Here is a 576,716-nt window from a genome sequence, read left to right as displayed (position 1 = left end):
GGTGGAAAAGGACAGGGTGGATGCTGTCTTCTGGTTCCTTGAGCAGACTGTCAAAGTCATTTGGCAGAATGTCTCATCGCCAAAACTTTTCAACAAGCACCAAGATGTCGCTGGGCTGGTAGCGAGAAGGGCACCACCCTCCAGATCCTGATGCCCATCTCTGTGCACCACTGCATGCTGTTCTTGAAGTGGCTGGAGGGACCTTGAGACAATCGCACATTTTCTGCTGGAATGTGCCTTTGCAAAGGAAGTCTGGAGGGAAATGCAATGGTTTTGTCAATGTTTGTCCTGAACCGTTCCATGATGCGGGACTGTGCTCTAGGGGCTGCTCCCCGGACCCACACCAAGACAGACATCGACTGCGCCTGTAGGACCATCAACTCGGTGAAAGATGTTCTTTGGTCTGCCCGAAACATGTTGGTCTTTCAGAGTAAGGAGTTAACCCTGACCGAGTTTTACAGACTGGCATGTTCCAAGGTCCAGGACTATGTGCTGATGGACGCACTAAAGCTCGGGGCAGCTGCTGAGGTCTTTCTGTCAGAGTACAATGAGAGTCCATTCTGTTATCAAAATCTCTTGTTGTCTCTTGTTGTGTAATGCAACTGAAATTGTATATTGAAAAGGACCTGGATTGTTTGTTAAATCTCTCATCTTTTACAGTGGCCATGTTGATTTCAGTTCTTTCATATATAAATCCCAGAACATATTTAAAGTTACATTCTCAAGTGAACTTTAACAATTGGTGCCTTTTCAACCCAGCTAATGCATTGAAGGTGTGAGGTGCCCTGTGTGAGGTGTCACATTGTCCAGACTGATTCCAATCTTAAAAAGGGATTTACAGAATCTTACATGGATATTCAATTTTAATGTCGAAACTGTTGGTGAATGTTACCTACAGCAATAATGTCCTGAGGAAATGGTGGCTGTAAGTACAGTTACAACACTTAAAGGACATTTGGATAAGTTCATGAATAAAGAGGGTTTGGAGGGTTATGGGCCAAGCGCAGGCAGGTTGGACAAGTTTAGTTTGGGAACATGGACCAGTTTAGTTGGGCTGGTTGGATTGAAGGGTCTGGTACCGTGTTGTGTAACTATGTAACTCTGAAGTTTCCTCCCTGAACCATTCCAGCTCTCTATCGCCCTTTAAGAATTGAATTGAATTGAATTTATTGTCATGTGTACCGAGGCACAGAGAAAAGCTTTGTCTTGCGAGCAATACAGCCAGATCACAGAGTTAAGTAGCACAGATAGTAAATAATAGATAAACCAAAACACAGGTACAGGCGAATGCCAAGAGTTTGTGAGTCTATTCAGTATTCTAACAACAGTCGGGTAGAAACTGTTTCAAAACCGGCTGGTGCGAGTGTTCAGGCTTCTGTACCTTCTCCCCGATGGTAGAGGTTGTAGAAAAACATTGCCAGGGTGGGATGGATCTTTGAGAATGCTGGTGGCCTTTCCTTGACAGAGGGCCTGGTAGATGGATTCTATAGATGGGAGGTTGGCTTTTGTGATTATCTGGGCCGAGTTCACCACTCTCTGTAACCGTCTCCGATCTTGGACGGTATAGTTGCCATATCAGGTAGTGATACATCCAGATAGAATGCTCTCGATGGCACACCTATAAAAGTTGGCAAGGGTATTCGCCACCATGCCAAATTTCCTCAGCTGCCTGAAGAAGAAGAGATGTTGTTGGGTCTTTGTAACCAGTGCGTCCACATGAAGAGCCCCAGAAAGCTCGTTGTGGATGACCACTCCCAGGAGCTTGACACTCTCCACTTGTTCCACTTCTGTGCTGTTAATGTGTAGGGGGGCATGAGCAACATCCCGCCAAACAATCCTCAAGACTGACCCCTTTTTCATCTGCTCTGATACCTTCTAGTCTGCAAGATGAAGTAGTTTGCATGTAGACAGTGCTGTCCACAACCATGACACAAAAGATTTTATATTGAAAATAGTCACTTTTGTCACATGACGAACTCAGCAGCCAATTTGCAGACAGCAAGCTTCCACAGGCAACAATGAGATAATGGCCAGAGGATCAGTCTTTGTGATGTTTGTTGAAGGATAATTCTTGGCCAGGACACTGAGGAGAACTCGCCTGCTCTTCAAAACATACACGTTGCATCTAGTTGAAAAGGCAGATAGGATCTTGGATGAACCCCTCATCCTAACTCCCTCGCCTCTGACAGTGGAGCACACCTTCAGTCGTATCTTGTAGATGCAAGAATGGGACTTAAACCCAAGACCCTGTGACAGCATCATATAACTAAATGAGTCATGATTGACTCTTGTAGTTTAGCATCAGATTTCATGTTTTGTAATCGATCCTGTGAAGTTCCTTGAGATGTTTTACTTCATCAAAGGTGCAACATGAATGCAGGTTGTTGTTGTTATTGAAGTCAGCGAATGAGGCTGGTTGTTTCTCTTCTGAGCAGGGTCAATAATAACTGCAATTCCAGCTGTGGCCATCGACTTCAAACCTGGTGGAGACTGAGCTCGACTCATTTAGTTGCACGCTCCTACAGAACTTAAATATTAACCAGAAAACCGTGAGACACAGCAGCAGGCATAGCAAGCAGCAATGAAGCACTTTACTCAATTGGTTTTCTTGGTTGTTCATGGTGCCATTTGTTCATAAAGTGCCGTCCAATTACAGAATTACATCTAATGGTAGGTGTTTTGCTTTGGGTATTGCTGGTGCAGGCAGGTTGAGTGCGATCTATTCTCTGCACATGACAAAAAAAACTGTGTTTAGTCAGAAGTTTGAACAGGTATTGTTATGGACCAGACCAAACACCCTCAAGCTATATTCAGAAGACAGCCTGGACCCTAACTTTTCGGTATTTTAAAGGCAAGTGCCAGGCATTGTGTTCCAGATGCAATTCAATTGGTCAGACTACCAGACTTGAAGCAAAGCATGCTTTATTCATACAGTATAGTTAAAATAGAAACAAAAGAAAGGAAAAATTGGAACAACTTAAGTCTATTGGAAAACTTAACAGAATAATAGATTATTTAACTGTTGCAATATAGTAACATCCCATAAACACACCCTTGGCAATGGCAAATTCAGTAAAATAGATTGTCTCACATGCAATTCTAGTGGTAGGAAGAGAACCCCCAGCTTTTAGCTGTAACCGAGAAAGGAAAAAAACAGCTTCCACATCCAGCTTCAAGATCCCAGCAGCGGCTACCAAAAAACTAAAACTAAAAAGCCTGGTTCTGTATGAGATTGACCCCACCCATTCAGGCTGCTTCTATTGTTCCAACTTTAAAAAATAACCAAGACCTTGCAAGCTGTTTACTTTATTAGCTAGGGAGCAGACTACATTGTCATAGTATGCTTTCTGGACTTTGTAGGCTTTAACAGCTTCCACACCACTGATGTTAACCTGATTGCCCAGTAGGGCCTGAGGGTTCTCACACTGCAGACTGTGATCCCAATGATCACGATCAAAGTCCAAACTTGGTCAGCAGTTGATTTTTATTCATTTTAAAGATTTTGCTAGAATGCCCAATTTGATTTCCTTTAAGTTTATTTTATTTGATTCATTCATAAGAGATAGACCAGGCCAGCAGTTAATGTCCTTCCCTGTTATGAGTCAGCCTGTGGATCTGGATTCACATATTAGCAGGACCATGTCTGTGGTGGAGTTTCTGTCATGGTTAAATGCAAATGCTACATTTCGATCTGACCTGGGATTAGTTACGAACTCATTACAGCAAATGAATAGAATATCCTTTTATTGTCATGAATACTCAAGCACAGTGAAAAGTTTACAATGTCACCCCTCATAATGCCATCTTAGGTAGAAAGTACCTAGGTATGGATTTTAGATACAAAATACATAAATAAAGGAAATAAGTTTCATTACTTATAGTTTTTCATAGTATAAGTTAGAAAAATGAGAAATAAATTTAGAAAAAATAAGCATCACCGTCTTTCTATAAAAGGGCCTGCTGTAGATCAGTGCAGAGGGTTTCCATATATGGTCTGACCAGATTCGCAAGCCTCTGACTGCCCATACCAATTCCCAGTCAAACGACTGTCCCTTCCCCAGCTAGGCCTCCAGCCTGTTCTATATCAAGGGAAACACCAAAAAGGGAGATGGAAGGGTAAATAAAGAGAAGAGGGAAAATGAATGGAAAGAATGGAGGATCTCCGGATGGAGTATGTCACCCTGTCACCATCTTGATCAAAGATTTGATGCCAAGTCATGGAAGATATTAATGCAGGTGGTCAAATACTTGATCAAAGAGGTGAGTTTTAAGGAACATCTTAATGGAGGAGCAGAGAGATGGGAATTGTTTAGACAGTGATAATAGGATTCTATCTTGTTACAATTCTCTCGCATCGGTTACAAACCTTTATCTGAAACCAATTCATTGCTTGTCAACGATAATAGTTATAGAATACGTGGTCAATGGAAAGAGACAGGCTCATGTTTACAGCACGCTATCACACTGTGCAAACTGAGGGCTTTGTAAACAGCGAATCAGGTTTGACATGTCAATATGGGCAAGCATGGCTTCATTCTGAACAGCGAGTAGATGAAGTTAATATGTTTCATTGCTCCAAATGTGCAGACTAGAACACTGGAAGAATCACCCAGTTTCCTTGGGATGTTGAATTGAGATTTTACCTGTAGTTTTGTGTGCGCAAATGCTCTGGATTTTCTTTAGGCCTCACTTTTTTCTGATTTCTAGCCCCTTATCTAGACTGGCAGTGGAGGCGCTACAAAGAACGTTCACTCAGCTGATTCCAGGGATGACCGGGCTGTCATATAAGGAGATGTTGTGGCAATTGAATCTGTACTCACTGGATTTTAGAAAAGTTTGAGGTGACATTATGGAAATACACAAGATTCTTAGGAGACTTGACAGGGTAGGTGTGGAGAGGTTGTTTCCCCTTGTAGGGGAATCGAGGATCAGAGGGCATAATCTCTGATTAAGGGATCACCCATTTTAAGACAGAGGTGAGGAAGACTTTCTTTTCTTAGAGGGGCTGAATCCATGGATTTTTTTTTCACAGAGAGCTGCTGAGGCTGGGTCATTTAGTATTTTGTAGTTGTTGTAACATGGGCCAGGTGGATCTCATTGACTATGAGATCCTTGATAGAGGTTGTTAACCTAGGTCAATCGGGGAGCCCTCACTGACAGATAATAAACAGGAGAATCTCCTCATTCTAGGGACTGGCTCTGAGCTGGCTGGTCACAGCCCATGTACTGTGCACGTGTAGATAAAGAGTGACCTGTGTCAGTATAATGGCCCCTGTGTAGTTACTTCAATATTCAAAGCTGAAACAGACAGATTTTTAATCAGGAAAGGAATCAAAGGTTATGTGGAAAAGGCAGAAAAGTGGAATTGTTGATTATCAGACCAGCCATGACCTAATTGAATGCCGGAACAGAGTCAATGGGCTGAATGGCCGACATGTGTTTCTCTGCCTTATTCATGGTGTTGTCGTATTGTTTTTTTCAGTTTGAATGTGTGACTTAGACACATCACCTAGACAAACAACAAGTTGGTTTCAAACAAGGGTTTGTACCTAATGCGAGAGAATTGTACCAATATAGAATTCTACTCTTACTACCTGAACAATTCCCTCTGCTCCTCCATTAAGGTGTTCCCAAAAACTCACCCCTTTGATCAAGTATTTGACCGCCTGCATTAATATCGTTTGTGACTTGACATCAAATCTTTGCCGGATACCATTCCGGTAAAGCAGCTTGTGATGTTTTATTGTGTTAAAGATTCCATATAAATGCAGTTGTTATTGTAGTAGGCGTGGCATTTAATTGTTCACTGTGTGTTTCTGTTAACCTTTCATGTGGGTGCTCTTAGTTGATCCTGGGTGTAGTTGCAGAGAGAAACAGACATTAAACTGAGAACAGTACGTCGTAAATATGACAGAACAGTCATCTTTAAGCTTTGCAAATAAAGCCCCAGTGCAGACATCGGAACCGCTGTCCTCTCTGGACATCTCTGAGTCATAAAACACAAAACTCGAGGCTCAGAGGTGCATTGAGCTTTGAAACGTTATTCTAATACATGAATAAAATATTTGGATTAAGGCATACCAAGATAAGTGCGAAGCGTCTCCTGAGCTTAGGTTAAAAATGTTTTTTAAACACAAACACTGAAAATGCTGGAGAAACTCAGCAGATCTTGCAGAATCCATCGAGAAAGAAACAGTGTCATGTTGGACTTGAAACGTTAGCTCTGTTTCTCTCTCCACAGATGCTGTCAGACTTACTGAGTTCCTCCAGCACTCTCTGTCTTTGTTTCAGATTGCCAGCATCTTCAGTAATTTGTCTTCATTAGAGTGTGTTTTGGAAAAAAATGTCATTCGTAGGATATGGTTTGTCTTTGGTCGGTCCCACATTTACTTCTGTTCCTAATTTCCTTTGAGAAGGTGGTGGTGGTGAACAGCCTTCTTGAGCCACTGCAGTCCGTTCGATCAGGGAGAGCCACAATGCCTTTCGGGAGGGAGTTCCAGAATTTTGACCCAGCGGCAGTAAAGGAACAGTGATCTATTTCCAAGTCAGGATGGTGTGTGTCTCCAAGGGGAACTGGCAGTGTTCCCGTGTATTTGCTGCCCTTCTCCTTCTCAGGGCATCATTTTGTTGTGTGCTTTCAAAGTACCCACAAGACTGAGCCAGACAGATTTTTAATCAGTAAACGAATCAAGGGTTGGGCGGAATAAGGCAAAGCAAGTAGCGTTGAGGATCATCCGATCAGCCATGATTTCATTGAATGCTGAGGCTTCAGCGGAGCCCACTTACTGAGTGGGCCTCCTCTTCTTCTTTGACAGGCAGACCTTACACGGTGGTCTTTCCCCACCGAGCCTTGGTGGCAGCTGCCCCATGCTTCAGGGCATCCCTGAACACATAGTCCTGGACCTTGGAAAGTGCCAGTCCACAACACTCAATCGGGGTCAGCTCCTTCAGCTGGGAGATCAACAGGTTTCAGACAGACCAAAGAGCATCTTTGACTGAGGTGATGATCCTCCAGGCACAGTTGATGTTTGTCTCGGTGTGCATCCCGGGGAACAGACCATAGAGCATGGAGACAAACACCACTGCATTCCTCTCCAGACTTCCTTTGCGTAGGCACATTCCAGAAGGAGGTGTGTGACAGTCTCATCCCCTCCACAGCTGCTGCGAGGGCAGTGTGCGGAGCGGCAGAGAGTCCGGGTGTGCATAAAGGATCTCACAGGCAGAGCCCTTCTCACCACCAGCCAAGCATGTCTTGGTGCTTGTTGGAAAGTTCTGGCGATGAGGCATTCTGCCAAATGACTTTGACAGGGAACCACTCAACAGGATCCGCCTTCTCCCTTTCCCGAAGGGTCTCAAGGACACTATGTGCTGACTATTTCCTGATGGACTTGTGGTCAAAGGTGTTTTTCTTCATAAATTTCTCCACGAAGAACAGGTGATACGGAACAGTCCAACTACTCGGAGCGTTCCGCGGCAGCTGGGCCAGGCCCATCCTTCGCAACACTGAGGACAGGTACGTAGTGACACTTGGTGTTTGCATACGAGGATCCATGCACAGCTTGATGCAGACACACACAAAGGTGGCCATCAGGGTGAGGGTGACATTGAGTGTGTTTTTCCCCCGTTGCCCAGATCTTTGTACATCGAGTGCCTTCGGACCCGGTCCATCTTTGATCTCCATATAAAATGGAAGATGGCCCGGGTGACTGTGACGGCACAGGTTCTGGGAATAGGCCAGACCTGTGCCACATATAACAACACTGACAGTGCCTCGCACCTGATGACCAGGTTTTTTCCCGCGATGGAGAGCGACCGTAGCTTCCATCTGCCCAGTTTCTGTCTCACTTTCCTGATACACTCCCCCCCAAGACTTGGTGCAGGCACCAGCCTCACCGAACCAAATACCCAGCACCTTCAAGTGGTCAGTCCTGACGGTGAAGGGGATGGAGGATTGGTCGGCCCAGTTCCTGAAGAGTATGGCCGCGCTCTTGCCTCGGTTTACCGAGGCCCCCGAGGCCCGTTCGAACTGGTCACATGTGCACATGAGTCTGTGCTCGGACAGCGGATCGGAGCAGAAAACGGCGATGTCATCCATGTACAGGGAGGCCTTAACCTGTAGGCCCTTGCGGCCAGGAATAGTCACCCCTCTCAGGCTCACATCCTTCTTGATGAACTCAGCAAATGGCTCTATGCAGCACACAATGATCTCTTTGCTGTGTGGGTCACCTTGCTGTACACTTCGATGACTGTCGTATTTGCCCATTGTTCTAAAGAAGTTTTTCCTTAGTTGTGATACCCTTTGTGTTTGTTGTAAAGACTTGATTATCTTTTCTCTTTTTTAGTTAAAATGCATCTTTCTCTTCAGTGTGCCACATACCAAGAACGTAGTTTTGCATTAGAATATTTAAAACATTCATTTCTAATGCTTAAACCGAGGTTTTACACAGCCAGTAAAACAAGTGCCAGCTGGATTTGGTGAATTGCTCTGTTCTGTTTAATCTATGTGCAGCTTTATAGGGAACACGACCTGTTTATGAGATCCCTTTTATGACATTCTCAAAACAGAGAAAGCCTGTCGCACGGGGAATAGATCTGTGAAGGGAAAAGTACAAAGCCGCAACTTTTCACGTCACAAAAAGCCGTGGGAGCGAAGGAAATTCTTTTGTACCCCCTCACAGTAGAGAACATTTAAGGTGCTTACAATCATGAAAAGTTTAGATACAGTGCATAAGGAGAAATTGTTTCCAGTGGTTGAATGATCGTTAACCAGAAGGTGACTGGCAACACCGCAGGGGAGTTCGTTTCACTGGTTCAGTGAAAGAGCTTATTTTTTAAAAAGTTCATTCAAGGGCATGTCAATGGCTGGGCCAGCACTTAGTGCTCATCTCTACCTGCCCTGGAGAAGGTGGTGGGGAGTTGCCTTCTTGACCCGCTGCAGTCCTTTGGGGTGTAGGGGCACTCAAAGTACCATTAAAGAGGGATTTCTAAGACTTCCAGTGGCACTGAAGGAGGGGCAGCAACATAATTGCAGTCCAGATGGTGTGTGGCTTTCAGGGGAATCTGCATTCGATGATCCCACCCCAATAAAGGCGGTTGTTGTTACCTTCTGCCAGGCAGGCGGGTTATTCTCACATGGGATGTGGCAAAGCCTGCATTTGTTGCATATCTCGATTTGACCCTGATTTGAATGGCTGGGCTTGCTAGGTCAGTTCGGAGCCAGGTTTAGCATTACCCATGCTGCTTTGGGCCTTACATGAAGGTTAGACCAAGCAAAGGTCCCTTCCTTTTAAGGCACTAAGGAAACAGATAGGTGTTGATGACAGCCAGTGACAATTGTCAGGACACCAACACTAAGACCAGATTTCAATTCCAGATTAAATTGATGTTAAATTCCATCAACTGCAATGGATTTAGACTCCTGTCCCCAGAGCATTAACCTGGGTTTCAGGATTAACAGCCCAATGATTTTACAACTGCATGATTATCTGCTCCCTATATTAGATTAATTGACTTTCCATAACAAACTTTACTACGCTTTTTCCTTGCTCGCGAAGATGTGGCCGTCTCTGGGAAGCACAGGATGTATTGCCCATCCATAGTAGCAGCTCATGGCACCCAGCAACATCCATTATGCTCATTCAAATTCCTGGGGTTCTACACGCAAACTGGAGGAAGGACCACCGCATCTTCCACCTTGGGATCTGACAACCATACGGTCTCAACATAGAATTCACCACCTTCCAAATCTCCCCGCCCACCCACCTCGTCCCAGGTCCAGTCCTCCATCTCCGCCCCATCCACTTAACCTGACCTAACCTGTCCATCTTCCTTCACACCTATCCACTCCACCCTTCCTGCTGACCAATCAAGGCCTCCTCCTCTCTGCATCTACCTATTGCCAAACCCTCTACCTTTCCTGTAGCAGCCCCCCCTCATTTATTTCACAGCCCCCTTCCCCCTCCCCCAGTCCTGATGAAGGGTCCTGCCTGAAATGTTGACTCTCCTGCTCCTTGGATGCTGCCTGACGTTCTGTGCTTTGTCCAGCTCCACATTTTATTGACTCTGACTTTTCAGCATCCCTCATTAACTCCAATTTCTGGCAGTGGTCTGATACAACACCGTCACTTGCTAAGTGATATCAGAGGACCTTAAAGAGCCAAAAATATTGCAATGGAGCAGAAGTTGCACGTAGGCGATGTTTGGTGAAGACGGGAGTGTTTGAAAGGCATTAGTGAGCCAGATGGGTTTTTTTTTAATGATGATTTGGACACTATCAATTGACTCACCTCATTAACGGAATTTGAATTCCTCAGGTGCTTTGGTGAGATTTGAATTCATATCATGTGATCATAAATCTAAACCTCAGGACTATTAGTCCACAGAGATAACCATTGTGCTACTGCACTGCATAAATTAGGTGACACATTGAGACATCCAGTTGTGGGGAGCTTTGAGATTTATAACTTCAAAATCTTTAGATTCCCTACAGTGTGGAAACAGGCCCTTTGGCCCAACAAGTCCACACCGATCCTCCAAAGAGTAACCCAACCAGGCACTTTTTACCTCTGACTAACACACCTAACCTATGGACAATTTAGCATAGCCAATTCACCTGGCCTGCACATCTTTCGATTGTAGGAGGAAACCCATGCAGATATGGGAGAATGTGCAAACTCCACACAAACAGTCACCTGAGGCAGGAATCGAACCTGGGGCCCCACTGCTGTAAAGCAGTAGTGCTAACCACTGAGCCACTGTGCCACCCTTCCCAACAGTAATGCATTATCGCATATTTTGTCTCAAATTACAAATATCCTGCAGCATAAAATTTCATTTATGGAGTCATAGAGATCTACAGCACAGAAATAGACCCTTCGGCCCATAGTGTCAACCACCAAATTTACTCTAATCCTATTCCCCAGCACTTGGCCCATCGCCTTGACATTGCAAATGCACATCAAAATACAAATTAAATGCTCCAAGGGTTTCTGTCTCTACCAGGAGAAAATGAGGACTGCAGATGCTGGAGGGTCAGAGTCGCTTATGCTTGAAATGTTGAGTCTCCTGCTCCTCGGATGCTGCCTGACCTGCTGTACTTTCCCAGTGCGACATGTTTCATCTCTACCAGTCTGACAGGCAGTGACTTCCTGACTCCCACTGCCATCTGAGTAAAAAAAACTTCCATTCCTCTAAACCTCCTGCCCCTTAGCTTAAATCTGTTCCCACCCAGTTGTTGATTCCTCCACCAAGGGGAAAGTTCCCTCCTGTCTACCCTGCCAATGCCTCTCACAATTTTGTACATTTCAATCATGTCCCCCGCCTTTGTATTCTCTGCTCTAGGGAAATTAAACCCAATCTGTTCAATATCTCTTTGTAACTAACAGTGTTCAGCCTGGGGCAATATCCTGATAAATCAATGCACCCTATTCAGTGCTATCACACCTATAACTTCACATTCTCTGATCCTCCCAAACCATAAAGCTTAAACCATAGACCTTATCTCAAATTACTCATATCTGCATCATGAAATGTTATTTTCTGAACAGTATCACATTCACATTTGAACAAGGTATGAGGACTCCTTTTAGCATATTTAAAGACCCTAAGACGTGTTCTCCATGACGTTTGGAAGCCATTGACTTCCAATTGAGCAGTTGGATTTATTCTTGAGAGACTGAGAGTTCATTTTTCACATGTTCATACTAGTTTTGTCCAGAAAATGGTTGTCATAAGAAGCAATTTAGATTTTTGCTCCTTCCTCTGCTTCGCTGCCAACTCTCCATTCAGCTGGAGGATAGTTGGTTCAAGGCCCCTTGAGACTCCAGGCTGAAGCTTGGGTGTATTACTGAGGGAGTGTAGGTTAATCAGAGATATCGTCCTTTGGATGAATCAATAATTAACCATTCACGTGGATTTAAATAATAGGTCCCATTTTGGTGGTGAGGAGCATATCAGCCATGATTAAATGGCAGAGCAGACTCAATGGGCCAAATGGCCTAATCCTGTTCCTATATCTTATGAGCTTATTACATAAGATTATAGAACCCCCTACAGTGTGGAAGCAGACCATTCAGCCCATCAAGTCCACACTGACCCTCCAAACAGCATCCCACCCAGATCCACCCACTACCACATCACCAAACATTTCCCATGGCTAATCCACCGAACTTGCATATCCGTGGACTGCATGAGTAGTTTGGCATGGCCAATCCACCTAACCTGCAGATCTTTGGACTGGGGGAGGAAACCAGAGCATGCAGAGAAAACCAACACAGACATGGGGAGAATGTGCAAACTCCACGCAGACAGTCACACAGGGCTGGAAACGAACCAGGGTCCCTGGTGTTGTGAGGCAGTAGTGCTAACCACCGTGCCACCCATAGAATCACTGTGGTGCCCATTGTTTTGAAGAGGAGACTTCCCCATTGTCCTGATCAGTATTTATTCCTCGACCATCAACACTTAAACAGCGTGTTTGATCAATGTTGTGTTACCTTTGCTTGTACCTTGTTGAACACAAATTGTCTGCCACCTTTTCTTCATTATGACAAAAATTACATGATACTGCATGACAGAAGCAAAATTCATTGACCTGGGATATCATGAAATCATAAAAGGCTTTGTTTCATTATACATCTGTGGGATGCATGCTTCACTGGCTGGCCCAGCATTTAATACCCATCCCTGGTTGCCTTTGAGGAGGTGGGGGTGAGCTGCCTTCTTGTACCACTGCAGTCCATGTGCTGTAGGTTGACCCACAACGCCCTTACGGAGATACCATATAAATGAAGGTATTTCTATTTTTGTTACATTTTAACGATAGCATAATGGTATTTTCATTGAATTAGTAATCCAAAGGGTTAGGATGATGCTCTAGGTAAAAGCAAAATACTGGAAGCTGTGGACCTGAAATAAAGACAGAAAGTAGCAGAGAAAGTCAACAGGTCAGGCAGCATCCATGCAGAGAAAATCAGAGTTAGCGGAAAGGCATAACTAGTGGAGTACCACAAAAATCAGTCCTAGGGTCTTGCCATCTTTGTTCATGATTTGGAGGAAGGGGCAGAGCATTATGTATCCAAACGTGTTGACGATACTAAATAGGTGGAAGGCCACGTTGTGATAAGGACACAAAGAGTCTGCAAAGGGAACATACATAGGCTGAGTGAGTCAGCAAAAGCGTGGCAGATGGATTTTAAAATGGGACAGTGTAAGTTGTGCACTTTGAGAGGAAGAATGGCAAGGCAGACTGTCATTGGTTTGTTGAAAGACCAGTAAAAATGTGCAGTACAGAGGGATCTGGGTGCTCTTGTGAATGAAACACAAAATGTTAGCAAGAAAATGTGAAGGCCAATGGTATTTTGGACTTTCTAGGGGGTTGGAGTTTTAAAATAGCAAAGTCTTGTTACAACTGTACAGGGTGTTGGTGAGGCCACACCTGGAGGAGTATGGTCCCAGTGTTTTAAGATTAGATTTATTGCCATAGGAGACAGCTCAAAGAGACACACTTGGTTGATTCCTGGGATGAAGGGTTCGACCTATCAAGAACGGTTAAACAGATTGGTCCTTTATTCATTATAGTCTAGAACAATGAGGGGCCATCTTACTCTCAGAGTCACAGAGTCATACAGCACGGAAACAGACCCTTCGGTCCAACCAGTCCATGTCGACCATAATCCCAAACTAAACTAGTTCCACCAGCCTGCTCCTGGCCCATCTCCCTCCAAGGCGAAAGTGAGGACTGCAGATGCTGGAGATTAGAGTCAAGAGTGTGGTGCTGGAAAAGCACAGCAGGGTCAGGCAGCATCCGAGGAGCAGGAGAATTGATGTTTCAGGCAAAGGCCCTATCCCTCCAAGCCTTTCCTAATCATGCACTTATCCAAATGTCTTTTAAACATTGTAACTGTACCCACATCCACTGCTTCCACAGGAAGCTTATTCCACATGCGACCCACTCTCTGTGTAAAAAAGATGCCCTTTGTGCCTTTTTAAAATCTTACTCCTCTCAACTTAAAAATACGCCCCCTAGTCTTGAAATCCTGTACCGTAGGGAAAAGACACCTGCCATTCACTAAATCTATGGCCATCATGAGTTTATAAACCCCTCAACCTTCTACACCAGTGAAAAGGTCCCAGCATATCCAGTCTCCCCCTATACCTCAAACCGTCCATTCCCGGCAACATTCTGATAAATCTATTCTGAACCCTTTCCAGCTTAATGGCATCCTTCGTCTACTGAAACATACAAGAGTCTGATGGGGCTTGACAGGGTAGATGTTGAGAAGATGTTTCCACTGAGGAGTGGAATCTTGAACTAGAGGGCACAGTTACAGAATAAGGGGCCATTATTTGAAAACTGAGATGTGAGGTATGAAAGACGATATTAACTGTCGAAGAATTCTCTGCTCTGGACGGTTGTGGAGGCTATATGAATGAAAGCATTTAAAATGGATGTAGAATTATCAAGGGGGTGTTGAGGAGTTGGCACAAAAGAGGAGTTGAGGCTTTGGACAGATCAGTTGTGATCTTTTTGGAAAGTGGTGCAGATTGAGGAGATGAATAACCTACTCCTGTTCCTACCTCCTTTGTTCTTCTGTTCTTCTGAATCCAATGACTCTCCTTCAGGACTCAAAGAGTTCTGAGGGAGAGCCAGTGGGTGTGAGATGTTAACGCTTTCTCTGCAGAAGCTGCCAGACCTGCTGAAGCTCTCCAGCGCTTTCAGTTTTTATTTTAATGCTCAGCGTCCGTGAGTTCCAATCCCACCACGACACCTGGTGGAATTGAAACTCAATGAATAAATATGGATTTGAAAGCTAGTTGAATGGACTCACAAACTCTTAACATTTGCCTGTACCAGTGTTTTTATTTTTGCCGCTGTTTACCTATTATTTGCTATCTATGCTACTTAATTCTGTGATCTGCCTGTATTGCTCACAAGACAAAGCTTCTCACTGTGTATCGGTACACGTGACAATAAATTCCATTCAATTCAGTTCAGTTCAATAATTGCAGTGATGGAAACTATAAGGCAATTATCGATTGTTGTGAAATTCCATCTTGTTTATTAAGTCCTTTAGAGAAGGAAATCTGCTCTCCTTACCTTCTCTGGCCAACATGTGACTCCAGACCACAACAATGTGGTTGACTCTTAATCCCCCTCTGAAATGGCCCAAACTAGACCCTCAGTTCAAGGGCAATTAGGAAGGGGAACAAACACAGGCCTTGTCCAGTGATGCCAATGTCTCACTCAAGAATTAGGAGAAAAAAACTCTTTCCAAGAGAACGTAGGACTCTTACATTGAAACAGTCTGGATTCGATCAGAGAATCATACAGGTTACAAAAGGCCCTTTGGCCCATCAAGTCTGTACTGTCAAAGCTACACTAAGCCATCTCTAAGCTGAATCCATTTCCCAGAGATGAAACATGGCTTCACTGTTATTTACATTGTAGACATCTACTCTTAACAGTTCAATTATTTAGCAATCTGAATGTGTAACCTCTGTGAAATAACTCCACGGAGGTCAGTATCCTTGTCACTAAGTCACCCTTTATTTACACGTGCACCGTACATGGGCTCTGACCAGCCATCACAGGGCCAGTCCCTGGAATGAGGAGGCTCTCTGAGTCTCTTTTATATATTTGTCAGCCGGAGCTCCCTGATTGGCCCAGGTTAACAGCCCGAATCAGGGATCTCATACTCAATGTAATGTTTGGTGACCTGCTTTCAAATCCCCGCAAAGCAGATGGTGGCATTTAAATGTTTGGAATTAAGAGTTTAGTGATGTTTGTTGGAAAAGCCCATCTGGTTCACTAATGTCCTTTAGGGAAGAAATCTGCCATCCTTACCTGGTCTGGCCTACATGTGACTCCAGGCCCACAGCAATGTGGTTGACTCTTAACTGCCCTCTGGGCAATTAGGGATGGGCAGTAAATGCTGCTGGTCAGCGATGCCTTCATCCTGTGAAAGAATGATAAAAAAAATTACTTGTAGAGTAACTATCTGCAGAGTTGCAGTCACTCCTTTAATTAAGTTGTTTATGTTCATTCCTTCATTACATTCGACCGCAGTTCAATCGTCTGGTCTGCCTTACATTGGCTGGTCGCAGCAGAAGTAGCCGTTACTAGCTAATATTGACTTTTCACGCCCCCTCAACTAAAACAGGGAAAATTACTACCTGCTGGTGGTGCTGGGTCCTGACTGTGATCCAATTGTCCTGGCTGGGAAATGCTGCCGTGTGAGCAATGTGTGAGAACAAATCTCAAGCCCTATGAGGCCACGCTCCGATTTGAGCTGTTGCTACTTGAGCCAAATGCTTGAGCCCAACTCTAAAGAAACCAGTGTGCCCTCCGAGACCTGAGGGGAAGGAATAGTGGTGAATGTTGATGACTTATTTCAGATTCATGTGCTGTCACTCTGACTATCTGCTTCAGGGCAGAGACATGGAAAAGAAGAGGATTCCATCAGATCCATGGTGAGGGCTAGTTGGGGGCAGCATGGTGGCTCAGTGGTTAGCACTGCTGCCTATCAGCACCAGGGTCCTAGGTTCGATTCCAGCCTTGGGTGACTGACTGTGTGGAGTTTGCACATTCTCCCCGTGACTGCGTGGGTTTCCTCCAGGTGCTCTGGTTTCCTCCCACAATCCAAAGGTGTGCAGTTAGGTGAATTGGCCGCGCTAAATTGCCCATAGTGTGAGGTGCATTAGTCAGAAGGAAATGGGTCTTGGTGGGTTACTCTTTGGAGGGTAGGTGTGGACTTGTTGGGCCGAAGGGCCTGTTTCTACACTGTAGGAAATCTAGTCTAGTTGGAACAAATGGCCCCTTTCCATACAACACATTGTCCTGAATTGCTGTCTGAGATACTTCGGGGTCTAAGTAGTCGGAAACAATAAAACCCAGCAACATGGCTGGACGAGGATAGTTGAAGGACAGAACGTTAAGTTCATTGGAGCTTGTTTGATTTTCCTTTGCAAGGACAGAGAGTAGTTTTCTTTGGGTTGGCTGCACAAATTGAACAGATTGTGCATCACCCGCAGACAGAGAGGTGTGAATCAGCTGAATAGCTTTTTCTTTATTTTTTATTAGAAATGTGGAAAATAGGAACAGTGAGTCGGCCATTTGACCCTTTGAATGTGTCCTGCCATTCAATATGCCAGGACCATTAGGAATAGGATTAGGCCATTCGGCCCTTTGAACCTGCTCTGCCATTCAATAGGATCATGGCTGATCCAACATTCCTCACCTTCACTTTCCTGCCTTTTCCTCCTTAACCCTTGATTCCCTACTGGCTGATCATCAGTACCATGTTCCCACTTTCTCCTTTGATCCCTCATCTCCTTCTCAAGGCCATTAAATATTTTGCCTCAACCCCTTTCTGTGTTAACAAATTCAAAGGCTCCCCACTCTCTGGGTGGAGAGGTTTCTCTTCAGCTCAGTCCGAACTGGCCTATCTCGTATCCTTAGACTGTGACCCTTGGTTTTGTACGCCCCCCTCATTGGGAGCATCCTTCCTGCATTTTACCCTGTCACATCCTGTGAGAATTTTATAGGTTTCTATGATATCCCCCGACCCTCGCCCATTCTTATAGTGAATATAGTCCTAACCGATCCAGTCTCCCTTCCTACGTCAGTCCTGCCATCCCAGGAATTGCCCGGGTAAATCTTTGTTGTACTCCCTCCATCGCCAGAACACCCCTCCGCTCACGGGGAGAGCAAAAGGATGTCGCTTTATGGAAAGAAAAGACTTGCATATTGATAGCGCCTTTCATGTCCACCGTACCTCAAAAAGCGCTTTATCACCAACTTCAGAAGCGTCATCAGTGTTGGAAAATAGGAAACATGGCGGGCAATCTGTGCACAGCAAGATCCCACAAGCAGCAATGAAATTCTGGCTTATTTTCAGTGACGCTAACTGGGGTCCAAAAATAAATATCTCGGCCAGTTATCAGGGTTTGTGCTTGAAATAGTACCACCCCATCACTCATATTTGCTATGTTCCCCTATCTATTGCTCTCCTGGAAGCATTAATCTATTTGTTTGAGAAGTGTTAATGTGTCCATTAATACAGACAAATAAAATTGATTTGCGCATATTGATTGATTATAGAGCAATATCCGAGGGATGATATTACTAAGCTTCCGTTTACGGTGCACTTAAGCAACAACTGTAACACTGGTGTAAAATACAATCACTTTGCACCAATGTTATAATTTATCATGCAACCCCAGTCAGTATCTAGAGTCAGGCCCCAATCTAGCAACATCGGAACATACAGCTTAAGAGCAGGAATAGGCCATTCAGTCCTTTGACCGTGCTTCATCATTTAATAAGATAGTGGTTGGTGTGGTTGTGTTCTCAATTTGACCCTCCTGCCTGCCACATATTATGCCTAACATCCTTGTCTATCAACTTGATGTCAGAGTGAAGACTGCATATCTCAAATAGAGCTAAGCTGTCCATTATCTACACAGGCCACTTTAATTAACATTTATCACCAGGTCAAAGTGGCTCAGTGGTTAGCATTGCTGCCTCACAGTGCCAGGGACATGGGTTCGATTCCAGCATCAGGCGACTGTCTGTGTGAAGTTTGCATGTTCTCCCCGTGTCTGTGTGGGTTTCCTCTGGTGCTGTGGTTTCCACACACGCCCAAAGATGTGGGGGTGGATTGGTTGTGATATAGTGTCCCAGGATGTGCAGGCTAAGTGGGTTAGCCAAGGGAAGTGTGGGCTTATAGGGTTAGAATAGGATGCTCTTTGGAGGATTGGTGTGGACTTGATGGGCCGAATGGCCTGCTTCCATACTGTAGGACTTCTGTCTCCATATCCATCAGATAGTTTCTCCCTCATGTAAGTATGAAGCTTCCCTTTAAAGAACCAGGAATGCTCCCAGACTGCCCTCGTCCTGGAGCTGATGTTCCCATGGGGCAGTTTACAGAATTTTCAAGTTAACAATAATCTCAACAGTTGGAGATTGTAAACCCTCATTTTGTTTCTTCTAACTTTGCTCCCTTTTCTCTCTGATTTGTTTCTTATTTCATTTACTTTGTATTCAGGTGGCAACAATCCTTCCATTCACACCAAGCTGTGGGGCGGCATGGTGGCTCAGTGGTTAGCACTGCTACCTCACAGCACCGGGGACCTGGGTTCAATTTCAGCCTCAGGCAACTGTCTTTGTGGAGTTTGCACATTCTCCCTGCGTCTGTGTGGGTTTCCTCCGGGTGTGCCAGTTTCCTCCCACAGCCAAAGATGTGCAGGTTAGGTGAATTGGCCATGCTAAATTGCCCGTAGTGTTAGGTGTAGAGGTAAATGTAGGGGAATGGGTCTGGGTGGGTTGCTCTTCGGAGGGTTGGTATGGACTTGTTGGGCTGAAGGGCCTGTTTCCACACTGTAAGTAATCTAATCTAATCAAACAAGGCATACAGCATGCTTGCCTTCATCGGCCTGATATTGAGTACAAACGTTGGCAAGTCACGTTGCAGTTGTATGAAACTTCACTTCGGCCACATTCAGAGTATCGTGCGCAGTTCTGATTGCCACACTAGCCAGCGAGTGGAGGCTTTGGAGAAGGTGCAACAGAGGTTTACCAAGATGTTGCCTGGGTTAGAGTGTATTAGCCAAAAGCAGACATTGGATAAACTTGGATTGTTTTTGCTGGACCAACAGAGAGGTATATTTCACAGAAGTATCTACAATTATCAGAGGCAAGGGATGGGGTGGATAGCCAGAGTCTTTTTCCCAGAGTGAAGGTGTCAAACACTAAGGGGCACGGGTTTAAGATGACAGCGGGAAGTTTAAAGGAGATGTGCAAGGCAAGTTTTTACACAGAGAGTGATAGGTACCTGGACCATATTTCCAGAGGAGGTGTCAGAAGCAGATATGATAGCACAGTTTAAGGGGCATTTAGACAGACACATGACCAGGCAGAGAATAGAGGGATATGGACCATGTGTAGCCAGATAGGATTAATTTAGAATGGCATCATGGTTAGCACAGGCATGGTGGGCTGAAGAGCCTGTTCCTGTCCTGCTGTATGTTCCACTTCATCCTCTCAGTGTGGCAGGGTGAGTTCCATATCCTCATCTCTCTCTGCAACAAAATTGCTCATAATGTGTTTACTTAATTGGTTCAGTGACTGCCTTGTATTTAAGCATTCTCTTGCTCGGCTTGATCACAAGTAAGGCGTTCAACAAGGTTCCCCATGGGAGACTGATTAGCAAGGTTAGATCTCATGGAATACAGGGAGAACTAGCCATTTGGATATAGAACTGGCTCAAAGGTAGAAGACAGAGGGTGGTGGTGGAGGGTTGTTTTTCTGATTGGAGGCCTGTGACCAGTGGAGTGCCACAAGGATCAGTGTTGGGCCCTCTACTTTTTGTCATTTACATAAATGGTTTGGATGCGAGCATAAGAGGTACAGTTAATAAGTTTGCAGATGACACCAAAATTGGAGGTGTAGTGGACAGCGGAGAAGGTTACCTCAGATTACAACAGGATCTGGACCAGATGGGCCAATGGGCTGAGAAGTGGCAGATGGAGTTTAATTCAGATAAATGCGAGTTGGTGCATTTTGGGGAAAGCAAATCTTAGCAGGACTTATACTTAATGGTAAGGTCCTAGGGAGTGTTGCTGAACAAAGAGACCTTGGAGTGCAGGTTCATAGCTCCTTGAAAGTGGAGTTGCAGGTCGATAGGATAGTGAAGAAGGTGTTTGGTATGCTTTCCTTTATTGGTCAGAGTATCGAGTACAGGAGTTGGGAGGTCATGTTGTGGCTGTACAGGACATTGGTTAGGCCACTGTTGGAATATTGCGTGCAATTCTGGTCTCCTTCCTATCGGAAAGATGTTGTGAAACTTGAAAGGGTTCAGAAAAGATTTACAAGGATGTTGCCAGGGTTGGAGGATCTGAGCTACAGGGAGAGGCTGAACAGGCTGGGGCTGTTTTCCCTGGAGTGTCGGAGGCTAAGGGATTTGGAGGGATATGGGCCGGGTGCTGGCAGGTGGGACTAGATTGGGTTGGGATATCTGGTCGGCATGGACGGGTTGGACCGAAGGGTCTGTTTCCATGCTGTACATCTCTATGACTCTAAATAGCAGGAGGACCTTCATGTCCATTCTAGCAATCCCTTTGTGATGTTGAAGGTCTCCCACAGACTTTGTAGACCTTTCTTGTTGAGAAAAGAGAATTGGACTTCTGTATCTTCTTTTGGAAGTGCACCTGTCAGATCATATTGTGACAAACGTTGTCCACACAAATCTTCAGCCTGTTCAGCAGAGTTATCACTGATCTGTATCATAAAACTCATTTCGTTCTGTAACCTTTTTATCAGTAACAGAATCAGAGGTTATGTCGAAAAGGATTATCAGATGAGCCATGAATAGTAGAGCAAACTCGATGGGCTGAATGGTCTACATATATATCTTAAGGTCTGTAGCGTTGCCTAAAATTCTGTCAATCACAGTTCTTTAAAATTTCAATCAGGCTGAACAGGTTTTTGACGAGTGGGAGAGCCCCAAGTTTAATGGGCCGAGGAGTGGCAGATGGAGTTTAATTTGGATAAATGTGAGGTACTGCATTTTGGTAAGACAAACCAGTGCAGGAGTTACACACTCAATGGTAAGGTCCTGGGGAGTGTTGCTGAACAAAGAGTGCAGGTCCATAGTTGGAGTGCAGGTCCATAGTTCCTTGAAAGTGGAGTTGCAGATTGATAGGACAGTGAAGAAGATGTTTGGTATGCTTGCCTATAGTGGTCAGTGCATTGAGTATAGGAGTTGGGAGGTCATGGTTTAGATTAAATTCCCTACAGTATGGAAGCAGGCCCTTCAGCCCAAAAGGTCTACACCAACCTTCCAAAGAGTAACCCATCCAGACCCATTCCCCTACCCTGTTGTGGCTGTACAGAACATTGGTTAGGCCACTGTTGGAATATTGCATTCAATTCTGGTCTGTCTGCTATCAGAATGATGTTGCGAATCTTGAAAGGGTTCAGAAATGATTTACAAAGATGTTGCCAGGGTTGGAGAGTTTGAACTATAAGGAGAGGCTGAACAGGCTTGGGCTGTTTTCTCTAGAGTGTTGGAGGCTGAGGGGTGCTTTCCCTGGGGTGGGAGAGTTCAGAACTAGAGGGCATAGGTTTAAGGTGAGAGGGGGAAAAATTAAAAGAGACCTAAAAGCCAACTTTTTCATGCAGAGGGTGGTGTGTGTATGGAATGAGCTGCCAAAGGAAGTGGTGGAAGCTGGTACAATTGCAACATTTAAAAGGCATCTGAATGGTGTAGGAATGGTGTAGAGGGATATGGGTCAAGTGCTGGCAAATGGGACTAGATTAACTTAGGGTAGCTGATCGCATGGATGTGTTGGACTGAAGGGTCTGTTTCCATGCGTAAATCTCTATGACTCTATGACTCTATGAAGGAGTGCTTTCTAGCTTCATGCCTTGAGAGCACTTGCTAAGTTTGAAGTTATGTCTGAATTGTTCCAGACCAAAAGAAATGGTTTCTCATTAACATGTTCATAAATCTTTCTACAGTGCGGATTTGTGGCATTTCGCAGCTCAGACACCAGGAGCATATGCAGCCTAATTTTAGAGAAACACTGGATTTAATTGACATCTTACCAGTTTAGAGACTGGGAAATGCTGAGACTACTGTGTACCAACGCCACGTTTATAGTATGGGCAAACATTTAAAAATGACAAGGCCAACCATGTTAAGTAATGTTGAGCAAAGCCCTGACTCAAGGCCAGTAACCTAGCTCATTTCTGGCCTTGGTTATCACTCCATTTGGCTTGCTTGGATAGGAACATGGCCTTCCGAGTGATCTATAGCTTTCCACCTTATCTTCAGTTCCGTCGGCAGGAGTTGGAATGCAATGAGTCAAGTTTTGATGCATCTCTATCATGAGTTGTGACTTCTGAGTCAACCTTCAATATGTCACTGTACTCGAGTGTTAAAATGTGTACACACTGTAACTCCCCTCCTGGCCTTGCTGAGTGTCACCAAAGGAAGCTGCTTGTTTAATGTTAATCTAGAAGGATGTGAAAGAAGCATTACTTTATAAGTCTGGACTTGCAGTGATGTACGCAATTATTACTGTGAAATAAAATCTAATTAAAGAACTGTGAAAGTCAAGTACCATGAGACGAGTGAGCTACACATAGTGTCATGGATAAGAAGTTCTTCAGATAATTGGGAGGTGAGGAGACTTTGGTGAGCACAGTGGGTTGATCAGAGATGAATTGCCTGAAATTGCCTGTGGAAGCAGATTCCGTGATAACTTGCAACAAAGAATTGGATAAATATTTGTGAAGAAAATAAAAATTAGAGGGGCTGCGAGAAATCAGCACACTCAATGGCCCAAGTTACTTCCTTCTGTGCAGTACTATTTTCTGATTCTATGAGTAGAGAAAGAATTTTTTTTAATTTTTGAGTGGGATGTGGACATCGCTGGCAAGGCTAGCATTTGGTGTCCATCCCTATTTGGCCCTTGAACTGATTGGCTGACCAGGCCATTTCAGAAGACAATTAAGAGTCAACCACGTTGCTGCATGTCAGGGGTCACGTGTAAACCAGACTAGGTAAAATTGGTGGCTTTCCCTCCCTAAAGGACATTGGCATTCATATAATGTAGTCTATTGTATTCGCTGCTCATAATATGGTCTCCTTTGTATTAGTGAGACCAAATGCAACCTGGGTGACTGGGAATGCCTCCACTCCATCAGTAGGAATGAACCTAACCCCTCAGTTGCTTTGCCAATTCAATAACCCACCTTCTTCCGTGACAATATTTCCATCCTGGACTTGCTACAGTGTTCCAACAAAGCTCAATGCATAGTGGGGGAACAATAGTTCATTTTCCATTCAGGCAATTGACAACATCTAGGACTCAATATTGAAGTTCAACAGCTTCATAGCATGACTTCTGTCTTCTACTTTTGATTACGACTCACCAAATTTTGATTCCCCACCCCTCCCCATATCTTACTGGTTTTGCTCTCAGCAGGATAGACCTACTTTCTCCTTTTCACATCAATCGTATATTACCATTAACAATGTACATCAATTTAACATCCCAATCTCTCCTTTACCACTGTTAGCACTCCCTTTGACTTTTCCTCTGGTCGTAGTCACAGTGGCACAGTGGCTCAGTGGTTAGCACTGCTGCCTCACAGCACCAGGGACCCGGATTCGATTCCACCCTCAGGTGATGGTCTGTATGGAGTTTGCACATTCAGCCTTTGTCTGTGTGGGTTTGATCCGGTTTCCTCCCCCAATCCAAAGGTGTGCAGGTCAGGTGGATTGGCAACGCTAAGTTGTGATCGTGTCCAGTGATATGCAGTCTAGGTGGGTTAGCCAGGGGAAGTATAATGTAGGGTGGTGGGTCTGGGTGGGATGCTCTATGGAGGGTCAGTGTAGACTCGAATGGCCTGCCTTGAAACTGTAGTGATTTTATGAATCTGTTCCATTGACTCCCCTGTCAACAGCACAAAAAGGACACTCTTGTGGCACAATGATATGTCACTAGCCCTGGAGCGGGATGCCCAGAATCGAGTGTCACTCACTCCAGAAGTGTGTAATCACATCTCTGAATAGGCTGAATAGAAAAATTGAGTAAAACTAACATTTTCCACTCCTTTTCACGGGCACTTAAAATGTTAACTCTGTTTCTCTCTGCCAGATCTGCTGAGTTTCTCATGTGTTGGCTGTTTTGATATTTGATATTAATATAGTGATATTCATGCCTTTCAGAAAGCACTTTTACAGCAATTTTTCATTCACTCATTGAATCTGAGCCTTGCTGGCAGAGGCAGTACTTGTTGCGCGTACTGAATTAAGGAGGTGAGGGTGAGCTGCCTTCCTGAACAGCCATCTGGTGTAACTAATGCTTATAGGGAGCTGGTTCTTGGTTGTCGACCCAGTGACAATGAAGGAATGGGACATATTTCCAAATCAGGATGGTGTGTCTACCAGTTTGGAGGGGAACTTGTGTGTGGGGGGATTCCCACATGTTCATTGTCCTTGCCTTTCTGTTGATTAGATTACTTACAGTGTGGAAACAGGCCCTTCGGCCCAACAAGTCCATACCGACATTCCGAAGAGCAACCCACCCAGACCCATTCCCCTACATTTACCCCTTCACCTAACACTACGGGCAATTTAGCATGGCCAATTCACCTAACCTGCACACCTTTGGACTGTGGGAGGAAACCGGAGCACCCGGAGGAATCCCACGCAGACACGGGGAGAATGTGCAAACTCCACACAGACAGTTGCCCGAGGCTGAAATTGAACCCGCGTCTCTGGCGCTGTGAGGCAGCAGTGCTAACCACTGTGCCACCGTGCCGAGCCTCAGTGAGTTACTGCAGCGTGCATTGTAGAAAGTGCACACAGCTGCCACGGTGCATTTGCTTCACCCTCTAACAGGGTGGTTAAGAAGGAGTTTAACGCTCTTGCCTTCATAACTCAGACCTTTGAGTGTAGGACTTGGGATGTCATGTTGAGGTTGTAGAAGACGTTGGTGAGGTCTCTTCTGGAGCACTGTGCACAGTTCTGGTCACCCTGTTATGGGAAGGATATTATTGAAGTGGACCAGAAGAGGTTCACCAGGACCATTCTGGGAATGGAGAGTTTAAGTTATAAGGAGAGGCTGGCTAGGCTGGGATATCTTTCACTGGAGCGTAGGAGGGGTGACCTTATGGAGGTTTATAAAATCATGAGAAGTATAGATAAGGTGAATGGCAGGTGTCTTTTCCCAAGGATGGGGAATTTTGAGACTAGGGGGCATATTTTTAAGGTGAGAGGAGAAAGATTTTAAAAATACGATATGAGGGACTACATTTTTACACAGAGTGTGGTCTGTATGTGGAATGAACTGCCAGAGAAAGTGGTGGATGCAGGTAGAATTTCAATGTTTAAAAAACATTTGGATAAGTGTGGAGGGATATGGGCCAGGAGCAGGCAGGTGGGACTCATTTAGTTTGGGATTATGGTCAGCATGGACGAGTTGGGCCGAAGGGTCGTTTCCATGCTGTATGATTCTATGGCTCTCGGACTGAACAATTGAGATTATGGATGAATCAATTTGGACGGTGCCCAGACTCTTAAAGTATATGGAGCTGCACTCCTCCAGACATTGGAAGTAAAGAAGCTGACAGGTGCTACATAAATGCAAATCTTCATTCACGGAATCGTGGAATCTGAGTGCACTGAAGGAAGCAGCCTGGACCAACCTATTTCAATTAATTTAATTTCATCAAAGGTTGGTTTATTTAATATCACCTTTCCTTACGCCATGGGCTGGATTGGCTTGGATTTTGCAATCAATAATTTTTCCAAGGGTGAATATGAAAAATAAATTGCAAGACCAGAACAAAAAAATATATCTAGCATCAGACTGGGCTTTTGCATGATAAGACTTCAAATTTTAACAGTCATTTAATATTTATTCTTTGGGCTGTTGAGATACAGTGTTGGAGAAATTTAAAATTTTATTGTTTTACATTTCAATTCCAAAGATTTTGAATGGCAAAGCTGCAATTTAAGAACCTGCCTACAACAAGCAAATGTCTTTCTGCAGAGAGAAAAGCAGAGTTAATGTCATGAATCCAGTGACCTTTCTTCAGAAGAGAGCCTTTTTCTGAAGGGAGATCACTGAATTTGAAAAGTTGGCTCTGCTTTCCCTCCGCACAGATGCTGCCAGACCTGCTGAGTTTCTCTAGCGATTTCTGCTTTTCTGTGTTTCTGAAGGGGAGGCAATGGCCAGAGTGGTGTTATTGCTGGACTGTTACATAGCCCACTCACTTAACTGTCTGAGTGAATCAGTCATCTGAAACCCACAGCTTGGTGAGCAATTCTGTTCAGCAAGATGGCAGCAGCAGAGTAGTAGAGTCCAGGCTTTTGTTTGTTTCCTGCTTTCTTCCATCCATTTCTCCTTTTTCTTCTTTCTTTTGTTTCTACTTTCCTTTTCCCCATGGTTCTCTCTTACATTTTTCCCCTTGACTGTGTGGGAACAGATAGTGGGGGGATAGGCATTGGCGAATGGCAGCGAGTATGGGCCTAGCGGTGAGAGGTGGTGGCGACTACCACACTAGCTGGCCTACCAGCGCAGGACCCAAGGCGGCGACAGCGATTTTCAAGATGGCAGTGATGGCTGGGCGGCCTCTGCAGTCGGCGGGGGAATTGGAACATCAGGCTTCAGCTGCGGCAGGCCTTGATTGGTGAATTAGTGAGCGCTGTGGCTGTAGGCCTGGTTTGGTATACTGAAACGCAGGAGTGGTGATGGTGACCCCACAGCGGAACCCCTGGAATGGATTGAGATACGTTGGGGGGAGGGAGGGTGTGTTGGTGGGGCTGGAGCCCATTGTGAAGACAACCCCACACCCCCTCAATGTTGAACAGAGCACAAGAAAGGAGGACGACCTCTGTTTTTTTGTCATAGTCTAGTTGTATCTTAACATCTTCCATAACTCTCAAAATGGCGCCAGCCCATGGCGACCTATAATACTTTTCACTATTTATTTGTTAAATGCAAGTGACAATAAATCATTCAATCAATCAATTAGCAAACCCAGCAGCCAAGCTGCATGCATAAAGGTCTCACTAAAAGCAATGAGGTAAATGCCTGGATCACATCTTGCTTTCCGAGTGATGCTTTGATTACGAAAGATATATTTGTCTAAGACATCAGAGAGAATGTCCCCCTGTCATTCCAAACATGAAAGCTCAGGGGGCTTTCACATCTTCCTGAGAGGACAGAGCTGTGAGCAGTATTTGAAGCTGAGATTAGGCTAACGATTTGATTTATTTATTGTCAGGTATATCTTGTTACAAAATACAGTGAATGGTGTTGTGTCGTGTCGTCACTCTCTGGTGCCATCTTAAAACACAGAAAACTAAACCAAAGCATAGAATATAAAGGCAGAAAAATGTATCCATAAAGCAAGCGTCCACCTTTCCAGTCCATCGTGTTAAGTGCTTCGCCATGTGGTGTGAGCCTGATAGACAAGCATGAGTCCCCTTCACTGCACTGTCACCGCTGGAATGAAAGTCTCTATGTTTCGGTGCCAGCTCACCTCCTCTAACGCCCTCGCCATCATGCGTCCTCACTGGATCTCACCAATGCAGCCACCACTAATGCCATCAGGTACAGCACTGGCACAAATTCTACCCTGCCGCTGCTATGAGTCCATTTCGGGCCCACTCTCGCCGATGCAGCAGCTGCTGATGCTGCCAGCTCTCGTACTGGGTCCAAACCCACCTCCACCACCACCTCCATGAACCAGTGCTGGAGGCAGACATCACTGCAAACCCAGACACACCTCCGCTGCTGCAGCCATGAGTTGGTGCTGCTGGGCCTAGTTGGGTTCGCTTTGCTGAGCCCATGGAGTCCATGCTGTTGGGCTTACTGGAGTCCGTGCTGCTGGGCCTACTGGAGTCCACACTGCTGGGCCCACTCGAGTCCATGCTGCTGGGCTCACTGGAGTCCGTCCTACTGGGCCCACTGGAGTCCATGCTGCTGGGCCATTGAAGTCCACACTACTGAGTCCACTGGAATCAATGCTGCTAGGCTCACTGGAGTCCACACTGCTGGGCCCACTGGAATACGTGCTGCTAGGCCCACTCGAGTAGATGCTGCTGGACCCACTGGAGTAAATGATGCTGGGCCCACTCCAGTCCATGTTGCTGGGCCCACTCAAGTCCATGCTGCTGGGCCCACTGGAGTTTGTGTTGCAGTGCTCAGTTGACTCTGTGCTGCTGGGTCCACTCCAGTCTGTGCTGCTTGCCCCCCTCGAGTCTGTGCTGCTGGGTCCACTCCAGTCCATGCTGTTGAGTCCACTTGAGTCTGTGTTGCCGGGCCCACTCCAGTCCATGCTGTTGGGCCCACTCGAGTCTGTGCTGCCAGGCCTACTCCAGTCCATGCTGCTGGGCCCACTAGAGTCTGTGCTGCCAGGCCCACTCCAGTCCATGCTGCTGGGCCCACTCGACTCTGTGCTGCTGGGCCCACTCCAGTCCATGCTGCTGGGCCCACTCCAGTCCATGCTGCTGGGCCCACTCGACTCTGTGCTGCTGGGCCCACTCCAGTCCATGCTGCTGGGCCCACTCCAGTCCATGCTGCTGGGCCCACTCCAGTCCATGATGCTGGGCCCACTCCAGTCCATGCTGCTGGGCCCACTCCTGTCCATGCTGCTGGGCCCACTCCAGTCCATGATGCTGGGCCCACTCCAGTCCATGCTGCTGGGCCCACTCCAGTCCATGCTGCTAGGCCCACTCCAGTCCATGCTGCTGGGCCCACTCCAGTCCATGCTGCTGGGCCCACTCCAGTCCATGCTGCTTGGCCCAATTCAGTCCATGCTGCTGGGCCCACTTCAGTCCATGCTGCTTGGCCCACTCCAGTCCATGCTGCTGGGCCCACTCCAGTCCATGCTGCTAGGCCCACTCCAGTCCATGCTGCTGGGCCCACTCCAGTCCATGCTGCTGGGCCCACTTCAGTCCATGCTGCTGGGCCCACTCCAGTCCATGCTGCTGGGCCCACTCCAGTCCATGCTGCTAGGCCCACTCCAGTCCATGCTGCTGGGCCCACTCCAGTCCATGCTGCTGGGCCTACTCCAGTCCATGCTGCTAGGCCCACTCCAGTCCATGCTGCTGGGCCCACTCCAGTCCATGCTGCTAGGCCCACTCCAGTCCATGCTGCTGGGCCCACTCCAGTCCATGCTGCTGGGCCCACTTCAGTCCATGCTGCTTGGCCCACTCCAGTCCATGCTGCTGGGCCCACTCCTGTCCATGCTGCTTGGCCCACTCACTGCCGCTAATGCTGTTGCCATTGCTGTGACTGAGCTCTTCGCCAAGAGATAAGAAATAAATGGAAGAGGAAAAAAATGAGAGAAAAGAGAGAGAAAAAGTAAAGAAATGAAAAGTGTAGTTCGGCCAGTATGGACCTGATGGACCAAAGGATTTTGCTTTTCTGTGCTGCATGCACTATGGTACACAAGGCTTCACTTTAACATCCATCAATATGATGACAAATCTGCCAACACGGCTCTCGCTGAACTATCAGCTGGGAGTGACATGTGCAAGACACTGGGGTGGGTCTGATCTCCACAAACGTTCTGACTCAGAAACAAGAGTGTTACCAACTGAGCTGTACTGACATTTAAAATGACTTATACAATCATGCTGATGATTAGCATCTCATTATGGACAGCGTAATAGTTTTCTGCTTTGTGTCACTCTCTCTCTCTTTCTCTCGCTGGAGACTGACTGAATCAGTTTATTCCATGCCCATGAATCTGCCAGAAAGGGTACACAGAAGGAGCAGGGAGAGTGGGAGGGACTGGATCGATCTTTCAAAGAACCGATGGAGTCATGATCGATTAATCAGCCCCCGTGTAAGATAGTAACAAAGAAAACCTGACAAAAGAAGCTGTGTGGGAGATGAATGATGTATTTATTGTGAACATAAAGTTGCTCAAAAGCACGTTATCTGAAAGGACAGAATTTAACACAAATGATTCGGGTAAAGACTTGTAAATGAAAGATTGGAAGAGCTATGGGAATCAATGGGGTTGCCAGATCGATTCACGACCTCAGGATATTTATAAACACTGGGTACTAATGTCTGGTCAATCACTTTGTTGGGAATTGTTCACCATATTGTTAAAGTTAAGAAAAGCCAGTGGTAGTTATTAGTTATCTCTGAACAGACATAAATCAGAAGAAGCTGAAAATGTGTTGCTGGAAAAGCGCAGCAGGTCAGGCAGCATCCAAGGAGCAAGGAGAATCGACGTATCGGGCATGAGCCCTTCTTCAGGAATGAGGAAAGTGTGCCAAGCAGGCTAAGATAAAAGGTAGGGAGGAGGGACTTGGGGGAGGGGCGTTGGAAATGCGATAGGTGGAAGGAGGTCAAGGTGAGGGTGATAGGCCGGAGCGGGGGTGGGGGCGGAGAGGTCAGGAAGAAGATTGCAGGTCAAGAAGGTGGTGCTGAGTCTGAGGGTTGGGACTGAGACAAGGTGGGGGGAGGGGAAATGAGGAAACTGGAGAAATCTGAGTTCATCCCTTGTGGTTGGAGGGTTCCTAGGTGGAAGAACCCTCCAAACACAAGGGATGAACTCAGATTTCTCCAGTTTCCTCATTTCCCCTCCCCCCACCTTGTCTCAGTCCCAACCCTCGAACTCAGCACCGCCTTCCTAACCTGCAATCTTCTTCCTGACCTCTCCGCCCCCACCCCCACTCTGGCCTTTCACCCTCACCTTAACCTCCCTCACCTTAACCTCCTTCCACCTATCGCATTTCCAGTGCCCCTCCCCCAAGTCCCTCCTCCCTACCTTTTATCTTAGCCTGCTGGACACACTTTCCTCATTCCTGAAGAAGGGCTCATGCCCGAAACGTCGATTCTCCTGTTCCTTGGATGCTGCCTGACCTGCTGCGCTTTTCCAGCAACACATTTTCAGCTCTGATCTCCAGCATCTGCAGTCCTCACTTTCTCCTAATAAATCAGAAGAAGCTGTGTCACCAGCGTGTGGAAGAGGAGCTGTGAGGCTGAACAAGTCAATAAACTCTGTGCACAAACAAAAACTGTCTTCATTTGTATCTCACCAGACAGGAGAAAGTGAGGACTGCAGATGCTGGAGATCAGAGTTGAGAGTGTGGTGCTGGAAAAGCGCAGCAGGTCAGGCAGCATCTGAGGATCAAGAGAGTCAATGTTTCAGGCGAAAGCAATTCATCAGGAATGTGGAGGGGGAAGGGGGTTTGAGAGATAAATAGGGGGGTGGGAGTGGGGGCTGGGGATGGGAGCAATGTAGGTGGAAAGCTGATAGATGGATGTGGGTGGGGGGGTAATTGTGATAGGTCAGTGGGGAAGGTGGGAAAGAAGATGGACAGGTAGGACAGGCCAAGAGTGTAGCGTGAGTTGGAGGGTTGGATCTGGGATGAGGTGGGGAAAGGGGAGATTTGGAAATATGTGACTCCAGATCCTCAGCAATCTGGTTGACTCTTAACTGCCCTCTGGGCAATTAGGGATGGGCAATAAATGTTGGCCTTGTCAGCGACACCCACATCCCATGAATGAATAAGAAAATCTACCTGACCAGACATGAGAATGTGACCAACTGAGCCAACTAAGTGATACACAAGTTGATCTACGCAAGCATCAATGTGTCCATTTCAAGCCAGGAAGATATCTACTGAGGAAACTGGGAATGCAATGAATAGTTAAGCGAAGGTGTGTGAACACAATGGCCTGGAAGATATAATACAGATCTGGTTCTGTGTTAAATATCATGCAAAAATAATATGAAGGCACTCTGCACTGAAAGTCTGGCCATGCACAATAACAAACCGTTACAAAGACATTCAGCTACAGAATTTCTTGTTTCCATTTGCATGATCCCTATTCATTTTGAAGAGGTCATCCAATGCTCTGTCAGCAATGTTCAACTTGCGCAGGGCCCTGTTGATCTATTTCCGCTGCTCACTGATGAACCCTTGTCCCTGGTGGTTAAACAGCAATTCAATTTGAAATTCACAACCTTGTTTCCAAGTGCCTCCATACCTCTGTATTATCTCATCACACCCCTGCAGCCCTGCAATCCTGCAGGGTCTATGGGCTTCTCCATTTCTGAATTTGGGTAACCCCTGATTTTGATCACTCCAACGTTGGTAGCTGTGCCTTTAGAAGCCAAGAACTTCCCTCCCTAAATGTCTTGGGCTTGAGTGTATTTAAATAGAGATAGATAGGGTTCTTGATGAGTAAGGAAATCAAGTGTTACAGGGAGAAGGCAGGAGGGTGAGGTTGAGAAGCATTTCATCATGATCAAATGGCGGAGCAGACTCGATGGGCCGAATGGTCTAATTCTTTTCCTATATCTTATGGTTTTAAGACTTCACTTTGCTCCTTCAGAAAGTACATTATATCTAACCTATCTAACCAATGTTTGAGGCCTCAGATCACATCTCTTTATGTGGTTCAGGGCCAAATTTCGTCTGTCATTGCTCCTCTGAAGTGCCTTGGGTATTTCATTCTGACAAAGATGCTATAGGTAAATGTAAGTTGTTGTTGTCACTGAAGAAGAGTGTGAATTCTTCTGGTGTCTTCAATCTTGGCTTCTGATGACCACAGAAAGGACAGTGAGCAGGTTTAATACAATAATGTGCAATAATTAAATTGTTAACAGAATCAGAAGCAATGCCAGTGTAACAGACAAAAGGTCTCTTTTGTTTGCTTCATCCATTGATGGATAACTGGGTGTGATTACAAGGTAGTAATCTCATCACATTGTTCAGATAAGTTTCATTAGCTGCAAAAAGAAAGTGGTTTGTAACTATAATTTGAGCCCACAATATTAGATTAGTCTCACCATCTCTCCCTGCTATCTGTGGTAACTAGACTTTGATTGAATTTTATGTTTTGTGTGTGTGCGCGCTTGTGCGCGTGTGTGTGTGTGTGTGTGTATGTAGGTGGAGGGTGGTTTAATCAGTCTTCAGTGATTTTATTTCCCCTTAGCCAGTGGCTGTCAGAGAGCTTCAGATCCTTGACATTTGTACAGGAAGATTAATGATTGCCACATTATTATTATTGAAGATTTATTGGAAGGAGCCTGCTGTCAGTTCCAGGAGAAGTTCAACACATTTCCAATTAAAGCACATTTTTTTCCGAACTGATTTTTTGAAAAGAAACCTTCAAAACCACTGTCCCTTGAACGATTTGGCTGTCATGTGACAGGAAGGAAGTATTGCACGCTTAATCATAGGGTCGATTGTCAGGAACACATAAAGCAAAGAGAATAATGAACCTATTTTGATTTACCAGGATGTTGAAGCAATGGTAAATTTGCATTATAGGGAGAGGCTGGTTAGGCTGGGACTTTCTTCACTGGAGCATAGGAGGTTGAGAGGTGACCTTATTATAGTTTTATAAAATAATGAGGGGTATAGGTAAGGTGAATGGTAGGTGTCTTTTCCCAAGGGTGGGGCATTTCAAGACCATGGGCATATTTTTAAGATGAGAGGAGAAAGATCTAAAAAAGATATGAGGGGCAATTTTTTTTACACAGAGAGTGGTTCATGTGTGGAATGAACGTCCAGAGGAAGTGGTGGATGTGGGTACAGTTACAATGTTTAAAATATATGTAGATTAGTACATGAATAGCAATGGTTTGGAGTGAGATGGGCCAAGGCAGGCCAGTTTAGTTTGGGATTATGGTTGGCATGGACTGGTTGGACCAAAGGGTCAGTTTCCGTGCTGTATGACTCTATGATCATTGACACTCGGATCTTTTTACGCAATCAAACACATTTTGACAATTTCTTTCTTTGTTTCTGATCAAGCCTGATTATTGCTGAACATTGCTGATTCTTCTCTTTCCTTGTTCTAAAAGTCTGCCTTTTGCTCGAAGCACTGTCGTAATGATGAGAATTGGAAATGGAATGGGGAAAGGATCAATTGTGACATTCAAAAGGGCATTGGATGGTTATTTGGATAGAAACAGCATGCAGCCATGTGGGGAAAAGGCAGGAGATTGACTGTAGGTAATAGAACCAGCACAAGCATGATAGGCTGAACGGTCTCCTTCTGTACCTGTATCAACATCATAACACTACAACAAAGTAATATTCAGACCACACAAATATACTGATCATCTCCAATAAGTGACAATCTCACCATCACCCCTTTGCACTCAATAGCGTTACCATCACTGAACTCCCCACCATTAACATCCGTGGAGTTACCATTGACCAGAAACTGAACGAAACTTGCCATATAAACACAGTCCCACAAGAGTAAATCAGAGGCTAGGAATACTGCAGTGAGTAACTCCCCTCCTGACTCCCTAAAGCCTGTCCACCATCTACAAGGCAGAAGTGCAATGGAATAGTGCCCACTTGCTTGGATGGATGCAGCTCCAACAACACTCAAGAAGCTTGTCACCTTCCACTGGGGATTGCTGACATCATCAAGGTAGCAGTGGAACCAGCAACTCCTGGTTGTGGTCATTGTAGGCTTGGAGAGGGGATTTCTGGTTATCGGCGAGGTGGCGAAGAGAGATGGGGCGAATGTGGATCGGCCGGAGCCAAGAGATGATGCCTAAAGGTTCCTAATTTGGTGGGTCCAAGGTAGATGATGGTGAGGCGGTGGAGATGTCTCCTGAGGCTAGATGCAGACTTGGATTGGGTTGGAATGATTGTTATTGTGAACTTTTTATTTCTCTATTTTTCTAATTTTTTCCCTATAAGAATCTGTTCTTAAGAATCTGTACTGAGGTGCTTTGTGTATTTTTCACTGTACTCATTTGAATACATGTGACAATAAAGCAAATTCAATTCAACTCGATAAAGTGACCCGTTTGATTGGCACCAGATCTACAGACATCCACTCCCTCCACCTCAAGTAGCAGCAGTGTGTACCATCTACAAAGTGCCCTCTAGAAATTCACCAAAGATTCCCAGACAGCACCTTCCAAACCCATGACCACTTCCATTCAAAAGGATGGGGGCAACAGATACATGGCAACACCACCACCTCCAAGTTCCCCTCCAAGCCACTCACCACCCTGACTTGGAAATGCGTTGCCGTTCCTTCACTATCGCTGGGTCAAGGTCCTGGAATTCCCTCTGTAATGGCATTGTGGGTCAACCCGCAGCACATGGTCTGCTGCAGTTCAAAAGGGCAGCTCACCAGGTTCTCATGGATGTCTAGAGACAGGCCAGTAGTGTTGACCCAGCCAGCGATGCCCATATCCCACAAATGTATAAAACAAAAATACTATTGTGATGCTGTGAAGAGGATACCCTGATTACATCGTAGTACATGTGCCATGCATAGAATATAAAGATAAAGTTGCATAGTCCTGCTCTCTTATTAGAGAGAAGGGTCGAGAGTGTGGTGCTGGAAAAGCACAGCAGATCAGGCAGCATCCGAGAAGCAGGAAAATTCTTGGAGAGAGGGGTGTCTGGTGTTGGATTGACCTGAGGTTAGGGACAGAGAGTCCTTCATGTTAACCTCAGCTGGTGTAGGAATTGAACTCACTCTGTTGATGTCACTCTGTATCATGATTTAACCATCCAGCCAACTGAGATAACTGACCCCAAACTGACATTATTAATAATCAATGTGCAGATATAAAGGCATGTAATACAGATAGTAGCAGAAGTGTTACAGCACTGGAGATGCCATGGTGGTTAGCACTGCTGCCTCACAGTGCCAAGGATCCGTGTTAGACTCTGGCCTAGGGCGACTGTCTGTGTGGAGTTGTACATTCTCCCTGTGTCTGCGTGGGTTTCCTCCAGGTGCCCTGGTTTCCTCCCACAGTCTAAAGGTGTGCAGGTTGGTTGGATTGGCCATGCTAAATTGCCAATGATGTGCAGGCTAGATGGGTTAGCCATGGGAAATACTGGGTTATAAGGTGGGGGTGGGAGGGGGTGGGGTAGGGATGCTCTTCAGAGGGTCAGTGTGGACTCGATGGGCTGAATGGTCTGCTTCCACACTGTTGGGAATTCTATGAATTTCGCCCATCAAATCCTTACATCAAATGGTTTGGAAGGCGGACGGCATTACATTACAAGGAGATTTAGGTGGAGAACTTTGGTGAGCTTACACCAGAAGTATTGTGGGAGGATCTGGTCTCCATGCCTAATGAAGGAAATACTTACTGCAGAGGGAATGCAGTGAGAAATCTTCGGAAGCTTCGGAGAAGCTCCACCATTAAGTAAGTTTAAGGGAGAGATGGAGTTACAAATGACATCAAGGGATATGGGGATCATGCCACAATAGAGTGCTGAGCTAAGTGATCAGGCATGATCTAGAATGGTGGAGGAACTTGAGGGGCTGAATGGCCTTGTCCTGTGCCTATGTTCCTATGCTGGCCCTCCATCGACCAATCAGTAAACCTTATTTGCCTGCTTTAGTCCTCCGTTCCTGTAGCCCTCAACTTTTCATCCAATTTCTTTTTGAAATCATTCAAAGATTCAGAGAATCATTTGGCTCCTCTTCTACCCTCTAGTTGGCAGCAACTCCTCAGTCATTACCCATTGTCATTATGCGATAAGTGCATTGTCCCTCACATTTCCCCTGCGATGCTTGCTCGCTATATTAAACATGTCTTTGAGCTCTTGAACTCTCAAGCAAACTAGTTGCCTTTATCCACTTCATCTAATCATGCCATCATCTTGTTCACCTCGATAAAGTACCTCCAATCATCTTCGTTCCAAGGAAAACAATTCAAAATTCTACAACCTTCCCCCATCACTAGAATTCCTCCTCTCAGAATCGCAGAATTATTATACTGATGAAGGACACCTTTGGGTCCATTGTGCTCCATGATCTGGTGCCAATCGCCTGCCTTTTCTCCATTTTTGCACACCATTCTGATCCAAATAACCATCCGTTGCCCACTTGAGTGCATCAGTTGAACCTGCCCCCACCCCAGCTCTATGTAGTGCTTTCTAAAACCAAACCACTCGCTGTGTGAGAAGATTTTGCCTCACATCGACCTTGACACATTTGCATATTGCCTTAAATCTCTGCCCACTTTCTCTTGTTTCTTTTATGAGTAGTACAGCTTCACTATATCGACTCTGATCAGCCTGTTCAGCCTCAGTGAAATCACCTTTCAGGGAGAACAGTCTCAATTCCTTCACTATATCCTCATACCTGGAGCCACTCAGGTAAGTCATTACAGTAATAACATTAGCAAATTTGCTGATGATACTAAGCTGGGTGGCAGGGTGAAATGTGAGGAGGATGTTAGGAGATTACAGGGTGACCTGGACAGGTTAGGTGAGTGGTCAGATGCATGGCAGATGCAGTTTAATGTGGATAAATGTATGGTTATCTACTTTGGTGGCAAGAACAAGAAGGCAGATTACTACCTAAATGGAATCAATTTAGGTAAAGGGGCAGTACAAAGAGATCTTGGTGTTCTTGTACACCAGTCAATGAAGGTAAGCATGCAGGTACAGCAGGTAGTGAAGAAGGCTAATAGCATACTGGCCTTCATAACAAGAGGGATTGAGTATAGAAGCAAAGAGGTTCTTCTGCAGCTGTTCAGGGTCCTGGTGAGACCACACCTGGAGTATTGTGTGCAGTTTTGGTCTCCAAATTTGAGGAAAGACATTCTGGCTATTGAGGGAGTGCAGCGTAGGTTCACGAGGTCAATTCCTGGAATGGCGGGATTACCTTACACTGAAAGACTGGTGCGACTGGGCTTGTGTACCCTTGAGTTTAGAAGACTGAGAGGGGATCTGATTGAGACATATAAGATTATTAAAGGATTGGACACTCTGGAGGCAGGAAACATGTTTCCGCTGATGGGTGAGTGCCGAACCAGAGGACACAGCTTAAAAATAACGGGTAGGCCATTTAGGACAGAGATGAGGAGAAACTTCTTCACCCAGAGAGTGGTGGCTGTGTGGAATGCTCTGCCCAGAGGGCAGTGGAGGCCCAGTCTCTGGATTTATTTAAGAAAGAGTTGGATAGAGCTCTCAAGGATAGTGGAATCAAGGGTTATGGAGATAAGGCAGGAACAGGATACTGATTAAGGATGATCAGCCATGATTATATTGAATGGTGGTGCAGGCTCAACGGGCTGAATGGCCTACTCCTGCACCTATTGTCTATTGTCAAAGTCTCCTCTGTATCTTCCCCAGGCTTCTTAAATTGAGTTCTGATGAAGAGCTGCTGGACTTGAAACATTAACTCTGCTTTCTTCCCACAGATGCTGCCCGATCTGCTGAGTTTTTCCAGCAATTTTTGTTTTTGTTTCAGATCTCCAGCTTTCCACGCTTCTTTATTTCATTCTTGCATTTTGCTGCCTTACACTTTTCTGGATAGATTATTGCACCGACTAACAAGCATTTATAGCTGGTCTCTCATCGTGTGGGGGGGTGGTGAAAAGAGATGATTGATGGTGATTTAACCTGAGGGTCACCACACCTCAGGTGAGGAGATTTCAGCAGTAGAGCCCTTCTGGGTAATCTCAGGGTAAGCTTTAAGAGACATTCACCATTGTATTGTAACATGTGAGCTGAAAGATTAAAGATCTCAAACTCCACCTTAATTTGGGCCACTTAAAGCATAACATGCTGACAGAAGCAGTTTGCAACCAAATTACTCAATATTAGCCAGACATTATCTGTCAATGGAATATTCATGCATGTTAATGAGCTGTAATATATGCCTGTTGGATATTTTAATACCATGCTATCCACATCTAGTTTATTTATGTGATGGGAGATAAACTAAGAACTGCTGCATCAGGTAGAAATACCTGCCTGGAAGCAAACACGAATAATTGTTCGCACTAGTCACTGTTCATAAAAAGAATCAACTGAATAACAGTTTCCTAAATGTAAAAGCATTTGGACATTCAGCAACATCAGTTTCTGTCAGTGTGGAAAACAGAGCAGGTTTCTTTCTGATTAAAACCTAAATTCTTTCAAGCAAGAAGATAGCGACACGCTTTCATCAACCTGTTTGTAATTGATTAACTTAATGTGACTGTCAGTGTGTAACAGTAGCTATAACAAATACCTGTTGGGTCTTTCAATATCATTACCTACATTTTGTTCTTAGGTTCTAGGTGATAACGTATGTATTGCTGCATTGGGTTTGAATAAGCACACATCAAGCAGGAACATGAGTGAGTATGAACATTGGGACAGAGTAGGAACGGAGATAGATAAGGTGCACAAAGAGAGCAGGAGCACAGAGATAGAGAGAGTAGGGGCATGGAGAGAGACTAGGGGACAGGGAGAGAGTGGAAGCATGGGGAGAACAAGACAGTGGGAAAAGCAAAAGCACAGGAGAGCAGAAACATAGGGAGAGGTGGAACACATGGACAGCAGAACTTAAGAGTAAGAAGGTCAGGGAGATAATATTCGGGAAGCACGGACTCAGGTGGATGCATCTTGTTTCCTTTCACATGTGATCTTGGCAGTTTCTGACTGGTATAGTTGGCCTTGAGTTGTGGAAAGTTTGAGAATCCTTGTCGTGTTGAAAGTTTCCGAGGACCTCAAGAGAATAGGCTTGACTCTTCACTAAGAATGGAGTTGGGCGTAGATGGGAAAAAGGAATTGAGGCCACAGTTAGATCAGCCATGACCCTTATGAGGTGAGAGCGTAGGGTTGAGGAAGTTGGATCACCAACTCCTAACTTGCATGCTCTTATGTTTGTACGTAAGCAGTTGGGGTTTAGCAATGAAAATGGTTGTACGATACAAGATCCAGTTACTATCAGGAGAGATTATCAACTTCATTCTAGATGGTCAAACCCAAATTTTCAATCAGGAATCATTGGTTTATCATAAGAATTGTGTCCACAGCTTATTTCTCTGCTACCATGTTGATGTTTCACCATGATTAACCTTGGTGCTCTTAGATTGTAACTGATCCAGTGTTTGGCCGCCAATCTTGACTTTGTGCCAAGTAATGGCAAAACATATTCCAATGGCGAGAGAGTCCTTGGAGCAGAACGGACTGGAATTGAATAGGGAAGCCATGTGTCAGTTAGCTCAGTTGGCTGGATGGCTGTTTTTTAAATGCAGTGTGATGCCCAACAACACGGGATTCAATCCCTGCATTGGCTGAGGTTACCATTGAAGGACCCTCCCTCTCAACCTTGCTCCTTCTCTGAGGCGTGGTGACCTTCTGGTCAAACCACCACCAATTGACTCTCTCTGTGAGAGAGCAGCCATATTTTCCAGGAGGGGTACGGTGACATTACCTTCAAATGTAATCTGGATCCAGCTGATTCTGGGAGAATTCCCTGGAAAATTTAAACTTCTAACAGGCAATTGCCCTGTGCCTGGAAACCTTTGAGAAAGTCCTTTGAAAAATAATTTGGAGGGTTCTGACTCAGTTCACCTGAGTACTTACTCAGGGAAGGGCAGAAGATTAAAAATCATGTTTAACACCTGGATATCTATTAAACAGACCTCCTCTCCAATTCACCTTGTACCAAATCTCCTAGTCCCCTCAACTTGACCAGGTCTGATGCTGCCCTCCCCTGATTGACTCTGCTGGACCAGACACCCAATCCTCACTGCGGCTTATTCCCACCCCCAGTCCTGATAGCCAGCTGCTCCACCAGGCTTACACCCCCCTGAACCTGATTTCGCACCCCCCTCCACCCCCATCCCCACCGGCCTGACCTATTACACCCATACCCCCAGCCTTGACCTTATCCTGTCAGAACTGAATGCCGCATGGAAGCCAGCCTAACCCTCCTCCACACTCCCATATTTGACCACCCCTCTTTGATTTATCAGATTGACTCTGCTCGGCATCCCCTCACTACCTCAACCCACATTACAGCTGCAGACAAAATTGACCGCCACCATCAAAGCTGAACCGATACTCCACCCCACCAGCTTTACACACTCCACATTTGTCAGAGCATCCTGACAGCTGGTAGATTCAACACATCCCTAACCCACACTGACACTCACTGGCTCTCACTGGCTTGGATTCCACCCCCCCCCTCCCCTGTGTAAGCACAGATTCAATTACCTGGCACACTGGCACCTTACCCACCTGGCACTCTACCCCACTTACCCCTGGCACCCCAACCCCTTACCCACTCATTACCCTCCCTACTCATCTATCTGGCATCCCTGCTTACCCATGTGGCACTCTTACTTACCTGGTACCATTCCTACTCACACATTTGACACCCTAACCCCTCACCCTTACCCAACTGATACCCTCCCTACTCACCCATTTGGCACTCTAACCCCCCTTACCCACCTGGTACCCTGGTCTTCACCAGCTTGGTATTCTGCCACCCCCTTACCCACCTGGTACTCAACCTTCCTTACCCATCAGGCACCCTCTACTCACACATTTGACACCCGAAACCCCCTTACCCACATGGTACTCTACCTTACCCACCTGGTACCCTCCCCACTCAGCTGTTTGTCACTTTAGCCCTCGCCCCCTTACCCACTCTACTGTCCTTACTCATCTGGCACTTTACCCATCTCTCCCACCTGGCACCCTAAGCCCACACTTCCTTTATATGCTTGCCTTTTCACAGAAGCTGTCAAAATGGCTGAGCTAAACTGCTGGACATTTCAATACCAAACTACAGTACTCTGACTGCTGCAAAAAAGGGAGCTAATGTTTCTATACAAGCTAATGTTTCTGCAAAGATTTCTTCGCTCCTGCATTCCTTGCATTCCCTGTTCCGGAATCTCCAGCAGAAAGCCCTTCTAAAAGCAGGTGCATAATTTTTAATCCAGAGTAAAATAGGATTTTCAACTCTGGAATATCTGGGTCTATGCTTCTGTATAAAGCAAAATCCTTGAGATATATCCCAAATGCCAGCATTTATTGTCTGTCTCTAGCTGCACCTGATAACCGTGATAGTGACTTTTTCTTAAATCTTTACTCTTCATGTGGTGAGAGTAATCACACTGAGTTTTTTGGCAGGGAGTTCCAAGATTTTGACAGTGGAATATTTCCAAGTCAGGAGATAGTTTGCAATTCGCACTGATGGTGAACCTAAAGCACTATTCACCCAAAGTGTCTGTGACCACGGACCCTGACAACATTAATTTGGTGAGACACTGTAAAAGAATTGCTCTCAATTGCTTTTTACCAATTCCTTATAGATTGCAGTTAGAACTCTTTGGAGCAATTTACACTAAATTATAGAGTGCTGTCATGGTGTTCAGCTCAATTGATAGTGGGTCCCTGCTATTACTGCCAGTAATGTGCTATAATGGAGACATGGATTGACAGAACAGAGAAATTCTTTGCATCAAAGGCAATCGCAGTTTGAGGCCAGGTGAAGGTGGCAGCATTCTAGTCACTTAGAGCTAACAATCACCTTCGATCTTTCCCTCCCAACTCCACCGAGGGAGTTGAATGCTGACATGGCCTATACTTGTGCTGTCAAGAGTCCTCTCATCATCATAAAAGAGGAACTTTGAATACATTGACGAGAGTGCTAGGGTTGCTGGTTGGGAAATGGCCATGTCATGTTTGTAATATCGTTGACATATTGTCACAAGAATGATTCTCCCTCTCCTACTTTCTGAGCGTGTTAAATGCAAATCCAAAACGAAGGCTTGAAAAGGTCAAGGATGTGGGAAGAAGGCATTTAGCTAAACTTGCTGGGTCTAATGTTCTTTCTCAAATACTGGTGCTCAGAGGCAGGCTGGTGGCAAAATTACATCTCCAAATCCAGATGACCAGAAGCAACAACTTGGGCCTTTAATGTAGAGCAAAAACATTCCAAGGCATTTTTTAGGAACACACACAGGCTAAGCTTGATACTGGGTCAACAAAGGGCTTTCTCAGAATCACAGAGCCACATTCTTGGCCTTTTGGCTAAGATCATGTGTAGTTCTGCTTTTATCAGTTTTAATTCTTATCAGTTTTAATTCTTATCAGTTTTAATATCTGATACATCCCTGAATCAGGGACTGGATGTTAAGCGATTTTTGCAGGAAGAAGTTGGGTTAGGAGCTTGTTCCACCAACTTCGTGCATCGTCCTAGTATTGCAGTACTTCTGGGAATAGTGCACTAAAATTTGCAGCACGATAGCTCAGTGGTTAGCACTGTTGCCACACAGCAACAGGGTCCCGGGTTTGATTCCAACCTCTGTGTGGAGTTTGCACGTTGTCTGCATGGGTTTCCTCCGGGTACTCTGGTTTCCTCCCACATTCCAAAGATGTGCAGGTCAGGTGAATTGGCCATGTTAAATTGTCAATTAGGTGCATTAGTCAGAGGGGAAAGGGGTTTGGGTGAGTTACTCTTTGGAGGACGAGAATGCTGCCACCTTCACCTGGCCTCAAACTGCGTTTGCCTTTGATGCAAAGAATTTCTCTGTTCTGTCAATCCATGTCTCCATTATAGCACATTACTGGCAGTAATAGCAGGGACCCACTATCAATTGAGCTGAACACCATGAAATGTTGGGCTGAAGGGTTTGTTTCTGCACTGTAGGGAATCTAATTATCTGATTAAATAAAGGCCGTTTGGCCCATTATTTCTGTACCGGCTCTCCGAATGAGCATCGTGATTTATTGCCATTCTCCTTCCTGTTGCCTGTACCCTTGAACATTGTTTCTTTTAAAATAGCCACCTAACATCCTCCAGAATGGATCAATTGCACCACACGTCCAGGCAGTACATTCCAGACAGAACTGCCAGTGGTGCGAAAATTTATTTTTGTCACATCACATTCGCAAATCACTTTATATTTGTGCCTTTTTGATCCTTTTATGAGTAAGATCTGTTTGAGTCTATTATGAAGAATGTAATAAAGTATTTTTAAAATATATAATTTAATCAAACAGAGACAGCACGGCTTCACAAAGGGGAAATTTATTAGAATTCTTTGACGAGGGTACAGGTAATATAAAATAAGGGGAAAGCGGGTGGATTTAATATATTTGGATTTCCAGCAAGCATTTGATAAGGTACCATGCGTCAAGCAACTTAATAAGTAAGAACTCATGATGTGGGGAGGTACATTAGCAAGGATTAAGGATTAAGGATTAAGGATTAAGGAAAGTGAGGACTGCAGATGCTGGAGATTAGAGTCAAGATTAGAGTGGTGCTGGAAAAGCACAGCAGGTCAGGCAGCATCCAAGGAGCAGTAGAATTGATGTTATGGGCAAAAGCCCTTCATTCCTGATGAAGGATTAAGGATTAGCTAACTGATAGAAGGCAGTAGGTTGGGATAAGGGGAACATTTTCAGAACGGCAATCTGTAATTAGGGGGGTGCCACAGGGATCAGTGATAGCGCAACAATTATTTATAACATAAATGTCCGTGACTTAGATGAAAGTCCTATTGTCAAGTTTGCAGATGACACAAAAATAGGTGAGTGAGCACAAAATGACAGATGGAATATATATCATAGGGAAATGTGAGGCTCGGCACTGTGCCATAGAAGAGCCAAATATTATTCAGATGGAGAAAGACTGCAGAAAGCAGTAGCACAAGAGGAATTGGAAGGTCCTTGTGCAAGGATCACAAAAATCACAACCATCTTCAGCTGCTTCCTCAATGACCTTCCCTTCATCATAAGATCAGAGTGGGATTGATTGCTGATGATTACACATTTTTAGCACCATTCGCGCCCCCTCAGATATTGAAGCATGTTCACGTGCAGCAGGACCTGTACAGCATTTAGATTTCTGCTGACAAGTGGCAGCATTCACACCACATATGACCATCTCCAACAAACAATAATCAAACCATTCCCTTTTGATTTTCAAGGTTGATTTATTGAATTCCGCAATGATCAGCAACCTGAGATTGCCATTGCCCTGATGTTCTGCAGTGCATGACTCACCTCCTGCCTCTCCAAAGTCTGTCTACCATTGCCAAGACAATATCATGAAATACTCTCCACTTACTTCCATGAGTGCAGCTCCAATAACACTCAAGAGCTTGACTACATCCAGAACAAAGCAGCCCACTTGATTGCCACCACATCCACTATCTTAAACATTCAATCCCTTCACCAGCACATTGGCAGTAGTGTGCACTATTCACAAGATGATTTGCAGAGGTCCACCACAATTCCTTTGTCAGTACCTTACAAACTTGCGACCTCAACCATTTAGAAGGGCAAGGGCAATAGATATGTGAGAACACCACTACTTGCAAACCACTCTTCATCTTGACTCCTGCAAGATCCCCTCTAATCCATGCTCCGTCCTGACTTGGACATATATTCCTTCACTGTCACTGGGTCAAAATCCTGGAACTCCCTGCTTTATGTACGGCCATGGACTGCAGTAGTTCAAGAAGGCAGCTCACCACCAAGGGTAATAACGGCTGGACAATAAATGCTGGCCTGTTCAGTGATAACTGCATTTGTGAATGAAAATAATGTGATTAGTTTGATGGAATTTAGGAATCAAAAGGTAAGAGTGGTAATATTCAACCCTGGGCTCTCTCCATTAAAGGCATCAGTTGAAGACTGAGATGAGGAGGAATTTCTTCTCTCAGAGGGTTGTGAGTCTTTGGAAGTCCTTGCTACAGAGAGACACCTGTGGGGGCAGAGTCCTTGTGTATATTTAAGGCCGAGATAGATTCTTGATCAGTTGGACAATCAAGAGCAATGTGGAAAAGGTTGGAAAGTAGACATGAGGAATGTCACATCGGTCATGATCCTGTTGAATGACAGAGCTGGCTTGAAGGGCTGAATGGCCTACTCATGTTCTTATCTCTTATGCTCTTATGGACCAACTCTCTTGCCTATTGCTGAGATTTGACCATCCTATCTAACCTTGAGCTAACCGCCTGACGTTCTGCTTTCTCTGTTACCATGTCCAATCACTTCCACAGACTGTGACATTGCTCATCCCTACCTGAATTGAATTGAATTGAATTTATTGTCACATGTACCAAGGCACAGTGAAAAGCTTTGTCTTGCGAGCAATACAGACAGATCACAGAGTTAAGTAGCGTAGATAAGTAGATCATAGGTAAACAGCGGCAATAACCAAAACACAGGTGCAGGTGAATGTTAAGAGTTTGTGAGTCTATTCAGTATTCTAACAACAGAAGGGTAGAAACTGTTTCGAAACTGACTGGTGCGTGTGTTCAGGCTTCTGTACCTTCTCCCCGATGGTAGAGGTTGTAGAAAAAACATTGCCAGGGTGGGATGGATCTTTGAGAATGCTGGAGGCCTTTCCTTGACAGCGGGCCTAGTAGATGGATTCTATAGATGGGAGGTTGACCTTTGTGATTATGTGGGCCGAATTCACCACTCTCTGTAACTGTCTCCGATCTTGAATGGTACAGTTGCCAGACCAGGTAGTGATACATCCAGACAGGATGCTCTCGATGGCACACCTATAAAAGTTGGCAAGGTTGCCTCTGTTCTGAAAATGTTATTCCTTGCTTTGATGTATATCACCTTGAAGGGCGACATGATGGCTTAGTGTTTAACGCTGCGGCCTCACAGCGCCAGGGACCTGGGTTCAATTCCAGGCTTGGGTGACCGTCTGTGTGAAGTTTGCACATTCTCCCTGTGTCTAAGTAAGTTTCCACCCACAGACCAAAAATGTGCAGGTTGGGTGAATTGGCCATGCTAAATTTCCTGTGTGTCCAGGGATGTGCAGGCTAGGTGGATTATGGGAAATACATGGTTACAGGAATCGGGTAATGGAGTATGTCGAGGTGCGATGGTCTTTGAGGGCCAATGTGGACTTGATGGGCCAACTGGCTGCTTCCACATTGTATGGGATCTATGTTTCTTGATCATTCTAAGCTTTTCTGACATTGGCTCTAAACACTACTGCCCATCTCCTAACCTTGTAGTGTTCCTAATTACCCAAGACCCCTGACTTCACAGACCAGGCCCCATTCTGGGAAAGTCTTGATTTCAAAATTGTCCCACTCATTTCCAAATCCCTCAAGGCCCTTCTCTTGACAAAATGCACTCTGTTCCTTCAATCTGGACTTGTGTAATGGACAGACCAAACTTCTTTCAAACTATATTCAGAAGATAGTCTAGACCCTAACTTTTTCTTGTTTTAAAGGCAAGTGCCAGGCATTGTGATCCAGATGCAATTCAAATGGGCACACTACCATCTTGAAGCAAAACAGACTTTATTCATACACTATAGCCAAAACAAAACAGAAACAAAAGAAAGAAGAAATTGGAATTAATTAACTCTATTGGAAAACTTAACAGAATAATAGATTATTTAATTATCAAACAGTAACTGTTCCAATATACTAACATCCCATAAACACACCCTTGGCAAAGGCAAATTTAGAGAAACAGATTGTCTCACTTGCAATTCTCCAGCCCAGGAGAAAACAACATCAAGAGAAAACTCAAGAGAGAGAGAGAGTAACAGGGAGAGGTATACTGCAGCTTCCAAACCCAGCTTCAAGACCCCAACAGCTGCTACTGAAAAACAAAAAGATCCTGTTTCTGTGGAAGCTTGACCCCACCCATTCAGGCTGCTTCTATTGTTCCAACTTTAAAAAAAACCCCAAAGCTTCACAAATTGTTTACTCTATTATCTTTTAGTGGACAGATCATCTCCCCTGCCTCAATCTTTCCTCTTTAAAAAAGACAGGACAAAATACAGCTCTTAAAGCCATAGTATTGTCGCAGTGTGATTCCTACATCTTCTTCATCTTCATCTATACAATATAACAAGAGTAATAAGCAATGTGGCTTCTTCTTTCCACCATGGAGTGATGGGGACTGTAGAGGTCTGTGGCTTTTGGATCCTTGCTGGAGTCACCTTCGTGAATGATACATTGAGTAGATCATCTGCCAGCATTCTCCTTGAGTACTGCGATCTCGTTTAGTGTGGTAGACCAAAACCACTTGGTAGACTAAAGAGAAGAGGCTATTAGGCTATTCTCGACGAGGTTCATTGCATGAGAACAAGCGTGTCTAAGTTCCATTGATAAGACAGATGTTGCTGCCATGAGGGAGACCTGGATAACAGGGCTATCTCCTTCCTGGTGGAGATGGTTCTCCACTCTCCATTATATCGGGTATTGGTGATGAACTGTCAAGCAACACTACCACTGCCTTTTGTCATTTTTATAAATGATTTGGATGTGAATGTAGAAAGTATGATTGGTAAGTTTGCAGATGACACCAAACTGGTGGTGTAATCGATGGTGAAAAAGGTTATCTCAGTGTACAATGGGACCTTCATGCAATGGGCCAATTAGCAGAGGAGTGGCAGATAGAGTTTAATTTGGATAAATGTGAGGTGCTGCATTTTGGAAAGGCAAATCAGGGTAGGATATATACACTTAATGGTAAGGTCTTAGGGAGTCTTGCTGAACAAAGAGACCTTGGAGTACTGGTTCATAGTTACGTGAAAGTGGAGTCACAGGTAGACAGGATAGTGAAGAAGACGTTTGGTATGGTTTCCTTTATTAGTCAGTTCATTGAGTATCGGAGTTGGGCGGTCATGTTGCAGCTGTACAAGACATTGGTTAGGCCACTTTTGGAATACTGCATTCAATTCTGGTCTCCCCACTGTAGGAAAGATGCTGTGAAACTTGAAAGAGTTCAGGAAAGATTTACAAGGATGTTACCTAGATGTTATGGGGGGTTTGAGTTATAAGGAGAGGCTGGATAGACTGGGACTTTATTCCCTGCAGCATTGGAGGCTGCAGGGTGATCTGATATTAGTTTATAAAATCATGAGTAGCATGGATAAGGTGAATTCCTCAGGCTAGGAGAGTCCAAAGCTAAGGGATATAGGTTTAAGTTGAGAGGGGAAAAATGTAAAAGGGACCTGAAATGAACAACTTTTTCACACAGACGGTGATGCATGTATGGAAGTAAATGCCAGAGGAAGTGATAGAGGTGTGTACAATTACAAATTCCTGCTCCTCAGATGCTGCCTGATCTACTGTGCTTTTCCAGCACCACTCTAACCCAGAACATTTTAAAAGGCACCTGGGCAGGTCTGGAGGGATATGGGCTAAACACAAGCAAATGGGACTAGTTCAGTTCAGTTCAGGAAAGCTGGTCGGTATGGATTAGTTGTCTGAAGGGTCTGCTTCCATGCTGTATGACTCAATGATTCTGGCAGTAGTACCACTGGGCAAACTCATCGCCTAAGATTTAAAAATATATGTTAGATTCTTCAGTATTGCTGGGTCAAAATCATGGAGATGCCTCCATGACCTCACTGTGGGTGGACCTACGCCAAATGGACTGGTTGTGGCAACTCACCACCAACATCTCAAGGGCAACTAGGGATATTCAATAAATATTGGCCCAACCAGCAACACTCACATCTGTGATTGAATAAATAAGAGACACTGGACAGATATTTTCTAACCAAGTTGTTCAGTGATGTTATTACACACTTCTGGAGCAGAGCAGGTGAAACTTGAAGCAGGACCTTCCGCCTCAGAGGTACAATCATTACCGATGTGCCACAGCAGCCCTTTGAATGTCTCATTTTTTTATATATCAGCCGGTCCATGTCGGGTAGAGGAGCTTTTATTTGTCATTTCTACCATATATAACTGATCCAGTAAAAATGAGACAGCGTTCCCCCAGGACTGAGGGTGCTACATGGACAGCACAAACTACACAATCGCACACGGCATAAAGTGCATAAGAAGTGCAAAATACACAAGTTACAGTATAATAGAAGAATGATAAATAATAGACATTGTTCTAGGAGCAATTCAAAATCGTGCAAAGAATTTCAGATGGGAAAGAGTCCGATCATACAATAAGGAGCCTGATGGCTTGGGGGAAGAAACTGTTGCACAGTCTGGCCATGAGAGATCCAATGTTCTGGTATCTTCTGCCAGATGGCAGGAGGGAGAAGAGTTTGAGTGAGGGGTGTGTAGGTTCTTCCACGATGCTCTTAGCCTTTTGGATGCAGCGTGTGGTGCAAATGTAATGGAGGGAAGAGAGACCCCGATGATCTTCTCAGCTGTCCTCACTATCCATTGTAGGGTCTTACGGTACAATTCCTGAACCAGGTAGTGATGCAGCAGATCAGGGTACTCTCAATGAACCCTCTGTAGAATGTGGTGAGGATGGGGTGTGGGAGGTGGACTTTCCTCAGCCTGCACAGAAAGTAGAGATGCTGGTGGGCTTTCTTGGCTATGGAGCTGGTGTTGAGGATCCAGGTGAGATTCTCCGCCAGGTGGATGCCAAGAAATTTGGTGCTCTTCACAATCTCCATGAGGGAGCCACCGATATCCAATAGAGAGTGATCGCTCCATGCCCTCCTGAAGTCAACAACCACGTTTTTCATCTTTTCTATGTTCAGAGACAGTTTGTTGGCTCTGCACCAGTCCGTTAGCCATTGCACCTCCTCTCTGTATGCTGACTCGTCATTCCTGCTGATGAGACCCACTATAGTCGTGTCATCAGCGAACGTGATGATGTGATTTGACCCGTGTATCACTGCACAGTCGTGTATCAGGAGGATGAACAGCAGTGAACTGAGCACACAGCCCTGCGGGGGTCCCCTGTGCTCAGTATGATGGTGTTGGAGATGCTGTTCCCAATCTGGACTGACTGAGATCTCCCAGTCAGGAAGTCCAGGATCCAGTTACAGAAGGCCCATCAGACTCAGCTTTCCAATCAGGTGCTGAGGAATGATATTGTTAAATGCAGAGCTGAAGTCTATGGCCAGTAGTCTGACATAGGTGTCCTTCATCTCCAGGTGGGTGAGGGTAGTGGAAATGGCATCATTGGTGAGTGGTTGGTTTGATACACAAACGGCAGGGTGCTCACTGAGGGGGCCAGCAGGGTTTGAATATGCCTCATCATGAGTGCAACGGGACGATAGTCGTTGAGACAGGACACTGAAGACTTGCTCGGCACGTGGACGATGGTAGCGGCCTTGAAGCATGTTGGAACTATGGCGCAGTTCCGGGAGATGTTGAAGATGTCCGTGAGAACATCTGCCAGTATGTCAGAGCATCCTCTGAGCACTCTGCCTGGGATGTTGTCTGGTCCAGCAGCCCTATGTGGGCAACTTGGAATTTAACTCAGGCTTTCCAGCCTAGAGGTAGGGAAAAAGATACTGGATATTCCAGGGATGCAGATGATACCCACCTGTACCCAAACTATTCCATGGGCAAGTAAATACTGGCAGCATGCTCAACACTGTAAGACAGGTACCAACATGTGTGTTAAATCATGTTTGGATTAATTCTGTCAATAAATTAGAACTCAAGGTCTTTTTTTTCCGTGTGATAGAGTTTCTTGATGAACAGTTAAATCAAACCCTTTGCACTAACTGTTCACCTTTTAGCTACTTTTAATTAACCTTTTCCGATATGACTTGACAGAACTTCAAGGCTGGTGGGACTCCATCCCCACTGGATTAGAGGTGCAAACACAACCACTTCACTACAAGATCTCAAGGATTCCCTACTTTTTTTTCTATCTACACAGCCATTTAAACAAGAAACCCGTTGCCATACTGCTGACAAGCAGCAGGATCTCCCATCGCCAGCGCACTCTCACACAATAAGAGCTGCTTCTAAGATGAAGGTGCTGTACTCCAAATTTACACGTCCTTTTAAGGCAAGTCGCCCTTTCTCAAAGGCCGTGCAAGCCTGGATGCTTTATGTCACTGGCTGCAGATTCATTTCAACCTTATCTCTGAGAATCTCCACAGCAAATTGCAATACTCAGTTGCAATCCAACTGCTGCAGCTTTCCCTCAGTACCTCACTGGGAATAACACCCCTAGATCTTTGTGCTTGCTTCTCTGCATTGGAACGTGAAGGCACAAATTTCTGACTCAGCGCTGTCTACCGACACTCAAGCCTCTGCTTCCTCACTTGTAACCAGACACAGTAACTGCCTGTGAATGAAGAGCAGAAGCAATGAAAATATTCAAGTGATTTGAGAGCCCTAGTAATAATAAGCTCAATCCTATGATGTACCTCTATCAGCTACTTAAAATAAATGGTGCATTCATTATCAATTCTTGCAGACTAAAATCCAAGAGACAATGAATTTGCGTTTCTTAAGTGCTGGGAATCAAATGACAGGCTTCAAAAAAATTAATTTGGATTGCTATCGTATCTCGCAGGCCATATATAACAATCGTTTTAAACGATAATAGGAAGAGACTTGACCCGCAAGCCTTGCCTGTGGAAAGATCTGTACTATCCAGGGAATAAAGGCAGCTTTCTAGCAGCAATGGGTCTTTGTTTCCCAGCAGCTATACTGAGCAGACAATGAATTCTAATATTCAAACATCTTTTAATGTAACAATGTCACTCAATAAGCTGCTCTCGTTGATAACGCTATGTGTATTTCCACAAAGATTGTCTGGAAAATTGGAAAAGTGATCTCTTGACATGCTGAGTCCACCAAATAGTCAGTGAGTAGTGCTAGGGAGAGCAATAATTGGGGCATCATTGCAGGCAAACCTCATACAGTGCTTTGAGTGTGAACTCCTGTGCTTAATCAGACGAGTATGAATTGATATTTTTTTCTCTCTTTCTGCGGTTGTCTTTCTGTCTCAGAAAATCCCAAAAAAAAATGGAAAGGCTTATCGCAGACAAGAGAGACCACTCTGCAGAAGCAAAGACGTGTTGATAGGAGGTTAAAGTCACTCAGCTGTCCTGTAAGGCACTGATAACTGAGACTTGATGGTGGCACCCAAACACAGGGAAGGATAAGTGGCAGAGACTGAAATAATGAGACAGTTTATATGTGTGGAAAGTAAAAAGCGAGATAAAGTAACTCAGGAAGCTTCCCACGTCTACAGTTGCTTCGAGGCAGATGAAACAACCATTGACAGTTTGTGTTTCCTCGAATATAGAGTCGTACAGCTTTCCAGCACGGAAACAGACCTACAGTCCAACCCGTCCCTATCAAACAGATATTCGACAGTAATCTAGTCCCATTTGGCTCTCTAAACTCTTTCTACTCATGTACCCATCCAGATGCCTTTTAGATGTTGTCATTGTACCAGCCTCCACCAGTTCCACTTGATTCTCATGCCAGACATGCACAACCCTCTGCATGTAAAAGTTGCCCCTTAGGTCCCTTTTAAATCTTTCCCCTCTCAATAAATCCTATGCCCTCTACACTGTTCATGAATAAAACCAAATGCCAGGATGGTGAATAGCTTGGAGGGGAACCAGCTGTTGCTGGTGTTTCATATATCTGCTGCCCCTATCCTTCTCAATGACTCTACTTAGAAACTACACAGAAGGTGCTGTTAAAGGATCTTTGGTGAATTTCTGCAGAGTACTTTGTAGATGGTACCCATTGCTGCTACTGAGCAACGGTGGTGGAGGAAGTGAATGTTTGTGGATATGGTGCCAATCAAATGGCTGCCTTATCCGAGATGGTGTCAAGCTTCTTGAGTGTTATTGGAGATGCAGCCATCCAGGCAAGTGGGAAGTATTCTATCACATCCCTGACTTACGGTCATAGAGTCATAGAGATGTACAGCATGGAAACAGACCCTTCGGTCCAACTCATCTATGCTGACCAGATATCCCAAATTAATCCAGTCCCATTTGCCAGCATTTGGCCCATATACCTCCAAACCCTTCCTATTCATATACCCATCCAGAGGCCTTTTAAATGTTGTAATTGTACCAGCCTCCACACTTCCTCTGGCAGCTCATTTCATACATGCACCATCCTCTGCGTGAAAAAGTTGTCCCTTGGGTCACTTTTAAGTCTTTCCCCTCTCACCTTGAAACCTATGCTCTCTACTTCTGGACTCCACTACCCTCAGGAAAAAAAAAAACTGGTCTATTTACCCTATCCATGTTCCTCATGATTTTATAAAACTCTACAAGGTCACCCCTCAGCCTCCAACGCTCCGGGCAAAACAGTCCCAGCCTATTGTAGATGGTGGACAGGCTCTGGGGAGTCAAGAGGTGAGTTACTAGCTGCATGATATCAAACTCTGACCTAGTCTTGTAGCCATTGTATTAATATGGTAGTCAAGGTTGTTTGATTTTGGTGGATTCAGTAATGGTGATACCATTGAATACCAAGGGGGAATGTTGCCTTTCGGGCTGCTTGTAGCTGGCATTTGTGTGGCGTGAATGTGACACTTATGAATGTTCAGCCTAAGCTTGTTGCAGTCTTTGTCTTGTTGCAAATTTTATATATAGATTTCCTTTGTGCCATTGGCTTCCCAAAATTATGATAATTTATTCGTTGTGGAGAACCGGAGATCGCATGTTGAACTATAACTTCTTACCTATCCATTAATTATTGTTTGTTTCGTATTGTCTTTTAGATTACATTTTATAATCTCAGAATACTTACCTCTCTGCCCGAGATCTGTTACCATTACGAACGTCAAAAGTGTTCACTCCTGTAGAATCTATCAGAGAGAAAAGGAGGTGGATTTGACTTCTACCCAAAGAGTTGTGAAGATCTGGAATGTGCTGCCTGAAAAAGTAGATGGGGGCTGTTTGAATATCAACTTTTGAAAATAAGTGGGATAAAAATGCTAAGGACAAATATTTGCAGGGCTGAGAGGAAAGAGCATAATTCCGAGTGACTGGTTCTGATTTGGCAGCCCTTTCAAAGAGCTGGAATGCATAAGACGAAACATATGATCTGTTTCCATGCTGTAGACTGATATGATTCTGTTGAGGAAATTCTCCAAACTCAGACCTTGAGCATTGACAAACTTTATTGCATGATATCATGGGGAACACACCTTTCCTTAGCAATGGTCCAGTGCTTCTCCGATAATGCGATAGATGCTGCTCTAACAGCTATTCATTCAGATACAAAGCAAAACGATAGTCACAAGATGGCCGACATGGCTATACACCATGCAAAGGTCAGCCTAATGGCTTGCTGGGTAACCGTTTTGCTTAACAGGTGGCTGCAGATAAAAAGCAGAAGTTAGGTGGAAAAGCAGAAGTTATAAGGTTGATGCAGAATATCCTTGGCGCAGCATGATCCAGAAGTTCTAGCAAAAGGGTCCACTTCTCAATCTGTGGTTTTACTTACCACAAAGCTGCAGGAAATAAATTAGCAGAGCTAGAAGTGCAAGAAGCTGCAAAATAGCTTCCACAGATTCATCATTTCACTGGAATCAATTTCTGATTGTTAAACCAGGAACAGCATAGCAATCACTGTAGCTTTTCCAATATACCTGCCTTATCAAGACAGCCTTCGAGATGAGAGTTAATTGAGGGTATTGAGATGGCCCATTGTGTGGCAATTTATGAATGGGATAATGATTTAGTAATTGTTTGCAAGAAACAATGCAGAATGTAGCCCCCAAAAACACTGACCAAAGTGCTCTACTCTGCACTTTACAATGGTTTAATCAAAAAGAGGCTATGATTGATTTTTCTTGATGAAATACTGCCCCTTGTCAGCACTGTATACATTGCACTTGTGTTTACCAAAGCTATCTGAGATGTTTTGGGTAGATATACAGTCACCAATCCTTAATATTGACTTTAGTTCACCAAGTCTTTGGTGGAAAGTAGGCTTAAACAGAATAGGTTGATCAAGGAATAATCAACAGGTTAATTAGATTAGATTCCCCACAGTATGGAAACAGGCCCTTTGGCCCAACAAGGCCACACTGACTCTCCAAAGAGTAACCCACCCAGACCCATTCCCCTAAATTTACCCCTGACTAATGCACCTAACACTATGGGCAACTTAGCATGGCTAATTCACCTGGCCTGCACATCTTTGGACTGTGGGAGGAAACCGGAGCACCCGGAGGAAACCCACGCAGACACGGGGAGAATGTGCAACCTCCACACAGACAGTCCCCAAGGTGGGAATTGAACCTGGGTCCCTGGTGCTGTGAGGCCGTAGTGCTAACCACTTCACACAGAGGGTAGTGGTTGCGTTGCCAGCAGAGGTGGTAGAGGCAGGCATGGTAGATTCATTTAAGATGCATCTGGACAGGTGCATGAGTAGGTGGGGAGCAGAGGGATACAAATGCTTAGGAATTGACCGACAGGTTTAGACAGTACATTTGATCGGCTCAGGCTTGAAAGGCCGAAGGGCCTGTTCCTGGGCTGTAAATTTTCTTTGTTCTTTGTTCTTTGTTCTCACTGAGCCACCGTGCTATAGATACGTTACACCTTAAATAAAACAAAGCGCAGTGATTGGAATGAGGTCAGCCAGGTGGACTTCATAGAATGTGAGTTCCCTGATTGGGGCTGTTAACCTGGACCAATCAGGGAGCCCTGACTGACAGATATAAACAGGAATATCAGACATCCTGTTCACCCTGAGAGCTGGCTCTGAGGGAGCTGGATCATTGTCAAGTCTATGCACGTGACTCAGTGACAGGATAACGGCCTCTGTGGAGTTATTTCACAAAGAGCTTCAGATGCTGGAAATCTGAAACAAAATCAGAAATTGCTGGAGAGGCTCAGCAGGTATGGTAGCATCTATGAGGAGAAAGTGAGGTCTGCAGGTGCTGGAGATCAGAGATGGAAATGTGTTGCTGGAAAAGCGCAGCAGGTCAGGCAGCATCTAGGGAACAGGAGAATCGACGTTTCGGGCATTAGCCCTTCTTTCCTGAAGAAGGGCTAATGCCCGAAACGTCGATTCTCCTGTTCCCTAGATGCTGCCTGATCTGCTGCGCTTTTCCAGCAACACATTTCCATCCATGGTAGCATCTATGGCAAGAAAGCAGAGTAAATGTTTTGGGTCCAGTGGGCCTTCCTCAGAACTTTTGAAGACCAGCTGAGTTTCTCCAGCAATTTCTGTTTCTGTTTACATCTTAGTTACTTAATAAGTCTATCAATCCTTGACTTAACAGCAAGTACTCTTTAGTGGATACTACATTAACTTTAGCACTAGGACTCATCTTAAACTCACAACAGCTAAGAAGTACACATTAGTTAGTTCCCCCTGGAACAACCCTTTAATTCTTGATAGATGGAGCATACCTTGCTATGTCAGATTACCTTTTCAGATACTTGTCTTATAAAATAAGAATCAGCAATGACGTGGAAAAACCATCATTTCCAAGAGCTTAACCATCCATTACTTGTAAACCTAGACAAACATAAAGAGTAGATGCAGGGATAGGCTTTCCAGCCCTTTTAGTCTGTTATGCCATTCAATAGGATTATGGCTAATCTGATTGTTACCTCCTGAGTTAACTCCACGGCGTCTAGTATTCCTGTCACCAAGTCATCCTGTAATTACACATGCATAGTGTATGGACTCTGACCAGCCAGCTCACAGCCAGTCCATAGAGCGAGGAAACTCTCTAAATCTCCTGTTTTTTTTAAACTTTCTTTTTGTTTTTTTTTCTTTTTTAAGAAAAACAAAACATCAGAAAAAGTTAACCTGAAACAAGAGGGAAGAGAACAGAGAAATCTCCACTCCTCAGTAGGAAACCCAACACTGAGGAGTGCTAATAGCACACTGACTGTGTGGTCTAGGCAGTTCAGAAGTCAGCCCCCCCCCCCCACACACACACAAAATGGCAAGTCTTTTCACACACTGATCCAGCTCTCTCAGAGCCAGCTCTCAGAGTGAACAGGATGCCTGAAACTCCTGCTCTTTCTTTTATTTATTTTCCCCCACACTACTGCCAAATGGTGGTAGTGCTTATTTTCCCCGGCACCCATGTCGTGTGTGTACAGGTGTCGGACACAGTGAAGGATAAGTCTTTAGACACGCCTGGTTACATCTGTCAGCCAGGACTCCCTGATTGGCCCAGGTTAACAGCCCCAATCAGAGAACTCATACTGAATGAGATCCACCTGGCTAACCTTGTTCCAATCACTATACTTCCAACCTGCGTTCAAGCCTACCCCCGATAACCTTTCACCATCTTGTTCGACAACAACCTATCTATCTCTGCCTTAAAGATATACAAGGAAGACTGCTTTTGCAAGGAAACAGTTATGAAGATTTTAAGACTTTTGAGAGAGAAAATAATTGCCTTATCTCCGTTTTAAATGCGCTCTAGTTCTGGACTTGATGTTTCAGACGTAAACCCTTCCACATTCCTGATGAAGAGCTTATGCCCGCAACATCGACTTTCCCAGCACCACACTTTTTGACTCTGACTCTCCAGCATCTGCAGTCTTCACTTCCGCCTCATTCTGGAGTCTCAAACTAAAGGAGAGATCCTCTCCACATCTACCTTGTCAAGATGCCAACCTTCCCTAGTAGGATGTTAAATGTTTCACCTCTCACTATCTTCTTTTGTTTACTGTTGCTGGGTCAATATCTGAGAAGGTGGATTTGTTGCAACAGAGATTGGGGTGAATTCAATTGAAGATACATCTCCACCTCTTCAGAGATGAGCGATGAAACAGAAGCAATGACTGTCGGGCTTGCCACATCAAATTTGCCTCAATCAGCCCCCATAAATATGCAATCTCATTCGTGACAACTGCACCGGGAGACAGATCTCATCGACCCTTGGGTCACCTCGTAAATGTTAAATCTATTTTTAAATACCGATCATAGATGTGTTTGGAAAGACTCTTAGAAGTTAAAGGATTTTCTGAAAATTAAAAAGTAATTTTCAAGTGGAAGGTCATCATTGGATGTCATCCAAGGAATGCAAAGCAACTGAGAGACAGCATCAAGCAGTCCCCAGTCAGTTACTGAGTACATGATTTGATTCATAATTAAACAGGGTGTTGTTCATGCAGCGTTCCCGTTACCTGCCTGAGAGAGACCACAAAGTTACTGTGATTTGTACAGAATGGGGAGGTGCTTTATTCTGCTTGCTGACTAAGCAGTGTGTTAAATGTTAGCTGTGGCTCAGATGGCTCAAACTCTCTTCCAAATAGTGAGGCATAAAATCTAGACTGAGTGCAGTACTGTGTCCAGTGCAATACTGCGACAAAGCTGCATCATCTGAACTTATGGTGAGAGGTTGAATTGAATACTTGCCCATCCTCTTGAGTGGCACTGTGGCTCAGTAGGTAGTACCACCATCTCACAGCACCAGGGTCATGGGGTCAATCCCACTCTCGGGTGACTGTCTGTGTGGTGTTTGCACATTCTCCCCGTGGCTCCAGGTGCTCTGGTTTCCTCCTATAGATGAGCAGTTTAGGTGAATTGGCCTAAAGAAGGGGGGAGTCCTCTCAACATTCTGGCCAATTTACATAGAGGAAACAGTGTGTAGTGGTTATGTCACTGGACCAGGACAGCATGGTGGCTCAGTGGTTAGCACTGCTGTCTCACAGCGCCAGGGACCCAGGTTCAACTCTAACCTCAGGTGACTGTCTGTGTGGAGTTTGCCCATTCTCCCCGTGTCTGTGTGAGTTTCCTCCAGTTTCATAGAATATAAACAATACAGTGCATAACAGGCCCTTCAGCCCTCGATGTTGCACCGACCTGTGAACTAATCTAAGCTCATCCCCCTACACTATCCCATCATCATCCATGTGCTTATCCAAGGATTGTTTAAATGCCCCTAATGTGGCTGAGTTAACTACATTGGCAGGCAGGGCATTCCACACCCTTACCACTCTCTGAGTAAAGAACCTGCCTCTGACATCTGTCTTAAATCTATCATCCCTCAATTTGTAGTTATGCCCCCTCGTATAAGCTGACATCATCATCCAAGGAAAAAGACTTTCACTGTCTACCCTATCTAATTCTCTAATTATCTTGTATGTCTCTATCAAATCCCCTCTTAGCCTTCTTCTCTCCAATGAGAACAGACTCAAGTCCCTCAGCCTTTCCTCATAAGACCTTTCTTCCAGACCAGGCAACATCCTGGTAAATCTCCTCTTCACCTTTTCCAATGCTTCCACATTCTTCCCAAAATATGGCGACCAGAACTGTACACAATATTCCAAGTGTGGCTGCACCAGCATATTGTATAGTTGCAGCATGATATTGCGGCTCTGGAACTCAGTCCCTCTACCAATAAAACCTAACAAACCTTATGCCTTCTTAACAGCACTATCAACCTGGGTGGCAACTTTCAGGGATCTATGTACATGGTCTCCAAGAATCTTTCCATTGACCCAGTAATCTGCCTTCCTGTTATTCTTCCCAAAGTGAATCACCTCACATTAATTTGCATTGAACTCCATTTGCCACCTCTCAGCCCAATTCTGCAGTTTATCCAAGTCCCCCTGCAACCTGCAACACTCTTCCAACTGTCCACCACTCCACCGACTTTAGTGTTACCTGCAAACGTACTAACCCATCCACCTGTGCTTGTGTCCAAGCCGTTTATAAAAATGACAAAAAACAATGGTCCCAAAACAGATCCTTGTGGCACACTAGCAACTGGATTCTCGGTTGAATATTTTCCATCAACCACCACTTGTTGCCTTCTTCCAGAAAGCCAGTTTCTAATCCAAACTGCTAAATCACCTTCAATTCCATGCCTCCACATTTTCTCCAACAGCCTACCATGTGGAACCTTATCAAAGGCTTTACTGAAGTCTATGTACACCACGTCAACTGCCCAACCCTCATCCACATGCTTGGTCACCTTCTCAAAAAACTCAATGAGGTTTGTGAGACACAATCTGCCCATGACTAATCCATGTTGACTATTTCCAAATAAATTGTTTCTTGCTACATGATTATAAATTCTATCTCTTATAGTTCTTTCCAAACTTTTCCTACAACAGACATAAGGTTCACTGGTCTATAATTAGCTGGGTCATCTCTATTGCCCTTCTTGAACAGGGGCAGAATATTTGCAATCCTCCAGTCCTCTGGTACTATACCTGTAGACAGTGACGAATCAAAGATCAAGGCCAAAGGCTCAGCATCTCCTCCCGAGCTTCCCAGAGAATCTTTGGATAAATCGTATCCGGCCCAGGGGGCTTTTCTACTTTCACTCCTTCTAGAATTGATAACACCTCCTCCTTACTAACCTCAATCCTTTCAAGTCTAATAGCCCATATCTCAGTCTTCTCCTCTACAATATTCTCCTTTTCTTGAGTGAAAACTGATGAGAAATATCCGTTTAGCACCTCTCCAATCTCCACAGGGTCCACACATAACTTCCCACTTCTGTCTTTGACTGGTCATATTCCTACCCTAGTCATCCTTTTATTCCTCACATACCTATAGAAAGCTTTAAGGTTCTCCTTTATTCTACCTGCTGAAGACAGATCATGACCCCTCCTTGCTCTTCTTAACTCTCTTTAAATCATTCCTAGCTACTCTATATCACCTCTTCTAAACCATCTCGCCACAATGTCACATAAGCCTCCTTCTTCCACTTAACAAGAGATACAATTTTTTCAGTAAACCATGGTTTCCTTACCCTTTCACTTCCTCCCTCCCTGACGGGGACAAAGCTATCAAAGACACGCAATATGTATTCCTTAAATCAGCTCCACATCCCCTGCATTTTGTTACCCCATTCTATGCCTCCTAAGTCTTGCCTTATCACATTATAATTGTCTTTCCCCCATCTATAACTCTTGCCCTGTGCCATGTACCTATCCCTTTCCCTCGCTAAACTAAACGTAACCGAATTATGGTCACTCTCTCCAAAGTGCTCACCTACTACTAAATCAAACACCTGGCCTGGTTCACTACCCAATACCAGATCCAGTGTGGCCTCCCCTCTTGTCGGCCCTTCAACATACTGTGTCAAGAAACCCTCCTGTACACATTGGACAAAAACTGATCCATCTGACGTACTAGTGTTATAGCATTTCCAGTCAATGTTCGGGAGGTTAAAGTCTCCCATAATGATCACCCTGTTCCTTTCACTCCTGCCCAGAATCAATTTGCCAATCCTTTCCTCCACATCCCTGGAACTTTGCTGAGGCCTATAAAAAACTCCCAGCAGTATGACCTCTCCTCTCCTGTTTCTTCCCTCAGCCCATACCACCCCAGTAGACGAGTCCCCGTCAAAGGTTCTTTCAGCCACCGTTATACCGTCCTTTACTAACAAAGCCACACCTCCCCCTTTTTTACCACCTTACCTGATCTTAATGAAAGATCTAAACCCTGGAACCTGCAACATCCATTCCGGACCTTGCTCTATCCATGTCTCTGAAATGGCATTAAAATCAAAATCCCAGGTACCTATCCATGCTGCAAGCTCACCTACCTTATTCCGGATACTCCTTGTGTTGAAGTAGACACACTTCAAACCAGCTTGCTGTCTGCCAGCACACTCCTGTGACTGTGAAATCCTGTCCATGCCCTCCCTACTCTCATCCTCCTGTGTATTGGAACTACACCAGTTTCCCATCCCCCTGCTGAGTTAGTTTAAATCCACCCGAATAACATTAGCAAATTTCCCACCCAGGATGTTAATACCTCTCTGGCTCAAGTGAAGACCGTCCTGCTTGTAGAGATCCCACCTTCCCTAGAATGAGCCCCAATTATCCAAGTACCTGAAACCCTCCTTCCTGCATCATCCCTGCAGCCATCTGGCACGGGCAACAAACCAGAGATAACAACTTTGTTTTAGCTCTCAGCTTCCTTCATAGCTCCCTGAAATCCTGCCTTACATCCCTATCCCTCTTTCTACCTATGTCGTTGGTAACCACATGGACCACAACTTGGGGCTGGTCACCCTCTCCCTTCAGGACCCCAGAGACACAATCTGAGACATCACGGACCCTGGCACCTGGGAAGCAACACACCAGCTGTGAGTCTCTTTCGTTCCCAACAAACCTTTTATCTGAGCCTCTAACTATTGGTTCTTCAATGACTAACACTCTCCTCCTTTCCCTTCTTCCCTTTTGTGCAACAGGGACAGATTTTGTGCCAGAGACCTGGGCCCCACTACATGCCCTGGTAAGTTCCCATCCCTCCCCCCCACCCCTTCCCCAACAACAGTATCCAAAAAGGTATACTTGTTTTCCAGGGGAGCAACCACAGGGGATCCCTGCACTGACTGTTTTCCCCCCTTCTAAGAGTTACCCAGCTTTCTTCGTGTCTAAGAGTAACTACTTCCCTGTAACTCCTATCTATCACAGACTTTGCCTCCTGAATGATCCAAAGTTCATCCAGCTCCTGCTCCAGTTCCCTAACATGGTCTTGGAGGAGCAAGGGTTGGATGCACTTCCTGCAGATGTACTTGGATGGGATGCTAATGGCGTCCCTCACCTCAAACATCATGCAGGAGGAACATTGGTCTCCCCACATTGCCATCCCTGCTAGTCCCTTTATCAGAAAGTAAAAATGTAGCTGAGGGGAAAAAAAACGCCCTTCTTTCCCAAAAACCTCTGCTCTCCGAGGTGATGCCACTGCTTAAGGTTTTAAATCAGTGACTCACCTTTCCTGACAGGCCCTGGTCTAAGCTCCCACTCTTCCTGCTGCTGGCAACTGAAAAACCCATCTGTTTCCTCCCACAGTCCAAAAGTGTGCAGGTTAGGGTGGATTGGTCATGCTAAATTGCCCACAGTGTTCAGGGATGTGTAGGTTAGGTGCATAAGTCGTGAGAAATGTCGAGTAATATGGTAGGGGAATGGGCCTGGGTGGGTTACTCTTTGGAGGGTCAGTGTGGATATGTTGGGCCGAATGGCCTGTTTCCAGGAAATCTATGATTCTATTCTATACCAGTAATTCAGACGAATGACTTGGGGACATAAGTTTAAATCCAACCACGGCAGGTAGTGAAATCTGAGTTCAATTAAAAAATGAATCTAGAATTAAATGTCTGTCTAATGATGACCATGTAACCAATGTCAATTGTCATAAAAACCCATCTGGTGTCACTGGTATTCTTTAGCAAAGCTAAGTGCCATCCTTCCCCTGGTCTGGCCAACATGTGATTCCAGACCCACAGCAAAGGCCCTTTGGACAATTACAGATGAGCAATTAACACTGGCTGAGCCTGTTAAGTCCACCTCTCCTGTATGCAATAAAAACAAATCTCCTTCAACCAACTAACCCTCTAACAGATGGTTGCACCATCATTGTATTTTTGTTTGGGAGATCTCTCTGCACTTGAATTGGCTGCTGCATTTTTACAACTGCCACTACAATCGGACTTTATTCATTCTAAACCTCTGTGGGATTCCCTGTCACCGTGAAAGGTGCTATATAAGTACAAGCTCTGTCTTTAAATTCTGGAACTGTTGAAATTTGCATACATACTTCCTTATATGCACTCATGTGACAAAGTTGTCGGACAGTATTTATTGCCCCTTGAGAAGGTGATGGTGAGCTGGCTTCTTGAACTGCTCCAGTCCATGTGCTGTAGATAGATTCATAATGCTGTTGGAGAGTTCAAGGATTTTGACCCAGTGACAGTGAAGGAACAGCGATATATTTCCAAAGTCAGGATGGTGGGTGACTCAGATGGGAAGTTTCAGGTGGTGCATTTCGCTAACAGTTTCTGTTTTTGTTTGTTTTAGATTGACTCTTGATCACCAAGGGGTTGAAAGGTTGTCAGAGATACGCAGGAATGTAGAGTTGAAGTTAAAAAGCAGATCGATCATGATCTTATTCAATAGCAGAGCAGGCTTATAGGGTAGAATGGCCAATGCTTAATCTTTGTTTGAATGCCCATAATTGTCCAGAGGTCAGTTGAGAGTCAACTACTTTGCAGTAGGTCAGGAGTCACATGTAGGCCAGACCAGGTAAAGATGGCAGATTTCCTTCTCTAAAGGACAGTTGGGTTTTACAGCAATTGACAATGATCATTTTTGGGTTACCTTTACCTTCCAGATTTTTATTGAATTCAAGTTTCACCACCTGCCCTTGTGGGATATGAACCCATCTCTACAGAACATTGGCCTGGAGATTATGGATTACTAATCCAGTAACATTACCAACATAGAACTGCCTCCCCAATAGTTCTAACCTCCCCACTGACCGGCAACTTTATTTTGTTCAATTACCGGTCTAATTTTCTTTTACAGTAGTTCATCATCTCATCTTTCACCATTTTTGCTGTCAATACATTCCAGACTGTTTCTACTTGCTGTGTAAGAAGTGTTGTCCATTACACCCTTCATGTCCCCTGGTCCATTTCCCAACTGCTAATAGAGTCATAGAGTCATACAGAATGGAATAAGACCTTCTGGTCCAACTCATCCATGCCAACCAGGATTCCCAAACTAAACTACAGAACAATCTCAGTTATCCGAATGTCAATTATCCGAATTTTAGATTATCTGAACAAGATCCTAAGGTCCCGTAGAAACGTTATCTGTTATCCGAACAATCAGTTTTCTGAACAAAATACTCCCCGCCCATCTCGTTCGGATAGTCAAGGTTGTTCTGTAGTCCTCCTTGCTTGTGTTTGGCCCATATCTAAACCTTTCCTATTCATGTACCTGTCCAAATGTCTGTTAAATGTTGTAACTTACCAACATACATTACTTTCTCTGGCAGTTCATTCTACATAAATCTGCCTGACCTTCATAATCTTGTACACTTCTATAAAACGTCTCCTCAAACTCATTGGCTCCAAAGAGGGCAACTTCAACTTTTCAAACTTAATTCTGTACCCAAAATCCTTCATCCCTGGAGCCATTCTGGTAAACCTTCTCTCTAAACTCCCCTAAACTCGACCAAAAGGATCCTTTTGAACCTTTACTGGAGTGTAGGGATCAGATGTGGACAAGATAGCTTGGCCGAATGTGTTTTGTGGCAATACTTATTATTGTTCTAGGACAACAGACAGAACTTTCAACTTTGAAGAGAGTTTTCTTTAGTGCAGAGGAAGGTTGAGGGGAGACCTGACTGAGGTGGAAAAGATTATAAGGGACATGGATAGGGTGAATAGAAAGCAGCTGTTTCCCTTAGTTGAGAGATTATTAACAAGGGGGACTATGTATAAAATGAAAGGCAGGAGCTTTAGGAGGAAGTTGAGGAAAGATTTGTTCACCCAGAGGGTGGTGGGGGTCTGGAATGCACTACTGGGAGGGTAGTCAAGATGGGAAATCTCATAACCTTTAAAAAAATACTTGGATAAACACTTAGAATATAGAACATAGAACAGAACAGCAGAGGGAAAGGCTCTTCAGCCCAACATGCCTGTGCCAACCATGATGTCATTTAAAACTAATCCCATTTGCTTGCATATGGTCCATATCCCTGTATTCTCTGCCTGTTCATGTATCTGCCTAAATGCCTCTTAAATGTTGCTATCGTCTCCCCTGGCAGCTTGTTCCAGACACCTGCCACCCTCTACGTAAAAACTTATCTTGCACATCTCCTTTAAACTTTGCCCTTCTCACTTTAAACCTAAACCCCCTGGTATATAACATTTCCACCCTGGGAAAAAGACTCTAACTATCCACCCTATCCAGTAATTTTATATACTTCTGTCAGATCACCCCTCAGCCTCCAAAGCTCGAGTGAAAATAATCCAAGTTTGTCCAACCCCTTATAACTAATGCGCTCCAATCCAGTCAACATTGTGAGAAATCTCTGTACACCCTCTCCAAAGACTGCACATTCTTCCTATAGCATGGTGACCAGAACTGCACACAAGACTCCAAATGTGGCCTCACTGAAGTTTTATAACTTGCCAACTTCTGTAAGCAATGCCCCAACTGTGGAAGGCAAGCATGCTGTCCACTTTCTTTCCCAACTTATCCAACTTGTGTTGCAATGTTCAGGGGGTTAAATGTTGCTATCGTCTCCCCTGGCAGCTTGTTCCAGGCACCTGCCACCCTCTACGTAAAAACTTACCTTGCACATCTTCTTTAAACTTTGCCCTTCTCACTTTAAACCTAAGCCCCCTAGTATAGAACATTTCCACCCTGGGAAAAAGACACCAAGATGTCTCTGTATATCAATTCTCCTAACATTCATGGCTTTTGGCTAGTGTGGGAAAGTGGCACTTTACTGTAGATGGTAATGCATTTTTGGCAGTAAAGACCTGATGGGCCGCAGGGCCTCTGTATAATTCCATAATTAATTTCCCTGGCACTTCTTTGAATTCATAGAATAAGACGTCACAAGAGAATCCCATTTAGTCCATTGTGTATGTGCCAGGGGTAGAGAGCACGTTGTTGTAATCATTTCATGACATTGTACCTTGGAGCAAAAACAGGTTGAATCACGGAAACATCCTGAGTATTTATTCTCTGATTCTGTTCAACATCATGCCTATGGCGTATTAAAAGGCTCACTTTCATGAATCAACTTATTAGGCCATCAGAAAGCCTTCGACTGATCATGAAGGGTATTTTACCACAACTTCTATTATTTAGACAAACAAAGCAGTCACCTTGTACAGAAACATTAGCGAGATTACCAGTTATTGTCAGCCTAATCTTAACTTTTCCTTTGGTTAAGTATGAGGTGTTTTGGGCTTATTTGTTCTGAGGGTTGTTCACTGCAAGGATTTCTCACTGTCTTACCAAACCCACCTCATTAACTACCTACCCTGTCCCCTCTGGCATCCATCCAGCCTGATTGTAACCTCATCTTATCACATGCTGCTCCCAGACCAACTCACCACATAGAGTCATTGAGTCATAGAGATGTACAGTATGGAAACAGACCCTTCGGTCCAACCCGTCCATGCCGACCAGATATCGCAACCCAATCTAGTCCCACCTGCCAGCACCTGGCCCATATCCCTCCAAACCCTTCCTATTCATATACCCATCCAAATGCCTCTTAAATGTTGCAATTGTATCAGCCTCCACCACATCCTCTGGCAGCTCATTCCATATACGCACCACCCTCTGCGTGAAAAAGTTGCCCCTTAGGTCTCTTTTATATCTTTCCCCTCTCACCCTAAATCTATGCCCTCTAGTTCTGGACTCCCTGACCCCAGGGAAAATACTTTGTCTATTTATCCTATCCATGCCCCTCATAATTATTTAAACCTCTATAAGGTCACCCCTCAGCCTCTGACGCTCCAGGGAAAACAGCCCCAGCCTGTTCAGCCTCTCCCGACAGCTCAAACCTTCCAACCCTGGCAACATCCTCATAAATCTTTTCTGAACCCTTTCATGTTTCACAACATCTTTCCGATAGGAAAGAGACCAGAATTGCATGCAATATTCCAACAATGGCCTAACCAATGTCCTGTACAGCTGCAACATGACCTCCCAACTCCTGTACTCAATACACTGACCAATAAAGGAAAGCATACCAAACGCCTTCTTCACTATCCTATCTATCTGCAACTCCACTTTCAAGGAGCTATGAACCGGCACTCCAAGGTCTCTTTGTTCAGCAACACTCCCTAGGACCTTACCATTAAGTGTATAAGTCCTGCTAAGATTTGCTTTCCCAAAATGCAGCACCACGCATTTATCTGAATTAAACTTCATCTGCCACTTCTCAGCCCATTGGCCCATCTGGGACAGATCCTGTTGTAATCTGAGGTAACCCTCTTCGTTGTCCACTACACCTCCAATTTTGGTGTCATCTACAAACTTACTAACTGTAACTCTTATGCTTGCATCCAAATAATTTATGTAAATGACAAAAAGTAGAGGGCCCAGCACCATTCGTTGTGGCACTCCACTGGTCACAGGCCTCCAGTCTGAAAAACAACCCTCCACCACCACCCTCTGTCTTCTACCTTTGAGCCAGTTCTGTATCAAAATGGCTAGTTCTCCCTGTATTCATTGAGATCTAACCTTGCTAATCACTCTCCCATGGGGAACCTTATCGAACACCTTACTGAAGTCCATATAGATCACATCTACTGTTCTGCCCTCATCAATCTTCCTTGTTACTTCTTCAAAACATTCAATCAGGTTTGTGAGACATGATTTCCCACTCACAAAGCCATGTTGACTATCCCTAATCAGTCCTTGCCTTTCCAAATACATGAGGAGAAAGTATGCAGATGCTGGAGATCAGAGATGGAAATGTGTTGCTGGAAAAGCGCAGCAGGTCAGGCAGCATCTAGGGAACAGGAGAATCGACGTTTCGGGCATTAGCCCTTCTTCAGGAATGAGGAAAGTTGGTCCAGCAGGCTAAGATAAAAGATAGGGAGGAGGGACTTGGGGGAGGGGCGTCGGAAATGTGATAGGTGGAAAGAGGTCAAGGTGAGGGTGATAGGTCAGACTGGGGTGGGGGCGGAGAGGTCGGGAAGAAGATTGCAGGTTAGGAAGGCCGTGCTGAATTTGATGGATTTGACTGAGACAGCCTGGGGGGAGGGGAAATGAGGAAACTGGTGAAATCCGAGTTCATCCCTTGTGGTTGGAGGGTTCCTAGCCGGAAGATGAGGCGTTCTTCCTCCAACCGTCGTTTCGCTGTGGTCTGACGATGGAGGAGTCCAAAGACCTGCATATCCTTGGTGGAGTGGGAGGGGGAATTGAAATGTTGAGCTACAGGGTGGTTGGGTTGGTTGGTCCGGGTGTCCCAGAGGTGTTCCCTGAAACGCTCCGCAAGCAGGCGGCCCGTCTCCCCAATATAGAGGAGGCCACATCGGGTGCAAAGGATGCAATAGATGATATGTGTGGAGGTACAGGTGAATCTGTGGCGGATATGGAAGTTTCCTTTGGGGCCTTGGAGGGAGGTGAGGGGGGAGGTGTGGGCGCAAGTCTTGCACCTCCTGCGGTTGCAGAGGAAGGTGCCGGGAGTGGAGGTTGGGTTGGTGGGGGGTGTGGATCTGACGAGGGAGTCACGGAGGGAGTGGTCTTTACGGAATGCTGATAGGGGAGGGGAGGGAAATATATCCTTGGTGGTGGGATCCGTTTGGAGGTGGCGGAAATGGCGGCGGATGATGCGCTGTACATGGAGGTTAGTGGGGTGGTAGGTGAGGACCAGTGGGGTTCTGTCCTGGTGGCGGTTGGAGGGGCGGGGTTCAAGGGCGGAGGATTGGGAAGTGGAAGAGATGCGGTGGAGGGCATCGTCGACCATGTCGGGGAGGAAATTGCGGTCCTTGAAGAAGGAGGCCATCTGGGATGTGCGTTTTTGGAACTGGTCCTCCTGGGAGCAGATGCGGCGGAGTCGAAGGAATTGGGAGAATGGGATGGCGTTTTTACAGGGGGCAGGATGTACATGTATTTCCAAATACATGTACATCCTGTCCCTCAGGATTCCCTCCAACAAATTGCCCACCACCGAGGTCAGGCTCACTAGTCTATAGTTCCTTGGCTTGTTTTTACTGCCCTTCTTAAACAGTGGCACCACATTTGCCAACCTCCAGTCTTCCGGCACCTCACCTGTGACTACTGATGATACAAATATCTCAGCAAGAGACCCAGCAATCACTTCTCTAGCTTCCCACAGAGTTCTGGGGTACACCTGATCAGGTCCTGGGGATTTATCTACCTTTAACTATTTCAAGACATCCAGCACTTCCTCCTCTGTAATCTGGATCTTTCAAAAGACCAGGGTCATTTGATCAGCGCCATTTTGAAAGGGTTGTGCACATAGGCGAGCCCTGGCATTTTGAAGCTACCCCACTTCCCCACATGGTTAAGGGGAAGGTGGCACTATGATTCTCTGACAGGGACCTTCAGGCTCCTGCTCGAGGTGGGGGGTCATCTTCCTGGAGAGGACATTGCACTACTAGGCTCTGGCAGCCCGGTCCCAGAGGTGGCACTTAGTCAGTGCTACCTCTGCCATCCAGAGGACTGGCCTGTAGTGCCTGAAGAAGATCATTGACCATTTGTGATACTATACTCCTCTCTGGCTGCCTTTGAAGTGGGTGGCATGGTGGGTCAGTGGTTAACACTGCTGCCTCACAGTGCCAGGGACCCGAGTTCAATTCCAGCCTCAGTTGACTGCCATGCTTTCTCTGCATGGCAGTACATAGAACATAGAACATAGAAGAATACAGTGCAGTACAGGCCCTTTGGCCCTCGATGTTGCACCGATCCAAGCCCACCTAACCTATACTAACCCACTATCCTCCATATACCTATCCAATGCCCGCTTAAATGCCCATAAAGAGGGAGAGTCCACCACTGCTACTGGCAGGGCATTCCATGAACTTACGACTCGCTGAGTGAAGAACCTACCCCTAACTTCAGTCCTATATCTACCCCCCCTTAATTTAAAGCTATGCCCCCTTGTAATACCCGACTCCATACGCGGGAAAAGGTTCACACTGTCAACCCTATCTAACCCCCTAATCATCTTGTACACCTCAATCAAGTCACCCCTAAACCTTCTTTTCTCTAATGAAAACAGCCCCAAATGTCTCAGTCTTTCCTCATACGATCTTCCTTCCATACCAGGCTATATCCTGGTAAACCTCCTCTGCACCCGTTCCAGTGCCTCCACATCCTTCCTATAGTATGGCGACCAAAACTGCACACAATATTCCAGATGCGGCCGCACCAGAGTCTTATACAACTGCATCATGACCTCAGGACTCCGGAACTCAATTCCTCTACCAATAAAAGCCAGTACGCCATATGCCTTCCTCACCGCACTATTTACCTGGGTGGCAACTTTCAGAGATCTGTGTACATGGACACCAAGATCCCTCTGCTCATCCACACTACCAAGTATCCGACCATTAGCCCAGTACCCCATCTTTTTGTTATTCTTCCCAAAGTGAATCACCTCACACTTAGCTACATTGAATTCCATTTGCCACCTTTCTGCCCAGCTCTGCAGCTTCTCTATATCCTGCTGTAACCTGCCACATCCTTCCTCACTGTCAACAACTCCTCCGACTTTCGTATCATCCGCAAACTTGCTCACCCAACCTTCTAACCCCTCTTCCAGGTCATTTATAAAAATGACAAACAGCAATGGTCCCAAAACAGATCCTTGCGGAACACCGCTAGTGACGGCACTCCATGAAGAAACTTTGCCATCAACTACTACCCTCTGTCTTCTTCCATCCAGCCAATTCCTAATCCAAACCTCCAACTCACCCTCAATGCCATATCTCCGTATTTTCTGCAGTAGCCTACCATGGGGAACCTTATCAAACGCCTTACTAAAATCCATATATACCACATCTACCGCTTTCCCCTCATCAACCTCCTTCGTCACCTTTTCAAAGAATTCAATAAGGTTTGTGAGGCACGACCTGCCCTTCACAAAACCATGCTGACTATCCTTGATCACATTATTCCTATCCAGATGTGCATAAATCCTATCCCTTACAATTCTCTCTAAGACTTTGCCCACAACAGAAGTGAGACTCACCGGCCTATAGTTACTAGGGTTATCCCTACTCCCCTTTTTGAACAAGGGAACCACATTTGCTATCCTCCAGTCTTCTGGCACTACTCCTGTAGACAAAGAGGACATAAAAATCAAGGCCAATGGCTCTGCAATCTCCTCCCTTGCTTCCCAGAGAATCCTAGGAGAAATGCCATCAGGCCCAGGGGACTTATCTATTTTCACCTTTTCCAGGATTTCCAACACCTCTTCTCTACATACCTCAAAGCCATCCATTCTACTTATTTGTGACTCAGTATTCACATCGACGACAATGCCCTGTTCCTGAGTAAATACTGAAGAAAAGTATTCATTCAGTGTCTCCCCAATCTCTTCCGCCTCCACACGCAACTTCCCACTACTATCCTTGACTGGACCTATTCCTACCCTAGTCATTCTATTATTCCTAACATACCTATAGAAAGCCTTAGGGTTTTCCCTAATCCTACCGACTAAGGACCTTTCATGTCCCCTCCTTGCTGCTCTTAGCTCTCTCTTCAGGTCCTTCCTGGCTACCCTATAACTCTCAATCGCCCCAATTGAACCTTCACATCTCATCTTGAGATAGGCCGCCCTCTTCCATTTAACAAGGGATTCCAATTCCTTATTAAACCACGGCTCCCTCGCACGACCCTTTCCTCCCTGCCTGACAGGTACATAATTATCAAGGACACTCAATAGTTGCTCCTTGAACAAGCTCCACATATCATTTACACTCTTGCCTTGGAGTCTACTTTTCCAAGCCACACATCCTAAGTCATGCCTCACCGCATCATAATTTCCCTGACCCCAGCTATAACTCTTGCCCTGTAGTACACACTTATCCCTCTCCATCACGAGAGTAAAAATCACCGAATTATGGTCACTATCCCCAAAGTGCTCACCTACCTCTAATTCTAATACCTGGCCTGGTTCGTTACCCAGAACCAAATCCAGTATGGCCTCATCTCTTGTTGGCCTGTCTACATATTGTGTCAGGAAACTCTCCTGCACACATTGAACAAACACTGACCCATCTAACGAACTTGAGCTATAGCTTTCCCAATCAATATCAGGAAAGTTAAAGTCCCCCATAACAACCACCCTATTACTGTCACTCATCTCCTGAATCACCTTCCCTATCCTTTCTTCAATGATTCTAGGACTATTAGGAGGCCTGTAAAAGACTCCTAACAGGGTGACCTCACCTTTCCTATTCCTAACCTCAGCCCAAACTACCTCAGATGGCAAGTCCTCATCCATCGTCCTTTCCACTACTGTAATACTATCTTTGACAAGCAATGCCACACCTCCCCCTCTTTTACCCCCACCTCTGACCCTACTAAAACATTTAAATCCTGGAACCTGCAACAGCCAATCCTGTCCCTGTTCTAGCCATGTCTCCGTAATAGCCACAACATCGAAGTCCCAGGTACCAACCCACGCTGCAAGTTCACCTACCTTATTTCGTATACTTCTTGCATTGAAGTATACACACTTCAAGCCACGTTCCTGTTTACAGGCACCCTCCTTTGAAATTGATGCCATGTTCCTAACCTCCCTACACTCCAGGCCCTGCACCCTGAAGCTACAATCTGGGTTCCCATGCCCCTGCAGAGTTAGTTTAAACCCCCCCCAAGAGCACTAGCAAACCTCCCCCCAAGGATACTGGTGCGCCTCAGGTTCAGGTGTAGACCATCCTGTTTATAGAGGTCCCACCGTCCCCAGAAAGAACCCCAGTTATCCAAAAACCGGAATCCCTCCCTCCTGCACCATCCCTGTAGCCACGCATTTAAGTGTTCTCTTTCCCTATTCCTCGAATCTCTATCACGTGGCACGGGTAACAAACCAGAGACAACAACTCTGTTTGTTTTAACTCTGAGCTTCCAACCTAGCTCCCTGAAAGCCTGTCTAACATCCTCGGCACTCCTCCTACCTATGTCGTTGGTGCCAATATGGACCACGACTTCGGGCTGCTCCCCCTCCCCCTCCAGGACCCGGAAAACACGATCAGAGACATCACGTACCCTTGCACCTGGGAGGCAACATACCAAACATGAGTCTCTCTCGTTCCCACAAAACCGCCTATCTGTGCCCCGAACTATTGAGTCCCCAATTACTACTGCTCTGCTCTTCTTCACCCTTCCCTTCTGAGTAACGGGGACAGGCTCCGTGCCAGAGGCCTGAGCCCCGTTACTTACCCCTGGTAAGTCATCCCCCCCACAAGTATCCAAAACGGTATACTTGTTCTTGAGGGGAACGGCCGCAGGGGGTCCCTGCACTGGCTGCTTCCTCCCAGTCCCCCTCACTGTCACCCATCTATCTGCCATCTTTGGAGTTACTACTTCCCTATAACTCTGATCTATGACCCCCTCTGCCTCCCGAATGATCCGAAGTTCATCCAACTCCAGCTCTAGTTCCCTAACACGGTCTTGGAGGAGCTGGAGATGGGTGCACTTCCTGCAAGTGTAATCGGCAGGGACGTCGATGGCATCCCTCACCTCATACATGTTGCAGGAGGAACATTGCACTGCCTTCACTGCCATCCCTCTAAAGCTAACTTTTATTTTTTAAAAAACTGGGTCTAAAGAATACAACAAGCAAAATTCAGCACTTACCTACTTACCACAACAGGTGTTATTATTAGGTTAGAGGAGGAGGGCGGGTGGGAGGCACTACCCGTGTAGTGCCTCGGGTTCCTCTCCTTCGCGCTTTTAAAGGGGGAAAAAACCTACCCAGGTAAGCTTACACTAACTGCTTCCGGGTCTCGGCTGCCCCTCTGGTCGTCGTCACTTCCCCCTGGTGCTCCCGCTCTTTCTGTGAAGAGAGAGTGAAAGAGAAAAAAAACCCACCGCTGCCCGCTACCGGTAAGTACTTTTAAAACCAAACGGTCTTACCTTCGCTGCTGCTCGCACTGGAAATGACCGACGGCTTCGAAGGGTGAGTATAAATACTCACCGCTTTCCTTCCCGGCTGCCCCTCTGGTCGTCGTCACTTCCCCCTGGTGCTCCCACTCTTTCTGTGAAGAGAGAGTGAAAGAGAAAAAAAAACACCGCTGCCCACTACCGGTAAGCACTTTTAAAACCAAACGGTCTTACCTTCGCTGCTGCTCGCACTGGAAATGACCGACGGCTTCGAAGGGTGAGTATAAATACTCACCGCTTTCCTTCCCGGCTGCCCCTCTGGTCGTCGTCACTTCCCCCCGGTGCTCCCGCTCTTTCTGTGAAGAGAGAGTGAAAGAGAAAAAAAACCCACCGCTGCCCGCTACCGGTAAGTACTTTTAAAACCAAGCGGTCTTACCTTCCCTGCTGCTCGCACTGGAAGTACTTGGCTGCACCACTTCCACGCGCTGATCCAAGGCCTGTCTGTGTGGATTTTGCATATTCTCCCCGTGGGTTTCCTCCCACAGTCCAAAGACGTGTAGGTATATGAATAGGAAAGGTTTGGAGGGATATGGCCCAGGAATGGGCAGGGTGGGACGAGTTTAGTTTGGGATTATGGACAGGTTGACCGAAGGGTCTGCTCCGTGCTGTATGACTCTATGTGCAGGTTGGGTGGATTGGTCATGCTAAATTGCCCTGTAGTGTTCAGGGATGTTTAGGTTCAGCGGATTAGTCATAGTAAATATGGCAAAAGTGAGAACTGCAGATGCTGGAAACCAGAGTTTAGATCAGAGTGGTGCTGGAAAAGCACAGCAGGTCAGGCAGCATCCAAGGAGCAGGAAAATCGATGTTTCAGGCAAATGCCCTTCATCAGGAATGGAATATGGGGTTGTGGGGTTAGAGTGTGGAGCTAGGGCTGGGTAGGATGCTCTTTGCAGGGTCAGTGCAGACTTGATAGGATCAATGGCCTCTTTCTGCTCTGTAGATTTTCTATGATGGTATGAAATGTAACCATGCCAGTGTTACACCTAACTTCATGTCTATAAAGGATGTATCATGAAACAATTATTGTGTTGAGAATAAGTGGCAGGAAGGCATATACTGGGCAATGAATCCTACAGACATCTTTGACGCTTGTTGGATAACATTCTTATTCTTCACAATGAGAGCATTGTTTCAACTATCTCTGTGTTTGTTCCTTACGTTTTCCCCAACCTCCGTGCCCAAACATGTTGCTGTGCATGAAATGGGTTGGATATGTCGGGGCAGGGAGGTGGATGTGGAGATGTTTCTCCTTGTTGGAGAAACTAGGATCTGAGGACATAATCTCAAGGTGAAGGGGATGACCCTTTAGAACAGAGATGAGAAGGATTTTCTACAGCCAGAGGGTTATGAAACTGTGGAACCCATTGGTTTTCCTCTACCGCATCAGACTAAATGGAGAATGTACAAATATTGTGATCAAATGTACAGAGAGCTCCTGCAACATGGTAAACGTGATAATCATCATACAACAGCTTGCATGTGTGACTGGTAACCATTGGGTAATTAGTGATAGATGAATTTGCCTCAATGTGTATTCCTAACTGTTGTGGTTCTGTTCGCCGAGCTGGGAATTTGTGTTGCAGCCGTTTCATCCCCTGTCTAGGTGACATCCTCAGTGCTTGGGAACCTCCTGTAAAGAGCTTCTGTGTTGTTTCCTCTGGCATTTATAGTGGCTTGTCTCTGCCGCTTCCGGTTGTCAGTTCCAGCAGTGGCCGGTGTATTGGGTTCAGGTCGATGTGTTTGTTGATTGAATCTGTGGATGAGTGCCATGCCTCTAGGAATTCCCTGGCTGTTCTCTGTTTGGCTTGTCCTATTATAGTAGCGTTATCCCAGTCGAATTCATGTTGCTTGTCATCTGTATGTGGCTACTAAGGATAGCTGATCGTGTCGTTTTGTGGCTAGTTGGTGCTCATGGATACGGATCATTAGCTGTCTTCCTGTTTGTCCTATGTAAGGTTTTGTGCAGTCCTTGCATGGGATTTTGTACACTACGTTGGTTTTGCTCATGCTGGGTATCGGGTCCTTTGTGCTGGTGAGTTGTTATCTGAGAGTGGCTGTTGGTTTGTGTGCTGTTATGAGTCCTAGTGGTCGCAGTAGTCTGACTGTCAGTTCCGAAATGTTCTTGATGTATGGTAACGTGGCTAGTCCTTTGGGTTGTGGCATGTCCTCATTCTGTTGTCTTTCCCTTAGGCATCTGTTGGGGGTATCCGTTTTAGACGAATGCATTGTAGAGGTGTTCTTCTTCCCAAGGAGGCTCCCAAGCACTGAGGATGTCACCTAGACAGGGGACGAAATGTCTGCAACACAAATTCCCAGCTCGGCGAACAGAACCACAACAACGAGCACCCGAGCTACAAATCTTCTCACAAACTTTGTAATCCTAACTTGATATCACCACTACCTCTCCAACCCTTCAAATGCAAAATGTATTTGTGGGGAATTTATTATCCTTAGGTCAAGGGGGAACATTTCACTTGGGGCCATGAGTAGGCTTAGAATAGAATCCCTACAGTGTGGAAGTAGGCCATATGGCCCTTCAAGTCTGCACCAACCCTCCCACACAGGCTCCTCTATTCCCCCCCCCCCCCCATAAACTCACATTTAGCATGGCCAATCCACCTAATCTGCACATCTGTGGGAGGAAACTTGAGCACCTGGAGGAAACCCATGCAGACACGGGGAGAATGTGCAAACTCCACACAGACAGTCGCGAGAGGGTGGAATTGAACTTGGGACCCTGGCACCATGAGGCAGCAGAGCTAAACACTGAGTCACCTTACCACTTCATGGTAGGACTTCCATATTAATCAGGGAGGATGACATATCCCTAGGGAGTTGCAAACCACTCAGTTGGTCAGTGGATGTATTTTTACAACAGCGTCACTGAGAGATAAGGTCACTACTGGGATTACAGAAGTTCCTGAGGCAGGCATTTAGCAATGGAGCCTGCACTGTGAAGCAAGTTCAGATTCTTGTCTGTGGCTAGGCTGGTAAGGGCTGGCAAAAGGGAGAGACTGGGGCTCTGAGTGAGGGTTAATACACAGCTTGTGTGGGGAGGGCATGCAAAGGTAGGGGGTGTGGGCAGTTCGGAGTGGGCTGGTTGAAACGGAACTGGAGCTTGATGGTATTGAGGTGGTCATGGAGGTAAGCCTTCTCCTTCTGGACTACCAGTCTGCCAGTTTCACCTACCACAGACAACCAGGGAAGAGCTTTAGTAGGCATTAATTGGCCATTCAAGGGGCTCAATTGATACATGGATACTAAGGCCATCTCCCATCTTCCACCCACGTGTGAAATTGTAGCAGGACCAGGGAGGAAGGCACAAGAAATTGCATCAGTGGCACCCAATGTTGTGCTCTACTCTCCCTTTAATGTCAGGGACTATAAGATTCCAGCTGTAATTATTCCACACATGGAGGCCCTTCAGCCCAAATTACGTATGCTGGGATTCTGTACAGTGTCATTCCAAGAATTGAATTGAATTCACAGGAGTACAGTGAAAAGTTTACAAGTCACCACTTATAGCACCACCTTAGGTACCTAGTCACGGGATCTTGAGTACAAATTCACAGGGAAAATATTGGAAAAATAAAGAAATAAAAAATGCAATATTAGGGACCTTCAAAGGTACAAAAGCATGGTCATAAATTAGATAAATGAAGAAACGAAAAGTTCAGAATGCCAGTCCTTCCATGATAATATAATAAAAATGAAGGAATTTAAATAAAAGAGAGTTTAAGACAAAGACCATTTAGTGCGTTTCATGGCTCTGGGCTTAAGGACCTGACCTTCCCCTCCTCCCCCACAACTGTTGGAAACCAAGGCCAGACCCACCACAATACTGAAGAAATCGCAGCATGGAGTCACAGACTGACTGATGCTGCCACAAAGGGTCCCAGTACAGGTATTGGGTGCTCCATGCGAACATTCAGCCTTGCAACCACACTCTCCTCCACCAACCCAACCCTATCTTACCATGTCCCTCCCACGATTAACCCTCAAAAACATACATTGTGAATTAGCTTGAATCAAGTCTCAAAATAATTATTTCACACGAACAAGGAGAAGGTGATGATACATTCTCGATGTTCCCCAGTTTTCACAGGAACTACACTGGAAGAAATGCACGTTATGATGTTAATATGCTAATATGATGTGTTCCTGCAACAATTACTATGCACAGTTTTGGGTGCAATTTGCACAATCAATAATGATTACGGTAGACTGGGCTAGATTAATCTACATTCTTTGATAGTTTGAAGTTGGGGATTAGGAATGTAGATGCACAAGTTTGTAAAACTGCTGTGCATGGGGAATACTATACAAAAAGATGGGTAAGACTGCAATGTCGTATATGCCAGTGTATATCAGTAAATCTCGTCATTTCATCCCCACTGTTGAAGCTTACTCCTTTCCACGGATGGTTTGATAACCCCTTTATTTATATTTTGCCTCCTCACACCCCAACAATTTTAACTGCTCCAAAACTTTTCAGCTTGCTCAAGGATTGAAAGCAACAAACAATGGAGATCACAGTGAGTCAGGAAGCATCCATGGAGAGAGAGCAAGCTAAAGTTTTGAGTTGAGATGTCTTTTCATCAGAGCTTAAGTGAAGTGTGGAGGGATGGCATTTATGCTACCGTTCAGGGGGTGGTGATGGGGGTAGTGGGTGTAGGGTGCTGGTGGAGAAAAGATGTTAGCGATCAGATTAAGTGATCGGAATGTGAGAATGGCAGAACAATGGCGTGTCTCCTGCCAGACCTGAAACGACAGTAAGTGGGATGGGAGTGGGGAGGACATGATAAGCTAAAAGAAAGCCCAAGGACTGCATTGGTCTGAATCTGTGAAATAAAAACTAGCGTATCACAAACTTGGGAAGCCTTGAGGATCTGCAGGGCCAATAATGCAGAATCGAGGTGTCACCATTGTTGTGGTTGAAAAAAATGTGGCTCTGGGTCTGGTCAGAGCAAGCTCCCACCACCAACAGCGAGAGGCTGTTCTGTTACTTAATGATAAGAGAGCTGCAGGATATTGGGGATCTGAAATACAAATAGAAACTGATAAGAAGACCCAGCTGTGTCTGGCAGAATCTTGTGGAGAGAGAAACAGAGTTCATGTTTCAGGTTCATAGAACCTTCCAGTACAGAAGAGGCCTTTTGGCCCATCGCGTCTGTACCACCAAAGATATTCTATTACCTACATTCGTCCCACTTTCCCAGAGCAGTATTAAAAATAATATAGATATTAAAACCTATAAAACTCCAACAGGACCAGACATGGTAAATGCAGGAAGGATGATTGGGAAGTCCAGAACTAAAAGCCACAGACTAAGGATATGGGGTAGGCCATTTAGGATTGAGCTGAAGAGAAATGTCCTCACTCAAAGAGTGGCGAACCTGTGGAATTCTCTGCCACAGAAAGAGGTTGAGGCCAAACCATTGAACATTTTCAAGAAGGAGTGGGATAGCGCGAGAGGGATCAAAGTGTATGGAGAGAACGCGGGAACAGGGGACTGAGTTAGATAATCAGCCATGATCAGATTGAATGGTGGAGCAGGTTTGGAGGGCTGAATGGCCTGCTCCCACTCCCATTCTCTTTGTTTCTATGGATGTGACAGAGATGCCACCCTGGAGAGCTGGACAGAGCTCCACACCACCGTTAAGGTGGAAGAACACCCCATTATGTATCATTAGGCATTGGTTGGCTTTGCCCAAGATCAAGGACACCCGCAGCTTGGGCTGTCAGCCAATTGGAGGCCACCAGCCCTCGTTGTTCAACAACCTTACTGGGGAGGTGGGCAGCTGGTTCTGGGTTTGATAGACTCAGGTAGAGATGACTGATGGTAGAGGGAGGTGTGGCGCGGTGGTTGGGAAGCACTGTTGTGTGGGACTCAGCTTCAGAGATGAGGATTGGCTTTCAGCAGCTGTCTCCTACGTCCCTCCATCTGGGACTGGGTGTCTGAATGATGGGTACGCATCCAGAAACTTGCAAGCAACCACAAGAGATTTACTGTCCAGGGTCAGAGAGCCAAAGGGGTCCACAGCAAACAAAGGCCCCTCAGCCCATCATATTCACAACAATCAAACCCAACCATCTAACTATTCTAATCCCACTTTCCAACACCTAGCCCATAGTCTTGTATTCTTTCGTGTTGCAGGTGAACATCTGAATGCTTCTTAATTGCTATGAGGGTTTCTGCCCCTCCCCCATCCTTACAGGCAGTGAGTTGCTGATTTCCACAGACCATCCCCTCTAAATCTCCTGCCCTTACCTTAAATCTATTCCCCTGGTCAGTGACCCCCTCCACCAAGAGGATATATTCCTTCCTGTCTACATTATCCATGATATGATACATCTCAATCATATGCCCTCTCTGTCTCGTCTGCTCCTATGAAAACAATCCTAGTCTGCCCAATCTCTTTTCGGAGTGAATCGGGTGAGGGTAATAAGATGACAAGATCCCCACCTACCATCCTCATGCCTGATTAAATAACACCTCGCCATCAAACACTTTGCTGGGGAGGGCGTGAGGTTTTGTCTTTAGAGTAATTCCAGCATAGAAGGTGACCATTTTGGCCAAGTAGACCATGTTGCATCCCTCTGCAGTAGTTCAGTGTCAGTGCTTTTTGATAATTTCCTTACACAATGTGGCTATCACTGGCTATTGTCCATCCCTAATTATATTGAACATGAGAGTAGGGAGGTCATGCTTCCGTTATACAGGGCAATGGTGAGACTGCACCTGGACTATTCTGTACAGTACTGGTCACTGCACTTATAGAAGGATGTTAAGACTTTAGAAAGAGTTCAGAAAAGGTTTTCTTGACAAATTCCTGGAGTGAGCAGATTGCCTTATAAGCAAAGGCTAGACAGGCTGGACGTGTATCCTCTGGAGTTTAGAACAATTAGAGGTGACTTAATTGAAACATATAAGATCCTGAGGGCACTGGACCAGGTGCATGTTGAAATGATGGGGTGGTACGGTGGCTCAGTGGTTAGCACTGCTGCCTTACAGTGCCAGGGACCCAGGTTCAATTCCATCCTCAGGTGACTGTCTGTGTGGAGTTTGCATATTATCTTCCAGGTGCTTCAGTTTCCTCTCACAGTCCAAAGATGTGCAAATTAGGGTGATTTGGCCATGGGAAATTGTCCAGGGATGTGCAGGCTAGGTGGGTTAGCAATAGGAAAAGCTGGAAAAGCGCAGCAGGTCAGGCAGCATCCAAGGAGCAGGAGAATCGACGTTTCAGGCATGAGCCCTTCTTCAGGAACTGAAACGTCGATTCCCCTGCTCCTTGGATGCTGCCTGACCTGCTGCGCTTTTCCAGCAACACATTTTCAGCTCTGATCTCCTGCATCTGCAGTCCTCACTTTCTCCTAGCAATAGGAAAAGCAGGGTTAAAGGGTAGGTGGGTGTGGGTCTGGGTGGGTCTGGGTCTGGAGGGTTAGTGGGAACCTAATGGGCAGAATGGCCTTTTCCACAGTGTTAGGGATTCTATGATTCTTGTGGGAGAATCTAGAATCAGGGAATTAATTTAAAACTAAAGGGTTGCCCATTTAAGATTGAGATCAGGAGAAAATAAATTATCTCAGAGGATTGTGAATCTTTAGAATTCCTTTCCAATCAACACAGCTAATATCAACATCCTGAAGTATATATATATTTGTGACTGTAAGGGAAAGTCAGAGGCAAGGAATCCTACAATGAATAAGTCATCTCCTGACTGTCCAAACCATGTCCACTAATGGGTCTGTTAAAGCAGAGATTAAATCATTGAGATAGAATTGACATTTCTCTGGGATTGAGTATCTGTTAAAGATATTGCTGGGAATAAGGTTGAAACTATGTTTTGCTGTTTATGTTACAATCTTTTTGGGTTTCTTACTTATAAAACATTAGTTGCATTTTTATGTAATTAACTTATTCTTTTTGTTTTAAAAGCATTGGAAACGTCATTGGACTATATTTCAGCGAATAACAAATGGCAGAAAATTAAACTTATGACTTTGCAAATGGAGTTCCACTTTGGGATCTTACTTTTCCAACATCAATGGCAACAGGGACCATACCACCAAACATTTACCTTTCAAACACGGATAATGCTATCTGAATGGTGTTGGTACATGCATATATTGGATGCCATCAGTGACCATTTCGATGAAAACGCTATGCACCAGGTAACACCAGGTACAGCAATGAGGGGCAATGACTGCTACAGAGTCAGAATTGAGGATTGTTACCGAGGCTGTGTGTGTGTCCTTGGAAATAAACCTTGAGAAGGAAAAAGTGAGAAAGGAAATTAGAACCCAAGCATGTTCTCACTGAATCAAAACAGTCAAGCTTGTTCTCCTCTTTTATACAGGCCATAAATATATAATGTGAAATAAAACATACCTGTTAAAATTTAATCGTCCCTCAGCTTCAGTTTTTAATAGCCTTTATGCTCTTGAGACTAGTCTGTGACAATTGGTGTAATTAAGTACTTGCAATGAGCTTGAGTTTAAAGAATCTATTACTGACTAGTATAATTAAAACATTTAATTAATGCAAGAAGATTAGATCAAATGAAGTTCTTATTTTTCCTCCCCACTCACTGGTTTATGTTGCTTTGGTAGCTGAGCCTACAGATCCCCAAGGAAACCCTTTCACTGAGTTTATAAAAGGCACATCTTATGACGTTAGCGATGGTTAACTTACTGATTTGCCACCCCTCCGCCTGCATTGTTCACCTTTTTTAAGGCTAACATTCCAGCGTGCAACTGGTGGAATGCCACATGTCTTGCAAAGTAAACATTAAAACCAAGGCACCATTTACTCTCCCAGGTGGATGAAACAAACCCCATAATATTATTTTGAAGAAGTACTGGAGAATTCTCATTTCATTAGAATCCCAGATAATCTGATCATTGCAACATTGCTGATTTGCAGGGATTTGCTATGTGTAAATTGAGTGCAACCATACCTACATTACATTTCAAGAACGCTTTTTTGTGATATGAAGGTTCACGAGATATTATCATTATTTGAAACCTTGGACAGAAAGTGGACAGAACCATGAATAGTTTTACATTTGCTTGGTATTTCTGTACTGTGTATGTAAGAAAGAGGAGGCATTGTATTAGTTTTATTTTCAGGTTTTGCAAATGGCATTGTACTATTGGAAATTTGTCTACAAGCATTTAAATCGAACTTTTAAAACTTCTTGAGCTGAACAGGGATAGGAACGAAAAATATCTTTGCAACTAGGCAAGGTATCCCAGACAGTAAGAGACAAAGACAGATATGAAAGATCTGTCCCTACCTTTTATCTTAGCCTGCTGGATCCTCCCTACCTTTTATCTTAGCCAGCTGAACCTCGAACTCAGCACCACCTTCCTAACCTGCAATCATCTTTCTGACCTCTCCGCCCCACCCCACTCCAGCCTATCACCCTCACCTTGACCTCCCTCCAACTATCGCAATTCCAACGCCCCTCCCCCAAGTCCCTCCTCCCTACCTTTTATCTTAGCCTGCTGGACACACTTTCCTCATTCCTGAAGAAGGGCTTATGCCCGAAACGTCGATTCTCCTGTTCCTTGGATGCTGCCTGACCTGCTGCGCTTTTCCAGCAACACATTTTCAGACTTGTAAATAAGCACATGACCATGCAAGGAATGGAGGGATATGGACCAAGGGCCAGCAGAAAGGATTAGTTTAATTTGGCGTCATGTTCAGCACAATCTAATGGGCTGAAGGGCTGTTCCTATATTGCTGTGCTGTTCTAGATTGATGTTATATGTTTCATTTCTACATTCTAACCATCCAAAAGATCAAGGAGTAGGTAGGTTTCTTTCAGAGAGAAAGCCTAAAAAAGGAGCAGTGCAAATTGGCAGTCTACAGAACAGTTAGGGCAGAAGGAAATAATTCCTCATGGCTTAATATCAGGACGAAAAAAATCTCCAGAAGTAGGAGGTTTAGAAAGAAGAGTTTAGGGAACCCACGTTAAGAATTAAGTGAGCTGGGTTAGCAGTTGTTTAAGGGCCTCAGGAAGGGACATTAACTAAAGAACGAGCATCAAAAGAACACAGAAGTTTGACAAAATAAAATCAATTACATCCATGCCACTGAAAAGGAACTTTAAAGAAGAAGCAGTTTGATGCTTCACTGAGGTTTGAGTATCTCTAAGGTTGTGTAGTTGAGGGCAGAAGGGTTGAATATTTATTTTTGATATTTGTGCTGAATCTGTTTTGTGTGGTTGTCATAGAACGTAGAACATAGAATGTTACAGTGCAGTACGGGCCCTTCGGCCCTCAATGTTGCGCCGACCTGTGAAATTAATCTAATGCCCATCTAACCTATATTGTTCCATTATTATCCATATGTATGTCCAATGCCCATTTAAATGCCCTTACCTTCAATGAGTTTACTACTGTTGCAGGCAGGCTGTTCCACGCCCCACGCCTCCGTGAGTAAAGAAACTATCCCCAATATCTGTCCTAAATCTATCACCCCTCAATTTAAAGCTATGTCCTTTTCACCATCCGAGGAATAAGGCTCTCACTGTTCACCCTATCTAACCCTCTGATTATCTTATACATCTCGATTAAGTCACCTCTCAACCTTCTTCTCTCCAATGAAAACAGCCTCAGTTCCCTCAGCCTTTCCTTGTAAGGCCATCCTTCCATACCAGAGAAAGTGAGGACTGCAGATGCTGGAGATCAGAGCTGAAAATGAGTTGCTGGAAAAGCACAGCAGGTCAGGCAGCATCCAAGGAACAGGAGAATCAATGTTTCGGGCATGAGCCCTTCTTCAGGAATGAGGAAAGTGTGCCAAGCAGGCTAAGATAAAAGGTATGGAGGAGGGACTTGGGGGAGGGGCGTTGGAAATGCGATAGATGGAAGGAAGTTAAGGTGAGGCTGATAAGGTGAGGGTGATAGGCCAGAGTGAGGGTGGGGGGAGCGGAGAGGTCAGGAAGAAGATTGCAGGTTAGGAAGGTGGTGCTGAGTTCAAGGGTTGGGACTGAGACAAGGTGGGGGGAGGGGAAATGAGGAAACTGGAGAAATCTGAGTTCATCCCTTTTAGTTGGAGGGTTCCTAGGTGGAAGATGAAGCGCTCTTCCTCCAGCTATCGTGTTGCTATGGTCTGGCGATGGAGGAGTCCAAGGACCTGCATGTCCTTGGTGTAGTGGGAGGGGAAGTTGAAGTGTTGAGCCACGGGGTGGTTGGGTTGGTTGGTCCGGGTGTCCCAGAAGTGTTCTCTGAAACGTTCCGTAAGGTTGGTGGGGTGGTAGGTGAGGACCAGTGGGGTTCTGTCCTGCTGGCGCCACCAGGACAGAACCCCATTGGTCGCCACCAGGACAGAACCCCACTGATCCTCACCTACCACCCCACCAACCTTGCGGAACGTTTCAGAGAACACCTCTGGGACATCCGGACCAACCAACCCAACCACCCCGTGGCTCAACACTTCAACTCCCCCTCCCACTCCACCAAGAACATGGAAGTCCTTGGACTCCTCCATCGCCAGACCATAGCAACACAACGGCTGGAGGAAGAGCGCCTCATCTTCCGCCTAGGAATCTGAACTCAGATTTCTCCAGTTTCCTCATTTCCTCTCCCCCCACCTTGTCTCAGTCCCAACCCTTGAACTCAGCACCACCTTCCTAACCTGCAATCTTCTTCCTGACCTCTCCGCTCCCCCCCCCCCCCCCCCCCCCCGCCACCCCCACTCCGGCCTATCACCCTCACCTTATCACCCTCACCTTAATCTCCATCCACCTATCGCATTTCCAACGCCCCTCCCCCAAGTCCCTCCTCCCTACCTTTTATCTTAGCCTGCTTGGCACACTTTCCTCATTCCTGAAGAAGGGCTCATGCCCGAAACGTCGATTCTCCTGCTCCTTGGATGCTGCCTGACTTCTTTCCATACCAGGCAACATCCTAGTAAATCTCCTCTGAACCCTTTCCAAAGCTTCCACATGCTTCCTATAATGCGGCGGCTAGAACTGTATGCTATACTCCAGGTACGACCTTAACAGTGTCTTGTACAGTTGAAACATGACCTCTTGGCTCTGAAACTCAATCTCCCTACCAATAAATGTCAACACACCAGGTGCCTTCTTAACAACCTTATCAAACTGGTTGGCAACTTTCGGGGATATTTGCACCTGGACACCGAGATCTCTCTGTTCATCCACACTGCCACCATTAGCCCAGTACTCAGCATTCCTGTTACTTCTTCCGAAGTGAGCAACCTCACACTTTCCCACATTAAGATCCATTTTTCACTTCTCAGCCCAGCTCTGCATCTTATCTGAGTCCCTCTGTATCCCACAACATCCTTCAGCACTATCCACAACCTTAGTGTCATCCACAAATTTACTAACCCATCCTTCTACACCCACATCCAGATCATTTATAAAAATGACAAACAGCAGTGGCCCCAAAACAGATCCTTGTGTCACACCACTGGTAACTGACCTCCAGGATGATCATTTCCCATCAATCACAACCCTCAGATAGCCAAGTTCTGAACCAAACCGCTAAATCACCTTCAAACCTGAAACTCCGTATTTTGTGCAATAGCCTACTGTGTGGAACCTTATCAGACACCTTACTGAAGTCCAAATACACCACATCAACCACTTTACCCTCATCCACCTAGTTTGTCACCTTCTCAAAGAACTCAATAAGGTTAGTGAGGCACGACGTACCCGTCACAAAACCATGTTGACTATCCCTAATCAACTTATTTCTTTCTAGATGATTATAAATCCTATCTCTTATAACCTTTTCCAACACCTTACCCAAAACTGAAGTAAGGCTCATTGGCCTATAATGTTCCGACTCCCCTTCTTAAACAAGGGAACAACATTTGTTATCCTCCAGTCTTCTGGCACTACTCCTGTCGACAATGATGACATCAAGATCAAAGCCAAAGGGTCTGCAATATCCTCCCTGGCTTCCCAGAGAATCTGTGGATAAATCCCATCTGGCCCAGGGGTCTTATCTATTTTCAGATCTTCCAAAACCTCCTCTTTGTCAACCACAATCCTACCTAATCTAATAGCCTGTATCTCTGTATTCTCACTAACATTACCCTTTTCTAATGTGAACGTAGATAAAAAGTATTCATTAAGTGCTTCTCCTATGTTCTCAGATTCCACATCCAACTTCCCACTACTGTCTTTGATTGGCCCTAATCTTACTCTGGTTATTCTTTTATTCCTGACTTGCCTATAGGAAGCCTGAGGGCTTTCCTTGATTCTATCAGCCAACAATTTCTCATGTCTCCTTCCTGGCTCTTCTTAGCTCTCTCTTTAGATCTTTTCTGGCTAAATTATAACTCTCAAGCACCCTAACTGAGCCTTCATGTCTCGTCCTAACATAAGCCTTTTTCTTTCTCTTGGCAAGAGCTTCAACTTCTTTAGTAAACCATGGCTCCCTCTCTTGACAACTACCCCCCTGCGTGATAGGTATATATTTATCAAGGTCCCGCAGTAGCTGTTCCTTGACTAAGCTCCACATTTCAAGAGTGTCCATCCCCTGCAGTTTCCTTCCCCATGCTAAGCATCCTAAATCTTGCCTAATTGCATCATAATTGCCTTTCCTCAGTTAAACCTTGTTCCCTGCAGTATATACCTAAACCGGTCCATTGTTATTGCAAATGTAACCAAATTGTGGTCACTATCGCCAAAGTGCTCACCTACCTCCAAATCTAAAACCTGGCTGGTTTATTCCCCAGTACCAAATCCAATAGGGCAACGCCCTTTGTTGGCCTATTTACATACTGTGTCAGAAAACCCTCCTGCACACATTGTGCAAAAACTGACCCATCTAAACTCCTTGAACTATAGTATTCCCAGTCAGTACAGGGGAAGTTAAAGCCCCCCATAACAACTACCCTGTTATTCTCGCTCCCATCAAGAATCATCTTTGCTATCCTATCCTCGACATCCCTGGAACAATTCAGAGGCCTATCGAAAACTTCCAACAAGATGACCTCTCCTTTCCTGTTTCTAACCTCAGTCCAACTACCTCAGTTGATGAGTGCTCAAATGTTCTCTCAGCTGCTGTAATACTAAGCAAAAGTGAGGACTGCAGATGCTGGAAACCAGAGTCTAGATGAGAGTGGTGTTGGAAAAGCACAGCAAGTCAGGCAGCATCCGAGGAGCAGGAAAATCGACGTTTCGGAAAAAACTGTGATTCCTGATGAAGGGCTTTTGCCTGAAACATCGATTTTCCTGCTTGTCAGATGCTGCTTGACCTGCTGTGCTTTTCCAGCACCACTCCCCACACCACACCACAATTTAGACTGCTGTAAATCTAACCTTGGTTAACAATGCCACACCCACCCCTTTTACCATCTTCTCAATTCTTACTGAAACATCTAAATCCTGGAATCTGCAACAACCAAATTCTGGATTAGTGGTGCTGGAAGAGCACAGCAGTTCAGGCAGCATCCAAGGAGCTTTGAAATCGACGTTTCGGGCAAAAGCCCTTCATCAGGAATAAAGGCAGAGAGCCTGAAGCATGGAGAGATAAGCTAGGGGAGGGTGGGGGTGGGGAGAGAGTAGCATAGAGTACAATGGGTGAGTGGGGGAGGGGATGAAGGTGATAGGTCAGGGAGGAGAGGGTGGCATGAATAGGTGGAAAAGGAGATAGACAGGTAGGACAAGTCCGGACAAGTCATGGGGGCAGTGCTGAGCTGGAAGTTTAGAACTAGGGTGAGGTGGGGGAAGGGGAAATGAGGAAACTGTTGAAGTCTACATTGATGCCCTGGGGTTGCAGTGTTCCGAGGCAGAAGATGAGGCATTCTTCCTCCAGGCATCTGGTGGTGAGGGAGCGGCGGTGAAGGAGGCCCAGGACCTCCATGTCCTCGGCAGAGTGGGAGGGGGAGTTGAAATGTTGGGCCACGGGGCGGTGTGGTTGATTGGTGCGGGTATCCCGGAGATGTTCCTTAAAGCGCTCTTCTAGGAGGCACCCAGTCTCTCCAATGTAGAGGAGACCGCATCGGGAGCAACGAATACAATAAATGATATTAGTGGATGTGCAAGTAAAACTTTGATGGATGTGGAAGGCTCCTTTAGGGCCTTGGATAGAGGTGAGGGAGGAGGTGTGGGCGCAGGTTTTACAGTTCCTGCGGTGGCAGGGGAAAGTGCCAGGATGGGAGGGTGGGTTGTAGGGGGGCGTGGACCTGACCAGGTAGTCATGGAGGGAACGGTCTTTGCGGAAGGCGGAAAGGGGTGGGGTGGGAAATATATCCCTGGTGGTGGGGTCTGTTTGGAGGTGGTGGAAATGTCGGCGGATGATTTGGTATATGCGAAGGTTGGTAGGTTGGAAGGTGAGCACCAGGGGCGTTCTGTCCTTGTTACGGTTGGAGCGGTGGGGTCTGAGGGCGGAGGTGCGGGATCTGCAACAACCAATCCTGTCCCTTCTCTAACCATGTCTCTGATACAGCAAGTTCACCCACCTTACTCTGGATGCTCCTGGCATTGAAGTACACACATTTCAAATCAACATTCTGATTGCTGGTGCCCTCTCATGACCTTGTAAACCTATCCCTGACCTCACTGCCCTCAACCTCCTGTACACTAGAACTACAATTCAGGTTCCCATTGTCCTGCTGTATTGTCACATATCATAGAATCTTAGAATCCCCACAGTGTGGAAACCGGCCATTTGGCCCAACAAGTCCACACCAACCCTTCGAAGAGCATCCCACCCTAGATGCGTATTTCCTATGGCTAATTCACCTAGTTTGCACATCCCTGGACACTACGGGAAAAGTTTTAGCATGGCATTCCATCTAACCTGCACATCTTTGGACTGTGGGAGGAAACCCATGCAGCCATGGGGAGAATGTGCAAACCCCACTTAGGAAAGGAATTCTAGATCTTGTCCCTGTGCTAGTGAAGGGAATGTGATGCATTTCCAAATCAGGTTGATTGGTGGCTTAGAGATGAACATGCACGTGGTGATTTGCCCATGTATCTGTGGCCTGTGATCCTCTGGCCAGTAAAGGTCAAGCATATACAAGATGCTTTTGAGTAAGATACATCATAGATGAGGATAACTGTCTTCCACTCTCAGGGTGATTCTGTAAGTGGCTGTGCAGTCTGATGTGGCTTCGCAGACTTTGCACACTTGGGGCAGAAAGTGGTTATGGGAAGGGGTAGGTGGAACGTTGGTGTGGCAGCACACCCTTCTGCTCTTTTCGCCCGGCTTCCACTTTCTCCCGATGTCAAGTCCCGAGGTGCTCAATACTTCCTGGATGTTCCTCCTCCACTTTGGATGGTCTCGGGCCAGTGATTTCCCAAGTGTCAGTGGGAACGCTGCACTTCATCCAGTGAGGCCTTGAGGGTACCCCTGAAGCACTTCTTCAGTCTAACTGGGGTTCGCCTGCCGTTTGGGAGCTGGGAGTACAGCACCTGCTCGGGGAGTCTCTTGTCTGCCATTAGGATGATGTGCCCAATCAAGGAGGGGTCAGTGCCTCGATGCTGGGGATGTTGGCCTGATCAAGGACACTGGTGTTGGTGTGGCCCAGCGGATTGGCAGGATCCTGGGCAGGCAGAGTTGGTGCGACTGCTTCTGCACCTTGAGTTCTCTGCTGTAGACAGTCCCCGTCTCAGAGCCGTATAGGAGGGCGGGGACCACCATAGTTCTGTATAGCATTTATCTAGAGCCAAGCCACATTGTCACCCCAAACTGAATACTCTGTAGACAACCTTTCATATCTAATAATTACCCTTTAGCAGGCATGTGCAAATTGAAACAGAAGTGCAGGTTTCTTGATGTTTGAATTCACTTGATTGGCTTTGATATTTTTAGATAAATGATACTTTCAGTTCAGATAGTTTCATCTATTTCATGCTGGTGCATTTGGAATTTGCTCTGTGCGTGTGGTCACTGTATCCATTTCTTGAAAAAAAGACATTTCCCTAAAAGATCTCATATATTAAAATCTGATGATAGAGGTTGGAAGTGGACAGTTTTACTCCGATAAAGATCTGGCCGTGAGAGCCAAGAGTCTACATCTGAAAAAGGATTGCCACCATCTTTGGCATAGTATTTTCCCTGGGGTGGGGGAGTCCAGAATTAGAGGGCATAGGTTTAAGGGGAGAGGGAAAAGGTATAAAAGAGACCTAAGGGGCAATCTTTTCACACAGAGGGTGGTACGGGTATAGAATGACCTGCCAGAGGAAGTGGTGGAGGCTGGTACAATTACAACATTTAAGAGGCATTTGGATGGGTATATGAATAGGAAGGGTTTGGAGGGATATGGGCTGGGTGCTGGCAGGTGGGACTAGATTGGGTTGAGATATCTGGTCGGCATGGACGGGTTGGACTGAAGGATCTGTTTCCGTGCTGTACATCTCTATGATTCTGGAAAAGCACAGCAGTTCAGGCAGCATCCAAGAGCTTTCAAATCGACGTTTCGGGCAAAAGCCCTTCATCAGGAATAAAGCCTGAAACGTGAAGAGATAAGCTAGGGGAGGGTGGGGGTGGGGAGAGAGTAGCATAGAGTACAATGGGTGAATGGGGGAGGAGATGAAGGTGATAGGTCAGGGAGGAGAGGGTGGAGTGGATAGGTGGAAAAGGAGCTAGGCAGGTCGGACAAGTCCGGACAAGTCATGGGGACAGTGCTGAGCTGGAAGTTTGAAACTAGGATGAGGTGGGGGAAGGGGAAATGAGGAAGCTGTTGAAGTCCACATTGATGCCCTGGGGTTGAAGTGTTCCGAGGCGGAAGATGAGGCATTCCTCCTCCAGGCGTCTGGTGGTGAGGGAGCGGCGGTGAAGGAGGCCCAGGACCTCCATGTCCTCGGCAGAGTGGGAGGGGGAGTTGAAATGTTGGGCCACGGGGCAGTGTGGTTGATTGGTGCGGGTGTCCCGGAGATGTTCCCTAAAGCGCTCTGCTAGGAGGCACCCAATCTCCCCAATGTAGAGGAGACTGCATCGGGAGCAACGTATACAATAAATGATATTAGTGGATGTGCAAGTAAAACTTTGATGGATGTGGAAGGCTCCTTTAGGGCCTTGGATAGAGGTGAGGGAGGAGGTGTGGGCACAGGTTTTACAGTTCCTGCGGTGGCAGGGGAAAGTGCCAGGATAGGAGGGTGGGTTGTAGGGGGGCGTGGACCTGACCAGGTAGTCACGGAGGGAACGGTCTTTGCGGAAGGCGGAAAGGAGTGGGGAGGGAAATATATCCCTGGTGGTGGGGTCTGTTTGGAGGTGGCGGAAATGTCGGCGGATGATTTGGTTTATGCGAAGGTTGGTAGGGTGGAAGGTGAGCACCAGGGGCGTTCTGTCCTTGTTACGGTTGGAGGGGTGGGGTCTGAGGGCGGAGGTGCGGGATGTGGACGAGATGCGTTGGAGGGCATCTTGAACCATGTGGGAAGGGAAATTACGGTCTCTAAAGAAGGAGGCCATCTGGTGTGTTCTGTGGTGGAACTGGTCCTCCTGGGAGCAGATACGGCGGAGGCGGAGGAATTGGGAATATGGGATGGCATTTTTGCAAGAGGTAGGGTGGGAAGAGGTGTAATCCAGCTGTGGGAGTCGGTGGGTTTGTAAAAAATGTCAGTGTCAAGTCGGTCGTCATTAATGGAGATGGAGAGGTCCAGGAAGGGGAGGGAGGTGTCAGAGATAGCCCAGGTAAATTTAAGGTCAGGGTGGAATGTGTTTGTGAAGTTGATGAATTGCTCAACCTCCTCACGGGAGCACGAGGTGGCGCCAATGCAGTCATCAATGTAGCGGAGGAAGAGGTGGGGAGTGGTGCCGGTGTAATTATGGAAGATCGACTGTTCTACGTAGCCAACAAAGAGATAGGCATAGCTGGGGCCCATACGTGTGCCCATGGCTACCCCTTTGGTCTGGAGGAAGTGGGAGGATTCAAAGGAGAAATTGTTAAGGGTGACGACCAGTTCGGCCAAACGAATGAGAGTGTTGGTGGAAGGGTACTGCTGGGGACGTCTGGAGAGGAAAAAACGGAGGGCTTGGAGGCCCTGGTCATGGCGGATGGAGGTGTAGAGGGATTGGATATCCATGGTGAAGATGAGGTGTTGGGGGCCGGGGAAACAGAAGTCTTGGAGGAGGTGGAGGGCGTGGGTGGTGTCACGAACATATGTGGGGAGTTCCTGGACTAGGGGGTGATAGGACAGTGTCGAGGTAGGTAGAGATGAGTTCAGTGGGGCAGGAGCATGCTGAGACAATGGGTCGGCCAGGGTGGTCAGGCTTATGGATCTTGGGAAGGAGGTAGAACCGGGCAGTGCGGGGTTCCTGGACTATGAGGTTGGAAGCTGTGGGTGGGAGATCTCCTGAGGTGATGAGGTTCTGTATGGTCTGGGAGATGATGGTTTGGTGATGGGGGGTGGGGTCATGGTCGAGGGGGCAGTAGGAGGAGGTGTCTTCGAGTTGACGTTTGGCTTCAGCGGTGTAGAGGTCAGTGCGCCAGATTGGAGCAGAGGGATTGGAGGGCTGCGCGTTGTGAGGGTGAGAGGTTAGAGTGGGGGATTTTACTTGCACATCCACTAATATCATTTATTGTATAAGTTGCTCCCGATGCGGTATCCTCTACATTGGGGAGACTGGATGCCTCCGAGCAGAGTGCTTTAGGGAACAGCTCTGGGCCACCTGCACCAATCAACCACACCGCCCCGTGGCCCAACATTTCAACTCCCCCTCCCACTGTGCCGGGGACATGGAGGTCCTGGGCCTCCTTCACCGCCGCTCCCTCACCACAGACGCCTGGAGGAAGAACGCCTCATCTTCTGCCTCGGAACACTTCAACCCCAGGGCATCAATGTGGACTTCAACAGCTTCCTCATTTCCCCTTCCCCCACCTCATCCTAGTTTCAAACTTCCAGCTCAGCACTGTCCCCATGACTTGTCCGGACTTGTCCGACCTGCCTAGCTCCTTTTCCACCTATCCACTCCACCCTCTCCTCCCTGACCTATCACCTTCATCTCCTCCCCCACTCTATGCTACTCTCTCCCCACCCCCACCCTCCCCTCGCTTATCTCTTCATGCTTCAGGCTCACTGCCTTTATTCCTGATGAAGGGCTTTTGCCCGAAACGTCAATTTCAAAGCTCCTTGGATGCTGCCTGAACTGCTGTGCTCTTCCAGCACCACTAATCCAGAATCTGGTTTCCAGCATCTGCAGTCATTGTTTTTACCTAGTATATCTCTATGACTCTATGCCACGTACTGCAATGACCATTAGGATTAGTAGTCAGTCACTTGGCACCTCAAATCCAACACTCCTGTCATTATGTGTTTTTTTTCTCATGTGTTGCTTATGGCCATCATGCACAAAGCTGCTTATTTTATTACCACACCAGTAACTGCTGTAGGAAGTTTGGCAGCTGGCAGTGTGTGGGGGAAGAACATATAGCTAAAAGGCAATGGACATCTGCGCTACCCCCTTTAAAGGAGTAATTTGCTCATAGCAGTGTTATCTTAACAGAGATATTAACCCAATTAAAATATCCCAATATAATCCTTTACTGAGGAAAAATAATTTAATCTGAGGAGTTTGGGCAATCATTCATTGATACCACGTAGTCCTTTCAACACTTCTCTCATCTGTCATGCTTGTATATACCAGTGTAATTAAAAAGGAAAAATGGAGAGACAGAGAGAGAGAGATTTTTATTGTCACATGTACCTGGGTACAGTGAAAGGTTTTGTTTTGCGTGCAGTACCGTCAGATCATATCATGCAAAGGGTAATAAAACAGAGAGAAGAATACCATGTTATGGCTGCAGAGAAGGTGGACAGAGAGCAAGCTCAACATTAAATTAAAAATTTGAGAGGTCAGTTCAGAAGTCTATTAACAGCGGGGTAGAAGCTGTCCTTGAATCCGTTGGTAGGTGTTTAAGCTTTCTGTATCTGCTGCCAAATGGAAGAGGTCAGAAGAGATTATAGCAGGAATGTGAGGGGTCTTTGATGATGTTAGCTGTCTTTCTGAGGCAACCGGAAATGTAGATGGAGGTTGGTTTTGGTGATGGGTTGGGCTTCGTTCACTACTCTCTGAAAGAACAAGCAGTGGCAGTTTTATACAGGGCGAACCCCATTTTCCGCAGTTTCAGTTACCTGCATTTTCCCACGGGCTGGAACATATAAAGCACAACCAGGGACCAGGAGGCTGCTGGGAAAGTAATTCCCCATTTAAGTGAAGGGCCTGGTTCCTATCTTTAGTTTCGGGCTTGCACGGAAGGTCCTGGAATGTATCCCCTGCAGGTACGGGGGCCTTTTATATTCCTATGGTATGCAGGCTAGATGGATTAGCCGTGGTAAATACAGGGTTCCAGGAATAGGGTAAGAGGGGTTGGCCTGGGTGGGATGCTCCTCAGAATGTCAAATGGGTCAAATGGCCTCTTTCCAGAGTGCAAGGATACAATGATTCTATGATAATTTATTCTTACAAGTCGTTTTCGTTCATTGATATGTTGTAGATCCTTTTGCAATATATAAGGATGGAGGACAAACAGATTCTATAAAGTACTGCTATGATGTCCTGCGAGCTTCAACCAGGGCCTTTATTTCTCCAACCCAGTCTCACTCTGATCTCTCTGTCTTTGCTCTGCTGCACAGCTCTAATGAAATAGGAGAAAGTGAGCACAACAGATGGTGGAGATCAGAGTTGAGAGTGTGGCGTTGGGGAAGCCCAGCAAGTCAGGCAGCATCCGAGAAGCAGGAGAATCAACGTTTCGGGTAAGAGCCCTTCCTGATGAAGGGTCATGCACCACACTCTCAGTGCTAATGAAACTCCAATGAACCTGGAGGAAGAGTTCCTCCATCTTTCAGTTCGGCACGCTATCATCTTCTGGACTCAACACATTGGTGCAGCAATTACTTTTTATCCTTTTGACCAGCAGGTTACTGTCATGAATTTATGATTTATTTAATCTCTTTTGCCTTCCACCTCTTCAATTGCTTGCACAGCTTCCTTTCTCTCTGTCAGAACCTATTAGGTTTCTAACCTTCTCCAGGGAACAGAGACCTAAAAACTTTACTCTGTTTCTACATATACTGCCTGACCTGCTGTGTATTTCCAGCACTTTCCATTCATACTGCTTAACACATCCGGGACACAGTTCGGAAGAGTTAACTGGACTATTATGGTGGTGCAACTATAACATTTAATAGGCATCGGGATGGGTATATGAATAGGAAAGGTTTATAGGGATATGGGCCAAATGCTGATAAATGGGACTAGATTAATTTAGGATATCTGGTAGGAATGGACGTGTTGGTCCAAAGGGTCAGTATCTGTGCTGTACATCTCTATGAGTCCATGACTCTATGTCAGTGTAAAACTACATTTGTGAGTGTGTGTTTGACTTCATTCAATGAAACCTTCCAAACCTATGACCACTTCCACCTGGAAGGACAGGGCAGCAAATACATAAGAACCCACTACCTACAAACCCCCCTCCAAGCCACTCACCATCCTGACTTAGAAATATTTCCACAGTTCCTTCAGTGTCTCTGGGTCACAATTCTGAAACACCCTCCATAACAGCATTTTGGGTCTACCCCCATGGACTGCAGCGGTTCAAGGAGTCAGCCTCACCCCCCACCTTCTCAAGGGGCAATTAGGGATGGGTAATAAATGCTGGGTCCAGCTAGTGATACTCAGATCTTATGAATGAGTTTTAAAAAATGGTTCATTCTTCATGACAATGGCTCTACCAGAGTCCATTTGCCAGCCAATTAGCACTTTATCCTCATGCAGTAAGAAAGTTGATTTTCTCATTCAGTTAAGATTCTCGCAGATTGTCCTGATGAGTGAAAGATGAGAAGCTTCGGTTGTATATGCCATTTTACAGCAATATTCAAACTCTGTACTGACAAATGACTGGAATCGATAATTGATTGCCCGAAACGTTGATTCTCCTGCTCCTTGGATGCTGCCTGACCTGCTGTGCTTTTCCAGCACCACTCTGATCTAAACTCTGGTTTCCAGCATCTGCAGTCCTCACTTTTGCCCTGGAATTGATAGCTGTTTGGTTGCAAAAATGTCATGGTACAGGAAGAGACCATTCCGGCCATCAGAGTATGTGCTAGGATTTTGCTCCCTGACATGTCGTCTTGCTTTCCCTAGGCTCTTGGCCTCTTTTGTGGGCAAGAATGGGCTCAAAGTTATGGACCTGTGAGAGACGAGAGGGGTTTATCATGCCCAGTTGATGCCTTTCTTTGTTCATGCCCTCGTATTCAGTGTCTCACCTGCATTCTGTCAGTGCACAGAAGCCTGACCAGATGCAATGTGGTGTCTGGAAACAGGACATTGAACACGTAAGCCTAAATATTCAACATAGAGTTCCTTGCATTCCATTGATTTGTGTATAGTTTTTAAAATTTCGCTTTTTTACGAAACCATGGAAACGTTCCCTATAAACAGCAACAGTGAAGTATTGAAGCCAAATACAATGCCATGTGATGATTTATGCATTCGGTAACCAGCCTGTCTACTCCCCAACTGAAACAGATGATATCAGCCTTCGGGCGGTTCAATAACTAATTTAACCTTCAACCTGATGTTTTAAATTATATATCAGTCAACCTCTTCAGGATTTGAGAAGAATTTAAGTCACACAGCCAGATGTAGTGATTTTTCCTGTCCCTGTAAGGAGCAACTTATGAGAAGGACAAGTGACAACCTTTTGAAGACCTGTTTGAAGAGAAAAAGTGACACTTTGCATTTACTTATTGCCTTTAACATCACAAAAGCGTCACTGAATTATTACAGTACAGACTCAGGTCACTTGGCCATTCATGTCTGCCCTGGATCTTTTATTTGGTGTCAATTTCCTGTCTTCACCACCATTTCCCTGCACATCATTATTAACCGATTTACATCTAATGCCCTCTTCAATATAATCGGTTCTGCTATAATGCGATAGCGTTCTGTTGTTGTGCAATCCTGGGTTATAAGAAAATCGTGTAATAGCAGCACCGTTTGCACCAATGGGGCCGGGATTGTGTTATAACCAATAGGCACTTTCAAAATTTGCTCTTTAGAAACAATGTCCCCAGTTTGTCAATTGTGTTATAGTGAATTTGCATTAATGAAACATGCATTATAGCAGAACTACCTGTACCTCAATTGAACCTGTCTCCACCACATTTGCAGGCACTGTATTCCACTGTAGTTATTCACTGAGTGAAAAAGTTTTTCTCACATCGCCCTTGCATCTTTTCATGTCACTTTTATCATGGAGCAGACCAGACCCCCTCAAAATATTTTAAGAAGGTAACGCAGATCCTAACTATTTTATATTTTAAAGGCAGATGTGAAGTGCTGTGTTCCAGATGCAATTTGATTGGTCAAGCTACTCGATGTTAAGGAAAGCATGATTTATTTAAACACTATAGTTAAAATACAAATAACGAAAGAAGAAGAATTTAAATTAGATTTCCTACAATATGGAAACAGGCTCTTTGGCCCAACAAGTCCACACCGATCCTCTGAAGAGTAACCACCCAGACCCATTCCCCTATCCTACATTTACCCCTGACTAATGCACCTAACACTATGGGGCAATTTAGCATGGCCGATTCACCTGACCTGCACATCTTTGGATTGAGGGAGGAAACCGGAGCACCCAGAGGAAACCCATGCAGACACAGAGAGAATGTGCAAACTCCACAGTTACCCAAGGCGGGAATCAAACTCAAGTCCCATCCGCTGTGAGGCAACAGTGCTAACCACTGCGTCACTGTGCCGCCCCTTAACTGAATTGTATTGAAAAACCTAACAGAATAATAGATACAGTAACTATTACTAATTAACTGTTCCAATATCACAATATCCAAAAAACACAATCCTTGGTAAAAAGGCAAATTCAGAAAATAGATTTGCCTCACAGATAATCCAGCAGCAGAGAGCAATCCCAAGCTTCAAGCTGTTACCAATAGAGGGAGAAGATAGCTTCTACTTCTTCAAAGCTCCTGCAGCTTCTGCTGAACCTAAAAGCAAAGAAAATTTGAAATTCTGGTCTGTGAGAGCTGGCCACACCCATCCAGGATGCTTCTATTTTTCCCACTTTAAAAAAAAACCAAGGCTTCACAAGCTATTTACTTTACTGGCTTTCTAACTGGACAGCTTGTTATCTCTGTCTTAAAGCCTGTCTTTTAAAAAAATGACAAAATAACCACTTAAAGCCACAACAATGTCCTCTTGTCCACATTTCTATTACAAAAGGATACAGCTTCTGCCTATCTACTCTGGCAGACCTGCTGATGATTTTGTGAACCTCTCATGGTCTTCTTCTCTCCACTGAGAACAATCCTGACATCTTCATTTGGATGGGTATATGAATATGAAGGGTTTGGAGGGATATGGGCCGGGTGCTGGCAGGTGGGACTAGATTGGGTTGGGATATCTAGTCGGCATAGATGGGTTGGACCGAAGAGTCTTTATCTATGCTGTACATCTCTATGACTCTATGACTATCCTCATAACTGAAGTTCTTCATCCCTGGAACCATTCCAATAAGACGTTGATCACTTTCTCCAACGTATTCACATCTTCCCTACAATGTGGCATCCACAATTGCAAACTATACTCCGGTTGAGGTCTAACAAGTGTCTTGTACAAGTGCAATACCACTTCCTTGCTCTTGTACTCCATACCTCTATTAATAATACCTAAAACATTGCTTTTTGTCCTGCTGCTTTCATTGGTCTGTGCACATGAATGTCCAGGTCGTTCTGAAGCAGAGAACCACATAAATGATACAACACAGAAGGGGAGCCATTCAATCCATCTTATCTATGCTGACCCAGAGGTCTTTTCTAACCCCATCATCCTACACACGGCCCACAGCCCTGCAGCTAACAGTATTTAAGGTGCAGATCTAGGTATTTTTAAGAGTTTCTGTTCTCTGCCTCCACCACCAGCTCAGGCAGTGAATTCCAGGCGCACACCACCCTCTGTGTAACACCATTTTTCTTCAAGTCCTCTCTAATCCTTCTCTCACTGAGCTTGTTATGACTCGAGGTTTTTGAATTCTCTGCTAAGGATAAAAGGTTCCTCCTGTCCACTCTATCTCTACCTCTCACAATCTTCTATACCTCCATCGTGTTACCACTCAGCCTTCTCTGTTGCAAGGAAAACAACTCCAATCTCTCCTCGTAGCTATAATTTCTGCTCCTGCACTCCTTTAGAAAATAACCCATTTTACAGGAATGTAATTAAAATAAAGATGCACGCCACACTACATGTGGAGATATTACCTCAGGCTACAGCAAAGTTTTGTCAAAGAGTCACATTATTGTGGAATGTCGCGAAGAAGCAGAGAAGGTTAGAGGATTTACCAGGGAACTCAGTAGTTTAGGTCCTGGATAGCTGCCAATGGTGAGTTACCCTGTGGAAATTGGCCATTCGGTCCATGGAGTCCCCACTGACTGTCCAAAAAGGGTCCCTGCCCATACTCTATCCCTGAAGCCCTGCATTTCCCATGGCTAACCCACCTACCCTGCACATTCCTGGGTAGTTTAGCATGGTCAATCCACCCTAACCTGCACATCTTTGGACTGTGGGAGGAAACCCATGCAGACAAGGGGAGAATGTGCAACCTCCACACAGGCAATTGCCCGAGGCTGGAATCGATCCTGGGTTCCTGGTGCTGTGCTAACAAATTGGAAAGTGGCCTGAATTGCAGGAAGGTAGGGATGTCACCAGAGAGAATGATCCCTTAGGGAGTAAATGAGATGCTGGAAAATCACAGTGGGTCACGCAGCATCTGAGGAGCAGGAGAATCAATGTTTTGGGCGTAAGCCCTTCATCAGGAAGGGCTTTCCTGATGACCTTTCCTGATGAAGGGCTTGTGCCCAAAACGTCAATTCTCTTGCTCCTCAGATGCTGCCTGACCTGCTGTGCTTTTCCAGCACCCCCACACTCGACTCTGATCTCCAGCATCTGCAGTCCTTACTTTCTCTAGTAAATGAGATACATCTGGTAAGATACTTCAAGAAGACCCAGAAGTGGGACTTGGACTTTGTGAGAGTGAGTGATACCACCTGAGCCAGAGTGGGCTGTCCCATTTTACCTCACCTAAAGGAAACCGCCCTCCATCCCAAAGAACAAAGCGACTTGTGAAGGTTGACAATCCAACAGGTCTTGATGCCACTGTTGAAGACATGATCGAAGATGGTTTGGAAACTTGCCTTGCCAATTCTTTCACTGGACATGGCAATCATTTGTTGCCAATCCCCAATTTCCCTTGAGCTGAGTGACTTGCTGCAGCATTTCAGAGGCCAGTTGTGGAGTCACCTCTAGGCCCGCCAGATAGAGATGGCATATCCCCATGGTGCTGTATTCTTTAAACTACAACCACTCATTTAATTAGAGACTAGCTTTACGATTCCAGATATTTATTAATTGAATTTAAAACACTACCAGTTGCCATAGAATCATAGAATCCCGACACCGACCCTCCGAAGAGTAACCCACCCAGACTCATTCCCCTACCCTATTACTCTACATTTTCCCTGGCTAATGCACATAACTACACATCACCGAACACTCTGGGCAATTTTGCATGGCCAATTCACCCTAACCTGCACATCTTTGGACTGTGGGAGGAAACTGGAGCACCCGGAGGAAACCCACGCTGACATGGGGAGAATGTACAAACTCCACACAGCCATGGTGAGACTTGAACCCACGACCTCAGAGAATCAGCTTGGGCCTCTGGATTAATTGTTGAATGATATTACCTCAACACCACCACTTTCAAACTGAGGGAATGACTGACTGAGGATAATTTATGTACCACTCAATTTCAGGCTGGTGACAAGCAGTTGAAATTCCCTTTGTCAACCTTTTTGCTCCCCTGCCCCACCCCCTACTCCTATGCTTCCTGAGATGAGTAAAACATATTTTATTCGGAAGAACCAACATTGCATAATCCCATAAACAGGACAATATTATTGTAGCTTTTTGAACAGAAGATTGCATTTCAGGAGACAACTTTCCATGCATGATTCAATATTGGAGTTCATCTTCCTCTGTCATTCTTTAAACTTCCAGGTAAATTCAATCCCCACTGTTTACAGATGCTGGAACAGTCATTTCAATCATGTTTGACTCTACAAATCTATAAATTGAATCAAGCAGGAGGACTGAAAGAAAACAATCCCATGGACCCTGTGTGTCAGTATGCTACATGCCTGGTGCGGGTATGAGCTATGATCTGAAGAGATTAAAGGAGAACAAATGCATTTTCCTTTGTCAAATAAAGCTATTCCTAACTCAAAATCAGATTAAGATTGAGCACATCCTGTTACAGTAAGATTTGAAGTTAATCATTTCCATCCTTCAGGGACAAAGAGGGTTATGACTGCTATGACCCAGGGGGATTAATTGGAAAATACATAGCTACAGCACATTATTATGCTTCAGCATTATCAAACCATTAATAGTTAGGACCAGGCAGACTGCAGATTGATGCAGTTAACAATGTCCCTTCAATTTATTCAGATTCATTATTCCAAGCTACCAGTCCTATGGTGTCTCCACATAGTTCCTCTTAAATGACCCCAAAATCTAGGCTTTGATCATCCAGGACTGTGTGCTCAGTCCACTGCTGTTCACCCTGCTGACACACGACCGTGCAGTGATGCACAGCTCGAATCACATCATCAAGTTCACTAATGACACGACTGTAGTGGGTCTCATCAGCAGGAATGACGAGTCAGCATACAGAGAGGAGGTGCAGTGGCCAACGGACTGGTGCAGAGCCAACAACCTGTCTCTGAATGTGCACAAGACAAAAGAAATGGTTGTTGACTTCAGGAGGGTGTGGAGTGACCACTCTCCACTGGACATCGACAGCTCTCTCTGGGAAATTGTGAAGAGCACCAAATTTCTTGGCGTCCACCTGGCGGAGAATCTCACCTGGATCCTCAACACCATCTCCAAAGCCAAGAAAGCCCAGCAGCATCTCTACTTTCTGCACAGGCTGAGGAAAGCCCACCTCCCACCCCACATCCTCACCACATTCTACAGAGGGTTCATTGAGAGTACCCTGAGCTGCTGCATCACTGCCTGGTTCGGAAATTTCACCGTCTTCACTACAACGGATAGTGAGGACAGCTGAGAGGATCATTGGGGTCTCTCTCCCCTCCATTACAGACTTTTGCATCTGAATGCAGCTGGCAGAAGATACCAGAGCTCTCTTCCCTCTCTCTCTCTCTCCCCCCTTCTCCTTTCTGGCAAAGCAGAGCTCAGTAAAGCCAGAGATGATCTAATAATCACAGTGTGATGCCAAACTGGGCTTTCAAGAGTTCCAGTTTAGTTAGGGACAAGAGGTCTGAGGGCCATTATCTAACCACAGGAGATCCTGGGTGAACAAGGGTTGTGTAGCAAGTTGGATAATCAGGACTATGATGGGAAAGAATCCATTTGGTAGATGGATGAAGCAACAAAAATACTCATAGAGTCATACAGCATGGAAACAGACCCTTCGGTCCAACCAATCCATGTTGACCACCATCCCAAACTGTACCAGTCCTACCTGCCTGCATTTGGCCCATATCCCTCCAAACATTTCTTAAAATGTACTTGCCTAAATGCCTTCTAAATGTTGTAACTGTACCTGCATCCAACACTTCCTCTGGAAGTTTATTCCAACACAAACCACTCTTTGTGTAAAAAAATTGCCCCTCATGTCTTTTTTAAATCTTTCTCCTCTCACCTTAAAAATATGACCTGGTGTCTTGAAGCCCCTCCCTTAGGGGAAAGACCCCTGCCATTCACCTTATCTATACCCCTCATGATTTTATAAACCACTGTCAGGTGACCCTTCAACTTCTTATGCACCAGTGAAACAAGTCCCCGCCAATCCAGCCTGTCCTTATAACTCAAATCCTCCAATCCCAGCAACATATCTTCTGAAACGCCCTCAGCTTAATAACACCTGATGTGTTATGGTTCATAGTTAGTGTGTACTTAATCTTGAAGGGACACACTAATGGTGTCATTACTATCTGTTTGTGCCTGTGAATATACTGCTTGTACATAAAGGTTAGCTGGAACAACCCTTAGTTGGCTTCTTCAATACCACAACATCCAGTTTCTTATGTGGTGAAGAATAATGTAAGCATTACCACAGCAGATAAAACATCCAGCAGGAGTCACATCGCGTCTTCAACAACAACCCTTTCCAAATCTGCAGTCTTATCCATCTCAAAAACCAAAGGCAGCAAGAGCAATCAGAACACCAGGGCGTCGAGTTGGACATACATGACCATTCCTTGATTCTCACTCGGTCAAAATCCTGGGATCTGTTGCCTGAGAATCAATGCCTCTGTGTCTGACTAGAGAGAGATGCTTAACAGGATTTAGAGAAAAATAACAGCAACTTGTATTCACCTGGCCATCTTTAATGTGATTAAACATGTTTTGCAGTAATATCTTAAAACAAAATTTTCCAGAAAGGCACAGAAAGTGATATTTAGTCAAATAGTCAAAAAATATTTCTGAAGGGGATAGAGCATAATATTAGATTCTTTGAGGAGAAAGTGAGGACTGCAGATGCTGGAGATCAGAGCTGAAAATGTGTTGCTGGAAAAGCGCAGCAGGTCAGGCAGCATCCAGGGAACAGGAGAAACGACGTTTCGGGCATAAGCCTTTCTTCAGGAATGAGAAAAGTGTGTCCAGCAAGCTAAGATAAAAAGTAGGGAGGAGGGACTTGGGGGAGGGGCGTTGGAAATGCAATAGGTGGAAGGAGGTCAAGGTGAGGTTGATAGGTCGGAGTGGGGTGGGGGCGGATAGGTCAGGAAGAAGATTGCAGGTTAGGAAGGTGGTGCTGAGTTCGAGAGATTTGACTGAGACAAGGTGGGAGGAGGGGAAATGAGGAAACTGGAGAAATCTGAGTTCATCCCTTGTGGTTGGAGGGTTCCCAGGCGGAAGATGAGGCGCTCTTCCTCCAACCGGCGGGTTGCTATGGTCTGGCGATGGAGGAGTCCAAGGACCTGCATATCCTTGGTGGAGTGGGAGGGGGAGTTGAAGTGTTGAGCCACGGAGTGGTTGGGTTGGTTGGTCCGGGTGTCCCAGAGGTGTTCTCTGAAACGTTCCGCAAGTAGGCGGCCTGTCTCCCCAATATAGAGGAGGCCACATCGGGTGCAGCGGATGCAATAGATGATGTGTGTGGAGGTGCAGGTGAATTTGTGGCGGTTATGGAAGTATCCCTTGGGGCCTTGGAAGGAAGTAAGGGGGGAGGTGTGGGCGCAAGTTTTGCATTTCTTGCGGTTGCAGGGGAAGGTGCCGGGAGTGGAGGTCTTGCGGTTGCAGGGAAAGGTGCCGGGAGTGAAGGTCTTCTAATATAGATTCCCTACAGTGTGGAAACAGGCCAACAAGCCCACACCAACCCTCTGAAGAGTAACCTACACAGGCCCATTTCCCTCTGACTAATGCACCTAACAGTATGGGCAATTTAGAATGGCGAATTCACATGACCGGCACATTTTTGGACTGTGGGACGAAACCCAAGCGCATCCAGGGAGAATGCGCAAACTCCACACATACAGTCACCCAAGGCTGGAATTGAACCTGGGTCCCTGGCGCTGAGGCAGCAGTGCTAACCACTGAGCCACCGTGCCACGCTAAGGAGCATGATGAGAGAAGTAGAATGACAGAGGAAATTCCAGATCCTAGGAACTAGGTAGCAGAAAACATGGCCAAAGGAGGTCCATTTCAAATTGGGGATGCTCAAGAGGCTGGAGTGTAATTGGACTGGATAAGCTACAGTAGTAGGGGAGAGTGAGACCATAATTTGAACACAAGGATGAGATTATAAAACACGAGGCATTAAAACAACAATGCAGAACAATGAGAGAATCCCTACAGAGTGGGGAGATGCCATTTGGCCAACCGAGTCACGCAAGCCCTCTGAGGAGCCTACCCCTGCATTTCCCATGGCTAACCCACCCAGCCTGCACATCCCCAGACACTATGGGCAATTTAGCATGGCCAATCCACCTGACCTGCACATGTTTGAACTTTGGGAGGAAACTGGAGCACCTGGAGGGAACCCACACAGACACAGGGATAAATGTGCAAACTCCACACAGACAGTCACCCGAAGGTGGAATCAAACCTGGTGCTGTAAGGCAGCAGTGTAAACTACTGTGCCACTACACAGCCCATTGGCAGCAATTCTTGAAGTGATAATTGGGAAAGGAAAGAAAGAACAAACTCTGATGACAGGTCATTACCCTGAAATGTAAATTTTGTTTTTCCTACAGATGCTGCCTGACCTGCTCAGGCTTTTCAAGTCATTTCTCTTTCTGTTTCAGGTCCTCAATGTTCGTAGTAACTTGCTGTCTCAATTCCCATTCACAAATCTAATTGCTAACACTCCCTCACAGTGATGGCTGGATGTGACAGAGGCCTGCACTGCCAGTTTTGAAACCTGTTCACCTCCATAATGGGTTCTGAAAATTCTGCCTGGTACAATTCCTGAGCCCAAATCCTGTCATCAGGTGACCTCTGCCTCTTGCATGAATTGCTGGCTAACGGTCAGGAGTGGGTGACCTGCTTGACTTCCCATTCTCTGAGGCAACTGACACCCAAATTGAAATTCCCACCAACCAGGTGGAGTTGAACTATACTGAGGAAAATTGACCTTCCTATTATATATATGTTACCCGTGTTGTCAATTCTCTCAAATACCAGAACATGAATGTTTCTTTACTGCTAACACTTTAACAGGTAGATATGATGTGGATGTGCTGATGTGGGACTGGGGTGGACAAAGTCAGAAGTCACGCAACACCAGGTTATAGTCCAAGTCAATTCACCTGATGAAGGAGCAGCACTGTGAAAGCTTGTGATTTCAAATAAATCTGCTGGACTGTAACTTGGTGTCATGTGACTTCTGATTTGAGCTCATTAACAGGTAAAATCTGTGTCAAACACAATGTTCCTTTCATTGTTTGTAACAGATGCACCATACTCAACAACTGTGTCTTTTAAACTCAAAACAAAATATCGTTCTGCGATTGGATAGCACTTGCTGGACAATCCTAAGTTTGCTAATAACCGTTTTAAGATAATCAGTCAGGTTCACAGCAGATACATGGGAACACCATCACTGTAAGTTCCACTCGAAGTCGATCACTATCTTGATATGGAAATGTATCGCTATTCCTGTTGCTGGGTTAAAATCCTGGAATTCCCTCTCTAACAGCATTGTGGGTGAATCCACAGCAGGTGGATTGCAGTGGTTCATGAAGGCAGCTGACCACCACCTTCTAAGGGGCAACTGGGGACGGGCAATGATTGCTGGCCAGCCAGTGATGCCCATATCCCATGAATGAATTTTAAAAAAATATTAATTCACAGAGCCCCATTATCAACAAACAAAAGGAATACGTTCAAGCCTAATGCTTATTTGAATAAACACAGCTTCGGCAACGTATAGTTCCCTATTGTTTTCTTTGTGGCAGATTGTCAGCCAATCAGAGTTGACTTGTTCTCCAATCAGCAGTTAACTGTCAGTCATTATCTAACTGGTGAATTCTCTGTGGAAACACCTCGACTACTCATCATTCATTTGCCCAGAAACAAACACTCTCCTCTCATGCAGTAAGAATGGTATTTTCCCTTTTCCTGGTATAAGTGGAATCGAATGATTTATTATCACTTGTATTAAAACAAATAAATACAGTGAAAAGTGTAATATGATGCTACACTCAAGCGCTATTTTGGGTTACAGAAGATATTAACTTATAACTAATATATAACTAAAAAGATAATTCTTTCCGCTTCTTATGCTCCACTTGACATTGGGTTGGTGGGGGAGAGGTGGGTGGAATCTCCACAACAGGCTCCATGTCCACCAATGCCCCCAAATCACATTCCTTTCCAGGAGTTCTGTTCTGGGACCATCTGCACTGCTCCCACTCCACCACCAGGAGTACCGCACCGGGCCTACCACGCCACCACCAATGCAAATGGTGCTTGTCAATCCGCCAAGAGTACCGATTCAGGCCTATCGCATTGCCGCAGTTAGAGCCCAATGTCTCCTTTTTGACACTGACTGCAGAGGCCGCCATCTTGAAAACCCGTTGCCACTGACATTGCCTTGAGTCCTGTTCTGCTGGGTCCTCCGTTGCTGAAGTCACCACACTCTGGTGCCATCTCTAGCTGTTGAGACCACACTCACTGCCGTCACGACCTCTCTAAGGGCCCACTCTCCCTGAGGAGCCAACTCAAGCTGCCACTGTCTCATGTTTTTGGGAGGCCAGGCCTGCTCTCGCCCTGGTGAAGATTCTGAAAAGGCTTTGGTAAAGAAGAAAGGAGAGCAAAAGTAAAGAGTGCAAGTAAAAGTAAAAAGACAAACAAAGAAAGCAGAAGGGAGTGGATGAGCTCCAGACTCACACTTCTCCTCCACCGCCATCTTGATATTTCTAGCAAAATGCTCTGATGAGGGGTAAGATGAAAAGCTGTCTATTTTCAGCAACACTAGATCCGAAAACAGAGACACGCTGTTTGCAAACATCCCTGAGTATTTATGATTAACCAGACTTTCAGATGTCAATCTGAAAATGGATAATTGAATTATAACTGATATTTGGTGAGGCAGTTTTGTTGAACCAAGTTATGGGATAAAGGTAGGTCATATGGCTGCAGGTCACCCCTGATATCTTTGAACAGCAGAAAAGACTTCAAACCTAACTGGTCTCCTCCTGTTCTTATGTTGCTGGGAGTGGTTATGCCTGGTTTCTCCCCAGTATAATTAAACAACATATTTCCTTTCACACAGTTGAATTGAGTTTGCTGCAAAGATAGGTCTTGCGTTTTTTTTTTCAAAGTCAACCATCTAATTAACCTAATCTGTACATTTTTCATAAGTCTTATTAAAATTCTTCATCACTGTATTATCTCTAATAGTTTAGTAATTAGACTCTTGACAATTTATAAAGGCAACATGTGCATTTTGATTTAAAGACGAAATTTTATGCGATTGCATTTTCACACATAAATTAATTCCAATTAGTGCTGGTATTTTTCCTTATTCTCGGGGAATGGCACGGAACTGATGGGGTCAACAACTGCAGTTGGAAGCAAGTTTTATTTTAGGTTACAGAAGAAAAATACATTGAGATAAGGGAAAACAAAGCACCATTGTGAATGACGGTAATTTAAAATTTACAAACAACACAGCCCTGAATGACAGACAGAGAGAAATCATTTACAAAATTATTTTTTTTATGAGAAGCCGCTGTCGCTTTCAAGACCAGTACCTGGTGCTTATTCCTAACCGCCCTTGAAATGAATGGCTTACTTGGCCAGTTCAGAGGGCAGCAAAGGGTTGCCCACATTGATGTGGGTCTGGAGACACATGTTGGCCAGACCAGGTAAAGATGGTAGATTTCCTTCCCTCAAGCCACAGTATGTTTTTTTTTAAAAGTCACAGTCATAGGAGGTACAGCATGGAAACAGACCCTTCGGTCCAACTTGTCAATGTTGACCAGATATTCTATAAAAATCTAGTCCCATTTGCCAGCATTTGGCCCTTAATCCTCTACACCCTTCCTATTCATGAACCCACCCAGATGCCTTTTTAAATGCTATAATTGTACCAGCCTCCACCACTTCCTTGAGCAGTTAATTCCATACACACCACCCTCTGTGTGAAAAAGTTGCCCTTTAGATCCCTTTTAAATATTTCCTCTCTCACCCAATACCTTTTAGTTTTGTACTCACCTCCCCTGGGGAAAACACCTTGGCTGTTTACCCTGTCCAAGCCCCTCATGATTTATACACTTCCATAAGTCATGAGTGCCATTGTCATCATTACTGAGATGAATTTTTATATTACTGATTTGTTAATTTAATTAAAATTCCGTCAGCCAACTACAACCTGAGAAAGTGGTAAAGGTGGCTTCAGTAAGACGTTTCAACAGAGAGCTGGATATATATTTGAAAGGTTAAATTTAGTGGGCTATGGAGATAGGCCTGCAGATTGGGACTAGGAAAAAGTGAGGACTGCAGATGCTGGAGATCAGAGTCAAAGCGTGTGGTGCTGGAAAAGCACAGCAGGTCAGGCAGCATCCAAGGAACAGGAGAGTTGATATTTTGAGCATAAGCTCTTCATCAGAAATGTTGGGGTGGGGGGGGGGGGGGGGAGGGGAAGTGACGGCCCAAGGTGGCTGAGAGATAAATGGGAGAGGTAAATGGGGGAAAGGTATCTGGGAAAATGATAGGTAGATGAAGTTGGGGGTTGATGATGATAGGTCAGAGTAGAGGGTGCAGTGGATAGGTGGGAAGGAAGATGGACAGGTAAGACAGTTCAAGAGGGCGGTGCCAAGTTGGAGGGTTGGATCTGGGATAAGATGAGGGGAGGGGAGATCAGGAAACTTGTGAAAACAACATTGATGCTATGTGGTTGGAGGGTCCCAAGGAGGAAGATGCGGCGTTCTTCATCTGCTGAATGGGACTAGCTGGGTAGTTCTTTGAGGAGCTGGAACAGACACGATGGACTGAATAGCCTCCTTCGGTCTTGTAAAACTCTGTGATTCTCCATGAAATACACTGTCGTGATTCAAGAGGACAGTTCATCAGCACCTTCTCAAGGAGAACGAGGGATCGGCAATAAATGCTGGCCCACCCAGAGACAACTATAACCCTCAAATGAGTAAAATAAAATGTGGTTCTGTCATGTACCCAGAATATTAGCTTGGATCTCCAGATTACTCACCTGGGTTTGAGGGAGGTAAAACTGGAAATAATTCTCCAATGCTCCACTCAATCATTGCAAAACGTCTTGTAAAAACATCTTGAAGTTTTATTAAGGAGTATTCCCCCATCATTCTAAGAGGCTGCACATTGTTTGGTACAAATGAGTGGGTTCCAAAGAACACAGAGCAATACAGCACAGGAACAGGCCCTTCGGCCCACCAAGACTGTGCTGACTCTTGACACTTTTCTTAACTAAATACCTTTGGCCTCTCCACAGTCCCTGTCCCTGTATTCTCTGTCCATTCATGTACCTGGTGGTTTCTTCCCCTCCTCCCCTCCCCCAAATTTTGACTTCTTAGGCTTACCCCAAGGGAATGGAGAACAGGAGAGGTGAGCCTGTGTCCAGGCTGATGCAGGATGTGAGTCTCTGAAATGAATAGCAGCCTGGAGCCCGAGCCCAGACTGATTGGGGGAGACAAGTCCTGATGGTGGGACATGTGCTGGAGGCCAAAGTGAGGAGGCAGCGATTCTTAATGTGCTGATGCCAGGTGGGCATAGAGTCGGTGAAAAGGACTGTAATTTGAGTACTTTTGAAGACACTTTTATTCATGTTCAAGACTTTGAGTAATTCGAGTATTTTTTAAAGACTTGTTTTCCCATGCTCGACTTCTATTTTATTTGTTCAGTTCTGTAATAAACACTAATGTTACTCAGTGCCAAGGATGGTGCCAAGAGGTGACACTATAAGCTTTTTCACTGCACTCATTTGAGTACACGTGACAATAAAGGCTATTCTATTCTGTGTGGATATCTGCTGAGGGACGGGATGTTCCTGGAATGCTGTGTTGTAAGATGGGGACAGAATGGGATGAGAATGATGCCTTAGATGGGGATAGGGAGTCAATGGGATGCGTTTGGTAAGATACTTCAAGAAGATCCAAGAGTGAGTCTCGGTCTTCGTCAGAATGAGTGAGACCAACTGAACCAGAGTTGTTTATCATATTTTACCCTACCTCAGGGCAATACTCCCTCCATCCCAAACAGCAAAGCTACTCATGAAGGTGGAAATGGACAACCCTGCATATCATGGTACCACTGTTGTAGATGCCTTATAAACATTGCTATTATATCTCTGGCAGGGCATTCCAGGCATTTGTGATGGCCTTGTATTATTATCACTGGACTATTAATCCAGAGACCCTGGTAATGTTCTGGGGACCTGGATTCAAATCCTGCCATGGTAGATGGGACATTTTGGATTCAATAAAAATTTGGAATTAGACATTTAATAAAGACCATGAATCCATTGCCAGTTGTTGGAAAAACCCATCTGGTTCACCAATGTGAAGGAAACTGCCATCCTTACCTGGTCTGGCCTACATGTGACTCCAGACCCACAGCAATGTGGTTGATTCTTAACTGCCCTCTGGGCCAATTAGGGATGGACAATAAATGTTGGCCCAGCAGTGGAATAAAACGTGCCACTCCTCTGGGCAGGAAAACTTGTCTCTCACATCAAAATTGCTTTCTGTTCTGACCAGCAAATATGCCACTCTGTGCGTGAGATTCGGAGTGCCAGTGTTAAAGTGAGGTAACTTGCCCCAGTTTGGCTTTAGCAATGAAGCAAGTCATTGTGACTTGGACAGAGGAGCAACTTGGTTTAATCAGGTTTATCCCAGGTATGAAGAAGTTCTCTTATTAGGAGAGGTTGATTGCGTTGAACCTGTATATGGAGAAAGTGAGGACTACAGACGCTGGAGATCGGGTTTCAAAAATGTGATGCTGGAAAAGCACAGCTGGTCAGGCAGCATCCGAGGAGCAGGAGAGTCGACGTTTCTGATGAAGGCCTTATGCGCGAAATGTCGATTCAGTATACTTGAACCTGTATATGTCAGATTTGAGAAGAATAAGACATGAACTTATTGCGCCGTAAAAAATTCTGAGGGGACTGGGCAGGGGAGACGTGGAGAGATTGCTCCCCCTTGTGGGAGAGTCTAGGACCAAAGGGCATCATCTTAGAAAAAAAGAGTCACAGATTTGAGACAGCGATACAGAGGAATTTCTTCTCTCAGAGAGTAATGCATAATTCTTTATCGTAGAGGTCTATTGAGGCTGGGTCATTCTGTATAGACAGATTTTTCTGTATCAGTAAGAGGAATCATGGGTTCTGGGCAGGAAAGTGGAACTAAGGATTATCACCTTGAGGATAATTCCTGAAGAAGGGCTTATACCCGAAACGTCGATTCTTCTTCTCCTTTGATGCTGCCTGACCTACTGTGCTTTTTCAGCAACACATTTTTAAGCTCTGAGGATTATCACATCAGCCATGATCTCATTGAATGGTGGATCAGATTTGATGGGCTGAATGACCTACTTCTGTTCCCATATCTTATGGTTTTGTGATCTAGCCAAGACTGATGGATACATCAGAAGTAAATGGAGTGAATTGAATTGAACTTATTGTCACGTGTACCAAGGCGCAGTGAAAAGCTTTGTCTTGCGAGCAATACAGGCAGATCACAGAGTTAAGTAGCGTAGATAAGTAAATAATAGGTAAACAGCAGCAAAAATGAAAACACAGGTACAAGCAAATGTTAAGAGTTTGTGAGTCCATTCAGTATTCTAACAACAGTAGGGTAAAAACTGTTTCGAGACCGGCTGGTGTGTGTGTTCAGGGTTCTGTACCTTTTCCCCGATGGTAGAGGTTGTAGACAAACATTGCCAGGTTGGGATGGATCTTTGAGAATGCTGGCGGTCTTTCCTTGACAGTGGGCCTGGTTGATGGGAGGTTGGCCTTTATGATTGCCTGGACCGAGTTCACCACTCTCTGTAACCATCTCCGATCTTGAATGGTACAGTTGCCTTAGTAGATACATCCAGACAGAGTGCTCTCGAATGCGCACCTATAAAAGTTGGCAAGAGTATTCGCCAAACTTCCTTAGTTGCCTGAGGAAGAAGAGATGTTGCTGGGCCTTAGTTACCAGTGCGTCCACATGAAGCATGCAAGAAAGCTTGTTGTGGATGACCTCTCCCAGGAGCTTGACACTCTCCAATTGTTCCACCTTTGTTCTGTTAATGTGTAGGGGAGCATGAGTAACATCTCACTGAAAGTCAGTAATACGTTCCTTGGTTTTGCCTGCATTGAGATCTAGGTTGCTCTCAGTGCGCCTTTTTTCCAATTCTTCCACCTCTTGTCTGTAGTCTATTTCATCGCCATCTGAGATTCGACTGACTCTGGTGGTGTCATCAGCGAACTTGTAAATGTCATTAGTCTGGTATTTAGTGATGCAATCATGGGTATACAGTGAGTACAGTTGGGGGCTGAGTACGCACCCCTAGGGTGTTTCAGTGTTGAGTGTTAGTGAGGATGAAATATTGTCTCCAATCTTCACTGATTGTGGCCTGTGGGTCAGGAAACTGAGGATCCAGTTGCAGAGAGTGGGGCTTAGTCCGAGATCACTAAGTTTAGTAATCAGTCTCAAGGGGATAATAGTGTTGAAGGCTGAACTGTAGTCAATGAGTAGGATTCTTACATAGCTGTTATTGGTGGCAAGATGTTCTAGGGAGGAGTGAAGGGCGAGTGATATGGCATTGGATGCGGATCTGTTGGTCTGATAGTCAAATTGGAGTGGGTCAGGAGTAGTGGGGAGGCTGGAGTTAAGATTAACGCCATGATCAGCCTTTCAAAGCACTTCATGACCACCGAAGTTAGGGCCACTGGACAGTAGTCATTGAGACATGCTGCATGAGCCTTCTGAGGCACAGGGATGATGTTGACCCTCTCGAAACAGGCAGGGACAGTGGCCTGCTGCAGGGAGAGGTCGACGATGTCCGAGAAGACCTCTGCCAGTTGATCTGCGTATGCTCTGAGTGCACGGCCTGGTACTCCGTCCGGTCCCATCGCCTTCCTTGGATTCACACGAAAGAAAACTGATCTGACCTCTGATGCAGTGACTGTTGGGAGAAGTTCGTCAGGACTTGCCAGAATAGGTGTTACCTCTCCACCGAAATTCTGCTCAAAGTGAGCGTAGTTAACATGGACCCTTCAAGAATTCATTTAATTTAATCGGATTTTTGCATAGGGTCACTATCTCTGGTTGAATACATTTCTCCTAATCTCAGTCTGAAATGGCCTAATTCGTATCCTCAGACTACAGCCCCTGGTCCTGGACTCCCTATTCATGAGGAACACATACCTGCTTTTACAGTCTCTAGTCCTATCAGAATTTTATTATTTCAATTAGATCTCCCCCTCGTCGGCTCATTCAGTGATTACAGTCCTAACTGATCCAGTCTCTCTTCATACACCAGTCTGGCCATCCCAGAAATCAGTCCAGTAAATTTTCACTGCACTCCCTCCACAGCTAGACTATCCTGCCTCAGATAAGCGGAACACAGCTGCACACAACTGTCCAAGTGTGGTCTCATTAAGACCCCATATAATTGCAACAGGACGTCCCTGCTCCTGTGCTTACATTGTCACACTCTGAAAGCCAACATACCATTTGCTTTCTTCACCACTGGCTGTACCTGCATGCTTTCTTCCAGTGACTGTTGTACAAGGACAGCCAGACGGGTGTTAGGTGGATTTTAACACTTTTGACGAAGACAAGCAAGTGATTCTCAAAAGTGCCAGAAAGAAAAAGAGGGAAATCCTTACCATGGAGGAAGTGGTAAGAGCTCAATGTACTCAATATGGCTGATATCCTCCACTTTCACTGAAGCTGGGAAAGGATTTGATTTTGATTTGATTTATTGTTGTGACTTGTACCAAGATATAGTGAAAAGTGTTGTTTTATTTGCAATATGGTCAGGTTATGCCATACAAAGTGCATCAGGGTAACAGAACAGAGTGTAGAATGCTGAGTTACAGCCACAGAGAAGGTGCAGGGACTGAGATCAGAATTCATATTTCAGAGGTCTATTCAAGAGTCTAATAACAGCAGGGAAGAAGCTGCTCTTGAATCTGGTCGTATCTTCTACCAGATGGAAGAGGGTGTAAAAGAGTATAACCTGGGTGGAAGGGGTATTTGATTATGTGAGTTGCTGTCCCAAGGCTGCAGGAAGTATAGATGGAGTCAATGGATGGAAGGCTGGTTTGTTTGATAGACTGGGCTGTGTTCACGACTCACTATATTTTGTTACGGTCTTGGGGAAGAGTAGTTGCCATGCCAAGCTGTGATAAATCCAGATAGGGTGCTTTCTATGGTGCATCTGTAAAAATTGGTCAGAGTCTTTGTGGACAAACTGAATTTCCTGAGGCTCCTGTGGACATAGAGACATTGTTGTGCTTTCTTGACCATCACATCGACATGGATGGACCAGGACAGATTTTTGGTAATCATCACTCCCAGGAACCTGATGTGCTCAACCATCTCCACCTCCCCACCATTGATGCGGACGTGCCCTCTACTCCACTTCCTGCAGTCAATGACCAGCCTCTTCATTTTGCTGATGTTGATGGAGAGACTGTTGTCTTTCCACCATGCAACTAAGCACACAATCTTTTTTCTGTATTCTGACCCGTTTGGTGTTTGAGATCCAACCAACCTCGGTGGTGTTGTAATAGGGAAGGTCATGGAGAGGACGTCATGGGGCAGATTTTGGGGACACCCAGGAAATTCTCTACTTGTTGGCAATCTTCGTCTCTGCGTATCTCTAATTTTTATTGTTTCTATTAACCTGAGTATGACGTGACAATGAAGCTTAGTGCACAGAATTAATTAATCTGCTAACATCAGTTAATTAAAAAATGCAATCTCCTTCAAGTTTGAAAATGAAGGACAATTATGGTCAAGGAATTATTGAAAAGAAGTTAAGCTCTATCAGTGAAGTTCTCCCAGATCCTGTTTTTAAAACCCGACAACAACATCTTCCATTTATCAAGAGCTTTTCACGTTGTAAACTGTTTTAAGGCACTTCACAGCAGTGCTAGCAAACAAAATTTGACACATAAGGACTGATGGCTAAAATGTTGGTCAGCGAGGTAAGTTTAAAGGATCATTGCTGTGGTTCTGTTCGCTGAGCTGGAAGTTTTTGTTGCAAACGTTTCGTCCCCTGTCTAGGTGACATCCTAGATCATTTTAAAGGAGGGGAGATGGGTAAGTTTATGGAAAGAATTCCAAAGTTTTGGGGTTAAATAGCTGAAGACAAAGCCAACAAAGCTACAGTGATTAAAATAAGAAAGAACAACAGCAAATTTTACATTTGGGAACCTTGTGGTCTCTTGGACTCAAAATCGAGTTCAATAACTTTAGGGCTTGAGCTCTTTTACCCATTATCTTCCCCTAACCCCAACACACCAGGTCTTGTCATTACATTGGTTGATGCCACAACCAACCCATTGTCAGTCACTTAATGGCCCCCATTCGAAGCTATTGATTCTCCCAAGTTGATCTTTATACATTCCTTTGTCTGTCCAACTGTTGTTCTCTCTCTCTTTGGGCTCTATCTCCACCCATCATTTCCTCCTCCCCACTCTCCCCCAAAACCAAATTCAGCATATACCCCAAGCTTTTTTCCTGGCTACAATCCGTTCTGAAGAAGGGTCACTGGACCCAAAACATTAACTCTGCTTTCTCTCCACAGATGCTGCCAGACTTGCTGAGTTTTCCCAGCAGTTTTTTTCTTTTGTTTTCTTTCTGATTAAAATAGCAATGAATGCTTGTAAAATGCCCAAATTGGGGGACCATAGAGAACGGAAAGGATGAAGGCTTGTTTCAGAGATACGGGAAGTTTAAGGTCGTGGGGGAAATCCAAGTTGACAATCTGAAAAATGTCCTGAAATATCTGAAAAAAAATTCCCCAGTTTGCTCATCCTGTAATTTCTTGTTTACTTACGTGGAAATTGAGGGCTGTACAACAGCAATAGTCTGCAAAATGCCAAAACCTGAGAGGGCATCAGGAAATCTTCCCCCAAGTTTCCTTTGGTGAGATAGTCCAGAGAAACGTCGCATGGCCTTAAAATTAGAGTTGCATAATCCAGATGTGGTGTCAATAAGTGCTCCTTCAGACAAAGTGAAAAGGAACTCAGAAAGCTGTTGAGACTAGAGGTCAAACTAAATTTAAAACCAAGTTTGATAAATCTTTGTTCAGAGATAGTGTAGAGGGTTACAGAACCAAGGCAGATAACTGGAGTTGAGATACTAGTGAGGGATTACCTAACTAACCATAAAACAGGATTGGGGTCTAAATGTCCCCTTACAGTTCCTGCAGTCTGATGTTAAAAGCACATTAAAGGTCTCAAGACTCTTTTCTGTTCTGGCAGGTCTGGGACCATCTGCGCATGAACGTTTTGCGTCCAGTGACTCTTCTTCAAAATCTATTGAGCTCAGCCACGCTTATCGCTTTTATATGTGTCCTTCAATTTTTCAGATAAGTGTTGAACATTCTGAAAGTGAGGATAGTTTGGTACACTTTCCTTTATTAGTCAGAGCATTGACTATGGGAGTTGGGAGGTCATGTTGCGGCTGTACAGGACATTGGTTAGGCCACTGTTGAAATATTGCGTGCAATTCTGGTCTCCTTCCTATCGGAAAGAAGTTGTGAAAGTTGAAAGAGTCCAGAAAAGATTTACCAGGCTTTTTCCAGGGTTGGAGGATTTGAGTTTTAGGGAGAGGTTGAACAGGCTGGGGCTGTTTTCCCTGGAGCGTGGAGGCAGAGGCGTGACCTTATAGAGGTTTATAAAATCATGAGGGGCATGGATAGGATAAAAAGACAAGGTCTTTTCCCCGGGTGGGGGAGTCCAAAGCTAGACGGTATAGGTTTATGGTGACAAGGGAAAGATATAAAAGGGACCTAAAGGGCAACTTTTTCAATCAGAGAGTGGTGAGTGTATTGAATGTGGTGGAGGCTGGGACAATTACAGCATTTAAAAGGCATCTGGATGGATATATGAATAGGAAGGGTTTAGAGGGATATGGGCCAAATGCTGGCAAATGGGACTAGATTAGGTTACAATATCTGGACGGCATGGACGGGTTGGACCAAAGGGTCTGTTTCTGTGCTGTACATCTCTATGACTCTATGACTCTAAGAAGGAAGGCAAGGGGGTAGTCAATCAACAGCAGGATACTGGGAAACGCAAAGGAACAGAGAGATTTTGGGATGCTTGTCCAGAGATCCATGAAGGTAGCACATCAGGTTAATAGTGTCATTAAGAAGGTTTATGGGACACCTGCCTTTGTCAGTCATGGCATAGATTATGAGAGCAGGGAAATCACATTGGAGCTGTACAGAACTTCTGTTAACCACAGCTGGAGTACTGTGTGAAGCTCAGGTCCCCACATTATTGGAAGGATGTGATTGTGTTGCAGGGAATGCAGAGGAGATTCATCAGGATGTTGTCTGGGATGGAGCACTTCAGTGATGAAAAGAGGCTGGATAAGCTCTCGAGTTGTTTTCTTTTGAGCAAAGAAAGTTGAGGGGTCCCTGAAAGAGGTGGATAAGATCATGAGGGGCAGGCTCAGAGTGAATAGAGAACAGCTGTTCCTTTTTATTGAAAGGCATAGTTTTAAGGTGACAGGCAAAAGGTTTCGAGCGGATTTGAGGACATTTCCTTTCACCCAGAGGTTGATGGGAATTTTAGAATGCAGTAGCTGGGAGGGTAATTGAAGCAGGGAACTTCACGACTGAGAAAGTAATTGAATGAACACTTGGAGGTTATAACAGTCAAGGATGTGGGCCTAGTGTGGGAAAGTGTTGGAAGGTCGGCACAGCCTTGACAGGCCAAAGGGACTCTTCTGTGCTGTATGACACCATGACGTTATGATTCATGTCAGAGTCCCAGGTTTGTTTTGAATAATCTTGATTAATTATATCTATGTGATGGAAATACAGTAAAGCTCTGTGCTCTGAGCTCTATAGAACCGTTGAGATTGGGTCATTAAGCATAGTCATAGTAAGCATTTTAATCCGTAAAAGAATTAAAGGTTACAGGATAACCACAAGATATCAAAATTGAAAATTCAGACCAGCCTTGACCTTACTGAGAAGCAGAACAGACTCGATGGGCTGAATGGCCTAATTCTGCTCTTGCGTCTCATGTCTTATGGATCCCAAAATATGTCTCATTACTCCACTGGGGATCAGGGCATGGTGTACCATCTTCAAGATGTACTTCAGTGACTCATTAAGGCTCCTCAAATGCTTCTTCCAAACCTATCTCTATCACCTAAAATCTTGGATGAGTACATGGACAGGAAGGGTTTCGAGGGATATGGGCCAAATGCTCGTAAATGGGATTGGTTTAATTTCGGATATCTGGTCGGCATGGACGGGTTGGACTGAAGGGTCTGGTTCCGTGCTGTTCATCTCTATGATTCCCAAGGGCAGCAGACTTGTGGCGAAACCAGCACTTGCAAGTTCCTCTCCAAATTGTACACCATCCTGACTTGGAATTATATTGCTATTCCTTCACTGTCATTGAGTCAAAAACCTGGAAGTCCATCCAGAGATCATTAAGGGTGTACCTATGTCACATTAACTGAGACAAGTCAAATAAGTCACTCCCTACCTTCACCAGTAATTGAGCATAAGCAATAGCTATTGGCCTAGCCACCAAAGCTCATATCCCATGACTGAATATAAAGCATGAACGGAAAGTCAGTTTGAGCACCTGAATTGAACTGATAATTACAAAGGCATAGAATGATAACACTGAAGAAAAACCATGCTCACTGAAGATTTGCAGGTGGTAAGAGTGATAGATGGGCTCATTTTTGTTTTTAACATAACCACAAACTGCAACTTATGGCACAGGCAGGTTCTGTGTACACAGGGAAGGTGTACACACACAGTTCAGATGTAAATATTCTGATGGAATGCATGGGAGATTTGTTATAATCAAAGCAGCCATCTTGTCACATAGTAAGAGCCTGGAAACCATTTTAAATCTCATATGAGTGTCTGCTTGTTAAGTTTGTACGTTTCTGGGCTCAGTGAAGTGATTGGCCTTGCAGCTGTACTAACATGGTAGTGAAACTCATTCCCAGCACGGGAAAGTTCTTCTTTTACAAGAATCTATTGTAATACTAACATTTGCTTATCAGCTACTAACTAACACTGTCCAGACACTACATGACTGGGGCTAGTAACTGGACAAAGTGCCTGCTTACTCATTATACTGCAATTAACAGTTTGCTGATTGTTAAATGATTGTAACCTGTATAATTGCGCAACTCTCTGTATCTTGTTGGAGTGACTTGTGACCATTAGGTTGACTTGTCTCTCCCCATGAGCTCACGAATAAACAGTCAATAACTCAAGGTTTGTGTGGCGCGATTATTTATCTAATTTGGACTGCTACAAGCAAGTCACCCACTGCATAATTCATTTCATCCCCAACAGAATGGGAATGGGAGCTGACTTTACAAGAACATAAGAACTAGGAGCAGGAGTAGACCATCTGGCCCATCGAGCCTACTCTACCGTTTAACAACATCATGGCTGATCTTTTCATGGACTCAGCTCCACTTCCCCGCCCGCTCACTATAACCCTTAATTTGTTTACTGTTCAAACGTCTATCCATCTCTGCCTTAAAACATTCAATGAGGAAGCCTCACCTATTTCACTGGGCAGGGAATTCCACAGATTCACAACCCTTTGGGTGAAGAAGTTCCTCCTCAACTCAGTCCTGAATCAGCTCCCCCTTATTTTGAGGCTCTGTCCCCTATGGTAGGAAGCAAAGAGTAAGGAGTAAGAGGACATTCTATAGGTACTGGTGTTTAGCATGCATTTGGGTTGAGGCTCCCATATTCAGTATTGATGTAAGTAATCCGAAATTAGAACTTTAAAAAGTCGCTCTGAGAATGCTGCTTTCTTTGGCAAAGCAGGTAACATTTTTGAAAGGAGGAAGTGAGGACAGCAGATGCTGGTGGATTGTGTCCGAATGAAAAGCTTATGCTCGAAATGTCAACTCTCCTGCTCCTCGGATGTTGCCTGACCAGCTATGCTTCTCCAGCACTGACATTTTTGAAACGCTGGTTGTGGTTTGAAATAATGAAGTAAGTTGTTTGGCCAACTCAGGGTCAGTTACGGGCCATTTATTTACAAGTGGCACTGCTAGTGTTAAGAATATATACAAGCCTAAATATGTAGATGGGGTTCAAAGTCAGCCAAGTGAAAGGGAAATATCAGAAGACGACCAAGAATTTCATATTGATAACCTACGCAGCATGTTGATGGTATAAAGCAATCAGATGCTTTTATAATGATTAATATCATGTGTCCTGAAAAGACAGGATGACACACACGGAAAGCTAAATTCAACATATGAGCTGGCATTAATATACGATCAATGGATATCCTGAAATACATGTGCTTTAGCAAGTTATGCTTAATGACACAGCCTGAGAGAGATCACCTTATCATGTATGTGGGATCGCTAATCCTTTGCATTGGCAGTGCCAGTGTGCAGGTTCCCTGAAATCTTCTACCTGGACACCAGTGCCAGAGCTACCAGTAAGTGCAGATTTATGAGCATGCATAATTCATGAGAGTCAAAGCACAGGCTTTGGCACAGTTGAATCAGTCAATGGTCTCTAACCTTTATCCAGATAGATTTAATGCAATCCTCAAAGGATTTCAGTATGGTCTCTGAAAGATGGTACAACTCCAGTTACTGATCCTCAAAGGAAGTGCAGCATGCACAACCAAGAGAAGCTTCCAGTTTGAAGATGGAGTGAAATGGCTTGGGTTGACCAGCACATGGATTGGTCTATCTTCATCTCATGCATTTTAAAGTAAGCTGGCAACATAGCAATTTGTCTGAATCTAAAGTGCCTCCACCTATCACTTAAAGGTATCCACACAAAATATCAGTGCTAGATGAATTAAACTCTAAATTTTCCAGAGCAAGAGCAGCTGGGTGGGCCCAATGGTTTGCACTGCTGTCTCACAGTGCCAGGAACCCAGATTCGATTCCAACCTTGGGTGACTGTGTGGAGTTTGTACGTTCTCCCATGTCCACATGGGTTTCCTCTGGGTGCTATGGATCCCCCCACAATCGAAAGATGTGTAGGTAGTTGGATTGGCCACGCTAAATTGCCTGTATTGTCCACGGATATGTGGGTTAGTCATGGGGAATGTGGGATTATAGGGTAGGGAGGTGGGTCTGGGTGAGATTCTCTTTGGAGGTTCAGTGTGGACTTCGTGGGCCAAACGGCCTGCTTCCACACTGTTGCGATTCTATGATTTAAGTTTTGAAGTTAAATGTGAAGCATGGATATTGATCTGTCTACTTCATAGAAGAGTCTCAAGAGCTAAAGACACATAGGATGCCATTTGGATGGTACTGTTTCTGATGGTTACCATTTGGGTTATCAATTAGTCAGGAGCACAGGGGTAGAATTATTGAGACAGTACCTGATGGTATTTGTATCGCTGATGGTATCACGGTCATGGATAAAAGAAAGGCAGAGCATGGCCCCAACATTGATGAGAGAAGCTCAATGACAACACTATTTGCCAGATCGACATCAGTTGGAGGAACCTACTTGTGTCAATTCACTCTGCTTATGGAGATTGTCCTGAACATTGAAGATTCTCAAACAATACCAACCCTAAAGGATAAAGAGAACCTGCGATAAAGATTACAAATTGCTGGAAAGTCTTAGCAGGTCTGACAGTATCTGTGAAGAGAAAACAGAGTTAACCTTTTGGGTCCAGTGACCCTTCTTCAGAACTCAGAACCTGCGAGGCGTCTCAGATTTTTAAATTTCCTCCCATGATATATTCCCAATTTCATGGACTGCTGAGAGATGTGCTGAAGGAAAATATCACCTATGTGGGATAAAATAACCACCAGTACAGCTTTGATTCTTTCAAGCAGATTCTGTCAGCCCAATACTATGAGCCCAGAAAAGTCATGAAGCTCAGGTTGTATGGATCTCAAAGAAGCCTTTTGCAATACGAGAACCTTGTTGCTTTTGGTTTGAAAACCCTGTCCTCTGTACGAGTCAACTATTCCAATCTAGAGTGTGAGACATTAGCTCAGACATTTGGCATCACACGGTTTCACACATAACTATTTGGTCATAAATTCACCGCTGAATCAGATCATTAGCTGTCAGGAATAATATGCTACAAACTGCTTAATGAATACATCTCCACATTTGCAGTGTCTTACTTGCTAAAGTGTAAGGATTCGATTCTGAAATGAGCTAGAAACCAGGTAGCTGGATAATTATATCTGACACATTGAGCGGATTACCCAACCCACACAAAGATCAAGACATCCTCTTGATCTCAATGTGGTTGAAGATGTTCTCAAGATTGATCTGTTACACTGTGGCCAGAGCCAGTGTGAGCAGTTGCAATTGGCAAATGCCAATGGCTAGCAACTAGAAGGGTTACAAAAGGTCATTATCCAGGGATGGCCAGACAGACTAAAGGAAGTGGAGTCGCAGGTAGACAAGGTGATGAGGAAGGTGTTTGGCTTGCTTGCCTTTGTTGGTCAGTGCACTGAGTATAGGAGTTGGGACATCATTTTGCAACTGTACAGGACATTGGTGATGCCACCTTTGGAACATTGTGTCCATTTCACGTCTCCCTGCCATCAGAAAGATGTTGCTTAACTTGGAAGTGTTCAGAAAAGATTTACAAGGATGTTGCCAGGGTTGGAGGGTTTGAGCTATGGGAGAGGCTTATAGGCTGGGGCTATTTTCCCTGGAGTGTTGGAGGATGAGAGATGACCTTATAGTGGTTTATAAAATCACGAGGGACATGGATATGTTGAATAGACAAGATCTTTTCACTGGGGTAGGGGAGTCAAAAACTAGAGGGTATAGGTCTAAGGTGAGAGGATAAAGATTTAAGAGGGACCTAAGGGGCAATGTATTCACACAGAAGGTGGAATGTGCTGCTAGAGAAAGTAGTGAAGGTGGGTACAATGACAACATTTAAAAGGCATGTGGATGGGTGCATGGATAATTGAATAAGTGAATGAATTATCTTTATTGTCACATAGGAAGTATTTAGAGGGATATGGACAAATGCTAGCAAATGAGATTTTGGATATGTAGTCAGGGACAGATGAGTTGGACTGAAGGCTCTGTACAACTCCATGACTCTATAAGTACATGAGAAAAATCTTTCATTTTGGACATTCAGAGATAAAGTTGGTACGCTGCAATATGTCATATTCAAAGGCAAATAAGTCCTATTACCAACATTTAAAAGGTATCTGGATGGATACATGAACACGAAGGGTTTAAAGGGATATGGGCTTTATGCTGGCAAATGGGACTAGATTAATTTAGGTTATCTGATCGGCGTGCAAGAGTTGAACTGAAGGGTCTGTCACCGTGCTATACATTTCTGTCTCTATGACCATGTTACACCTGGGTGAGACGGGCATTGAACATACACATTGATAATACATGGGTCTACGCAATGGCCAGGGATGAAGCTGGATATTCAGCAGCTTGCGAAGGTGTGTGCCGTCAAGCGAATGTTCCAATCCCAGCAGTAGAGATAGCTATTACATCGACAAGATGTTTCAATTATGTCTTGGAATGAAGGTGCACAGGGTGAATTACAAACTTGTGGTATAGAAACAGAAGGAGGCCATTCAGCCCATCGAGCCTGCTCCATCATTTAATATAATTGCAGCTGATCAAACACTTCAATGTATTTTACCCACATAATTCACATAAGCCTTCACACCATTGGTAATCAAACGTTTATCAACCTCCACTTTAAATGTACACAAAGCCTGAACTTGCCCAGCCTGTGGGGTAGCAAAATCCAAAGATCCATCACCCTCTGTTTTGATGAATACCAATAAGAACAATTAGTGGCAGCAAATCTATCCAAGACTTCCCAGCTGGTTAATCCACACATAGATGGAGATAATCAGGAAATCTTCGCTACACATAACAGGTTGCCCTAACCTCTTGTTTTTTGATGAAAGATCAACTGTTGTCTGATAAATGGATATTTTCACGCCATCAAAGATGCTACATGAAAGCAATTTGAAGTTCACCCAGCTTATACTTTCTGGGGCACATCCCCTCAGTTAGCACCTCATACAATGCTCATTCATAGAATCATAAAAAAAGAACTCTATAATCCCTACAGTACAGAAAGAGGCTAAAAAACCCTCCAAGAGCATTCTGTCCAGACCCAGATTCCCACCCCATAACCCCACATTTCCCATGGTTAATCCACCTAACCTGCACATCTTTAAACTGGGGGAGGAAACCAGAGCACACTGAGGAAACTCATGCAAATGCAGGGAGAACATGCAAGCTCCATACAAACAATTGCCCAAGGGTGGAATTGAACCCAGATCCCTGGTGCTTTGAAGTGGTAATTCTAAGCACTGAGATATTGTGCCACCTAGCAATGGTGGGGGGAATGGGGGGAATGAAATGATCTAGCCAAGAGCCATTTTTCATTGTTAGCAGCTCATCAGTTTTCCTTGAATTCATGTTTGTACCTTTGAAGCCAACTCAGGATGCATTACAGCACCCATGTTATAATTTGTATAACAAGCCCAAATATGAGGCAACCTCCAACAAATTTGATAAGACGTTCACTAAGGCTCCTTACACAGCACCAACCCAAAACCACTTCCATCTAGAAGGACAAGGGCAGCAGATACATGGGAGCACCACCACCTGCAAGTTGCCCACCAAGACAGTCACCATCCTGACTTGGAAATGTATTGCCGTTCCTTCATTCTCTCTGGGTTCAAATCCTGGAACTCCCCTCTCAACAGAATTGTGGGACTACCACAGCACGTGGTCAAGAAGGCAGCTCATCCCCATCTTCTCAAAGGACAATTAGAGTTGGGCAATAAATGGTGGCCCAGACAATGATGCCTATATGACCCATGAGTGAATAAAAAAGAACCCAAAGGTTGTTGTGAACCTGGAATTGGCTACCAGAAGGAGAGGTTGAGGCGAGTATTACAGATATATTTAAGGGGAAACCCGATAAAGAAGTGCAGGTTAGGTAACTTGGCCATGCTAAGTTGCCGATAGTGTGCAGGGATGCACAGGCCGGATGAGTTACCCATGGGAAATGCAGGGTTACATGGATGGGGAAATGGCATGAGTTTGAGTGGAATGCTCTTTGGAAAAGGGGTTGTGGTCTAGAATGGACTGAATGGCCTGCTTCCTCATATAGGGATTCAATGATGAGCACATGAGGGAGACGGTTCCTTTGATTAAGTGAAATAAAATTCATGTGAGAGGAGGTGCCCATGGAGACGGTGTGGACTGATTGGGCTAAATGGCCCATGCTGTAGATTCAGTATAATTCCATGTCTTTAATGAAATAATACTGTGTGTTTTGAACCCCAGGAGACAGTCTAAGATTTCATAGCAGGAAGATGCCTCAGATATGATGAAAAATGACAGTAATGATGAGATTCCCTTCACTTGATCTATAGTCATGAGAAGAGCAGGAATTGTGCTTTGACAGAATAAAAGCGAAGCTTTAACAAGAAGCCATTTGTCCTTTGGTATTCATAAAAATATGTCCATATATTCAGTACTGTTCTTTTACACTGTGCTTCATCTCAACACAATTGATTTGGAAGAAAGTCAGGTTATTATTTCCAAACGTTGAGTGTATTATTAGTGATGAATGGGATTATACACCTGAAGAGTTTTAAGTTGGCACTTCTTCTGATCTATATTCACGCTGCTGGATGTTAAAGCGCTTTGAACTGTTATTCAGCAGTGTTTGCATTGCCATTCCAGTCAGTTTCCAATGTCTATCCTCAGGCATAAGGATAGGAATTACTTTTAAAGCCAAATCACTTATCACATTTGTACCATGAATCTCTGCCTGTTATTTTAAAGTTGGTATCACTAAGAATGGATCTTAATAAGTGCGCGGCCCCAACCCTTTAGTGTGTCTCTAACCCTTGGTTCTGTGGAGTGAAGAAAGAATGATGAAGGTTTAGCCTGAGAGGGGAAAGATTTAAAAGGAATCTAAGGGTCAACGTGTTCAGGCAGAGGATGGTGGTGTGTATGGAATGAGCTGCCAGAGGAAGTGGTGGAGGCTGGTACAATGACAACATTTAAAAGGCAGTTGGATGGGTATATGGATAGGAAGGGTTTAGAGGGATATGGGCCAAGTGCTGGAAAATGGGAATAGATTAATTTAGGATACCTGGTCGGCATAGCTGAGTTGGGACCAAAGGGTTTGTTTCCGTGCTGTGCATCTCTATGGCTCCGTGAATAATGGCACGGGTTTCGTTGTGAGACAATATTGTAGCACATCAGCCATAGCTTGCATTCTTTCCTCGTTGCAAGTTTCCATATTCAAGTCCCACTTCAGGATTTGAGCACAAAAAGCAAAACTGAGCTTTGTTCCATTTAAGCAGTCTCTTCACACTCCCTCTTCAAGTCTTGAGCCTGTGCTACCTATTTCTGGTCAGGGACAGTCTGTACCCATCTCAGAAACGTTCTGTTTATCTGTTCATAGAATCACCCAATCCTACAGCCCAGAAAAAATTGTTTTGTCTTGTCTCGCCTGAGATACACTGCCCCAATATTTACCATCACCACTGAAATATATATTTATTTTCGTAATGTATATCCAATTCCCCTTTGAAATTCAATTACTCCCTTTCAGATTGTAACAATCATTGTGTTAAAAATGTTGTTAATCTGAGGGGCCTATTGCTTTTGATTTTGCACTCATCAGGACAAATGCAAGAATGCTAAATTTCAAACAATCACCACAATTTATATTACAAGAGAAAGGGGTGCTGATTGGTTGGTAGTTGCCATGAAACAGAAAACACAGAACTACCACAATTCCCTTTTCTGAAATATGAAAAAAATGTTCTTCTCATCTCTATTAGATTATTTGCCAATTATCTTAAGTGTTTGTCCTCTGGTTGCTGTTCCTCTTGTGGGTGGAAATATGTTTCTGTCCATCTGCTTACACAAAGTTTGAATCCCTTTATTAAATCGCTTCTCAACCTTCTCTGTTCTAAGGGCAGCAAACCCAATTTCTCCACAGAACTGAACTGTCTCAGCACTTTGATGATTATTTATGAGATGTGGGCATTAATGCCTAGGCCAGCGCTCACTGTGTATTTCTAATGGCCATTGATCAGGTGATGGGGAACCACTTTCCCGAGCCACTGCCATACAGGGGAAGGCCTACCTACAATGCTTTCTCCAGGATTCTGGCCTAGCGACAGTGATGGAACAATGACATGGGCCCAGGTCAGGATAGTGTGTGGCTTGAGTGGGGTGGGGGAAGATTTTACTTGCATGCTTTGGTGTTCCCATTCATCTTTTGCCCTTCTTCTAGAGAGTTCAGGTTGTAGGTTTGGAAAGGGATCTCATAGCAGCCTCGGGGAGGTTGCTGCTGTGCATCTTATAGATGGTACACACCGTTGCCACTAGGCATTGGTATGGGAGGGAATGAATATTGAAGGGGGTGGATGGGATGCCAATCAAGCAGGGTACCTCATTCAGGATGCTTCTTGAATATTATTGAAACTGCACTCATCCAAGCAAGTGGCAAATAGGATTCCTGACTTACACCTATTAGCATGTCTAGGACAGGACATTTAGTCTGCCTTCTCTAAATGGTCTTAAAATTCTTCTGAAAAAGTGGTACCCAGGAATGGATACAGCATTGTTGCTAAGTTTAAGCAGTCAATTATAATGCTTTAAAACTGCCTTCTTGCTTTAAATCTATGAAACATGCCAATAACAAACAGTTAATACCGAGATCCTTTATAATGAACATACTGAGAGATGTTTTAGAGGTTCAGTTGCTTAACAATTAACTTTTGTGAGAACTGAGATCCTCAGCAGAGGGGCTAAGACTGCATCTTCACCTTTTTTAATTTTCATAGAGGCCTGGTTAGCACCAAATCACTTACAGCTCCAGACTAAAGAGATCTTAACTAGACTCCAGTGAATCAACTTCTAAATTTTTCAGAAACAGAATATATCTGTGAGATCAAAGCCATAAATCAACAATGTGGGCTTTGCTTCTGCAAAAGCTGTAAAAGATTTTCTTACTCATCTGTGAACCTAGGGATTTCAGTTAGCGCCCGATAATTTATAACTTTGAAAATTTATTTGGTGGAATTATTGCCTTGTTATCCATTTATAGCTGGTTTATGTGTTTTATTCATTCGTATTGAGGCCTTCAAAAAGGGAAGGATTAACTAATGGTTTTGCTGCGGCAAGTATCATGTTGTCAGTTAACCCAATCATTGTGCTACAACAAGAAAGAGACAGTAACAGTCAATGGATTTTTTTGGGTAGAGATGGCTTGGAGTGGAGTCGCCCAGGGTCAGGATTGGGACCCTTACTTTTCCAGATATCTACTAATGATTTGGATCCTCGTGTGCAGGGGACAATTTCAAAGTTTGCAGATAGCACAAAACTTGGGAAGAATTGTAAACTGTGGAGAACTCCAAAAGGACATTGACAAGTTGGTGGGGCTCAATGCTGAGAAGTGTGAGGTGGTGCACTTTGTTTGTCAGAACGTTGAGGGACAATGTAAAATAGTGGGTACAATTCTGAAAGGGCGGCAGGAACAAAGGGGCCTGGATGTGTATGTGTACAGATCAGTGTGTGGGAATCCCCCAGCTCAAGTTCTACTCTCAGCTCCAAAGTGGCAGGTGAGCCCCAGGTGGGACAGAGGAAGTGCTTCAGAATACCCTCAAGGCCTCACTGGGGAAGTGCAGCATTCCCACAGACACCTGGGAAACCACTGATTCAAGATCGACAAAGTGGAGGAGGAGCATCCGAGAAGACGTCAAACACCTTGACACCTCAAGCACCTTGAGAAGTGGCAGATGGAGTTTAATTTAGATAAATATGAGGTGCTGCATTTTGGGAAAGCAAATCATAGCAGGACTTATACACTTAATGGTAAGGTCCTAGGGAGTGTTGCTGAACAAAGAGACCTTGGAGTGCAGGTTCATAGCTCCTTGAAAGTGGAGTTGCGGGTAGATAGGATAGTGAAGAAGGTGTTTGGTATGCTTTCCTTTATTGGTCAGAGTATTGAGTACAGGAGTTGGGAGGTCATGTTGCGACTGTACAGGAGATTGGTTAGACCACTGTTGGAATATTGTATGTAATTCTGGTCTCCTTCTTATCGGAAAGATGTTGTGAATCTTGAAAGGGTTCAGAAAAGATTTACAAGGATGTTGCCAGGGTTGGGGGATTTGAGCTATAGGGCTGGAGCTGTTTTCTCTGAGCGTCGGAGGCTGAGGGGTGACCTTATAGAGGTTTATACAATCATAAGGGGCATGGATAGGGTAAATAGACAAGGTTTTTTCACTGGGGTGGGGGAGTCCAGAACTAGAAGGCATAGGTTTAAGGTGAGAGGGGAAAGATATAAAAGAGACCTGAGGGGCAACTTTTTCACACAGAGGGTGGTGAGTGTATGGAATGAGCTGCTAGAGGAAGTGGTGGAGGCTGGTACAATTGCAACATTTAAAAGACATTTGGATGGGTATATGAATAGGAAATGTTTGGAGGGATATGGGCCGGGCGCTGGCAGGTGGGACTAAATTGGATGGGATATCTGGTCGGCATGGACAGGTTGGACTGAAGGGTCTGTTTCCATGCTGTACATCTTTATGACTCTATGACTTACCGTTGGGAAAAAGCGGAACCCGGGGGAAAACAAGGAGTGCACTGCCACACCAACACCCTACCCACCCCTTCCAGTGACCACCCTTTTGCTCCAAGTGTTGCAGAGTCTGCCATGGCACTGCATTGGATCACCTACAGACTCACCCTGAGAGTGGAAGAGGATCATCCCATTTGCGAGAAGTTGTGAATGATGATGACAGATCATTGAAGGTGGAAGGTCAGGTGGAGAGAAAGATAAACAAGGTACATAGTGTCCCTGGTTTTATATGTAGAGACATTGTCAGTAAATAGTTGACGCTGGACTTATGTCAATAATTTATTTAGACTTTAGCTGAAGTTTTGCTCTGGGTGCCACATCATGGAAAAGTTGTGAATGTATACGAGAGAGTGCAGAAGCAGTTTACACGACTGGTTCCAGGAAAGGGAAACTTCAGTTATGAGGATAGATTGAAGAAACCTGCCTTTGTTACGTTTCCTGATTGCTCATTGTATGAAAATGTTTTATTTTTGTTTGCATGCGACTTTAAATCTATGCCTTCTCTTTCTTGTTCCTTTTACAACTGACAACACAACCAGATGTTCAAGGCAAATAAATAAATTTTCTCTGCAGATATTAATTTTGGGAAAAAAAAACAACACTTAGGCCAAATATGTGATGATAATACATCGAGAAGAGCAGAATAAGATACAAAATTTTCCAAATGAATTTTTTTTCACAGAGAGAGGAACAATGCTGGGAGAAGGTTTTCAAAATGATGAGCAGGCTGGACAGAAACAAAACTGTTACCAGAGAGTGAAAATCATAGAGTCATACAGCATAAAACCAGGCCCACTGTGTCCATGCTGACCAACAAGCACAAACTGCTTTAATCCCATTTACCTGCACTTGGTCCATTTCCTACTGTACCCTGGCATTTTAAGTGCTTATCCAGGTGCTTCTTAAATGTTCTGAGAGTAGTTGCCTCCAACACCCTCTCAGCCACACAGTTCATATATCTACCACCCCCTAGATGAAAAGAAAATTCATCTGTAAAATTTCATATCTTATTCCAACTGCCTGGGATAAATGTCCAGGATTCCATGGCTATGTGTCAGATCAGTTGCGTCCAATGTCCGGAACCAGTAAATATTCATCAATCAACATCACAATAAGTAATCACTGTCACAACTGTTATGGACCAGGCCAGAATCCCCCTCAAAATATATTAAGAAGGAAGCCAGGACCAAATATTTTCTTATTTAAAGGCAAATATTAGGCGTTGTGAACCTGATGCAATGCGACTGGTGAAACTACTCAAGTAAAATACAACTTATTCAAATACTATAGTTAAAATACAACAAAAGAAAGAAGAACTTGGAATAACTTAACTTTGTTGGAAAACTTAGCAGAATAAAAGATACAGCAACTATTACTAATTAACTGTTCCAATAGAGTAACATCCCATGAACACACCCTGTGGCAAAAAGACAAATTCAGAAAATAGATGTTATTTCTCTTGCCAGCAGCCTGGGAAGAGAATCCCTAGCTTTTAGTGAGAGAGGGACAAAAATAGCTTCCACCTCTTCAAGATCCCAACATGAACTGCCGAAAGCTAACTAAAAGTCCTGGATCTGTGAGAACTTCACCACACCCACTCAGGCTGCTCATACTGTTTTAACTTTAAGAAAAACCCCAAGGCCTCACAAGTTGTTTATCTTCTCATAGACCGCTTGATACCTGTCTCCCAATCTCCATCTAAAAGATACTGGGACAAAGCACACCTCTTAAAGTCACAGCATTGTCACACAATGTGCATTTGGGAGCTTGCTGAGTGAAACTTGGCTGTCATGTATCTAACATTACAACAGTGACCACACTTCAAAAGCGCTTAATTTTTTTTTGTTTATGCATTCACAGGATGCAGACACTACAAGCTAGGCCATCATTTATTGCTCATCCCTTATTCCCAAGAGGTAAAAACATGCTTGACCTCATTCTTACTAATCTGCCAGCTGCAGAAGCATCTGTCCATGACTGTATAGGTAAAAGTGACCATTGCACTGTCCTTGTGGAGATGAAGTCCCACCTTCATGTTGAGAATAACCTTTGTTGTGTTGTGTGGCATTATCACTGTGCTGAATGGGGCAGACTTTGAAATGATCTAGCAGCTCAAGACTGGGCATCCATGAGGCGCTGTGGGCCATCAACAGCAGCAGAACTGTCCTCCAGCACAATCTGTAACCTCGTGGCCCAGCATATCCTCCACTCAGGCATAACTATCAAATCAGGGGATCGACCCTGGTTCAATGGAGAGTGCATGAGGGCATGCCAGGAGCAGCACCAGGTATACCTAAAAATGAGGTATCAGCCTGGTGAAGCTACCAGACAGGACTACTTGCGAACCAAATGACATAAACTGCAAGTGATAGACAGAGCTAAGCGATCCCACAACCAATGGATCAGATCCAAGCTCTGCAGTCCTTCCACATCCAGTTGCAAATGGTGGTGGACAAATAAACAATTCATTGGCGGAGGAGGCTCCACAAATATCCCCATCCTCAATGATGGAGGAGCCCAGTACATCAGTGCAAAAGATAAGGCTGATGCATTTGCAACAATCGTCAGTCAGAATTGTCGAGTGAATGATCCATCTCGGGCTCCTCCAGTGGTCCCCAGTGTCACAGACACCAGTCTCCAGCCAATTTGATTCACTCCACGTAATATCAAGAAACAGCTGGAGGGATTGGATATTGCAAAGGCAATGGGCCCTGGTAATATTCCGGCAATAGCACTGAAGACGTGTGCTCCAGAACTTGCCACTCCTCTAGCCAAGGTCTTCCAGTATAGTACAACACTGGCATCTACCCAACAATGTGTCAGATACAGAGACAACCGGAAGCGGCAGGGACAGACCACTATAAACACTGGAGGAAACATCAAAGACGTGCTTCGCAGGAGGCTCCCAAGCACTGATGATGTCGCCTAGCCAGGGGACGAAACGTTTGCAACAAAAACTTCCAGCTCGGCGAACAGAACCACAACAATGTGGGAAAATGCCCAGGTATGTCCTGTACACAAAAAGCTGGACAAATCCAACCTGGCCAATTACCGCCCAATCAGTCTACTCTCCATCAGCAGTAAAGTGATGGAAGGGATTATCAACAGTGTTATCAAGCAGCACCTGCTCAGCAATAACATGGTCAGTGATGCCAAGTTTGGGTTTCACTAGGGTTACTCAGTTCCTGATCTCATTACAGCCTTGGTTCAAACATGGACAAAAGAGCTGAATTCCAGAGGGGAGGTGAGAGTGACAGCCCTTGACATCAAAACTGCATTTGACTGAGTATGGCATCAAGGAGCCCTGGCAAAGCTAGAATCAATGAGTATCAGGAGCAAACACTCCCCTGGTTAGAGTCATACCTGGCACAAGGAAGATGGTTGTGGTTGTGAATGGTCGGACATCTCAGCTCTAGGATATCTCTGCAGGAATCCCTCAGGGTAGTGTCCTAGGCCCAACAACCTTCTGTTGTTTCATCAATGACCTTCCCTCTGTCATAAGGTAAGAAATGGGGATGTTTGCTGATGATTGCACAGTGTTCTGCACCATTCGCGACTCTGCAGATACTGAAGCAATCCATGCTCAAATGCAACAAGATCTGGACAATAACCATGACATGGGCCAACGAGTGGCAAGTAACATTTGCGCCACACAAATGTCAGACAATGACCATCACCAACAAGAGACACTCTAACCACCACTCCTTGATATTCAACTGTAGTACCATCACTGAATCCCCCACTGTCAACATTCTTGGGGTTACCATTGACCAGAAAGTCAACTGGACTCCCCACATAAACACAACGGCTACAAGAGCATGTTAGAGACCAGGGATACTGTAGTGAGTAACTCACCTCCTGACTCCCCAAAGTCTATCCTCCATCTACAAGGGCAGTAGCCAGGAGTATAATGGAATACTCCCCACTTGCCTGGATGGGTGCAGATCCAACAACACTCAAGAAGCTTGACACCATCCAGGACAAAGCAACCCACTCAATTGGCACCACATATACAAACATTATATTCCTCCACCACTGTAGCTCAGTAGCTTCAATGTGTACTATTTACAAAATGCACTTCAAAAATTCACCAAAGCTCCTTCAACAGCTCCTTTCAAACCCACGGCCACTTCCACCTAGAAGGACAAGGACAACAAGTACTTGGGAACACCATCACCTGCAAGTTCCTCTCAAGCCACGCACTACCCTGACTTGGAAATATACAGCTGTTTCTTCACAGTCATTGGGACAAAATCCTGGAATTCCCTCCCTACCGGTATTGTGGGTCAACCCACAGCAAGTGGATGCAACGATTCAAGAAGGCAGCTCACCACCACCTTCTCAAGGGCAGATAGGGATGGGCTATCAATGCTGACTAGCCAACAACACCCAACTCCCACAAATTAAAAACAAAACATATCCCCCAGAGGGTGAAAAATTAAGAGTGAACTGGAGAGTGTCCAGAAGAGATTTACCAGAATTTTGCTGACTAAGGAAGGTTTGACTTATAAAGAAAGACTGGTTTGGCTAAAACCTTTTCCACTGGAACATAGGAGGTTGAGAGGCCACCTTACAGATGTTTATTTTATTTTTTTCATCTTTCTTCATTTATGGGATGAGGGCGTTGCTGGCGAGGACAGCATTTATTGCCCATCCCTACTTGCCCAGAGGACAGTTAAGAGTCAACCACATTGCTGTAGGTCTGGAGTCACATGTAGACCAGACCAGGTAAGAATGGGAGTTTCCTTCCCAAAAGGACATTAGTGATCCAGGTAGGTTTTTCTGACAATCGACTGATGATCATCATTAGATTCTTAATCCCAGATAGTTATTAAATCCAAATTCCACCATCTGCCATGGCAGGAATCAAACCTGGCTCCCCAGAACAATACCTGGGTCTCTGGATTAACAGTCCAGTGATAATACCATCGCCTCCACTAAAATCATGAGGGGTACAGATAGGTTTAATAGGAGGTTTCTTTTCCCAAGGATGAGGGATTTCAAGGCTAGGAGGTACATTTTTAAGGTGAAAGGAGAGAGATTTAACAAAAAAGCAAGAGGGACAAATATTTTACACAGAGGGTATTTCACATGTAGAATGAACTTCCTGCGGAAGTGATGGACGTGGGTACAATGATAACGTTTAACAGACATTTGGATAAGCCCATGAATAGGGAAAGGTTTGGAGGGATATAGGTCAGTAGCAGGCAGGTGGGACTAGTTTAATTTGGCATTATGTTCAGCATGGACTGGTTGGGCCGAAGGGTCTATTTCCATGCTGTATGACCCTATGACTCCATTGCTATGGGTTTAGAGTCACATATTCACCCGACCAGATAAGGATGGCAATTTCCTATTCTACAGGGGATTAGTGAATCAGATGGGTTTTTCTCCAGTAATTGGCATTGATTTCATGGTCATCATTAGAGTTTCAATTCCAGTTTTTGTTTAGAAATTGAACTCAAATCCATCATCTGCCATTATGGGTTTAGAACCCAGATCATTACTTGCATCAGTCAATTAGTAGTTTAGTGGTAATAGCAGTAGGCCATCACCATTCCAACACTTAAAGTACTTTGAGATATCTGGCTGTCAAGACAAGTGTTTTTTAAACACACATCTTTCTGTGTCTACCAACTGCATCATGGATGTCACAATAAGAAGGCATTCAAAACTAGCACATAGAACATAGAGCAGTACAGCACAATACATGCCCTTCGGCCCTTGATGTTGTGCCAATCTTTTATCCTACTCTAAGATCAGACAAACCTACATACTCTTCATTTTACTGTCATCCATGTGCCTATCCAAGAGTCGCTTAAATGTTCCTTACGTATCTGACTCTACTACCACTGCTGGCAATACATTCCACACACTCACCACTCTCTGAGTAAAGAACCTACCTTTGACATCTCCCCTAAACCTTGCTCCAATCACCTTAAAATTATGCTGCCTCATGATAGCTATTTCTGCCCTGGGTAAAGGTCTCTGGCTATCCACTCTATCTATGCCTCATCATCTTGTATACCTCTATCAAGTCACCTCTCATCCTTCTTTGTTCTAAAGTGAAAAGCATAACTCCTTCAACCTCTCTCCATAAGACATGACCTCCAGTACAGGCAGCATCCTGGTAAATCTCCTCTGCACCCTCTCTAAAGCTTCCATATCCTTCCTATAATGAGGCGACAAAAACTGAACACAATATTCCAATATATTAGCTTTTATTTTCCATAAATCTAAACCTACAATTGGTAACTTGCAGCCTGAGGGCTGTCGATCAAATAAGAGGGATAGATGTTAATGTTCAGGATCAAGTAGTTTCACTCTGCCTCATTATTAACGAATTTAAATAGTTCAGAGAGAATATTATAAGATTTAAAATTGGATTAGTCAAATCCCTCGAGTATCATTCCTCCTGCTCTGACAAATCTGTGCAGACAAATACGAAAAGGTTATGGAATTTATTTTAACTTCTCACAGAAGAGTTATTAAATATGATCTTTCGTGTCCTTGATTTTTATTTCATTTTTAGGAGTGCTTCCATTCCTCTCCATGGAAGGGCCTGTCACCTGTTGTTCGGCTGAAGGCTGCACTTTCCCTTGTCTCATTTCCAATTTGCTACGTCTTGGGTGAAACCTATAAAAAAGACAAAATTAAAGCCTCTGCCAAAAAGAAATAATCAGAAGCTGCTGCGGTTCAGCAATCTGAAATCTCACCTTTAAGTCAGAAGTTCATATGTTCAAAAAGTCACTGAGGTCCTTCTGAACCATAGGGCTGCTCTGCCTTAGACAGAGATATCTGGTGGTGGTTTAACCTGACGGTCACTTCAAGTGAGGTAAAAGGAGAGGTTCAGAATGGGAATCGTGCACTGTAGACTCAGCCTGTGTGGGGATTAACCCCATGCTGTTGGTATCACTCTGCATTACAAACCAGCCAACTGAAATATCTGTTCAATAAAAGCACCAACAAAACAAGCACTCAGACTGTTAGAGTCATAATAATGTACAGCATGGAAACAGACCCTTCGGCCCAACTCATCCATGCTAACCAGATATCCTAAACTAATCTAGTCCCATTTGCCAGCATTTGGCTCATATCCCTCTAAACTCTTCCTATTCGTACACTTATCCAGATGCCTTTTTGTGGGAGAAGGAACAACCACTTTGCCTACAGACCACTTGCTTAAGAACACAATGGTCATCTTTAGCCAAAGAGGGCCGACTCATAATGTCAGTGCTACCTCAACTTGGCCACACTCAGGAGCAGACAGTAAAAGAGCCATTATTTAAGGTCTTACTGACTGAAGGAGTATGTTATCTAGGTGACCTGCTAATGAGATTCACTGCCTCACAATGGTATCACAGTTCCTGAAACCCCGGGGGTGCTCCCTGTCAACCCAGGAACCCAGTCACCACAAGGCCCACACAGACATCAATGCTCCAGGAGACTTGAGATGAATGCTCACTGGCCTATGAAACTACTACAGCTGAATGCTGAATATTAGCACCCATTTCTGTAGATTAACTAATCTCCTGTTACATTGTTAACTGACCGATACTGCTTGACGACAGCAGCATTGTTCCCATCAACTGTGATTGAAACTGTATTGTCTTGTAATTAACACCATTCTCTTGTAACCCTATAAAGATTGACTGGCCCTGAAGCTCAGGGAAGAGGGCTTTTGACTCAGCCGTGCATAGTGTCCATTTTTCATACGTGCAGTCAATCTCTCTTCCCACATTGTCGTGAAATAAACCAGTACTTGTCAATTTCACAAGATCTGTGTACAGGCTTTATTTATAATTGGACAACTCTCTGACAAAGTTTTAAATGTTGTAATTGTACTAGCCTCCAGCCCTCCTCTGGCAGGTTGTTCCATACACGCACCACCCTTGCATGAAATGGCAATCCCTTAGGTCACTTTTAATTCTTCCCCCTCTCAACTTAAAGCAATGCCCTCTAGTTTTGGTCTCCCACTACCCCAGGGAAAAGGCCTTGGCCATTCACCCTATCCATACTCCTCATGATTTTATAAACTTCACTGAATCCAGGTTGATGCTGCACTGGGAGAATGTTGCATTGTCGGAGATGCTGTCTTCGAGAATGATTCGGAGATGCCGGTGTTGGACTGGGGTGTACAAAGTTCAAAATCACACAACACCAGGTTATAGTCCAACAGGTTTAATTGGAAGCACACTAGCTTTCGGAGCAACGCTCAGGACAATCACCTAATGAAGGAGCGTCGCTCCGAAAGCTAGTGTGCTTCCAATTAAACCTGTTAGACTATAACCTGGTGTTGTGTGATTTTTAACACTGTCTTCTAGAAGATAGACTATAAGACTGCCCTTTCAATTGGATGTGAAATAGCCTTTTGTGTTTACTATGCACACATCTGGCTGTCATCTTGTCTTGACAAAGATAGCAATTAAACAAAAGTTTTCCTTACCTGTAAATGAATGGTCAGATATTTTCCATGATGACTGCATCTGAGAAACAGGCATTATAACCAGTACAGTGCCTGTAAATGATTACAAAATCTCAGCTCAGCATCAATTACAAACGCTTGATCGGTATTGATCCAAGGGCAACTAACTGAGAAATTTCAAGCCTTTGAAAGAACGGCACCAAACCCAAAAAATTCCTTGCAGAGATGAATAAGTAAATCGAGAAACAAAAAAATTCCAAACATGGTCATACATTGAAACAGCTTGACAGGGTCAATGCTGAGGGGATGTTTCCCCTCATGGGAGAGTGTAGGACCAGAAGGCGTAGTGTCAGAATAAAGGGGCAACAACTTAAGATGAGAAGGAATTTCTTCTCTCAGAGGGTTGGGGACAGATATATTTAAGGATGAGATAAATAGATTCTTGATCAGTCAGGGAATCAAGGGTTACAGGGGAAGGGCAGGAAAGTGGAGGTGAGGAATGTCGGATCAGCCATGATCCTATTGAATGGGGTGGCATGGGCTTGAGGGGCCGAATGACCCACTCCTGTTCCTATTTCTTATGGTGCTAAGCCAGATTGGCACTTCAAAGGGCACTTGCAAAATATTACAGAGCAAATCATTTTGAAGTTGACAGCTGACAGTGAGGCGGCAGATATTTCTCTCTCAATTTTTAATTGATGTACAGAACCATAGATAGAAAGTTCTAGCATGGGGGGACATTCAACCCTCTGGTCTTTGGTGGATGCTCAAACTAATTCCACTGCTCAACAAATGCTTCCACTTCAATTACTTATCCGTTTTACTTTTGAAAGTTGTTACTGAATCTGCTTCCATGCCCTCTCAGTGTGAAGGGTTAAAGTTTGCTTCCTTTTAACTAATGCGTTCATGGGATGTGGACATCACTGGCAAGGCTGACATTTATTGCCTAACCCTAATTGCCCTTAAACCGAGTAGCTTACAATGTCATTTCTGAGAACGGTTGGAAATCAACCATATTATTGCATTTCTGGAGTCAAATACAGGCCAGACCAGGTAAGGATGGCAGATTTCCTTCCTGAGAGGACATTAGTGAGGCAGATGGACTTCTACGATAATCAACAATGGTTTCGCAGCTGCTATTATGCTCGTTTTTATAATCCAGATTTTAAAAAATGATCTTGTAAAGACTACATCTTTATATTTCTTTTGTTTCTGGACTTTGAACTAAAAAGGAAGATATTGCTTTAATCCGAGGATGTGCAAAGTGATGGCTACACTGTGAGTTATGTACAATATTACATATCCACGTCAACAGTGGGAACAAAAGCAGATGTCACACAGCCAATGTATTCAAAGTCACAGGAAAACCACTTGGCGACAAATTTTTGACTGGCTCCTGATCAGGTGACAGCTTCTTCCCCATTGTTATCAATGGCGACTTTTGAACTGACCTCTCAAATGTTAATTCTGGTCTCTCTGTCTGTCTGTCTGTCTGTTGCTCTCTCTCTGTATTGCGCACTCTGTTCTGCTACCCTGATGCGCTTTGTATGCTATTATCTGCTGGTAAAGCACGCAAAACAACACTTTTCACTATATCTGGGTACATGTGACAACAATAAATCCATCAAACCATGGCTTGCGTGGAGTCAGTGCAGCTCAGAACCGTCCAGCCTGTAAAGAAAAAAACATTCAAATATCTCTGTCTGTGTCTCTCGTGTGATAATGGACGAGACATTCTCCAGTAACAGCGAGCTTGCTTTCACTCACCTTTCTTTACAAATCCCCTGTGGAAGAGGAATAAAATGCCTTTAGAGACAGTGAAAGGATGAATTCATAACCAGTGATTGAAAGAATCAGTGCACAGAAATGTGCAGAGAAAGAAACACTGATACTATTGAACTGCACTTCTCTGATTTTACTTTCTTTTCGCACTCTCTATATCCAGAAGGAAATGGCAACTTGCTGTTGTTGCAATTTAGATACAGATAGATTTAGCTTCTGATTGTTCTCCTCACTCTCCACAGTCTAAGCTGTGAGGCACAATTACAACATTTAAAGACATTTGGACAGGTACATGAATAGGAAGGGTTTAGAGGGATATGGGCCAAATGCTGGCAAATGGCAGCTTAAAATACCTGGTTGGCACAGATGAGTTGGACCAAAGGGTCTGTTTCCATGCTACATAACTCCATGAGTTCTCTGTACTGTCTGTCTTTGTGTGTCTCTCTGTTTGTGAAGGTGGAGTTTAACAAGGGTTAGAGTTTAAGTTGGAGAATTAGAAGTTAGGGGGAGGTGGCAGCTCGGTGGGTATTATCACTGGGCAGTTAATCCAGAGCTCCAGGTCACCTTCTGTGGACTGGGTTCAAATCCCACAATGGCAAATGGTGGAATGTGAATTCAATGAAATATCTGGGATTAAGAGTCTAAGTGATGACTTTGAATCCATTGTTAATTGCTGGAAAAACCTATCTGGGTCACTAATGCACTTTCAGGAAGAAAACTGCCATCCTTACCTGGTCTGGCTGACATGGGATTCCAAACCCATAGCAATGTGGTTGGGTCTTCACTGCACTCTGGGTAATTAGGGTTTAGCTAGCAACACCTTCATCCAATGAATAAAAAATAATTAGCAATTCATATTTCACAAACACCATTGATTAAAGACAAGTTAATCATAATAAATGGTTATTAAGTACAGAGATCTGGTGAATGCTTTCTTTTAACCATAGGCTTTGGATAGTTTGACTGAAATCAGTGAGTGATGACAATCTCAAATTTCACTGATGGGATCTGAACCAGGTTCCTGGAAAATTCATCTGGAACTCTGGATAGCTAGTCCAGTGACATTACCACGAGGCCGAGCTGTATTGAACAATATGCTTTTGTCATATTGTCTCCAGTTATCAGTAGACTCAACTGGACTCACCACATAAACACTGGGGCTAAAGAGCAGGCGGTAGGTTAGGAATACTGAGGCGAGTAACTCACCTTCTCACTCCCCAAAGCCTGACCACCATCTACAAGGCACAAGTCAGGAGTCAGATGGAATACTCCCCACTTGCCTGGATGAGTGCAGCTCCAACAACACTCAAGAAGCTCGACACCATCCCAGGACAGAGCAGCCTGCATAAATTCACCAAAGATCCTCAGGCAGCAGCTTCCAAACCCACAACCAATTCCATCCAGAAAGACAGGGGCAGTAGATATATAGTAACGCTAACCATTGCAAATCCCATCCAAGTCACTCTCCATCCTGACTGGGAATAATATCACCGTTTCTTCACTGTCGCTGGGTCAAAATTCTGGAATTCCCTCTCTAAGGACATTGTAGGTCAACCCACAGCAGGTGGACTGCATTGCTTCAAGAAGGCAGCTCACCACCACCTTCTCAAGGGCAACTAGGGATGGGCAATAAATACTGTCCAGCCAGCGATGCCCATGTCCCACAAATGAATTTAAAACAGAAGTTAATTTACTGATCACCTAAGTCTGTGACCTCTGCTTGTCCACCATTATGCAACTGGAAAGCGATGTTGGCCTAATTGTAATCCCCAGGGAATTTCTTCCTTTCTTTAGTGTTTCACGGGATATGGGCATCGCTGCCAACATCAGCATTTATTGCTCATCTCTCATTACCCCTTTTCCACTGACTACCTCTGCCTATCTGAAAAGCAAGCACTCCCCCAAACACTCTGCCTTCTGTCCCTAAGCAGCATATTACAGCCCAAAAACCCCCTCTTTAGGTCGATTACACCTTGAAAGCCTTTGTGTTCTATGTAAACCTCTGTTACCATTGTATTGGAAAGATGCAAAGCTGACGTTTTGCTTTCACACAAGTTATGCTATCTGATCAAATCATCCAAAATACCCCAATGATGCTCATTCAAATGGTTAAAAAAAAGAATGAATGAATGATATAGCTTCATTGTCACAAACTCAAATGAGTACAGTGAAAAGTTTATAAGTCATCACTCACACAGCCATCTAAGGTACAAAGGTTCCCAGGAACAATCCATAGTTTACAGAATAGAGAAATGAAGAAACAAAGTTGCATTCCAGCTACGCACAGTACAGGTAGACGATCATTTATCCGAAGTTCCAAAGTCCGAAAAGTTCCGATATCCAAAGGTTTTTTTGTGAAGCTTTTTTCTCATTAACAAGGTTGCTTGGCATGCAAACAGTTAACCCAAGTCCACACCCACTCGATGTGTGTCACTCAGATGTGATGTGACCCAGCACCGGCAGGCCTGGATTCTCTCTCAAGGCCTGTTTTTACTTAGTACGCCTGCTCCTCTAGTAAGATTTAAAAAAATTTACCATCAAGCTGTCACTTATTCTGAAATTCGAAAAATTCCGAATTCCAAGAAATAGCTGATACCGACGGTTTTGGATAAGGGATCGTCCACCTGCATAACCAAAAAACACGAAACAAAGTCACGAAGATAAGCATCACACTCTTTCTCCTTGAGCACACACAGCAGACCAGCGCAGGGGACCACTCCATGGTCTGATCACTGGCTACCCCGTGCACGTATTGGGACGCTGCCTCCCCGGGCCACTGGCCACTGGCGGAGGCTGGGAGTTGGACGTCAAAGGCTGAGAGTCCGAGAAGACAGAAGAGATGAAGAAAACCACAGAAGGGAAGGAGAAAAAGAAGAAAAAGAACAGGTTGAGTTCCAGCTGAAACATACTACTCTGTGGACTTCACCAGTTTCATCATTTCCTGGGCGGCACAGTGACTCAGTGGTTAGCATTGCTGCCTCACAGCACCGGGGTCCCAGGTTCGATTCCAGCCTTGGGTGACTGTTTGTGTGGAGTTTGCATGTTCTTCCCCGTGTCTGCTTGGTTTCCTCCGGGTGCTCTGGTTTCCTCCCACAGTCCAAAGATGTGCAGGTCAGGTGAATTGGCCATGCTAAATTGCCCACAGGTTAAGTGTGTTAGTCAAATGGAAATGGGTCTGGGTGGGTTACACTTCGGTGTGTTGGTGTGGACTTGTTGGGCCGAAGGGCCTGTTTCCACACTGTAGGGAATCTAATCTTCCCCTTACCCCAGTTCCAACCTTCCAGCTCAGCACTGTCCTCATGACCTGTCTTACCTGCCAATCTCCCTTCCCACCAATCCGGTCCACCCTCTCCTCTGACCTATCACCTCCATCCTTACCCCCATCCACCTATTGTACTCTTTACTACCTTCTCCCCAGCCCCATCCCCCCCATTTATCTCTCCACCCTGGAGGCTCCCTGCCTCCATTCCTGATGAAGGGCCTTTGCCCGAAACATCGATTTTCCTGCTCGTCGGATGCTGCCTGACCTGCTGTACTTTTCCAGCACCACTCTGACCCATACTACTCTGCCTCCATCTTACCGAAAAGTGTTATGTTATTCAACTGGCACAACTGAAAGCCTCATTCAAAATGTTACAAACACCAACACTGTTAAGTTATATCAAATCACACCGAGTTATATGAAATAGCATTGAGTTTACTACACAGAAACTTGGAGCTGGTGGTCTGTACTGGTGTTTGTTTCCATGACCCTCTTTGCTCTGTACAGGTCATTCTGTTATAGCATGCATTTCGTCAATGTGAATTCACTGTAACGTGATTGACAGAGTGGGGGATGCTGTTTCTACAATGTGAGCCAGTAAAATATGTGTTGGCTGTAACACGCTTGCATCACCAACACTTTAAGCGTTGTTTCTAAAGCGTGATTTTTCAATAACGCGGGGTTGCACAAGAATGCAACCATTGCTTTATGGAAGAACTGACTGTATTTCACCTCCCACTAAAACCATTTTCTTCTACCAATTAGTCTTGAGTACATCATCCAACGATTCCCAAATGAGGCTCAATGTTAGCAAATATAATTTGAAAGAGTCCTAGCCCCAGTCACAGAAAAACATTTTCTGCTTCACCGCACTGCAATGATTCGACTAATTCAAATTCATTTTACATTACACTGTTTTAGGAAGGTTTCTCCGTTCCTCCACAGAGGTTGTACTATTGCTGTCTTCTTTACGATGGGTCACATCGATTGGAGTTTATGTGGGGACTGATTAAACTAATTTTGTATAGCCTCATAATCATCATCAGAAAGTGGAGTGATTTGCCCCACAACTTCAGTCCTGGCAGTTGCTAAGTTTATATCTCCTTTTTAATACATAGTTGGAGTACAAATTGGAATAAACAGCCTTTTGTCATTCACTAGTAAATCATCTATGAATATGAAACACTGGCTGCATTCTCCGCCAACTCACCGCAATTTTGAACGAGTCAAACTTTAACACAGTACTGACAAATGCAGCATGTCACTCATGTTCCTGTTGAATTTGTTTGAGTATCTTTTGGTTTGTTGACCACTGTTTCTTTTCAGCCACATGAAGCTTACTTTCATCATGGGCTATCTCAATGGATTGTTCCTTCGTTTTGAATATTTTGTTTGGTTACCATTTGATCATCAATGGCTTGTTTCTGGACCAGTAGATCACCAATGGTTTGCTTCTGGGCCAGTTTATCAGTGATTTATTTCTGGACCAGTTCATTAATGGTTTGATTCTGGATCAGTTGTCCCTGGGAAGTTGTTGATCTCTATTTATTCACTAAAGGAAGTTGTAACATGTGTGCAGGCTCAAAAGAGCAAGTTGTTTATTGTAAATAATATAAATGTTTTCAACAGGTTTGCACTGTTGTGTTGTAATGTATTCTATTGCAGTTGCGTGCTCTTTACTATTAGACCACCTACACCAAGTAGTCTCATCTAGTCACATAGTCATGGGTGGAATTTTTTGGCTCAGTCCGAGTTGTATTGAGTTTTTTTGGGGAGTTTGTTAGTGTGAGGCTCTGAGTTTTACCTGTCCTATCTGACCACACTCATCAAACTCCCCCCCACCCCATCCCCGACAACCACTCCTATCCCATAGCGCACTATTTTTGGAACAATTTGGCACTTAGTGGATATCTGCCCAATAACAGACATCCTTTGTACCTGCACCCTGTAAATAGCCAGTGAACACTAGCATTCTGAAGTTGCCCAGATTCTGGATTAGTGGTGCTGGAAGAGCACAGCAATTCAGGCAGCATTCGAGGACAGGCAAAATCCAAGGACATGCAAAATCGACGTTTCGGGCAAAAGCCCTTCAAATCTTTATTCCTGATGAAGGGCTTTTGCCCGAAACGTCGATTTTGCCTGTCCTCGGATTTTGCCTGTCCTCGGATGCTGCCTGAATTGCTGTGCTCTTCCAGCACCACTAATCCAGAATCTGGTTTCTAGCATCTGCAGTCATTGTTTTTACTTTCTGAAGTTGCCCAGTTCATTGGCAAATGGGATAGGACCATGTTGGAGAAACTCAGAAGTCACATGACCCCAGGTTACTGTCCAACAGGTTTATTTGAAATCACCAGCTTTCAGAGCACTACTCTGTCGTCATTTGAAGTCATTTCACCTGATGAAGGAGCAGCGCTCTGAAAACTTGTGATTTCAATAAGCTTGTTGGACTATAACCTGGTGTCATGTGACTTCTGATTTTGTCCATCCTAGTCCAACACCACCACCTCCACATCCTGTACAACTCTAGAAGATATATTTACTTCCATACTCAAAACTTCTAGCAGTGATGACCAACATACCATTTGCCTTCTTAATGGCTTGTTGTTAACTATCAGTGATTCTTGAACAAGGACATCCAGGTCCCTTGGATTGGGGTTAACCTGGGCCAATCAGGGAGCCCTCGCTGACAGAGCCCTGAAGAAGAGTTATATGCAAAACATCGACTTCTCCACCTTCTGATGCTGCCTGGCTTGCTGTGTTCTAGCAGTCTCTTACCCATCTACTTTGGCTTCTGACCCAGTCCAACACCAGCACCTCCACATCCCTACCCCAACTACATTCTTGTAACAGGGACCCAGAGGTCCTGGTGAACGGGCAATGAAGAGACGTCCTCGGTCAGGGGCCACCGTCAGAGGAACTTGCCAGCCTGGTCCGAGGTACCCAATACAGGTTAATGCACTCTCCAGGGTGTGGACAGGCAGTGTGGGATGAAGGTCAGGGTCTCTCCTCTGCCAGCGTAAGTGCCATGCTGATCTCTCTGCCACCTCACACTTAGTGCCACTGAGCACAGCTCTCACCAAGGCACATGCCCCTACAGCCTCAGTGTTGCCCGCCCCACATTCCTTGCCCCCTTCCTGCCCTTCAGCTCTCCCCGCCACACCACTAACCCTGTATGCTCTCCACACTGCCTCCTCAGTGCTTCTAAATACCTCCCCCCACGTACATCTGCATTATCAGTCGTGCCACCCACCATCATCTTTCTCATTTCTCCCCCCCTTCCCCATTTTCCCTATTGCAGGAGAAGACAGCTCTAAAAGGTCAGTGAGAAACTCTGAGAGGAGACTCCAAGGAGAAAACTGTGGAAGAAGATGAGACACCCAGATGTTGCCAAATGAACAGGTACCACTTTGTGCTGCCACTCTCATTAACCTGCTGTTGGTCTCAATTATTGCATACCACTTCCAAATGCTAGCAGTGGTAATCTTCAATCTTTTCTGTCTTGGAGGTTCCTCAAGCCTGTCAATAACATCTGCAGAGAACCGTCCGCCTGGATGTCTGAGAGAGAGAGAGAGAGAGAGAGAGGACCATGGCCTCCTTCTGTGCTACACAAATCTATGAGAGGGAGGCCTCTCTGCTGGGCCTGCCTGCTGAGAGACACACTACTGACCTTGCTGCTTTACCACGCACCCTCCTACACTGCGTACCCCTCTGTTACCCACCTCTCCCACCCTCACTCACCTTTTACTGAGCTTCCTCTCTGGTTCTGGGTCTCCACTTGGTGCGTTTCCAGCTATAGCCACTGCTCTCCCAATAACACTGTCTGCAATCTAGAACTGCTAACCTTTAATTGGTCAACAGCTTTTTAAAATGAATTTACGGGATGTGGATATCATTGCCTAGACTAACATTTATTGGCCACCCCTAATTGCCCAGAAGGTCAGCTGAGTGTCATCTATATTGCTATTAGTCTGGAGTCACTTAGAACCATAGAAATGATATAGCTCAGAAGGAGGATATTCAACCCATCTTATCCATGTCAACCCAAAGACACCCAGATGCTGTTTCTAATCCCATCTTTCTGCACACGGCCTATAGCCCTGCGGCTCACAGCAGTTAAGTGGCAGATCTAGGTCCTTTTTAAAATAGTTTAGGGTCTCTGCCTCCACCCCCAACTCAGGCAGTAAATTCTGGACACCCTACCCCCTCTGTGTAAATAAAGATTTTCCTCATGTCCCCTTTAATCCTTCTGCCCCTTAGCTTGAATCTATGACCCCTGGTTTTTAAACTCTCTGTCAGGGGAAGCAGGTTCTCGTGTTTACTCTATCTTGTCCCTCCACCGTGTCATCCCTCAAACTTCTCTGTTCTGATGAAAGCAACCATAATATCTCCCTGTAGTCATAATTCTCCAGCCCAGGCACATTCTCTGCACTCTCTCCAGGGGAAATATGTCCTTCCTGTAATATGTTGACTAGTACTACACACAATACTCCAATTGTTGCCCCAGTAGTAGGTACAGGCCAGACCAGATAAGGATGGCAGATTTCTTTCCCTCAAGGGAAAGAGTCACCCAGATGATTGTCTTTAAAACAGCAGTTACTGTTAGACTAGCTTCTTACTGAATTCAAATTTCACCATTTAGCCCTAGTGGGAGTTGAACATAGTTCTCAAGCATTAGCCTGAAGTTCTAGATTACTGGTCTAGTGACATGACCACTACACTATACCTTCCCCTCATATCTACTGATGCCTTGATCCCAGGGAAGGCCTGGTGCTGACTAATTAAGTGCCTGACATGGTGGGTCCCATCCTGAAGAGGCATGCGGGAGAGGAGGGTCTCTCACCAGCTCTCCATCTAGCAACCCTCATTACCTGCACTGGAAACTGCTCAAGTGGTGCCAGGAGTTTAGAAACACCTTTTGCAAACAGCACCAAAAGTTGGATCAGTTATAAGTTTAAATCTGAGATTGTGAGGCTGTTAACAGTAGCCATTAAAGGATATGGGGTAAACAAGGGAATACAGAGTTAAGCCAGAGATCAGTCTTGTGTTTGCTGAAGGCGCAAAATGGCATCTTTCTTTTCCTACATTCTGAATCCCTTTGAAGCTTTGCTATAGATCATAGAACTGCTACAGTGTGGGAACAGGCCATTCAGCCCAACAAGTCCATAATCTGGAGGGCATCCCACCCAGACTCACCCCTATCCATGTAACTTTGCATTTCCCATGGCCAATCCCCTAACCCACACATCTTTGGACTGTGAAAGGAAATCCACGCAGACATGGGGAAAATGTGCAAACTCCACACAGATAGTTATCCGAGGCTGGAATTGAACCTGGTCCCTGGTGCTGTAAAGCAGCAACACGAACCATTGAGCTACCATATACAGTAATTGAGGCTTCAAGCAACACTCAAAGGGCCCAGCCTATAACCAGTATGTTGTACAATCTCATCATTACTTCCAAGCATGTATTCCATGTCCCTACTTATAACATCATGGACCATAAAAGCCTCTTTCATTATGCAGTATCTCATATTCAACACAGTTCAGGGAGTTGAGACATTGCCAAGTTCCACCTCAACACAACTGTACATTTCACAAATCTAATAATTTTTGTATGAAACACTGTTTTTAATTTGGTGACTTTCTGTTGTTTGTGTCGGAAATTAAATTGGTCAAATGAATAATTCAGTGGTTACAATGGGAAGATTTGCATGGCGAGTTTTATCAATGGTTTGCGGAAATTCTTGTTCAAGCACAGTTTTTAAATTCAAACATGACCTTGCTTGGCAAACGAGCCATATGTTTATTGAGATTGAACTGTATATTATGCAGCATTATTGATTCCTCCTGATTTACTGGCTTCTTAATGGCTGCACTGCAGTCCTGGGAGAAAGACTTGTATTCGTTTAGTACCTTTTACATCCTAAACCACTTCGATACCAATGAGTCAATGTATGCAACAAGGAATTGCATCTATATAGTGCTTTAATGCAGCAGAATATGCTGGGGCGTATAGCCAGACAGATATTAAAGCCAAGCTAAGGAAGGACACATCAGGGCAAGAGACCAAAAGCTTGGCCAATGAGGTGGGACTTAATCAGAATCTAAACAAAGGAGCTTAGGAAGAGAAATCCAGAGGTTTGGATCTGGAACATTGAACACACAGCAACCAGTAGTGGAGCATTGAAATAACTACACACAGGCTGCATCACATCACAAAGTCACCCATTATTTGTATGTGCACAGTATATGGACTCTGACCAGCCAGCTTAGAAACAGTCCCTGGAGTGAGGAGACTCTCTGAGACTCCTTTTTTAACCTCTGACATTCCTGTTTTTTGTTTGGTCCTTTTCCTTACCCCACACTACCTCCTAACTGTGGTTATGCTTATTTTTCACCAGCACCCATGTAACGTATGTGCGTAGGTGTAGGACACAGTGAAACATTTACCCCTGACTAATGCACCCAACCTACACATCCCTGAACACTATGGACAACTTACCATGGCCAATTCACCTAACCTGCACATCTTTGAATTGTGGGAGGAAACCAGAGCAAACCCACATAGACATGGGGTGAATGTGCAAATTCCACACAGACTGTCACCCAAGAGTGGAATCAAACTTGGGTCCATAGCATTGTGAGGCAGCAATGCTAACCACTGAGCCACCATAGAATATAGAACATAGAAAAGTACAGCACAGAACAGGCCCTTTGGCCCACGATGTTGTGCCGAGATTTAATCCTCATGTAAAATATAGTAACTTAACCTATGCATCGCTCAACTCACTGCTATCCATGTGCATGTCCAGCAGTTGCTTAAATGTCCCCAATGACTCTGCTTCCACCACCACAGCTGGCAATGCATTCCATACATTCACAACTCTCTGCGTAAAGAACCTACCTCTGACGTCTCCTTTATACCTTCCTCCTAATATCTGCAAACTATGACTTCTCGAACCAGTCAATCCTGCCCTGGGGAAAAGTCTCTGGCTATTGACTCTACCTATTTCTCTCATTACTCTATTCCTCTCACTTGCCAGGCCACTGTTGGTACAGAGTCACATGTAGACCAGATCAGGTATAGCTGGTAGATTTCCTTCTCTGAAGAGCATTTTTGAGCCAAATGGGGCCTTTAACAACATACAATGATAGTTTCATCATCATCATAACTGAGGCTAGTGGTCAGTTGAACATCCCCAATGCCAAAGTGAGATTTGAACTCATCTCCCTGGGACATAAGCCTCCTGTATTAGAAACTCAATGACATTACCACCATCACCATGTGAGGGCAAAGCTAATGGATGAACATATTAGACTGTAGGATTGGATGAAACTGGGTGGAAGGTGCATGCTGGATGCTGACACTGAGACTGTTTGAATATTTTAGTTTGGAAGTAATGAAGGAATGGTGGAGGGTTTCAGCAGTAAGAAAAGCAACCATTCCACTTCTGTTGGCCAATGAGACAGCCTGCTCCTGCAATCAGCAATAACATGGTTGCTTGAGGTGATGAAATTAGTTGTGCGTCATGTGAGCTCATTCAAACTTTGCTCTTTGTATCACTTGATTCACCTATCATCCTTGTGGTCATTGAACAATTCCAACTCCTGGTCAGATAGCCTCTTAATTTTTCAAAAATAGCACCCTTGATTAGAATCCCCTCAATAGCCAATCTTTTCTCTATTTTTGTAACCTGTTCAAACTCAACCCCCCCTCCCCCGCCGAAAACTTCCAGATCCAAAAGTGATGTGCAAAAGCAGCAAAGGTGATGTGAGTAAAATCTTTCTTACACAGCGAGTTTTTCGAGTCTGGGCTGCAATGCCGAGCAATGTGGTGGAGGTGAATTGATGCGTTCAGGAGGGGCATTGGATGGTTATTTGGATAGAAATGTTGTGCAAGGGTATGGGGAAAAGGCAGGAGATTGGCTGTAGGTAATAGAACCAGTGCAGGCTTGATTAATCGAATGTTGTCCTTCTACACATAATCTATTCTGTAATTCTGTGATCTCTGCACTGCCCCAGTTCAGACCTTTCTCGGATTTTACTTCCCCTGCCATTGATCCTACCTTCTGAAATCGAGGCCAGAAATGCTCCTGAAATCTCTCCCCACCTTGCCAGGGCCATGAAATCGAGTGATTGGCCACATATTCCCCTGTCTCTTTTATGTGTCCAATAGTGTTTGATATTTGCTCTCGCAAAGTGCTTTGAGAAGTCTTGTTAAATGTCCTACATAAAAGCCAGTAGTTGTTGAAAATCAATGCATGCCAGTTTCTAACCCTGTGGAGGCATTTCAGAGTTGGGTGCTGTGATGGGTGACTGTAGGTTGCTGCGTTGTCTAACTGTATGTAACAACTACCAGCCTCATCGTGACCTTGTAAATGAAGCCACGAATAATAAGGAGAACCGCATTCTAACAAGTGCAGTGACTCCTGCGGTGTGAACATATCACAGCAGGGCCAGGAAGTCAGCGAGGATGAATAATGCAAAGGTTAGGGAGAATGCACTGGAACCTTTCTCGAAATCCTTTGGAAATATCTTTGAGACATCTCACCCCGAGTAGGGTTGGGTAGATTCCCTGATTGGCGAGGTGTCCTTATAGATGAGACAACTTTTGAATGTCACAGCATTGATTGTAAAATTACATTTTTTTTCAAAAAAATAATTCTTTTATTCAATGTGTTTTCCAAGTGAAAGGTATTAGCATTAAAATAGCTTTCCCATATTTGTCACAAAGTTATCACGTTTCGTACTTCCAGTGAGATGTGGTTTTTCTTGGGTTATCAGTCAGGAACATGGATCACGTCGCGTGGATTCAATTTACTTGACAATCTTATTTAACAGCTTGCAGTTGAATTTGCAAATCCTAACGTAAGCAATCCTCCACATAGAAAGCTTCCCCCAGATTGCACATTATGGTGAATAATTCAGGTGAAAGAATTAAATACAGTATCTCCAAGCTAGAAGATGACACAAAGCTAGGTGGAAGGGGGAGCTGTGAGGAGGATGCAGAGATGCTTCAGTGTGGTTTGGACAGGCTGAGTGAGTGGGCAAATGCATGGCAGATGCAGGGTAATGTGGACAAATGTGAGATTGTCCACTTTGGCAGCAAAACCAGGAAGGTGTATTATTATCTGCACCATGATGGATTGGGAAAAGGGAGGTAACCAGCCCTGGGTGTCCTTGTACACCAGTCACTGAAAGTAAGCCTGCAGGGACAGCAGGTGGTGAAGAAGGCAAGTGGTACGCTGGTCTTGAGAGTGAGATAATATAGCACAGGAGCAGAGATGTTTTGCAGCAATTATGAGACAGGACGCAAAATTGCGGATCATTTCCGAGAACATCTCTGGGACACCCGTACTGACCAACCCCACCATGCTGTGGCTGAACACTTTAACTCCCCCTCCCACTCTGCCAAGGGCATGCAAGTCCTGGGCCTCCTCCACTGCCAAATTCTAACACCTCATCTTCCTTGGGAACCTCCAACCCCACAGCATCAATGTGGATTCCATCAGTTTCCTTATTTCCCCTCCCCCCCCCACCTTATCCCAGTCCAAAGCCTCCAACTCGGTACCTCCCTCTTGAACTGTCCATCTCCCTTCCCACCTATCCGCTCCACCCTCCTCTCCAACCTATCACCATCACCCCCCCACCTTCATCCACCTATTGCGTTCCCAGCTATCTTCCCCCCAGCCCCACCCACCTCCCATTTATCTCTCAGCCCCCGGGTCGACAAGCCTCATTCCTGATGAAGGCCTTTTGCCCGAAACGTCGATTCTCCTGCTCCTTCGATGTTGTCTGACCTGCTGTGCTGTTCCAGCACCACACTCTCGACTCTGGTCTCCAGCATCTGCAGTCCTCACTTTCTCCGAGACCACACCCAGAGTATTGTATGCAGTTTAGGTCTCCTTAACTCAGGAAGGATGTTCTGGTTATCGAGGGAGTAAAAAGAAGGTTTCCTAGACTGATTCCTGGGATAGCAGGAGTGAAATATGAAAAGAGACTGGATTGGTTAGGCCTATATTCACTGGAGTTTACAAAAATAAAGAGACATCTCATAGAAACTTCTCATGTTCTGACAGAGCTAGACAAGGTAAACACAGGAAGGGTGTTTCTGATGACTTGGAAGTCCAGAATCAGGAGTCACATCCTAAGGGTATGGGGTAAGACAGAGCTGAAAATGTGTTGCTGGAAAAGCACAGCAGGTCAGGCAGTATCCAAGGAGAAGGAGAATCGACGTTTCGGGCATAAGCCCTTCTTCAGGAATTTAATACATAGCTAACCCCAGCCCACTCTGTCACAAGTACTTTCCCCCGCACACTCTGTTTTGTGGCTTCGTTTGTAGTTTTCTTCCCCCTAAGGCAGTAAGTTGGAAGGACAAATCCCACTCACAAACACATACACAATTTCTTTGCTAACACTTTTGTGCAATACTGTGCTGTTGAGTGGAAGCTATCATGTTCTGAATGAGACATAGAGGTCAAGGCTTGGCCTAAGCTCTGAAGTGTATGTAAAAGATTCTGGGGCTCGGTGGACTAAAAGCAGGGGTATTCCATCTGAAACTCTGCAGATTATTTGTCTCTGAAGCTAAGCCACTAAAACAGATCGCTGTTGTGAAGAAGAGTCAAAGTGGATTTGCAACACAAACTCTGTTCCTCTCTCCACAGACACTGCCAGAGCAAGCGGAACATTTTCTCTTTTTGAAATGCCCACTTCGTTGTTTGTCATATTCAAGTTGGCTGTTACTCAAAGTGCGGCAGATGCTGGAAATGTGAGATAAAAACAGAGAGTGCTGGAGAAACACAGAAGGTCTGGCAGCATTAGTGGAGAGAGAAAAAGGAGTGAATAGTGTGACTCTCTGTCAGACCAAGTCATTAAATCAGTGATGGTACTTTGAAAGGGGTTTATTGACTTCAACACACTTTGGGTGTTCCTAAATCATGAAAAGTAAACACAAGGCATTATTTCTTATGTTATCTGTAATATAATGATTCTTATCCCAAAGTCTGAGCAAAGACTCCTTGGCTGGCAAATTCCCCGTTCTCCCTCACCATAATCCCGAACCCTAACCCTAACCCTATCCTGAACCCTAACCCTAACCCCAACCCTAACCCTAACCCTAACCCTAACCCTAACCCTAACCCTAACCCTAACCCTAACCCTAACCCTAACCCCAACCCTGACCCTAACCCTAAAGCTAATAATTCCTTAACACACTCATTCACCCTATCGCTAACCTTACCCAGACCCTAACGCTCCCTCACTGCACTCCCTCATCCCAACCATAACCCTAACCCTGAGCCTAACTCTATCCCTATCCTTAACCCAGAACCTAATTCTCCCTCACCACACTCCTTCATCCTAACCCTAACCCTAAACCTAACCTTAACCCCGACCCTAACTCTCCCTCACCATACTCCCTCATTCTAACCCTAACCCTAACCATAGCACTAACCCAGACCCTGATCGTAACCCTAACCATACCTCTAACATCCAAATCCTAACACTGACCTTAACCCTAATCTTAACTCCCTAATACTAATTATAACCGCAAACCAAACCTTAACTCCCTAACCCAAACCCTAACACTAACACATTAATCTTAACCCTAACCCCAGCCCTCAGCACCCTCCTTAACTCCCATCCTAACTCTATCAATCCCTACCTCTATCCTCAAGATTATCATGAACTCCAACCCTAACCCTAACTCTAAACCCAATGCAAACCTAAAATCAACTCTAACTCTCTAATACTAACCCTAAATCCCGAATCTTAACTTTATCACTCTTTAAGTCTAATCATAACACAATCATAACCCTAACCCTAGCCCTAATTCCCTAGCCCTAACACTAACCCTAATTCCCTAGCCCTAACGCTAACCCTAACCCTAATTCCCTAGCCCTAACACTAACCCTAATTCCTTAATCCTAACCCTAACCCTAATTCCCTAGCCCTAACCCTAACCCTAACCCAAACACGAAGCTTAACCCAAACTCAAGCTGTATCCTAACCCTACCTCTAACTCACACCAACCCTAATCCCAACCCTAACTCACTAACCTTCACCCTAACTCTATCAGTCCCTAACCCAAACCATAACACAAACCTAACCCTAACCATAACCATAACTCTAATACTAACCCTAATTCTGACCTAATCCTAATTCCCTAAACCTAATCTTAACTCTAACCCAACATGAACCCCAACCATAATCCCAACCCTAACTCTATTCCTTACCCTAACACCCTAACTCTAACTCCCTAATTCAAACCTTAACTATAACTCTAACACTAACCATACGTCTGGATAAAACATGAGCATGCTTCCTTCTCAACTTTCCGATATTTGCCATCCCATGCCTTCAGAAGTCACATTCAGACTGCTCTCTGGATGGGCGACTTCTTCTGAGTGGACTTGGTGAAGGTGTTTGGTCTCACCTGACAGGACCCCTATTGATATACAAGGCTTGGAAGTTTAGAGTTCCACTGTTCATTGATTGATTCAACTGGGGCAAGCAAGTGTACCCACCTCCTCTCTTCCACAAATTACGTCCCAGAAGTTTGGGAAAATCTCAAACCAGGTATATCTTAATCCTGGTCTCGTTGTTTGGGTCCTTTAGGTCACCTGCCCTAACTTTTTTCAGGCGGCTTGATAATAAATACTTTTTGACAAGGTTCCTATGAAGCACATTGAAATATTTTATCATGTTAAAAGTTCTATTTAAAAATAAAACTGTTATTGTCCTGTCTTAAGGCTCCCATCTGTTTGAACATGCAATTTCTAAGAATGGGCACCATGAATTGCAGCTATAATGTTTTTTGTGTAATGTCTTAGCTGTTGCTTTAGTGCATTTGTGTCCATGACACCAGTGTTTTGCTATCTGTCAGAAATTGGTTGGCCCTGAAAATTTGTTGCCATATTATACAGACTTGGCCTAAATGCAGAAATGCCTCTTCAAACAGCGTTTGTTCAGCAATAACCTGATCACTGAAGCTCAGTATGTGTCCACTTAGCTCCTGAACTCATTACAGCCTCGGTTCAAAGATGGACAAAACAGCTGAACTCCTGAGGTGAGGTGAGATGTATTGCTTTGCCATCAAGGTCACATTTGACCGAGTGTGGCATCAAGGAATGCTAGTAATACTAGTGTCACCATGGATCGGGGTAAACTCTCCACTGGTTGGACTCATACTTGGCACAAGAGTAAGTGTTTGTAGATTTGGAGATCAGTCATCTCAGCTCCAGATCATGTCTCAGGAGCTTTTCAGGGTCGTGTCCTAGGTCCAACCATTTTCAGCTGCTTCATCAATGACTTACCCTCCATGATTAGGTCAAAAGTGTGGATGTTTGCCGACGGTTGCATGACATTCAGCACCATTCGCAACTCTTCAGATACTGATGCAGTGGGTGTCCAAATGCAGCAAGACCTTAGAAACTAATATTGACGTTTGGGCTGACAAGTGGTGAGTAATTTCCTGCAACATAAGCACCAGGCAATGACTGTCTCCAGTAAAAGACAACCTAACCTTGACATTCAATCACATTACCATCAGTAAACTCCCCCCACTATCAATGTCTTGGAGATATCATTGGCAAGAAAATGAACAGGGCTGGTCATAGCGTCATAGAAATGTGCACCATGGAAACAGACCCTTCGGTTGAACTTGTCCATGCTGACCAGATATCCCAACCCAATCTAGTCCCACCTGCCAGCACCCAGCCCATATCCCTCCAAACCCTTCCTATTCATATACCCATCCAAATGCCTCTTAAGTGTTGCAATTGTACCAGCCTCCACCACTTCCTCTGGCAGCTCATTCCATACACGTACCACCCTCTGCATGAAAAAGTGCCCTTTAGGTTTCTTTTATATCTTTCCCCTCTCACCCTAAACCTATGCCCTCTAGTTCTGGACTCCTCCACCCAAGGGAAGAGAGTTTGTCTATTTCTCCTATCCATACCCCTCATGATTTTATAAACCTCTATAAGGTCACCCCTCAGTCTCCGATGCTCCAGGGAAAACAGTCCCAGCCTATTCAACCTCTCCCTATAGTTCATATAAATACAGGGCAGCATGGTGGCTCAGTGGTTAGCACTGCTGCCTCACAGCACCAGGGTCCCAGGTTCAATTCCAGCCTTGGGTGACTGTCTGTGTGGAGTTTGCACATTTTCTCCGTGTCTGCATGGGTTTCCTCTGGGTGCTCCGGTTTCTTCCAACAGTCCACGGATGTGCAGGTCAGGTGAATTGGCCATGCTAAATTGCTCATAGTGTGAGGTGCATCAGTCAGAGGGAAATGGGTCTGGGTGGGTTACTCTTTGGAGGGTTGGTGTGGACTGGTTGGACTGAAGGGCCTGTTTCCACACTGTAAGTAATCTAATCTAATCAAAAAAAAAGGAGGCTGCAGAGTAGGCATCCTACATGAGTAACTCACCTCCTAACTCCCCAAAGCCAGTCCACCATCTATAAGTCATACGTTAGGAGGGTGATGGAATACTCCCCACTTGCCTGGATGAGTGCAGCTCTAACAACACTCAAGAAACTTGACACCATCCAGCAGAATGCAGCCCAATTGATTAGCCCCACACCCACAAGCATCCATATCCTCCACTATCAATGCTCAGTAGCAGCAGTGTGTACTATATACAAAATGCGTTGCAAAATCTCACTAAAGATCCTCTGACAGCACCTTCCACACCCACGACTGCTTCCACCTAGAAGGACAAGGGCAGCAGATATGTTGGAAAACCACACCCTGCAAGTTTCCCTCCAAGCCATTCACCAGCCTGACTTAGAAATATATCACTGTTCCTTCACTCGGTCAAAATCCTGGAGCTCCCCCTTTCAGGGCATTGTGGGTCTACCGACATCAAATGGACTGCAGTGGTTCAAAATGGCAGCTCACCTCTCCTTCTCAAGGGAAACTAGAGTCAGGCAATAAATGCTGGCATAGCCAACGAGGACAACATTCCCTCAGTGAATTTTAAGATGTGACCTGCCAAATGGTTCAGAGGAAAATGCAATTCAGCACTAACTAAATGTAGAAATATTGTGATGTGTGTGCCCTGGCCTTGAAGAGAATTCACCTTCAATGACCCACTTGCCAAATGCATACAGTGTTGTGACTTTGTCTATCAACTTGCAAACTGCAAACCCAGAGGTCAGATGTTTGCTTCCGCCACCTCCAAACGGACCCCACCACCAGGGATATATCTCCCTCCCCACCCCTTTCCACTTTCCGCAAAGACCATTCCCTTCGTGACTACCTGGTCAGGTCCACGCCTCCCAACAACCCACCCTCCCGTCCTGGCACCCTCCCCTGCCACCTCAGGAATTGCAAAACCTGCACCCACACCTCCTCCCTTACCTCCATCCAAGGCCCTAAAGGAGCCTTCCACATCCATCAAAGTTTCATCTGCACATTCACAAATGTCATTTATTGTAACCATTGCTCCCGAGGCGGTCTCCTCTACATTGGGGATAATGGACACCTCCTCGCACAGCGCTTCAGGGACCATCTCCGGGACACCCGCACCAATCAACCACACCGCCCTGTGGCCCAACATTTCAACTCCCCCTCTCATTCTGCCGAGGACATGCAGGTCCTGGGCCTCCTCCACCGCCGCTCCCTCACTACCCGACGCCTGGAGGAAGAAGGCCTCATCTTCCGTCTCGGAACACTTTAACCCCAGGGCATCAATGTGGACTTCACCAGTTTCCTCATTTCCCCTCCCCCCACCTTACCTCAGTTCCAACCTTCCAGCTCAGCATTGACCTCATGACCTGTCTTACATGTCAGTGTTCCTTCCCACCTATCCGCTCCACCATCCCCATTGACCTATCACCTCCATCCCACCCCCATTCACTAATTGTACTCTTTGCTACCTTCTTACCAGTGCCCCCCCCCCCCTACTTATCTCTCCACCCTGGTGGCTCCCTCCTTCCATTCCTGATGAAGGGCTTTTGCCCGAAACGTTGATTTTCCTGCCTCTTGGATGCTGCCTGACCTGCTGTGGTTTTCCAATACCACTCTACTCTAAACTCTGGTTGCTGTAATGCATGTTTAATAACTCGTAAGGTGACAACACTGTGGTTTTAAGAGATGTGTTTTGTCCTCGTTTCTTTTAAAGAGAGATTGGGGCACAATGTTTAGCTCATCTCAGCTCTATCAAAAAGATAAACATCCTGTGACTCCTTGGGTTCTTTTAAAAAATGGAACAATAGAAGCAGCCTGAATGGGTGTGGTCAAGTTCCCACCCACAGAACCAGGATTTTTAGTTTCTTAGGTTTTCAGTCGCAAAAGTTGCTGGGGTAGTGAAAAGCTGCCGCATCTCTTTTTGATACAGCTGAAAGCTGGAGTTCCCTATCTCTCAGAATTGTCTTTGGATGTTCTTTCCTCCTGGATTGGAGTTGCTTGTGAGACAATCTGTGTCTAAATTCACCTTTTGCCAAAGGTGTATTTGTGGGATGTTGCTGTATTGGAACAGTTAATTAATAATTGTTACTGTATCTATTATTCAGTTAATTTTTCCAGTAGAATTAAGTTGTTCAATTCCTTCTTTCTTTCATTGTCGTATTTTAACTACAGTGGATGAATAAAGTGTGTTTTGCTTTAAATCCTGGTAGTTTGACCAATCAGATTGCATGTGGAATGCAACACATTATATTTACCTTTAAAATAAGATAAAAGGTAAGGCTTAGACCATCTTCTGAATAGTTTGAGGGGGTTTGGTCTGTTCCATAATTTGTAATGAGCTTTCCTGCTTCAAATAAGCTAACCCCAGCAGCAAATCAATTCTTCATTCCTGCGAATTTGCCTTTAATGCGTTGAATCAGCTTAAGGTATTTCACATGAGCATTATCAGGCAAGATGTGACACTGAGCTACACAGAAAGATTTCAGCACGAGTGAGAAAGAGGAGAATCGTTAGGAAGTGAGAGCAGTTAGAGAGTGATTTGTTGAGCTGAGATGAGCTAAACATTCCTAATAAAGGCTTATGCACGAAACATCGACTCTCCTGTTCCTCGGATGCTGCCTGACCTGCTGTGCTTTTCCAGCGCCACACACTTTTTGACTAAAAACAATGGTGTGCAGTGAAGAAAATTGGGGAGTTGCTGGGGCCACCATTGGAAGAGAGCAGAGGTCTGGGAATCTGTAGGACTGGATGAAGTTACAGTGAGAGGGTGCTGTGAGACTGCAATGGGAAATTAGGGAATCAATATTCTTGCCTCTTTTAAACATTCTGGTGAGTGATGTTTGAGTAATATCTCAGCAATGTGCAAATAAATCAAACTTCAAATTCCCAGAGGGAAAAGAAAGATGTGATTAATGAGGTAACCACCCACTCTACATATCTGTATTTAATAAACTTGGATAGTTGAATATATTTATTAATATTTATGAAAATAATTAATCATTTATGAACCTAATAATTAAATCTGTAATTGTTATTTAGGGATTACTGATGTTAGATCCTGATTTCACTGACTAAGCTAACTCCATTTTAATTTCTCTTATCCCCGCTCATCATAAACCTTGGGAGAAAAAACATCAACTGCAAATGATCAAATTGAGACACCAAATGAAATGAACCAGAATGTTTGTAGATGCACAACAGGCCAGGAATGGAGTGGGACTCAAGCCTTAGAGGGTTTGTAGGTGAGAGGAGATTGTAGATATAGGAAGTAGGTCATAGTTTGTTGGGATTGGAAATGTGGAGGATGTTTATTTATAGTTTCAGCTCAATTAGCTGATGTCAGTCAGTAACAAATGGATGGACAATTGGCCAGGGTTTGTGGGTTTGTGTGTGTGTGTTATGCTACCACTGTCAAATAACTAGCCAAATCAGTGTTGCAAATGAACAACAGCCACTTGTTGGGACTCTGAAAGGCTGGAAAAAGCTATTCAAGATTGTTTCAGAATAAAATAGCGGCATCATGCTTACAACGCAAACCAAAAGCAAAATTAGGGGGTAGGTTGCATGCAAAATTGCCAGAAAAAGGGTATTGATGGGGAGAAATAGACAGGCCACTCCTTAGAATTATAAAATCAGTTATGAGGACTGAAAAAATTGAGGAGGAGGAGCACTTGCTAGAATCCCTACAGTATGAAGCTGGGCATTTGACCCATCAGATCCACACTGACTCTCCGAAGAACAACCCACCTAAACTGCACAGCCAGGACACTATGGCTAATCCACTCTAACCTGCACATCTTTGAATTGTGGGAGGAAACCCACACAGATACATAGAGAATGTGTAACCTCCACACAAACACTGAAGCTGGGCCCCTAGCACTGTGAGACTGCAGTGCTAACCACTGAGCCACCATGCCACCCTATTTATCAGGAATAGAATTATGGAATAGTATAGGACAGGAGGCCATTCAGCTCATGAAGTCTATACTGACTCTCTGTGGAACAATCCAATCTGTCCCATTTCCCCAGCTATATCCCCAAGGCCTGAAAGTTCATTTTTTTTTGTGTTCATCCAAATTGATTTTGAAATCTCTAACTCTCTCTGCTGTTGCCACTCTCTTAGGCACTGAGTTCCGAAACATGACCAATGTTTGCACTGAAAACCTGGAAGTTTGGTAATGGTCAGTAATGGTAGCGAATTAATAATCTGGAGATCCAGGCTAAAGCTCAGGGAACAAGAGTTCAATTTCCAACAAATCAGTTGATTATATTTGAAAAATTCAATCTATTAAAACGCAATCCAGAATTGAAAGCAAATCTCAATGACGGTGACAATTGTAGTTCTCGCTAATTGCTGTAAAATTCATCTGATTCAGTACAGTCCTTTAGGGAAGGAAATTTTCCATCTGTATCTGGTGTAACCCACATGTAACTCCAGAACAAAAGCAACATGATAGCGTTATAACTGCCTTTTGAAATGTCTGAGCAAGCCACTTAGTTCAAGGGCAATTAGGGATGAGTAACACATGCTGGCTGAATCAGAAAACCTAACATTTTAAGGAATGATGTTCGAAGATTCAATGGGAATAGCATTTCTCTATGTACCTATCCAAGCCTTTCATCATCTTGTACACCTCTATAAACACTCACCTCAAACTCCATTCTCCAATGAGAGCAACACGAACATCTCAACATCATCTCTTGGCTGAAATCTTCCCCCTTCCTGGAACCACTGTGGCAAACCTTCACTCCGCCCTCTCAAAGAGCCTCATATAGGACCCAATGAGACCATTCAGCTCATCAAGTCTGTCCTGATTTTCCAAAGGAACAATTTTCCATTGTCATTCCCTACCATCTTCTTCTCAATCTATACTGAAAAAAACTCCTCACATTGTTGGAAGAATTGTGGCCCAGAAGGCAAATATTTATGGACATTCTCACAAAAAAAAGGTGACTTGAAGAGAAAGATTTTCATGCAGTGAATGGTTTTGATTAGATTAGATCCCGTACAGTACAGAAGCAGGCCCTTCAGCCCAACAAGTCCACACCGACCCTCCGAAGAGCAACCCATCCAGATCTGCCTCCCTCCGATCAATGCACTCAACACTATGGGCAATTTAGCATGGCCAATTCATCTGGCCTGCACACCTTTGGACTGTGGGAGGAAACCGGAGCAGACACGAGGAGAGTGTACAAACTCCACACATTCGCTCGAGGTTGGATTCGAACCTGGGACCCTGGCGCTGTGAGGTAGCAAAGAGCCACTGTGCCGCCCCTTTAGGGTCTAGAATTCAGTACCTAAGACTATGGCAGAGGCAGGTTTGATTGATTCATTCCAGAATTAATTAGATTATTATCTGGAAAGGAAGAATGTGCAGGGCAACAGAGAGAAGGCACAAGGTCAGTTTGATCTTCGAGGAGGATAAAAGATCAGCGCAACATCGAGAGCTGAAGGGCCTGACTGTGCAGTTCTGTTCTGTGTGCTATGTTCTATATAATAGCACTAGATGAATTGCACCTTCCGAGAGCCAGTGTGGGCAAGGTGGGTTTATTGGCCTTACCCTGGACTGTAACCAGGCTGTGGCAGGTTAACGGTAAAGAGCATGACTCCTTAAATTGAAACAGAAAATGCTGGAATGGCTGACAGGACAAAGAAGGGAAACAGATTTCATCACTTCAGTGCAACTTTTTGTCATAACTGACCTGCTGTCAAATGGTGCCACCAAATAATGTAAATAATTACGGCTTAAGGTGAAATTTATAGGAGGACCATATTCTTCACCCCACTCCAGCCTCTGTCAAATGTCAATTGGCGTCTTGTAAACATTAAATCTAGCTGTGCTGTACTGACAAGATACTGGGGTGAACAGTGGGTGAGGAGGTTCTGTGGTGAGGTAAGAGTTGGACATTCAACCTTCCCAAGACAGGAAACCCTCCATCCCACCCTGATAGCGATCAAGCAATCATCAGCGCTGTAGTCCCAGAACATAATCATGGACACTACTGCATTATGGACTAGACCAGACTCCCTCAAAATATTTTAAGAATATAGCCTAGATCTTCATGTTTTCTTAAGTGAAAAGCAAATGTAAAATGCTGTGTTCCAGATGCAATGCAATGGTCATACTAGTCAATGTTAAGCCAAACAAAACTTATTTAAACAATATACTTAAAATACAACCAAAGAAAGAGGAATTTGGAATAGCTTAACTCCATTGGAAAACTTAACAGGATAATAGAAATAGTAACTATTACTAATTAAGTGGCTGGGGCTATTTTTCCTGTAGCAACGGAGGCTGAGGCGTAACCTTAGAGAGGTTTATAAAGTCATCAGGGGCATGGATAGGGTGAGGTGACAAGGTCTTTTCTCTGGGTTGGGGGAGTCCAGAACTAGGGGGCATAGGTTTAGGGTGAGAGGGGAAAGATTTAAAATGGACCAAAGCAACAACCTTTTCATGCAGAGGGTGGTGTGTGTATATAATGAACTGCCAGAGGAAATGGTGGAGGCTGGTACAATTACAGCATTTAAAAGACATCTGGATGGATATATGAATAGAAAGGATTTAAAGGGATATGGGCTAAGTGCTGGTAAATGAGACGAGATTAATTAAGGATATCTGGTCGGCATGGACGAGTTGGCCTGAAGGATCTGTTTCCGTGCTGTACATCTCTGTGACTCTATACTGTTCCAATATAGTAACATGCCATAAACACATCCTTTGGCAAAAAGATAAATTCAAAAACAGATTTTATCTCACATGCAATCCAACAGCTGAGGAACAGAGTCTCCAGCTTTTGGCTGTAATCGAGAGAGGAAAAATAGCTTCCACTTGTTCACGCACACAACCACTGCTTAAAGATAAACTTAAAATTTAAAAAAATCCAGAAATCCTGGTCAGTGAGAGCTGGCCACACCCAACCAGGCTGCTTCTATTATTCCAACTTTAAAATAAATCCCATGGCCTCACCAGCTATTTATTGGCTTGCCAGGTAGACCACTTGGTACCTGTCTTAAACCCTCTCTTTGAAAAAAAGGACAAAATGATGTCTTAAAGATACAACATTGTCACAACTGGGGCTATAAAGATGAAAAAGAAGAATTTACGATGTCTCCTACATTAATATTTAGTCTGGGTATTTTGGAGATACTTATTTTCATGATTCCAGTGAAAAAGAAGTGGGGTTTTGGTTTTAGAGGCTGGGACAGAGGATGGATATCATCTCGGGTGAGGGATAAATCTCGGGGAAAAGTATGGACCCATCCAAAAAGAAATGCCATCCCCTTCCTTTTTGCCCTTAGCCCAGGCAATGAAACCTGCTGAGCTGATTACCTTCCTTCTGCCTTCCCTAGCTGTAGGTATTACAGTGACATAGAGGGAATAGAGTCATAGAGATAGACTGCATGGAAACAGATCCTTTGGTCTAACTTGTCTATGCCAACCAGATATCCTAAATTAAGATAGTCCCATTTGCAAACACTTGGCTCATATCCCTCCAAACCCTTCCTATTCATATACCCATCCAGATGTCTTTCACATGCGGTAATTGTACTAACCTCCAAGATCTGCTCTGGCAGGTGACTCCATACCACCCTCTGCATGAAGTAATTGCCCTTTATGTCCTGTTTAAATCTTTCCCATTCTCACCTTAAACCTGAGCCCTCTAGTTTTGAATTCCCCTACCCTGTGGACAAGGCCTTGACTTTTCACCCTATCCATGTCCCTTATGATTTTATAAATTCCTATAAGGTCACCCCCCCAGCCTCTGATGTTCTAGGGAAAATAGCCCCAGCCTTTTGAGCCTTTCTCTATACCTCATATCCTTCAACCCTGACACTGCTTTTCTGAACCCTTTCAAGTTTCACAATATATTTCCTATAAGATGAAGACCAGAATTCCAAAAGTGGTCGAACCAATGTCCTGTACAGCCACACCATGACCTCCCAACTCCTATACTCAATGCACTGACCAATAAAGACGAGCATATCAAACACCTACTACACTACCTTGTCTAACTGTGACTCCACTTTCAAGAAATTATGAACCAACCAACAACTTCAACCACAACCTGGGCTACAGATCTTGAACTATGAACCTGCACTCCAAGGTTTCTTTGTTCAGTATAACTGCCCAGGACTTTACCATTGAGTATATGAGTCCTGCCCTGATTTGCCTTCTCAAAATGTACCCTTGTGAGGCTGTTAATTGATAAGCAGTCTACTCGACTTGGTGCCTTACCCCATTCATCCAACCTTCAAATATCCCATTCTGTCTCATATTATGGACACCACTGGAAAATGCACATTGAATTCCCAGTGGCTGACTAAAAGTGACTGCATACATTTTAAGGCGTTTAATGTAACAAATAAACAGAAATCAACATCAACTAAACATTTCTTAATAGGCAATCAATACTGGGGATTGCAATACTAAAGATAGAAAAGATGTCCCTCATTAGTTCCTAAATGACCCATAATGCCACATCACATGTATATGTTACAGCACTCACTCCACAGAATTGGGATCTCTATAAAAATAGATCGCTATCAGCTATCAGTTGTTTCAAATCTTCCATTTTCCTTCAGTTTAATGTCTGATGACCATTGAGGGCTCTTTACCTCAGTTTTCTGAGAAATTCTGTGCTGACTTCCAGTGGCATGGTTCACTTTAATGACTCCTTTCACTGAGTATTGCAGAACCAATCTTACAAAGGTCTTAAATCTTCAAAATGTTGTTATGGACAAGGCTGGAGGTGTGCAACATGATCATAGCATAAAATAAAAACCTATTTTCTAGTAACCATGGATACTTTATTTACATTGTGTTAAATCAAAGGTTGTATCAATCAGGTTGCTTAAGAAATACAATCATTGATTAATGATCAAAATTATATTTATTTTATGAAGATGCAATAATAGGTTAACATCCACATCAGATATATAGATGTATAGATCCATTCAAATATCTCCAATACAAACATGCACACTCTGAAGGAAAAGAGAAAACAGTTTTCTCTGCAAAAGTTGTCTTATTGGAACAAAGAACCAGTACGTTTTCAGAAGATTTGTAGCTCAGGTTGAGGTTCTGGATGTAGGTTTGCTCACTGAGCTAGATGGTTCACTTTCAGACATTTTGTCATCATACTAGGAAACATCACCAGTGAGCCTCCAGTGAAGCACTGGTGTTATGGCCCACTTTCTCTTTATTTGCTTAGGTTTCCTTGAGTTGGTGATGTCATTTCCGGTTGCAGTGTCATTTCCAGTGTTGGTGATGTCATTTCCTGTTCTTTCACCAACCCAAGGAAACCTAAACACGTAAATAGAAAGCAGGCCATAACACCAGTGCTTCACTGTAGGCTCACTGATGATATTACCTAGTATGGTGATGAAATGTCTGAAAATGAACCTTCTAGCTCAGTGAGAAAACTTACCTCCAAAACAAAGAACTAATTCGAACAATTAGTTTTTATGAAGTCACAGAGTCATAGAACTGTAGAGCACAGAAACAGACCCTTCAGTCCAACTTGTCCATGCCAACCAGATATCCTAAATTCATCTACTCCCATTTGCCAGCATTTGGCCCATATCCATCTAAACCCTTGTGATTCATATACCCAACCAGATGTCTTTTAAATGCTGTAATTGTACCAGACTCCACCACTCCCTTCCATATATTCATCACCCTCTGAGTGAAAAAGTTGCACCTTAGGTCCCTTTTAAATCTTTCCTCCACTTCCCACCAACCACCATCTTAAACCTATGCCCACAAGTTTTGGGCTCCTCTACCCTGGGGAAAAGAACTTGGCTATTCACCCTTTCAATGCTCCTCATGATTTTATAAACCTTTATAAGATCACCACTCAGCCTTCGACGCTCTAGGGAAAACAGCCCCAACCTATTCAGCCTTTCACTGTAGCTCAGATCCTCCAACCCTGGCAACATCCTTGTAAATCTTTTCTGAACCGTTTCAAGTTTCACAACATCTTTCCAATAGCAGGGAGACAAGAATAAAATGGAGTATTTCAAAAGCGGCCTAACCAATGAGCCATAACATGACCTCCCAACTCCTATACTCAATGGACTGATCAATAAAGGCAAGCATACCAAATGCTTTCTTCACTACCTACTGTCTACCTGCTCCTTCACTTTCAAGGAACTATGAGCCTGCACTCCAAGGTCTCATTGTTGAGCAATACTCCCCCGAACCTTACCATTAAATGTATGAGTCCCGCCCTGATCTGCCTTTCCAAAATGCAGTATCTCACATTTATCTCAATTAAACTCCATTTACTACTCCCCAGCCCATTGACCCATCTGATCAAGGTCCCATTGTACACTGAGATAAGCTTGTGGCTGTCCACTACACCTCAAATTATGGTGTCATCTGATAACCTATTAACCATACCTCCTATATTTACATCTAAATCATTTATATAAATGACAAAAAGCAGTGGACCCAGCACTGATTCTTGAGGCATACCACTGGTCACAGGTCTTCAGACTGAAAGCATATCTTTACCACCACCCTCTGTCACCTACCTTTGAGCCAATTTTGTATCTAAATGGCTAGTTCTCCCTGTAATTCATGTGATTAACTTTGTTAACCTTGTCAAACACCTTACTGAAGTCCACATAGACAACGTTCAGGCTCTGCCTTCAATAATCTTCTTCAATGTTAAACAAAAAGTTGTATCAACCAGATTTCTTAAGAAGTACAATCATTGATTAATCATCAAAATTATTTTTTTTAATAAAGATTCAATAATAGATTAACATTCACCGTCAGAAATATCTCCAACATAAACACCCATACTCTTCAGGAAAAGAAAACAAAGTAGTTTTCTCTGTAAAGATTGGCTTTAAGAACAAAGAACCAAATTAGTCACTTCTGAAGGCTAAAGCAGAAAGGACAGATTCTTCTGTAGTTTGTTGTTTTAGCATGTGTGTGATCAAGTCACCAATCATACACGATTGTCACTGAAGTCTTGCAGATATAATTTGCTGCGGAATACAGTCTTGAGATGTTTGTTCCATTACTCTTTTAAAATTACAAAGAACTTTCACACCTAACTCAACAAGAGGTTTCTCTTCTCAGGAATGGGAGAGATCAGCTGGGCAGATTGTATTGAATTGATTTTCTTCCAACTCAGCTTGTTTTCAGCAGGCTTTCCTCTAAGTGAATCACATGAATCAATCATCTCTTTCAGCCAATCATAGTTCAAGATGATAAAAGACAAAATACCGCGGATGCTGAAAATCTGTTGTAAAACAGAAACTCAGGAGGTCTGTCAGCATTTTAGAGAGAGTAGCAGAATTAATATTTTGAGTCCAGTAAGACTTTCCTGGAGGACTGTCTTCTTGCCAACATTCTGTCTGGTAGCTAACAGAGAATCCATCATTTTCTCGTAGTAAGTCACCATCTTTGATTCTCTTTGAGATTCCCTTTCTCATTCTGTTTTAAATTTCTGAGACTAAACATCTATAATATCAGGGACTTTTTTTTCCCCTTTGTGATCAAACCTGGCAAATGGATTTCAATGTCATTTGACTTGGCCCTCGGTTCCCATGGTAACCAAGCCATGGAGGATTGTCTTCTGATAAAACTGGCAACGGATCTCATATCTCTCTTTATTGCTCCATTTTTACCTTAAGCTAAAGAGACAGTTGAGAACATAATCATTTTAATGAAACAAATTTGGGTGGACAGTGGCTCAGTGGTTAGCTCTCCTACTTCAAAGTACCAGGGACCCGGGTTTGATTCCAGCCTCGAGTGACTGTCTGTGTGGAGTTTGCACATTCTCCCCGTGTCTGCGTGGGTTTCCTCCGGGTGCTCCGGTTTCCTTCCAGAGTCCAAAGGTGTGCAGGTTAGACGAACTGGCCATGCTAAATTGCCCATTGTGTTCAGAGATGTGTAGGTTAGGTGCATTACTCAAGGGTAAATATAGGATAGGGGAATGGGTCTGGGTGGGTAACTCTTCAAAGGGTTGGTGTGGACTTATTGGGCCAAAGGGTCTGTTTCCACAGTGTAGGGAATCTATGAAAAACAGAACTGCTGGAAATGCTCAACAGGGAGAAATCAGTGTTAAAGTTTCAGTTCAAGTGACCCTTCATAAGTTCTGACTTGACCTGAACCGTTAACTTTGACTTCTCTCCACAGATGCTGCCTGTCAGCTGACCTTTTCCAGCAACGTCTGTTTTCGTTTCTGATTAACAGTTTCTGCAGATCTTTTGGTTTTTATTTATTATTTTATGAAGTCCTGCCCTCATCTCAGCAGACATTCTTTGTCACTAGAAGAAAGTATGCTCGACAGAAACAATGGCCCGATAAAGAACAATAAATTGTCTCTAATTAAATTCAATATTCTACAAATTTGCTACGACCCTGTAATTCTGAGTTAGAAATTAACATTTGTAAGTGTAACAACAATGGAATGTTGCCATGTATTGCAGTAACAGGCTCCTTAACTACTTTGGAACAGGCGGCATGGTGGCTCAGTGGTTAGCACTGCTGCCTCGCAGCGTCAGAGACCCCGGTTTGAATCCAGCCTCGGGCGATTGTCTGCGTGGAGTTTGCACATTCTCCCTGTGTCTGCGTGGGTCTCCTCCCACAGTCCAAAGATGTGCAGGTCAGGTGAATTGGCCATGCTAAATTGCCCATAGTGATAGGTGCATTAGTAGGGGAATGGGTCTGAGTGGGTTACTCTTTGGAGGATCGGTGTGGACTTGTTGGGCTGAAGGGCCTGTTTCTGCACTGTAGGGAATCTAATCTAATTTCAATTTCTTCTGGAATTCTAGACAAACACCATCATAATTTGATAACTCGCATTGACTGGTCTGGCTGACCTAGAGAAGATTTGCAGGTTTTTAATTCTCAAACTAGCACCAACTTTTATTGCGTCCCATCAACCCATATAGGTCTTGGACAGGTGTGAAGGGTGCCATTTGAAATCGTAGGACTACAGAATGTCTTGTGTACAGAAAGAAGCCATAAATATATCAGGTCTAGGCCAGCTTTCTATGATAGCAACTCAACTCATCCCTAACCCTGGCCTTTTCTCTTTAGACTTTAAACATTTCTCTTTGGTTAACATTATCGTTCCTTTGGAGTCCTGGATCAAAATCCTGGAATTCCCTTCCTAACAAACTGTGGGTGTCCCTAAACCAAATGGACTGTTGTGGTTCAAGAAAGCAGCTCACCATCATCTCCTCAAGGCTACCTAGGGATGGGCAGTAAATACCGGCTCAGCAGGACCGCCCACATTAAGTGAAAGAAAAACAAAAATCTTTTCAATTCTTGTTTGAAACCCAAAATTGAAATGAAGTGCAGAAAACAGCTTTAAAGATCCAAGTATGTCCTGAAATATGTCACTCTTAATTTCTTTTTTAACCTCTTTTTTTAGTGGAGTGTCATTGAGGTTTTCGAAATTCAATGCCAAATTGCATTTGAGAAAGTGCACAGCAAGTCCACAAATGCTAATGTGACAATGATCAGGTAGATTAGATTACATTAGATTCCCTACAGTGTGGAAACAGGCCCTTCGGCCCAACCAGTCCATACCAACCCTCTGAAGAGTAACCCACCCAGACCCATTTCCCCCTGACTAATGCACCTAACACTATGGGCAATTTAGCATGGCCTACTGTCTCAGAGGTAGAGACATTACCATTGTGCCACAAGAACCTAAAATCTGTTTTCGTGTCACTAAATACTAGCCCATGTACAAGGACAAACCTTTCAATTCATTTTGATCTTACTGTTCTCTCATTGAATGACGGAACATCTAGGGGCTGAATGGTCCACATCTTAAAAACAGCGATGTTGCAGCTGTACAGGGTGTTGGTGAGGCCACACCTGGAGTACTGTGTACCATTTTGATTTGCTTACTTGAGAAAGGAAGTACTGGCACTGGAGGGGGTGCAGGTGAGGCTCACTCGGTTGCTTCCGAAATTGAGAGGGGTTGCTTCTGAGGAGACATTGTGCGGACTGGCTCTATATCCAATGGAATTTAAAAGAATGAGGTGTATCTTATAGATACACACAAAATAATAAAGGGAATGGATAAGATAGAAGCAGGGAGGTTGTTTCCATTGGGTGTGTGAAACTAGAACCAGGGGGCATAACCTCAAAATAAGGGGGAGCAGATTTAGGACTGAGTTGAGGAGAAACCTCTTCAGGATTTTGAAGCTGTGGAATAACCCTGCCCCGTGAAATAGTTGAGGGTACCTTGTTGAATGTCTTTAAGGGAAAGATAGACAGATTTTTGAAGAATAAATGAATTAAGGGTTGTGTTGATAGGGTGGGTAAGTGGAGCTACATCCATGATAAAGCTCAACAATGATCTTATTGAATGGTGGAGCAGGCTTGAGGGGTTAGATGGCGTACTCCTGCTCCTAGTTCTTACATTATTGACCATTAAACTGCCTTATGGGCTTATAGGGATAGGCATTAAATGCTGGCCTCGGCAGGAACATTCACATCCCATCGATTAGTAAAGCATGTCTCCAATATTTTCAGAATAAATAAGCGGAAAGTGGCCCATGAGGAAAATACATATACTGTTTAAGCATCTGGTTTTACTCATGAATTCGCCAAAGCTACTTTCAGTTGAACATTAATGTTTAACTCTTGGAGATTCCAACACAATCTTGGAGGGTCAGCAACACTAGCTGGAGCACTGGAAAGAGCACATTGCTTGTCATTTGTCATGGGAGTGTATGTTTGTTGAGAAAAATGCCTCTTCTCATTTTGTTGTGTCCAAGTGACTTATCTACTGCAGCCATCTTTGTATCAAAGCTTCCAAAGAGGTTGTCAGTCTTTGAACCTGGAAGGTATCTTCAGGTCCATTTCCTTCCTTGATGGAGCCAGCAGCAAGGCCATACTTTCAGGGCCTGTTGATCACATCTGATCCTGTACCTCTTGACTGCAGTCTTTCACCTGGAGATCACAAAGGCTACTTCTCAAACCATTCATCTCAGACAGTTGGTTCAACCTAACAGTATGATCAGATTACTGCTACAGAAACATTCTGGTAAACACGAGATTCCTCTGGATGACCTTTATAAACGCTAGCCAAAAGTGAGGACTGCAGATGCTAGAGATTAGAGTCAAGATTAGAGTGGTGCTGGAAAAGCACAGCAGGTCAGGCAGCATCCGAGGAGCAGGAAAATTGACGATTCCTGATTAAGGGCTTTTGCCCGAAACGTTGATTTTCCTGCTCTTCAGATGCTGCCTGACCTACTGTGCTTTTCCAGCACCACTCTAATCCTGACCCTTATAAACACTGGTCAGCTCCGCCCAGGAATAATCCTTTATATCCTGATGGACGAAGCTCTTCCCAAGATACCAGTTGACTCTTTAAAATGCAAATTACTTTATATAATGCAACCCATTCCCTTCAGCTGAGATTCCCAGCAATCATTCCTTCCCAGTTACTCCAACAGCTCAATCCATAATCATTCCAGCAATCTTCAATAAGGATGGGGGGGTCAGTTAGCTCTGATGATTGGACAGCTGGCTTACAATGCAGCAGACTACCAACAGTGTGAGTTCAATTACTGGACCTCGCAGGACGCTGATCTATATAATGGACATGGGACATTTCAGGCTCTAAAATTATTGAATTCAATATTGACTCCCAAAGGCTGCAGAGTTCTCAAACAGAATATGAGAGGCTGTTCTTCCAGCTTGTGCTGAGTTTCACTAGCGCACTGCAGCAAGCCTGAGACAGAGGTGTTGGCCAGGGAACAGGTTGGGTGTGTTAAAGTGGCAGGCAACTGGAAGCTCAGGGTCATTTTATTGGACAGAATGTCAGAATGCATGGGAAGGTACCATGGGGGTTTAAGGAGGCGTTGGAAGTGGAGGAGAGTGGACCAAGGTGTCCCGAGGGGGATTATCTACAAATGCTCCACAGAGGCAAATGAAAATGATAAATTGAAAGGTAAAGTTACCATAATCCTACACTCTCTCATTAGAGAGAGGTGACTGATGGTGGTTTATGCTGAAGGCCATTATACCTCAGGTGAGGTGGTGGGAATGTGGGGATTGAGGAGATAGATTACTGGAATGATTATGGATTGAGCTGTTGGAATAATTGCTGTATGGCTGGGAATCTCAGCTGAAGGGGATGGGTGGAATTATATAAGATGGTCAACATTTTAAAAAGTCAACTGATATCTTGGGAAGAGATCCATCCATCAGGATATGAAGGATTATTCCTGGGCAGAGCTCACCAGGGTTTATAAGGGATGTCCAGAGTAGTCTTGAGGTTACCAGAATGTTTCTGTAGCAGTAATCTAATCATAGCTGTAGGGTGAAGCTAATTTCTTGCAAGATACTATTATATATCTCAGATGTAATGTAACAGAAATTAAGTGATATTTAACAAACATATATTATTTAACTAAGACAGAGGGCATTATGATGATACTATAGCTTTAAGAGATGCATTTGCTCCTGGTTTTTTTTGAAGAGAGGTTGAAGATGGAGGTACTGAGCGGTCTAGGGATCCAATAAAGCAAACAGCTTGTGAGCCCTTGGAGTTTCTGAGGAAGGGTCACTCGACCTGAAATGTTAACTCTGATTTCACTCCACACTTGCTGCCAGCTTTTCCTGCAATTTCTGTTTTGGTTTCTGATTTACAGCAGCTATAGTTCTTTTGGTTTTTAACTAGCACCGCTCTGCTGAATGGGAACGTAGGTGAACAAATGGAAGAGAAAGGTAGAGAAAGATACACAGACAGGATCACATAAAGTAAACTAGGAGGATGCCCACATGGAGTCTAAACACCACAACACAATTATTCCTGCGATGCTAGTTCGATGAAATTTTTGGGTAAATTGGAGATGGGTCACTGAAGTAGTGAGCTTTACGGTTCGATGACTCTTTCTCAATGCTTTCCCATGTTCTTTCACTTTTTCTGAAGGTTCGTGCTGTACTGAAATATCATCGATTGCTGAGAAATATAATTGGTAATTAGCACGCTCAGTTTTTGAAGACGCACATTTGAACTGTGATAAACAGAACACCACTTTGCCAAGAATTGCTTGAGCTTCCATCAAAATTATACATGGCTCAGGAATTCTGTTTGTCATCGTTAGCGCAATTTGACAAATTTGTATGACAGCCCATTTAATCCTTCATTCAGCACTTCAATCAAAACAAACAAAACAAACAGAAAATAACCTTCATATTTTAAGGTAAAATGAAATGTGCCACTTCTCTGGGTGAAAAAATTGACAGTGGATTGATGATACTTATTAGAGAGAACATAAACATTTAGACATTTGAGGAATATTGTATGTTTGGCTTATAACATTTTAAAATTATTATTTAGCAAACTTAAGGGAAAGGATAATGTTTCGATCCCAGCTCAGACTGTCAATTTTATGCTTTGAATTGGCTGGGGACATATAAACTATTCTTTTTTATCAAGTACACAAAAGGTGCGATTGCTCAGAGAGTAGAAGCATAAAATTCCATGAGTTTGAAGAGATAGCCAAAAACTTTATAAACACTGAAAGAACTGTGGATGATGAAAATCAGAAGTAAAAACAGAAATTGCTGAAAACGCATAGAAGGTCTGTCATCATCTATGGAGAGAATTCAGAGTTAATGTTTCGGTTCTAATAACCCTTTGTCAGAAGATTCTGAGGAAAGGTCACTGGACCTGAAATGTTAACACTGATTTCTCCCAACAAATGCTACCAGACTTGCCGAACTTTTCCAGCAATTTCTGTCTCTGTTCGCAAAAAACTTTGCTATATAAAATTAGTGATATAATCTAGATGCAACTTACATTCCAACATTCAATGTTAAGTAACCGGAGGTAGGTAGGGGTACCAGACGCAGTGATCATATGCCTTCACAGTGCATGTAGCAAATACAGTTGAGATAGATGTCAATAATTTCTCAGGAACACCCTTCCCCCCCCCCACATGTTTGAGATACTATGGCTCATCAAATCTAATGAAACGTTTACAAGAGATTCCAATTTTTCACTGTTGAAAATCTGGCATTGGAATATCTTGAATTGCCACTCTGTCATTGACTGCCTCAGCATTGCTTCATTCTCTGATACATCAGTCTCCCAGTTTAGACTGTTCCCTTGCCCTTAGGAAACTATACTCCAGCACCCTCCCACCGGCACAAGCTTACATTTTTAACAAACAGCTCGCTTCGCCAAAGTAGTAGTACCTCTGTGTCTCCATGAGCTCTCAAGTTGCTCAGCTGCACCAAACAAACGCTGCAGGAGCAACTCACTGCAGATGTTTGAATCCATACTGAAAACAAAAAAAAAAAGGCTGGAGATCACAGTGGGTCAGGCAACATCCGTGGAGAGAGAGCAAGCTAACATTTTGAGGCTAGATGACTCTTCATCAGAGCTGAAGTGAAGTGTGGAGGGGGTAGTATTTATGCAAGGGGGGTGGGGGGAGTGGAGATGGGGAGTGAGGTTGGAGTGCACAACAAATCCTACACGTGGCTGTGGTTTCCCTTGCCTCACAGTCGGACAGATTTATCAAAACTGTGCGCAGCTTCTCCTCGGTCTCAACAAAATTCCAGAGCTTTTTCTCAACCTTAGACTTAAGCCCAAAACATAACCCTGGTATCTACAAGCTGCACTGCAGAAATTCATGAAAGATCTTTGGATATCACCTTTGAAACCCATGATGGCTTTCATCTAGAAGGACAAGGGCAGCAGATACATGGGAGCAATGCCACCTTCAAGTTCCCCTCCGAGCCACTCACCATCCTGATTTGGAAATACACCACTGGTCCTTCACTGTCGCTGGGCCAATATCCTGGAATTTCCTCCCTGAGGACATTGTGAGTCAACTGACAGCAAGTGGACTGCAGCAGTTGAAGATGGCAGCTCACTACCACCTTCTCAAGGGCAAGTAGGAACGGGCAATAAATTCTGGCACAGCCACTGATGCTCACATCCTGTGAAAGAATAGAAAATCCCTCCTGCATCTCAAACGTCTGAGTCGAACAGCTCAGTGCCTATTGCAGCAGTACCCTTTGGAATGAAACCTCTTTTCCCTCTTCCTCAGTAACTAACCCAAAAGTGACAACTTTCTCTTCTGATTATCTCTATTCGATAGATCATTCAGTTAACATTGAACTGCTCTAAATGAGTAATTGAAAACATTACAAGTGCTGCCCTTATTGCTGAGCAGTATTGAATGTAACTAATTTTTGAGGAGTCAAATTTAGCAATACCCTGAAAATGCCTATTCCCTGATTGTTACAACATTAAAAGATTGCTGATTTACACGTACCAAATCGATATAAAGGAGGATTTCATCACAACGCATGGAGAAGAAGATCGCACCAAAGTGAAAAAAGAAATCAATGAAATGATTGGATAACAGCAAACAAGGATTTTGAGAGTCTATACCTCACAGGAGGGATGGAAGACTAAGAGAAGAAATGATTCAATTTCTCCAGCACTGTTTCTTTACAGCAGCAACTGACATTAATATAAAAGCAAAACTCTGTGGATGCTGGAAATTTGAAACAAGCGCAGAGAATGCTGAAGAAACTCTGACAGTATTTGTGAGAGAGGAACAGATTTCAGTCTAATATTACTCTTCTTCAGAGACTTCTTGTTCTGAAGAAAAGTCCTACCAAACTCAATATGTGAACTCTTTAGATTAGATGACATTAGATTAGATTACATTACAGTGTGGAAACAGGCCCTTCGGCCCAACAAGTCCACACCGACCCGCCGAAGCGCAACCCACCCAGACCCCTACATTTACCCCTTTACCTAACACAACGGGCAATTTAGCATGGCCAGTTCACCTGACCTGCACATCTTTGGACTGTGGGAGGAAACCGGAGCACTTGGAGGAAACCTCAGCAGACACGGGGAGAATGTGCAAACTCCACACAGTCAGTCGCCTGAGGCGGGAATTGAACCCGGGTCTCTGGCGCTGTGAGGCAGCAGTGCTAACCACCGTGCCACCGTGCCGCCCACAGAAAAACTGTGTTTTCTGCTTCCAATAATTTCCCTCCCAATAACTTGTCTTTAATATCCTGCTATCCAGTAACTTTCTTTCCAGTGACTAGCATTCGTATTTAATGATGCATTGGCTGTTTTTTTCCACAGTAAGAAGCTTGAAAATTAGTTAGACTTATTGATCGCATTTTCTCAGCCATACTTATTCTCTCATGTTTACAAACAGAACACCTCAATGAATAGTCTCTAATGTGCTGGACAAATATTGTTTTCTTCAGATGAAACAATGCCGAATTTGTTAGCTAGTCAACTTACTCAAAGAGCATCTTCTGGAAGCAAAAACAGAAATTGCTGGAAAAACTCAGCAGTTCTGACAGCATCTGTGGAGAGAAACCAAAGTTAACCTTTCGGGAGAGTTATTGTTTTATGGAAGGTGTTTCCACTGTTTTGTATGAAGAAACTAAAGGACATTTGGGATGTTAGACATATATTCAAAAACTTTGGGAGGCTCCAAAAGGCTTCCTTTCTGACCATAAGAATCCTGTGAAAATCAAAAATATTGCAGGAATGGGAAAAGAACTTGGGATCAGAGAATGAGAGGCCCTAAAACGAGGTCATTCTGCCTATCATATCTCTGAAAGACCCATCGCACCCAAAAAACTGGATTTGCAAGACCTTTTCATCTTGTGCTTGCCTACTCTCTGTACTGGCCCTCACGGGATACAAATATTCTAACAAGTGAAATGGAAGCAGAAGAAGAACGTAAAAACATAACAAGATAAGAACTAGGAGCAGGAGTAGGCCGTCTGGCCCATCGAGCCTGCTCCGCCACTCAATAAGATCACAGCTGGTCTTTTCGTGGACTCAGCTCCACTTACCCATGTTTTCACCATATCCATTAATTCCTTTATTTTTCAAAAGAAGTATCTACCTTAGCTTTAAAAGCAATTACTGAAGTAGCGTCAACTACTTCTCTGGGCAGGGAATTCCATAGGATTCCTGGGTGAAAAAGTTCCTTCTCAGTTCAGTTCAGTTCAAAACCTGCTTCCTCTAATCTTGAGGCCATGCCCCCTTGTCCTAGTCTCACCTACCAGTGGAAACATCCTCTCTATTTCTATTCTATCTATTCCCTTCATAATTTTATATGTTTGCATAAGATCCCCCCTCATTCTTCTGAATTGCAAAGAATATAATCCCAATCTACTCAGCCTGTCCTCATAAGCCAATCCCCTCAACTCCGAATCAACCTAGTGAACCTCCTTTGCACCCCCTCCAGTGCCAGTACATCCTTTCTCAAGTAAGGAGACCAAAACTGCACACAGTACTCCAGGTGTGGCCTCACCAGCACCCTATACAGCTGTAACATTACCTCCCTGCTTTTAAACTCAATAACTTTAGCAATGAAGGACAAAATTCCATTTGCTTTCCTAATTACTTATTGTACCTGCAGACCAACGTTCAGTGATTCATGCACAAGGACAGCCAGGTGCTTCGCAAATCAGCATGCTACAACCTTTTACCATTTAAGTAATAATCTATTTTGCTGCTACTCCTACCAAAATGTATGACTTCACATTCGTAACATTGTATTCCATCTAATAGACCTTTGTCCACATACTCGATGTATCTGTGTTCCTCTGCAAAGTTTCACAGTCCTCTGCAGACTTTAGTCTGCCACTCATCTTAGTGTCATTGGCAAATTTTGACACCGTACGCATGGTCTCCAACTCCAAATTATCTATATTAATTGTAAATAATTGTGGGCCCAACACTGATCCCTGAGGCACACGACTAGTCACTGATTGCCAACCAGAATAGCACTCATTTAACCCCACTTTTTACTTCCTGTCAGTCAACCAATCCTCTATCCATGCTAATACTCTACCCCTAACACCGTGCATCCTTATCTTATACAGCAGCCTCATATGCAGCACCTTGTCAAAGGCCTTTTGGAAATCTAGCTACACCACATCCACTGGGTCCCCTTTGTCCACTTTGCTTGAAGTGTCTTCATAGAGTTCCAAAAGATTTGTGAAGTATGACCTGCCCTTCATGAATCCATGCTGCATCTATACAATGGGACAATTTCTTTCGAGATGCCTTACTCTTTTTTTCCTTGATAATGGACTCAAGCATCTTCTCTACTACAGAGGTTAAGCTCACTGGTTTATAATTCCCCACCTTTTGTCTACTTCCCTTTTTAAACAGTGGTGTCACATTTGCCGAAGTAGGCCATTCTGCCCCTTGAGCCTGTTCTACATTCAATAAGATCATAGCTGATCCGTTTGTGTTTTGAATTTCACTTTTCCATCTCCTCCAGGAACCCTAGAATCTGTCCACTGCTATCTTAAAAATATTCAACTTCTTTGCCTCTACTGCCTTCTGAGACAAAGAGTTCCAAGGTTTCAAAACTCTTTGAGAGAGGAACATTCTCCTCATCTCTTTCCTGAAAGGGTAACACCTAATTTTAAAACAGTACTGGATTGATCCAGAAGAGGAAACATCCTTTCCAAGCCCACCTCATCATAGAGTCATACAGCACAGAAACAGACCCTTCAATCCAACTAGGCCATGCACACCAAGTTCCCCAAACTAAACTAGTCCCATTTGCCCGCATTTAGCCCACATCCCCCTACACCTTTCCTATTCACGTAGATGCTATACCCTAGATGCTGCCTGACCTGCTGCGCTTTTCCAGCAACACATTTCCATCTCTATTCACGTACCTGTCCAAATGTCTTTTAAATATTGTAACTGAACTTGCATCTACCACTTCCTCTGGCATTCATTCCACATATGAAAATGTTGTCCCTCCAGTCCCTTTTAAATACTTCTCTCACCTTAAAATTATGCCTCATTCTGGATCAGTGGTGCTGGAAGAGCACAGCAATTCAGGCAGCATCCGAGGACAGGCAAAATCGACGTTTCGGGCAAAAGCCCTTCATCAGGAATAAAGGCAGAGAGCCTGAAGCGTGGAGAGATAAGCTAGAGGAGGGTGGGGGTGGGGAGAGAGTGGCATAGAGTACAATAGGTCAGTGGGGAAGGAGATGAAGGTGATAGGTCAGGGAGGAGAGGGTGGAGTGGATAGGTGGAAAAGGAGCTGGGCAGGTCGGACAAGTCCGGACAGGTCAGGGGATCGAGTTGCTGGAGGTTAGAAGCTAGGATGAGGTGGGGGAAGGGGAAATGAGGAAACTGTTGAAATCCACATTGATGCCCTGGGGTTGAAGTGTTCCGAGGCGGAAGATGAGGCGTTCTTCCTCCAGGCGTCTGGTGGTGAGGGAGCGGCGGTGGAGGAGGCCCAGCACCTCCATATCCTCGGCAGAGTGGGAGTTGCCCCCTAGTTTTGAACTCCCCCAGCTCAGGAAAGAAGACATTATTTACAATCCTCATGATTTTATAAACCTCTATAAGGTCACCCCTCAACCTCTTACACTCCAGTGGGAAATGTTCTATCATGGTCTATCCTTATAACTCAAACCCCCCGGTCCCAGCAACATCCTGGTAAATTTCTCTCTTAATCTTCTTGAATTTAAGAATACTCTTCCTATAGCAGAGTGACCAGAACTAGACACAGTACTCAAGAAGTGGTCTCACCTATGTCCTATACAATCTCAACATGTCATCCCAACTCCTATACTCAATAGTTTGTGCAATGAAGGCAAGTGTGCTAAACACCTTCTTAGCCATCCTGTCTATGATGCAACTTTCAAAAAACTATGTACCTGAAACCCTTGGTCTCTCTGTTCAACAGCACCACGGAGGATGCGACCATGGATTGTATAAGTCCTGCCCTTGCATTTATAAATGCAATATCTCACATTCATCCAAATTAAACTCCATCTGCCACTCCTCAGCCCTTTGGCACATGTGATCAAGATCCCTTTGTAATCTTAAATAACCTTCTTCAATGTTGACTGTGCCACCAATTTTGCAGTCGTCCACAAACTTACTAACCATGCCTCCCAAATTTTCATGTAAATCATTTATATAAATGAGACACAAAAGTGGACCCAGCACCAATCCCTGTGGAACACTACTAGTCACAGGCCTCTCACCCAAAAAAAACCCCTTTACTATTGCCCTCTGACTCCTACCGTCAGGTCAATTTTGTATCCAGTTAGTAAGCTCTCCCTGAACCCCATGTAATCTAACTTCACTAACTAGTTTACCATACAGAATCCAGGCAAAAGCTTTACTGAGGTCGATGTAGACTCGTCCCCTACTCTGCCTCATCAATTTTTTTGGTTACTTCCTCAAAAAAGCTCAATCAAGTTTGTGAGACAAGATTTTCCTCACACAAAATCATGCTGACTGTTCCTCATACCCCTCTCCAAATGCAGGTAAATCCTGTCTCTCAGAATTGTCTCTAACAACTTGGTCACCATTAATGTCCGACTCATCCATCTGTAGTCCCCAGGCTTCTCCTTACAGCCTTTCTTAAATAAAGGCACAACATTAGCTACTCTCCCGTCCTCCGGCACCTCATGCATAGCTGTAGATGACACAAATATCTCTGCTAGAGGCTCTGCAATTTCTTCCCTAACTTCCCAAAACATCCTGAGATACACTTAAATAGGTCCCAAAGATTCATCCACCTTCATGATTTTCAAGACCTCTTCTGAAATGTGGGCTGTTTTCAAGACATCAATATTTATTTCCCCAAGTCCCCTAGTCTTCATATTTTTCTACAGTAAAAGCTGATGTGAAATATTCATTTAGTATCTCTCCTATCTCATGAAGTTTCACAGTAGACAATCTCATTGATCTTTAAGGGGCCCTATTTTCTCCCTAGTTGCTCTTTTGTTCTTAATGTACTACAGAATCTCTTTGGATTATCCCTAACTTTATCTGCCAAGAGTACCTCATATTGTTTTTTGCCCTCCTTATTTCCTGCTTAGAATGCCCCTACACCCCTTATTCCCTTCACGAGATCCACATGATCCCAGTTGCCTGTATGTAATATGATTCCTACTTGATCAAAGCCTCAATATCTTTATTTATTCATTTTTCCTGACTCCCACCAGTTTTACCCTTCACTCTAACAGGAACATATTTCCCCTTAACCCTGTTTATCTCATTTTTGAAATCCTTCCATTTGTGAGTCATCCTTTTATCTAGAAACAATCAACTCTTGAAAGTTTCTGTCTCATTCCATCAAAATTTGCCTTACTCCAATTAAGAACTGTATACAATGTCTGTCCTTTTCCATAACTATTTTAGAACTAATAGAATTATGACTATCGGTCCCAAAAGGCTCCCTCATTGACACTTCACTCACTTGCCCAGACTTATTTCCCAAGAGGAGATCAAGTTTTGCTCCTTCCCTCATACATTCATTTATGTAATGATACAGAAAATTTTCTTGAACACATTTAACAAATTCCTCACCACCCAAGCCCCCATTACTATGGCCAATCCAGTGAATGCTTGGAAAATTAAAATCCCCTACTATTACAATCCTATTATTCTGATACATATCTGAGATCGCTCTACAAATTTGTTTCTCAATTTCCCTCTGATTACTGGGAGTTTCATAGACTTCAATCCAGGTGCTCCCGGATTTGTAAAAGTATTATTGGCTCAAAGTTTACTTGAAATCATCAGAGTTTAGAAAAGTAAAGCACAAAATTAGAATCGTAACTCTGGGTAGACATGATAAAACAAGCTGGGTTAAAGTGAGTACTGCAGATGCTGGAGATTAGAGTTGAGAGTGTGGTGCTGGAAAAGCACAGCAGGTCAGGCAGCATCCGAGGAGCAGGAGAGTCAATGTTTCGAGGAATTCTGATGAAGATCTTTTGCCTGAAACATTGACTCTTCTGCTCCTCAGATGTTGCCTGACCTGCTGTGCTTTTCCAGCACCACATTCGCGACGGTGATAAAACAAGCCTAAATGTTAAGTGCTAGCTGACTTTAGAACTTTGATCTACAAGGGAGTGAAGGGTTATGGCTAAGGAGGTAGAGGTTTTGGTGGGGGAGGTGTAGGGAGGGAGATGGAGTAAAGGTTGCAGTCAGATTAGCTGTTATCATGTTGAATGATAATGTAATTATATATTGGACATTGTCCTCATTGTCGTTTCTCATATTATTATCAGGAAAGTGAAGTTGAGGATTATCAGATCTGGCATGATATCATTGAATGGTGGAGCAGACTCAATGGGCCGAATGGTCTACAGCTCCTATGTCTTACACTTTCAAACCTGTGACCTCAACCATCTAGAAGGACAAGGGCAGCAGATACATGAGAACACCAACACTTGCAAGTACCCCATCAAGCCACTCAACAACATGACTTAGAATCATATCACCGTCCCTACACTGACTCTGGGTCAAAAGCCTGAAAATTCCTTCCTGACAGCACTGTGGGTGTTCCTGCAGACCAGGGACTGCAACTTACCACCACATCTGAAAGGCAATTAGGGATGGACAATAACTACTGACCCAGCCAGTGATGCCCAAGTCCGAGAAATAAATAAAAAAAACATGTTCTTCTTTAACTGCTGGATTAATCTAAATAAAACTAAATCTTGAATGAAACAGATATAATAGTTAAAGCTTATCCTGTTCTCACCTGCGTCAAGTTTCAACAAGGAAGTACTGAAGCATTGGTTAGATTGAGTCATGTTCCCTTCCTTAACTCATTGATATCAAGGTCAGCAGTAATGAGCAGACTGAGACCAGTCAGGTATCAGATAGTGAATTTGGAACTTCCTGCTACCTAAACAATGGCAGACAATTTTGCAACAGCAAAGCTCAATAAACAGTGGCTCGACTTTCCTTTTGGTGATGTTGATTGATTTTGGAGTCACCCATTTGAGACGGAGATGAGGAGTGCTATTTTTCCTGGAGAGTTGTGAGTCTGCCGAACTCTCTTCCTCCAACGGTGGTGCGAGCAGTGTCCTTGAATATCTGTAAGACACAGGGAGATAGAGTCTGGGTAACCAAGGGGGTGAAACATTTTGTGGGGCAGGTGGGAATGTAAAGTAATCATTCCAGCCAGATTCTAACTGAATGTGGAACAGACTTGAAGGACGAAGTGACGTACTCTTGCTTCTAATTTTCATGTTCATACGTTGAGCAATGCATGTCAGCCAGGGTACCAGGTGAATTTTCCAACTATCTGATGCTGAGGTGCTCTAATATCACCCCAACAATACAGCACTTGTTCGGCATTTTGTCTGTCTATCAGCCTAGATTATATGTAACACGTCCATCAGCAAAGCCCCAAGTCACAATGATCTAATTCTGTGTTACGTAAGTACAGGGAAAATTCAGAGAAATGTGTCATTCGTCTGGCAACACTCCTCTGAAATGCCTTGGCACTTTACTGGATCAAATGTGCGATATAAGTCTAAGTTGTTGGTGTTTTTAATTAGAGCAATATTGATTGAAGAGAGAAAAAGTGCAAGATACTATTGAAAAGTAAGCAGGTTATGCTAAACATACACTGAACCTTCATTAGACTACATTGAGTTATAGAGTCAGAGAGATGTACAGCACAGAAACAGACCTTTTGGTCCAACTCGTCCATGTCAACCAGATATCCCAACCTAATCTAGTCCCGCCTGCCAGCACCCAGCCCATATCCCTCTAAACCCTTCCTATTCATACACCCATCCAGATGCCTTATAAAGGTTGCAATTGCACCAATCTCCACCACTTCCTCTGGCAGCTCATTCCATACAAGGTCAACCTTCAGCCTCCGACGCTCCAGGGAAAACAGCCCCAGCCTGCTCAGCCTCTTCCTATAGCTCAAATCCTCTAACCCTGGTAATATCCTTGTAAATGGGTGGCACCACTGGGCAGCATGGTGGCACAATGGTTAGCACTGCTGCCTCACAGCGCCAGAGACGTGCATTTAATTCCTGCCTCAGGCAACTGTATGTGTGGAGTTTGCACATTCTCCCCGAGTTTGCGTGGGTTTCCTCCGGGTGCTCCGGTTTCCTCCCACAGCCCAAAAATGTGCAGGTTAGGTGAATTGGCCATGCTAAATTGCCCGTAGTGTTAGGTGAAGGGTAAATGTAGGAGAATGGGTCGGGGTGGGTTGCTCTTCGGAGGGTCTGTGTGGACTTGTTGGGCCAAAGGGCCTGTTTCCACACTGTAAATAATCTAAATCTTTTCTGAACCCTTTCAAGTTTCACAACATCTTTCCGATAGGAAGGAGACCAGACTTGCATGCAATATTCCAACAGTGGCCGATCCAATGTCCTGTACTGCCTCAACATGACCTCCCAACTCCTGTACTCAATACTCTGACCAATAAAAGAAAGGATACCAAATGCTGTCTTCACTGTCCTAACTACCTGTGACTCCACTTTCAAGAACCTATGAACCTGCACTCCAAGGTCTCTTTGTTCATCAAAACTCCCTAGTGTATTAAGTCCTGCTAAGATTTACTTTTTCCTAAATGCTGCACCTCACATTTATCTAAATTAAACTCCATCTGCCATTCCTCAGCCCATTGGCCTATTTGATTAAGATCCCGTTGTACTCTGAGGTAACCTTCTTTGCTGTCCACTATAATTTTGGTATCATCTCACTTAAAGTACTGTGTGCAGCTTTAGTCTATATAATGTAATAAGGATTTACTGGCAGTGGAGAAGATACAGAGAAAACTTATAAGGATAACACTAGAGATACATACATACACATCAGGAAAAGGTTAATAGAGACTAGATTTCTTTTCTTTTGAAAGAAGAGTGCACATATCCAACTCTTTAAACTTGTGAAAGGTCAAGATAAGAGCAGACATACAGAGAATGTTTCCACTTGCTGGGAAGAGGGTAACTCGAGACTAGTGATATCAGATTATCACCACAAGGAATTCAGAAGAAATTTCTTTATCCAGAAAATGTTGAGAATGTGAAACTCGGACTAAGAGGAATGTTTGAAGTATTGATGCATTCAAGACTGAACTGATTCAATCAAGATGGCTTCTCCCAGGAAATGTCCTTTCGAGCCTAATGGATGGAACCTACCTCGTGATGTCAGTTAGCTCTTTGCTACTTTGTGCCTAATACAGTGGCAGTTACTGCTGTAATTTAGAAAACACACTCGGCAATTGAACACAGCAGTTTCTGACAAACAGCATTGAAATAGGAACATGGGAATAGGAGCAGGCCATTCAACCCATCAAGCCTTGAAAACTTTGATCAGATCACCTTTTAACCTTCTAAATTTCAGAGAAAACAGGCCTCATTTCTCAAATCTCTTCTGATTATTTAACTCCTGCAATCGAAGCATCCTCTTGTAAGTCTGAATGGGCTCAGAAAAGACTTACAAAAATGTTGAAAATCACACAACACCAGGTTATAGTCCAACAGGTTTAATTGGAAGCACACTAGCTTTCGGAGCGACGCTCCTTCATCAGGTGATTGTGGAGGGCTCGATTGTAACACAGAATCTATAGCAAAAATTTACAGTGTGATGTAACTGAAATTATACATTGAAAAATTGATTGTCTGTTAAGCCTTTCATCTGTTAGAATACAGTGATAGTTTCACTTCTTTCATGTGTAAATCACAAAACCTTTTTATTAAAGTTGCATTCTCGGGTTAGCTGTTAACAATGGTGATAGCTAGACAATATGTTGAAGGTGTTAGCCCCCTGTGTTCTCTGTCTATGCCATGATGTTTAGATTGATTCTAATCTAAAACGTGAAATAACAGAGTTTTACATAAATTCATGCAGTTTTTGAGCTCAGAGTTCTACATGAATGTATGCAGTTTTTGAGCAAAGTACAATGTGACTCTGCAAGTACAAATTCACCACACAAAATATATGTGTGCATGTGGGTCTTTGTCTGTCTGTGTGTGTGTGTTTGTCTGGGGTGGGGGTTGTGAGTGTGAGAAAGTGTGTGTGTAGTGAGTGCAGAATGTCTTAAGTCTGTGAGGGGGTGCATGTGTGAGTGTGGAAGTGTGTGTGCCTATAAGGGTGTGTGTAGGTGTCTGTGTGCGCGTCTGTGTGTACCTGTGTCCGTGTGTATGTGAGAGTGTGTGTGTGTAGGAATATCTGTGTGTGTGTGTAGTGCAATCGTTATCACCTGTAATGTAACATGAACCCAAGGTCCCGGATGAGGCAACGTTTGAGGGTTTGAGTTAGAGGGAGAGGCTGAATAGGCTAGTGCTATTTTCCCTGGAGCATCGGAGGCTGAGGGGTGACCTTATGGAGGTTGTAAAACCATGACGGGCATGGATAGTATAAATAGAGATAGTCTTTTCCCTGGGGTGGGGGAGTCTGGAACTAGAGGACATAAGTTTAAGGTGAGAGGGGAAAGGTATCTAAGGGGCATTGTTTTCACACAGAGGGTGGTGCGTGTTTGGAATGAGCTGCAAGAGGAAGTGGTGGAGGCTGGTACAATTGCAGCATTTAGAAAGCATCCAGATGGGTATGTGAATAGGAAAGGTTTAGAGGGATTTGGCTAAGTGCTGGCAAATGGGACTAGATTAACGTAGAATATCTGGTTGGCATGGATAAATTGGACTGAAGGGTCTGTTTCCATGCTGTACATCTCTATGATTTTATGACTCTATCTTCTACTCCCTCAACGGCCAATATATCCTTTCGAAAACAATCAGATGACCTGTTTTGCTTTTCTAATTGCTCATAGTTATCAGTCAAGACTTAGAGGAGAGCTCCCCCTATCCTGTTTGAAATAGTGCCAGGGGTGGTTTATATTCACCTGAGGTGAAACAGGATCTTAATTTCAAATCTCATGTGAAATGCACCACTTCTGATAGTGCAACACTCCCTTGCTACCTCACCATAGTGTCAGATTCCAAGCTCAGATCCCTATAATGGGCCACAAAGCCATCATGACTTAGATTAATAAGTTTTGACAAGCACCCTGCCATGCTTGAAACAGCTGGATGAAGAGAAATGGAGCTAATGCCCAAAAATTGTGAGGTTGGGTTATGTCACTCCTATTTCTCTTTCCCCTCATCTACCCTCAACCTCTGTTGGTCTTATGGTAAACCACCACCAGTCACTTCCCTTTGATGAGAGAACTGCATGGTTTTATAGACAGCTGTGCCCCGGTTAGATGGGGGGTCTGAGCCAGAACCATCCATTCATATTTAAGCCCGACGTTGTGATCGTCAGAGGTCGAGGTGGCAGTGTTATGCAGATGGACTCCTGTCGCAGTTTAATAATTCTATATGAGTCTGTGCATGAGCTGCCAACATCAGTTAAGGCATTGTTATAAAGAGAAAGCAGCCTTGCAATTTTCACAGCCGACCTGAATTGCGTTGCTGTGGTAAAATAAAACAATGAATTCATAGAATCATAGAAACATGCCATTTGGCCCAACAAGTCCACACCGACCCTCTGAAGAGAAACGCATCCAGACCCATTTCCCTTTACCTATATTTACTCCTGACTAATGCACCTAATCTGCACATCCCTGAACACTATGGGTAATTTAGCATGGCCAATACATCTAACTTGCACATCTTTGGACTGTGAGTGGAAACTGGAGCATCCAGAGGAAACCCACGCAGATACTGAGAGAATGTACAAACTGCACACAGAAAATGGCCTGAGGCTGGAGTCCTTTTGCACTGTGAGGCAGCTGTGCTAAACACTGAGCCCCCATGCTGCCCTAATTGCTGATGCTGGAAATCGGAAACAAAAAAAGAAATTGCTGGAGAAGCTCATCAGGTCTGACAGCACCCTGGAGAGAAACCAGAGTTAATGTTTTGATCCAATGACTCTTCTTCATTTGCCTCTCACTGGGTATCCTGAAATGAAACAGCGACCTTTAAATGTCTGTCAAACACCCAGCCAAGCATTGTTAGTTCTGAAGAAGAGTCCCTGGAATCAACACATTTAACTCTGTTCCTCTCTCCATAGATACTGCCAGACTTGCTGAGTTTCTCCAGCTATTTTGTTCAACTTATGTAGATGCTCCTTCAAGTTATGGTTTTTGAGAATTCTTTGGTCGTGAAGTTTCCCCTTTCCAAGGAGAATGGCAACTTTACCTTTAGACACATTTCTAATCAATAAAAGGAATCAAAGGATTACAGGGAAAAGACAGGAAAAGTAGAGTCAAAAAGTGTGGCACTGGAAAAGCATAGCAGGTCAGACAGCATCCGACATTTCGGGCATAAGCCCTTCATCAGGAATGTGGGGAGGGGGTAAGGGGGCTGAGACATAAATCAGGGGTGAGGGTGGGGGTAGGGGGAAGGTAAGTAGGAAGGCGATAGGTTGATGTAGGTGGGGGGTGATGGTGATAGGTCATTGGGCAAGGAAGATGGACAGGTCAAGAGGGTGGTGCCGAGTTGGGGGTTGGGGATCTGGGATGAGGTGGGAGGGGTGGGATTTGGGGAGAGTTTGAAACTAGTGAAGTTGGTGTTGATGCCGTGTGGTTGGAGGGTCCCAAGGTGGAAGATGAGGCTTTCTTCGTCCAGTTACCAGGTGGCAAGGATTACGCAGTGGAGGAGGCCAAGGACTTTCATGTCCTTGGGGGAGTGGGAGGGGCAGTTGAAGTGGTCGGCGACAGGGCGGAGGGATTGAGGGTTATCAGATTGGCCATGAATTTATTGAATGGTGGAGTAGACTCAAAGGGCTGGATTGCCTGGTTCTGCTCCCAGATTTGGTCTTATGGATAGGTCTTCGCCAACTGAATTTGCTTGGAGCTGCCACTGTACTGTAGTAATCACCTGATATTTATTCACTATATTTTTGAACAGACCACATGTTGAAGCAACCTTCCTTTTCCCAGTCTATTGAAAAAGTCTTCATAACTTTAAAGACATCGATGAAATTGCTGGAACCTTTTTCTTTTCAAGAGTGAAGAATCCAAACTGTTTAATCTTTTGTAACAACTACAACCTCTCAGTTTGGGGCTCATTCTTGTAAATTTTTTTTGGTATTTTTCCAATGCCTTTATAACTACTGAGTGATATGCAGATTGGAAATGAGCACAGAACTTAAAGCATGATCTAACCAAAGTTTCTACGCAGGTTTAACATCGCTTGTGAGTCCAATAAAGGTGATTGACCAGTTGACCTGTTTTGGCAATAGTGATTATGATTTGAATGTTGCCAGGAGATCATGAAATAATTCTAAATGCTTATTAATGTCCAAAATCCAAACAAAATAAAATCACTGGTTAAAATGCAGTGGATCCTCAGCACTTGTCTCAGTACATTCTGTGTACTCCTATAGGACCTCTACACTGTGGAAGCAGAACATTTGGCCCATCAAGTTCACATCATCCCTCCAAAGAGCATCCAACCCAGATCCACCTGCTCCCGATAATTCCCATGGCTAATCTAGCATGACAAATCCACCTTACCTGCACAACTTTGGACTGTGGGAGGGAACCCACAAGGAGAATCTGCAAACTCCACACAGACAGTGGCTTAATGGTGGAATTGAACTCAGATACCTAGTGCTGTGAGGCAGCAGTGCTAACCACTGTTGTCACCATGTCTGTAGGCAAGATGTTGAACCTACAGAACTCTTACTCAGAGGTGGAAAAAAAACCCATCTCCAAGCACAACTGACCCTCACAGAAAAAGTTCACTTCAAAAGCTGGGTTGCTGGCTATGTGCAATGTTCTAACATATTCCAAACTCTGTGCATGGGTCACGGAATGGAAGAGCAGGAACTCTGTGCATCATGGAACAAAAGATTCTTAAAGCACTGGAGACCATTCAGCCCTTCATTCATAAGCTGGCTCTTTGTAAGACTCATCCAATTAGACCAGCATACTTGCCCTTTAACTACAATCTCCTTAAAAATATGTGTCCAATTCTCTTGAAAAGAAAGGCCAAACCTACTTTCGTCACCTTTTCTGAATGTGAATTCATGATCACAATGACTCACTGCATAAAAATACCTCTCCTTGGGTTCTTCAACCCACAGTGTTTAGCACCTGATCACAGCTTTGCAATTAAGGGCAAGAGCCAAGTCTGGAAAAAAACGTTAGAAAGTAAATCTTTCTATCCATTCCCAGTAAACAGGTTTCAGATAGCCTGCGTTGTTAGGACCAAGTTTGGTGTCATGCGCACTACAGTGTGGAAATACAGACATAATTTGGTTGCTTGTTCTGCAATAACACAACATTGTGCAATGTTGGTGGTCAGTACTCTTTCTCTGGGCCAGGTTAGGGATCTATGCCCAATATCAGAGGCTTGAATCCCGGCTGACACTACAGTCTTGCAATAAGGCTGCTAAAATACTATCATTATTGCCACGCTGGCTATATTTTACTTTCATTTCCAGTTACTCATGGGATATGGGTGTCATTGCAAGGCCAACGTTTATTTTATATCCATGCTTTGAACCTGTGATGGCGGTATTGAGAGTTTTCTTGAACTTACCTCAGTGGTTTGCTCGTGATTTTAGAGGGCAGTTGAGAGTCAAACACACTGTTTTGGGCCTGGACTTACTCAGACTGGGTAAGGATATTAGATTTCCACCCCTGTAGTTTCGTTGCTATCATTTTCAATGCCAATCATTTTATCTCAGCCTCACTTTGTTGTATTTAAATTCCCCTGCTGTTACAGCCAAAGTCAGGAGAGTGGGGAATAGAAAAATGGCAGAGAATCACAATAACTGCTTTGTGTCCGTTTTCACTGAAGGAGACACAAGAAATCCTCAAGAAGTAACAATCCAAGTTATTAGCGAGAATGAGAAATTGAAGCAAGTTAGCATCAGTAAGAAGACTGGACTGGAGAAAGTAATAGCCTGCTCCTGCTCCTCATGTTTATCTAAATTAAACTCCATCTGTCACTCCTAGGTTCATCAGGCCATCTAATCAAGGTTCTGTTGTTCTCTGAGATGACCTTCTTCACTGTACACTACACCACCACTTTCTCCTGTTCCTTGGATGCTGCCTGACCTGCTGCGCTATTCTAGCAACACATTTTCAGCTCTGATCTCCAGCATCTGCAGTCCTCACTTTCTCCCTGGAGAAAGTAATAGCTTGAGAGTTGATAAATCCCCAGGATCTCATATTACTACATCCCAGATTGCTGAAGGAAGTAGCTATTGAGATACTCGATTCTTCACCTTCTAAGTGAGCAAATGAGAAAACATGGAGGTACAGACCTGTTAGCCCTATCCCAGTAGTGGATAAATGCTAGAATCTATTATAAAGATGGAATAAATGACCATTTAGATAATACTTATCTGATTTCGTATAGTCAATCAGATTTGTGAATGGGAAGTTATGTTTGATGAATGGTGCTTGGACTATTGCTATTTGTCATTTTTATAAATGATTTGGATGTGAATATTGGAATTATGATTATTTTGTTTACAGATGACACCAAAAGTGGTGGTGTAGTGTACAGTAAAGAAGGCCATCTCAGAGAACAACAGAACCTTGATCAGATGGGCTGATGAACCGAGGAGTGACAGATGGAGTTTAATTTAGATAAACATGAGGTGCTGGATTTTGACCAGGCAAACTTGGGCAGGACTCATCCAGTAAATGGTAAGTCCTGGGGAGTGTTGCTGAACAAAGAGATCTTGGAGTGCAGGTTCATAGCTCCTTGAAAGTGGAGTCACAGAAAGATAGGATAGTGAAGAAGGCGTTTGGTATGCTTGCCTTTTTTGGTCAGTGCATTGAGTACAGGGGTTTGGAGGTCATGTTGAGGCTATACAGGACAATGTTTTGGCTATTTTGGAATACTGTGTGCAAATCTGGTTTCCCTGCTATAGGAAAGATATTGTGGAACTTGAAAGAATTCAGAAAAGATTTACAAGGATGTTGCCAGGGTTGGAGGATTTGACCCATAGGGAGAGGCTGAATAGGGGCTATTTCCCCTGGAGCTTTGGAAGATGAGGGGGGATCTTATAGAGGTTTATAAAATCATGAGGGCATGGATAGGGTCAACAGTCAAGGTTTTTTTTCCTAGGGTAGGGAGATCCAAAACTAGAGGGCATAGGTTTAAGGCGAGATGGGAAAGATTTAAAAGCAATCACAGGGGCAACACTTTCACACAGTGAGTGATCTGTGTCTGGAATGAGCTGCCAGGTACAATTGTAATATTTAAAAGGCATCTGGATGGGTATATGAAAAGGAAGGCTTTAGAAGGATATGGGCCAAGTTCTGACAAATGGGACTAGATTAGGTTGGGATATCTGGTCAGCATGGACAGGTTGGACCAAAGGGTCTGTTTCCATGCTGTACATCTCTATGACTCTGTAATTTGTTTTGTTTTTTTTAAGAATGCTGCTAACAAAATTGGTAAAGGTGAGTCAACAGATAGAGTATACTTAGATTTTCAGAAGGCTTTTTATAAAGTGCCCTACAGGAGGTTAGTTAGTAAAACTAAAGCATTTGGGATAGGAGGTCATGTATGAGGGATTAGCCTGTTGTGGGTAAGTTACCACAAGTTACCTTTCATTCGGCTATTTACTAAGAAATCACACAGAGGATTAAGGACTGAAATAACAAATCAAACTTTATTGCATGTAGCAACCAAAATAAGAACCCTCAAGTGAGCAAGTTAAGCCTGATAAACCAGCTTGGTTATTAGCAGATTAATGGTGGAATCTGGGCACGATTCCAAACAAACGTGTTTGTTTCTGGAAATGTCCAGGGTTCGATCCTTGTATGGTTGGTTCTGCTTCCATGCATTTCACCAACGCAACTTGTCCATAGTGCAATTGAAGAATTTAGACCATTGTTTGTAGGACGTGAATTTTCCTCACCTGTATTGCGATTCTGGTCACATTTATTTAAATGACGTTGCTATTAAGCAATTTTCCTATAACTCAGGAACAGAACTATGGCATTATATCAGAACCAACTGCACAGTATTGTTTTTCAAAGTTCTGCTAAGGATGGAGCTCTGGTGGTTGATTCTTATCACAGATCCTTTGGTCAATATGTGGTATTATTGATGACCTCTGAAAAGTTCTTCAATCCAAATTGTTGCAAGTCTGCAGCTTGCTTTCTTACTCTTTTAATTCATTGGGTGAGGGTGTCACTGGCTCGTCTAGTAGTTATTGCTCATCCCTAATTAACCAGAGGGCTATTAAGAGTCAACCACATTGTTGTGGGCCTGACGTCACATTTAGGCCAGACAAGGATAGCAGTGTCCTTCCCTAAACAACGTTTGCGAGACATATGGGCTTTTCCAACAAAGGTTTCATGGTCATCATTAATTCCAAATTTTTAAAAATTGATTTCAAATTCCACCATCTGCCGTGGTGGTATTAAAACCCAGGTCCCCAGAACATTCCCTGGATTGCTGGATGAACAGTCCAGTGATAATATCACTAGCCTATTTGTTCCTTGTTACATTCGGCCTTAACAGTTCTCCTCAAAGGCTCAGCTTTCCTGTTGTTAACTCCTTAAATTCTTCTGCAGAGCAGTTAGTTCTCCTTTGTGGCAATAAAGCTTCCAGTTTATCAAGCAGATGTCAAAGCAGTTTTGTCTGTGTAGTCTCAACTCCTCCTTTTGCCAGACGAGGCTAATTGCTTTCAATTCCTGAAACAGTTTGTCCTTGCCCTTTAATCGTTTATTTCAGAGTTATTACTGCTGCTTTCTTTGTTGAGTCATTCGATCCAAGAACAGTTATTAAAATTCTAAAGTCCATAATATCACACTAGCAGGCAGAAAACAGGGTGAGAATAAGTGGGTCATTCTCACATTGGCAGTCTGTGACGAGTAACGTACTACAGAGATCAGCAGATTGGCTCCAGTGTTCACAATACATAGCAATGATCTGGAGGTAGGGACTCAATGTACTTTTTCCAAATTTGCAACTGATACAAAGCTAAGTGAGAAAGTGTGTTGTGAAGAAAATGCAATGTGGCTTCAGGAGGATTTTTACAGGCCTAGTGAGTGGGCAAGAATATAGCAAATTGAATATAATTTATTCAAATGTGAAGTTATCCACTTTGTTAGGGTGATGCAGAGATGCCAGTGTTGGACTGGGCTGGACGAAGTCAGAAGTCACATGACACTGGGTTATAGTCCAACAGGTTTATTTGAAATCACAAACTTTCGAGCACTGCATCCTTGTCAGGTGAAGAGCCATTATAACCTGGTGTCGTGTGACTTCTGACTTTGTTAGGAGGCACAGATGTACAGAGCATTTATTAAATAGTGAGAGGTTAGAAATTGTAATTGTAGAGTCGTAGAGTCATACAGCAGAGAAACAGAACCTTCGGTCCAACCAGTCCATGCTGACCATGTTCCCAAACTAAATTGCCTGCCAGGTCCATATCCCTCCAAATATTTCCGATTCAAGTACCTATCCAAATGCCTCTAAACCACATCCACCACTTTCTCTGGCAGTTCATTCCAGACACAAACAACTCTCTGCGTAAAAAAAAGGTTGTCTCTAATATCCTTTTTAAATCTTTCTCCACTTACCTTAAAAATTTGTTCCCTAGCTTTGAACACCCCCATCCGAGGGAAAAGACTTTTGTCATTTATTTTATTTATGCCTGTCATGATGTTATCAATCTCTAAGCTCATACCTCAACCTCCTTCACTCCACTGACGGAAGTCCCAGTATTTCCAGTCTATTTTTATATCACAAAACCTCTATTCCCAGCAACATCCTGGTTAATCTTTTCTGAACTCTCTCTAGTTTGATAATATCCTTCCTACAACAAGGCAAACAGAACTGCACATAGTGCTCCAGAAGAGACCTCACCAACATCCTGTACAACCTCAACATGATGTCTCAACTGCTGTACTTAGAGTTCTGAGCAATGAAGGCAAGCATGCTAAATGCCTTCTTAATCGTCCTGTCAACATGTAATGGAAATTTCAAAGAATGATGCACAAAGAGACCAAATCACTGAAGGTGAACATGAAGATGCAGCAAGCACTTAAGACGTCTAATAGAATATTAGCCTTTATTGCAAAAGGATTTAAGTACAGGAGTATAAAAGCTTTAAAGACTGTATCTTTTTATTTATCTGTATTTTTGACTGTGGACTGAAATGAGAAGGGGACGGTTTTAAGGCCAAGATTTGTGAAAGGAATTACTTTTAAAAAGCAAGGTACTGAAATTTATTATAAATCATGTTTGCACTGTACCATTGCTCAAGCACTGAAGGAAGGTCCCTTGTAGATTGCCTGGAACCAGGGGTTGGATACAAAAAGATTCAGCTGACAAGAGGTTGCTGATTGGTTCATGCAATTGCCATTATCTGTGGATGACAAAGCCTGGCAACAACTACCTGATTGGTTCCTGGGTTGCTGAAATTGCTAGTGGGTGTGAACAATAATGACAGAAGCCTTTGGATTGCTGCATGTGGGAAGATGGTGCATCTGTTTCTCCAGTAAAAGACCTAAAAGCTGAAAAAAATCAGTTTATGTTCTTGCCAGTTGCAGTAGATTTTAAACAGAAACTAAGATACTTTACAATTAATGTACAACCCGTATGTATGGTCATGAAGAGGTGAAAATAACTGAGGTGAAAAAAGATAGAAAAAACAAAAACTCCAACAAGGAAAAGAATAATCTTACTGAACCTCTTGGACTGGGGTCCTTGAAAAGCTTTCCAATATTTTTCCATCCACCTGTAACACCAATGTTTCTTTTTCCGTCTGAATGGGGGTTTATGAGGGGACAGGTTAGGGTGTTAACTAGCACAGTTATGTTTTCAACAGTTCATAGCTGTTTGCCTGTGGTTAGAATCTATTTATTTATAATAAAGAGTTGTTTTTGTTTAGTACAGAAACTTGGTCTGCGTTTTCTGTTACCTGGATCTATTCAACAGATAAACTGGGGACATTGAGTACCTTGATAAACTTTTTAACTTATGAGATAGCTCAGAGAATAGCAGAGTTTGCATTATCCCCATGATAATGTGGCAAAGTTTGGTGAGACCACACCTTGAGTGCTGTGTTCTGTTTTGGCCTTGAACCTGTTCTGGACAAGTCCAAACCCCTTCAAAATATTCAGAAGCTAGTTCAAACCCTCGCTTCTTCTTAGTTTAAAACTAAGTGTGAGGTGTTGTGTTACGGATGCAACTCAATTGGTCAAACTATTTAAACAATTACATGGATTTAAAGCAAAACACACTTTAACCAGCCACTATATTCAAAATACACCAACAAAAGAAAGAAAGAATTGGAATGACTTAATTCTACTGGAAAATTTAACCGAATAATAGAGAATAGTAACTATTACTAATTAACTGTTCCACTATGGTAACATTCCATAAACACACCCTTGCCAAAGGCAAATTCAGAAAACAGATTATCTCACATGCAACTCCAATAGCAGGAGGAAAATCCCCAGCTTGTGGCTCTAGATGAGAAAGGGAGAAAAATAGCTTCCACTTCAACAAGATCCCAGCAGCAACTGCGGAAAGCTAAAACTGGAAATCCTGGTTCTGTGGGAGCTTTACCCTACCCGTTCAGGCTGCTTCTATTGTTCTAACTTCAAAAAACCCCAAGGCCTCACAAGCTGTTTTCTCCAGTGGCTCTGGTAGATTACTCTGCCTTAAAACCTCACTTCAAAAACACCCAGGATAAAATACACCTCTTAAAGCCACAATATCATCACATACCTCAGGAGGGATATTATTGCTATAGAGGGATTGCAATATAGGTTTAATCGACTTGTTCCCAGGATGGTGGGGACTGTCCCATGAAGAGAGAGATAGGCTGGTATTCTCTAAAATCCCCTATTCCAGAAAACCTCTTTTGAACTATTTACTCTTTAAATCTCAGTCAAAACTGACATAGGATCATTGACAGTTGCCAGCTTGTGACGTCAGTTCAATATATCATCCAAAAGCCAGCTGAAATTGATTCCCAAATTATGGACGAAGACCTAGATAGGAATTAAAACCCATTGAGCTGATCCTGGACAAGGAATGGAGACAATCTGGAACAGTTAGTGCGGCAGCAAGTCTCTGTCCACAGAAACTGAATTAATTGTTTCTGATCAATGACCTTTCACCAGATCCATGTCTAACACTGTACAATTACAGAATCTCACAGCACAGAAAGAGGTCAATTGGACCATTCTGTCCCCCACATCATTGAAATATGTTTGTGCCATCAGGCCAAGGGGAAAGTGATGTTGCTAGATCCTAACTTATTAAAAAGCCAATGGCTAATGGTCACCTCTATTGCCCACTCCCAATTGACCAGTTGTGGATCTGCACTGCTGTGGATCTGGAGTCACATGTTTGCCAGACATGGCAGGGAAGGACATTTCAAAGGGCATTAATGAACCAAACAAATGTGTACACCAATCAACAGTAGTACCTGATTCCAGATCTGTACTATCTGTCCTGATACAATTCAAACCCATGTCCCCAAAGGATTAGCCCAGATTGCTGAGCAACTAACCTAAAGGTGTTGTCTCTTCCCCACCATCGCCCTATTGCAAGCCGGCAAACAGGAAAACACTGGAAACACTCTTCCTGCTGGGAAGAGTGGACCTTTCAAGTCATCACCCCTTCTGTACCCACTCCCCAACACAATGCACACATACGCAAATATACATGCACACATGCATACACACATCACATCTGCACACATACACATTCGCACATGTACACATACACATACCACATACACATGGTCATAGAGTCATGGAGGTTTACAGCATGGAAACAGGCCCTTCGATCCAACTTGCCTATGCCAATGAATTTAGTCCCTTTTGCCTGCGTTCATTCCATATCCCTTCATACCTATCCCATCCATGTACCTGTCCAAATATTTCTTGAATGACATAATTGTACTCGCTTCCACCACTACCTCTGACAGCTTGTTCCAGATACTTAACACCCGAGTGTGTGAAAAAATTGTCCCTCTAGACCATTTTGTATCTCTTCCCTCTAACCTTAAACCTATGCCCTCTGGTTTTTGACTCCCCTACCATGGGGAAAAGTTATTGGCTATCTACCTGATCTATGCCTTTCATGATTTTATAAACCTGCATACAGTCACCTCCCCAGTCTCCTACACTCCAGGGAAAAAAGTTTAGCCTATCCTGCCTTTCCTCACAATTCAAACCTTCCACTTCAGGCAGCATTCTCATAAATCTTTTCTGCACTCTTTCTAATTTAGTGGGACACGCATCACATACACACACATTTATACACATACACCCGCAAAACACAGACTCACAGTACACACACACACAGGCACACATGCACACTATCATGCACACAAACACACACTCATCACACACATGCACATACACACACACACATACATACAAACTCACACACATAATACAGTCTATTCTGATCACCTGATTATACCATTCATCTATCATTAGTGTCATAAAGTCATTTGGGAGGGAAACAGACCCTTCGGTCCAACCAGTCCATGCCAAACATAATCCCAAACTAAACCAGTCCCACCTGCCTGCTCCTGGCCCATATCCCTCCACACCTTTCCCATCATGTCTTTTAAGCGTTGTATTTATACCCAGATCCACCACTTCCTCAGGAAGTTCATTCCACACATGAACCACCCTCTGTGTAAAAAAAATTGCCTCGTCTTTTTTTAAATCTCTCTCCTCACACTTTATTAATTATGCTTCTTGTATTGAAATATGTTATCTTGGGGAATAGACAACTACCATCAACACAATCTATACCTCTCATTATCTTATAAACTTCCAGCAGGTCGCCTCTTGACCTCCTATGTTCCAGGGAAGCAACTACATATCAGTCCATGACATTGTATCAGAGGGATTTTCAGTCTCACCAACTCTCTTTCACTCTTCATCACAATGGGGAGTGATGGCTAACCAATCTCCTTTGGATAACATCCATTGGCAGGACCAGCGTAACTTTTATCCTTGCAATAAGTCCCAGAGGTTAATGTTCTGCCTCTTGGTCTCTGTCTCAGGTACTGGAGCTGTTCAGAAATTGTGGCAGGAGAAGTGGAACATAGTGAGATTGACAAGTTGTGAAAATGTGGATAGAGGACAGGAGGTAACGAAGATTACATAAGCCAATACAGTAAAGTGATCACAGAGATGTCTAGAAAAATAATGTAAATATTGATAATGGATACAGCTAGTTGATAGTAGGTGGAAGTGGGTACTGCAGATGTTGGAGATTGGAGTCAAAATTAGAATGGTGCTGGAGAAGCACAACAGGTCAGGCAGCATCAAGGAGCAGGAGAATAGGCGTTTGGGGCAAAATTCCGGCTCGTTGGATACTGCCTGACCTGCTGTGCTTTTCCAGCATCACTCTAATCTTGACTCTGGATTGATAGTAGATTAGTGATAGGGATAGAAAGATAGACAGATAGATAACAAGGTGGCTAATTGATAGATTGGCAGTTATAAAGTTTTAGATATAGATAGATAGAAGGACAGATAAGTAATTATAAAGATATATGAATAGAGACTAAGATAGACAGATACTGATAAACTGAGAGAGAAAAGGGGAAGATTTAGGCAGAGTGGTACAAAGCTAGATAAGCAATTTAAAACAGAAAGATAGAGATGCACAGAGAAAGAGAGAGAGAGAAATAAATATTTAGATGGACAAAATTATGACTAGAAAGAAAGATATAGATGAATAGGGAGATGGAAAAACAAAGTGAGAATGGTAATGGTAGATAGATGTAAAGGCGAGATGAATATTAATAGATATGGACAGAGATGAATACAGACGGATAGATATAAATGGAAGTAAACTACTGCAGAGGCCGGAAATCTGAAATAAAAACAGAAAGTGCTGGAGAAACTGAAGGAGAGTCAAAGCAGACTGGAAACATTAACTCTGTTTCTCTCTCCACAGACACTGGCAAAAGTCTGCAACTTGCTGTTGCTTGAGATCAAAATAAAGATGGACAGATTGATAGCTATACAGATAAAGAGAAAAAAATATGGATAGATTGAAAGATTGAAAAACATAAATGGATATAAATAGATGTATGATTGAGATAATCGACAGTCAGGTAGACAGATAGACAGATGGATAGATAGATAATCAATCGATCTACAGATAGATGCAGATTGACAGACATTGACGAATGGATGGATAGATAGATAGATAGAACGATCGATTGATCGATAGATAATTGATCTACAGTTAGATGCAGATTTACAGACAGACAGATAGATAGATAGATACAGATTTACAGATAGATAGATAGATAGATGGATGATGGATGGATGGACGGATGGACGAAACAGGGTGTAAATGGCAGAAAGCTGCAGGATTCTAACCGGTCCTCTCACACTCAGCAGTATCAGCACTGATCCAGCAGACGGAGAGGGCGAGCTATTGGCTGGCATGTTTATAAATGTCTCCTCGCTTTTGTCCAATGGCAGAGAGCGTGCTGGGAGGGTGGGGAATAATGCTGCCGGCTGTCTAACTGGCAGCCTGCTCTCTCCCAGCTCTGTGTCCTACTTCATCTCCCTCTCTCCCTCTCTCTCCCCCTAAATCCGTGTCTTCGTCAGTGCCATGGGCAGAGGCAGGGGTTAAAGCGCTAACCACACACACACACACAGTCCGTGCCTTGCTCCACACTCCTGCTTGCCTGTGTGTGTGTGTGAGGGGAGCTCTCTCTCTCTCTCTCTCTGTGTGAGGGGAGCTCTCTCTCTCTCTCTCTGTGTGTGTGCAACTCCCCAGCGCTTGAGCCGCTTCCATCTCAAGGTTAATACCAGGCGCAGGAAATTTGCAGGAGGAATTATCAGCGACCCATCCAATGTGCCCAATTTGCTGCATAAATCTCATCTTGGATCGAGAAGAAAGATAAATCAAACAGGCAAGGAAACTGGCCTTGAAGATCGGGAGACGCGAATCTGAGCAGATATCTCAACTCAAACTGGACGGGAACTGATGCTGCTGCTGCGCCGTGTGGATTAATTCAGCTGTTTTCCCCTTGTATTTGGAAGACGCGTGAGGGGGAAAAGTCAGTTGAGAAAACAAGAAAAGAACAGCCCACAACCGCTCGCCTGGCCAAAGGACTTTAGCTAAACCCAGCCCCCGGGGGTGTGTGGGAGACCGCCAGCCCGTGAGACTGGGGTAAGTGCTGGGCAAAGCCAACACTGTGCCCTGATCTGTATTCGCCTCCGACAGGCACCGCTGCTCGCTGCGTTTGACCGGCGACTTTCATCTCAATGTAATGTTGTAGATTTCAGAAAAGCGGCTTGTTTTCTGTGATTGAATGTTGAACAAATTAAATACAGCAAAAAGGTCTGGAAGCCCACGGACTGTGTCCGTGAATGCGTGTGTGTATTTGTATCTGTGCGAATGTGAGTCCGTGTACGTGTATGAGTGTGGGTATTTATGTGTCTGCATGTGTGTCTGTATATGTGTGTCCGTATATGTCTATCTGTGTCTGTATATGTTTCTGTCTGTACATGTGTGTCTGTATATGTGTGTGTATATGTCCGTATATTTGTGTCTGTATGTGTGTGCCTGTATATGTGTGTCTATGTCTGTATATATGTGTATCTGCATATGTCTGTCTGTATGTGTTCCATTTCTGTATATGTGTATGTGTGTATATATGTGTGTCTGTACATGTGTGTCTGTATATGTGTGTATAATGGAAAGTATGAGTTTGTGTTAGTGTGTATATGTTGATGTGTGTATAAATGAGTTTTTGAATATCTGTCTGTGTACATATGTGTATATGAGTGTGAGGATTTATTTTGTGTATATGTGTGAAGTGTCTGTTGAACATACACTTATTAAAATAGTGATAGAGAGGAGGGGAGACACTAGTTGGTGCTTTTCAGTGAATCGCTTGCGATGCTTTCCTTATTGTGGATTTGACCCTCTGGAATTGTTGCGGGATGGATTTACTGAGCAGCTATCTGTGATGTGGGACTGGGTTTTCTTTTCCTGGGTATTAAGATTTCATCTTTTCTCCTGGTTTGAGCTCCCTCAGGAAAGTGGAAAGCCTTGCTTTCCCCGAGTGTCTGGGAGGGAGAGGGAGCCGGCACACTGGGAAGCATTCTGTGGAGGGTTTCTGTTTAATGCGGCTGCCGCTCTCTCTCTCTCTCTCTGTCTCTCACACACACACTCGGTGGGCCACGGCTCCTGCTCTCTATGTATTGGACCGTCTGTCGCCCTCTCACAATCGCTCTGCCTCTCCTCGCATGTTGCCATCTATATCCCGGCTCTATCTGTCTCTCCCTCTCATCTCCATCTGCCTCCTCCCCCAATCCGAGGTTTTTTTTTAAAACAAAAAAAAATCTCTCTGACTTTGGTCCCACTCTGATTCAATTTCTTTCTCTGTCTTTCTGTCTGACTCGCTTTCTCCGTCCCTGACTCTCTGTCTCGTTGTATCGGTTTCACTGTGTGTAGGTGGGAATCTCAATGTCTCTGTCTACCTGAACCCCCTTCCCCCCGTCCCCCCCACCCCACCTCTCTGTTTCTCTTTCTGTCTCTGACTCTCCACCCCCCCACTTTCTCCCTGACTCACTCTCGTTTCCTCCCACCACCACCCCCCCCCCAACAAATGTGTCCAATTTGCAACTCTCCCCCAAACACTGCGACACACTGACACACAAAATGGTAAATGAACATTGTCCTCACTGGAGAGAAGCCGTTTCGAGATGAAACACTGGGGTCCCATGTTGCTTGAGAGAAAGAAATTTATAGGGAATGGGATGGTCGTTATGAGGCGTGGGGGGGACTCCTCTTTCAAGAAGCACACATCATTTTGGAAAGGTGTTTGGGTCGTGGGGGGGGGGGGGGAGGGAGGGAGGGTGGTGAGTGGAGAAAGGAAGAAACCTCCAGCAAAATACTTGGATTTTGGATTCAAAGCATCGATGGGATTGACAGTCTGGGAACCCCACTCGGTTTCTGGACGAATTAGATTAAAAGCGAAGGTAAATCACATTTTAATCTCCCAGCAAACCAGGGTTGTGTGTTTTGAGAGAAGTTTTTTATTTGTTTACTGAAATTCTTTTATCTTTGTCTGAGCATTAATATAGTCGCAGCGAGCAATGTCAGTTTCCCAGCCTCTGCAGGAGGGTTAATATTTCACAACTCTGCAGGATCTCACTGCATTTTGCAGCCCATTTGGATTTATGATAATGAAGGATTCGTAACAAGTGTGCAGGGAGAGACAGACAGACGGACAGAGAGAGAGAGAGGGGGGATAAAATTGGAGCAGCTTTCGAGGTCCTCGTATAATTAAAGGCTTTCCCACATTTAACAACTCACAGAATTTTTCAAAAGAAATCTTGCTATAATTTTATTTGAGCTTTGAAGCGGCGCGAGTCTTCCACGAGGTGGCAGCACCAGCACTTGTATTCAGTGCTCCTTTGATATTCTGGAGTGGGGCTTCAAGACACGCAAGATTCTTAGGGTCAATGTTAACTCATTTGGCAAGGTTTTAGATTGAGTCCTTGGTGGATTTTTTGTTTGCTTTTATGAAAATTGTTTTGGCAGAGTAGGGAGATATCCGTTTAAAAATAAAAGGTGTCTTTCCACTAAGAGTTAGTGACAGAAAGAAACGGTACAGATCTACTCCCTTATTGTGAAATGTGGCTTCACTATATCCATATTTCTCTCTATCCCCATCTCTCTCTCTCTCTTTAGTGGAACTGTCAGTCACACTATGCTCTAAAAACAAACCAAACCAGGAGACTAATGTGTTGTAACCTGGTGCTTGTATCCCCCCAAAGCAAGATGGATTTGTGGAGGGGATGTCTGTCATGTTTCTAAACAAGAAATTATTTCAAACCCAGATTATAATTTGTCACGTTTTAAAAGAGCAGTGAACCCATATCAGCCCACGTTCAGGGTTAAATGAGATTTTATCAGAGCCCGAGTCAGGCTTCATGGTAGAAATTGGTAGACCCTTTCGCATATTAATTAAAATCAAAATCATTTTGATTTTCATGACAAAAAAACAAAGCACCAAATGAACAGGAGGCAAGTCCTTGGTGATAGGGTTAATGCTTCCAGGTCGTAGCTCCCTTGGCTGTCTGTGAAGTGACCTCTGCACTAAGTCCTTGACCTGGATTATAGTCGTCCTGCCCTGACAACAGTTTGCCTGACTGTTGTTGCCTGACAGGACCTCAGTAATTGGATTAATAGCAATATTTTACTCTCTTCTTACGCGCGCTGTGATTAAATGCACCGTTGTATTATTTGAAAAAAAAACATTTGTCGGCTGTGGGTGTCTCAGACCAGACTAGCATTTATTACCCGTCCCTAATTGCCCAGAGGGCAGTCTGGAGTCACGTATACCTCAGAGTGGGTAAAAATGGCTGTGCAGTGATAGACCATTTCAGAGGGTGGTTAAGAGCCAACCACATGATAGTGGGTCTGTAGTCAACAGATAAAGACAGCAGTCAAAAACTGTGGCAGCTTCCGAGGAGCAGGAGAATTGAAGCCCTTCATCAGGAATGTGAACAGCTTATGCCTGAAACGTTGACTCTCCTGCTCCTCGGAAGCTGCCTGACCTGCTGCGCTTTTCCAGCGCCACACTTTTCGACTCTGACTCTCCAGCATCTGCCATCATCACTTTCTCCTCGATAAAGACACCAGATTCCTTCCCCACAAAGACATGAGTGAACCAGATGGGCTCTTAACCACAATTGACTGGTTGCAGGGTCAATGTTCCAGATTTTTATTGAGTGGGCATTACACCATTGGCTGTGGTTGGATTTGAATGAATGCCTCCAGAACATAGGCCTGCAGTTCTGGATGACCAGCCCAGCCACGTTAGCGTGGATGTGTAATGAATTAACGTTTCGAGTCCAATATGACTTTTATTTAGAAGTGGAGTCAGACTGTACTCTAAACGTTGACGCTGCTTCTCTCTCTATAGATCCTGCCAGACCTGCTGGGTTTGTCCAGCACTTTCTGTTTTTAAATGGAGACTGGGAGCTGTTGAGGGGCAGGTCAGACGCAATCTCGATGAATGGTAGAGGAGGCTATGTGGCTTCCTCCTGACCCCTGTCTCGATATTTAGTTAAGCCAGTTACTGTTTCCATCCACATATTTGTTACTGGTAGTGTCCACTACTCTAATGCTCTCCTGATATACCTCCTTCCCATCTTCATAGAAACATGAGCATGTTCAACACTTGGCTACCTGTGACCTATCTTGCATTAAGTCCTGTTCAACTATCACCCCAGTGATTCACTGGCACCTACTCTGAATCATAGAATGCCTACAGCATGGAAACAGGCCCTTTGGCCCAACAGGTCCACACTGACCCTCCGAAGAATAATCCACCCCGACCAGTTTCCCCTTCTCTATTAGTCAACATTTCCCCTGACTAATGCACCTAATCTACACATCCCTGAACACTATGGGCAATTTTCCTAACCTGCACATCTTTGGACTGTGGGAGGAAACTGGAGCACCCGGAGGAAACCCACACAGACACGGGGCGAATGCACAAACTCCACACAGTCTCCTGAGGCTGGAATCGAACCTGGTTCCCTGGCGCTGTGAGGTAGCAGTGTTAACCACTGAGCCACCATGGCAACTCATCAACTTACGTTTTTAAATAAAACATTGCTTTCAAATGTGTGCCACTTATTCCTGTCACTGTGACCTCCCCCTGCCCTCCAGCCTCTTAAACACAAGCACTCCACCAATTCTGGCCTCTTGCTCCTATCTGGTTTGGATTGCTCCCCCAGCCAATGGCAGTGCTCCTTTAGGCTGATCCCTAAGTCCCAGAATTCCCTCTTTAAATCTCTCCGGTTCCCTCTCCTCCCCTCGGGTTCTTCTTAAAATCTCCAACTCCTTTGACCAAGATTTTTATCACTCTCCTATTGGCTACTTCTTTAGGTTCTGTGCCATTTTCTTTTGTCTGAGTATATCCTGTGAAATATTTTGGGATATCTGACTGCATGCAAGTAGCTTTCTAAATGCACATTGTTGTTGTTGATTCATGTTTGTCCATTGTATGAACCTAATTAACCTGACTAAGCTAGGAGGCTGTGGTTAAAGGAAGACCTGCATTTATATAGCATTTTTCACATCCTTGGGACATCCCCAAAACAATTGGCTGCTCATGCAGTGATACTGAAGCACTGTAATGTAGGAAAGGGGACAGGAATTTTTCACACATCAAGAGCAGAGAAATAGAAATAGACTTGTGTTCAGGTAATATGTTTTAAAGATGACATTGGTGAAGGGATGGAAATTGGTCAGGACACTGGAGTGAGATCTCCATCTCTTCATATAGATTGTGCCCTGGGAGTCACACACATCCACTGAGAGGTTCAATGTCTCATCTGCCAGATGGCACCTCTGCCAATGCAGCACTCCCTCCAGTACACAAAGCTTTTCAAAAATTCTTTCATAGGATGTGGGTATCACTGAATGAGACAGCACTTAGTTGCCCTTGAGAAGGTGGGGGTGAGCTGCCTTCTTGAACCGCTGCAGTCCACGTGCTGGAGGTAGATTCATAATACTGTTCGGGAGGAATTTCCAGAATTTTGACCCAGGAGGGGGTGGATGCTTGTGGGTGTGGTGCAAATCAGGCGGGCTGCATTGTCCTGGGTGGTGTCCAGCTTCGTGGGTGTAGTTGGAGCTGCCCCCATTACAGACAAGTGGGTCAGAGTATTCCATCACTTTCCTGAGTTGTAGATGGTTGTCAGGGTTTGGAGAGTCAGGAGGTGAGTTACTCACTGCAGCTTTCCTACCCTCTGACCTGCTCTTGCAGCCGTTGTGTTCATATGGTTCCTTTCAGTGAGATCTGGTCTCACAACCTTCTGGTTCAGGACCAGGATGCATCTGGGTGAGGTTGACATCTGAAAGAGTTAATGAAGTTCCTGATCATAGGTCTTGAGTCAAGAACAATCAGAGATGTTGCTGGTCTAGGAAGGGTTCGGTGGGTGTAGGACCTTTGTTTGACATCTTGCTTGGAGGCTGGCACCTTTGGCAGTGCCACACTCAAATATCATTTCTACAGTGGGGACTTGAGTCCATAACCTCCCAGTCATGAGTTACATTTGCTACTATATTTGCTACAGACTAGCTGAAGCAGATGCCTTAATGATTCAAAGGGTTGGGCCAAGTCAGATGTAGATCACAATCAGCAGAACAAATGACAGATATTATCACAACTGACTGATTCCCAATGATCCTGTAAACACCAATAAGCTATAACACAGGTCACACTTAAGTCAATGATGTTGTGTCAACACCCCTTTTAACCTGTTATGAGTTATACGCCTGTATCTGCCAGTATTATAGACTGATAACCACACAGTAAAAAGCTATTTGGGTGTGTGTGTGTGTGTGTGCATTTGTCTGGCTGGCATGTCTATTTGTGTGTGTGGGTGTGTACGTGTGCCTGTGAATGGTGTGTGTGTGTCTGTGTGCGTGTGTGTGGGTCTGTGTGCGTGTGTGTGGGTCTGTGTATGTGAGTGGTGTGTGTCTGTGAGTGGTGTGTGAGTGTGTGTGTGTGTGTCTGTGTGTGTATGTGTGAGTGTGTGTATGTGTTTGTGACAGTATGTGTGTGAGTGTTTATGTGTGTGTGTGTGCGCGTGTCTGTGTCTGTGACTGTGTCTGTGAATGGTATGTGTGTCTGTAAGTGGTGTGTGTGATGGGTGTGTGAGTATGTGTGTGTCTGTGAGTGGTGTGTGTGTATGTCTGTGAGTAGGTGTGTCTGTGTGTGTGTCTGTGAGTGGGTCTGTGTGTGTGTGTGTCCCTATGTGTCTGTGAGTGGGTCTGTGTCTGCGTGTCTGTGTCTGTGTGTCTGTCTGTGTGTCTGTGTGTGTGTGTGTGTCTGTGTGTGTGTCTGTGTGTCTGTGAGTGGGTCTGTGTGTGTGTGTGTCCCTATGTGTCTGTGAGTGGGTCTGTGTTTGTGTGTCTGTGAGTGGGTCTGTGTGTCTGTGGGTGGTGTGTGTGTGTGTGTGTGTGTGTGTGTATGTGTGTGAGTGGTGTATGTGTGTGAGTGGTGTATGTGTGTGAGTGGTATATGTGTGTGTGTGAGTGGTGTATGTGTGTGAGTGGTGTGTGTGTGTGTGTGTGAGTGGTGTGTGTGTGTGTGAGTGGTGTATGTGTGTGAGTGGTGTATGTGTGTGAGTGTGTGTATGTGTGTGTGTGTGTGTATGTGTGTGTGTATGTGTGTGAGTGGTGTATGTGTGTGAGTGGTGTATGTGTGTGAGTGGTGTGTGTGTGTGTGTGAGTGGTGTGTGTGTGTGTGTGAGTGGTGTATGTGTGTGAGTGGTGTATGTGTGTGAGTGGTGTATGTGTGTGAGTGAGTGGTGTATGTGTGTGTGTGAGTGGTGTATGTGTGTGTGTATGTGTGTGTGTGAGTGGTGTATGTGTGTGTGTGAGTGGTGTATGTGTGTGTGTGAGTGGTGTATGTGTGTGTGTGAGTGGTGTATGTGTGTGTGTGAGTGGTGTATGTGTGTGAGTGGTGTATGTGTGTGTGTGAGTGGTGTATGTGTGTGTGTGTGAGTGGTGTATGTGTGTGTGTGAGTGGTGTATGTGTGTGAGTGGTGTATGTGTGTGAGTGGTGTATGTGTGTGTGTGTGAGTGGTGTATGTGTGTGTGTGAGTAGTGTATGTGTGTGTGTGAGTGGTGTATGTGTGTGTGTGAGTGGTGTATGTGTGTGAGTGGTGTAATGGTGTGAGTGGTGTATGTGTGTGTGTGTGAGTGGTGTATATGTGTGAGTGGTGTGTGTGTATGTGTGTGAGTGGTGTATGTGTGTGAGTGGTGTATGTGTGTGAGTGGTGTATGTGTGTGAGTGGTGTGTGTGTGTGAGTGGTGTATGTGTGTGTGTGAGTGGTGTGTGTGTGTGAGTGGTGTGTGTGTGTGAGTGGTGTATGTGTGTGAGTGGTGTATGTGTGTGAGTGGTGTATGTGTGTGTGTGAGTGGTGTATGTGTGTGAGTGGTGTATGTGTGTGAGTGGTGTGTGTGTGTGAGTGGTGTATATGTGTGTGTGTGAGTGGTGTATGTGTGTGAGTGGTGTGTGTGTATGTGTGTGAGTGGTGTGTGAGTGTGTGTGTGTGAGTGGTGTATGTGTGTGAGTGGTGTATGTGTGTGAGTGGTGTATGTGTGTGAGTGGTGTGTGTGTGTGTGTGTGTTGCCCTTTTGGAAAAGAAGCTTTGTTATTTCCAGCTTATCCCCATCACCCTCACGTCTTCCCTTTTCAACAATATTACCCATTTCCTTTTGATTGAATCTGCTTTCAATACCCTTTCAGGCAGTTTGTTCCAAATTATAATAACTCACCACATTAAAACAAAATCTGCCTTATATCTCCCTCTGTTTCTATTGTCAATTACTTCCTTTATTGGTCAGAGTATTGAGGACAGGAGTTGGGAGGTCATGTTCTGGCTGTACAGGACATTGGTTAGGCCACTTTTAGAATGTTGTCTGTAATTCTAGTCTCTCTCCTATCAGAAAGATGTTGTGAAACTTGAAAGAGTTCAGAAAAGATTTACAAGGATGTTGCCAGGGTTGGAGGATTTGAGCTATAGGGAGAGGTTTAACAGGCTGGGACTGTTTTCCCTGGAGGGTCGGAGGCTGAGGGGTGACCTTATAGAGGTTTATAAAATCATGAGGGGCATCGATAGAATAAACCGACAAAGTCTTTTACCTGGGGTGGGGGAGTCCAGAATTAGAGGGCATAGGTTTAGGGTGAGAGGGGAAAGATTTAAATGGGACGTAAAGGGCAACTTTTTCACACAAAGGATGGCACGTGTATGGAATGAGCTGCCAGAGGAAGTGGTGGAGGCTGGTACAATTGCAACATTTAAAAGACATCTGGATGGGTATATGAATAGGAAGGGTTTGGAGGGATATGGGCCGGGTGCTGGCAAATGGGACTAGATTAATTTAGGATATCTGGTCGGCATGGACGAGTTGGACTGGAGGGTCAGTTTCTGTGCTGTACATCTCTATGACTCTATGACTGTCTTCCAGCAGAGGAAGCACTCTCGCTCTCTCACTCTCGCTCTCTCACTCTCGCTCTCTCTCTCTCTCTCTCTCTTGCTGCTCTGTCCAGAGACATAGCTAAATGTGACTACAATGTTCCTGTTAGAAACAAGAGAAAACAATCCTCCCTCAACGCACTTTAACTCCAAACGTGGAAGAATTGTAGTGTGAGAAGGACAGTGTGGATCTCCAAAAGGAATATTGACAAGTTAGTGGAGCAGGTAGATAAGTGGAAGATGAGGTTTAATGCAGAGAAATGTAAGGTGACACATTTTGGTCAGAAGAGCATTGAAAGACAATATAAAATAGAGGGTACAATTCTAAAAGGAGTGCAGGAGCAGAGAGACCTGGGTGTACATGTGCACAAATCATTGAAGGTGACAGAATAGGTGGAGAGAGCAGTTAATAATGTGTACAGTGTTCTGGGCTTTATTAAAAGGGGCTAGGAATACAAGAGCAGGGAGGTGATGCTGATTGTGTGTCGGACACTTGTTAGATCTCAGCTTGAGTATTGTGTGCAGTTTGTTGGCACGGTGTTCTTGGAAAGATATGAATGCATTGGGAAGAATGTTGCAGTGCTTTACAAGAATGGTTCCAGCAATGAGCACCTTCGGTTTGTGAGACTGGATTGAAGAAATCAGCACTGTTCTTTGTGAAGAGAAGGCAGCGGACAGGAGGCTTGATGGAGGTTTTCAAAATCACGAGCGGGCTGGACAGAGTAGATAGGGACAAGCTCACTAAAGGAGTTAGAATGACGGGGCATAGATTTAAAGTGTTGCACAAGAGAAGCAGAAGTGAGGTGAGAAAGTTCTTTTCCACACAACGAGGAGTTAGGGGATGGAATGCAATGTTCAAATGAGGCATTTAAGACGGGCATTAGATGATTAATTGGACAGAAATGGTGTACAGGAGCATGAGGAAAGAAGCAGGAGATTGACATGAGACAATCATACTCAGGCAGGCCCAACAGGCTGAGTTGTTCCAAAAGCCACCTTTGGGACAGTTCAATCATTTCTGCTCACCCTGCTGTAGGAAGGATGTTGTGAAACACTAAAGGGTTCAGAAAAGGTTTACAAGGATGTTGCCAAGGTCGGAGGCTTCGAGCCGTAGGGAGAGGCTAAACTGGCTGGGGCTGTTTTCTCTGGAATGCCGAAGACTGAGGGGTGACCTGATAGATACTTATAAAATCATGAGGAACATGGATAGGGTAAATAGACCAGTTTTTTTTTCCCTGAGGGTAGTGGAGTCCAGAAGTAGAGAGCATAGGTTTCAGGTGAGAGGGGAAAGACTTAAAAGGGACCCAGGGGACAACTTTTTCATGCAGAGGGTGGTGCATGTATGGAATGAACTGCTAGGGGAAGTGGTGGAGGCTAGTACAATTGTAACATTTAAAAGGCATCTGGATGGGTACATGAATAGGAAGGGTTTGGAGGTATATGGGCCAAATGCTGGCAAATGGGACTGGATTAATGTAGAATATCTGGATGGCGTGGATGAGTTGGACCGAAGGTTGTGTTTCTGTGCTGTACGTCAGTGTGATTCTGTGACTCTATAATAGCCTCCTTCAGTGCAGTAACAATAATGTGACATTACACCTGTTTCCCTTCATGTCGTGAAAATACTGCAAGCAGGGCACATTGGTCTCACCCATTTGACGTTGTGCACTATCCGAGGGGTGCAGTCTGCTGAATGGTATTGCTTACATTCCCAGCACGTTTCCCAATTAACTGGTCTTCCTTCATTGTGCTCCAGAGGCGAAGAAACTTGCTTGAAGACCTTGTGTCCGCACTAACTAAAACTGGCTCATATATTCACTGCTGTCAATTGCATTGCTACATTCAAATTCTAATCATTCTTATCTAATTTAGAGCGACTTCACATTACTTTTCATCTCGTATGTCTTTGGAGATGCATGATTTTCAATTTTAATTTCCCTTTTATTTAATCGTTGGCCGTGAAAATTCTATCAGATGCCCCCTGTCCTTGGCGGTCCATTCTTTGCAGTGTTGGAGGGGAGCTGTTTCCAGAGAAAGAGAGAGAGAGAGGGAGAGAGTGGGAAGAAGCAGCATTGGTCTGTTGATACAGTACTGCACAGATCAATGGGCGAATGCAGCAATCAATCCATCCTGTACTCTGCAGTGAGGCTGTTAATGCAGGAGAAGCTGAATACATGACCACTGCTTCCAAAACTTTCCTCCCTTCAAGCATGGTTCTTAAAGCAACTGCTGTAGATACAGCTCTACCCCTCCCTTTCCTTTCCTTCCATCTCTTTCTGCATCCTTTTCTTTATCTCACTTCTTTTTCTTTCTCTCTCTCTCTACCCTCATTGCTTTCCCTTTTTCTATTTCCTCCACTCTAACCCACTATTCCAAATCCTCTCCTTTACTTGTGATGTTTCAGTCTCCAATCACTTCTCTTTTCCTTCATTCAGACCTCCCCCTTTCTGACCCCATAAGAATGTAAATGATAGGAGTCCGATCAGGCCATTCGGCCCCTCATGCCTCCTCCATCATTCTGTAAAATATCTACCTTGAATCTGCTTTTGCACAGCACACCCTGCATCCCTTGATTTCCTTAAAAAGTCAAAAAATCTTGTGTGTTGAGTACATAGCTTTCTGGTGTACAAAGGGGAGGTGATGGCCTTAGTAGCATTATTGCTGGACTGTTAAATCAGAGAGGAGAGAGTGTGGATTGCAGATGCTGGAGATCAGAGCTGAAAAAATGTGTTGCTGGAAAAGCGCAGCAGGTCAGGCAGCATCCAAGGAGCAGGAGAATCGACGTTTCGGGCATAAGCCCTTCTTCAGGAAACTTGTTAAATCAGCGACCCAGGCAATGTCTTGGGGAGCCTGGGTTTGAACCCTGCCATGACAGCTGGTCGAATTTGAATTCAATAAAATTCTGGAATTAAGTGGCTAATGATGACCATGCATCCATTGCCAATTGATGGAAAAACCCATCTGGTTCACTAATGTCCTTTAGGGAATCTGCCATCCTTACGGAGTCTGGCCTACACGTGAGACAGCAATGTGGTGGAGTAGGATTGTTTTTCAGACTGGAGGCCTGTGACCAGTGGAGTGCCACAAGGTTCAGTGCTGGGTCCATTACTTTTCTTCATTTATATAATTGATTTGGATGAGAGCGTAAGAGGTACTGTTGGTAAGTTTGCAGATGACACCAAAATTGGAGGTGTACTGGACAGCGAAGTTTACCTCAGATTACAATGAGACCCTGATCAGATGAGCCAATGGGCTGAGGAGTGGCAGGCGGACTTTAATTTCGATAAATGCGAGGTGCTGCATTTTGGGAAAGCAAATCTTAGCAGGACTTATACACTCAATGGTAAGGTCCTCGGGAGTGTTGCTGACTAAAGAGACCTTGGAGTGCAGGTTCATAGCTCCTTGAAAGTGGAGTCACAGGTAGATAGGATAGTGAAGAAGGATGTTGTGAAACTTGAAAGGGGTCAGAAAAGATTTACAAGGATGTTGCCAGAGCCGGAGAATTTGAGCTATAGGGAGAGGCTGAACAGGCTGGGGCTGTTTTCCCTGGAGCATCAAAGGCTAAGGGGTGACCTCATAGAGGTGTAGAAAATCATGAGGGGCATGGATAGGATAAATAGACAAAGTCTCTTCCCTGGGGTGTGGGAGTCCAGAACCAGAGGCATAGGTTTAGGGTGTGAGGGGAAAGATTTAACGGGGACCTAAGGGGCAACTTTTTCATGAGAGGGTGGTACGTGTATGAAATGAGCTGCCAAAGGAAGTGGTGGAGTCTGGTACAATTGCAACATTTAAAAGGCATCTGGATGGGTTTGTAAATAGGAAGGATTTAGAGGATTTTGGGCCAAGTGCTGGCAAATGGGACTAGATTAATTTAGGATATCTAGTCGGCATGGACAAGTTGGACCTAAGGGTCTGTTTCTGTGCTGTACATCTCTATGACCCTGTGACTCTTGTGATTCTTAACTGCCCTCCGGGCAATTAGGGATGAGTAATAAATTCTGGCCTTGCCAGCAATGCCCCCATCCCATAAATGAATCAAAAAGAGGTCACGGAGCAGGTTCAAGGCAGAAATCAATAGATTTAGATTCATAATCATAATTTCAATTCATCTTGGTCTGAATCAACTAACCTCTTATCACATGACCAGCTGCAGCACTATCCTTCCAATGTCTACCTTATTAAATCCCTTAAAAACCATGACACAAGGTTAAGTGATGAGATGAGATCACTCCTCATTCCTTTAAACTCATGGGGCGATGGACAAAGTCGACTGAATTTCCCGTCATAGGACAATCTCTCAGCCCAGGAATTAACCCTTTGTGATTTTTCATTTTTTACCCCCCTCTCTTTTGCTGATGCTCTCTCCCATCATTTGGGATTAGATTAGATTCTCCTGGAAACAGGCCCTTCAGGCCAAACCAACCCTCTGAAGAGTAACCCGCCCAGACCCATTTCCCTCTGAATTATGCACCTAACACTATGGGCAATTTAGAATGGCCAATTCACCTGACCTGCACAACCCATGCAGACACAAGGCTGGAATCGAACCTGGGACCCTGGTGCTGTGAGGCAGCAGTACTAACCACTGAGCCACCATACTGCCAGGTTGTGGGAAGAGTCATTTCACGGGTCAATAACAATGGACTGTACCATTGTTGGCGCTCTCCACTGAGAACACGAACCATTGGAAGTACAAAAAGGAGTAGACCATTCAGCCTGTCGTGCTTCAATATGATCATGGTCCATCTGATTGTGACCTCAAGTCTGTTCCATACAATCCTTGAATCGCCCAAACCCTGATAGTACATGAATCTGCCCAAATCACTCATGAATCTTTTCAATGACCCAACCTCTTTCTCAGTCACTAGACGATTAATCCAGAGGTCTGCGCTAATGTTCTGGACATGTGCTGTGATCAATCTTGGAGATCTGAATTCAGTTTTAAATAAATCTGGAATTAAAAGTGAATCTAATGATGACCACATGTTGATTGTCATAAACGCCTATCTGGTTCACGAATGTTCTTTGTGAGAGTAAGACACAAGGAAATAAATGCAGCAAGAATTGACACTACTCTGAAATCAAGGTAGATCATTTTCCTGCCCTAGCCCTTGCAAAGCAGAGTGAAAGAGTCGAGGAATAACGGTCAATGGAGGGAGTGAGCATTGAGGGCCGTAAGGGGTGTTCGGAGAGAGGCTGATTGGGAGATGGGTGAGGGAGGGGAGTGGGGAAAGGGGATTGAGTGGGGTGGGGATGTGCAGGGAGGGATGTGAATGAGGGGTGAGCTATGGGATATGTGCGAGGGTGGTGATTGTGGGCTCCAAAGAAGGAGAGGCCTCTTTCTCAGTCCCTAGCCTACATTTTGGATCTATTTGTGACTCCAAGCTGATAGCAATGTGGTTGGCTCTCACTGTTTTCTGAAATGACCTGGCCAGCCAATCAGTTACCAGTAATGAGCGAGAAATGCTAACCTTGCCAGTGATGCCGACATCCTGCACAAGAATAAAATAAGCATGATCTTGTATTTACTGTAATGGTCACAGCTGATGTTAATCCTGAACAAGTTTTCACCCTGAATAAAACCTGCTTGATAGACCCTAACCTTGGAGGTCAGACACTGTGTACATGAACAAGGAACAGGGGCCATTCAGCCCTTTAACCCCGCTATACCATTCAATAAGATCATGGTTTATTTGAGTTAAACCTCAATTCTATATCCCCTTGGTCCTCAAGAACCTATCTACCTCTGCCCAAATTTCTAAAGGCTATCTTTTAGCAAAGAGAATGCCAAAGGTTCATGATCCTCAGAGAGAAAAATGTGTTTATTAATCTCTGTTTTAAATGGGTGACCCCTCAATTTTAGACCCTGACCCCTAGTTCTAGATTCTTCCTCAAGAGGAAACATTCTTTCCACATCTGATCTCATCAGGATCTTATATGTTTTAATTAAGTCACCTCTGAAGTTTCTAAACTCCAGAAGATACAGGCCAGTCTGCCTAGCCTTTCCTCATAAGGCAATCCACTCACTGCAGGTTTAGTCTAGTAAACCCTTTTTGAGCTGCTTCCAATATATTAACATGTACTGTAGTCGAGAGTGGGGTGCTAGAAAAGCACAGCAGGTCAGGCAGCATCTGAGGAGCAGGAGAATTGACATTTTGGGCATAGTCCCCTCATTAGGAATGAGTCTTGTGGGCCTGGGGGCTGAGAGATAAATGGGAGCAAGATGGGGCTGTGGGAAGGTAGCTGAAGATGGGGGAGAAGGTGATAGGTCGGAGAGGAGTGTGGAGCGGATCGATGGGAAAGACGATGGACAGGTCAAGAGGGCAGTGCCTACTTGGAGGCTTAGGACTGGGATAAGGTGGGGGGTGCAAAATGAGGAAACTGGTCAAATCCACACTAATCCCAAGTGGTTGCAGGGTCCCAAGGCGGAAGATAAGGCGTTCTTCCTCCAGGCGTCGAATGATTAGGGTTTAGCAATGGAGGAAGTCCAGGACCTGCATATCCTTTATGGAGTGGGAGGGGGAGTTGAAGTGTTCAGCCACAGAGCAGTGGGGTTGGTTGGTGTAAGTGTCTTAGAGATGTTCTCTGAAACGATCTGCAAGTTGGCATCCTGTCTCCCTGGCAACCCTGATCAGTACTGTACATAATATTACATTTGTGGTCTCACCAGTATCCTGTGTATCTGAAGCATAACTTTCCCACTCTTACTCAATTCACCTCAAAATAAATCATAATGTTCTGTTAGCTTTCCTGATTACTTGCTGCACCTGCATACCAACCTTCATGCACGGACTCTCAGATCTCTCTGCAGTTTAGAGCTCTGCAGCCTCTTACCATGTAGCTCAGTGGTTAGCACTGCTGCCTCATAGTATCAGGGATGGGTTTGATTCCGCCCTCGCGCGACTGTCTGTGTGGAGTTTACACATTTTTTCTGTTTCCTCTGGGTGCTCCGGTTCCACTCCACAATCCAAAGATGTGCAGGTTAGGGTGGATTGGCCATGCTAAATTGACCATAGAGTCCAGGGATGTGCTTACTAGGTGGATTGGCCATGGGAAATGCAGGGTTACAAAGATGGAGTTGGGTCTGGGTGGAATACTCTTTGGAGGGTCAGTGTGGGATCGATGGGCCGAATGGCCTGCTTCCACACCGTAAGGATTCTGTGTACTTCAGATACTATGCTTTTGTTTTATTCTTTTTCCTAAAATGGACAATATCACACACTCCAGCATTGTATTCCATTTTCCAGATCTTTGCCCATTCACGCAGCCTCTCTGTATCCCTTTGTAAACACTAATGTCCTCTTGGCAACTCACTTTCCGACCTATCTTTGTCTTATCAGTAAATGTAGCTGCCATACCTTTGATCCCTTCATTCCAAAGGTTTCTACAGATTGTGAAGAGTTGAGGATTCAGCACTGACCCTGTGGCACGTGACTCATAACATCTTGCCAGCCTGAAAAAGAACCATTTATTCATACTCTCTGTTTTCTGTTAGCCAGACAATTTTCTGTTCATGCCAATATGTTACTCCTACACCATGAGCGCTTTTATTCTCTGCAATAACCTTTGATGTGGCACCTTATCAAATGTCTTCTCGAAATCTAAGTGCAGCATATCTACTGTTTCCCAGTTATCCACAGCACGCATTAATTCTTCAAAGAACTCCAATAAATTAGTTAAACATGATTTACCTTGGACAAAACCATTAAGGCCCTGTCCATTACCTTGAACTTATCCAGTGCCCTGTTAGAAGATCTTTAATAATAGCTTCCTCACATTTTCATCCTGAAACTGGACAGACTTACAAGAGGATGCCAGCGTACTGTTAACACAAAGAATAAAAATGTTATTTCATGGGGTGAAAGGAATATGGATTATGTTATGCTAGACATAGCATAAGATTTAATGAGAGACACCAGTAAAGGATTTGTGTGTATATTACTCGTTTCTTTTCCTCATCAATAACTTTGCGAACATCCAAACTTGAGTGAAGCATTATTGCTATCTTCACACTAAGCTCCCTGCTGAGACTTGGGCTGGTACAGTTGCAAGTGGTTTCCTCTCACCAAATTTCTATCTAGTCACCACATGCTTTTTCCCTTCAGCTGGTGGCTTTCCTCAAGAAATCTAAAAGCAACTACAAGCTAAACTCACCAATTGCTTTTAGTTTCAGAGCAAACAGAGGAGTTCCCTAAATCCAGTGTCCAGTGTCCATTTTCTATCACTGACTGAGTGACTTTGAACATCGTTCTGCCTTTCTCTGTGTCACTGGGTCCTATTGCTAAACAACAGTAGTTTTCTTAAAGCTCTGAGCTATTCAAGTCAAGGTTGTAAAACCTCATTAAAATCCATGTAAGCAAACAACACAGAACAGTATAGCACAGGAATGCTGTTGTGCCAAATGTGATGCCAAATTAAACTAATCCCTCTGCCCGTCCTTGGTCCATATTCCTCCAGGTGCTTATCTAAAAGTCGCTGAAACACTCCTATTGAATCTTTCACCACCACCACCCCTGGCTGCACATTCCAGACTCCTACCACTCTCTGTGTAAAAGTCTTGCCCCTCACATCTCCTTTGAACTTTGCCCCTTCCCATTAAAAGCATGCCCCATAGTTTTAGACACTTAACTCTGGGAAAAGGATTCTGAATGTCAACCATATCTAGGTATCTCATAATCTTGTAGGCTTCAATCAAGTCTCCCCTCAGCCTCAACAGCTCCAGAGAAAACTACTTGAGTTTTACTCACCTCTCCTTATAGCTGAAACAACAGACCTCCAGATTTCCTTGACATCACTGAGCAAAGCTCAGAAATGAATTTCTATAAATGACTACCTATGTCTTCCACTTCCCAACACACCAAATACAAAATGTAAACTTAAAGTTTTACATTGTTCATAATATCATCCCCAACTCCTCGTATATTAACTCTTATATTGGCCAAGTTTTATGGACCAGACCAGACCCCCTCAAATACATTAAGAAGATTGTCTCAACCCTACCTTTACCTTGTTTCAAACTACATCTTGTATTTACGTAAGGTGCTGCCTTCCAGATGCAATTCGATTGGTCAAACTACTCAATGTTAAGCAAAACACAATTTATTCATACGCACTAGTTAAAATACAACAAAATAAAAGAATTAGCTTAGCTTTAACTCAATTTAAATGCTTAATAATGTAATGGATAGAGTAAAGAGTATGGTGCTGGAAAAGCACAGCAGGACAGGCAGCATCCGAGGAGCAGGAGAGTCGACGTTTCGGACAAAAGCCCTTCAGCAGGAATGATGATTCCTGCTGAAGGTCTTTTGCCTGAAACGTTGATTCTCCGGCTCCTCAGATGCTGCCTGGCTTGCTATGCTTTTCCAGCACTGCACTCTTGATTCTAATCTCCAGCATCTGCAATCCCCACTTTCGCCTAATGGATACCGTAACTATTACTAATTAACTGCTCCAATACGGTAACATCACATCAACACACCCCTTGGCAATAGGCAAATTCAGGAACAGATTGTCTCACCTGTAATGCCAGCAACTCAGGAGGATAGGAGAGATACACTGGAATAACTGACCCAGCAACAACTGTTGCTGATAAACTAAGAAACTAAAAACCCTGGTTCTGTGAGAGCTTGACCCCACCCATCTATGCTGCTTCTATTGTTTCAACTGAAAAAAAAAGACCCAAGGTGCCACAAGCTGTTTACTTTATGAGTTTTTAATATACATCTTAGCACTCTGCCTTAAAACCTTTAAACAGAACAAAAGAGTCATTTAAAGCCATGGTATTGTCACACAAGCTCCAAGGCCATTTTCCCTTTTTTAAATTCCCACTCTGATTTCAAATCCCCAACTCCACATGTCTCTGCTTTGCTGCAGCTGTTACATTCCATTGAGTTATCCACCCTATTGTCATTCTGACACATTCTCAATTCCCTTTGATGCAGACTTAGTGGCTGTACCGAGCTGAAAATGTGTTGCTGGAAAAGTGCAGCAGATCAGGCAGCATCCAGGGAGCAGGAGAATCGACGTTTCGGGCATAAGCCCTTCTTCAGGGCTCATGCCCGAAACGTCGATTCTCCTGCTCCCTGGATGCTGCCTGACCTGCTGCGCTTTTCCAGCAACACATTTTCAGCTCTGATCTCCAGCATCTGCAGTCCTCACTTTCTCCTTAGTGGCTGTACCACCAACCTCTGAATCTCTAAACTCTGCAATTCATCTCGCTAAATGTTCCCACCTTTTAACCTCATTCTCCTCCTTAAAACATACCTATACCCATGGCTATGCACTCTGCTGACTCCTACGTAGCTCAAAGACAAGTTTTGATCAATGACATAAGAACGTAAGAACTAGGAAAAGGGATAGGCCATCCAGCCCCTCTTTAATTTGATCATGGCTGATCTCATCTTAGCCTCCACTTCACTTTTCTGCTGGCTCCTCAAAACTCTTTACCATTACCACCCAAGGGGATGGCACGGTGGCTCAGTGGTTAGCACTGCTGCCTCACAGCACCAGGCACCTGGGTTCAATTGCCGCATTGGGCGACTGTGTGGAGTTTGCACGTTCTCCCCGTGTCTGCGTGGGTTTCCTCCGGGTGCTCTGGTTTCCTCCCACAGTCCAAAGATGTGTCGGTCAGGTGAATTGACCATGCTAAATTGTCCACAGTGTTAGGTGTGTTAGTCAGGGGTAAATATAGGGTAGGGGGATGGGTCTGGGTGGGTTAGTCTTCGGAGGGTCGGTGTGGACTTGTTGGGCCGAAGGGGCTTGTTTTCATACTGTAAGGAATCTAATTTAAAATTACTAATTAAAAACCTGTAACACTCTTGTGAAGCATTTTGAAATGTTAGAAGTGCTACATACATACAAGATGTAGTTGGCGTATCTCTTGCCCGCATGTGGGGTTATTGTCAGGACATTGTCACACAAGTTGTACCTTTTAATACCAGGTCATCGACTCAGAAACAGAAGCATTCACCCTTCTGCCCTTTTCACAAAACAGGTCCACAATATAATAGCGTACACCCCTCATTTGCAATGCATCTCAGATATAAGCACCCAAGCACACGTAGCAAGGTTTACTCCAGGTGGTTGCCTGCATGTTTGCGTTAGCCTCAGCAATACTATATAGACGTTTCTGCATATCTCCAGTGTACCACGTGTTTTACATGTTTTGGGCTACTGTATAATATCACCTCCTAAATATTTAGAATCCCAGAGATGTATATCATGGAAGCAGACTGTTCAGTCCAATTTGTCCATGCCAACCAGATATCCTCAATTAATCTAGTCCCATTTACCAGCACTGGGCCCATATCACTCTAAACCCTTCCTGATCATATACCCGTCCAGATGCCTTTTAAATGTTGTAATTGTACCAACATTCACCACTTCATCTGGCAGCATTCCATACCCACATCACCCTCTGCCCGAAAATGTTGTCCCTTAGGTCCCTTTTAAATCTCAACCCCACCCCCCCACCCCTGCCACCTTAAACCCATGCCCTCTAGTGTTGGACTCCTTTATCCTGGATAAAATATATCGACTAATCACCCTATCCATGCCCCTCATGATTTTATGAACATCTGTAAGGTCACCCTTCAGTCCCTGATGCTCCTGGGAGAACAGCCCCAGCCTTTTCAGTGTACTGGAGATATAGCTGCCATCTTGACATTATTCGATTCTTCTATGGGATGTGGGCATTACTGGCTGTTGGTCAATATTTGTTGCCCATCTTGAATTGTCCTTGAGAATGTGGTGGTGAGTGTTCTTGAACCACAGTAGTCCCAAATTGTGTAGGGACACCCAAAGCCTCATTAGGAAGGGAGTTCCACAGTTTGATGCTGCCAGTGAAACAGCAAGCTAGCTGACTGCTCATGCCCCCATCTTGAAGAAATGGCCCAAATTGTAAGGGACCACTTACAACAATAACCCACTGTGGGTAGCAGAAACTGGCTGAGGATTGATCTGCCAACCTTCAGTTGAGTAGGAGCTCCAGGCCTGAGTGCTAATTGGCACTACTATATACCATCTACATGGTGCACTGCAGAAATTCACCAAGGCTCCTTAGACAATACCTTCCAAAACCATACTTCCATCTAAAAGGGCGGCACAGTGGCTCAGTGGTTAGCACCACTGCCTCACAGCGCCAGGGACCTGGGTTTGTTTCCTGCCTCAGGCGACTGTCTGTGTGGAGTTTGCACATTCTCCCCATGTCTGCATGGATTTTCTCCGGGTGCTCTGGTTTCCTCCTACAGTCCAAAGATCTGTAGGTTAAGTGAATTGACCATGCTAAATTGCCCATAGTGTTCGGGGATGTGTAGGTTAGGTGCTTTAGTCTGGGATAAATGCAGGGGAATGGGTCTGGGTGGGTTACTCTTCGGAGGGTTGGTGTGGACCTGTTGGGCCGAAGGGCCCATTTCCACACTGTAGGGATTCTATATCTGCACCTAGAAGGACAAGGGCAACAAATACATAGAAGCACCACTGAAAAATCTCGATGGAGGCCGGTATCCCATCACCAAGTCACCCATTATTCGCACACGAACAGTCCTTGACTTCAGTCCTGCCTCACACAGAGTCAGCTCTCAGAGTGGCAGTACCTCTGATACTTCCCCTTTTTTTTTCACCACCAGGAAGGTAGGAAAACACCCGGGTGGCCAGTGACAAACACTGCCCTTCACATCAAAGGGCAATGCTGTGTGATCAAAAACAGTGAAGGGGAGGGTAGGGACTAAATCAAAATAGAGTTGGAGGGGGATACTTCCCTTTTTTTTTCTTATTTTTTTTTTGCTGTGTGAATCCCTATTTATTTTTTTTTATTTTTTTTTGCTTGTTTTTTTTTTCTTCCTGTTTATTTTTTTTTCTTTCTTTTTTTCCCCACACTACCACCTAAGTGCGGTAGTGCTTATTTTATCCCCAGCACCCATGGTGTGTGTGTGTGCAGGTGTGAGACACAGTGGAAGACACAAAGTGCACGAAAAGGGGATACTTCCCTTTTTATCCGTCAGCCAGGACTCCCTGATTGGAGCAGGTTAACAGCCCCAATCAGGAAACTCATGTTCTACGATATCCAGCTGGCTGGCCTTGTTACAATCACCACAACAGCTACCTGCACGATCTCCTCCAAGCCAGTCATCATCCTGACTTGATCTGTTCTTTCAGTGTCGTTGGGTCAAAATCATGGAATTCCAGGCAACACGCCAACACCATCTCCTCAAAAGGAATTAGAAAGAATTGCTAGTCAGCCTAGCCAGTGATGCCCACTTCCTGTGAGCAAGATAGAGAATATTTGAAAGCTGATACTTCTGTCAGATCCAGCAGTGCCAGACTTTAGTCTTGGTTATGGCTTGGACAGGATTCAGTCTCAAGGAGCAGTGTAGGGGTAAGTGGAATGAGGTAGGCCAGAGGCTTCTCTGGAGGAGAAAGTGAGGACTGCAGATGCTGGAGATCAGAGCTGAAAATGTGTTGCTGGAAAAGCGCAGCAGGTCAGGCAGCATCCAAGGAACAGGAGAATCGACGTTTCGGGCATAAACGTCGATTCTCCTGTTCCTTGGATGCTGCCTGACCTGCTGCACTTTTCCAGCAACACATTTTCAGCAGAGACTTCTCTGAAATGGTTGAGCAGTTATGAAGGGATGAGATTGGGATGGGGTGAGGAAGGAATGAAGGAGTTCAGGGAGAAAGAAAGAGTGGGGAGAGGGAGATTTTGGAGATCAGGCCCCCGGAGGGATAAACCACTGAAAAGCAAAACCCAATAAATTTGGAAATGAACATATCGGTGTTGTTGAAATAATATTTTGAGTCAAACTGATATCGCATCATTGACAACTTTTCTGTTTGTTTTCTTCTGCATAGAGGGTGGGGGAAAGGGGGTACATGTCTTGCATGGGAGTGGTGCCCAGGCAACTCCTTGTTTGAGACGTCCCACCCCACCTTTTCAAAATGGCCTCTTGAACTCTGGCTCACCTGCCTTACACAGTCTTGTATGGCAGTGGAGGCAAATTGAGACTCTTGATTGCCATTTAACTGAGTGGTTAAAGATCTTAATGGCCTAAGGCTGGGTGGCCCAGTGGGCATTTTACCCAGCTCCCCACTTCCTCCTGCCATACCCATTTCCTCCAAACCTGTATTATGGTGAATTATGATGAATGTCCCACATGTGACCAGGAAAGACATGGATGAGCTAGATGACATATTTTCCAAGCCTGACCAAATTCATGACCACCTCCATCTAGAAGGAGAAGGACAGCAGATATATGGGGATACCACCACCACCATCACCCCCAACACCAACCCCCTCCCCCACCCCCACCCCCAACCCCATCCCCCCTGCAAGTTCCCCTCTGAGCCATGCACCATCCTGATTCGGAAATATATTGGCGTTCCTTCAGTGTCGCTGGGTCAGAATCCTGGAATTCCCTTCCTAAGGACATTGTTGCTCAACCTATAGTTGGTGGACTGCAGCAGTTCAAGATGGCAGCTCTTAAGGGCAACTAGGGATGGGCAATAAATACTGTCCTGAGAGCAATCCCTCTATCTCATGTGTAAATAAAGAGAGCTAGTGTTGACATGATGGACCAAATGGCCTCTTTCTGCATCGTAACAAATCTGTCATTCAGATTGAACTGCTCTTTGAGCGATCAGTGATCACTCAGCCAGCAGTGCTAATGTCCCATGAGTAAATCACTCATCATATATAAATTTCTATGATACCAGTTAACTTATTCTACTTAATAGTCAATGCAGGCTTGTTGGTGCCCTTAAATGATCCTATTTTAGAGTCAGGCCAGTGAAATCTACTGGAAAATGTAGGTGAGTATTTCCATGTTTATGTTTGGGTTTAGTCTGTCACTGTGGGTCTACATCAATGATATTGATGAACAACAACTGAATTAAAGATTGAATGATTGATGTAAATGGCATGTATTGCATTAAGGCAGTTTTATATAATTTAAATACAAACAAAGCACTCGAGTTCATTTCCATAGCAACAATGTCATCCAGAAAGTATGCTTAACTTATGTTGAATGCCTTTTTTTAGACTACATCTGGAAGACTCTGCTGTTCTGAGATGCCCCTTCATCATGTAAACATCTAGTGCAGTGTTCCCAATTATTTTTTCCCCACAGTGTGACCCCCTTCTGAAAATTCTTGTGACCACCCCCCCCCCCCCCCCATCCCCCTCTCAGTGACAGTGGCTCAGTGGGAAAGTGAGACGTTTGGGGGTGGGAGCTGAGCTGCTAATGGTGGAGATACGGTTGTTACAATGTAGTTGGAAATCCCGGCCTCATCATTCAGGATCCCAAAAGTTCAGCTTGTGACCCCACGAGGGTCAGCACCCAAAATCTGGCAAACCCTGATCTGGAGGTTGTGCAGAAGAAGATTTACCAGAACCAAAATGTTATAATTATTAGTGAATTCTAATAATCAACTTACTTTTGTGTAGTGCATTTGGCATAGGTCAGTAATCAATTATTTTAATTAGAATTAATTTAGTCAGTCTAGACTCTTCATTTTAACCTGCTAGAATTCATAGAATTATTGAGTCACAGAACGATACAGTGCAGAAAAGGCCCTTCGGCTCATGAGGTCTCTACTACCAAAAAGGGAGTGATGGTCTAGTGGTATTATCACTTGACTCGTACTACAGAGACCCAGTTAATGTTCTGGGAACCTAGGCTTAAATCCCAGCATAGCGGATGGTGAAATTTCATTCAATTAAAAAAAATCTGGAATTCCGAATCTAATGGCAAGTGTGAAACCATTGTCGACTGTCAGGCAGGCAAAAGTGAGGACTGGAAATCAGAGTTTAGATCAGAGTGGTGCTGGAAAAGCGCAGCATCTGAGGAGCAGGAATTCCTGATGAAGGGCTTTTGCCCAAAATGTCGATTTTCCTGCTCCTCGGATGCTGTCTGGCCTGCTGTGCTTTTCCAGCACCACTCTGATCTAAACCCATTGTCAATTGTCAGGCCTACATGTGACTCAAGACCCCCACCAATGTGGTTGACTCTTATTTGCCTTCTTAACTTGGCACTCAGGGATGAGCAACAATTGGTGGTCTGGCCAATGATGCCCTCACCCTGTAGACTACTCTACATCAATCTCCCCACTTACCCACATTAGGTCCATAACCTTGCATGTTATAACACCTTGTATTCATAAAAGTATCCATCTTAACTACCCTCCCTGATAGTGCATTCCAGACCCCTCACCTCCCTGGAAAGGCTCAAGAGCGGAGTTATTTCCACCTGGATGTTGAAAATTTCAAAAATAGCGGTCACAAAAAAAAGGCAGTCACCAATAAATCTGCTCAAGGATATAGGAGAAACTGCTTTTATGCGGAGATTTGTTAGAACATAAAGCCAACTATCACAGAGAAAATTAATGGATTGAAGAACAAAGCAAATAGGCACACGAGGGAGAACAGATTAGTGCTTGGTTCAATGAAGTGAGGTGACAGGATGCTTGTTTGGAGCTTAAACCAATTGGGTTGAGGGATCTGTTTTGCCTGGTAGGTTTTGCATTATCCAATTTAATTATCTTGAGGCACCGATGGATAATTAACCCCCAGTGATCGTCCTTTACCTCTGTGTGGTTTGTTCTGTACTATCGTGTTTATGTCTTTGAGGTGTTCTGAGGTATTCACTGCCCACTGTCCATTTGCATATCTGTCTGTCGAGGCATGAACCTGAGTGATCATTTTCCTTTTCTTCAACTTCAGGTTGGCCAACCCTCCTTGGTGGAAGGACCTCATTGTTCAAGGGGAGTGTTTTGCCTTCATTGGAAGACGTTCCTGTATTGCAAGATGGTAACTGTGGACTCAGATGGATAATACCAGTGTCGGATGCAATTAGTTGGATCTTTGCGGTGGTAAATGGATCCTCTGGATTGTATTAATCCAGTTGCTCGAAATTAAGATTGAAGTTGATTCCCAGCCTGAGACCAAGGCTGCTTTCTCATTTCTGGAAGGTTGTATGCTCACTTTGAGATCAGAAAACAATGTTGAACTCCAATGGAATACCATGGATGTCTTTTGTCCTTGCTCCAACCTTGAATCTAAACATCCTGCTTTGGATAACGACCCTTGCGGTGCGGTTTGGCCTTCTCAGTTGCCAGGAAAACTATCCCATTGTCAACACCAACTATGGGAAGCTCAGGGGGGTGAGAACGCCGCTTCCCAATGAGATCCTGGGACCCGTGGACCAGTACCTTGGAATACCGTACGCCTCAGCTCCGACGGGAGAGAGACGCTTCCAGCACCCGGAGTCCCCATCCTCCTGGACCGGCATCAGGAACGCTACGCATTTTGCCCCGGTCTGCCCCCAGAACATTCACGGGATCTTGCCCGATGTGATGCTGCCGGTCTGGTTTACCTCCAACCTGGATATCGTGGCCACTTACATCCAAGATCAGAGTGAAGACTGCCTCTACCTGAACGTCTACGTTCCGACTGAGGACGGTAAGTTGCTGAGTTTTAGACAAAAGAAGGAAACTGGGGAACAAAGCAGAGGGAGAGGAAGTCAACACTGACGGATTGAGCTGCTCCCCTTGCCCTCCCAGCGATGGTGTGAATTAACCTTCAGACCCTGTAGGTATCCCGAGGTGCTTAAGTTTCACAGCGGATAAAGCTTTGATGGAAACAGATTTTTCAGGAGGTAGTTAGACTCTGACGTTTTACCTCTGGATACAGAGAAATGGATAAAGTAAACTGCATTTATTTCAATGCAAGGGGCCTAACAGGGAAGGCAGATGAACTCAGGGCATGGTTAGGAACATGGGACTGGGATATCATAGCAATTACAGAAACATGGCTCAGGGATGGGCAGGACTGGCAGCTTAATGTTCCAGGATACAAATGCTACAGGAAAGATAGAAAGGGAGGCAAGAGAGGAGGGGCAGTGGCGTTTTTAATAAGGGATAGCATTACAGCTGTACTGAGGGAGGATATTCCCAGAAATACAGCCAGGGAAGTTATTTGGGTGGAACTGAGAAATAAGAAAGGGATGATCAGCTTATTGGGATTGTATTATAGACTCCCCAATAGTCAGAGGGAAATTGAGAAACAAACTTGTAAGGAGATCTCAGCTATCTGTAAGAAGAATAGGGTAGTTATGATAGGGGATTTTAACTTTCCAAACATCGACTGGGACTACCATAGTGTTAAAGGTTTAGATGGAGAGGAATTTCTTAAGTGCGTACAAGACAATTTTCTGATTCAGTATGTGGATGTACCTACTAGAGAAGGTGCAAAACTTGACCTACTCTTGGGAAATAAGGCAGAGCAGGTGACTGAGGTGTCAGTGGGGGAGCACTTTGGGGCCAGCAACCATAATTCTATTCGTTGTAAAATAGTGATGGAAAAGGATAGACCAGATCTAAAAGTTGAAGTTTTAAATTGGAGAAAGGCCAATTTTGATGGTATTAGGCAAGAACTTTCGAAAGCTGATTGGAGGCAGATGTTCACAGGTAAAAGGGACGGCTGGAAAATGGGAAGCCTTCAGAAATGAGATGACAAGAATCCAGAGAAAGTATATTCCTGTCAGGGTGAAAGAGAAGGCTGGTAGGTATAGGGAATGCTGGATGACTAAAGAAATTGAGGGTTTGGTTAAGAAAAAGAAGGAAGCATGTGTCAGGTATCGACAGGATAGATCGAGTGAATCCTTAGAAGAATATAAAGGAAGTAGGAGTATACTTAAGAGGGAAATCAGGAGAGCAAAACGGGGACATGAGATAGCTTTGGCAAAAAGAATTAAGGAGAATCCAAAGGGCTTTTACAAATATGTTAAGGACAAAAGGATAACTTGGGAGAGAATAGGGTCCCTCAAAGATCAGCAAGGTGATCTTTGTGTGGAGCCACAGAAAATGAGGGAGATACTAAATGAATATTTTGCATCTGTATTTACTGTGGAAAAGGATATGGAAGATATAGACTGTACGGAAATAGATGGTGACATCTTGCAAAATGTCCAGATTACAGAGGAGGAAGTGCTGGATGTCTTGAAATGGTTAAAAGTGGATAAATCCCCAGGACCTGATCAGGTGTACCCGAGGACTCTGTGGGAAGCTAGAGAAGTGATTGCTGGGCCTCTTGCTGAGATATTTGTATCATCGATAGTCACAGGTGAGGTGCCGGAAGACTGGAGGTTGGCAAACTTGGTGCCACTGTTTAAGAAGGGTGGTAAAGACAAGCCAGGGAACTATAGACCAGTGAGCCTGACCTCGGTGGTGGGCAAGTTGTTGGAGCGAATTATGAGGGACAGGATGTACATGTATTTGGAAAGGCAAGGACTGATTTGGGATAGTCAACGTGGCTTTGTGCGTGGGAAATCATGTCTCACACTCTTGATTGAGTTTTTTGAAGAAGTAACAAAGAAGATTGATGAGGGCAGAGCAGTAGATATGATGTATATGGACTTCAGTAAGGCGTTCAACAAGGTTCCCCATGGGAGACTGATTAGCAAGGTTAGATCTCAATGAATACAGGGAGAATTAGCCATTTGGATGCAGAACTGGCTCAAAGGTAGAAGACAGAGGGTGGTGGTGGAGGGTTGTTTTTCAGACTGGAGGCCTGTGACCAGTGGAGTGCCACAAGGATTAGTGGTGGGCCCTCTACTTTTTGTCATTTACATAAATGATTTGGATGCGAGCATAAGAGGTACAGTTAGTAAGTTTGCAGATGACACCAAAATTGGAGGTATAGTAGGCAGCGAAGAGGGTTACCTCAGATTACAACAGGATCTGGACCAGATGGGCCAATTGGCTGAGAAGTGGCAGATGAAGTTTAGTTCAGGTAAATGTGAGGTGCTGCATTTTGGGAAAGCAAATCTTAGCAGGACTTATACACTTAATGATAAGGTCCTAGGGAATGTTGCTGAACTAAGTGACCTTGGAGTGCAGGTTCATAGCTCCTTGAAAGTGGAGTTGCAGGTAGATATGATAGTGAAGAAGGCCTTTGGTATGCTTTCCTTTATTGGTCAGGGTATTGAGTACAGGAGTTGGGAGGTCATGTTGTGGCTGTACAGGACATTGGTTAGGCCACTGTTGGAATATTGCATGCAATTCTGGTCTCCTTCCAATCGGAAAGATATTGTGAAACTTGAAAGGGTTTAGAAAAGATTTACAAGGATGTTGCCAGGGTTGGAGGATTTGAGCTATAGGGAGAGGCTGAACAGGCTGGGACTGTTTTCCCTGGAGTGTCGGAGGCTGAGGGGTGACCTTATAGAGGTTTACAAAATTATGTGGGGCATAGATAGAATAAATAGACAAAGCCTTTTCCCTGGGGTGGGGGAGTCCAGAATTAGAGGGCATAGATTTAGGGTGAGAGGGGAAAGATATGAAAGAGACCTAAGGGGCAACTTTTTCACACAGACGGTGGTACCTGTATTAAATGAGCTGCCAGAGGATGTGGTGGAGGCTGGTACAATTGCAACATTTAAGAGGCATTTGGATGGGTATATGAATAGGAAGGGTTTGGAGGGATATGGGCCGGGTGCGGGCAGGTGGGACTAGATTTGGTTGGGGTATCTGGTCGGCATGGACGGGTTGGACCGAAGGGTCTGTTTCCATACTGTACATCTCTATGACTCTATGACTCTATAAATTCAAGCAACCTCAGCACGAATACATAAACCGAGATGGTACCAATGCACAATTTTAATAATCAGGTACAATTAGTTCTACACCAGAAGCAAACAACCAGAGCAAAGTATGAATGCTACTCCCAATACTTTGCAGTGCATGTGACCCACATGTTAAAATTGCCTGGTTTAATTTATTCTGATTCTGAGTTCCTATTCCTTACTTTCAGGGTGTTATTTCTAGATATCAAATTTCATGAAGCCTCTCACTAGACCTCTCCTCACTCAGTTGATGGTGCTGTTTCATTAATGACCTTTTTATGGTCATCTCTCTCCTCCGCCCTCCCACACCCCAATTCTTTACAGCGTCTTCCAGCAAACATGGTTTCTGGCAATCTGCCTTGAGTCAGATTTTAAAAGCTGTGTCCTCAGATAGATCAGCCCCGCTCACCTCCCCTTCCCATGCCCTAGAATGATGAGAATGAAGGTATTGTAGCTGCTGGTGATCTGAAAAGCAGAAATCATGAGAAACTCAACACGTTGGGTGCCATCTGTGGACGGAGGACCAGATTAATGTTTCGAGGTGTACAGAATTTTTCTTCAGAACCTAGTTCCTCTGCCTTTTCCTCACTTTAACTCCCCCACCCCAAGACCCTTCCTCACTCCAGAAGTATGTCTATCTACCCCTCCCCAGAGTGCTTATACCATCTTCTCCAAACGTGCCCCCATCCCCGCTCACTTCTCCCCAAAATCTTCCTCAAACTCTCATGCTACTTTTCATCACTTTAATTGGGTGGGAGCTACTACCTCACAGCACCAGAGACCTGGGTTCGACTCCAGCCTCGGGCGATTGTCTGTGTGGTGTTTGCACATTCTCCCCGTGCCTCCGGGTGCTCCGGTTTTCTCCCACAATCCAAAGATATGCAGGTTAGGTGAATTGGCCATGCTATTGCCTATATAGTGCCTATAAATTGCCTATAGTGTCCAGCGATGTGCAGGCTAGGAGGCTTAGACATGGGAAAATGTGGGGTTATATGGTAGGGGTAGGATGCTCTCTGAGGGGATGATGGGCTGAATGGCCTGCTTCCACATTATAGGGATTTAATGAACTTCACAGCTTAAGGATTCAACTCCATTTCTTTTAGCTTTAGAACCTTTCATCATTTTGTCAGCTCCCTTCACAACTGAACACCTCCTTTCAATGAACCTGCTAACAGGGTGAGATGACAAGGATGCAGAGAGAGGAGTGTGTGCATGTGTGTATGTGTGTGTGTGTGTGTATGTCACATGGAGTATAAACGCCAGCACAGATCAGTGAGGTGATGTCTATCACCTTGCGTTAACTCCACCTGGGATAGCTTTCAACTTCCTGTATCAAATAAAACAGCTCTTTAACATATCTTGAATTTTTTTGTGATTGCCTACTCACAGAATGGATTCTAGGCTCTTTCTCTTATCAAGATGCTAAAGAGGAATGACAATGTAGATGCGGAGAGGATATTTCCCTGTCATGGGGCAATCTAAAATGAGAGGTCATTACTTTAGGATAAAGGGGAGCACACTTAACGCAAAGATGAAGAGAAATTAGTTTTCTCAAAGTGCTATGAAGCTGTGGAATTCACTAGCCTAGAGTGCAGTGGATGCCTGAGAGGAATAAATTTCAGGAGAAAATTAACAGATTTTTAAACAGGTTGAAGGATTATGGCGAGTGGGCAGGAAAGTGCAGTTGAGGCCTAGATGAGGTCAGCCATGATCCCATTAGATGGTGGAACAGCTTCAAGGGGCTGAATGGCCTACTCCTGCCCCTAGTTGCCATGCTCACCCTCCTCAGCTTCTGAGGAAGGAAATATCAGCCATCATTTAAATGGAGAATGTAAGAAATAGGCCATTCGGCCCCTTGAGCTTACCGTGCTGCATGACTGATCTGATGTAACCTTAATTCCAGTTTCCTGCCTGTGACCCCTGAACTCCCCCCTCTCAAAAATATCAGATAAAGGACCTGAGAAAGCCAGAAATCCTTGCCCTACAAACTTGTTTAAAATTCAAAGAAGGATGTAATTTCAACAGGTCAAACATTTCATCCAATGTTTCAAGAGTCTAGAATAGAAACACAATTAATAGCCATATAGCTAGCCTAATGGTCTGCTAAACACTGGTACAGTGGTCTGATTGAATCTTAGCACGCTGCTCAGGGTGATGGTTCTGAGGTTATTGTAAATTGCCGTCATCACAAGTGTAATGGCATTTTGGAACTAGAGCTGCTGCTTTTAGTTGAGTGTATTGCTCTTTTTAATCTATCCAATGATGCTTGAAAAGCTGTATCAGATGATTTATCATGTTTACTGTTGTTCTTCTTTCTTAAAAATAAGATGGCATAACACTCTGGTTTGACTTGTCGGGTAATAAAGCAGCGATTGACCCCTGGAAAACTAAAACCAAAACACCCAGTGAGGAGCGCCTTGACCTGTAACCTATTGAAACAGAATGTGAAAAGTGGTGTAACCTGCTTCTCAGCAACTTCTAGCAGTGAAATAAAACAAATCCTGAACACTCACTTTAAAAATATCAACAAGTAACAAGTTATTTATCTAACTCTAACAGCGAACAAATTAACTAAATTAGTAACAATCCGAATTTATTCTAACTACCAACTATTTCTGAATAAAACAAGATTCTAACGGTATGCTGTTCCAATAACTACAAGTCCCACACACACAAAAAAAAATACAAAGTAAGCTCTCAAAATTTACAGACAGGTTATGTCTTCCGGAACTTTCTGTGTCTTTCCCGTCTTCTTCCTCTGTCTGAAATGTCTTCTCTGACATTGGTATCAATGTTAATTAGACTATTTAACTGTGCCTTCTCTACATATAGATGACTGTGAGAGCTGTTATCTCTTAGCAGGTGGCAATTGGCTCTGAGGTCTCGGTCCAAGTGTCCCCTGCTTTATACCCGTGATGACATAATAATACTTCTTACCTAAGATTGGTTCTTTGTTGTCAAACCCATCAGATTTAAATTTAATAGGCTTCTGGTAGCTAAGTCCTTGATTCAAATTGGTTGGCTAAAATACAAAATTGTTGTCTTAGTTAAAAATATTCTACAATGTTTTGTACAAATGTTTCAATATAGGTGCTTTCTCTCCTGGCAAACCCACAAGCTGCTTCTCACAGACATACATTTTAAAATCTCTGAACACAAAAAAAACACCATAATTTAAAGGAACTATGCAATGCTTTCCTCCCTAGCATTTTACAATTTTACATGTATCAAATTCTAATGTCCTGTCTCCTAATTGACAATTACTCTACCCAAGTTCGCAATACTTGGTGGCTACCTTTCCCCTAGTCATCTTGTTCCGGGATATCATGACACATGCCTGATAGCTCTCACCAATGCTTGCTTTCCATTGTGGAACACAATGACACAAAGGTGCCCAGATCAGCAGTGACTTGTGTTTCAGTGAATGTGAGAAAACATCTTGGCAAGAGGATGGCCTTTTGCCTCTTGAGTAAGGTTTCCTGCATTTTAAGCAGCCTCATGTGATGAGCCATCTATGGCTAAATGGGTAAAGTGTCAACTTCTGAATTAGGGAGTCAGAGGTTCAAATAGCCATGCAGGATCTGGACTGGTATACCTTATGCTGTATTGAGCGTGAGATGTTAAAACAAGCTACTACCTGTCCTCAAAGATGGATATACCCAAAATGCTACAGCCACTGTGGGAAGTAGAGCAGGGTTCTTCACTCAGTGTCCTGCCAACGTTTACGACCTGATGGTTTCCTTTGTGTTGTTTGTGGGAGCTTGATGGGTGAAAATTGGCTGCCTCGTTTCTTACATTACAACTGCAACTATGCTTCTCAAAATCCCTACTTTCTTGGCTGTAAAACACTTTGCGGTGAGCTGACACCATGAAATGTGTTGGCTTTCATTCCAAGTTCAGAAATGTGGAATGAGCTGCCAGAGGAAGTGGTGGAGGCTGGTACATTTGCATCATTTAAAAGGCATCTGGATGGGTATATGAAAAGGAAGGGTTTAGAGAGATATGGGCCAAGTGCTGGCAAATGGGACTAGATTAATTTAGGATATTTGGTTGGCAGTGGATGAGTTGGACTGAAGGGTCTGTTTCCATACAACTGGAAGAGGAGATGTCTCACTCCAGTTATGCAGTGCCTTGGTGAGACTTTGGGGTATTTCATGCATGTTTGGTCTTCCTCTTGAGATAGTATACACTTGTCAGAGAGTGAGTGCAGTGGAGGTTCACTGGGCTGACACTGGGGGTGCAGGACTGTCGTATGAAGCAAGATTGGTTTGACAGGAACCGTATTCATTAGAGTTTAGAAGGAAGAGAGGGGATCTGATTGAAATGTACAAAATTCTGACAGGGCTAGGCAGACTAGTTGCAGGAAGGATGTTCCTGGTGACTGAGGAGCCTAGCACCAGAAGACACAATCTCAGATTCGGGGATAGGCTTTTTAAACTGAGATGTGGAGACTCAAAAGTTTCTGGATTAGTGGTGCTGGAAGAGCACAGCAGTTCAGGCAGCATCCAAGGAGCTTCGAAATCGACATTTCGGGCAAAAGCCCTTCATCAGGAATAAAGGCAGTGAGCCTGGAGCGTGGAGAGATAAGCTAGAGGAGGGTGGGGGTGGGGAGAAAGTGCTGCCTGAACCGTGGTGCTCTTCCAGCACCACTAATCCAGAATCTGGTTTCCAGCATCTACAGTCATTGTTTTTACCTCCAGACTCAAAAGTTTGTTCACTCAAAGGTGGCCAATCTCTGAAAGTCTCCATCACAGGAACACAGGATTTCTGGGTAAATTGAAGAAAGATATTGACAAATGTTTTGACTCTAAAGGCACCTAACGGTATGGAGAGAAAGTGGGAACATGGCATTGAGATAGAGGATTAGCTATGATCAGAGCAGACTTGAAGGGAATGATCGACTTCTGCTCCTAATTTCTGTCTCTCCTTCTTTAATGCAAACCTTTATCCTTGAAAATATTTACGGTATTTCAAACGTAGAGTGACGAAAAAAAAATCTTCCTCAGCAACGTGAAAGTCTCATGCCAGACTTTTGATCATAAAAACAATGTGAATTCAAGGTGAATCCAATTTATTGTTGCCTGCATTTGTCAACCTCCTAGACTCAGCGTCTCACCTTCAGGATACAGCTCCATGTGAGTCTGCAGGAAATATACCAGGGGCAGGAGTCGGCATAGGGTGGTTTGAGGTGGAGTGGGCAAACCTCCAGGAATGGCCTCAACTGGAGTTGGCTTTTGCAACGCTGCCAAAGATTGACTAGAAGCTACCTCTTCCCATCATGAATGTTGGAATGACCATGACAATAAAATCTCTCCCAAGGCCCATGTTTGTCACTGATAGGAGACGGCGTGGGTCATTGTAGTGAGTGCCCAGTTTCTAATCATTACATGAGCCTAGTCTTGGCCACCACCTCAGACAGCTGCGGACATTTGGCATGGTGGCGAATACCCTTGCCAACTTTTATAGGTGCGCCATCAAGAGCATGCTGTCTGAATGTATCACTACCTGGTATGCTAATTGTACCATTCAAGATCGGAGATGGTTACAGAGAGTGGTGAACTCGCCCCGGACAGTCATAAAGGCCAACCTCCCATCTATAGAATCCATCTACCATTCCCGCTGTCAAGGAAAGGCCGCCAGCATTCTCAAAGATCCATCCCACCCTGGCAATGTTTGTCTACAACCTCTACCATCGGGGGGAAGGTACAGAAGCCTGAACACACGCACCAGCTGGTTTTGTAACAGTTTCTACCCGACTGTTTTTAGAATACTCACAAACTCTTAACATTCGCCTGTGCCTGCGTTTTTGTTTTTGCTGCTGTTTACCTATTATATACTTATCTGTGCTACTTTAACTCTGTGATCTGCCTGTATTGCTTGCAAAGCAAAGCTTTTCACTGTGCCTCGGTCCACATGACAATAAATTCAATGCGAGGTAAAAACAATGACTGCAGATGCTGGAAACCAGATTCTGGATCAGTGGTGCTGGAAGAGCACAGCAATTCAGGCAGCCTGGATTTTGCTGCTCATCGGATGCTGCCTGAATTGCTGTGCTCTTCCAGCACCACTGATCCAGAAATAAATTCAATGCACCTATTTGTCGTCTGGCTGCTGCCCCTTGGTAACATCTCCTGAAAAGACTGTCAGGTTCCTTTTTAAAGGTAAAGGTTCACCATATTCATCACCTTGGGGGCTTTGGTAGGGTTCTGATGGTCTCGTAAGCGGTGCTATTGTCTTTGGTGATTGTGTTCTGGGTGAGTTGCTGGCTTGAGATTTCCTCCCCTTGTGTTTGCGCTCCTTCCCTGACATGTGCTTGTTTTCAGTTGAGCCTGCGCTGTGTTGTTTTTGCTTGGCTGGGCTAGATGCTGGGATCCTCAACGAGCTCCTCCCAGGACCCAAAATCAGAACTTCTTACAGGATCCTTCAGAATGTCCTTCGACGGTCATTGAGAATGCAGTCCAGACTCAAGCTCTGCAAAAAGGGTTTGCTTTCATAAGCAAGTGTCAGGCATTTTTGGCCTCGCCACCAAACCAACTGAGTCGAGAATGTTCCGATATTGTGTGGATGCTTTTGGTCCAGAGTGAGTATGAGAACATTTTCTCCTGACGGTTGATATTCAGAAACTCTCAAAGATGATCAAAATGAAAGTATCCACCTTGGCGGCATGGGGAAATTGGGCCGAAGGGCCTGTTTCCATTGCTGTAGACCGCTATGACTCTATCTTGTCGTGATGCAGAACGCAGTCCAGGTCTTGCATCCGTAGAGCAGAGTGGGCAAGATGATTCCAGATGAAGGGCTTATGCCTGAAACGTCAATTTTCCTGCTCTTCGGATGCTGCCTGACCAGCTGTGCTTTTCCAGCACCGCACTCTTCACTCTGATCTTCAGCATCTGTAGTCCTCATTTTCTCCTCCAAGATTATTCCTCTACAGACTTTCAGTTTGGTAGACAGACCTATTCCTTTTCAATCCCACACTGATATTCAAAGTCTACCAAATGCTATATTTGCTTTGGCAACTCTTCCAATCTTGTCATATAGCTTGACGGATGGAGCCGCTGAAGTTAAGTGAACTTATTCACTGCTGTTGGGTACAGGTCACGGACGGAAACCTTGGGCTCAAGGTAGGGCTGTCAGCAGTTGTAATAATTCCATTTTCTTTTGGCTGTTCACAACACTAGTGAGCAAGTTCATGCTACACTATGGGTACAGCTTTGAATCTCCAGCAAGTGCGCAGTCTTTAGCAAAGAGGGAATGACAAAGTATATCCTTTCCCTTTTTCTGCAGAATTCCCATCTGATTTTGATGCGTTGGGTATACATTGTCACAGAATTCCTACAGAGTTGAAACAGGCCAGTCGGCCCAACAAGAGTGCACTGACCCTCCGAAGAGTAACCCACCCAGACTCATTCTCTTACCCTATTAGTCTACCTTTTCTTATGACTAATGCACCTAACTTACATATCCCTGAACACTATGGGCAATTTAGCATGGCCAATTCACCTGACCTGCACAACTTTGGACTGTGGGAGGAAACCAGAGCACCCGGAGGAAACCCACGCAGACACAGAGAGAATGTGCAAACTCCACACTGATTCTGAGGCTGGAATTGAACCCAGGTTCCTGGCATTGTGAGGCAGCAGTGCTAGCCACTGAGCCACCGTGGAAGGCATCTTGCAGCATGTTGGAGAAGAACATCCTGATAAGGCTTGGCACTTGAACAGAGCCCTGTCTAACTCCGTCAGTGACTGGAATTGGGTCACCATTATCCAGGACAGGTAGGAGCATGTCTCTGAGGAATGTTCAAACCATGATAATGAATTTCTCAGGGCAGCCCCAGTTTCTCCGTTACTCAGGTAACAAATGTGGCCTAAAGGTCCATGTTCTATTCTTGGAGCTGTCTAACCTGGTCAACATTCCCTTCACCTTTTCTGGAACGATACTGACTTCCTGGCAGCAGATCCTGGTTGAGATGGTGCAGCAGCTCATGCTTTTTCAAAGGCAGATGTTGGCACCCAGACTGAAGCACATGGACGTCCTGAAGATCACGTAGCAGGGTTTCTTCATCCCATGAGGACATCCGGTCTTGTAAAGAGAAGTTAAGGTTAAACACTGAATGAGGCATTTTTATTTGGAATTAAGCCTATATGTCAGGTTTGGTTGAGGAAATTCTATGTAAGTCTATCTCTCTCTCTCTCTCTCCAAGAAACTCTTTCTGCCAAAGCCACTGTTTTCTGTTGACAGGGTTCACTCAAAAGGCATCTGGATGGGTACATGAATAGAAAGGGGTTAGAGGGATATGGGCTAAATGCGAGCAAATGGAACTCAATTTATTTGGGATATCTGGTCAGCATGGGTGAGTTGGTCCAAAGAGTCTGCTTCTGCGCTGTACAGCTTTATGACTCTATGACTATGACTACTCAAGCTCCCCTGCTTGGTGCCCTCCCTCCCCCTTCGCTGCTAGAGAGACCCCCATAAAACACTAAAAACTCTTGATATCTCTGTCTCGCTACCTTCCATTAAAACACTCCATCCATTAAACTCTTCGACAAAGCTATGTTTTTTTTTAAATTTCCCTTAATGTGGCTCAGGGTAAAGTGTTGTTGGATAATCACATGCATAAAGTACTTTGGGATATTTTACTCGACTAAATATGCTATATAAATGCATTTTGTAGTCATTATTCTAATATAACCTTACACAAACTCAAATAGCCAATTTTCAAGCATTTTTTTCATAAATACATTTATGAGGGAGTGTGTGCTTATTGCCTAATACCCTGTGGTGGTGAAAGAAATCATCTGTTTGCCATTATTTGTAAAGTAGTATGACATCTCAAGAGAGCTCAAAGCTATTTACGCTGCTTAAACTCAAGTACCATGTGAACAAGGTGTTCAGAAGTGAGACATTAGACTGAATTGAATTTTATTTTTTTATTGATGAACACCAGAGCAAATTAATCCATTATCAACTAATATGGTTATCTGGTTTCCCTATTAACTGTGCCGTATCTTAATGTTGCTAGCTGCTTTGACTTCTGAAAGGAAAATATTTAGATACCTCGAAGTTTCTAAAATACCAAACAAGACCCCAATGTGTTCTTAAAGCTGTTAACAAGCACAACAATGCAATGTGATTCTTCCCTGGAGGAAAAGAATTGAACTACTGGGAAGCGAAAGTCAATTTGGTTTGTATCTTGGCCAGACCACACTAAGAGTATGAGGAACCTTTTCTTTGTTAATGAGTTGAGAGCATCTCTGGCTAAGCCAGCATTTATTTCCTATCTCTAGTGACCCTGGGGAAGGTGCATTGCAAGAGAAAACAGAAGCACTGGAGGAAGTGCAGAAAAAAAATCACAAAGATGCTACCTCGTCTGCCACAGTAATTAACCACAGTCAGAATCACACAGAAGTTAATGTCCTTGGGGAGGGCAAAGGATCAAATTCTCTCAAGGCAAATGGTGAAATTTGAATTCAATAAAAATCTTGGACAAAAAAAGCTAAGCTATGGCGACTGTGTAACCCATCTGGTTCATTAATGTCCTTGAGAAGTGATCTGATCTCCCCCCACACTCTTAACTGCCTTTGGGCAACAAAATTCCTACAGGGTAGAAACAGGCCATTTGGCCCAACAAGTCCACACTGACTCTCCAAAGCCCATTCCGCCCAGACTGACCCCGTCCCTGAATTTCCCATGGCTCATGCACCTAGCCTACACGTCCCTGGGCACTTTGGGAAATTTAGCATGGCTAATCCACCTAACCTGCACACCTTTGGACTGTGGGAGAAAATCAGAGGACCCAGAGGAAACCCACACAGGTACGAGGAGAATATGCAAACTCCATACAGCCAGTGACCGTAAGGTTGAACCGGAATCAGGTCACCGGTGCTGTGAGATAGTGGTGCTAACCACTGAACCACCCAATAAATACTGGCATAGCCCATATCCCATGTATAAGATTTTAAAAATCACTGGGAGTGTTTTCCCAGTGAGGCGTGACCTTACAACGCAATGGAGAATTTGACAGGAGAAAAATTGAAAAAATGTTCCTAAACATGGTGGTTATTTACATAAGATAGTGACTAATAAACCCAGTTAGAAATTCAGAAGAGCATGCTTTACATCAATAGTGGTGACACTGTTCATTGGCCTGCCACGTGGTGTAGTTTAGGAAAATAGATCAGAAGTATTTAAAAGGAAGCTAAGAAAGGGATGCGATGCAGGATTTTAGGCAAAGTCACCTCAATCCATGCACTCATTAGAAAGAGATGACTTAGAGGTGCCGGTGTTGGTCTAGGGTGTACAAAGTTAAAAATCACACAGCACCAGGTTATAGTCCAACAGGTTTATTGGAAGCACCTAATCTGCACATCTTTGGATTGTGGGAGAAACCAGAGGAAACCTGGAGGAAACACTCGCAAATAGGAGGAGAAGATGCAAATTCAACGCAAACAGTCACTCCAACACAACCACCTGATGAAGGAGCAACGCTTCGAAAGCTAGTGATTCCAAATAAACCTGTTGGACTATAGCCTGGTGTTGTGTGATTTTTAACTTCAGAAAGAGAGAACTGGTAGTGGCTTAACAGGAGAAAGTGAGGACTGCAGATGAAGGGCTTTTGCCTGAAACATCGATTCTCCTGCTCCTTGGATGCTGCCTGACCTGCTGTGATTTTCCAGCTCCACACTCTCATGGCTTAACATGAGGGTCACCACATCTCAGTCAAGGGGCAGGACTGAGATATAGAAATCTTCATGGTAACCTCAGCCACTGTGTTATTGAACCTGTGCTATTAGTATCATAATGCGTCACAAATAACCTGTCCAGCCAACTGAGCTAACCAACCCCACCTGAAACAGGGAGGATGGGATGAGGGGTGTGGAGCAGAAACATTGGCACAGGCTAGTTGGACAGTTATTTAATGTTATGTAAAAGTGTGGAGTCTTTTCTTGATAATTCTGTGTTTTGCAATATGGACAAATGATTAGCAGCAAATATCAGATCAGAATCAAGACATTGATTTTCGAAGTTGGACAGTTATGTTGCAGTTGTACAGGACTTTGGTGAGGTCACACTTGGAGTATTGTGTTCAGTTTTGGTCCCCTTGCTATAGGAAGGATGTTATTAAATTGGAAAGAGTGTGGAAAAAAGTCACAAAGATGTTGCCAGGACTCAATGGTCTGAGTTACAAGGAGAGGTTGGACAAGCTTGGACATTTTTCTTTAGAGTATAGGAGACTGAGGAGGGCCTTATAGAACTGCATAACATCATGAGAGGCAGGGATAGGGTGAATGCGCTCAGTCTTTTTCCCAGGATTGGGGAATCGAGGACTAGAGGGCATCAGTTTAAGGTTAGATGGTAAAGAATAAAAGGGAACCTGTGAGGCAACATTTTTACACAGAAGGTGGTACGCACAAGGAATGAACTGCCAGGGGAAGGTACTTGAGGCAGGTACTTGAACAACATTTAAAGGGCATTTGGACAAATACATGGATAGGAAAGGTTTAGAAGGATTTGGGCCAAGTGCAGGGAAATGGGGTTAGTGTGACCGGACCAGTTTGATCCAAAGGGCCTGTCTCCATGCTATAGGACTCTGTGACTCTAATCCATGATCTCACTCCTTTGCACCAGTCTTGCTCTTATTAACAATAAGTGAAGAGGCTGTCCTCTATATTACACCAGCGAAAGGAGTTAAGAAAAGCTGACACTTATGTGGTACCTATTGTCATGTCACAATGTCCCAAAGCACTTTACAGACAATGAAATGTGCTCTGGTGAAGTAAAATACAGCAGCAAATATAAATACATCAATCAAAATGTTGATAACAAGGTCCCAGTATGAGTGGTTAAATGGTGACCAGGACATGGATAAAACACCTGCGTTCTTTCTTTTCACTGTTGCCAATGGATTTTGTTTTGCACCTGAGAGTGCAGATGGAGCCTCACTTTAACATCTCAATCGAACATTGGCACCTGTGACAATGCAGCACTCCATCCTCGGTGTGGGTGGGGGGGGAAGTGACAGCTTTGGTTTTGCATCCAATGAAACCACCTCAGGTCCTTCTCCGGGGATAGAAGGTAATGTGTAATGTGGTTGGGTGACTTTGCCAGAGACCCAGGCTAATACTCTAGGGACATGGGATCAGCCTCCACCACAGCATTTAAACTGAATTAATAAAACCTGGAATTGAAAAGCATTCCCATTGCAAGACTACGGGAAGATCCTGCATTTCCAATAGGTTCCATTTCTGAGACTATTTGCAAGTCCATTCTATACAGGTTGGAATGCAATGCAGCACAATATAAAGCAGCATTTTTTTAAGTTCAGGAAATGTTTGTATGTAGGATAGTTAAAATTACACCCTTGTACAGGATTGCATTTGTCAGTCAGATGTTTGTAAACTGGGGACCCCCTGTTTGATTAACAGTGGTTGTTGAATTCACTGAAAAGACCACCATCTGTTTCCCATCCCTGTGTCCTTGAATTCTAGAATCATGGAATCATACAGCACAGAAACAGACCTTTTGGTCCAAATCGTCCATGCCAACCATGTTCCCAAACTAAATTAGTCCACTTACCTGCTCCTGTTCCATATCCCTCCAAACCTCTCCTATTCATGTACTAATCTAAATGTCTTTTAAATGTTGTCACTGTACCCACATCTGCCTCCTTTGGCAATTCATTCCACATACAAACCACTTTCTGTGTAAAACAGTTGCCCCTCGTGTCATTTTTAAATCTCCCTCTTCTCACCTTAAAAATATGCCCCATGATCTTGAAATCCCCCATCCTAAGGAAGCGATACCTGCCATTCACCTTAATTATGTCCCTCATGATTTTATCAATCTCGGTAAGGCCACCCCTCAACCTCCTACGCTTCAGCACAAAAAAGGTCCCAGCCTACCCAACCTCCATTTCTGGCAACATCCTGATAAATTTTTTCTGAACCCTCTCCAGTTTAATAATATCCTTCCTATAAGACGGTGACCACAACTGGACACAGTATTCCAGAAGAGGCCTCAACAATGCCTTGTACAACCTCAACATGATGCCCCAATTGAGTGATTTGCCATCCCATTTCAGATGGTGGTTTAGAGTCAAACACACTGTTGTGGGTCTGGAGTCACATGAGGCCAGGATAGGTAAAAAGAGGAGATTTCCTTCTCTCATGGACATCAATGAACCAGAAGTTTATTTTGAAACAATTGACAGTTGCATGGTCATCATTAATGTGGGTTTTTCCTTCATCAGGAGATTTTTTTTCCTCTGCTTTGGCAATGCCTATGCTTTCCCTTTATAACATAGGGGATAGCATGATACTGGAGAACCCAACAGACAGTTGTTATAGTTGTAATTATTTACAATAAATACATTCATAGAGAAATCAGTGACCAGGCTAAGGAAACTTGAGAGGGTTCAGAAAAGATTTACAAGAATGTTGCCAGGGTTGGAGGATTTGAGCTATAGGGAGAGGCTGAATAGGCTGGGGCTGTTTTCCCTGGAATGTCGGAGGCTGAGGAGTGGCTTTATAGATTTTTATAAAATCATGAGGGGCATAAATAGGATAAATAGACAAAGTCTTTTCCCTGGGTGGGGGCGGGGGAGTCCAGAACTAGTGGGCATAAGTTTAGGGTGAGAGGGGAAAGATATGAAAGAGACCTGAGGGGCAATTTTTCCACGCAAAGGGTGGTACGTGTATGGAATGAGCTGCCAGAGGAATTGGTGGAGGCTGGTACAATTGCAACATTTAATAGCTATCTGGATGAATAGGAAGGGTTTGGAGGGATATGGGCCAGGTGCTGGCAGGTGGGACTAGATTGGGTTGGGATATCTGGTCGGTGGGACTAGATTGGATTGGGATATCTGGTCGGCATGGACGAGTTGGACTGAAGGGTCTGTTTCCGTGCTGTACATCTCTATGACTCTAAGGTTAGGCAATTAGGCTACACAAGGCTTCCAGTAGCAAACCATGCTTCAAATTATGCGAACATGACCCAGTCTTTAAAAGGCATTTAACAGCAAGAAATGACATTATTAGGACTACCTTTAAGCTATTGCGGATTTAATAACTGAATTTTATAGCTCACCAGTGGCTATTTGGGATTTGAACACCTGTCCACAGCACGTTAGCTTAGGACTCAGGTTTGCTGGTTTCAGAGATATTGCCACTATGTCACCACATCTCTATCACTGAGGATTCTAAAGTGGTTTTGAAGGCCCCGCCCATTTGATTTGGTGACATGCTATCCATGCAATCAGTGCCAAATGACAATGCTTGCCGTTATTGGTCAGTTCATTGAGTATGGGAGTTAGGATGTCATGTTGCGGCTGTACAGGACATTGGTGTGGACACTTTTGGAATATTGCATGCAATTCCTTGCTATAGGAGGAATGTTGTTAAACTTGAAAGGTTGCTGAAAAGATTTAGAAGGATGTTACCAGGATTGGAGGATTTGAGCCAAAGGGAGAGCCTGAAAAGGCTGGGGTTGTTTTCCCGAGAGAGTCGGAGGTTGAGGGGTGACCTTATGGAGGTTTATAAAATCATGGGGGACATGGGTAGGGTGAATAGCTAAAATCTTTTTCCCAGGGTAGAGGAGTCCAACACTAGAAGGCATTGGTTTAAGATGAGAGGAGAAATAGAAAAAGGGACCTAAGGGGCAACTTTTTCACACAGAGGGTGATGCCTGTATGGAATGAGCTGCCAGAGGAAGTAGTGGAGGCTGGTACAATTACAACATTTAAAAGGCATCTGGATGGATACATGAATAGGAAGGGTTTAGAGGGATATGGACCAAATACTGACAAATGGGACTAAATTAATTTAGGATATCTGGTTGGCATGGACAGTTTGGGCTGAAGGATCTGTTTCTGTGCTGTACACTTCTATGACTCTATGTTTGAGCTTGATTTGTGCTAGACTGGAGGAGATTGTTGGGGCTGAAAATGTGTTGCTGGAGAAGCGCAGCAGGTCAGGCAGCATCCAGGGAACAGGAGAATCGACGTTTCGGGCATAAGCCCTTCTTCAGGATGTTGGGGAGCAATGAGATGTATTTTTATTGCCACAAAATTACCTACATAAAATCTGAAGAAACAGGAGTTCCGATGTTTGGAGCTGGGTTGTGGGATGGTGGACAGAAAATAAGTCACAGAAACCCAAAGATACAATATTATATAATAAATGGACTGCACAGTTCCCCAGGAACTATCTAGAACATTCTACGATGTAACACTGAGCTTTCTGGTCATTTAGGTAGTTGACTCTACAGTTCAATTAATTTTGCCGTCTCTCGTTGATCAATTGACCATGAATTTTGACAAAGGAGGAATTATCTCGTGTTTTTAAGGAGTTGATACACTTTCTGCCCAGGAAGAATTTGTAACAACGATTCAGGCACTGACTACAAGACAGAGAATAAGACATTGAAAATGTGAAGTTGCTTAGCAACATGTTAGCAAGAAATAACTTACTTCTGATTTTCTCACTGAAGTAGATTTGCATTTTGATTTTGTTCCCTTTTGGATGATAACGTGACTGATCAATGAGTTAAAAATAGAAAATGTTGGTGACACACAAAGAGACATTTAAGGGTGGCCTGTGGAATGGTGGTCATGTCATTGGTTTAGTTAGTACATAGCTAATGTTTTTGGGAACACAGAATTTTTCCATGGCAGATGGCAAAATATGAATTCAACAAAATCTAAGAGTCCATTCTTGTAAAAGCCCATCTGGTTTACTAATGTCCTTCAGGGAAGGGCTTGTGACTCCAGACTTACATCAGAACTGCCCTGAGTCCAAGGAAACAAATGCCAGCCTTGCTAGTGACCTCCACATCCTATACATACAAGGAAAAGGAAAATGAAGTGCCTCATCGCTTCTAGATACAGAGTGAGCTAACAGCACAGCTCTTGGATTCTCTGAATAGAGACCACAGTTCCAGTAGCTCACCTTCTGTCATTGTCAAAGCTATGATAGTGGATAATGATTTGCCATATTGATCAGTATTGACTGATTGGTCTGCAGCATTCACAGGTGGAAAACCCCAATGTTTGATTGTTTTCAGAACCATAGGACTTCCAAGAGAGCCTGTTCCAGAGAGTCAGCATCATCACTGAGATATTTCACCCTTGTTCCCCAACACCCTCCTTACCCCCACCTCCAGCTGAAAGGTCAGGCAGGGAGCCAACCCACTGAGAGCTGCTCCCCCCCCTAGTAATTTTATGTCTGTGGTGGGGCAGTAGAGGGCTCAGGGTGAGACCTTTTCTGTCATTGTTGCAAGACCAATCTGTACACCTACTAATACCTTGGGTTATCATTGATCAGAAACTGAACTGGACCAACCAAATAAACACAGCGGCTACAAGAGCAGGTCAGAGGCTACAGCAAATAACTCGCCTCTTGAGTCCTCAAATTCTGTCTACTGTCCACAAGGCACAAGTCAGAAGTGTGATGGAATACTGCCCACTTGTCTGGATAGGTGCAGGGTAAAACAAGGACTGAAGATGCTGGAAACCAGAGTCTAGATTAGAGTGGTGCTGGAAAAGCACAGCAGGTCAGGCAGCATCCAAGGAGCAGGAAAATCAACGTTTCGGGCAAAAGCCCTTCATCAGGAATAGAGGCAGAGTGCCTGCAGGGTGGAGAGATAATTTTTTTAATCTCTCCACCCTGCAGGCACTCTGCCTGTATTCCTGATGAAGGGCCTTTGCCTGAAACGTCGATTTTCCTGCTCCTCGGATGCTGCCTGACCTGCTGTGCTTTTCCAGCACCACTCTAATCTGGATCAGTGCAGCTCCAACAACACTCAAGAAGCTTGGCACCATGCAGGACAAAACAGCCCACTCAATCTGCACTGCATCCACAAGCATCCACTCCCTCCTTCACTGACGCTCAGTCGCAGCAATGTGTACATCCTACCAGCTACACTGCAGCAATTCCCCAAGGGTCCTTAAATAGTACCTTCCAAACACCCAATATCCGAAAGGACAAGGGCAGCAGATACATGGGAGCAGGATGAGCTGCAGGTCTCCCACCAAGCCACTCACCAGCCTGACTTGGAAATATACTACTGTTTCTTCTGGAAATCCCTCCCCAGTATCGCCTTCTAAAGGAAAATTACAGATGGGCGATAAATGCTGGCCGCATCACCAATGGCCATATCACGTAAATAAATAAAATAAACTCTGCTGCTCCCTCTGATCAGCTGAAAATGATGAATGCTTCAGCCACTCAATCCTTAAATAGAAATTCTAGCAATTTACCAAGATGTGTTAGGCTAACAGGTCTGTAATTTCATCACTTACCACTCTCATCTTTCTTAAATAGTGGACTGAAGTGCGCAACTCTCCAATCCAAGTGAACAATTCAGACACATGTAAGTTCAAATGATGTAAAAGGTTTGCTTTTTCACAGAGTGTGTTTTCTCACTCTGAGAGTGCTGCAGGTGAATATGTTCGATTCTACATTGAATAGCTATGGGCTAAGGGGCTTGTTTGTGGCTCAGTAGTAGTGTCCCTACCCCTGGACCAAGTAACCCAGGTTTAAGTCCCATCTGCTCCAGAGGTATGTAGTAGCAAGTCTGAACAGGTTGAGTAGGAAAATAGGTTAATTGAAAAGTGGGTATATGTGTATATAATTTTGTAACTCAGGACTGCTGGCAAACGGGACTCATAAAAGTTGTCCTGTCATTGTATTATAAATGATTGCTGAGAACTAAGTTCTAAAGGGTCTTTTCAGACACAGACATGTTGCCAAGTAAGCAGGCACCTTTCTCTTTTCTCTGCCAGCCTTCCTTCCCTCATTATGGGCTACTTTAACCAAACAGCTGACAGTCAGTTCTGCTATAATGCGATAGTTCTGTTCTCGTGCAATCCAGTGTTATAAGAAAATGGCGTAATAACAGCAGCATTTAAACTAATGGGGCCAGAATCACGTTATAACCAATAGACGCTTTAAAAGTTCGTGCTTTAGAAACAGTGTCTCCAACTCACGAATCGCGTTACAGCGAATTGGCACTAACGAAACCCGCGTTATAGGACCGGTACTGCTTTTTCTCTTGCTCATTTGAAACATAGTGTTGAGGAACTTTGAACTTCTACTGAGATGTACTTCAGGAAGCTTCATAGCCCCTCCACACTAAGTTAACCAGCCTTTTGAATTGTTGTAACAAGCGAACTGTGGTCCAGCATGGTTTATCAAAAGACACTTTAAATTACCAGATTACCAGAAGTATTTTGAAACAACTCTATGGAGGCTTGTATCCTATCACCAAGTCATCCTTTATTTACATGTGACCAGTTAGCTACAGCCAGTCCCTAGAATGAGCAGAGCCCCGAGATCCCTGCTTATTTTTTTTCCCTCTATCCTGTCACAAAGTCACCTTTTATTTACACATGTAGAGTCCTTGACACTGATCAAACTCCCTCAGAACCAGTTTTCAGAGTGAACAGGATGTCTGACTATTTTGTTTTTTTTCTTTAGTTTTCTCTTTTTTTTTTCCCCATACTACCGCCTGACTGTGGTAGTGCTTATATTTTCCCCAGCACCCATGTTGTGTGTGTGCGGGTGTGAGACACAGTGAAAGAAACAAGGTGCACAAATCTTTATTCAAATTTCCACCACCAGGAAGATAGAAAACACCCGAGTAGCCAGTGACAAACACTGCCCTTCACATCGAAGGGCAATGCTGTGTGATCAAACAGTGAAGGGGAGGGTAGGGATTAAATCAAAATAGAATTGGAGGGGGAAATAATGCACTCCACTCCCCGCGGCACCCACCTCTCCCTGAACAGCTCAAGGGTGTTGGTGGACACCGCGTGCTCCTTCTCCAAGGACACCCGGGCTCTAACGTAACAGCGGAAGAGGGGCAGGCAGTCGGCCCTAACGACCCCCTCCACAGTCCGCTGCCTCGACCTGTTGATGGCCTGTTTGGCCAGGCCCAGGAGCAGACCCACGAGGAGGTCTTCAGACCTGCCCTCCCTCCTCCGTACCGGGTGCCCGAAGATCAGGAGCGTGGGGCTGATGTGCAACCAAAAGCAGAGGAGGAGCTTTTTAAGAAAATCAAAAAGAGAGTGCAAACGCCCACACCCAATGTACACATGGTCCACGGACTCCACAGCGCCACAGAACAAGCAGTTGGGCTGGGAGTCTGTGAACCACCGCAATCTGCGGTTACAGGGGACTGCTGCGTGCAGCACCCTCTAGACCCCTGCTTTTTTTTTATTTTATTAAAAAAATTACAAAAACAGTTTACATCAAACAAACAGTTACATTTGCAGCTGCATACAAGAGACAGCAATTTTACAAGGAAGAGGAGCAGCAAAGCCAGGCCCCAAACCCTACCATTCAAACAGTTTACAGGGACATGAGGACAAACCTCAAATCCTAGTTTCACATAAAGATATCAAGGAGACAACAGCAATGACAGTTGTACATTACACAGTACTGTTACATACAAAAGTGCAGACAATACAGACCCAGCAAGCCCCCGCCCCTCCCACCTTCCGACCACTCTAAGGCAAGGACCCCTGCTTATTTTTTTTTGTGTGACTCAGCTAGCACGGAGCCAGCTCCTCAAGTGGACAGAACCCCTGACCCTCCTATTTATTTTTTTTTCATTTTTTTCTTTTTTTTTCCTTTTTTTTCCACACTACCACCTAAGTGCGGTAGTGCTTATTTTATCCCCAGCACCCATGGTGTGTGTGTGCGCAGGTGTGAGACACAGTGAAAAACACAAAGTGCACAAATCTTTATTCAAATTCCACCACCAGGAAGATAGGCAAACACCCGGGTGGCCAGTGACAAACACTGCCCTTCACATCAAAGGGTAGTGCTGTGTGATCAAAACAATGAGGGGGAGGGTAGGGACTAAATCAAAATAGAGTTGGAGGGAGAAATGATGCACTCCACTCCCTGCGGCGCCCACCTCTCCCTGAACAACTCCAGGGTGTTGGTGGACACCGCGTGCTCCTTCTCCAAGGACATCCGGGCCCTAACGTAACCGCGGAAGAGGGGCAGGCAGTCGGCCCTAATGACCCCCTCCACGGCCCGCTGCCTGGACCTGTTGATGGCCAGTTTGGCCAGGCCCAGGAGCAGACCCACGAGGAGGTCTTCAGACCTGCCCTCCTTCCTCCGTACCGGGTGCCCAAAGATCAGGAGCGTGGGACTGAAGTGCAGCCAAAAACAGAGAAGGGTTTTAAGGAAATCAAAAAGGGAGTGCAAACGCCCACACCCAATATACACATGGTCCACGGACTCCACAGCGCCACAGAACAAGCAGTTGGGCTGGGAGTCTGTGAACCACCGCAATCTGCGGTTACAGGGGACTGCTGCGTGCAGCACCCTCTAGACCCCTGCTTTTTTTTTATTTTATTAAAAAAATTACAAAAACAGTTTACAACAAACACACAGTTACATTTGCAGCTGCATACAAGAGACAGCAATTTTACAAGGAAGAGGAGCAGCAAAGCCAGGCCCCAAACCCTACCATTCAAACAGTTTACAGGGACATGAGGACAAACCTCAAATCCCAGTTTCACATAAAGATATAAAGGAGACAACAGCAATGACAGTTGTACATTACACAGTACTGTTACATACAAAAGTGCAGACAATACAGACCCAGCAAGCCCCCGCCCCTCCCACCTTCCGACCACTCTAAGGCAAGGACCCCTGCTTATATCTGTTAGCCAGGGCTCCCTGATTGACCCAGGTTAACAGCCCCAATCAGGGAACTCATACTCAATGAGATCCACCTGGCTGACCTCTTTTCAATCACTCCAAGAAGAAGAGTCATATTGGTCTCAAAACATTAACTGTTTCTCTCTCCATGGATGCTGCCAGACCTGCTGAGTTTCACCAGTATTTTACGGTTTTGTATTAAAAAAAATGAATCTTTTTATGTTAGCTGGAGGAAAACTACTGGCCAGTTGAGAGCTGAGGACACCATGTAGCATCTCCTTTGCAAGCATAGAATTCCTACAGTTTGGAAACAAGCCATTCAGCCCACTGAGGCCACACTGACTCTCCAAAGAGCATCCCACCAAGACCTACCCCCCTACTGTTCATTTCTTTCTGAATGGTTCAGTGGTACTTTTTATTAAGTCTACCTAGAAGGACTGACAATGCCTTGTTCTACCTTGTTAAAAATCACACAACACCAGGTTATAGTCCAACAGGTTTAATTGGAAGCACACTAGCTTTCGGAGCAATGCTCCTTTATCACCTGATGAAGGTGCGTCGCTCCGAAAGCTAGTGTGCTTCCAATTAAACCTGTTGGACTATAACCTGGTGTTGTGTGATTTTTAACTTTGTACACCTCAGTCCAACACCGGCATCTCCAAATCATTGTTCTACCTTGTCCTTTCCAAAAATATGTTGCCTCTGGCAGTGCAGCAGCCCCACTGTAAGCCTTAAGTTTTGACTTTCTCCTGCTTGCCTTTAAATGTGTCTATTGCTACACCCTGTGTATGTCTGTAACCATTTTAAATGTTGTCAAAAATGTTGGCCTGTCTTTCATACTATCTCTTGTTTAGGCTTGGCATCCAGCTTTGTTCAGGGATGGTCAGCTCAGTGGGCTGGAAGGCTGATTTGTGATGTCGAGACAACAACAATGTGGGTTCAATTCTCACACCAGCTGAGAACACCATGGCATACTCTCCTTTGCAACAATAGAATTCCTACAGTTTGGAAACAAGCCATTCAGCCCACTGAGGCCACACTGACTCTCCAAAGACATCCCACTAAGACCCATTCCCCTACTGTATCACCCTGAAAGCCCCACAGCTGATCTACCTAGCCTCCACATCCCTGGACAATTTAGCATGGCCAATTCACCTAACCTACATGTCTTTGGACTGTGGGAGGAAACCAGAGCAGCCGGAGGAAACCTGCACCGACAAAGGGAGAATGTGCAAACTCCACACAGACAGTCACCCGAGGGTAGAATTGAACCCGGTCCCTGGCACTATGAGGCAGCAGTGCTAACCACGTGCCACCCCAGTCTCTTTCCTTGTCTGAGGTTAAATCGCCACCACTTATCTTTTTATTATGAGACAGCAGCCCTGGTTTAGTTGGACTATTGCAACATTTTTTTATTTTACCATTTTTGTTTGCCTCTGTGAAACATTTACAGATGTTCTTCATATATTAAAGGTGCTATATAAATATAAATTTTGTCTTTAATCAAGAACTAGAGTTGTCTGCATTTCATGGTTTGAGACATTATTATCTAATTGCTGGATAAATAGAGAAATATATCGGACTCTACACAAACTAAAACCTAACCTTCTACGCCTGACACATTACTCTGCTATTCAGATATGGGAACTATGAGAAATATTGAGATGATATTCAAAGCTCAAATTAAATACAATTGTCTTTACAAAGGTTGAAAAGCACACTGCACTTATTAACAATGTACCTATTATTCACAAATGCATTTTAGGAAATCATATATAAGATTACCCAACAAGCAATTAACCTCTCTGAATCAGAAATTGCTGGCAAACCATTCTGAAGAAGAGTCACATCAGACTTGAAATGTTAACTCTGTTTTCTCCCCACAGATATTGCCAGACTTGTTGAGTTTCTTCAGCAATTTCTGTTCCGTGTTTCAGATCTTGAGCATCACAGTTCTACGTTTTATTTCAGTAGTTAACCTCCCTTTGAAATGTACGCTCGATAGTCGACCCATTTACTTGATTTAAACACTGAATCAATTTATCCAAGTGGGGCTCCAAGGCTGTTTCATTGGCAACAATCAATCTCTCCTATCAAATTCCGCCTTCATCTGTAATTGCAAAATGATATGTCTAAGTTTTTGTTCTAAGTACGCTACAAAGGACTTCCTTGACAGTGCCCGTCTGCTTAAACCTCCTTCAGTAATTCTCTAACCCTATGAATGTTGCAGATGTCTTCATGATTTTTATCATATATGTGAAAACAACTTTTTGTCCTGGTCTCACATATTTTATAATCACAGGACACTGAAATTGATCGATTGATTGATTTATTGTTTCATGTACCTAAGTGCAGTGAAAAGCTTTGATTATGGGCACTACAGGCAGATCAAAGTAAGCAAGGATGTAGAGATCAAAAAGACTTAGACAGAGCCATACAGGTTACATTCCACAGGGTATGCACCAGGTGAGATCGGTGTTAGCAAAGTCAGCATTGTTTGAGGTTAGAGAGTCCATTCGTCAGTCTAATAATGGCTGGGAAGAAGCTGTTCCTGAACCTACTGATGTGTGTATGTGTTCATGCTTCTGTATCTTCTGCCTGATGGAAGAGGTTGGCGGAGATCATTATTGAGGTGTGAGGGATCTTTGATGATGTTGGCAGCCTTTCCGCAGCTGTATAAATGGAGTCCATGAATGGGAGGTTGGCTTCCGTGATGGTCTGCGCTGTGCACACCACCTTCTGTAGTTTCTTATGGTCCTGAGCAGAGCAGTTGCCGTACCAGGCCGTTATGTACCCGGGCAGTATGCTCTCAGTGGTGCATCTGCAGAAATTAGTGAAGGGCATTACGCCCAGGACAGACTTCTGAGCTGCCTGAGGAAGAAGAGGCCTTGCTTTCTTGACTGTCGTGACTACATGGGAAGTCCAGGACAGATTGTCAGTTATCGTCATTCCAAGGAACTTGACTCTCTCCACCCTCTCCAGCTCAGCTCCGTTGATGTCTATGGGGGTGTGTTCTCTTCCTTTCTTTCTGAAGTCAATGATCAGTTCTTTAGTTTTGCTGACATTGAGAGACAGGTTGTTATCATTGCATCACATCACCAATCCCTCTATCTCTTTTCTGTATTTTGATTCATCGTTGTTAGATACCTGTCCTCCTACAGTAGTGTCTTCAGTGAACTCGTGGATGGTGTTTGTTTGAAATTTGGCAACCCAGTCATGGGTGTACAGGGAATACAGTGGGGGGCTGGGGATGCATCCTTGGGGGGCACCAGTGTTGAGTGTTATTGTGGAGGAGGTGCAGTTATCTACCCTCACTTATTACCGTCTGTGGGTCACGAAGCTGAGGAGCTAGTTGCAGAGGGTGGAGTCAAGACCAAGATCACAGAGTTTTGAGATCAGTCCGGAGGGGAAAATGGTGTTGAGGGCAGAGCTGTAGTCGATGAGCAGGAGTCTGACGTAGATGTCCTTGTTGTCCAGATGTTTCAGGGATGAGTGCAGGGCTGGGGACATGAAACTGTTACATCATTAGGCAAATTGGAAGGGACTGAGGCAGGCTGGGAGACTGGAGTTGATGTGGGCCATGATCGGTCTCTTGCAGCACTTCATGATTATTGAGATCAGAGCCACTGGGCCCTGAATCACTTGAATAATCGGAGTCACTTGAATTAATGGTGTTGTTCCAATGGTTCATTAGATGATTAAGGACAAAAGTTGTCTCATAAAGCATATGACCTCTAGTTTCTCTGATTTCCTAAAGTGTATAAATTCATATGTCATCCAACTGCATCAGTCCCTTTCACTCTCTCTTAGCTTTCAAAGACCATTTAGGTCCACTGACAAAACAAATTTACTCATGTCGATCCATTCTTTCCACAGTTCCAGGTATCATGGCTCCCTGTTTTTGTGTATGCAAAGCTTCTTCAAATTCCTACCTTTGCATCAAAGCAAAGCTTGGCTTTGAAGTCAGTGCATTCATTCATTCCAACACACTTTTGCCTCCTTTGCTCAGCATGCCAAGCTTCAAGCCGATAGCTCTGTTTTCATGCAATGAAAGAAAATGAAAATCCTATAACTGCCTGCAGCCAATAACACTCTATTTTATTTAAACCATCAATATCTGAATCTGTCCCCTCCCTTCCAGTCTGCTTCCCCACCCCATGTTGAATCGATGCTGATTTTGACTGAGCATGTTTAAGTCATTCAAAATTATTGAAATTCCTAAACAAGGCAAGGATTTTCTGTTAGTTTGACCTTTGACCTTAGAAGCATCTTGGCTATAATTATCCAGATCCAGAGGTTACAGTCTAAGGATGGTGATGTGTTTTGGTGTGATGCAATGCATTTTGTTTGTGAGATGTGGCATTTTCATTGCGAGGTGACGCATTTGCATTTTGAGAGGTCAAACACAAGAGGAACGTGTACAGTAAATGGCAGGACCCTGAGGAGCATTGATGTGCAGAGGGATCTTGAGGACCAAGGCCATAGCCCCCTGAAAGTGACAATACAAGTGGATAAGGTGTTCAAGAAGGCAAACTAGTATGCTTCATCTGCCGAGGCATTGAATATAACAGTTGGCTAGTCATCTTGAGGCTGTATAAAACTTTAGTTTGACCACATTTGGAATGTAGTGTGCAGTTCTGTTCACCACACGATAGGAAGGGTGGACACTTTGTGTGGGGTGTAAAAGAGGTTTACCAGGACATTGCCTGGATTTGGATGGATTGGTTATAAGGAGATTTTGAGAGTTGTTAAGGGGTGAAGCTGGAAAAGGCACAGCAGGTAAGGCAGCATCTGAGGAGCAGGAGAGTTGACGTTTTGGACATAATCCTTCATCAGGACTCGGGAAGGGAAAGGGGGCTGAGACATAAATAGGGGGAGGGAGCTGGGGCTAGCGGGAAAGTTGGTGGGATGTTGACAGGTGGGTGAAAGTAGGAGATGATGGTGATAGGTCGGTGGGAAGTCAGGACTGGATAGGTGGGAAGGTAGGTCAAATCAAAAGGATGGAGCTGAGTTGGAGGGTTGGCTTGGGATGAATTCAATGTTCATGCCATGTGGAGGTGGAAGATTATCTGTTTCTCCTCCAGTTTGTCGGTGGACCTATGCAGATGGTGGAGGAGGCCTAGAATGGACGTGTCCTCAGCAGAATGGGAAGGGGAGTGACAAAGTTGGATTGTTTTCACTGGAGCATTGGAAGCTGAGGGGCGACCTAATAGAAGTATAAAATTATTGGAGGCATGGATAGAGTGGATAGTTGGAGTCTTTTCTTCCCAGAGTGGAAATATTTCACATATATAGGCTTAATGTGAGAAGGGGAAAGTTTAAGGGAGATAAGCAAAGCATAGATTTAAAATGAGATCAGGAGAAACTTCTTTACTCAGTGACATGGTGGGCTGAAGGCCTGCCTATGTTCTATGATATGGGTAGGTCATTTTGGACTGTCATGAGGAGAAATGTCTTCACCCAGAGAGTGGCAAACCTGTGGAATTCTCTACCATAGAAAGAGGTTGAGGCCAAAACATTGAATGTTTTCAAAAAGGAACTAAATATACACGGTAATTCCTGAGGCAAAAGGGATCAAAGGGAAATGGGGAAAAAGTGGGCGATGATCAGCCATGATCACTTTGCATAGCAGAGGGGATTTGAAGGGCTGAATGGCCCCTTCCTGCTCCTGCTTCTATAATCTCTTCCCATTCATCATGCAGGACAGCAAAAGCACAAAATGGAGTAATGGTCTCCTGACCGAGATAAGTATTGACTTGCCTTTGAGAGAGGACTTTGTGGGCGGCACGGTGGTTAGCACTGCTGCCTCACAGCGCCAGAGACCCGGGTTCAATTCCCGCCTCCGGCGACTGACTGTGTGGAGTTTGCACGTTCTCCACGTGTCTGCGTGGGTTTCCTCCGGGTGCTCCGGTTTCCTCCCACAGTCCAAAGATGTGCAGGTCAGGTGAATTGGCCATGCTAAATTGCCCGTAGTGTTAGGTAAGGGGTAAATGTAGGGGTATGGGTGGGTTGCGCTTCGGCGGGTCGGTGTGGACTTGTTGGGCCGAAGGGCCTGTTTCCACACTGTAAGTAATCTAATCCAATCTAAAAAAGGACAAGAAGGTCCACAAGACTGATTCCTGAAGTGAAGGGTTTATCCAATGATGAGATGTTGAGTAGAGTAGGTCAATATTCTGTAGACTTTAGAGCTAGGTGACTGTCTGTGTGGAGTTTGCACATGCTCCCCATGTCTGCGTGGGCTTCCTCTGGGTGTTCCGGTTTCCATTGACAGTTCAAAAATGTGCAGGTCAGATGGCTTGGCCATGGGGAATTTGTCCATAGTGTCCAGGGATGTACAGGTTAGCCATGGGAAATGCAAGGATAGGATGGGATGCTCTTCAGAGGGTCAATGGGCTGAATGGCCTGCTTCCGCACTATAGGGATTCTATACCATTCTATACCAAGAGTTGATCTCATTGCAATATGAGGAGTTTCATAAGGTGGCCGCAGGTTGGATAAATCCTTGACTAGTGAATCTAAAATGAAGGAGATGGCAATGTAGTAATAACATCACTGGACTAATATTCCAGAAGTACAGAATATCCCCATAATGGCAGCTGGTGATATTTAAATTGAATTAATAAATCTAGAATTGCTAGCTTGTCTCAGTTAGAGCGGTCATGAAACTATCATTAATTGTGGTAAAAACTCTTGCTGGATCACTAAAAGGGAGGGAAATCCACCCTTTTTATCTGCATTGGCCTATATGTGACTTCATCCTTCCTTGGAATGTGGTTGACTCTCAACTGGCCTCTGCTATGACCCAGCAAGCCTTTCAGTTCAAGAGCAGGTCAGGGATGGGAAATAAATACTCATCTTGTCAGCGATGTCCACATCCCATGGATGCATAACAAGAACCCAGGGGTCACAATCTTAGAATAAGGGGTCAGTCATCAGGACTAGGACAGGAAGACATTTCTTCACTCAAAGGATTGTAGAATTTTGGAAGTCTCTAACCCAGAGTGATACTCGGGGGAAATAATTCCATTATCGTACAGTTTGGTAACGAGACTCATTATTATTTTGAATAAGCACAAGTTACCTAAAAGGGTTATTGAACATACCTTGTCATGTAAATCGCGAGTCAGACTGATTTATCAACTTTTTCAGAATAAGAATGTGTTTGGATAATTAACCAAAGAAAATTGTTAGAAAGTAGAAAAATAACATCACTTGGGGGAAAAATACTAATTTTGAAGTGTATTTCTTCAGTGTTAGTAAGAGTGGTTGAGTGGCCTCCATTTTGAGAACCTGTCTATTCCAAAATGGTGGTGGAATAACAGAGCTGCTTGGGGGCTCTTGGTCAGGGCGCATCTGCTGGTGTTTGCTTTATGTCTTTTCACTTCTGCTCTTTTTCTTTTGTTCTTTTCCTTTCATTTTACTTTTCCTTGGAGTGTTAGTTGGCAGTGTTGGCATGGCAGGGGAAGCTGGTTGTATGCAGAGTGGTGGCTGCACCCAGTGGTCAGAGGCGGCTCCATCTGGTGGTTGGAGGCAGTGGAAGTGGCAGCAAGGACGTCCTCATTCGGAGTGGGAGGCAGTGGCAAACCTCCCCTAATGAGTGGTAGTGTTGGCGTTGACAACAGACTCTTAAAAATGGCAGTGGTAGTGAGGTGATATCTTGAAGGACAGTGGTTGGAGTGGGACTTTTGACGTGGCAGCTGGGCCTGGCAGTGGAGCCAGGAACTCCGTGTTGCAGTGGGCCCAGAGTGGGGACTCCTGGCTTTGGCAAGGTGGCAGCTGCAGTGGTGGCAGCGTGGTATGCCCAGAGTGGGATTGAGTGTTATTGAGGCGATAGCAGAGCGAGGGACTCCTGGTTGCAGTTGTGGTAGGCCTGGAGAGGGGACTCCTGGATGTGGATTCAGTATGGGACTCAAGGTTGGCGCTGGTGAGGCGGACCCAGCCTGAAGAGTGGCGATTCCTACATGGGTGGGTCTGGTGCGGTGGGGGGGGGGGGGGGGGGGGGGGGCGAGGGGGTGGAGTCACAGGTGGGGTGAAAGGGTGAAGGCAGGGATGGGATGAGGGGGTGTACTCGCAGGTGGGGCAAAAGGGTGAAGACGGAGGTGGGGCAAGGGGGTGGAGGTATGGGTGTTGTGGGTGAGCCGGCTATGGCTCATTGTGAAGGCAGTGGAATGATGATGCAGTCTCTTTTAGTCAGGGGTGACATGGTGGCTCAGTGGTTAGCACTGCTGCCTCACAGCACCAGGGACCCACATTCGGTTTTAGCCTCCAGTGACCATCTGTGTGGACTTTACACATTCTCCCCATGTCTGTGTACGTTTCCTCCGGGTGCTCCGGTTTCCTCCTGCAGTCCAAAGATGTGCAGGTTAGGTGGATTGGCCATGGGAAAAAATAATGGGATAGGTCTGGGTTGGATATTCTTCAGAAGATCAGTGCGGACTTGTTAGGCCGAAAGGCTTGTTTCCACGCTGTAGGTATCCTATGGTGTAGTTATATCCTTTACTCCGTTTTATTCTAAAACTATTAAAAAATGGCACCATATTGTGGCAACTATTTAAGCTTTTTTCTGTATTCTACTGCATTATTCACTTAAACTCCAAGTGACCATAAATCATTCAATTTAAATCACTGTTGTTGATATTTTTATGCTTCAGTATTTGATATTCCAGGAGGTCTTTTGGTGGAATCACTGCTCCTGAGCTCAGAGCTCTGGTTGCAAGTCCCAACCTGGGTATTTGTTGGATAAAGATGGTTATATAATGCATCAAACTGCTAGAACGCCAACCTGCAAATCTTTCAAAAACAAGCCAATGACAGATGGTAACAGTGGGAGGGATTCCTGATCCACCAGTGGTGGATAGAAACTGGAACCTCTACTACACCAACCACAAGGACCTGACAGGATGCATACCAGGATATTAAAGGGAGTAGTGACAGAGTTGCTCGATACACTGGTAGTAGTCCTTCGAGTCTGGAAAAGTCCCAGATGATTGGGAAACTGCTAGTTTAATGTGTTTATTTATGAAGGAGGAGAGCAAAGAAGGTTACCTCAGAGTGATATGATACCTTGATTGGATGGGCAAAAGGGGCGAGAAGTAGTAGATGGAGTTTAATTTAGATAAATGTGAGGTGCTGCATTTTGGAAAGGCAAATCAGGGCAGGACTTATACACTTAGTGGTAAGGTCCTTGGGAGTATTACTGAACAAAGAGACCTTGGAGTGCAGGTTCATAGCTCCTTGAAAGGGGAGTCGCAGGTAGATAGGATAGCAAAGAAGACATTTGGTATGCTTTCCTTTATTGAACAGTGCATTGAATTTCGGAGTTGGGAGGTCATGTGGTGGCTGTACAGAACATTGAATTAGAATCCCTACAGTGTGGAAACAGGCCCTTTGGCCCAACAAGTCCACACCGACCCTCCAAAGAGTAACCCACCCAGACCCATTCCCCTGCCCTATATTTACCCCTGACTAATGCATCTAACTTACACATCCCTGAACACTCTGGAAACTTAGCATGGTCAATTCACCTAACCTGCACATCTTTGAACTGTGGGAGGAAACCAGAGCGCCCAGAGGAAACCCATGGAGGCACAGGGAGAATGTGCAAACTCCACACAGACAGCCACCCGAGGCTGGAATCGAACCTGGGTCCCTGGTGCTGTGAGGCAGCAGTGCTAACCACTGAGCCCACTTTTAGAATACTGCATTCAATTCTGGTCTCCCTGCTTTAAGAAAGATTTTGTGAACCCTGAAAGGGTTCAGAAAAGATTTACAAGGATGTTGCCAGGGTTGAGGGTTTCTGCTATAGGGAGAGGCTGAATAGACTGGAGCTATTTTCCCTGGAGTGTTAGAGGCTGAGCGATGACCTTCTAAAGATTTATAAGATCATGAGGAGCATGGATAGGGTAAATAAACAAAATCTATTCCCCAGGGAAGGGAAGTCCAAAGCTAGAGGGTATAGGTTTAAGGTGAGAGGAAAAAGATTTAAGAGGAATCTAAGGGACAGCATTTTCATGCAGAGGGTGGTGCGTATATGGAATGAGCTGCCAGAGGAAGTGGTGGGGGTTGGTACATTTACAACATTTAAACATTTGACTGCATCTGATGAAGGAGCAATGCTTGTGATTTCAAATAAACCTGTTTTCCATAACCGAGTGTCATGTGACTTCGAACATTTCAAAGGCATCTGAATAACTACATGAATAGGAAGAGTTTAGAGGGACATGGGCTAAATGCCAGCAAATGGGATTGGATTAATTTAGGATATCTGGTTGGCATGGAAGAGTTGGACAGAAGGGTCTGTTTCCATGCTGTACAGCTCTCTGACTCTATGGCTCTATAACAATATGTTCTGGATAAAGGTAAAGTCGGCATGGTCTTATCAGACCATAGCGTTGTTCTCTCACTGAGAGAAAGAACTGGTAATGTTTTAACCTGAGGGCCATTCTGCCTCAAGAGAGGGGAGAGACTGAGAAGGAGACTTCTTCATGGTAACCTCAGCCGATGTATCTATGAGGACATTCAACACATCATGTCTGCATACCGGTTCTTTGAATGTCTTTATTTGACCTATGTTTCTAACAAACGCATTCAGAAATATTATTACACACCTCTGGAGCAAGTGGGAGTTGAACCGAGACCTCCTGGACTGTAAACATCAAATGCTGGAGATCAGAGCAAGTCAGACAACATCCATGGAGAGAGAGTGATCTCTCTCTCTCTCTCTCTCTCTCTCTCCATGGATGCTGTCTGATGTCCTGCATTTGTTGTTTTCAGTTACGATTCCAACGTCTGCGATAATTTGCTCCTCATGCACCACAAGACTCCACTTCTTTGAGAATGATCACTAATCAGGCAATACGTAATAATAAGTAACTATCAACTATTTCTCAGTAACTACCTTATAATTACTTGTTTTGGACTCAGCGAATTGCCATTTGAACTCCACATAATCAGAGCCTCAGGGGACTGTCTCGGGTACTGTCCCTACCTCTGAGCCAAGAGACATAGGTTCAAGTCCCACCTGCTCTGGAAGTGTGCAATAACATGCTGAACTGGTTGATTTAAGGAATAAGTTAAAACAAATAGAAAATCAGAGCCTCAGCTGCTAATCGCCCCTTCCTCCACAAGGCCCGACGACTGTCCTGCAGGAAGGCTAGCCAAGGATGGTCTGATCAGTGGACCGGTGTCAGGTGTGTAGGGTAACCGGGGACAGGAGGGTGTCGGGGGGAGTTGACTTATGTAATCATTGCTTCTGTTGTTGAATGTTTTCGGCTATATTGTGTTTTGCTGACTGCTTTCTTTTATGCTTGGGTGCAGGCAAAGTGTAAAGTGTTTGCAACTGTATACTGTGGGCTTCAGCCTGCTGTAAACTTTGCCCTTTGGGGCTGAAATGGACTCTTTTCTGGATTTCTGTCATTGTGGAGCCTTTAAGAGCACAGGGACTTGTGTGAAAATTCTTCGTGTTTTATGTTGTGCTGTTTGTTTTGCTAAATTTCGGGCACCTTATGGTTGTGTCCCTGCTTTTCTTGTCACGGACGTATTGTATTTTGTATAACAATAAATTTAAAAACAAAATTGCCCCTTCCTTACTCCAAGGAGAGTTGAAGTCAATGGAAGAGTCCATTCCACCCCATTAGGTGAGGGTGGTTAACCCATCATTCAGTGGGGAGTTGAATCTCACACTCTTGGACTTCAATGCCATGGGCACTGCCCATTCAGTTACCAGAGCAATCAGTCTGTTTTTTTTTCCACCAGTACAGAACAGTGCAAGGATTTTGTAAAATTGGCTGCTTTTATCTGTTTATAGAAATCATAATCCCCCTTTAATCCTCATCCAAGCAATTTTTTTGGCAGACGAATTGTGTGTTTATCAGGATTAGAGTGCAAATTCTCAGCTCTTGGAAGAAACACTCCAGAACACATTCTGTTTAGATTCTCTCTTAAACTTTAGTTGGGAATGAATGTGCTCCCTCTTTATGTCTTTGTTGCTATTTATTGGATTTAATAAGATATAAAAGTTGATTTTCTAATTGGCAGTCGTAGCTTGTTAACTTCTGTTGGATTAGGGCATTAGCCTGTTTCTTATACAAATCATGATTGTGTTTTTAATTAGCTATTATGGACATTCTTGTTATCTATGTACTTGTCATAATTAGTTAATATTTTTTAAGATTGCTACAGATATTAGTTTGAGGCTTATTCCTATTTGTAGAGTTTTGTAGAGTTGACAGACCAGAGTTGATAGTGCTTCACTGAAATTATTTCTCGTGAGCAAGGTCAATACTCATTGCTCAGCTCCAGATGCCTTACATCAGTAATGCTGGGACTTGAACTATTGCAATCCATGCGCTGAAGGTGACATTTGCTGCTGTTATCTTCAGGTTTTTGATGAAAAAAACACCAAGACATTTCCAAGTCAGGGTCTCATCGGATTTGGAGGGAAACCTGGAGCAGTTGGTGTTCCCGTTTTAACCCCACCACTCTAAGTAACCGTGATCTCAGTTACCAAGGGACACAGTTCGGTAATTCTCTCCTCACTTTCCTCCTTTAAGTGCAGAAGAGACCATTCTGCCCATTCGAGTCTGCACCCACAAAATATAAACTAAATTTACACGAGTCCCACTTTCCAGCAGTTGACAAACTTGGAAAACCAACCTCCATTCAAACTTACGGTCACCTGACCCTATGTATCTTTCTGTGGCTCAGGGTTATACTCAGGCTTGTTATGTTCCTGTGGAATGCCTTGGATGTTTTATCCAATGAGAGAGCAGCCCCTATTGTCTGGTAAAACTATGGCAACACAACAACATCAGGCTATGCCGTATCCTCCAGAGTTTACAAGATTCAAGTTGCAGCATGGTAGCTCAGTGGTTAGCACAGCTGCAGAGACCCAGGTTTGATTCTAGCCTCAGGCAACTGTCTGTGTGGAGTTTGCACATTGTCCCCGTGTTTGTGTGGGTTTCCTTCCAGTGCTCCGGTTTCTGACCAAAGATATGCAGGTTAGGTGAATTGGCCATGCTAGACTGCCCATAGTGTTCAGAGATGTGTAGATTAGGTGCATCAGTCAGGGGTAAATGTAAAGTAATAGGGTAGGGGAATGGGTCTGGATGGGTTACTCTTCGGAGGGTTGGTGTGGACTTGATGGAGAAATGGCCTGTTTCCACCCTGTAGGGATCCTTTGAAATTTGAATTAATTGAAACATATACTATCCTGAAGGGATTTGACCATGTTGAAAGCATGTTTCCTCTGGTGGAAGTCTAGAACTAGGAATAGGAGCCGTGGTTTAAAAATAAAGGGGTGCCTATTTCAAACAAAGATGAGGAAACATTTCTTTTCTCTAGGAGTTGCGGGTCTTTGGAATTCCCTTCCTCAAAGGCAATTGATGCTGAATCTTTCAATATTTTTAAGCTGAAGGTAGATAAATTCTTGAATACCAAAAGGATGAAGGACTATTGGGGATTTGCAGGAATGTAGAGTTGAGCTTAAAGTCAGCCACGATCTTATTGAATAGTGGAACAGGCTCGAAGGGCAGAATGGTCCACTCTTGTTCTACCTTCATACATTCATACTCAATACTGGCAATTTTAAACCTAAAACATTTGAGTTCTGCACTTTAGCATACTCTGCAGCTTATGAAAAATGCTTAAACTCAAGTGCCTTCTTGATCTTCCTTTCAGGTGTCTTAATACCAAAGCATGTTATCAATTTCAACCTTCCTTTGCAATTGCAGTCTTTCGAAATCCATCTTTCATATGCACTGACCACCTCTTCCTGAGTAATTCATATAAAGAAAGTCCTGAATTGATGCTGCATTTTTCACAACCCCAGGACACCTTGAAGCACCTTATAGCCAATGAAGTGCAGTCATTGGAGGCGAAGCTGATAAGGTGGAAGGTAACTCATTGACATGGATGGAAGATCAGCTGGTGAACTGAATACAGACAGTAGGCATACATGGATCATTTTCTGATGTAACGAGTGGTGTGTTCCAGGGATATGTGCTGGGTTCTCCTTATTGAAGGATCATTGGAAGGGTCCCAGACTAAAACCTGTAATGGCCAGATTGTCTTATGAGGAAAGGTTGGACAAACTGCCCAGAGGGCAGTTAAGAGTCAACCACATTGCTGTGGCACTGGACTTACATGTAGGCCACACCAGGTAAGGATGGCAGTTTCGTTTCCTAAAGGACATTAGTGAACCGGATGGGTTTTTCCTGATAAATGATTCATGGTCATTAATAGACTTGTAAATGCAGGTTTGTTTTTGCTGAATTCAAATTCCACCATCTGCCATGGCAGGATTCACACCCAGGTCCCCAGAACATTACCTGGCTCTTTTGATTGACAGTCTAGTGATAATACCACTGGGTCTTGGCCACTCCAGAATGGTTTTCGTACATATGGTTGTAGGTCTTTGGAATTCTCCCTGAAGAAACATTCCTGAAGAAGGGCTTATGCCCGAAACATCGATTCTCCTGCTCCTCAGATGCTGCCTGGCCTACTGCACTTTTCCAGCACCGTACTTTTCAACTTTGGAACTCTTCCCCAAGTGGAAGCAGAGCCTCTGAGTATGCTTCGGACAGAGATGGATAGATTCTTGATAATCAAGGGGTGAAAGGCTATCGGAGGTAGGCAGGGTTGTGGAGTTATCAGTGTTAACTTAATGGCAGATCAGATTCAAGGGACCGAATAGCCTACTCCACCTTCTAATTGACATGGCCCTATTTCACCCTTGCAATGTAGAATCGCGGCAAGTTTTCATAAACATTTACTTCTGCAACAGGCAGGAGATAATACTTGAGCAGAGTATTGAGGTCTCCCTCACTCTTACAGAGTCATGCAGCAAGGAAACAGACCCTTCGGTCCAACCAGTCCAAACTGACCATAATCCCAAACTAAATTAGTCCTACGTACCTGCACTTGGCCAATATCTCTCCAAACATTTCATATCGATGTACTCATCCAAATGTCTTTTAAATGTTGTGACTGAACCAGCATCCAATAATTTCTCTGGAAGTTTATTCCACACACGAACCAGTCTCTGTGTAAAAATGTTGTCCCTCATGTCCTTTTTAAATCCTCTACCTTTAAAAAATATGACCCATAGTCTTGAAATCCTCCAGACACCTGCCTCACCTTATCTATTTATAAACCTCCTACGCTACAGTTCCAGCATATCCAGCGTCTCCTTACAACTCAAACTCTCCACTTCCATCAACATTCTGATAAATCTTTTCTAAATGCTCTCCAACTTAATAATATCCTTCCTGTAGGATATTATTCTTCCAGTACTCCAAAAGGGGCATCACCAATATTTTGTACAACCTCAACATTTATGCCCTAACTCCAATACTCACAGGTCTGAGCAATAAAGCCAGGCATGCTCAACACTTTCTTAACTACCCATTCTACATGTGACGCAAACTTCAAAGAATTATGTACCGAACCTCGAGGGGGTCTCTCAGTTCTGCAACACTGCCCAGGGCCCTAATAGTGTCATCGGATTCTTTGTGTCCAGTTGGGAGAGACAGCTTGGTTTCATGCTGTGTTCTGAAGAGCAGAAATGCAGCCTTCCCTCAGATGTTGCAACAGCAGTTATCAACCTTGACAGCTGACACTTACCTCTCTTCCAACAAGACTTCCAACAAGCAATCTTCTGACTCAGAGTCAAGACTTGACTCATTGAGCCGCAGATAGCATCTCCCCCTCGCAGGGTCTGGCTTGCTCTGTTTTTTTGGGGAGGGTTTGACCATTCTACACGATCAAAGGGAAGGCAGAGACAGCATGAATGTGATAACAGACAGGCTGAGAGTACAAAGGCTAGATCCTTTCTAATTAACCTGCTCAAAGAACAAAGGATAAAGAGTTCTTTGAAACATCTTTTGGATGAGTGCTATTAATCAGAGGATTCGGGTGTGAAGACATAACAGGTTGTGGTCATGGGCAGACTCTGTGCTTTCTCCCAGCGGTGAACATGACCACAGTTTGAGTATGAGATTAAAAACAGGAGTAGGATAATCCGTTGTATTTTTTTAACCTTCCCATTGAAATTTGACATTTTCTTTCTCTAAGCTTGGAAAGAATTGCTCAGAAAGTACATGAAGGGGAAATATAAAATCACATCTTGAGCTGGCAAAGTCAAGTGGCTGTTTATTTAAACACAATGATTTGACCGAGAGATTTGTTTTTAATCTCTGCCCCCAAACTGTGCAGGTTATCAGAGTTTACCTTGTGTCATCTATCTGTAATTTAGAAGTTTACCTTAAGCAGTAAATTTACCTTGAGCAGTAAGATCCTCAACATGTTTGAACTGTTTTGTTGCTCCCTGCCACAAATTCCATTCTCTAGCCACCAAGCCTGTCCCTCACCTCGATGACTATTTTTCTCAAACGAGGAGGCATCTTTGACCTCGAAACGAGCTTTTGATTTTGCAACTTATCTCTGCGACCAACTATTGTGACCTCTATAATCACAGAATGGGAACAGCATAGAAGGAGGCCGTTCTGCCCATCTCGTATGCACTGGCTCACTGCAGAAATGCCATCTGTTCCCCTCCCTGGATCTTTCCCCACAGCTTTACAGCTTCTCTATTTTCAGATACAGTGTCTCAGATGAATCTGCCTCCAACACACCACATTCCAGACCCTACCAGCTTGCTGTATGAGAGAAAGCTTTTTCCTCATATCTCCTTACTCCTCTAGGCTTTTGGTCAACGTCCTTCCACCAAGCAGACGGTTTTGTTTTTGTTGATCTGTTCCACCGGGACCCTTCCTGGTTTTGTAGACCATATCTGACTCTGACCCTGCCTCTGCCCTAACTCATCTCAGCTGAAATGCAGGCCTTGTTGAGTTCTAAACATAACTATTCCAGTACGCCGCTGGGTAGTCACCCACATTCTGTCCTGAAAACTTGAGTTTGCCTGAAACTCTGCTGCCCAAACTTTAACACATTCCAAGCCCCATTCACCCATCAGCTCACTGACTCAAATTCGTTCGGGAACGTCCCTGTTTTCAAATCTCTCCATGGCTTGAGCCTTCTCCAGCTGGATAAACTCTTCCAGCTCCTCGAGCCTCTGAGATATCTGTGTTCCTCTGACTCTGATCTCTTATGTGTCTCTAATTTTAATATCTCCACCACTGGCAGCCAGCTGTCAAAGGGAATATCCTCGCTTTAAAAAACCAAGTTCTTAAATCTAGAATTTGATCATCTCCCCTTGATATCTCTGTGTGAACCTCTGCCAAATGTTGTTTGCTGATGCTCCTGATGGCCTCCTTCTTCAAGGACCGCAATTTCCCCCCCGACGTGGTCGACGGTGCCCTCCACCGTATCTCCTCCACTTCCCGCTCCTCCGCCCTTGAGCCCCGCCCCTCCAACCGCCACCAGGACAGAACCCCACTGGTCCTCACCTACCACCCCACCAATCTCCATGTACAGCGCATCATCCGCCGTCACTTCCGCCACCTCCAAACAGACCCCAGCACCAAGGATATATTTCCCTCCCCTCCCCTATCAGCTTTCCGTAGAGACCACTCCCTCCGCGACTCCCTTGTCAGATCCACACCCCCCACCGACCCAACCTCCACTCCCGGCACCTTCCCTTGCAACCGCAGGAGGTGCAACACTTGCGCCCACACCTCCCCCCTCACTTCTCTCCAAGGCCCCAAAGGAAACTTCCATATCCGCCACAGATTCACCTGCACATCCACCCACATCATCTACTGCATCCGCTGCAGCCGGTGTGGCCTCCTCTATATTGGGGAGACAGGCCGCCTACTTGCGGAGCGATTCAGAGAGCACCTCTGGGCCACCCGGACGAACCAACCCAACCACCCTGTAGCACAGCATTTCAACTCCCCCTCCCACTCCACCGAGGATATGCAGGTCATTGGACTCATCCACCGCCAAACCACAACAACGCGACGGTCGGAGGAGGAGCGTCTTATCTTCCGACTGGGAACCCTCCAACCACAGGGGATGAACTTGGACTTCACCAGTTTCTTCATACCCCCTCCCCCCACCTTGTCTCAGCCGAATCCCTCCAGCCCGGCACCGCCTTCCTGACCTGCAGTCTTCTTCTTGACCTCTCCGCCTCCATCCTACTCCGACCTATCACCCTCACCTTGACCTCTTTCCACCTATCACATTTCCAACGCCCCTCCTCCAAGTCCCTCCTCCCTACCTTTTATCTTCTCCTGCTGAACACTCTCTGCTCATTCCTGAAGAAGGGCCTGTGCCCGAAACGTCGAATCTCCTGTTCCCTGGATGCTGCCTGACCTGCTGTGCTGTTCCAGCAATAAAGTTTCAACTGATGCTCCTGATTGGAAAAGCTTACCCCATTAAAGTGCAGTATGGACCCAGATTTCTTGTTGTTGAATCAATATGAATTCTCCAGCTCTCCACTTGCATCAGGTGAAGGCATGCTCACTCCCATGATTTTCCTTGATTTTTATAAGATACCCCGCACTAGAATTCAGAGCGGAAAAGGCAAGTCTTTCAGTTTCCTCAGGGAAATGAGGAAGAAATGTTTTCAGTGAGAGGGTGAAGAGTGTCTGGAATTTACTGTCCCTTTTGAAAAGGTGAGGGCGGCTTTATAGAATCATGCTTCTCTCTATTTCTAATTCTGCTTCCTGTTCCATGGGTTTTAAACTTAGCACGCTTGCCTTCATTGCTCAGATCATTGAGTGTAGGAGTTGTGATGTCGTGGGCAGGTTGAACAGGACGTTGGTGAGGGAGAATTGTGTGTAGTTATAGGAAGGATAAATTGGAGGGGGCTCAGAAATGTTTTACCAGGATGTTGCCAGAAATGGAGAGTTTGATTTATAAGGATGGGCTGGATAGGCTGGGAACTTTTTTCCATGGGAGGCTGAGAGGTGACATTATAGAGGTTTATAAAATCACAATGGGCATAGATTAGGTGAATAGCAAAGGCCTTTTTCCTGGGGTGGGTGAGTTCAAAACTAGAAGACATAATTTTAAGGTGAGAAGGGAAAGATTTAAAATGAACCTGAGGGGTAACTTGTTCACTTAGAAGGTTGTTCATCTATGGAATGAACTGCCAGAGAAAGTGATGGATGCAGGTACAGTTACAACATTTAAAAGACATTTGGACAGGTACACAGTAGGAAAGATTTAGAGGGATATGGGTGAACTGCAGGCAAGTGGGGCTAGTTTAGTTTAGGAAGCTTGGTCAGCGTAGACTAGTTGGACAGATGAGTCTGTTTCCATGTTGTATGACTCTTTGATTAGATTCCCTACGGTGTGGAAACAGGCCCTTTGGCCCAACCAGTCCACGCTGAACCTCCGAAGAGTAACCCACCCAGACCCATTTCCCTCTGACTAATGCACCTAACACTACGGGCAATTTAGCATGGCCAATTCACCACCTGACCTGCACATCTTTGGACTGTGGGAGGAAACCAGAGCACCCAGAGGAAACCCACGCAGACATGGGGAGAATGTGCAAACTCCACACAGACAGTCACCCAAGGCTGGAATCGAACCTGGGACACTGGTGCTGTGAGGCTGCAGTGCTAACCACTGAGCCACCATGCTGCAAATTGACTCTGTCTATACTTATGAATTTAAAAGTGTTAGAATCATTTCTTCTCTTTGGTATCTCTCTTTCAATGAAAATGGTTTAGCCTTGCTCCTTACGATTAGTTAACTTGTCGAAGGCACATTTCAACCTTGTTCTTGTCTAAACGTTTCCTGTCAGTTCATGTCCTCCTGTGCCTTGTTGAGGTTAAGAATACCTTGCAGTTTAATTAGCTTGCTGTCCATATACGTGTGGTAGAGTGACCTTCACAGCCTGTAAGGGTGGTAGAGACAGATACGCTCAGAACATTTAAGAAATATGATGTGGAGGTGCCAGTGTTGGACTGGGGTAGACAAGGTTAAAAATCACGCAACACCAGTTATAGTCCAACAGGTTTAATTGGAAGCACTAGCTTTCAGGGTGCTGCTCCTTCATCAGGTCGCTGAGGAGCAGGATCATCAGACACAGAATTTATAGATCTGACAATTTGATCTTTTGCTATAAATTCTGTTTTCTTTGATCCTGCCCCACTCGCCACCTGATGAAGGAGCAGCGCTCCAAAAACTCGTACTTCCAAATAAACCTGTTGGACTATAACCTGGTGTTGTGTGATTTTTAAAATTTGGGAATACTTAGATGTGCAATTGAGTTGCCAAAGCATACAAGGCTATGGGTTGAGAGTGTGGTGCTGAAAAAGCACAACAGGACAGCTAGCATCTGAGGAGCAGGAGAATCAACGTTTCGGACAAGAGCCCTTCCTCAGGAATGAGGCTTGTGAGCTGAGGGGGTGGAGAGATAAAGGGGAGAGGGGTGGGGCTGGGGAGAAGGTGACTGAGAGTGCGATTGCTCGATGGAGGTCGGGGTAAAGGTGATAGGTTGGTGCGGAATTTGGAGCAGATAGGTGGGAAGCAAGATTGACAGGTGGGACCAGTCATGAGGGCAGTGCTGAGTTGGAAGGTTTGATCTGGGATAAATTGGGGGGAGGGGAAATGAAGAAATTGGTAAAATCCACATTGATGCCGTGGGGTTGGAGAAGCAGAAGCAGAAATGAGGCGTTCTTCCTCCAGGCGTCGGGTGGTTAGGGAGTGGCAGTGGAGGAGGCCCAGGACCTGCATGTCCTTGGCAGAGTGGGAGGGGAGTTGAAGTGTTTGGTTACATGGCAGTGGGGTTGGTTGGTGTGGGTGTCCCAGAGATATTCTCTGAAACACTCTGCGAGTAGGCGTCCTGTCTCCTTGATGTAGAGGAGACTGCATCGGGAGCAACTGATAGAGTAAATGATGTGTGGAAGATCAGGTAAAACTTTGATAGATGTGGAAGGCTCCTTTGGGGCCTTGGACGGAGGTGAGGGGGGAAGTGTGGGTGCAGGTTTTGCAATTCCTGCAGTGGCAGGGGAAGGTCCTGGGAGAGGACAGTGGATTGTTGGGGGACGCGGAATTAAGGAGGGAATGGTCTTTACGGACAACGTATAGGGGTGTGGAGAGAAATACATCTCTGGTGGGGTCAGTTTGTAGGTGGTAGAAATGGTGGAGGATGATGCAAAGTATCTGGAGGTTAGTGGGCTGGAAGGTGAGGACCAGTGGGGGTTCTGTCCTTGTTGCTTTAGTAGGGATGGGGTTTGAGGGTGGAGGTGCCGAATGTGGACGAGATGCATTGGAGGGCATCATTGACTATGTGGGAGGGGAAATTGCGGTCTTTAAAGAAGGAGGCCATCTGGTGTGTTCTGTGGTGGAACTGGTCCTCCTGGGAGCAGATGCAGTGGAGACGGAGGAATTGGGTTAAGGGATAGCGTTTTTACAGGAGGCAGCTGGGAGGAGGTGTATTCCAGGTAGCTGTGGGAGTTAGTGCGTTTGTAGAAGATGTCAAGTTTAGTCAGTCACCATTGATAGAGATGGAGAGGTCCAGGAAGGGAAGGAAGGTGTCTGAGATGGTCCAGGTGAACTTAAGGTTGGAGTGGAGTGTGTTGGTGAAGTTGATGAACTGTTCAACCTCCTTGTGGAAGCACGAGGTGGTGCCAATACAGTCATCAATATAGCGGAGGAAAAGGTGTCGAAAGATACGGGCGTAACTTCGTAAAATGGACTGTTCCACGTAACCGACAAATCGACTGGCTTAGCTGGGACCCATGCAGGTGCCCATGGCTACCCCTTTCGACTGGAGGAAGTGGGAGGATTCAAAGGAGAAATTATTGAGGGTGAGGACCAGTTCTGCCAAACGAATGAGAGTGTCAGTGGAGGGGTACTGGTGGGGACGCTGGGAGAAGAAGAAACAGGGGCCTGGAGGCCCTCATCATGGCGGACAGAGATGTATAGGGGCGGGATGTCCATGGTGAAGATGAGATGTTGGGGGCCAGAGATACAAAAGTCTTGGAGGAGGTGGAGGGTGTGGGTGGTGTCCTGAATGTTCCTGGGGGAGTTCCTGGATCGGGGAGATAGGACAGTATCAAGGTATGTGGAGATGAGTTTGGCGGGGCAGGAGGAGGCTGAGATAATGGGTTAGCCAGGGCACTCAGGCTGTGGATCTTGGGTAGGAACTGATTCAGAATAGTCGGCATGGCTTTGTGCATTGGAAAGTCGTGTCTCACTAACTTGATTGAGTTTGTGAAGAAGTAAAGAAGAGGATCGATGAGGGTAGAGCAGTGGACGTGACTTATATGGGCTTTAAAAAGACATTCAACAAGGTTCATCATGGGAGACTGGTTAGCAAAGTTAGATCACATGGAATACAGGGAGAACTAGCCATTTGGATACAGATCAGGCTCGAAGGTAGAAGATAGAGGGTGGTGGTGGAGGGTTGCTTCTCAGACTGGAGGCCTTTGACCAGCAGAGTGCCACATACATTAATGCTGGATCCACTGCTTTTTGTCATTTATATAAATGATTTGGATGTGAACATAGGAAGTATGTTTAGTAAATTTGGAGATGACACCAAAATTAGAGGTGTAGTGGACAGGGAAGAAGGTTACACAGAGGACAACCGGACCTTGATCAGATGGGCCAGTGGGCTGAGAAGTGGCAGATGGAGTTTAATTTCGATCAATGTGAGGCATTGCATTTTGGAAAGGCAAATCAGGGCAGGACCTATGCACTTATTGGTAAGGTCCTAGGGAGTGTTGCTGAACAAAGAGATCTCAGAGTGCAGGTTTATAGTTTCTTGAAAGCGGAGTCTCACCTCGATATGATAGTAAAAGAGGTGTTTAGTATGCTTGCCTTTATTGGACAGAGTATATAGTAGAGGAGTTGGGAGGTCATGTTGCAGCTGTACAGAACATTGGTTCGGCCACTTTTGGAATATTGTGTTCAATTCTGGTCTCCCTGCTATAGGAAGAATGTTGTGAAACTCGGGAGAGGCTGAATAGATTGGGGCTGTTTTCCCTGGAGCATCGGAGGCTGAGGGGTGACCTTATGGAGGTTTATAAAATCATGAGGAGCTTGTATAGGGTAAATAGATAAAGTCTTTTCCCTGGGGTCGGGGAGTCTAGAACGGGAGCTCATAGGTTTAGAGCGAGAGGGCAAAAGTTTAAAAGGGACCTAAGGGATAACTTTTTTTATGCAGAGGGTGGTGCGTGTGTGGAATGAGCTGCCAGAGGAAGTGGTGGAGGCTGATACAATAAGATCATTTAAAAGGCATTGTATCTATATATGAACACGAAGGGTTTAGCGAGATATGAACCAAATGCTGGCAAATGGAGCTAGATTTATTTAGGATATCTGGTCGACATGGACAAGTTGGTCCATGCTGTACAGCTTTATGACTTAGTTCTGACCATGCCTCAATATCCAATGTCTCAGCCACAAATGGGTAGCCTTTACTATATACCTGTTACTAAGTTAAGCGTTAAGTGGGAATTGATACTATTTCCAGGAGAGAAAGGTGAGCAGAGAATTGTGTTTGAAATACATGATAATGACTTAGGGCATGCCAAGCAGAATAAGATGGGTGTCAACATCATTATTATTGTGTAAAGCAATTCTTACCATGATTTGTGACATTTCTTTTATAGAAGTGACTAAAGTATTTAACTTTTGTACTTATTCGGGTCTTTCTAGAGTCACATTTGGTCAGGATTTTATGCCACTTCTTGAGTGATTATTCCCACCCCTCCATCTTCCTGAATTTGTTAGTGTCCTAATTTAGAGTCTTGATGGGGTTTGGATCACTATCAAGGAACAAAAATGTTCCAGGAAATCAAAGTGAAACACAGAGTGGTCATGATGGTGTGGAAGTGCCAATGTTGGCCTGAGGTGGACAAAGTTTAAAAATCACAAAACACCAGGTTACAGCATTTTATCATCGCATTTAACACAACAGGTATTCAACATCTGAGTTGACTATTTTTATGAGGACCAACTTTAACTTCCTAATAATAGATCTTGCTAGAGTATCTGGGAGATTTTTATTGACTGGGATAGTGCAGGAATAATAGTGTTCCCTCAAGGCCTCTTCTGGAGTACTGTATCCCGTTCTGTTCACCTTGTTATAGGAAGGATATTATTAAGCTGGAGAGAGTTCAGAAGAGATTTACCAGGATGTAGCTGGGAATGGAAGGGTTGGGTTATAAGGAGAGGCTGGATAGGCTGGGATTTTTTTAACTGGAATATAGGATGTTGAGAGGTCACCTTATAGAGATATATAAAATCATGAGGGGTATAGATAAGGTAAATAGTAGGTATCTTTTCCCTAGGGTGAGAGATTTCAAGACCATAGGGCATATTTTTAAGATGAGAGGAGGAAGATTTTAAAAAGAGTTTTTCACACAGAGTAGACCGTTTGTGGAATGAACTTCCACAGGAGGTGGTAGATTCAGGTATGGTTAAAAGACATTTGGATAAGCTCATGCATAAGAAATGTTTGGAGGGATATGGGCCAAATGCAGGCAGATGGGACTAGTTTAGTTTGGGATTGTGGTTGGATGGTCTGGATGGACTGAAGTGTCCATTTCTGTGCAGTTTGACTCTACGACTATGACTTTATGACAAAACACAGAATATAATGGACTGATGTGCACCCATACAAAGCAAAGATGCCCAAACTTAAAGTCCAGTGTGAATAGCTCAGTGAAATAACTAATAAAGAAAACAAATTAGTAATTAAGCCCATAAAGAAAAATGGCACGGAATTAATATGGATTCAGTAACTTGGAGAATGAAGAAATGACAAGGAGAAATGTCAAATTTACAGATTGCAAGAGGAATGGCAAATTGTTACAAGCCTTGATCCTTTTAAATGGCAGAACAGGGTCCAGGGGCGGGACAGTTTCCTCCTGTTCCTATTTCTTATGGTCATACGGTAAGAAAAAGGAGGGAAAGAGCAGGCCATTGAAAGTGAGCTAATGCTGTCTTGTTTTTCCCGAATCCATTGGTGTAATAACACTTAGATTACAGTGTTGAGTTCTGGCCATACAACATTGGTGTAGAAGGAGAGCAGCCTGAGGGTTTGCAGAGGTCAGATGTGATGCTATTCTTTAGGTGATGAGAGATTAAAAAATCTGCAGATGCTGGCATCCAAGGTAGACATGCAGGAGGCTGAGAGAACACAGCAAGCCAGGCAGCCTCAGGAGATGGAGAAGTCGATGTTTCAGATATAACCCTTCTTTAGGATTTCTTGTGATGACTGGACATGTTGATTCTAGAATAGGGCGGCACGGTGGCACAGTGGTTAGCACTGTTGCCTCACAACACCAGAGATCCGGGTTCAATTTCCGCCTCAGGTGACTGACTGTGTGGAGTCTGCACATTCTCCCCGTGTCTGCGTGGGTTTCCTCCGGGTGCTCCGGTTTCCTCCCACAATCCAAAAAATGTGCAGGTTAGGCGAATTGGCCATGCTAAATTGCCCGTAGTGTTAGGTGAAGGGGTAAATGTAGGCGAATGGGTCTGGGTGGGTTACGCTTCGGCGGGTCGGTGTGGACTTGTTGGGCCGAAGGGCCTGTTTCCACACTGTTAGTAATCTAATCTAATCTAATAGAATGGTGCTGGAAAAGTGCAGCAGGTCAGGCTGCATCCAAGGAGCAGAAAAATCGACGTTTCGGGCAAAAGCCCTTCATCAGGAATCTGTCGATTTTCCTGCTCCTCGGATGCTTCCAGACCTGCTGTGCTTTTCCGGCACCACTCTAATCTTGACTCTAATCTCCAGCATCTGCAGTACCGACTTCTGCCATGTTGATTCTAGAAGGCAAAGGCAAGTCACAAACTCCTACCAACCCCACGAAACTGTGCCTTTCCATCGGTGCTGGATGATCGCTGCTGATGTCTTGATTCCACGGCTGTCATGGCTTTAGTGCGTCGGAAACCATGCACAATGGTGGTAGCGGTGGTGGTGTGGAACTCCTGGCACAGGACCAAGACAATACCTTTGTTTACAAGAAAGATACAGAAGACTGCAACTAGAATGATGGAGGGAATGGAGGGATTGGATTGTGAGGAGTGGTCATATCAACCAAAGATGCTATCACCAGAAAAGCAAAAGTTGAGTGTGAGCGTGATGTTTAGGATTTCTGAAGGTGTAGGTAATGTCAATTGTGTCTTTCAGTTAGTCCAAAACTAAAGGAGACCAGATATCTTTGGGCTGGACTAATGCTCATAGTAGGGTTTCCCCAGGATCGGTACTGGGACCTTGATTTGCCTGATATGTGTGTGTGTATTATGTAGAACTGATCTAAATCTTGGTGTTCAGAGCACAGTTTCAATGTTAGCATTAAATATGAGAGAAAGGTAAACTCTGAGGAGGACAGGGCAAAACGTCAGAAAGACATTGACACAGTATTGGAAAGAATGGATAGACAGCAGATGACATTCAATGTGACATTCTCTTAGACCGTAATAAGACCACAAGAACTAGGAACTGGAATAGGCCATTCAATCGGATCATGGGTGGTCTGACATTCCTCATGTCCACCTTCTTGCCCTTTCCCCAAAACTCTTGATTCCCTGACTGGTCAAGAATCTGTCTCAGCCTTAAATATCCACAAGGACTGTGTTCCCAACACTCTGGGAAGGAATTCTTCCTCATCTCAGTCTTAAATTGGTGACCCTTCATACTGTATACTCTCTGTTCGTAGACTCTCCCATGACAAGAAACCTCCTCTCAGTATTTACCCTGTCGAGTCCCTTAGGAATTCTATTTATTTCACTGAGATCACCTCTCATTCTTTTAAACTCCAGTAGATAGATTACAATCTGTTTTAGTCTTTGACAATCCCTACTCCATTAAAACCGAAAGAACTGAGGATACTACAAAGCAGGAACAAGAACAGAAATTGCTGGAAAAGCTTAGTGGGTCTCACAGCATCTGTGGGGAGAATTCAGAGTTAACATTTTGAGTCCAGTGACCCTCCCTCAAAACCTCAGGGGAAGGGTGACTGGATCTGATTGTTAACTCTGATTTCTCTCCACAGATGCTGTGAGACCTACCTACCGAGCTTTTCCAGCAATTTCCCCACCTCCGTACGGGGAATTGTCCTTGTTAACATTTTACTGCCTCCAATGAAATAATATCCTTCTTTAAATAAGGAGATCACACTTCTCTCAGTGCTCCAGACATGGTCTCACCAGCACCTTGTATATTTGTGCGAAGACTTCCCTACTCTTATTCTCCAACTTCATAGAGTCAGAGAGTCATAAAGATGTACAACATAGAAACAGACCCTTCAGTCCAACTCATCCATTCTGACCAGATATCCCAACCCAATCTAGTCCCACCTGCCAGCACCCAGCCCATATCCCTATGAACCCTTCCTGTTCATACACCCATCCAGATGCCTTTTAAATGTTGCAGTTGTACCAGCCTCCACCATTTCCTCTGGCAGCTCATTCCACACACGTACCACCCTCTGCATGAAAAAGTTTTGATTAGATTAGATTACTTACAGTGTGGAAACAGGCCCTTCGGCCCAACAAGTTCACACCGACCCGCAACCCATCCCCCTACACCTAACACTACAGGCAATTTAGCAGGCCAATTCACCTAACCTGCACATTTTTTGGATTGTGGGAGGAAACCAGAGCAAACTCACGCAGACACAGGGAGAATGTGCAAACTCCACACAGTCAGTCCCCTGAGGCAGGAATTGAACCCAGGTCTCTGGTGCTGTGAGGCAACAGTGTTAACCACTGTACCACCGTGCTGCCCACTAGTTGCTTCTTAGGTCTCTTTTATATCTTTCTCCTCTCACCCTAAACCAATGCCCTCTAGTTCTGAATTCCCTCACCTCAGGGAAGAGACTTTGCCTATTTACCCTATCCATGTCCCTCATAATTTTATAAACCCCTATAAGGTCACCACTCAGCCTCTGACACTCCAGGGAAAACAGTCACAGCCTATTCAACCTCTCCCTACAGCTCAAATCCTCCAAACCTGGCAATATCCTTGTAAATGTTTTCTGAACCCTTTCAAGTTTCACAACATTCTTCTGATAGGAAGGAGACCAGAATTTGCACACAATATTCCAAAAGTGGCCTAATCAATGTCCTGTACAGCCGTAACATGACCTCCCAACTCCTGTACTCAATACTCTGATCAATAAAGAAAAGCATACCAAACACCACCTTCACTATCCTATCTACCTGCGACTCCACTTTCAAGGACCTATGAACCTGCACTCCAAGTTCTCTTTGTTCAGCAACACTCCCTGGGACCTTAGCATTAAGCGTATAAGTACAACTAAAATTTGCTTTCCCAAAATGCAGCACCTCGCATTTATCTAAATTAAACTCTGTCTGCCATTTCTCAGCCCATTGGCCCATCTGATCAAGATCCTGTTGTAATCTGAGGTAACCTTCTTCGCTGTCCATGACACCTCCAATTTTGGTGTCATCTGCAAACTTACTAACTATACCTCTTATGCTGACATCCAAATCATTTATATAAATGATGAAAAGTAGTGGACCAAAAAACATGCAGAGAGAGCATGCAATAATAGATCCTATTCTAAATGGTGTGCAGAGCAGAGAGACATGTGTGCATAGTTTATTAAAGGTGGCAGAATAGATAGAGAGAACTATTAAACGTAGAGTATCTTATGCTTCAGAAATAGGGGCATAGAGTGAGAGAGCAGGAAAGTTATAATGAAGTTATATAAGACACTGGTTGAACCTCAATATATATCACTATTCATTCATTGGGTAACAATCCTGAAATCCTCTCTCTAACTACACCGCGGGTTGGCTTACAGCAGGTGGACTGCAGCGGTTCAAGAAGGCAGCTCACCACCACCTTCTCAAGGGGCAACTAGGTAAAGGCAATACATTTTGGATCAACTGTTGAAGCCCACATCCAATGCCTGAATAATTGTTTCAAATGCATTCACAAGGTCAGCATTTACTGTCCATTCCTAACTGCACAGCGGACAGTTAAAATTCAATCACTTTGCTGCAAATCTGGAGTCACATGGTGAGGTTTGGTGTCACATGGTGAGGTTCCCTTGTTGGATCTGATCGTTGTCTGGTGCATTATGGCACCATTTTTACTTGCTAGACATCAGCACAAGCTAGAATGGTGTCTAGGTCTTGCTGCATAAGGACACTGACTGCTTCAGTGTCTGACCAAATGAGGCTGAGGATTGTTCAACTATCAGGGAGTGTCTCCATTGTTGACCTCATGAATTGGCTCTGACCTGCTCTTGTAGCCACAGTGTTGACTTGTTTTGGGAAAATTGTTCCCTGTCTCTGTGCTTAGTAGTCATATCAAACCCATTCTTTTGGGTGAAAGAAAGAGACTTGACAAACGTCTCCAAAACTTCTCCATGTCCTTCATGGTTAATGCTTGCCCTAGGCCATTTTCAGTTGGAGTAAAGCTGCAAACTTACTTTGCAGAAATGAAGAGTTACTGGAGGTTCCCCTTCCTGTTCGACATTGTGTGGGCAATGTTGCCTCTTGGAAATGGGTGGGTTTCAGCCAGATGACAAGGGGAGGAGGTTATCTGAAAACCTGATTCCTGATGCTAACTCATTTCAACTCTAATCCCCTTCCAATGCTGGTGAGGGGAATGATGGGTAGTGTGGTTGGGCAACGGACACACTTCTTGGAGGTGTACTGGTGGTTTAGATGTTATAAATAAGGCAGCGTGCCTCTAAGTCATGGAGATGTACAGCACGGAGACCCTTCAGTCCAACTCATTGTTGCTCAACATTTGAAATTGAATCCCTGACTGCCTATACCGCGGAAAAATATGGAAGTTAAACTGAGGTACAGCCTGTTGAATCCAGGAGGCAGTTTGACAAACCATTGGAGATCTAATTCCAACCCCTGACCCTCCCAAATCCCCCACCCCCAAGGTGACTAGTTGTCCTCCAAAGAGCTCCATTACCATTATTATATTCAAGTGTTAAAGGATGAGCATTAAAGTCAATCCTTGCTCATACCCTGAGAACCAATTAATGAATGTTCAACTGTGAAAGCCAGCTTTTATTGTTTCAGGGAATAAATGTTGAGTGGTGCTGCATTGTTATCTTACACTGTTCCAGTGAAATCCTTTATAGAGGTAGGGTGTGAATGGTAGTGACAGAGTCTCAATAATATTACCTCCGAGCTGTGATTAGTTGCATATTCCCAGTGGAGTCTCTGTTTACAGCTACGTTGAGAAACTGTGACTGACATTATGTTGTTTAAAATTGGAAAAGGAGCATTTTGCAGCAACGTGGCTATAATTCGCCGAATCATTGAAGCATCCGACAAAGAAACCAGTTATTTCAGACCTGTCAGGAAAGATCTTCAGGAGCCTGGAGTAACCTGGCGACAATGTCACTGAGCTGCATGGCACTGACTGTAAACAGTGTTTAGATCAGAGTGGTGCTGGAAAAGCACAGCAGGTCAGGCAGCATCTGAGGAGCAGGAAAATCGAAGTTTTGGGCAAAAGCCCTTCATCAGGAATGGCTTCAACTGTAAATAGGTCAGAGTGGGTGGACTTAGAATACCATGCGCCCTGTGGAAGAATATCTCAGACTGCAATGTTCCAGATTGAAGACTGACATATGAAGATGGACATGAATGCAGGAAGAAGGTAGTTTAATCCTTCCCTATATAACTGTAACATACAGAGCTTGGTATATCTATGATTACCATTCTTCCTAGTGTTTAGTAGGAATTAATAATAACTAGTCTTACTCTAAAATCTAAGTCTAAAGACAATCTTTGACTTTGCAGCCAGCTTGACTAGTCTGTCTTGAATCTAAACTTGTAAGATGTTGCTAGGGTTGGAGGGTTTGTGCTATAGGGAGAAGCAGAACAGGCTGGGGTTGTTTTCCCTGGAGCAATGGAGGCTGAGAGGCTGACTGTCCCGAGGTTATTAAAATCATGAGGGGCATGGATAGGGTGAATAGACAAGGTCCTTTCCCCAGGGTAGGGGATCCCAAAACTACAGGACATAGATTTAAGGTGAGAGGAGACAGATTTAAAAGAGACCTAAGGGGCAATTTTTTCACACAGAGGGTGGTGTGTGTGGAATGAGCTGCCAGAGGAAGTGATAAAATTACAACATTTAAAAGGTATCGCTTTGGGTATATGAAGAGGAAGGGTTTAGAGGGATATGGGCCAAATGCTGGCAAATGAGACTAGATTAACCTAGGTAATCAGGTCGGCATGGACAAGTTGGACCAAAGTCTCTGTTTATGTGCTGCACATCTCTATGACTCTATATCATCAAACTTCATGTCCAGCTCTTTGAGAGAGTTATCCAATGATTCCTCAATCAGAAGAGACAGTGCTATAGTAATAATACCCTTTTAACCTTTGCTTTTGACCTGCTAATCAATGCAGTGGGGCACCAGGTTTGAATCTTACCAAAACTGTTGATGAAATTGGAATCTCTCTGACTCTGTCTCTCTCTATGTCTCTTTCTCTGTTTCTCTCATTCTCTCTCTCTGTCTGTCTGTCTCTCTCTCTCTCTCCGTCCTGCACACACAAGTGTGAATTTGTATTTGCAAAATTATATTTACAGATACCATTCTATTTTCCTCAAAAAATACACAACATGTAGTTGTAAGTCAATCAATATAATATTTTGAAAATTCCACTTTGGAAATTGAACTAGTCTGAGTCAACATTAGTCTGACCTCACACCTTTAATGCATTGTCTGAGCTGAGATGTCAACTTTTCTTTATAAAACCTTAACTTATCTTGAGAATGTGACTTAAAAGAAGTTCTGGGATTTACATATTAATGAACAAAAACCTGTAACCCATTCTAAAAGATGAAAGACTTTACACCAATCGTGGTTTATTAAATATATCATTTGACTTGCATGACACTGTAATCTTTTGCTATAAATCCTGTGTTTATGGTCCTGCTTCACAACTGCCTGATAAAGGAGCAGCACTTCGAAAGCTAGTGCTTCCAAATAAACCTGGTGTTGTGTGGTTCTAAACCAAGTCAGGAGTGTGATGGAATACTCCCCACTTGCCCGTTTGGGTCAGCTCCAACAACACTCAAAATGCTTGACACCATCTAGGACAAAGCAGTCCATTTGATTGGCACCACATCCACAAGTATCTGTTCACTCCACCATCGACACATGATTGATATAGGTAACAATTAACATTAAATAGTTAGATGTAATTACAACTATCAGCAACCAGAGTTGGTACTTCTGCCTCAATCAGGACATTGGGTCAGTCAGCCTGCTTTTCTGCCTAAACACTTTGCCACTTCCTCAGATTGGGTGGAGTGAATCCAACTTCAACATTAACTCATTCAGAGCCATTACTTATTACAACATTAAAACTCAAGCATTGTACAATTATGTGGTGTCCGGCATTTCACAAGTCCTGCAGCATTACTCTCACAGGCACTGCGACTGCATGATGCTGAGTGTGATTTCTTATTCATCCTTTCCTTTTTCATCAAAGATCCTCATGAATCTCCTCGTAACCTTCTCTGCTCCAATGTGAATAATCAGCTTCTCCTGTTTGACTGAAGTGTCTCATCCTTCATCCAATCTCTGCAGGATGCTTTCCCTGGTCAGAGAAGTCTAGAACCAGGACACAGAGTCCTAGTACATGGTGTAAACCAGTTAGCAGAGAGATGAGGAAAGAGCTCTTAAAAGGTAGTGAGCCTGTGGAATTCTCTGCCACAGGGGGCTGTGGTGGTCAAGCCATTGAACATATTTAAGAAAGAGGTAGGTAGATTCTTGGACTTTCAAGGTGTCTAGAGGTTCACACATGATTATATTGGATGGTGGAGTAGGCTTGAAGGGCTGAATGATCTACTCCTGCTCATATTTCTATGTTTCCAAGTATTATTCAGGAAAATCTCTGCTTGTCCAGAATTCAACACATTCAATTGATGTCAATCAGAGATTGATAATCAATTAGCACAGCCAGTATCTTATGTTCCACGGCCCAATTTGTGAAAACTAATTTGAAACAAATGTATTGACTTGTTGTGCCACTTGGACTATTTGTTTAACTGAACCTTGAGGCCCTCCGTCTCTTTGAAAATTGTGCCATGGTGGATCTGACTGTGGCATCTAGTCCATTGTTTGAGTTACCTTCAACCCCCTCGTTAGTTAAGAATCGATCTACTGCTACCTTAAAGATTTTCACCCCGCGTCCACCTTTCTGTGGGGTAGAGAATTCCACAATGTGGTAAAAACTTAAGAAACAATAGCAGCAAGAGACCATTCAGTCTCTCGAGCTTGCTCCGCCATTCAATAAAGTCATGGCTAATCTGCCCCAGGCTCCAACTCCTCTTGTGTTAGTTGTTCATAACTGTCAATTCCCTGATATTAATCTATTGATCTCTTCTTTCAATGATCTTGCCACCACACTTTCAGGGCTAAATGATTATTTAAGAGATGATATTTCTCCTTCTCTCTGTCTCAAATGGGAGATAAAATGCACCTCCTTATTCTTCTTCACAAAATGTTTTCCTATTTTCCCTGGAAGCAGAGGGTGATTTAATAAAGGGAAATCCATTTTCTGCAGAAACATTGCAGGAGACCATTTGTATGCACTAATTTGTTCCTGCTTTTCAATTCAATCATCATGGATAGACATCTCATGAGTCTCAATGTCCTCCTTGTGTTTTCTTTCTTTATTCCTTCATGACATATGCCAAGGCAGAATTCATTGGCCAATATCAATTTCCCTTGGACAGTGGTTGGTTAGGGCTAATTCAGAGGGTATTTAAGAGTCAATCTCACTGCTGTGGGTTCTGGATTGACATGCAGGCTACACCAATTGACACTAGATTCACTTCCTTCAAGGACACTTGTGGAGCAGATACAGTTTGTGCAACAATTGATGATAGTCCCATGGGAGGAATCTTTCGGATTCATGTGAAGACTGGGAAGGAGGAGGGGAGGCCGGGAATGTTAGATCTGTAGTGGTTGGGACAGAACCCCTCCAATGCCTTCCCTACTTCCACTGCAAGTAAAGAGCCTGAGATAACTCTTCAGAGGCTAGCAACCCATCATAAGTTACCTTTAATTGACACATGAATAGCCTTTGATCATAACACTGCCTCTCACTGAGCATAGTATTTGGCATCTCAACATCCCTGACAGTCACCCTTTCATGTCAGCCAGGGCTCCCTGATTGGACCCAGTTAACAGCCCCAATCAGGGTACACATAGTCTATGATGTCTAGCTGGCTGACCTCATTGCAATTATTACAGTTCCCATGTTCAACCTTCCTAAACCTACTTACGTACTTCAAATGGTCAACCTATGACCATTTAATGAGCTTGCAGATGGTCAACTGTTTGAGGAACTTGTCCTGACTGGGCTGAAATTTTCTCAATCAGAAGCCTCTCATTGGGCAGAACATCCATCCCAACCCCCAGAACTTGAGTTTGGAAAAAGGCCACTTGCAAACCTCCTGAGTGGAGGAAGATACAATGGTCCTTGCTTTAAAGATAGATCACAAGCTGTTATGAGTGGCACAGTGGCTCTATGGTGCCTCACAGCACCGGGGACCTGGGTTTGATTCCAGCCTTGGGCGACTGTCTATGTGATGTTTGCACGTTCTCCCTGTGTCTGTGTGCGTTTCTTCTGGCAACCCTGGTTTCCTCCCACAGTCCATAAATGTTCAGGTTAGGCAGATTGGCTTTGGGAAATTGTCCCACCATCTTCCAGGGATGTGCAGGCTAGGTCATGGTAAATGCAGGGTTATGGGGATAGTGTGGGGGAGCTGGGTCTGGCTGGGATGGTCTTCGGAGGGTTGGTGAAGAGATTCAATGGGCTGAATGGCCTCTGTCTGCACTGTGGGGATGATACAAGTGTCTTGGTGCCTTTGAATTGAGTAAGAGAGCCAGTGACAACTCTTACTCAACTCAAATTTTATGTTCATTTTGCTAATTAATCCAAACTCCAGTGGGTGGTGTGGGATTTAAGCCCTGCACCTCCAGAGGGTCTTTGGATTATGAAGCTGGTGACCTGACTGCAAGGCCACCTCCTTCCCTCTGTTTCTCAGCCTTTCCTACAAATCACTCAGCTCCTCCTGAAACAGGGACGTTTTCCTTCCCATTGCTGTTTATTGCCAGAAAACTGGCTGTAGTTGTCAATAAAACTGCGCGTTAAGCTTTAAGCACAGTGCCCCTGCTGCCCGCCTCCCCACGCCCACCCCCACACCAGCCACCGTGTGTGCTAAAGCATGATTTACTGCACCGCAGGCAGTCAGTCGCTCTGCACTGTACATCTGTCTTAGTGTGCTACGTTGCTGAGATTGCATGTCCAAGCTGATGGTGCAGTGAGGCCCAGCAATGTGCTGCAACGTTTGGGCTGCTTTGTCTTAACAGTGCAGCGATGCCTATGGTTTCCCCACATCTTACTGCTTTTGTTTTTAATTTTAAATAACCCTGCAATAACAGCCTCTAGCCAGGGTGCTGCTATTTTCCTCACTGAATCCACCTTGTGGCAAGGTAAACAGGTGAAGGGGAATAGATCAGCCAATCAGTTTAGATTTTAATTCTGTTTTCCTGCCTTCTGAAGGATGAACAAAAACCATTCTAACCTGCTAGAAGTCTTTAGCTTTTAGATTGTCCTGAGTTATATGTAAGAGGACTGGGACAGATTAAAAAAGGAATTCCTTCCTTTCAACAGGTAGGGGAGATCAAAAATAGTGGGTACGAGGAATACCGGGTCAGCCATGATCCTATTGAATGGTGGAGCTGGTTTGAGGGGCCGAATGGCTTACTCCTGTTCCTATTTCTTATGGGTCACACTTCAAAAATGTTTGCTTGGTTGTGAAGCCCTTTGGGCTATTTCTGAGGTTTGTTTTTTCAATTTATTGAATGTAAATCTCTGGAGCCAAATGACCGCTTCTTCATTTCCTGAGTTTAATATAATTACTTGGTCACTTAGTCTGTAGTCAAGCCTTGATAATATATTGTTTGTGCCTCTACATGGTGCATCTAGGCTTCTAACTGGGGTCTCAGAGCTGAATGTTGGTTTGTTATAGCACCATACAGCACAGAAACAGGCCCTTCGGTCCAACTCATCCATGCTGACCAGGTTCTTAAAATAAACCTATCCCATTTTCTTGCATTTGGCTCAAATCCATCAGAACCTTTCTGATGTACCTATCCAAATGCCTTTTTCAATATTTTAATTATACTCGTCTCTACCACTTCCTATGTTGTCAGCTTTCATTTCTGTTCTATATACACACCACTTTTAAATTTTACCCTCTCACCTTAAACCTATGCCCTCTAGTTTTGGACTCCTCACCCTAGGGAAAAGGCCCAAGCCACTCACCTTGTCTGTGCTCCTCATGATTTTATAAACCTCTGTAACGTCACCCCTCAGCCTCCTACACTTCAGGCGAAAAGATGTTCCAGAATATCAGTCTCTTCCTATAGCTCCAACCTTCCCGTCTCGGTAACGTCCTTGCAAATCAGTTTTTCATCCTTCTCAGCTTAATAACATCCTTCCAATAGCAAAACGACCAGAATTATATGAAATTATGGCCTTATCAATGCCTTGAACAGCAATAACATGATGTCCCAACTCAGTGCCCTGACCAGTGAAGGCAAGTGTGCTGAACAGCTTGACCTTGAGGATTTTTTAAAAGATGCTATATAAAAGCAAGACCTGCCTCTGTTCCTTTTTCTCTCTTGTGCCGCAGAGTTTCAGCAGAATAACACAGTGGCTGTGACAGGGTGTAATTTTATAAAAATAAGTGACCCTCTGACTCAACATGACCAAAACCCCCAGCAGGAAAAAAAACAAACTTTTTTCCGATAGCAACTCTCATGACTTTCAGGGTATCCCAAAGCTTTGGAACCGATGAAGTATTTGTAATACCTCCATAGGAAATAGGAGCAGAAGGAGGCTATCCGGCCCCATCAAGTCTGCTCTGCCATTCAATGAGATCACGGCTGATCTGATCATGTTGTTTTAATGTCAGAAATGCTGCAGCCATTTTGGATACATAAGGTCCCACGGAAAGCAACACGATAGTGATCTGACAACCTCAAATAAAATCTGTAAAACTTAACAAGGGAGACATTACTGGTCTGCCCTGTCGTGTATACTTCAATGTGGAACTCCAATATACCCAGTGCCACTGTGCATTCACTTCCAAGTATCACTCTATTATTTTTGTACTAATTGTCTGGACGATCTGTTTTAACAATGCTGGTTGAGTGATGAACCTTATCCAGGAAATACTTCACTGTTGAGAACAGGAGCAAGAGTAGATAATTTGACCCAACAAGCCTATTCAATACAACCTGGCTTCAATCTCAGCTTCTGTCCATAACTCATGTCCTCCCCCACCTTGAGAAATCAAAATCTCTGTTTAACTCGGCCTTAAATATATATGAAGGTGGAGCATCCAACTCTCTGTGGTAGAACATTCTTAAAGCTGAGGGGCAACTTTTTCACACAGAGGGTGGTTCGTATGTGGAATGAACTACCAGAGATTCAGATTCAGTGACAACATTTGGACAGGTCCATGCATAGGAAAGGGATATGGGCCAAACACAGGGAAATGGAACTAGTTCAGTTGGGGAAACATGGTCAGCATGGACGAGTTGGACCGAAGGGTCTGTTTCTGTGCTGTATAACTCTACAAGACAAGGTCACAGGACCTTTTATGTCAACACCTGAAAGTGATTGAGAATGATGTGCAAATAAAGCAGTGGTGATGTGAGAACAAAGAACAGAGAAAATTACAGCACAGAAACAGGCCCTTCGTCCCTCCAAACCTGCGCTGATCCAGATCCTCGATCCAAGCCTGTCACCTATTTTCCAAGCATCTATATCCCACTGCTCCCTGCCCATTCATGTATCTGTCGGGATACATCTTAAATGAAGCTGTCGCCTCCACACCTATCACCTCCGCTGGCAACACATTCCAGGCACCCACCACCCTCTGCATAAAAAAACTTTCCATGTATATCTCCTCTAAACTTTTCCCTTCTCACTTTGAACTCTTCATCCCTAGTAATTGAGTCCCCCACTCTGGGAAAACGTTTCTTGCTATCCACCCTGTCTATACCTCTCATGATTTTGTAGACCTCAATCAGGTCCTCCCTTAATCTCTGTCTTTCTAATGATCCTAATCTACTCAACCTCTCTTCATAGCTAGCATCCTCTGTACCAGGCAACAGCCTGGTAAATTTCCTCTGCACCATCTCCAAAACGTCCACATCCTTTTCTGTAATGTAAGAAAAACCCTTTTCACTCCAAGAGTAATTAAGATAGGTGTTGTACTCTTTGGAATTGTAGTGGAGGCAGGTTCAATTGAGACATTCAGGAGGAGCCTTGGATGATTATTTGGACACTAATGGTTTACATGGATATGGAGACAAGGCAGGAGATTGGCACTAGGTCCTGGAACCGTGAAAATGGGCAGAATGGCCTCCCTATACACCATAATAATTTATAAGGCTCCAACACAGAGAGGCACTTTTGACAATATAGCACACCCAGACTGATTCTTGGAGAGTGTCAAACAAGGTCAAGTGCTTAAAGCTTAGAATTGGGATTAGAAGCCCACAAATTTCTGTTTTAAAAGCTGGTACCCACTGAGCGACTCTCTTGCAATGCCTCATTTTGCACAGTCCTGTGGGAATCGGTGCAGGAGAAAATTGTTCGAAATGAAAGCACCTCGCTGATGTTTTCATACACGCTATGGTGCCTGCATATGTATAAGGTGACAGTCACTGAGAAAGATTTGAAGTTAGCAATCAGACTCAGAGATCTGCTATTCTCTGTATTCATCACATTGGGGTTTGACAGATACTACATCAGCATGTGTTGTTTTGCAAGGATTTAATAAAATACGCTGCTGGAATTAAGCCAGCTAAAGAATGGAATGAAGCGCTTTCAGTTGGTGTGCTGCTGACTGAACAGCCCAAAAGACAAACAGCTCAGTTAAAGTTCAGGTGGTTAAATTAGGAAGGCAAGTAGCACAGAGCCAGGCTTACATTCCCTCAGGTCTCAAAGATTTAGAGTTGATCTAGGTGTTTGGGATTATTGAATAAGATGTCAAGGCATCCACTATCTTCGCTACTCACTCCCAACAACATCAGCACTCAACAACAGCAGTGTGTATCATTTACAAGATACAGCACAACAATTCAGACAGCACTAAATTGCCTGTAATGTCCAGGGATGTGTAGGCTGGGTGGGTTGGCCATGGGAAATGTAGCATTACATGGATGGGGTGGGGTGGTGGGTCTGGGTGGGATGTTCTTCGGAGGGTTGGTGTGGGCATGGTGGGCTGAAAGATCTGCGTCCATACTGTAGGAATTCTATGATTCTATAAGGCTTCCTGGACAGCACCTTCCCAAACCCACGGCCACTTTCTTCAAGAAGAACAAGGGCAGCAGGTATAAGGGAACACCACTAACTATAAGTTTGCTTCCAAGCTACATGTCATGCTGATCTGGAAATATGTGTCTGTTCCCTCACTGCCATTGGGTCAAAATCTTGGAACTCCCTCTCTTACAGCATTGTGGATCTGCTGACACCCCAAGAAAGCAGCTCACCACCACCCCCTCCAGGGCACCTAGGGATAGGCAAAACAGCCAGCAACATTCATATGGAGTCATCCCATAAGCATGTTTGAAAAAAGGTGTTGGCAACTCTTCAAGGTTAAACTGGAGTCTCCAGGATTTGGTGATCAAACTCCAGGACACCGCCGTGTACAACTTCAGAGAAAATTCAAATCTTCAGGAAACTTTTTTTCATCATTCTCTTTGTGTATTTCTCTTTAACAGATATAAAAATACCAAAAATGTGGAGGGGCTGTATGAATAGCTTCTTGGCTGACAATCAAACATCATCCAATTTGACCTTTTTGCATTCCAAAGGGCATAGGTCAAGAAACAATGTGTGGGCAAACCAATGACCGGAGCCTGGGGGTGAGTCATTTGATGAAACATCCCAGAATATGTGTTCTTAGCTGGTGCCACAAGGTTGCTAGGGTACAAAGAGCAAAATGGTGTTCAGAGCAAACAGGCTATTCACTAAAGTTAGAGGTTAATGTGGATGCTGAGTCACAGTCCTATTGAAGGGCAGAGCAGACTCAATGGGGTCATTAGCAAAATTTCTGTTTCCTCAATACAGAAATGTAAAAGGAAGGGCATGGAAAAACAAACTGATGCAGATGGTTTTAATTCTTAATCTGAGGACAAAGCCTATATTGCTTTATGTACTTAACCATTCACTCTCTTCCCCCACTGATGCTCAGTAGTGGCAGTGTGTACCATCTGTAGACATTTGCTAAACCTTCTTTTTCCAAACCATGAGCACTACCATCTGCAAGGAGAAAGGTGGCTGATACATGGGAACTCATTGTCAAAATGTTCATCTCTATGCTACTCACCATCCTGACTTGGAAATATATCCCCATTCCTTCAACGTTGTTGGGTCAAAATCCTGGGATTCTGCCTGTCAGAATTATGGTTGAACTTGTACCCACACAGACAACAGTGTGGAGGAGGGGCTGTATGAATAGCTTCTTGGCTGACAATCAAACATCATCCAACTTGATCTTTTTGCTTTCCAATGGGCATATTATTGAATAAATTAGAGATGGGCACTTCAGTGTTGGTTTTGCCAATGTCACCCACATCCATGAATGAATAAATAAAATGAAAGGTAGTTTAAGGTTGCACTATCGAATTCTAATCCTTTTAGATAAAGTGAGTCTAAAACTGAAGATCCCAAGCATTTTATATTTTAAAAAATCAGATTATTTTCTTGACTCACTCTCACTTACAGAGAAAGAACATTCATCCTGTTACTGCTTGTGGGATATTTCTGGAACCTTAGCAACAAACAGATATTGGAAATATGCCATACTTAACATCTGAATGGAAAACAAAATAGACAGCCTCATGTTTTAGGTTGGGACAGACTGCTTGTACTGAGCGGTTTCGATGTGAGGTTTTCAAATGATGGCTGCTCATCAGGTGTTTATAGATTTGCAAAAAAAGTTTATTGCATCTCTCAGGACCATTGCAAAGTGCTTCACAGGCAACGAATTAAATTGAAGTGCAGTCACTGTCATTATGTAGTGAAGTGCAGCAGACAAAATGCATATCGGGTAAAACTTCACATAGCAGTGCGATGAATATTCAGTTAATTCTTTTTTAGTGGGGATGTTGTCAATCCTGGATGTGCTGATGAAGGCTCTTAAGTTAGTTGGGAAGGGTTAAACTCCCAGAACTAATGGCCAAGTTGCGATCATTACTGTGGGATTAGATCAGCCCGGACCTGTTGGAGGTGTACGAGAAGATGCTTCATGCAGGCAGCATGCCTGAATCCATGAGGAAAAGCGACACCCCCCCTCATCTACAAGCAGAGGGGGGAGAGAGAGGTAATTAGAAATTGGTGGCACAGCTAACATTGGGCTATAAAAGCTGTCCAAAGTCATTTCCAGCTGGATCAGGAGATTCACCCTGACCATGCTATATGGTGCGGGTAGATCTCTGAGAGCTACACACTACTCAGGGATATGTTCACCTACATGGGGGACTAGGCACCTGCCTCATCAGCCTGGACCAGGAGAATGCTTTTACCAGGATATCACACATCTGTATGAAGGATGCCCTCCCCAAAATGGGAATAGAGGAAGGAATCGGTAATTGATTCCAACTGCTCCACACAAACATCAATGGCACAGTTTCAATCAATGGGTGAGCAGACCTTTACAAAGACCCATGACCCTCTGCAAGAAGGAATTCTCCTCATCTCTGTCTTAACATGGTGACCATTAATTTTTAAACAGTGACCTGCAGTTCAAAATCCCATAAAATAAAACATGCTTTCAAAATGCATCCTTTCAAAACCCCTCAGGACTTTATATGTTTCAAATGATTACATATTTTTCCCACCAGCTTGAGTCTTTGCAATGCAACATATTCAATTTTCTTTGACTCTAAACTAATAAATAGATTCTGATCCTTCTTGGAAATTCCCTCTTCCTAACATTAACACATTCTTAATAGTCATTAAGCACTATATTTATTTAGGAGAGCAGAGGATATGTAAGATTGCACAATAATTTTTAATGTTCAAATAATATCCCTTTGGTGGATTATTTGGTCATCAGCACCTTGTTGTTTGTGTGATCTTACTGTGCACAAATCGGCTGCTTGGTTTTTGCATCATAGTAATGGCTGTACTTTAAAAAAGAGCTTCATTGGTTATAAAATGCCCAGGGCTGTCTTGACATTGTCAGAAGTGTTGTACAAATTGCAATTTTTTTTCTTTCTGTTTATCTCACTCTTGCTTTGAAATTACAAAGCTTGGCAGTTAATTGTCAGTCACCATAAGCTGGTGCGTTCTCCATGGTGCCATCTTTTCTCATTGGAGTCCAATTGCAGCCTTCTTCTATTTGATATAAATGTTGTTTCCATTTTTGTTTGGTGCTTCTTACACATTGTCCTGATGGATGCAAGACACAAAGTTGTAGACAAAATGCACCAATTTTTATCATTATTTAAATTTTGGACTACTGTGCAATTCTCTAGCACAGAAAGCTGTTAGGGCCAGTTCGTTAGATAGATTTAAGAGTGAGCTGGAAGTGGCCCTTGCAGCTAAACGGATCAAGACGTATGGAGAGAAAGCGGGAATGGAGTACTGAGATTGCACGATCAGCTATGATCATGTTGAATGGTGGGGCAGGCTCAAAGGGCTGAATGGCCTACTCCTGCTCCTATTTCTGGTTTCTATGTTTCTAAAGGACGACTTAAATTAGACTGCCTGTGTCTAACAGTATCAACATTGAGATGATCTGGACACCAGCACTTTGTATGCTATTTCACAATGACATTCACCAATTTCTTTCAAATGGGTTGATGCATTTGTTAAAGAAATGGGTAAGGGAGTTTTGGGGAAACATGTTAAGCCACAGTGCCATCATAAACGTACAGCCCAATTTCTACCCTTTTGCCCCTCAGAGGATGTCAACCCACATCAGAGCTGATGATGAGATGTATCCTAATTTGCAAATTTATGACCATTAATTGCTAACTTTGCACAGAATTTGTTTCAGTAAAATATGAAAGTAATAAGGGTTACCCTTTGCTGTGAAGTCAGGCTGACTGGAAAGAGAAAGGACAGAAAGATCTTGAATCGATATGCAGACTTTCATGACCTCCGAACACCCTATTGCTATGGAGGAGCTGGTGTTGGACTGGGATGAACAAAGTTAAAATTAATATTGACTTATAGTCACTGTTGTAATCTCAGAGCATGTGGCTAATTTGGACACAGCAAGGTGACAAAGTTAACAATAGAATAAATAAAGGGTAAAATCACTGTAGTTCCCACTTGATCATGGAGCTGATTTCTCAGTACTGAGAGATGACTTGGGTAACGTAGGGCTCTGTCATTAGCACTGCTGACTCACAGCATCTAGATTCTGGGTTCGATTCCAACCCTTGGGTGACTATCTGTGTGAGGTTGCATGTTCTCCACGTGTTTGCATGTGTTTCCTCTGGGTGCTCCGGTTTCCTCTCACAGTCGAAACAATGTGCAGGTTAGGGTGCATTGGCATGCCAAATTGCCCGTAGTGTCCTGGGATGTGCAGGCTAGGTGGGTTAGGTATGGGATATGGGGGCTTACAGGGATAATGTAGGCGGGGTGGGGGTGGGTGGGGGAGGGAGGAGGGTGGGTGGTCTGGATGTGAACCTCTTCAGACGTTCAGTGTGGGCGTGATGGGCTGAAAGGCCTATTTCCACACCACAGGGATTCAATGACTGGTGGTGGTTTAACCCAGAGTCACCATACTTCAGCCAATGGGAGATTAAGAAGCACAGTCTTTCACGCTAACCTCAGCTGGTGCAGGAATTGAACCACCAGTGTTGGCATTCCTCTGTATTGCAAATCAACTGTTCAAGTAACTGACCGTACCCTGCTGGAGGAAGGATGATATCGGCAAGGGAGAGCCTTTCCTGCTTTTCTGTAAGAGCCAAGGGATCAGATGGGCTTAAGTTCTCATCCAAACGTTGACATCTCCAATGGCACAGCCCATGCCTCAGTACTGCACAGGAGTGTCGACCTGATTATCACAGAATCGCAGAAGTGTTGCGGCACAGGAGGAGGACATTCAGCCTGCTGTGCTTGCATCAGGCTCCTCAAACAAGGACCATTATCCAGTGCCAATCTTTTGCCTTTTGCTGGACACCTTGCTCACTGTGTGGGAAATTATTTGTTCGCATTTCTGACATGTAGCTTCAGACAGCGCACATGATGGTGGCTGAATGTGAGATAACACGCTGGCTACTAAAACTCATAATTAAGTCTCACCGATTGTGTTTTGACAAAATTCTAAGTTGTTTTCCTTGGGGGAGGGTTTGCCTGCTTCCGAGGTGAATACTTTTGTATGGCCGGATCTGTTGGGAATGTCATCTCTTGTGAAGGGATTTCAAAGTCTTGTATCATCCTGACTCGGACGTATATGAATACTCCTTCATCGTCATTACTGGCAATCTGATGGAAATTCCAACTTTCGTCCATTCAGGGATACAATTATCACCAAAGGCTGTATTGATACATGAGTGTCCAGTACTACCCTCTTTGAGTAAATAAAGATGCTCAGTAAGGGTGCCCTTGACAACATCACTTACATCCAGAGTACAAGAATAAGTAAAATAAACTTTTTACATTAGCGTCACCAAAACCCTTTAAGTAGGTTGTACAACCTTCTGTTTATGACCATGACTAGATTCCTTCCTTTAGTATACAGCATTTAGCTTTGGGGACTTCTTGCGGTTTAAATCCTGGAATAATTTTTTTTTAGCCAACTTGTACTGAGACATTTTGGGAGGTCAAACCAGGGCAGGACTTACATTACACAGTCGATGGGGAGTGTTATGGAACAAAGAGATTGAGGGGTACATCGCTTCACAGCTTCTGGAAAGTGGAGTCACAGGTAGACTGGGCAGTGAAGAAGGCTTTCAGCACGGTAGCTTTCATCAGACAGAGCACTGAGTGTTGGAGTCGGGTCATCTTGTGGCAGCTGTACAAGACATTGGTGATGTCACATTTGGAGTGCTGCATGCAGTTCTGGTCACCCTACAATAGAAAGGATATTATTCAACTAGAAAGAGTGCCGAGAAAATTTACTTGGAAGCTATCTGGACTGAAAGGTTTGAGAGATTGGATAGACTTTTATTCCTGGAGTGTACAAGACTGAGGGGTGGACCATTCAGAGCTCTATAAAATCACAAGAAGCATAGATAAGGTTTTGGCCAATGGTAGGGTAGTCTAAAACTAGAGGGTATAGTGAGAGGGGAGAGATACAAAAGGGTTCGGAGGAGCAATTTTTTCACACAGCAGGTGGTGAGTGTCTGGAATGGGCTGCTGGAGGTAGTGGTGGAGGCAAGTACAATTTTGAGAAAATTCTGGAAGGGTACATGGATGGGACGCGTATGGAGGGATATGAGTCCAGATTAGAGTGGTGCTGGAAAAGCATAGCAGGTCAGGCAGCATCTGATGAGCAGGAAAATCGATGTTTAGAGCAAAAGCCCTTCATCAGGTTCTTTCCTTACGCCTGAAACGTCGGTTTTCCTGCTCCTTAGGTGCTGCCTGCCCTGCTGTGCTTTTCTAGCACTACTCTAATCTAGACTCTGATTTCCAGCATCTGCAGTCTTCACTTTTGCCGTGGAGGGATATGGACCAAATGCCGGTAAATGGGACTAGATTAATTGTGAAAACTGGGCAGCATGGACAAGCTAGGCCGAAGGACCTGTTTCCATGCCGTAAAATTCGAAACCTCTTTTACTCTATGACATGTCAGGACTCACCTCTACAGTAGGTGGGAATTGAAATCAGACCTTCTGACCAAGCTACCTAAAATTGGAGAGTTTAAATAATGTGAATGCCATATGTCCAGGTCTACAGTTAGCTGAAATCTAAAAGGGGTTAAATTTGGGGATGTGAGGATGAACAGAATTGGGGGAGTGCAGAGATCTCAGGGGATTACTGGGGTTCTGGGAATTATGAGAACTAGGGAAGGGTGTGACCAGAGAAATCTTGTAGCAAAAAACGTTAAAGTCCCAAGGGACCCACAGTGTGATTCACCGGAATAATGTCTGGGATGGAAAAAGTAGCTGCGAGGGCAGATTTGAGATACTGGCACTATTTTTATCTGAACAGAGCAGATTGGGGAAATTTAATAGAGTTCTTTTTTTTAAATCAAGAAGCATCTTGATAGAACTAATAGGGAAGGATGATTTCCTCTGGTTTGGGGGCCAGAGATTTAAATGATTGTGGAGAGATTTTTAAAATAACTGTTGTAGTGGAGAAGGCTGTTGAGCAAGGTGGAAGCTGAGACTATTACAAATTTAAGGAGAAATTGGATAGGTAATTGAAGGACAAGGAAGTGTACGTAACTGTGTGGAGGGAGATAGGGCAGTGAGACCGATGTCAGAATTCTCCAGTGTAGAGCTGCAATCGATATGATCGGTGAATTGTCCTCTTTTCTGACATTTCTACAGTTCTATGCCAGTAACTGTTGCTCTCGTATAGACTGTTCTTTATATCCTTCAGAATATCCTTCGAAAGTTCTGAAGGTCTTGACAACTTTAGCTTAGTTTGACTGGTTATAGAACATAGAACATAGAACAATACAGCACAGAACAGGCCCTTCGGCCCACGATGTTGTGCCGAACATTTGTCCTAGTTAACCACCTATCCATGTACCTATCCAATTGCCGCTTAAAGGTCACCAATGATTCTGACTCTGCCACTCCCACAGGCAGCGCATTCCATGCCCCCACCACTCTCTGGGTAAAGAACCTACCCCTGACATCCCCCTATAACTTCCACCCTTCACCTTAAATTTATGTCCCCTTGTAACACTCTGTTATACCCGGGGAAAAAGTCTCTGACTGTCTAGTCTATCTATTCCCCGATCATCTTATAAACCTCTATCAAGTCACCCCTCATCCTTCGCCGTTCCAATGAGAAAAGGCCTAGCACTCTCAACCTATCCTCGTACGACCTATTGTCCATTCCAGGCAACATCCTGGTAAATCTCCTCTGCATCCTCTCCAAAGCTTCCACATCTTTCCTAAAATGAGGCGACCAGAACTGCACACAGTACTCCAAATGTGGCCTAACCAAAGTCCTGTACAGTTGCAACATCACTTCACGACTCTTGAATTCAATCCCTCTGCTCCTCCACCTTACTAAGAACCCTACCGTTAACCCTGTATTCCGCATTCTTATTTGTCCTTCCAAAATGGACAACCTCACACTTGACAGGGTTGAACTCCATCTGCCACTCCTAAGCCCAGCTCTGCATCATATCTAAGTCCCTTTGCAGCTTACAACAGCCCTCCTCATTATCCACAACTCCACCAATCTTCGTGTCGTCTGCAAATTTACTGACCCACCCTTCGACTCCCTCTTCCAAGTCATTAATAAAAACTACAAACAGCAGAGGACCCAGAACTGATCCCTGTGGAACTCCACTTGTAACTGGGCTCCAGGCTGAATAGTTACCATCTACCACCACTCTCTGACTTCGACCGGTTAGCCAGTTTTCTATCCAACTGGCCAAATTTCCCTCTATCCCATGCCTCCTGACTTTCCGCATAAGCCTACCATGGGGAACCTTATCAAATGCCTTACTAAAATCCATGTACACTACATCCACTGCTCTACCCTCATCCACATGCTTGGTCACCTCCTCAAAGAATTCAATAAGACTTGTAAGGCAAGACCCACCCCTCACAAATCCGTGCTGGCTGTCCCTAATCAAGCACTGTCTTTCCAAATACTCATAAATCCTATCCCTCAGTACCCTTTCCATTACTTTGCCTACCACCGAAGTAAGACTAACTGGCCTGTAATTCCCGGGGTTATCCCTATTCCCTTTTTTGAACAGGGGCACAACATTTGCCACTCTCCAGTTCCCTGGCACCACCCCCATTGACAGTGAAGACGAAAAGCTCATTGCCAACGGTTCTACAATTTCCTCTCTTGCCTCCCACATAATCCTAGGATATATCCTGTCAGGCCCGGGGGACTTGTCTATCCTCAAGTTTTTCAAAATGCTCAACATATTTTCCTTCCTAACAGGTATCTCCTCTAGCTTACCAGTCCGTTTCATACTCTCCTCTTCAACAATACGGTCCCTCTCATTTGTAAATACTGAAGAAAAGTACTCATTCAAGACCTCTCCTATCTCTTCCGACTCAATACACAGTCTTCCACTACTGTCCTTGATCAGACCTACCCCGTTCTCGTCATTCTCATGTTTCTCAATACGCATAAAAGGCCTTGGGGTTATCCTTGATCCTACCCACCAAAGATTTTTCATGCCCTCTCTTAGCTCTCCTAATCCCTTTCTTCAGCTCCCTCCTGGCTATCCTGTATCCCTCCACTGCTCTGTCTGAACCTTGTTTCCTCAACCTTATGTAAGCCTCCTTCTTCCTCCTTACAAGACATTCAACCTCCCTCGTGGGCGGCACGGTGGCACACTGGTTAGCACTGCTGCCTCACAGCGCCAGAGACCCGGGTTCAATTCCCGCCTCAGGCGACTGACTGTGTGGAGTTTGCACGTTCTCCCTGTGTCTGCGTGGGTTTCCTCTGGGTGCTCCGGTTTCCTCCCACAGTCCAAAGATGTGCAGGTCAGGTGAATTGGCCATGCTAAATTGCCCGTAGTGTTAGGTAAAGGGTAACTGTAGGGGTATGGGTGGGTTGCGCTTCAGCGGGTCGGTGTGGACTTGTTGGGCCGAAGGGCCTGTTTCCACACTGTAATGTAATGTAATCTCCCTCGTCAACCAAGGTTCCCTCACACGACCATCTCTTTCCTGCCTAACAGGTACATACATATCAAGGACACGTTGTATCTGTTCCTTGAAAAAGTTCCACATTTCAACGACATCCTTCCCTGACAGCCTGTGCTCCCAATTTATGCTCCTCAGATCCTGTCTTGCAGCAATTGTAAAACCTACCCTGTTGCATGCACCTATCTCTCTCCATAACCAAGGTGAAAGTCACAGAATTGTGGTCACCATCACCAAAATGCTCACCCACTAACAAGCCCATCACTTGTCCCGGTTCGTTACCAAGTACCAAATCCAATATGGCCTCCCCTCTGGTCAGACAATCTACATACTGAGTTAGAAAAGCTTCCTGGACACACTGCACAAACACCACCCCGTCCAATCTACTTGATCTAAAGAGCTTCCAATCAATATTTGGGAAGTTGAAATCACCCATGACTACTACTCTGTGGCTTCTGCACCTTTCCAAAATCTGTTTCCCAATCTGTTTCTCCACATCTCTGCTGCTATTGGGGGCCTATAGTAAACACCCAACAAGGTGACTGCTCCTTTCCTATTTCTGACTTCAGCCCATACTACCTCCAAAGGCAGATCCCCCTCGAACTGCCTTTCTGCAGCCGTTATACCATTTCTAATTAGCAATGTCACCCCCCTCCTTTTTTACCATCTCCCCAATCTTACTGAAACATCTGTAACCAGGAACCTCCAACAACCATTCCTGTCCCTCTTCTATCCACATTTCTGTGATAGCCACAATATCGTAGTCCCAAGTACCGATCCACGCCTTAAGTTCACCCACCTTATTTCTGATACACCTTGCATTGAAGTATACCCACTTGAGCCCATCTCTGTGTCCGCAAGTATTCCCTGTCAATGCTCTCTACAGCCCACAGCCTCCCTACATTCTTGGACATCCTGAAAAACAGCTAGCCTACTTGCTGAACTACAAGTCCGGATCCCATCCCCCTGCCAAATTAGTTTAAACCCCCCCGAAGAGTGCTAGCAAACTTACCTCCCAGGATATTGGTGCCCTTCTGGTTCAGGTGCAACCCGTCCTGCTTGTACAGGTCCCACCTTCCCCAGAATGCAGTCCAATTGTCCAAATACCTGAAGCCCTCCCTCCTACACCATCCTTGCAGCCACGTCTTCAACTGCACTCTCTCCCTATTCCTTGCCTCACTGTCACGTGGCACCGGCAACAACCCAGAGATGACGACTCTGTCTGTCCGAGCTTTTAGATTCCAGCCGAACTCCCTGAGCTCCTGAATGACCTCCCCACCCCTCTTCCTACCTATGTCGTTGGTGCCAATGTGCACCACGACTTCTGGCTGCACACTCTCCCCCTTAAGGTTTATGAAGACACGGTCCGAGACGTCTCGGACCCTGGCACCCAGGAGGCAACAAACCATCCGAGAGTCTTGCCCATGTCCACAGAACTGCCTGTCTGTACCTCTAACTATAGAGTCTCCTAAAACTAGCGCTCTCCACCTCTCCCCCTTTCCCTCTGGGCCTCAGAGCCGGACCTCGTGTGCCAGAGACCCGGTCACTGCAGCTTACCCCTGCTAGGCCATCCCCCTCAACAGTATCCAAAGCGGTATACTTATTGTTGAGGGGAACGACCACAGGGGATCCCTGCACTGCCTGCTTCCTCCCCTTCCCACCTCTAACTGTTACCCAGCTACCTCTGTTCTCTGGCGTAACTATGTCTCTGTAGCTTCTATCTATCACCCTCTCAGCCTCTCGAATAATCCTCAGTTCATCCAACTCCAGCTCCAGTTCCCTAACGCGGTCTGTGAGGAGCTGGAGCTGACTGCATTTCCTGCAGATGAAGTCGGCAGGAGCATCGGTGGTCACCCCTACCTCAAACATCCTGCAAGAGGAACATTCCACTGCCTTGGGCAGAGAATTCTAATGTCATAGTGAATGACATAGGGGAAATCAAACCTTTATTCAGCCACAGGTTGAACATGATCAACCACATTGGGTGATTTGAGTTGAAAAGTCTCATGCTAGAAAAGCACAGCAAGTCAGGCAGCATCCCCGGAACAGGAGAGTCAACATTTCGGGCGTAAGGCCTTCATCACATTCCTGATGAAAGGCTTATGTCCAAAATGTCGACTCTCCTGCTCCGGGGATGCTGCCTGACCTGCTGTGCTTTTTCAGCTCCACACTTTTAGACCCCATTGGTGGTCTGTTAAGTGTGCCAGAGAAAGTGAGGACTGAAGATGCTAGAGATCAGAGTTGAGATAGAGTGTAGTGCTGGAAAAGCACAACAAGTCAGGCAGCATCCGAGGGGCAGAGAGTTGATGTTTTGGGCACAAGCCCTGCATCAGGAATATTAAGTGTGCCAGTGGAAGGATGCTGTGCGTAGACAGAAGTTCTGATCAAGTTAGTCCAAGTGTTTTTTTTCTCTCTATTTATGCTACTTGGCATGATGTGTGAGCAGGAGGGCACTTGCTGCTGGTGGTAGAGATGCCGTTTGTCTGCTGCCCTTGTTCTTCCAGATGATAGAGCTCATGGATTTGGAGGCTAGTGTCCTAAGACCTTTACCGATTTGCTGCAGTGTGTGATATATGGTTCATGCTGAAGCCATTGTGTGCAGGCTTCACACAAGAGGGGGATGAACAAGTGGGCTGCTTTGCCCTGGATATGATTGACTTTCTTGAGTGTTGTTGGAGCTACATTCATCCAGGCAAGTGGAGAGTATTCCACCACACTTCTGATTTGTGCCTTGCAGATGGTTTTGGGGGAGTCACCATTATCTCAGAATTACCAGCCCCTGACCTGCTCTTGTAGCTACAACATTCACATTGCTCATCCAGCTCAGTTCCAGGTCACAAGTAAGCCCAGGGTTTTGAGGGTGGCATGGTGGTTAGCACAGCTGCCTCACAGTGCCAGGGACCTGGGTTTGATTCCAGCCTCCAGCGACTATCTGTGTGGAGTTTGTACATTCTCCCCCCTGTCTGCGTGGGTTTCCTCTGGGTGCTCCAGTTTCCTCCTACAACCCAAAGATGTGCAGGCTGGGTGGATTGGCCATGCTATTGCCCATGGTGTTTAGGTAGATCAGATTAGATTAGATTCCTTACAATGTGGAAACAGGCCCTTCGGCCCAACAAGTCCACACTGACCCTCCGAAGAGTAACCCACCCAGTCCCATTTCCCTCTGGCTAATGCACCTAACACTACGGGCAATTTAGCATGGCCAATTCACCTGACCTGCACATCTTTGGACTGTGGGAGGAAACCAGAGCACCCGGAGGAAACTCACGCAGACACGGGGAGAATGTGCAAACTCCACACAGTCAGTCACCCGAGGCTGGAATCGAACCTGGGTCCCTGGTGCTGTGAGGTAGCAGTGCCTTCCACTGAGTCACCATTAGCCATGGAAAATGCAGCAGATGGGGGAGTGGGTCTGGGTGGATTGTTGGTGTAGACTTGATGGGCCAAATTACCTGCTTCCACACCAATAGGCAAACTATGATTACTGAGGCCAAGGTTCTTAATTGATAATGATAATTTAATTGTTAATGCCATTGAATGTCAGGTTAAAATTGTTAGATTCTCTCTTGTTAGTGATTATTATCTGGCACTTAAATGGCACAAATGTTATGTAGAAACATGAAAACATAGATAATAGGTGCAAGAGTAGGCCATTCAGCCCTTCTTGTCTGCTGTGACATTCAATGCTTTTCACTATTAGCTTAAACCTGTCTATTTATTTCCCATTATGTAAATGTGTAAACAGCTCTAACCTTCAAAAAGTATGAAAGGGATCCCAAGTATATTTGTAGCTATTACTTGTAACTGTCCAGTTGGGCTTATAGTTAGAACTCTTGCCTTTGTGTTACAAGGCTCTAAGTTATAGAACATATCCTCAGTTCTCACTTCTGTACAACGCCATCCTGCAGAGGTGTATAACCTTTGGAAATGCTTTCTCTCAGCTTCAATATTTATCTGAGAACTTGTGAAGTGGATATTAAAAATATAACATAAGCACCAGGAGTTGGATTGGCCATTCAGCCCTCAGCATTAAACAATATGGTGGCTGATCTCCTCTCTTCACTTAGCCATTCATTCCCTTGGTAATCCAAAGATCCATTCACATCTGACTTGGAAATGGGTAATGACTGAGCACCAACACCTTTCTATGGTGGAGAATTCAATAGCTTCACAACGTTTTTAGTGAAGAAATGTATCTTCATATCAGTGAAAAGTGCACAACCCATTCTTCTGAAACTTCTAGACTCCCCAGCCTGGCGAAACAGCTCCTCAGAATCCACCCCATCAAGTCCCTGAAGGATTGGATATGTTCCAATTATTTCACCTCTGGCTCTACGAAATACCCACAAGGATCATAGTCAACACAGTGTCTCCAAAGAGCTCAACCCCATCATCCCAGGGAACATGATAAAGAATTATAACACATCTGAAGAAGACCCCTGGTGGTGATGAATCTATGGAACTCATTGCCACAGAAGGCTGTGGAGGCCAAGTCATTGAGTTTATTTAAGACAAAGATAGAAACGTTCTTGATTAATAAGGGGATCAAGGGTTGCAGGGAGAAGAGGTTAGATCAGAGTGGTGCTGGAAAAGCACAGCAGGTCAGGCAGCATCCGAGGAGCAGGAAATCGATGTTTCGGGCAAAAGCCCTTCATCAGGAATAAAGCCTAAACTCTGGTTTCCAGCATCCTCAGTCCTCACTTTTGCCTGGTTGCAGGGAGAAGTCAGGAGAATGAATTGAAAAACATTTTAGCCCTGACTGAACGGCAGAGCAGACTTGATGGATTAAATGGCCTAATTCTGCTCCTATATCTGATGGTCTCATTGTTCCTGTGCCTTCGAAGTTAATTTGAAAATGCAGCTGACTCTGATCTCACCAGCCTTGAGCTGCTCTGCATCACATAGCTCCTAATGAATGCCCTCCCCTTGGGAGACAAGTCCTATTGAGCTCCTTAACTGTCTTAACTGGACAAGCTTGATGTGGAGCAGCCAGTGTTGGACTGGGGTGGACAAAGCTAAAAATCACACAACACCAGGTTATAGCACAAAAGGTTTATTTGGAAGTAATAGTCTTCAGAGTGCTGCTCCTTCATCAGATATCTTTGGAGCAGGAACATAAGACAGAGCAAAAGATCACAGTGTCATGCATGCAACTTATACTATACACTGAACAAAGCAAGATTGCTGTTAGGTCTTTCAGTTTTTAGAATGGGTTACAGGTTTTGGTTCATTAATATGTAAATCCCAGAACTTCTTTCAAATCACATTCTTGAGATAACTTAAGGTTTTATTTTTTTAAAAGTGACATCTCAGCTCAGACAATGCATTAACTGTGTGTGAGGTTAGAGTCTGTTTATCTTGAGTCCAACCTTGAGTCAATCTATTGGACAGGTCACTGCAGCAGGAGAGTTCATTAACCTGTCCCTCCACTACAACACCCCCAACCCTCCTGCCCTGTCACCCTGTCTAGTAATAGAAATGCCAGGCTATTCATGCCATATTTTTGTTTCCATTGTCCATTGCTTCCAGGAGATACACTCCATGAAAATTCTAACCTTGATATCAAATCATTTCTGCATGGACGGTATACAGTGATGTGCAGTGATCAATGGTTCAGTTGTTCTGTGTTGGAGTATGTGAATTTGATAACTGACCTGTGCTCCTTGTGCCTGGCTGGTTGAGTTTGTTTGTGGACTCAGAGCAAGGTAAAGAAGCAGCACCATGACAGGACCATTGGGTTGTAAGCAGGAGTGCAGGCATTTTCCGATTGCAGAGGTATTTTAATATACTTGGAAATAAATCTGTTGTACACTTCAAAAGCAGTGTCAGCTCTGCAGTTCTTCAAAGGATTTAAAGTTAGGATTTGATCCAGTGAGAAACGTAGAGCACCAATCCAATAAGCAGTCACAAATTAATCCTGAGGGTTTAATGTTTAACTGGCCACGTGGATGTGGTCTGCAGCGGATACAGAGGTAACATGTCAGTGTTCCAACGCCTGAGGGACAGACTGGAATCACCAAAGTGAAGTTGGTGGGGTGGGGAGGGGGAGATGGAAATCTGCTCACCTCCAATTAACTTCTTGTTCAACTCCTTGAGGACCTTGTTAAAGGAGGGAAGGCCAGAAGATGATATTGAAATTGCACATTACCAAATCTAAACATTCTTCTGCACAGGAGCCTGATGTAATAAGAGATGTCACAAAACCATATTTCAGTTTATTTTACTCATTCATGGGGTGTGAGCATCGCTGGCTGGCCAGCATTTTTTGTCCACCCCTTGCTGCCCTTCAGAAGGTATGGGGAGCTGTCTTCTTCGACCGCTGCAGTCCGTATGCTGTTGACCCACAATGCCATTAGGGAGGGAATTCCAAGATTTTCATCCAAGGACAGTGAAAGAACGGTGTTATAGTTCCAGGTTAGGGTGGTGAGTGGCTTGGAGGGGAATGTGGAAGTTGTGGTGTTCCCATGTATCTGCTGCTCTTGTCCTTTTAGATGGAGGTGGTTGTGAGTTTGGAAGGCGCTGTCTGAGGAACTTCGTTCAATTTGTGCAGCGCATCTTGTAGATAGTACACACTGCTGATACTGAGCATTAGTGTTAGAGGGAATGGATGCTTGTGGATGTGGTGCCAATTAAGTGGGCTGCTTTGACCTGGATGGTGTCAATCTTCTTGAGTGTTGTTGAAGCTGTCCCCATCCAGGTCAAGTGGGGAGTATTCCATGACACTCCTGACTTGTGCCTTGTCGATGGTGGACAGATTTTAAGGAGTCAGGAGGTGAATTACTCATCGCAGCATTTCTAGCCTCCGACTTGCTCTTGTAGCTGCTGTATTTGCATGGTGAGTCCAGCTGAATTTCTGGACAAAAGTAACCCTCAGGATGCTGATAGTGGAGGATTCAGCGATGGTAATACCGCTGAACGTCAAGGGGTGGTGGTTAAGGTTGTCTATTATTGGAGATGGTCATTGCCTGGCACTTCTGTGGTGTGAATATTGAATAATTGAACTGCTCCACTCCCTTCACATCAGTAAGTTGGCTGCTTATTTTTCATGGTAGTGGGAAGCAGGTGTTACTGCTGTATTATTGCCCATCCTTTGTTGCAGGTTTGGAAGGTGCCGTCACAGGAACTTTGGTAAATTACTCCAGTTTTCCTCGGTTCCCATTGGCAGCAACTTTGGGCTGTTTGGTGTCATGCCTGATTGAAAGCAGCCTTGATGTCAAGGCCAGTCATTCTCACCTCACTGCTGGAACTCAGTTCAGTGGTCAACGAGTGACTCTGGCAGAACCCAAAACAAACATCAACGACTAGATTATTACTGATTAAATTCCCCTTGTTAACACTGCTGAGACCACACACACTCATTGCTTAGCACCATGAGGCAGCCTACTTTCTGACCGACTGTCAACCCGATACTATAAGCCAACAGTGACTCAGTCATGGCTTCCAACTGCCTTAGAGGATTGTTCCTCCATTATTCCCCACCTAATAATTCGCTGTGTGTTGAATTCCCAGTTTCAGATTCAGAATCCAGCCCGACTGAGCTTACAACATCACAGTTAACAGGATGTGTAGCCATTATAGAATCCCTGCAGTGGAGAAAGAGGCTATTCAGCCCATCGAGTCTGCACTGACCCTCTGTAGAGCATCCCACCTATCTCCAAAGCACCCCCCATACCTACAATCTCACATTTACCATGGCTAATCCATCTAACTTGCAAACAACAGGAAAATGTAGCAGGGCCAATCCACCTAACCTGCATATCTTTGGACCGTGGGAGGAAGCCCATACAGACACGGGAGAATGTGCAAACTTCACACAGATAGTCATCTGAGGCTGTAATCAAACCCAGATCCCTGGTGCTGTGAGGCAGCAGTGCTCACAACTGAGCCACCATACCACCCATGTGCCACCAAGCCAATCTTCCTAGTCAAAAAGTGTGGCACTAGAAAAGCACAGCAGATCAGGCAGCACCTGAGGAGTAGAAGAGTCGTGTTTCAGGCATAAGCCCTTCATCATTCCTAATGAAGGCCTTATGCCAGAAAAGTTGATTCTCCTGCTCCTCAGATGCTGCCTGACCTGCTGTGCTGTTCCAGCCCCACAATGTTTGACTCTGACTCTCCAGCATCTGCACTCCTCAATTCTCTCGTTCTTCCTAGTGCCAACTAGAACCTAATTTGGTGACATAAACAGATAATGTTGGAAATACTTAGCAAATCGAGCAACAACTGGGGAGAGAGAAACAGAGTTGATGTTTGATTGAGGTTGAACTGACTTTTCATCAGCTAGTTAAAACGTTTTTTTAGTCAACCTGTTCCAAAACAATTGCAATCCAGATCCGGGCGAGAGAGACTTGAACCCGAATATTCTGGCTCAGAAACCAAAGTACTATCTCTTTGCTTTGCTTTACCCTTCCATGGGATTTGGGGTGTCATTGGCACGTATAGTACTTCTTGTCCTCCCCTATTTGCAGCGGCATTGTGGTTCAGTGGTTAGCTCTGCTGCCTCACAGCACCAGGGTGCCAGGTTCAATTCCAGCCTCGGGCAACTGTCTGTGTGGAGTTTGCACGCTCTCCCCATGTCTGTGTGGGTTTCCTCCAGGTGCTCCAGTTTCCCCCCACAGTCTAAAGATGTGCAGGCCAGGTGAATTGGCCATGCTAAATTGCCCATAGTGATAGGTGCATTAGTCAGAGGAAAGTGGGTCTGGGTGGGTTACTCTTCGGAGGGTCAGGGTGTGAACTGGTTGGGCCAAAGGGCCTATTTCCACACCGTAGGGAATCTAATCTAATTGCCTTTGAACTGATTTATTGGGGCAGTTATTGGGGTGGTTCTGGACTCCCACATAAGTCAGACCAAGTACAGACAGCAGATTGCCTTCCCTTGAAAGGTTCTAGTGAATCGGATAGGTTTTTGCAACAATCAATGATAGCTTCCATTGTTACCATCTCTAACACTTGCTTTCTTAGATTTTACTAATTGAATTTACATCCCAACCAGCCAACATTGTGCGATTTGAACTCAGTTCACTGAATACAGTTGGTTATGATATAATGTGATAGTCCCGTTCTTGTGCAGTCTTGCATTATAAGAAGTCTGTGCAATAGCCATGCCATTTAAACTAATGGGATTGGAATCACATTATAGCCAATACAGGGAAGGAAACTCTGCCTTCCACAATAATGGTCTAAATTCTTCAATCTCATGAAAGTCAATTCGCGTTGAAGAAACACGCATGATAGCAGAACCAACTGTATTAAACAAAACACTGAATGAACTGCGGATGCTGGAAATCAGAATGAAAGAAATTGCCAGAAAAACTCAGCAGGCCTGGCAGCATTTGTGGAGAGAAAGCAAAGTTAACATTTTGGGTCCAGTGATTCTTCTTCAGAATGGTCCACTGAATCTTAGTCAGGGCTTCTGAGTTAGTAGTCAGTGAGTATAGGCATTGGGAGGTCATGTTGTGGCTGTACAGGACATTGGTTAGGCCACTTTTGGAATATTGTGTGTAATTCTGATCTCCTCTCTATCGGAAGGATGTTGTGAAACTTAAAAGGTTCAGAAAAGTATTACAAGGATGTTGCTGGGATTGGAGGATATGAGCTATAGGGAGAGGTTGAATAGGCTGGGGTGGTTTTCCCTGGAGTGTTGGAGGCTGAGTGGTGACCTTATAGAGGTTTATAAAACATGAGGAGCATGGATAGGATAAACAGTGTGGGAGAGTCCAGAACTAGAGGGCATAGGTTCAGAGTGAGAGGGGAAAGATATAAAAGGGACCAAAGAGGAAACCTTTTCCATAAAGGGTGTATGGAATGAGCTGCCAGAGGCTGGTACAATTTAAAAGGCATCTTATGGGTTTATGAATAGGAAGGGTTTAGAGGTATAGAGGTCAATTGCTGGCAAATGGGACTAGATTTGGTTAGGATATCTGGTCAGTATGGACGAGTTGAATGGAAGGGTCTGTTTCCGTGCTGTATTTATCTCTATGACTCTTTGACTCTATAATAGTGACAATAATATGACAACACCATCTCATCTAACTTTGCCATGGTGGCCCCATACACTGACTTTCAAATCACGTTCAGACATCTTCTGACCCATCTCCAGGGACAGGTGGGATTTGAATCCGGAATTTCCAGGTAGGAGTTTGGGATCACTGCCCCACAAGGGGCCCTTTTGGCTTAGCATAGATTGTGGAAAGAGCTATCCCAGGCTTTGATGTGAGAATTGGTCATTTTGGGTATGGTTAGGTTGTACACGACATTGGTGAACCCTCTTCTGGAATACAGTGTCCAGTTCTGGTTGCCCTCTGTCCAGTCCTGGTTGTCCTCTCTCTAGTTCTGGTCACCCTCTGTCCAGTTCTGGTCATCCAGTTAAAGGAAGAATATTATTAAACTGGAGAGGGCTCGGCAAAGATTTACCAGGATGTTGCCGGGAATGGAAGGTTTGAGTTATAAGGAGAGGCTGGATAGGCTGGGACTTCTTTCAGTGGAGCATAGAAGGTTGAGAGGTGACCTTCTAGAGGTTTATAAAATAATGAGGGGTATAGATAAGGTGAATGGTGGGTGTCTTTTCCACAGGGTAAGGGATTCAAGACCAGAAGGCACATTATTAAGGTGAGAGGAGAGAGATATGAAAAAGAAATGAGGGACAACTTTTTTACACAGAGAGTGGTTCGTGTGTGGAATGAACTTCCAGAGGAAGTGATGGATGCAGGTACAGTTAAAATGTTTAAAAGACATTTGGATAAGTACAAGAATAAGGAATGTTTGGAGGGATGTGGGCCAGGAGTAGGCAGGTGGGACTACTTTAGTTTGTGATTCTGGTCCGCATGGAGTGGTTGGGGCCTATTTCCATGCCGTATGACTCTATGGCTCTGTCCAGGTCCTTAACAGGAAGAAGTAAAGTTATGAAAGACTAAATAAAATGAAGATTGAGCCATTTGTAAAAGAGGAAAATAATCGACAACACAATGTCACATAAAAAACAGGACCTTATTTTTATTCTATTTTGTCTATTTTCATTGACATTTCCACAGGGAGTGGTATTGAGACGGACAGTTTCAACAAGTTTCGAAGACTGAGGGTGTCAGGGATGTGAATTAACAATGATGGGAGCGAGCAATTAACAATGCTCCAGCATTAATTATGTATGTAAATTTTGTTGCCTTGACTTGCTAACCCAGCTGATATCATCAGTACTTACCGTTAGCAAAGTAATCAACAAATTGACAGAATGGAAGTGCAATGAAGCTAATCATAATTTGAGGGGGCAGTGGTTTGTTTTCTAAAGGCCTTTGGCTGTGTGACTGTAATGTTAATAAGAGGTTCCTCCATTCATGTTATGAATTAGAATAACACCAGACAATACAGGTCTCCGCTTGATGAATAATGTCGGAATATTTTACTCCAGGCTTAGTTGTTGGGAGTAAAAGGTTCATGATGAGTGGGTAATTGGGTGGCAGGGGAGGGGGAGGGTAATTTTTTTTTGAGTTGGAAGTTTGGGTCCCTGAAGCCATCCCAACTCCTGATTAGGTCTGTCACAATGAAGCCTTACTGATATGCCAACAATTGATCTGACAATTCGCCATTGTTGGTACTGTTCAAACAGTGGGCAAGATGGTCACTCAGGTGGAGAGCCCAAAGATCAAACCAATTTCGGTAGCAATACTGGGAGCTTGGGGTGCCTCATTCAATGGCGCTCAGTCACCATTGAAAGAACATGCTGAGAACCACCTTCCCTACTTTTCCTGCTACTCCCCTCACCCAACCTGGGTCTCCCATCTCACAAAGCTCTGTAGTGTTGGCCTTAAAGAACCAGATCATTAAGTGTTAATCATTAAGGGTTAACTGGACTTTAGCAATTGAAGTGAAGTGGAAAGGTGCATCAAAAACAAGCCAACAAAAATAGCCTATTTTGATTGGGGAGTAACAGCCTAACCTTGAGGGTTGGTGGGAACCATCAACTTGTTCAATCTATACGGGTCCACCTGGACGTGTTTTCCATCTTTTTTTGAGCGCAGGGAAAGGACTGAAGTTATTCTGAAACAGGAATTCAACACGCAACAGTAGATTCAGAATGGTATCAATATCAGGGACTTTGTCCCACTCATCGGACTGTTCACCATTGGGCTGGGGTTTGTGAGACTGGTGCTGTGGAGTCTGAGATAGAACTCTGATCCCACCATCACCAAGGTCCCCGTCAGACAGAAGGCAGTGTGAGCACCCCCCATTTGTTAGTACAGATATATAAATTATGGAGCTTAAGCTAATAGGTTCATGCGTGAGTTTGCATATGTCTCTAATAAATATTAACTGAGTAAACCTAATAAATTTGCTTCATATTAAGGTGCCCTGTCTTTTTGTAATCATTTTGATCAGACCATAAATAACCATTTAGATACTGTCAGCCTAACAATAAGCACTCTTCCTGCTGTCACTCACCTGTGGCTCCGGAATCCAGTGATAACCTGCGCATGGTGGCTCAGTGGTTAGCACTGCTGCCTTACAGCACTAGGCACCTAGGTTCGATTCCAGCCTTGGGTGACTGTGCAAACTCCACACAGACATTCTCCCCCTGTCTGTGTGGGGTGCCTTCCAGGTACTCTGGTTTCCTCCTACAGTCCAAAGATATGCAGGTTTGCGAGATTGGTGATGCTAAATTACCATTAGTGTCCTGGGATGTGAGCTTTAGATAGATTAGCTGTAGGGATAGGGTAGAGGGGGTAAATCTGGGTGGGATGCTCTTCGGAGAATTGGTGTGGACTTATTGGGCCAAATGGTCTGTTTCTAGCACGGTTGGGATTCTGTGAACCTCAGGCTTTGGGTAAGTGCAGTATCAGCAGAAGCCACTGCTTACCTGGCAGTGCCGCTGAACCCTGAAGAAGAGTCATAGATACCTTTCATCAACCTGTTCAAAGATGGTCTAACACACTTTTGAGACAGATGGGATTTAACCTGGGCCTCCTGGCTCAAAGGTTGGGGCACAACCACTGAGCCTCAAGCGCCCTGAAAAGGAATCATATTGGACTTGAAATGTTAACTCTTTATTTTCCTTTCTCTCCATTGATGATGCCAGATCAGGTGAATATTTCTTTTTAATTCAAGCTTCCAGTATTCACAGTATTTTATATCTCCAGAATGCTGCTGTTAGTGGGAGCTTGCTGTGCACAAATTGTTTGCACTAATTGCTTGCTATGTTTCTGAGATCACAAAAGTGACTACAATTCAAACTGTACTTTGTTGACTCCAATGTAGTTTAGGATGGCTTGAGGACAAAAATAGATTTAGTACATAAATGAAAATTACAACCTTCAATATACCACTGCCTAACAGTATTAAGAATATGAGATTATGTTTTGTGTAGGCTATTGTCCTGTTGTCATCTTTGCATAATCAATTAACTATGTCCTGAACGTCAATCAGATTCTATTCTGGAGGATGAACGCTTTCAAGTTCGTCTGCTTTCATGTGCCACTTTCTTCAGCCACAAAAAAAAGACAGCACAAGGAAAGTAATATTATTTACAGTTGGGTAATTTGTTTGCAGCCTAAGATGTGAATTAGTTACATATTTGTCTTCAACTTTACACTGGGCATCCAGCCAGCTGCAGATCCTTTTACACTGTTGTCACAATAACATTGCATTAGCAGTAATGGAAAATGCACTGTTAGAAAATAAACACAAAGCCTGCATTATCTCTGAGACTGTTCCCTCCTCAGGTAGGCTTTAGATTCATTGAGTCAATTGTGACTGAGTTCGAGTTGGGGTTGAGCATCTGACTCAAGCTTTGGTGCCTGTGCTGAGGGGGTGCTGCACTGTCTTTAGGGGAAGATGTTAATCGATGCTGGTTCAAGGGGTTTGAAAAATAAGATAATGTGGTCTCAGACTGGCCAGTCTTTAACCTTCAACCCAGAAATAAATACAGGTAATCTGGTTGTTTACAACATTGTCAAATGTGGGAGTTTTCGATGTGCCAGTTGAGTACTCCTTACAATAGTGCCTACATTTCAAAAGTATTTGATTGAAGGAAAGATGGGCCAAAGGGCCTGTTGTCTAGTATATGATTGTATGAATGGAGCTGTATTGGGATGGTTTTTGCTTCAGTTTAATTTTTGGGATTACTGTCAGTAACAGGGTGTATATAAAAAAGTCAATGCTACTTCTTCTATAGATAAGCTTGTGAAATGAAGAATTGGAGGCAAGCAGCCAATATCATTTCTCTTTGAAAGGGAATTTGCAAGTTTGTCAATAACAAGCCCTGTTGAAACTAATTCCAGAAAGAATACAGTCTGACCATCTGCCATATATTGAGGAAAATAACTGGAGATGCAAAACTTTTATTATTGAATGCCATTTGTAGTGTTGCAGGGTCAAGGACAAAAGGGAAAGTTGTATTTGATCTGTCATTAAGTTTCGTTCACCTGAATGTTTTATACAAATTGTCCGGCATGTGGTGACTGTTCGACAAAAAACTGGTTAGACTCCGGAATATTTACCGGTTAAATTCAGGAAATCATGTCTTCCCATATTTATAATGAAAAATGTCTCTTTATCTATTGTGGTCAAAATACATTTGGAGCATGAGAGATATTTACCCTCCAAAACCTCCTTCCCATCTATTTTTGTTATTTATTTGTGTCCCATTTAGCACAGTGATAATGCCTCACAACATGATGGAGGGTATTCTCAATATGAAGTCTTTAACACAACGAAATGTCTCAAGGTGCTTCACAGACGTACACAGCAAGTCCCATTCCCATATCAGCCTGTGAGCTTGCCACTCTATATTAGCTCCCAGTCAAGTAAAATCTTTATTTCAAATTTCTCACCTGACTTTTCAAATCCCGCCAGAATCTCAAGTTGTCCCTGTAATCACCACCAGTTCCATGATCCTCTGGGACGTCAGCACTGCTCTCAAATGTGATCTGTCCTACATTCCTCAGCAATGTTTGTCCACCACTTTTTGTGACGCCTTTGGTGCAGTGTTTACCATCCACAAGATGGGACCGCAGAAATTCACAAGGCTCCTTTGCCAACACCTTCCAAACCTGCTGCCACTTACACCGAGAAAGGCAAGGGCAGCAGATACTTTGGAGCACCATCAACCTGCATGTTCCCCTTCAAACTTGGAAATATATTGCCATTCCTTCAGTGTCTCTGAGCCAAAATTCTGGAATTCCCTCCAAATGGCATTGTGGGTCTACTGGTTATAGGCGATCTACAATGATCCAGGAAGGCAGCTCACCATCACCTTCTCAAGGGTAATTGCGGATGAGGGCTCAGTGGTTAGCACCGCTGCCTCACAGTGCCAGGTTCCCTGATTTGATTCTGCCTTCGGGCAACTGCCTGTGGGGAGTTTGCATGTTGTCCCCGTGCCTGCATGGGTGTCCTCCAGGTGCTCTGGTTTCCTTCCATATTCTGATGATGTGCAAGTTAGGTGGATTGCCCATGTTAAATTGCCCATTGTGTTAGGTGCATTAGTCAGCAGAAAAAGGGTCCGGGTGGGTTAGTCTTCAGATGGTTGGTGTGGACTTGCTGGGCCGAAGGGCCTGTTTCCACACTGTAGGGAATCTGATCTCATCTAATTAACTGTGGGAAATGCAGAGATAGGGTAACGGTGGGTCTGAATAGGATGCTCTTCAGAGGGTCTTGATGGGCTGAATCGCCTTTTTCCACACTATAGGGATTCTATTAAGTGCTGACCAGTCAGCGATGCCCATATCCCACAGTAGGGTGTAACTGGAAGGGAATATAGCGATGGTTGTTTTTACTTTTGTTCCTGTGTCCTTGTCCTTAAATGGTAGAAAGCTTTCAAGTTCTAGTGATATTTAATGCTTCACACCCATGGACAGGGGAACAATGAGGAACACCTATTGTAGGGAAGTCACAGCCAAGGTCTTGTCTTGAAATCCTGAAGTGTGATTGAAGTCATCAGTTTTGGTTTTGGGGAGGAGGTTGTAAAGTAAGCTGACCATTATTTAGGAAAGGTGGTAAGAACAAGCTGGGGAACTATAGACCGGTGAGCCTGACGTTAATGGTGGGCACATTGTTGGAGGGAAACCTGAGGGACAGAATGTACATGTATTTGGAAAGGCAAGGACTGATTCGGGATAGTCAACATGGCTTTGTGCATGGGAAATCATGTCTCACAAACTTGATTGAGTTTTTTGAGGAAGTAACAAAGAGGATTGATGAGGGCAGAGGGGTAGATGTGATCTATACGGACTTCAATAAGATGTTCCATAAGGCTTCCCATGGGATATTGGTTAGCTAGGCTAGATCTCATGGAATACTGGGGGAACTAGCCACTTAGATACAGAACTGGCTCAAAGGTAGAAAACAGAGGGTGGAGGTGGATGGTTGCTTTTCAGACTGGAGGCCTGTGACCATTGGAGTGCCACAAGGATCGGTGCTCGGTCCTCTACTTTTTGTCATTTACATAAATGATTTGGATGCGAGCATAAGAGGTACAGTTAGTCAGTTTGCAGATGACGCCAAAATTGGGGGTGTAGTGGACAGCGAAGAGGGTTACCTCAGATTACAACAGGATCTTGATCAGATGGGCAAATGAGCTGAGAAGTGGCAGATGGAATTTAATTTAGGTAAATGTGAGGTGCTGCATTTTCGGAGAGCAAATCTTAGCAGGACTTATACACTTAATGGTAAGGCCCTAGGAGTCCAGATTCATAGCTCCTTGAAAGTAGAGTCACAGGTAGATCGGATAGTGATGGCGGCATTTGGTATGCTTTCCTTTATTGGTCAGAGGGTTGAGTATAGGAGTTGGGTGGTCATGTTGTGGCTGCACAGTACATTGGTTAAGCCACTTTTGGAATATTGCATGCAATTCTGGTCTCCTTCCTAACGGAAGGATGTTATGAAACATGAAAGGGTTCAGAAAAGGTTTACAAGGATGTTGCCAGGGTTGAAGGATTTGAGCTATAGGGAGAGGATGAATAGGCTGGAGCTGTTTTCCCTGGAACATTGAAAGCTGAGGGGTGACCTCATAGAGGTTCATAAAATCATGAGGAGCATGGATAGGATAAATAGACAAAGTCTTTTCCCTGGGGTGAATGAGTCCAGAACTAGAGGGTATACTAGATTAGGTTGGGATATCTGGTTGGCATGTACGAGTTGGTCCGAAGGGTCTATTTCCATGCTGTACATCTCTATGACTCTGTGACTTACGCCTCTGGTACAGTTAGTTCAGATTAATTTTTCAGCACATCTCATTTCATTATCTTCATGTCTATCAGGTCCTTTATCACATTTCTTCTTGAATAAGAATTAGCTTGTCATTTCTTTTACCCCTTTGTTTTCTGTAAGCTTAGTTACGGCATGGCCAAGATTTGAGTGCATTAGGCTGTTAATTTGGATTCGATAATTAAAAAGCTTCATCATAGTACATTTCCAATAGGCCCCTCATTAAATTAGTCCAGAAACATTCGCCAGAGGATGTCAAGATTGTGGCTTATGCTGACTGCAGTAATTAATGTTCATGGTACAAAAGGGACTACCTTCACAATGCAGTATATCCCTTGTTTGAGAAACATGAAAGGAAGGTTCAGTTGAAACTGATAGCTGATGTGCACTGAACAGTGATTGTCCAGATATTGACTTTGTAGATGTTTCAGTCATGTGCTACAGTTCTGCAGAGCAAGGTTGAGGATTATCAAAGGGCCACCAGCGACAAGAACAGGATTGGAATCAGTCGTTGGGAAATTATAGCAGAACATTTTGAAAATCATAATTGAGTCAAACACAGTCAGCATGGCTTCATGAAGGGGAAATCATGTCTGATTAATTTATTGGAGCTTTTTGAAGAAATCTCAAACAGAGGTGGAAAGAGGGGAACTACTCGATGTGTTAAATTTGGACTTCCATAAGGTGTTTGACAAGATACCTCACAAAAGATTGAGTCATGAGATAAGAGGCCACGGTGTTGGAGGTAGATATTGGCATGGATAGAGAAATGGTTAATGAAAAGGCAGCATCGAGTGGGTGTAAGGGTTATTTTTCAGATTGTTAACCTGTGGCTCGTGGATTCTATTGGAATCAGTGCTGGGACTGCAACTGTTTACAAAATAGGTTAATGGTTAATGGTTTACAAAATAGGTTAATGGAAGGAAGCAAATTTACTGTAGCCACGTTTGCAGATTACACTGAAATAGGTAGAAAGGCAGATTGCGGGAGGGGTACAAACAGTTTAAAGAGAGAGTTAATAGATGAAGTAAATGGGCAAAAAAAAATCAAACGGAGAATAATATGGGAAAATGTGACGTTGTTCACTTTGGGGGGTAAAACAAAAGAGCAGAGTATTATTTAAATATAGAAAAACTGCAGTAAACTGTAACACAAAAGGGCTTGGGGATACTTGTATTCCAAAGTCTTGGATTGAGCACACAGGTACAGCAGGTCATCAAGAAGGGCTAATGGAACATGGGCCTTTATTTCAAGGGGGTTGGAGTATAAGAGTAGGGAGGTCTTGCTGCAACTGTACAAGGTGCTGCTGAGACCACATCTAGAGCAGTTTTAATCCTCTTCTTTCAGGACAGATATAATTTCATCAGAGGCAGTTCAGCAAGTGTTCTCTAGGATGATCTCTGGTTTGGCAGGATTGCCTTTTGAGCAAAGGTTGAACAAATTAAGACTCAATTCACTGGAGGCTAGACGAATGAGAGGTGATCTCATTGAAACATATAGAATTCTTAAGAGGATTGACATGGTCAATGCTGAGAGGATGGTTCCCTTTATGGAACAGTCCAGGGCCAGAGGGCCCAGTCTCAAAACAAAGAGGCACCAATTAAAGGCTGAGATAGAGTCATAGAGTCATAGAGATGTACAGCATGGAAACAGACCCTTTGGTCCAACCCGTCCATGCCGACCAGATATCCCAACCCAATCTAGTCCCACCTGCCAGTATCTGGCCCATATCCCTCCAAATCCTTCCTATTCATATACCCATCCAAATGCCTCTTAAATGTTGCAATTGTACCAGCCTCCACCACATTCTCTGGCAGCTCATTCCATACACGTACCACCCTCTGCGTGAAAATGTTGCCCCTTAGGTCTCTTTTATATCTTTCCCCTCTCATCCTAAACCTATGCCTTGTAGTTCTGGACTCCCTGACCTCAGGGAAAAGACTTTGTCTATTTATCCTATCCATGCACCACATAATTTTATAAACCTCTATTAGGTCACCCCTCAGCCTCCGACACTCCAGGGAAAAGAGCTCCAGTCTGTTCAACCTATCCCTATAGCTCAAATCCTCCAACCCTGGCAACATCCTTGTAAATCTTTTCTGAACCCATTCAAGTTTCACAACATCTTTCCGATAGGAAGGAGACCAGAATTGCATGCAATATTCCAACAGTGGGCTAACCAATGTCCTGTACAGCCGCAACATGACTTCCCAACTCCTGTACTCAATACTCTGACCAGTAAAGGAAAGCATACCAAACGCCTTCTTCACTATCCTGTCAACCTGCGACTCTACTTTCAAGGAGCTATAATACTACATTCCAAGGTCTCTTTGTTCAGCAACACTCCCTAGGACTTTACCATTAAGTGTATAAGTCCTGCTAAGACTTGCTTTCCCAAAATGTAGCACCTTGCATTTATCTGAATTAAGCTCCATCTGCCACTTCTCAGCCCATTGGCCCATCTGGTACAGATCCTGTTGTAATCTGAGGTAACCTTCTTTGCTGTACACTACACCCCCAATTTTGGTGTCATCTGCAAACTTACTAACTGTACCTCTTATGCTCGCATCCAAATCATTTATGTAAATGACAAAAAGTAGAGGACCCAGCACCGATCCTTGTGGCACTCCACTGGTCACAGGCCTCCAGTCTGAGAAACAACCCTCCACCACCACCCTCTGTCTTCTACCTTTGAGCCAGTTCTGTATCTAAATGGCTAGTTCTCCCTGTATTCCATGAGATCTATCCTTGCTAATCAGCCTCCAATGATGAGGAAGCATTTCATCTCTGAGCGGGTTCTAAGTCTATGGAACTCCTTGCCACAGAGAGTTGTGGGGCCTGAGTCCTCATGTATATTTGAGGTGGAGATAGGTGGATTCTTGATCATTTGGAAAATCAAGTTTGTGGGGAAAGGGTAGGAAATGAGAAATGTCAGTTGAGCCATGATCCTATTGCAGGCTGGAGCAGACTTGAGGGGGCTGAATGGCCTACTCCTATTCCTATTTTTTTATCATCTTGTAAAGAAGACCTTGAGAATCCTTTCCATGGAATTGTTCCTGATCTCTGGTCATTACAGCAGTGGCGGGGGGAAGGGGTGAATGAAGTATGACTTTCAGCCATTTACTCTATTTTGCCACTCCATGAGATCTCTGCCAAATACTTTGGGATTACACTGCATACCTGTGGGAGAGAAGGAGGCTGAGAGGAGTTTGGATTGAGGTTTTCAAATCCTTGAGTGGGCTGGACAGAGTAGATTGGGAGAAGCAGTTCCTGCTCAGAAAAGAATCAGAGTTTGGGTCCTGTGACCCTTCCTTAGAACTCAGAATGAGGAAGGGTCACTCAACCTGAAATATTAACTCTGATTTCTCTCTACAGCTACTGTGAGACCTTCTGAACTTCTCCAGCGCTTTCTGTCTTTATTTTTTATTTCCTTTTCTTTCACTTCATGAAAAATAAGGGGACGGCAGATGACTTGAACAGGTATTTTGGATCTGTCTTCACAGTGGAGGATACAAGTAAATTCCTAGAAATAGCTACAAATCAGGAAGTGGAAAAGAAGGAGAAGCCCAGAAAATGACGATCATGAGGGAAGCTGAGCAAATTGGCGAGGTCACATTGAGTACTGTGTACAGCACTGGCTACTCTTTGTGAGGAAGGTGTAAATGTGTTGGAAACAGTTCAAAGGACATTTACTAGACTGTTACCTGGAATGGGCAGATTGGTTTATGAGGACAGGCTGGACAGTCTAAGCTTATATTCACTGAGAAGAGGCATATGAAATCCTGAGGGGTGTGGACAGGGTGCAGATGGAAAGAAATTTGCACATGACAAATTTGCACACCCAGCAATGGGTTAAGATGTCTGTTTCAGTGGTGTTAATTGCGAGATAGATATTGGCCAGGAGTAGAGATCCTGGTAAAAACAATGACTGCAGATGCTGGAAACCAGATTCTGGATCAGTGGTGCTGGAAGAGCACAGCAATTCAGGCAGCATCCGAGATCCTGGTGTCAAGGCAAGGTAGGAAGGGATGACGTCATGGGGTGATGAAGGGACTTTGAGGGAGTGCCCAATGTGGAAACTCCATCTGCCGCTCTAACACCAATGGATACATTGTTAATAAGCAAGGGGTTGACAGATCATTGAGGTCAGGGAGGACTGGAGCAACCAGGTGAGCCATGATCATATTGAAGTGCAGGGGCAGTCTTTAAAGCCAAGAGACTAAACTAGCTGAGTGTACCTAAACCATCCAGATTGCAGTCTTTCAGAAAGAAGGCCATTCATCACCTTCTCAAGCACAACAAGGGAACAGTAACAAATATCAGCATTGACAGGGGTAGCCCCATCCCAGAAATAAACTAAACACAAAATCAATGTTGCATCTTAAACAAAAATAGAAATTGCAGGAGAAACTCAGCAGATCTGGCAGCATCTGTGGCGAAAAAGCAGAGTTCATGTTTCAGGTCCAGATACCCTTCTTCTGTTCTGTCTTTCTTTTGCTTGTTCTGACGAAGGGTCACTGGACCCAGAATGCGAGCTCCGCTTTCTCTCCACAGATGCCACCATCCCTGTGTTTGCCCCAGTACACTTCACAGGAAGGTCATTGTATGGGAGTTGGCCTCAGATGTTTCTGTGGGGCAGAGTGACATATTGCAAAATAAAGTGGAAAGCTTCCCTTGAGCGCATGAAAGGGAATAGTTTAAGGGAGCATCTTGAAGCACGTCCAGTCTTTGTGTTCTATGATGTTGCTGGGGACTGCTTAATGTTCACCTCCTTCATTGTTCACACACAGCACCAATTTTAGGCAAGGGAGCTAATGGTGTGCTGCATGAACTGGAAAACTGATTGTATTTATTTCTTGTTTTCCATCCTCAGGATCTATGTGTTTAATGAAAATTACACTGCTTGTCACAATGGGCTGTATTTACAGATTGAATCCACTGGGAATGTCAACCTTTTCAATGTATTGAAATGATTTACTCCCTTGAGGCAATGGGGAGTTTAGTGGCTTCACAAACTGTCCTTTAACTTCAGGTTCATATCCATCAGATTAATGGAATGAAAATCTGACTCCCTCCTCTGCAAGCTGCAAGGGTCTCTAAATGAATTAAGTCTGGGAAAATCTCAAATCCCGGAATGGATTGTTGTAAATTACAATCTTTCGGGACAGGGAATCACATTGAAATAAACGAGACTCACTTTCCTGAAGGACTCCTGTCCCCACGTTGGAATGGAATTGAGTGGAATGGCAAACAGGCAGCCCCCTGTGTTAGCTGTCCCTGCAAGAGTGTCAGGGAGAGGGTGATAGAGTAGGGGGAGTGGCAAGGGGACAGTGGGGAGATGGCAGGGAGAGAGTGGGGGGGGGCATGGTGGGGAAAGTGGAGGGGTAACAGGGGGTGAGTGGGGCGGTAACGGGGGGGGGAGTGGAGGGGTAACGGGGAGAGTGGAGGGGTAACGGGGTAGAGTGGAGGGGTAACGGGGAGAGTGGAGGGGTAACGGGGAGAGTGGAAGGGTAATCAGGGTGAGAGGAGGGATAACGGGGAGAGTGGAGGGGTAATGGGGAGAGTGGAGGGGTAACGGGGAGAGTGGAGGGGTAACGGGGGTGAGTGGAGGGGTAATGGGGAGAGTGGGGGGTAACGGGGAGAGTGGAGGGGTAACGGGGAGAGTGGAGGGGTAACAGGGTGAGTGGAGGGGTAACGGGCGTGAGTGGAGGGGTATTGGGGGAGAGTGGAGAGGTAATGGGGGTGAGTGGAGAGGTAATGGGGAGAGTGGTGGGGTAACGGGGTGAGTGGAGAGGTAATGGGGAGAGTGGAGGGGTAACGGGGGTGAGTGGAGGGGTAACAGGGAGAGTGGAGGGGTAACGGGGGTGAGTGGAGGGGTAACAGGGAGAGTGGAGGGGTAACGGAGGTGAGTGGAGGGGTAACAGGGAGAGTGGAGGGTTAACGGGGGAGAGTGGAGGGGTAACGGGGAGAGTGGAGGAGTAATGGGGGTGAGTGGAGGGGTAACAGGGTGAGTGGAGGGGTAATGGGGGTGAGTGGAGGGGTATCGGGGAGAGTGGAGGGGTAATGGGGGTGAGTGGAGGGGTAACAGGGAGAGTGGAGGGGTAACGGGGGTGAGTGGGGCGGTAACGGGGGAGAGTGGAGGGGTAACGGGGAGAGTGGAGGGTTAACGGGGGAGAGTGGAGGGGTAACAGGGTGAGTGGAGGGGTAACGGGGGTGAGTGGAGGGGTAACGGGGAGAGTGGAGGGGTAACGGGGGTGAGTGGAGGGGTAACAGGGAGAGTGGAGGGGTAACGGGGGTGAGTGGAGGGGTAACAGGGAGAGTGGAGGGGTAACGGGGGTGAGTGGGGCAGTAACAGGGGGAGAGTGGAGGGGTAACGGGGAGAGTGGAAGGTTAACAGGGAGCGTGGAGGGGTAACGGGGGTGAGTGGAGGGGTAATGGGGGTGAATGGAGGGGTAATGGGGGTGAGTGGAGGGATAATGAGGAGAGTAGAGGGGTAATGGGGGTGAGTGGAGGGGTAATGGGGGTGAGTGGAGGGGTAACGGGGGTGAGTGGAGGGGTAATGGGGAGAGTGGAGGGGTAACGGGGGTGAGTGGAGGGGTAACGGGGAGAGTGGAGGAGTAATGGGGGTGAGTGGAGGGGTAATGGGGGTGAATGGAGGGGTAATGGGGGTGAGTGGAGGGGTAATGGGGAGAGTGGAGGGGTAACGGGGGTGAGTGGAGGGGTAACGGGGGTGAGTGGAGGGGTAACGGGGGTGAGTGGAGGGGTAACAGGGAGAGTGGAGGGGTAACGGGGGTGAGTGGAGGGGTAACTGGGAGAGTGGAGGGGTAACGGGGGTGAGTGGAGGGGTAAAGGGGGTGAGTGGAGGGGTAAAAGGGAGAGTGGAGGGGTAACAGGGAGAGTGGAGATGGTAACGGGGGTGAGTGGAAGGGTAACGGCGGTGAGTGGAGGGGTAATGGGGGAGAGTGGAGGGGTAACGGGGGTGAGTGGAGGAGTAACAGGGAGAGTGGAGGGGTAACGGGGGTGAGTGGAGGGGTATCGGGGGAGAGTGGAGGTGTAATGGGGGTGAGTGGAGGGGTAAGAGGGAGAGTGGAGGGTAATGGGGGTTAGTGGAGGGGTAACAGGGAGAGTGGAGGGGTAAAGGGGAGAGTGGAGGGGTAATGGGAGAGAGTGGAGGAGTAACAGGGAGAGTGGAGGGGTAACAGGGAGAGTGGAGGGGTAACGGGGGTGAGTGGAGGGGTAACGGCGGTGAGTGGAGGGGTAATGGGGGAGAGTGGAGGGGTAACGGGGGTGAGTGGAGGAGTAACAGGGAGAGTGGAGGGGTAACGGGGGTGAGTGGAGGGGTATCGGGGGAGAGTGGAGGTGTAATGGGGGTGAGTGGAGGGGTAAGAGGGAGAGTGGAGGGTAATGGGGGTTAGTGGAGGGGTAACAGGGAGAGTGGAGGGGTAACGGGGAGAGTGGAGGGGTAATGGGGGAGAGTGGAGGGGTAATGGGGGAGAGTCGAGGGGTAACAGGGAGAGTGGAGGGGTAACGGGGGAGAGTGGCGGGGTAATGGGGGTGAGTGGAGGGGTAATGGGGGAGAGTGGAGGGGTAACAGGGAGAGTGGAGGGGTAACGGGGGAGAGTGGAGGGGTAACGGGGGAGAGTGGAGGGGTAACGGGGGTGAGTGGAGGGGTAACGGGGGAGAGTGGCGGGGTAATGGGGGTGAGTGGAGGGGTAATGGGGGAGAGTGGAGGGGTAACGGGGGTGAGTGGAGGGGTAACGGGGGAGAGTGGCGGGGTAACGGGGGTGAGTGGAGGGGTAATGGGGGAGAGTGGAGGGGTAACAGGGAGAGTGGAGGGGTAACGGGGGAGAGTGGAGGGGTAACGGGGGTGAGTGGAGGGGTAACGGGGGAGAGTGGAGGGGTAACGGGGGTGAGTGGAGGGGTAACAGGGAGAGTGGAGGGGTAACGGGGGAGAGTGGCGGGGTAACGGGGGTGAGTGGAGGGGTAATGGGGGAGAGTGGAGGGGTAACGGGGGTGAGTGGAGGGGTAACGGGGGAGAGTGGAGGGGTAACGGGGGAGAGTGGAGGGGTAACAGGGGTGAGTGGAGGGGTAACGGGGGAGAGTGGAGGGGTAACGGGGGTGAGTGGAGGGGTAACGGGGGTGAGTGGAGGGGTAACGGGGGTGAGTGGAGGGGTAACGGGGGAGAGTGGAGGGGTAACGGGGGTGAGTGGAGGGGTAACAGGGAGAGTGGAGGGGTAACGGGGGTGAGTGGAGGGGTAACGGGGCAGAGTGGAGGACTGATGAGTGGTTGAGTGGATGCATAGCAGGGCAGAGTGAGGGGATGGCGGAAGAGAGTGGGAGGTGGCGGGGGAGAGTGTGAAGGGTGGAAGCGGGAGATTGAGGGATAGCGGGGGGAGAGTGGAGGCATGGCATCTGTGACCACTTCTGTTTCTGCTCCTAACTGGCAGCAATCCCATCCCCTAGTCTATGTGGAAATGAAAACCTTGCCTTCTGGACTATTTTGGATTTGTTTGGAAAGCCTGGTGAAGCTCTCTTTGTTTCTGGATAGCGGTGCAAAAGCGAAACGATGTGCCATTTTGCTGTTTGAATTAAAAGTGACGGTGTGAATAATGGGGTGTGAGAATCAGCACATGTAACACATGGAGAGCTGCTGGGGATGGTTGGAGTGTCAGGACCTGGTCCTGAATCCACCTCTCAGTTCCTGCTTCCCATTGGAAAATCCAGCCCTGTACAAAATCTACAGCACAGAGACCGTTCATTCAGCCATTTGGTGCATGCTAGTGATTATCCATCATGTGAGCTCTGTCATTCTTCATCCAGCCCTATGAACATATCCTTCAATTCTTCTGTCTCTCTCTCTCTCTCCCTTTCTCTCTCTCTCTGTCTCTCCCTCTTTCTCTCTCTCTCTCTGTCTCTCTCCCTCTTTCTCTCTCTCTCTCTGTCTCTCTCCCTCTTTCTCTCTCTCTCTCTCTCTCTCTCGTGGTTGATTCAGCCTTAATTGCATTCAAATGTGTTTCATTCCTTCTTCAGTTTCACTGTAGCAGGGCTGTTGGCATTCTGCTCTCCTTTGGCTTTCTTCAAGCCTCCCTCAGACTCATTGTTATTCGTTCACATGAATCCACTTCCTCTTCTCATTTTCACCCTCAATTTCTCCTTCCCGTTGCTGCTAAAACAAGACACTAGGATCTTTGTTTTCAATGTATGTACTTGGCTATCTGTTCCTGTCTAACTGCACTGCACAATCAGATTGATTCCTAATTTTCTTTTCTTGATGTAACCCACTCTGTTCGCGCATTTGGATATAAGGGGTTAAAGTTCCCTCATGGTTTTATCAGAATATAGGACTGCTATCTCATGAGAGAGTGGGATGTCTGGTTATGGTTTAACCTGAGGGTTATCAGGCCTCAGGCAAGGCGGGAGAGGTTGAGGAGAGTCCTTTGCAATAATCTCAGCCAATGTCGGAATTGAACCCCACACTGTTGATGTCACTACATCACAAACCAACCATCCAGCTAACTGACTCTTTGTATGGAAGTGAATTCTGCTTGTAAGTATTTAATTGTACAGTATCTTCTTTTTAGAAACCTTACAGTACGGAAAATAGGCCATTCGGCCCAACATTCCTGATGAAGGGCTTTTGCCCGAAATGTTGATTTTCCTGCTCCTCAGATGCTGCCTGACCTGCTGTGCTTTTCCAGCACCACCCTGATCTAAGCTCTGGTTTCCAGCATCTGCAGTCCTCACTTTTGTCATTCAGCCCAACAAGTCCACACCGACCCTCCAAAGAGTAATCCACCCAGACCCATTCCCCAACCCTACATTTCCCCCGAACTAATGCATCCAACCTGAACATCCCTGAACATTATGGGCAATTTAGTATAATCAATTCACTTAACCTGCACATCTTTAGACTGTGGGAGGAAATTCATGCAGACACAGGAGAATGTGCAAACACAGAACGGACAGTCGCCCAAGGCTGGAATCAAACCCGGGTCCCTAGTGCTGTGAGGCAACAATGCTGACCACTGAGCCACTGTGCCATGTTCTCTGTGTGTTACATCTGTGACAGTGATTGTGCGCTAATAATTAAGCTCCTGCCAGTCGCTCTGTCAATATGAATGTGTTGATTCAAACACCAAAATGGCCTACTGATTATTTTTTGTAACCATTGTACAAAATTGATTTTCATAAAGCTTGTTTGATGATCTCAAAACAATCATTTTTTATGACGCAAAACTTGTTCCTAAAAGCAGTGGCAAACACCAGTTAACATCTAAATTATGATCTGGAATTAGAACATGGACTCAAACACAAACGCATTCACACTTTTAATTATATGTTCCATGTGCTAAATTTAGCCTCATCTGTCATTGACACGGATTGTAAAGGGCAAGACTGGCAACACCACCAACTGCAAGTGCCCCTCTAAGTCACTCACCATCCTGACTTGGAAATGTATCACTGCACCTTTACTGTGACTGGGTCAAAATCCTGGAACTCTTGCAGGATCGTGGGTCTGCCTACAGCACATGAACTGCAGCCATTCAAGCTGGTGACTCACCACTGCCAACTCAAGGGGCAATTGGAGTTGGGTAATAAATGCTGGTCCCAGCTAGTGACGCCTAAAGCTATGCCCTCTAGTTCTGGACTTCCCCCAACCCAGGGAAAATACCTTGTCTATTTATTCTATCAATGCCTCGCATGATATTACAAGCCTCTATAAAGTCACCCCTCAGCTTCCGACGCACCAGGGAAAACAGCCCCAATGGATTCAGCCTCCCTCTAGCTCAAACCCTCCAATTCTGGTAACATCCTTGTAAATCTTTTTTGAATTCTTTCAAGTTTCACAACATCCTTCCGATAGGAAGGAGACCAGACTTGCATGCAGCATTCCATAAGTGGTCTAACCAATGTCCTGTACAGCTGCAACATTACCCCCCAACTCTTATACTTAAGCCACTGACCAATAAACGCAAGCTTATCAAACACCTTCTTCACCATCGTATGTACTTGGGACTCCACTTTCATGGAACTATGAACCTGCGCGCCAAGGTCTCTTTGCTCAGCAACACTCCCCAAGAACTTAGCATTAAAATGGATTGAAAATTGGTTGGCTAATAGGAAACAAAGGGTAGTGATAAACGGCTCCATTTCGGAATGGCAGGCAGTGACCAGTGGGGTACCGCAGGGATCCGTGCTGGGACCGCAGCTTTTTACAATATATGTTAATGATATAGAAGATAGTATCAGCAATAACATTAGCAAATTTGCTGATGATACAAAGCTGGGTGGCAGGGTGAAATGTGATGAGGATGTTAGGAGATTACAGAGTGACCTGGACAAGTTAAGTGAGTGGGCAGATGCATGGCAGATGCAGTTTAATGTGGATAAATGTATGGTTATCCACTTTGGTGGCAAGAACAGGAAGGCAGACTACTACCTCAATGGAATCAATTTATGTAAAGGGGCAGTACAGAGAGATCTGGGTGTTCTTGTACACCAGTCAATGAAGGCAAGCATGCAGGTATAGCAGGTAGTGAAGAAGGCTAATAGCATGCTGGCCTTCATAACAAGAGGAATTGAGTATAGAAGCAAAGAGGTGCTTCTGCAGCTGTACAGGGCCCTGGTGAGACCATACCTGGAGTACTGTGTGCAGTTCTGGTCTCCAAATTTGAGAAAAGACATTCTGGCTATTGAGGGAGTGCAGCGTAGATTCACGAGGTCAATTCCTGGAATGGCAGGATTACCTTACACTGAAAGACTGAAGCGACTGGGCTTGTATACCCTTGAGATTAGAAGACTGAGGGGGGATCTGATTGAGACGTATGAGATTATGAAAGGATTGGACACTCTGGTAGCAGGAAACATGTTTCCGCTGATGGGTGAGTGCCGAACCAGAGGACACAGCTTAAAAATACGGGGTAGACAATTTCGGACAGAGCTCAGGAGAAACTTCTTCACCCAGAGAGTGGTGGCTGTGTGGAATGCTCTGCCCCAGAGGGCAGTGGAGGCCCACTCTCTGGATTCATTTAAGAAAGAGTTGGATAGAGCTCTCAAAGATAGTGGAATCAAGGGTTATGGAGATAAGGCAGGAACAGGATACTGATTAGGAATGATCAGCCATGATTATATTGAATGGCGGTGCAGGCTCGAAGGGCTGAATGGCCTACTCCTGCACCTATTGTCTATTGTCTATTGTCTATTAAATGCATAAGTTCTGCTCTGATTTGCCTTTCCAAAATTCAGGACCTCATATTGATTCAAATTAAACTCCATCTGCCACTCCTTGGCCCTTTGGCCCATCTGATCAAGATCTCATTGTACTCTGAGGTAACCTTCTTTGTAGTCCCTACACTCCCAATTTTGATGTCATCTGAAAACTTACTAACCATACCTCCTATGCTCACACATCCAAATCATTTATATAAATGATGAAAAGCAGTGGACCCAACAATGATCCTTGTGGCACACCACTGGTCACAGGCCTCCAGTCTGAAAAGTAACCCTCCACCACCACCTTCTGTCTTTGAGCCAGTTCTGAATCCAAATGGCTGGTTCTCCCTGTATTCCATGTGATCGAACCTTGCTAATCAGTCTAACATTAGGAACCTTGTGTCCAATGAATGACTATAAGAAAGTAAAAGTGTTCTTTTAATTCCTAATCATTGGCTAACATTGGTCTGGATAGATTACATTACATTACATTTTTACATTTTACATTACATTACAGTGTGGAAACAGGCCCTTTGGCCCAACAAGTCCACACCGCCCCGCCGAAGCGCAACCCACCCATACCCCTACATTAACCCCTTACCTAACACTACGGGCAATTTAGCATGGCCAGTTCACCTAACCTGCACATCTTTGGACTGTGGGAGGAAACCGGAGCTCCCGGAGGAAACCCACACAGACACGGGGAGAATGTGTAAACTCCAAACAGACAGTCACCCAAGGCTGGAATTGAACCTGGGACCCTGGTGCTGTGAGGCAGCAGTGCTAACACTGAGCCACCGTGCCGCCCTCTATCTTATTTACCTTAGAATGCACCTACACATAGAAATTCGCCAAATGAATTCAGAAGGACCTCTTAGAGATCTATTGTAAATGCAAAAGATGACAGACTGGCAGAGGAAGACTGGAATCTACTCAATCCTATATAACTCGGGCAGCTCTGCTGCATTCTGTATGTTGGAGGTTGACCAGCTAGTTTAGCTCATTAATAGGAATGAGAGTGAGGTGCTAATGTTAGCTTGAATTCTGCTTGGCAGGGAACCAATCAGCAAGCTGATATGATACCAGCAAGGGTGGTCCTGGCTGATCAAACATGGGAACCTGAACAATGCTTTGTATGAGTGATCTTCAAAGGTTTTATGTGGTTTATTCGCAGCAATGTTCGTGTACACACTTCTGAATCGCAAAGCCTTGACTCTTGCCAACACTTTTGGAACACTGTTCAGTTCTGCTCTCCCTGCTGTAGGAAAGATTTGTGAAATATTAAAGGGTTCAGAAAAGATTTACAAGCATGTTGCCAGGGTTGGACGGTTTGAGCTGTAGGGGGAAGCTGAATAGGCTGGGGCATCAGATGCTAAGGGGTGATCTTATAGAGGTTTACAAAATCATGAGGGACATAGATAGGATAAATAAACAAGGTCTTTTCCATGGGATGGGAGGAGTCCAAAACTAGGGTACGTAAGTTTAAGGTGAAAGGGGAAAGATTTAAAAGGGACCTAAGGGTCAACTTTGAGGGTGTGGTGCATGTATGGAATGAGCTGCCAGAGGAAGTGGTGGAGGCTGATACAATAACAAAATTTAAAAGGCATCTGGATGGGTATGTGAATAGGAAGGGTTTAAAAGAGTCAAATGCTGACAAATGGGACTAGATTAGTTTGGGATATCTGGTCGGCATGGACAAGTTGGACTGAAGAATCTATTCTGCGAAGTAAATCTCTATGACTCTGTGCACCTTAATACTGCACTAGGTAGATACTAGCCATGCAGATATGCCTGTGTGGCTTGGGTTGGAGATTAGGAATAAAAGCAATAGTTTTCTAATTGAACAGAAGATGTATTTGACCAAGAAAACAATCAATTCTTAGGCAAATTACATAAATTAACCTCTTCATATTCTCGACAGGTACATTGAATATGGATGCTCTGGCCCACTCAATTCACATTATGTTGCTGCGATGAACTGATACGTTTTGCTGCAGCCACATCTCCTCACAATGAGAGGTCTTCCTGAATGTGAAGAACTGTAAATGCACCAGGTTTTGTAAAGTAGCAGACAGTTTGAGCCAATTAGCTCACTGCTGGCTATGGAACCTTCCTGTGCACAAATGGGCTCTAGTGTTTTCAGTGATGCACTGAGAAATTTACTCGTTAGTTGTGAAACAGTTTGGGAGGGTCTGGAACAAGAAAGGCACAATATGAATACAAATTCTAGAGAAGCAAGTTGTCTGAAGCTGTAAAGAGCTGAATTTCTGATGTGAATTTCGAGAGTAACCATTAGATGTACAAGGTACATTCTAGATGCATCTATTGGTTTCTGTGTGGGGTATGAGAACATTTTAACCACACTTATAACCATGTAATGAAATGATCAATGCTATGTTTTAGATTAGATTAGATTACTTACAGTGTGGAAACAGGCCCTTCGGCCCAACAAGTCCACACCGCCCCGCCGAAGCGCAACCTACCCATACATCTACATGTACACTTTACCTAACACTACGGGCAATTTAGCATGGCCAATTCACCTGACCTGCACATCTTTGGACTGTGGGAGGAAACCGGAGCACCTGGAGGAAACCCACACAGACACGGGGAGAGCATGCAAACTCCACACAGTCAGTCGCTTGAGGCGGGTATTGAACCCGGGTCTCTGGCACTGTGAGGCAGCAGTGCTAACCACCGTGCCGCCGTGCCGCCCACAATGTAATGTAGGAAGCAAATTTAGGTTTTCTCAAAGACAGATGACTTGCTCAAACTGAGGCGGCAAGCAAAAATAGAAGCAGAAATTGCTGAAAAAGCTCAGCAGGTCTGGCAGTAACTGTGGAGAGAGAAGCAGAGTTAATGTTTTGAGTCCAATGTGATTCTTCTACAAACCTGATGAGCAGTGTTGTTGGAAACATTTTTGGGGGGTGGAGGGGGGAGAGTGTGAAATGGAAGAAAAGGGAAAGGTGAGAGGGCAAGGGAGTTTTGAGATGAAAGGTAAGACCATAATCTATCGGAGCAGAGGCACGCCATTCGGTCCATTGAGTCTGTTCTGCCATTTGATGAGAAAACGGCCGATCTGATAATCCCTAACTCCAGTGTCTTGCCTTTTCCCAAAGCCCTTGATTCCCTTTGTAATTAGCTCCTTCATTTTGATTCCCTTCCTGATGAAGAATCTGCCTATCTGTCAGTCATAGAGCAAGTAATCAAGACAATGTCAATGGCTGTACAGAAGAGACAAAATATAGGTTCAGGACAAGAGGAGAAAGAATTGATCCTGTTATGATCGTGGTAAGTTTCAACTTAATTGCAAACTTTAACTTTCGACTTGCATTATCTGAATCTTATATGCAAGACTTTCATGAAGTAAAATGACTTCAAGAAAATGAGATGCACTGACCTAAAATAGCTGCTGTGTTCCCTGAGCACAGATTGAACCAAGTCCAGGAGACCTATTGCTATGAACAAAGCTGCTTGCATGGAAATTAGTTTCCATTAAGGCATTGAAATCAGACAACCGAGTCAGCATCAAAAAGATTGTATTTCCTCTTTTAACTTTCACCTTTGTGATAAGTTAATATTTAGGGCATTGTTATTTACCTGTAACTGTTCAGCTTGGAAAGGCAATGAAACCAGGCTTGACAATACAGAAACCAACCATATTTCAGTGGCAGCAGCTCAGAGAGAAAGAAAAGCAAATTTCCAACAACAAGAGTGAGATGTCTATCTCTCTCTGTTTCTCTTAACTTTTCAGAAGACAACATTCAGTGAAAACACAATTAAGATACCAGGCATTCACAAAGAGCTCAAAAATATCTGCAAAATTTGTCACAGTTGAGTATACCAATGAAAAATTAAATAACTGTGATGTTACGTTAAAAGATCTAAAATTTCAAGGTCTCTAACTATATAGCTGTTATTATAGAGTTATAGATTCACAAAGTTATGCAGTATGGAAACAGACCATTCAGTCCAACTTGTTCATGCCGACCAGATAGCCTAAACTGGCCTAGTCCCATTTGCTAGTATTTGGCCCATATCCCTCTATCCCCTTCCTATTCATGTACCCATCCAGATGCCTTTTCGATGTTGTGATTGTACCAGCCGCCACCACCTCCTCTGGCAATTCGTTCCAAATGCGCACCATCCTAATCATGAGATGTTGCTTTATTGGTCCCTTTTAAATGTTTCCCATCTCACTTTAAAACTCTAGTTTAGGACTCCCCTACCCTTGGCTATTCACCTTATCCATGATTTTATAAACCTCTAATAAGGCCACCCCTCAGCCTCCGATGCTCCAGGTAAAACAGCCCGAGCCTATTCTTTGCTTTACTCTGTCTTTTAAACCTGTTGCCTGTGTTCATGTGCTTATCTGATATCATGTGATCAGCAGATAAAATTCTTTGTTCTTTATTCATGAAGACTTTGTAATTAGCTCCTTCATTTTGATATAATGAGGTATATTGTTAATTAAGGTAAAATGAAACGTGGATGAATGTTAAAAATAAATAAAAGTATTTGCTTGGATTAACTAAGACTGTATTTAAAAGAAGTGTACCAATTCTCCCTCCTCAGCTGTTCGCAAAAACCCCAATGCAGATATTTACTGGGAAATTACTCATGTGATCTCCAAGTCTAACATACGGTAGCAGAGTTACAGTGACAGTGAGGGGGATGAGGAATCTTATCACCATTGTTGTTGCTGAGGGGAGGCAATGGTGCCCCCGAGTGGTATCAGCATTGCCCAGAGACTTGGGCAATGTTCCAGGGACATGGGTTTGAAACCTACAACTGCAGATGGGATTAAGAGTCTCATGATGCCCATGCATCTATGGTTGATTGTTGGAAAATCCCATCTGGTTCACTAATGTCCTTTAGGGAATGAAACTGCCATCCTTACCTGGTGTGGCCTATATGGGACTCCAGACCCACAGCAATGTGGTTGAGTCTTTGGGCAATTAAGGATGGACAATAAATGCTAGCCACGTCAGTGTCATCCTCGTCCTGTGAATGAATCTTTTAAAAAGATTTTGTACTGCTGGCCTGGCTGTGTGCTCCGTGAAGAATCAACACATCCTATTGTTGTATTTGAAAAATTGCTACCTAACCTCACAATGCTTGAATTGCAGGCTGGTTTTTCTTCATCCAGACTCTCCACCTCCCCCTCTGAAAGACCTGACTCAGGTTTCAGTTTGGTTTCACTGGCACTGGTATCACTCTGGGCATGCTGCCCTAGCAGCTATTTCATGAGTGCCAACTCGATAGAGAATCTTGGCATGCCCATCTGACCATGTGGATTGAACCTGATCCCATTCTCTGGAGGCACTTACTCAATTAATTTTCCAGTGATGGAGGCAAATCAATGGACAGCAATGGGGCCTGTATTCCCGCTCCACACCTGGGACCATTGAGAAATACTCTATGGTGTTTCAGAAGCTCCCTCAATGGATTTGCTTTCTCAATCATTCCCTGATATCTCTATCTGGAAAGGATGAGCAGCATTAATCCCTTTTCTCTTGAAAGGAGCAGACTAAAGAGGCCTTTCGAGTTATGAAAGACCTCTGAGTGGATACAGAGAGAAAGTTTCCTGTTATCAGGGAGAATTTAAACAAAAGACCACTGATGGAGATAGTCAGAAAATAACTCCAGAGGGAATTTTAGAGGAAACCTAGAGAGTGGTCAGACTGTGGATGTTAATATTACAGTGCTTGAGGTGTTTGAAGCCCATGATATTGCAGTAGAAGGTTAGCCATGAAAACCGAGAGAGTTGCAGATGCTGTAAATCAAAAAAAACAAAAACAGAAAAGTTTTTGGAAAAGTTCAGCAGGTCTGGCAGCACCTGTGGAGAGAAAGCAGAGTTAATGTTTTGGGTCCAGTGACTGTTCCTCAGAACCTAACCAAAGACTCATGGGTCCATTGGGAGAGAGATTTGCTCCCTAGAAGCTTCTTGCAAATTTGCAACTTATCTCCAGCAAAGTGTATTGTGATATCATTTGCTTTGTTGCTTAATGCAGTGATAAAGCAACCCATAGCCCTAATTATGGGTGCTTTCCAGATTTGTGTTCTCATGGACTAAGACGGCAGTGAGATGAGATTTTCAGATGCTCCTCACTCCTTTAGTGAGTTGCAGCATCTCCTTTAGCATTATTTAATTGTTCAGTTTAATTGCATTGTGATTTTTCAGCAACATTGGACTCTCAGCCCTGGTATTTCCGGATTATTGATCTGTTTGTCATATTTAAACTACATTCATTAGATTTTGTAAGGGCATCTCTGATTTTGAGCAATTCTTTAGTGTTTTCAGTCTCTGACCCTGAGGGGAATGAAAAACACCTCAAGTCGATCTCTGATCTTTTCTGAGTAAGAGTTCCATTCAGGCCATTTGGTATGGTTGTTTGTCCATTCGCAATTGAATTCTTCTGATTTAATTCCAAACCTTCCCTTCCACCTTTCCTATTTGTCTCTGCTTTGCTGGAGTTTGATCTGTTCTTTCCAATTCCTCTCAAGTTCCAAGTATTAACTGTACAGTACTCATTTAATTCACCCCCCCCATTCTCATTACACCAAATCTGAGATGCATTGTTCCAAATCATTCTTGCTCAAGATCTCAGAACCCTTCTTCTGTCTAAGTGTCAGTTATGGCTCAGTTAGTTGCATGTGGAGTTAGAAGATTGTCAGCTCAAGTCCTTGCTCTCGAAATTTGAGAATGTCATCCAAGTGGCCACTACGGACCAGCACTGAGAGAGACACTGCTTTTCAGGCAAGATGTTAAATCAAGAGAGTAGTTAGCTGTAAAGGATTGAACAGCACAAATTTGAAGGTAATTCATGAAGTTTATCTGGGCCAATATTTATGTCTGAATCACCATTATCAAGAAAAGACATTTCCTAATTGGGTATAATGTTGCTATTTGTGGGAGCTTGCTGTGTACAATAATGGGAGCTGTGTTTGCCACATTACAAATAGAAGCACACTTCAAAACATGGGAAGTGATTTGAGTCATCCAAAGATTGTAAATAGTGTTGTGTAAATGCCATTTTTTCTGCTTTCCTTGTCTTTATGTCATTAAGTTGCAGGTTTGGCATCACCTAACCATCGTTACTTGATTCACAATGCCTTCTTCCCAATTTCTCCCTGTCTTTGTGAGGCCCCATAACATGGTCCTTTATAACACCCAGCAATAAGGGTCTTCATGATGTCCAGCACTATAGGTCTTCCTGATGCCTCACACAGTGGATCATCTCCAAGGTTTCTGAACATTGTGTGTATATGGTCTTGTCCAGTGTACTTGATAGAGACATCCTAAACTATGATTAAGGCTGCCACTATTTTATCAAGTTGAATGGCAATGGGAAGGTTAGGGTGGAAGAGTGGCAACATCTCCAGAACATTGACAATTCACTGAAAACCTTAACCTCTTATTCCTGTGTACCTTTGGAGTGAGTTAAGTGGGGAATACCAAATCCATCCTTTCTAAAGAAATTTCTTTTCAAAAACCAGGTGACTTTTTAATTACAGGCGAGTGTTGGCAAATCCATATATTCACCACTAATTATTTTATCAGATCAAACTAACCTTTGTTCTTAACTGGATACTGTGAGAATGTTTTGCACTTCCATTGATAGTATGACCGTGTGGGGGGTAGATCTCCTAGCTCCAGAGTTCTGCCTGTGATGCGGTTGATCATTTTAACTAGAAGGACTATTGTTTGATAAACATGGATGTTTAGAAAAATCCTTGACTTTTTTTTCTCTTGTGCTTTTGAATTTCTTAATGCTCAATTGTCTTTTTTTTTTGGAATCTCGTGCTGAGAAAGACCAATTCTTGCTGTTGAACTTCTTGACCCTCGGTCCATTTCGTGACCTCCTACTTTTTGAGATTAAACAATTGTTTTACGATATTTAAGCCTCACAGCAGCCGAAGCTTTTATGGTATTACCTTGTTACACTGAGAATCTTTTTTTTTTCCAGAAGATTTTTTTTTCTCTCCTTTAAAGAAATGTTCACTTCTTTTTGGCAAAAAACCTTTGCTGTTTTTTTGAATTCTCTTTTTCCCTTTGTTCTCCTCATCTTTTTTCTTGAACCTAGGAGCCAACACAAAGAAACACGCTGATGATATAACCAGTAATCATGGTGATGAAGATGAAGGTATTTTTTTTTGTGCTCGACCCCCCTCCCCACACACACCTCCCCCCAATGCATGAGAACCAACCTTTCAACGTCTTCCAACCCATTTTTTTCTTTCTTTCTTTCTTTACGTAAGCCATGCACCTTCCGTGTGCATTCTGAGGGTTTTTTTTTCTCTTTTTCTTCATCTTGAATGCTGACTTGCTTCACAGAATAAATTTCCATTGACGGGGAGAGCTGGGGGTCTAAGGATTTGGGGGTGGGGGGGTGGGAAGTGAGTGTCTCTGGGGGGAAAATGGTGGGGGATTAATTGAATGGGACTTCTTTACTTGAGATTGTATGCTTTGTTTCCCCAGGGGTTTCTCACCTCCCCCCGCCCCCCAGCCAGACTCTCGACCATATGCTGTGGTGGGTCTTTGACACCCTTGCCCTTCCTCTTACTATGGTGCCTCAACTCTCTGAGACTAGACAAGGAGTGCCGAGGAGCCAATTTGCCGTTTGGGATTTATGGTTCAGCCCTTACTCTGTGTTTGGCAAATATTTATTTTCAAGAAAGGAGTCACCCACGTAGAGGGGACCCTTGGCCGATGGAGACATTTCCCCTCTTTAGTTTGAGATGCTAATGGCAGATGCACCCTGCCTGGAAACAGCTTTCCCAGATTACGGAGGGAAGGGAGATGGTGGTGGGAGATAGGAATCAGAGCTGTGATCATCCTGGCCTGTGGTCCCAGTCCCACCCTCATTGAGCCAGCAGAGTTCCCAGCTGAGCCACGTGGGGTAGACCTCTGAGGGATGAGCCCTACTGAACTGAGGTGACAATGATACGGAGGATGTTTGCAGATTGCTCCATTCATTACTGAAAGACACGGATCAAATCTTGGCAGAAACGGTGCTTAATGCATGAGCCAAGCCTTGATTTTCCACACGGTACAAAGTGCAACATTCCGTCTCATTGGAGGAATTGTCAGGGATCGTTTCATGTTCCATCAGAATTTAGTGGCATGTGCGGAGCGCTGACCATGTTAGCTCATAAAGAATGCTGTGAATCCATTGAGCATTAGCAAATTGATCCTAATCCTGTTAAACCCATCATATACCATCACATGAGGTGTGTGAGTGTGTGTCTCTATGTGTGCGTGTGCATGTGTAAGTGTATGTGCGTGTGTGAGTATGTATGTGTGCATGTATGTATGCCTGGTAGTGTGTAAGTGTATATATCCCTGTGTGTATGCATGAGTGTATGCCTGGTAGTATCTGTGTAAGTGTATATATTCCTGTGTGTATGTAAGTGTATGTCTGTGTGTGTTTAAGAGTATGCCAATGTGTCTAAGTGGATGTTGGTATGCGTGTGAATGTATTTCTGTGTGCAAAAGTATGTGTATGTGAACCAGTGTGTTTAGTTTATGTTTATGAGTTTGCAAATATGTGTGTGTGTGTGTGTGTGTGTGTGTGTGTGTGTGTATATATATAAGAGTAAGCCTGTGTGTGAGTGCCCCTGTATTTCAGTGATTTGGTCTGGGTGCATTTGAATGTCTCAGTGTATTTTTGTGTGTGTCAGTGTGTAAATGTGTCTGTGTGCTCATGTGCATTTATATTGTGTATCCATGCATGTGATGTAATGCCTCTATGTATCTGAGGACAAACCTTTTTATTTCCTTACAGATATCCATGACAATGGTCCCAAACCAGTTATGGTATACATTCATGGAGGTTCCTACATGGAAAGCACAGGCAACTTAATCGATGGAAGCATTCTGGCAAGTTATGGAAATGTCATTGTTGTCACACTCAACTACAGGCTCGGGGTTTTAGGTGAGTGACTGGGTCAGTGTCAATACTTTGTGAATGTAGAGTTGATAATGTATGGACTTTGGATAACTTTTTATTACAGTGTGCCATGGTTTGACTGTTCGGAGACCAACATCTCCTACAACCTTTTGTCTCCCCCTACCAAGATGAATCAGTCCAACATGGTTCCGCTGTTCAGCCTGTGGCTCTGAATGTACTGGGTGCTGGCACTCATTCTGTGTCGGGAAACAGATTCCTGGGCACCAGCCAACATCATTCAGCAGTTGCCTGCTGTGAGGAATGTCCCGTTGTTTCATCTTCTCATGGGAAGCCACTTTAGCAGCTGTGTAGACTGAGTTAGGGAGACAGTCAATGGAGCTAGTGCCTTTAAGTGTATCCTTCCCTCCCTCAGTACTGGAGACGGGTGTTGCAATTTCCTATCGTGCCTGTGCTCTGTCTTCAGAATATTGTGTCAGTGTGAATAAATCAGTTACCCAGTTGTGATGTACTGTTGTGATATGGTCCTGTTTTGTGTTGGTTTCACTGACATAACACTTAAAGCGTTTGGATGCAGCCGCTGAGATGTTTCTCCTGGTTGAGAAGGCCTAAACCAGATTGGGTAGGGCTGGGGTTCACAGTTTATATAAACAGTTGGGTGATGCCACTCAGATCAGAGATGAAGAGAATTTTTTTTTAACTCAGCGGATTGTGAACCTTTGAAATTCTCTGCCACTGAGGGTGATGTTGCTCAATCTTTGAATTTCTGATTGTCAGTGGCATATAGGGCTACGAGGATCGGGTGACTAAAATTGAATTGATGTGTTCAATTAGCTCCAATCATATTGAATGGCAGGGCAGGTTGGATGCCTATTCCTATGTTCCTTTGTTTTCTCTGTTTGACTGTTTCAGATTTCTGAAAGGGAAGGTATGTTGCCAGAATTTTGGATCTTGCATTCATCAGGAAAAAATGAAAGAATTTTGATTTGACTTGATTTGCAATTGTCATATGTACTGAGATGTAGCGAAAGTATTGTTTTGTGTGCTCTACAGGCAGATTGTACCATACAAGGTGCTTCAGAGTAGTGGAACAGAGTGCAGAATACAGTGTTACAGCCGCAGGGAAGGTACAGAGAGAGAGAAAACAACATTAACATTTGTGAAGTCAGTTCAAAAGTCTGATAACAGCGGGATACAAACTGTTCATGAATCTGTTCATATGTGTAGTCGAACTTAGATATCTTCTGCTCAATGGAAGAGAGTAAAACGGATGTCTAATTATGTTGATTGCTTTCCTGAGGCAATGGGGAGCATAGATGGGGTCAATAGATGGAAGGCTGGTTTGTGTGATGAATTGGGGTGTGTTCACAGCTCACTGTTGTTTCTTTTGGTCTTGGGAACAGCACATGCTAAACCACGCTGTGATGCATCCAGATAGAATGTTTTCTGTGGTGCATCTATAAAAAAATTGAGAAGAATCTTAATGGACACACCAAATTTCCTTAAGCCTTTTTAAGAAGTAAAGCCGTTGTTGTGCTTTATTGACTGTAGTGCCAACATGGATGAACAGATTGTTGGTGATCATCACTCCCAGGAACTTGATTTTATCGACTGCCTCCATCTCAGTGCCATTGATGCAGACAGGGTCGTGCCCTCTGCTCTGCTTCCTGAAGTCGATGACCAGATCCTTAATTTTGCTGTTGTTGATGGAGAATGCCAATTATCAAATGATTATGACAGTTTGTACTGCAGGAGAAAAGGATTTCAATTGGTTGGTAACTCAATTTCGTTTAGCTGACATGTTGCCATGGAGAAGGAACCAGGGAACAATGGGATCCTAAAAACTCCTGGGTAATCCCTAAAAAAAGGCACTAGGCTTGACCATATCCCTTTTGTATGCAGAAATTGCATTCTTGTGAATGAATTCATGTTGCTTCTAGGAAGTCTAATTGAGTCATGTTCTGAGTTTGGCAGCCAACCAGTCCTGTTGTATAAATTGTTGTGATCATTTGCAATTTGGCATTCTTGCAATTGTCCTGATGAATGCAAAATGAAAAGCTTTGAGCCGTCAATCTTTTCAGCAATATTCAAATTGGAGAATGGTGGGGGGGGGGGGGGAGTAACATTTTCTCCAGGAAGAAAAGGGCAGAAGGAATGCTAATGGTTGACCTTGATTTGTGCAGCCAAACTAATGGTAGCAAATCAGAACTTTATTTGGCCCTTCTTCCCCTATCCTCACCCATTGATCTCAAGCAAAGAAATTGTTCATACCATTTGCCAATTCACATTTTCCTTGCCCAGATCTATTCTCAAAACATATGTACACTCTGAAATATCTTACATGCTTTAGTGTGCCAGGACAAAATAACTACTATGTTCCCACCAAACACATCGCACTTTTTAAAAAAAAAATCTAAATTCTCTTACTTAAGCTGGAAAAGGATATCCTTAGATACTGAGGCAAGCCAATTGGAGTTTATTCAACTGTGGCTTGAAGTGAAGCTGAGTTCTGAGTACGCAACATGGTGTGAAAGGACGGGGTTGGCTGTAATCTGCTCATCTCAAAGTAAGCCCATGACAAGATTTAAATGATGCAACTTCATGACAAGAGAATAAGAAACCTTCTGATCTTTCTGTACACTGACAATTCCATAAAAAGCTAGCTGCCATATTTCCAAGAACACCATAAGCACTCTAATGTTTTGACCATGTGTGTGTGTGAGAGAGAGAGAGAATGAGACCATGTCTCCTAACCAAAAGCTCCAGGTTCAAGCTGCAGGACTTGAAGCCATAGAAGGCTCCTTTGTTGCATGGCCAAGCAAGTTGATTACCAACCTTCAAGTCTCTTCAGGGTAGAAATGTATGGTGCTGGAAAAAGCACAGCGGGCCAGGCAGCATCTGAGGAGCAAGAGAGTCGATGTTTCGGGCATAAGCCCTTCATCAGGAATCTCTTCAGTACACCAGTGACAGGTGGTAAGAATGGGAGAGTCTCCAGGTCAGGAGTCCTTGATGCACAGTGATACCCTGCAAGCTACATCGTCTGACAGCAAGGCTGGAGCCCTGTTCCAGAATAAATTAACCATGGAAGCAGAGTCCTTTTGATTGCTTCATGCATCACTAGAAACAGGAAAGCCTCAAAGTCTACATTTTTCCCATGATACTGAGGCATTAGCAGGCACATGATACTTGGCGAAATTCTAATGTATCCCAGTGTGTATTTACAGAATTGTACATCCAAATTATAGAGTCATAGAGTCATAGAGATGTACAGCATGGAAACAGACCCTTCGGTCCAACCTGTCCATGCTGACCAGATATCCCAACCCAATCTAGTCCCACCTGCCAGCACCTGGCCCATATCCCTCCAAACCCTTCCTATTCATATACCCATCCAAATGCCTTTTAGATGTTGCAATTGTACCAGCTTCCACCACATTCTCTGGCAGCTCATGTCATACACCCTCCTCTGCATGAAAAAGTTGCCCCTTAGGTCTCTTTTATATCTTTCCCCTCTCACCCTAAACCTATGCCCTCTAGTTCTGGATTCCCCGACCCCAAGAAAAAGACTTTATCCATTTATCCTATCCATGTCCCTCATAATTTTATAAACCTCTATATCACCCTTCAGCCTCTGACGCTCCAGGGAAAACAGCCCCAGCCTGTTCAGCCTCTCCCTATAGCTCAAATCCTCCAACCCTGGCAACATCCTTGTAAATTTTTTCTGAGCCCTTACAAGTTTCACGACATCTTTCCGATAGGAAGGAGACCAGAATTGCATGCAATATTCCAACAGCGGCCTAACCAATGTCCTGTACAGCTGCAACATGATCTCCCAACTCCTGTACTCAATACTCTGACCAATAAAGGAATAACTCTACTTTCAAGGAGCTATGAAGCTGCACTCCAAGGTCTCTTTGTTTAGCAACACTCCCTAGGACCTTACCATTAAGTGTATAAGTCCTGCTACGATTTGCTTTCCCGAAATGCATTGTTAAAGAAAAGATCTTAGAAGTGGCCAATGGTGATGAGAACACAAAGGTCCTCCTTAGCCTGGTTCTTCTCAGATTAATGCTGGCTGTGACTTCATTGCCTCAGATATGTTTATGACTAGTTGGATGAAAGAGGTCACAGCATCACATGTGTTCACTCCCAGCAATGTTCCTTCCATAGCACCTTCCTTCATATTCCACAAGAACAGAGCTGAAACAAAGCTTCCTTTCACTTATCTACTTGTAGGACCTGAGAGTCGTGGCGGGGCCAGCAGTTATGGCCCAACTCTAGTTGCCCCTGAGAAGGTGGTGTTCAGCTGCCTTCTTGAACCACTGTAATCCCAGTGCTATAGGTAACAATGCTGTAAAATGGATGAATTCTAGGATTTCGAGGTAGCGACACTGAAGGGATGGTGATATGTTTCCAAGTCAGGATATTGAGTGGTTACCTCCTCTGGTGTTGTCCCTACTTTCAGCTGTTGAGTCCTGAATGTTGTATGTCACTGGTGTCACCGCTGTGCTACATCACATTGTGGAGTTTGGTGTTTGCCAGGAAGCGACAGAAAGCATTTGGCTGTAGAAGAGAATATCCAAATGGACATGAACAGCTTTGATTTTAGATCGCAGAGCCAACTCATGCTAGGTTTGAGCTTAGATTTGCTTTGATGAGTCCATAACTTTAATTGTCATCTATAATAGGGCGTTGTAACCACCTTCAGGCTGAAGTATCAAAGAACTATGTCACAATCCTGATTATCAGAGTCTTGGTGCATCAAGGAGTTGATGTTGGATGATTTATGTTGGTTCTTTATGTCTATGTGGATCATAGCTTAATTCCTACTTGCATGTTTCTCTGTGCTTCTAATGCGCAGCACTCAATGCTAAAGAAAGCAATTTATCACTGATACACAGGGTTGAAGTTCAAGTGCTGTTATCCTCCACTTGATGGTGTAAATTTGCATGGGATCATTAAGAATAAAAACCATAAATGGGTTAAGGTCATTCTGCCCTTTGAACCAATGCTGCCATGCAGTAATGTCAGGGCAGCCTGTTGGATGGTTGAGTTGGAGGTCATAGGGCCATAATGATGCAGAGAAGCCATGACCTCAGATTCCTCCTTGTACTTCAAGGTGTTATTGGACCTTCAAGTGCTGTTGGAGGCTGACTCAACCTTACAGCTAGGGCCGGTGTTGGAACTTTGACATTAACTCAGATGAACAAGAAGGCTGCTGCTAACCTCACACCTTCACGTGAATGTGAAACAGATGCAGGAAGACATGAAACATAGGAACGGGACCCTGATCCACCAATCTTTGAGATCATTGACGATCTATGACCTAACTTCACACAGAAACCTTTACCCAAATCTCTTAACACATTTGGCCAAAAGGTATTTTCATCTCAAATGTAAATTAAATAATGTATTAACTGTTCATTTAGAAGAGAACATCTTACTACCCTATGTGAAGAAAATGTTCCCTACTGGTCTCATGAAAAGCCTAGCTCTAATATTTTGACTATGTCCCCTCAAAACTCATAATTAGTGAAAATACTTTTTCACAGATCTATCTTATCTGTTTGCCTTAATATCTTGATAACTTTGGTTGATTCACTTCTGAATTTTCCAATTTCCAGGGGATTCAAGACTATTATTTACAAAGTGTGAATATTGGTCTTGTAAATCTCTGCCGCACTCCCTCCTCACCAATTCATCTTTTCTAAGGTGTTGGTGGCTGAAATTCCTCTAGGTGTGATCTAACCAGCATGTTGTTCAGCTGAAGGCATCTGTTTGGCACTGGGTTAATTAACAACCCTTCGCAAAAATATCCTTTAGTAAAATGTGCTGTTGACCAAAGGTATAACAAAAATGTGAAGAAATGGCAACAAGATTGCCTCTAAATAGATTGCCTCTAAGCTAGAATACTATGAACAGTTTTGGGCCCCTTGACCAAGGAAAGATAATCTGTCATTGAAGGCAGGCCATAGATGGGTCGCTCAGTTGTTACCAGGTATGAAGGGAGTATCTTATGAATAAGAAATGGAGTAAGTTGGGCCTGTACTGAGTTAAGAGTGAGAGGTGATCTTGTTGAAATGTACAAGATTCTTTGAAGAGTTGACATTGTGGATGTAGAGACGTTACCCCTTGTGGGAAAGTCTAGGACTCGATTGCCTACAATGCAAAGCAAGGCCATTCAGCCCATTTAGTCAGCACTGACCCTCCAAAGAGCATCACACTCAGACCCTTACCCTATCCCTGTAACCCTCCATTTCCCATGGCTAATCCACCTATCCTGCGCATCTCTGGACACTTCAAGACAATTTAGCACAGCCAATCCACCTAACCTGCACACCTTTGGACTGTGGAAGGAAACCAGAGTACCCAGTCGAAACCCATGAATCATGGGGAGAATGTACAAACTCTGCACAGACCCAGTCAAACCCAAGTCCCTGGCGCTGTATGGCCGCAATGCCTAGCGCTGAGCCACTGTGTCACCTGTTTGAGCTGAGGACTAGATGGCATAATCTCACAATAAAAATTTACAACAGAGATCAGGAGCAATTTCTTCTTTCACAGAAGAGTGAATCTGTGAAATTCTTTATCACAGAAACCGGTCAAGACTGGATCATTGAGCAAATTCAAGACTGTTTAACAGGGAATTATTTAACTGCTTGAGAGAGGGATCTGAGGAATGATATTTTAAATCAATGCGTTCAGATATGTTTTGCCAAATCTCTAAGCCAGGTGAGACTTAAAACGGTGTCTCCTGGTTTGGAGATAAGGATACTACCAATGTGCCACAAGAACCTTAAATACAGAGAGTGTTGCAGAATCAAGCTCATTACACCCTAGCTGAGGCATGAACCCACAATCCCTGGTTTAAGGAGGCCAGTACCATATCCATTAGGCCACTGGTGACATCAACAGTGCAATCGTTGAATCATAGAATCCCAACAGTGTGGAAATAGGCCATTCAGCCCATCGAGTCTGCACTGAAGCTTTGAAGAGCATCTCACCCATACCCTCACCCTATCCCTATATACCTACATTCCCTATGGCTAACCCACTTCGCCTGCACATCCCAGGACACAATGACAATTTAGCATGGCCAATCCACCTAATCTTTGCATGCCGTGTCAGCCAGGCTCATTAAGAAGCCAATTGACACCCATCATCCCTGCACCCACCACAGTCCAGCTCCACCTGAGCTATCAAATAAGAGAAAGTGAGGACTGCAGATGCTGGAAAAAAGTGCAGCAGAGTAGGCAGCATCCGAGGAGCAGGAGATTCGACATTTTGGGCATAAGCCCGTCATCAGGAACATCAAAGAGAGACCTCATCCAGCAGGCTGGCCAGTAAACTGTGATGGGTTTGCTAATGGCCCTCCCATTGAGGGAAGGAGATTGACCTTCATCGCTGTCAAACACTCTGTGCCTGATCAAGGCGCAACAGGCCTCAGGCAGGCATGATAGGTGTTACCCACTGAAAACCATTGCCCTTCCTCTCTGAGGCCCTTCACAGTGACCCCCGGCCTAGCCTGCCTGACCTTTGGCCTGCTGTCACCCAATAAAACTGGGGCCGAAGGTGGGTAGGTTAGATTAGAATCCCTACATTGTGAAAACAGGCCCTTGGGCACAACAAGTCCACATCGACCCTCTGAAGAGTAACCCACCCAGTCCCATCCCCTACCTTATATTTACCCTGACTAATGCACTTAACACTATGGGCAATTTAGCCTGGCCAATCCATCTAACCTGCACATCTTTGGATTGTGGGAGTAAATTGAAGCACCTGGAGGAAACCCACACAGACACGGGGAGAATGTGTAAATGCCACACAGACAGTCGTTCAAGGCGGGAATCGAACCCAGGTCTCTGGCACTGTGATGCAGCAGTGCAAACTACTGAGCCACCTTGCTACCCCAGGATGCTGGTGCCTCAGCTCCCAGTGACACTGCCATCAATGGCGAGGCAGCCAACCTCTGTCTTGGCCACAAGCTCTGGGTAGGTGAGTTCTCTCCCACTGGGTACTTCAACCATAGGGTGGCCACCACTTGGGCAAGTGATAATGCAACTGGACTCGTAATCCAAGAACACCAGTCTAATGGACTGGGCACACAGACTCAAATCTCCAACAAAACAACTGGTAAAATCAGAGTACAGTAAAAACATCTGAAATCCGAAGTAGTTCAAATCAGATATATAATCCCTACATAAGTGTGGTTATAAAGTTATACAAAGCATAGTTTATGTAAAGAAAACAATGGCTCAGTGGTTAGCTCTGCTGCCTCACAATACCAGGGACCCAGGTTGATTCCAGCCTTGGGCACCTGTCTGTTTGGAGGTTGCACATTCTCTCCGTGTCTGTGTGGGTTTCCTCCCACAGTGCAGTTTAGGTGAATTGGCCAAGCTAAATTGTCCATAGTGTTCAGGGATGTGCAGGTTAGGTGCATTAGTTAGAGGGAAATGTATAGTAATAGGGTACGGTAATGGGTCCGAGTGGTTTACTCTTCGGAGGGTCAGTGTTGATTTGTTGGGCCCAATGGCCTGTTTCCACACTATAGGGATCTGATGAAAACATTGCTTTAAGAAATGAAAGATGAGAAGATTACAAATTCATACAAGCCAGTTTCCTGAAGTTTCTAGTTTTGATGAATAAGGCAAATGGTCTGACTCACGTTGAAAGGGGAATTGGTCACACCATGTTTACATAGAGATTCAGTATGGTACTGGTTATGAAATTAGAAGCTAGTGTAGTTAAGTCAGTTTTATTAATTGCTGTTCTTTTTTTAAAAAAAAATCTGGTTCACTGATGCCCTTTTATGAAGGAAACTGCTATCCTTACTCAGCCTGGTCTCCATGTGAATCCAGATCCATACCATTGTGATTGGCTCTTTACTCTTTGAGGTAGGCAATAAATGCTGACCCGAGCCAGTGATGCCCAGCTCTCATGTAAAACTTACACAGCAAATTTCCTGCAGGGCACTGGATGCCATCAGGCTTCCTCAGTGGGACTCAGTGGGCAAAATAAATCCTGGGCGAGTTGCTTTTGTGGAAAGCCAGTATGGAAATGATGGGCTGAATGCCATCTTTCTGACAATTCCATAATTTTACGATTGTGTTTTTCCAAATATAGTGGCCTTAAGTCCAGTGTTTAATGTTGGTAGTAAGAGAGCCTCCTGACTTAGTGCAATGGGGAGCCAATAGCCTAATGGTATTATCACTCGGCAATTTGGGGTGGTACGGTGGCCCAGTGGTTAGCACTGCTGCGTAACAGCACCAAGGATGCAAGCTCGACTCCAGCCTTGGACATCTATCTGTGTGGAGTTGGTATGTTCTCCCGGTGTCTGTGTGGGCTTCCGCTGATTTCCTCCCACAGTCCAAAGATGTGCGGGTTGGGTGGATTGACCATGGCACATGCAGAGTTATAGGAATGTGGTATGTTTGGGTAGGATCATCTCTGGAGGGTTGGTGTAGACTCAATGGACCAAATGACCTCCTTCCACACTGTAAGGATTCTATTATCCAGAGACCTTCGTAATGTCTGGGGACCTGAGTTCAAATCCTATGATGGTGGAATCAGTTCTAAATCTAGAAATCTTTGAATTCCTATAGTGTGGAAACAGGCCATTTGTCCCAACAAGTCCACACTGACCCTCTGAAGAGTACCCCACCCAGACTCATTCCCTGACCCTATTACTCTACATTTCCCCTGATGAAAGCAACTAGCTTACACATCCATGAACATTATGGACAATTTAGCATGGCCAATTCACCTAACCTGCTCATCTTTGGACTATGGGAGGAAACTGGAACACCCAGAGGAAACCCACACAGACACGGGGAGAATGTGCAAACTCCACACAGTCACCCGAGGGTGGGATCGAACCCGAGTCCCTTGTGCTGTGAGACAGCAGTGCTAACCACCGTACTGATGACCATTGTTTGGAAAACCCACCTAGCTCACTAATCGTTTTTTAGGGAAGGAAACTGCAGTCCTTACATGGTCTGGATCTACATGTGACTCCAGACCCATAGCAATATTCTCGACTTTCAACTGGTCCCTGGGAAAGTAGGGATTGGCAATAAATGCAGGTCTTGTTAAATGAACTAGAATTTAAAAATCCTTAGTGCAATGGCAGTGCATTTCTCTGCTCACAATTTGCGAATTTCTGTTTTTGCCCTCATAGTTAAGAGTGGAAGAGAAACCTCACAAAAATTGTCAATGGGCAGCACCACATATTGCAAACTGCAAGACCCTGTCCATACCCAACCTTTATATTGAGGCGAATTGTGGCTCAGCATAGCCTTCATTTGATTCACATCACATCTTGTTCCCATCACAGAGGGATGACATTTCCTCCAAGCCTGTGCTTGAATGGAACTCAGATCCCTGAGGATAAGAACGTGTGTTTCAGTTCACTGCACTGTACAAGTCATCTTCAGTTAATGACAGGGACACAGTTTGTGCTGCAGCAGTTCAGTCACAGTGCATGGAACTGATCTCACGTCAAACGTCGTCTGTATCCTATCCGGTCCATTTCTGAAAAAAGAAGAATTAATTGGGTCGTTGTAAAAGTATTCAACATGGAGAGGTGTCTGAAATGGGAACTTCAGAAAGGCTAAAGGCCATAGTACAGGAAATTCCCTGGGGGACGCAGTGACATTGGATTCTAAAGTAAGAGAATCAATTTATCTCTGTATAAAACACTCGTTAGGTGGATGAGAGAGTACTCAGGAGATTTACTAGAATGGTTCCAAAGATGTAGCACTTCAGTCAAGTCGTGTGTGTGTGTGTTTGTGTTATTGTGGGTGTGTGAGTGGGTGTGAGTGGGTGTATGTTGGTGAGTGTATGTGCGATTGTGTGTGAGTGTGTTTGGGTGTGAGTATGTGTATGTAGCTGTGTGTTTGTGAGTGTGCATGTGAGTGTGTGCGTGCATGTGTGGGTGAGTGTTTGTTGGCATGAGTGTGTGTGGGTGTGTGTATGTGGTCATGTGCATGTGGGTGAGTGTGTGTGTTTGTGTGTGTGTGCGTTTATGTATGTGAGTGAGTGTGTGGGGTGTGTTTGTGTCTGAGTCTATGAGTATGTGTGTGTTTGTGTGTATGTGGGTGTGTTTGCATGTGTCTGTCGTTTGGTGATGTGTGTGTTGAGGTGTGTGTGGATGTTGTGGAGTGTGTGTGGATGTGTCTGTTGGGGGTGTGTGTGGGGTTTGTGTGTGGGTGTGTGTGTGGTTTTGTGTTTGGGGTGTGTGTGAGTGTGTGTGGGGATGTGTGTGTTTTAGTGGGTGGGTGTGGGTGTAGGGGCGTGTATATGTGGGCTCTGTATGGGAAGGATGGGTGTAGTGTTGGGTGTGGGTGTGTGTGTGGGTGTGTCTGTGTGTGTGAGTGTGTGTGGGTGTGTGGGTGAGTATGTAGTTGGGTGTGGGTGAGTGTGTGTGTGTATATGCGTATGGAAAGGTGTGAATGTATATGTGTGTGGGTGTGAGTTTGAGTGAGTGTGTGTGGGGTATGTCTGTGTGTTTGTGTGAGTGTTTGTGAGTGTGTGTGTCTGTGAGTGGTGTGGGTGTCTGTGTGCATGTGGGTGTCTGTATGTGTCTGTGTTTGTGGGTGCCTGTATGTGTGAGTGTGTGGATATGTGGATGTTTATGTGGTTGTGTGGTGTTGATGTGTGTATGTCTGTGTGTGTATGTGTGTTTTGGGGTGTGTGTGTATCTGAGTGTGTGTGTGGGTGTGTATCTACGGGTGAGTGTGGTTGTATGTGGTGTGTGTGTGTCTGTGTGGGGGTGTGCCTGTGTGAGAGTGTGTGTGTATGTGGATGTGTGTGTGTGTGTGGGTGAGAGTGTGTGAGGCGTGTGTCTGTGTATGTGTTTGTGTGGGTGAGTGTGTGGGTAAGTGTGCCTGTGTGTGTATCTGGATGTGTGTCTGTGTGTGTGAGTATCTGGATATGTGTCTGTGTGTGCGTTTGTATGTGTTTATCTGGATGTAAATGTCTGTGTGTGTGTATCTGGATGTGGATGTGGATGTCTGTGTGTATGTATCTGGATGTGGATGTCTGTGTGTGGGTGTGTGTGAGTGGAGCGTATGGATATGTGTGTGGGTGAGTGTGTGTGTGGTGGGTGTGTCTGCCTGTCTGCGTGTGTGTGGTGCCTTTGTGTGTGAGGGTGCCTGTGTGTGTCTGTGTCTGTGTGTGGATGTGTGATGTGTGGATGTTTAGTGTATTTGTGTGTTTGTGTGGTGTTGGTGTGTGTATGTGTGTGTCTGTGTGTGCATGTATATGTGGTTTTGGGTGTGTGTGTATCTGTGAGTATGTGTGTGTGTCTGTGTGTGCATGTGGGTGTGGGCATGGCTGTGTGTCTGTATCGGTGTGTGTGTGTCTGTGTGTGGGTGTGGGTGTATGTGTCTATGTGTGTGGGTGTGAGTGGGTGCCTGTGTACGCGGGGATGTCTGTGTGTGTCTGTGTCTTTGTGGATAGGTGTCTGTGTGGATGTGTGGGTGTCTGTGTGTGTGGGTGAGTGTGTGTGTGTGGGGGGGTGCCTGTGTGTGAGTGTGTCTGTGTGTTTGTGTGTGGGTGTGGATGTGGGTGTGGGTGTGTGTGTCTGTGTGCCAGTGTGTTTGGATGTATGTGTGTGTGTGTGCGAGTGCGTGTGTATGTGTGTGTGTCTGTGGGTATGGCTGTGTGCCTGTAGGGGTGAGTGAGTGGATGTGTGTGTGGGTGTGAGTGTGTGTGTCTGTGTGGGTGCATTTGGATGTGTGTGCGGGTGTCTGTGTATGGGTCGGGGTGTGTGTTGCGTGACTATGTGTATCCGTGTGTGTCTGTGTGTGGGCGTGTGTGTGTGTGTTTATGTGTGGGAGTGCATGTGTGTGGGTGACTGTGTGTGTGTGGGTGACTGTGTGTGTGTTTGCGTGTGTAGGTGACTGTGTGTGTGTCGGTGTGTGTGTGAGGTGTGTGTGCGTGGCTGTGTGTGGGTGTGGGTGATTGTGTGTGGGTGTGTGGGTGGGTATGGCTGTGTGTCTGTATGGGTGTGTGTGGGGGTGTGTGTGTGTCTGTGTGTGGGCGCTTGTGTGTGTTTGTGTGTGGGGGTGCATGTGTGTGCGTGACTGTGTGTGGGTGTGTGTGTGTCTGTTTGTGTGTGTGTGGGTGACTGTGTGTGTTTGCATATATTTGCGTGTGTGGATGTGTCTGTGTGGGTGACTGTGTGTGTCGGTGTGTGTATGTCGGTGTGTGTGTGGGGGATGTGCGTAGCTGTGTGTGGGTGTGGGTGATTGTGTGTGGGTATGTGGGTGGGTATGGCTGTGTGTCTGTATGGGTGTGTGGGGGTGTGTGTGTGTCTGTGTGTGCATGTGGGTGTGGGTATGGCTGTGTGCCTGTATTGGTGTGTGTGTGTCTGGGTGTATGTGTGTGTGTGTCTCTCTGTGTGTGTGTGTGTGCACGCGTGTCTGTGTGTGTGTCGGTGTGTGCATGTGTCAGTGCGTGTTAGTGTGTGTGACTGTGTGTGTGTCTGTGTGTGTGTGAGGATGCCTGTGTGTGTCCGTGTCTGTATGTGGATGTGTGACTGTGTGGATGTTTAGTGTATGTGTGTGTTTGTGTGATGTTGGTGTGTGTCTGTGTGCGTATGTATGTCTGGTTTTGGGTGTGTGTGTATCTGTGAGTGTGTGTGTGTGTGTGTGTATGTGGGTGTGGGTATGGCTGTGTGTCTGTATTGGTGTGTGTGTCTGGGTGTGGGTGTGTATGTATGTATGTGTGGGTGTGTGTGGGTGTGGGTGCCTGTCTGTGTGGGTGTATGTTTATGTGTGTGTGTGTGCCTGTGTGGATAGGTGTCTATATGGATGTGTGGGTGACTGTGTGCGTGGGTGTCTGTATGTGTGTAGGTGAGTGTGTGTGTGTGTGTGTGTGTGTGGGGGGGGGCTGCCTGTGTGTGAGGGTGCCAGTGTGTTTGGATGTGTGTGTGTATGTGTGTGTGTGTGCCCGCGCGTGTGTGTGTGTGGGTATGGCTGTGTGCCTGTAGGGGTGTGTGAGTGGATGTGTGTGTGGGTGTGTGTCTGTGTGTGTGTCTGTGTGGGTGCATTTGGGTGTGTATGTGAGTGTCTGTGTATGGGTCAGGGTGTGTGTTGGGTGACTGTGTGTCCGTGTGTGGGCGTGTGTGTGCGTGTTTGTGTGTGGGGGTGCGTGTGTGTGGGTGTGTGTGTGTCTGTTTGTGTGTGTGTGGGTAACTGTGTGTGTTTGCGTGTGTGGGTGTGTGTGTGTGGGTGACTCCGTGTGTGTGTTGGTGTGTGTGTGGAGTGTGTGTGCATGGCTGTGTGTGGATGTGAGTGATTGTGTGTGGGTATGTGGGTGGGTATGGCTGTGTGTCTGTATGGGTGTGTGTGGAGGTGTGTGTGTCTGTGTGTGTGCGTGTGCATGTGGGTGTGGGTATGGCTGTGTGTCTGTATCGGTGTGTCTGTGTCTGGGTGTATGTATGTGTGTGTCTGTGTGCGTGGGTGTGTGTGTACGCACATGTGCCTGTGTCTGTCTGTGTGTGTGTCGGTGTGTGTGCATGTCGGTGTGTATTAGTGTGTGCGACCATGTGTCGGTGTGTGTGTGTGTGTGAGTGTGTGTCTGTTTGTGTGGGGGATGTGTGTGGGTAAACTGTGTCTGGGTGACTGTGTGTGTGTATGGCTGTGTGCCTGTAGGAGTGTGTGAGTGGATGTGTGTCTGTGTGGGTGCATTTGGGTGTGTATGTGAGTGTCTGTGTATGGGTCAGGGTGTGTGTTGGGTGACTGTGTGTGGATGTGAGTGATTGTGTGTGGGTATGTGGGTGGGTATGGCTGTGTGTCTGTATGGGTGTGTGTGGAGGTGTGTGTGTCTGTGTGTGTGCGTGTGCATGTGGGTGTGGGTATGGCTGTGTGTCTGTATCGGTGTGTCTGTGTCTGGGTGTATGTATGTGTGTGTCCGTGTGTGGGTGTGTGTGTGTGGGGGGGAGGTACGTGTGTGTGTGTGTTTGGGGGTGCGTGTGTGTGGGTGACTGTGTGTGGGTATGTGTGTGTTTGTTTGTGTGTGTGTTTGGGTGACTGTGTGTGTTTACGTGTGTGGGTATGTGTGCGGGTGACTCCACGCGTGTATCGGTGTGTGTGTATGGCTGTGTGTGGGTGTGAGTGATTGTGTGTGGGTATGTGGGTGGGTATGGCTGTGTGTCTGTATGGGTGTGTGTGGAGGTGTGTGTGTCTGTGTGTGTCTGTGTGTGCATGTGGGTGTGGGAATGGCTGTGTGTCTGTATCGGTGTGTCTGTGTCTGGGTTTATGTATGTGTGTGTCTGTGTGCGTGGGTGTGTGTGTGCGCACACGTGCCTGTGTCTGTCTGTGTGTGTGTCGGTGTGTGTGCATGTCGGTGTGTATTAGTGTGCGCGACTATGTGTCGGTGTGTGTATGAGTGTGTGTGTATGTCTGTGTGTGTGGGGTATGTGTGTGGGTAAACTGTGTGTGGGTGTGGGTGACTGTGTGGGTGCGTTTTGGGTATGTGTGTGGGTGTCTGTGTATGGGTCGGGGTGTGTGTTGGGTGACTGTGTGTGTGTCCGTGTGTGTCTGTGTGTGGGCGTTTGTGTGTTTGTGTGTGGCGGTGCATGTGTGTGCATGACTGTGTGTGTGTGTGTCTGTTTGTGTGTGTGTGGGTGACTGTGTGTGCTTGCATATATTTGCGTGTGTGGATGTGTCTGTGGGGTGACTGTGTGTGTCGGTGTGTGTATGTCGGTGTGTGTGTGGGGGGTGTGCGTAGCTGTGTGTGGGTGTGGGAGATTGTGTGTGGGTATGTGGGTGAGTATGGCTGTGTGTCTGTATGGGTGTGTGTGGGTGTGTGTGGGTCTGTGTGTATGTGTGTGTGTATCTGTGTGTGTCTGTGTGTGCATGTGGGTATGGTATGGCTGTGTGTCTGTATCGGTGCGTGTGTGTCTGGGTGTATGTGTGTCTCTGTGTGCGTGTGTGTGTGCGCGCACGCATGCCTGTGTCTGTGTGTGGTGTGTGTGTGCCGGTGTGTGTTAGTGTGTGATACTGTGTGTCGGTGTGTGTGAGTGTGTGTGTATCTGTGCGTGTGAGGGTGTGTGTGGGTAAACTGTGTGTGGGTGTGGGTGACTGTGTATGCGTGTGGGTGGGTAGGGCTGTGTGTCTGTATGGGTGTGTATGTGTGGGTGTGTGTCTGTGTGTATTTGTCTCTGTGTGTGTGGGTGTATTGCTGTGTGAGTGTGTGTGTGTATGTGTGTGTGTGCATGCGCCTGTGTGGCTGTGTGTTGGTGTGTGTGACTGTGTGTCGGTGTGTGTTTGACTCTGTGTGTGTGGGGTGTGTGGGTGACTGTGTGTGGGTGTGGATGACTGTGTGGGTGTGGGTATGGATGTATGTCTGTATGGATGTGTGTCTGGCTGTATGTGTGGGTGTGTCTCTGCATGTGTGGGTGTATTGCTGTGTGTGTGTGTGCGCGTGCGTGCCTGTGTGTGTGTGTGTTGTGTGTGGTGTTTGTGTGTTGTGTGTGGTGTTTGTGTGTTGTGTGTGTGTGGGTGTCTGTGTGTGGTGTGTGTGTTGTGTGTGTGTGTGCATGGGTATGTGTGTGTATATGTGTGGGTGTGTGTCTGTGGGTGTGTGGGTGTGTGTGGATGTTTGTGGGTGTGTGTGTGTGCGTGTGGTGGGTGCGTGCCTGTGTGTGTGTGTGTGTGTGTGGTGTTTGTGTGTTGTGTGTGGTGTGTATGTTGTGTGTGTGTGGGTGTCTGTGTGTGGTGTGTGTGTTGTGTGTGGTGTGTGTGTGTGTGTGTGCATGGGTATGTGTGTGTATATGTGTGGGTGTGTGTCTGTGGGTTTGTGTGGGTGTGTAGGTGTGTGTGGATGTGGTGGGTGCGTGTGGTGGGTGTGTGTGTGGGTGTGATGTGGGTGTGTGGTTATCCCTCAGAGTGAGGATTGTGCTTACAATAGGAAACTACGTGTGGAGCCTGTGAATGTGAGGAAGCTGTTGCACTGGTTTTGGCTGACCAGGAAACTGTCCCACTTCACTCCAGGTACACTGGAAGATTGGTAACCAACTTGCTTTGCCATGTTACATTACACTTCCCATGATCATCAAGTCCTGAATCCAAAGCTGCTACTGTTTTTATCAAACAATCCTGAGATAAATGGAGAGATGGAGAAGCTATGGTCACTTCCCTGAGAACGGACAAGGTGAAAGGGTGATTGGATTGCGGTGTTTAAATTCATGAAGGGTTTTTAAAAGGACCATAAGAAATAGGGACAAGAATAGGCCATTTGGCCCCACAAGTCAGCTCTGATGTTTTATGGGATCATGGCTGATCCGACATTCCTCACCTCCACATTTCTACCCTTTCCCTGTAATCCATGATTCCCTGAATGATCAAGAATCCATCTATTTCAGCCTTAAATATACACAAGGACGCTGCCCCCACAGCTCTCTGTGACAAGGAGTTCCAAAGACTCTCAACTTTCTCATCTCAGTCTTAAATTGGCGTCTCCGTGTTCTGAGACTATGCCGCCTGTTTCTAGCCTTACCCATGAGGAGAGTAGTAAAGTAAGGAGAAACTGGATCCAGCAGCAGAAGGAGCAGAAACCAAAGGTTTCTGAGTTCATGAAGAGTGACTGGACTTGGAATGTTCATTGTGCTTTCTTCCTAGAGATGCTGCCAGACCTGCTGAGTTTCTCCAGCAATTTCTGTTTCTGATTTAAAGATGTCGGAGAATCCACAAGAAGGCAAAGGAGGGAGCGGGGCAATTTTTTTCTTTTCTTCAGGCAATGATTATTTTTTGTGGTGTGGGATGTTCTATGTCAAAGAGTGACAAAAACACATCCAGCAGAACCTTTGAAAAATGTATAATCAGGCACTGAGGGGAGATGATGGCCTAGTGGTATTATTGCCGGTAATCCAGGGACCCAGGTAATGTTCTGGGGACCTGGGATTTGAATTCAATTAAAAAGTAGCCTGGAATTAAGAGTCTAATGATGATCATAAAACGACTGTCCGGAAAAGCCCATCTCGTTCACTGATGCCTTTTAGGGAAGGAAATTGCCATCCTTAGCTGGTCTGGCCTACATGTGATGCCAGACCCACAGCAATGTGGTTGTCATGATTGGAGCCATGTGGATCTTATTATAGAGATGTACAGCATGGAAAAAGACCCTTTGGTCCAACTCGTCCATGCTGACCAGATGTTCTACATTAAACTAGTCCCATTTGCCAGCACTTGGCCCATATCCCTCTAAACCCAACCCACCCAGATGCCTTTTAAATGTTATAATTGTACCAGCCTCCACCACTTCCTCTGGCAGCTCATTCCATACTCACACCACCCTCTGTGTGAAAAATTGCCCCTTTGGTCCCTTTTAACATTTTCCCCTATATCCCAAAACCAATGCCGTTTAGTTCTGGACTCCCCCACTGCATGGAAAAGACCTTGTCTATTTCTCCTATCTATGCCCATCATGATTTTATAAACCTCTATAAGGTCACCTCTCAGCCTCCAACACTCCAGGAAAAACAGCCCCAGCCTGTTCAGCCTCTCCCTGTAGTTCAAACCCTTCAACCCTGGCAACATCCTTGTAAATCTTTTCTGAAGCATTTTTAAGTTTCACAACATCATTCCGATAGGATGGACACCAGAATTGCATGCAATATTCCAAAAGTGGCCTGACCAATGCCCTGTGCAGCCACAACTTGAACTATGAGATCCTTAATTGGGATTGTTAACCTGGGCCAGTCAGGGAGCCCTGGCTGACAGATATAAACAGGCGATTCACCTTGTGTCTCTCACTGTGTCTCACACCTGCACACACACAACATGGGTGCTGGGGGAAAAAAATAAGCACTACTGCAGTTAGGCGGTAGTGTGGGGGTTAGCAGAAAACAAATAAACAGGCGATTCAGAATCTCCTCACTTCGGGGACTGACTCTGAGCTGGATGGTCATAGCCAGTGTACTGTCCACATATAAGGGTGACTTGGTGACGGGTTACTAGCCTTTGTGCAGTTACTTGAGTGGTTGACTGTTAACTGCACTCTGGGCAATAGGGATGGGCAATAAGTATTGATTCCCTCTTTCCATGAAATGGATAAAATGGTAACTTGAGAAGATGTGTGTTAGAGGTTCCCATCCAGATGTGCTTTCAGCAGGGGGAGTATGGAAAATGAGTTCTCTGTTCACTACCTTCATGTGCATCCACCAGCTGACCCCCATGCTATGGAAGGCAGGCTGTAAAATCAGTTCTACACTTGCTATTTTAAGTAAATAATTAAAGGGCAGTTGAGTTTCTTGCCAGGCCATGCCTCAGGATGGGCATGGGCAAATGGGCAAGAATAGGCCCCTGGTTTCTCAACCACAAATTCTGAAATGGATGGTAAGAGGAAGGGGTGGTTCCCTGTGAACACTGAGGGAACCATTCCCCTCAATGTTACCAATGCGAACAATGAGGACTGCAGATGCTGGAGATTAGAGTCGAGAGTGTGGTGCTGGAAAAGCACAGCAGGTCAGGCAGCATTGGAGGAGCAGGAGAATCAATGTTTCGGGCATAAGCTCTTCATCAGGAATGATGCTTCCTCAGATGCTGCCTGATCTGCTGTGCTTTTCCAGCATCACACTCTTGACCCCATCGCAGACAATGTTGGAGGATCTCAGCAGGTCTGGCAACGTTTGTGGAGAGAGAAACAGAGTTGACATTCCGAGTCTAATATGACTCCTTTCCAGTCCTGAAGCTGAGTCACATCAGAACGTGAATTGCTTACTCTGACTTTCTCTCTCCACAAATGCAGCCAGACCTGCTGAGATTCTCTGGTATTCTGTGTGTTTGTTTCAGGTTTCCAGCATCAGCAAAGTTTTGCCTTTGTCCCTGCTTTACGTTACTCCCCGCCTGGCCTCCAAATCCTTGTCAGAGCACCAAGAGTGAGCTACTCATTGCAAGATTCCAAGCCTCTGACCTGCCCTTGTAGCCACAGTATGTATATGACTGATCCCAGTTCAGTTTCTGTTCAATGGTAACTCACCGTCCACCCCCACTCCCGCCCCAATAAAGTTGATAGATTTATGTTTTGACCGTAAAAAAAGTCTAAATTTCCATTGCAATATTTTCTATATTAGCTGGCATACTGGTTCACAGGGGTTAAAGCTTTTGCTGTCAGCAGACAGGGGCTTTTCACTTAAGCACGTACATTAGCTATTCAGCTGCCTATGTTACCAAAGGTAATTTCCAAACTCATATTCTCACTGAGTGCCTCATGCAGTCTCAATTGTTCCACTGACAAGCTTCTCATTTAGACTTCCCTTATTTATTTGAGTCTCTCACTCACCTTGGGTTGCGGAATAATGTATGGAGGATGTGGAAAACCGTGGTGAGGCCTACTGTGCATGGAGAGGCCTATAATTAACACAGTCTATTGAGTCCCTCTCCTGTGTACAAAAGTGATTAATATTCAGCAGGAGACAATTACGATTGGAAATCTTAACGTATTAAATTGTAATAGCAGAGTTAATAGACCGTGGCTACTAGTGGCTAGTTATTGGAATACTCGTGTGGATTGTCCATTCAATTATTTAACAGACACCATGTTAATGAAGGGTGTCCTAAGACTGTCAGGTTGTGTGAGGGAAATGTTCAGCCGAATGCTAAATCTATCGGTGCTCCTCTGACCACCATTTTCATGGGGGAATGAAATGACTTGTCAGTTCAGGCGTGCCCAAATTTCTCGACTCTCCCATTGGCTATACCATGAAAGATGGTGTATGAATGTTTGCAGCAAAGAATGAGAAATCAGAGTCCACCTGCACTGGGTTTCAATTGTGTCAATAAAGGGCATTAAGTTCCACCAGCTGGCAGTCCAGTAACCAAATGGTGCAGATTTAAGGTAAAAAGAGGGGTGGGAAGATGAAGAGAATTAAGCATATTATGATCTGGAATGGTTACAGAAGCAGATTTAATACCAATTTTTGAATGGAAGTTCGATCAATACTTGAAAAAGAAATATTTTCAGATGAGTAGGATTCTCTCTCTCTCTCTCTCTCTATCTCTCTCTCTGGTAGCATGTATATCCTACAGAAATTCACCAAGGCTCCTCAGACAATACCTTCCAAACCCACTTCCATTTAGAAGGACAAGGGATGTAGACAAGGGAACACCACCTCCTACAAGTTCCCTTCCAAACCTCTCACCTCCTGACTTGGAAATATATCAGCCATTCCTTCAGTGTCACAGGGTCAAAATCCTGGAAGTCCCTCCCCAACAGCATTGTGGGTCTGTTTACAGCATACAGACTGCAGCGGCTCCGGAAGGCCCATCACCATCACTATTTCATGGGCAACTAGGGATGTGCAATAAATGCTGGCCCAGCCAGTATTGCCCGCAGCCTATGAGTTCTTAAAAAGAAAAATTTTAAAAAGTCTCTTGGATTGAGAATGCTGTTTGCTCATGACATGAACCTGCAGGAGAAGTCCTTTTACTTGGAAGGCTGTTGTACCATTGCATGGTTCTTGCTGACCTGAGGACTCTCACATTGTTACCACTGCCACGGTGTGGGCAAGCTATTTCCTCAGATGACCGCCATTTTTCCGATCTTAAAACACTGTGGTTATGCTTTCCGATGGGTCAAGCTGAGATACCTTAGATTGATTTGCTGCCACTAATCCTTCTTCTAGGCCATAGATATGCTCACTTTTGATAAACCGAACAGGTTTATTACATAGGATTTAATAGCTAGTGACACATTAGATTAGATTAGATTCCCTACAGTGTGGAAACAGGCCCTTCGGCCCAACAAATCCACGCCGACCCTCCGAAGAGTAACCCACCCAGACCCATTTCCCTCTGAATGATGCACCTAACACCATGGGCAATTTAGCATGGCCAATTCACCTGACCTGCACATCTTTGTGACTGTGGCAGGAGACCGGAGGACCCAAAGGAAACCCACTCCATTACCCTATTACTCTACATTTACCCCTGACTAATGCACCTAAACTGCACATCCCTAAACGCTATGGACAATCTAGCTTGGGCAATCCACCTAACCTGCACATCTTTGGATTGTGGGAGGAAACTGGAGCACCCAAAGGAAACCCACGCAGACACGGGGAGAATGTGCAAACTTCACACAGACAGTCGCCCAAGATTGGAATCAAACCTGGGTCCCTGGCGTTTTGAGGCAGCTGTGCTAACCATTGTGCCATCCTTGGGCTACGTTTACATTACAGATTGATCATCAGCATTTTTGACCATGTTATGTCACACTCCCCTGGTCATCTAATCTCAAAGTTGGACTGGAACAATGCTCTTAGCCCAGAAGTATGGGTGCTACACACTGTGTCACAAGACAAAAGCGGGAATAACTGGATAGCTCTGTCAAAGAGCCAGCATTGGCACAATAGGTGAATGACCTCCTTTTTATTCTGTGATACCGAGATGACTTCTCATGCATCATTTTTGATCTGGGCACTGTCTCTTCCACCAGGGATTTTTTTTCCTGTCACCTCAGAAGGCAGCTTATCATTTCATTTGAAGAGTGGCACCTCCAACAATGCAGCACCCCCTCTGTACTGCAGTCGAATGCCAGCCAGCATCTTCCCTGTAAGTAGAGTTTGACCCTTCCACTGTCTGACTCAAAGCACAAGCAATACCTGCTACGTCTGGGCCAGCACGTACGTTCTCTCTCTCTCTCTCTCTCTCTCTCTCTCTGTCTCTCTCCCTTTCTCTACCAGAACGTCAAAACCAAAGATCAAAACATAGCTTAGCCGACAGCTATTTGAATGCAGTTCAGTCTTTGCCGTTGCTATCATTTATGATAAAAGATAAAGCAGAATTTTAAACACTTTCTGCAATTAATAAAACATGCAAACGTCTTCAAGCACAGAGAAATTCCTTGGATAGTGAGCTGAACCCTAATATTGCCAGTTGTGCCTGAGGTCTGTGGAGCCTTCTCCTTAATTTTCACTATCTCTTCACCTCACAAAGGAACAGGAGCAAGAGTAGGCCATTTGGCACAGCGAATCTGTTCCATCATTCAATAACACTATGGCTTATCCTCAACATCATTTTCCCTCACTCAGCCGGTATCCTTAGATGTGATTAATAAGCAGGAACTGTAAGTGAGACCCAGGAGCCCATTAGAGAGACCCCTCGAGCAGTGAATGGAGGAGTAGCAAGAGGATAACGAGAAGAAGAGGGAAGGGTGAACTCTATTGTAGCCTCAGCTCTGAGGAAGGTCTCTTGATCCAAAACATTAACTATGATTCCACTGCACAGATGCTGCCAGACCTGCTGAGCTTTTCCAGCAATTTCTGTTTTTGTTTCTGTTGCATTGATATCCTGCATTATATTAAGTGATTCAAGAAAGTGCTGGAGTATGGTGACACTTTGCATTTGCATACAAGAAGCCCACTTTTCCTGTAGTTTTATATACTTATGACAAAAAAATCTAAATCTAAATCTATTGATTTCTGCCTTGAATCTGCTCAGTGACCTTTTTTATTCATTCATGGGATGAAAGTGTCGCTGGCTAGGCCAGCATTTATTGCCCTGTCCCTAATTGCCCAATGGTTAGTTAAGAATTAACCCCATTGCTGTGGGTCTGGAGTCACATGTAGGCCAGAGCAGGTGAGGGTGGCAGCTTCCTTCCCTAAAGAACATTATTGAACCAGATGGGTTTTTCTGACGATCGATAATGGTATCATGGTCATCATTACACTACTAATTCCAGATATTTATTGAATTCAAACTTGGCCATCTGCTGTGGCAGGATTCGAACCCAGGTCCCCAGAACATTTTTTGGGTCTCTAATAGTCCAGCGATAATACCATAGCCTCCTCTGGCAGAGAATTTCCAACATTAACCACCCTCTAAGTGAAGACCTTGTTCCTCGTTTCAGTTTTAAATGGTTGCCCCTTGTTCTAAGACTGTGTCCCCTTGTCCTAGGCTCGCAGTCAGAGGAAGCACCATTTGCACATTTACACCCTGTAAGAATTTTGTATGTTTTAATGAAATGGTCTTCAAGACTTGAAAATGCTAAAGAATCCAGGCCTGGTCTCCTCAATCTCTCACAGTAAAATAATCCTGTCTGCCTGGGATTACAGAATCCCCACAGTGTGGAAAGAGGCCATTCAGTCCATCAAGCCCACACAGACCCTCCGAAAAGCATCCCATCCAGACCAATTCCCCCACCTTATCCCTGTTATCCCATGTTTCCCAAAGATAAGCCACCTAGCCCTTCACACCCTTGGACACTATGGGGTAGTTTAGCATAACTAATCTAGCTAACCTGCACATTTTCGGATTGTGGGAGGAAACTGGAGCACCTGGAGGAAAACTGCGAAGTGACAGAGAGAATGTGCAAACTCCAGCCAGACAGTCACCTGAGGGTGGAGTCGTACCCGGGTTCTTGGCCACCATGCCAGTTAGTGTGGTGAACTTCTCTTTCTGGTAATTATAAAGCCCTCGACCAGCATTATGGTCCGCTGAGCCTATGGCAAGTATAAAAGTAAATTTGCCATCATCCTGTTAGAGAAAGGGAGCCACTGGGAAAATTTAACCTAAAGGCCAATACACCTCAAACAAGGGGTGAGGTTGAGATGATAAGATGTTCATAATGACCTCAACCAGTATGGGAATTGAACCCATGTTCTTGGCATTATTCCGCATCATAGAGCAGGAGAACGTGAGGACTGCAGATGCTGGAGATCAGAGTCAACAAGTATTGACGTTTTGGGCATAAACCCTTCATCTGAAATGAAGGATTTATGCCCAAAACGCTGATTCTCCTGCTCCTCAGATGCTGCCTGACCTGCTGTACTTTTCCAACCCCACACTTTTCGACTACATCATAGAGCACATGGTTCAGCCATTCCTTTCAGCGGGTGTATAACGAGAACTTTCTGCCAAGTGAACATCTCTGCAATCAGTCAACAATCTAGCCATGGGCTCACTCCTTTTTATTAACCACATGCTGTCTCTGCTCAACTACATAAGGAGGGAGAAATTATTGTGCAAGCGAAAGCTAGCTAGAAATACAAAAAAATAGTAAGAGTTTCCAAGATATTTAGAAGGATTTGTTTGTCATTTACATAAATGATTTGGGTGAGAATATAGGAGTCCTGGTTAGTCAGTTTGCAGATGAGACCAACATTGTGGTATAATGGACAGTGAAAAACGTTATGTAAGATTTCAGAGAAACTTTGATCCATTGGACCAATGGGCTGAGGATTGGCAGGTGGTGTTTGATTTGGATAAATGCGAGGTATTGCATTTTAGTAAAACAAACAAGGCCAGGACTTATACAATTAATGGTAGGCCCTGGGTCATCTTGGAGAACAGAGAACAGACTAGCCCTGTCTTATGGAGAATCACATCATTTCTGTTCTGTGATTGCTGTGGTATCTTCTTTTTTGATCTTAATTTGAAGAACAAACAAATTGCTGTGATCCCAGTGTATGTTGCTATCACATAATTCCTCCTCCCAGTGATGGTGTAAGAATTGAAGTAATTGAAGCCAGTGAACTGGTGCTGGCTACCAGTATCGTGACCTGCCGACCTCTTGCCTCACTCAAATTTCACTCAGTCACTTCCCATGCCCCATGCCCCATGCCCGATGCCCTTCACAGGCCCCAACCACTAGACTAGCTTCTGCCGGAAATATCACCCAAACCTGTGGTGGTTGGTGTAAAAGAGCATCACAGGTTGTTCAGATACATAATTATTTGAAATTTGTGACACATGTGGACAGAGTGGTTAAGAAGGCGTTTAATACTCTTGCCTTCATTGATCAGACCATGGAGTGTAGGAGTTGGGATGTCATGTTGAGGTTTTACAGGACCTTTGTGAGGCCTCTTCTGGACTACTGTGTGCAGTTCCGATCCTCCTGTTTTACAAAGGATGTTAATAAACTGGAGAGGGCTCAGAAAAGGGTTTATCAGGAAGTTGGCAGGAATGGAGGGTTTGCGATATAAAAATGGACTGGAAAGACTAGACCTTTTTCACCTGGAGCGTAGGAGGTTGAGAAGTGACCTTATTGAGCTTTATAATATCATGAAGGGTGTAGGTAAGGTGAATGAAGAGGGCCTTTTCCCGAGAGTAGAGGAGTTCAAAACCAGGGGCATATTTTTAAGGTGAGTGGAGAAAGTTTTAAAAAAGACGTGAAGGGCAACCTTTTTACACAGAGAGTGGTTTGTGTGTGGAATGAACTGCCAGCTGAAGTGGTGGAAATGGGTACAGTTGCAACATTTAAAAGACATTTGGATAAGTACATGAATAGGAAAGGTTTGGAGGGATATGGGCCAAACACAGGCAGGTGGGATTATGTTTGAATGGACAGGTTAAGTTTGTTTCCATGCTACGTGACTATGACTCTATAAACAGACTGAGCATTGGTACTCAAGGGAGTGGCCTGCAGAATTAGTAATGAAAAGTAAATAATGGTAGATGAATTGATATTATTTTATATCTGTCTTCACTGTAGAAGGTACAAACAACATTTCGGATATAATTGTAAATCAGAGGGTGAAATGGAGGAGTGAACTTAAAAAAAAATACATCAGCCAGAGAAAAAGTATTGAGAATATTACTGTAACTAAACTTTGTTAAGTTCCTAAGTCCTGATCCACTTCATCTTTGTGTTTTCAATACCACTGCGATAGTCAATGCAGTGCTTTTAAATATTGCAAAAATTCTCTGAATTCCAGAGCGGTACCATGAGATTGGAAAATGGCAATTGTGACACTAGCAGCATGAATTTAATTCCCACACTGGCTGAGGGGTTACCATGAAGGACTTTCCTTCTCATCCTCTCCCTTTGCCTGAGGTGTAGTGACCCTCACATTTAACCACCACCTGTCGTCTCTCTGTAATGAGAGGGCAGCCCTATGGCGTGGTAAGGCTACAGTGATACCTTTTCTTAGACGACGATTTAAATGGAAACAATGCTCAGGGAAAAGGCACATGAGTAGCACTGAATCAGAACATTCATTCAGAGGGCTAGTGCCGACCTGATAGACTGAATGTTCTACGTAGGAACAACTCTGCAACCTTGCTTTAACAAACTGAGTTGGTATTATCTGGAATATGTATTGAATGGATAAATTCAATAGTGACTTTCAAAAGGGAATCCAATAAATACGTCAAGTGTTAGAACTTGCTGGGCAGTGGGGAAAGGGCAAGAGGGTGGAACTAATGGGATAGTGGTTTCAAAAAGGCAACATTGACAAGCTGGGCCGAATAGCCTCATTAAGTACCATATATGAGAAAGGGTGACATTTTAATAGCTCGGCAGGCATTCACAGCAATATTTTGAGAGGAAACACTATTCAGTACTTACCGATAGAAATATTCAGGTTCTTAACAAGTGAAGATATGCAACAACAATAAGACATTTGTTTAATACTCTCAAGGGAGATGATTGTGGGAAAACATTGGCTTGATTGTCGCTGTCTATATTTATCCACATGCCTTTCAGTTGGATATCTCCAGGGTATTTGACACACAGCTTCCCCAAGACAATATGCATGGCAGGATTCTTCCTGCAAGCAATCATTAAGAAACTGTCTCATCTATTTGCCTTCCTTTAAGGAATGCGAAGTCTGAAATTAATAGGGTATGGATTGGGTAGAAGGTGGGAGGTGTTTGGTTGGGTATCAGATGGTGTTAAAGGCACCCAATGGAACAAAGCAAGGTTTGGGATTGAGGTAGGTGTCATGGGTCTAAAGATCTGAGTAGGAGTTAAGTCAGAAGGTAGGCTTTACAGATGAACGGGTAGCAGAGATCAAAGCTGAAGTGATGTGAGACAAATAGTCAGGGGCTGGAGTAGAAATTAGGGGTTGGGAGCAGCAGCTCTCAATTTTTGTTTTAATAGGAGAGCACTTGAAGGGGGGGAACAGAAAAGTAATCTATGCCTTCTTAGGGATACAATTGAGTCACACAGTGCTGATTCTGATGCAAATTTTACCAGTTGCTTTCACTGAATTTTGTGGATCATTTGGAAAGATTAGATTAGATTAGATTCCCTACAGTGTGGAAACAGGTCCCTTCAGCCCAACCAGTCCACACCAACCCTCCGAAGAGTAACCCACCCAGGCCTATTTCACTCTGACTGATGCACCTAACACTATGGGAAATTTAGCATGGCCAATTCACCTGACCTGCGCATCTTTGGATTGTGGGAGGAAACCGGAGCACCTGGAGGAAACCCACGCAGACACGGGGAGAATGTGCAAACTTTACACAGACAGTCGCCCAAGTTGCATGTTGCATGTTGCATGAATTGAAACAGATACTACTGCGCAAAGGCTTCCTAAAAATCTTCATTGTTGGGTCAGGAGTTTTCCACCCCTATCTGAGCCTGTTGCTGACACAAAAACATCAAAAGATAGGAACTGAGCCATTTGGCCCACCAATCTGACCCTGGCATTTGAGATTAGAATTGATCATTTCCTCGGCAATATTTTCCTGCACTACTTTCCAATCCCCTTGATGTCATTTCGTCTCCAGAAATCTATTGACTCCCATCTTGAACCTGCTCAATGATTGAAGTTACATGGGCCTTTGGTGTAGACATTTCTAAAGATCTACCACTTCTCATCTCAGACCTAAGTGGTCTACTCTTTATGTGGTCTACTCCCATGGTTCTGGAAATTCAGCCAGGCCAAAGATCCAATCTACATCCATTTTGTCACACCTTCTAAGACTTTTGTCGGTTTTGATGTCACCACTTCTCATGAATGGAGAAGATATTTATGGCAATGAATCGTCAAAAACTCAATTATCGTTGGAATATATTGAATGCATCTAACACTATGGGCAATTTAGCATGGCCAATTCACCTGACCTGCACATCTTTGGACTGTGGGAGGAAACCTGAGCACCTGGAAGAAACCCACGCAGACACAGGGAGAATGTGCAAACTCCACACGGACCCATGTTATATCATTGAAATATTATCATTGTACCATTGATCACCAGAATGATTAAAGGTCAACTGGATGGACTTTGATGGCCAGCAATTCTCAAGTTCTGATGAAGAATGTAATGCATTTACCCAGAAGGCGAGCTTTTCTTTTGGAATCAAGGTCAGGTGGTCATCTTATTAATTGCAGCAGCAGCAAAGGTTATACATTTACCTGACTCCTTCATAACACTGAATCATCTCAACCATCACAGGAACATTAACAAACTAAATGTGATCTGCGTAAGATCGTAAATAAGGCAGAAACCAATTGCATGTGTGAGGCACACTCACAGCTACACTGGAAAGTGAATCATTCTTTAATACTAAACTACCCAAAGTCAGCCTACTGAGCTGACAGCACGTGAGGTTGGAATTCAAGAGTGATTATTCCAAACGTCTGGGAAGGAAGAGACATCTAGAACTTGTATCAGAAATCTCGAGGTAAAGTGAAACATTGACTCAAAGGTAGAGATTGAGACATGTTTAGAGAGGGAATTCCAAAGGTTGGGCCCTAGCAGATGAAAGAGTGGGGTCCAAATTGTGGAGTGCTGAGCTTTGGGAAAGCACAGGAGATCGGTACTGGAAGAGAACAACTCCGAGGGCCTTACAGGGATCAGGAAAGGCCAGTTTGTGGAGTAAGGTTGAAAATCAGGGATGTGCAAGAGGCCGGGCAAAAAAAAGGAATAAAGGAGCAGGAGCAGCCAGTCAGTCTGCTCCACCATAGAGTCATAGAGATGTACAGCATGGAAACAGACCCTTCGGTCCAACCCATCCATGCCGACCAGATATCCCAACCCAATCTAGTCCCACCTGCCAGCACCCAGCCCATATCCCTCCAACCCTTCCCATTCATATACCCATCCAAATGCCTCTTAAATGTTGCAATTATACCAGCCTCCACCACTTCCTCTGGCAGCTCATTTCATACATGTACCACCCTCTGTGTGAAAAAGTTGTCCCTTAGGTCAGGAGTCCTTGATGCACAGTGATACCCTGCATCAGGAATCAGGAATCTCTTCAGTACACCAGTGACAGGTGGTAAGAATGGGAGAGTCTCCAGGTCAGGAGTCCTTGATGCACAGTGATACCCTGCAAGCTACATCGTCTGACAGCAAGGCTGGTGACCTGTTCCAGAATAAATTAACCATGGAAGCAGAGTCCTTTTGATTGCTTCATGCATCACTAGAAACAGGAAAGCCTCAAAGTCTACATTTTTCCCATGATACTGAGGCATTAGCAGGCACACTATACTTGGCGAAATTCTAATGTATCCCAGTGTGTATTTACAGAATTGTACATCCAAATTATAGAGTCATAGAGTCATAGAGTCATAGAGATGTACAGCGTGGAAACAGACCCTTCGGTCCAACCTGTCCATGCCGACCAGATATCCCAACCCAATCTAGTCCCACCTGCCAGCAGCCGGCCCATATCCCTCCAAACCCTTCCTATTCATATACCCATCCAAATGCTTTTTGATGTTGCAATTGTACCAACCTCCACCACATCCTCTGGCAGCTCATTCCATACACGTACCAACCTCTGTGTGAAAACGTTGCCCCTTAGATCTCTCTTATATCTTTCCCCTCTCACCCTAAACCTATGCCCTCTAGTTCTGGTCTCCCCAACCCCAGGGAAAAGACTTTGTCTATTTACCCTATCTATGCCCCTCATAATTTTGTAAACCTCTATAAGGTCACCCCTCAGCCTCCGACGCTCCAGGGAAAACAGCCCCAGCCTGTTCAGTCACTCCCTATAGCTCAAACCCTCCAACCCTGGCAACATCCTGCAATTCTTTTCTGAACCCATTCAAGTTTCACAACATTTTTCCAAAAGGAAGGAGACCACAATATTCCAACAATGGCCTAACTAATGTCCTGTACAGCCGCAACATGACCTCCCAACTCCTGTACTTAATACTCTGACCAATAAAAGAAAGCATACCAAATGCCTTCTTCACTATCTTATCCACCTGGGACTCCACTTTCAAGGAGCTGTGAACCTGCGCTCCAAGGTCTCTTTGTTCAGCAACACTCCCCAGGACCTTACCATTAAGTGTATAAGTCCTGCTAAGATTTGCTTTCCCGAAATGCAGCACCTTGCATTTATCTGAATTAAACTCCATCTGCCACTTCTCAGTCCATTGGCCCATCTGGTCAAGATCCTGTTGTAATCTGAGGTAACCCTCTTCGCTGTCTACTGCACCTCCAATTTTGGTGTCATCTGCAAACTTACCAACTGTACCTCTTATGCTCGCAACCAAATCATTTATGTAAATGACAAAAAGTAGAGGACCCAGCACCGATCCTTGTGGCATCCACTGGTCACAGGCCTCCAGTCTGAGAAACAACCCTTCACTGCCACCCTCTGTCTTCCACCTTTGAGCCAGTTCTGTATCCAAATGGCTATTTCTCCCTGTATTCCATGAGATCTAACCTTGCTAATCAGTCTCCCATGGGGAACCTTGTCAAACGCCTTACTGAAGTCCATATAGATCACATCTACTGTTCTGCCCTCATCAATCCTCTTTGTTACTTCTTCAAAAAACTCAATCAAGTTTGTGAGACATGATTTCCCACTTACAAAGCCATGTTGACTATCCCTAATCAGTCCTTGCCTTTCCAAATACATATATATGTCCCTTAGGATTCCCTCCAACAACTTGCCTACCACTGAAGTCAGGCTCACTGGTCTATAGTTCTCTGGCTTGTCCTTATCACCTTTCTTAAACAATGGCACCATATTAGCCAACCTCCAGTCTTCTGGCACTTCACCTGTAACTATTGATGATACAAATATCTCTGCACGAGGCCCAGTTTAGATCATGACTGATCACCTACCTGAGCACAATCTTCCCCACTATCCCCTTATCCCCTCGATGTCATCAATATTTATTTGTTAATGGAGTTCCTACTTGAACTCATTCAATAGCTGAATCCTTAGTTCCCCAGGGTAGAGAAATCCAATGATTCATTGCCCACTGATTGTCGGAATCCTCCTTCAGCTCGCTCCTGAAAAGCCTACCCCTTATACGGAGACTTTCCCTGATTCAAGGCCTACTCACCCCATCCCAATCTACAGGAAACATGCAAATACATGAATTAAGGACAGGAGTAAGCGACTAGCTCCTCAAGTCTTGTCCACCAGTCAGTAAGATCACAACTGATCTCAATATTCCACATTCTCGCCCACTCTCAATCACCTGGGTGGGTTGCTCTTAGGAGGGTTGGTGTGGACTTGTTGGGCCGAAGGGTCTGTTTCCACACTGTAAGTAATCTAATCTAAATCTACTGTGGTTAATCCACCTCCCCAGTACATCCCTGGAAAATGTAGCATAACCATTGTCCGTGCGTATGGATGCAAGTGATAGCTGGTCATGTCTCTTGGTGGCCAGTTGGTGTTCGTGCACCCTGGTGGCTAATTTCCTTCCTGTTTGCCCTTTGTAGAGGTTTTAGAGACAAAAAAACCTGCAGATGCTGGAATCCAAAATAGAGAGGCAGGAGGCTGGGAGAACACAGCAAGCCAGGCAGTATCAGGAGGCTGGGAGAACACAGCAAGGCAGGCAGCATCAGGAGGCTGGGAGAACACAGCAAGCCAGGCAGTATCAGGAGGTTGGGAGAACACAGCAAGCCAGGCAGTATCAGGAGGTTGGGAGAACACAGCAAGCCAGGCAGCATCAGGAGGTTGGGGGAACACAGCAAGCCAGGCAGTATCAGGAGGTTGGGAGAACACAGCAAGCCAGGCAGTATCAGGAGGCTGGGGGAACACAGCAAGCCAGGCAGTATCAGGAGGTTGGGAGAACACAGCAAGCCAGGCAGTATCAGGAGGCTGGGAGAACACAGCAAGGCAGGCAGTATCAGGAGGCTGGAAGAACACAGCAAGGCAGGCAGCATCAGGAGGTTGGGAGAACACAGCAAGGCAGGCAGTATCAGGAGGCTGGAAGAACACAGCAAGGCAGGCAGTATCAAGAGGTTGGGAGAACACAGCAAGCCAGGCAGTATCAGGAGGCTGGGAGAACACAGCAAGGCAGGCAGTATCAGGAGGCTGGGAGAACACAGCAAGGCAGGCAGTATCAGGAGGCTGGGAGAACACAGCAAGCCAGGCAGTATCAGGAGGCTGGGAGAACACAGCAAGGCAGGCAGTATCAGGAGGCTGGGGGAACACAGCAAGCCAGGCAGCATCAGGAGGTTAGGAGAACACAGCAAGCCAGGCAGCATCAGGAGGCTGGGAGAACACAGCAAGCCAGGCAGTATCAGGAGGCTGGGAGAACACAGCAAGGCAGGCAGCATCAGGAGGTTGGGAGAACACAGCAAGGCAGGCAGTATCAGGAGGCTGGGGGAACACAGCAAGCCAGGCAGCATCAGGAGGTTGGGAGAACACAGCAAGGCAGGCAGTATCAGGAGGTTGGGGGAACACAGCAAGGCAGGCAGTATCAGGAGGCTGGGGGAACACAGCAAGCCAGGCAGCATCAGGAGGCTGGGAGAACACAGCAAGCCAGGCAGTATCAGGAGGCTGGGAGAACACAGCAAGCCAGGCAGTATCAGGAGGTTTGGGGAACACAGCAAGGCAGGCAGTATCAGGAGGTTGGGGGAACACAGCAAGGCAGGCAGTATCAGGAGGTTGGGAGAACACAGCAAGCCAGGCAGTATCAGGAGGCTGGGGGAACACAGCAAGCCAGGCAGTATCAGGAGGTTGGGGGAACACAGCAAGGCAGGCAGTATCAGGAGGCTGGAAGAACACAGCAAGCCAGGCAGTATCAGGAGGTTGGGAGAACACAGCAAGCCAGGCAGCATCAGGAGGCTGGAAGAACACAGCAAGCCAGGCAGTATCAGGAAGTGGAGAAGTCGACATTTCGGGTGTAACCCTTCTTCAGTGGATTTCTCCATCTCCTGATGCTGCCTGGTCTTCTTCCAGCCTCCTGCCTGTCTCTTTGCCACACTTTTGGCAATCTTTGCATGTTATTATGTATATGACATTGGTCCTGTTGGTTGTCATTATGGGATTCTTTATATTTCTTGGTGGATGTTGTAGTGTGCACCAATGTTTCACTGGAGGCACACTGACGATGTTGAGTCAAGATTAGAGTGGTGCTGGAAAAGCACAGCAGGTCAGCATCCTAGGACCAGGAAAATCGACATTTTGGGCAAAAGCCCTTCATCAGGATGAAGGACCATTCCTGATGAAGGGCTCCTGCCTGAAACGTTGATTTTCCTGCTCCTCGGATACTGCCTGACCTGCTGTGCTTTTCCAGCACCACTCTAATCTTGACTCTGATCTCCAGCATCTGCAGCACGCACTTTTGCCGCACTGATGATGTTACCTAGTATGGTGACGAAACATCTGCGAACAAAACTTATCAGCTAAGCGAGCAAGTCAACAGCGTCAGCAACAACCTGAGCTACAAATCTTCTCCAAAACTCTAAGCTTTGCCAGATCTTTGCCCACTCACTTAGAAAATCCTTTCTGCATCCACCCAGTTGGGCTCTAACAGAATTTTGTAAGTTGAAATCTGATACCTGTTCCTGCAAATAGCTCATCGCTCTGAACAAAGGCAAGTACAGATTCTCTCATACCTTCCCAGTTTACTGATAATGTGCCTGGCATTAGCAATCAAGATCACATCATGTCCATCTTTGCATTGCTGAATCATTCACTTTCTGCCACAGGGGAATAAAAAGGATAAAAACGATTAATCATTTTTTAATCGCTGGATGCTGCCCTCCGGAACACCTTCAGAAGTAGCTGAACAAACATGGAAAGGCAAATGTTTGTCTGAAGGGATGACAGTGTGAATCTGATTATGAAGTCACTTCAATGAAAATTATCTTGTTGCATAAGAATCTGCCGTCCCTGCATTGCACAATTAATCAGAAATGTGGTACCTGGTGTTCCTGGCTGCTTATACACTTCTACGTTTTAGTTAACTGTAGATTTAAAAAATGCAATTGTGAACAAGTTCAGTAAGCTGTCTGTAAGCTGACATCACATTATCAACCATCAGAAAAAGAACTGCATGGAGAGGAATCTGTTATTTCTCTGTTTATGTTTGTAACAAGTTTAATTAATCTTTTGAGCGCTGTTTCCTACCCCATGGAAAGAAAGAAAGACTTGCATTTATGTGGCACCTTTCATGACTCCCAAGCTACCTTAAGTACACGGTGGCTAATTAAGTACATTTTGAACATTTTCACTCATTCATGAGATATGGGCCTCATTGGCTAGGCCGATCTACAACTGCCCTGTAGATTGTGGTGGGAAGTTGCTTTTGTGAACCAATGCAATCCTTGGTGTGTTCGTACACCAGCAATGCCCTTAGGGAAGGAATTCCTGGATTTTGACCCACCGGCAATGATGGGACAGCGATATATTTCCAAGTAGGATGGTGAGTGAGCTGGAGAGGAACTTGTATGTAATGTATGAGGTGGAGAGGAACTTGCATATCGTGTATCTGCTGTCTTTGTCCTTCTATGTGGTCGAGATCTGGAAATGTTTTCCAAGGACCCTTGGTGGTTGTGGCAATGAAAGTACACACACGGCTGGCACTCTACGTCATTAGCGAAGGGTGTGAATATTAAAGATGGTGGAATGGGCTGCCAACTGAAGTGCTATTTTGTCCAAGTTGGTGTCAACCTTCTTGAGTGTTATTGAGTTGTCTTCTTCCAGACATATGCCTAGTTGATGCAGAACTGGCTATTCTCTTCTGGTTTCCTAGCTTCTGACCTGTTTTTCTCACCACAGTATTTGTAAGGCTGGTCCATTTCAGTTTCTGGTCATCAGTAACCCCCAGGGTGTTGATTATGGATGAATCAGTGATAGTAACACTATTGAATGTCGAGGGGTAATGGTTGAATTCTCTCTTGTTGGAGATGACCATTACTTGACACTTGGGTGCTGCAAATGTTACTTGTCACCCATTGGTCCAAACCTGGATGTTGTCCAGGTCTTGCTGCATATACACTTGTAATATAGACAACAGAGCAGCCAATATGTGCACAACAACCTCCCACAATCAACATTGTGGGACAGACTGGTATCGCAGAATCCCTACAGTGTGGAACCAGACCATTCGGCTCATCAGGTCCACACTGACCCTCTGAAGAGCTTCCCCCCCAGACTCACTCTACTCCCATTTCCATGGCCAGTCCACCTAAACTGCACACCTTTCAACAGTGAGAGAAAACTGGAAGACTCAGAGGAAACCAATGTAGATGGAGAGAGAATGTGCAAACTCCACACAGTAGCTGAGGCTGGAGTTGAAACCAGGTGCTGTGAAGCAGCAGTGCTAACCAGTTAGTGACTGGAATAGGTTATCTGCTTTAGGGATTTGGCTTGGGAGGCAAACATTGGCTAGGACAGTAGGGAGAATTGCTCTGTTCTTTAAAACGAACACTTGATTTTGAAGAATGGAGGATTGGTCTCCCAGACACACTGGATGATGTTTATTTTCACTCTTTAACTGCCCTGAGAAAACAGATTATCCAGTCATTATCATACTCATGTGGCTTCTTGAGCAAACATTGGCTGTGGCTTTTTCCACTTTACAACAGTGGCTACACTAGAAAAGAAGATGGGCAGTAATGTCCTTAGTTCATGAAAGGTGTTAAATAAATTCAAAACTTTCTCGAGTCTACTTGTCAAGGTGTCTCATGTTAACATCCAACCTGAAAGACAACATCTCCAACAGTGTAACACTCGTTTACCAATCTCTGAGAAAAAGGACTGGAAATGATATCACCTACCCTAAGAAACCAAAACACATAAATAGAAAGTGGTACAGAACACCAGCGCTTCACTGGAGGCTCACTGATGATGTTACCTAACATGGTGACAAAACGTCTGAGAACAAACCTGCCAGTTAAGCAAGCAAACTTACAAGCTGAGTGTAACCCTCACTCTGTAAGGTGTTGGAATGTTAGCCTGAGTTTAATTGATGTTGCTATGGAATGGCCCAGATTTATTTTTGGAGTGAGACAGCCTAGGACTACAGCTGTAACTTATTTAGCACTTTCAAACCGACCACCTGGCCCAGTCTTCTCAGAGAGAATTTATAAAGCAAATTTGACACTGATCCACCACCAAACTATGGCAGTATTGGGGTAGATGACCAAATGTTTAGTTGTACAGGAAGGTATTATATGGTACTTTACGCGGGAAAGTGAAGCAGAAAGATTAAGGGTACGTTTTTCAGATCTTAGTGCCAAGATTACTGAGGCACAATTGTAAAGAGAAACCAGTTGGAGGTGGCCAAGAGGTCAGAATTGGAGCTGTACAGATTATCTGGTAGGCTTGTGGGTTTGGACGACATTACAGGGAGGGTTGAAGTCTTGCAAGGATTTGAAAGCAAAAGTGACAACATTAAAATTGACACATTGCTCCGTAGAAATCCAATGTAAGCATGAGGTAATGGCCGAAGATGTCTTGTTGTGAGTTAGGACACTGCTAGTTACCTCTGAAATATGACCATAGAGAGTTATATTTGCATTTGAAAAGCTTTGTCACTTGTAATTAGAAAGTAGAGAGTAAATTTAAATGTTTTACAGGATTGGTCCCTCACACTTTCTGCTATTTGATAGGATCATGGTGAATCCGAATAGGGTCTCTACACTTTCCTGACCTCCCATAATACTTGGACTCCCTCAATAATTAAGAGTCTATCTAACTCAGCTTGAAAATATTCAAGAGGGGGAGGCAGTGGCTAAGAGATCCAGGCCAGTGTTCTGGCACATCACGTCAGCTCTGATGTGAACTCGAAATGTTAGCTCGCCCTCTGTCCATGGATAAAGCGAGGACTGCGGATGCTGGAGATCAGAGTCGAGAGGGTGATGCTAGAAAAACACAGCAGGTCAGGGAGCATCCGAAGAGCAGGAGAATCGATGTTTCGGGCATAAGCCCTTCATCAGGATGATGAAACATTGACTCTCCTGCTCCTCGGATGCTGCCTGACCTGCTATGATCTCCAGTATTTTTTTGCCATCAGTCCAGATTCCAGCATCTGCAGTAACGGCCTCCTACAGTGTTCTGAGAACATGGGTTAAAATCGCACCTGTAATAAGATTATCCAGAATTAACATAAACAGGTTTAACAGCAACCAATTGAAAACCCATCTGGTTCAACTGAGTCCCGTTAGGGAAAGAAATCTGCTGTTTTTACCTGGTCATGGGTGACGCATGACATCAGCAATGTAGTCATAGATCAGACAGCACAGAAACAGACCCTTCGGTCCAACCAGTCCACGCTGACCAGATATCCCAAACTAAACTAGCCCTGGCCCACATCCCTCCAAACATTTCTTATTCATGTATTTATCCAAAGGTCTTCTAAACATTGTGACTGTACCCACATCCACCACTTCCTCTCAAAGTTCATTCCACACATGAACCACTCTGCGTAAAAAAAATTGCCCCTTCATGTCTTTTTCAAATCTTTCTTCTCTCACCTTAAAAATAGTTTTGAAATTTCACACCCTAGGCAAAAGACCCTTGCTAGTCAGCTTATCCGTGCCCCTCACAAATTTATAAACCTCTATAAGGTCACCCCTCAGCCTCCTGTGCTCCAGTGAAAAAAGTCCCGGCCTACGCAGCCTTTCTTTATAACTCAAACCCTCTATTCTAACCTCTGTCTGAAAAGGCTGGCTTAAAGCCACTCAGTGCATCTACATTGTAAACAAATTCAAAAGAGAAGGTGGAAATGAGTGTTGTGAGTGATTAAGTGGTCATCACTCAGTTTGCCATCAAATCTGGGGCACTAACGTTATGAAGAGACTGCCTCAGTTGCAGGGGAGAGGTATGGTCTGAGTAGCTAGGGAATGGAATTTATAATGGGGCTTATAATCTCATTGGCTTCAGCCCTCCCAATATCTAAAGGAGGCAATCTTCTGCTCATCTGGGCCTGAGTGTCGGAGATAACAGCTTCAACACCCACACTTATTGTAATAATCAATAGCAATAAAGTCTTTATTTAAAGTAATTGTGTAGCTTACTAGCTGTGAACAAAATCAACATCATTAAAAACAAATCATCTGGCCATTTATTTCATTGCTTTTTTATGGAGCTTGCTGTGTGCAAATTGGCTGCAGCATTTCCCAATGCTACAATAGGTGTCTGCTCTTTAAATGGCCCCCACATTGTCTGTGAAGAGCTTTTGGCTGATCTGAGGGCATGGAAGGGGTTCTGTAAATTGTACTTTCTGCCCATTCCCCACGGGATGTGGGCTCTTTGTTTCTGAAACTGCCCTTTGTTTCTGTTCTTTATTCTTGTTGTCTATTGAAATAACGGGTGGCACGGTGGCGTAGTGGTTAACACTGTTGCCTCACAGCGCCAGAGACCCAGGTTCAATTCCTGCTTTGGGCGGCTGTCTGTGTGGAGTTTGCACGTTCTGCGTGGGTTTCCTCCGGGTGCTCCGGTTTCCTCCCACAGTCCAAAGATGTGCAGGTTAGGTGAATTGGCCATGCTAAATTGCCCGTAGTGTTAGGTGAAGGGGTAAAATGTAGGGGAATGGGTCTTGGTGGGTTGCTTTCTGGAGGGTCGGTGTGGACTTGTTGGGCCAAAGGGCCTGTTTCCACACCGTAAGTAATCTAGTCATCTATTGTCTCCTGTTTGGGCTCAGTATCTGACAGCATTTTTAAACTGTGTAACACCTTCGCTTCCTGACACCTACCTTCCTTTTACAAGTATCAAAGCTTTTCATACTCCTTGTGTGGCTTTTTTCTAGCTCTCGGTTTTGCCCATCACTCTTATATGAACATTTGACTCAATAAAAAAACAGAGAAAGTACTTGATAGGTCTATGATCTTGAATCAGAAACTTGTCTTCTCTTTCCACAGAAAGAGCTGATGAGTGTTTTCTGCATTTACTGTATTAATTCCCAATTCCCAGCACCTGCAGTATTTTATTTCTGTCTCTCCACGCAGTAGCATACCTCTCCACGTAAACACAAGGGCAGCAGGTACTGAGGCCAACTCACAAAAGTGTCGTGGACCTCATTGCAGCATGGAAGGAAGCCAGGCAAACGTGAGGACTGCTGATGCTGGAAACCAGAGTTTAGATCAGAGTGGTGCTGGAAAAGCACAGCAGGTCACGCAGCATCCAAGGAGCAGGAAAATTGACGTTTCGGGCAAAAGCCCTTCATCAGGAATAGAGGCAGGACGCCTCCAGGGTGGAGAGATAAATGGAGGGAGGGGGGTAGGGCTGGGGAGAGGTAGCAAAGAGTACAATGGGTGAATGGGGGTGGGGATGGAGGTGATAGGTTAGAGAGGAGGGTGGGGGAAGGTAGCAAAGAGTACAATGGGTGAATGGGGGTGGGGATGGAGGTGATAAGTCAGAGAGGAGTGTGGAGTGGATAGGTGGGAAGGGAGCCAGTTAGCCCATCAGATTAATGGCTGCTATCTCTTCAGTAATCCACTTAGTCCCATTCCCCTCTCTGTTTTGTGAGATTAATTCCCATCCAATTACTTGAATATTCTCCAGAATTTGGAAGGTAATCTGATCTGATTGACTTCTTTGAGATATTATCAGGAAGAGACAGGGTGGATTCAGAACCAGGGCCACAGTCTAGAAATGAGAGTCGCACCATTCGGGAGAAATAGAGTTATTGAGTGGTAGAGCCATACAATATGGAAACAGACCCCTTGGTCCAACCAGTCCACACCAACCATAATCCCAAATTAAACTAACCCCACCTGCCCTTTCTTGTTCATGCACCTGTCCAAATGTCCCTGAAACATTGTAACTTCCTGTGGCAGTTCATTCCACAGACAAACTATCTCTGTGTGAAAATGTTGCCCCCTATGTTGTTTTTAAATCTTTCTCCTCTCACCTTAAAAATATGCCTCCTAGTTTTGAACTCCCCCACCCTAAGGAAAGACCCTTGTCATCCACTTAATCTATGCTGCTCATGATTTTGTAAAACTCAATAAGGTCACCTCTCAACCCTGCTACACTCCAGTGAAAGAAGTCCCAGCCTTTGCAATCTGTTTTTCTATCTCAAATCCTCCATTCCCAGCAACATCCTGGTAAATCTTTTCAGAACCCTCTCCAGTTTAATAATATCCTTTCTAGAAGAGGGCAACTAGTTTTCCAGAAGAAGCCTCACAAACGTCCTATGCAACCTCAACATGATGTTCCACCATCAGTACTCCGAGGTCTGAGCAATAAAGGCAAGCATGCTAAATGCCTTTGTAACCACCCTGTCTACATGTGACACAAATCTCAAAGAACTATGCTACGAAGCACTTCTACACACAAAGGGTGGTAGGGGTTTGGAACTCTCTTTCACACATTGCTGCATCAGTTGTTAATTTTAAATGTGAGATAGACGATTTTTTGTTAAGCAAATGTATGAAGGGATATGGACTAAAGGCAATTATATGGAGTTAGGTCACAGATCAGCCTTAACCCTCACTGCTTGGTGGAACAGGCTTGAGGGGCTGAATGGCTGAATGATTTTATGAACCTCTGTGAGGTCACCCCTTAGCCTCCGACGCTCCGGGGAAAACAGCTCCAGCCTATTAAGCTTCTCCCTGTAGCTCAAACCCTCCAATCCTGGCAACATCCTTGTCAATCTTTTCTGAACCCTTTCAAGTTTCACAACATTCTTTTTATAACAGGAAGACCAGAATTGCACACAATATTCTGACCTGAAAGAAGTTGCCACTCACATTTCCCCTCACATTCCTTGTCCAAAACTTCTGTGTGCTTGAGTCCTTGTATCATCAGCTAATGGGAATGGATTCTGTTTCTCTGTCTGATTTAATCTTCTTTAAGTTTCCCCTCAATCTCCTTTGCTTCAAAGAGTTCTCCTGCCTAACCTTGTATCTTAAAGTTGACTATAAAGTTGAACTTTTAACTTTAATTCCTTGATTTTCTACCTGTATATTCTATGTCTTGGTTTATAATCTGTGTTTTTAAGATGATGCTGGATGGTGTTGACATTATACAACACTTTTCACTCGATTTGTAACAAATATATCCAACAAGTGCATGTGACAACAAATAAATAAAATTTCCAACTAAAATCTCCCATACTTGAAATCATATGTAAGGGTGGCAGAATTCCTTCTCTTGAGGGCATTTGTGAACGAGATGGGTTTTTTTGATATTTGACATTGGCTATAGGGTTTCTATTAAGCTCGCTTGTGAATTCTAGTATGATTTTGTTGAGTTCAGTTTTCACCAACTGCTATAGTGGAATTTTAGCCAACATCCTCAGTGCATTCAACCAGAGGTTCTCGATTACTAGCACAGTGATGTCACCACCACCAGGTCATGGTTATGTTTATACTCTCCCTGTAATCAACCCTCATAAACAGATTATCCAGTCATGGAGTCATAGAGTCATACAGCATGGAAATAGACCCTTTGGTCCAACCAGTCCATGCTGACCGGAATCCCAAACTAATCTAGTCTCACATGCCAGCTCTTGGTCCATATCCCTCCAAACATTTCTTATTCATGTACTTATCCAAATGTCTTTTAAACATTATAACTTTACCCACATTCACCACTTCCTCTGAATGTTCATTTCACACAAGAGCCACACTGTGTAAAAAAAATTGCCTTTCATGTCATTTTAAACCTTTCTCCTCTCACCTTAAAAATATTCCTCCAAGTCTTGAACTCCCCCCCCCCCCCCCCCAGGGAAAAGACACCTGCCATTCACCTTATCTGTACTCCTCGTGATTTTATAAACCTCAATGGTCACCCCTCAGCCTCCTACATTCCAGTAAAACTCCTCTCAGCCTATCCAGACTCTCTCTTTAACTCAAATCCTTCAATCACAGCAACATCCTGGTAAGTCTTTTCTGAGCCCTCTCAAGTTTCATAAAAGCCTTCCTTTAACAGGGTGACAAGAACTGGACAAAGTACTCCAAAAGAGGTCTCACCTACGTCCTCAACATCCCAGCTCCAATACTCAAAGGTCTGAGCAATGAAGGCAAATGCCTTCTTACATTTGCCTACATTTTAAAATTTATTTCAAAAATACACTTTATTCATAAAAAATGTTTAGGTATATATATAGTCACAAACAAAGTTTAACTGTGTACAGTAATATATACAAGGAAACAAATCACCTTGAAGTTTTGCTTTGTCCAAACAAACCAAAGACATTTCTTACTTGAACCCAGACTATATTTACATGGATTTGAGGCACCAGGAGGGTCAGATAACTGAACAGACCCCCATGTAACTTCAGCAGGATTACCTCTAAACACCTTCTTAACCACTCTATATACAGGTCATTATCATTTGCTGCTCATGGGAGCTTGCTGTGCACAAATTGGCTGCAGCTTTTCCTACGTTACAACGATGGCTACACTGCATAAGAAGATTGGCTGTGAATTCTCGAAATTGTAAAAAGTGCTGTCTCAATTCAAATCTTCCTTTTCGGCTTCGTGATCCACATTTTGCAGCAGAAGATAATCCAAATCTCTTGTCCTTTTTTACTCTTCCCCCTTCCACCTTCCACCTTCCCCCCCCCCCCCCCCCCCCACACCGCCCCCACCCGACACTACTTTAATCAAACCCGAAATCTCATTCAGAGCACTCCACCTCCTGAGTGAACAGGATCCTTCATGAATGTCCAGTGATGTAACTTGTTTGTGTGCAAGGGAAAGAAAATGCCATGGTAACATAGGAAGTTCGAGTGAGTAAGCGTGGAGTGCTCTGTGTATTGAGAGGAACAAAGATCAGGGTAACTAAATAGGAAGTGATGAATGCAATGAAAGGAATGGTTTCACCCTGGGGCTATTTAAAAGGCTGGCTATATTCTGCCAGCTCAAAACCTTCTCCCTCTTATTCTAGCCTGCTTTTAGAAATCTTCATTTTTGATACAGCTGTCTCCCTTTAATGGATTTTGTTACAGCGAGTCAGAGCATCTTGAGGTAAATGCTCCTCCCCCCACCTTGTCTCAGCCGGATCCCTCCAGCCCGGCACCGCCTTCCTGACCTGCAGTCTTCTTCTTGACCTCTCCGCCTCCATCCTACTCCGACCTATCACCCTCACCTTGACCTCTTTCCACCTATCACATTTCCAACGCCCCTCCTCCAAGTCCCTCCTCCCTACCTTTTATCTTCTCCTGCTGAACACTCTCTGCTCATTCCTGAAGAAGGGCCTGTGCCCGAAACGTCGAATCTCCTGTTCCCTGGATGCTGCCTGACCTGCTGTGCTGTTCCAGCAATAAAGTTTCAACTTTGATCTCCAGCATCTGCAGACCTCACTTTCTCCTCGTAAATGCTCCTTGTTCTTGTTTATCCCATTTTTAATCCTGTTATCCAATGTGCGGGAAGGTTTAATACCCAGCTCATGTCTGCATTCCTAATCAGGCTTGTTGCTTTATTTTCTTGAACACTATCTTACTCTGATATAATAACTCACTCTGGTGACAATGTCCTGGATAGTGCACTGTCTTAGTAATTAGCTGGGATGCAACTAATTTTCTGTGCGTTCACCAAGGAGTTATGGTACCACAGCGTGCATCTCCTGAATGCTGCTCTATGCCCCGCTGTCGCCAGGACTGCCAAAATAAGTTGGCAGCTACGGCTCAGTAGATAACTTGCCTCTGAGTCATCACAAGTTGGTGGTTCCAAGTTCAACTCCAATCACTAGACCCCAAACTCCCAGGCTGTCGCTTTAGCGGAGTGCCACACTGTCACAGGAGTCTTTAAGGTGAAGTGATAATTTGAGGCCTGATTTATCTTCTCCATAAAAGACCTCAGGGCACCATTCAAAGATCAGGGCTAAGGATCTCTAGTTTCATGGCCAATATTTACCTCTCAACCAGATGAATTGCTCATTCATCTCGCTGTTGTATATTGCTGAAACGAGGAGTCGGCTGTTAAATTGGCAGTAACTTCACCCATCAGAGTTGACATGCCAAGCAATCAAGACCCTTTTCTCATGCAGAGTAAATTGATGCTTCCATTTGAATTTGGCATTCTTGCTCCTGATAAAAAGCTCCATTAACGCCTTTTTTTCACCAATACCAGCAAGCGACTAAATGCTACTCATGAAATTTTGTTCAGCATCTAATCGCCCTGCTCACCTTAAACCTATTACCTCTAGTTTTAGACTTCTTTACCATGGCGAAAAGCTGTTAGCTATCTATTTTATCCATGCCTTTCATTATTTAATAGATCTCCATAAGGTTACCCCTTGGTCTCCCACGTCACTGCCCATCTCCTGCACTGTGATAGTTCAAACAAAATCTAATTGGTTATAAAGTGCTTCAAGACACCCCAAGTTCATGAAAAGCACAAGCCTTTATTTTAAGTTGAACTCTTCCAAACTTTGCAGATAAAATACATCAGGACAGATGCAGGAATTTCAAAGTTCAAAGGGAGCAACATTTATACTATACTGAAAACGGCGCTAATTTACCGTGGTGTATAATTCAAGGAGCTAATTGTCTCACATGATTTCTTTTTTTGTTCATTTTTTATTCACTCTTGTTCTTCTAGATGGGAATGATCACGGGTTTGGAAGACACTGTCTCAGGATCTTAGATGAATTTCTCAGTATGAAAGGGCAAAATGTGTCAGTGCAGTCTTGGAGGGCCAAAGTACTTTTTCCTGTCCTGTACTGTTCTTTGTTCTGCAGTACATCTTATAGATAGTACACACTGCTGCTACTGAGCATTGGTGTTGGAGAAAGTGGATATTAATGGATGTGGTGCCAATCGTGTGGGCACTCAATCAATCCTTGTTCCAATAGACAATGGCTCCCTCATGCATTCTCCACAGAGACAACTTGACGAATAAGAGTTGACTTACCAAGCAATTAAGATCCTTTTCTCATGCAGAATAAATTGATGCTGCCATTAGAATTTGGCATTCTTGCAGTTGTGTCCAGATGAAAATCTGACAGGGTGTCTCTTTCTCTGTGATATTCAGGGTCTGTACCACAAAGCAACTAAGTGTTAGTCTGTATTAATTGAGTTGAAAATGTGTTGCTGGAAAAGCGCAGCAGGTCAGGCAGCATCCAAGGAACAGGAGAATCGACATTTCGGGCATAACCTCTTCTTCAGGAATGAGGAAAGTGTGTCCAGCAGGCTAAGATAAAAGGTAGGGAGGAGGGACTTGGGGGAGGGGCTTTGAAAATGCGATAGGTGAAGGGAGGTCAAGGTGAGGGTGATAGGCCGGAGTGGGGTGGGGGCGGAGAGGTCAGGAAGATGATTGCAGGTTAGGAAGGCGGTGCTGAGTTCGAGGTCCAGCAGGCTAAGATAAAAGGTAGGGAGGATCCAGCAGGCTAAGAGAAAACTTCTTGAGCTGAACAGGGATAGGAATGAAAAATATCTTTGCAACTAGGCAAGGTATCCCAGACAGTAAGAGACAAAGACAGATATGAAAGATCTGTCCCTACCTTTTATCTTAGCCTGCTGGATCCTCCCTACCTTTTATCTTAGCCTGCTGGACCTTGAACTCAGCACCGCCTTCCTAACCTGCAATCATCTTCCTGACCTCTCCGCCCCCACCCCACTCCGGCCTATCACCCTCACCTTGACCTCCCTCCACCTATCGCATTTCCAAAGCCCCTCCCCCAAGTCCCTCCTCCCTACCTTTTATCTTAGCCTGCTGGACACACTTTCCTCATTCCTGAAGAAGGGCTTATGCCCGAAACGTCGATTCTCCTGTTCCTTGGATGCTGCCTGACCTGCTGCGCTTTTCCAGCAACACATTTTCAGCTCTGATCTCCAGCATCGGCAGCCCTCACTTTCTCTCATGTATTAATTGAGTGCCTATTTCATGCATGATGATAATGGCTGCACTTAAAAATAAATTTAATTGGCTGGAAAGTGCTTCACAACATCCCAAAGTCATGAAAACCACAAGCCTTTATTTTAACTAGAATTCTTTCAAATTTTGCAGGTAAAATACACCAGAAACTGATGTATTCAAACTAAATTCAGATGACCCCCCCCCCCTCCCCCCCCCCCCCAGCAATTAGTTGGTCAATATTACTCAGTGGTTCGTTTTACATAAATCAGTGAATTTTCACAAGGCACCCCTTCTCACAATGCCACAATGAAATGTTCCACCTCTAAGGTGATGGCAATGTTAACTTTGAGAATATCCTATATCTCATGTTTATTTTTTGCAAATGCCACACTCCCCCCCCCCCCCCCCCCCCCCACACCCCACAGGAATTCATAGAGCCATAGAGATGTACAACATGGAAACAGACTCTTCTGTCCAACTCGTCCATGCTGACCAGATATCCCAACCCAATTTAGTCCCACCTGCCAGCACCCGGCCCATATCCCTCCAACCCTTCCTATTCATATATCCATCCAAATGCCTTTTAAATGCTGTAATTGTACCAGCCTCCACCACTTCCTCTGGCAGCTCATTCCATACACATACCACCCTCTGCATGTAAAGAATGCCCCTCAGGTCTCTTTTATATCTTTCCCCTCTCACCCTAAACCTATGCCCTCTAGTACTGGACTCCCCCACCCCAAGGAAAAGGCCTCGTCTATTTATCCTATCCATGCCTCTCATAATTTTATAGACCTCTATAAGGTCACCCCTCAGCCTCTTTCAGTGAATTCTTTCAGTGAATCCTTAGTTGGCATGTTTTCCCAATAAATGCAGAAGAAATACAAAGGGAACTGATGCAGAAGGAACTTTTCTGGGAATCATGTAGGAGAATCCTTGCATCCGAATATTTTCCTGGATTCTTTTATTGCAATATCTCTCTCCTGAGACATAGCATCATAAAGGATTACAATATGGAAACAGGCCCTTTGGCTAAATGTATCCATGCTGCCCAGTTTTCATAATTAATCTAGCCCCATTCGCCTCGATCTGGTCCATATCCTTCCACATCTGTCCTATTCATGTAGATGTCCTAATGTTTTTTAAATGACAAAACTGTACTCACTTCCACCACTACCTCTGGCAGCCTGTTCCAGACACACACCATTCTCTGTGAAAAACAATTCCCCCTCTGAACCCTTTTGTTAATCGCCCTGCTCACCTTAAACCTATTACCTCTAGTTTTAGACTTCTTTACGATGGGGAAAAGCTGTTAGCTATCTATTTTATCCATGCCTTTCATTATTTAATAGATCTCCATAAGGTTACCCCTCGGTCTCCCATGTCAATGTGGGACAGGGAAGAAGTCCCAGCCTATCCAGCCTCTCCTTGTAAATCAAACCTTCCAGTCCAGGTAGCATCCTAGTAAATCTTTTCTGCACTCTTTCTAGTTGAATAATATCCTTTCTATTGTAGGGTGACCAGAACTGCATGCAGTACTCCAAATATGGCCTCACTAATGTCATGTACAGCTGTCACAAGATGTCCCAACTCCAATACTCAGTGCTCTGACTGATGAAAGCTACCGTGCTGAAAGCCTTCTTCACTGCCCAGTCTACCTGTGACTCCACTTTCCAGGAGCTATGAACCTGTATCCCTCGATCTCTTTGCTCTATAACACTCCCCAGGGCCCTACCATTGACTATGTAAGTTCTGCCTTGGTTTGGCCCACCAAAATGCAACACCTTGCATTTATCTAAATTGAACTCCAGGTCAGGGACACAATTCAACTCAGCAGTGCTTACAAAGGAGTATGCCTGCCTAATGAGAGTGTGGAGTATTTCAGGGAACAAGTGCCTTAGGTCGAAAGGAAAAGAAAGATTTGTATCACCTGATAGAACTAATGCTGTTATTTCAAACCTTTCAGGATGTGACTAATCTTGTGCAGCAGTTATTTTGCGACCATGGTCACACAGACAGGATGGGATGAGTGACAATTTCATCCATTTTTGAGGAAGGTATGCCATAGAACACCCTGTCCCACATTGTCAGGTGGAGGAAGAGGCTCATGAGCCATTCCACCCATTGAGACTGTGCAGGTCAAAAACAACCACCTAACTATTCAAATTCCATTTTCCAGCCCTTTGGCTGTGGTCTTGTATGCCTTGGCCACTCTATTAAATCACAATGAGTCCATACTTCATTTCCATTTACTTGGTTTAATTTCATATTTCTTGATACTCTTACTCAACAAATATATATTGACCGACTCATTGGGATTCCAAACTGGTCTCCAACAATCATGCCATTTTGGGGGCAAGAATCCCAAGTTTTTGACATCCGTTTGTGTGACAAAATGCCGATGAGGGACGAAAGAGCAACAATCTGAAAGCTTGTGATTCCAAATAGACCTGTTGGACTATGACCTGGTGTATTGTGACTTCTGACAATGTCGTGTCCAGTCGCAACATGACTTCCTGACTCCATGCACTGACCAATAAAAACAAGAGAACCAAATGCCTTCTTCATTATCCTGTCCACTTGCAACTCCACTTTCAAGGAACTATGAAGCTGCAGCCCAAGGTCTCTGTTCGGCAACACTCCTCTGGACCTACCATTTCCTCCCGAAGCAACCCTCCTTCATTTTTAATAATGTGTCCTCTTGCTTTCTGACTTCTCCATCAGCGGAGATTGTTTCTCTTTATCAACTCTAATGCTTTATTTCCTCATATAAGATCATTCCTCAAACTTCAATATACAAAGGAAAGTAGATTGAGGGCATTGGCAATGCACCAGGATCCGTTATTAACCATTCGTGCCTTTGGAGTTCCTCGCTGCTGTCAAACATGTCAAATTGGTTGTTGAAATTAAAGTTTAATTAGCACTCAGTGAATCAGAGTCAGTTGCAAACAAGAAGTGTAATCAATTAAAAATTACATTATTGGAGGCTTATGATTAAAAATTCCTCTTTCCTCTCTACATGCAATATAGCAACCTGTTCTATCTGTCATTATGCTTCTAATGAACTTTCCCAATATGAATCAGCTACAATTGGAGCTGATTAACACTATAAAAATCCATTTGGAATCATCATTGGACCCATTAATGAGTATAGATATCAAATTAATTCTTAAGGTTCCACTAGCCCTCAGTCAGAGCTTTCCCATAGCATCGCTTTAGTTCTGCTCCTTTCAATTTCTGGCATGCCCCGATTCACCAAGATTAATGTTCGGTCAATCAGCCAATACCATTAATAACTCTGCTAAGAGTTTTTTCTTTCTATTAGTTTGTTTAATGGAAGTTAAACCCAGTGATGAGAAGTTTGATTTACAGCTTGCTTGTCAGTTAGTGGAAGAGGCAAAATGGAATATGAAAACCTCAGGGCACAGATTATACAAGAGCTGACATCTGACTCATCCTCCTCTATTCCACACAGCCTATTCCTAATCATCCTGATTGAGTCATAGAATCTACCAATGAAGGAGATCTTTCAGCCCATCTTTCTTGTGCTGTTCACTGCCCAACCCCTCAGCTCTGCAAATGATACCTTGCCAGGTCACTATAGGATGTTCGTGTTGACTCTGTTTCCGCTACTTTTTCAGACAGGGTAGGCTTTTTTATCCCTGTGTTCTTCCTTATGTCTTTTCAAAGTGCAAATGATTCATTTTGAATGTTTGCTTTTGTTGTTCAGATTCTTTGAACTTCGTGTGATGTGGAAACACAACTATCTTTGTGCTAACATCTATGACTTACATTCTGGGCTCTGGCACAATGCATGCTTACTTTTTCACTTCAAGTCTCTTTTCTCCTTTCCCTCCCTTGCAGTTAATCTATTGGCATTTGTTTTCCCAATCACAATGATCATAGAAACCCTACGGTGTGGAAGCAGGCCATTCAGCCCATCGGGATCCACATTGATTCTCTGAAGAACATCTCACCCAGACACACCCTATCACTGTAAACCTGCATTTCCCACAGGGTGAAAGTGAGGACTGCAGATGCTGGAGATCAGAGTCAAGATTAGAGTGGTGCTGGAAAAGTACAGCAGGTCAGGCAGCATCCGAGGAGCAGGAAAATCGAAGTTTCAGGCAAAAGCCCTTCACCAGGAATGAGGCTGGGGGTGGAGAGATAAATGGGAGGGGGGTGGGGCTGGGGAGAAGGTAGCTAAGAGTACATCGGTGGATGGAGGTTGGGATGAAGGTAACAGGTCGAAGAGGAGGGCGGAGCAAGTAGGCGGGAAGGATGATTGGCAGGTAGGACAGGTCATGAGGACAGTGCTGAGGTGGCAGGTTGGAACTGGGGTAAGGTGGGGGGAGGGGAAATGAGGAAACTGGTGAAGTCCACATTGATGCCCTGGGGTTGAAGTGTTCCGAGGTGGACGATGAGGCATTCTTCCTCCAGGCATTGGGCGGTGAGGGATTGGTGGTGAGGGAGCTCAGCACCATCCTCATGGGCTGTTCTACCTGCCAATCTTCCTTCCCACCTGTCCACTCCACCCTCCTCTCAGACCTACCACCTTCATCCTCACCTCCATACGCCAATTGCAATCTTCGCTACCTTCTACCCAACCCCACCCTCCTCCCATTTATCTCTCCACCCTGGAAGCTCCCAACTTCATTCCTGATGAAGAGCTTTTGCCCGAAACATTGATTTTTCTGCTCCTCACATGCGGTCTGACCTGCTGTGCTTTTCCAGCACCACTCTAATCTTGACTCTGCATTTCCCACAGCCAATCCTCCTGAAACTGCGAATCTTTGGACTGCAGGAAGGAACCAGAGCACCAAGAGAAAACTTGCACAGTCACGGGGAGGATGTGTAAACTCCACACAGACTGTCAACCAAGAGCAGAATCAAACTCGGGTCCATAACGTTGCAAGGCAGCAGTGCTAACCACTGAGCTACTGTACCACCCCACTTGTTGCATTCAAAAACCTCGCATCTCCCCCGTGGTTTTGAATCGTGTACAAATTCCAGAAAAAAGCTGGTGCCTAGCAATCTTACCTCTGAGGCAGTAAGAGTACCATGTTCAGTTGTGCTCCACTCACATGCTGACCTGAATGAGATTTCAGCAGAGTGGTACAAAATCCATTCTCATGTACATTCAAGGCTAAGGGCCAAGTGCTGGAAAGTGGTATTATTGCAGACCTGATGGCCTAAATGGCCTTATCTATGCTGTGTGACTCTATGACTCAAAAAGAAAACCTTATTTACTCCGTTGGGCTTAAAATGATGAAGTATTTACTTTATAAGACTTAGAGGTGTCCTGACAGAGGATTCAAAATCAATATAAGGGCTGATAGGTTATATGTACCCTGCTAACCGAAGGGTGAGTATCAACGTTCATGCATTTAAATTGTTCTTGAGTAGCAACAGGCTGGATGTGAGGAAGCTAGGAACAGGAGGAGGCTATTTGAGCCTGTTTTGCCATTCAGAGAGACAATGCTGATGTTGAACAGCAAGGTTGGATGCTCCTTCCATTCCCAGCGAGTCGTGAATCTTTGGAATCAATTGTGCAGTGGGTGCTCACTCTCTGCGTGTCTTCAGAAGAAAGCCAGACTGCTGTTTGCTGAGACATTGGAACCATTTAATAGAAGCTGTGCAGGTTGATAGCTATACATGTCCAGGCTTGGTCAAAATGATCTCCCGAACTAAGTTTGATTGCGTGATGTGGGTCTAAGGGGAATTCTCCAAGTGTTCTGAAGAAGAGGACCACCAGACTCAAAACCTTAATTCTGTTTTTCTCTCTCCACAGATGCTGCCAGACCTGTTGGGTTTCTGTTTCAGATTTCTAGCATCAGCAGGATTTTCCCCAAATGTCCTACCCCTTTTTTTTATGCTAGTGTTCCTTCATGTATTTTCTCATTTCTCCCAGAAGCTTATATGATGATTTGAAATCGGTATAATCCAATCACGCTGCCCTGGGCAGTTAAGCACGGGCCAAAATCGCTGTCTTTTCCAGTGATGCCTACATCCCATGAATTAAAAAAAAAACAAACACAGACTTTCTCCTGCTTAACCCAGTGTTGCTGAGTTCAATTGCAACGTTCTGTCCCATCCTAGTCTTAAACTGTGCACAGACTGAGAATAGAACCAAGAACACATCTGATCTTCATGACACAACTGGCTTTCTCTTAACTGTGGATGCTAAAGATCCGAAATAAAAACAGAAATTGCTGGAGAAACTCAGCAGGTCTGGCAGCATCTGTGGAGAGAAAGCAGAGTTAATGTTTTGGGTCCAGTGACCCTTCAGGACACACAACATTGTTTCATGGGGTGTGGGCATCACTGGCAATGTCAGCATTTGTTGCCCATTCTTACCTGCCCTTGAACAGAGTGACTTCCTGGAGCATTTCAGGGGGCAGTTTAGAGTTAACCACATTGACTGGAGTCACATGTAGGCCAGACCAAGGATGGATGGCAGATTTCATAGAATATATAAAACAATACAGCGCAGAATAGGCGCTTCGGCCCATGATCTTGCACCGACCTGTGAACTAATCTAAGCTCATCCCCCTACACTATCCCATCATCATCCATGTGCTTATCCAAGGATTGTTTAAATGCCCCCAATGTGGCTGAGTTGACTACATTGGCAGGCAGGGCATTCCACGCCCTTACCACTCTCTGAGTAAAGAACCTGCCTCTGACATCTGTCTTAAATCTATCACCCCTCAGTTTGTAGTTATGCCCCCTCGTATAAGCTGACGTCTTCATCCTAGCAAAAAGACTTTCACTGTCTACCCTATCTAATCCTCTGATTGTCTTGTATGTTTCTATCAAATACTCTCTTAGCCTTCTTCTTTCCAATGAGAACAGAACCAAATCTCTCAGCCTTTCCTCATAAGACCCTCCCTCCAGACCAGTCAACATCCTGGTAAATCTCCTCTGCATCTTTTCCAATGTTTCCACATCCTTCCTGTAATGGGGTGACCAGAACTGTACACAATATTCCAAGTGCGGCCGCACTGGTGTTTTGTATAGTTGCAGCATGACATAACAATAACGCACCATATGCCTTCTTAACAGCACTATCAACCTGGGTGGCAACTTTCAGTGATTTATATACATGGACTCCAAGATCCCTCTGCACATCCACACTACCAAGAATCTTTCAATTGACCCAGTATTCTGCCTTCTTGTTATTCTTCCCAAAGTGAATCACCTCATATTTAGCTGCATTGAACTCCATTTGCCACCTCTCAGCCCAATTCTGCAGTTTATTCAAGTCCCCCTGCAACCTACAACATTCTTCCACATTGTCCCCTACTCCACTGACTTTAGTATCATCTACAAACTTACTAACCCATCCACCAAGTCATTTATAAAAATGACAAATTTCCTTCCCTAAAAGCCAATGATGAAGTAGGCATGTTGTTACAATGATTGGCAGTCTCAAAGTCAACTAAAATTAATTAAATTGTGTTTATGAATTAAGTTTGGGCCTTGTGTTTGGGCCTGTCACACCAGGTAGTGACACTTGCTGCTAAGTAACCGTCCCTGCTTTAGTGAAGTGTACTACTGAAGGTATTGCTCTTTTTTAAGGTCAGAAGCATCATATTTTCCTGGCATGGACTGAAGAAAATTAAGTAGCAGAAAACCAAAGACAGCATTCTTTATTTTCTGCCTGCTTAGATATGGAAGATCTGTATCCCACTGTACATGGTGGCTTGATGCAGTCAAAGCACAGGGAGAGGAAAAATCGACCTCTTTAATCACCTGCTCAACCAAAAGCCAATAGGCAATCGAAAACATTTACTGCAATGTCACCCTACCCATATAAATGTATTCACAAACATAGCAGCTGTCTGCAGATGCACATAGCTCAAGATTGGTGATCTGGGCAGTAAAATTTATAAACCTACAGTGCTCTTTCATTTCAGACTCTGCAATGTGCTCTGCATGACAAAGCACTGTCACATCACAGTGCAGTGTAGCACAGGAATAGGCCTCAGATTGATAATAGCCTGAACGGTAACATCGTTTCGCCCAGACATCATGGTCATTAGTGGCCTGGAGGGTCTCATTACAATCTTTCTCAGTTGCTGGAACCAGTTGTTGAGTGCCTCAGGGCTGATGGCTGCTTGAAGTGCAATCTGAAACGAGGCAATTGCTGTAGCACTTGATTGGTTTCCTGATCTCTGTCTCCCATACAATCTCCAGAAGCAGTTAGAAGGGTTGCAGGGAAATTGAAGGAAGTTGGTCTCTACTTGAGTTGCATTATGCACAGAAATGTTGACATTTAAAAAAATGCCATTAATAGCATTGAAGTTTTAAAGTCTTTCTGTAACATCAGGCATGTCTCAGTGTGAGTGCTCACTCTCTCTCATCTGGGGAAAGACTGGGACTTCTTTCCCAGGTGTGTAGAAACCTGAGGGCTGACCTTACAGAGGTCTATAAAATCATGAGAGGCATTGATAAGGTAGATAGCCAACAGCTTTTCCCCATGCTAGGGGAATCTAAAACTGGAGGGCATAGGTTTAAGATGAGAGGGGGCGAGATACAGATTGTCCCAGATGGGCAATTCTTTCACACAGAGGGTGGCAAGTGTCTGGAATGGGCTGCCTGAGGTAGTGGTGGAGCAGAGTACAATTTTGCCATTTAAGAAACATTTAGACAGGTTCATGGATGGGATAGATCTGGAGGGATATGGACCTAATACAGACAAATGGGACTGATTTAATTGTTAAAACTAGACAGAATGGACAAGTTCGGCTGAAAGGCCTGTTTCGATGCTGTAAGCATCCATGACTCTGTGAGTCAAGGTAAGGGCTGGGTTCAAGGAACTCGTGGGTACTTTACTTGTTTCCCTCCCATTCTGTAGTGTTAAAGCAAAGAATATAGGGGTCAGAATAGGCCATTCAGCCCTTCAAGTCTGCTCCACCATTCAACATCATCATTGTCTGATCATCCAACCCAGTTCCATGTTCCCTTTTTTCCTCCATGCACCTTGAGCACTTTAGCCTTAGGAACTATATCTAAATCCTTCTCAAAATCACAGCATAAGACATCGTCCAGTTAGGATGATAATGTAGAATTTCACCGCTCAGTGGGGGGGGTTGAGTCTGGGTCATTGAGTATAATCAAGACTGAGAGATAGATTTGAAATCAATAAGAGAATCAAGCGTTATGGTGAAAAGGAGGTACCATTGAGAGTTATCGGATCTGCCATAATCTCATTGAATTGATACTCCTTTGATCCCATTAGCCTGAAGACCTATATCTAAATCCTTCTTGAAAACATTCAATGGTTTGACCTACATCACATTCTTTGGTAGATAATTTCACAGGCTCTCCACTCTCTGGGTGATGAAATTTCTCCTCATCTCAACCCTAAAAGATCTACCCCCTATCCTTAGACTGTGACACCTGGTTCTAGACTCTGCAGTTGGGCCTTTAGCCTATCAAGTCTGCACTATCAAAGCTACGTTGTATCCAAACTAGTCCCACTTTCCAACACTAGGCTCATAGCTTTGAATGTTATGACATTTCAATTACTCATTCAAAGGTTGTGAAGCTACCCATCTTAACTACCCTCCCAGGCAGTGCGTTCCAGACCTCCATTACCCTCTAGGTGACAAATCTTTTCCTCAAATCCCCTCTAAAGTATTCTGCCTTTCACTTTAAAATTATGCCTCTTGTTATTGACCCTTTGACTAAGTGGAAAAGCTATTTTCTCTCCACCTGCTCATGCTCCTCATACTCTTATACATCTCTATCAATCACCCCCCTCAGCTTTCTCCACTCCAAAGAAAACCACCTGAGCTTATGCATTGGTAAGTTGCTCCATCCCAGACAACATCCTGGTGAATCTTCTCTGCATCCCCTCCAGCGCAATCACATCCTTCCTACAGTGAGGGGACCAGAACTGTACACAGTACTCCAGATGTAGCCCAATCAAAGATCAGTACAGCACCAACATAATCTACCTGCTTTTATAATCAATGCTATGACTGATAAAGGCAAGTATTCCATATGCCTTCTTAACTACCCTCTTAACCTGCTCTGGAATCTTTAGACAAGCAGCCCAAGATCCTTCTATTCCTCTGAGCTTCCTAGTGCCCTGCCATTTATTGAATATTCATTGTCTTCTTACTTCTTCCAAAGTGTGTCACCGTACACTTATCAGGATTAAATTCTATCTGCCACTGATCTGCCTATCTAACCAATCTACTTATACCCTCCTGCAAGCTGACACCTTTTTCTTCACTGTCAAACTCTCAAACAATCTTGGCTTCATCTTCAAACTAACTTATCAACCCTCCCACATTCTCACCTGCATCACTTATGAATAACACAGACAATAAGGGACACAACACTGAGACCTGTGGCCTCCAGTTACACACCAGCCTTCTACCATTATCCTCTGTCTCCTAACACTCTGCCATGTTTTCATCCAACTTGCCAATCACCCTGGATCTCATGCACTTTGACTTTCTTTATCAGTCTCCCATCCGGGACCTTGTCAAAGATTTTGCTGAAATACCCATATAAACTACATCAACTCCACATCAACGTACTTGTTCACCTCTTTGAAAAATTCAGTCAATTTGTTAGGCATGACCTCCTTTTGACAAAGCAATGCAGACTCTCCCTGATCAAACCTTGTTTCTTGAAATGGAGATTAATTCTCTTTTTCAGAATCTTTTCCAATATGTTCCCTACCCATTGATATGAGACTCTGTGCTCTATAATTCCCTGTTTTGTCACTACCACCCTCCTTGAAAAATGAAACAATGTTAGCCCTCCAGTCCCCTGACAGCTCACCTCTGGCCAGAGACTATTACAAAATTTGGGTCAGGTTCTCTGTAATATCCTCCTTCATCTCCCACAGCAACCTCTGATACAAATCATCCAGACCTGGGAATTATCCAATTTTAAACCCACCAAAGCCTTCAACTCATCCTCACTCCCTATAACAACCTTTTTAAGAACCTCAAAGTCCATTTCCCTGAATTCTTCACTGTTATCCTCCTTCCTTCCAATGAAGATAGTTGCAAAGTGCTTGTTTAACACTGTGCCCATGTCCTCTGGCTCCCTCTTGGTTCCTAACAGGCCCTAATCTTTCCTTGGTAATTCTCTTCCCCTTAATATACTTCTAGAGCATTATGGGATTCTACCTAATCTTATCCACGAGTGTTTTTTCAAATGCCCCACTTTCTTCTCCAAATTGCTTTCTTAAGTTCACCCCTGTGCTTTTTATATTCCTCTGGGGCTGCCAGTGATTTGCTCCCTCTGTTTCCCTTCTTATCCAGTTCTGAATATTTCTAGACATCCAGAGTTACGTGAGCTTGTTGTTCCTACATTTCACCCTAATGAGAACATGTTGGGCCTGCACTCTCACTAGTTCTTTTTTGAATGCCCCCTACTGTTCTGCTGTAGATTTACTCTCATATAGCTGTTCCCTTCATTCCTGATGAAGGGCTTTTGCCCGAAACGTCGATTTTCCTGCTCCTTGGATGCTGCCTGACCTGCTGTGCTTTTCCAGCACCACACTAATCTGGACTGTAGCTGTTCCCAGTCTATTTTGGCTAGATCCTGCCTTATTTTTAATAAAGGTGGTAAAAACAATGACTGCAGATGCTGGAAACCAGATTCTGGATTAGTGGTGCTGGAAGAGCACAGCAGTTCAGGCAGCATCCAAGGAGCTTCGAAATCTTTTTTTTATTTTTAATAAAGTCTGATAACCCCACAATCCAAAACCCTTTAAGTCCTATTATATGATACCTTCTAATTCTTTTAAATTCTGACAAACATAGAATTAACCAATCCAGTCTCTCTTCATATATCGGTCCTGCCATCCCAAGAATCGGGTAATGTCTGACAGGAGACAAACCCATTGAATTGCACTTAACTTCACAGTCTTCAGACAAAAAAGGTTTATGTCAAAATTGTCCGTTCTCTGTTTGTGAAGGGAAGAGCATTATATCTAAAGCCAGCTTGGAGCAAGTTTATCATTTGTTTCTGGTCGATGATGTCCCAACCATTATCTATATTGCTGTTTGGCCACTTAGGGTGAACATCAGGCCATCTCTTGATATCTCTTCTGTCTCACACAGCCTTAGAAACATGCAGATTTGATTTGTACATTTCCAGCTTTTATACCATTGCACATTAGTGGTCTGAGTGCCTATCATAACCAATACTGTTATAGAGATTCTAATATGTCAGGTCACTCAACCAGAAGTAATCGTCCTGTCTGAAGCAATACAGTGCTAAACAATTATAAGTGACATTGATAAATGATAGCCGTACTTACCAAAACAAACATGCCAAACATAGCAAACTAGCACAGAGACCGGAGCTCTTTGGAAAGCAGTTTTATTTGGAGCTTGTCATGTTTGCTGCTTTGGTTAGCACTGCGCATATTGCCTATGCAACCTTAACGATACAGCCATTCATTCTCTGAACTGAGATCTAATTGCTATTCGGAAGGCAGTGAGTTGGACAATCTGTGTCACTCTGTTGTCGACTCTTGCATATGGTCAGCAATGTAATTTATGAAGAGCCTGAACGACTTGGTATTCAGGTGTCACATTGTTTTAGGGGGAATGATCTGCATTTATAGCCCTTTTACAACCTTTCGACATCCACATTAGCACAGATGACTTTAAATAGTAGTCAGATAAATAGATGAGGGAATAAGGAATAAAAAGATCTGCTGATGGTGGGTATTATGGCAGGAAGGACAAATTAGTTGGGCTGAATGGTCTGTTTCTGTGCTGTAAATGAATTGTAATTTCACATTCCTGTCTGTGCAATTTATTGTAAATAATACACTTTACGACACAAGGGCTGAAACTATTAACATCAAAGCCATTGTATTGTGCCCATTCCTCCCATCTGAGCACTTCTGATATTTTTTTTCGGCCAATGTAGGTAATTTAAACTCAAGGCAATAGTGATTCGATATCCATTTCACATTCCACTGAATTTCCTATCAATTAAAGGCAAAATACTGTTGAAGCTGGAAATCTGAAACAAACTCAGAGAATACTGGAGAAACTCAACAGGTTTGACAGCATCTGTGAAGAGAGAACCAGAATTCACATTTTGAGTGATGTATGATTCTTCTTCAGAACATTATCTGTGTTAATTTCCTATACATTAGCATGATATAACAAGTGAACAATTCACTAAGGCCATTTTACGCCATCTCTAAATTAAAATACTTCTAGCCCTCTCATTAAGAATGACCTCCGTTGTGTTGTGTCGCATTAACGCCGTGCTAAATGGAACAGACTTCAAATACATCTAGCAACTCAAGACTGGGCATCCATGACGCATTGTGGGTCATCAACAACAGTAGAATTGTGTTCCAGCACAATCTGCAACCTCTTGGCCTGACTTATCCCCCATTCAACCATTACCAACAAGCCAGGAGATCAGCTCTGGTTCAGTGGAGAGTGCACGTAAAAATTAGGTGTCACCCTGGTGAAGCTACCATACAGGACTACTTACACACCAAACAATGTAGGCAGTAAGTGATAGACAGAGGTAAACGATCCCACAAACAATGGATCATACCTAAGCTTTGCAGTCCTGCCATATCCAGTCGTGAATGCCCAAGAATGAAATATATCACTGGAGGAGGAGGCGCCACAAATATCACCATCCTCAATGATGGATGTCCCCAACGTATCAGTGCAATAGGTAGAACTTTCAGCCAGACGTGCTGAGTGAATGATCCATCTTGGCCTCCTCCAATGGTTCCGAGCATTACACATATTAGTCTTCAGCCAATTCGATTCACTCCATGTAATATCCAGAAATGTAAGAAACACTGGATACTGCCATCTATCCGACAGTGTGGGAAATTGCCCAGGTATGTCCTGCACATAAAAACCAGGACAAATCCAACAAATCCTTTCATAAAGTGCTACACAGGAGGCTGCCGAGTGAGATAAGGGGCTCATGGTGTTAGAGGCAAGGTGCTATCAAGGATAGAAGCTTGACTGTCTGGCAGGAAGCAGAGGGAGGGGGATACGAAGGTCTTTCTCAGGATGGCAGCCGGTGACAAGTAGTGTCCGCAAGGCTCAGTGTTGGGAACACAACTTTTCACTTTATACATTAATGATCTAGATGAAGGAACTAAGGGCATTCTGGGTAAGTTTGCAGATGATACAAAGATAGATAGAGGGACAGGTATCTCTGAGGAGGCAGGGAGGCTGCAGAAGGATTTGGACAGGTTAGGAGAGTGGACAAAGAAGTGGCAGATGGAGTACAATGTGGGAAAGTGTGAGGTCATGCACTTTGGTCGGAAGAATAGAGGCATGCACTATTTTCTAAATGGAGAGAAAATTCAGAAGTCTGAAGTCCAAAGAGACTTGGGAGTTCTAGTCCAGGATTCTCTCAGGTTAAAATTGCAGGTTGAGTCAGTAGTTAGGAAAGCAAATGCAATGATGACGTTTATTTTGAGAGAACTTGAATATAAAAGCAGGAATGTACTTCTAGAGCTCTATAAGGCTCTGGTCAGACCATATTTGGAGTATTTTGCACAGTCTTGGGCCTCATACCTCAGAAAGGATGTACTGGTCCTGGAGCATGTTCAGAACAGGTTCACGAGAATGGTCCCAGGAATGAAAAGCTTAACATATGAGGAATGTTTGAGGACTCTCGGTTTATTTTGATGGACTTTAGAAGGGTGAGGGGGGAGTCTACTTGAAACATATAGAATACTGAATGGCCTGGACAGAGTGGATGTTGGGAAGATGTTTTCATTGGAAGGAGAGACTTGTACCTGAGGGCACAGCCTTAGAATAAAGGGAAGACCTTTTAGAACAGAGATAAGGAGAAAATTCTTCAGCCAGAGAGTGGTGAATCTATAGAACATAGAATGTTACAGCGCAGTACAGGCCCTTTGACCCTCGATGTTGTGCTGACCTGTGAAATTACTCTGATGCCCATCTAACCTACACTGTTCTATTATTATCCACATTTATGTCCAATGCCCATTTAAATACTCTTAATGTTGGCAAGTCTACTACTTTTGCAGGCAGGCTGTTTCACACCCCTACTACTCTCTGAGTAAAGAAACTACTCCTAACATCTGTCCTAAATCTATCACCCCGCAACTTAAATCTATGTCCCCTCGTGTTAGTCTTCACCATCCGAGGAAAAAGGCTCTCACTATCCACCCTATCTAACCGTCTGATTATTTATATTTCTCGATTAAGTCAACTCTCAACCTTCTTCTTTCCAACGAAAACAGCCTCAAATCCCTCAGCCTTTTCTCATAAGTCCTTCACTCCATACCAGGCAACATCCCAGTATATCTCCTCTGAAATCTCTCCAAAGCTTCTACATCCTTCCTATAAGGCAGTGACCAGAACTGCACGCAATACTCCAGGTGCGGCCTTACCAGTGTCTTGTACGGCATGACCTCGTGGCTTCCAAACTCAATCCACCTACCAATAAACACCAACACACCATATGCCTTCTTAACAAACGTATCAATCTGGGTAGCAACTTTCAGGGATTTATGCACCTGGACACCGAGATCTCTGTTCATCTACACTGCCAAGAATTTTACCATTAGCCCAGTACCCTGCATTCCTGTTACGTCTTCGAAGTGAACTACCTCACACTTTTCTGCATCAAACTCCATTTGCCACTTCTCAGCCCAGCTCTGCATCATATCTATGTCCTCTGTAACCTACAACATCCTTCGGCACTATCCACAACTCTGCCTACCTTAGTGTCATCCGCAAATTTATTAACCTATCCTTCTACGACCACCTCCAGATCATTTCTAAAAATGACAAACAGTAGTGGCCTCAAAACAGATCCATGTGGCACATCACTGATAACTGAACTCCAGGATGAACATTTCCCATCAACCACCACCCTCTGTCTTCTTTCAGCAAGCCAATTTCTGATCCAAACTGCAAAATCACCTCCAATCCCGAAACTCTGTATATTGTGCAATAGCCTACCATGTGGAATCTTATCAAACCTATGGAGTTCACTGCCACAGATGTCTGTGGAGGCTAGGTCATTGAGGTAGGTTCTTGATTGATCAAGGGTTACGGGGAGAAAGTGGGGGAATGGAGTTGAGAAACCTATCAGCCATGATGGAAAGACAGAGCAGACTTGATGGGCTGACTGGCCTAACTTCTGCTCCTGTGTCTTATGGTCTTATGTTCTTTTTACCATCCAGGATAAAACAGCCAACTTGATTGGTACCACATCCACAAACTCCCTCAACTATTGATATTTAGTAGCATCAGTGTGTATTGTCTACAAGATACACTGCAGAAATTCACAAAAGATACTTAGACACTACCTTCCAAACCCATGGCCACTTCTATCTAGAAGGACAGGGCAGCAGATACATAGGAACATTAACAACAGCAAGTTCCCCTCTAAGCCACTCATCATCCTGACTTGGAACTATATTGTCGTTCCTTCACTGTCGCTGGGTCAAAATCATGGAATTCCCTCACTCAGGGCATTTTGGGTCACCCCACTGCAGGTGAACTGCAGCGGTTCAAGAAGGCAGCTCACCACCACCTTCTCAAGGGCAATTAGGGATGGGCAATAAATGCTGGTCAGCCGGTGATGCCCATGTCCCATGGATTATCTAATGCATTGACCTACCTTTGGACCATCTCTTGGGATTCCATTGAAGCAAAGACGGTGAATATTCTGATTTTATGAGTGCCGGAATGGTTACTAACTTATATTAGGTGATCAGATTCCCTACAGTGTGGAAACAGGCTCTTTGGCCCAACAAGTGCACACCAACCCTCTGAAGAGTATCCCACCCAGACCTATATCCCTCTGACCAATGCACCTAACACTATGAGCAATTTAGCATGGCCACTTCACCTAACCTGTGCATCATTGGATTGTGGTAGGACAAAGGACATTCTGGAGGAAACCCACGCAGACCCTGGAAGAACGTGCAAGCTCCACATACACAGTCACCCGAGGCTGGAATCAAACCCAGATCCCTGGCAATGTGAGGCTGCAGTGCTAACCACTGAGCCACCGTGCCGCCCCCGGTCAAAAGCATCCTCTGTCACATGGTTTCCTGCCGTTGACTGCCATACATTCTCAATGGCTGTTTAAAATGTCTGTCCCATGCGGCCTAGCTGATGGAGAAATGTCCTGCCTGTTTCTTACACATTAAACGGCCAACCATCTCAACTACCTCCCGTTTGTAACATGGGCAAACAAGAGTAATGATAGGCAATTGAAGAGGAAACCACATTTTTACTTTAATGCCCCTCTGACAATTCTTTGGGAGTTGCATGTGACAGTGATTTTTAATTCCTGAAGTCGCCATTCCTTCCCTGGAGATGATAAGACATGGGAACAGAAGTAGGCCATTCAGTCCATCAGATCTGCTATGCCATTCAACAATGTCATGATTTTCAACTCTACTTTCCTGCCTTTCCCCATCCTGCCATTCCCTTCCTGATTAACAATCTGCCTGTCTCAGCATTTCACATGCTAATGACCAGCCTTGATAGCACTCTGTAAAAAATGTGGAGAATCAACTTGTTAAAAGGATGTCCTTTTATTTCATAAAGAAATAACAGAGCATTTTTATTCAATGTCACGCAAATGGGAGAGATGAAAGAAGAAAACAAAAGCCCACGGGCATCCCAGAAAGTTTCCCTGAGATTGTCTGTAGTTCTGAAGCTGAGTACAAACTCTTTTTATGCACCATTTTCAGTTCCTCTGAGGTTCTCAATGGTTTAAATTACCCTTGAGAGTAATAACTAGTTGCTCCAATATGCAATATTTTGCATGTCGTAGCTTGTAAAGCACAGTTGTAGCTGTTTCATGTTTCTTTATTGCAGTCAGGTTAAGAAAAAACCCTAACTATTGCCCAGTCTACCGAGGAGATACTTGCAAATCTCAGTAAATGGTGGGCTTGGGAAATTGAACAGAAGCCGTGGCTGCCAAATTAGTCAGCTCTGGGAAGTTATCAGCCTGAAAGGAAACTAACAGAGGGTTGTCTCTGACACTCTCTCCCAGCGAGCAGTGTTTTTTCCGACCTGACTGACAAGGTATTTGGGATGGGAGGGGGGAGTTCGGTCTTATCACACTGCTGCCCAGCTTCAAGATTTTTTTCATGTTTCCAGGACACAGGAAGAGAAGGGGATAATCCACCCTCTGCCAATTCAATTAGATCATGTTAAAAATCACACATCACCAGGTTATAGTCCAACAGGTTTAATTGGAAGCACTAGCTTTCGGAGCGACGCTCCTCAGTTGTCCTGATGAAGGAGCGTCACTCCGAAAACTAGTGCTTCCAAATAAACCTGTTGGACTATAACCTGATGTTGTGTGATTTTTAACTTTGTCCACCCTAATCCAACCGGCACCTTCACATTATGGCTACCATCAACACAATTAGATCATGACTGATCTGGACCTCAGCTGCCGAGGAGATTTACCAGGATGATGCCTGGGCTGGAGAGTTTTTGTTGTGAAGAGAGATTGCATCAACCAATATAAAACAAAGAACCGCAGATGCTGCTGATCTGAAACAAAGACAGAAATTGCTGGCGAAACTCAGCAGATCTCTGGCAGCGTCTGTGGGGAGAAAGCAGAGTTAACATTCAAGTCCAATGATGGCTGTAAACTGGTGTTGACTTCCTTGGGGCAGAGGAGACTGAGGGGGGCATGACTGAGATATATCAAATGGAGGGGTCATAGATAGGGTACACTGGATGAGACAATTCTCCTTGTTAGAGAGATCAATGAGCAGGGGTCACAGATGGGAGGGGAGGTTTAGAAGGAGATGTGAGGAAAATGTTCTCACCTAGAGGGTGGTGGTTATCTAGAAGTCACTGTCTGTAAGGATGGTAGAGTCCGAAACCCTCATCACATTGAAGAAATATTTAGATGTGTGCTTATGATGCTAATGTTATAGGCCAAGTGCTGGAAAATAAGCTTATTTTTGATTAGCACAGAATTGTTGGGCCAAATGACCTTTTACTGTGCTGTAGATCTCCATGACTCTATGAACTACATTTACTTGCCTCAGTTCTATACGCCATTACGCAATGACAATTTGGTTAATCTCAGTTTACATTTCGCATGCTGTTTTATGCTTGTCCCATACTGCATGGGGCAATTGGCTTAGACTAGTAAATAGATCTTGACCTAAATTATCCCACTTCACCTTCCCTCACTTATGGGCGGCACGGTGGCACAGTGGTTAGCGCTGCTGCCTCACAGCGCCAGAGACCCGGGTTCAATTCCCGACTCAGGCGACTGTCTGCGTGGAGTTTGCACGTTCTCCCCGTGTCTGCGTGGGTTTCCTCCGGGTGCTCCGGTTTCCTCCCACAATCCAAAAAATGTGCGGGTCAGGTGAATTGGCCATGCTAAATTGCCCGTAGTGTTAGGTTAAAGGGGTAAATGTAGGGGTATGGGTGGGTTGCGCTTCGGCGGGTCGGTGTGGACTTGTTGGGCCGAAGGGCCTGTTTCCACACTGTAAGTAATCTAATCTAATCTAATTATCTAAACTTTGATCCTTTCCATTGCCTTCTGCCTTTGAACCACACAATGAAGTCCTGTGTTCACAGTGAGGCTATCCTCCATCATGATTTTGGCACTACCATTGTGCGAAATGGGATAGATTTCAAACAGATCTAATGGCTCTGGGCATCCAGGAGACACTGCCGGTCATCAGCAGCAGAATTATATTTGATCCCAATCTGCAGCCTCATTACCTGAGTATTCCTCACTCGATCATGACTATCAAGCTGGGAGATTAACTCTGGTTCACTGAAAAGACATGGAGGGTATAGCAAGAGCGGAACTAGGCAATATAGTCAAGCTACAGGCCAGGACTACTTGCATGCCAAACATCAGATGCCACATATGATGGAATAGAATTATGGTGGCTCAGTGGTTAGCACTGCTGTCTCACAGCACCAGGGGACCTGGGTTCGATTCCACCCTTGGGTGACTGTCTGCCTGGAAGTTGCATGTTCACCTCGTGTCTGCGTGTGTTTCCTCTGGCTGCTCTGGTTTCCTCCCACAATCCAAGATGTGTAGGTTAAGTGGATTGGCCATGCTGAATTACCCTTAGTGTCCAGAGATGTGCAGGTTAGGTGGATCAGCCATGGGAAATGGGTTATAGGTAGAGGGGGTGGGTCTGGTTGGGAAGGTCAATGTGGACTTGATGGGCCAAATGGACTGCTTCCATACTGTGGGAATTCTATGATTCAAGAGATGAAAAGCAATCATGCAGAGTTTAACAAAGTAGAACTCAATGCAGTTGTGTCTGATTTACTGCATTGTAATACAGAATGTAGCAAAGTATTGGAGGTAAATAAAAGCACTACTGGGCCAGTCTGGGCTCTGACTGCTGCTTCCCTCGCTGCTTTTAAACGTTTGTGGGTGGCAACACTGAGGTAAGACTTGTTATCTCTTCAGTTTTGGAACATTTTGAGAGAGCTTATTTGGCTTCCAAGCACTTTGGGATATCCTGAGGCTGAGCAAGGTGCAGAGAGATATGGACTAGGCCAGACTACTCAAAACACTCTGAAGCAGGCAACTCATACCATAACTTTGCAATTTGTTTCAGTAAGTGTACAGTGAAAATTACCCGGAGTAAGTTAGCTAGGTTGACTACTAGATTTTAAAACAGACAAAAATGTATTCACACCATTAAACAATGAAACACAATGAACAGAATAAAGAACCCTTACAGAACTCAGTCTATCCAAATTAGACTTAAGTATGCTGTTCTGAATATACACAACAGTCCCAATAAGCAAACCTTCTTGAAAAACAACATAAATGGAACATATGCTTACTTGAAGTTAGAGGGCAGAAGAAGAGAGTTTGTTTCCGCACAGCTCACTGTTGCAACTCCCAACCAGTTCTGGACTGAACTAAACTGCTCAGCTAGAGAGTTGACCACTCCCCTTTTATTATACAGGTCACGTCTAAAACATGACCACTTTGGCCTGAAGTCTCATCTGTTTACCTCGAAACAAAAGGCCTCTCAAAATCCTTTTCGTCTCTGCACCAAACCAGACTGATCAGAGCCCGGCCAGGTTTATTGCCCCTCTGAAAAAAAGTCAAGGGCAGAGTATTCTTGACCAAGGAACAGCTTTAAAAAAAAAAGAAACTAGCTTTGTGACAATACCCCCTTCCTTGCTCTCAGTGTAGTTATCTATCATGGAATTCTGAAAGGCTGTGCAGTTTATTCAGTGAAAGCACTTGGTAGAAATTTGTTCTTGCCTTTACGTGGAACCAAGAAACATATTGCTGATGCTGGAAATCAGAAAATGTGGGTCGAATGACAAAAGTGATGTGGAGGCACTGGGGAGGGTATAAAAACAATTATCTGGGATAATACCAGAACTGAGTGGAAAGGCTTGAATAGATTAGTTCTCCAGCAAATGTCTGTAAAATGTATATTTTAAAAATTTACTCATGAAATAGGTGGAGTTGTGGACAGTGAGGAGGGCTGTTGTCGGCTGCAGAGGGACTTAGATATGATGCAGAGCTGGGCTGAGGAGTGGCAGATGGAGTTCAACCCTGCCAAGTGTGAGGTTGTCCATTTTGGAAGAACAAATAAGAATGTGGAATACAGGGTTAATGGTAGGGTTCTTAGTCAGGTGGAGGAACAGAGGGATCTTGGGGTCTATGTACATAGATCTTTGAAGGTTGCCACGCAGGTGGATAGAGTTTGTAAGAAGGCCTATGGAGTATTATCGTTCATTAGCAGAGGGATTGAATTCAAGAGTCGTGAAGTGATGTTGCAGCTGTACAGGACTTTGGTTAGGCCACAGTTGGAGTACTGTGTGCAGTTCTGGTCGCCTCACTTTAGGAAAGATGTGGAAGCTTTGGAGAGGGTGCAGAGAAGATTTACCAGGATGTTGCCTGGAATGGAGAGGAAGTCGTACGAGGATAGGTTGAGAGTTCTCGGCCTTTTCTCGTTGGAACGGCGAAGGATGAGAGGTGACTTGATAGAGGTTTATAAGATGATCAGAGGAATAGATAGAGTAGACAGTCAGAAACTTTTTCCCCGGGTACAACAGAGTGTTACAAGGGGACATAAATTTAAGGTGAAGGGTGGAAGGTATAGGGGAGATGTCAGGGGTGGGTTCTTTACCCAGAGAGTGGTGGGGGCATGGAATGCGCTGCCCGTGGGAGTGGTAGAGTCGGAATCATTGGCGACCTTTAAGCGGCATTTGGATAGGTACATGGATGGGTACTTAATCTAGGTTAGAAGTTCGGCACAACATCGTGGGCCGAAGGGCGTATTCTGTGCTGTATTGTTCTATGTTCTATGTTCTATGAAATGTGGCATCTCTGGCTGGGCCAGCATTTATTGCCCATCCCTAGTTGCCCTTGATGTGGTGGTGAGCTGCCTTCTTGATCCGCTGCAGTCCACCTGCTGTGAGTTGATTCATAATGCCCTTGGAGAGGGAATTCTGGGATTGGACCCAGTGACAGTGAAGGAACAGCGATATATTTCCAAATCAGGATGGTGAGTGGCTTGGAGGGGAACTTGCAGAGGGTGGTGTTCCCATGTTTCTGCTGCCCTTGTCCTTCCAGGTGGCAGTGGTTATGGATTTGGAAGGTGCTGTCTGAGGATCTATGGTGAATTTCTGCAGTGCATCTTGTAGATAGTACAAACTGCTGCTACTGAGCGTCAGTGGTGGAGAGAGTGGATGCTTGTGGATGTGGTGCCAATCAAGCGGGCTACTTTGCCTGGATGGTATCAAGCTTCTTGAATGTTGTTGGAGCTGCATCCATACAGACAAGTGAGGAGTATTACAGCTAATGCTCACTTGATGTAATAGTCATGTTGCCATTGACATTAACCCAGCCCAGAGCATTACGAACTCAGCCTGGCAATGTTCTTGCAGCCTCCCATGGGTATGAGATAGTCACTAATTAAATTCAAATAGAGAATTCAAACATGCAACCTCTCTGGTCTGAAAGTGGTGGGGATCTGGAACTTTCTTCTACACAAATCAATTTTGGTGGAAGCCAGTTAAATACATGAGGAATAGAGAATTTGAAGGATAGGCTGATAGAGTGAGCTGGAGACAGATAGAAAGAGGCTCCTGTGAATCATAAACCAGCAGCAAAACATCATAGTCCAAATGGCAACCTTTAGTGCTGTAATTTATTTTTCTTTTGTTCTTTCATGGGATGTGGGCATTTTTTTTTTCAGAATCCCTGCAGTATGGAAACAGGCCATTTGACCCAACAAATTCACACCAACCCTCTGAAGAGCATCCCACCCAGACCCATCACCTTCACCAATCCCTGCATTTTCCATGGGGAACGGACCTAACCCGCACATTCCGAGACACTGTGGGCAATTTAGCATGGCCAATCCATGTAACCTACACATCTTTGGACTGTGGGAGGAAACCAGAGCACCCAGAGTAAACCCACCCAGACACAGGGAGAATGTGCAAACTCCACACAGACAGTTGCCCGAGGGTAGAATCGGACCCAGGTCCCTGGTGCTGTGAGGCAGTAGTGCTGACCACTGAAGCACCATGTCACCCATTGGCCAGATCAAGATATGTTGCCCATCTTTCACTCTCTTTGAACAGTGTCGCTTGCTCAGGTATTTCAGAGTCATCCACATGGCTGTGGGTCTAGAGTAACATATAGGTCAGACCAAGTTAGGACAGTTGATTTCTTTCCCAAAGTGCTCACTACTCCTGAGACAAGCTTTACACTCCAGATTAAAATAATTTAACTTAAATTCCACTCGCTACTGTAGTTGGATTTGAACGTGATGCTTCAGAGCATTCTGTCAGGTCTCATGATGTCTCTACCTCCCAGTTATGCATAACATAATATAAATATATTCAACGATGCCATCTAATGTTACTATTGACAGTGTGTATTTTTAAGGGAAAGGACTATAAAAAGAGAGAAGTCAACAGAGAGCGTGCCAGGTGTGGTTTGACCAGTATGGAAATGCACTCCTTGGAAATTCCAGGAAAGTAAAATACAGTCAGTTCTTCTATAATGTGATGTTTGTGTTCATGTGCAAGCCCGCATTATAGAAAAATTGTGCTATAGAAACAGTGTTTAAAGTGTTGCTGCTGTAATCACATCACTGCCTGCACACGTTTTAAAAGTTCACACTGCAGATACAGCCTCCCCAATACGTCAATCGTGTTACAGTGCGTTTGTGTTGACGAAATGCGTGTTATAGCAGAATGATCTGCAAATGAATGAACTAAGGGGTTCGATTAGCCAGTCAGAAAACAATTGGAATTTCAGAAAATAATTTTCAACACTGTGAGCAGCTTTATTCCCTTTAATAAAGAATAGCCATTATGGTGTCAAAAACAGTCCAGAGAAGGCTCATTTGGGATGGAGGGATTTTCTTCAGAGAAGTAGTTTAGAAACCTGTGTCTGCATCCATTGGAGCTGATCTTATTGAAATCTATAAAATTCTTACTGATTTGGCAGGGGCAATGCTGAGGGGATGCTTCCCTCTGTCTAAGACCAGGGGTTAAAATAGACAGAGTGAAAATAGGAGGTAGAGTGAGCCATTCAACCTTCAAGCCTGCTCTAACATTCAATATGATCATGGCTGATCATGCAGTTCAATAACCTGTTTCCTCTTTTGCTCCATAACCTTCAGCCTTGAGAACTAACCAAAATCTTTCAGTGAAATCAGAGAGTAGAGCATCACCCAGTTAAGATGGAAATGAAGAATTTCTTCTCTTCGAGGGCAGTGAATCTGTGGAATTCATTACCACAGAGGACTGAGGAGTCTGAGTCATTCAACACTGAGAGACAGTTTGTAAATCAGTAAGAGAATCCAAGAATAGTCATTATCTCATAGAATGGAAGCTCCTTGGATGCTGCCTGAACTGCTGTGCTCTTCCAGCACCACTAATCCAGAATCTGGTTTCCAGCATCTGCAGTCATTGTTTTTACCTCACAGAATGGTGCAGCCAACCTGATGGACTGAATATGTTAAAAGTTGTGTTGTGGTTGTACAGGACATTGGTGAGGCCTATTCTACAGTGTTGTGTCCAGTTCTGGTTGCCCTCTTAACAGAAGGGTATTATTAAGCTATAGAGGGTCCAGAAGAGATTTACCAGGATGCTGCGGGATATGGGAGAATTGAGTTATAAAGAAACGTTGGCTAGGCTGGGACGTTTTTCACTGGAGCGTAGGAGGCTGAGGGAACACCTGATAGAAGTTTATAAAATAATAAAAGGTATTGATAGGTAATTGTCTTTTCTCTAGGATGAGGGATTTCAAGGCACATTTTTAAGGTAAGAGGAGTGAGATTTGAAAAGGACATGAAGGGCAACTTTTTTACATAGATGGTGTTCCTCAAGAAGTAGTGGATGTGAGGATAATTGCAGTGTTTAAAAGACAAATGGATAAATACATGAATCAGACAGGTTGGGAGGGATATGGGCCAGGAGCAGGCAGGGTGGGAATAGTTTGGTTTGGGATTAAATAGAGAGTAAAAACAATGACTGCAGATGCTGGAAACCAGATTTTGGATCAGTGGTGCTGGAAGAGCACAGCAATTCAGGCAGCATCCGAGGACAGGCAAAATCGACGTTTCGGGCAAAAGCCCTTCATCAGGAATAAAGGCATAGAGCCTGAAGCGTGGAGAGATAAGCTAGAGGAGGGTGGGGGTGGGGAGAGAGTGGCATAGAGTACAATAGGTGAGTGGGGGAGGAGATTAAGGTGATAGGTCAGGGAGGAGAGGGTGGAGTGGTTAGGTGGAAAAGGAGCTAGGCAAGTCGGACAAGTCCGGACAGGTCAAGGGGACAGTGTGGAGCTGGAAATTTGAAACTAGGATGAGGTGGGAGAAGGGGAAATGAGGAAACTGTTGAAGTCCACATTGATGCCCTGGGGTTGAAGTGTTCCGAGGCGGAAGATGAGGCGTTCTTCCTCCAGGCGTCTGGTGGTGAGGGAGCGGCGGTGGAGGAGGTCCAGCATCTCCATATCCTCGGCAGAGTGGGAGGGGGAGTTGAAATGTTGAGCCACTGGGCGATTTGGTTGATTGGTGCGGGTGTCTCTGAGATGTTCCCTAAAGCGCTCTGCTAGGAGGGGCCCAGTCTCCCCAATGTAGAGGAGACCGCATTGGGAGCAACGGATACAATAGATGATATTAGTGGATGTGCAGGTAAAACTTTGATGGATGTGGAAAGCTCCTTTGGGGCCTTGGATAGAGGTGAGGGAGGAGGTGTGGGCACAGGTTTTACAGTTCCTGCGGTGGCAGGGGAAAGTGCCAGGATGGGAGGGTGGGTCGTAGGGGGGCGTGGACCTGACCAGGTAGTCACGGAGGGAACGGTCTTTGCGGAAGGGGGAGAGGGGTGGGGAGGGAAATATATCCCTGGTGGTGGGGTCTGTTTGGAGGTGGCGGAAATGTCGGCGGATGATTTGGTTTATGCGAAGGTTGGTAGGGTGGAAGATGAGCACCAGGGGCGTTCTGTCCTTGTTGCGGTTGGAGGGGTTGGGTCTGAGGGCGGAGGTGCGGGATGTGGATGAGATGCGTTGGAGGGCATCTTTAACCACGTGGGAAGGGAAATTGCGGTCTCTAAAGAAGGAGGCCATCTGGTGTGTTCTATGGTGGAACCGCTCCTCCTGGGAGCAGATACGGCGGAGGCGGAGGAATTGGGAATACGGGATGGCATTTTTGCAAGAGGTAGGGTGGGAAGAGGTGTAATCCAGGTAGCTGTGGGAGTCGGTGGGTTTGTAGAAGATGTCAGTGTCAAGTCGGTCGTCACTGATGGAGATGGAGAGGTCCAGGAAGGGGAGGGAGGTGTCAGAGATTAAATAGAGAGTACAGAGTGGGAGAGATAGGAACTCACTGACCTCCATAGAAACGTAGAAGGTAGGAGCAGCAAGAGGCCATTTGACCCTTTGAGCTTGATTCACAATTCATCACGATCACACCTAATCATCCATTTCAATAGCCTAATCCTGCTTTCTCCCCATAACCTTTGATCCCACTCACCCCAAGTGCCATATCTAACTGCCTCTTGAATACATTCAATGTTTTGGCATCAACTACTTCCTGTGGTAATGAATCCCACAGGCTCACCACTCCTTGGGTGATGAAATGTCTCCTCATCTCCATCCTAAATGGTCCACCCCGAGTCCTCAGACTGTGATCCCTGGTTTTGGACACATCGCCATTGGGAACATCTTCCTTGTCCAGTCCTGTTAGAATTTTGATAAAGTCTCTATGAGATTCCTTCTCATTCATCCAAATTCCAGTGAAAACTCCAGTCATGGTACTGGCAATGCACAGGCCCAGGAGAGCCATTTCCAGATCTGATATCGCCAAAACTCGACAAATCCTGTCCATTACAGCACCCAGTTAGGCTCAAGGTGAAGAGCTGAAAGGTTTGCTTATCATGGGATTTCACTGCAAGATCCACCTTGGCTGGCCATTTGGTTGGTTCTTTAAGCATCAATGTTTTTGACCTTTTAATCTTCTCCCTTGTTCGAGGCAGCGGCAAGATCCATCATGGCCACCAGCTGCCTTGGACATTTGTTATGGACAGGACCAGACCAGAACCGCACACAGGCCCCTGCCCCCCACCACCACCCCGCCTCCCAGAGTCATAGAGTCATAGAGATGTACAGCATGGAAACAGACCCTTCGGTCCAATCCGTCCATGCCGACCAGATATCCCAACCCAATCTAGTCCCACCTGCCAGCACCCGGCCCATATCTCTCCAAACCCTTCCTATTCATATACCCATCCAAATGCCTCTTAAATGTTGCAATTGTACCAGCCTTCATTACTTCTTCTGGCAGCTCATTCCACACATACCACCCTCTGTGTGAAAAAGCTGCCCCTTAGGTCTCTTTTATATCTTTCCCTTCTCACTCTAAACCTATGCCCTCTAGTTCTGGACTCCCCGACCCCAGGGAAAAGACTTTGTCTATTTATCCTATCCATGCCCCTCATGATTTTATAAACCTCGATAAGGTAACCCCTCAGCCTCTAACACTCCAGGGAAAGCATCACTAGCCTATTCAACCTCTCCCTATAGCTCAAATCCTCCAACCCTGGCAACATCCTTGTAAATCTTTTCTGAGCCCTTTCAAGTTTCACAACATCTTTCTGACAGGAAGGAGACCAGAATTGCACACAATATTCCAACAGTGATCTAACCAATGTCTTGTACAGCAGTAACATGACCTCCCAACGCCTGTACTCAATACTCTGACCAATAAAGGAAAGCATACCAAACGTCTTCTTCACTATCCTATCTACCTGCGACTTCACTTTCAAGGAGCTATGAACCTGCACTCCAAGGTCTCTTTGTTCAGCAACACTCCCTAGGACCTTACCATTAAGTGTATACGTCCTGCTAAGATTTGCTTTCCCAAAATGCAGCACCTCACATTTATCTAAATTAAACTCCATCTGCCACTTCTCAGCCCATTGGCCCATCTGATCAAGATCCCATTGTAATCTGAGGTAACCCTCTTCGCTGTCTGCTGCATCTCTAATTTTGGTATCATCTGCAAACTTACTAACTGTACCTCTTATGCTCACATCCAAATCATTTAAATAAATGATGAAAAGTATAGGACCCAGCACCGACCCTTGTGGCACTCCACTGGTCACAGGCCTCCAGTCTGAAAAACAAGCCTCCACCACCCTCTGTCTTCTACCTTTGAGCCAGTTCTGTACCCAAATGGCTAGTTCTCCCTGTATTCTATGAGATCTAACCTTGCTAACCAGCCTCTCATGAGGAACCTTGTCAAATGTCTTACTGAAGTATGGCATTCTGGGTAATCCAAGATGAAGGATGGGAAATATTTCTGGCTGTAACAGCTGCTCGTATTTTGAGGTATTTTAGCTGTTGGCGGTTATTTCCTCGAATTCTAGGAGCAGCAATTACTGTTTTATATGCTGTTGCATTGTTTTGGAACTTATTTTTGAACACCGTAGTGTGTTACAGTGGCCAGGCAATACAGGTTTCGTATAAGGGGTTCACCGAACTGAATCATTTTACCAGCATGCTTTGCAAGGCCAATAGAATTATGAAAGGCCAATGGTGTAGCTGCTAAAAACAGTAAGCAGCCTTCTCCCTGGTGAGGCAAAACAAGAGAGTGTGCCTTTGAATGTCACTGTGAAAAAACAGCCTGCAAATTTGGAAGCTATTTAAATCTTTAGATATTTTCAATCAACATGTCCTGACATCACTCTGGAATAAATGCAACTTCAACCTGGGCCTCCTGGCCCAGAGGCAGAGACCCTTCCACTGCATCACAGGAGCCTCCTATTAACATTGCTGTGCTCGCTGGAATGTAAAGTTAATTAGTGCTTGGCATGAACAAAGAAGCTGCGGGAATTAATTTACAAATCAGAGATTCGACTTCTCAGGAGAATTACAGGAAACAGCTTGGGATGAGATAAGAGAAGATAATGTAAGAAGCTTGATTGACAAAAGACAGAAGGAATGTGTGAAATCTCTGGAAGTTCACAGAAAATGAAGGCAGGTTTTTGCTCAGTTGCTTAAACAAAGAACTTGACCTATCCCTTTAACCAAGGATAGATTTTGATGGTACAGAGAGGTCCTGGTGGTGTAACATCCCATCCGCTACTGAAAGGAAGGTAGTTGTTAAAGGAAACTTGTTGTTACAATCAGGAGGAAAGGTAAGTTGGTCATTCAGTAAAGAAACTCCAATCAACATGTAGTTCCTACTCATGGTATTTGGATATCTGTATTCCAGTGCATTTTTATTCACAGGTAACAAGTTCATAATTAATCAAAAATTGTATTGCATCTAATTGGCATCATTTTGATACTTGGATTTCTGAAAAGTCTGAGTATTTTGTTGTACGAACATGCTGATAAAGGGTCGTCATGTCCTTATGAAGGGTCATGCCTGAAACATCGACTCTCCTGCTCTTCTGATGCTGCTTGACCAGCTGTGCTTTTCCAGCACCACATTTTATCAATTGTTATGAACATGTCAGCCTCTTAATTATCAGGACTCTTGTTGAGCTACGGCAAACAGAGCACACTGCTAACTTCACGACGCATACAGTCTGACAACAGTACACAAAATGAAGATCTCATTCACATTGAACTGAAGTATACGAGATACTAAAAGGGATTGATATCGTAGACATGGAGAGGATGCTACCTCACGTGGGGCAATCTAGAATGAGAGGTCATAGCTTCAGGGGAGGGGGTGGCAAATTTAAAACTGCGATGAGGAGAAATTATTTCTCTCAAATGATCGTGAATTTGTGGAATTCACTTCCCCAGAGTGTGGTGGATGCCATGACATTAAGTAAATTTAAGGTAGAGATAGATTTTTTTGTCGAAAGTTTATGGAGAGCAGACAGGAAAGTGGAGTTGAGGCTGAGATGAGATCAGCCATGATTTTCCTCACATGGGGATAGCTAGTGCGAGGGGACATAGCTTTAAATTGAGGGGTGATAGATATAGGACAGATGTCAGAGGTAGTTTCTTTGCTCAGAGAGTAGTACGGGTATGGAATGCCCTGCCTGCAACAGTGGTAGACTTGTCAACTTTATGGGCATTTAAATGGTCATTGAATAGACATATGGATGAAAATGGAGTAGTGCAGGAGAGATGGGCTTCAGAGGTCAGCACAATATCAAGGACTGAAGGGCCTGTACTGCTCTGTAATGTTCCATGTTCTACGTTAAATGGCAGAACAGCTCGAGGGGCTGAATGGCTAGCTTTTCCTATTCCTAGCTTTTATACTATATTCTAATATAGGCATTAATGTTTTGCTGCATTTTGAGTATTGTCGCATTATAATTCATAATGTTTGAGGAATCTGATAAGATTAGAGAACCACCATGCACATTTCTCTTAAAGATCAGAGTCAAAGAGTCAGAGAATCCCTACAGTATGGAAGCAGGCCATTCAGCCCTTGGAGACCACACTGACCCTCCAAAGAGCATCCCACCCCAATTGACCCTATCTGTGTAATCCTGCATTCCCCATGGCCAATCCACCTAACCTGCACATCTTTGGACTTGTGGAGATATGAAAGGTTGACTTTGATTAATCAAGGCTTTGCCCAAGGAATGAGCCAGAGAATGACTATTGTATAGTTTGTTAAGCTCAAAAAGGTGCAATGCGTGTACATTTTCTAAAACAACCTATGAGGTTGAAATTTAAACAAAAGTTGACAATTAACAGTCAGTCTCATCTAACCAGTGCATTTCACTGATCACAGAGTTCACGGATCAACTAAACAGCACTATTTTCTCATACAGTATAAAATATTGTTCCTCAATACGTAGAAGATAGGGGCAGGAGGAGGCCACTTGGCCCTTCGAGGCTGTTCCACCATTCATCACGACCATGGCTGACCGTCCAACCCAATAGCCTAAGCCTGCTTTCTCCCCATAACCTCAGATCACATTCACTCCAAGTGCTGTATTCAGCCGCCTCTTGAATACATTCAATGTTTTGGCATCAACTACTTCCTGTGGTAATGAATTCCACAGGCTTATTGCTCTTTGGGTGCTTTTGCTGTGAAATAGTGTTGCCTTTCAATCCTTAAGGTGGGCAATGAAGGAATGTTATCGAACACAGGAATTTAAGAAACAGGAGTTGGAGTTAGCACTTCGAGTTTGTTCCAATATTTAACAAGATTGTGGCTGATCTTTTACCTTGATTCCAACTTGCTACACCATCTGCCTGTCCCTTAGATCAAAAAACTCTCTCAACCTGAGGCTTGAATACTCTGAGATCGCACAACTTTCATCTTTGTCATAGTGGTCTACCCCAAAGCTGCAGACTGTGACCATTGGTTCTGCACACAGGAACATTCCCCCCCTGTCTAGTCATGTTAGAATTTTATAAGTCTCTATGAGATTCCCCCCTCAATCGTCAGAACTCCAGTGAAAACAATCCTAACCCAGTCAATCTCTCCTCATACATCAGTCCTGCCATCCCTGGAATCAGCCTGGGAAACCCTCACTGCACTCCCTCGAGAGCAAGAGCATCCTTCCTCAGAAAAGGAGACCAAAACTGCCCACAATATTCTAGGTGTGGCCTCACCAAGGCCCTGTATAACTGAAACAACACATCCCTGCCCCTGTGTGTGATATGGAAAGAGCAAGGAAAAACCACTGACAAAATGTGTCTTATCAGTAATTCTATACAGACATCTGTCATTGCTTTTGCTGTTAAATAATGTTGCCCTTCAATTCTTAAGGTAGGCAATAAAGGGGTGTTATCGAACACAGGAATTTAGAAACAGGAGTTGCAGTTCGCCCTTCGAGTTTGTTTCAATATTCAACAAGATTGTGGTTGATGTTTTACATCTATTCCACCTTGCTACACCATCTGCCTGTCCCTTAGCTCGAAAAATCTCTCAACCTGTATCTCGAGTACTCTGAGCCCCTGCAACTTCCCGTAAATCACTACCCCTCCCCCCATTTGACTCATTTGGGGTCCCGAAGTGCCCTGTCTCTAAGCGGCAAAGGTGGAATTTGAACAGGGGCTAGTCAACTGTGGAGGCACCACCAGGGATAGCCCTGGACACATTGAATCAATTTCATCAGGCAGCATGGGTGGACAGTGAATTGTGAGTGCCTTTTAACTTCATAGAACAGTTGTGCTGGTGAATACTGAATGGGTTGACCAAGAATTAATCATGTTGCTGTGTGTCTGGAGTCACATGCAGACCAGATTCAGTAAGGAAGGCAGAATTCCCTCCTGAAAGGGCATTCATTATCCAGCTGGAATTTTACAGCAATCGACAATTGCATGGTCGCAGTTAGTCCAACATTTTAGTCAAGACCTACGTTCCCTCTGATTTTTCTTTCTGCTGCACAGATCTCTGAGACTTATACACAGCAATGACTTCCAAAACTGCGCAGACTGTCTGAGTGGCTGGGTGACCACGCAGCTTAGAGGTTACATTGTTCCAGACTTTAAGAGCAATGTTTGCTGTTTGCCATAATGGGATTTCAAGCCCATACCCTCAGCCTGGGGCTCTGCATCACTGGTCCAGTGATATTACTATCTCTCCACAGCTTTCCTTTTGCTGGAATCTGTGGAATAATGCAATTCCTGATGTTCTGACTCTGTATCATTACTCTGACTTAAGTAAGAGGGAAGATTCCAGTCAAGAATGAGCATGTGAGGTGAGAGGTTGTTTGTGTGTGTGTGTGTGTGTGTGTGTGTGTGTGTGTGTGTGTGTGTGTGTGTGTGTGTGTGTGTGTGTGTGTGTGTGTGTGTGTGTGTGTGTGTGTGTGTGTGTGTGTGTGTGTGTGTGTGTGTGTGTGTAAGACCAAGACAGAGATTGAAAGCACAGTATTTCAAGAGACTGAAAATGGTTGAAACCAATATAAAAGGAAACACAAACCATCAGAACTCAGGTGAGGATTCCAGTGGTGCAGTACAGGCAGACTGGCTAGGAGTTTGGAACTCTCCTGTTCGAAAAAAATGTTATCGAACTTGACTGATATCCTAATATCACACTTAATATTTATTTCACTGAACTTCAGTGATATCCTAATATTATAGTTAACATTTATGTTAGCAAAATTAACATTGCACTTAATATTTATGTCACTGAAATCGACCGATAACCTCACATTGTAGTTAATATTTACATTAGATTAGATTACTTACAGTGTGGAAACAGGCCCTTCGGCCCAACAAGTCCACACCGACCCGCCGAAGTGCACCCACCCAGACCCATTTACCCCTGCACCTAACACTACAGGCAATTTAGCGTGGCCAATTCACCTGACCTGCACATTTTTGGAGTGTGGGAGGAAACCGGAGCACCCGGAGGAAACCCACACAGACACGGGGAGAATGTGCAAACTCCACACAGTCGGTCGCCTGAGGCGGGAATTAAACCCGGGTCTCTGGTGCTGTGAGGCAGCAGTGCTAACCACTGTGCCACTGTGCCGCCCACAATTACATTACTGAAATTGACCAATATCCTACCATTGTAGGTAATATTTATAACTCTGGGCTGTAATGTGGATACTTAGAGGTCATAATGGAGGAGGGTTTATGCTCTCCACCCAGGCTTGAAACATTGTGCTTTGACTTCCAGTTGTAGCAGACATCTGCATTTCATTTCCATTAAAATCAAGTTAAAATCTCTCCAGAGAAGTGAGTTCCAATTACTCAATCCACAAGACAGATGGAAATATTTGTCACAGCTACTTAAAGAATAGCTGGAGATGGTCGGTCACATGTATGTGTCACGTGGTTGACGTCATCTCATGCCTAAGAGCCACTGAGAGGTTTTGTCACATCCGATTAATATTGAGCCAGTTCGACCTCAGGCCAGGTGAAAATCTGGTGAGCCAGACACAATCTGTCTTTATCAGCTGTGTCACATTGCTGGTCAAGAAAACACTCGAATGCTACAACAAACTATTCTTCTCGTGTGTTTGGGGGCCTAACTCTGATCAGTCTCCCAAAGTCATGCTGCGAGAATCAATTAACTTTCTGCAGGGACACTTTATTCACTGCTCGCATTCCTTCAACACTAGTTTAGAACTTCTGTTCCCCTCTGGTATAACTGTGTAATCATGTGACCCTCAGACCAGACTAATGCTCTGGGGACGTGGATTCAAATTCTCCCATGGCAAATGCTGAAATTCCAAAAAAAAATCTGGAATCGCTTTTTTAAAAATGACCTAATGACAACGATATAACAATTTTCGTAAAACTCACCAGGTTTAGTCCTGTCCTTTTAAGGAAGGAAACTGGTTGGGAATTCGAGGATTCTGGGGTCACCATCTGAGAATCAGGCCAGACTGTTCAGGAGAGATATTAGGAAGCTCTTCTACACACAACGGGTGGGAGGGGCTTGGAACTGTCTTCCACAAACTGCAGTGAATGCTGGATCAGTTGTTAACTTTAAATCTGAATCAGGTAATATTTTGGTTAGCAAAGGGAAATCATGAAGGGATATGGGCCAAAGGCAAATATATAGTTCTGTGGAAGGGTCACTGGATCTGAAATGTTAACTCTGATTTCTCTTCTCAGATGCTGCCAGATCTGCTGAGCTTTTCCAGCAAATTCCAGCAAATTCCAGCAACTTTTATAGAGTCATAGAGATGTACAGCGATGTACAGCATGTAAACAGACCCTTCGGTCCAACTCGTCCATGCCGACCAGATATCCTAACCTAACCTAGTCCCATTTGCCAGCACTTGGTCCATATCCCTCTAAACCCTTTCTATTCATATACCCATCCAGATGCCTTTCAAATGCTGTAATTGTAATAGCCTCCAACATTTCCTCTGGCAGCTCACTACATAATCAAGAGACAGATCTCAATAAAACAAAAAATCAAGGAAGAACCCACTCTACTCACTACTGTAGACTCACAGCAAGGTTGCACTTAACAAAACTATGCACCTATCGGTTGCTGTGTCGTGAGCTCTCCTACACAAGTTCCTTCAAGGTCAGCTGTGAATTTTGCTGTTTGTTAATTTTTCCAGATGCACTCCAATGTCCAGAAATACATGAATTCAAACAGCAAAGGCAGTAACTATGCAGGTTGACTGCTGTGTCAGTTAGCAGTGTAGGTTTCTTTTTCTCTCTCTACCTCACTGACCATGTGGTTGCTGCTATTTGTCTGTCTTCCTCCTTTTAAAAGTGCCGTTGTTTTGATCTTTATTCCCCAAAGTTCCAAAAAATTACAACAGCATATAAAACAGTAATTGCTGTTCCTGGGATTCGAGGAAATAACCTCCAACACCTAAAATACGTCACAGGAATATGGAGTTAGGCCTCAGATCTGCCAAGGTCTTATTGACTGGGGGGACAGACTTGAGGGGCTGAATGGCCTCTTCCTGTACCTGTTCCTATGCTCCCAAATCAGTTGTTCTTATCTGGTATGACCTATATGTGACTCTAAATGCAAAGCAATGTGGTTGATTCTGAACTGGCTTTATTGAGATCAAGGGCTAAACAGTGAGAGACAATCAATGCTGGACCAGCCAGCAATGTCCACATCCAATGAACAAACTTAAAAAAAGACTTTATACGTACCTCCAATGTGAATCCCATTATTCTTTGCCTATTCCCTAAGCTCTGGAATACCCTCCCAAAACCTCTTATCTCCTCTCATCTGCCTTTTTCCCTTTAAGACACTAATTAAAATCTACCTGTCTGACCAAGCCCTTAGTCATCATTCCTAGTATCCCGTTAAATGGCTCACTATCAAATCTTGCCTGATTAGATCCCTACAGAGTTATTGGAATGTTTTTGTAGACTATGTTAACAATCTTATCTAAAAGTAAGTTATTGCTGTTCTGTTAGCCATTCACATCACCTTGAACAATGCAACGTAAAGTCAGTCTTGATAGAAGTCTTCAAAGCTGAGTTTAAAACATTTGAAATGATGTCACTTTAAACACTTTGTTCTGTTCCAAAATCACGCAAAGAGTATTGCCGAACAAAGAGACCTTGGAATTCTAATGATTCACAACCCCACCAAGTTGTGGAAACTCAGTCATTGAGCATTTTTTAGAGAATGGCAAATTTCAGAATACCAATGGCATAAAGGGATATGGGGAAAGGCAATTGAGGGAGATGACCAGCCATCATTGCATTGAGTGATGGAATGGGTTTGATGGGCTGAATGGCCTACTCCATTGCCATGGGGGAGTTAGGGTGGCTGTGAAAATGCGACATCAAACAACTTGAAACATGGAAATATAGAAAATATGAGCAGAAGGAGGCCATTCGGCCCTTCTAATACAATCCAAGCTGATCATACAACTCCCTTACCTGTTCCTGCATTCTCCCCATACTCTTTGAGCCCTTTAACCTCAAAAAATAAATCTAACTCCTTCTTGAAAACAGTCAATGGCTTGGCTTTGATCTCTTTCTCTGGCAAACTGCAATTAATCAAGTCACTGTAGCCTTACCAAACCACAGGGCTGCAGTCTCATTAGAGAGAGATGACAGCTGGTGCTTTAACTGGAGGGCCACTATTCCTCAGGTGAGGGGAGAGGTTGAGAAGGAGTGTCCTTCATGGTAACCTCAGCCGGTGTGGGGATTGAACTCACACTGTTGGCATCATACTGCTTTGCAAACCAACTGCGCAGCCAACTGAGCTAAGCCAAGCCCCCTCTATGGCAAACAGTTCAATTGAAATAAAGCTACAAAGTGCAAGGCAGGAAAAGAAATTGCACAGGCACTTGTGTTGAATGTGTTAAAGATGGGGATTCAGCAGATATAACACCTTTTCCGAGCTACAGTTAGTTCTGAAGAGGTGCCACTGGACCTGAAATGTCTCTGCTTTCTCTCGACAGGTGCTGCTGGTTTTTCTCCAGCAATTTCTGCTTTTTGTTTTCGATCTCAAGCATTGGCAATTCTTTTATTTTTTTGTTTGAGAGTTCTCTCCAAGCAGTTTAGTGGAATTGTCACTGGGCGGGTAATCCAGAGACCAGGTAAATGCTCTGGAGACATGGGGTCGAGTCATCCCACTGTTACAGAATTCTAATGTTAGGCTTAGATTAGATTCCCTATAGTGCAGAAACAGGCCCTCTGGCCCAACAAGTACACACCGACCCTCCGAAGAGTAACCCACCCAGACCCATTTCCCTCCAACTAATGCACCTCACACTGTGGGCAATTTAGCATGGCCAATCTACCTGACCTGCACATCTTTGGACTGTGGGAGGAAACCGGAACACCCGGAGGAAACCTATGCAGACACGGGGAGAACGTGCAAAGTCCACACAGACAGTCGCCCGAGGCTGGAATCAAACCTGGGACCCTGCTGCTGTAAGGCTGCATTGCTAACCACTGAGCCACCGTGCCATATCTTGGTAATGGTGACTGTGGAACTTCATCAATAGTCATCCAAAACCACGTGGTTCATGAGAGCTTGGAATTCCCTTCAGGGAATGGTCTGACATCCATGTAACTCCAGGGCCACTCTTAACTGGCCTCTGAAACATTTGGAAATATCCTTGGAATACTCTGAGAATCAGCTGCTGATGTTATGCCTGATGATACTGTGTGGCAAGAGAATACACTCCGTAAAGATGTACCAAAAGCCTTTGAGAGCTTTAACAGCTGTGAAAAGTTACAAAACGCTAGCTGGCATCTAGAAATAGTTGCTGTCAAGACTGAACAAATTCTAGGTGTGAACTCATTCTAAGCCTTGGACCTGAGGCACTGAAATCATAAAATATAAAGGACAGCCAAGTGGCTCAAATTGAATCAAATTCAATCCTCTGCTAATCTTTTTTTCTCCATCAATTTCACCTTTTGCTTGTTCTCCTTTTCTCTTTTATCCTTGTTCCATTAGCTCCCACATAAGATGTAGGAACAGAAGTAGACCATTCAGCCCATCAGATTTACTCTGAGATGAGATCATGGCCAATCTGATAATCCTCAACTCCACTTTCCTGAATTTCCTCCATACATCTCGATTCGAGTTTTGACTAAAAATCTATGTCAGGCTTGAATATACTTAATGACCTGGCAACACCAATTCTCTGTGGTAAATAGTTCCACAGATTCATTACCCTCTAAAAATAGAAATTCCTCCTCATCTCTTCATGAGGACAACCCCTTATTCTGAGATGATGCCTTCTGGCCTAAGATTCTCCAGCAAGGAACCACAACCTTTCTGCCTTCTGCCCTATCAGAAAGATCATTTCCCTTGTGGGAGAGTTGACTCTTTGATGCCTTATTCATGTTAGTAGTCATTGTGATGCACTAAATCCTATGATTTGGAGATGCCGGTGTTGGATTGGAGTGTACAAAGTTAAAAATCCTGAAGAAGGGCTTATGCCCGAAACATCGATTCTCCTGCTCCTCGGATGCTGCCTGGCCTGCTGTGTTTTTCCAGCACCACATTTTTCAACTCTGGTCTCCAGCATCTGCAGTCCTCACTTTCTCAAAGTTAAAAATCACACAACATCGTGTTATAGGTTTAAGTGGAAACACTAGCTTTCGGAGTGCTGCTCCTTCATTGGGTGGACAACCACTAAATCCTAATACTTTTAAAAATTTCATCAGGTGGTGTTCACTAAACTCATGGAAATGCTTTATAAAAACTCAAAGAACTGTAGATGCTGTAAATCAAAAACAAAAACAGAATTTGTTGGAAAAACTCAGCAGGTCTGGCAGCATCTGTGAAGAGAAATCAGTTAAAAATCACACAGCACCAGGTTAGAGTCCAATAGGTTTATTTGGAAGTACAAGCTTTCAGAGCGCTGTTCCTTCGTCAGGTAGCTGTGGAGCTGTATCCAGTCCGACACCGGCACTTCCACATCAAGAGAAATCAGAGTTAAGTTTTGGGTCCAGTGACTCTTCCTGATATCTGATGGTAGCTTGGAAAAATGTCGATTTGTGTGCAGAAGAAAGGGTGGGGGGAGAGGTAAGCAGTAAGTGATAGGTGGGGATTGAGCCCATTGAGAGAGAGCAATTGGATAGGCAAAGGATTAATCTGGCTGGGAGAGTGAATAGTTGTTAATGGAGACTATTAGTGGCTAACAATTGGTAATGTGTAATGGCAGACTATGTGATAACAAGGCCTGGTGTGTGGGATTGGGGGCTAGGGCATAGGAGAGTTCAAGCCCTAAAATTGTTGAACCTGATATTGAGTCTGGAGGGCTGCAGGGTCCCCAAGTGGAAATTGAGGTGCTGTTCTTCCAGCTTGTGCTGAGCTTTTCTGGAGCACTGCAGCAAGCCTGAGAGAATGATGTTGACCAGAGAACAGGGTGGTGTGTTGAAATGGCAGGCAACTGGAAGCTCAGGGTCATCTTTGCAGGCAGCACGCAGATGTTCTATGAAGTGGTCACCCAGTCTATGCTTCATTTCCCCAATGTAGAGGAGACCATGTTGTGATCAGTAAATGCAGTAGATGTGTGAAGTGAAGGTAAAGTGCCACTTCACCTGGAAGGTATGTTTGGGTCCTTGGATACTGAGGAGGAAGGAGGTAAATGGGCAGATGTTACACCTTCAGCGTTTGTAGGGAAAGGTGTCATGGGGCTGTGGGGCATGTTGGGAGTGAAGGAAGAATGGACCAGCGTATCCCGGAGGGAATGGTCCCTGCGGAAGGCAGACAAGGGAGGTGAGGGGAATATGTGTCTGGTGGTGGCATCTCACTGAAGATGGCGGAAATGGTGGCTGATGATCTTCTGTATGGGGATGCTGGTGGGATGGTAACTAAGGACAAGGGGAACCCTATCGCTGTTGCAGGAGGGAATGGGGGTGAGGGCTGAAGTGCGGGGGATGGGTCAGACTTGGTTGAGGGCCCTGTCAACAATGGTGCTGGGGAATCTTCGGTTTAGGAAGAAGGTGGACATTTCGGAGGCTCCCTTGTCGAAGTTGGCCTCTTTGGAGCGTATGCGTCGGAGATGGAGGAATTAGGAGAATAGAATGGAATCTTTACAGGAAACAGGCTGCGAGGATGTATAGACCAGGGAGCTGTGGGAGTCGATGGGTTTATAGTGGACACTAGTGGCCAGTCTATCCCCAGAGTTAGAAACAGATGTTGAGGAAGGGAAGGGAGGAGTCAGAGATAGACCAGGTGCAAATGAGGGCAGGGTGGAAATTGGAATCCAAATTGATTAACTTTTCTAATTCTGGACAAGAGAGGGAAGCAGCACTGATGATATTAGCGATATATCGGAGAGTCGTGGGTGAGGGCCGGAATAGGACTGGAATAAGGAATGTTCCACGTACCCCATGAAGAGACAGGTGTAACTGGGGCCCATGCATGTACTCATGACCACCCCTCTGACCTGAGAATCAGTTGAAGTATGGATTTAGCTGCAGGTGCTATCACATTGTGTGGAGATGCCAGTGTTGGAATGGGGTGGACAAGGGCAGAAATCACACAACATCAGGTCCGAGTTTATTTAAAATCACAATCCTTTGGAGCGTTGATCCATCATCAGGAAAAGTGTCGTCTGGGGTACTTCACTGATGAAGGAGCGGCGCTCCGAAAGCTTGTGATTTCAAATAAACTTGTTGGACTACAACCTGGTGTTATGTGACTTCTGATCTTATCCACCCCAGTCCAACACTGGCACTTGCACTTCATAGACTAGGTGGATTCACTCTGGTAAATGTGGGGTTACAGGGATTGGGTAGGGGTTTGGGTCTTGGGGTGGGGGGGGGGATGCTGTTCGGAGGGTTGATGCAGAACCGATGGGCAGAATAGCTTCTTTCTGCTGTTCTGTAGGGACTCTGCGATTCTGTGCTCTGTAATTACAGCTTCTTCTTTACTTTTTGTGCACCATTACAAAAAGAAAGAGCAAACCAGAATTGTGTGATCAGAAAACAATTGTGTTCCCGCTTGTCTCCCTTCAGTGTAGATGTTTGACAAATAAACAACAGGCAGCTTGTCTGGTGTGTTTCCAGAAGTGTGAGGGCTTCCTTGAAAAATACACAAATGCCCATAATTCCTTTCGTAGACAGGAACTAATTGAAAATTGGCAACTCTGGGCCTACTGAAACAATAAGAAAACAGGATAGAGGAAATTTTCAAGTATATGGGGAAAGAGGAGTGAAACTAATTCAATCACTCTTTCAAAGAGACAGCAGAACCATTGTGGGCCTGAATGGCCTCCTTCTACGATGTAAAATTGGGCGGCATGGTGGCCAGTGGTTAGCACTGCTGCCTCACAGCGCCAGAGACCCGGGTTCAATTCCCGCCTCAGGCGACTAACTGTGTGGAGTTTGCACGTTCTCCCCGTGTCTGCGTGGGTTTACCTCCAGGTGCTCCGGTTTCCTCCCACAGTCCAAAGATGTGCAGGTCAGGTGAATTGGCCATGCTAAATTGCCCATAGTGCTAGGTAGGGGGTAAATGTAAGGGTATGGGTGGGTTGCGCTTCGGCGGGTCGGTGTGGGCTTGTTGGGCTGAAGGGCCTGTTTCCACACTGTAATGTAATCTAATCTAATAATCTAAAAAAAATCTTGCGTGTCTTCCATACCTCGTCATAACACAATGATAGCCAACCCTGACACCAGTCACTGGCATTTTGGTAAATGAGCCAGAAATATCTTCATTCAAGAATACGCCCAACTTTTAGATTTAACGTTAAAGATGCTTGTCAGATGCAGTGCCGTGGACAGATGGTTAACTGCAGCTTAGCAGCCCCATAAACTGACATGCTATGCTACAGTACGCCAAACAGAAATGCTGTGTGTGTGCTAATTCACTGCACACTAACAATGAAGCCAGTGATGTGCAATATGGACATGAATGAATCTCTTGTCTTCGAGCTTGGGAGGCAGAGAGCAGATCACAGACAAGGCAAAGCGTCACCTTCTATTGTGTCAACAATCCAATGAGAACAATCAAAAGCTGTTCATCGTGCTTCGAAGCAAGTCTCCTGTGGCTATTTCCTGCTGTAAAGTCTGCTTAATTGTTGCTTCATTTCATTTTCCAATCTTATTTATTCTCCTCTTGAAACCATAGGTCCCAGTTCCCCTTCTAATACCATAAGACCATAAAAAAAGGAACAGGAGTGGGCCATTCGGCCCCTCAAGCCTGTTGTAGCATTCAATAGGATCATAGTTGATCCAACATTCCTCACATCCACTGTTCTGCCCTTTCCCCATAGCCCTCGATTCCCCAACTGACCAAGAACCTCGGCCTTAAATACAGACAATGACCCTGCCCTCAAAGCTCTCTTCAGCAATGAGTTCCAAAGACTCACAACTCTCTGAGTAAGGAAATGCCTCCCCATCTCAGTCTTAAATGGGCACCCCTTTATTCTGAGACAGTGACCTCTGGTCCTAGTTTCTTCCACAAGGGGAACCAAAAATGTAATAATCTCTGGATTACTACTTGAGCCACAAGTAACTTGGCACAGAGTCTACAAGATTGAAGAGATAAACACGTGGCTCAAAGATTAGTGTGGGAGAAACGGATTGGAATGCATGGGACATTGGCACCAGTACTGGGGAAGGAGGGAGCTGCTTCAATGGGATCTGCTCCAGCTGAATCATGCTGTGACCAGAGACCAGAGACCAGAGACCATATAATTGAGGTTATGGACAGGGGATCCTTCCACATTCAACAGAGATTTTCCTGCACCTTCACACACTTCATCTACTGTGTCCATTGCTCTCAATGTGGTCTCCTCTACACTGGGGAGACAGGATGCCAACTTGCAGAACGTTTCAGAGAACATCTCTGGGACGCACGCACTAAGCAACCCTGGTCATGTTGTGGCTGTACAGGACATTGGTTAGACCATTCTTTGAGTTTGCATGCAATTCTGGTCTGCTTCTTATCAAAAGAATGTCATGAAACTTGAAAGAGTTCAGAAAAGATTTACAAGGTTGTTGCCAGGGTTGGAGGGTTTGAGCTATAGGGAGAGGCTGAACAGGCTGGGGCTGTTTTCCCTGGAGCGTCGAAGGCTGAGAGGTGATCTTACAGAGCTTTATAAAATCATGAGGGGCATGGATAGGATAAATGGACAAAGTCTTTTACCGGGTGGGGGAGTCCAGAACTAAAGGAGATAGGTTTAGGGTGACAGAGGAAAGATATAAAAGTGACTTAAGGGGCAACTTTTTCACGCAGAGGGTGGTGCACGTATGGAATGAGCTACCAGAGGAAGTGATAGAGGCTGGTAGAATTGCAACATTTAAAAGGCATCTGGATGGGTATATGAATAGGAAGGGTTTAGAGGGATATGGGCCAAGTGCTGGTAAATGGGACTAGATTAAGTTGGGATATCTGGTCAGCATGGATGAGTTGGACTGAAGGGTCTATTTCCGTGCTGTACATCTCTATGACTCTATGACTATCCCTCCAGGCCAGGGACCATCCTAGTGAACCTTTTCTGAACTGCCTCCAATTAAATGATATATTTTATTAAATAAGAGGACCAAAACCACTCTCAGTGCTCCAGATGTGATCTTGGCAGCTGCTTGTGCAGATGCAGTCAGACTTCCCTCCTCTTATACTCCAACCTCCTTGAATTAAAAACCAACATTCCATTAGCCTTCCTGTTTACCTGCTGTCCCTGTGTGTTTCATGCACAAGTCCCTTTGTGTTAAAGCTTTCTGTGGTTTTTCCCCATCTTTCTTCAACTGGGTAAGTGAGGCAGAGCACTTCGAAAGGGCATTTTGCTCCACACTACTTTAAATTGATTGCTACTCAGCAGTGTGAGAGGCGGTGACATTGTGGTGATGGCACTGGATGAGCAATCCAGAGCCTCTAGCTTAATGTTCTTGGATATGAGCTCAGATCCCATCTGGCTAATGGTGAAAATTAGTATTCAATTTATTATAAAGAACTCTGGAATTACGAAGCAGCTTAATGTCATAAAAGGCCTTTTGGTTAAATGATGCCCTTTAGGGACCTGGCCTTGCCTACATATGACTCTAGACCCACAGCAATATGGTTCATTGTTGGCTGTTTTCTGCAGTGATCCCTTTAAGCTACTTAAATCAAAGCCAATTGGGAATGGTTGAGAAATGCTGGCACAATCCAACACTCGAGGAGAAAGTGAGGACTGCAGATGCTGGAGATCAGAGCTGAAAATGTGTTGCTGGAAAAGCGCAGCAGGTCAGGCAGCATCCAAGGAACAGGAGAATCGACGTTTCGGGCATAAGCCCTTCTTCAGGAATCCTGAAGAATCCTGAAGAAGGGCTTATGCCCGAAACGTCGATTCTCCTGTTCCTTGGATGCTGCCTGACCTGCTGCGCTTTTCCAACAATCCAACACTCACCTCCTCCAAATGAAGAAATTGTGAGTTTTGCGAAGGTGCATTTGACATTTGACACCAAGTGACATACGCGGTTCTTGGACAGGTGAGCAAAAATTTAGCCAACGTCTCATGCTTTGATGGACATTTTAAGAAAGGGTACGAGAGACTTGGAATAGTTTCAGGAGAGTTTGTGGCTGATCTTAAGGATCTTAAGGTACAGCTACCATTGGGTAAGGTGAAGAAAGTCAGGAATATGTAAGCATTGGAGGCATCTGAACTTTTTGGAAAACTGTACACTTGAGGGACAGTTATACGGATAGGGGGTTGGTACTTGGATGAGCTCAGGTTCATAGATGGCAGGAGAGCATTAGTACAGTCAAACTAGAGACATCAGAAGTATACATAAGTATGGCTTTGAGATCCCCACTGTAAAAGCCTTCCCTTTAGCTGCCTCCAATGACTTGAAAGAAACAAGCCGATTTCTTTTGGAAAAGGAGAGGTGGTGATTAAGACTATGCGGGACATGGGAAGATTGGGGGGATGGAAGTAACACAGTAGGTTAGCTCCCAATGAGACTCATACTTCAAGGTGAACAGGCCAAGGTGGAAATCTTTGTTAGTTGCATGAATTGTGCCTGAAAACAGTCGGTTTCTGCGCAGTCGTCTGTGTGAACAACAATGAGCTGACCCGAATTTAGCAGGTCCATAGGCAACGTCACTTAAAAAAAATCATGGTGTCAGAAAGGGAAATGTCATGTTGTTACTCATCAAAATTAACTCTAAAGTGCACTGGAAAGAGTAACAGCACTCTGCACTTGGGGATGCAGCTAAGGACAGGCAACAAACACTGACCATCAGGCCTCGGAGTTGAAGTAGGCCATTCAGCCCATCAAGTCTGCTCTGCCATTTCATGAGACATTAGCTGCTCTTATAATCTTCAAGTCACTTTCCTGCCTTTTGCTCTTTAACCCTTGAGTCACTTAATGATTAAAAATTTGCCTATCTCAGCCTTGAATACAGCCCTCCACTGTAAAGAATTCCATGGATCCCGTGGGAGAAGAAATTCCACTTCAGCGTCTTAAATGTGTGATCCCTTTTACCCTGACCTTGTGAGAGATCCCAACATACCATAAAACAGAAATGAAACTACTCAGACATGATAGATCTCCACAGCATATGGGATTTGAACCCAGACCTTGTTGCTGCAGAGAACTTCAGTGCTAATGCAGCAGGTCAACCCCACAAGCACTACACAGATCTTGAACCTGAATTGGGAGTCACACTGATGATCCCAGAATGTAACTGCAATCCCTGAGCCATCAATCCACTGAAAGAAGTTCATGTTTCAGAAGGCTCTTAAAGAATTTTAATTCAGTTTAAAACAGAAGCAAAACACTTAAAGAAAAAAAAAATCTTGATTTCAAAAGAAAAAGAACATGAAACTATCAGATTATCCAAAAAAACACAACCACATCTATCAACAAACACATCGAGCTAGACCCCATCTACCACCCCCTGAGAAAAAGAACAGGAAATGATATCACCACCGGAAATGACATCACCAGCCCAAAGAACCCCAAACATATAAATAGAAAACAGAAATCGGCAGCAACGCTTCATCTGGAGGCCCAATGAAGATTTTACCTCGTAGGGTGATGAAACATCTGGAAATGAAGCTTCCAGCTCAGCGAGCAAACCTACATCCAAAAACACAACCAGATCATTAAGGCCTTTTGAGAAACAGACCAGCCATGCTTAGCTTTTCTGTCTCCATGTCACTCTTAACAGCCTCATTAGTATCACACACAGGTAATATCACTAAATTTTGCAAAGGGGCACAAATATATTCTCTCTTCCAACCGCCACCCCCATCCCCCCCCACCACCATTCAGGCAACACAATAATTATCCAATTTCATACTTCTTAATCTTGGGCTCCATCTACACAAGTCACCTAACCAAAGATGAGCCCTATTCAGACTTGAGTGTGTCTTACACAAAGGCCTTTGCCCTAACACTAAGATTAATCAATTTAACAAACAAATCACAACAGGGTGCAATGTCACATAAATCCCTGCAGAACAGGGAGATAGTTGTGACCGAGCTATCAATCCCAAACTGCAGGCCAACGTTCTAGGGGCATGGGTTCAAATCCCACAATGGCAGATGGTTAAATTTGAGTTCAGTCAAATCTTGGGGAAGGGAGGGAATAAAGTTGTCCTACTGGTTACCATGAAGCCACTGTTGGTTGTTGTTGGAAAAACCCATCCAGTTCACAATGTCCTTCCTTCCTTTAGGGAAGGAAATCTGCCATCCTTACCTGGTTCTGGCCTACATTTGACCCTGGATCCCCAGCAAGATGTTTGACTCTCAACTGCCCTCTGGGCAATGGATGAGTAGTAAATGTTGACCAATGCAGCAATGCCCTCAACTTGTAAACAAAGATTGTAAGAAAAACTATGAATGGGAAAACGTTGAGTGCCAAGTAGGTTATTTTATTATGGATAATTTTACCAATCTGAGGCTCCTGTTAAGCAATAAAGCTTATTCTTACCTCCCAAAGCTAAAGGAAAGCTAACTCCATAATATAATTTAATGTTCTTCCTTGTGTGTTCTTTTCTCTTGACATGACTTTTTGCTAGGCCTAGGAGCCTAGCACCGAAGCATCTCTATTGAGAATGGTACAGTGGCTCAGTGGTTAGCCCTGTCACCCACTGGTTTGATTTCTGCTTTGTGCAGTTTCCTCCCACGGTCCAAAGATGTGCAGGGAGGGTGGATTGGTCATGCTAAGTTGCCCCATAGTGTGGATTAGCCAATGCAGGGTTACAGAGATGGGTTGGGTTTGGGTGGGGATGATCTTTTGGACAGGCTGAATGGCCTGCCTCTACACATTTTGCTCAAAGTTGGATGTGCAGATTCGACTGTTGTCTTAAGTTCTGGAAAGCTTTTTCTCTTTTATTTACATCAAAACATCAGAAAGCCCAACAGTGTTTCAGTTCTCACTGAGGACCTGAGCGCATAATACCAACAAAAGACCAGACCAGCTGCACAAAATGTTATTGGAAATGTCAAAACCCTGGCACGTACAGAACTGAGTGACTGAACACAGAGGGATACACAGCTCAGGCTTAAGCCTGATCAACTTCTAAGTTCTCCTTGAGAACTCCCAACTCCCATTTCATGGTACATTCATCAGTGATAAGCTGCTAAGTCCAATGGGAATTTCTGCAGAAATTTTGTTACCCAGTGACTGACTGGAAAGTGGAATTTGAAAACATGTGAAGTAGAGATTCCAAGAGTAGATGCATTTAAAGAGGAGCCAGATGAACAGGTGATAAAGAAATGTATGGAAGGCGAATTTATGAAGATACAAATTAGAAGCTGTAGGAGGCCACTTGGCCCTTCAATCCTGTTCCCCCATTTAATAAGGTCAGAGCTGATCTGACTGTAACCTCAACACAACCTTCCCACCTACCCATATTCATGCTTATCAAGAATCCATCCAGTTCTTCCTTAATATTATTCCAAGACTTTGCTTTCAACTCCTTTGCAGCAAGTGAAAGATCAAAAGCTCTCCTTATCTCTGACTTAAATGGGCAATCCTTTATTTTTAAGCAGTGACCCCGGTTCCAGTTTCTCCCACAACAGGGAACTACCCTTCCTTACCCATCCTGTCATGTCTTCTCAGGAAATTACAGGTTTAAAGCACTCTTCTAAATCCCAGTGGATAGGAGCTTAAAAATGTGTTGCTGGAAAAGCGCAACAAGTCAGGCAGCATCAAAGGAGAAGGAGAATCGACGTTCCGGGCATAAGCCTTTCTTCAGGAATGAGGAGGGTGTGCCCATTCCTGAAGAAGGGCTTATGCCCGAAACGTCGATTCTCCTTCTCCTTTGATGCTGCCTGACCTGCTGCGCTTTTCCAGCAACACATTTTTAAGCTCTGATCCCCAGCATCTGCAGTCCTCACTTTCTCCCAGTGGATAGGAGTCTAGCCTGTCTGACCTTTCCTCATTAGACAACCTAGAGAAAGTTAGAGGACTGCAAATGCTGGAGATCAGAGTCGAGACTGTGGTGCTGACAAACGGAGCAGGTCAGGCTGCATCTGAGGAGCAGGAGACTTCTTGATGAAGTGCTCGTGCCTGAAACGTTGATTTTCCTGCTCCTTGGATGCTGCCTGACCAGCTGTGCTTTTCCAGCACCACACTCTCAACTCATAAGACAAGTTGTCAATCAGTTAGTCTGGAAAACCTTTTGTAAACTGCCTCCAAATCATTTACATTCAGAGTTAAGTGAGGTGATCAATATCGTATGCAGACGTGCTTTCACCAGCGTGCTGTATAACTGCAGCATAGCTTCTCTAGTCATCTACTCAATTCTCCAAGTGATAAACAATAACATTCTATTAGTTTCCTTAATTGCTTGCTGTACCTGCTCACTAACATTTGGTGATTCATGCATAATGACACTCATATCCCTCTCCAGCATTTAGGCAGTGTGCTTCTTTTTATTCTTGTTGATGGAATGGAATATTTCAGGTTGCCCCATGAACGCGGGTGGGAGAAGGCTTGTGTGGACCTTAAACGCTGCAATGGCCAAATGACTCGCTTCTATGCTGTAAAACAACACGTAGTAACTTGGGATTATCTTGATTTTCCCGAGGCCATTTACAAAAGTTGTGCACTTCATAGCTGGATTAATGGATTTGTCAGCAATTAAATCAGTTAAATGGTTCACAGCTGTTTCAGAAACATTAAAGTTTCCTTGTTACAGCTGCATCCTAATTGCATGCTTGTTTTTATTACTGCTTATGAAATCATATTCTGACAAGCTACACATTTGAAAATGGTTGCAGTCCTGTTGTTTTATTACAGTGTCACAAATTATTATGAAAAAGCACCTGTAGCTAGTGCTTTAACCAGGAAAGGAAATATAGTCAGTGATCTCTTAATGTTGCTTCAATATAATGTCAAGTGCTGATTGCACATGTATTGCAAACAGCCTCATGTCTTGATTCAGAGGTTACCAGTTCTCGACCCCATTTCGCAGGGTCACGGACCTAGTATGGCATAGCTGGAGGCTATTCAGCCCATCATGTTATTTCTATTATCGAGTTCCTATTTCCTGTCTTTCTTTCTATATCGCTGCACACAATTTATATCCAATGCCCTCTTTATGCCTCAATTCAACATCAGTTGCAACTTTTCCAGGCAATCCTTTTCAAACCTGAGCAACTCATTGTGTAAAAAGTCTTTATTTCACACACCACCCTTGCTTCGTTTTCAAATCACCTTACATCTATGCCCTTTTGTTCTTGTTCCTTTTATGAGCCCCAATAGTTTCTCCCAATCTGCTCTGTCCAGTCAGCTTATGATTTTGAAAACTCAGGGAGAGCAGCCCCAGCTCTTTCAATCTATCCACATAGTTTCTCGTTCCTGGAAGTGTTCTTGTAAATCGCTTCTGCACTTCCTCCAATGTATTTGAAACTTTCCTGTAACATCATGTCCATACCTATATGCAATACTCCACCTGAGGTCAAACAAGTCTTTTGTGCAAGTTTAACTGCTCTAGTACGCTATCCTCCAGTTAATGAAATCAGAAGTCACATGACCCCAGGTTATAGTCCAACGGGTTTATTTGAAATCACAAGCTTTGAGAGTTCTGTTCTTTCGTCACCTGAAAGCTTGTGATTTCAGATAAACCTGTTGGACTATAACCTGGTGTCATGTGATTTCTGAACTTGTCCACCCCAGTCCAACATTGGCACCTCCACATCACTCCTATTATTAAAGCTAGGAACATTGTGTACTTTATTAACTGCTCTCTCTCCCTATTCTGACACCTCTCCACCTGATCGGTGCACTGATAAACCCAGGTCCCTCTGCTCCTCCACCTCCTTTAGGATTGTATCCCTTTATTTTATATTGTTTTTCTATTTTCTACTCAGCCTGTTCAGGGATGTAATTATCCAGCTCTGCACCAGGTAGGACTTGAACCGAGCCTCCCAATCCAGAGGTATGGAAACGACACAAGAAGGCTCCCCCCCCCCCAACAGTTATTTTCTGCCCAGTTTTATTGTTTTTCAATGTTCTTCTGAACAAATTGTATCCCTCACATTTCTCGACATTCAGTCTCAGCTGGCATCTATTCCACCAACTCCTCAATGTCCCGTTGCAGTTCCATACTACATATATATCCAGATGATAAAACAGACAGGGCGCTAATGTTTCCTCTTGTGGAGCATTCTAGGATGAGAGGTCATAGTCTTAAGGTAAGGGGTAGCAAATTTAAAACAGAGCTGAGGAGAAACTCCTTCTCCCAAAGGATTGTGAATCTATGGAAGTTGCTACCCCAAGGTGCAGTGGATGCTGAGACAGTGAGTATATTTAAGGAGGAGTTAGACTGATTTTTATTTGGTAATGGGGGGGCGAAGGGATGTGGAGAGACGTCAGGAAAATGGGAGTGAGGAGCATATCATCCAAGATCGAATGGTGGAGTAGACTCGATAGACCGAATGGCCTAATCTGTTTCTATATCTTGTAAACTTAAATTCAGAAAAGCAAAACCAATATCCACCCCTAGGAAACTCCACTAGAAGTATTCCTCCAGTCCCAAAAATATCCATGAAGCATTACTTTCTGTTTCCTCTCACTCAGCCTGATTTTTGTATCCATGTTTCCTTTACACCATGAGCTACAGCTTCCCTCCCAAGTCTGTTGTATGTCATTGTATCAAACACTTTCTGAAAGACCATGTACAGAGGAGCCTCAGTTATCTGAAGGACACGGGCGGGGAGTATTTCATTCGGTTAGTCGAATGCTGGCTAATCGAATGTCGGATAGCAGAATTTATCCAAGCATCGGGACCTTGCAATCTTGTTCAGATAATCCAAAATTCGGTTAATCAAATGCCGGATAATCGAGGTTCCTCTGTATATCACATCAATAATATTGCTGTCATTGGCCCTTCCTGTTACCTGTTCAAAAAGCTTCAACAAATTAGTGAAACTTGATTTCCTTTTAGAAATCCACGCTGACTCCCTAATCAAACCACCTTTCCATGTGACTCCCGATTCTGTCCTGACTAAGTGATCCAAAAATGTCCCCGCTTCTAAAGTTAAAAGGACTCATCTGTAATTGCTGGGACTTTCCTCAGATCCTTTCATGATGTTTGCAATTCTTCAATCTTCTGGCAGCTTCCCCACTGACTCCTCCACTCTCACTTCCCACAAAATCCTTGGATGCATTTCATCTTGTCCTGATATCCAGAGAACTTTAAATACCAATAATTTATCCAAGGCCTCCTCCTTACTAATTTTGGACCCTTCTGGTGATAGAGGAGGGAATGTTTTCGACAGCATCTGCCTCATGGGTGCAGACAGATGCATTTCGCACCTCAGCCATGCCCCCTGCCCCCATGTGTGAAGCTTCTTTCCCTCTCTGATCAACCAACTTCTCCTTTAACGTCCTGTTTATATGGCTGTAGAACACTTTGGGATTTCCCTTTATGTTTGCTGCTAGTCTTTTCTCATAACTGTTCTTCGCCTCTCTTATTAGCTTTTTTATCTCCTTTCACTCAACCGTCAGTATTCCTGTTGATTCTCGATTGCAAGTTCTGCTTTATGCTTGTCATAAGAACTTCCTATAATGCAGGCTTACCCTGCAGTGCAGTGCTAAAAGAACACTATGCACACTGTCAGAGGGAGAGATTCTCTGATGAAATAAGGTTTGTGAGGCACGACCTATTCTTCACAAAATCATGTTGACTATCCCTAATCAACTTGTTCCTTTCCAGATGAATATATTTCCTATCTCTTATAACCCTTTCCAACACTTTACCCACAACAGAAGTAAGGCTGACTGGTCTTTCATTCTCAGGGTTGTCTCTACCCCCCCCTTCTTGAACAAGGGAACAACATTTGTTATCCTCCAGTCTTCTGGTACTATTCCTGTAGATAATGCTGACATAAAGATCAAAGTCAAAGGCTCGGCAATCTCCTCCCTGACTTCCCAGAGATTCTAGGATAAATCCCATCCGGCTCAGGGGATTTGTCTATTTCTACACGTTCCAGAATTGCTAATGCCTCCTCCTTGTGAACCTCAATCCCATCTAGTTTAGTAGCCTGTATCTCCATATTCACTTGACAACATTGTCTTTTTTTTAGTGTGAATACTGATGAAAATACTGCTGCCCTTGTCCTTCTAGATGGAAGTGATTGTGGGTTTGGAAGATGCTGTCTGAGGATCTTTGGTGAATCTCTGCAGTGCTTCTTGTAGATAATGTATACTGCTGCTGTCTGAGTGTCAATGGTGAAAGGAATGGATGTTGATGGTTGTGGTGTCAATCAAGCCTTTTCCTGGATGATGAGCTGGAAATGTGTTGCTGGAAAAGCGCAGCAGGTCAGGCAGCATCCAGGGAACAGGAGAATCGACGTTTCGGGCATAAGCCCTTCTTCAGGAATTCCTGAAGAGGGCTTATGCCTGAAACGTCGATTCTCCTGTTCCCTGGATGCTGCCTGACCTGCTGCGCTTTTCCAGCAACACATTTCCAGCTCTGATCTCCAGCATCTGCAGACCTCACTTTCTCCTCAAAGATTTTCCTGGATGATGTCAAGCTTTTTGTTGGAGCTTCACTCATTGAGGCTAGTGGGAAGTTTTCCATCATGCGCCTGACATGTGCCTTGTCGGTGGTGCACAGGCTTTGAAGAGGCAGGAGGTGAGTTACTGCAGTATTCCTAGCTTTTGACCTGCTCTTGTAGCCACTGTATTTATATGGGAGTCCAGTTGTGTTTCTGGTCAATGGTAACCGCAGGGTTTGTTGATAGTGGGGGATTCAGTGATGGTGACACCATTGACTATCAAAAGGCAATGGTTAGATTGTCTCTCATTGGAGATGGTCATTGCCTGGCTGAGAATGTTAGTTGTCAGCCCAAGCCTGGATATTGTCCAGATCTTGTTACAATTGAACATGGACTGTTTTAATATCTGAGGAGTCGTGAATGATGCTGATCATTGTGCCATCATCTGCAAAGATCCCCACTTCTGACCTTACAATAGAGGGAAGGTCATTGATGAAGCAGCTGGGGATGGTCAGGCCTACTGCCTGAATGACTTACTCCTGTTTCTACCATGTTGGAGATGCTGGATAAATGCAAATTGTGCTGATCTATGTTGTTCATCTTGTCTTTTGAAAGAATTCCTTCCTGGAGATCAGCAAGCTGATATCATGGTCTGATACTATTTCTTTGGATTGATCCCCAGGACCTATATTTGCTGGAGCTCATCACTCTGCTCAGCGGACAGAATAAGTTACTGTCTTATCTGACTGTAGCAATGAATCAATTCAATAAAAGGGTCAAAGTTTACACTCTTTCAACTGCTCCCTTTCATTCCTGCCAAATATTTGGAAAAAGCTTCATTCAAAGATTTCCAGAATCACCAAATTGTTACGATGCAGAAAGAGGCCGTAAAATCATAAAGGCCCACAGCACAGAAAACGGCAGTTTGGACCATTGAGTCAGTGCAAACACACAAATATTCCAACCCCATTTTCAACCATCTGGGTGGCATCATGGCTCAATGATTAGCACTGCTGCCTCACTGCGCCAGGGACCCGGTTTCAATTCCACCCTCGGCTAACTCTCTGTGTGGAGTTTGCACATTCTCCCTGTGTCTGCATGGGTTTCTTCCAGGTGCTCTGGTTTTCTCCCCCATTCCAAAGATGTGCAGGTTAGGTGGATTGGTCCGTTGCTAAATCCCTGCCAGGATGTGCAGGCTGTGTGGATTTGTGATGGGATATGCAGAGTTACAGGGATGGGGTCGACAGATAGGTCTGGGTGCGATACTCTTTGGAAGGTCAATAACTGCGCCTGATTGGTGCGTGGATGGCCAATGGACATGCTCACTATTGCCAATGTGGAAAACAGTTCTTCCCTTCATGTCTGCAGTAAGCTGTCCACTCTCCAGCATGGACTAAGCTGCAGTTGGGAGGAGGAAAGGCCACCTCCATCTTGAGATACCTTCTCACTGATGTTTAAACATTTAGAAAGTGAAAAGGAAATGACCACAACTGCGAGATGGGCCACAGTTGATAAAGTACAGACCCTTCTACTGCAAGGCCTGGCCTTGAAGCTGTCCAGAATGCTGACTTCCCATCCAGTGGTCAACCCCAGTCAGCTGACATCTGCTTGATGGCACTTGAGGGCATGGGGTTGGTGTGCTGCTCAGGGTCTAGAGACTGACTTGGCCTTCAGGCTACCTCACCCGGCTGTTCCCAGTTCCAAAACCGATCTGCTTGATTGGCACCACATCCACAGATATCCCACTTTCTCCACCATCAGTGCTCAGTAGCAGCAGTGTGTACTATTGACCTAATGAACTGCAGAAGATTTGTCATTCTGTGTGTATATTTGATGATTCTGGGTGTGTGTATATATATATATATATATATATATATGTATATATACAGCGGTGACCCTGGAATCCGAACGCCCTATTGTTCAAACAAATTGGAATCTGAACAATTATTTCGAGAAAAGTTTGCCCTAAAATCTGAACACATTTTCAGAATCCGAATACCACGTACCATTCAAGTCGCACATTGTTTGTTCAGTTCGTGCCAGGAAGTAGTCATGAAAGCATCTCTCGTGTGTCCATCACTAGTTTACCCCGTGTTTTCACCTTGATTTGTGCTTTTATAAAAATTATCACCCTTGTGCATTCACCATGGCACCCAAGAAGAGCAGTGAAGCAAATAAGAGTAAGAGAAAGTCCGTGAGAACGACAATTGAGTTGAAGAAAGAATTTATCGCTGAGCATGAGAGTGGTATGTGTGGGTCCAGAAACGAATTAATTCACTTTCCATTATTTCTTATGGGGAAAATAGTTTCGGAATCCGAACTTTTCACAATCCGAACAGCCTCCTGAAATGAATTAAAGTCGGATTCCGAGGCACCACTGTATATATACTATATACCATTGAAGGTTATATCTGATATTACCACAGACTCAGAATAGAAACATTATAGGTATTGGGCAACCTCTAGAGAGTCTTGAAGTGCAGTGGTAGCGTCTGACCTCTGGTGAAGATGGCAGTAAGATGTTGTGAAACTAGAACATTGGCCAATTGTTTGAAAATGAATGATGTTGCTGGCTTTCATTCCCAGGCAGGAGACAGAGAAGAGCCTTTACACTTGCTGAGACTCTGTGTATGTGTCACCCAAGAGAATTTTCACTCTATTTCTATCCAGTTCTCTTTTGAAAGTTGACATATGGTCAGCTCCTGGCTCTATAGACTGTCCTTGTCCCCTTTGGGTTCAAGCCTGTATTCCTCTGACCTCATGGATTTGCCTACCATGTTGAACGTTTGCCGCTTATCTTTTTCACCAACCTATTCTGACATGTTTGGGGCAAGTTAGACTTGAACCTGGACCTTCTGGCCCTCAGGTAGGGACACCACCACTGCACCGCAAGACTCTCTAGAGGTTCCTGAAGAAGGGCTTATGCCCGAAACGTCGATTCTCCTGCTCCTTGGATGCTGCCTGACCTGCTGCGCTTTTCCAGCAACACATTTTCATCTCTAGAGGTTGCTCAGTACTTGGAATGTTTCTATTCCAAGTCTGTAGTAATATCAGATATAATCTTCAATGACACCCAGAATGATCAAATATACACACAGAATGGGAAATCTTTGGTGAATTTCTGCAGTTCATCGGGTGAACACTGCTACTACTGAGCACTGATGGTGGAGAGCGTAGATATCTGTGGATGTGGTGCCAATCAAGCGGGCTGATTTATCCTGGATTTTGACAAGTTTCTTGAGTGTTGTGGGGGCGGCATCCATCCATGCAAGTAGGGAGTGTTCCAACACACTCCTGACTTGTACCTTGGAGATAATATGCAATCCAGAATGGTCAAATTTACATCTGGAATCAAAATGGCTAAATACACACCCAGAATGGTCTTTTGTACAAAACACAGAACTTGCTGGAAAAAAAATCAGCATCTGTGGAGTGAAAACAGAGTTAACATTTCATTTCCATTGATAAATATGGTCAAAGGGACACACTTTGAATGAATTAATTAAATGAATCAAAGTCACAACGTCTCTCTCTCTCTCTCTCTCTGTACATCTGGTGTGTTTAAAGTTACATGATGCCTCCGTCTCCAGATCACATCAAAAGCAGTACATATCTAGAATACAAATATACAAAGACATGGTATATACAAAGTATGCAACAGTGTATGCGAACAAAGCAAAGGTGATTTTAGAGAAAAAAAAACCTTTTCACACAGAGAGTAGTGAGGGTTTGGAATGCACTTTCTGGAAACATGGTGGGGGTGGCTTCAGTTGAGGCATACAAGAGGGTATTAGATGGCTATTTGGATGGTAATGGTGAAGGGACGGGAGAATTGTCAGGAGATTGGCACTAGGTAATAGAACTAGTGAAGGCACGTTGGACTGAATGGTTTCTTTCTTGGCATCAAAGAAATTCTGTGATACTCTGACCCAGAATGTTCTAATATACAAGGATTCCTGATGAAGGGCTTTTGCCTGAAACATTTTCTCCTGCTTCTCGGATGCTGCCTGACCTGCTGTGCTTTTCCAGCTCCCCAGTCTCAACTGTAGTTCTCACTTTCTACTGGGCTAATGTACACCTAGAATGGAGCAACCTTCCTTTATAGAAGTCTTTAATAATAACAACATCAGAGCTACTTTTACCAGAACTATATATGTTTTATGCAGTCGTTCCTGGAATAAGCAGAATTCCAATTGTTGAACTGGTCTGGTGGGATTTGAACTCATGTTTTCTGGACCATTAGCGTCGTGCCCCCAAGGGCCAGCAAAAACCCACAAGGGGCACATCCTCAGACTCCGCTGTGCCTTTCCTGGTGAACTGAGACCGGGTGTGGTCAGCCCATCACAGACTTCCAGTGGTGAGGGGAGAGTGAGACGATATGTGAAAGCCCACAGACTGCAGGCAACAGGAGGACTGTAGCGTTTATCTTTTAACTTTATTTCATCTTCTTAATTTGTACGATGAAAAGAGAATGTTTAGCTTTTATCTTTATTTCCCTATTTTTGTCCCTAATCAATTTTAGTACCTAGGATTTCTTCCACCTAAGATGGCACCTTGTGTGGCGACATTGTACATTTTTCACTGTAGTCCTGCACTTGAGTACATGTGACAATAAGCCTCATACTATTTCTAATCTGACACCAGTTGATGCAAAGTAGTCAGTGCATGAACATTAAATCTCATTGGGCTCCTGCAGTGAGGATCAAGCATTTTGACTTCTTCCTATTGCTTCAAACCATTCAAGGCCGTCTGATCCGACTGTGGATTTATTACACTACCTTCCAAGGAGGGGAGTGTGTTTCAGCAGTAGCTGCCCAAGTCTATGACAGCCCTGTTGCCAACATCCCTGAGCAAGTCCTGAACCATCCCCCTGCCACGTTAAGCTGACAACATTTGATCAATGACCCTGAGCTTTGAAGTCTACATATGTCAAGGGGGAGATATCTTCGAGACTGGCAGCTGGCCTGTTTTTTTTGCCAGTTCAGTGTTGGGATTATCGATGCACCTGCTGGGGAAGATTAATCCTCTGTGCCTGCATTAATATTACAATACGCGGCAATTAATTTAATTTGGCCACGCTCTATAAAGCAGATGTGAGCTTCAAGATCTGGAATTAAAAATTACATTCCGAGTGTCAATTCCTGCACTTTTCTTGCGTTGATTTGCATTTCTTCCTTTGGGTTAAAGGCAAATTGCTACCATAAAAGGGCTATTTTTCACACAGGCCACTCCCATGTCAGTATGCAACCCATTTACCTTAAAGCAAAGATTGCTGGGTGTAACCTCACCTTCCAAAGGTCACGACCTGCATTCAAACGAGTGAATGCTACCCTGCTGGAGGTGCTGTCCTTCACTGAGGTGTTAGTGAAGCTCTGTCTTGCCCTCTTGGGACACTGTTTTCTAAGACAACATTGTTCAAAACAGATCGCCTGGCCATTATAACCTTTTTCTTTGTGAGAGTTTGCCACAGTGTGAATTGTCTGATGAACCTGCCTATGTTTCAGGATCGACTACTTTTCACAAGCATTTAGTTTGCTGTTCAGCTCTTTGAGATCCCCTGGGGTGATGAAAGGCCCTATATAAATGCAGTAGAGTTCCATTATCATCATTAATCCATTGCTTCATTAGTTCTTTACCTCTTCAGTCATTTAGATGCAAGTGTGTATACGATGTTACCAGCAGCAGAAAGGTTAGTATCGTACAACAGCACTTCATTCTGCTCAGTTCCCTTCATACCAATATCTTGTTGTTTGATTAAAAGGTCTAACTTCAATATCGCTCAAATATTACTTTTTATGAACGATGCACCAGTTTTCTGATTAACCAGGTCACGTCCTTTTGTTTTAAATAAAATGAGTCCAACTATTTTAATGATTCCATTAGTTTCTCAATAGCTTTGGTTGCTTTAATAGTCCACTTGTTACAATAAGCGCTTCTTTCTATTAAAAAGCCAAAGCCTCAATGTTTATAATAGTTTCAATTGTTTTATTTTATTTTAATAACCCAGGTTTTTAATATTTCCAGTTGTTCTTTTTTTCATAATAGTCCCAGTGGCATATTGTTAGTATCAAAATAAAATACTGCAGATGTGGGAAATCTAAACGAAGAGTAAATATACAGCTGGAAAAATTCAGCAGGTTAGGCAGCGTGTGTAGGGTGTTCTAAAGGCAATTGAAATTTAATATTGTTTGGAGGACTTACATTTTGAAGCATTGTGAAAAAAGTAATTTAATTCAAGTTTTGGACATACCTGAAGTGGCTTCTTTAAAATAGGTAATTGAAAGTCCATTGTGAACATTAGAGTTGTTTTACAGCAATGTTTTCTAGAAATAACATGATGGATGATATTTGCTTGTATTATTGAAGACCCTGCTGGGGCTGTTTTGAACTGTGATTGGCTTGGAAAAAGTGCCTCTTTAAAAATCTGGGTTCACTTTAAAGAAAGGCCAGTAAGAATCAGCAGAGTCCAAGGAAAGCTTGCTATGAACAAGCTGCCCAGCTGATCTCTCTATTTCTGCAAAGAAAAGCCTTTACATCATTTCAAGGTGGAACCAATTTGTTCTTTCAAAAGAATGATTGAAAGAATGTGACTGAGCAAGATGTGTCTGCACGAATTTGGAGACAACTGTACCAGATTCATGACGTGACCACACCAGCCTGAAGATTCGGGGCAACAGAATCTGAAACATTCCTATGCTTTATCCTTTTGCATTTAAGAATCATCCATTCACCAATTTGGGCTTAGATGTGCATTTGGAGAATTCTTCTAGAGATAAGCATTTATATTTCTTCAAAATTTGTGAGATGATTTGCAGCTCGGGTGCTCGTTGTTGTGGTTCTGTTCGCCGAGCTGGGAATTTGTGTTGCAGACGTTTTATCCCCTGTCTAGGTGACATCCTCAGTGCTTGGGAGCCTCCTGTGAAGCGCTTCTGTGATGTTTCCTCCGGCATTTATAGTGGTTTGTCTCCGCCGCTTCCGGTTGTCAGTTTCAGCTGTCCGCTGCAGTGGTCGGTATATTGGGTCCAGGTCGATGTGCTTATTGATTGAATCTGTGGATGAGTGCCATGCCTCTAGGAATTCCCTGGCTGTTCTCTGTTTGGCTTGTCCTATAATGGTAGTGTTGTCCCAGTCGAACTCATGTTGCCTGTCATCTGCTTGTGTGGCTACTAAGGATAGCTGGTCGTGTCGTTTCGTGGCTAGTTGGTATTCATGGATGTGGATCGTTAGCTGTCTTCCTGTTTGTCCTATGTAATGTTTTGTGCAGACCTTGCACGGGATTTTGTACAATACGTTGGTTTTGCTCATGACCTGGACCCAATATACCAACCACTGCAACGGACAGCTGGAACTGACAACCAGAAGCGGCAGAGACAAACCACTATAAATGCCGGAGGAAACATCACAGAAGCGCTTCACAGGAGGCTCCCAAGCACTGAGGATGTCACCTAGACAGGGGATAAAACGTCTGCAACACAAATTCCCAGCTCAGCGAACAGAACCACAACAGTTATATTTCTATATTACTGACTGCGTATGGTAACCAATCATAACATTTTTTTTAGATTAGATTACATTACACTACAGTGTGGAAACAGGCCCTTCGACCCAACAAGTCCACACCAACCCGCGAAAGCGCAACCCACCCATACCCCTACATTTACCCCTTACCTAACACTACGGGCAATTTAGCATGGCCAATTCACCTGACCTGCACATCTTTGGACTATGGGAAGAAACCGGTGCACCTGGAGGAAACCCACCCAGACACGGGGAGAACGTGCAAACTCCACACAGTCAGTCGCCTGAGGCGGGAATTGAACCCGGGTCTCTGGCGCTGTGAGGCAGCAGTGCTAACCACTGTGCCACTGTGCCGCCGAGTAATCTTCATTGAATATATTGGTTCTGATAATTAATTCTAAACTGTACTTATTAAAAACCCAGCTAATTAATCTTTTTGATTAACATTGAAGCCCTACAGTGCAGATAGAGGCCATCAAGTCTGCACCGACCCTCTGAAGAGCGTCCCACTAAGACCTAAATCACCACCCCCAGCATCCCCCTATTCCTGTAACCTTGCATTTACCATGGTTACTCTACCTAGCTTAACAAATCCCCAGACACTATGGGGCAATGTAGCAAGGCCAATCTGCCCTAACCTGAACATCATTGAATTGTGGGAGGGAAACGGAGCACCCAGTGGAAACCCACACAGGCACAGGGAGAAAGTGCAACCTCCACACAGACAGTCACCTGAGAGTGGAATCAGACCCAGGTCCCTGATGCTGTGAGGCAAGCAGTGCTAACCACTGAGCCACCATGCCACCCAGTTGATATAAATAGATTGCTATGGTAACAGCTGATATAAACAAGTATTTAATTGATGATCTTGGGAGCTGGGAAACATATTTTTCTATTAAATTGCAACCTTGGAGTAGTGGGACCAGAGAAATGGTGCCTTCCTCCAGCCTCAGTTGTAATATAAATGTGAGGGCCAAAGAACATATTGTTTAATTTAAATTGGACTGTGAATAATCAGAAAAGGATAAAAGGAAGTACACTATGCAACAGGTTTGCTGTGTTCCATTATATCAAAATACCTTTGACAGTTGAGAAGAGTTTTCTGGAGATCAATGATTAACCCCAAATTACTTGCAGAGAATAAGCAAGGTTTGACTGATGATATTTTTGGGATGCTATTCATCGGAGGCCGAGGGGTGACCTTATCAAGGTTTATAAAATCATGAGGGGCATGGATAGGATAAATAGATGAAGTCTTTTCCCTGGGGTGGGAGAGTCCAGAACTAGAGGCCATAGGTTTATAGTGAAAGGGCAAAGATAATTCTGAAGAAGAATTCTGAAGAATTCTGATTCCTGAAGAAGGGCTTATGCCCGAAACATCGATTCTCCTTCTCCTTTGATGCTGCCTGACCTGCTGCACTTTTCCAGCAACACATTTTTAAGCTCCTTTCCCCAGCATCTGCAGTCAACACTTTCTCCTAAAGGGCAAAGATGTAAAAGCGACCTAAGGGACAATGTTTTCACACAGAGGATGGTGTGTGTATGGAATGAGCTGCCAGGGGAAGTGGTGGAGGCTGGTACAATTGCAACATTTATAAGGCATCTGGATGGGTATATGAATAGGAAGGGTTTGGAGGGATATGGGCCGGGTGCTGGAAGGTGGGACTAGATTGGGTTAGGATACCTGGTTGGCATGGACAAGTTGGACCGAAGGGTCTGTTTCCATGCTGTACATCTCTATGATTCTATGACTGGGTCATCATGTTTAGAGTTAATGGTGGGTGCTTAGGAGACTGACATATTTCAGGCGATAGTGCAATATTTGAAATTGTAAGAATAGCAACTTAAACGTAGTGATTGGATCAAGGTGGACCTCATGGAATATGAGTTTCCTGATTGGGGCTGTTTACCTGCTCCAATCAGGGAGCCCTGGCTGACAGATATAAATAGGAGATTTAAGGGATCTATACTCTAGGAGCAGGCTCTGAGTTAGTTTGTTGAGTGCCGTGTACCATGCAGATGTAAATAGAGGGTGACTTGGTGACAGAATACCAGCCTTTGTGGAATTATTTCAGCAAACCAGATAGTGATTCAACTGAATTCAATTGAAGATAAACTTGAAAAGGAAATGGAAATTTAGAAAGCTTGAATTTGAGGAAATATAAACAAATAAAGCATGTCAGAGGTAGCGAAAAGTAAGAGCATTTCATGTAAGTTAAAGGGGAGCGAGAAGATTTCCCAACTTAAAAATCTGGAATTAAAAATATTGAGTCTTGTGACTCCATGAAACATCCTGATAAGGAATGACTGGCATCTAATTCAAGACAGTGAGGGAGCTATTTGAATTTGATGAGAGAGTGGCTGATTCATCTTCAACCTTTTGAAAAAAAAGGCAAGTAGATGAGGTGGCTAAAATAACACTGGATGTCGACCATGCAAAACAGGTTGACAGACCAAGTATCTGTCTTGTGGAGCTTCTAAAGAATGTGAGGTGGCAGAAAATCAAGCTATTCTTGGTGCTTTTGAATAAGCTTACCAGCAGGAATTTCGGAATATTAGGGAGGGTAGCACAAATTTAAACAGCTCTCTTGGATTAGACTTGGGTCATTCATCATCAGAATTTTCTGTGGAGTCAGAGAATTTTTTCTTTAGCTCCAGTTTTATTTTAAGCTGGTATGGCCTTTCTCTCAACTTTTCTCTTGCATTAAATGCATGATCTCATGGAATGGTGGAGTAGATTCACTAGGGCTGAATGGCCTACATCTTCTCCTATACACAGGCGCATACACATCCACACACACACACACAGGCACAGGCAGAGACAAACGCACATACACAGATGCATAGCCACATGCAGAGAGGCACAGACACACACACACATATAGACAAATATACACACATACACAGACACACACTGACAGACAGACATATGCATATGCTCTCAGAAAAAGGAAACAAAAATCTCTGCAGATCTGAGCTTCCAGAAAAGTAGAAATGGCTTGGCCAATGGGTTGTTTTTGTAGCAAAAGGATAAAGTGTCGAATGTTCCAAAACAAAGATATATAAATTAAAGTTTTAGCTAGCCAGATTTTCACTTAGATGTGGTACAGTTGATGGGAAAGCAGCAACACACAGTCAGGCAAAAATGAGGACTGAAGATGCTGGAAATCAGAATCTAGATTAGAGTGGTGTTGGAAAAGCACAGCAGGTCAGGCAGCATCCGAGGAGCAGGAAAATTGACGTTTTGGGCAAAAGCCCTTCATCAGGAATGAACGCCCTCATTCCTGATGAAGGGCTTTTGCCTGAAACATCGATTCTCCTGCTCCTCGGATGCTGCCTGATCTGCTGTGCTTTTCCAGCACCACTCTAATCTAGACTCAGCAACACACAGTCAGACTAGCACTCCTCATTCCCATACTAGCTTTTAAAGAATCGTTTGACTGGAGTTGGTGGTTTATTTGGGAACTTCGATGAAAATCCAAGTAGGACATCACTATTTCCTTACTATTGTGAAAATGGTTACTGATTTCTCAGAGCTGATATCCTGAAGAACAACTCCTGCTGAGATAGTGATAGAGACATTAACCCAGTCCTCCACGTGATAAGGATTACCTGTGGAGATCCAATCGGATCAAGGTTCCAATTTCATATCTCATACTTTGCAGGGAGTAGTCTACATATGACACATTTAAGATCTTCAGACTGATGGGTACAAGGAGTTTTAGGAAAGTGCCAACAAAATCTTAAAACAATGAGCAGGTGAGAATGTCATGAATATCGTAATGATAGGGTCAAAGGCATATTTTGTGTTTGCTGCATAGGATGCACCTAATGAATCAACCATTTTTTATCCTTTTTGAGATGAGCTAAGGGGAACTCAGATGCAAACCAAAGAAACATGTTAACATAGGAATTAGGAGCAGAATAAGGCCTCGTGGCCCTTTCGAACATGCTCCACCATTTAATGTGATCACAGTTGATCATCCAGCTCAGTTATAACATGCGTTTCATCAACACAAATTGACTGTAACGTGATTGACGAATTGGGGACGCTGTTTCTACAGTGCAAAATTTTAAAACATGTGTTGGCTGTAACATGACCACAGGCACCAATATTTTAAGCATTGTTTCTAAATCATGATTTTTCTACAATGCGGGGTTGCTCAAGAGTGCAACCATTGCAGTACAGAAGAACTGACTGTATCCTGTTTCTAGGTAAAAATGAGAACTGTAGATGCTGGAAACCAGAGTCTAGATTAGAGTGGTGCTGGAAAAGCACAGCAGGTCAGGCAGCATCCAAGGAGCAGGAAAATCAATGTTTTGGGCAAAACATAGAACATAGAACATAGAACATTACAGCGCAGTACAGGCCCTTTGGCCCTCGATGTTGCGCCACCCTGTCATACTTATCTGAAGTCCATCCCACCTACACTATTCCATGTACGTCCATTTGCCAGTCCAATGATGACTTAAATGCACTTAAACTTGGCGAATCTACTACCGTTGCAGGCAAAGCATTCCATACCCTTACTACTCTCTGAGTAAAGAAACCTCCTCTGACATCCGTCTTATACTATCTCCCCTCACTTTAAAGTTGTGTCCCCTCGTGTTTGCTGTCCCCATACTTGGAAAAAGGCTCTCCCTGTCCACCTATCTAACCCTCTAATTATCTTGTATGTCTCTATTAAGACACCTCTCAACCTTCTTCTCTCTAACAAGAACAGCCTCAAGGCCCTCAGCCTTTCCTCGTAAGACATTCCTTCCATACCAGGCAACATCCTAGTAAATCTCCTCTGCACCCTTTCCAAAGCTTCCACATCCTTCTTATAATGCGGTGACCAGAACTGTACACAATACTCCAAGTGTGGCGGTACCAGAGCTTTGTACAGCTGCAGCATAACCTCCTGGTTCCGGAACTCAATCCATCTATTAATAAAGGCCAAAACACTGTATGCCTTCTTAACAACCCTGTCAATCTGGGTGGCAACTTTCAGGGATCTGTGTACATGGGCACCGAGATCTCTCTGCTCATCTGCACTCCCAAGAATCCTAACATTAGCCCAATACTTTGCATTCTGATTACTCTGGCCAAAGTGTATCACCTCACACTTGTCTGCATTAAACTCCATTTGCCACCTCTCAGCCCAGCTCTGTATCCTATCTATGTCTCTCTGCAACCTACTACATCCTACGTCACCATCCACAACTCCACCGACCTTAGTGTCATTCGCAAATTTACTAACCCACCCTTCTAAGCCCTCATCCAGGTCATTTATAAAAATGATGAACAGCAGTGGACCCAACACCGACCCTTGCAGTCTGCCGCTAGTAACTGGACACCAAGATGATGTTCCATCAACTACAACCCTCTGTTTTCTTTCAGCAAGCCAATTACTGATCCAAACTGCTATGTCTCCCACAATCCCATTCCTCTGCATTTTGTATAATAGCCTACTTTGGGGAACCTTATCGAACGCCTTGCTGAAATCCATATACACCACATCAACCGGTTTACTCTCATCTACCTGTTTGATCACTTTGTCAAAAAACTCAATAAGATTCGTTAGGCACGATCTACCCTTCACAAAACCGTGCTGACTGTCCCTGATCAGATTATTCTTTTCTAGATGGTTATAAATCCTATCTCTTATAACCTTTCCCAACACTTTAACAACAACTGAAGTGAGACTCACTGGTCTGTAATTACCAGGGTTGTCTCTACTCCCCTTTTTGAACAAGGAAACCACATTTGCTATCCTCCAGCCCTCAGGCACTATTCCTGTAGACAATAATGATTTGAAGATCAATGTCAAAGGCTCGGCAATCTCTTCACTTGCTTCCCAGAGGATCCTAGAATAGATCCCATCTGGCCCAGGGGACTTGTCTATTTTCACACTCTGCAGTATTTCTAATACCTCTTCCTTGTGAACCTCAATCTCTTCTAGTCTAGATACAAGTATCTCAGTATCTTCCTCGCCAACATTTTCATTTTCTATAATGAACAGTGTCGAAAAATATTTATTTAGTGCTTCCCCTATCTCCTCTGACTCCACACACAACTTCCCACTATTATCCTTGATTGGCCCTAATTTAACTCTCGTCATTCTTTTATTCCTTACATACCTATGGAAAGCCTTAGGGTTAACCCTGATCCTATCCGCCAACAACTTCTCATGTCCCCTCCTGGCTCTTCTGAGCTCTCTTTTTAGGTCTTTCCTGACTTCCTTGTAACCCTCAAGCGCCCTAACTGAGTTTTCACATTTTGTCCTAACATAAGCCTTCTTCTTCTTCTTGACCAGGGATTCCACTTCCTTAGTAAACCATGGCTCACACGTTCTACATCTTCCTCCCTGCCTGACAGCTACATACTTATCTAGGACACACAGGAGCTTTTCCTTGAATAAGCTCCACATTTTTAATGTGCTCATCCCCTGCAGTTTCCTTCCCCATTCTACGCTTCCTAAATGTTTTCTAACTGCATCGTAATTTCCCTTCCCCCAGCTGTAACTCTTGCTCGGTGGAGTACACCTATCCCTTTCCATCACTAAAGAAAACCTGACAGAATTGATTGCTGACTCCAAAGTGCTCACCTACTTCCAAATCTAACACCTGGCCAGGCTCGTTACCCAGTACTAAATCTAAAGTGGCTTCGCACCTTGTAGGCCTGTCTACATACTGGGTCAGGAAGCTCTCCTGCACACACTGGACAAAAACTGACTCATCTATAGTACTCGTACTGTAGTGATCCCAGTCAATATTTGGATAGTTGAAGTCCCCCATGACAACTACCCTGTCTCTCTCACTCCTATTGAGAATCATCTTTGCTATCCTTTCCTCTACATCTCTGGGACTATTCGGAGGCCTATAGAAAGCTCCCAGCATGGTGATTTCTCCTTTCCTGTTTCTAACCTCAGCCCACGGTGAGCACGGTGGCACAGTGGTTAGCACTGCTGCCTCACACCGCCAGAGACCCGGGTTCAATTCCCGACTGTGTGGAGTTTGCACATTCTCCCCGTGTCTGCGTGGGTTTCCTCCGGGTGCTTCGGTTTCCTCCCACAGTCACAAAGATGTGCAGGTTAGGTGAATTGGCCATGCTAAATTGCCCGTACTGTTACGTTAAAAGGGGTAAATGTAGGGGTATGGGTGGGTTGCGCTTCGGCGGGTCGGTGTGGACTTGTTGGGCTGAAGGGCCTGTTTCCACACTGTAAGTAATCTAATCTAATCTAATCATACTATCTCAGTTAACGAGTCCCCAAACATCCTTTCTACAACTGTAATATTGTCCCTGATCAACAATGCCACACCTCCCCCTCTTTTACCATCTTCTCTGTTCTTACTGAAACATCTGAATCCCGGAACCTGCAACAGCCATTCCCGTCCCAGCTCTATCCATATCTCTGAAATGGCCACAACATCGAAGTCCCAGGTACCAACCTACGCTGCCAGTTCACCCACTTTATTTCGGATGCTCCTTGCGTTGAAGTACACACATTTCAAACCATGTTCTCGCTTGCCAGTGTCATATACTTGATTTGGGAACTCCCTACTGTCATCCTCTTCTATACCTGTCCTACAATTTTGGTTCCCAGCCCCCTGCTGTATTAGTTTAAATCCACCTTATAGCTTTAGTGAATTTCCCACCCAGGATATTAGTACCCCTCTGGTTTAGATGAAGACCATCCTGCTTGTAGAGGTCCCACCTACCCCAGAAAGAGCTCCAATTATCCAAAAACCCGAAACCCTCCCTCCTGCACCATCCCTGGAGCCACGTGTTCAACTCCTTTCTCTCCCTATTCCTCACCTCACTAGCACGTGGTATGGGCAGCAAACCAGAGAAAACAACTCTGTTTGTCCTAGCTCTAAGCTTCCATCCTAGCTCCCTGAATTTCTGCCTCAAGTCCCCATCTCTCTTCCGACCTATGTCGTTGGTGCCTATGTGGACCACGACTTGGGGCTGCTCTCCCTCCCCTCGGAGGATCCCAAAAACACGATCAGCGACATCACGGAACCTGGCACCCGGGAGGCAACACACCAACCGTGAGTCTCTCTCGTCCCCACAGAACCTCCTATCTGTCCCCCTAACTATCGAGTCCCCAGTGACTACTGCTCTGCTCCTCTTCCCCCTTCCCTTCTGAGCAGCAGGTGCCTCACTGCTTTCCCCTGGCATGTCATCCCGCCCAATTGTATCCAAAACAGTATATTTATTGTTGAGGGGAATGGCCACAGGGGGTCCCTGTACTGCCTGCCGGTTCCCTTTCTGTCCCCCAACTGTCACCCATCTGTCTTTTTCTTTTATCCGGGGAGTGACTACCTCTCTGTCAGTCCTGTCAATAACCCCCTCTGCCTCCCGAATCCCAAAACCCCTTCATCAGCCCGAAACGTCAATTTTCCTGCTCCTCGGATGCTGCCTGACCTGCTGTGCTTTTCCAGCACCACTCTAATCTAGATTCTGTATCCTGTTTCAGTTAACTCCCCATTCCCTTTGATGCCTCTACCCCTAAGAATGATGTCAAACTCCTTGAAAACATTCAATTTCTGGGCCTCAAATAGAGAATTCCAAAATCTCCCCACTCTTTGGATGAAGATATTTTGAAAAGGAAAGGCTGGAACTTAGGACAGAAGAATAAGTTGACCATGTTGGACCATGTACCTGCATCTGGGAACAACTTACAGGAGTCTACAAAGTAGCTCAAGAACTCCATGGAGCATCATAAGCAATGGGGGCAAGCATACTAAATCATGATCATTTTAACTAGGAGATGGTGAGGACTGCAGATGCTGGAGTACCAGAATTGAAAAATGCGGTGCTGGAAAAACACAGCAGGCCAGGCAGCATCCGAGGAGCAGGAGAATCGACGTTTCGGGCATAAGCCCTTCTTCAGGAATGCTGGTACTCCAGCATCTGCAGTCCTCACTTTCTCCTAGGAATGAGGTACTAGGAGAAAGTGAGGACTGCAGATGCTGGAGTACCAGCATTCCTGAAGAAGGGCTTATGCCCGAAACGTCGATTCTCCTGCTCCTCGGATGCTGCCTGGCCTGCTGTGTTTTTCCAGCAACACATTTTTCAACCATGGTCATTTTAATCCAGGGATAAGGTTAGTGCCCCCACCTTTATGAACTGAACCATTAAAAAAAAGTTGCAGTGGTCCACCAAGGACAGTCAAAAAGATTAACAAAATAAGTGATCTGAGTGACATCTCAGATCACAGGATAAAGAATTGGCTGTGTTGCATCAATATGTTGAAACATTCTCACCATCAAGAGTACAGATCTATGATAAAATAGAGAATGAAAGTGAGAGAGAGAATGATTAGACAAGGAAGATTAGATAATTCACAAATCAAGTCATGTACTGTCCGGTTAGCCAACACTGAACTGTGAAGGATATTAGACACCATGCTGTTATATTTAGAGAATGATGAATGAAAAGACCTATCAAGGTTATTCACTGAATTTACATGAGTCTGTTGGAATAAACCCGAGCCATACATGATATATGATGCTTCCAAATAAGCCTGTTGGTCTATAACCTGATGTTGTGTGATTTTTAACTTTATCCACGATGTAGATATTGAAGATGCCTCCTCTATAAAGCATGGTGGCTTAGTGGTTAGTACTGCTATCTCACAGTGTCAGAGACCTGGGTTGTATTCCACCCTTGGGTGACTGTCTGTGTACAGTTTGCACATTCTCCCCATGGCCGCGTGAGTTTTCCCCGGGTGGTCCAGTTTCTTCCCACAATTTGGGTTAGGGGGATTGACTGTGGTAAATTGCCCAGGGATGTGCAGGCTAGGTGGGTTAAACATGGTAAATGCAGGGTTACAGGGAGAGGATAGGAGGGTGGGTTTGGGTGGGATGCTGTTCAGAGGGTTTGTGTGGACCTGATGGGCTGAATGGCCTGCTTCCACACTGTAGGGATTCCATGATAAACAATACCCTTATCTCTCATGTTCAGTGAAACAGACCCAGGTGAAAGCAGATATCAAGAAATGGTGGAAAAGTGTCTAGTTGTACCCAGTCAGAACACTTGGAGTTTGCCAGTCATGTTACTACCTAAGCCTAATTGTTCAAATTGATTCTGAATGGGCTTCAGAAATATCATTGCAAAAATAAAGGCAGACTCCACACTTGGAAGACTGTATTGATCGGGATAGCAATGCCTGATTACTTACCAAATGGAGATCAAGATTACCATTGATGCCAGTGATTTGTGGAATGGGTATAATTCTGTTACAAGATTGTTCGGGCTTAGAAAAACCAATAGATCAAACTTTCCCAGAAAACTAAATCAATACCAAACGAGATACTCTATAGTGAGAAAAAAGCCGAGGATTACTATGGATTACTGGCTCTTAACTATTTTGAAGTGTATGTCGGTCATATCCACGAAAAGACATTGTTATATACTGATCATAATGTCATAATCTTTGTGGAAAAACTTAAAATCTAAAAGGACAGACTATTTCATTGGGGTTTACTATTTCAATCACACTTTTTCAAAACTGTTTGCCCCCTAGTGTGAATAATGTAATAACCAATGCTTTGTCCAGAATGTATACGTATTCGAATTATATGAGAGGATATCAGAGGTAGTTGTGTTATATGTAAAGAAAAAGTGAAGTTCAGAGTGAGGATGTCTTAATTCTTTTAATGTTTCGTTTTGTTCGTACTTTACATTGAAATACGTTGAAAAACAATGTTTCATTCTTCCAAGCGTGAAGATTACAAAGATGCTTTGTATTTAAAATTAGATTAGATTAGATTCCCTACAGTGTGGAAACAGGCCCTTCGGCCCAACAAGCCCACACCGACCCTCCAAAGAGCAACCCCCCCAGGCCCATTCCCCTACATTTACCCCTGCACCTAACTCTACGGGCAATTTAGCATGGCCAATTCACTTAACCTGCACGTCTTTGGGGTAAAAGCAATGACTGCAGATGCTGGAAACCAGATTCTGGATTAGTGGTGCTGGAAGAGCACAGCAGTTCAGGCAGCATCCAAGGAGCAGTGAAATTGACGTTTCGGGCAAAAGCCCTTCATCAGGAATAAAGGCAGAGAGCCTGAAGCATGGAGAGATAAACTAGAGGAGGGTGGGAGGAAACCGGAGCACCCGGAGGAAGCCCACGCAGACACGGGGAGAATGTGCAAACTCCACACAGACAGTTATTTGAATTACTTGAGTTTTGAAGGATTGCGGAAAAAGGAATTTGTTTCAAGGTAGTGGAGAGACTTTGCGTGGCTTTCAAAAATAGGTCATTGAAAGTTCACAATGAACATTTTAACAGAGCTTCCAAAAATCACATGACTGTAGTAATTGCTTGTTTCTCTGTAGATGACTGTCAGCGATTTTTTTTTGACTTGGAGAATGTTTTATTTGATTCACTTGGAAGAAAGCCTGCTAAGAGCCAGTTAAATTGGAGGGAAGCCTGCGATGATCAAGTTGCCCAGCTGATCTCACCAAGTTTCAGTTCAGGATGAAACTAATTGTTCTTTTGAAAGAATATCGCAAGATTGTAATCCCTGAGCAGGCTGTGCCCACAAGACTTCAGAGAGTACTCTGCATGATTTGTGACTTAACTAAATGTGCCAGAACTTTTGAGCAACATATTCCAGAACATTCTATGCTTTATGCTTTCACCTATTTGATAAAGTGTATTTCTTTCAAAAAGCTAATCCCTGCAGAGAAACCTAATTTTATTACATCTGTTCCTGAAGAATGTGCCTTTTGGGCTATTTTTAGTGATAAGCAGCTATATTTCTATGTTACTGCCTGTGTTAACCAATTATTACATCTTAATTGAATGTATTTTGTTTTTATAATGAACTCATAATCATGTTTATTAAGAAATCTGGGTTGATTGACTTTTTTTGTTTAAAGTCTGATATAGGTAAAGTATTTAATTGGTTATCTAAAAATGAAATCTCTCAAGTGATGGCAATTTAGATAGAGACAGAACTTCAATTTATAAAGAAAACCTTTGTTTCAACTTAGAAATTGAGTTTAAATGTCTTAAAGTAGGCCAGTACATTTTATTACTTATTTTAATTTCCATATTTAACAGGATGTGGGCATCCTTGATAAGACCAGCATTTGTCACCCATCTTTAATTGCTTGTGAAGTGAGTGACTTGCACGGCCATTTCAGAGGGTTGGTAAAAGTCAACCACGTTGCTGTGGGTCTGGAGTCACGTATAGGCCAGGCCAGGGAAAGAAGACAGATTTTCATCCCTAAAGAACATGAGTGAACTAGATGGATTTTTACGATAATTGATAATAGTTTCACAATCATCTCGACTTCAGATTCTAATTAGTTGAATTGAACTTCCACCAGCCGCTCTAATGGCACTAGAACCTGCGCATGCTATTTAGTTTAGTTGCTGGATAGCTGACCAATTGTGCAGGTTCAGTTCTGGCACTGGCTAAGGACACAATGAAGTCCTTACGGCCTTAATCTTAGGTGTGGTGACCCTCACATCAAATTTACGCTCAAGTCATTTTAAAAAAAAATTCATTCATGGGATGTGGGTGTCACTGGCTGAGCCAACATTTATTACCATCCTGAGTTGCCCTTGACTAAGATTCCTGATGAAGAGCTTTTGCCTGAAACGTCGATTACCCTGCTCCTCGAATGCTGCCTAACCTGCTGTGCTTTTCTAGCACCACACTCTCGAAGTTGAACCATTGCAGTCCACATGCCGCACCGTGCTGACAGCAGTGATGTTCTACAGGGATCAGTGCAGGGACCCCTGCTGTTTGTAACATATATAAATGGTTTGGAGGAGAATTAGGTGATCTGATTAGTAAGCTTGCAGAAGGGACAATGACTGGGGAGCTGCAGATAGTGAAGAGGATTGCCAGAGGATACAGCAGGCTAGATACAGGTTGGAGATTTGGATAGAGACATGACAGATGGAATTTAATCCACTCAGATGTAAAGTGATGCATTTTGGAAGGTCTAATCCAGGAGGGGAATATGCAGAAAATGGCAGACCCTTAGTAGCATTAACATACAGTGAGATCTACAAGTCCACTACAAGTGTACAAGTCCACAGTTCCCTGAAATTGTCAACACAAGTGGATAAGATGGTCAAGATGGCTCATGTCATGCTTCCTTTCATCGGTCACGATATAGAGTATAAAAATTAGCAAGTCATGTTGCAGTTGTATAGAACTTTAGTTAGGCCACATTTGTACAGTTCTGGTCGCCACTCTACCAGAGGATATGGATGCTTCGAAGAGGATACAGAAATGGCTTACCAGGATGTTGCCTGATTTTACAGGGTATTAGCTATGAGGACAGATTGGATAAACTTGATTTGTTTTCACTTGAACCTTGGAGGCTGACGGGGCAACCTGATAGAGGTTTACAAAATTGGGAGGTCTGAATAGAATGGATAGTCAAAGCCTTTTTCCCAGGGTCGAAATGTCAATGCCACAATGGGGAGGGAGGAAGTTCCAGGACTTTGACCTGACAACACTGAAGGGATGGCGATATACATGTACTGTCACACGCTAATGTGTTTGTGGTCACTCCCTGGTACCTCACACTGCGTATGTTCTTTTTTCCCCCTTTGCAGGCTTTCTAAGCACAGGTGACCAAGCTGCCAAAGGCAATTATGGATTGCTGGACCAAATTCAGGCATTAAGGTGGATCAGTGAAAATATAGGAGCTTTTGGAGGAGATTCGATGCGGATTACAGTCTTTGGATCTGGGGCAGGAGCATCCTGTGTCAGTTTACTGACACTCTCCCATTATTCAGAAGGTAAGAACATCAAGGCTAATTGCAACATGTAAGCACACAAACAAAGGGCCTATATCTGCTCTGAAGCCTTATGGTTTAAGAAACAGAAAAAGGCCATTCAACCCCTTGACCTTGCTACGTAAGACCAGAGCTGATCTGATTGTAACCCTCAAATTCACATTCACTTTCATTTTTCACTCTTAACAAGAGTCTATCTACCTTGGACTTCAAAATATTGAAAGCTTCTGCTTCCACTGATATTTCAGGAAGAGTGCTCCAAAGGCTCAATCTTAAATGAGAATACTTTGCCTCATCTCCATTTTAAATCAGTGACTCCTTATTTGTAAGCAGGTTAGTGCTAGTTCTTGATTCTCTCCTAAGAAGAAACATTCTCTCCATATCTGTTCTGTCAAGATGCCTCAGTCTTATATGTTTCAATTAAGTTACCTCTTACTCGAACAAATACAACCAACTTTCCTCGTCAGACAACCCACCCATTCCAGATATTGGTCTTGGGAACTTTATTTGAACTACCTCCCGTACATTACATCCTTCCTTAATTGACAAGAGCATTGATGAGGGCAGGGCAATGGATGTTGCCTACATGGACTTCAGCAAGGCCTTTGACAAGGTCCCTCATGGCAGGCTGATATAAAAGGTGAATCACAGGGGATCCGCGTTGAACTGGTAAAATGGATACAGAACTGGCTCTTTCATAGAAAACAGTGAGTAGCAGTGGGAGGGGATATTTCTGACTTGCGATCTGTGACCAGTGATGTTCCACAGAGATCAGTGCTGGGATTTATATTGTTTGTGATATATAAAAATGATTTGAAGGAGAATCTAGTGGTCTGATTAATAAGCTTATGGAAGTTAGAAAGATTGGGGGAGCTGTGAGTATTGAGAAGAATTACCAGAGGATGTAGCAGGATATGTGTAGTGCTGGATACTTGGCAGAAAAATGGCAGATATAACTTAAAATGGTCAAATGCAAAGTGGTGAGGGAGAGGAGTAAAAGTGAATGACATAACCCTCAAAAGCATTAGCACACAGAAGGATCCAGGCATACAGGTCCACAGTTCCCTGACTGTGGCAACTCAAGTGGATAAGGTAAAAAAGAAAACGTATGGCACGCTTGCCTTCATTGATCAGTGCATAGAGTGTAAAAATTAGCAACTCATGTTGTGGTTATATAGAACTTTAATTAGGCCACATTTGGAATGTTGTTTACAGTTCTGGTCACCACACTACCAGAAGGTTGTGGAGGCTCCGAGAAGGGCACAATAAAAGGTTTAGAGAGATGTTCCTGATTTGGAGGGCATTAGCTATAGAGATTGGACAAACTTAGTTTGTTTGCACTTGAACTTTGAAAGCTGAGGGGTGACTAAACAGAGGTTTACAGAACTATGAGAGGCACGGATAGAATGGATAGTCGGAGTCTTTTTCCCAGAGTGGGAATGTAAGTTACTCGTGGTGTAGATGTAAAGTAAAAGGGAGAAAGTTTAAGAGATATGAGAGGCACGGTTCTTACACAGAGGGTGGTAAGTGCCTGGAATGCACTGCCAGAGGGGTTGATAGAAGCAGTTATAGCAACAATGTTTAAGAGGCATCTTGATGTATACATGAATAGGCAGGGAACAGAGGGATACAAACTGCATGAAGACAAAAAGTTTTTAGTTTAGACACGTGTCATGTGTTGGCGCAGACCTGGTGGGGCAAACAGCCTTTTCCTGTGCTGTGCTGTTCTTTATAATGCTGTAAACTGTACGACAGATGCAGTCTTGCCATTGCACTGTAGAACTGAAGCATAATCTCCTTACTAAATAAATCCTGGAAGAATTGCGGATGCTGGAAATCAAAAAACAAAGTTCTGAGGAAGGGTCACTGGACCTGAAACATTAATTCTGATTTCTCTCCAAATTTGCTGCCAGACTTGCTGAGCTTTTCCAACATTTTCCATTTTGTTGTGTTCATAATCTCTCTACTGTTGTACTCAATTTCCTCACAATAAATGATAACATTCATCAGCTTTATTGATTACTTGTTGTATCTGCATTCTAGCTGTTTTGATCCATGCACTAAGACATCCGGATCCCTCAGAATCTCAGAGATCTGCAATCTCTCATCATTTAAATTATGTGCTTCTTTGGTATTCTTCCTGATAAAATGGACAAATTCACATTTTCTCACATTGTACTGCATTTGCCATGTCTTTTCCCACATACATAACTGGTCTATATTATTTTGTAACCTCCTCATCCCATCTACAAACTTACTTTCGTATCTATTTTTGTGTCCTCAGCATATTTGGCAAAAATTCTGTTCCTTCCTTTAAATAAGTTACAAAAAGGTGATGTCCCAGCACTAGTCCCTGTGGCACACAAATCAGTACAGCTTAACAACCATAAAAAAAAACACATTTAACCTTAATCTCAGCTTTTTATAATGTACTGGTACCCACTTCCTGAACTTTGACTTTCTGCAATAACCTTTGATGTGGTATTTTATAAAAGGCCTTCTGCAAATCTAAGTATAGTGCTTCCACTGATTTCTCTTTATCTGTCACACAAGTTTCTTCCTCAAAGAACTCTGAAAGGTAAGTCAAGCCTGAAGTCCCTTTCACAAAACCCTGTTGACTCTGCCTGCTTACCTTGAACTTTCCATTTACCCTGCCATTGCTTCTTTACTAATATTTTCTAAAATTTTCCTGAAGACAGATGTTAAGCTAAATGTCCCATAGTTTCCTGCTTACTTTCTCCCTCCCATTTAATGATGTGGAGGTGCCAATGTTGAACTGGGGTGGACAAACATAAAAGTCACACGACACCAGGATATAGTCCAGCAGGTTTATTTGACGAAGGAGCAGCACTCTGAAAGCTCGTCCTTGCAAATAAACCTATTGGACTATAACCTAGTGTTGTGTGATTTTTAACCCTCCATTTTAGATAAAGGAGTTACATTTTCAATTTCTACATCTACTAGAATCTCCCCTGAATGTGGACAATTAAACCCAATGCATTTCATTTGCCACTTCTTTTGAGACCTTAGGATGATGTCCTTTAAGCTCTAAGCACTAGACAGTCATAACTCCAATAATTTCCTTAGGACCACCTCTCTGGGGATAGTATTTTTCCTGTGTTCCTCCCTCACTTCTATTTCCTAACTTGTAAGTGCTTCTCGATGTTATTTGTGTCCTCTACATTGAATTATGTTGCAAAATACTCATTCATCTGGCATCTCTTTATTTTCCATTGTTAATGCTCCAGTTTCTGTGGAGCCAACACTCACTTTGTTAACTCTTTCCTTCCTTAAATGTTTATAGAAACTCTAACTAGCTGCTTTTATATTTTTGTTCAGCTTTCTGTAACTCCAGATTTTCCCTCACTATTATTTTTTGTCATTCTTCTCCTTCTTTAAACATTCAATACAATCTTCTGACCTTCCACCTCTCATGGCAATGTTATATTTCTTTAAGCTTGTTACTGTCTTAATCCTTTCTTGTTAACCATGGATGGTGGGTCTGTCCTTCAGAATTTTAACTTGCAGAACCTAATTATACGGTGTATTTTCAAATATCCCTCTAAATATCTGCCCCTGCTTCTCCATTGACGCATCATTTTTAATAAAAATCTGATGAGCCAATTCACTTTAGCCAACTGTACATATACAATTTCCCTTAAAATTTGAAAAATAACATTGACCCCACTCCTCCCTCCTGCTGAACAGACTTGAACTTTAGAAATAGCATAATCTTCTGTCACTTACCAGATACTGACCAAATAATTAGCTTCTTCTCCTCTAAAAGGACAAGAACCAATTACTGGAGGCTGAAACAATGAGAAATAAAAACAAAAATAATGAAGCACCTCTTTCCCTTCCTTTCTTAATCATCCAAATCCCATACTTGTTGCATTACGTTGGCTAGTTTTATATGCATCCAAAACAAAATTACTCTTTCTGACCCAATTGCAGAGGAACTGATTCCAGCTGCTTTTTTAATTGAACTAAGCAAAACTGTTCTTTGAATGATGCCGTTATTAGTTTAGACTATATTCCCAACAGTTTGGAAACAGGCCCTTCGGCCCAAAAGTCCACACTGACCCTCCAAATAGTAACCTACCCAGACCCATTTTCCCTCTGACTAATGCACCTAACACTATGGGCAATTTAGCATGGCCAGTTCACCTGACCTGCACATCTTTGGGCTGTTGGACTGGGGTGTACAGAGTTAAAAATCACACAACACCAGGTTATAGTCCAACAGGTTTATTTGGAAGCACTAGCTTTCAGTGACAACCATCTGATGAAGGAGCTGTGCTCCGAAAGCTAGTGCTTTCAAATAAACCTGTTGGACTATAACCTGGTGTCATGTGATTGTTAACTTTGTTCTTTGAATGGACACCTTGTAAAAAACCTTGCTTAAGGTAAGGAACGTTAGAAATTAACTTGTCAATGTTAATTAAAATGTCAACTGCAGACAAAATTTATACAATGAAATTAGAACCCTTGTACTCATCACTTTCCAGCATTCAGTCCTAGGTCAAACTGATTTGGCCAATTTTATATTCTCCTAACAAAAATACCTCATTTTTGAAGAATTAGTTTCAAATGCTTCTTTAATTAACTCAGACCCACTATTGTTGCAGTGGATATCTTGTTAAATGCTGTTTAAAGCTGTGAACTTTACAGTTTAGACTATAAATTTTCAGTTAGTGTGAAATACATACAAAATTAGATTTACAGAAAAGTATTGAATCTTATCTTAACCACCAACTATCAGCAATATGTTGAAGTAACCGACCTGGCCAGAGTTTTATTAGGATCTATTAAAGGCTGCTAACAGCGAGGATAATTTATTTTTGATGAACGTAAAAGGATATACAGACTTGGATTTTCAGTCTTGAGACTGGTGTGCAGTGTTGAGATATCTCACTACTCGATTAGTCCTCCCCAAGGAAGAGGTGCTCTGAATGTACAGGTATTCATTCCTGGGTTGGGGTAGAGGTGTGGGAATGTGTTTGGGACAAATCAGGACTGTCATGTGTTGAGGTGATTGGTAAAAATATCTGCTTGGCTTACTTGGATGGCAACTCAGTTGTTTGGCTAAATATTAGTCCCTTTAGACTGCACACCTTACTCTCATCAACTCCCACCCACTCCCCATGCCCATTATTACCAGCTCATACCAACCCATGGTGCCTACACAACACTCTTTGTCCTTTTACCCTCCATGACAACTCATCCAGTAAATATATGACAACTTCAGGAGCTGTTGTGAGATAAAATAAAATACATTTCCAAATATCCCTGGCAGGTCTTACTGCAAAATAGCACTGTCATTCATGAAAAGTCATTCAATACATTTAGCTTCCCTTAAATCCTTAAATATTTTGATTTCGTTAAAAGAGACACATCAACAATAGCTGGTTGTTTAATTGATGTTTTCAATCAAACTACGAGCCCTATGGCTCCCCACTGCAATAATGTTAGGTTGTGGAAGTAGTCAAACTGGAATAATGCTATAATACAAGTTTTTTGGGTTATGTCAAAACACACAACTGAAGGCTTGGACGATTAAATGACTTGACAGCTTGGCAATGCCATTGACCTGGTCCATCTTTTATGTGAATTTATGTCTATTCTAAACATTTATGATGCCCACACTTCCCCTCTCCTTGCTCCAGTAAAATTGGGTTCCATTTGAACTGAGTGCAAAGGGCTCTGATAAGTTCAGTTTCACCCAGGTGTGATTGATGTCTTCCCCAATTCCCCTACTGACGAAAATAAGTCCTGACAGAAAGGTGGGGGTAATATTTTGGATTTAGGATTGAATATGCTGCGGAGTGCTCAGAGACTTTGCAAAACTCTTGGTGCCAACGTGTCATAAAAAGTAAAGAAATACTTTGAAATTTACACTGCAAATTATGTGTACAGCTTTGATTAAATTTCAGCCTTGAAATGTTAGCTGGCTGTGTCTCAGTCCATACACCATGTAGCTACTTGAGGTGTAACACTGTTGAGTTGTCTAAGTATAATGAAGGAACTATTAACTAGCAGCTACTTAGTACACGCAGCATCTCCAAGGTAAAATTAACATCTGTTGCAGATGCTGATAGCATATTGTAAGCCTTAATGATTGATAAAATAATTGTACCATGGTACAATCCCTACAGCGCAGAGACAGGCCATTTAGCCCAACAGGTCCACACCAAACCACTGAAGAGTATCCCACCGAGACCTATTCCCTTAACCCACATCACTGAACACTATGGGCAACTTCGTCTCCAAATCTACACACCTTTGGACTGTGGGAGACCCATCCAGACACAGGGAGAATGCGCAAACTCTGCACAGACGGTCGCCTGAGGCTGGAATTGAACCTGGGTCCCTGGCACCTTGAGCAACAGTGTTAACCACTGAGCCACCACGCCACTCCAAGGTTGATAGCACATAGTTCCTCTACCCCATTCCAACCCATTCCAAAATTAGACTTTCAGGTGTTTAGCAAATAGTTTCAAAGGAAAAAATGCAACAATCAAATTCTTCTTTGAATACAGGATAGTTTAGCTACTGGAGAAAAGCAGATGATGTTTATGTTTCATTTCAAACCAAAGTAAGCAGATCTGCATCAATTCACAAATTGAACCTTGCACTTATATAGTGCCTTCAATAGAATAAAAAATCCTAAGGTGCTCTGCATGGGTGTTAGCAAATAGAAATTGATACTAAGTCACCTGAGAAGATTTGAAGCCAGGTGACTGGAGGTTAATGTAAAGGGGTAGGTTTTAAGGTGCATCTTAATGGATTAGAGAGAAATTAATAGGCAGAGGGTTTAGATAAAAGAAAATATACTACAGATACTGGAAATCTGAAACAAACACACAACAGAAACCCACCAGGAAAGGCAGAATCTGTGGCGAAAGAAAGAGAGTTAACATTTCGAGCCCACCGTAACCCTTCTTCAGGACTGAGAGAACTTAGAGTTCGGGTCAGAGCTTCCCAAGCCATTGAGGCTTGAAATTATTTTGACCCCTCTTTGGGGGGGGTGATGGGCAAGTGTGAGGAGGCGGGGGATGGGGGGATGGCAGCTAGGGAAGAGAGGCTAGGACCTGTGGGAGCACAGATGGGAGTTGGTGTGGTGGTGAGGAGAGAGGGGGTCTGGCTGTGTGTTGGTGAGGAGAGAGGGGGTCTTTCTGTGTGGTGCTGAGAGGATGGCGGGGGGTCTGACTGTGTGTTGGTGAGGAGAGGGGGGGGTCTGGCTGTGTGGTGGTGAGGAGAGAAGGTGCCTGACATGTGGTGGTGAGGAGAGAGGGGGTATGACTGTGTGGCGGTGAGGAGAGAGGGGGTCTGACTGTGTGGTGGTGAGGAGAGAGGGGGTCTGGCTGTGTGGTGGTGAGGAGAGGGAGGGTCTGGCTGTGCGGTGGTGAGGAGAGAGGGGTCTGACTGTGTGGTGGCGAGGAGAGTGGGGGTCTGACTGTGTGGTGGTGAGGAAAGAGGGTGTCTGGCTGTGTGGTGGTGAGGAGAGAGGGGGTCTGACTTGTGTGGTGGTGAGGAAAGAAGGGGTCTGGCTGTGTGGTGGTGAGGAGAGAAGGGGTCTGACTGTGTGGTGGTGAGGGGAGAGGGGGTCTGGCTGAGTGGTGGTGAGGGGAGAGGGGGTCTGACTTGTGTGTTGGTGAGGAGAGAGGGTGCCTGACATGTGGTGGTGAGGAGAGAGGGGGTCTGACTGTGTGTTGGTGAGGAGAGAGGGGGTCTGGTTGTGTAGTGGTGAGGAGAGAGGGGGTCTGACTGTGTGGTGGTGAGGAGAGAGGGGGTCTGACATGTGGTGGTGAGGAGAGAGGATGTTTGACTGTGTGTTGGTGAGGAGAGAGGGGTTCTGGCTGTGTGGTGGTGAGGAGAGAGGGGTCTGACTGTGTGTTGGTGAGGAGAGAGGATGCCTGACATGTGGTGGTGAGGAGAGAGAGGGTCCGACTGTATGTTGGTGAGGAGAGAGGGGGTCTGGTGTGTGGCGTTGAGGAGAGAGTGGGTCTGACTGTGTGGCGGTGAGGAGAGAGGGGGTCTGACATGTGGTGAGGAGAGAGGGGGTCTGACTGTGTGTTGGTGAGGAGAGTGGGGGTCTGACTGTGTGGCGATGAGGAGAGAGGGGTCTGACTGTGTGTTGGTGAGGAGAGGGGGGTCTGGCTGTGTGGTGGTGAGGAGAGAGGGGTCTGACTGTGTGTTGGTGAGGAGAGAGGGGGTCTTGCTGTGTGGTGCTGAGAGGATGGCGGGGGGTCTGACTGTGTGTTGGTGTGGAGAGGGGGGTCTGGCCGTGTGGTGGTGAGGAGAGAGGGGTCTGACTGTGTGGTGGTGAGGAGAGAGGGGGTCTGGCTGTGTGGTGGTGAGGAGAGAGAGACCTATGGGAGCTGAGTGCAGCTACCTATCAGAGCAAGAGCAAACGTACTGCAACTGAGTCAGAGCTGTATGACAGTCATTATTAACTCAGAGCTTGTGACCTCAAAAGGAGAGGGGAAAGATTTAGAAGAGACCTAAGGGTCAATCTTTTCACGCAGAGGGTGGTGCGTGGATGGAATGAGCTGCCAGAGGAAGTGATGGAAGCTGGTACAATGACAGCATTTAAAAGGCATCTGGATGGGTATATGTATAGGAAGGGTTTAAAGGAATATGGGCCAAGTGCTGGCAAATGGGACTAGATTAATTTAGGATATCTGGTTGGCGTGGATGAGTTGGTATGAAGCGTCTGTTTCCAAACTGTATATCTCTATGACCCTATGTCAGCTTACTTATGGTTCCTGATCTCACTTTGAGAAAATCTGGCTTAGGTAGGTTAAAAAATAAATTCTTTAAGGGATGTGGCGATGCTGACAAGGCCTGTATTTATTGCCCACCCCTAATTGCCCTTAAATAGCCTCCAAGGCTAGTTCTGAGGGCAGGTAAGAGTCAACCACTTTGCTGTAGGTCTGGAGTCATGTGTAGGACAGAGAGATTTCCATCCCTAAAGGACCCTGGTAAGTCAGATGGAGTTTTACAACCCTCCACTATGGTTTTATGGAATATATGGTCCAAATTCTTGATGAAAATCAATTTAAGTTACAACCACCTGCTAAGTAGCTTGGACCTGAAATACATTAGCAGCTGGGCTATGATGTCACCATCACCCCATTCCTGAAGGGATTGGCAGAGCGGATTAACTTGGAGACACTCACGAGGTCAGAATTGGCAGGGTGCAGAGGTCAAGGGAGCTCAGAGCTTGAGGATACCCAGGAGAGATAGAGAGGGGCAAAGTCATGGGGATATTTGCAAACAGGACAAGAAGTTTCAAATAGATTTGCTGTCTCACTAGTCATTGGACATGGGGGAGTTAGGATAGTGGGACCTGGGTTAGGGTTAGGGTTAGGATTAGGAAAAGTTCTGGCATGGGCAGCAGAATTCTGAATGAGCTCAAGGTTAACTAGGGAAGTGGGGGGGGGAGGGATGGTGGTGCGGGGTGGGTGGGGGCAGATTGGTAGAATGTGAGAGGTCAGCCTGGAGCCTATTAAACTGGCAATTCTGCAGTTAACCTGGAGACAGAATGAAGAAAGAAATCAGTTATCTTTCGAAGTGTTCAGATGCAGGGATTGATTGAAAGGAGGAAGCTGCCAATCCTGGGGACAATAGGAGCAAATATGATCAAAAGTCAATCTCACTGCTTTGCAGGAATTAATCTTCAATTGGCAGCTCCCTTACATATTTATCCAATTTTCCTTTAAAATCATTTCCAAATGCAATCCCACAATGTTTATGACCGTCTCCTGTCAGTCTGATGGATGCTGTTTGCCTTTATTTTAAGAAAATACTTTATTTGCCTCATTTTCACTGTCCTTGAGGGGAGCTCTATTTGGTCAATGTGTTTTGTGTGAGGGACCTGTTATGGATATTAAAATTCACTGAGGGGCTTTGGAAGCCAAGATTTGAGGACTAAAACTGAAACCCCAAACCCCAACACTGGGCATTTTCTAACAGGTTGGCTAGAAATATCCCACACAGTTTGGCTGACATTCCATCACCACCTTCCATCAAAGTCTTGAGCGGTCTTACTGCCCTCCCAGGCTCTGCGATCGATACCAATCAAACAAACCTCTGTGATCTCGGTGTTCCTCCAACTTTGACCTCTCATGCATTCCTGATTTTCCTTCCCCTGCCATGACCTTCAAACTTGTCAAACCTGAGATGGTGGGGGAGTGGAGTTGTGGCAATTTTCCTTTTCCAGCACTCGTTAATCCGTGGTAGGGCATGACTTCAGAGAGGAAGGGAGGAGATCTGTACTCATATGTGTACACCTGACTCTGGCGAACCCAAGAACACAGCCTGTTATCCCAAGGAAGCCACAAGTAACTGATGGCACTCCTGCGATGATGCAGGGGATCGCAGATTTGTCCCTGTGTCCGATCGTAAAGAATTTGAAATTCCCTAAAGAACAGAGTCAGTACAGAGGCTGATGCTCCGGTGCAGTACTGGGAGAGCACTGCATTGTTGGGGGTGCCATATTTCACAGTCACGGTGTTAACCCTATCTGCTGTCCCTTTGCACAATTTGGCAGAACAGCTCAACTAACATTTAAAAGAAAGCAAATTAATTGGTCAGCAAACAAAAACGGAAGGTCAGGCAACATCCGTAGAGAGAAAGCATTGCTGCCCCCTTTCCACTTCATGTCAGCTCTAAGGAAGAGTCACTAAGACCCAAAACGCTAGCTTGCTCTCTCTCCATGGATGCTGCCTGACTCACTGAGAATTCAAGCATTTGTTGTTTTCAGTACAGATTCCAGCATCTGTAGTAACGTGCTCCTACATTAATCAGTCATCTGTCTCAGTAGCATTACTAAGGTATTCCTGTGTGTAATTTGAATGCTGCATTTTCCCTTATCGGGATTACAAGGTTGGCATGTGTTACCTAGCTCTAACCGTTCTTGAACTGAGTTGCCTGTGAGGTTACTTCAGAGGGCAGTTCAGACCGAGTGCTGTGGGAATGGAACTCACGATTAAGACGGTAGGTCAGACTGGGCAAGAATGGACAACAAACAACAATACTTTCATGATCATCAGCGAGCTTTCAATTCCAGATTTCCAATTGTAGTGATTGGAACGAAGGCCAGGTGGATCTCCATGATCTCTGATTGAGGTTGTTAACCTGGGACAATCAGGGAGCCCTGGCTGACAGAAGTCATTGTTACTGTTTTGTAATGATTGAAACTGGGATTTGAGGTTTGTCCTCATTTCCCTGAAAACTAGTTGAACAGTAGGATTTGGGGCATGGCTTTGCCATTCCTCTCCCTTGTATAATTGCTGTTTCTTTGTATACAGCTGTTAATGTTAATTGTTTTCTGAACTGTGTATTGTTTAATAAAATAGCATGGTGGCACAGTGGTTAGCACTGCTGCCTCACAGTGCCAGAGACCCGGGTTCAATTCCTGCCTCAGGCAACTGTCTGTGTGGAGTTTGCACGTTCTCCCCGTGTCTGCGTGGGTTTCCTCCGGGTGCTCCGGTTTCCTCCCACAGTCCTAAAATGTGCAGGTTAGGTGAATTGGCCATGCTAAATTGCCCGTAGTGTTAGGTGAAGGAGTAAGTGTAGGGGAATGGGTCTGGGTGGGTTGCTCTTCGGAGGTTCGGTGTGGACTTGTTGGGCCAAAGGGCCTGTTTCCACACTGTAAGTAATCTAATCTAATCATAAACAGGAGTCTGCTCACTGTAGGGACTGGCTCTAAGCTAGCTGTTCAGAGCCCAGGTACTGTAAGTGTAAATAAAAGGTGACTTGGTGACGGGATACCAGCCTCTGTGGGGTTATTTCACCAATTGTAATTCAAACTGCCATGTTAAAGAGTGAACCTAGACCATTAACTTTGATTTCTGGCTATTAGTACAGTAACATTACCACTTTGCTATTACCTCCTCTGGATTTCCTCTATGACAAAAATAAATATCCTTCAAAGTACTTCCTTTGCTTTGAGGTGCATTGGAATATTATGAATTCACTTTGATTTGACATTTCATCTTGAAGAACTGCACGTCCAACAGCATAACACTCCCTCAGCATTCAGCCTACATACTGTGCTCAAGTTCAAAAGCTAAGACTTGAACCCATGCCCTCTTGGCTCACTGATACATATACTACAGCCTTAGACAGTGCGATAAACTTTGATAAATTGCAGTGTGTGCAGTGTGAGCCATCTCTATGTAAGTGTCTGAATGCTACCTGTGGTGGATGAGATTGCATGCTACTCCCAATTAGGCTGATGGATGTCAATGGTGGATTTTTGATCCCTTTGCCGGTGGAGTCAGCAATTCCAATGAGTGGAGGAGATAAGAGCATTATTCACTGGTGCTGCAGGGGAAAAGTACAGGAGGGAGAGCGTGGTATTAATTGCCCAACTCAGCAAGCTTTGCTCAACATTTGATTGTGAACCTTTTGTGGAATTGAAGCAATAGATGTCAAAAACGAGGCTTGGCAAATTCAACAGTCAGTTTTCCTTTTAATGATTGGTACTTTCTCATGATGTGTGTTTTTGCACTTTTGAGTTGACTGATTTTATTTTTGAGCAAAGTGGTATATCTCACCCTTCCTCTACCCTGTTAGTGACAGTATTGGGGCCAGGGATCTGATCAGTCTCTGTGACAACAACTACAGAACGAAAGCTTGTGACCCCTCTGCAAATTATCCTGCCAACTGTCACACCAACCACTACCTTGTACTCAAAAATAGAGGAGAATGGGGAACCATGGGAGGTAGATACAGTCACAATATAGACTAGCCTTGATCACAATAGAGCAGGCTTACTGGTGTTGCGACATGTGCTAATGTGAACCAGCCACACTGAAAAGATTCACCCAGTGCTGTAACCTGTTAAAATTCAAGAGGCAAATAACTATCCCAGAGGTCACTATTTAAAGTAAAAATTAACTACTTTATTCTTTAAGTCTGACTGAGAATATTAAAACCAACAACTATTTATAATTCCTTTCTCTTAAACCTATCTTTTACCTTCCCCTCTACAATACTAGTCCGATAAAGAATCCCGATTAAGGTTTCCAAAAAAAATTAAACTTTCAAAACCAACCCAGCTGTTGAATCTTCTCTTTGTATCTTCCTCTGCAGGTTTTCCTCTGTCGTCTTTTCGATGTTCTATTGTGCAATCTTCTTACAGACCTTTCAGAGCACTGTTCTGTTGGCAGCTTGGCAGTTCTCCCCCAAACTGTTCAAACAGTCTGGTTTTATACCCCAAAACATAGGATTGTTTCATTGGTTTTAATGTTATCAAAATACTAAATTCAAATTTGATTGGACTTTGGCATCTTGGGGCATAATTTAAACCGATTGACGGAATTTGAATTTGGTTTTTGTATCATGGCAACACATCTGCACTATTGGTTTCATAGTCAAATGTTAAGTTTTAACTTGTTTCAGTACTCTCTGTGCCTGTCTAAGTCCGTGCATCAGATTACAATAGGATCTTGATTAGATGAGCCAATGGGCTGAAGAGTGGCAGTTGGAGTTTAATTTAGATAAATGCGAGGTCCTCCATTTTGCGAAAGCAAATCTTAACAGGACTTATACGCTTAATGGTAAGGCCCTAGGGAGTGTTGCTGAACAAAGAGACCTTGGAGGGCAGGTTCATAGTTCCTTGAAAGTAGAGTTGCAGGTAGATAGGATAGTGAAGAAGGTGTTTGGTATGCTTTCCTTTATTGGTCAGAGCATTGAGTATAGGAGTTGGGAGGTCATGTTGCAGCTGGAGAGGACAGTGGTTAGGCCACTTTTGGAATATTGCATGCAATTCTGTTGTAAAACTTGAAAGTGTTCATAAAAGATTTACACAGATATTGCCAGGGTTGGAGGATTTGAGCTATAGGGAGAGGCTGAATAGGCTGGTGCTGTTTTCCATGGAGCGTCGGAAGCTGAGGGGTGACCTTATAGAGGCTTACAAAATCATGAGGGGCATGGATAGGGTAAATGGACAAGATCTTTTCCCTGCTCCTCGGATGCTGCCTGACCTGCTGTGCTTTTCCAGCACCACTCTAATCTAGACCATGGAGTGCAGGAGTCCAGACCTAGAGGGCAGAACTAGACTCTGGAGTCACAAATATTGCCGGACCACTACGGCAGTTACCTTCCCCTAAAGGACATTAGTGAACCATTGGGTGGCTTTACCAAAACCTGATTCATGTTAAAAAGCATCATTAGACTCTTAATTGGAATTTGATTAAAAATCTGCAATTCCCCAGCTGCTGTAGTAGGATTTGAATGTGAGTCCCCAGAGCATTATCTGCGTCTCTAGATTAATATTCTAGTGATTAAACCATGAGACCATTCCCTCTACTATAGCCTGTCAAGGCATGAGCAGCTGAAGGGGAAGGATGCTGTGGTCTAGGTGATGTCAGTATCAAAGACATGAGTAGTTCTAGAAAGGAGCTTCTGCTGAAAGAATATGAGTAGCAAGGCACTCAGAAAGCAGAATGTCATAGGTGGGGACATTGCCTGAGCCATGAGTAAATTGGCACAGACTGAATAAGGTTAGAGCAGTGAATGTATGGCTCAAAGATTGGTGTGAGGGAAGTAGGCTCCAGTTTGTGGGGCCCTGGTTCCAGTTCTGGGGGATGGGGCATTTTGCTTTTGGGATCATTTACACTCGGAACTGGTGGGTCACATGACTCAGGAAAAACAGAGGGCCTTAACTTAAATAAAATGGATCAAGATGTGACAAATAAAGAGGTAAAGTTAGGGCAGGAGAGCAACATGTGAATTGCAGGCATGGTAGGCAGGGGCAGAGTGAAAAGAGATCTCATTGTGACAAAGATAATGACACAGTGGCCCAGTGGTTAGCACTGCTGACCCACAGTGGCAGGGACTGAGTTTGACTCCAACTTTGGGTGACTTGTGGAGTTTGCATGTTCTGTCCCTGGGTTCTGCTGGGAGTATCGATTTCTTCTCACAGCCCAATGATGTGCAGGTTAGGGTGGATTGGCCATGCTAAATTGTTCCGTAGTGTCCAGGGATGTGCAAGCTAGGTGGATTAGTGAAGGAGAATGCAGTGTTATGGAGTCTGGGGAATGCACTGTGGAGGGTCAGTGAGGACCCGATGGGCTGGATGTCCTCTTCTGCACTATAGGCACTATGATAACAAAAACACAATCTGAAAACTTTATACAAAGCATTCATTACAAAGCAAACAAATCAATAGTGCATGCTGAAGTAAATGAAGATGATATGATAGCCATTATAGAAATGTATTTACACAATGACAATGATTAGGTCTTGATAATTGAAAGGTCTATGATATTACTTACAGGCTGGAAGCTAAGTAAAGGTGGAAAGATTGCACACTCAATCAAAGCTGGCATTTCTGATAAATAGGGATGAGTTTGGATCAGTAGATCAGGACATAAAGTCAGTTTCACTGAGACGAGGAATAGTAGGGGAAAATAATTATTGCTGGGAATATTCCATAGGGTCAAATAGTCACCATAATGTAGGACAGAGTGTTCAAGAAGTGGGTGCTGTGATAATGGGACAGCTTTAATCTTCATAAATTAGAAAAATCAGGTATGCAATGCTAACAAGGATGAAGAGTTATCTGGACTTGAAGCATTAGCTTGCTCTTTCACCATGGATGCTGCCTGACCCGTTGTGATTTCCAACATTTTTTGTTTTCAGTCCTGAGGATTGAGTTAGCTGAATGCTTTCAAGATACTTTCTGATACCATTCAAGGCACATGTTACCTTTGACATAATTTTGTGTAACAAGATTAATTCATGACCTCAGAGAAAAGGCACCTCAAGGTAGCAATGGCCACAATATGATTAATTGTTACATTAAGTTTGAAAGGGAGAAGAGTGGGTCTGAGGCTAGTGTTTTAAACTCACAAAGGGGCAACTGTGTGGGTGTGTACGCATAGCTAGCTGAATTCAACTGAGATTTTGGGCTACTAAATGGACAAATAGACAAATGATGGTGGACTTTAGCTGGATATCCGAGAATACTGAGAAGAAGAATATTCTGACTGGAAATGTAAATTCCAAGGGGAGTTTCCAACCCACCACTTTCAGTTAACTAAAGAAATTAATGAAAGCATCAAACTTAAAGAAATAGCAGATAATTGTGCAAAGTTGAGTGGCAGGTCAAATGATTGGTCAGAACGTTAAAAAAATGATGAATGAAACGAATATGTGGCGATTGGAACCAGTTGGATCTCATTGACTATGAGATCCTTGATTGGGGTTGTTAACCTGGGCCAATCAGGGAGCCCTGGCTGACAGAGATAAACAGGAGATTCAGAGAGTCTCCCTATTCCAGGGACTGGCTCTGAGCTGTCTGGTCAGAGTCATTGTACTGTGAATGAATAAATAAAGGGGGACTTGGTAACAGGAATACTGGACTCTGTACAGCTATTTCAGGTTAATAAAATCAATTAGCATATGAGAGGAAGTTATATAGTAGTGTAAAAACAGATAGTGAGAGTCTCTACAGGTACCTAAAAGGAAAAGGAATAAGAACAGAGAGTCTTGGTCCTCTGGAGAGTGAGAATGAAGAGTTAATATTAGATAATAAGGAAGTGTTCGATGAAATGAATGAATACAGAAGTTGCTGGAGAAACTCAGCAGGTCTGGCAATATCTATAGGGAGAAAAGCAGAGTTAATATTTTGGATACATTGACCCTCATCAGTTCAGAACAAGGAATACTGGACTCGAAACGTTAATACTGCTTTCTCCCCACAGATGCTGCCAGACCTGCTGAGTTTCTCCAGCAACGTCTGCTTTTTGTTCCGGATTTCTAACATCCATCATCTTTAGATGCTTTGAAATAAATGAACGTTGTCACTGTAGAGGATATAAAAAACATTTCAGTAATAACTGAATTAAGCAGTGGAAGGGAGACAGAGAGAGGAACCTGATGAAATGGTGCTGAGCGCATTGAAGCAGGACCCTCTTAGTTCTTGGTTCTTTAAAGAGTTGGCTGTGCACTTAGAAAACTCAAGGTCATGGGGAACAGTCAGCATGGCTTCATCAAATGGAAATCATGTTCAAATAACTTTTGGGGGCATGATGGTTCAGTGGTTAGTCGTGCTGCCTCACAGCGCTGGGGACCCGGTTTCGAGCACAGCCCTTGGGTGACTGCCTGTGTGGAGTTGCATGTTCTCCCTGTGACTTGTGTGGAGTTGCAATTTCTTCCCGTGTCTGTATGGAGTTACATGTTCTCCCCATGTCTTGTGTGGAGTTGCATGTTCTTCCCGTGTCTGTATGGAGTTGCATATTTTTCCCATGTCTGTGTGGGTTTCCTCCTGTTGCCCTGGTTTCCCGCCGCAGTCTAAAGATGTGTTGTTTAAATGGATTGGTCATGTTAAATTGTCCAAATCAGCGGTTTTTAATTGATTAGTGAGTTTTTTGCGACATACTAACTAATACAAAGCAGGTAACTGATCCAACTGAAAGGTAATGAGAACTTCATTACAACACTTTGGGAAACTAAATTTTATCTCTTACTCAATTAAAGATCCCCCTGCCTCCCCTTTAAAAATCTATGCGTGAGACAGGAAAATGTGCCCGATTTCTCACTCTCTCTCTCTCTCTCTCTCTCCACCATGAATGGACTGATTACGATCTGGAGTGCTCTCCCTGAATGGTTGCTGTAAACAGATTCAATAGGAACATTCAGAGAGGAATTCTTTCGCTACTTGAGGAGAGTATATTAACGGGGATATACAGAAAGGAGCAGGGGAGTGAAAATCATTAGGTTAAGCCAACCAGAGTGCCAGCACAGGCACAGTAGTCTGAAGGGCATCCTTCTGCATTGTATTGTGTAATTTTTAAACTTTTCAGTAGCTGTAAAATTCATCATTCACACTTTTGTTTTGTTTTGAAAGAAAACTTTCATATCTCTCTCAATGGATTTTCTGTGATAATGAAGTTCCTGATGATTTGACCAAAAATGTTGACCATCTCTGCTCATTGCCCTGCATGCTTAGCTCTCTAGCAACACTGCTCCCCTCCCCCGCCCCCCCACCCACCCTTCCTCCAGCTCCCCTGTCCATTTTGACTCCAATTCAACTACAACGTGCATTCCTCCCCTTGCATTTCTCTGACTTCCTCGGTCCCTGTGACCTGGGACCCCCGGAGTAATTCTCTGGCCGTGTAGAGGTGCCCGACGCTTACTCCTGGCAGCGTGGAGATTTTGGAGAACAGTGTGGCCTCTCTTTCTCAATTCAGTAGCAAATCACGCTGCATAGACATCTCACTGTTCCCTTTAACAGCAAGTGAATGGACGGAACAACACTGAATGCCAGCCTGACGGTCCGAACCCTCCTTGTTTGAAATTTTTCTTTCCTCTGATCCGATACTTCATTCCCACTGTATACTCCCCCAGTGTTTTCTCTGGCAGCGCTGTGCTCTAAGAATGAGTCTGTTCTTAGATTGAATTCCTTTCTTTACAAGTGACATGGCTTGAGCAGAGTGAACAAAGAGTGTTCAGTCATCTATTCATGACTTAGTAATGCGGCCTATCATACAGAGCAGTACATAGATGCTTTTTTGTGTTGAACTTCCCAAATAATGTCATGAATTATGAAATCTGTGGGGGCTTCTGTAATGATCTAAGCAGCACCACTTATTGAAACAGCCTGTCATTTCTCCAAAGGGCAAATCATTTCTGACTGTCCAAATTATTATTTAGCCCATTTTTTAAAAAAGATTGAGAAATTAATCTAGGTGAAGGGTCAAGGGTTGCAGTGTGGAATGCCACCAAGATAGAAAGACTTAAGAGGAACACTGAAGTAAATCAGGGAGTGTGGTATTTTACTGATGGCAACACACAAAGAGCACTGTAGGGATGTTCAAGAGATGAAGGATGGGACTGAGAACACAGATGGGTGAAGGAGCATTTAAAGGAAAGCGACAGCCATTCAAAAAGAAGACTCCATTTTAATTGTTTATGCAGAGCACAGGGTCAGAATGAACAATGAAAATGTCTCCTGTTGACAGAGAGCAACAAAAAAAAAACAAATGAGACATATACCAAGGAGTGGCTTCTGTTAAATGCTTCAGTTTGGTCCTAATATTTAATGGGGCTAATAGTGATTTAGCACTCCAGCATTGCTAACTAATAGTGCAGGAAGCCTGGGTTAATGGTGATTAAGAGCGATTTAACGTAACTGTAAATTGTACATGCTTTCCTGATTCAGCGGTTCCTCCATTTTAAAATTCTCAACCCAGTTTTGAAATCCATCCAGGACCTAGCTTTTCCTGGTCGCCCACAACTCTCTGAGATCTCTGTCTTGGTCTAATTACGGCCTCTTGGATGTCCCAGATTATTAGATTAGATTATTAGATTATTAGATTACATTACAGTGTGGAAACAGGTCCTTCGGCCCAACAAGTCCACACCGACCCGCCGAAGCGCAACCCACCCATACCCCTACATTTACCCCTTACCTAACACTATGGGCAATTTAGCATGGCCAATTCACCTGACCTGCACATCTTTGGAATGTGGGAGGAAACCGGAGCACCCAGAGGAAACCCACGCAGACACGGGGAGAATGTGCAAACTCCACACAGTCAGTCGCCTGAGGCGGGAATTGAACCCGGGTCCCTGGCGCTGTGAGGCAGCAGTGCTAACCACTGTGCCACTGTGCCACCGTGCCGCCCTGTAATGGCTCCAGAGCTGTTGACCAAGCCTTCAACTAATACATCTGGGCCCTAAGTTCAGGAATTTTCTCTTTGAACTCCCTCTCCTTCGAGAATTTCCTGAAAACCTTCTCCTTCACTCCACGTTTGGTAGGCTGTATATTTCTTCCTTTTGTGGTTCGGTGTTGAAATGGATTTTGTAAGGTTCCTGTGTAGCAGGTTGGGGATGTTAAACAACATTAAAGGTGCTACATTAATGCAATTTATTATTGGAAGAGGGCAAATGTGTGAAAAGTGCACAAAGGAAAGTTGGCAAGGCATTGGGTTAGCATCGAGAGGATCAGAGTAAGAAAGCTGAGAGGATAGTGAAGATAAATTTGCTAGATTAGCAATTCAGAGGCCTCGATAGACTCAGTGGGACTGGATTCAAATCTCACCACAGCAGCTAGTAGAATTCAAATTCAGTTAATGAAATCTAATATTAAAAGTTAGTTATAGTAAACATGAAACTATCTGAAATAATTCCACAGAGGTCGGTATTCCATCACAAAGTCACCCTTTATTTACACGCGACCAACCAGCTCAGAGCCAGTCCCTAGAGTGAGGAGAATTCCAGACACTACAGTTTATTTTATTCTTTCCCCCAGCACCCATGGTGTGTGTGTGCGGGTGTGAGACACAGTGAGAGACACAAGGTGTACAAATCTTTATTCAATTTCCACCACCAGGAAGATAGGAAAACACCCGAGTGGCCTGTGACAAGCACTGCCCTTCACTAAAGGGAATGCTGTGTGGTCAAACAGTGAAGGGGAGGGTAGGGACTAAATCAAAATAGAGTTGGAGGGGGAAATAATACACTCCACTCCCTGCGGCGCCCACCTCTCCCTGAACAACTCCAGGGTGTTGGTCGACACCGCGTGCTCCTTCTCCAAGGACACCCGGGCTCTAACGTAACCGCGGAAGAGGGGCAGGCAGTCGGCCCTAACAACCCCCTCCACGGCCCACTGCCTGGAGCTGTTGATGGCCAGTTTGGCCAGGCCCAGGAGCAGACCCACGAGGAGGTCTTCAGACCTGCCCTCCCTCCTCCGTACCGGGTGCCCAAAGATCAGGAGCGTGGGACTGATGTGCAACCAAAAGCAGAGGAGGAGCTTTTTAAAAAAATCAAAAAGGGAGTGCAAACGCCCACACCCAATATACACGTGGTCCACGGACTCCACAGCGCCACAGAACAAGCAGTTGGGCTGGGAGTCCGTGAACCACCGCAATCTGCGGTTGCAGGGGACTGCTGCGTGCAGCACCCTCCACCCCAGATCCCCGAGAGAAAGGGGGAAGACTCCCGCATAGAGAGCCCTCCACTGGGGATCCCCACCGCCCAGTGGCAAATGGGCACACCAAGGCGTGTCCGGACGGTGGATGAGGGATAAAAGGAGGACGGTGTAGCAGCAGTCGATACAGGGCCTGCCTTTTTATGTCCTTAAAAGGGACAAAGCTAAAATTCCGGAGGTGGCTCAGGTTGTGGGGCACCACTGATGTTTATTTTTTTTTCTCTCTCTCTTTTTTCTTTTCCTTTTTTTTTAAACCCCCACACTACCGCCTAAGTGCGGTAGTGCTTATTTTATCCCCAGCACCCATGGTGTGTGTGTGTGCAGGTGTGAGACACAGTGAAAGACACAAAGTGCACAAATCTTTATTCAAATTCCACCACCAGGAAGATAGGAAAACACCCGGGTGGCCAGTGACAAACACTGCCCTTCACATCAAAGGGCAGTGCTGTGTGATCAAAAACAGTGAAGGGGAGGGTAGGGACTAAATCAAAATAGAGTTGGAGGGAGAAATGATGCACTCCACTCCCTGCGGCGCCCGCCTCTCCCTGAACAATGTCCAGGGTGTTGGTCGACACCGCGTGCTCCTTCTCCAAGGACACCCGGGCTCTAACGTAACCGCGGAAGAGGGGCAGGCAGTCGGCCCTAACGACCCCCTCCACGGCCCGCTGCCTGGACCTGTTAATGGCCAGTTTGGCCAGGCCCAGGAGCAGACCCACGAGGAGGTCTTCAGACCTGCCCTCCCTCCTCCGTACCGGGTGCCCAAAGATCAGGAGCGTGGGACTGAAGTGCAGCCAAAAACAGAGGAGAAGGTTTTTAAGGAAATCAAAAAGTGAGTGCAAATGCCCACACCCAATATATACATGGTCCACGGACTCCACAGCGCCACAAAACAAGCAGTTGGGCTGGGAGTCTGTGAACCACCGCAATCTGCGGTTGCAGGGGACTGCTGCGTGCAGCACGCTCCACCCCAGATCCCCGAGAGAAAGGGGGAAGACTCCTGCATAGAGAGCCCTCCACTGGGGATCCCCACCGCCCAGTGGCAAATGGGCACGCCAAGGTGTGTCCGGACGGTGGATGAGGGAGAAAAGGTGGATAGTGTGCAGCAGCAGTCGATACAGGGCCTGCCTTTTTATGTCCTTAAAAGGGACAAAGCTAAAATTCTGGAGGTGGCTCAGGTTGTGGGGCACCACTGATGTTTATATGTGTCAGCCAGAGCTCCTTGATTGGCCCAATCAGAGAACTCAGGCTCAATGAGATCCACTTGGCTCTCAAAAGAACAAAAGAGAAGTACAGCACGGGAACAGGCCCTTCGGCCCTCTAAGCCTGTGTCGATTATTGTGCCCTAACTAAACTAAAAAACAAACCTCCTGCCCTTATTCAGTCCATATCCCTCTATTCCCTCCCTGTTCATGTGACCATCCAGATGTGTCTTCAATGTCACCAATGTGCCTGCTTCCACCACCTCTTCTGACAGTGTATTCCAGGCTCCTACCACTGTCTCTGTGAAAAACTTCCCTCACGCATCTCCCTTAAACTTTTCCCCTCTACCTTGAACCTGGGAAAAAGTCTCTGACTATCCACTATACCCGTCCTCATTTTGTCGAGCTCTATCAGGTCTCTCAGCCGCCATCTTTCCAGTGAAAACAATCCTAGTCTTTTTAACCTTCCCTCACGGCCAATGCCCTTGAGACCAGGCAACATCCTTGTGAACCTTCTCTGCACTCTCTCCAAAGCTTCCACCTCCTTCTGGTAGTGTGGGGACCAAAGCTGAATCCAATACTCCAAATGCAGCCCAACGAGGTTTTTATATCACTACAATGGCACGGTGGCACAGTGGTTAGCAGGTCAGGTGAATTGGCCATGCTAAATTGCCTGTAGTATTAGGTAAGGGGTAAATGTAGGGGTATGGGTGGGTTGTGCTTCGGCGGGTCGGTGTGGACTTGTTGGGCCGAAGGGCCTGTTTCCACACTGTAATGTAATCTAATCTAATCTAAACTAAACATGGTTTGCCAACTTGTGTTCTCCATGCCCCAGTCAATGAAGGTAAGCATGCCATTAGCCTTCTTAACCACCTTGGCCACATGTGTTGCCACGTTCAGGGGACTGTGGACCTGCACATCCAGATCTGTCTGTGTGTTAATGTTCTTAAGGGTTCTGCCATTTCCAGTATGATTTGCAACTAAATTCAATCCTTCAAAATGCATCACCTCACATTCCAATAGTGAGGTTGTTGTAAAAATATGCCTGGTTAATCATGACCTTTTGGGAAGAAAATCTACCATATATACCTGGACTGGGCCAGACGGGATTCCAAATCCACAGAATTCTAGTTCACTCTCTGAAATGGCCTGACAAGCCACTCATTTCAAGGTCATTCGTAATGGGTAATAAATTTTGGACTCGCCAGTGATGCCTTTATCCCAAGAGAGAATAAATTTCAAAAAATAAATTCGGCAGCAGATGAGCTAAGATATGGATATGAAGAAGGAGACAGTGGATTAACAAGGTGGAAGTAAATGGTCATGGCAATAAAGAGGACAAAGTGACATGATATAGTGAGAATGCTCAGCTCAAGGGAAGAAAACACATTGAGATTGCAAACAGTCTGTGTCAGCTTTGGAAACTGGTCAGGGAGGGGATTGGTGTCAGACACAAATGAGATCCATTCATAATGTTAATTAATGCGCATTGTGAAGATGTGGATATTAAAAATTTAGCAGTCCAGTCAGAAACTTTATTAACTGTGCTGAAAAATGAAGTCATTTTAATTATATCCATTTGGTTGTACAGAGACTGTGTATTGCTGGAAAAAAAGATGAACCTGTTTGAAAATTTTCATCTTATGAGGGCAATGTGCAAGAAATATCAATGTAAAGGGAAAGCATCATTTATAGTCTGTAAGAGGAGAGTGCTGATTGGTGGGGCAAGTGAACTTTGAAAGGTAAAGGTTTTGCCATTGAGAATGTATCAGTTAGATGATAACTGAATTTTAACCAGTGTGCTTTATTTAAATTAAAACCAGGCGAGTGGATTATGATCAGTCAATGCATTATCCTTAGGAATGTATCAGATAATGACTGTCACTTTTTTTTAACTCAAAGCAAACACAACTTGTCTGGTTTAAACTTGAACAAAGCTTGACAGTTAGCTGTCAGTCATCATCTAAGTTGTGCATTCTCCATGGCAGTGCATCCATTCATCTAGAAAAAAGAACTTAGAATAGTCATTCTAAAACATTAGAGACTTAACAGACAATCCAGGTCTTTTTCAATATATAATTTCAGTTACATCACACTGTAAACTTTTGCGATAAATTCTGTGTCAGCCAGGATTCCCTGATTGGATCAGATTCTCAGCCCCCATCAGGGAACTCATATTCTGAGAGGACACCTGGCTGACCTCATTACTACCTGGTCTGGCCTCCATGTGACTCCAAACTCAGAGCAATGTGGTTGGTTCTTAACCGCCCTCTGGGTAATTAGGGATGGGCAATAAATGCTGTACATGCCAGCGTCCTGTGAATGAATAAAAGCAAATGGCATCATCTACCTCCTGAGCTACTCTCACGGGGCGTGTAAAATGCTGCCCCAGTCTCTGATGATGGTAGCCTCATAGAACATTGAAAATGTCCAATTCGTTCTCCGACCCTGTATGGATGGATTTATTCCAGGATTCTACATTGGCTATAAAGTGCTCTGGGACATGCTGAGGTTGTAAAAGGTGTTTTATGAATGTGAGTTTTGTTTCTCACACTTTTACAGTGACGTGTCCTGCTGATTGCACTAACCTTCAACAATCGGCCATTTACTCTCAGTCTCCTTCGGGCTTACGTCTGGTAATCTTTGTGAGTGTGGTCTCCTGTCAACCCCTCACTAATATTTGACACTGTGAGACAAACAGACCATCCAGCTGACTAGTTTAATTATTAATGTAGTGGATCAGTTGGTGGTTTCATCGCTGGAAGAGGTGAGTGGACCTGGCATGTTGTGAATGAATTTAATGTCAGATTTAAGGTGACTGGCCAAAAAAAAAACTTGAGGTACATGAGAACATACTTTTGCCCCAAGCTAAGAATGGCTTTGATCTGTAATACAATGCCCAAAAGTGGGCTACTCATAACTTGCAAATGGATAAATAAATGACCCAGTTAGTCCCAGTCCACTGCATGACCCCCATTGCTCTATAGTTTCTTGCCCTTGTGATTATTGACCACTCTCTGGGCAACAGTTAGATGAATTGGTTGCTGGCTGGTGTGCATCATTATTGGTCAGCACGGTAGCTCAGTGGTTAGCACCCCTGCCTCACAGCTCCAGGGACCAAACTTTGATTCCAGCCTTGGACGACTGTCTGTGTGGAGTTTTCCTGTTCTCCCCATGTCTGGGTGGCTTTCCCCTGGATTCCTCCCACAGTCCAACAAGGTGCAGGTTAGGGTGGATTGGTCATGCTAAATTGTCCATAGTGTACAGAGATACGCAAGCGAGGTGCATTAGCCATGGGAAATGCAGGGTTATGGAAATAGGATGGGTCTGAGTAAGCAGCTGTCCGGAAGATTTGGTGGACTGAATGACCTGCTCCCACCCTATCCGGCTTCAACGATCAGCTGACATTATCATAACAGTCTCATCTTACCCTTTTCCTGAAGAATGGTGACCCTCAGGTTAAACTCACCATCAGTTTTCCTTCTCTCATGAAAGAGCAGCGCTCTGTGACTTTACCTTACATGTATATCTTTCTCACATTTTTTAAAAAATTAACAAAGTAACAGTGGCCTTCTGCAACTTTCTACAGTTATACAGCTGATTTATTCAATAGTCGAGTAAGAAAAGATTTGTAACGGGATTCTTGTAATGATGGATTCATTCTTGGATTGTAATGATTGATTTACTCCCAAATGCCATGATAATTGCTTTTTTCCTCACCTAGTTCCTAATGGAAGGGTCTCATTAATATATTGTGCTGATACAATTTCCTCAAAGGCTTGGGGTTACTGTCTGTCTGGCCCCGGTGTTCCCCAATGCACTCAACGGGGTCTAAGTGTGACCTCCATGATACTGCTCCTCGCTGGGTGCAGTTCCACCAATGGCCATTTCTTCTGGTGGTGCTGTTGATTCTGAAGGTCAAGACTGCTGGTCCTTTGACTGAGGTGGGGGGGGTGGGGCAGGAATCTTGTTCCTTAAAATAAATCCTGATGCCAGCTCAGTAGGCACCTGATTGACACAGAATCCCAGAAATGGTATGGGCAGAGGTAGTTGGGTATTGGGTGGCCAGTGTATTTGACCCCTGGCTTTACAGCTCAATACTAGGACCAGCACCATGGCAATCAATCTCAGTCCAAATAAAAATAACTCAAAGTTAAGTCATCCTTCTGCATAATTATCCTTAACTCCAGAATGTGCTAAGACAGGAGGGTCGGTGTAGACTTGTTGGGCCAAATGGCCTGTTTCCACACTGCAGGGATTCTATGATTCTAGGAGGGCCCTGGTATTATTTAAATCTTGTTTTGAGGCTCCCATTCATTAGAAAGCTACTTCACGGACTGGCAGAATAGGATAACAGGCAATGCATATAATTAATAATGTGAGGAAATAATTAATGTGAGGAAAACCTTTTCAAATCCATGTGGAATTGGTTCGTAAAGCCTGTATGTTTAAAATCCCAATATCGAAAATTTACAGGTCGTTCTGCTATAATACGCATTTCGTTAGCGTGTATTCATTATGACGCGATTGACAAACTGGGGACGCTGTTTCTAAAGCACAAACTTTTAAAGTGTGTATTAGTTATAATGCGATTGTGGCCCCATTAGTTTAAATGGTGCCTCTGCAATGTGATTTTCTTATAACACAGGATTGCATGAGAATGGAACTACTGTGTTATAGCAGAACTGACTGTACTTATAAATACAAGTAGAGAGCACTCATGAGGTGTGACAGCATCTGTGGAGAACTCTGAAGAAGTATCACTAGACACAAAACATTGACTTTGTTTCTCTCGCCACAGACATGCCAAGTTTCTCCAGAAATTTCTTTTTTATTATTTCAGATTTCCAGCATCTGCTATTCTTTGTTTGTTGAACACTCATGAGGTCAGGCTTAGAGATTTGACATATTTTGAATGAGTATAGTGTCAGAGAAAAATGGGGGTAAATAGACCAAAAGAACAGTTGGGTTAAGATCAAGAATGATTGGCTGACTGGTGCCAGTGTCACGTTAGTGGGAAATGCCACTTGCATAGCCACTGCAGTGTGAAATGGCTTGCTTAACCTGTTGTTGGGTCTTCAAGATACTTTGCAGAATAATTTGAGGTGGGTTAAACACAATTCAGGCCTGAATTAAGGTGGTGGCCTGTGGCCCATTAATGAGCTTGTGTTTTACTCTGCCGACCACACAGTGAGAATGCAGTGGATAAATCTCAGTGCCAGTACAATCCTTGACATGCAGGCCCTATATCCCAATGATTGGCCAATCAAATCAAGGAGTATGTTCCTTTGATTTTTCGTAATAGGCAAGAGCAAATCCTAAAAGTACATTTCTCCTGTTCAGTGTGAATGGGCAACATCTGAAGATCAACCTTGAGTAAGTTGATACCTACATGAACAACCAATTTAAGGTCATCAGTCAAACTGATTCATTTTTTTGGAAGAGACGTATTCATATTCATGGGCTTGTTCTCTGCAAACAAAAGGAATATATTCAAGCCTTGTGCCTTGTATGCTTTACCTGGGACCTTGGGGTCCCCAACCTTCTACATTGCTTTCTCTGTAACAATGCCTCAACCAATCAGAGTTGACTTGCCAAATAGTCAGCGCTTTTCTCCGATAGTATAAACTGTTGTGATTGCTTGAAATTTGGCATTCTTGCATCTGTACTGATGAGTCCAAGGCAAAAAGCTTCAGCAATACGTCTCTCATTTTGCAATGTTGAAATTCTGTATCGCCAAGAAACTGTTTGAATCACCTTTTTCTGCTTAGTCTGGAAACATTCTGCTAGAAAAAGCTTTTCCTAATATGCACTCAATTCTTGACGATTCAAGGCTATTAGAACCATAATCCCTGTAGTTGTCTGTAATTTTCTTGCAGATATGTCCTTCTACATCCTTCCCACTAGTTAGTTGCCTCTAGACTACATTAAGCAATGTAATAGAAACTTTGAGATCCATAGCTGTAGCCAAATAGAACCTGCACTTGACCAATTTGGCACATACTCTGTCTTCAACGCAGCAATGCTTTCATTAATCAGTGCTCACAATCCCTCCCCACACATGCCCCAATCTCTGTGCCCAGGCTAATGTTCTGGGACATGGGTTCAAATCCCACCATGCTAGATAATGAAATTTGAATTTAATGAAAAGTTAACGCAATGGTGTACCATATAAACACAATGCATATTGTAAAAGTCCATCTGGTTTATTAACGCCTTTTAGGGAAGGAAACCCTAACAGTCCTCACTCTGTCAAGGCCTACTTGTGACTCCAGACCATAGTTATTTGATTGACTCTTAAATGCCCAGAGTGCAACTTGGATGGGCAATAAATTCTGCCTTAGCCAAAAACTCCAACATCCTTGAACATATTGCACAAAAACCCTCCAAGCCTCTGCGCACCTCTGATTCTGGTCTCTTGACAATCATCACTATAAGACAATCAGTAATAAGAACAGGAGCAGGCCATTCAGCCCCTCATGCCTGCTCTGGCACTCAATGGGATCATTTGTGAACTATCCATTTTCCTGCCCTTTCTCCTTAACTCTTAATTCGCCGACCGATCAAGAATTTATCTATCTCAGTCATAAATATGCATAAGGACTCTGCCCCCAACTCAAGGAGTTCCAAAGACTCTGTAAGGAAGAAAGGATTCTCAGTAGTCTGGCGAACAAATGAATCTGAAAATGTTATGCCCGAAACTTCGATTCTCCTGTTTCTTGGATGCTGCCTGACCTGCTGCGCTTTTCCAGCAACACATTTTCAGCTCTGATCTCCAGTATCTGCAGTCCTCACTTTCTCCTCCTAACAAATGAATCTGGCTTGTTCTAAAATCAAGAAATACTTTCTATAAACTAAGATAATCAAACAACATTCAAAACCTTGACTAGTCATTTATCTTATGTTTATTTCCCTCATCTGAAGCAGGATTGTTTATGATTACTTATTGTTGCTTTCATAATTTTTTAAATTCATGCCATGTCCATTGGTCAAACATATGCAGTACAGCGATGCATGAACAAGCAGCAGTTCTGACATCTGCACTACAAGAAACCATCTGGAAGTAAAGACCTTGTACCAGTGACAGACTGCTGGCTGTAATGAATGTGGGTGAGACAAATTCCAAGAAATTAGGAAAATTAGGGAAAGTAAGTAATCTCAAAATGGATTGTATTTGGCTACCAATGCACCCAAAGTAACAGTAAGGAATTCAACAATCTGCAGTCTCCACCTACCTTTCCAAAACAGTTGCTATTAGGTTCACCTGCAGATCTATACAATGGTCACTATTTTACTGGCACTCAAGCTTCAGTTTCTATGGCGCGGCACGGTGGCTCAGTGGTTAGTACTGCTGCCTCACAGTGCCAGGACCCGGGTTTACCAAACTTGAAATATCAACTCTGCTTTCTTCCCCGTAGATGCTGCCAGACCCATTGAGTTTCACCAGCAATTTCTGTCTTTGTGGCAAAACATAGAACCATGGCAGTCACTCTCTGACACTAGGGAATCAACCTTTTCCTTCATTTCAGGACTGTTTCAACTGCTTTGAAAATACTGTATCAATGACTGAACTTAGACATAACGGTCAAAGATAGATCAGAGTTGGATCATTTTCAGTATCACACTTTGTTGAATCAGTCAGCCCTTTTATGCAAGCTCTCGGCTGCTGCTTCAGTGCTAGTACTGACCAAGTGCTGTACTGCTGAAGAATCCATAGTTTGGATGAAATGCTGAACTGATTCTAAAATGTCCCCTATTGCAATGGATGTAAATCACCTCATACAGCTACTTCACAAAAGACATGGTTCACTACATCCTTTAATGTTCTGCTTGTTTAAAGGTTCACTACATCCTTTAATGTTCTGCTTGTTTAAAGGTTGGTTCCTAGTGAGGGCCTAGAATGTTGAGTTCTTTGAAAGACTAATATGTTGTGAATAAAAGGGAACTAGCAAATATACTGTAGTTGGTTTTCCAGAAGCCATTTGAAATAGTGCCCCATCAAAGGTTATTACGAATAATAAAAGCTCATGATGCATTAGCATGGGTTGAAGATTGGCTGGCTGGCAAAAAGCAGACAGCATTCGCAAATGGCTCTTTGTCAGATGGGTAGGCTGTGATGAATGGAGTCCTGCAGAGGTTTGTGTTTTTGTTTAAATTCATTCATGGGTGTGGGCATCTCTGGTTTGGCCAGCATTTATTATCCATTCCTAATTGGACAGAGGGCAGTTGGCTCCAGTCAGTCTGTGACTCCATGTTGACGTCAGCATCGTTGTGAGTCTAGCCTGAGATTCCAATGGTTGGGGGGGGGGAGTGTAGGTGGGTGATACAGTGGGGGGATGTGCTGGTGGTTGGGTCCTCAAGCTCAGAACCATGAAATGGACTAGGTGGACTTAGTCTTAAATTCTCTTTTTCCAAAAACGTCTTTTTTTTCTTTATAATTGTAGAAGGACTATTATTCTGAACTTTTATTTCTTCATTTATCTAATTTATTACAATGATTTTGTATTTTTGGAGGTCTGTAATGCTGTACTTTTCATTTCTTAATTTTTCTAACTTTTTTTCCTGAGAACTTGTACTCAAGAATCTGTACCTAGGTACCTTGGATGGTGTCATAAGTGGCACCTTGTAAATCTTTCACAGTACTCACAAGAGTATATGTGACAATAAAGCTGATTTAAATTTAAAATTGCTGTGGGTCTGATATCTCATGTAGGCCAGACCAGGTAAGAATGGCAGTTTCCTTGCCTAAAGGAATGGGTTTTTCCCCTGACAATTGGCAATGGATTCATGGTCATGATAAAGATCTTCGTTCCAGACATTTATGAACTCAAATTCCACTCTCTGTCGTGACAGCACTCAGAACCTGAGTCCCCAGAACATTACCTGAGTCTTTGAATGAACAGCTCAGCAATAATACCACCATCTGGATCAGTGGTGCTGGAAGAGCACAGCAGTTCAGGCAGCATCCGAGGAGCAGTAAAATCGACGTTTCAGGCAAAAGTTCTTCATCAGGAATAAAGGCAGAGAGCCTGAAGGGTGGAGAGATAAACTAGAGGAGGGTCGGGGTGGGGAGAAAGTAGCATAGAGTATAATAGGTGAGTGGGGGAGGGGATGAAGGTGATAGGTCAGGGAGGAGAGGGTGGAGTGGATAGGTGGAAAAGAAGATAGGCAGGTTGGACAAGTCATGGGAACAGTGCTGAGCTGGAAGTTTGGAACTAGGGTGGGGTGGGGGAAGGGGAAATGAGGAAACTGTTGAAGTCCACACTGATGCCCTGGGGTTGAAGTGTTCCGGGGCGGAAGATGAGGCATTGTTCCTCCAGGCGTCTGGTGGTGAGGGAGCGGCGGTGAAGGAGGCCCAGGACCTCCATGTCCTCGGCAGAGTGGGAGGGGGAGTTGAAATGTTGGGCCACAGGGCGGTGTGGTTGATTGGTGCGGGTGTCCCGGAGATGTTCCCTAAAGAGCTCTGCTAGGAGGCGTCCAGTCTCCTAAATGTAGAGGAGACCGCATCGGGAGCAACGGATACAATAAATGATATTAGTGGATGTGCAGATAAAACTTTGATGGATGTGGAAGGCTCCTTTAAGGCCTTGCATGGATGTGAGGGAGGAGGTGTGGGCGCAGGTTTTGCAATCCCTGCAGTGGCAGGGGAAGGTGCCAGGATGGGAGGGTGGGTTGTTGGGGGGGGGGGTGAACCTGACCAGGTAGTCACGGAGGGAACGGCCTTTGCGGAAGGTGGAAAGGGGTGGGGAGGGAAATATATCCCTGGTGGTGGGGTCTGTTTGGAGGTGGCAGAAATGTCGGCGGATGATTTGGTTTATGCGAAGGTTGGTAGGGTGGAAGATGAGCACCAGGGGCATTCTGTCCTTTTTACGGTTGGAGGGGTGGGGTCTGAGGGCGGAGGTGCAGGATGTGGACGAGATGCATTGGAGGGCATCTTTAACCACGTGGAAAGGGAAATTGCGGTCTCAAAAGAAGGAGGCCATCTGGTGTGTTCTGTGGTGGAACTGGTCCTCCTGGTAGCAAATACAGCGGAGGTGGAGGAATTGGGAATACGGGATGGCATTTTTGCAAGAGGTAGGGTGGGAAGAGGTGTAATCCAGGTAGCTGTGGGAGTCGGTGGGTTTGTAAAAAATGTCAGTGTCAAGTCGGTCATCATTAATGGAGATGGAGAGGTCCAGGAAGGGGAGGGAAGTGCCAGAGATGGCCCAGGTAAATTTAAGGTCAGGGTGGAATGTGTTGGTGAAGTTGATGAATTGCTCAACCTCTTTGCGGGAGCATGAGGTGGCGCCAATGCAGTCATCAATGTAGTGGAGGAAGAGGTGGGGAGTGGTGCCGGTGTAATTACGGAAGGTGGACTGTTCTATGTAGCCAACAAAAAGACAGGCATAGCTTGGGCCCATACTTGTGCCCACGGCTACTCCTTTGGTCTGAAGGAAGTGGGAGGATTCGAAGGAGAAATTGTTAAGGGTGAGGACCAGTTCGGCCAAACAAATGAGAGTGTCAGTGGAAGGGTACTGTTGGGGACGTCGGGAGAGGAAAAAACGGTGGGCTTGGAGGCCCTGGTCATGGCGGATGGAGGTGTAGAGGGATTGGATATCCATGGTGAAGATGAGGCATTGGGAGCCGGGGAAACGGAAGTTTTGGAGGAGGTGGAGGGCGTGGGTGGTGTCTCAAACATATGTGGGGAGTTCCTGGACTAGGCCATTGCCTCCCCATTCACCTTCTCATGATTTACATCAATAACTTAGATGAGGGGAATGAAGGCACAGTCAATACATTTGCAAAAGACATAAAGATAGGCAGGAAAGTAGATAGTGAAGGAGGCATAAGGAATTTATAGACAATGATAGGTTGACTAAGTGTGAAAATATCTGACAGATGGAGTATAATTTAGGAAAATGTGAAATTGTTCTTTTGACAGGAAGAATGGAAAAGCAGAGTGTTATTTAACTGGAGAAGAATTGGAATTCCAAGATGCAGAGTGATATAGGTCCTCTCATATGCCGTTAAAAATCACACAACACCAGGTTATAGTCCAACAGGTTTATTTGGAAGCACTGTCACTTGGTGTTGTGTGGTGTTTTAACTTTGTCACCCCAGTCTAACATCAGTACCTCCAAGTCATGGCTCTCATATGCAAGTAGAGTACATAATCAAGAAGGTTAATGAAGAATCAGACATAAAGACAAAGATGTAACGTTTCAGATGTAAGACCTCATATTCAAAACTGTGTGCTGGCTCGGTGTCCTTGTGTAAGTAAGGATGTAAAATTGTTGGAGTCAGTTCAGAGGTTTATGAGATTGATGTCTGGAATGAGTGGGTTGTCTTTTGAGGAGAAGTTAGACAGATTGGGCTTGTTTCAACTAGAATTTAGAACAGTGAGTGGTAACGAGATGGAAGTGTATCAGCTGTGGATACCGAAAGGATGTTTTCTCGTATAAGGGGGTTCAGATCTGGGGTCACTATTTTAAGATCAGGGAACACCTTTTCAGAACAGAGGTAAGGAGAATGTCTTTCTCTCATACAGTTTTGTGCCTTTGTAGCTCTCTGACTCAGAAGGCAATGAAAATGGGGTCACTGAATAGTTTTAAGGTAGAGGTAATTAGATTCTCATAAGACAGAAAAATCAAAGTTTATTGAGGATAGATGGGACTGTGGAATTTAGAATCTAATGAGATAAAACATGATCTTATTAAATGATGAAGTAAGCCTGAGGGGTTGAATGGCCTAACTCTGCTCCTATCTTCATTGTTCCTAAGCCTGTAATAGTCCTCTCGTTTCTCTGACTCCATAATAGTGGGCTCGTTCTATGTCCCATAATGGTCCGATTACTTTATGTCCTGTAACGGTGAGTTTGTTTTTTCATAGAATCACTACAGTGTTTAGTCAGGCCATTTGTCCCACACTGACCCGCGGAAGAGCATCCACAAGCCTCCCCACCCTATCCCTGTAATCCTGCTTTTCCCATGGCCAATCCACCTAATCCGCACATCTTTGGTCTGTGAGAAGAAACCCTTGCAGCCACGGGGAAAATGTGCAAACTCCACACCGACAGTTGCCTGAGGCTGGAATCAAATCTGGGTCGCAGTCACCGTGAGGTAACAGTGCTAACCACTGAGCCATTGTGCCACCCCATTGTGTCTTGTAATGGTGGGCTTATTTTTTGCTCTGTAATGGTAGGGTTTTTTTTTGCCCTGTCATGGTGTTTTCTTTTTGCCCTGTAATGGTGGGTTTATGGTATGACCTGTAATAATGAGTTAATTGCAGGTCATATAATAGTGGGTTTATTGAGTGTCCTGTAATGGTGGATTCACTCTCACAGTCTGCACTGCAGTGTAGGTTAGTGAACAGCAATTGAGCCTGGACAGCTCATTCTGTAAAATGGCAATCGTTTCCCCTTCAGCAGTGGTTGCGTTATCAAGATGTCACTTCCTGACGTTCCAATTTGATACGTGTGAGCAAATTGTTCTCAAATGATTTGCTGCTTAATCCGAAAAGTATGAAGCCATGTATAGCCACAGCTCAAGCCAAACCTGAACTGACAGCTGAGAGTCATTTCATTGGAGACAATCCTGAACTCTTCCCTGCTCAAGTAAACTGACATCAGTTTATGTTCGTCTTTGAAGCTTCAACAAATATAACATTCTGAGGCAGTTTGGAAGCTGTTCCAGTCCATTTGCTGATGTGGAACCATAATGCATTGTCTTATAAAACAATAACTTGTGTCTTGTGTTCAACTGCTGGCAACTTCTTGAGTATTGTTGCTTTCAGTTGTGCAATAATGTAGAAAAAAAGAGACCACAAGACAACCGTATGTGGCTTCAGTAGCAATATTTCTATTGTGTGACGGTAGAACTGGAGAATTCATTGGAATTTGCATAAGAATATAAAAACTAGGAGCAGAATTCGGCACTTTGAGTTTGCTCTGCCATTCATTATGATCATGGCTGATCTCATCTGAGCCTCAATTCCATTTTTCTGTATCGTCTCCATAGTCCGTTAACCCGTTACAAATCTGTCTATCTCCTCAAATTTCAGTTTCCTGGTGTCCAATGAGCTGTCACTGACCACATGCATGGCAGCCATATTGCATTTTGTATAGTCACTCCAGTCCTGAAGCTCCATCACGGTGGCTCAGTGGTTAGCACTGCTGCCTCACAGCACCAGGGTCCCAGGTTCGATTCTCAGCCTCGGGTGACAGTCTGTGTGGAGTTTGCACATTCTCCCCGTGTCTACGTGGGTTTCCTCTGGTTGCTCCGGTTTCCTCCCACAGTCCAAAGATGTGCAGGTGAATTGGCCATGCTAAATTGCCCATAGTGCTAGGTGCATTAGTCAGAGGAAAATGGATCTGGGTGGGTTACTCTTCGGAGGGTCGGTGTGGACCTGTTGGGCCGAAGGGCCTGTTTCCGTGCTGTCGGGAATCTAATCTAATCTAATCTAATCTGGTTCACTAATACCCTTTAGGGAAAGAAATCTGCAATCTTTACCTAGTATGGCCTACACGTGACTCCAAAGAACCATGGGGTTGGTTGTTAATTGCCCTCTGAAATAGTCAAGACAGCTGATTGGTGCAAGGGCAATTAGGGACGAACAACAAAAGCTGGCCTTGCCAGTGACACCCATATCCCATATGGGAGAGTGAAGAAGTAAACAGTTCTAATCGAATTAATTAGTGACCATCTCCTATTTAAGACACCTAGTATTGGAATTTCCACTGCCAGTTCACACGAAGTTTGCAAATCAGTCCCACTCAGGAGCACTTGTTAAATAAGCACTCTACACTTACAGAAAGTCAGACAGATTGTGAGTTGACAAAACCAAGAAGTCTTTGTTTATAGAACACACAGAATCCAACACTGCATTCACAAACATCCATTCCCTCTGCCACCAATACTCTACAGCAGCAGCGTGCACAATCTATAAGAAGCACAGTGGAAACTCACCAAGGCTCTTTAGACAGCACCTTTCAAACCCGTGACTCCTATTGTCTAGAAGGACAAGGACAGCAAATACTTGGGAACACCACCTCTTGCAATTTTCCTCCAAGCTACTCACCATCCTGACTTGGAAATATATCACCCTTCATCACTGTAGTTGGGTCAAAATCCTGGAATTCCATCCTGGATGGCTTTGTGGGTCTACCTCCAGCACATGGATTGGAGCAGTTCAAGGAGGCAGCTCACCACCACCTTCTTAAGGGCAACTAAGGACAGGCAATAAATATTGCCCCAGCCAGTGATGCTCACCTCTCACAGATTAATAAAAATAAGAAAAGATTGGCTGGTCCAACTGTACCATGCTAGTGCTCCAAATAAGTTGCCCTCCTTCTTCATCAAAGACCACAAGTGACATATCCCATGATTCCTTCCCTCCTCATCTACCTTCCCCTTAAAAACACTCACGACATTCATCTTAACCTCCTCAAGTGGTAGCAAGCTTCAAATTCTCATTGTCTCCTGATTTGGATAGCAGGAGGTTTAATTTACTGAACAGAATGCTGCCATATCAATGCCGTTCCAATACATGCAACAAGGTGGCTCACTAGTTAGCACAGCTGCCTCTACAGTGCCAGGGCCCCAAGTTTCATTCCAACCTCAGGTGACTGCCTGTGTGGTGTTTGCACATTCTCCACGTGTCTGCGTGGGTTTCCACCAGGTTCCCCGTTTTCACCCTGCAATCCAAAGATATGCAGGTTAGGGTGGAATAGCCGTGCTAAATTGCCCATAGTGTTCAGGGATGTGCAGGTGGGTTAGCCATAGGAAATGCAGGGGTACAGGGGTGGGGTGCGATGCTCTTTGGAGGGACAGTGTGGCCTCAATGGGCTGAATGGCCAGCTCCCTGCTCTGCAGGGATTCACAAATCAGTGGCATGCCACTCCAGCTGTCTATAGTGTTCAGGATGTGTAGGTTAGGTTCATTAATCGGGGGAATTGTAGAGCAATAAGGTAGGGGAATAGATATGGGTGGGTTGCTCTTTGGTGTGGACTTGTTGGGCCGAATGACCTGTTTCCACACTGTAGGGATTTTATGTTTCTATGAGAAATCCCTGAACACTACAGGCAATTCAGCATGGCCAATTCACCTAATCTGCACATTGTTGGGCTGTGGGAGGAAACCGGAGCATCTGGAGGGAAGCCCACACAGACACGGGGAGAATGTGCGAACTCCACACAGACTGTCACCTGAGGCTGGAATCAAACCCGGGTCCCTGGTGCTGAGAGGTAGCAGGCATGCATGGAGCTTTGATATTGCCATGGATTAGTGAGACCGAATGCTCTGGTTCAGTGCTGAAAGTATTTAGTAATTTGTAGTGACCACTGGAAGAGGGGATTACGTACAGAGAGGTGATTGCTAATCAACAAGGGGTTATTTACCTCCGTGCACCCGAACTAATAGGGCAGCACCAGAGGCTGGAAATGCACAGCGAGGTTAGGTAGCTTCAATGCAAACGAAACAGATGTTTTATGGAAAGGTTTCAGTCAGAATCAGTGCAGATCTCTCAAGAGCCTGTAATCGACAGGTTTAGCATTGACTGTAATGCAAATGGTTCATAGCTGTTGGGCGATATAATCAACAACCTGTTTTAAATATGAAAGACTTAAATCCTGCCGACTGCTACACAATTGCATAGAGTTTTACGGCGAGATGGTGGGGAATTAGTAATTTTAAAGGATTAGTCATTCAACTGCCCCAGGTCAATGCCCTGGGAATGTGGGTTCAAATCTCACTGTGATGGATGGCAGAATTTGCATTTAATTCATTTTAGCATTCTGGAATTGGCAGCAAGTTTCAGTAACAGCAATTATCTCTACTTGTAGAAGCCAATTTATCGTTTAGTGAAGGTACTCTGCTGTCCTGACCTGGCCTGGCTGCATGCCCCTGTTCAAAAAAGGGAATAGGGATAACCCCGGGAATTACAGGCCTGTTAGTCTTACTTCTGTGGTAGGCAAAGTAATGGAAAGGGTACTGAGGGATAGGATTTATGAGTATCTGGAAAGACACTGCTTGATTAGGGACAGCCAGCACGGATTTGTGAAGGGTAGGTCTTGCCTTACAAGTCTTATTGAATTCTTCGAGGAGGTGACCAAGCATGTGGATGAGGGAAGAGCAGTGGATGTAGTGTACATGGATTTTAGTAAGGCATTTGATAAGGTTCCCCATGGTAGGCTTATGCGGAAAGTCAGGAGGCATGGGATAGAGGGAAATTTGGCCAATTGGATAGAAAACTGGCTAACCGGTCGAAGGCAGAGAGTGGTGGTAGATGGTAAATATTCAGCCTGGAGCCCAGTTACAAGTGGAGTTCCGCAGGGATCAGTTCTGGGTCCTCTGCTGTTTGTAATTTTTATTAATGACTTAGATAAGGGAGTCGAAGGGTGGGTCAGTAAATTTGCAGATGATACGAAGATAGGTGGAGTTGTGAACAGTGAGGAGGGCTGTTGTCGGCTGCAGAGGGACTTAGGTATGATGCAGAGCTGGGCTGAGGAGTGGCAGATGGAGTTCAACCCTGCCAAGTGTGAGGTTGTCCATTTTGGAAGAACAAATAAGAATGCGGAATACAGGGTTAATGGTAGGGTTCTTAGTCAGGTGGAGGAACAGAGGGATCTTGGGGTCTATGTACATAGATCTTTGAAGGTTGCCACTCAGGTGGATAGAGTTTGTAAGAAGGCCTATGGAGTATTATCGTTCATTAGCAGAGGGATTGAATTCAAGAGTCGTGAAGTGATGTTGCAGCTGTACAGGACTTTGGTTAGGCCACAGTTGGAGTACTGTGTGCAGTTCTGGTCGCCTCACTTTAGGAAAGATGTGGAAGCTTTGGAGAGGGTGCAGAGAAGATTTACCAGGATGTTGCCTGGAATGGAGAGGAAGTCGTACGAGGATAGGTTGAGAGTTCTCGGCCTTTTCTCGTTGGAACGGCGAAGGATGAGGGGTGACTTGATAGAGGTTTATAAGATGATCAGAGGAATAGATAGAGTAGACAGTCAGAAACTTTTTCCCCGGGTACAACAGAGTGTTACAAGGGGACATAAATTTAAGGTGAAGGGTGGAAGGTATAGGGAAGATGTCAGGGGTGGGTTCTTTACCCAGAGAGTGGTGGGGGCATGGAATGCACTGCCCGTGGGAGTGGTAGAGTCGGAATCATTGGCGACCTTTAAGCGGCATTTGGATAGGTACATGGATGGGTACTTAATCTAGGTTAGAAGTTCGGCACAACATCGTGGGCCGAAGGGCCTGTTCTGTGCTGTATTGTTCTATGTTCTATGTTCTATGTTCTATGCGGTGCTAGACCTACAGCAACGTGGTTCACTTATGCCCTCTGACATAAGCCCATAAGATAAAGGAGCAGAATCAGACTATTCGGCCCATTGAGTCTGTTCCACCATTTGATCACGGCTGACATGTTTCTCAACCCCATTCTCCTGTCTTCTACCTGTAACCCTGATCCCCTTACCAATCAAGAACCTTTCTATCTCTGTTTTAAATACACTTAATGACTTGGCCTCCACAGCCCTCAGCAGCAATGTGTTCCACAGATTCACCACTCTCTGGCTGAAGAAATTCCTCCTCATCTCCATTCTAAAGGATCATCCTGAGGCTGTGGCCTCAGGTCCTAATCTCTCCCACTGTTGGAAATATCTTCTCCATGTCCACTCAATGCAGGCCTCTTAGTATTCTGGAAGTTTCAGAGATCCCCCTTCATCCTCCTAAACTCCATTGAGTCCTCAATCACTCCTCAAATGACAAACCCTTCAACCCTGAGATCATTCTTATAAACCTCCACCGGAAACCCACCAACACTAGAACGTCCTTCCGTTGATATAGGGCCCAAAACTGCTCACAATATTCTAAATATGGTCTGACCCGAGCCTTATACAGCTTCAGCTGTACATCAGTGCTCTTGTATTCTAGCCCCCTTGAAATGAATGCTAACATTGCATTTACTTTCCCAACTGCAAACTGAACCTGAATCTTATCCGTAAGAGAATCCTGAACTGAGACTCCCAAGTTGCTTTGTACTTCAGAATTGCGAAGCCTTTCCTGTTTAGAAAATAGTCCGTGCCTTCGTTCTTCCCCCCAAAGTGCATAACCTTACACTTTCCCACATTGTATTCCATCTGCCATTGCTCTGCCCACTCTTCTAGCCTGTCCGAGTCCTTCTGCAGCCTCCCCGCCCCCTTAACACTACCTGTCCCTCCATCTATCATTGTGTCAACTGCAAACTTAGCAACAATGTCCTCAGTTCCTTCATCCAGATCATTAATATATAATGTGAATAGTTGTAGTCACAACAGTGACCCCCGCAGAATACCACTAGTCACCGGCTGCCATACTGAGACAGACTCCTTTATCCCCACTCTCTGCCTTCTGCCGGTCAGCCAATCCTCTGTCCATGTCAGTACCTCACCTCCAACACCATGGGCTCTTAATTTATTTAGCAGCCTCCTGTGTGGCACCTTGTCAAAGGCCTTCTGGAAATCCAAACAGATCATATGCAATGGCTCTCCTTAGTCTAAGTTGCTCATGAGTCGCTTGATTTAACAGGGATGGGCAATAAATGTTAGCCTTACTATTGGCACCTATATCCTGTGGGTAATTGCAATGCACAGGCAGGACATTTGTCCCAATTTATCTGTGCTGATGTTTATGTCCAATGGAAGCCACTGTATTTCCACTCTTAAGCTTCTCTTCTTTTGTCTATCTGCATTACTTCCTACTCTTGCATTTAAAGAAAATCATTAATTGGATCTGGGTGTCACTGGTTAGTCCAACATGCATTGCCCATCCCTAATTTCCAGAGTTAAGGGTCAACCACATTGTCGTGGTCTGCAATCTCACCAGATGTTACATTCAATAAAGGATATTAGTGAATCAGATTTTTTTTTCCTCCTACAATGATCAGCATTAAATTCTCAATTTTTAATTTTTAATAAATTCAAATTCCACCATCTGCCATGGTGGGATTCGATCCCCGTTCCCCAGAACACTAGTGAAGCAGTGGTTTACCTGTACTTAACTCAATATCATCTAATGTACTCGCTGCTCATAATGTAGTCTCCTCTACCCAGGGGAGATGAAGCACAGATGGGTGACATGACTCCTTTGCAGCACACCTGCATTCTGTCTGCAAGTATGACCTGGAGCTTCCAGTTACCCACCACTTTAACACCCCACCCTGTCCCCTGGTGAATCTCTCTGTCTCAGGCTTGCTGCAGTGTTCCAGTGAAGCTCAACACAAGCTGGAAGCACAGCACCTCATTTTCTGCTTGGGAACGCTGCAGCCTTCAGGACTCAATATCGAGTTCAACAATTTTAGGGCTTGAACACCCCCTTCCATGCCCTTACCCCAACCCCCACGCACCTGGCCTTGTCATCACATGGGCTGCTACCACCAACAATCCATTGTCAGCTCCTAATGGTCCTTGTTAGTTGCTATTGATTCCCTCACGCTGACATTTACCATTCCTTTATCTGCCTACTGTTTGCTTTTCATCTCTCTGTTTTTCTCTGGGCCCATTCCTACCTATCCTTTACTCCTTTGACCTCCCTCATCCCTCTCCATCTTCAGCCAACACACCAACCTTTTCATAACTACAATCAATCCTGACAAAGGGTCACAGCACCCAAAATGTTCACTCTGCTTTCCCTCCACAGGTACTGCCAGTGCAGAGTTTCTCCAGAAATTTCTGTTATTGTCTCCGATTTACAGCATCCGCAGTTCTGTGTTTTCTTTTGCTCCCCCAGAACATTATCTGATTAAGGTTCTAGTGTTAATACCATTGGGCCATCTCCACCTCCTGTTTATGTTACCATTAAGTTGTTTCTCTCATTGAACCAACAGGTCTGTTCCAGAAGGCAATTATTCAGAGTGGGACAGCCTTGTCTAGCTGGGCTGTTAACTACCAGCCTGCCAAGTATACCCGCTTGCTGGCAGAGAAGGTTGGCTGCAGTATGCTGGACACCATCGACCTGGTGGAGTGCCTCCGGATGAAGAGCTACAAGGAGCTGATTGAGCAGGACATTATGCCTGCCCGTTACCACATCGCTTTTGGGCCAGTCATTGACGGAGACGTCATTCCTGATGACCCCCAGATCCTCATGGAGCAGGGCGAGTTCCTCAACTATGACATCATGCTGGGTGTCAACCAGGGCGAGGGCCTGAAGTTTGTGGAGAACATGGTGGACAACGAGGACGGGATCTCGGCCAGCGACTTCGACTTCGCTGTCTCCAACTTTGTCGACAACCTGTACGGCTACCCGGAGGGGAAGGACACCCTACGGGAGACCATCAAGTTCATGTACACTGACTGGGCGGACAAGGAGAACCCTGAGACCCGCCGCAAGACTCTTGTGGCGCTGTTCACTGACCACCAGTGGGTAGCGCCAGCAGTGGCGACAGCAGACCTACACGCCCAGTATGGCTCACCCACCTATTTCTACGCCTTTTACCACCACTGCCAGAGCGACATGAAGCCAGGCTGGTCTGATGCTGCGCACGGAGATGAGGTCCCCTATGTCTTTGGCGTCCCCATGATTGGACCCACTGAGCTTTTCCCCTGCAACTTCTCGAAGAACGATGTCATGCTCAGTGCGGTGGTCATGACTTACTGGACCAACTTTGCAAAGACAGGGTGAGTTGGGCTCTACCCTTCCAAATTTTTGGGGATTGTTTTTTTAAACTTGCAAAGTAATATGTTTCCATTCCAGCCTTCTGGGCTTGAATGAACACACTGAGTAGATGTCAAGGAAAGTCACGATAGTCCCAGATGATTGCCCTCTCAGAGGTCACTGGTGAGAGGGTCACTGAGACCTCAGGAAAGGGGCAAGGTCAAACCGTCATGGTAACCTCAGCCATTACAGGATTTGAAATCACACAATTGGTGTCACTCTTAGAAAGAGCCAACCGAGCTAACCAATAATATAGAGTCATAGAGATGTACAGCACATAAACAGACCCTTCAGTCCAACTCATCCATGCCAACCATTGCAGTCGGTTCTGCTACGACACGTGCTTGTTCAATGCGATTTGGCTTTAATGCGATTGAAAAATTTAGACCGTTCTTTGTAGAATGCAAGCTTTCCTGACTTTTAGCATTACATCAGAACTGAGTATATCCTAAATTAATCTCGCCCATTTGCCAGCAACCAGCCCATATCTCTCTAAACCCTTCCCATTCATATACCCATCCAAATGCCTTTTAGAAGTCCTAATTTTATCAGCCTCCACCACTTCCTCTGGCAACTCATTCCATACACGCCCCATCCGCTGCGTGAAAAAGTTGCCCCTTAGATCCCTTTTAAATCTTTCCCCTCTCACCTTAAACCTAAGTCCTCTAGTTTTGGACTCTCCTACCCTGGCAAGAGATGTTGACTATTTATATGACTGAAGGCAACACCCCAGTTCAGTTCAGAAATGCTCATACCTTTGCATCAGAAGTGCATTCAAATTTCACTCCAGGCACTTGAACAAAGCTTAACCCTCCTGGTGCATAACTGAGGGAGTATTGCACTGCTGAAGGCACTGTCAAGTGAGACATTAAGTCTGGGCCCCGTCTGGTCTCTTGCTGTGTACAAGACTTGCAGCACTGTTTAGCGGAGAGGAGCTCAATCTGTGCCATGGCAAATGATTATAACAATGATCTCACTGAAATTAATGACCTGATAATTTAGTCTGAAGATCTGTGGAATTCATTACCCCAGAATACAGTGCATTGCGGGACTTTGAGTCAGTTTAAGGGGGAGATAGACAGATTTGTAATGAGTTAACTGGTTAAAGGGTTATGGAAAGTGGAGTTGAGGCTGAGATAAGATCAGCCATTGGTTGTATCAAATGGTGGAGCAGACTCGAGGGGCTGAATGGCCTCCTCCTGCTCCTAGTTCTTGTGCTCTTACAGTAGCTTGCTAAACAAAATGATCATAAAAGTCATAGAATCATAGAATCAATAACATGTAGAAAGAGATCATTGAGTCTGCACTGTCCCTCCGAAGAGCATCCCACCCAGATGCTCCCCATAACCCCACATGTCCTATGGCTAACCTACCTAGTCAATGCATCCCTAGACACTATGGGACTACTTAACATCGCCAATCCACCTAGCCCACACATCCCTGGACACTTCGGACTATTTAACATGGCCAATTCACCTACCCTACACATCTCTGGACACTACAGACTATTTAACATGGACAATCCACTGAGCCTACACATCTTTGGACATTACAAGCTACTTAATATGGCCAATCTACCAGCCTACACATCTCTTGACACTACTGGCTATTTAATTTGGCCAATCCACCTAGCCTACAGATCTCTGGACATGACAGACTACTTAACATGGACAATCCACCTGTCCTACACATCTCTGGACACTACAGACCATTTAACACGGTCAATCCAGCTGGCCTACCCATTCCTGGATGCTATGCGTTAATTAGCATGGCTAATCCACCTAATCTGCATATCATTGTCCATTGCCCGTTGTGTTTCCTGCAAGTACTGGCATAAACTCCAGGCCATGGTTGCCTGAATGATCGGGTCAATGTTGAACCTTCTCAGCCTGATTTGGTGGATAAGGATCATCTAGCCTTAATAGAGCTCCGTTTTGCTGCCATTGAAACTTGAAGCAGTGATGTAACCTTGCCTTTGTACCTGTCTGAGGAAGGTTGTTTTCACTTGAACTTCAAGAAATGAGGAGCGACCTGATAAAAATTTACAAAACTCTGAGAGGCATGGATAGAATGGATAATCGTGGTCTTTTTTCCCAGGGTAGAAATATCAATTACTGGGGTATGCAAGTTTAAAATAAAAACAGGGTAAGTTTGAAGGAGGTAGGAGAGGCAAGATTTTTCCACAAAGGATGGTAAGTGCCTGGAATGTATTGCCAGAGGAGGTGGTGGAGGCAGATACAATAGCAATGTTTAAGAGGCAACTTGACAGATACTCGAATAGGCAGTCAATAGAGGGATGCAGACAGTGTAGAGGCAAAAAGATTCCTGTTTAAAAAAGACTTCATATATTGCCACTGAAGGCCGAAGGGCCTGTTCCTGTGCTGTACTGTTCTTTGTTGCAATTGAGCAGTAGGAGTTAAAGCAAACTAGGCCTCAATATCAAGGGAAGACGATTGACTGGGGTGAGGGGTGAAATTTTAACATTAACCATGTATCTCAACGTGAGCCCTGAAAAGCAACTTCCCAGGGCAAAATACCTCTCCTCATAAAGTACATTACCCTTGTCAGTGGGGGTTTGTGTTTAAAAATCCTGAAATGTTGCGCCATTAAAATCACTTTCTGACTTTTCCCTCCAGTGACCCAAACCAGCCCGTTCCACAAGACACAAAATTCATCCACACAAAACCCAACCGGTTTGAGGAGGTGGCCTGGTCAAAGTATAATCCAAAGGATCAACTGTACCTTCACATCGGCCTGAAGCCCAGGGTGAGGGAGCATTACCGTGCTACGAAAGTGGCCTTCTGGCTAGAATTGGTCCCCCACCTTCACAATCTGAACGAAATCTTCCAGTACGTGTCAACCACCACCAAAGTGCCGCAGACCGACTCCACGCCATTCCCTTACGTGACCCGACGGGCCCCAGGGAAGCTGTGGTCCTCCACCACCAAGCGGCCGCCTCTGACACCTTCCCACAACCCCAACAAGCAGGCCAAAGATACGCGCAAGTCCAGCCCTGAAGAGACGACAGTCCTGATTGAAGACAAGAGGGACTATTCGACCGAGCTAAGCGTCACCATTGCTGTGGGGGCGTCGCTGCTCTTCCTGAACATCCTGGCGTTTGCTGCCCTCTACTACAAGAAGGACAAGCGGCGACACGAGACACACCGGCGACAGAGCCCCCAGAGAGGGGGTGGTGGAGGCACCGCCAACGACCTGGCTCACCTCCAGAACGAGGAGATGATGTCACTGCAGATGAAGCAAATGGACCACGAGCACGAGTGTGAGGCGATGCAGACCCACGACACCCTGAGGCTCACCTACCCACCCGACTACGCCCTGACCCTGAGGAGGTCACCGGACGACATCCCGCTCATGACCCCCAACACCATCCCCATGATCCCCAACACCCTGGCTGCAATGCAGCCCCTGCACACCTTCAACACGTTCACCGGTGGACAAAACAGTACGAGCTTGCCCCACGCACATTCCACCACTCGGGTATAGCTCCCCCTGTTGGAGGAGACCCTTTTACCCCCATTTGAGTTTCCCACCTCCCCTCCCCCAATTGAGCGAGAAATCTCATTTTGTTTCTTTTTTTTTCCATTTTTTCAACACAATTTTAACAAGCGGCGAAGCAGAACTTGTCAGCAAACCATCCGCAAGTAGAAGACAAATATCGGAGTAACTACTTTCTTTTTGGTGGAGAGGGTGGTGGGGGTGGGAAGGGGATAAGTTGCTATATTCACTTCACGGTTGTATTGTTTCAATTAACATAGCCAAGGGAAAGACAAAATAAAAACAAAATAAAGAGGAACAGTGCATTCTACAATCAGAGTTGAAAGCAGAAGTCTTTTATAAATGATGAACATTTGAAAAACTAATTCAAATATTCCACTGTATCAGATGGAACTGACAGCTCAGTGTCCAACAGCGCAGAGAATTGTGGATCTTTTCTAACCATCTGGCAGAGACAGTGAGAAATATAAACCATAGGACAGTGTATTCAACAAAGGATAGCTCTCGTTTCAAAGTAAGTGATTGTACAGTGTCTTCAATGTGCCATGCTGTGTTACACCCTTATTGCCAGGAATTAATGATCGAACAAAGGCTTTTTTTTTAATTGAGATGTGTGATGGTACTGCACTTGATGAATATCCCATTTCATCGATGAAAGGACAATTCAGTTGCGTGGATCCCAAGCCTGTATGAAGTGAGACTGACTTGTCCCTCTGAACTGTATTTATGAAACTTTGTAAACATTTGTAAATAGCTGTGGGTTTAAAGAAAAAAAATGCTTTTATCGTTCTTTTTAAGTTTTAAAGGGTCAGCTTTTAGACAGCTTGTGCTTTATATCATGTTCTTTCTGTATATACATGAGATGAACCATCTCTGTTCTCTGCCAATTACTTTACCTGGATATTATGGTACCTGAAGTACTTTTGAGGCTAGGGAATTTGTAACATCAACCTCTGTAGAAGATATGCCCGCTTATGCTTATTGCCCAGAACATTTCTTCTATGTAACTTAGCTTATCTCTGTTTTAGATTATGTTAGGTGCATGTTTAAGTATCGTAGCGAGCGACTGTGGATTTGTATTTTCTTTTGGTACATGATCAGGAAGGAAAAGGTGAGTCAGGATACAAGACAACATATGACTTGTGGAGTCCTGAAGGCAGTTGGGCAGGATATGGAGAATTTACAAATAAACGATACTGTTAATATTTAAAGCAGATGACAAAAAAAAAGTTTTCTCTCATCATCCATCTTGCATCAATTCTTCAGGACAATGCTTTTGTTATTTGCCTTTTGTGGGAGGGATGGGGCTTGCAACAAGCTGATGACTGACTCAGTTTGGATTAGCAGGTCCAGGCGATGTGTCTGAGGGGGTCAGTGACTAGGGACACAGTTTCTCCTGCTCGGTGAGAGTGCCTCGCAACCCTAGAGGGTCCGTATTGAAATTTTCCAGATCACAAACTTCGAGATGTTCGGGGTACAAAGGTTAAGGGATAATTATCTGCTTTGGGGAATGATAGACAGATTGAACATGGTTTTGCCTTTGGGAGAAACATACCTCGTAAGGACACAAGTCTAGAATACAAGTAATATACTTTCATTTGAATCTTGTTAACTGTGTGTATTCTTTATCTCATTATGTCCTATACATTTTGAAGCACGAAGGGTCTTTAAATGTAGTATATCGATGTATATGTTTTTGTTCACTTTTGTTTGCCTTAAGTGATAATAGACAATGACCTTTTGGCTGGACATATATATATATATAAAATTTTCAGCAGCTTTTTTAAATAAAATGATCACACTATTTTCTAATTTATTGTACTTTTGTTATGAATGATTAAATCTCACAGAACTCCATAACCATCGTCAGTGCACCTTCAATGTTCTGAAATTTTTAATGCATGGTATTCCTCCATCTAAACCTGAACTTTGTGAAACTCGCTCTCGGGATGTTTTGTATTCACCCAAGGGATCTGGGCCAGCATTTATTGCCTGGCCCTAGTAGCCGTTGAGAAAGTGGTGTTGAGCTGCCTTCTTGATCTGCTGCAATTTACATGCTGTGGGGTTGACCCACAATGCCCTTAGGGAGGGAATTCCAGGATTTTGACCCAGGGGCAATGGTTGCTCTCTTCTGTAATGTTGACATTGGTTGCCCAGTTGTAGTTGTCCTGAAATGTTCATGGTCTTTGACCTGGGGAGCAGGTTGGGTGCCTTGTTAGCCATTTCAGACAGCAGTTGGAATGTAGAAAGTAGGAGCAGGTGAAAGGAATTGGCTCTTCAAATCTACTCCACCTGTTGACTGTCAACCATGTTGGTGAAGGACCTAGTTTCATGTTGTACCAGGATGGCAGATTTCCTTAACCGAAGTAATTGTGTTTTTGCAACATTCCACCAGCTCCATGGCCACCTTTGACTGTTTCTTATATCTAGATTTAAAATGAAACTGAATTCAAGTGCCATGGTGACATTCAAACATATGATCACTCGATTACTGGATTATTAGTAACTGGATCCAGTTAACATTACTTAATGGGAGGAGTGGATCATTTGAAATACAGGAGCCGAAAGGCAGGAATAACTTGCATTTGTTTTTATTTTTAACTCCTTCATGGGATGTTGACCTTGCTGAACAGGGTAACATTTCTCACACATCCCTAATTGCCCTTGGGCTGAGCGAGAGTCAATCATTTTGCTGTGAGTCTGGAGTCATGTACAAGCCAGACTAGGTAAGGATGGCAGCTTCCTCCCTCAGGAGGGCTGAGTGAGTGACTTGCTGGGCCATTTCACAGGGCAGTTAAGAGCCAACTGTGTTGCTGTGGTTCTGGAGTCACATGGAGCCCATGCCAAATAAGAATGGCAGATTTTCTTCCCTAAAGCACTTCAGTGAATCAGGTAGGTTTTTACAACAATTTAAACAAAACCTTTTTACTATTGTAAAAGAGGAGTGCTATTATCACTAGACTATTAATCCAGAGACTTTGGTAATATCCTAGGGACCTGGGTTCAAATTCTGCCATGGCAGATATTGGAATTGAATTAAGAATCTAATGATGACCATAAATCTATTGTCAATTGAGTAAAAAGTCATCTGGTTCACTAATGTCCTTTCAGGAAGAGAGCTGCCATCTCTCAGCTGTTCTGGTCTACATATGACTCCAGACCCACAGCAGTATGATTGTATCTTAATTGCCCTCGGATGGGTGATAAAAATGCTGGTCTCTGGCCAGTGGTGCTCACGTTCAATGAATGAATAAAAAGCTATGTCCCAAAAGGATTCATGGATAGGAGCAGGAATAGGCCATTCAGCTCCTTGAGCCTAACTGTTCTCCCAGGCAGCTGTATTCAGATCACCTCCGATCCCCAGGAACTCTGATCAACTTCCTCAGGGGTCTCTCCTCACCAAGACTTCTGACCACCCACACCACCCAGCCCCCACATCTCTACTCACAATCATATTGATTGGAATGAAGTCAGCTGGATGGACCTCATAGAATATGAGTTCCTTGATTGGGACTGTTAACCTGGTCCAATCAGGGAGTCCTAGCTGACAGATATAAGCATGAGGAAAAAAATAAGCACTACCGCAGTTAGGCAGTAGTGAGGGGGTAAAAAAAAAGAAAAAAAATAAGCAGGAGGATCAGGGGTTCTGCCCACTATAGGAGCCACTCTGTGCTAGCTGGGTCAGTGTAAATGAAGGGTGACTTGGTGCCAGGATACTGACCTTCATGGAGTTATTTCCACAATTTCTCTCCTTCCCCATCTTCCTGATCCCCTGTGTCACTGAGCATCACAGTGCAAAAAAGTTTGGGAATCTCGGATTTAGGGAGTCAATGGCTGCCAGACGTGGAATAGTGGAAGCCATTGCATCTTATAAGTCCATGATGTCGATATTTTGAATCTGTCTCCTTATTTTGGAAAGAAGGTGTGGAATGCTGCTTTGTCAGTGCTTAGTCAGTTTTGTGTTTTGTTGTGAACGAACAAATTTGGGATTGATGAAATTCTGAGCAAAATTCAAAAATAGGTCCAGGATCAGGGTCCTCTGCTAACAGAGGCAATGCATTGTAGTACTGAAATGCTTTAAGCTGAAATGGATTGATCTTATTACATGGACCTTGTGGTACAAACTGACTGTGTAAATCAGAGAGGCATTTTACTTCATGACTCCTTTCAAAACCAGAACAGATTGATGCCTTTCAGTATTGGCTTGTGTGTACACTCAGTTGGAGCTTTCGATACAATTCAGATACAGTCAGTTCTTCCGAACACAATAGCTGTGTTTTCATACAACCTCACATTATAGAAAAATCGCACTTTAGGAACAGTGCTTAAAGTGTTGATGATGTAATCGTGTTACAGCCAACACATCTTTTAAAAATTCACGCTGTGGAAACAGTGTCCCCAATTTGTCAATCGCGTTACAGTGAAATCATGTTGACGAAGAACATGTTACAGCAGAACGACACATACTTGCAATAATTAATATTCATAATTGTTAAAACCAACACCTTTACTGAGGGAGTTCTTTACTATCAATGATGCTGTCATTCAGATGAGACCCCATCCACCAGTCTGTAAAAAGGCCACATGACACTGTTTTAAAGAAGGACGGAGGGGTAATTCCTGGTGTCTGGGCTAAGATTTATCCTTGAGTAAGAAAAACAGATTTTCAAACTCTTTGTGGGGAAGTGGTGGCATTGTCGTAATGTCACGAGTCTAGGTAAAAACAATGGCTGCAGATGCTGGAAACCAGATTCTGTATTAGAGGTGCTGGGAAAGCACAGCAGTTCAGGCAGCATCCGAGGAGCAGTAAAATCGACGTTTCATGCAAAAGCCCTTCATCAAGAATACAGGCAGAGAGCCTGCAGAGTGGAGAGATAACTGAGAGGAGGGTGGGGGTGGGGAGAAAGTAGCATGGAGTACAATAGGTGAATGGGGGAGGGGATGAAGGTGATAGGTCAGGGAAGAGGGCGGAGCGGCTAGGTGGAAAAGAAGATAGGCAAGTAGGACAAGTCATGGGGACAGTGTGTCACGAGTCTGGCAATCCAGCTACTCTCAGCTAATGTTCTGATAGGTGAAAGTTGAATTCAATAGAATTTTAAATTAAAATGGATCTAAGCACTTTCACTTATCCTAAAAACCTAGCTTATTCACTAATAGAAACTTAGAAAATAGATGCAGGAGTAGGCCATTCGGCCCTTTGAGCCTGCACCACTATTCAACATGATCACGGTTGATCATGCAATCTCAGTATCCCATTCCCGTTTTTGTCCATTTCCTGTTCTCCCTTTAGCCGCAAGGGCCATACCCAGCTCCCTCTTGAATACAGTGGAACCCCCGCATCCGCAGATTCGGTTTCCATGGTTTCAGTTATCCACGGTTTACCGCTGCCTGAAAATATTGCATGGAACATTCCAGAAATAATTCCAGGGGGCTGCTGGGAAGGTACATTTCCCATTTAAATGATAGGATGCGCTATAATCTTTGGTTTTGGGCATTCGTGGTAGGTCTTGGAATGTATCACCCATGGCTATGGGGTAGGGGGGGACTACTGTATATCTAACAAACTGGCCCCAACAGCGTCCTGTTGGAGAATTCCTCTGGCCAGTTAGGGGTGGACAATAAATGCTGGCACTAACCAGTGATGCCCATATCCTATGAATGAATTCCAAAAGGTCATAATATCATCTGTAGGATGATCATCTGTATCAACTTGGCCTCCACAGCCACCTGTGACAGAGAATTCCGTAGGCCCTCTGTCCTTTCATTTCAGCTATTCTGACAAAAAGTCATTACGCTGAAGTGCTGGGAAAATACAATATCTCAAAGTTCATTGACTTCAAAATTGATTCTGCTAATCTTGTTTCTTTCTCTTTAAAGATTCTGAGTATTTCCAACATTTATGGCATCATTTCCCATTTCCACACTCAGTGTGCCTTTGGAGTCAAAAGGTCATAGAGATGTACAGCACAGAAACAGATCCTTCAGTCCAACTCATCCATGCTGACCAGATATCCCAATCTAACCTAGTCCCAATTACCAGCATTTGGTCCATATCACTCCCATCCTATTCATATAGGCGAAAGTAAGGACTGCAGATGCTGGAGATTAGAGTCGAAAGTGTGGTGCTGGAAAAGCACAGCAGGTCAGGTCTCACCCGAGGAGCAGCAGAGTCGACATTTCGGGCAAAAGCACTTCATGAAGGATTTTTGCCTGAAACGTCAATTCTCCTACTCCTCGGATGCTGCCTGACCTGTTGTGTTTTTTCCAGCACCACACGTTCGACCTTTCTATTCATATACCCATCCAGATGCCTTTTAAGTGTTGTAAGTATACCAGCCTCCACCACTTCCTCTGGCAACCCATTCCATACACGCACCACCCTCTGCGTGAAAATGTTGCCCCTTAGGTCCATTTTAAAGGTTTCCCCTCTCGCCCTAAACCTATGCCCTCTTGTTCTGGACTCCCCTACCACAGGGAAAAGATCTTATCCATGCCCCTCATGATTTTATAAACCTCTATAAGGTCAGCCCTCAGCCTCTGACGCTCCAGGGAAAACAGCCCCAGCCTATTCAGCCTCTCCCTGTAACTCAAATCCTCCAACCCTGGCAACATCCTTGTAAATCTTTCCTGAACCCGTTCAAGTTTCACAACATTCTTTGCTGGTTCCTATTAACAAAGGATCAAATATAAATGTAACAAGGTTTTCTGTTGTCATGACAATGAGGTTCCACTGCATTATCAAAGAAAGAAATTTGGGACAGCACGGTGGCTCTGTGATTAACACTGCTGCCTTACTGCGCCAGGGACCCAGGTTCAACTGCACCCTCTGGCAACCTTCTGTGTTGAGTTTGCACATTTTCCCTGTGTCTGCGTATTTTCCCTGTGTCTGCGTGGAGTTGCTCCAGTTTCCTCCCACAGTCCAAAGATGTGCAGGTCAGGTGGATTGGCCATTGACAGTGTGGGAACAGGCCATTTGGCCCATCAATCCCACACCGACCTTCTGAAGAACATCTCACCCAGAATCACCCCTACCCTGTCTCTGTAACCTTGCATTCCCATTCAGCCTGAACATTCTGAAACACTATGGGGCAGTTTACCATGGCCAGTCCACCTGACCTGCACATCTTTGGACTGTGGGAGGAAACTGGAGCAACTCCACGCAGACACAGGGAAAATACGCAGACACAGGGAAAATGTGCAAACTCAACACAGAAGGTTGCCAGAGGGTGCAGTTGAACCTGGGTCCCTGGCGCAGTGAGGCAGCAGTGTTAATCACAGAGCCACCGTGCTGCCCCAAATTTCTTTCTTTGATAATGCAGTGGAACCTCATTGTCATGACAACAGAAAACCTTGTTGAAGGTAAAGGTAAAATCAATAGATATGAGTCTGACTTGTTATCCAGCTGTTCCAATGACGATGTAGGACCAGTGAGATGGTATCTGCTGTGGATCTAATTCAACAATAAGTGAATTGTAGTGGCTCAAGGCAAGCTGGGAGATTGGAGTTGATGTGTACCATTGCTGACCTCTCGAGGCACATCGTAATGATGGATGTCAGATTAATCGGGCAGTAGCCATTGAGGCACGTTGCCTGAATTTCCTTTGGAACCAGGATGATAGTCATCTTCTTGAGGCAGGTGGGAACTTCACAGTGTAGTGAGAAGAGGTTAAAGATGTCAGTGAATATACCCACCAGTTGCTCCACACAGGATCTGAGCGCATGGTCGGGGATTCCAACCAGGTCAGTCGCTTTCCCTGGATTCACTCTGAAGAATGCCGATCAAACATCTGCAGTGGTGAATGTGGGCATGTGGGGGCATAATTTCACTGACTTCCTGTTCAAAACCTGCATAGAACACATTGTACTCTTTGGAGAGGGATGCATCATTGCCAATGATTCTACTCGACTCGGTTTTGTAACCCGTTATATCTGTGTGTTGCCACAGTCAACATGTGTTCCTATGGTTAGTCTGAGACTCTAGTCTAGTATGTCTCTTGGAACTGCTGATAGCTTTGTGAAGATCGTACCCACATCTCCTGTATAGGTCAGGGTCACTCAACTTGAACTCCAGCAATTTCTGTTTTTATTTGCTGCTTTCATCTCTGGTTAGTTAGGGGGCAAGCTACTTGGAAATATCCTCTGTACCATTTTACATGATAGAAACTAAAGAAAGGGGTTCACTGATGTTTGTACTATCTCTTGAGCAATATTATGCTTACACCCTTGGAACACAACGATTTGCAAATTCCTCTCCAAGCCACACACCATCCTGACTTGGAAATACATTGCCATTCGTTCAGTGTCGCTGTCACAGCTTTCTAGAATTTCCATCCAAAGCAGCAGTCCGATCTACTTACACATCATTGATTATTATGGCTGGGGAAGGCAGTAAATCATTACCTTGTCTTGGGCAATTGGAGATAGCCAATAAATGCAGGTGCAGCCAGTAACTCCTACATCCCCTTGAAGAAAACAATAAAAAATAAAAATCCCTCCCAAGCTCGATACAGCCAAGTTATGAATTGTAAAGATTCAACTAATTAATAGTCACTAGTGTGGGACATTATTTTGTGTCATGACCAACAAAAAAATCGATCAGAGCTTCGTTCGCACAGTTAGTATGATCTGGTGGCCATTACAGTGACATGTCCACGGGATGACATAGGTTAGGACCTGAATATTGAAGGCTACAAGCCACCCAGGAAGAATAGAAAGCTCAGAAAAAGGTGGAGGCGTGGCTCTGATGGTTAATGACAGTATTAACTCAACAGTGAGGGATAACCTAAGTTTAAGAAATCAGGATGTGGAATTGGTATAGGTAGAGATCAGACAGAAGGCACTGAGTCACTTGTGAGAGTCCCTAACCACATCTATATGAGAGGAGTGAAAATGAAGACCTAATGGGACCTTGTCAGAATGGTAGGATAATTATGGAGATTTCAATCTATATAGAAACACTGAAAATAGAAGCAGGACTGGCCATTCGGCCCTTTGAGCCTGCTCCCCCATTCAATATGATCATGGCTGATCATCTAACTTAGTCCCATGTTCCAACTTTCGCCCCATACCCTTTGATCCCTTTAGACCTAAGAACAAAATTTATCTCCTTCTTGAAACATTCAATGTTTTGGCCTTAACCACGTTCTGTGCCAGAGAATTCCACAGGTTCACCATTTTCTGGGTGAAGAAATTTCTCTTCGTCTCAGTATTAAATAGCTTAATCAATATCCTTAGACTGTGATCCCTGTTTCTGGACCCTCTAGTCATCAGAAACATTCTTCCTGTGTTGATTATGCCTAGTCCTCTTAGAATTTTATAGGTTTCTGTGTGATCTCTCTCACATTTTTCTAAACTCCAGTGAAAATAGTCTTTGCTCATCTAGTCTCTCTTTAACTAGCAGCCCTGTCATCCCAGGAATCAGTCTGGTAAAGCTTTGTTGCACTCCTTTCACAGCCAGGGAATCCTCCCTCAGATAGAGAGACCAAAACTGCACACAATACTCCAGGTGTGGTCCAACCAAGATTTTGTAAAATTGCATCAAGTATTCCTGTTTCTGTACTCGAACCCTCTCACGCTGAAAGCTATCACACCATTTCCTTTCTTCACTGCCTATTGCTTCTGCATGCTTCCTTTCAGCAGCTGCTATATACGGAGACCTGGGTCTCATTTCAACTCTTCATTTCCAACCTATTTCCACTCAGATAATAATCTGCCTTTCTGGTTTTGCTATCGAAATGGAGAACTTGATATTAATCCACATTGAGTGTCATCTGCATCCATTTCCTTCATCACCGAATACTTCTAACAGGCATTCATTTTTTTGAAACCTACCTAGCTGGCTGTTCAACCCCTATCTTGTATTATTGCAGTAAAATGCCATCTATACTGATGTCGCTGGCATCAACAGTAAATTTGAAAACATTGCAACTAGGGAGTAAGCCATTTGGCAAATAAAACTCATTCTGTTGTTCCACATTATCCCTTATTCTGGACTCCACAGTCAGAGGAAGCATTATCCCTGCGTCCAATCTGTCCAGCCCTGTCAGAATTTTATACATCTCAATGAGATCTCCTCTCATTCCCCTCTGTACTCCAATGAATACAGCCCTAGTTGATTCAATCTGTCATCATACAACAATTCTGCCGACCCAGCCATCAGTCTGGTTAACCTTCACTGGACTCTCTCTCTGGGAAGTGTATCTCATCTTACGTAAGGCAGTGATTAGTTCAGTTAGATGGCTGGTTTGCAATGCAGTGTGATGCCTACAGCACTATCTGAAGTTAATATGAAAGTCTCACTTTCCTAAACTTGCCCTTTGGCTGAGACATGGTGACCCTGAGGCTAAACTTGGTTAGCACAGCTACCTCACAGCACCAGGGTCCCAAGTTCGATTCCAGCTTCGGGCGACCGTCTGTGTGGAGTTTGCACGTTCTCCCTGTGTCTGCGTGGGTTTCCGCCAGCTGCTCCGGTTTCCTCCCACAGTCCAAAGATGTGCAAGCCAGGTGAATTGGCCATGCTAAATTGCCCGTAGTGTTAGGTGCATTAGTCAGGGGGAAATAGATCTGGGTGGGTTACTCTTCAAAGGGTCGGTGTGGACTTGTTGGGCTGAAGGGCCTGTTTCCACACTGTAGGTAATCTAATCTAATCTAATCTAATCTAATCTAATTAGATTAGATTAGATTACTTACAGTGTGGAAACAGGCCCTTCGGCCCAACAAGTCCACACCGACCCGCCGAAGCGTATAGCACCCAGACCCATACTCCTACATTTACCTCTTCACCTAACACTACGGACAATTTAGCATGGTCAATTCACCTAACCTGCACATTTTTGGATTGTGGGAGGAAACCGGAGCACCCGGAGGAAACCCACGCAGACACGGGGAGAATGTGCAAACTCCACACAGAGAGTCGCCTGAGGCGGGAATTGAACCCGGGTCTCTGGCGCTGCTAACCACTGTGCCACCATGCCACCGTTGTGAGATTAGATTAATCTAATCTAATCTCACAACCAGTCATCCATCGCTAATGAGTGAGCAATCCTATGGTCTGGTGGAACCAAAGCAACTTTAGATTAGGGGAGCTGATGGCAGAGAGCTTTAACACTAGGTTTATTAACCCAGAGATCCCAGGTAATGTTCTGGAGGCTTGGGTTCAAATCCTGCCATGGTAAATGGTGGAATTTGAATTCAATAAAAATATAGAATTAAGATCCCAATGGTGACCGTGTAACTGTTGTCAGGAAAAATCCATCTGGTTCACTGATGTTCTTTGGGAAGGGAAATATTGCCATCCTTACCTGGTCTGGCCTACATGTGAGTCCAGACCCTCAGCGACGTTGGTACCTCACACTTGCTCCTCTGGGCAGTTTGGGATAGTCAATAAATACTGGCCTGGTCAGTGATACCCCATATCCTGTGAATGAACTTTATTTCTGAAAGACTTGAAAAAAATACAAATACTCCAGAATTTAATTATCAGGTGTGGGATCAAAGTGTCCTTGAATCACCTGAAGCTGTCTCAAAAAAAATCATTTTTACAAATTATTTATCACTGTGTCTATTAGAAGCAATTTCTTTTCACTTTTTCACAGCAAGTGGTGGTGCTGGCTGGAGCAATATTAGTTGACCACCTTCAACTGCACTTAATATGAATGAATAGATAATGCATTGTCACATATATCTGGAGAGAGAAGATGGAAAGTGTTCTGTCGCCACAATCCAGCACCATTTTGAGGGACATAAGAATCAATAGAAAATACTTAAATAGAGTTCACCTTCATTGGTCAGGCTCCAGAGCTTCCTTGAGGTCCCTACTCCGGGCCTATCCCAGCCATGACCCCACTCTAGGCACTGACACTGTCGCAGTCAATGGCTTATTGCCAAAAGAGTTCATGCTCTGGGCCTACTGCAGCCAGGAGTCCCCGTTTCACCATTGCTGTAGCCAACACCACACTGTCATTCCAACGGTCCACACATCAGACCTATGTAGCCAGGAGTCACTGCCAACATCACTCTAGCCAACATGACTCATTTTCCAAAGGCACCATCAAATCTATGACAGAGACGACACTTTGCTGTTGCTCTGGTCTTTGGACCATTCGTGCCTGGCAAAGACGCCAAAGTTTCGCCCCTCCCACCCCCCCCAGTCGGTAGCGCCTTCGACTCCCGAAGGCCGATCAGCAGTCCTGGGGATGGGGTGGGGCAGGGTTCGGCTGGGTAGTGAAAGTGTCCCTCCTGCTGTGGTGGCAATCCTGACCTGCATTCTTGGATCACTGCAGTCCATGGGGTGAGGTGGAGAGACACCCACAAAGCTGTTAAAGAATGACTATTAGGGCTTTGAACAGTGACCATGAAGAAACTGCAATATATTTTCAAGTCATAACGGTGTGTAGCCTGGAGGGGAACTTGCAAGGGGTGGGTGGTATTCACATTTGTCCTTGTCTTTCTAGATGAAAAGGGTCATGAGTTCAGATGCTGCTGTCAATGGATGTCTTGATGAGTTGTTGCACTAGATCTTGTAGATGGAACTGCAGTCACTGTGTATTGGTGCCAGAGAGAGTGAATCCTGAAATGGTGAATAGTGTGTAAAGCAAGTAGGTGGAACAATGGCTTAGTGCTTGGCACTATTGCCTCACAGAGCCAGGGACCCGATTTTGATTCCCACCTCGGGTGACTGTCTGTGTGGTGTTTACACATTCTCTCTCCGTGTCTGCATGGGTTTCCTCCTACAATCCAAAGATGTGCAGGTTAGGTGAATTGGCTGTGCTAAATTAACCATAGTGTTCAGGGATGAGTAGGATAGGTGAATTAGTCTAGAGCAAATACAGTATAGGGGAATGGGTCTGGGTGGGTTACTCTTTGGAGAGCTGGTGTAGACCTGTCGGGCCGAAGGGCCTATTTCCACACTCTAGGGAGTCTCTGATAATCTGTTATACCATAGGCTGCTTCGTCCTAGATGGTGCTCAGCTTCCTGAGGTATTGGAATGGATTTTTTTGGTCAGAATTCATTTCTCTGCATCAACGAATTTCAAATGAACTATCGCTGCTGTCTTCTTTCTTCGTTTTCCCCATTCTTTGATATTTCTCTGCTTGAGAAACTCCATCAATACTCTGCCAATCACTATCATTAAAGCATCCTACAAAGTTGACTCTGTCAGCATGAGAGTCCTGAGCCACTGGGTCCAATGATGAAGCATCTCCTCACAGAACATATTGATTTTGACTTATCCCCAAGAGATTCATGTTATCAAAGCAAAATGTTTGGGATTAATCGGATTTTGCCTTCCATTTCACCTCTAAACAAATGGAGCAGCAATTTATTTGTGCCATGATTGTACCTTGAAATTTCTGGATAAAGTCATGAACAAAAAGAATTTAGTCATTTTGTCATACATGTCTCAAGTATTGCTGATTAAAAGACACATTTATCATCATCGAGTACTTATTAAGACTTTCATAAGAAATACCAATATATAGGGGAGCATCTTGTTATACTGTATGAGAAAAGATTGCTGATTTTGTTTTGACAAATGTGCTCTGTTTGTTGAAGTGTTACCATGGAGAATGCACCAGTTAGATGATGACTGACAGTTAGCTGCCAAACTGTGTTCAAACTTTTAGAAAAGGGAAATTAACACTGATTGTTCAAGGCACTGTTCTGAAGAATGAATCAGAGAATGGCTGCCGTATATTTTATTATGTTCTATTTTATCAAGTTGAAACAAGCACAGTCTATGTGCATGTATTTTGACAAAAGCTAGATTCCTCTGCAGGAATAGAGGGAGCTTCCAGTATGCACATATGAACTATACTGAGAGCATGATTATGATCTGCTCGTTTTGATAAGCATGGCCAATGCACTTAGCATCATACTGGCACTGAAAGTCATACAGCACATTACTCATTTGTGCGATTGTCAGAAAGTGTCTTTAACCTGACGGCAGTGTCCGGTTAATGGTGAACAACATTCATGTTGCTACCGATTACTAGCAGTGTGAATGCAGACGTTTAACCTGCAGCTCAAATTTTCCACTTTCCAATTGTATTCTTGCAAGTTATCTTGATGAGTGCAAGACAAAGTGTGTCTTTTCTCACCAATAATAATTATTTCACGTCAATGGTTTCTTTCCATAACAAAGGATATTATAGTCATGGAATTATACAGCACAGAAACAGACCATTTGGTTCAACCACTCCACTCCGATCATAATTCCAAAATAAACCAGTCCCACCTGCTTGCGTTTGGCCTGTGTTCCTCCAAATATTTCTTATTCATGTACTTATCCAAATGTCTTATAAATGTTGTAACTGTATCCACATCTACACACGAACCACTCACTGTGTTAAAAAAAAAGTCTCTCATGTCTTTTTAAAATCTTTCTCCATTCACCTTAAAAATAATCCCCCTAGTCTTGAAATCCCCCACCTGAGGGAAAAGAACCCTGACCTTCACCTTATCTATGCCCCTCATGATTTTATAAACCTCTATACGGTCAACTCTCAAACTCCTATGCTCCAGTGAGAGAAGTCCCATCCTATCCAGCCTCTCCTTATAACTCAAACACTCCATTCCCGGCAACATCCTGGTAAATCTTTACTGAACCCTCTCCAGCTTAATAATAACCTTCCTATAGCAGGGTGACCAGAACTGGACATAGGACTCCAGAAGAGGCCATACTGTACAACCTCAACCTAATGTTCCAACTCATACACTCAAAGGTCTGAGCAATGAAGGCAAGCCTGCTAAACGCCTTCTTAACCACCTTATTTATGGATGATGCAAACTTCAAAGAATTATATACCTCAAACCCTAGGTCTCTCTGTTCCACAAGACTACCCAGGGCTCTACTTGTCGTATCGAAATGCAATACATCCCATGTATCCAAATTATCCTCCATTTGCCACTCTTCAGCACATTCACTCAATTGATGATAAACTGGCAAAACTCACTACGATTCAGAAGTATTTCCTTGGCTCTCGATCATTATGAGACACTCCAAGGATGTGAAAAACAATTTTATTTTATATTCACTCACGGGATGAGGACATCTCTAGCCGGGCCAACATTTACTGGTCATCCCTATTTTCCTGGAGAGCAGTTAAATGTCAATCACATTGGCGTGGGTCTGGAGTCACATGTAGGGCCAGATGAGGAAAGGATGGCAACTTTAGCTTTAATGTCAGGAGGATCAAAATATCTTCATTGGTCTTGATAGGCAGGGATGCATGAGATTCTTGGCTGTGTAAACCCAAACAAAATGAGCAGCACTGACTCAACTTCAGAACAATTGATCCTGATTAGATGACTTCTTCAGTGCTGATCTCATAATTAAATTCTCGTGAGTTTGGTGATAAGCCTGGAGGGCTCTTTTGGGGCTGTTCACTGCAGAAGAAGAAGATGAAATGGTTAGCTGTCTCTACATTAATCCAACTTAACTGGGACATGCCCTGAGGCTTGTTTTCCTTAAAGATGATCAGAGTGTTTCTTGTTGAAATAGAATTGATGATACTGCGGATGCTAGAAATCTGAAATAAAACAGAAAATACTGGAAATGCTCAGCATCTATGGAAAGAGAAAAGCAGAGTTAATGTTGTGGGTTGTTTTATCAGGACTCATTACATGTGCTATATTGGGTGTCTTGCTTCCTTTGGGAAGCTGGTGAAGATGATACATGTCACTATAGGATAGAAATACAGAAAAGCATAGAAAAAAGGATTATGAGTCGGTTATTTAGTTTTTTGAGACCTCTCCATTATTAAATATGATTATGACTGGTCATCCAACTCAGTAACCTGGTCCCCTCATCTCTCTGACCTTTTACAGCTGGGAACATCCAATTGGAACAACATTGGGAAATGGTAGACAATTGGGGTCTTGCATTTTGGAAAGTCAGATCATGGTATGAGTTTCATGGTGAATGGTAGGTCCTTAAGGAGGGTAGTGGAACAGGGGGAGCTTGGAGTTCAGGTGCACAGTTCTCTGAAGGTGAAGGCACAGGTAGACAGGGCAGTGAAGGTGGCTTTTGGAACACTGGCCTTCATCAGTCAGAGCACTGAGTATAGAGTTTGGGAAGTTATGCTGCAGTTGTACAGGACATTGATGAGACCGCACTTGGAGTATTCCATTCAGCTTTGGTCACCTTGCTATAGGAAGGATGTTATTAAACTGGAAAGAGTGCAGAAGAAATTTACAAGGACGTTGCCAGGAATCAAGGGTTTGACTTATCAGGAGAGATTGGACAAGCATGGACCTTTTCTTTCGAGCATAGGAGACTGAGGGGGGATCTCATTGAAGTGTATAAGATCATGAAATGCATGAATAGGGTGAATGCACTCAGTCTTCATCCCAGGATTGGGGAATTGAGGAGTAGGGGGCATCAGTTCAAGGTTAGAAGAGAAAGAATAAATGGGAACCCAAGGGACAACACTTTTACACAGAGGGTGGTACACACATGGAATGAGCTGCCAGTGGAAATGGTTGACGTGGGTACATTGACAACATTTAAAAGGCATTTAGACAAATACATAAATAGGAAAGGATTAGAAGGATATGCTCCAAGAGCAGGGAAATAGGGTTAGTGTGGAGGGACATTTTGGTCAGCATGGATCCCTGTTTCAGTGCTGTAGGACTCAATGACTCTATGATTCTAATGTTGAATTTCTGATTGCTGTACCCCTTGCCTTTTCCAGTGATCCCAATTTGTCCACCACGGTTCCATAGCCGATACTCTCACCATTGAGTCTAATGGTTGTCAGCCATGATCATAGTGAGTGGCAGAGCAGGCTCGAGGGGCCTAATGGCCCACTCCTGCTCTTATTTTTTTCATGTTCTTACAAGCTCCAATTCTGTTCCCACACCTACCCTCGCACATAGCATTTGTTTAAAATATACCTTGAGAGTAAGATGTTCAGGCGAGGCTTGACCTGTCCTCTCCCCTGAATATCAGGGCTTTGGTGGCATGTGTTCAAACAAAGAAAGGGCAATGTTCACTGGACTCCTGCCTAATCCCTCAACCAGCATCATGTACACTGACAGTCTGATCATTATCATGCTACAATCTCTTGCTATAAATTCTGTGTCTTAAGGTCCTGCTCTACAGCTATCTGATGTAGGAGCAGCACTTGGAAAGCTAGTGCTTCCAAATAAACCTGCTCAACTGTAATCTGGTGTTGTGTGCTTTTTAACTTTGCCCATAGAAGGCAGAGGGTAGTAGTGGAAGGCTGGAGGTCTGTGACTAATAGTGTTCTGCAGTGGTCTGTATTTGTAATTTATACAAATGACTTGGATGCAAATATAGATGGGTGGGTTAGTAAGTTTGCAGATGACACAAAGACTGGGGGCCTTGTGGTTAGTGTAGAAAGTTGTCAAAGGATACTATTCTCTTCTCGTTTACTTACATGTGCATGAATAAATGTCACTTGGAGATGGGAGAGAGATGCTGAGGTTGATGGAGTCTGGGAAATTGCATGGTTTTGTGCAGCAAAGAAGGTGAGAAATGATGGAAGAGGAGGGAAAGTGATGTGCCTCCTTCAGAATGTACCAGCGTGGACAGATTCGTCTGTAGAGTGCTGCTGTAAATTATGAATAATAGCCAACAAAGCCCTGCCATCTCATTCTTATTTCTGGTGATTTTAATGAGCTAATCAGAAAGTTTGGGGCAAGTACTAGCAACATGTCACTTCTGCACTTCATAAGGAAGTTGTAGCTGACATCACCTGGACTCTAATGTACAAATGAACAGTTCAGCCAAAGGAAGGAGAGGAAAGTGTACATTTGAAATAAATAAGTCTTATCAGAACAAATCCGACTTTAAACTAAAATGACAGTGGTGCACTTAATTGGAACTGATTGCACTTTCAGATAGCACTGACTGCCACAAATTGGTCGTCAGACTTTCTGGAGAATTCAGGAAAGAAGGACTGGGTAATGAGCTGTTTTGACTTGGGTGACTCTGAGTATTCCCATGCTTGAGCCAAGCTGTAACTCACGGTGCTGAGTGTGTGAAAACTGATCACTTTATTCACTGCTTCAAAATGCAAACATTTCGCTTGAATCTTGGAATGTGCTTCCAATCAGAAACAAAGACAGAAATTGCTGGACAAGCTCAGCAAGTCTGGCAGCATCTGTGGAGAGAAATCAGAGTGAAGGTTTTGGGTCCAGTGACCATTCCTCAGAACTCATACAACATGGTGATCATCTGCTTACTTTGCCATTGTACGTACAGTCAATGACTGACAGATGGACCATATATATTGATCCAAAACCAATTCAAAAAAACCTGTCATATCCCTACACTTGTACCCAAAACAGGCCCCTAAAAAACGTTATCCCTGCAAGGTTTCAAAATCATGTTATCATGCACCACTGGACTGATCCTGAGCTTAGTCACTTCAGTTAAAAATGACAGATGGACACAACAAGGGTACAAATCCTAGAGGGAGGATTGAAGGCCAGAGGACACTGATTTAAGGCAATTGGCCATAGAAAAAATGGAGACATGGGGCAGCGAGTTGGAAGGATGTGGCATGCAGTGCCTAAGGGTGTGGAGGAGGTGGGTTTAATTGAGAGATTCAAGCAGCAATTTTAAGAATATTATCTCAAAAGGAAGAATGTACAAGGTTACAGAGAGAAATCGGGGAGGTGTTGCTAAGTGAATGGGTCCTTCAGAGAGTGAGCATAGCCACAATGAGGTGAATGGCCTCCCATGATGCTATAACCATTCCACTATTTGATTATACAATTTAAATTGAGGTTATTAAAATCAATTGAGGTAAATAAAATGAAGACAGTTGACCCAGTAAAAGGAAATACCTTGTTGGAAATTTAGCATTTAGAGAACAAAGAGTGAAGGCAAACTGATAAAGGAGCCAAAGGGAAGTTGATTTATTTTATCAGCAGCACATTCTTTTGATCTGCAATTGTCTAAGTAAGAGGCTGGCGGGTCCTTATTCATCCATAACTTTAAGAAAGGAATCAAGTTTGTAGGAAATCGGGAAATATTTACGGAGAAAGATTAAGGAAGAATGATAATTCGATCAAAGAGCTAGCACTCAGTGATGGGCTAAATGACCACCTGCTTTTGCGAGCTGTTCAAAATTTTCCTGTTCCTGCAATAACCTTTGTAGGCTCAGTTACATTTAATGGGTGAATGGCCATATAAAAAGCAAACAAAAACAATCTCGAACAAGAGCATGAGTAATCATGTAAATAGCATCAATTACGTAATATAATCAGTCCATGCAGAGAGAAATATAATAGCCAGAATAACAAGAACGTGGTTCATCGACCATTACACAAAATAAAGAACTGCAGGTGCTGGAAATCTTAAACAAAAGCGGAAATTGCTGGAGAAACTCAGCAGGTCTGGCAGCATCAGAGTTAATGCTTTCAGTTCAGTGACTCATTCTGATGAAGAGTCACCAGAATTGAAATGTTAACGCTGCTTTCTTTCTACAAATGCTGCCAGATCTGCTGAGTTTCTCCAGCATTTTCCGCTTTTGTTTCCACTTATTATACAGTTTAGATTATATCCCGCAGCTAGCTAGTTAAACTCGTTAAGGACTGCACCAACATTGTTGATTTCCTCCACTATTTCACCGATAGAGAGGCAGTGCTTAATGATAAAGCAGTCAGTTTTCATCCTCCAATGAGTTTAATCCCCTCTAAACTCCACTTTATTGCATCCGTTCACTTAAACTCCAATTTTGGCGATGAAGTTAAAATGAATGAGTGAATGCCTGCAGATAGGAATTTAAATGATTGAGGTGAAAGTGAGGACTGCAGATGCTGGAGATCACAGTCAAGAGTGTGACACTGGAAAAGCACAGCAGGTCAGGCAGCATCCGAGGAGCAGGACAATCCGAGGAGCAGGACAAAAGTGGAACGGCTTGTCGAGAGTGTGACACTGGAAAAGCACAGCAGGTCAGGCAGCATCTGAGGAGCAGGACAATCCGAGGAGCAGGACAAAAGTGGAACGGCTTGATGAAGGGCTTATGCCCTTCATCAAGCCATTCCACTTTTGCCCAAAACGTCTATTCTGCTGCTTCTCGGATGCTGCCTGACCTGTTTTGCTTTTACTGCACCACGCTCTCGATTTAAATAATTGAGTCAAGCCAAAGGGTGCATTCAACATAACAGTCAAAGGGAATTAAATCCTGAAAATTGTGCAATTGGTTTCTTTGCCAGGCTTTATCTTATGAGAAAGTGAGGACTGCAGATGCTGGAGAGTCAGTGTCAAAAAGGGTGGAGCCAGAAAAGCACAGCCGGTCAGGCAGCTTCCGAAGAGCAGGAGAGTCGACATTTCGGGCATCAGGAATGTGGGTGGTTGGAAAGGGGCTAAGAGATAAATAGGAAGGTGGGGGTGGGGCTGGGGAGAAGGTAGCTTGGAAGGCAATAGGTAGATGCAGGTGGGGAGGTGATGGTGATAGGTTGGAATGGAGGTGAAGTGGACAGGTGGGAAGGAAGTTGGACAGGTAGGAAAGTTCAAGAGGGCGGTACTGAGTTGGAGGGTTAGATCTAGGGTAAGGTGGGGAGAGGGGAGATGAGGAAACTGGTGAAGTCAATGTTGATGCCATGTGGTTGGAGGGTCCCAAAGCAGAAGATGAGGCGTTCTTCCTCCAGGCATATGGTGGCTAGAATTTGGCGGTGGAGGAGGTTCAGGACTTGCATATCCTTGGCAGAGTGGTAGAGGGAGTCGAAATGAAATTCTATACCTCAGTGCTCTATTTAATGGATTTATTAATTCCTTAGTTTTTACATTTTTGTGTTCAAGTGCTCTACTTCAGATTATTTGTCGCTGACTTGCAAATCCCATTAATTTTCTTTTAGCTGCAGAGTAATTAAAGTCTCTATTATGTTTAAAAATAAATTTTGCCTTATTCAAGATTGACCATTCTTTTAAAATCGACAGTTACTTTTTAAAGTTGCATTTTGTGCCCACACAGAAACTTTTTACACGACTCAGATCCTTGTTTAAATAAAAGATCCATCACTCTCAATCATTTCCTGTTCAGTTTAAGTATTTATAGTTTCGTTTCATTGTAGTGTTCTAAAATGTGAGATTTTCCTTGTTAAGATATATACATGTCAACAATCGAACACTTTACCTTGATAGTTTTTGTTTCTTTTAATTTTGTCATGATGTACAAGGAGTCACTCTCAGGATGGCAAATGGTTCAGTGGTTAGCACTACTGCCTCATAGCACCAGCGATCCGTGTCTGATTCCACTCTCTGGTGACTGTGGAATTTGCACATTTTCCCTGTGGCTGTGTGGGTTTCCTCCGAATGCTCCTGTATCCTCTCCTAGTTCAAAGATGTGCAGGTTGGGGTGGATTGGCCATGTTAAATTGCCCACAGTATCCAGGGATGTACAGGCCTTCTGTGGATTAGCCATGGGCAAAGCAGGGTTATGGGAGTGGGTCTGGGTGGGATGCTTTCAGAGGGTTGATGTGGACTCATTCGGCCTGCTTCCACACTGTTGGGATTCTATGAAATGATGTTCAAATTCAACTGAGAAATCTGTGAGAGAGAGAAGTCAAGTTAACCCCCAAGGATAAGCTCACGTTTAGAAACATATCTTTTTGAATCTTTGATGGGATGTTGGTGTCACTGGCAAGCCCAGCATTTTGTTACAATCTCTAATTGCCCTCGAGATGATTGGCTTGCAAGGCCATTTCAGAGGGCACTCAGTGCCAGCACATTGCTGTGGGTCTGGAGTCACATATAAGCGATACCAAGGCACTAGTGAGCTGAAGGGCATTCACAATAGCAAGAATCAAGGATAGTTTTGGGCTTGCTGTTATTTATAGTCCTGGCTTGTTAACAGAATTTAACTTGATTCAATTGGAATTTGTACTCATGTTCCCAGAAATAAAGGTATAATTTTTCGGAAATGATAATTGGAATCCTTGGCCAGGTGGAGAGTAAGTGCCACTGTCAACTACCATTCACTCTTTCTGGGATTGGCATAGTAACCCTACCTTGACTAGCATTGCCACCCTCACATCTAATGTTTGCCCACCCTTCTGAATGTCAAAACCTCTTGCTCAATATCCTGAAACATCTGCTTCCTACTTGCTAGATTTCCCAACCAGAGAAAACCGGGACCTCTACATGACCCGTTATAGACCAAACCAGAACCCCTCAAAACATGCTAAATTGCCCATAGTGTTAGGTGCATTAGTCAGGGGTAAATGTAGGGAAATGGGTCTGGGTGGGTTACCCTTCAAAGGGTGGTGTTGACTTGTTGGGTTGAAGGGCCTGTTTCCACACTGTAGGGAATCTAATTATTTCAAGAAAGCAGCCCGGGCCCTAACGTTTCTAGTTGTTTTAAGCAGGTTCCCCTTTCATTGTACAAGTGTTTCTTTTTAACTTGAAAGCCTTTTGCCTGAGGCAGTATCTGTTAGCTATAATCAAACTGGCCCTAAACCATATCAAAACTGGACACCATGGAGGCTCTGTGTTTACGAACCCTTTGAAAACAAAAATCAAGAAAAACATAACCTTGTTAAAGGAGCAGCATCATCACACACCAAATTCCCTGGATGACCCATAAATTTTTAAAATTAATTTTTGTGGGATGTAGGCATCACTGTCCAGCCAATGATTTTTTTTGGCCATCTCTAATAGTCCTTGAGAAGGTCGGGGTAAGCTACCTTTTTGAGCCGCTGCAGTCCATGTGCTGTAGGTAGACCACAATGCTCTTGGGGAGGGAATTCAGGATTTTGACCCAGTGACAGTGAAGCAACAGCAACATATTTCCAAGTCAGGATGATAAACTTCCAATCTCAGTCTTCAATGGCTTGTTGCTTATCCTGAGTAACCCTGTGTTCTAGACTTCCCAACCAGGGGAAACCAATGTCTCCATATCCACCCTGCCAAGCCCCTTCAGAATTTTATGTTTCATTGAGATCACTAGCCATTTTGAAAAGGAATTTGATTTTTAAAATTTAATTTATTTTTACATCTTTTCGAAGGTGCCTTGGTGGATTTCTGCAATGCATCTTGCAGGTGGGATACATGACTGCTATTGAGGGTCAGTGGTAGAGGGAACGGATATTTGAGGAGCTGAGGGCCAATTAAGTGGGCTGCAATAGTTGGCCATTACCTTCTGCAGGATGGATCACCAGGAGATGGGCCCACTCCTATTGTTTGTCTTCAGGCCAATTGGACAATCAAACTGCATTGCTGCTTTATGAACATGCTAACTTGTCCTGTAGTGAGACTCAACCTGGAACTCCTAGCCCAAAGTTAGGGCACTACCCACAAGACCTCCAGGCTCTTCACTGGGTAGCCAGTTTAGAACGACGACACAGCCAGTGGTGAAGTAGAGTGAGGGCGATCTAACAAGAAAAGTAATTTAACTTTGTATGCAATGTCTTTAATTCAGTGATGGTACATGGGGAATTAATGACCAACTTCACTCATAGAAGTGTTGCCACAGTTTAATTCAATACACTGCCTCAATGATGTGTCAGGGCCTCAAGATTATTGACTCAAGGGCCACCCAAATCAAACACACACAGACTGTTCCTTTTAAATGAATTGGCAGACGTTTGAATTGGATGAACCTCCCTCTACTGCCTCATGGATATTTATTAGCCTGATCCCTTCAAATCAAAATGTTCTACCTGCAGCCTTCTGCAGAGATTTAGTTAAAAGGTTGCTGGATCCTGTTGATGAACAGAAAAGGTTGATAATTGCAAGACAGCTGATTGATGCTAATTAGACCAGCACAAAGTTGTCAAAGTGATTATTCTTTTCTTCTATTGAAGAAGACAGCAGTGCATCGCAACCTTTGTGACATGCTTCCTCTGGGTGCTCCGGTTTCCTGCCACAGTCCAAAGATGTGCAAGTTAGGTGTACTGGCCATGCAAAATTACCCATAGTGTTCAGGGATATGTAGGTTAGATGCCATTGCAAATGTATGGTCACAGGGAACAGGTAGGAGAATGGGTCTGGGTGGGATGCGCTCTGGAGGGTTGGTGTGGACTTGTTGGGCTGAATTTTCTGTTTTTAAACTGTAAGGATTCGACTGATTGTATGGAGAAGCCTGTCTGATGACCAAAGCTTCTTCAGGCAAGTGTTTGTTTTCTGTCACTAATCTTTGTCAGTCATAACTCCAAGGGAGCTCTCTAATGGTGGACATAGAATGGCCAGGGTAGGACTTATGTAGTCAATGCAGGGGAGTGCTGCTGAGGGGTGCAGGTGCATAATTTTTTGAAAGCGGAGTCACAGGTAGACGGTGGTGAAAAAGGCATTTGGCATGCTTGCCTTCATTGTTCATAACATTGAGTAAAAGAGTTGGGATATCATGAGGGACCTCTTTAGGACATTATGAGGTCACTTTTAGAATACTGCATACAAATTGGATCACTGGATATAGGTTTGCTCACTAAGCTGGAAGGTTAATGAAAATGAACTTTCCAACTCAGCGGAGAAACCTTCAAAGTTTGGGAGAAGATTTGTAGCTCGGGTGCTCGTTGTTGTGGTTCTGTTCGCCGAGCTGGGAATTTGTGTTGCAGACGTTTCGTCCCCTGTCTAGGTGACATCCTCAGTGCTTGGGAGCCTCCTGTGAAGCGCTTCTGTGATCTTTCCTTCTGCATTTGTAGTGGTTTGAATCTGCCGCTTCCGGTTGTCAGTTCCAGCTGTCCGCTGCAGTGGCCGGTATATTGGGTCCAGGTCGATGTGCTTATTGATTGAATCTGTGGATGAGTGCCTTGCCTCTAGGAATTCCCTGGCTGTTCTCTGTTTGGCTTGTCCTATAATAGTAGTGTTGTCCCAGTCGAATTCATGTTGCTTGTCATCTGCGTGTGTTGCTACTAAGGATAGCTGGTCGTGTTGTTTCGTGAAGGACAAACCTTCATCCAGAACCTCAACCTGATCTACAAATCTTCTCAAAACTCACTAAATGTGGTCACCCTTCTATAGGAATGATGTCGTTAAACTTGAGAACATGCAGAAAAGATTTACAAGGATGTTGTCAAAACTAGACGATTTGAGCTACAGGGAGAGACTGAATAGACTGGGACTGTTTACTGGGAGTGTCAGAGGCTGAGGGGTGACCCGATAGAGGTTTACAAAATCATGAAGGTGAGGGATAGGGTGAATAGTCAAGGTCTTTTTCCAAGGACGGGGGAGTCCAAAACTAAAGGACATAGGTTTAAGATGAGAGGGGAAAGATTTAAAAAGGGACCCAAGTGATAACATTTTCATGCAGAGGGTGGTGCATGTATTGAATGAGCTGGCAAAGGAAGTGGTGGAGACTGGTACAATTATAGCATTTAAAAGGCATCTGGTTGGGTACATGATTAGGAATATTTTAGAGAGAAATGGGCCAAATGCTGGCAGATGGGACTAGGTGAGATGGGTAAATTTACTTGACACAGACGAGTTGGAATGAAGGATCTGTTTTGGTGCTACATGACTCTATTGCTCTGAGATCAAGGCTAACCCTAAGAAACTGGACATACCGAGGAATACTGAGGGGTGACATGCTCACTGGAGGTACTAATCTGCACATCTTTGGACTGTGAGAGCAAACTCGAGTACACAGAGGAATGCATGCAGACACAGACAGTTGCCCAAGGGTGGAATCAAACCCAGGTTCCTGGTGACGTGTGGCAGCAGTGCTAACCACTGAGACACTGTGGGCATAATGGATCGGTTTATGTTAAACTGATTTTATCATGATTTATAATGGTAAGTAAAACAATTTGAATGAACCAGCCTGAAATCCGACTGCCTTTTCTTACTGTTATAACTGTGAACAGGAACAATGGATTCTTGCAGTTTTTAAAATTCACTCATGGGATGTGAGCATTTTGGCTGGGGCCAATCTTTATTGTCAATGTCTGGCTGACCTTGAGAAGGCTTAATATCGCACCTTGGAGACAGCACCTCTGACAATACAGCACTCCTCCAGGGATGAGCTTGGAGGTGTCCACTAAGGTCTTGTGCTCATAATGCTACCACATGTAGAGCTTACCAGATAACAAACAACACAGTGACATGGTGGCTCAGTGGCTAGCACTGCTGTCTCACACTTCCAGGGACACAGATTCGTTTCCATCCTCAGGTGACTGCCTCTGCGGTTTTTGCACATTCTCTCCGTGTTGGTGTGGGTTTCCTCCAGGTGCTCTGGTTTCTTCCCACAATCCAAAGATGTGCAGGTTAAGGGGATTGGCCATCCTAAATTACCTATAGTGTTCAGGGATGTGTAGGCTCGGGTTGATTAGCCATGGGAAATGCAGGGTTATCAGGATAGGGTAGGGGGAGTGAGTATGGATGGGATGCTGTTTGGGGGGTCAGTGTGGACTCTTTGGGGTGAATGGTCTGTTTTCACACTGTAGGGATTCTGTGCAAACAGGTCATCAAGGAAGTGCTGATGTCAATGCCATAAGGTCAGAAGTCAGACACCAGTTTATAGTTCAACGAGTTTACTTAAAATCACAAGCTTTTGTAGCGCTGCCCCTTCACCAGTTGAAAAGCTTGGACTAGGACTGGGTGTCGCCTGACTTCTGACCTTGTCCACCCCAGTGAAATACCGGAACCTGCATGTCGTGTTTGCTATAAGGAGTTATTTGCTCAATCCTTACACGACTGTACAAGAACCTAAAGAAAGCACAGCGCTAAGCTCCACTGAGGCAGCATAAAACCACTGGAGGAGACTCATCAACCTGTTGGTTTAATGAAGAAAACAGGATACATCTGCCACTATATTCATCCTCTTAATTAGTAAGCTAAGTACGCTTTGCCATTGACTGCTGACCCCTGGAAAACACTCCTCCCTCCACAGAGCTGACTGAAATATAACTCCTCCTGATATGAGTTATTGAGAAATATTTTGATCCTGCTTTGCCCTTGACATCCTGTGATTGAGAAGCTGAAGAGGGTTCATTATTATGCAGTGAAATAAACACAAACACATACAGCATGCCATTAATAGCAAGGCAGGTTGTGAAATGTGTTTCACATTCCCAAGTCCTCTGCAGGGCCAGGGTTGATCCATTTGAAACGAAGTTGTATTTCTTAATGCATTTAAAATGGAGAGTTATCAACAGTGTTGATAAATGAATGCTGGTGATGTTAATTATATGGTTTCACCACAAAGGAGATGCATCTGTGCTTTTATTGCATCATGTTTTTACGATTGATAGAATTTTACGGCACAAAAGGAGGTCATTTGGCCCATTGCACACACACCATCTCTTCAAAAGAGCCAGTCAATCAGCCTCATTCTTCCTTTCTCCCCTCGCCTGCTCTTTTCCTGCAGTCCTGAACATTTCTCCTTTTTAATTATTTATTCAATTCCCTTTTACAATTGAATCTGCTTCTCCCTCCCTTGCTTTCAAAATCCTAGCAACTCATTGCATCGAAACAATCTTCACAGCATATCTCTGGCTCTTTTGCCAAGGATGTCTGTTCTGCGACTTTTGGACCACCACACCTCTGTCAGTTCTTCCTCAGTGACCCTATCAAAAAAACCTCTTCAGAATTTAGAATACTTCCAATCCACTCCCTCTTAAACTTTTGGAGTGCTGCCCCTTCACCAGATGTAAAGCTTGGACTACAACAGGGTGTCGTGCATGAAGATGAACAAGGTTTCTGATCTAAACCTTCCCACTAACCAAAGCCCCTTCATTGCCTGCTATCACACCCCAGTTAAAATCCTGGGCTAGAACTTGTCATTCTTTCAGTGCAAAAAATTAGACAAAATTCTGATTTTTAAACATTATTTCCAGACCATTCACTACCGTTTAGTAGTATTTGGACAATAAAAACAGGAGGACACCATTCAGCCTCTCAAACCTGTTCCACCATTTATTGAGATCATGATTGATCTTGAGGCCTAACTCCATATACCTGCCTTTGACCCAAATCCCTTAATACCTTTGTATCTATACCTATTGTAAGGTAAACTGTTAAACTCTGAATTTGGGGAATTACCACACTTCCTTATTGTTTGACAAAGTAAAGCAAAAGATTAAAATGTTCAATCTGTTTCTCTCTCCATGAATGCTGCCAGACCTGTTGTGTTTCTCCAATATTTCCTGTTGTTCTTACCCCTTACCCCTGGTGCCTGCAAGATTGGCAGATGTGATAGAGGTAGGGATATAAAAACAACTCAAAGAACTGTGGACGTTGGAAATCACACACAAACTGAGAACTTGCTGGAAAAAACTCTGCAGGTCTGGCAGTATCCAAGGAGAGAAAGCAGAGATACCATTTTGGGGCCAATGACCCTTCTTCAAAACTGTTCCCATATATCTCACAAAAGTTTCAAAAGTCATCAAAGTCCTAAATTTACTTTATCATAGAGTCCCTACAGTGTGGAAACAGGCCATTTGGCCCAACAAGTCCACACTGACTGTGTGAACAGCACCACACCCAGAATAACCCCACTTCAACATTTCCCATGGCCAATCCACCCTAACCTGTAGATCTTGGGATGAAGCTGGAGCACCTGGAGGAAACCCATGCAGACATGGGGAGAATATGCAAACTCCCCACAGACAGTCACTCGAGGCTGGAATCAAACCTGGGTCCCTGGAGCTGTGAAGTAGTAATGCTAGCCATTGAGTCACCATGCCACTTAATCGAGTCAAGTTAACTGAGAACTGTTCTTCACACCGAACTGGAACTACTGCTTATTACAAATAAGTAGATTCTAAACATGGGTAAACAATTATGAAATGTTGACATTTAACTCTATTAGAGTCAAGACTGTGGTGCTGGAAAAGCACAGCAGGCAGCATCTGAGGAGCCCTTCATCAGGAATGAGGCTTGTGGGTCAGGGCTGAGAGATAAATGGGAAGGGGTGGGGTTTGGGGGGGTAGCTGGGAAAGTGATAGGTGGATAAAGGTGAGGGAGAAGGTAATAGGTCAGAGGAGGGCAGTGATGGATGAGTCTGGAGGGCAGTGCCAAGTTGGAGGCTTGGGACTGGGATAATGTGGGGGGAGGGGCAAATGAGGAAGCTATTGAAATCCACATTTATCCCGTGTGGTTGCTGGGTCCCAAGGTGGAATATGAGGCATTCCTCCTCCAGGCTTCAGATCGTAGCGGTTTGGTGGTGGAGGAGGCCCAGGACCTGCATGGCCTTGACAGAGTGGGAGAGGGAGTTGAAGTATTCAGCCACAGAGCAGTGGGGTTGGTGGGCGCAGGTGTCCCAGAGATGTTCTCTGAAATGATCTGCAAGAAGGCGTCCTGTCTCCCCGTCTTTGTAGAGGAAACCATACTGGATGCAACGGATGCAGTAGATGACTTTGATAGAGGTACAGGTGAATTTCTGATGGATGTGGAAGAATCCCTTGGGGCCTTGGACGGAGGTGAGGGGAGTGGTGTGGGTGCAGGTTTTGCACTTCCTGGCACTTACCACCCTCTGTGTAAATAACATGCTTCTCATATCTTCTTTAAACTTTCCCGCTTTCATCTTAAACCTATGCCGTCCAGTAATTGACTTTTCTACCCTGGAAAAAAGATTCCGACTTTCCATTCTATTCATGCCTCATAATTTTGTAAACTTATATTGGGTCGCTGCTCAGCTTCCAACATTCAAATGAAAACAAATCAAGTTTGTCCAATCTCTCCTTATAGTTAATACCTTTCACACCAGACAACATCCTGATAAACCCTTTCTGCATCCTCTCCAAAGCCTCCACATCCTTCTGGTAGTGTGGCAACCAGAGCTGGATGCAATATTGCAAAAGTGGTCGAACTAAAGTTCTACACAGCTGCAACATGACTTGACAATTTTTATGCTTTAAGCCCCAATTAATGAAGGTAATTATGCCATATGCCTTCTTGCCACCTTATGCACTGGTCCTGCCACTTTCAGGGAACTGTGGACATGGATGTTGAGATCCCTCTGTATGTTAATAGTTCTAACATTAACTGTATATTTCCTTCCTTCATTAGACCTTCCACAATACATTGATCTTGTATTTATCCAGATTACATTCTATCTGCTATTTCTCTGCCCCAGTCTCCAATCTACCTATATCCTGCTATATCCTCTTGCAATCCTTCTTACTGGCTTCCAATCTTTGTTCCTGTCCAAAAATTTATTAGATTAGATTAGATTAGATTACAGTGTGGAAACAGGCCCTTTGGCCCAACAAGTCCACACCGACCCGCCGAAGCAAAACCCACCCATACCCCTACATTTACCCCTTACCTAACACTACGGGCAATTTAGTATGGCCAATTCACCTAACCTGCACATCTTTGGACTGTGGGAGGAAACCGGAGCACCCGGAGGAAACCCACGCAGACACGGGGAGAACGTGCAAACTCCACACAGTCAGTCGCCTGAGTCGGGAATTGAACCCGGGTCTCTGGCGCTGCGAGGCAGCAGTGCTAACCACTGTGCCACCGTGCCGCCCACTAATCAGGCCACCTATGTTCTCCTCCAAATCGTTTATACATATTACAATCAATAGGGCTCCCAGCATTAAACCCTGTGGAATAGAACTGGTCATGGGTCTCCATTCAGAAAAACACCTTTCCACTGCTATTCCCTGTCTTCTATGATGATGCCAGTTCTGTACCTGTCTTACCATGGATCCCATGTGACTTCACCTTCTGCATTTTCCTGCCATGAGAGACTTTGTCAAAGGCCTTGCTTTAGTCCATGTGGACAACATCCCCCACCTTTACCTCATCAATCACCTTTGCCATCCCTGAGCTTTTCCTTTTTGTTCTTTCACTTCTTCACAAGAGGCACAGGATGACTGTTTCACAAATTATTAAGTCTCTGAGTTATTGGCTAAAAGCAACAGCTAATAGAAACTAGTCAGATAAAACAACAGGGGTTCTTTAACTTCAGGTATTTAACTGGAGAGCTTCTCACTATATCATTCACCTTCAATCTGTCCATCGACACAGGAATCAATCAGTGAATTGTCATCAGGCTCGTGAGCATTGACACCCATGACTGTCACAATTGCACAAACCAATCAGCTACATGTTGCTAGTCAAAATTCACTTTGTACACATGCTCCAGTGCTGTCCTGCCTATTTACACCTTTCACCACTGCTTGCAAAATGACAGTGTAAGCACAAATAATAACAAATTTCACTAATTTGCTTTTTAAAGATATCACAATTCCATCCTCAATCTGTTATTCCAAAGAAGTCCCTTTTTCCAAATCAGTCTACAATCAGAAAGAAAGCAAAATGAAAATATATGGTCTTTTCAAAAGGAAGAGGGTCCATGTTGTACATTTTATGCTTGAAATATGCAGAGATAGCCACACAGGTTCTAAGTAAGTAATTTATTCACTGTGTTTTCATGCTTCCAGCACAGTGAGCAACTAACTTTCAACTCTGTTCATTTTTCTCTGAATGCTTAATGAAACAGACCCAGTGAGTTTCAGTAGCAAGCACACTCACATAATCCAGCACAAAATAATTGAAGAGTTGACCATTATGTCCTTTCCCCTTTGGAAAACTACAGACCTTCTTTTAAATTAAATCAGCCCGCACAACAAAAATATGTTGCATCACACCATTTAGTACAGTTCAACTTATCAGTTTTCTCCAAGTACAGAAATAGAATTCGAGATACACAGGTCTCTGATGACTTTGCAGAGTTAAATGAATCTAGGGTTTAGAATTCTGTGATCCATTCTTTAAGGTGAATGATCAACATCATAGCTGCTCACCAGTAAAGGAAACTCATCCTCATAAATACCATTCTCAAATTATCACGGTCAGCTCGCTATGAAACATATTGTGTTCATGTCATGCTGTCATCCAACAGATATGTGTAAATACCAAGCAGCTGCTCAATCTGTTGGTCCTGGCTGGGATGACATGGACTTGTGGTTGCAATTTAGCTACTCAATATAAATCGAATATCCCACCTCAGATCGCACGAGACCAGGTTACAGTCCAACAGATCTATCAGTCTTCGAAGGAGCAGCTCTCCAAAAGCTTGTGATTTCAAGTAAACCTGTTGGACTATAACCTGATGTTGAGCAACTTCTGGTTTTGTCCATTCCAGTTCAACGCCAGCACATCTGCATCATAGCCACCTCAAATTGCCATTCCTTTACAAATGTTCACTTAATAAAGAACGTTTCGCTTTACCTTGGAACTTTGCAATTTCTTTCACTTTTACTGAGACATTCTCATTGAATGGCCTTGATGGCTTAAGAACTGTCAATGGCAGGTCAAAGCTATGAAGAATTTTAAGTGTGGTTGCTGTCTTTTTGATCAGGGAATCTGTGTTACCTATGAATGGACTTTTAAAATATGGTTTCCCTTTGACACATTGTCAATTCCCAGCCTCTTATATCATTCAATCCCACCATTCAATTGATAGTTGTGTTGTGATATCAGATGACAATGAATCCAGGAACGTGCTAGAAGCTGTGTGAACTGGATGGGAACAAATTGCATCAATGATTTGTACTGAACGTGTCTGGCAAACCCCATTTTGTAAACCAAGCTGAAGCATCAATGTCTGAAGTGATGTTCTCGCCATCTCTGGCGATAATCCGCATAGACCATAAATAACCAGCAAAAAAACCCCACATCAATTCCTTCAACTTCCCTTTAAAAAAATAACTGGAGTTGTTGCTATGGTTTTGCTAGTCATGGCAATAGTTGGAGAGCTGCAAGGACACAGTTTAAGAGGCTTTGCACTGAGTGTTTTGTAAATTGTGCAGATTCTGCTGAATTCTATATGGCAATTTATAACTGAGCACCAGACTTGTTGAGCATCACATTGGGTTACGTGAGCTCCCTTTGGAATCTGGGATCATAGAATTCCTATAGAGAGGAAAGAGGCCAATAAGCCCATCAAGTCTGCACCAACCCTCCGAAGAGTATCCCACCCACTCAAACTATCAATCCCCATAACCCCGCATTTCTCACGGATAACCCAGCCACCCTACACATCTCTGGACATTTTAGGGCAATTTAGCATGGCCTATCCATCTAACCTGCACATCTTTAGACTGTAGGAGGAAACCAGAGGAAACCCACACAGACATGGGGAGAATGTGCAAACTTCATACAGACCGTCACCTGAGGCTGGAATCGAACCTGGGTCCCAAGCGCTGTGAGGCAGCAATGCTAACCATGGAGCCAGGACCATGTTTTTTCCCTTTCCATGGATAACAACATCATTGAATAGGTTAATCCTAACATCCCTTCAACATCTGACAAGACTGAAGAAATGGTATTTTGGGAGGTATTAGCTGCTGACCTTAGTTCAGAGGACATTCTCTGGCACTGCAACAAATCTAGGAGAAAGTGAAGACTGCAGATGCTGGAGATCAGAGTTTGAATAACTTATTCTTGGAATGTTGGTTCCTGATGAAGAGCTTGTGCTCGAAACGTCAACTCTCCTGTTCCTCGGATGCTGCCTGACCAGTTGTGTTTTTCCAGCGGCACTCTTTTTGATTCAGTAACAAATCTGCCTGAAGTTGTACAATGTTGGCTTTGCTCTCCAAGAGGTAAGTGGAAATAGCTTTGCTGCATCTCAAGATTTGACAATGTTGGGGAGTCAGGAAATAATGTGAAGTTGTTCTTGGTTATTCTGGTTTCATGTGAGATGTGGGCATTGCTAGCATCCCTTGCTGCCCACGAGCTGAATTGCTTTCTAGACCAATTCAAAAGGAAGTTAAGAGCCAACCACATTACTTTGGATCTGGAATCATATTTAGAACTGACAGGATAAGGACAGCAGATTTCCTTTCTGAAACATGTTTAGTGAACCAGATGGGCTTTTAATATCAGTAATACCAAATCTCATGGTCATCGTGACTATGTCTAGCTCAAATTCCAATTATTTTATTGATGGAATTTAAATTCCACCAACTGTCTGGGCAAAATTTTGAATTCAAGCCTGAGATAGACAGATTTTTAGTCAGCAATGAAATCAAGTGTGTATGGAAAAGACTAGCAAGAGTGGAGTTGAGCGTTATCAGATCAGCCATCATCTTATTGAATGGGCGAACAGGCTGAATGGCTGACCTCTGCTCCCATGTCTTATGGTCTTATGCTCCTATGTGCCCAGAGCATTTGCATGGGTTTCACGGTTACAAATCAAGTGAAATTACCATTATTTCATCTCGTGGCCAAAGATATCAGGGTATAGGAAGTGGATGCTTGTCTGGAAATGATATCATTGTAGACTGCCTTAAGGTAGTTGCACACTTTAAATTGTCAGTTTTTTGCATTATGTAGTGATTAGGTTTGATATTCCCGGCAATGAATTTACCATCTGCTTCTAATCCTTTCATCTCCAGTGAGGATTGCAGTTGGCAACCTTTGCAAATCTTGTGAAATTGGTGAAATTGATGTGTTGACAGAGGAACATGAACAGTACCTCATCTTCCCAAATCCAGGAAATAAGACAGATTGCACTGGACACAGTCAGTATCGCCAGTCATGTTCATGTACGCTCCTGTGGGGTCTTCAAGTCTGATTCCTGATGAAGGGCTTTTGCCAGAATCATCGATTTTCCTGCTCCTCGGATGCTGCCTGACCTGCTGTGCTTTTACTGCACCACTCTGACCTAAGATCCGAACCTGAACCAGTCAGAATGGTAGGGCAGCTACAGAGAACGTGAATCTGTCTGGCCTGACTTTCTGTGGACATGTGATCATTCCCAAAACCAGAAGTAACTGATGTTTTGTAAACTTGAAAAATGTCCTTTACACAAGTGAGACAGAGTTGAGAAAAAAGACCAATGGGAGAATTTCTCACTCAAAATAGATACCATAGCACCAACATCAATGAGAAACCACACAAAGACACCTGTGAGCGTGTTGGAACATCCTTAAAATGATGTTAAAATATAAACGGAGTTTTGATTCGCTTCGATTTATTGTAGGCATATGTACCTGAGTACAGTGAAAAGCTTTGTTTTGTGAGCAGTACAGGCAGATCATAGCAATCAAGGATATACAGATCATAGGATGCCTGGACAGAGTCAGGTATACAAGGTTACAGCTGCACAGGAGGTGCACAAAGCAAGATCAACATTCTCAAGACCAAGATTATTTCAAGTTAGAGAGGTCCATTCATCAGTCTAATAACAGTCAAGATGGTGGCAGAGTCGGACACTCCAGCTGGAGCTCCTCTGCTTTGCCAGTTCCTTTTCCTTTTTCTTTCTTTTTTATTTCTCTTTTCTGCAGTTATCTTTCCCACAACCTCCCCCACCAACTTTTAATTTTTCAAACTTACTTGGAGGGAATGGGAAATGGAGGAGGTGAGACCAAGACCAAGCCAGCTCAGGAGGTGGTTCTGGAGGCCTGGAGGCCGGTTCTGGGCTGGAGGCCTGCGTGAGGAGACAGCGAGGTCTCGAGTTCTGAAGTCCAACTTTCTTTATACTTACTTTTGCACTGGGCCTCGATACATCAGCCCTTTTGCTTCTCCTCTTCCGCTGTCAAGTGTATAAGAAATATACACAGAGGCTGCCAGACCTGTTGAGTTTCTCCAGCATTCGGTGTGTGTGTTCCCCAGAATGTTAGTCTGAGTCTTTGGTGAGTCTTAGTCCACTATCTTCCCCAACAGTATAACTCCCTTTTCAATAGATCAATTCAACCTATGTCTACCCCACTTGGAGGGAGCACATTCCAGACCCCAACCTCTCACTGCATAAGAAAGCTTTTTGTCATATCTCCTTCCATCAATTATTCCAACTTTGCACTGTCTCGTTCTTGATTCTTTCTCCTCACGGTTTTGAATACTTCAATCAAACCTCCTTTCAGCCTGCTCCTGTCTAAGGATTAGAAGCTTAACTTCTCCATCCATCTTCAGTACTGAAATTTCCTGTCTCTGGATCCGTCTTCATTGCCACTTTGCAGTTTATGCTATGTCTGCAGAGCTAGTTGAATAGAGGGGACAATGAGATAATCCTAAACAGAGAGAAGCACAAAGTGAAATAGCTGAAATAAGACTGAAGAAGGGCCTTGAAGGTTTTTAAGACCAGAAAACCAATAGAAATAGGAACAGGAGTAGACCACTCAGCCTCTTGACCCTTCTCTGCCATTCAATAGGATTATGGCCGCTTTGACATTTCCTATGTCTACTTTCTGCCCTTTTCCCATAACCCCCCATTCCCCTTCTGATCAAGAACCTATCAATCTCAGCCTTGGTGGACAGAAGAGTTCTGCTCCTATAGCTCTCTCCAACAAGGACTTCCAAAGACTCACAAGCCTCTGAGCGAAGAAATTCCTTCTCCTCTCAGTCTTAGTTTTGATTTCCAGAGAATGCAGCTTCACAGCACATACAGCAAGCTCTCGCAAATCATATTTCATCAATTTTCATTTAGCTCTCTGACACATTCTCAGCATACCACCATCACACAATGGTCCAGCTGTCAAAAATTAGAACACCATTCACTTCCCTTCTGTCTCAAAACGATGAACCTTCTGCTCAGCTTTATGACTGTGAAGCCATGCCGTATTTGCCCACAGAGACGAAAGTGATCAGAGCTGCCTCTGAGATGGGAAGAAAAATCATCATCACAATGATGGTGATAAGATGCTGCAGAATTGTGAGATCGAGCCTGCCACTGCAGTCAGACCTGTCACTTCACACTGTGAAATGGATTAAATTGACACTGACCAAGGACAGAAGGTGATTACAGTTGCACTTCCACACATATACACACACATTCACACACACATTAATAAACAGACAGACAAACAGACACACACAAACACAGGCACAGATACAGACAGACAGACATACACACACACACACATATATATATATATAGACAGACAGGCACGCGCACACACACGTAAAAGCATATACAAATAGACAGGCACACCCACATAAACAGACACACACAAATAGACAAACACACCCGCACACAGTTACAAATATGCACACACCCACAATCTCTCACATACCCACATGCAAATGTACACAAACACACAGTCACAAATAATTTCACGCACACAACTTCACACATGCACAATCTCGCTTATACATAAATACTAATCAAAAAGTGCAATGGATAAACAAAATGATTTGCTTACTGGTAATTGTGTTTCTTTGTGAAAGTCAAATTCTCTTTTTTAAATGCACAAAAGCTTTATTTCTGGGGGTTTTCTCTTGATTTCATTCAGGTTTTGTGCTTTCAGAGCAGAAGTAAAGAGAGCAAATCTCATTGTTGAGGTAAAGTTTCTCCCTGGTCCACATGTGAGATTCCTGCTCAGTGATTGCATTACTCACGCTAACTGCAAATCATCTGATTTTGCAGCATATGTTTCTATCCTTTCAGTAAAGGATATCATTTCATTTTGGTACTTTTTAAAACTGTGGACTTAAATTAAACAAACTGGTTTAAAATCCAGTGATCTACAAGAATGGATTGCATGCTTTAAAAGCAACAAATTTGATACCTTTAGTGAACCCTTGTTTGTTTAGCTGCGCCCTCAGCAACGTGCCGAGAACTGGAGGCGAGAAGGTGAAACTGACTGGTGTTGCAAATTATCCATGACAAGTGTCCTCTGCCTGATAATGATCATGTGATTGATTGCCAGGTAGTTAAACAGCCTGGGCTATGAATAGATGGAGAGAAGTTAGGTCAGACCAGAAGAGAAAGCAGGTCTGCAGCAGCCAAAAATAACTCACTCACTCTCTCCCAGTTCTCTGCAGTAAGCCACTTTAAAACAGAAGAGAAGTAGCATATCTTTCCTTCAGCAGGGGCTGAAATTTGCGATTTTGGATATGTCAGAAACATTTAATAAGTGAGACAGCCACCCTGTACCTTTTGCAAACCAGTGGAAGCATCAATAGAAAGGAAAGTCGAGGAGAAACCTTTGGATCAGCAAGAACCAACCCAACAGGTCTTGTGTATAAAGATTATGGAACAGCATGGTGGCTCAGTGGTTAGTGCTGCTGCCTCACAGCGCCAAGGACCCAGGTTCAATTCCACCCTCGGGCAACTGACTGTGTGGAATCTGCGCATTCTCTCTATGTCTGAGTGGGTTTCCTCTGGGTTCCTCCCACAGTCCAAAAATGTGCAGGTTAGGTGAATTGGTTATGTACAGGGATGTAGATTAACCACAGTAGATTTAGATTAGATTACTTACAGTGTGGATACAGGCCCTTCGACCCAACAAGTCCACACCGACCCTCCGAAGAGCAACCCGCCCCTACCCCTAACACTAAGGGCAATTTAGCACAGCCAGTTCACCTAACCTGAACATTTTTGGACTGTGGGAGGACACCGGAGCACCTGGAGGAAACCCACGCAGACACGGGGAGAATGTGCAAACTCCACACAGACAGTTGCCTGAGGTGGGTCTCTGGTGCTGTGAGGCAGCAGTGCTAACCACTGTGCCACCCTGCCACCCCACAATTTTCACTGTGATAGAGCTGGGAGTTAACCATCCCTACCCCAACAGTCAAGGTGCATAGCACTAAATCCCAGCTCACTCAGCTGCCTGTTGCCTCTTGAAATTCCCTTGATTTCCTCACAGGTTGGTCCCTGGGCCTAGCCCTGAAACTGTTAGCTCTTAGAGTTGTAGAGTCATAGAGATGTACAGCATGGAAATAGACCCTTCAGTCCAACGCATCCGTGCTGACCAGATGTCCCAAAATTAATCTAGTCCCATTTGCCACCACTTGGCCCATATACCTCCAAACTCACCTATTCATATACCCATCCAGATGCCTTTTAAATGTTGTAATTATACCAGCCTCCACCACTGCGTCTGGCAGCTCATTCCATACATGCACCACCCTCTGCGTGAAAACGTTGCCTCTTAGGTCTCTTTTATATCTTTACCCTCTCATCCTAAACCTATGCCCTCTCGTTCTGGACTCCCCCAACCCCAGGGAAAAAACCTTGTCCATTCATCCTATCCATGCCCCTCATGATTTATAAACCTCTATAAGGTCACCCCTCAGCCTCTTTCAAAGTGTTCTCCATTAAAACCCACGCCGATGCTCATTCAGTGAAGTTTCAACTTTTCCACATTCTGCTCTCTTTCTCCATTCCTGTTAAATTGGTGAAAGCCAAGGTTTCCCTCCTGAGAGGGAACAATCGAGCACAATCGAGAAGAATAGTCACTCCGTAGGCGTGGGGTAGGGCCTTCTGGTGATGGTTTTTCCAGAGAGACAGAGAGAGAGAGAGAGAGAGAGAGAGAGAAAAAGCACCAATTGGAAGCCTCAGAGTGGGAGGCAGTAGTGAGGAGCAAAAACCAGTGTGCCTTCCTGATGCATCTGAAATTCCTCCTTCCCCACAGTGGGGCCTACCCTGCACAATGCAGAATTCGTTGAGTGACCTCCTTAGTTACCAGGCACACGCTTACTGCTGATTGCTTAGCAACAGTGTCGGGGCAAGGCTTTTTAAGGAGACCATCAGGTAAGTATCTAACAATGTTGCCCACAAGATTCCTTTGTGCTCCTAAATTGTATGCTCATTTGCACTGTGGCAGACCATGTAAAACCAAAAAAAGGTGAAACTAAAAGCAGTGTAACAGTGAACAAACGTTCCGGTTGCACTGGAGTTCCATCTTTAAGTATACAAGATGAGACAGGCTAGTATCAAACTTTTACTCAAATTTGTTTTCTGGGCTAGAGCTATGTTAAAACTGAATGAGTTCAGAGGCAGTCAAGAGCCAATCTTATTGCTGGAGATGAGCCACCCACAAACCTGCAGAGAACCAACAGAAAAATTAATAAACAATGTGACACATTTAATATACCTTGTGCATTAGCTTCAACAACACAAATTTCTCAATTTGTCTTACATTTTCGCCTGGTCTTTCACAATCTGGCTTTAAATTCAGAAATATGGGCCTTTGGTATCCAGTTAGGCCTCTCACTGAGAGAAAGAAATTAACTTCTATTGGAGTTTATTGTTGTTGATTACTAAAGTCGTCAATTTATTTAAGCACATCATTGTGGTACCATCAGTGTCTTTATTGACTGTTAAAGCATCAATTGCTTGGTTTGAACATGATGTTCAGTAAACAAAGAACATCATGCTCAATACAGAAAGACATGTTTCAGTGAGTACATGATTATGGGATGATGTTAAAACAATGGCAGTTATCAAGGATTTTCAGACGATTCTATTTGGTGATCCTGCACGTTCATCACTGCTTGATACATGTCACACGAGTAATTTCCTGAATGAGTTTTCTGTTTGACTCATGTATTGATAAAGTCCTACAGGCATAGATGCCTAATTCCCTGCACCCACTCAAAGTTTCCAAGCAATCCAACCCAAGGTGTTCTCTCAGGTGGGGTCAACATTAATCATTCATTAGGGTATCTCGCCGTTGCTGGCTGGTGTTAGCATTAGTCTTCATTGAAGAGGCAGTGATGAGGTGCTATTTTGAAATCCTGTTGGCCACATGACTGAGATTACTTCTGGCAGGTTATTAGGAACAACATTGCAGTTTTAGTGTACAGGTACACAATCCTTTATCCGAAACCATCGGGGCCAGCTGGTTTTCGGATTTTGGAACTTTTTGGATTTTGGAATAAGCGACAGTTTCATGGTGTAATTTTTTAAAAAATTACCGAACAGCAGACGCACGTGTGAATAGTACGAGCGCTGATACAGAATTCATGCCTGCCAGTGCTGGGCCACACCGTCACGGCACACCTGAGTGACGGGGGTCAAGTGGGTGTGAAGTTGAGTTAACGCCAAACAACCTTGTTATTGAGAAAACACTTCACAAACAAACTTCGGATTTTGGAGCTTTTTGGATTTTGGAATTTCACATAAAGGATTGTCTACCTGTACAATCAAGGGTATTATAAAAGTGAGTTAGAACACAAACTGTTGTTTATAAAAAGTGGTGGGGTGGCTCAGTTGGCTGGTTAGTGACTCAGAGTACAACCAACAACATAGGTTCAATTCCCTTATTGGCTGATGATTTGGAGGTGCTGGTATTGGACTGAGGTGGACAAAGTCAGAAGTCACATGACACCAGGTTATAGTCCAACAGGCTTATTTGACTTCTGACTTTATTGGCTGAGGTTATGATGAATGTCACCTTCTCAATCTTGACCCTCAGGTTAAACTCACCACCAGTCACCTCTCTCTCTCTAATGAGAGAGCAACCTGTTATGGGCCAGATCAGACCTCCTCAAATATTTTAAGAAGGTCGCCTAGACCCTTATTTTTAAAGGCAAATGTGAAGTTCCTGTTCCTCATGCGATGCAACTGCTCAAATTACTTGACATTAGGCAAACACAATTTATTTAAACACTGTAGTTAAAAATATAATCAATTAAAGAGGAATTTAGAGTAACAACCCTATTAGAAAACTTAACTAAATAATAGGTACAGTAACTATTATTAATTAACTGTTCCAATATAATAACATCCCATGAACACACCCCTTGGCAAAAAGGAAAATGCTGACACAGATTCTCACATGCAGTTCTCCAATCTGGGAGGAAAAAACATCAAGTGAAATTTCAGGGAGAGTAGCAGTCAGGAAACATTCACTGAAGCTCCCAACTCTGCTGGGATCTCAATAGCTTCTGCTTAAGGCTAAATCTAAAAACCCAGAAATCCTGATCAGTGAGAGCTCGCCACACCCATTCAGGCTGTTAAAAAAGAAACCCCAAGGTCTTCCAAGCTGTTTACATACATGGTGTTCAGTAAACAGTTTGGTACCTCTGCCTAACTATCTCTCTACAAAACAAAACAAGACAAGATAACCTTTTAAATTGACAACATCACCGCAAGCCCTATGGTCCTCTGGGACTATGACAACTTTATCAGACTTGAAACATCAAGTGTCTTTCTCTCACTACAGATGTTGCCAGACCTGCAGATTTTCTCCAGTGCATTCATGGTAGTTTGCTTTTCTCTCCAGAACATTAGTCTAGGACTCTGGATTGCTAGTCTAGCAATGTTACCACATTAGAAGCACTTCTCCAGGGCCAAATGGCCTCATCAGTGCTGTGTGATCCTCTGACTCCTATGGAGGAACAGTTAAAGAGAATACAAAGGAAGAGCTTTGAGACTGTTGTTTCCATGTATGTATGGGAGGCATTTTCGCTGCTGTGGAAATGTGATAACTAACTGTGAAGAAAGATAAAAATGTCAACCAGCAGCAGTTAGTTATGTTTTAATGGGCTACATAATCTAACACATTGGGTAACACATTGTGAAGGCCAAAGTAATAAATAGAACAGTGAAAAATCAACATAAGTCATGAGTGTGCAGTGATGCGTTGCAGAAACTTATTAACAAGCTCGTAATGTTTTGGCCCATTCGCTTCCTTATTCTCAGATCTTTCTTTGAAAACTCTTGGAGATGTTTTAAAGTCAACAGAAAAAGACCTACAGTTATATGACTCCTTTCATGATCTCAGGCTGCCCAAACTGTTTAATAGCTATTGAGCTATTTCATTGTAAAGTCCTACAAACACAAAAGGACTAACTGAAAAGTCATTGGTGTCGAATAAATATTGGCAAGGAGATGTGGGAGAACAACCCATGGTCTTTATGGCCATATGAGAGGAAAGACAGTCACAATGAACAAATGATGTCTCTGCCATTACAGGGCTCCCTCAGTACTGTATTAAACTATCATTCTGCACTCATTGCTCAGACATTCAGAAACATATTGTATAAGCCAGTTAGTAACATCACAATAAAAACTCTGCCCATCAAACTATAGAGTGAGGAGCTAAGCTGACTTTTCAGGTTGTAACTGAACTTTATGAAGCTAACAGTAACGCGCATTTACTGTTAAGTCTGGCATGAAGTCTTACAAAGGACTCTCACATTGCTCAGATGTAATGCAACTAGCCAGTAAGTACTATATAATGAACCTAACCTGCTTATTACAATGAGCCTCTCTTTTCCTGAAGACATTGTTTGAGGATTCTTTTGCAGCTGGTGTCAGTAAGTTTGACTAACACCAATTAGAATTGGTGATGGTGAAGCTATCCTCGGCATGCTGGTGGGTATGAGCACACCAGATATAATGCTAGCAGAAGTGTTGGATATGAGCACAGCAGATACAATTTGTTGTGGATCAGATCAAACCCCTCAAAACATTTCAAGGAGATAGCCTAGACTTTAACTTTTCTTAGTTTAAAGGCAAAAAAAATTACGAGCTTATTAATAAATTTCTGCAATGCGTCAATGCACACTCATGGCTGAGATTGATTTTTCACTATTCTGTTTATTATTTTGGCCTGCACAATGTGTTTTGAATCAATTTGATTTTCAAACTACCAGGTTTGAGGCAAAGCATGTTTTTTTCATGCATTTTACATAAAATACAACAAAAGAAAGGATTGGAGTAACAACTCTGTTGGAAACTTAACAGAGGGATAGATTATTTAACATCTAAACAGCAACTGTTCCAATACGATAACATCCCACAAACACACCCTTGTCAAAGGCAGATTCAGCAAAATAGATTGTTTCACATGCAATTCTAACAACAAGAAGAGAATCCCCAGCTTTTTGCTGTAACAAAGATAGGAAAAACAACTCCCACATCCAACTTCAATACCCCAGCAAGTGCTGAAAGCTAACTGAAAACTAAAAGCCCTGGTTCTGTGGGAACTTAACTCCACCCATTCAGGCTGCTTCTATTGTTCCAACTTACAAAAAAAAATCAAGGTCTCACAAACTGATTACTGGCTTGAAGCACATCACTTGTCACTCATGTCACAATTTTTCTTCATTAAAAAAAATGACAAAGTAAATCTCTTTCTTTTGATTAGGTTTCCTACAGTGTGAAATCAGGCCATTCGGCCCAACAAGTCCGCACCAACCCTCCGAAGAGTAACCCACTCAGATCCATTTCCTTCTGACTAATGCACCTAACCTGAAAACCTTTGGAGTGTGGGAGGAAACTGAAGCACCCAGAGGAAACCTACGCAAACATGGGGAAAACTTGCAAACTCCACACAGACAGTCGCCCGAGGCTGGAATCAAACCAGAGGTCCTGGTGCTGTTAGGCATCAGTGCTAACCACTGAGCCACCAACCATGCCACATCAAAGTGCACCTCTTAAAGCCACAGTATTGTCACAAATGCTAGCAGAACTGATGGTTAGAAGCAGACCAGAGTAGACTTATGAGTCTACTTAAGGGGAAGCAGAAGGGTTCTTTCTGATCAGGCACATGGTATACTTGAAGAGGGATGTAGTTACATTGGTGTCAGTTCAGAGGAAGTTCATGAGATTGATCCCAGAGACTGGGGATTGTCTTATGAACAGAGATTTGGCCTGTACTCACTGGAGTTTAGAAGAATAAGAGAAGATCTAACTAAAGTGTATAAAATGCTAGTGGGGATTGAGAAAGCAGGTGTAGAGAAGATGTTTCCTCATGTGGGTAAATCTTGAATGAGAGGACATGGCTTTAGGATGAGGGGTAGGAGATTTAAAACAGAGATGAGGAGAAATTACTTCTCTAAACAAATCATGAATTTAGGGAACTCCCTACCCCAATGTGTGTGGATACTGGGACATTGAGTAAATTTAGGGAGGGGATTTTTAATTAGCAATGGGTTAAAGGATTTTAGAGAGTGGGTGAGAAAGTGGAGTTGAGGCTGAGATGAGATCATGGTCGTACTAAATGGTGGAGCAGAATGAAGAACCTATACAGCGCTCGCATGTAGAACGGTGGTTTTTCAGGAGGTAATAGAGTAGATTATACCAGAGCAGTGTGGGGGATAAAAGGGTTAAGTTATGAGGTGAGGTTGAATAGACTAGACTGCATTCCTGAAGTATTGGGTGGGGTGAGGAATGGTCATAGAATCATAGAGACATACAACACAGAAACAGATCCTTTGGTCCAACCAGTCCAGCAGAACATAATCCCAAGATAAACCAGTCTGTAGGTTGATTCGAGTGGGTCTGTAATCTGTAGCCCTTTTTGGACAAGTCCAGAGCAAGGGACTCTAACCTAGAAATTAGGACTAAGTTGATTAGGGGGTGACACAGGAAGTGAGTCTTCACACGAAGGGTACTTCTTATCTGGAATACTCAAACCTCACTCCCCCCCACACACCAACACCACCCCCACCAAGGAGTTGCGAGCTGGAATGGAGTCGAGGATTGCAAGAGTGAAAGGTTTGTTTCTTCAGGTTATAAAGGGCCACTAAATCAAGGGATTGCTAGTAGAGTAGTGATGGAGAGCAGCCATGATCCATCTGAATGATGGACCAAACTAAATGTGAGGAACAATTCCCTCCTGTCCCTCAGTTGCTGTGGGAGCCACATTTCAGGGCACATTTAACATTATCAGAAGTCAAGAAAGCAAAATATAAAACCGAGAGAGAGGAATTTGTAAGAAAAAAAGTATTTCCTTGACTTTTATGAAAGTCAGTGATTACTAATTTATTTGTGCATGTGTCAGATCCTCACAGATTCCCAGCCTGGCAAACATTAGCTGTCTTTCTTTATGCAATTGGGACCTTGATGACATCCCGTTTGATAAATGTTTTAATTTAGATTTAATTGTAACAACAGTGATTAAATTAACTAAGGTGCAAATATTACATATGGGCCATTTTTCTTTCATGTATGAGCCATCCATAATAATTTTTAAAAACTATGCTGCAACACTGCCCACCTCTCACCAAGACATGGTTACCGTAATGATACATATATACGAAGGTGCTGCTTATTGGTCCTCTCCACATCATTAAAGGGATTATTGGTCTCATTCAAAAAAAGCTGGAGCCTGTACATGAGGTATTGTGGTACATGTTTATCAGCATCACTCCGTACACACAAACAAAATGAAAGATGAAATGTTTTGACATCTTAAATCAAATCAAGCTCAGCTGAATCTCTTCAGAAATATGATGCTGTGTTTGGGTTTTGGTGGATTGTTGATGCGAATCTGAACACTTCAATAACTGCATTAGTTGTTCCTGAACACTGTTGGGTGATCAATTGTCTGAAATATATTGCTATTATCAAACACCTTCTCTCCATGATGGACAGAACTGACATGAAGAGTCTTTTGTTGGATTAAACACATTCCCAGCATTTGTTCCCACCTCACTTGCACCAGAACCTTTGAGGACTCAGACCATGAGCAAGCCCTCAGTGTGGCAATTTTTAGGTCAGAGGGTTCTCTGGATAAATAATTCCCTTTCTTTTGGAAAGCCCTTCCATTACCAAAGACAGTGGCCCTGAACATAAAAAAAAATGAAAGACCAGGAAGATTGCAAAGTCAGTCCCTGCTCTACCTTCTCTTTCTGGTCTCATGGAAAGAGCTTCATGCGACGATGGGCTGACATGGGAAGAGACCATTTGGTCCATTGTACCTGATGGAAGGATTTGGAAGGGGGGAGGTCCTCTTGCGTGACTTAGAAAAAAGTTAACATCCAAGTAAAGCAGTAATGGAAAAGACAAATAAAGTTTTGGTCACTATTTCATAAAGACTGGAAAATGAGAAGGTAGGGAAGTCTTACTGAAACTAAAGCATTTGATAAATTGCCCACAAAAGTGCAAGGTAAGATCATACAGGGTTTGGGTAATACATGACCTTGGATAGAGGATTAGCTAACTAACAGAAAACAGAAAATTGGGATAAATAAGGCTTTTCCTGGTTGACAAGCTTTAACTAATAAGGTGCTGTACGGTTCGGTCCTAAAGTCTCATATATTGACATTTTGTATTAATGACTTAATGCAGAAACAGAATGCATGATAGCCAGATTTGCAGATGACACCAAAATAGGTGGGAAAGTAAGTTGCAATGAAAAAAATAAGAAATTTACAAATGGAAATAGATAGGAGTAGATGAATGGGCCAAAATGTGGCAGATGAAGTTTAATGTGGATAAGTGTGAGGTTATCCACTTCGATCCAAGGAATAGAAAGGTGGTTTATTATCTAAATGGAGAGAAACGTCAAACTCTTTCGTGCAGTGTAACCTATGTACTGCATGAATCACAGAAAACCAATATACAGATAAAACAGGTGGTAAGGATGGCAAATGGAAGCTTGGCATTTATTGCAAAAGAAATAGACTATAAAATTAAGGCGGTGAAAACAATGACTGCAGATGCTGGAAACCAGATTCTGGATCAGTGGTGCTGGAAGAGCACACAATTCAGGCAGCATCCGACGAGCAGCAAAATTAAGGCTCTGTGCTTCAAGTGCAAAAAGCATAAGTGGGACAAAATCTGGAATTTTACATACAGGTTTCATCCCTTCAAATTGAAATTATATGGAGGCTAGAGTTTGTCACAAAGTCAAAATGCTCAGAAAGCTGGTGTGGGCATGATGGAATGAATTGTATCCTTTGGCACCACGTCAATTCTGGTGATTTTCAGCTCATGGGTAGAGGTGGTTTTGGGTCGGAGATATAGGGTGGATTTCAGGAAGAATTTTTTTAATGCAGTGAATGGAAATCACGTGGAACCCAATGGTGGAAATGGAGACAGTGAATGATTTCAAAAAGAAAATGAATGAATACTTCAACAAAATTAATTTGCAGGGTTATGGGTACAGTGCATGGGGAGTGGGACTGACTGAGTCAAATAGTCAAAGAGTTGTATGGAATGGAAGTAGACCCTTTGGTCCAACTTGTCCATGCCAACCAAATATCGTAAATTAATCTAGTCCTATTTGCCAGTATTTGGCCCATATACTTCGAATTCATCTTATTCATACACTCATCCAGATGCTTTTTAAATATTGTAATACAGAGTCATAGCGTAGACTGGTTCATTCCATAGAGAATTGACATGGACTTGATAGGGTGAATGACCTCCTCTTTATGATGTAATAATTCTCTGTGTCATGGCCTCTCATGCAGATACAATAGCTGGAAAAAAATGACATGATGTATTGGACTGTAACCCAAGCGGGAACACAAATAATGCATGCCATCTGATAAAAGCCATATGCTTGAGCATTAATTAAAGGCAATTGTTGAGTCACACTGCACAAAAGGAGAATATTCAGCCCATCGTGCCTACGACAGGTCCTTGAAAAACCTCTTCCTTTCAATTCTCTTATCATTAAATCACCTTTTACAGCTCTCCGAGGCAGTGTATCCAGATTATAACAGCTCGTTGTGTGAAAAACATCATTCACACATTCCCTCCTCTGCCCCTATCCCTAATTGTCATGAATCACTATCTTCTGCTAGTGGGAGCATTTTGCCTCGAACGATCTGCACACAAATCTGTGTAGGCAGCGATTTCAACAAATACAGAAGCTGATAAGCATTCAGCTGCTCAAAAAAAAAGCCACATAATAAATAACATCCGACTGATTATGAGGCAGTGTTGAGGGAACATTGGAAGCCTCGTTATAATTGTGTTTGCTTTAAGGAGTAGTTTGTCATTGTCAGTTTGCTGCATACGGGGTGCCTGTGCAGGGCTGAGAATTTGTGTCTTCAAATTCGAGGCAAATAGAGTGAGATCCACCACTGTAGGTCCAACCCCATGTAACAAATGAAGAGGGCCCTCTGTAATAGGTAGCCTGAGCCAGTCATTGGGCGAAAGTGAGGACTGCAGGTGCTGGAGATCAGAGTCAAGAGTCTGGTGCTGCAAAAGCACAGCAGGTCAGGCATCATCCAAGGAGCAGGAAAATCGACGTTCCTGACGAAAAGCTTTTGCCCAAAACATTGATTTTCCTGCTCCTCGGATGCTGCCTGACCTGCTGTGCTTTTCCAGAATCACATCCTTGACCTTGAGTCAATCATTGCACAGCTTTGAATCCTGTGCTGGACAAGTGATCTGGCAGGTTGTATCGCCAGGGCAGTAGAGGAAGATTTAAACTCAATAGTGGGGGTGAGGGTTCAAGTTTGTGAAGATGTCTTGACTTGAATAGAGAAGCCAAGCATTGGAACAAGATAATAACAAGGAAATGATGGTCAGAGCATGGTAGAAAGAGACAGTCATAATCATAAAAATGTACACCAGTAGATAAAACTAGTGGGTACTAGACAGCATAAAGACAGAACTAAGGCCTCAGTACTTAAATGCATAAAATATTTGTGACAAAAAGAATTCACAGCCTCAGACAGAAAATAATATAAGTGAAATGGTAGCTATTATAGACACCTGGCTACAGGGTAAGACTGATCTATGAATATCCAAGTAAACAAGACATTTTGTCATGATAGGAAGCTATCATAACTTTTTCTTTGGAGTGTAGCTCTGTTAATTAAGAATGATATTGTTGGAATGGAGTGTAGGGCCCCTTAGTTCATGAGAGTTTCCTTTTCTTATTCACTCATGGATGGACATGGATGTCGTTGGCTAGCCAACATTTATTGTCCGTTCCAAGTTGCACTGGAGAAAGTGGGGGGAGCTGCCTTCTTGAACCGCTGCAGTCTGCTGCAAAAGGGATTTCCAGGACCTTTTCCCATCAGCAGTGAAGGAACACCGATATATTTTCGAGTCAGGAGGGGATTGGAGGGAAACTTACAGGTGGTGGTGTTCCCATGGATCTGCTGCCCTCATCCTTCTAGATGAAGTGGTCGTGTATTTTGGAAGGTGAATTGCCACAATGCATCTTAGAACATAGAACATAGAACATTACAATGCAGCATAGGTCCTTTGGCCCTCGATGTTGCGCCGACCTGTGGAAGCAACCTGAAGCCTATCCATCCTACACTATTCCGTTTTCATTGGTGTGTTTATCGAATGACCATTTAAACGCCCTTAAAGTTGGCAAATCTACTCCTACTTCAGGCAGGGCATTCCATGCCCCTACTAATCTCTGAGTAAAGAAATTACCTCTAACATCTGTCCTAAACCCCTCAATTTAAAGCTATGTCCCCTCGGGCTAACCATCACCATCCAAGGAGAAGGGTTCTCACTGTCCACTCTATCCAACCCTTTGATTATCTCATATGTCGCAGTTAAGTCACCTCTCAATCTTCTTCTTTGTAATGAAAACAGCCTCAAGTTCCTTAGCCCTTCCTTATAAGACCTTCCCTCCATACCATGCAACATCCTAGTAAATCACCTCTGAACCCTTTGTAAAGCTTCCATATCCTTCCTATAATACAGTGACCAGAACTGTATGCAATACGCCAAGCAGGGCTGCACCAGAGTTTTGTACAGCTGCCGCACTGCCTCCTAGCTCCAACACTCAATCAGTCTACCAACAAAAGCTAACACACCGTATGCCTTCTTAACAACCCTATCAACCTGGGTCGCAACTTTCAGGGATCTATGTACATGGACACCGAGATCTCTCTCCTCATCTACACTACCAAAAAGCTTACAATTAGCCCAGTACTCTTTATTCCTGTTGCTCCTTTCAAAGTGAATTACCTCACTTTTCTGCATTAAACTCCATTTGCCACCTCTCAGCCCAGCTCTGCAGCTTATCTATGTCTCCCTGTAACCTACAACATCCTTCGTCACCGTCCATAACTCCACCGCACATTCGTGTCATCCGTAAATTTACTAACCCATTCTTCTATGCCCTCATCCAGGTCATTTATAAACATGACAAGCAGCAGTGAAATCAAAATAGATCCTTGTGATACACCACTAGTAACTGAACTCCAGGATGAACATTTCCCATCAACCACCACCCTCTGTCTTCTTTCAGCCATCCAATTTCTGATCCAAACCGTTTAATCAACCTCAATGACCCTCCGTATTTTGTGTAATAGCCTATCATGGGGAACCTTATCAAACGCCTTATTGAAATCCATACATACCACATCAACTGCTTTACCATCATCTACATGTTTGGTCACCTTCTCAAAGAACTCAACAAGGTTTGTGAGGCATGACCTACCCTTCACAAAACCATGCTGACAATCCCTAATCAACTTATTCCTCTCTAGCTGATTATAAATCCTAACTGTTACAATCTTTTCCAACACTTTACCTACTACCAAAGTAATCTTCTGAATATAGTTTAGGGAGTTGCTCCTTAACAAGATTAAAGCATTGGGTATCCAGGAACATCAGAGAAAGCTTGTCAAGAACAAACCACGACAAGCAGACAAGACACAGCCAGAAACCCTAACCACCTTACCATATATCAAAGAAGTTTCAGAATACTGAGACCCCTCGGAATCTTAGTAGCACACAAACCCACCAACACTCTCAAACAAAAACTAACAAACTTAAAAGGACCCAGTACAACCCATGCACAAAACCAACGTCATCTACAAAATTCCATGCAAGGACTGCCACAAACGCTACGTAGGACAAACAGGAAGAAAGTTAGCCACCAGGATACATGAACACCAGCGAGCCACAAATAGACACGACCCTATCTCCCTCGTAGCCCTACACACGGATTTAAAAAACCACCATTTCGACTGGGACAACACATCTATCTTGGGACAGGCGAAGCAAAGACATGCCAGAGAATTCCTAGAAGCCTGGCACTCCAACCACAACGCCATAAACAAGCACATAGATCTAGATGCCATCTATCAACCCCTCAGAAAACGAACAGGAAATGACATCACCACAAACCCCAGGAACCCCATCCAGGAGAAAGATATAAATAGAAAGCAAGAGACAACAGCTCTGCTTCATTTGGAGGTCGCCACTGATGATGTTATCTAGCCAGGTAATGAAACGTCTGAATATCAAACCTACAGCTCAGCGAGCAAACCTACAGCCTATTAACTGCAATGGTCTGTGATCAAAGTAGAAGGAAGTGGTATATACTCATGAGGACTCATATGGAGTAGACTCTGGGGACAGCAAGCAAGACAGAAGCTAATGTAAAGGAATGTTCTCATAATTATAAATATATTGCAATGAAGTTAAATTATGTCACAGGCAGAAATCTTCAAGAATTATTGGAATAACTCCAATCCAACAACACAACATATGAGAAACCACAACCTCAGAGCACTTTGTTTACTCAACAAGATGTGAGAATTATTGATAATTTCTTATCAAATTCTGAAACAGCTCTAAGGTAAGTTTGGTACCAAGTACGAGTAGATTAACTTGTTCCTTCAGTGCTGGGAGATCATGCAGATTTCCTGACAAACTAACAAATAGCATGGAGGAACTGGATCGCTCCAATAAGCTCACTATAGCTGGATCTGCATGTTAACTCTAATTACAAGTTTTGGTCCATAATCCCTTGATATGTTTGCCTGTCAAAACTCAATCACTTTATGTACTTAAACTTATCTTATATTCCCTCACCCTACTCAGTCCATTCACAGTATCCATTACCTTTCAGAGGACAGAGTTTGAGATTTCGAACTTTCTTTGAGATGAGCAACTGGATGTTCTATCATTGTCTTTATCTTTAAGCAGTTTCCAAATTAAGGCAATTTTTTACTTTGTCAATGAATCATTGAATGTTGTATGGCATTTGTCTGCTTCATTGGATGTGAAAGTTCCCATGGTGCAATTGTAAAGAGAAGGAGGTTAGTTACCCCTGGTGCCCCCACAACTATCAGTCGTTTGATATTATTAAGGCAGCTCATTGCCCCCTAACAATATTAAACCTCAGGTAATTGTTGATCCTAATACTTGGTCCCAAATCTTTTGTTACTCATGCATTACATATGGGTGGCATGATGGCTCAGTAGTTAGTGCTGGTGCTTACAGCGCTAGAGACCTGGGTTTGATTCCACCCTCAGACAGCTACCTCTGTGAAGTTTGCACATTCTCCCTCCGTTTCCTTGAGTTTCCTTCCACAGTTCAAAGATGTACAGATTCGATGGATTAACCACAGAGATTACAGGGATAGGGTAGGGGTGTGAGTCGGGGTGGAATGCTGTTTGGAGGGTCAGTGTGGACTTGATGGACTATATGGCCTGCTTCCACATTGTAGGGATTCTATAATAAGTTGACAGTTAGCCTTAGTATCCTGCATTTTTTTAATGTTCACTGTGCTAGTTTTGGCAGCAGGATGGTATGTTGCTGGTGAGTCCTTTTCTCAGTTGCTGTTTTCTTGTTTCAATCTCAGGAAATGGGTGGTTAGTTTGGGACAGTAGTTCCTGGATTCAGAACCATGGCCAGCGACCAGCATCAAGGTCATTATTGATCATGATTTGGAGGTGCCAATGTTGGATTGGAGTGGACAAAATCAAAAATCACACAACACCAGGTTATAGTCCAACAGGTCTATTTGGAAGCACTAGTTTTCAGAGCACTGCTCCTTCATCAGGTCGTTGATCAGAGAAGGAGGGATTAACCACTCCTCAAATATGTTATTTGCATTAAGGTCATGTATGTTTTTTAGCCAAAAGGTTTGGTTGCCAAAAGCTTAATTTTTATGCACATCTATGTGGTACTAATTCTTCTATCAGCATTGTAAAAACACATGGTCGTATCTCAAAGATCTTTGTGGGATTCTGCTGTGGATCAATAGGCTTCTGTCTTTCTGACATTTCAACACTTCATTGCATTGACCAACATTAAGAACTCAAGTAGATTTTTTTTTGGGGGGGGGGTGCAGGAAGCAGGGCATGGGGAGAAGGTTGCCAAAAAGGGGAAAACCTCAGCTTCGAAAGTGGAAGTGATGGAGTCATACAGCACAGGAGAAGCCCTTTGGCCCATTGAATCTGTAACCACCTAACTATACTAACCTCACGTTCCAGCACATAGCCTTGAATGTTAGGACATTTCAAGTGTTCATTCAAGTACTTTTTAAATGTGGCAAGGTTTCCTACCTCTACTGCCCTCCGAGATACGCTCTCTCAATGGTGCTGAGGCAGAGATGGACGACAGCGTCAAGTTCCTGGGAGTGATGATCACCAACAATCTTTCCACATCAACATGACAGTCAAGAAAGCACAACAGTGCTACTTCCTCAGGAGTTTAAGGACATTTGGCATGCCCACAAAGAGTCTTACCAACTTTTATGAATGCTTAATAGAAAGCATCCTTTCCAGATGCATCACAGTGTGATATGGCAACTGCTCTGCCCAGGGCCACATGAAACTACAGAGAGTTGTGAACACAGCCCAGTCCATCACACAAACCAGCCTTCCATCCATTGACTCTTTCTATGCTTTCCACTGCCTCAGGAAGGTAACCAACATCATCAAAGACCCTCGCAATTCCAGTTATACTTTCTTCTAACCATTTCCTTTGAGCAGAAGATACAAAAATTTGAATACACGTACCAACAGATTCAAGAACATCTTCTTCCCCACTGTTATTGGGCTTCTGAATGGACCTCTCAAATCTTAATGCTGATCTCGATCTCGATCTCAATCTCGATCTCGATCTCGATCTCGCTCTCTCTCTCTCTCTCTCTCTGCCTTTCAACTAAGGGAAACAGCTGCTTTGTATTTATCCTGCCCATCCCCCTCATAATCTTATATACTTCAATCAGGTTCCACTCTCATCCTTGGCTGCTCTAAACAGAGTCATCTCTGATGTTTTGTAATGTGTTATTCAGCTTGTTTAAAACAAATGGGGTTAAGATTCTGCATGGAAAAATATCACATCGGTATATTTATAAATATTGCTGAAAGTAATTTTACCTGAGATGAGTCACAAATGATGAGCTGTGGCTTGACAGGAATTTTAGTTTTTCATCTTGCACCTGTAAATAATCAAATTAAACTGAAAACATTTTTTTCTAATGAAATCAACACCACTGAGTCAGAAGCTTGTGGGCTCAAATGTCACTGCAGAGAATTAGTCACAAAATTGAGGTTAGACTCTCACTTCATTGCAGAACAGGAGTGCTGCACTGTCTGAGGTTCACTACTTGGTCGAGACATTAAATAGAAGACCTACTTGTCTAATCTGGCCTTCTTTTTAGTATTTTGCTATTAGATACATTGGTGAAGGTGGGGGCAGGGAAGGGGATTGAGAAGTGGGTCACTGGCCAAGCCAGCATTTGTGATCCATCCTTAATTGTCCTATAGAGCAGTAAAGAGTCAACCACATTGCTGTGGGTCTGCAGTTCCATGTAGGCCAGACCAGGTACAGAAAATAGTTTGCTGAAAATGTGTTGCTGGAAAAGCGCAGCAGGTCAGGCAGCATCCAAGGAGCAGGAGAGTCGACGTTTCGGGCATGAGCCCTTCTTCAGGAATGAGGAAAGTGTGTCCAGCAGGCTAAGATAAAAGGTAGGGAGGAGGGACTTGGGGGAGGGGTGTTGGAAATGCGATAGGTGGAAGGAGGTCAAGGTGAGGGTGATAGGCCGGAGTGGGGGTGGGGGCGGAGAGGTCAGGAAGAAGATTGCAGATTAGGAAGGCGGTGGTGAGTTCGAGGGATTTGACTGAGACAAGGTGGGGGGGGGCGGAAATGAGGAAACTGGAGAAATCTGAGTTCATCCCTTGTGGTTGGAGGGTTCCTAGGCAGAAGATGAGGAAGATGAGGCAGAAGAGTGCCTTCTCCCTACCTTTTATCTTAGCCTGCTGGACACACTTTCCTCATTCCTGAAGAAGAGCTCATGCCCGAAACATCAATTCTCCTGTTCCTTGGATGCTGCCTGACCTGCTGCGCTTTTCCAGCAACACATTTTCAGCTCTGATCTCCAGCATCTGCAGTCTTCACTTTCTCCTACAGAAAGTAGTTACCCTACCTCAAAGGACATTCATGAACCAGATGTCTGATGGAAATTATCATTGTTACCATTCCATTTTCTTTTAACTTTAAAGAGCTTCATAATGAACTGAATTCGCAACAGCATCCAATGAGGGATTTGAACTCAGATCATTAACTTCATGGGTTCCTAAATCTCTAGGACATTATCATTATATCACGAGCTGACCGAGCTACTCAATTGTACTTGTGTGAAAGTAAGCAGGAACATGATACCTGGTGTCCTGTCATGTCCTGTTATGAAGAGAAAGTGGATTAGTTAGGATTACATTCACTGGAGTTTAGATGAATGAGGGGAATCTCAGATAAATATATGAAATTCCATCAGGACGGGAATGAAGGATGTTACCGATGACCAGGAAGCCCAGAACCAAGGTTCACTGTCTAAGGATACAGAGTAGGCCATTTATGACTGAAATGAGGAAACATTTCTTCACCCTGAGAACAGTGAGCCTGTGAAATTTTCTTCCACAGCAAGTAGTTGAGGTCAAAACACATATTTTCATGAAAGACTTAGACATTGTTCTTATGACTGAAGTGATCAAAGGACATAGGGAGAGGAGCGACATTGTGGCTCAGTGGTTAGCACTGCTGCCTCACAGCACCAGGGACCTGGGGACAATTCCAGCCTTGGGCGACTCTCTGTGTGGAGTTTGCACGGTCTCCCCGTGTCTGCGTGGGTTTCCTCTGGGTGCTCTGGTCTCCTCCCATCAATTCAAAGATGTGCAGGTTAGGTGAATTGGCTATGCTAAATTGCCCATAGTGTTCAGGGATGTGTAGGTTAAGAGCATTAGTCAGGGGTGAATATAGGGCAGGGGGAATGGGTCTGGGTAGGTTATTCTTCAGAAGGTTGGTGTGCCGAAGGGCCTGTTTCCACAGTGTAGGGATTCTATGAGAGCGCGGGAAAAGGAGACTGAGTTGGATGATCAACCATGGTCATATTGAATGGAGGAGGGACACAAATGGCCTATCTCTGGTTCTAATTTTCTATGTTTCTGTTTTCCCATTAAATAACAAGGGAATAAAGGTGGAGGAATGTAGAGTTGAAGCTGAAATAACTTCACAGAGGACGGTATCCCATCACCAAGACACCCTTTATTTATACATGAACAGTCCTTGACTATGGTACTGTGTCATTCAGAGTCATGTACCAGAGTGTAAGTATCTCTGAAGCTCACCATTTTTAATCTGTCAGCCAGGGCTCCCTGATTGGATCAGATTAACAGCCCCAATCAGGGAACTCATATTTCTATGATGTCCAACTGGTTGACCTCGATACAATTATCATGGTGGCCACAATCAGATCAGCCAGGATCTTATTGAATGGCAGAGTAACCTAGAGGGGCCCACTCCTGCTCCAAATCCTTATGTCTTATATTGTTTATCCACCCATCAGAATCACCAAAACAAATGGCCTGATCATTTATCTCATTGGTGTTTGTGGAAGTTAGCTGTGTCTCAGTGGGTGCCATTTGTGTGACATTGCAACAATGCCTGCACTATGAAATTGCTTGGCAGTTAAGCATGTGAGTTATGAGTTTGAATGATGCAACACAAAAACATCTTAGTTCTGTTCTTTAACAGCAGTAGGCAATAGATGTGCAACTGAAAATAACATGGAGATAATATTTAAATAAGATGATTGATTGACATCAGAAGAATAAATTGATGATGCAAATCTTTCACTCATTAGTATGACAGGAGATTGATTCCAAAGATATCAAAGTAAAGCAAAACAATGAGTGCATGAATTATTTCAGGTATTTTTGCATCAGAAGCAAATGAGCTTATTGTGGTGTCTGCACATTTAACTGAATGTGAGTAAATAAGTCTGTGACTCAGTAATTCTTCTGAAAATTGTGTCTTTTCATTTCTCTCTAGCCAATCATAATAAAATATTCTAAAATAACTCAAAGCAATTTTCTCCAGGGCAATCATTATTAGCCCTCTCTTGACATCCATTGATCTCTTCACGAAGTTCCTGAATTTGTCCTCTCGCTCCTTCTCCTTGCCAACTCTTGATAACCCATTCCCCTTCCAACCCCTCCCTCTTCGAATGCCACTCCCCTCCCAACTTCTCCTAATCTGCCTGTCCCTTCTGATTGAAACAATTTGGGTAGAACACCAGCAGAAACAAAATATTGTTGACTGCTCGTCCATTTTCTCAGGCTATACTTGTCATCTGATCCGACTTCATTCATACCATATTAACTGCTAAGCTCGCTGGCATTGAACTGTTGGGCCTAATTGCCTCAAACATTTCTGATCTGGTCCTTAACACTTATTATTTGAGGGGAAGTGATGGCTTCCTGGTGTTATTGCTAGATTATTTAATCTGATTTCAAATCCATGGCTGATTGGTGAGATACAAATTCAATAAAAATCTGAAATGAAATGTCTAATCATGGAACTATTTTTGGAAAAGAACTCGTTTCACAGAATCCTGATAGTGTAGAAAGAGGCCATTTGGCTCATCACATTCACACCAACCCTCTGAAGAGCATCACAACCAATCCCAATATTTCCCTTGGCCAACCCACCTAGCCAGCACATCCCCGGACACTACGGGCAATTCACCATGCTGAGGTCACCAGGTACCTGCTCGGACTTAAATGTCAGGAATTCTTGATGTGTAGTTTTCCTGCAGCACGTGCTAGGATAGGGAACTGAATATTAATGAGGTGTAATTTACAGTTAATGAGGCCAAAAGGCAAGCAATAATCCCGGTAATAGGCATCTCACTGCTTCCTAATCAGAATCTCATTTCAACATAGAATCCCTACAGTGCCAAAAGAGGCCTTTCAGTCCATCAACCCTCCAAAGAGCAAGGTACACAAACCGAGTTCCGCACCCTATCCTGATAACCCCACAATGGTCATGGCTGACCCATCTAACCTGAACATCTTTGGACCATTGGAGGAAACTGGAGCACCTGAAGGAAACCCACACAGACACAGGAAGAATGTGGAAACTCCACACAGACGAGGCGAGAATTGAACCCAGATTTCGAGAGCTATGAGGTAGCAGTGCTAACCATTGAGCCACCATGCACCTAGAGCGGCTAGAGCTCTGTTTGAAAACGCAATGAGTTACTCTCAATGGTAAAAAAAGGCCTTGCTTGACTTTCCATGAGATTCTCTGCAATTTCTCACCATAGTCCATGTGATTCTGGCTCCTATAAAACTCTGTCTGACATCTCTGCTGGGCCGATGAACTCTAGAGCTGATGCTTTTTATTGAATCTCAAATTACAAATTTCACACTCTGAGCATCCTGAACTTTCTACATAGTGAGTGCTGCAAGTTTTAATCTCTTTCCCTTGCTTCAATGTCATGTCCAGATGATATTTTTGCAAGCAAGATGACATCCTTCACAGATGATATGGAGCAGATAGAAACAGTTTGAGGAAGATGCTTTATGATCAGATTCCACTATCACTTTGCCTTTCCCAAGTAGTGTTTGATTATAATACTCACAAGCAAGGATAATAACCAAGCACGCTTTCTCAATGTTGAACACAGCATCATTCAGTTTACATTAGTGTCAGGGATGCAGATGCAACTGAATGCTCTTATTATATAGAGTCATAGAGTCATACAGAATGAAAATAGACCCTTCGGTTCAACTCATTCATGCCAGTCAGATTTCCCAAACTAAACTAATTCCATTTGCTTGTGTTTGGCCCATATCCCTCTAAATCTTTCCTATTGATATTCCTGTCGAAATTCCTTTTAAATGTTGTAACTGTGCCTACATCTATCACTTCCTCTGCCAGTTCATCCCACATATGAACCACTCTCTGTATGAAAATATTGTCCCTCAGGTCCCTTTTAAATCTTACCTCCCCTCATCTGAAATCCATGCCCTCTAGGTTTGAACTTTCCTACTCTAGGGAAAAGACCTTTGCTATGCACTTTATCTTTGCCCTTCATGATTGTATAAACCTCCATAATGTCACCCCTCAATCTCCTATGCTCTGGGGAGAAAAGTCCCAACTTATCCAGCGTCTCATAATAATTCAAACCCTCCAGTCTCAGTACCATCCTTGTAAATCCCTTTCTAATTTAATAATATCCTTCCAATAATAGGGTGACCAGAATTGTACACAGTACCCAAAAGTGCCCTCACCATAAAGGTAGCTACAAATCCTACATTACACTGCAAGCTGAGTTCATTAATGATGTTGTAGTCACCTCAGCAATTACATTGCCATCGCAGGTTATTTGATTATAGTGAAGACTGTTCCTTATTCTGTGCCCCAATATCAATGCACATCCTGAGTAGTGAGCTTCCATAGTGTTTCACATTCTGATGACAAATTAGGCAAGAACTTGGCTAAACAGTTCACATTGCAGTTATATTGCTTTCACCATTTGTTGGTCACTGCAGCTTGTCAGAATCAAGGCAGAGTCCCTTTGCTGTCAGGATGTGAGCCATATACCAGACTTTAGGCATTGTCATTTGCCCTTTGTCCTTTTCTTGTTCGGGCTGTGAGCCTCATGCTACTACATAGACCATTTGGTGTATATCTGACACTTCACGTTCACTTGATGTGCCTCTTCTGCACTATCACAAGCCAAGTTGTGCCAGTCCAAAGATGTGCCAGTCAGATGAATTGGCCATTCTAAATTGCCCATAGTGTTAGATGCATTGGGTCTGGGTGGGTTACTCTTCAGAGGGTCGGTGTGGGCTTGTTGGGCCGAAGGGCCTGTTCCCACACTATAGGGATCTAATGTAATCTAAAGTTTCACCTTTAGACCTGACAATGTTGACCTGCTGTACTGCATTGAGAGATTCATTGCGATCATCAGCTGATATCTCTCCACCTTGATTCGATTGCTTCGAATGTTTCTACCTAAACACTTGGGTGTAAATTGATTCAGCATCTTGCAGTTAGAACACTTCTTTCCTCATTCTAGACATGCTTTTGTGTGATTTACTCTGCATCCTGCCTTCTGGCCTTAATCCTTCTGTTGGCTCTTCTGTAAATATTTCTTCCTTGTTTTTGAGTTTTTATTTGACCTGGAATGCCTGGGAATGCATTGCAAAATGGATCACTAATATATCCCAACTGATGGCCAGCAAGCTACTGCACATATTGATCACTTTCTTGAGAATAGGTTTCTCTTCCCTCAGCAGATATACTTTCACAACATGATCTCTTCTGTGTAAGAAAATCTAATCTTCGATTAGATCATCTCTCAGTTGTTTGCACTCGCAGGATTCAGTTATGTGTCAGTCCCATCACATAGTGATCAAAAGTATCCTTTTCCCCAGAGCTGTGATGTTGAACACATACCATTCATAAGTGACATCGATAGAAAGTTGAAAATATGTTTTCAAAACTTCAAAATATCCCGTATTATCTACCACACAGTGAGGTTGAGAGTCCATTATGCTCTTTAGTGCTCTTTCCCCAGCATTGACAACCAGATTGCAACTCTTATAAGCTCAGTCGCTTTGCTTAACCCTATTTCTATTTCATAGCTTTGGCAATGCAATTGGAAAAAAAAATACAATTTTGACATTCATTTGCATAGCAGCATGGAGTGGAAAATCCACAGCCATTCTTAGCTGGGTTAGTGGCAAGAGACAAAGCATATGTGGTTTGTGAGAATGCAGGACCGTGTCCAGTGACATACCACAGGGGTCAGTGCTAAGTCCCTGATTGTAACATATGTAAATGACACAGGAAACAATGGAGGGTGATGGTAACTAAGCATGAGGATCTCACAAAGGTTGATTGCATGGTTGACAGGAGGAAGGTCTTAGGTTACAGGAGGACCATAGAATCTGTACATTCAACCCATGGAGTCCACACCAACCTTCCGAAGAGCATCCCACCCAGATCCACCCCCCCCCCCCCACTCTATCTGTGTAACCCCATGTTTCCCATGGCTAATCCACTTAACTTGCACATCTCTGGACACTATGGGCAATTTCCCATGGCCAATCTACCTCACCTGCACATCTTTAGATTGTGGGATGAAACCAAAGCACCCAGAGGAAACCACATAAACACGGGGAGAATGTGCAACTCTACATAGCCAGCCACCTGAGGGTAGACTTCAAACTAGGTCCCTGGCACTGTGAGGCAGCATGCTAACCACTGGGCCACCATGCACCAAATAAATCAGATGGGCAGACAGAAGTGAAAATGGCCAAATGGAATTTAATCCCAATAAATTTGAGATGATGCAATTTGGAAGATGTGACAAGGCAAGGGAGTACTCAATGAACGGCAAAACATGGGGAAACTCAGTGGAACAGAGGTATCTTGGTATGGTTCTCTATTGATCCCTGAAAGCAGCAGTTAAGAAGGCATACAGGACAATTGCTTTCATCAGTCATTGCATTGATAGTAAGAGAATGGCAGTTATGTTAGAGCTGTACAAAACTTTGGAGTACTGTGTGTAGTTCTGATCACCACACTATGGGAAGAAAATGCTTGCACAGGATGGGGTGCAGATGAGGTTCACCAGGATGTTGCCTGGAATAGAACATTTCAGTGATGGATGAGCTTGGGCTGTTTCACTGGAGAAGGGAAGGTTGAGAGGAGAGCTGATGCAGGTGTGTAAGATTATAAGGTGCAGAGGCAGGATGGAGAGGAAGTATCTGCTCCCTTTAGTCGAATGAGCAATAACGAGGCACATTATGTTAAGGTCAAGGGCAGTTGGTTAAGAAGGGAGTTGAAGAAAAATGTTTTCACCCAGAGGATGGTGGGGGTCTGGGATGCACTGCCTGGGCGAGTAGTTGAGGCAGGAAACCTCATCACCTTTAAAAACTACTTGGATGAGCCCTTGAGGTGTCATAACATTCAAGACCATGGGCCAAGTGTTGGAAAGTGGGACCAGTGTAGATTTAGAGTAATCTTTTGTCGGTGCAGACTCGATAGGCCGACGGGCCTTTTTTGTACCATATGATTCTTTGATTCTGAATCACCTAACACTCCTAAGTTGCAGACTGCAATTTTAATTCCAACTTTTCTCTTTTTGTGAACAGTGGCCGGCTCTCTTTCAGCTCGGAAGCTTCTCACTTTTGACATCATGTTTCCAACAATGGTTTTTACAAACTACAACATCAGCCAATTACAGCTTCAACAATGCCTTCAGCTGACTGGGCCTTCTCTTCATAAACCTCCTGAACTCTATACACCTTTCTTGCCCTTTAAGATACTCCTGATAACCTGTCTCCATGAGCAAGATTTGAGTTGGACAATCTGACAACCCCTTATCTGGCTTGATGCCCCATTTTGTTGACGTGTTTCCATGACACACTTTCAGGCATTTTGCTACGTTGAAGGTGCTACACAAAGGCAAATATCATTACTCAGACCCATTTGAGATCCACTTTTATCACAAAGTGTGACTTTCCACCAAAGAAATCAAATTAATTTATTGCACAGCCAGAATGCTTTAATCTTTGACTAGCTGCTGAAGGTGTAGCTACACGATCGATGAGGGATGAAACAAAAAAGAAAGATGTTGTGTTTAATCCTAACTCAGCGTGATCTGCAAAGCCAATTTCCAATAGGCCACTGAACAGATCTTTTGCTGCTCACTCACTGCTGAGAATAGACATCAGTGCCAAGGAGGGTCCTTTGATATGGATTACATGTAGCCAGCCACCATTCACTGACTGTTTGTTGCTGTAGGGGAGCAGAAACACTTGGCTTAAAGCAACCAAATGCAACAGTATCTACAAGAACCAAAAAGAACTGTGGATGCTGGAATTCAGAAAGCGAAACAGAAATTCCTGGGAAAACTCAGCAGGTCTGTGGAGAGAAAGCAGAGTTAATGTTTCGGGTCCAGTGACACGTTCTTCAGAGTTCTGTGTGGGCTAACGATCAGAATTATATGAGTTCAAATGCCAAAGTGGCAGCTGAGGAATTTAAATTCAGTGAATGTAAAAAGTCTGGAATTGAGAGACCCGGGTTCAATTCCCCCCTCAGGCGACTGACTGTATGGAGTTTGCACGTTCTCCCCGTGTCTGCGTGGGTTTCCTCCGGGTGCTCCGGTTTCCTCCCACAGTCCAAAAGATGTGCAGGGTCAGGTGAATTGGCCGTGCTAAATTGCCCGTAGTGATGGGTAAGGGGTAAATGTAGGGGTATGGGTGGGTTGCACTTCGGCGGGGCGGTGTGGACTTGTTGGGCCGAAGGGCCTGTTTCCACACTGTAAGTAATCTAATCTAATCTAATCTAATCTAAAGAAGTTCGAGTCAGTGACTGTGAAACGGCTGAACTGCTGACAGAACCCACTGGTTTGCCACATCCTATCGGTTAAAAAAAAAAACAACCTGCCATCCTTATCCAATGGAGCTGACAACGTGCTTCCCAATTCACAATGATATGGGGCTCTTAACACCCCTATGACGTTTACATTTATTTGTTCATCGATGGGATAGGAGCATCACTTGTCAGACCAGCATTTGTTACCCATCTTTAATGGCCATAGAAATGAATAGTCTGATGGGGCTACTTCAGAGGGCAGTTGAGGGTCAACTGCATTGCTATTGGTCTGGATCAAGTCACATGTAGGCCAGATTGGGTAGGGATGGAAGATTTCCTTCCTTGAAGAGCATCAGTGAGGCAGATGGATTTTTACAATAACCAATGTTTACTTTCACAGTCAGCTTTAATTCCTGATGGTCACAACATTTCAAGAAAGCAGCTCGCCACTCTCTTCTCAGAGAATCACTAATCTCTACTGTGTGGAAGTAGGTCATTCATCCCATCGGGTCCACACTGACCCTCCAAAGAGCATCCCACCCACCCACCCTCCTACACTATTCCCGTAACCTTGCGTTTCCCATGGCCAACCCACTTAGCGTACACATCCCTGGACACTTTGGACAATTTAACATGGCCAATACAGCTAACCCGCACATCTGGAATTGGGCAATCAATATTAGCACAGCCTGTGATTGCCATAATCATGAATGAATTTTTAAAAAAAATTAATTCCAACAGTTGCCATGTAGGATATGAAGCAATGTACCTGGTATATGGAAAGCCAGTGCTTAGCACTGCTGTCTCACGGCGCCAGAGACCCAGGTTCAATTCCAGCCTCAAGCACTGCCTGTGTACAGTTCACACATTCTCCCCGTGTCTGCGTGGGTTTCCTTCAGGTGCTCCGGTTTCTGCCCACAGTCCAAAGATATGTAAGTTTGATGGATTGGCCATGGGAAATTGCCCATAGTGTCCAGAGGTGTGTAGTTAAAATAGATTAGCCATGGGAATTATAGTGTAAGGGTTGAGTCTGAGTGGGATGTTCTTTGGAAAGTCGGTGTGGACATGTTGGGCTGAATGGCCTGTTTCTACACTGTTGGGATTCTATTTTTTAAAAAAACTCTGAGCTACTAACCCAGGAATACTATCATCTCACCAATCCACAGCTATAGAAACCAGAACTGGAGTAGTGCATTCAGCCCTTAGAGCATGTTATTTCATATGATCATGGCTGATTCTCTACCTCAATTGTTGCTTTAACTCCATACCCTCAGTGACTTTAAAATAAAAAAAACATTAACTGTCCTACTTGAATATATAGAGTAGCTTGGCCTCCACAGCCTTCTGCAGCAGAGAATACCACAGGTGCACCCCCCTTTGTGTGAGGAAATCTTTCCTCATCACAATCCTCAATGATCTATCCTGTATCCTGAGACTGTGTCACCTGTCAAGGCTCCCCAGCCCGGGCAAACATCCTCCCTGCCTCTAGTCTGACTAATTTTATACTTTTCAATCAGATCCCCTCTCGTCCTTCTAAGTAATTGCGCATACAGGCCCAGCCAAACCAATATTGTCTTATAGGACAGTCCTACCAACCCCATGAACCTCTGCTGCACTCAATGGCAAGTCCATCCTTTCCTGAGGTAATGAGACCCAAACTTTTCACAGTACTCCAGCTGTGGTCTCACTCAGGCCCTGCATAACTGCAGTTAGACATCTCACCTTCTGAACTCAAACCTTCTTGCAATAAAGGCTAATATATCACCTGCTTTCCTAATTGCTTCCTGCACCTGCTTATCTAATTGAGGTGTGTAGGGACATCCAAAGCTCTTTGTAAAGTCATACTTCCCAACAAATCTGCAGTTAAATAATGCTCTTCCATTCTGACTTCACATCAAAATGTATAACTTCATATTTAGCCACATTATACTGCATATGTCATGCATTTCCCATTCACTGCACTTGTTTTAGTGTGTTGGTGGTTTTGTGAATGGACACAGTACGCTGATTTCATAGCAACGAGCGGATAAAACATGTCC

At 44.2% G+C, this 576,716-nt stretch overlaps 1 protein-coding gene, 1 long non-coding RNA gene and 1 pseudogene across 3 annotated transcripts; 2 read left to right on the top strand and 1 right to left on the bottom strand.

Annotated features, from left to right (window-relative positions):
• The first annotated feature begins 43,290 nt into the window (after positions 1 to 43,290).
• LOC122551196 (U2 spliceosomal RNA) lies at positions 43,291 to 43,512 on the top strand (annotated as a pseudogene).
• Positions 43,513 to 139,136: 95,624 nt separating this feature from the next.
• On the bottom strand, positions 139,137 to 143,638 carry LOC148149846 (uncharacterized). Its single transcript, XR_015757372.1, has 3 exons — positions 143,549 to 143,638; positions 139,327 to 139,434; positions 139,137 to 139,246 (listed from the first exon to the last, which is right to left on the bottom strand). It is a non-coding gene; the product is annotated as an uncharacterized LOC148149846 (long non-coding RNA).
• Positions 143,639 to 204,743: 61,105 nt separating this feature from the next.
• On the top strand, positions 204,744 to 512,815 carry LOC122550927 (neuroligin-4, X-linked). 2 transcript variants are annotated; one of them, XM_043692404.2, is made up of 7 exons: positions 204,744 to 205,379; positions 230,937 to 231,674; positions 341,722 to 341,781; positions 343,423 to 343,572; positions 464,501 to 464,686; positions 506,669 to 507,458; positions 510,132 to 512,815. In XM_043692404.2, exons 2-7 carry the CDS (start codon positions 231,215 to 231,217, stop codon positions 510,997 to 510,999), a joined length of 2,514 nt encoding a protein of 837 aa, XP_043548339.1. In that variant the 5' UTR covers positions 204,744 to 205,379; positions 230,937 to 231,214; the 3' UTR covers positions 511,000 to 512,815. The 2 variants fall into 2 exon arrangements, with proteins under 2 accessions (XP_043548339.1, XP_043548340.1); XM_043692405.2 differs by lacking the exon at positions 341,722 to 341,781.
• The last annotated feature ends 63,901 nt before the right edge of the window (positions 512,816 to 576,716 follow it).

Source organism: Chiloscyllium plagiosum, unplaced genomic scaffold (assembly GCF_037043375.1).
Source record: "Chiloscyllium plagiosum isolate Xiang-an unplaced genomic scaffold, Cpla_swu_hap1 HiC_scaffold_6, whole genome shotgun sequence".
Classification (NCBI taxonomy): domain Eukaryota; kingdom Metazoa; phylum Chordata; class Chondrichthyes; order Orectolobiformes; family Hemiscylliidae; genus Chiloscyllium; species Chiloscyllium plagiosum.
This window is presented reverse-complemented; position numbering and strand designations above follow the sequence as displayed.

Excerpts from the sequence above, each read along its gene's own strand:
- LOC122550927 (XM_043692404.2), top strand. The coding sequence starts at position 231,215 with ATGTTGAACTCCAATGGAATACCATGGATGTCTTTTGTCCTTGCTCCA. Across the intron at positions 231,675-341,721 it reads CTACGTTCCGACTGAGGACG|GAGCCAACACAAAGAAACAC; the intron begins GTAAGTTGCTGA and ends TCTTGAACCTAG. Across the intron at positions 464,687-506,668 it reads ACTCTCCCATTATTCAGAAG|GTCTGTTCCAGAAGGCAATT; the intron begins GTAAGAACATCA and ends TTGAACCAACAG.